We start from the raw sequence: 576,716 nt of genomic DNA on the forward strand, positions 1-576,716 counted from the left end.
ATAATAATCAAAAAGAGAGAATATAGTATTGTATAATAATAAAACTTAAGATGAATCTTCAACAGTCAATAATATTTTATACTAGATATTTTGTCTATTTTAAAATATAAAATAGAAGAAACATAAAGAGAAAGAGAGAAAAAATAATAAAAAGAGAATACATAAAGGTAAAGAAATATGTATAAAATCATTTCTTCTGAGTTAACCTAGATCATGAAAGCTACACACAAGCACTTAACAGTACTTATTTAGAAATTCCATTTCATGGAGTTGTGACAGAGTTCTCATGCATTTTAACATTCAACCAAGCCTCCACCATTTCATGATTCGTAAACTTCTTCATCTGGTCTTCAGACACAATACAAAGTGTAGCAGGATATTTTAAGTAATATTGTAACTTCATTTGTTTTGCTAGATTCTTTGCTTTGAAAAACTGCCTTCTTTTATTCGCCACTTCTTTGATGTAATCTGGGAATAGCATAATTTTATCCTGTTTCCAGGAAAGGCTTCCAGGTTGTTTTGCCAAATTCAGGATATAACACTTTGTGGAGACTAGCTGAATATGAGCCAACAATGTGATGTGGCTGCAAAAAAGGAAAATGCTATTTGGGGCTGAGTTAATAGAAGCATAGCTTCCAAATCCCGGAAAGTACTAGTTCCCCTCTACTCAGCACTGGTTAGGCCTCATCTGGAATCTGTGCACCACATTTTAAGAAGGATGCAGACAAACTGGAGAGGGTTCAGAGGAGGGCAACGAGGATGATCAGGGGACTGGAAACAAAGCCCTATGAAGAGAGACTGAAAGAACTGGGCATGTTTAGCCTTGAGAAGACTGAGGGGAGATATGATAGCGCTCTTCAAGTACTTGAAAGGTTGTCACAGAGAGGAAGGCCAGGATCTCTTCCCGATCATCCTGGAGTGCAGGACACAGAATAATGGGCTCAAGTTACAGGAAGCCAGATTCCGGCTGAACATCAGGAAAACCTTTCTGACCGTTAGAGCAATACGACAATGGAACCAATGACCTAGGGAGGTGGTGGTCTCTCCCACAGTGGAGATGAGGCTGGACAGCCACCTGTCAGGGATGCTCTGACTTGGATTCCTGCATTGAGCAGGGGGTTGGACTCAATGGTCTTGTAGGCCCCTTCCATTCTATCCTTCTATGATTCTATGACTCTGTGGTGTTTTTGCTGCAACAGACTAACATGCCTACAACTCCGGAAATTGTTTCCAAAAGGAGCAATTGTTGCTAGCTGGACAAGTAACAGCCTTGTGCTTATTAACAAAGGAAATAAATGGTTACCAATTTTCATTAAAATGTCATGTTTAACACTCCCTTTATCCAACTGGCTTTTCTGTATGGTCTTCTCAGCCAGTACCGTTTGCCGCTCTCTTGTCATACCAGCCATTTACAGTGCATTTAAAAGCTGTTTGTAATGTTTTTTCTAGCCTGGATACTACGAGCAGCTACAGTATCAGGTCTTGCATAACAAGTCCTTGTTGTCCTCATTAAATAGAAGTGTCTAGATCTAGACAAAAAGTCCACAGGGCAAATAGGACAAGCGCCATGGAAACCTCCAAGTAAACCAAGAATGGGCAGAAGGTAGATCTGGAGCTACTAGTAGATCTTTGGGTGATTTGCAGTAGATCAGCAAGGATTACTGAGTCCCAGTTGCTTAACATTAGCAGCAACATATTATACTGCCTAAATTATACCACTGAAATGAAGAAATCTTGGTGTAACCGGCAGTGGATTTTTGTGCAGAAGTACTATGAGACCCATTCAGTTCTGGTACTCAAAACAAATTCCTGGGCTAAGAATTCTTTCTTCTGCTGCTAGAGAAAACAAGAATTTATTAAGTTCTTTTGCTTCATCTATGTCTCCAGAAAAGAAAAACAACATTTCACACAAACATAATAGTAAAAAAATGAGCGACATAGATAAAGCATGTTAGTAGTATTTGTCCTCCACCCCTTTTGTTGTTGTTGCCTGATTGTTTTCAAACAATGGCATCACTCAAAATAAATCACCTCTACAAGGGTGAAGGAGCCACGGGCCCAGCTGGAAACCAAATTCTTTTATTCAAAGTGTAGGATCCAGTTGATAGATCCTGGGGTTCTAGTAAAAATTAGAGCCAGTCCCACAAGCATGAAGCCTACCCACCCCTTGATCCAACAAACTGAATCTTTTTATGCCTCCAGGGCCTGATCACCTCTCTCAGGCACAGCCCCTGCCTTGAGGAGTGAAAGGGCTTAGAACGGTAGGCCTCTGACTTGGAGCCTAGCACTCTTCCTTTCTGACAAGTTGTTCTACCCTCTTTGCCTGTATTGACAAGTCACATGGGAATGTAGATCCCTGGCATGGAGGAGATGGTTCCTTGGGGTGTGCAGGCTCCAGAGTCCCCATTCAAGGGTCCCTGGTTGAAAATCCCTGTAGCCAATGGGCTCTGGCTTAGACATAGTCACAATGTTGGGGCCTGGGCTGGTTTCCAGCACCTCTACCTCCAGTACCACTGGTCTGTAGGCTGGCCATTTATCACCAAAAAAAAAGGAAATGTGTCACCCCAAAAGCCCAAGACACACATTTGCATGTGCTAAGTTATACGTATAGATGCAATTTAGAAACAATTCTTATAATTTGAGTAAAAATATAGTACAGAAGATTGTAAGTAGGTGTCCTGCATGTCTGCCTATTCAGTCTGCTGCCTAAGCACTAACTGTTGATGGGCAACAGTTCTTATGGTTTTTTATCTTTACATCAGAATGGGACAAGACAGCCCTTCAAATAGAGGACACCTTCAAATAGAGGACCGTCCTCTGTAACAGAGAACAAACAGCCACCCTGCATGGTCTGAGAGATCCAGCCAGTCCCTCAGAGTTGGAATCAAAGCCCAGGCTGCTGCTCAGGGTGGGTCCCTGACAATAAGCAATAACGTTCCTGTTCTAGACTGAGTTCTGGCTCTTTGCAAAGCAAATACAGGGAGGTATACAATGGAATAGTCAACTTAGCAAGCAAATGGTCAAGCACACAGGTTTCAGTCCAGTGGGGTTCAGGCTAAAACAGGAACAGCCAAGATAGCAGGCAAAGGTCAGAGCACAGGCAAGCAGTTGGATACATGGGGTCAGGCTAGGGCAGGAGCAGTTGAGATAGCAGGCAGAGATCAAAACACAGTTAGGCAGTCAGATGCATTACACAGTCCAAAAGCAGGGTCAAAAAAACAACCCAAGGGTTGGTAGCACAGAGCATCAATTACAAGGCAAAATACCAAACACTAGAGCTAGCAGAGGCATTACTTCTAGCAGCTTTCAAGTTACCAGTGAGACTGGGTATAGCTAGAGCTACTAAAGCCCCACCCAGTGCTCAGCTGCTTGCCAGATGTCCTCCTCATGAGGAGAGTCCAGCTCATAAGTAGTCCTCTTCAGTAAGAAAGCCCTCCTTCACCTGGCCACCATCCTATAGTAGATCTTAAGGCACCAGAGTTCTCGGGGGCTAGGTGGTGGCCCAGCATCTCCCTCTGCCTCAGAAGCTGAGCTCTCTGCCTCGCTAGGAGGCAGATTCAAAGGAATCACTCCTGAGGGACTCAGACCATCTTGGCTAGTGCCAGGTCTCCTGAGGGGCCAATTCGCTCTGATGGCTCTGGCTCCTCCCCTGAAGACAATTCCATTGGCAGCATGACACCTAGGACCATGAAACCAGCACTAACAGGGAAACTCATCTCTTTGGACGTTTGGACGAAATCAATGGGCAGTGGATGCAGCTTAAAAGGAAGAAGAGGGGAAATCCCTGGTGCTAACTTACCTGCCCACCCTTTCCATACTTACATAACTCCTTCCTGAGGGCAATGAAGCAATTCTAAGCATTTGGGAAATCTCAGCAAAGAGTACAATCCAGAATCTTGTTGCCGCCACCACCTCTGCCACTACTTCACATGTCTACCAAAAGTGCTTGTAGGTTCTCTGTTCCAAACAACGCTTCCAGCACAGTGGACTGCAGTTCTTGTGTATGTGACTGATCTTAGCTAGGCTTATATACCATCTGTGCAATATTTTCATAGCACTTCCTCAAGTGGCCATTTTTGCCACATTGTATTTCACATCTGTGATGTAACTGCTTTGTTCTACACCTTATTTCCACATAGCTGTCAGCCCTTCACTAGATCTCCCCAGATTCAGTAGTGGTATATTATACCACAGGTGCCAATTCTTGCTTGTACCCTTCAGTATTATGGTTTCAAAGCTGGTAAAGGGTCAGTTAAAGAGTAAATAACCCATCTGGATATTTATAAAATGAATCAACTTGATGGAGCTGAAATCAATTTGCAAGTAATTTAAAAACAATGGTCCTTGAGCTGCAATCTTGACAATAGATTGCTACCTTTAGTATAAAGACATGTAACCAAAATACCAGAGGCCTTCCATCTATCAAAGGGTGCACGTTTGGACAAAATCAATGGGCAGTGGATGCAGCTTAAAAGGAAGAAGAGGGGAAATCCCTGGTGCTAACTTACCTGCCCACCCTTTCCATACTTACATAACTCCTTCCTGAGGGCAATGAAGCATTGTGGATGGTAGCCACTGATATGAGAAACAACCTGATCCAATATTTGGATGAAATGTAATCCGAGTTTCTTGTGCATCTAGTGCTTATGTTGACAATTCCTGGCTATAAAGATAATTGTGCAACTGAAATGCATCATAACAGCTTACAATGGGAAACCACCATCTGCCTAATGTAGTGTTTTGATAAAGGACAGATTTGTTAATCCTAGGGTTTTTTGCTTTGCTTTGGTGAATGAAGGAATCAGTGGAGGCTGGTCAGAACTCTAAAGGAGCTAATGTTTAGATAAGGAATTAGAACCAAGTAATCTGCAGCTTTGTGCTTGACAGGTTGCTAGGGGCACTGTAGGAGGCAGGCCTGGCCCTACCATTTGGCAGAGTGAGGCAGCCTTGGGCTGGCCCTAGTAGGAGGCAACACTGTGTGATAGCAGTGACATGACTTGGGGTGGCTTTGAATGTATTTCAGGGTACGGACTTGTTCAAATCCCACTTCCTTATTACTAATGTTGCGTCTGTGGCTCTGAATGAATAAGTAACTGCAAATAAACTGTCTTCAGCATCATTAAAAACTTTTAAATTGTGTGTGCATGTACGTAAATGAACCTACAATGCCAAAGCCGTGATCTTTGACTCGGTTACAAGTCTGTATGGTGCTCACACAAGCGGACATAAGACTGCACACTAAGGCTGCAGTCCTGTACAATTTACTTGGGAATAAGTCCCATTGAACTCAGTGGGGTTTATTTCTGAGTAGACATGTTAGGGTGGACTGTTATGGTCCAATTCACTAGGGGCCTTTCCTGCATGATTCTCATTCATTTCAGTGGGGTTTATGAAAGAGACATTCCAAGTGGATTGAACTCCACAAGGACAAAACAATACAACCTAAGAACGATCTGTGAGATGTAATCTCATTCAGCGTATAATTAATTCTAATACTTGCAGGAATGTACTGAAGAGAGTTCAGACCTTTTAGGCCAACCATTTATGAGGAAATATGCCAAATTCAGATAGCTTAGCATATGGCTAAGCTGAATTTTGAATGGAGATTTTAGCACAGATAGATGCAGTTATACAGCAAAATTGTGCGTATGCTTAGTAGCAAATAGTATATTCACATAGAATCTTATTCTCATGGCTATAGATGTCCTACTAGTGAATACAATAGCTGGCCATAGCTGGAAATAGAATGCTACTTTACACCTTTGTTTTCCTGGATCAGACTGTTCTGACAACATTCAGGCTGTGTTTGCTGTGGGAAAACTGCTTTTTCAGCAGAAGTAAACTGTTTTGACTGTAGAGAAAATATAATTTTTCCTCTGCAAGAAGTGAGAAACTATGCACATGCAGCAGTGAAAAAATCTTGTTTAAACCCAGTCTATATGGACATATGGCTCTCATGCCCTTAATGTATCCATGTTTTCCAAACTCTGCAAAAATTCCCAAGGAACAACAACAAAAAAGAAAATTAAAAAATGTAAACCAAATTATGCAAATTAACAATATTTATTCTGAATTTGATTTTTTTTGGTAGAGATTACACTAATAATGGTTTTGTTTACAAACATACAGGTTCTATTATTTTGATTAATGATACAAAATAAACTACAATCACATGCTTTTCACCCTCACTTAAATACTGCTACATACCATACACAGTAGCTTTAAATGTATCATTTACAAATGATCATTTTCATTATTAAAAAATGATCACCAAAACAAATCACACATACTTATAAATACATACACATAATGTTAACATATTTACTAGTACACTGAGTCCTACAAGAATGCAAGTCAAATGTTAACAAAGTCTGAAAATAGTGTTAAGTAGGGCAATACGTTCATAAAGCACATTAATAAGAGCAATATAATTATTAAACTATTATTAAAATCATTGTCCCTGGTTCAGTTTTTTTAGTTATAAATGGAAGATCTCATCTGGTGGGTTTTATATATGGTTAGCTGCCATTTATGTGGTAGTATTGACAAAGATTTGGAAAACCCTTTAACTGAATGGAGAAGGAATGTCGGCCTGACTTTTTAAGAAAAAAGATGTCAGTTATAAGAAAGTTAAAAGGACATATAATTTAAAACCTAACAAGTGAACTCCTTGTATGCCATAGTCAAACTGCTAAATCTGATATGTGGTCTTGTGAAAGTAACCTTTTTTGCATGCTTAAAGGTGACAATATACATGATATACCGCAAAGTAGATTGCACTAGACTTTCTAAGGAGACACTCACCTCAAATTTTGGGTGCAATCTTTGAAAACTAGGTTGCAATGTAAGCAAAATGATTTTTAGGCTTTACAGTTTTAGAGAAATGGAAGGATAGATAGAAATCTGGCTTCTTTCAAAGCAGAATACGTAAGTTGTTTCCTTCCACTACCTAAATTCTTAAATATATATACCCACTTCTTTCCTGCAACTGACACAGTGATTTTACAGTCAAGAGCAAGGATCGACAACTGTAGCCAGCACAACTCAGTGACTTAACATGAATATGTGTTTATTTTTTCAAACTGCTGTGAATATTTTTGAGCTAACCAAATGCAATTAGGTATTATTTTCATTTTGAATGCAGATAGTTTAGTTTTGCATTATGATGATTCTGTTAACAAGTCAGTTTTGGAACCCCTACCAAATGAAACAATTTTGTTAACAAGAGTCCAAAAAATGTTGTTGCATAGGTAAGGGATCTTTTGTGAAATATTTCATTCTACTATATGTTAAGAAACTGTTTTCTCACAATGGGAAATAACTACAACAAAATGTATTTTGTCCAGTATATAAATTGCTTTCTTTAACAAATTGCCTAGATATCTATTGCAATTGTAACTACATTCAACATACAAACTTGTGGAGGATTAGCTGACTGTACACAAAAATATTTAGCATCTCAGCCTCTCTACTGGTGTAACCTGTTTTTAATTTAATATAAACAGCAAAAAAATCTGTAAAAAAAGATAACAAGTATAACCAGGATGCTGCTTCACAACCATAATAAGCTGAGTGTATTTACAGAACAGGCACAATTTTATACATGCAATTCAGAAGCAAATGTAACACAAATATATATGTACAGCATAAAAAACACACACAGAGCTTCATTAAGTTACAAGTTACTGTTTTTCTTAACAATTATTGTACTAATTATTCACTGCATCAATGCAAAAGCGACGTGTATACTCAACATTAACTGACAATGGTCCTTATTCACAGGAACTAGAGCTTTGTTTGCCAAACGAAATTAGTGAAAAGAATAATTCTTAGGATAGTCTTTGAATATGTTACCTAAGTTTTTTTTCCCTTCTCTTGGTATTTGATTTCAGCTAGAAAATGATGTAATTCCTGAGATTACTTTACCATTTTTTCCTTTGCCACATTTTTACCAATTTTAATATTTTACTTCTGCATATCACAAATCAAAATACCACTGCAATTGTTGAGGAAGAAAATGCAAAAAAAAAAAGTACGATCTCCAAGAATCCCTGATTAAGGAGGTAGAATCTGTGGTCTTGATGAGCTTCAGTACAACTAAAGTATTGTGTCCATTTCACAAATAAATATGGTTTATCACTAGGCAGTGGATGGTCTTGTTTTGTGTCTACAACTGGATCACACTTAGGAACAGCGTTAAGGCACAGTTATCACAGGATGCAGATCAAGGCAGTAGCTAATATTCTAAGGCTGCAATCCCATACACAGATGTGGGAAGCCCCACTTTGCTCTTTCATTCACAACTATGAATGGGAGTTACTTCTTGTTAACTAGCTTCACAAGATTATCTCAAATAGTGGCTGTTGCAGAGATGATGGATTTAAGGAAGCAGTAACTATGGGTGCCAAGTTCATTGCTGGCTCCAAAGGAGAGGCCATAAAAAAAAAATTGTTAATTGGGTACCATCTAGTACATTGTGTCTAACACTTGCCACAGGTGAAATGTTGCTTTTAAATGTGTATACATTGAAAGGAGCAATGCCAGCTATTTTTTTTTTTTTACAGAAACATGCCAAGTGTTTGGCATGCCAAGAATACACTTTGTGTATTCATGAATTCTGTTATCTTTGAAGAAAAAAAGATTGATTACAGAAATGGAGCCTTTGGTTATGAGATAGTATTGCTCATTCATACAGCTAAGGTTGAATGTTTACTACATAAAACATTTAGTGCAGCAATCCTATGGGACTGCTGCCTGCTAGATGGAAGCCTCTGATATTGGAGGCTTCCGAGTATCCAGAGCCTATTGGGCTACTGCTGGCAGGGCAGGAAGAGTAACAGAGGGAATTTTTGCCTTTCCTCCTTCTTTTGTATTTTTTCTCTCTAGTTGGGCCTCTGAAGCTGTCTAGATAGGTTGTGCTGCTGAGGCTCAAGGTGGGGCTGGAGAGGCCACAGGATACAGTAGATCCTGGTTCTTCCCCTCCCCTCCCACTGGAAACCCCCCTCCTTCTGCCCTCTATAGGGTTATCCAAGGTTGCTTTTCTGACCTCAGGAAGCAGCTGCCTCAGTTCTTTCTGTGGCAGCTGAGAGGGGGTGGCGAAGGGATCGGAATGCACGATCCTCCTTCTGAAGTCGTAGCAGTGTCTACGGCTTCAGGAGGGGGACTCCAACGTATCTTATGGCCCCTGGGATGCTCTCCCAGGGCTTTTAGGACTGTTCTGGCTATCTTTTGAACAGTAGCACAACTGCCTCCAATAACAGAAGCAAAGTCAATGCTAATCCATGTACTTGCATCTATAGTCAGAATATGAAAATTCAATGCAATCATGTATCAATTTATGCGAAAGCACTCAATGGATCACTAAATTTGAGCCATACGTCTTTAAAACACAAAAACAAAATTTCTGTGAATAATAACAGATGTGTGAAATATGACACAGCAAGGCTTCAAACTTTATAGCACTTACTGCATAATAATTGAAGTGACATTGATTAGAATATGCCAGATTAAGTAGCTATAAGGACCATTGTTTCAGTCATTGCTTGACAATCTATTTGAAATAAAAGTGAGATGTCAGTTTAAGGGGTAATAAGCCTTGCAGTCCAATAAAGCAATTACAGATTGTTCAGCCAACATCAGATGTAAAAATGGAGGTGGAACAATAACATATACTGCTTTTCTACATAAAAACAGGTGTGTAGGGGTTGACTTACATGAGCATAATCAGCGTCCTACAAAGAATCATAATATTTAGAGCAACATAACTGTTACACATTGTAAATAAAATGTAAATGTAAAGCTTGTCATATTTTAGAATTAGTAAACCTGTCAAAAGTTAAGGCTCAGGAAACAGAAATGAAAATACAGGATGAAAATATCATTTCCTATGGCATAGTGGGCTTCTCTTGTATTGGACATGTCGGTATAACTAATTCTGCCTCAGTTATCATTTGCAGCAAATGCTTACTATACTGTATTCATCACAGACAGCTGACCAGAGCAATATGCAGCATAACTGAAGTGCAGTGACAATTCCCAGTGACAATTACATGCATATTTACTCATTCTGTGACAAGAAATAATGGAGAATATCTACACTGGAGACATGAATAAGTATACCAGGTTTACTCATGCTCTAGTTTGTGCTGGATTATAGTCACTCAGAAGGGCTGTTTGCACATAAAGCTAAGCCACCACAGGTTAATTTCCCTGTGGGGCTTAGTGGAATGTGCCAGCTGCCATTTTGAATATGCAAGAGGTGGCAGCAGTACGCTCATAGCTTGCTGTGTCATGAAAACCCAGCGTTGTGGGTTGTTAGAAGGCAACCCTCAAATAACCCATAGCTTATTTTAGAATTACTTGAAGGTTGTCTACCCCCTCAAAAAACCCACAATGCCAGGTTCGCATGACATGGCAAATCACAGCAAGCAGGGGTGTCTGCAGGTGCCCGATGTGACACAACACCTCCTTTGGCTAAATTAAACCACGGTGGGCTGTCCAAGAGCATAGGTTTCTACAGGGGCTGGGAATGGGACCTCCAAGATCGAATCTCAGCTACCAAGGGTGGACCTCTCTCCACCCTCAAAGGGAGAGATCTGATCTATCCTGTAGCCTCTGGGTTTCCCCCTAGTGACTATAAGATGGCAACTTTAAGATGTAATTTAGAGTTAAGATTCAAAACAATCCCATGGTTGTATCTGAATAAAGCAAACCTCATTTGCTTCTTTACCTGAATGTCCCTATACACATTTGGTGCTTAATTTTTTTTTTTAAGTGCTTACTGATGAGAGGTCTATCATGTTAATGAAGGACACCACCATATTTGAATGGCAGTTCTATACACAGAAATCCAATTAATGAAAGAAACTGAAAAAAGCCAATTTGACAAGACAAGCAGTATCTTTTCTTAGGCCATTATCTCCTGAGTCATGAATATGAACTCAAGCTTCCATACAGCTGACAGTAGTGAACACTACTTACTACAAAGATATGAAAATATGCAGATAATGCTCAGTATAAAATAGGCATGAATATTTGCAAATGCATTGCTCTACACCCATATCCAAGGTTTTGATTACAGATAATACAGAAGGCGAACAGGATCAAATTAATAATATAAACTGTTATTGTTTTCAGACCAGAACATGTCAGAAACCACTGAACTATATTTACTGAAAATATTAAACAGTTCTGTTTGAACACATTTTTTAATTTTAAAAAGCACAATGGTGTTTCTTTCCACATGACATTTTGGAAAATGAAGCTTCCCTTCTCTTAATGGGAATTTTTCAAATCCTAGTTGTAACATGCCACTGATTTCTTATTCAAACCCTCTCTTCTTTTTAAAGTTTAAAGGACTTTTCATTGTATCTGTGAATAGTCACACAGCCATGGTACGAGACTGGCCTGGGCATGGCTGCTACTCCTGTGATGATGCTGGTTGCAGGGTCGTAACAAAGAATGGTATCTGTGGCGTCTCCATTTTCTCGTCTTCCACCAAGGATATAAATTTTGCCATTACACACAGACATGCCACAGTTTTCCTGTTCATCAAATATATGAAGACATGTGTGGTAATTAGAACATATCATACTAATTGCCACTGGTAGAAATAAAGCTTACCTTTGACACTCTTGAAAGAGATTTGCTAGGCTACATAAAATATCTTTCTAAATCAGGTATTTCCTCAGTCTGGGCTTGGTTTATATTTGCTGCTAATATACACTTACATACATTATGCACCCTGATTTCTGACAGGTCTGCTCCTGGGATGCCTGAATGTGTGTGAGTTCTACTGTATATTAGTTTTTTTTCCAGAAATAAGCCATCAAGTATTAGCCTCAGCCCAGGAAAATGATTTCTATAAACTCCGGAGGGAACAGCAGGATAATAATTTTGTAGTAATTAGTTATTCCTGTCCCAAAGTAAACAGCTGTGACTGACTCTAACGTCTATAATCTGTAGTGGGAAGAGGCTAGATAAGTATTAAACAATGGATAAGATAATAGAAGCACTAGAAGAAAACAAAATTAAGACAGGTAAGTGGCAGCGAATGAAGAAGGATGCCAGAACACTAGAAAAGGAATAGAACTTGAAGAGCTGAGATTTGTCTTGACCATAAGGAACAACAGCATTAGCTTGTTCCACTGCTTCTTAGAAGTACAGGGTAGTATGCAGAAAGTAGAGCCAACAGAGCATTTTTGCCTCATGTGACTAAATAAAGCATCTAAAATGCTGTGTTAGGTAAAGCACAATCTGAAGCTCAGGTGTAAAGGAGCAGTCTAACCCCCAAGGCAGTGAGATTACACTAGTACAACTGTCAGTGCATTCAATCCTGCACTTTTGCATACTTATTTCCCTCTGATTTCAGTAAGACTTGAGCATAAATTCCTAGCTTTATTTTATAAGAAGTTGGAAACAAAAATCATTAAAGAACTCCTAGTTTTATTTCTTGGCTGCTGTTTAATTTTGTTATTGTTGGTGGATTATTTATTTTATTTTAAATATTTATAGTTAGGTATTTTAATTGTAAACTGCCTTGAGGCATCCTCATAGGATGGTAGCTGAGGAATAAAAATAAATAAATAATTAGAAAAGATGATGACGAGCTGTAGCCTAAAAGAAATCACTTTTTGGCAATGGGCATTTTGCTGTGGCTCTCTGATATCTGGAAAGCTTCTATGAGGATTTCTACACCAGGCTAAAATCACGTGCCATTACCAGGGCTTCTGCTTCTGGATTCCTTGCAGGATTAAGCTCTGCTCCTTTTCAAGTGGTTTCATCTGTTTTTTTCTTTCTTTGGGGCAAGTCCTATATGTTTCATTATACACCCACTAGATGGCACTGCAATATAGCACAACTCCAGAATTTCACCTGAAAGTTATTGAGCCTTGAAGTTTCTTATTGCATTTTCCCCATAAAGAATGACGCTGCTATAATGGCTTAATTCTCTACGGGAGGGTCCCTGAAAGTTGACAATGTCGTGTATAGGGCAAAAACTGTGAGTGACTAATCACCAGTGCATAATAAAAGCCTGGTGTAGAAGGGTCATATGAAGCACCCTAAATCACAGAATGCTTTTGTACTGCTGCTTCAGGTAGATATTTTTAAATCCCAATTTTAACATATTATTTATTTGCATGTAATGCGTTTTGAATTTTGATAAACATTTTGTGAAACAAATGGCTGTTTCATGCTCTACTTCAGTATTGTCGTACAATTGTTCAAACACTTCTCAAGACTCACTTGAATCCATTTACAGTTTGAACAAAATAAAAGGAATCCAACTGAGCATGCCAGGAATCCTGGTGTTTGGCCAGTTGAAAGTGTTACAGAAAGGCAATTTCAGTAAACTAACATTTAAAGAAAGAAAGAAAGATTTTTCACATGGATCAACTCTCATAGATGCAATCTTACAGAGTTATCACTCTGCACTCATTTCATATAAAAATATCCAAACTTGAGAAACAACATTGTACAAATGAGCATATTTGTTAGTTCTTGGTTGCTACCTGTCTGCTGAAGGTATTCTGCACATGCATCCAATAATCTTCAACTGGATCATAGCAATATATTGCCTTTGTAAGTCCTCCCGCAACATAAATGAGATTGTTTAGTGATACAGCTGTTATACATCTCTTTGCAATGGGGATTGTTGCACGGAGCAGCCAAGAATTAGTATCAGGATCATATGACTGAACCTGAAAAGAAGGAAATACACTTTAGTTCTGCTTTAGTCTATTTAATATAGAAGCTGCCAATTCAGCTTCCTCTGATTCTTACACTAATTCATCAACTTCTATAAATGGCTGAGCAAGTCTAACATAATCATCTGTATACTGCAAGTTATTGAAAAACCTGCATACTTTTCATGCCAGCGTAATTTTCCTTTGGTCAAAACGGCTACCTTTGTGTGTGTGTGTGTGTGTGTGTGTGTGTGAATCTTAGCTATGGTTTATTTGAAACAAGTCAACTTCAAATCATGAATTATAAAGCTGGCTTGTTTCAACAAACCATAGTTAAGTTCAACCATAGTTTAGGGTTTCAATGATACACCAAGCTGAAGTTAATCTAAAATGGAAGCAGATACTTCTGATCTCCTTCTCATGGTTGTGCCAGAGAAGAAGAAACCCCACAAGCTCACGGGGAGTCTAGGCTATTCACATCACGATAAACCATGGTTTATTGAAACATATAAATGCAGACTTTGATTTGTGTCATTGAAATCTATGGAACAGAACAATAGCAATACATCTCTTAGCTTCCAAATCACAGGAAGTACTAGTTCCCCTCTGCTCAGCTCTGGTTAGGCCTCATCTGGAATACTGTGTCCAGTTCTGGGTGCCACACTTTAAGAAGGATGCAGACAAACTGGAGAAGGTTCAAAGGAGGGCAACAAAGATGATCGGGGACTGGAAACAAAGCCCTATGAGGAGAGACTGAAAGAACTGGGCATGTTTAGCCTGGAGAAGAGAAGACTGAGGGGAAATATGATAGCGCGCTTCAAGTACGTGAAAGGTTGTCACAGAGACGAAGGCCAGGATCTCTTCTCGATCATCCCAGAGTGCAGGACACGGAATAATGGGCTCAAGTTACAGGAAGCCAGATTCCAGCTGAACATCAGGAAAAACTTCCTGACTGTTAGAGCAATACGGCATATGGAACCAATTACCTTGGGAGGTAGTGGGCTCTTCCACACTGGAGGCATTCAAAATGAAGCTGGACAGCTATCTGTCAGGGATGCTTTGACTTAGATTTCTGCACTGAGCAGGGGGTTGGACTTGATGGTCTTATAGGCCCCTTCTAACCCCTTCTACTATTCTATGATTCTATAATTTGATCAATCTTTCCAATTCATAATAATCATTCCTTCCAACAGGAACTCCTGTTGCATCAAAACAGAACCACTCACCAACAGAAGGTAGATGCCATCATACCTGGGAGAACAGATATTAACTATTAAGGCCAGTTTCCACACACAAAATGGCAGAGGACTGCATGTGTATGCAGCCCTTACTGTACTCACTGACTGTTTGCATTCAGTCAGCAATAATCTCAATATGGGTGTGCCTGGTCTGACAAATTTCTTCCCTCCTGTCTAAGCTTGGAGAAAAAGCTAAGAAACCTCCTTCACTGACATCCAGCCTCTGACAGTCTTGCAAGGCAGGGCTCTGCAAAGTTATGTTGCAGGCTCCCACTTGTTCCTTCTAATACCAAATTTGGTGGCTCTATGTCTATTTGTTTGACTGGAAAACAGGACCACCCATAGACAATGTAGTGGTTTCTGCAGACTTGGGGGATTCTCTAGATATACAGAAACATATTATTTAATAAATTACAAGAAAAAATAAGAGAACCTCTACCTCAAACAGCCTGATGATGGAGTTTACTCAGTAGTCTGCAAGAACTGTGGAATGCTGGCAGTGTCAGTTTAAAGGGAAACGCAGAGCTGACTTCAAGGGTAGCCATTACTGAGCACCTGCCAAGGGCCCACAGCCCAGCAGGGGCCCACTGACAAATATCCCTGGAGTTGCCTCTACTTTTCACCACTGCTTGTTCTCCCGCCTCTTGCTCTGGCCCAGACAATGGTAGTGATGAGAAGAAGGAGCAGTAGATACCACTGCCTACTTACACACTAGACGAGCTCACCCAACATGACAACCCATCCTGTGAATAAGCTACACAGTGTGGGTTATTTTCAGAACAACCCACGGTTAGAGATGTGAAGGCCCAGAAAAAAACTGGAAAAATTAGGAAAAAAACTTTTTATCCATTTTATTACGAGGACTGTTTTCCCCCCTGAAAAATTGGAAGAATTGAACAGCTTTGGATTACGAAATATTTTATTTTAGAATTTAAGACAAAGTATTTGTACCCAGCCTTTACTCCCCACAAAATGGTTTCTAAAAACTATGTAATAAAACCACTTTTATAGAAAGATTAGAGATGTAAAATGTCTGGAAATAATGAAGCCATGAGGAAAAATATTTTTAATCGTCTCTGTAAGATTCCCAGTATAGTTATTTCTTTCATTCCTTATTAAAATTATTGATTTAAAGTATATTTTACTGATAAACATGTACGCTGTTTCCCAAGATGTGAGTAGAGTCACCCTTGTGCATTCTTGAAAGTAAATGTGCATTCTTGACAACTTGGGTTTTGTTCTATAGAGTCCTGTGTTTCTGATGCTGTAGCAGTCATTTAATGTGGTTCTAATCTATTCAGACAATAATTACAAATTTACTGAGCTTTAAAAGTTTTAAAATATAATGATAATTTTATGAGCAAACTAAGTCATACATAAAATAATTTTAGGAACAGAAAGGCTGCTTTATGTCCCTAAAGTAGCCCTTCCCAACCTGGTGCCCTCCGGATGTTTTGGACTACAGTGCCCAGCCTTCCTGACCATTGGCCATGCTGCCTAAGGCTGTGGGAAGCAGAAGTCCAAAATATCTGGAGGGTACTTACTGGGTTGGGGAAGGCTGTCTTAAAGCAACAAAGTGACTTCAGATCTGTAAAGAGCACTAAATAATAAGTATTGCTTATTTTTCCAAAATTTCCAATTTTTCTGAAAGAAACTTTTTTTCCCATGGCTTCAAAATTTCTGGAAATTTTACATCTCTACCCACAGTGCCCCTGACAGATGACTGGGCTTACCATAGGTTGTTCTCCCCATCATTCCTCCACCGGGTATCCCAGGGTCCTGAGCAGAAGAACCCATATTGTCTGCCCGTCCCACGCCCTACTCTGATCATGACCCCGTTTTTGTTCCCTGACCTTTACTTTTTTTTGTCCCCAGACATTTGCGTAAATGGGACTGTTTATATAATATAATTTTTTGGGCCCCAGAACACATTCGTAATTTTAAAAATTATTATTACTGTTATTTTTTGTTGGTCTTTCAGAGTTCTGCAAGTGCACACTTATGGCTGTCAAATATATATAGCCTTCCCTCCCAATGCCCTTGTATGTTTCAGCTGTCAAAGGGAACAAAGTGCAGAATGAAACATACGAGGAAACTAACAAGACAATACTACACATAGGTTAATTTGACAGCCAGTGACAGGACGGGAAAAGGGGGCAAGATCGCCCACTTAGCAAGGTGAGCCCCAGGGTTTTAAGTGTTGAACTGACACTCGTGGGTGCCCTGCTTCCATTTCATGCTTCCCTGAGTCTCCAGCAGGTCCTTCTAAGAGAGATCTAGGCTCCACTTGTTTTTCTCAACTCCCATTTAGAGCAGTTAGAGTAACGGCAGGCAGGTGTGATCGGCTTGGGCAAAAGTGATAGGGAAGTGCAGCACGGCGGTTTGCTGCTCTTGCTGAGCAGCTCTGTACCTGATCACTGCAACCCACAATGGATTGGTTCTCTCAGGTTCAGATAACATGCCAACTCATTGTGGGTAAAACAACCCCTACAACAAGCCATAGGTTATCAGGGTGTCTTGTTGCCCCCAAACAAGCCACCCTGTGGGAAGCAGTCCAGGTTCAGACCATGGCTTGTTACACATGATGGGTTGTCATGCCATGTAAACCCCATCACTGGTTCTCTCCCTGTCAAGCAAGTAAGTGGTAGCAATGATGAGAAATAGTAGCTAGTGACAATGGTGGTGAGTACGCAGACTCACTAAGGGAGGGGGTCCACTGAGCGTGTCTTGCCCAAAGGTACTGAAAAACCTGGAACCAGTATGGGGGCAGGGGAAATTAGTCTGCTCAAACATGTAATAGCTTATTATAATAAGACCCCTTCATCCTAGGGGTCAGGATTAGGGTTTGGGGGATGCTCACTCCCTTTCCTAATCTCCAGTGGACTCCCTCCCCACCGCCCCACTTTAAAGCAATAAAATGCTCAGGTTACGGGAAGCCAGCCCTGCTTGACGGTCTTTTAGCTCTATATAACATAGCAAGGGAAAGTTTCAGGAGGATGGGAAAAGCAAACAAAAAACTGAAAAACAAGTTAGTATTCATTTTCTTTTTCTCCCTCCAGAAATCTCCCCACCTAAACCCTGAAGAGAACTACAAAGTTTTTGTTTCAGGCTTACTGGAGCACTGAACAGGAAATTCCAGTTAGGGTTTGGGGATACACTGTAGGTATCGTGGGTTCTCCCTTGTTTTTAACTATTACTGATTTTCAATTTTTTACAAAAACAACACAAATATGCAGAAAATAAGGTTAATCCAATTACCCAACCTTATCAGAACACGTGTTGTCGTCGGGACCTCCACCAATCACGAACAGTTTGCCCACACAGCTGGTAACTGCTGGAGAACTCACTGCTTCTTTAAGAGAAGCCACCTCTGTCCATCGATTGGAAAATGAATCATAACACTCTACACTGCTCAGTCGACTTTGCCCATCATATCCTCCAACCACATATACCTTTAAAAGGTAGAAAGAAAATGTTACCAGGACATGCTTATCCACTGCTTATTTTAGCAAACCTAAGTGCAAAGTTACTCAAAGCCTCGGTATTTTCAGTTTTAAGTTGCTGGGTTGTGAAAGCTTACAAATGTATTCTAGGATCAAAACCCTTCCAGTTTAAGAAAAGAGAATTAAGACACTTACAAATTCGCATGCACCAAAAAGCGTGGAAAATGGAAGGTGAGGCACCTTCCTTAACTTCAAAACTGGGTGCACAGTAAAGACGATGTACAGTCTCACAGACTATGCAACTGCTGTTCCATGTATACTTTGGATACCCTCATGCTCTCTCACACACATACCCTAACTGTCCTGGCAGTGGATGGTAGCTGCTACATTGACTCAATGGCTGAAATGGCATCTGCCATAATCTGCTGCCTTCTACCTTGTTGGGCTGCAAAAGGAGTCAGGCTACTGGCACACAGCTCTCCCCCTCTCCCACGCCCACAAGATAGCTTTGATTGTTATATATAATGTGTGCTGGATAACTTTACCATACACTCTTCTCTCCACGACTAAAATGGAAACTTTTTAACCTCATAACTACACAAAAGATTTCACAAAACCAATGAAAGGCACACCCCAGTGACATACTTATTTTTGAAATAATGCAACCGCCTTGAATTCTGTTTTCTACCCATTTTTGTCGATAAAAACATGACCCCACTCCCCCAGGCACTATTTTAATACAGTCATTTTCAGAAATTTAAACTGCTTGTAGACCTTATTAAGGAGATTCTTTATATCGAGTTTTATGTTGATATGTGATTTGTCCTAAGTATATAAAGAATACAATTATTTCATAATGGTAGAACCAAAAATCCCATCTGCCTCTATTATAGAATAGTAGCAGAGGCTCTATAAATAACAAGCAGTTCTCAACATTTGCTATAGCGTAACCAAGAAACAGAATCTAGAATGGGACTAGTAGAAGCAGGCTTGATTAACAGGTGGGGCCACCAAAGGCAGAGAACAGGTTTAGCCCCCATGCAAGGCAAGTTTCCAAGTACATCCCTTTACTTTCTGCTCTAGCAATGGATGACATCCATTTATTCCCACACTGCACTTGGGGGACAACAGCCATAATCCTTGTGCATGGCTTGACTGACATGGATCACATGGGGTGTTACACTGCACATATCCTAAGGTCATAAAATATACAGACTCTCCCTCCACGCACACACTCATTACCAGTCCCAGTGATGGCCATTTTGCCAAGTTTTTTAAAAATGAAAAACTCTGTGTAAATGAATGGGGGAGACAGAAAGTAGGCAAGGTGAGACCAACTTTGGTTACTGAAAGAGCATGCACATTTTTATTACTGCCAAAGGCAGCATTCCCATGTCAAATTCTCCCCTGATAACTCACAGGATAATTTACCTTAGGCCTATATCAAGACATCATTGTATTCTGTGTCCCACTCCCTCATTAGCAGTAGCCAGTGGTATGGAGTCGGATAGGGAAACACACAGCATGAGGATGTTGCTACAAACAGTAAGTGATCCTATGCGTTACGGGATAAAACTTGACAAGGCAACGGGCCGGTTCGCATGTCACAATTAGCTATGCTGAAAATAAGCCACAGTGGGTTGGCTGTTTGCTTGCTAACCCACATTACTCCCAACAGATGATCAGGCACTCTGCAGCTTGCCTGCTCCCAGCATGTATCCCAGGAGCCCTCGTGGCTTTGCCATGTCAGCAGCCTTTTAATTATTAGTACACTTTGTGTGCTGGGCGTGTTTTGCCTTTGCTAGCTGCAGAGAGAACCTTTTCTGCCCCCTCCCATCCCCCTCTGTCAGACTGCTACCTACAAAGGCTTTTGTGAGAAGAGTTAACCCAAGTGTGTGTGTGTGTTTAAGCCTTTTGCTGCGCCTGCTGGAGAAGTGGCTTTCATTCACCCTCCTTCACCATCACCTGCAAAGAGTTTTTTAAGCAATAAGAATAAAAGCCTGCCCCACCCCAGCCATATGATTTCTATTTTTTTTTTAAGCATTGGGCTATCCTTCGATTCTTAAAAAAAAACCTTCTTCGTTGCTCCTCACAGCTGGGGACCAGCAACGTTCCTCTTCCTAGCATAGCTGTGTATGTGTGATTGACTTACCTCTGGGTAAGCATGCGTGAGCCCAGTTCAGGACCATGGCAATTTGGGAGGGGGGGATTTAAGCTTTCCCCCACCTGTTTTCATGCCAAAATTCCCTCCCCCTACACATTCTAAGACATTTCTCCTTTTTTTAATCACCCTGCTGGGAGTGGGGAATTTCAGCATGAATAGAGGAAGGGGGGAAGCTTAAATCCCACCCTCCAAGTTGTTGTGGTCCCAAATTGGGGCCATGTGCACTTACCTAGAGGTAAGTCAATCATGCCTACACACATAGCTCTGCTAGGAAGATGAACCTCTCGACTCACAAGAGGAAAAAAGCATGTCACTGTCAAATGATGCCCTGAACTGGAGAAGAAGGAGCAGAGAGCACTGACGAGAGATGAGGGCAGCAGTAGCACACACTGTTGCCAGGCAGTGTTCAGCAACTAAGATCGAGGGGAGCAGTCAGGTTTTTCACGGTTCTTGCCAAGCAACCCTGTAGCCCTTTTGAACAAACCATGCTGAAGGCACCCTGGTGGGTTCAGACAACACAACAAGCCACTCTGAAAGAAACATGACTCACAAACTGCTAGACTTATCATGTTGTGCGAACCCAGTCCTTTCTCAACAGCAACCCCATATGCAGTGTAAAGTGTAGCTCCACCCAGCATAGGCTCAAAATCAGAACCAAGACAACATTTGCTTCAACAGCAAATTAATCTGTTTGTAAAATGAGAGAATGCAATCTGATTACCTGATTTTGTTATTTCATTTCAACCTTGCTTAGGAAATTAAGTATCTTTAATAACAAAGATCTCTTACTTTACCAAGAAGGACAGCCATCTTATGACGCCATCTCCCTTTGTTTAGAGAGGCAACTCTGATCCAAATGTTAAGCTGAGAATTATAAATCCACACATCACGACTGTTGATTCTTCCACCTTATTAAAAAAAGAGGCAATGCTATTGATTATTATTAAACAAGGGATGTGCGCCATTGTGCCCAATTGTGGAAAATGTCATATTGTGATGCAAGTATAGTTCTAACGATAAAATTCACAATAATCAGATATAAGTAAATGCTTTCAAGAATTCTTGGCCACTGAGCAATAATACTTCTTTCTACCAAAGACATTTTTTTTCTGTAACAGTTTACACTGAATGACTTTGGATACTGCATCCACTTGCCCAGCTTCCATTGAAGCATATTCAGTGGGGGAATGTCCATCTTCCCTGTGGAAAGGTGCATTTCACATGTGTTTGGACGCTGTATATGTCACTGCGGGGGGGTTGTACTACTTATCCCTTTTTATATTATCTAGAAGCGAATACCTAAATCACTTGTGTGTTCACTTTTCAATACTAATGTGCACTTAGAGCTGCTTTGCACATCTGTTTCTCACAAGAGATATACTTCCATAAACTAACTTTTAAAAATAATAATAGCAATCTCCCCATAGTGCTCTCATGTGTAACATAAAATGTTTACCTGAAACAAGGATATCATTTCGCAAAGCACATACTGCATACTCAGACTTTGTAAATTCTGGTAATTTAGCCAGTGATTTCCACTCTCCAGTCATGGGGTCATAACATTCCGTGTATGGCAAATTAAACCCCCCAACTCGTTCACAGCCTCCGACAACAACTATCACTTCAGAATAGCCAGTTGATCTAGACACAGAAAAACAAAGATGATATATATTGAAAAAGAAACCCCCAGTATCTTAAAGTGACAATATCTGAAAATTGATTGAAAATTATTTTCAAGAAAAAAACATGAAAAACAAAACTAGTGCTCAAGCCCCCCCACCCCCTCAATTTATTGAAATAAGTAGGGAAAAAACTTCTCAAAATAGTAAAAGGTAAAGGTGTCCCCAACAAGTCGTGTCCGACTCTATGGTGCGGTGCTCATCCCCGTTTCTAAGCTGAAGAGCCAGCGCTGTCCGAAGACGCTTCCGTGGTCATGTGGCCGGCATGACTGAACACCGAGGTGCACGGAACGCTGTTACCTTTCCCGCCGAGGCGGTACCTATTTATCTACTTGCAATTTCTTGCTTTCGAACTGCTAGGCTGGCAGAAGCTGGGACTGAAGACGGGAGCTCACTCTGTCACGCAGCACTCGGGTCTCGAACTGCTGACCTGCCGACCTTCCAGTCTGCAGTTCAGCGTCTTAACCACTAAGCCACCGCGGCCATAAAAATAGTAGTATATTTATTATTTCAGAAAAGATACCCAAGTTTAGAGAGTGTTGTCATGATGCAGGAAAATTTTTTCCTAATCTACAGGGACATATTAAAGACAGTTAAACACGCCAACTTTCCTAGTAAGTCCCATTTACATGGAGCAAGCCATGTTTGTTGTTTTTGTTACAACAGACTCCTGTGGCACTTTCAAGACTAAAGACTGAAATAATTGAAATCAACAGGATTTAAGGGAGCTTTACCTTATTGACTTAGATTCCTGCATTAAGCAGGGGGTTGGACTTGATGGTCTTATAGGCCCCTTCCAACCCTACTAGTCTATGATTCTTTGGACTGTACCCTATATGTTTATTACTCTCCACTCCAAAGTTACATATTCTACCTCATATTGTTCTTACTTTGTCAACATTACTTTGTCAACAAAGTTCTCACTTTGTCAAGTGAGACTGGGTGAGGGGATCAAGGCGATGGTGAACGCCTCCCTTGAGGAGGGAGTGATGCCATCAGCCCTCAAGGAGGCAGTGATAAGACCGCTCTTAAAGAAGCCCTCCTTGGATCCTCAAGTTCTGAACAACTTTCGCCCAGTCTCAAATCTGCCATTTTTGGGCAAGGTGATTGAGCGGGTGGTGGCGGTGCAGTTGAAGGCACACTTGGAAGAAACTGATTATCTAGACCCACTTCAGTCGGGCTTCAGGCCTGGGCATGGGACAGAAACGGCCTTGGTCGCTTTGGTGGATGATATGAGGAGGGCTGTGGATAGGGGTGAATGCTCCTTCCTTGTTCTCCTCGACCTCTCAGTGGCTTTTGATACCGTTGACCACGGTATCCTCCTGGACCGCCTGGAGGGGTTGGGCATTGGAGACACTGTATTGCGGTGGTTCCGGTCCTTCCTCTCCGGCAGGTACCAGAGGGTAGCACTGGGAGAGGAGGTTTCGGACCCGTGGCCACTTACTTGTGGGGTGCCACAGGGTTCCATCCTCTCCCCGATGCTATTTAACATCTATGTGAAGCCACTGGGGGCTATCATCAGGAGGTTTGGGGTGCAGTGTCATCAATATGCGGATGACACGCAGCTCTACCTCTCATTCAAAACTTCACCAAGGTTGGCCGTAGAATCCCTGTCCAAATGTCTGGAGACGGTGAGTGGCTGGATGGGGAGGAATAAGCTGAAGCTGAACCCTGACAAGACCGAGGTACTTTTGGTGGGAGACAAGAGGAGGCTGGGGGATGTTGACCTGGTGTTGAATGGGGTACGGCTACCCTTGAAAGACCAGGTCCGCAGCCTGGGGGTCATTTTGGACTCCCAGCTGTCCATGGAGGCTCAGGTGTCAGCTGTGAGCCAGACAGCGCTGTATCAACTCCATCTGATACGGCGGCTGCGCCCCTTCCTTCCCGACCATCTGCTCCCATCGGTAGTACATGCCCTGGTCTCCTCTCGTTTAGACTACTATAATGCGCTCTACGTGGGGTTACCCTTGAAGACGGTTCGGAAGCTGCAGCTGGTACAGAACGCGGCGGCTCGCCTGATTAAAGGCAGCCACCGGCGAGATCACATCACTCCAGTGCTGAAGGAGTTGCACTGGTTACCAGTTGTTTTCCGGGCCAAATTCAAGGTGTTGGTTTTGACCTTTAAAACCCTATATGGTTCCGGCCCAGCCTATCTTAAGGAGCGCCTCCAGCAACACCAGACAGGCCGCTTAACAAGATCAGCCTCAGATGGCCTTCTCTCTGTCCCATCAGCCAGGACAGCTAGCCTTCTCTGTGGTGGCCCCCACTCTCTGGAACTCCCTCCCTAGGGAACTCCGTCATGCCCCCTCTTTAATGAGCTTCCGTCGTGCATTAAAAACATGGTTGTTCAGGCAGGCATTTGGGGTGGGTTAGGGTATTTAAAAAAAAAAATATGGTAAAATTTTATTGTTTTAAATTGTTTTATGGTGGGTTGTACATCGCCCAGAGTGGCTGGGTGACCAGTCAGATGGGCGATTAATAAATTTAATAAATAAATAAATAAAAATAAATAACATAGAGGTTTCTAAGAAAGTAAAAAAGCTGACCACACCTTTACAGAGGTAATACAAAACACAGACTCAATTAAATGTCCAACCTTATATGTGTCTACTCAGAAGTAAGCTCCATCGAGTTCAATGGGACTTAGTCTCAGGTATGTGGGGATAGTATTGAAGTTTTACTCAATTAACTAGTCAATTAAGGGCACAATCCTATGTGGATTGCCGGTAGCCTCTGAGGTTGGAGGCTGCCAAGTATCCAATGAAGGGCGGGAAGACCGCGGAGGTGATCTTCACCTCTGTGCTCCTGCTGCCCAGCATTTCTGCTAGACAGGCAATTTTGCCTGTCCAGTGGCAGCACCTTGGAGGGGGAGGGAAGGATGCTGGGGCGACCATAGGATACGTTGTATTGCAGCCGCTCTGGTTTCCTCCCCTCCCTGCCACTGGGAACACCCCCTTTTCCCTGTCTCCATGCTCCGTTTTCCAAGCATGGAGAGGAAGATGACATGGCTCTACACATCTGCTATGTGAGAGTGGGCGTGGGGAGCCAGGGAACCGAACTACCTTAGGATCACTTGCTAGATGATTTTTAACAAATTTAAAGTCCTAGGCAAAAGTCAGCAGCACGATGAAGAATTTATTCTGGAATGCAACAGAAAGATAATCAACCAAGACCTCTCACCTCCGTGGCCTAGTTCTTGGGGACATCATTTCGTTTCCGAGTACATGGTACCTTCTTGCTTCATGCAGCAGCTGATAACACTCAGGGGAGTTTTGGATCAACTGGTCAACTTCAACTGTCTGAACAAAGTAGTTAGGGTGTAACAAAGGCAACCTCACGTGTGTGAGGAGTTCCTGTAGCACTGAACGCCTGAGGTCAACAGCCCGGTAAACCCAGCGCATGACTGCTTCGAAAACCATCTCCTCTTTACCGATTACCAGCTCATCACTGCAAATGTAATCAATAAGTTCATCTTTTCCAAGCTCAAGAAATTCTTCATGCTGGGACACATCCTCAAAATTTTGCAGTGCAAAATTTCTGCATTTAGTAAAGAGTGTTTTCAGAGAATGTGTATCAGCAAAACGCTGGATTCCTAGGCAGTTGCAAGGATCCAATTGCTCTTCCAGGAACTTAGCACAAGCATCACGCAAAACACTTATCTGAAAGAGACTTGATGTCTCAAAGAGGTATTGCACATTTTCTGTTGTGATTTTTACCTTGCCTGTATAGACGTATTGTAAAAAACAATCCATAGCTTCCGCAAAAATTCCATTGATTTCTACCAACATCTCCCGGCTTTCTCTATGGTCATTACAAAACATAGCTCTGAAGTAGCTACTGCAGGCTGAAAGAACAGCTCGATGACAGGGAAATTCTCTGCCTTCTACACAGATTATTACATCTGTGAACAGGCGGCTGTCGCGAAATTCATTGAAGATCTGGAGTATACTTTCAGCATGGGATGATCCAGAGGAGAAATCAAAGAACTCATGGCCTGATAAGGACTTTGGGTCCATTTCAAAAACTTTACGCTTAGTTACTGGGGATTCCTGGGCCCGGCTATCCCCTCTGTTCAATCTGCGTCCCAGTATTAGTACCATTGTTACAACAACTGTTTATAATATCATGGAGAAAAGATTGATGAGGGTCTTCTTTTGGGTGCTAAAGATAAAAATATTTTTTCAAAAATTAGTTCAGACTGCAAATACCATCATTACATTATGACAGTAATTAGGTTTAGTCCTATAAACATCAGGCTCCCAGATGTTGTGTATATAATACCACTGAACAACACACATTGAATGGACAAGTGCCACCCAGTTAAAAGGGGCAAAGAAAATGTATGGAGCTAAGCTCCACAAGAGAGCTAAGCTCATTATTCATACTAGATCTTTCTGTCTCAGCATAAAAGATTTTCAAAGGGAAAGAGTTTCATACCTTTCATAGACCACTACTTTTTCTGACTCCAAATCATCCCTACAACCATCACTTTTTTCTCTGCTGCTAGGGCTAGCTTTGTGTTATTTAAGTGGTAAAATTTTACTCAAGTAAAAAAGCAGTCCCAACCCCAAAATCTCCTGGCCGGAAGGGGTGAGGATGAGACAGAAGTAACCCTTTACCAGTAGAGAGGAATGCCACTGGTGGGGAACATGTCTCCCTGGAGACCCCTGGAATGCTCACAGAGAGGTCTACAAGGGTAGAATTACCACCAACAATATTTCTGGCAGCAGAACACCCCAAAGCAGGGCATTCTGGGGGCAAATTGGAGGCAGTTTTAGATCCCCCCCCCCAATTCCTTGAGAGGCCCTAGGATTGGGCCCATTACCTAAGCCAATCTGGAGCTGCCACAGATAATTTCCTCTCCACTTAAACCAATTGGGTAGGGAGAGTTGGGGAAAAGAAAGAACAGCCAGAGAACTCTCTAGGAAAAACTGTCCCTCCCTCCCCCCCCCCCGACTACTGTGAGCCAACAGGGCTTTGGAAGTGGCAGGTTGTCCGCTACTTAACTTCTCACCTCACATAAGAAAGCTCTGTCCACATCTATTGCTATTAATAAAAAGGGACCCAAAAGTTCATATGAAGCATTTTTGGCTCAAGTTATAAGATTTTATTAGTGAAGCTGGGGTGAATTTTATTTATTTATTTAAAATATTTCTAGGCCGCCTTTCATGGCAGAAGCTCTCCCAAGGCAGTTTTAGTCATGAGATCAGCGATGCTTATGCAGTTTTTATTTAATACTGCATAACACGAGGGAAAATAAAGATGGAAGACAACAGCAATCATCAAAATCCAGGACATTTAGATTACCATGGGGGTGCTATTGCATCAGTGACCACTGGCAGCCATCCAGCAATGGAGGCTAATAAGATGGACACAGACAAAAGGAAAGATAAAGTCTCTCCCCACTCTGCCCTGCCCAAATTACCACAGGCTTCCACTTACATTCACTTGCTTAATATTCATTCCTGTGCTTTCTGAACATACCTAACTATTAAAATGGAAGTTCCCTTCTCAATTCAAAACTCTTGAGACATAACTTGAATATGACTGGGACATCTGAAATGGAAACAATATGAATATATTAGTTACGCATGCAAGTATTATTATCTCGCAAATTAACGGACTGAATTTGCCAGGTGCATTTCCAACTACAGGACATGATGACTATTAACCAGAGCTATAGAAAGCTTACAGAGATATAAGTACAAGTTGCCATTATTTCATTTCAAACATATCTGCTTTTGATGAATACACATTGCATTCTAGTCAAATAAGTCCCTTTGGGTTACTTCTTTGATTTAAGTGGCACTTTAAACTGTTTAGCTTTTGCTGGATTATGCCCATGTTTATTATTAAATATAAAAGGTATTTGATTGCTATTCTGTATATGCAGCAATGGTTTCATATGTAATCTTAGAGACTATCAATAGTTAAACCATAATACCAACAGTACTTAGCATTTATATAGCATTTTAGAACAATGTGCTTCATATGTACTATCTCAATAATCCTTACACAACCTGGATGAGATATACAGCCTGTTTTGGATAGGGTCCCACTCCTCCTGAAGCAGGTTAGTAGCTTGGGGGTACTCCTAGATTTGGCCCTCCTCTTAGATATGCAGTAGCCAGGAGTGTATTTTACTAAGTTCTCCTGGTACACCAGCTGCTCCCTTTCTGACCTAGCCATTTCCAGATTAGAGTACTGTAATATACTTTACATGAGGCTGCCCTTGAAGACAGTTTAGGGACTCCATAGGTCCAGAGTGTGGTTACCACAGTTTCAGCTGAGACCAGCAGGTCAGACTGCAACAAGTTGATCCTTTACTAGTTTCACTGGTAAGCTTCACTTGCCACTTTGCTTCTGGGCCCAATTTAAGGTACTCATTTTTTTCTTTAAGTCCCTAAACAGCCTAGGACCAGAGTATTTCAGGAATTGTCTCCTCCTATATGAACCTGCCCAAGAACTTTTACTCTACCTCTGATGGCATCCAGAATATGGAATGGCCTTTCAAGAGAAGTACATCTATCCCCTTCATTGCCTGCTTTTAGGCCGGCTTTGAAAACTATCTTGCTACAGTGGGCTCGATAGGGCCACTTTTAAATATTTTTGAATCCTATTTCTTTTAAATTACACTGGCTGTTTTATTGTATTTTAGATAATTTGTGTTGTGACTCCTTGTGAATCCTTGGTTATAGAAAACTGAGATATAAATCCTCTTTCCTCCCCATCCCTTTTTCTTTTTGTGTCTTTTTGGCTGAGGAGCAGGATAAAAATGCTTTAAATAAATAAGAGAGCAAACCTATTGGGATATGTGGTCATCTCTGAACTCAGAGGTGACCGCCTATCCAATGCATGGCGGGGGGAGCACGGAGGGGATCCTCTCCTCTGCACTCCAGCTGCCCTGCATTCGCGGCTAGATGGCCAATTTTGGCTGTCTAGCCACGGGAGGTCAGAGCGCAGGGTGGGGAGGCCAGATGACGCATAGAAAGTGTTGTACCGGCACTTCTCCACTCCCAGGAACGCCTCCTTTTGCCCTGCTCTGCGCCGCCTATGAAGCCGCGGGGGAGGGGAGACGGTTCTCTGGAACCGTCCGATCCTATGGCTGGCTAGCTGCTAAATAAATAAAAACCTGTAAAGTAGATAAGATTATCTAGAGAGAGGACTATGCAAGAGAAAGTGGCTTGCCTAAGGCTACCTAAGTAAGTTTATGGCTGAGGTAAGATTTTGGGCTCCTTCACACTGGGCTTTTATCCTGCGATTGAGATTGCTCCTTCAAGGAAGTTTGCAGGCTTTTTACATGACGCTGTGACCCTGCCGGGCATCTCCTGCACTAAATGCCCTTTGTTGAGTTTCTAAACAGATAGCAGATAATGAGCTATCAAATTACCCCCTTTGTGTTCTGCTTCAGTTTCCTCCATGAAAAGAGTAAAGGGGGCAAGATGAGGAGCGAGATCCATGAAAGATAATGGAAGACTCAGATACGGGGAGGAGGAGAGGGGAAGAGGAAGGGGAGAAGAAAAAGGAAGCACATGTAAAGGGAGTCAGTTGTGATCCTGCATTTAAAATGGAATCAGAAAGGCTGGTGTAGAGATGCCCTTTATTTCCTGGCTCACAACTCAGTCTCTTTACCACTACCAAAGCTCTGTAAAAACATTGTTTTTTAGATAGCTTGACCTTGCTTGGCAACATTCCAGTGTAGCTGAGACAGTGTAGTTCTAAGGTAATTTTTCTAATGATAAATTTGAGATTAGATAAAGTGACAGAAAGAAGCTATACTGATATTTATTTCCTTGAGGCGTAAGTATTCCTAACTGTATTTCTGCACATTCACTGTGTTACCCTTGTGTCTTCCTTCCTTCCTTCATTTTGTTCTTTCACCCTGTGAGCCCCTCTACCGTAGGGATGAAATTTGAAATTATAACTCTTTGTGGCAAGGCCTGTGTGGGGGTTTTGTGTGTGTGCTTACATTACGTTGTAAGGAAAGGAAAGGTTCGTCCTGTGCAAGCACCAGGTCATTACTGACCCCTAGAGGGACGCCTGCTTACGCTGGCATTTTCATGGCAGACTATAGCGGGGTGGTTTGCCATTGCCTTCCCCAGTTGTGACTACCTTTCCCCCAGCAAGCTGGGTACTCATTTTACCGACCTCGGAAGGATGGAAGGCTGAGTTGACCTGAGCCGGCTACCTGGGACCCGGCTTCTGCTGGGATCGAACTCAGGTTGTGGGGAGAGTTTCGGTTGCAATACTGCCGCCTACCACTCTGCGCCACACAAGGCTCTATTACATTGTAAAGCACCATGCAAATCAGTGCCACTGCATAAATAAACAAATCAACTGAATCAATGAACTTCACCTGCATTTTGTTGGCGAGTCAAATAGAAGTATTAGTCTAACTAGTCTAAAACATTTAACTAACACTGATAAAAAGTGTACATTCCATGGAGCTTTAAGATCTGCTGTTTTTATAATGGATTGTATCCAATAGTGTTGTTTCTGTATAACACTGGATTTAGCCCAATGTATCGAAGTATTATTACTCCGTATTTCCTTATTTTGGGTGTGCAAAGTTTATTTCATTGGTTCTTATAAAAGAATTTACAACTGCAAAATTGATCATGAGTAAATATGACCTGTTTTTAATTTGTTCTAATACAGACATTAAAAAAATTAAAACCTAGTCTTGTCATTTTCACCTCTGTATCATCAGTGGCCACTTCCAGATGCTTTCCTTACTTACAACAGATGGGAAAAAAGTGACCTGAAGAGAGCAGACAGGATCAGTTTGGGTTTTAGCCTTACCCAAACAAAGCGTAACACAGCACACAAACAAGGCCTGAGGACATTTTTCTCTACACATCTGGCCCCTTGTAAGGAGGAGGTTTTTGATTTCATTAAAAGAAATTTCACTCTGGCTGAAATGTTTCACTCTTGTTTCTTCTGAGATTTCACTATTTCCCAATCTAGTGAGGAGGGAAATCTGCAACCTCTAAGGCTGCAATCCTACCCATGCTTACTTGGGAGTAAGTCCTATTGAACGCCATGGGATTTACTTCCAAGTAGACCTGCAGATGATTGAATTGTAACAGGGCCAGAGGAAAAGACCTTTCATTTTTACTTGTATTGTTGTGCCGATGCTGAATTATACTGATTTTGGTTTTTCCTGTTATATTAATTATGGACTTCTGTACTGTTATTTACATTTGTGTCGCTTTCCACAACACTATACATATTAAAAAGAAGCACCTTAGGCTGTGAGACCCGCTTAGGGATTTTTCTGCAGCAGTGTCAGTCTCTTCCTTCCAGCTAAAAAAAGGTATTTACACTGCCCAGTGCTGACAGAGCGGGACAAAGGTGCTCGTTCCCTTCAAGCCCCACGGGGGACTGGAAGCTGTTCGCGGATAAACGCGCGACAAGCGAACCGACCGCGTTACTTGAGCGCTTCTAAGGCAAAATAATCGCCTTCTAGCGTCAACTCCCGAGAGCTGTTACACTACTGGCCTCGGTTCGAAGCCGAACAACGGCTCGGTCGCGCGCGCCCGCGCGCGCACGAGCACATCCTCCACTTCACCTTCACCCAAGCAGTCCTGAAGACAAGCCCCGCCCCGTCACATTTTATGTCCAATTAGAGAAGGCAGCTTTTCAAGCACTCCCCCTCCCCCCCGGCTGTTGTGTGATCCAATCCGCATCAACCTTTCCCACCAGTTGTCAAGAGGAGAAGAGAACAAACTATAAAATGCTGGGGGGGGGGGAGAGAGGAAGGGACGAAGGAAAGAAAGACCCTGGGGAGAGGTTCCTGCTTTCCCTTTTTCCACCTCCCCACACTTCTTTGTGGTTCGCTCGAACCAAAACCTCGAAGCACTAATTTCCATTCCTTCACAACGGCGCGCGCGTTTTAACGACTCCTCACGAGGCCTCACTCCTGCGACCCACAAAAGTGGTCTGGTCCAGAGGCACTGCCGGCCAGCCGAGCCACTTTACCACGCACCTCAAGGGGGATGGAGGCGGGAGGAGCTCTAACCACCGGGATTCTGTTGATGCGGCACGGGGTGCGGGGCGGGCGAGAGGGCGCAGCGGCATATACGCTCCAGCCTGTCTCCTGGGCTGCACGGCTACCGGATTCGGATAAGGCTGTGCCCCACATCAACATGTAGGGCCGCCGTAAAGCTGTGGAAGGGCGGAATAGTATGACTCCTTTCAAATGTTTGCAAGTGTAATCCAGATCCGCCAGCAGCCTCTGGCCAACGTAGGCTTTCAATACTGGCCTGGCAAGCAAGTGTCCTACGGGGCGGACTATTGAGAGTGGGCAGAGGAAGGGCAATCTGTTCTTTAGTTCACTGCTGGATCTCTTCGGGTTTCGAAATACTAGACGTCATTTCAGATAACAGGAAGTCTAGCAACTGTACAAGTCCGAAATCAGTATTTACAGTGTCGCTCCCAACAGTGCAAATCCGGTATTTACGTGTCCTTAAAGAACCGATCTAGAAAACACGCTCTCCTCCCAACCCCCCTCCTCCCCGCCACGCACATTGTTTTCTACCTCCAGATGAACTCCACTTCCTTTCTCTATGCACGAACAAGGCACTCAACAATACTAACGGTGTTTTGGTGTGTGTGTGTGTGTGTGTGAGTAGGCGCTTAATATAAGCAACGAGGATAAAGAAGGAAATTGCGCCACGAAGGATATAATTATTTCTGCCCTGACCGCATAACAATAGCTAGGCCTTACAGTATCAACGGAATTTTCTCTCTAGGTTTCACACAGAACTGACTTGAAACCAGAAAATCAGAGCAGAATCCGGACACATTTAAAACTTTGCTGAAATTCATTTGACAAGAAGTTTCCTGGAGCGGGAGAGGAGAGATGTTAGGAGGGGCATCCTGCCTCTCTTTGTAATTATTATTACACAGGGAGTTACTATAAACACTAAATTCGAGCTCCTTACGAGTAAGGGCATTATTGCTGCTTTGCACTTCTTTCTGCTGATTTCAGATGGAAATAAGCCTTGCGTCGGTCACCCGATCCCAATTACATTTTTTGGCCTCAGGCGACTCGGCAGCTGAGCTTAGCCAAGACGTTACCTGTGAGTCAGAAGAAGCCGGGCAACGATGCTCCTTCTTCGCTCTCGCTCTCTCTTTTTGTCTGTTTCAAGTTCGAGCTCAACTCAAAACAAAGGAGACCCCGAAACATGTGACCTTCCAGAGCCAAAACACATGATGTCATGCATATGCCGGCCAATCAGGCGAGGGACAGCTGCAAAAGGTCTTGGGAGATGTAGTTCCTTGGGACAAATGGCTCGCGACGTAGTGCCGTGTGTCGTTTTACGTGCCCATTTTAGTCCAGGGTCAAAGCATCTACTGCTGTGTATACCTCCGCGTGATTCGAGTTACACACAGGCATACACGGTAGTAGATGAAAGACAGACAGTCTAACAAGAGAGTAATTTCAGAATATATTTAGAGCTAAACGCTTTGGCTTCCACCCTCATCAGTAGTTGTGATGACCGCATTCCGAATTGCCACTCTAACATCACAGTTACTGATGTGGGCGAAATCGGAAACGTTTAGCTCTAAATATATTTCGAAATTACTCTGTTATTAGTCTATCTTTTTTATATGTTTTCACTTAAGACTAACTACATCCATAGCGGATCCAGAGACCCTTTTGCTGATGCTCCCCTTTACATCTCCCTCCTCTCTAAGCTACGAAATCTTGCCTAGTCCAATCATTTTGAGGGGGGCAATACTGAAATGGAGCGGCCATCACCCACCAAGACATCACAAAGTAATCCATTTTTGTAAGCAGATACCACAGTTTAAAATACGTAGGATTTTAAAACCAATGCTACCAGTTAGAGGGCAAATTAATTTATATGGCAGTCTCCTTTGCCAAAGGTGTAACTCACCATTCCTGTTGCAAAATGCATTCTAATACAGCAAGAGGAAGAAAATAGTGCTAATTTAATCTTTTAAAGGAAACTCAAGAAGCAAATGACTGAGCTTCCCCAAGTATAAATCAAGGGCTGGTCTGCACATGTGACAAGACAGTATTGTATGGTGACTCTGTTCACAGCAGCTGCAAGGTATAGTACGTTTTGCCATGTGGATCCTTCCAGTCATGTGGAAAGTTTCCACCAGGTATTTTTGGAGGTAACAAGCAGAGGCATGGAAATTCTCCAGGCAATTCTCAGAAACCATGTGGCAAGCTGCAATAGGCTTTATGGCCAGGGTGAGGAGAGTAGGTGTTATCTCACAGATGGCTCCGGTCTCAAGACATAAAGATGACTCAGTCATTGAGGTCACTCCAGCATAGAGCCTAATAGTTCTATTTTATTTTTTTTACTACTGCTGTTAATCAATATTATGAGCAGGGATGCATAGAATCCTTTGTGTTATACTGACTGTTATATGGGCTGGCTGGTGTCTGATCCAAATTCTGCTCTTGAGTTTTAGGCCAATCAAGACATATATAAAGTGGACTGGAAGGAGGTCAAGGAGAATCTTCTGCACCTCCTCGCAACTGTTCACACTGTGCATTGAGAACACTGTCATTTCACATAATAGCATAAGAGCCCTGCTGGATCAGACCAAAGGCCGTCCTAGTGCAGCATTCTGTTTCCACAGTGGCCAACCACATGTCAGTGGGAAGCCCACAAGCAGAACATGAGCGCAGTTAATAGCACCCTCCTTCTTGTGTTCCCCAGCAATTGGTATTGACAGGCATACTGCTTCTGGTACTAGAGGTGATATATAGCCATCATGACTACCAGCCATTGATATTTATCTATTATTAGCATTTCTATACCACCTGCTAATTTCTATACCATACTGCTAAAGAGCCATCAAGGCGGTATACAACAATTTAAAACAATAGCCTTCACACTTGGGAAATTTAGCATCTATAACAGTTATATTTTAATTAATTGATTATGCTATATTTACTTTATATCTCAACATGAATTTACATTAAGAGAGGAAGGTTTTTGTTGTTGTTGCTTTAAGTGTATGGAAATACAATGCAAACTGCACCATAACCAAGCTTAGCTTTGGTTAGGTCAGACAAGGCCTATACTGCACTCCTCATTTAACCATCTTGTCTACTGTGTAAATATCTATTTTTAAAGTTATACCTATAATAGATACAGACATCCTGAAAATGATATTGTTGCTGTTCACAAAAGGATGTCTAGACAGGAACAATATGTGTCATGCCAAGATAATTGCCAGTTATTAGGATGTTAAACATTAATAAGTACAAGGTGGTGGGGTTTTTTTTTGCTCTATACATTTCTTAGAAATGCTCATAGGGTGGTAGCTGAAGAGACTTTATATAACCCCAAGACTCCCCAAATCCTACCATGGTTAGTGGGAGGGAGTCCCCCCTCCTACAAGCCACAGAACTAGTGGCACAAAGTTGGTATGGTTCAGATTCTGTTTTGGTTTTATGTTTAATTGAATCTTTCATTCCTGTTCCCATGGTGCATGCTTTAATATTAGCTGCCCAATAATGGATCTCATGGTCACGTCTTGTATACTTGGCTTAAGATATATGCAGTGACAGGAGCAACAAGTGGGAGGGATCTTTCCCTATTAACACTAAATGTTAAAGGTCTCAGCACTCCGATAAAAAGGGTCAGGATGCTAGCAGAACTACATAGGCATAGGCCAGATGTGGTGTTCCTCCAAGATATGCACCAAAAATCAGTGAATCATAATGTGTTGTTAAAAAGGATGGATCTGTGCCTTTGGCACCTCTAAGCTGTGAGGGGTCTCTACTTATCGCCAAGAAATCAAAATTGCCATGCAAAAACTGACACATGGGAAATCACCGGGTATGGATGGATTCAGCAGAGAGTTCTATAAAACCTTTGGTGAGCTCCTGGCACCTCACCTAAAACCTCTCTATAACATCATCCGGGGGGCGGGGGGTCCAATTCCTGGCTCCTGGAGACGGCGAAGATTGTGGTGATCCCCAAGCCTGGTAAAAATCCTGAAACAATGGGATCATATCAACCCACCTCCCTATTAAATCAAGACACAAAACTTTTCTCTACTGTACTTGTAAATAGAGTGAGTACATTCGTTTACAACGACACTGATGCAGTCTGATCTGGTTTTGTACCAAAGTGGCATTTATCTAACTCGATTTGATGTGTGCTGAATATAATTCACTTTTTATAATGCCCATAAAAGCCCAGCAGCCATACTCTCCTTAGACGCCTTCGATAGCATGGAATGGCCCTTTCTAAAACAGATCTTGGGGCAAATGAACTTTGGGAAGAGCTTTATGGATTATACTGCACAAATCTATTCGGAATCCCATGCAGTGGTGAGAATAAGTGGCATAGATTCTGCTCAGTTCTCCCTGACCAGAGGCACAAGGTAGGGATGCCCTCTTTCCCCTATACTGTTTAATTTGGTAATTGAAGCACTAGCTAATGATCTAAGGGTAAATGGTAGGTTTAAAGGTATTTCCATACAGGGTAGATCACACCTGATCAATTTTTTTTGGTGATGATACTCTAATACCTCTCAACAACTCCAAGGAGGCTACTACCATAATTACTGGAGGGTTTAAAACACTTCCACCTAGTGGTGGGGTGGGCATAAACTACCCCAAATCTGAACTGATCTGCCTCAATATGCCTTCAGAGGAACAGGAAGAGCTACAAAAAAAATGTCAGGGCTGCAGTTGCATCCAAGTTCCTTCAGATATCTTGGGGTCATAATTCCTAAAGATTTAAAACAACTGAGAAAAAAAGTACTATGCCCCTTTGATACAGGAAATCAACCGGGACCTCCATGCTTGGACCAAATTAAACCTATACTGGCTGAGCAGAATTGCCACCTTTATTTATTTACATTTATTTATTTAAAATATTTCTTGGGCGCCTTTCAGGGCAGAAGCCCTCCCAAGGCGGCTTACAACAATAAAACACATAAAAACAGTTAAAATATTAAAAATGTTAAAAACAATAAAAACAATAAAACCCAACAATAAATACAACAATTAAAACCAACAATAAAGCCGACAATGATGTTAACAGCAGCAACTGTGACAGTCATATCAATAGAAGACCAAGGTAAAATAATATGTTTTCAAGGCCTTCTTAAAAGTCTGCAATGACGGAGCATGGCAAACCTCCGATGGCAGCTTGTTCCAAAGGTGTGGGGCCACTGCAGAGAAGGCCCTCTCACATGTGTTCACCCACCTGACTGCTCTCACAGGTGGGCAAATGAGAAGGGCCTCTCTTTCTGATCTTAAAGTGCAGGCAGGCTGATATGGGTGTAGGCAGTCCTTCAAGTAACTTGGTCCCAAACCGTTTAAGACTTTAAAGGTGAAAACCAGCACTTTGAATTGGGCTCAGAAATGCACCGGTAACCAGTGCAGCTGGTGCAGTATAGGCGTTACATGACTGAATTGCCTCGCCCCCACCAATACTTGGGCGGCTGCATTCTGCACAAGCTGGAGTTTCTGAACCGTCTTCAAAGGCAGCCCCACGTATAGCGCATTACAGTAGTCCAGCCTGGATGTGACTACTGCATGGATAACTGAGGCAAGGTCCATCCTCTCCAGATAGGGCCGCAGTTGGCGTATCAGCTAAGCTGGTAAAAAGCACCCCTGGGCACCACAGCCACCTGGACTTCCCCAGTTAGCTCAGAGTCCAGGAGGACTCCCAAACTGCGCACTTGGTCTTTGAGGGGCAACCCCATCTAAGGCCAGTTGTAAACCTCCATCTGAAGTAGTTGGTTTCCCAACCCACAGTACCTCCATCTTGTCTGGATTAAGTTTCAGCTTGTTCACCCTCATCCATCCCAAAACAGCCTCCAGACACTGGTTCAAGAGTTCCACAGCCTCCCTGGGATGTGCTGATGGAAATGAGACGTAGAGCTGAGTATCATCCGCATACTGATGACATTTCAAACCACCTGATGACTTCCCCCAGATGTTAAAAAGCATGGGGGACAAGATAGAATATTGTGGCACCCCACAGGCTAATGACCATGGGGTGGAACAGAAGTCCCCCAGCACAACCTTCTGAGACTGCTCCTCCAGAAAGGACTGGAACCACTTTAAAACTGTGCCTCCCAAGCCCAATCCACATGAACGATCCAGAAGGATACCATGGTTGATGGTATCAAAAGCCACTGAGAGGTCTAGAAGAACCAACAGGGTAGCACTCCCCCCATCCATTCCCTGGCTTCACCTTTAAAGTGATGATTTTACCCAAATTCCTGCCCCTCCTTCAGACTCTCCCTGTCCAGATTTCAGAAGAATCACTTAAGAATGGCAAAGACTACTTGAAGCTTTTGCCCATAGATGGAAAAGAGCTAGGTTTCATAAGCTAGCTCTTTACAGAAACACCATAAATGGGGGCATGGGATTTCCTCATGAGCCTTGATTATCATGCTGCTGAATTCTCTGTTACTCTGCTTTATCAATAACATGATGGATATCCACTGGGTACAGATGGAAAATGTACGAGCAGTTCCATCATTACGGGGTAGTGTTTCCCTTCCTATTAGGCCATCAAACTTGACACACATAACCAACCCATTCACCCAGGCCACCTTTTCAGTTTGGAAGCCATGGGTGACCCAGTTCGTTCCATTTCCCTCTCCTCTTCTCTTGGTCCTGGATCACCTGGCATATTGTCAGCAGAAAAATATAGACGATACAGGGAATAGGTAGGGGGCCTTATAAACTGAGGGATCTTGTAAGCAAAGGTCAGCCCATTTCAACTGAAAAACTGAATGATCTATTAGTTGGAACATGAGCTGGGTGAATGCGGAAACTCCAGATGAAAGTATTTGCTCATGAGGTGGCCAAAAACATGGCATTAAGCAGGTCATTAACAAACTTTGTATCTTTGGGCATCTCTACACCAGCCTAAAATCCTGCATTTAAAACGGGGCTTTCTGCTTCCGTTTTAAATTCAGGATCACAACTGACTGATTTAAATGCAGGATCACAACTGACTTTACATGTGCTTCCTTTCCCATCTCCCCTTCCTCTTCCCCTCTCCTTCTCCCTGAATCTGAGTCTTCCATTCTCTTCCATTGATCTCACTCCTCTTCTTTCTGCTTTTCCTCTTTTCATGGAGGGAACTCAAGAGGAACACAATGGGGTAATTTAATAGCTCTTTATCTGCAATCTATTTAAAAATGGAACAAAGGGCATTTAGTGCAGGAGATGCCTTGGAGGTTCATGGAGTCATGTAAAGAGCCTGCAAACTTCCATGAAGGAGCAATCTCAATAATAGGATAAAAGCTCCATGTGAAGAAAGCCTTTGTGCTTTCAAACCATCAAGAACATAAAAGGACTCTTATCAAACATATATAAGATACTTTTGGAAGCAATGACGGGTGACACACAAAGTATAAAGACAGTCTGGGAAACTGATCTACAGTGCCAACAGCTGGAACAAACAGTTGGAACAAACTTTGGACCAAATTACCTTTTAAGACTATCTCTGTCAGTTTGAAAGAGCTGACAATCAAAACAGTGTACAGATGGTACTTCACTCCAACCAGACTTCTTTCGATGAACCCTTTCCTGTGCCCACTTTTCTGGAGGGGATGTGGCAGTGTTGGTATGCTGGTCCATATGTGGTGGGATTGTCCCCAGGTTCAACGCTTCTGATCTGAACTATTTGGGGTGATTTCAGATATTGTTGGTTGTATAATTGTTCCAGAGCCTGTCTTAGCAATGCTATCTCTAACAGATAATGTAAGAAGCAATTCGCCACACTGAGAAGTACTCCTGGGGGGTGGGGGTGGGGTTTGTGCTAGCAGCATGCCTAGAAATAGTACAACATTGGAAAACAGGTGCCAGCTGTACAATGCAGGGCTGTTTCACCAATATCTGGAAAACTGCACTTTCAGAGAGAGTAACCCACTGTGGCAGAATTGTGAGAGGGGTGGCTGAACATGAACACTTCATGGAAACCTGGTTTCCCTTTATTGCATTGGCAACAAAAAAATGGTGGCCTATAAGCCTCTGATACCCCAAACATCATTTTGGAGGGATCTAATTAAATGAGGGGTGCTCTAAGAACATTCTACTGTGAATATAACTCAGGCCAGCTCTACACCTTGTACACCGTCTACATCATGGTAACGCTATATCCCTCTTGCTCATTTACACCTTGTATGACATTTGTTGCGGTACATTGGATAATGTGGAATAAAAAGCAGGAAATAACACTACAAAAGCGGTATATTGAATGTGTAATGTGCCCCAACAATTTTCAGTTCACTTCAATACTGCTATAAAGCAATAGTGTAGATCGAGCCTCAGACAAGAATGGGAACATAGTTTCTTTTTATTTTGTTTAAGTAGTTGACTTTTATTGTATTTGTTGACTATAAGCGCATTGTACTATGCACAATAATTAAATAAAACAGCTCTCTCTCTCTCTCTCTATATATATATATATATATATATATATCCAACATGCTGGTCAAGTATGTCTAGATAAGCTTCAGCCAAGTTTCCCTGCAGAAACCTGCTTTCAGAACAGTTTTAATATTAGTTTTTGGTATTAATTGTAATCTCACATTCAAAGGCACCTTAAAGCCTTCTTTAGACACACTAAAACTGCTCGAATTGTGCAGGGTCCAAAAACAACCTAACTGACTTTGTTTGTGTTAACAGGATGAGAAAGTGCAAGGCTTCCTGTTATGTGTGTGTGACAGCTGTAGATAAGTGGGGAGGCCCAAACAGGAAATCCGTCTTACTTCTGCGGCGTGAGTTGTCTGAAGCTCAGGAACCATCTTAGATTGAAGGATCAATGGCATGATGTGCTGCTTTTGCTGCTGCTGATCAGAAACATGGAAGACCTGGTGAAGAAGAACCTGGAGGAGGAACCTCTGGTGCCTTTGGGAAATGAGTGTTCCAGGAACATGGGAGAGCTTGTAGAAAGCTCCATCAATGAAAGGGTTAAATTTGATGACACAGGCCTATCCATGGTCCTGCAGAATGGCTTGGAGAACCTCCGGCTGGAAAACTCTCTCACAGACGTTACCCTGTGTGTGGGCAGCATGAAATTCTCGTGCCACCGTGTGGTCCTTGCAGCAGCAAGCAATTATTTTAGGTAAGGGAGATTTTTTAAAAAGAGATTTTTCCCATTTGGATGTACAGGGGCTGCCAATGGAAGCCAGGCAGGTGAAATGGGAAAACAGTTTTTCCCCATATCCTTGATTTCAATCTACCTCTACTCTATATGCTTTCCAGAGGTCCATATTTGGTGATATGTTAGAAGACATTCATAGCTAGACATGTCCACTATACAAGAGGAAAATTAGCTCAGAACGTTAGCTAGCTTTTCCTTTATGTGGAGGCTAGATGAGAATTATTTTCCAAACTGCTTCCGTGTGGAAGACAATACATTGCAAAAGCAATCAAAAAGGGCGAAAAGAGTGTGTTAGATTTCCTATCTTTCTCTGTCTCTTAACATTTAAAAAAGTGATATGAGAAATGGAAAAAAAGTATCTTTAAGGGTAAGGTCCCTTCTTTTGTCAGGATCGGGGCAGTACTGCAGTCTCTGTGAAGTTTAAGGGGGGACATATTTTTTTTTTTTGAGTTTGGGTTGTGAAAATGAAACATGACAAAATGTTACAGGCAACACTGTGAATTTTTAAGGTACAGTCAACACCTTTGAACATTGACTAAGTTCAAAAATGGGCTGGATGGGGGTGAACAAGCTGAGATTAAATCCAGAAAAGACAGCAGTGCTGTTGGTCGGTAGAAAGCCTGACTTGGGCCTGGGATTCAACCTGTTCTGGATGGTGTTGTGCTCCCCGTGAAAGATCAGGGTTGTAGCTTGGGAGGGTTCCTGGGTCCTGTGCTGTCCCCAGATCTTCGTGGCAGCAGTGGCAAGGAGCGCATTTGCACAACTATGTCTAGTGCACTAGGTGCAGCTGTTCCTAAGTCAGTCTGACCTGGCAACAGTTATTCATGCCTTGGTTACATCACCGTTTGACTATTGCAACGTGCTCTATCTGGGACTACTCTTGAAGAGCATCTGGAAGCTTCAATTGGTGCAAAATGTGGCAGCTAGGCTAACTGGTGCACAGTATCATGATCATATCGCTCCAGTACTGAAAGATCTGCACTAGTTGCCACTGTTTTCTAGGCTCCTAAATGGCTCAGGAGCTGGCTATCTGAGAGACTGCCTGTCTTGGTGTGAATCTGCTCTGTTACTAAGATCAGCAAGAGAGGCCCTTTTGAAGACATGTTCGCTTACAGAACCCGCTTGTTGGGCAAGTGGGAAAGGGCTTTTTCTTGTGTTGTTCCTAGACTCTGAGACGCACTCCTGCTGGAGCTATGAGTGGTCCCCACTCTCTCTGCATTCAGGAAGAGGGTCAAGACACATCTTTTTAATTTGGCTTTTTAAACTGCTGTTACTGTTTTAAAGGTTGTTTTAAAGGTTTATACTGCATCTTTGTTTGTGATTTTTGCTTTTTTGTAAACTGCCTTAATTGTTTTTTTTCCAGAAAAGCAGTATAGAAATGTTTAAAATAAATAAATAAGTTTGTGATTTGTGTCAGACAGCCCTACTGGTGCTTGTGCAGCCTCACACTTTGTCCTGTTGTGATAGTTAGCACCTTGTGAAACAGGCACAAACCTTTCCACACTTGTCCCTTAGGCTGGTTTGGACAGATGTCTTATGATGTCTCTTATTCACGCGTTGAGGCTGGGCAGCCATCTGTCAGGGGAATCTAGTCCAGCCCAAGATTCCTGCAGTGAACAAGTGCTGGACTAGATGACCTCCAAGGTCTCTTCCAACACTACAGTTCTATGATTTTAAGATACTCAAATCCAGAAGGGACTATGTTAGAAAAAACATACAGAATATAAGGTGTCTCTTCTGCACTGAAGACATAGTGAGAAACAAATATTCCATTATCATATTACACTGGACAATTAAGAAATCCGAATCAATGTAAATATGTGGATGGATTCTTGCTTATTTTACTGGCAAGGGAAGAAACATGTTCAACACCCCCCACCCCACCCGAACCCAGCATTTTAAATTCTGATGAGGCAAATCACAACTCTAAAGGTCAGAACATTTTTCTTTAACACACTTGCACCAAACTTCTCATTCAAGAGATGGTTAGCTGGATCTTTCCAGCACCCATACATCGTAAGCTAGGGGTGGAACAGGAGTTTCCTAGTCCCTGGACCACCTTCTGAGAGGAACCGTCCCGGGATGACTAGAACTGGAACCACACAGTCCCATCCTGACCAGAAAGATACCATGGTCAATGTTCTAAAATGCTACGAAGAGATCTAGAAGAATCAACAGGGTCTTAGTCCCCTGTCCTTCTCCCAGTGTACATAATCCAAGAGAGCAAACAAAGCAGCTTCAGTCCCAGTCCAAGATGGAAGCCATATTGAAAGGGATTTAAGTAATGAGTCTCATCAAGAAAAACCTAAAATTGGGCCTACATACCTGAATCTTATGCAGATATAGCCTCAGAACTCAGTTATCATTACTAGTGCTGGCTTCAGGTTTTTGAGGGTCCTTGGGCAACACACGCTCAATGGCCCTCCTCCCTCAGTGAGTCTATCTTCTCACCCCGCTTGTCACAAACTGCTGTTGCTCCTCTCCCTCATCATTGCTACCACTTGTTTGCTTGACAGGCAGACATCTAGTGTCAGGAGTGCCCTGCCGGCCTCTTTCAGTCTACTCCAGTAGCTAACTCAAGACACAGACAAAAGGATTCTTTTCAAGGCTTTAATCCTTTTACAACTTAATGACTCTTTCAGATGCTAATCACCAGCGACTAAGCAAGGAACAGCAGAGTAGCCTATGCTCCAGGTTAGGCAGTTGGTCCCCGTTTGAAGGAGAATCACGGGAAGACCCTGAACGTATGGGCTAGGGAGAGTTCCTCCTCTTTCCCTTGGGTCCTTGGGACACGACCGTTGTTTGCACGCCAAATGAGTGCTATGCCTCCTTTCCGCGCCCTCCAGCTGTTGTCGCTCCCAGCGTCGGCGTCGAGCGTCCAGCAAGCCCCCCCTCCCACACTCTTTCGCTGCCAGGGTCACTATCTATCTCAGGAATGCTGGCAGGAGGAATCTCTGCCAGCTGCTGTGCCTGTGAGAGATGAGTGCGCTCCTCTCCCACGGTTTGCTGTTCTTCCTCAGAATCAGAACTGCTCTGGGGTTCTATCGGCTCAGTTTCCACCCTGACATCTAGTGAGCAAGAAGGCAGAGGCATCCAGTGCTCCCCCTTCTCACCACCACTGTTGTCTAGGGCAGAGCGAGACACAGGTGAACAAGCAGGTTGCAGTGATGAAGAGGTGGAGCAACTCCAGGGGGCTGTCAGTAGGCCCCTGCTGGGGTGTGGGCCCTCGGCAGGTGCCTGACCATGCCTATCCTTGATGGCAGCCCTAATCCTTACAATAACCCTGTAAGCCATTATTATATTCTATCCATATTCTATCCATATCCAGATGGGGACTGAGGTTGAAGAACAACGGCTTGCCTAAGGCTACCCAGTAAAGTTCAACACTGAACTGAGAGTTCAGCTGTGGACCTCCTAGCCTTTAGCATATGTTCTCAACCACTATGCTACACTAGGTCTATGTCTCTGTGTGCATTAACATTCCAGAATCCTGGATTAATTGCTAATCCCCTGACACTTAAATCCCATATATGACATTCAGATACTCCTGTTGAATGGTGGTAGGCTTCTTGGTCATTGTCCAACTGGAGGAAATGTGTGTCTGATAATCCCCCGCCCCCTCGTACCTTGTTTGTATTAATATTTCTTCCCTCCCTTTCTAAACGTTTAGGATTTGTCAAGGATAAACACTATTCCTTCCACCCTAATTTTTGGAAAACCAAGCATCTTGCAAACTTCCACTTGGTAGTATTGACCCTCAGACATTTAGTTGATTAATCAGATAACCAATTTAAAACTTTTTTTGCTGGATTAAAAATGTGTCCTCAGCAGCAGAATGTTTGGAAAACTAAATCTTTTTATTACCAGTGATTACACTGATCATAGCCCCATTTTAGAGGAGATATCCCCCTTCTCTCACACATGTCCTATGAGGACAGGTTGATGGAGTTGGCTGTGTTTAGCCTGTAGAAGAGACAATTAAGAGGCATTACAATGAGCCATCTTCAAATACTTGAAGGGCTGTCACACAGATGATGGAGTAAATTTGTTTTCAGTTGCTCCAGCGGATAGGACCCTAACCAATGGGTTTGGGTCCAATGGGTTCATTTTACAAGAAAGGGGACTTTGAATAAACATTAGGAAGTACTGCCTGATGGCACAAGCTGTTCAACAGTGGAACAGACTGTCTCTTCGTCTCTGCTTGCTTTTCAGCAGGCCGTAAAAACACATTTATTCCAGCAGGCTTTTGATGCACACATTAGCTCAAGAGTTCTCTAACCAGGTGCCCGCCAGGTGTGTTGGACTGCAACACCCATCAGCCATGGCTAAGCTGGCTGGGGCTGATGGGAGTTGCAGTCCAACACATCTGGTGGGCACCAGGTGGCCTTAGGTGATTAGATGCTGCATTTTATTTTGTTTTTACTTTTTAAAATAGCCTGATACAGTACTTAGACAAACAAACAAGATAAAAACAAATTAATATAATTTGTTTAGTAGTATAATTTCCAAACTAATTAGATGCTATATTTTAATCACAGTGCTCTGAGACTGTGTCATCTGCTTTATGGATCAGTTGGATGATGTTTTCAATGTTTGCTTTTCTTGTTTTGCTTTTGTCATTTACTTTTATTCTTGTTCATATCTGATGTATATTGTTAGCCACTTTGAATATTTTAAAAGAGAAAAATAGGATAAAGTTACTTTAAAATAAATAAATTATATATGTAAGTGAAATGATTTGCGTATTAGTGTTATTGTTTCCAGAGCCTATTTCAGAATGACTGGTCTTTCTAGATTTACTGTAATAGATGACCTCTTTTTTCCCTTCAGGGCAATGTTTTGCAATGATTTAAAAGAAAAGTATGAAGAAAAAATAGTAATTAAGGGAGTTGATGAAGAAACAATGCAGATTCTCTTGGATTACACCTACACAAGCAAAGTGCTGATCACTAAGGAAAATGTGCAGAAAGTCCTGGAAGCGGCCAGCCTTTTTCAGGTTGGTGAATACTTCTAGCATATGGAAAATATACATAGGCCTGATTCACACGTAGCGCTGAATCAATGGCTCATAGGGTCAGAACCAAATTCACTTGAGTGCTACTTTCAACTCTTAGTGTAGCATAAGCATGGCCAATTGGCGGCTCTTGGGTTAGTTTGGGGGCAACCTAAATTTGACTTTGAAATGATTCACTCTGAGTTTCCTTGGCTGCTCCATCTGTTCTTACGATTTGATTAACTGATTGCCCGTAACCTCCATGTGGCTTACCAGTTGGCAGCCAGCCTGCTGCTTGCCCATGGTAGGGCTGGCTGGAACACTGCCCCAACATGCTTGGAGTCAGTGGCACAGCCATCCTAACAATGCTGCTCTCACCCTCAGTATGCATATGCCAGGGTGGGACCAGCTAAATTAAGGTGGGGGCACTGGCCACTCCGTAGTATGTGCCTGGGGCAGGCAGGTGGTCTGCCCAGCAACGGCGCTGACTGGAACCAGGCCTGCACACCTGGACTTGCTGGGGCTGCCATTTTGATGGGGCTAGTGCAACAAGGACCTACCAACATATCACAATTTTTTGAGTTCTTCAAGCAGATTTTCAAGCTTGCTCACAATGTCATGATATTTTTAGTTGGTTCTAATAAAAATACTATAGTACTGTTGCCTTTTAATTTTTAATGAGAGAACAGAATGGCTACCTACAGTTTTTGTCCCATTAACCAGTAATTCTGATCTACATGGCTAGAACCTCTGTGTGGGAGATATAGCTGGGTGTAAATAAGAGATGATTCTATAAAGAAGAAAGGCTATAAAATGGAGTAAATACATACAACATACATTTATGTATTTATGTATTTATTAATTACATTTCTATACTACCCAATAGCCAAAGCTTTCTGGGTGGTTCACAGCAACTAAAACCACAAAATACAACATAAAATACAATATAAAACTTTAAAGTTTAAAACTACAGTATAAGAGTAAAACCAAAATAAAACCTAGCAGCAATGCAGAGATTTAACATACAATAACAGATTTAAAACAACAGAGCTAAAAGACTAAAATGCCTGAGAAAATAAAAAGAAATGTAGGTGCCAGGCAAGTCCCTCTGGGAAGCTCATTCCACAGCTGGGGTGCCATGGCAGAAAAGCCCCTCTTCTTGGTAGCCACCTGCCTCACTTCCTTTGGCAGGGGCTCCTGGAGAAGACCAGGCATGTACATATGGGAGGAGATGATCCTTCAGATAACCTGACTCCAAGCCGTTTAGGGCTTTGAATGTTAATACCAGCACTCTGAATCGGGCCCAGACATGGACTGGCAGCCAGTGCAGATGGAAAAGTACTGGAATAATATGGTCATGTTGGCCAGTTCCCATTAACAGTCTCACTGCCCTATTTTGGACCTGCTGAAGTTTTCAGACTGTTTCAAAGGCAGCCCCAAATATAACTCATTGCAGTAATCCAGATGAGAGGTTATGAGAGCATGGGTAACTGTAGTTAGGCTATCTTTGACCAGATAAGGATGTTACCGATATGCACAGACTACTGATTTGTGAACTTCATTTCTCTACATGTTTGCCCACATGTACCTTTAAAAACAGGAACCAAGTGGTTTATAGGCCAGGTCTGTTATCTTTCAGTTTTCGTAAGCAGCCTAAATGTGTCAACAGGACACGGCTCTGAGAGCAAGACGCTACTGTAAATACTTTGAAAAATTCACATGCCCTTTAAAAATTGTTTTTCTGGTTTTTCACTTCTCTCTTTTCCTTTTAATTACATTTTAAAACCATGCTTGGCTTTATACGTAGCCAATTTTGAGGGTAGGTACATTTAAAAACACACACAACAAAACCATTATGGGATTTCATCGGCCATTAGGGACAAAACTGCTGAGCTCTTGATCTCCCCAGCATCCTTCTCCAACCTGGTGCTCTCCCTATGTGTGGGACTATAGCTCCCATCACCCACAACCAGCATGGCAATGGTCATGCTGATTGGGGAGGTTGGGGGTTATAGTCCAGCACATCTGGAGAGCACCAGCAGGGCCGGCATCAAGGGCAGGCATGGTTGGGCACCTGCCAAGGGCCTGGAGAGCACAGCAGCAGGGGCCCTCTGGCAGCAGCGGGCCTTTCGCTTCTTCACCACCGCAATCTGCTTGTTCTCCTGCCTCTCGCTCTGGCCCAGACAGCGGTGGTGGTGAGAAGGAGGAGCAGTAGATGCCCCTGCTGACTTGCTCACTGGCTCTCTGCCTGTCAAGCAAGCAAGTGGTAGCAGTGATGAGAAAGAGGATGAGGAGCAATAGGAGCTGGTGACAATAGCAGTGAGAAGGCAGGCTCACTGAGGGAGAGGAGCTGATTCCTGGTGTCTTGCCCAAGGGCCCTCAAGAACCTGGAGCTGGCACTGGGCACCAGGTTGGTGAAGGATGTGTGTAATTAGATGACCACTTGCAAAGTGTATGCCAGATATGGACCAAGTGACCTTGAAATCTCTGCTAGCTCTTTAATTTTGGGGCCCTACCCAAACGATCAGGTTAAACAATGCCCTTGCCACATTTTTAATCTCTGTAGATCAGTCTTGTCAGGGTGGTTCCAGACTGAGGGCTCCTCTCAGTGCCTCTTCCACAGGAGGCTCGGAGGGTGGCAACAAGGAAGAGGGCCTTCTCGGTGGTGCCCCCGCCCAGTTATGGAACAATCTCCTCAGTGTGGCCTGCCTGATGTCAACACTGTTATCTTTTTGGCACCAGGTTAAGACCTTCCTTTACTCTCAGGCATTTAGGCATTTGACAGCATATTTTTCGACAGGATATTTAATAGGTCCTGGGATTTCATATGGTTGATAGTTAATAATTGTGTGTGTGTATGTGTGCTTATATTTTGCATGTAAATGGTTTTTATATTATATTACAATATTGTATTTTTTAGGTGTGCAATCTTTATAAACTGCCCAGAGAACTTTGGCGATTGGGTGGTATAGAAATGTAATAAATGAAAAACAAATGTAATTAAATTAGAAGGCATTGTGCAGCTGTTCCATGTCTTTCTCCTTAACAGATTTTCTGCAGTAAGACAAAAGACAGAAGAAGCAGGGGGAAAACACTGGAGGATTACAAGTGGATGGTGATGTTATCTGGATCCCCCCCCCCCAATTCTGTGAATAAGGCAGGGTGATAGTGCAATAAAAAGCTCATCTGGAAGCACCCTAAGTCCTAATGCTGACATCCAGTCCACAGATAATAGATTGCAGGTGTGGGGCATGGTGGCCTTGCTGCTGAGGGAGATGACTGTATGTCTCTCACCTCCAACCTTTTAAAGGATGGACGATGTGTCCTCCCAATACTGAAATGAGGAGCACTCGGACTGAAAAGAAGGGATTCAGCACCCTTCCAGACAAGGCGTTTATGGTGCAATCGCGCTGCCTAATTTATGGAATGTTATGGGTCAGGAGATCCAGATGATGTCATCTTCCACTTGTAAAAGTGTTTTCCCACCACTTTTCCCATCCTTTTTCTTTACACACACACCGCGATTCAGGAGGAAAAGACTGAATCATAGCTGCACAGTGTCTTCTGATTGGTAGCGCTGGAAGCACCATTACACAGGAGATGAAACTGACTCATCTCAAGGCAGAGAGAAGAAGTTTTCTGTCAGTTGTCATCCTGCCCCCCCCTCCTCACTGCCTGACCCCTGCAATATGAGTGTTCAGATGTTGCCTTGAGGTTTTAGCTGGGCTTACGATGTTTATGGAGGGGATGGGGTGGGGTGAGACTGAAAACAGGCAGCTCCAGAGTTTGTGGGGAGACTTCTGCTTCCGTGTGAGTCCTGTCTTTGCATAGAATGATAGAATGATAGAATCATAGAAGAGTAGGGTTGGAAGGGGCCTACAAGGCCATCGAGTCCAACCCCCTGCTCAATGCAGGAATCCAAGTCAGAGCATCCCTGACAGATGGCTGTCCAGCCTTGTCTTGAATGCCTCCAGTCTGGGAGAGCCCACCACCTCCCTAGGTAATTGGTTCCATTGTCCACTGTCATATTGCTGTAACAGTTAGGCTAGTATTATCATCAGTGATAATGCAGGCACTATCCCGTCCTGTGACACTTGTGCAAACCATGTTCCAAGGCAGCACTTGAGATTGCAATGGCCCTGCTAGGTGCGGGGGGTGGGTGGGGAGATAATCCCAAAACAGAGGCTCATCCTTTAGAGAACACGTCTGGGTCCCATACAACACATGAGAAACAATGACACAGTTATTGTCCTATCGTCTGATAATTTGGCAAAGCCCTGATCCTAGCTGCATTTCATTGTGGAATTACCTATGCTTACAGACTCTCATTATGAACTTAGTATAACCAGACAAAAATTATTCACTTTCATGATTCATTAATATCACTTTCAGTGTGACCACTTTCATCACAGTTCATTAAAGCATTCATATACTCAGATTATTGTCACAGTCACTGTGTAAGTATCGGGGTAGGTATTCAAACCCTTTAAGCGTGTGTTTTACTGGCAATTACTCATGTTAACAACAGACAAAGGGTATTTCCAGATGAGGTTTTATAGCGCCGTTGCCCTGCCTCATTTGCAGAATTTTATGGGGGGGCCCAGGCAATGTCGTTTTCCAATCATAACCCTCCCATGTTTTCCCACTGCTTAGTCCATCTTTTTCATTACTGCAGAAAATTCATTAAAGAAAAAAAGAGCCTCCCCCAAATAAACTCCCCATTATTATTGTTTTAACTGAAGTGGATACCGTTGTCAATCAATGAGGGAGGACTTAATTTTCCACATCTTACTTTTTTTTCATAAGGCTTATTTATTAACTCATTTCAATGACTGGAAAACAACCTTTTCTTTTAAAACTCCTCCATAGGTTGTTTTGGAATGAGATTATTTGGGACCTCTTTCTGGCTGGCTGGCGTTAAGATCTAGGTATATTAAAAAGAAAGGAATGGCTCCACTAACACTTTTAGCTGTGAGAGAGACTTGGCATGCAATGTCTCATCAGCTGCAGTTTGATCCATTTTTGCATGCTAAATTAACTTTATGGAAGAATCCAGTCTTGAAAATATAGAGTTGGCCTTTTATGTGGAGGAGTTGGGATGATAATGGAATATATACCTTAGATCAGTTAGCAGGATCAGATGATGAGTTTCTATCATTTTCAATATTGCAGATTAGATACCATTTATGGTCTAGTGCTAGTTGGCAGTACATTCAGCTACAGCATTTGTTGGAGTCTATATATGGACCATCAGCAACGAGTGCTTCAGTGCTTCCTACACTGATGGAGGAACAGAAAGCTAAGCCTACAATAGCTGTTTATAAAAGTCATTTGGAATGTAGTAAAGTAGATGTTCAGAATGTCAGGAAGGAATGGAATAAGGAGTAGGAATGCTCTATACAGTCTACTCAATGGCAAGTTGCCCTTGCTTCTATATGTACCATTTCTGTAGATTTAAAATTGAGACCGATTCAATCAAATTGATGCTTTGCGTGTATTGGATACCACAGAGGCTTGTTAAGAAGAAGCTGGCTAGCTCTGCCAGATGCTGACGATGGAATGAGGACAATGCCTCATTGAGACCTATGATGTGGGCATATCCTGTAGTGGCTGCCTTTTTGGTTGGTGGAAGTCATTGCTCGTATAAATTTTGGACTGAAGATTTCACTGCTCTTGCTCCATTTGAACGTATCTCCTACACCCACTGATCTCGTATGGATGTTTATTTAGTTATATGGACTGCTTCTATTAATGTATATATTTGAAGTGGAAATGTTAAATCCTTCTTTTTCCCTCTTTTTCTTTTTAAATTAAGGGTGATGTAAATAATCATTGTAAATGGATATGTCTTATGATCCTTTCTTTCTTTCTTTCTTTCTTTCTTTCTCCCTTCTCTTTTCTGCCCCCCATTTTTTTTGTTATCGTTGTATTTGCATTTCTTTCTTTCTTTCTTTCTTAAGACGGAATTGCTCCACAATGCCTTCTGATTGGTAGTGGTAGGAGCCCTCCATTTGAGGAACAATGAAAATAAATTCACAGGAAACTGAAGTCTGCAATGAATGTAATTAAAACTAGTAATTTCCTAAACCCACTCCCACCCAGCTAATTGCCTCTAGCACCCTCTTTCAACTGTCAACCAATATAAACACCTTTCTACCTCTCATTCTTTGTTCCTTCCAACTCTCCCTTTCCACTTAACATTCCATACTCCAAGTGATCTCCTTCCCACTCACCTCCAAACAAACCTTTCTGTCCATTTTCCCTCTTGAATATTTATCCTGCCTGGCCCAGTGACCTCTCAATCCCAGTGTTGCTTCTTTGCAATGGTTTGGGACCAGGTTATTAGAAGGGTTGCCTGAAACTGTATGAACCTGCCCAGGTCTTAAAGAGTGGCCTCTGAGGCCCTGCTCACTGGTCTGCCACCAAGAAAGATCAAGTGAGTGGCTATCCAGAACAGAGCCTTTCCAGTGATGGCCCCATATTTGTGGAAACCCCTACTCTGAGATCATCAGGCCCCTGTTGGATGTCTTTAAACAAACCTTAAAGGTTTGTTTGCTTCATTTAGCTTTTCCCTGAATGTTTTTATGCCAGCCACTTGTTGTTTTACCAGCTGTTCAGTTTCTAAATTTCTATAGTTATCTGTTTTACTGTGTTGTTTTTAAATTGCTGATTGTAAGCTGCATTGTGAGGACTTTGTCCAGAAAGGTGGAGTAAATAAATAAACACTTGCCTCCCTATTCTCATGAGTTGAGAACCTCCAGCTAATTTCTACCCTGTCCAAGCAGGGGTGGCAACCAGTTGCCTTCCAGATGTTGTAGGACTACAACTCACATCATCCCTGACCACTGGCCATGGTGGCTGGGGATGATGGAATTTGCACTCTGAGACCGCAAGGCAGTCAAGTTTGAAGGGAAATGCAGGAGGCTAGATGAGTATGGTGGAAAGAACTCTACAATGCCACATCACAAAACCTGGCATTGTATTTGCTTTACGCGGACAAATCTTTTTTTTTTTTACAAATCTTTCAAATTGCAGTGTTAGATTTTAACATAACATGGAACAAGGTCTGCATCTTGTACAAGTGGACAGTGGTAAGCATGCCCAAATAAACTAGCCATGCTTAATAAAAATGGCATTTGCTCATTTTACCCCAGCCAGTGCCATTGCTTCCTCACTTTTTGAAGGTTTCTTAAGAGCAGTAAAATAAGTAGACTAGGCAGGGCGTGTGTGTCTAGTAATGTACTTGTGCTTCCTCTTGTAGTTTTTGCGGATGGTGGAAGCTTGTTCAAATTTCCTCAATGAAGCTCTTCATCCAGAAAACTGTGTTGGGATTCTGAGACTGGCTGATGCTCATTCACTTGACAAACTGAAGCAGCAGGTCAAGAACTACATTATCCAAAATTTTACCCAAGTACTGAATTATGATGAGTTCTTAGAGTTACCTGCGGACATCCTATATTGCATGCTAAAGAGTGACGACCTCTGTGTCACTGAAGAAGCTCAAGTGTTTGAGACGGTTATAAACTGGGTGTGTTACAACATCGTGGAAAGGCTCCCTCTCCTGCCATATGTCCTTGAGGGTGTCCGGCTGCCCCTTCTGGACCCTTGGTATTTTGTAGAGACCGTAGAAGCGGATCCAATTATCAGGCAGTGCCCTGATGTATTTCCTCTGCTTCAAGAAGCCAGAATGTACCATCTATCAGGGAATGAGGTGAGTAAAAGTTGGAGCATATTAAGGGAGAGCGCAGGCTGGTAATTCTATGAGCTGCATGAATCAACCAGAGCTACTTGTTCTGTAGTCAGCTTTCTGCGGTATACCTGCTTTCTGCTTGTGGAAGGGTATTGCCTTGCCCTCCAGATATTTTGGCCTGCCACTTCCATCATCCCTAGCCAGCATAGCCAGTGAGGAGGGATGATGGGTGTTCTGGGCCAAAACTTCCAGCAGGCCACAAGTTGGCCACCCCTGATTTACTGGGAGTGAATGTGGCCTTTTGTAATGATGCCAAAAGAAACCGATCTGCTTACCTCTTGCTTTTATTCAGATAATTTCTGAAAGAACAAAGCCCAGGATGCATGAATTCCAGTCAGAGGTCTTTATGATCATAGGTGGCTGCACAAAGGATGAGAAATTTGTAGCAGAAGTAACTTGCCTTGACCCATTGAGGCGCAGTCGCTTGGAAGTGGCAAAACTGCCCAACACAGAACAAGAAACTGAGGGCGAGATTAAAAAATGGGTGGAGTTTGCTTGTGTTACATTAAAAAATGAAGTCTACATATCAGGTAAGGAACATTATGTATTTACCTGAAATATTTCTAGGCTGCCTTTCAGGGCAAGAGCCCTCTCATGATAATGTTCATGGAAATAAATGAGAGAAGCAAAGTAGTTACAGCACATTTTAGAGTCTATAAATAGATATAGTTTGCACTAGGGCCAGATCTACACCTCGTGTCATATCGAGATGATCTTATCATGGTGATGCTATATCCCTCTTGCACATTTATACCTTGAGCACACACAGTGACTTCTGTTGTAGTATTTTGGATAATATGGAATAAAAAGTGGGAAATAACACACATACTGTGCCCCAAGATTTATCAGTGCATTTCAGTACTGATAAAAAGCACAAATGTAGATCTAGCGTAGGTCATTTTGACTGTTGCCTGCTTTTCCTCATGTATATCTGCAGTGCAATGTGGACTCCAGTTGTAACTGCATTTGCTCCTGCAAATTGTAAAAAAAAATTGAGTACTTGAAGCCAAATTACTTATTTCAGTGGGTTTGAGGAACTGTGTGAATATGTTATGGGTAGATCAAAGTTCAAGTGATTTAAAGAATGGAATTCAGTTTCTGGAAAGATGGCCTGGGTACTAAGCAGGAGTCAAGAACTGTGAATCCGGTTCTCTGCTTGGCTGTGGGTAGGGCCAGGGTGGACTGGGATCCGGCTGGAGTCTCTTCTCTTCTCTTCTCTTCTCTTCTCTTCTCTTCTCTTCTCTTCTCTTCTCTTCCTTACACGCATGCACACATGCACACACAAAGCCATCCACACATGGGTAGACTGCAAAAATATAAGACGTTTCAAGGCTCCATCCATGGGAGTGAGGTGAAAAGCCCTGTGAAGGAATCCATTACAAAGATACCATAAAATGGATTACTGAAGCCAATTATACATTCTATTTATGGGTAACTGCTAAAGCAATTTCCACAGTTCTTTCATGTGTGTGACCTCCTCCTCCTCCTCCTCCTCCTCCTCCTCCTCCTCCTCCTTCTTCTTCTTCTTCTTCCATTCCTCTCAAGGGAGTTATCAAACCATATTGTACTTATTCTACAAGAGTTTTGTTTTGCAAGTTTTACCCACAAGTCAACAAAATAAAACAGAACCTGTTTCATTAACCTGGCTCTTTGAAATCTGAGCATTCACAACACTGATTTTTAGCTTCTTTTGATTTGTTTCAGAGGTTTTTCAGATAAGCATTTTGTCCTGCTTATCTTGGCAGGCATGAGGATTAAACGTATTTGTAAAAAAATAAAAATAAATGAATAAAGGGATTTTCAGGATTCTAATGAGAGCCCATGGACTACACAGAAGCGCTGTACAGGTTGTAAAATAGGTGATGTTTGGGGTCTGCCTATGAAAAAATCCTAAGAAGAATTCTGGATGTCTGGTTCTAGTTTTGTGTATTCTGTTCATTGCAGGAGGAAAAGAAACACAGCATGAAGTCTGGAAATATAATTCATCTATTAACAAATGGATCCAAATTGAATATTTGAACGTTGGAAGATGGAGACACAAAATGGCTGTGTTGGGTGGCAAAGTGTATGTGCTTGGTGGTTTCGATGGTATACAAAGAATCAACAGTGTGGAGACCTATGATTCTTTTCACAACTGTTGGTCAGAGGTAAAGTATGGATGTACTTTCATTAGTGGTGAAACAGGAAACAAGACTAAAATAAATACATTATATCAGGCGTTAGTTAATATGCAAATAGTGTTTTCACACATGGCACCAGAAATGCTTTTGGATTTTTTTTTGTTTTTATTTCTTGCATCTATAGTGCAATGTAAAATTAGTCAGAAGATACATTCAATATTTAAATGGCATTTTCTTTCTGTTCTGCACTAGCAATCATCACAGATGCGGATGTACATTATGCAAGACAGACAAAGGTGGCAAACCTATACACACTTAGTTCTGAATAGAGATGTGTAGGATTGCAGGGTTAATTTCACATGTTTGGATATTGCAGATATTTAATTAGATTAAAACTGTTTTGTTATTGACCACTATGTAAGGGTGGCTTAGCTTTTTGAGCTGCACACAAACTGAATTTGTCCCCTCTGCCACATAGCATTATAGATGCAAGGATTTTAGCACTTCTTAGATGACCTTGTCCAACATGCCCATCTCCACAATATACCTGGCAGCCTTCGCATGTAGATATCCTCTGGCTGTCCACCATGGTAGGGAGCAGGGAGTCCCAGGCTGTGCATGGGTGATGCGCACTGGACTGAGCACTGCTCATGGACAACATTCTAACTGTACTTTCCCCTTCAGCTACTGTATCCCACACCTCCAGTTTAGCACTTAGTCACTGAACTAGGAGTACAAAAACAGCACAGTATACTTGCTAATACCCTCTCACTTCTGATGGCCTATTTCCAGTGGCAAAAACTGGGGGCCTAAATTAAAATGGAAAGAAATGTAGATCATGGTTCACAACTCCTAAGAAATACATACTTAATTTCTGAGCAAAAATATTATTTCCCTTCTCTCTTTAAACAATGTAATGGGTTGGATTCAGATTGAATCATACTTAGAGTAGACCCATTGAAATCAATGGGACTTACATTGGTCATGACTAATGTAAATCCCATTGAACTAATCATTCAGTGGTCTAATCCAAATATGGCTAAGAGCCTTTCCTCATTTATGGTAGTTTGTGGGTGCTTTACATGACATAGTAATACTCTAGGTTGCTTTGCAACCTTTATAGCATTTTTTTTTCCTAATGAGGAAAGTCTGGCATTTCTGAGAATGGCAGCATGAAACCCTGGTGTATTTGTGTAATTCTGCTATACCACAGCACCACCTAGTGGTTGTGTAATGGAACATATACAAAAACAGAGAAAGAAACTTCCAGGAAAAAACACGTGTAAAGGAGCCAGTCTTAATCCCACAAAGAATCTGGAAGCAGAAACCTTGGTAAAATGGCAGGTTAAAAGACTCATGTAGAAAAATTCTAAGTCTGGATCCAACCCATTGTGTCCCCTCAACTTAAGAAATCCTTTTTAGAATTCTGTTTTCAGTTGTCTCCCCTTTACTGTTTACATCCCCTTTATTTATTATGCTTTGCAATGTAATTCACTCCCATTTGTATGCTGGCAACATTCAACTCTATTTTTCCTCCATTCTTGCTACAATTTCCATCTGTCCACTATTATGTATGTCCACTGTTCCTCTTAGGACCAAACTAACGTAGATAGTAGGTGCGAGGAGGCTGCTCTAGATTGGCGCTCTGACCAGGGGGTGGCGGGGAGAAGAGGGATTTAACCCTTTGTCTCTAGCTGTGGACCCAATCCAGATCAGATTCCTCCACCATATCTGTTATTTGTACTGGAAGGAAAGCTTCTATTGTCATGAATGTGAACGTTTCTTCCAGTGGAGATAGCAGGTCTGAGGTCCCTGATCTACATCAGGACTGCAGAGAGGGTCAAAAGATTAAAGCCCCTTCTCTCCCCCACCAGAATCCTGATCTCATCAAGCTACCATGCCTGCCATTTGCATGTAAAACCCCCCAAACCAAAACCAAATGGCTAACTCTGTGAATGTTGTCACATTTAGTTTAACCAGTTCAAGATTAACACGGAGGGACATCATGCTCCGAGGGCCAGTGTGGTTGAGTGAATAAAGTGTTGGAATGGAATGTAGGGTGGCCTGCATTTGGATCTCTTGCGTATTGGTTGCCTTTAGGCCATTAACTAATTATCAGCCTGTCCTGCCACACAGGCTTGTTGTTAGGATAAAATGGGATAACCCAACATTATAAATGTGAAACCATAAATGTAATGAATAAAACAGAAGCCATTATTTATCCTCTGAAATGTCTCTTCCATCTTCCTTTTCACTCAGCACTGACAACCTCATCCTTCACTTTTCTCCTTAGGTGTATATTTGACCCATCGCTTTCATTCTCTCCCCCAAATAAACTCTGTTGCCATGTCTTGAGGGCTTTTTCTTCTCAACATTGTAAACATTCTTTCCTTCTTTTTTTCTCATTCTGCTAAGACTCTGGCCTAGCTTCTTCTTATTTCCCGCCTCAGTTATTGTAATATTCTTCTTCCTGGTCAATTTCTTATCTTGAACATCTTACCTCCATCTTAAACTCAGTTGTGTACCCCATCGTCCTCACTTAACCCCTGCTGATTTCTCTCCACGCTTCCTTAAAAGCAAAAAGTTCTACATGACACATGAAATCAAGGTTAATCTTGAGCATGCTCCTGAATTATTCTGTTTTGCTTGGAATTTATATAGGCAGCTCCTCTCGTGGTTAACGTGAGCTCATTTGGGGCAGCCAGTTACAAGAAGAAACTCTATGTGATTGGAGGAGGACCCAACGGGAAGCTGGCTACTGACAAGACACAGTGTTATGACCCAAAAACAAACAACTGGAGCTTGAAATCACCCATGCCCGTTGAAGCAAAATGTGTCAATGCTACAAGTTTCCATGACCATATCTACATTGTGGGTAGGTACAACAGCCATTCTCCCACACGAGAATGAACGTTGTCCATTTTCACTGCCTTGGAACACTCTTTCTAGATTTTTGGTTGAAGGACAGGGAAACAGTGTAATCAAGCACTGGTCCATCTGCACCAGGTTGTGGAACCTCTTTCAGCCCATGAGGTGAATTCAGTTGTGGAGAAGCTCGGGGGGGGGGGGGGCTGCATTCCAGAAGTGGGCTGGGCCAAAGGGGGAGGGGCCAAAATGCCAGCATATTTTAGCTTAAAGCCCCAACCGCCAGTAACCAAGCCTTAGAATCTACACAGTTGAATGCCACTTGGGGGTAAGGGAACGGTACTGGTGATATTGTTTTTAAATGGATCATGTACACACTGCCAGAGGTATAAATGAGAAGCATTATAATAATGGTATCTGGTATACCTTAGTAAGATTACTGCTGGTGATATATCACTGATAATAATCAGGGGTATTGGTTATGGAAGAGTTCCCTTACAGGACTGTGAATATGCTTCTATTATCTAATCACTTGGTGGTAAAATGGTAATAATGATGGTTATGATGCTTGCTCATGGATGTGCTATAATTAATGTCCAAGCTTTGGTGAATGGTGACATTCAGATGGGAATGCTGTTAATCCCAGATGTGTTTTAAATGCAAGGAAACAGAGGTATATCATGCCATATTCAGAACTGTGAACTGTTCACGATTATATTTAGGTGACTGTCAGGATTGACTGGTATGTCTTTGAATATTGACAGAATTTGTCTAGGATTGCCAATATTCTCATGTGAATGTCAACATTTACAACATTTCAGATATTCACTGACCCTGCCCAAAGGTACAAACAACAATGCATGAGTGGGTATTTCCAATGGTGTAATGGAGCCGGGGCTCACAGGGATGCAGTGCCGGCATCTGCCCCCACCCCTGAATTCCCTCTTCCCTTTGAGCTTAGCTGCAGTCCTAACAGTAACTGATAGTGGGTGGATGGTGGGAGGGATGAATATTCCCAGCAACAATATATTGTTGTAATGTAAAGTATTTGGGATGCTGTTGGTGTCTTGAATGGGCAATTGAGACCCGTTAGCTTCTGGTGGAGATGAACACTGCTAGAACTGTTTTGTTGATATGGGTCAACATAGTTTTGGATTCACCTTGGTAGGCGTGGCTAGGGGTACTTCCATGATGAGCACCTGCACTATTCCGATCAAAAACAACCATCTAATAGGGCTGATGCACTGTGCACTACTGCTGCTTCTATACCCTGCCTTAGGTGGCAATTCTGTGCACAGTTACCTGGGAGTAAGCTTAGAGTGGGACTCACTTCCGAGTGGACCTGCATAAGACTGCAGTGCATGCCTCCTTTGCAGAGTCTTCCTACCACGAGGAGAGGATCCCAAATTCGGAGGAAGTCTGAAATGCTATGCAAGAGTCCCAGTGCCCTTTCGAAGTGTATATGGTGAACATTTTTATATGAATGCAGTGGGGGCTGGTGGCTCTGAATTTGGTGGGGCTGTAAATCCATTCCGGGAACTCTTTTAGCATTCTGGCTGGTTCTGACTGAAACCCGGAATGGATTCACAGCCCTGTCAAAATCAGAGCCCCCATACTAATATGCTCAGCCAAGAAGAATCAGAGTTGCCATAGTTTAGAAGTATAAGGCATTAGCCTTTCGCTGTCCCTCTCTTCAGAATAAGGGTCTCCTGTCCTCTCTTTGTGTTGCTGGTGGAGGAAGTCTGACACTGGGCTGTTGGACTGGAGCCTGGGCTTTCTTTAAGAACAGACACGTGGTTAAGAGGAATCGTTTGCTCTCTTCCCATTCCAGGTGGGGCAATGAGGGCAGTCTACTCTTACAGCCCACTCACAGACACGTGGTGCTTGGTGACTCAGTTGAATCACGAACGAGCCAGCTGTGGGATTGCGCCTTGCAACAACAAGCTGTTCATCACTGGAGGCCGGGATGAGAAGAACGAAGTCATTGCCACAGTGCTATGCTGGGATGCGGAGACCCAGAAACTGACGGAGGAATGTGTCCTCCCCCGTGGAGTCTCCCATCACGGGAGTGTCACTCTCCGGAAATCCTACACATACATTCGCAAGTTCGTGCCTGGGGCGGTCTCAGTCTGACTTTCGAGGAGGACCCAGGAGAAGGAGAGAAGATGGATAAGTGATCATGAAATACCTCATTTCCCCCAAAGTTTGAAACAGGCTTTTTGGGATGAAACTGCTGGGCTGTCACAGCCCTTGCAAGAAACATTTATATATTTGCTCAATTTCCTGCTGTGGAACATATGCCTTAAATTATCTTCATATCTGGACTAGGCTATTTATTGACCTGACTACTGCGATGTTCAACCAGTGAGATGCCCCTGTAGTTAGCAAAGCTGAGCTCTGTGAGTTGCAATTCTCTTTTCTTTTCTTTCTTTTTTTTTTTGGTAGATGTCACTTTGGATATTTGTATTGATTTTTCTTGCTAGCTGTCTTAGAAATTGTTTTACTGAAAGGGGGGATAGAAATGTTTTAAATAAATAAGGTTAACCTTTGTCATTTTTAAAGTGCTCTTTTCATTTTGCACCAGCCCAAAGATCGAATAAGTTCTTGATCATCATAACAAATGAGACCAAAGACTAAATGGGTACATTCTGTTCTTCACAAAAAAGATTATGAGCTTGTCTACATGAGGCTGTTAATTGAATGTTAATCCACTGTCACTACTTTTGGTCTTATTGCAGAATTGAGATTCAAGAACTAAGTGAAGAGCATTTCCTTTCCTGCTTTTCCACTACACAACCTCTAGGTGGCACTGCGCCATAGCAGAATAGTGCAAATACACAAGTGAAAAAAAGTTTTATTTTGCTTTTACAATTAAATACTGCACTTTTCCTGCTCTAGAAAAACTGGAGGGTTGTGGTGGCATCCAAAAAACCCATAAACAACTGTGAGTAGGGAATGACGAATGCAAGATAAATGCCTTGTGTAGAAAAGCCCTGTGAAAGGAAGGGGAGTGCAGAAAGACAAGAGTAAAGGGGGAATTGCTAGAGCTCAGTGGTAAAGCACCTGCTTTGCATGGCAAAGGTCCCAAGTTCAAACCCTGGCACCTCTAGGAGATCTAGAAAAGACCCCTGCCTGCAACCCTAGAGCCACTGTCAGTGTAGAAAGTACTGAGCTAGATGGAGTGATGGTCTGATTAAGCAAGAACAACACCTAGGAGCTAGTAGAAGAACAGGTGAAGGAGGCAGGATGGTGAAAAGAGGATGATGAGAGAAGGCATGGCTGGAAATTTGTCCAACTGTGAGCCCACCCAACCCCTCACCCTCACAACATGAAATACTGGCTGAGCTGCTATAGGGTCACAGCACACTCTGGGGAAAAAACACACTTCACAGGGGTCTAGGTCTTATCTGCTCCAAATACAGGCCCACACCTTCATTAAGGCTTCAGCACATCATCGAACGGTCTGTGTTGAGAAGGCCCCTGATGCAGCCGCCTTGCTGGAACGAAGCAGGTCTGATTAGTGCCTGGATGGGAGACCCCGTGGGAACCCCATGTACACCACCTTGAGCTCCTTAATAAAAGAAAGGTGAGAGATACATTTACTAAATAAATAATACTCTTGGGCAATCCCAAGCCCCATATTTATTTGAGATATATCCCTCCCTTTTGCACAAAGAGCCCAGGGCAGCTAATAACCTATATACAACACAATACACCACACATATTAAAATCACGACTCCAAAATCACAGAAATATAATAAAATGCAATAAAACCATCAACACTTGTCTACACCCCCCAAAGCCTGCCCAGATAAATAGGTCTTTTACTGGAGTTTAAATGACAACAGCATGGGGGACAGCCAAACCTCTACCAGAAGAGAGTTCCACCACCGAAAAGGCCCTGCCACATGTTGTAGCACCACAGGCCATATTCCTCAAGGAAAGCCTCCCCTGCGGATCTTGAATCTTGGGATGGTCGGTATTGGGGAAGGTGGCCCTTCAAGTACTCATAGACAATAGTCTGATAGAAGGAGCGTCTTCGTGGTGTCCACAGTGATTGGGACAAGGATCATTCCACCAAGCAGTTGCTGCCTTCCAAAGGGCGCCCCATCCACTTAAACTAACACCTCTTTTTCTTGCCAGTGTTTTGCTTGTGAAGAAGATTGGCTATGCAGACTTACACTGTACTATGATGTGTGCCATTTCCTATTGTGAAAGATCATCGCTGCATAATAAGCCATCTGCCGCTTACACAGTAGAGAAAGCAACCGCATGCTAGGAAAAAGAATTCGGTTAATAAAGGCCTATGTTTCAACTCCACCGTTCTAGATTTCTTTGTTCATGCTTTACCTCTGCTGTCACAGCCTCTAGCTGAAAGCTTAGCGCTCTGATCTGAAGTCCATTTGGAGATGTTGCTGACAGCCTACTCCCATTCATCACTGGCATAGGCAACATATAACTTTAATTTATTTGCCAGACTCTCTCTCACTCTCTCTCTCTCACACACACACACGCGCGCACACACACACACCCCAAAATCAAATCAAGTCAAAACAAAACACCCTTCATTGAATTAATGGATTTTGGCTACTGGTTCCTTTGCTTTCATGTACAGAGGTCCATTTTCTTTTTGTTTTCTAAAACTCCATCTCTGGCCCAGTAGGTGGCGCTTTTATACTATTTTTAAGTGGACTTTAATTTCCAGGAATAAAGGTACAAAACAATCCCTTGAATAAGGAAAAAAATGCTTGGTGTTGCAAGAAGATTTCCAGGAACCGCAGAAATGGTATATAAGGTAAAAAAAAAAAAAGGGGGGGGGATTAAGCTAAGCACAGGTCTTAGTTTGCATAGTCAAATGATGCACAGTCTGTCTCTGTCTCTGTCCCTGTCTCTGTCTCTGTCTCTCTCTCTCTCACACACACATGCACACACACACACTGCTATCGGGGCTCTTTCTTGTGGTATGCATGGTGCATACAAGTGCATTTGAGAAGCTTCTGTTTCCAGTTTGTTGTTTATTTGGTCAGTCGCTTCCGACTCTTCGTGACTTCATGGACCAGCCCACGCCAGAGCTTCCTGTCGGCTGTCGCCACCCCCAGCTCCCCCAAGGTGGAGTCTGTCACCTCCAAAATATCATCCATCCATCCATCCATCCATCCATCCATCTTGCCCTTGGTCGGCCCCTCTTCCTTTTGCCTTCCGCTTTCCCTAGCACCAGCATCTTCTCCAAGGTCTCCTGTCTTCTCATGATGTGGCCAAAGTACTTCAGTTTTGCCTTTAAGATCCTTCCCTCAAGTGAGCAGTCTGGCTTTATTTCCTGGAGTATGGACTGGCTTGATCTTCTTGCAGTCCAAGGCCCTCTCAGAATTTTCCTCCAGCACCACAGTTCGAAAGCATCTATCTTCCTCTGCTCAGCCTTCCTTATGGTCCAGCTCTCGCAGCCATAGGTTACTACGGGGAATACCATTGCTTTCACTATGCGGACCTTTGTTGTCAGTGTGATGTCTCTGCTCTTCACTATTTTATCAAGATTTGTCATTGCTCTCCTCCCAAGAAGTAAACGTCTTCTGATTTCCTGGCTGCGGTCAGCGTCTGTAGTAATCTGCACCTAGAAAGACAAAGTCTGTCACTGCCTCCACGTTTTCTCCCTCGATTTGCCAGTTATCAATCAAGCTGGTTGCCATAATCTTGGTTTTTTTGAGGTTTAACTGCAACCCAGCTTTTGCACTTTCTTCTTTCACCTACATCATGAGGTTCCTCAGCTCCTCCTCGCTTTCAGCCTTCAGTAGCACGTTTATAATTAGCAACAGGTCATGCAGGGCTGCTGTTTTTTGGTGGTATTTATGTAGACCAGGGGTGGGCAACCTGGCACCCTCCAGATGTTTTGGGGTACAACTCCCATCAACCCCACCAATTGGCCAAGCTGGCTGGGGCTGATGGGAAATATAGTCCAAAACATCTGGGGGGCGCTGAGTTGCCTACCCCTACTGTAGACCACAGGTAGGCAACATGGAGCTGTGGGCACCAGTGGGCCTGGACACCTTTCTTGGCACCTGCCATGGTGCCCTATCCCTCCCACATTTTTTTTTTTAAATTGATACATTTTATTGCTGGCAGCTGGGGTTGCTATGAAATAGATCTCTGTTGGTGCTGAAAACTGTGGGTTCAAAGGAGTTGTTTAGTGTGTTGGGGCTCAGGCCCCATCCTGGCCTTCTATTCAATCTTTTGAATAGGTCACTTGTCCTTTGCCACATCTCCCATAGCAGCTATTTTGTGGTGGTGCCCAGGAAAGGAAAGGAAAGGTTCCTCCTGTGCAAGTACCAAGTCATTGCTGACTCCTAGAGGGACGCCGCTTTCGCTGGCGTTTTCATGGCAGACTGTAGCGGGGTGGTTTGCCATTGCCTTCCCCAGTTGTGACTACCTTTCCCCCAGCAAGCTGGGTCCTCATTTTACTGACCTCGGAAGGATGGAAGGCTGAGTCGACCTGAGCTGGCTACCTGGGACCCGGCTTCTGCTGGGATCGAACTCAGGTTGTGGGGAGAGTTTCAGTTGCAATACTACCGCTTACCACTCTGCGCCCAGGACAGTTCCTCAAATTGCCAAATGTGTCCACAGGCCCAAAAGGTTTGCTTGCCTCTGCTGTCGACTGTTAGTGCAGTAGGTGCATGTGTGAAGATGGTCTGACTTCACTGCTCTTCTTGAAGTTGTTTTGGCTCCATCCAGGAGAGCTCCAGTCCAACCTCTTTTTCGGCGGTTCTTAATGACCTGTTGTAATACAGCCAACTCTAGAGATGCCCCCCCTGAGCAATTTGGAAAGGAAGAGTCCGCCTGAAATCGGGTTATTGGCAATTGGAACTTCAGCACTCCTAATGAAGCATTTACAGTAATCCATCTTTGGGCTGTCCCATCCCAGAGTCTCTTGTGGGAGGAAAAACCCCAGCCTTGTTGGGAAGTGATCTCTGCTCCTTCCCCATCTGTTGTCATCACTGGTTCCACACACCAGGACAGAATAGTGTGCAGTTCACGCCACCTGCTGGCAGCAGCAGTTCAGTGCATGAGAAATTAGCTCCCCCACATGATTTCTCAGTGCCTGGCTGGAAAGGAGTTATGAGAGTATGCCACAGAACCCTTTCTGGAGAGACAGATGGATTCCTTTAAAGAGATGCCGGATGGGGCCTTTGTATGTGCTAGCTTTTAGAGCTGGGAGTGGGAGCACTCGAAGTTGTCCCTGTGGCAGCTTTAAAATACATGCAAGCGGAAGCTCTGTTCTTTCTTAAGCAGTTAAAAATACATATGCATCTGGTACTCAACAGTGAGGGATCATAATGGAGAATTAAAATGACTTGTCTGAAGCAACCTTAAATTGTACTTTGTTGAAGGGAACAACTTTCCTTGCATCCGTATTCCTATGATCACACCTGGATCACCAGGAACATACACAATTTTCTTCTCTTAGTTTTTTGTGATTTACTGAGGTTCAAAACTACAGCAATAGAACAACTCCTTCCCGCCATACCATCGTATTGGAAATAGTAAGAAGTCAACTCAGACTGGCAACAAAATGTTGCAGCGGAGAGCGTGCCTGCTCAGGTTCCAGCCGTGGCCATTTCCAGGATATTCCATGCCACCCCACCCTGTTTTCAATGTTTCCCTCCAATTGAGATTTAGGGTTCTGTGCCCACTGAATAAGATCAGTGGAGGCTGGTGGCTCTCATGTCAGTGGGGTGGTAAATCATCTCCAGGTTCCAGTCAGAACTCTAAAGACGCTATCCAAGGATAGCGCCTTTAGAGTTCTGACTGAAACCCGGAGCAGATTTTCGGCCCCACTGACATGAGAGCCACCAGCCTCCACTGAATATGATCAGTCCTCACTGGGCTGCCTTTGGGGTTCCCCTCCTTAGTTTCCCCCCCACAAGTGTTTCAGTACTTCTGCAAACCTTAGGGTTCCCCAAAGCCTGCTGCTACATCCCACTTGTGTGTAGATGGTGCCAGCTTGATTATATAAGGTTCAGCACTCAGGGAATGAGTTCACCATTAGTTGTGCAGTTCTACAGCTCTTGCTGGAATTTGATGTCCAGGTAGGGAAGGATGGAAGAACTCAAAGCCATAGCCAGGAATAGACCAGTGGCTCCAGAATCGGCTCAAGCAGACACAAATGCAGGCGGCAAGCCACTCACTGTGAAGCCCTCCTGTTTTGAAAACCAGGCAAAATAGCATCATGCCATGAGACAGCTGCTTTGTGCTTGCAGTTCCCTATGTATGTGTCATTCTCTAAAGATCACAGGTATGATCCAGACTTAGTCAGAGTAGACCCATTGAAATTGATGGGATTTAAGTTAGTCATGAATAAATGGATCTACTCTAAGTATGCCTAAGTCTGGATCCAGCAGTGATGTAGCGGAACCAGGGTGTGCAGGGATGCAGCATCGGTACATTTTTATTAGCAGGGACACTGATGTCATCTGCCACCCCCTCCCCCAAGACTTCCCTTTCCCCTCTGAGCTTAGTGCAATTCTCACAGTAGGTGTGTGTGTGGGGGAATTAATTTTTCAACAATATATTGTTGTCAGCTATCCTGTTTGTAATGCAAAGCTTTTTGCCAGCTTGGTCTTGAATGGGCAATTAAGACCCATTAGCTTTACAAAAGACCTGATAATTTTATCAGGATCAGTTTGCTGATCCTGATAAAAAAACAAAACAAAACTCTGAGCATGTGCAGTTTTGTATTTTAAACTCACTTGGGGCACAATTCTGTGCATGTTTAGACAGAAAAAAAGTCCCACAAGTCCCAGCATTCCCCAGCCAACATGGGGAATGACTGGCTGGGGAATGCTGGGAGTTGTAGGACCTTTTTCAGTCTAAACATGCATAGGATCGCACCCTTAAATCACAACACCAGCATGACTACAGTAATAAAGTGGAGTTTGTTTTGCTGCACTGATACTTAAATACATTTACTTGGGAGTAGGCACTATTTTGCTGCAGAAAAGAATAATTTTAAAAAGTAAAAAATAATAAAATGAACATCTGTAACCAGCCATCCCATACAATAAAGTGAGTTTAAAAATAAGAAGAAAGGCTGCTGGGCTGAGCGGAGTCAGTCCCAGTGGGTGTGCTCGTGCTCGCCCAAGTGCTGATACTGGGTCTGTTTGCCACTGTCCCATCACATGCTGCTCTGGGTGGTTATTTGGGGGCAGGGGCTAGACTGCTGGGCCCCGGACTTGGGCCCCAAGGTCCAACCCTAGCTGCACCACTGAAAATACTAATCAAAGAAGGTCAGTTCTTAAACTACATATTCATTCATTTAATCATCGTCATCATCATCAATAGGTCAGTAGAAAGAAGTGCAAGGCTACGTTCCATCACCTGGGCATCAAATAAGCAGGTAGTCAGGGGCACAAATACTTTAACAAGCTTGGGTTCCTGTTTCTTGCTGAATTTGTACCTTCCTCAGGTCACCAACTGATGCTCTCTGGCTCCCAAAGCAGAACCCACCAACGAGCGAATGGTCAGAGCTCCTGATACTTGACAATGGACCAAGATCCTGCAAATGCTCCAATATACACAATTCCAACATCCACAATAAAAAGTCAATTAAAAAAAACAAAAACACACACGACACTAACACTCCCTCCTCCCACCCCAAGATCTCATTGCTTTGTTTTGACATTTCTCTACCCAGAGTGAGGTCAACACATTCTGGAAAAGAATGTTCTTTTCTCCACTCTTCCTGGCAATTAGCCTCTGAGTCCTTCCACGAAAAGCTTTTCCTGGCTCTTTCTAAATCAGCATTGCTGTGATATAGTGGCATCTGATTGGCTAATGATGTCTACTAGATATAAACAGATCTAGAAAGAGGAAACATGGAAAGAGGATATTTATAGATGCAAATATCCATAGGGTAACATGCCTCTTACGACTTGATTCAATATGCATGGAGTGGTTGTACATGCCCTACCACAGTGCATATATGGGACCTAGTAAAATGCAACATGGATGCTGTGTGCATATGATTCACTGTGTGGATCCTTACTCTCATATATGCGGTAGGGTGGAAACACACAGCTTTGCTTCTCCACTACATATGCTGGAACCTTGGCTAGGTATGTGTTTATAAATGGCTGGAAATCAGCCCTGAGTACTCATTGGAAGGACAGATACTGAAGCTGAAGCTGAAGTATTTTGGCCACCTAATGCGAAGAGAAAACTCTCTAGAAAAGACCCTGATGCTGGGAAGGACTGAAGGCAAAAGGAGAAGGGGACGGCAGAGGATGAGATGGCTAGATAGCATCACCGATGCAATGAATATGGACTTGAGCACGCTGCGGGAGAGAGCGCAGGACAGGAAGGCCTGGCGTGCTATGGTCCATGGGGTTATGAAGAGTCAGACATGACTGAACGACTGAACAACAACAACAAGGGTTTATTTATCCTAACCAAAAAGGCTCCTAGAGCAGCTTACAGATATCAGTAGTAAAACAGTCTCTGCCCTCAGGTGTACAATCTAAAAGGCATAACACACAAGGAAAAAGGGATGGGAGGGAAAGGGTGTGTGTGCTGAGAAGCAAGCTCAGGCATCAATTCTTAAACTTACAGTTCCTATAACAACCAGCTGGGATGGAAACAGTTCAGGTTGTCAGTTCAGTTCAGGTTGTCAGACAAATTCATAGAGGAGAAGGCTATAAATGGCTACTAGTCCTGATGGCTATATGCTACCTCCATTATCAGAGGCAGTATGCCTATAAACACCAATAGCTGGAGATCATGGGTGGGAGGGTGCTGTTGCGCTCATGTCCTGCTTGTGGGTTTCCCTCGGGCAGCGGGTTGGCCACTGTGTGAACAGAATGCTGGACTAGATGGACCCTTGGTCTGATCCAGCAGGGCTCTTCTGATGTTCTTATGTTCAGGTATCTGGATGGAGTGATGGAGGGAGGCCCAAAGGCCTCTCTGCAAAGGCAGTGGGATAACCCTGCTTCTCTTTTTTCTCTCTGCTCTGCAGCCTGGCAGTATGGCTGCTAAACTAATCTTAGATCTGCCGCACAGTTCCTGTCTCTTCTCACAAGTGCGGCTTCTGCAGCGACGAAGCAAGAGCAGCAGGCCCACCCTTGACTGTGGCCACTGAACTCCAACAGGGCACAGTCAGGATCCACGACCACCAGTAGGCTGTAAGTGGGATCCTTGGGGAAATCCAGCAGAGACGATCAGTCTCTAGACAACCACTGAGCTCTGGTCAAAGGAAGGAACACAGGGAAGACCCGCCAGATCTCCACGATCTACCTGAAGGGAGAGAACAGCTGTTTGTGAGGATTGCCAAGGTTAGGAACACCTGCAGAGCTGCAGCTAGTCAGCGCAGACCACGCTGAGCTGGCTGGGCCAGTGGTCCGACTCAGCATAGGGCAGCTCCCTATGTTCCTATGTAGGCGATCCGGTTATTGCAGGAGGGTTGACTGTATAGCCCAGGAGGCATCCCATGGCTCTTGCTGCTATTCTTACTAGGAAGTAAGTCCCATTTGCATCTTTGGGATTTGCTTCCAAAGTAAACACACATAAGATCAGGCTATAAATCAAGGATGAGGCCCCTTTCTGGGCCAAGGGCCATATTGCCTTATGCCTAACCTTCTGGGGGCCGTGCGCCAGAGGTGAGTGGGGCCCCTGCAAAAAAGCGGACAGGGTCAAATATAAAGGGGCATGGCAACCCACATGGTCTCTCTTATCCATACTTCACACACACACACACACACACACACACCCCGATATCCCTGCCCCAACGATGCTTGAGAAAACCTTCTCTCTGGAACAAATGGCAGGCTTTTCCCAAGCCTAATTACTGTGCGGGGGGAATTTTTGGCAGGGGGGTCACAGCACATGGGGAGGGGTAATCCTTTCCTCCCTAGCTGTCCCCCCCCCATCATTCCCTTTGTTGTAATTGGGCTTGAAAAAAGCCTCCAATTGGCTCAAACACCTCCCATTTGCTTGGAAAAAACCCTCCCATTGGCTAAAAAAAAAAAAGCACCTCCCATTGCTGTGTGCAGGGGATTTTCAGTGTGTGCGCGTGTGTTGTGTGTTGAAGCATATGGGCAGGAGAGGAATTACCCTTCCCACTCCAATTTTGATGCCCGCAGTCACCTTGAAGTGCATTTAGGCTTGAAAGAAGCTTTCCATTGGCTCGGATGTGAAGCTTTTCCCAAGCCTACTTGCAGGGGGAGGGGTGATTTTTGGCAGCGGGTTGCAGTGTGTAGGGAGGGCTAATCCTTCACTCTCCAACGGTGACCCCCTGGAATTGCTCCTTGTGCTGCAATTAGGCTTTAAAAACCTTCAATTGGTGACCGGGGTGGGGGGCAATGAGGGGAAGCTCTATGCGCCACATCCCGCTTGCAGGCCTGAGGTCCCTTAACTCTGCTGTAAATCAACAGAGCATGTAGCAATGATGCTAAAAGCCCATTTGAGCCCCCATCACACTAATGGTCTATGTATGTGAATGTCATCAAAGCAGAATCAATGGGGAAAGAGAGCTATTGTACATTGAATATACGCTCTAGCCAATGTGGTTTCAAATTCACATTATAGACCTTTGAAGTTCAAACACTGTATGAAGATGACCTCAATTTGTTTTGAGGCATTTAGCTAAAAACATGTTCTAGCCACTTTTAGTACATTTCTCAAATGCCTGTAAGTCTTAGCACAATGCTCATGGGGAAAGAGAACTTTCCTAATACAGCACCTGCCCAGATTTGATTTATGTCCATAGTAAGCCTGCAAATTTGGCTGGTAGCCCAATTTTCTATGTCAACAGAACATTATTTATCTACTCCTCAGTAGAAAGGGTCCCTGTATATGTTTCTGTGCTTTTGTTAATGTTGCTGTGGAAACAAAGTAGTCTCACAGAGGATTAAAGGATGTACTGTTGAATGTTTACTTTCTTTCCCACATAGTTGTGTTATTGATTTTGAGCCATCAAAAGAGCATTTTGAAAAGTGATGTGGCTACTACACCCTGTGTTCTAGGGTTCTTTCTCTTCTACATTAGTGAAGATTTAGGATTTCTCTTGTAATGTAGGATGGCAGCATAGATGATGTCCATTGCCAGGGTACCGTAGTGAGCCCTTCTCACTGTTTTTGCAGTCCACCTTCTGAACTATTGGCAGAGAAGCCTATGTTAATTTCTCAGAACCTTCACCAACAGAGCACCAAGGCAGTGGGGTGATCATAGAGCCAAATAGATGAAGGAACTGAAACAATCTAATCTAAAATCTTACCCTCAGTCAGAGTCAGTCAGTGCACTGCCCTAACATTACCCGCAGTGCCGGCCCTAACATTAGGTGGAGTGAGGGAGCTGCCTCATGTAGCAGATGGGAGGAGAGGGAGCAGCAACAAGATGTTGGAGGCCAGAGCTATGTGCAAGCCACCTGTCCTGACCTGTGACCCCTAAGATAGCCTGTTCCCCTCAGGTGCAGTGAAAGATGCTGTCCTGTCACCATTGTGGCAGCCTAGTTGGCTTCTGTAGATGGAATGGGGAGCGGCACCAACTTGTCCTTTGCCTCAAGCAGCAAAATCTCTTGGGCTGGCCTTGCCTGCACACATCAACCTACATTTATGTATTTGTTTTATTTCTATCCTTCCTTTCCATGAAAAATGGCACTCAAAGCCATGATGCTCCTTGAAGTACTATGACATTTCCTTTCTATGTTTTTCTTTGCTTTGTGCAACCCCACATGGCTGAGACACTCAGCATCTTTATGCCATCAGTTGTCCTGGGTTAACAAACCCTTCAACCCCTGATTTACATGTTTAAGAGGTGAAACAGAGTGTGTGCTGAAAGTCAACAATCGTTTCCAAGACAGATCATGAGCTCTTCACACACCTGTCTTTCACATCAGCATGTAAGCAATGACAATATTGTTACCCCTGCAGAATAGAATTCATTATCAGAAATACCAGCCCCTGAATGATGCAAAGATATGCAGCAAGTTTGCATAGCTGAAACATCCTGGAGTCCCTTTTCTGTGTGCAAAATGTTTGTACTGTCTGGATCGCAATTCTGGGAAAACTGTGAAATAATAAGCTGTGATCCTGATTGTGTGGTTAAGTCCATGCACCTTTAAATCTCGGGAGGGAATGGTGGTAACAATGTGGCAAGGAAGTGCCCAGCTGTGATATGCATCAGGCAAAACATGATGTGGCCTGAACATGTCCTGCCCGGAGCTCACGTGCATGTTCACCTCTGGTAAGCTATGGTTTTCTCTTCAAGCTTCCAATGATATTCTCTCTTCGAACCATACACAACACTTTAGGGCCCCATGGACCATTATGTTAATCTCTGAGTCAATATGAAGTTACGAAAGTTACCCTTAAGAACATGAGCACCATCAATAATAATTGGTATTGATACTTCTTTATGAAAGGGAATATAGAAACAGAAAAATGAAGTAATAAACAGCAACACAGTGTGGAATTAATAGGGTAGATTCCCAAAGAATGGATATATAGACAAATCCATATTTTTCAATAGATGGAACCTTATGGGTTGGATCCAGATTTAGTCACACGTAGAACAGACCCATTGAAATCAATGGGAGTTAAGTTAGACATGACTAATTTGTCCCATTGATTTCACTGTGAAGTCTGGATCCAACCCTATATAAACAAGCAGTACCTACAAAACATACAGATGAAAAATAAAAGCTGATAGCAGAAAACATTTGCTGCAAGTTACTTTTTACTGAAAGTGGTTCACAGTCCAGAGTTTGTCAACCCTTGGTGGATGCCTAGAGTCATCAATCCAGTCCAAGGAACTAGTCCAATATGGTTGATTCACTAAGGGAGCAATCCTATGGCTGCTAGTCAGCGGCTAGACAGCCATAGGATATCTTGTTTTCCGGGAACCGACCTTCCCTCCCTTCCGTGCTGCCTCGCAGGCAGCATGGAGAAGCCCCAATCCTTCGTGCTCAGAAGATGAGTGCGGAGTGGCCAAAATGGGACGTGCCAGGGGCAGTTCCAGGGTGGGAAGGGCGGAAATGCCGGTACGACACATCCAATGTGTCATCCAACAGCCTCCTCCCCTGCTCGGCCCTCCCACGGCTAGACAGCTGAAAGCGGCTGTCTAGCCGAAAATGCAGGGCAGGAGGAGTGTGGAGGGAACGATCCCCTCCGTGCTTCTCCTGCCCTGCATTGGATAGGCAGTCGCCTCCGAGTTTGGAGGCGGCCGCCTATCCCCATAGGATTGCGCCCTTAGCATACTTAGGTCTTGATTTTCCAGTCTGTAAGATAACTGCCCAGTGACACATAATGGCATTCTGTTCTCACTGAGGTGCATTCTGCATTCACCTGGCTAAGGTGCAAACAGCTACTTTGAGTGGCAAATCAAGCCCTTGGTCTAGATCATGCTGTAAAAAGTAGTTTCCCTCCCATGATCCAGTCACAATATTTCAGACCTCTTTATGCATGTATTTGATGAGACCGCTAAAAAAAATGCAATGAAGGTGAAATATGGGAAATTGTAAATACATTTCCTGTTGAAACTTCCCCCACAGTATCTCTCTAGGACTGACCTGTATATAGCATTCCACAAGATCAGGAGATATTTGTATTTCAGAGATCCAACTGAGAATGTAGGTGATCACCATTATGATCAGAGGAAGAGTATACATGTTGGACCCACCTGAAAACCAGGCACATTAGGTGACCCTGAAGTCAGAATAGCCATGACTGTTACCCTGGCCCTTTTGTTTTCCAGTTTTCTCCACAGGACAAGACTCTTGCTTGGTGAAATTCTTCCTTCTAATTTACTGCTGCACCACGACACCTAATGCAACACGACATATGATTAGGCTAAAATCTCAGCATGACAGTATTGCTTTTACATGCAGAACGTATTGGCTTAGAAAAACAAATTACTAATAACTTAGCCAGCAGATCGATACAACAAATGGATGTACTTCAGGAATGAAAATATGTTTCCAGTTTGTTAGAAGACATCAAACACAGCTCCAGTCCACAGTTACTCTGGTGCACACGTTTCTGCTCAAGTGGATGAAGCAGGAGACACCGCAGTCATGCGCTTCCCTCTGAGGAAGAACTTGAGAGGTGAGGATATCTCCCGGTATCGAAGCCCACACAGATAAGGTGACAAAGCTTTGGGCAGGATGATCAGCACGTTGCAGATGATCAGAGAGACCCATACTCCTGTCTTTGGCCCAATGATGGCATTGACATAAAGCAGCGATTCCACAACCGCAGCCAAGAGAGGAGAGAAATGAAAGAACAAGATAATATGATGCATCAGGAATGTTACGCTGGCTCTAGAGAAGATGCTCTTCCATATTCCTGACTGTTTTGTTTTAAAAAACAGGATCATATAACAACACAGAATAAGGGACAGGCAGAGAAGAAGGGCAGTGACTGAAAGTGCATAGCAGAATTTCACAGAATCATTTCCATGTAAAGTCATGGCCAGTATTATCGGAACAGAACAATTTTCCACTGGACATACGCTGGGTTTCTGAGTAGCCTCCAGTATTAAGAAGACAATCCCAGGGAAAATTCCAGAAAAGATCCATAGGAGCAGTATCAGCTTTTTTGTTCGTGAAGAGGGCAAAATGGAGATATAATGTAAAGGCCACAAAATGGCCAAGTAGGTGTCCAGCACCATTGCTGCAGCTGTTAACAACCCTCCACAGTAAGTCGTTGCCAGCAAAAACAAAAGGATCACGCAAGCACATTTGGAGAGCTTGAGGTTGGACACACTGAATGTGGCAGACACTGCGTAGAGTATCAGATATAGCAAATCACAAAACAAAGCATTTGCCAGCAGCAGGTACCTTGTTTCCTGACGAATGTTGTCACGGGAAAAAATCACGAACAAGATGAAAGGGATGACCAGGATGGCTGCCATAAGGCAAATTATTGGTGGGATCAGGAACATCTTTGTCTTGGAGTATGGAGGATAGATGATCCATTCTTGCAGGCTTTGCAAAGAAGGTTTATCCAAAAAGAAAGTAGCATTAAAGCCCAATTCTCTATAGATGGTGATGGTCTCATTCAAAATCCTTGCTGATACACATAGGGAGTAGTTCATTTCTCCTGGAGATCTGGAGTACCAGCAGATGTAGGCAAAACAAATTCTTCAACACTGAACTTCAGTGACAACAAGCAATAATACATTTTATAGCATCTGCAATACCATTTGTAGCCAGCTCTATAACAATATCTGCAGGCAAAACACAGGGGTTTATAAGGGAACTCCAAAAGTAAATCCTGAAATTCCCACAAACACTTTAGCAAAAAGTGGATCCCCACGCACAAAAATGTGACACTGTACCGAAGAAGGAAACACCTTCATAGGGCTTAAAAGTCAAACTGCAGAGCAGCACCCTGGGAAGGAAATAAATGGGTTGCTCATCATTACGAAGTTGAGTTTACCGTAACAAAGTAGCAGATGGAATATTAGCTTGATTAAACAGACGTGATGATATAAAAAGGGACATTCCAAATGTGCCAGTGCAATCAAGTAGTAAGTGGAGCGGGATAATATATTGGAGTGTTTAAATGCAATAAGAAATGTATTGGGTCAATGTAATCAATAAGAGCAGTGCTCTTAGCTCCTGAAATACAAGTGCATCATAATCCCTTTTTATACGTGGTTCTTAGCAGACTGTAGCCATATATTTCCAATTAGTCTGAAAGACTTCTAAGCATACACAGGCGCACACGTAATGACAAAATCCCATATATACTGTAATTCTAAGCATGCTGTGACATATATAAGTAATTCCGGTTCAAAACGAGGACTAAAAGGTGGCTCAAGCCCCCAGTCTACCGTTCTTTCTGTTTTCTTCCTATACTGTTGACAAAAATGGTAAATCTCACTTTGACTGGAATAATCTTTTAAAATGTAATTAACTAATTAACATAGAGCGTGATAAAGAAGTTATTTTTTTACCATCAATTCAAATGTTATCAACATAGCAACATAACGTTGCGATATATAAACATATAAGTATATAAAAGCTTCCTAGTTGGCCTTCAGCTTTCCCTTGTGCATTATTGGCTATGGGAGACAGCTCCAGTCCCCCAGAGACAGTATGAACTCTACTTGCTTATTTGAAAAATCTCTTCAGCTACACCAGACAGAGGCTGAGAGATGCTTAATCTGCCTTACGCACAGTCTGAGCCTCGCTAAAGCGTGTAAGAGGAATAATTACAATAAGGGGCATGCTGACTACAGTGGGAGGGTAGTGCCCACACACTTTTCGGCTCTGAGAAAAAAGAGGCATCAATTGTAGGCAGTGGAGGCTGGTGGCTCCGATTTCGGTGGGGCTGTGAATCCCTTTTTGGTTTCAGTCAGAACCAGCCGGAACTCTAAAGGAGCTGTCTGAGGTGCTGGAACTATTCTTGGAACAAGGAGGGGCCATAGCTCATTGTGACAGAGCTTGTGCTTTGCATACAGAAGGTCCCAGGTTCGATCCCCGTCTTCTCCAGGTAGAGCAAGGAAAGAATCCTGCCTGAAACCCTGGAGAGCCACTGCCAGTCAGTGTCGACAATACTGGGCTAGATGGACCCAGGGTCTGACTCAAGATAGGGCAGCTTCCTATGTTGTTGTTGTTGTTGTTGTTGCTGCTGCTGTTGTTGTTATTATATCCCACCTTTCCCCCTATACTAGGACTCAAGGCAGCTTTACAACATTAAAAATGTGTACAGTTAAAACATATAAATAGAAATATACAAAAGTTAAAAATATAATTAAATCATCAATAATATTACAATTGCATAAAAAAATCAAAATTTTAAAAGACAACAAACAATATAAACCATAGTATCAATCCATCATATTCTCACAGGTCCAGACTAACTATCCCCAAAGGCCTGCCAGAACAAAAAAGTTTTTACCTGCCTGTGAAAACACCAAGGAGGGTGCCACTCTCTCACCTCCCTGGGAAGGGAGTTCCAGAGCCTTGGGGCAGCCACCAAAAAGGCCCTCTCCTGTGTTCCCACCAGGCGAGCCTGTGATGGTAACGGGACCATGAGAAGGCCACAAGGAACATATGTTCCAGTGTTCCTATGTTCCACCTTGGATAGCTCCTTTAGAGTTCTGGCTGGTTCTGACTGAAACCCAGAACGAATTCACAACCCCACCAAAATTGGAGCCACCAGCCTCCACTGATTGGAGGGCTTGAAGAAACAGCAGAGGGCATGGCATCATATTCAACAGTCTGCACTGTGGCAGGATACCCCATAGCCAAATCATCTCCCATGGGCTAACAGCAATGGGGAATCTCTGGCCCACCAGGCCTCTCAGCCCAGCCTACCAGCTCTCCCCAGGCCACAGTCCTCTTCTCAGCCACACGCATCATCATCTTGACCACACCCCTCCTCCTGGGGCCATCTTCCACTCAAACGTCTTTGGCAGCGAACTGAGATTTTCTCAAGCTCTTCGCACCACTTCCTCATGCTCCCTGCTGTTCCTCCTTCTCCATTCTGTTCAGTGTTCTCCAGTTGTCGATGGTTGGATGTGCTTGTCAGTCATCACCAGCGCTCGTCAATCTTCAGAAGTGCTTGGCAACCATTGCTGGTGCTCATTGATTTTTGGAAGGATTATGGAGGAAGTGAAGCCCAGCACATCTGACAATCGATTGACAAGCACTGGACAGAATGGTGTGGAGGGAGCAGCAGGGAACATGAGGGAGTGTCACTGAGCGCTCCCAAAGATTAACGAACACCAGCGTATTGCCAACTGGTAAAGGGCAAAGGGAAGAATGGAGCCAATCGGTAAGCGGGGGCAAGGTTGGAGTGGATGGGGTGCCAATCAATGTGGAGACTGTTCAATCTCTTAAAATGGTTGCATTCATTGGCAACTAAGGACCAAATCAGACATTACGTTAAAGATGAAGCCCTAGAGTGGGGGCAGGGGGGACTAACTCTCCCTACTTGCTGTGGTCCTGAACTGGATTGGGCACTGTGTGCTTGCAATTCAGAGTGCCTAATGGTGATCCATTAAAATAAAAGGCTGATTTCCTGCTGCAGTGCAGCTACACACACAGACCGCACTCACCCCCTTCTCTTGTCTTGTGGGAGAAAGAAAGATGAGCCATCTCTGCCCATCACCTGTGCCTTTCTGGGTGATCTTAGCTCCCATTCAAACAGATCACCAGGTGTAATAAATATTGCCTTTTAATTAATAATTAATAATTTTAAAAATTATTTTTATTTTTTATTTTAAGTAACTTTTTTCCATTTATTTGTCTTGTAACACACACTTCCACAGCAGTGGGACTCTGCTTTTAACCTCTACTGAGTAGAGGAGCAGGCACAGGCTAGTCTAGAACAATCACAAAGCTAGACACAAAAAGGGAAAAGAGGCTATGGAAGGACAAGACTCTCCAGTGGTGGTGACCTGCAAGGTGTGTGCAATGTTTGTTTTCTTGCCTGAGAACAACATGGCCTACACCTGCAACAAGTGCAAGTTGATCACGCTGCTGGAGGAAAAAGTAAGTGGACTGGAGCGGCGACTGTCGACCCTCCGGGGAATAAGAGAACACGAAGAGTTCTTGGACAGAATGCGGGAACTACAGCAGCAAAGGGCAGACCAGAAGCTTGAAGAGCAACAGCAAGATGAGGCAGTGGGAAATGCTGAGGTGAAGAAAAATGGAATAGAGGATACTCCTTGGAAAAGGGTGACAGTTAGGAGAAGAAGAACTAGACGCCACTCTGCACCAGTGGAAGCAGTGGAGCTGTGAAACCGATTCCAGGTACTTGCGGGTGAGACTGGAGGACAGCCTGCAGAGGAAGAATCACAGGGGAACCTGCATGAGAGTGAGCAAGAGGCTAAAGGTCAGTCAAACAGAGGCGATGAAACCCAGGCCTACAAGAAGAAGAAGAGAAGAGTGGTAGTAGTGGGAGACTCCTTGCTGCGTGGGATCGAGACCCAAGTATGTCGCGAAGACCCATGGACTCGCCAGGTATGTTGTCTCCCGGGAGGACAGATTAGAGACGTGACTGAAAGGTTGCCTGCACTCATAAAGCCCACTGACAGGTATCCCTTTCTTCTCATCCATGTGGGAACAAATGATACCGCCAAGCGGAGCTACGAAGAGATCACGTCAGACTTTGAAGCTTTGGGAAGGAAACTCCAGAACTTTGGGGCCCAGATAGTTTTCTCATCCATCCTTCCAGTAGTTAGAAGAGGGATAGAAAGGGAATGAAAAATACTCCAGGTGAATGACTGGCTACGAAGGTGGTGCCGACGAGAGAGATTTGGATTCTGGGACCACGGGCTATACTTCCTGGAAGATGGGCTGTTGGCTAGGGATGGGTTGCACCTCACAAAGGATGGGAAGAATGTGTTTGGCCACAGCATGAAGAACTTCATCCGGAGGGCTTTAAACTGAATCCTACAGGGAAGGGAGATGTAATGTTGGGGGTAACAATGGACATAGGCGCATGCACTGCAATGGAGAGAACAGCTCTGATAGTGCCCAATAATAGTCTTCAGACACAAGTAGGAAGAAAGCCAGACTATGAAGCACATGGTCTTCGATGTCTATATACTAATGCCCAGAGTATGGGAAACAAACAGAACGAACTTGAACTCTTAATACCAGAGGGAAATTATGACCTGATAGGTATAACTGAGACTTGGTGGGATGACTCTCATGACTGGAATACAGCAATTGAAGGATATAACTTGTTCAAAAAGAACAGGAGGAACAGAAAGGGAGGTGGGGTTGCACTGTATGTGGAAAATACATATCTCTGCACAGAAATACAGGAGGAGGAGCTTGGTAGCCCCATCGAGAGCATCTGGGTTGAAATAAATGGAGCAAAGAATAAAAGGAACCTGGTGGTCGGAGTCTACTACCGGCCACCCAATCAAGGAGAAGACAAGGATGAAACTTTTGAAAAGCAAATAGCCATCGAGAGCATGATGTAGTAGTAATGGGGGACTTCAATTTTCCCAATATTTGTTGGGAGACAAATTCTGCAAAACATGGCCTCTCCAGAAAATTCCTGACTTGTGTGGCGGATAACTTCCTCCTACAGAAATTAGAGGAAGGAACTAGAGGATCGGCTATCCTTGACTTGATCCTAACCAACAGAGATGACTTAGTGGATAAAGTAGCAGTTACAGGAACTCTGGGGGAAAGCAACCATGTTGTACTTGAGTTCTTGGTTCTAAGGGAAGCAAAAGCCGAGTGTAGTCAAACGCGTACCCTGGATTTTAGGAAAGCTGATTTTCATAAACTCAGAACAATGATCAGTAAGGTCCCATGGCAAGCAATGCTAGCGAGAAAAGGAGTCCAAGATGGGTGGGAGCTTTTAAAAAAGGAAATTCTCAAGGCACAATCACAAGCAATTCCAACAAGAAGAAAAGGTGGAAGACAACAGAAGAAGCCAATGTGGCTTCACAAAAAGCTTAGGGATGACCTGAAAACAAAAAAGGACACATATAGGAAGTGGAAAGAAGGCCAAGCAACAAAGGAAGAGTACAGGCAGATAGCACAGAATTGCAGGGATGGCGTCAGGAAGGCTAAAGCTGAGAATGAGCTGAGGTTAGCAAGGGATGTTAAAAACAACAAAAATGCTTTCTTCAGCTACGTGCATAGTAAAAGGCAGAGGAAAGAAATGGTGGTTCAGCTATTAAATAAGGATGGCAAAACGATAACAGATGACAAAGAAAAGGCAGAGGTGCTCAATTCCTACTTTGGCTCAGTCTTCTCCCAAAAGAGGGTCTATGACCCCCCTGGCAAAGGCGAAGTACAGGCTGAAGGGGCAGGATTGCAGCTTGAGATCGACAGGCATATGGTCAAGGAACACCTCATTACTTTGAATGAGTTCAAATCACCAGGGCCAGATGAACAACATCCTAAAGTCATAAAGGAACTGGCAGAAGAACTCTCAGAACCGCTGTCTATTCTCTTTGAGAAATCATGGAGGACGGGTGAAGTGCCAGATGACTGGAGGAGGGCTAACGTTGTCCCTATCTTCAAAAAGTGTAAAAAGGAGGAACCTGGGAACTACAGACCAGTCAGTCTGACATCAATCCCTGAGAAAATTCTGGAGCAGATCATAAAGCAATCCATCTGGAAGCACCTTGAAAACAATGCCGTGATTACTCGAAGCCAACATGGATTTGTCAAAAACAAGTCCTGCCAGACAAATCTGATCTCATTTTTTGATCAAGTAACCTCCCTTGTAGACCGTGGAAATGCTGTAGACATCATATACCTCGACTTCAGCAAAGCTTTCGACAAAGTGCCCCATGATGTCCTGATGAGCAAACTAGCTCAAAGTGGGCTAGATGAAACAACGATCCGGTGGATCCACAGTTGGCTACAGAATCGGACTCAAAGAGTGCTTATCAATGGGACCTTCTCAAACTGGGGAGAGGTAACGAGTGGGGTACCGCAGGGCTCAGTCCTGGGCTCAGTGCTCTTCAACATTTGTATTAATGACTTGGAGGAGGAGGTGCAGGGAATGCTGATCAAATTTGCAGATGACACAAAATTGGGAGGGATAGCTAATACTTTGGAAGACAGAAACAAAATTCAAAGTGATCTGGATAGACTGGAGCGCTGGGCAGAAAACAACAGAATGACATTTCATAGGGACAAATGCCAAGTTGTGCACCTGGGAAAAAGAAACCAAAGGCACAGTTACAAGATGGGGGATACTTGGCTCAACCACACTACAAGCGAGAAGGATCTTGGAATTGTTGTCGATCACAAGCTGAATATGAGCCAACAATGTGATGTGGCTGCAAAAAAGGCAAATGCTATTTTGGGCTGCATTCATAGAAGCATCGCTTCCAAATCCCGGGAAGTACTAGTTCCCCTCTACTCAGCACTGGTTAGGCCTCATCTGGAGTACTGTGTCCAGTTCTGGGCACCACACTTTAAGAAGGATGCAGACAAACTGAAGAGGGTTCAGAGGAGGGCAACAAAGATGATCAGGGGACTGGAAACAAAGCCCTATGAAGAGAGACTGAAAGAACTGGGCATGTTTAGCCTTGAGAAGAGAAGACTGAGGGGAGATATGATAGCACTCTTCAAGTACTTGAAAGGTTGTCACAGAGAAGAAGGCCAGGATCTCTTCTTCATCATCCCAGAGTGCAGGACACGGAATAATGGGCTCAAGTTACAGGAAGCCAGATTCCGGCTGAACATCAGGAAAAACTTCCTGACTGTAAGAGCAATACGACAATGGAACCAATTACCTGGGGAGGTGGTGGGCTCTCCCACACTAGAGGCCTTCAAGACGAGCCTGGACAGCCATTTGTCAGGGATGCTCTGACTTGAATTCCTGCATTGAGCAGGGGGTTGGACTCAATGGCCTTGTAGACCCCTTCCAACCCTACTATTCTATGATTCTATGCCTCAAGGCACCCACGCTGACAGCTCTACTTACAGAAACCTTTCAGACCACTCCTGGACCAATCTCATCATAACAATACTTATTTTTCATTACCAGAGCTTATTTCCGTCCTGTGTGTGCACATATTTGGATGTGCATGAGCAAGAATGAATGGGAATGTGTGTGTGAGAGAGTATATGCATGTCTATGAATGGACGTGTTGTGTGTGTCAATATGTGGATTTGTATGAATGGGTGTGGGGATGTATGTGTGTATGTACGAGAGTGAAAGAGAGTGTGGGGTGGCTCCATCCACCACTGTTTTGGCCCCACCCACTTGTGTTTTTACCCTGCCCATCAATGTCATATGGGGCATGGAAGATTAGCCACAAGGGAATGCAGCCCTCAGGCCGAGAAGGGTTCCCCACTCCTGGAATAATCCATGTAACAGATGGAAGGTGGTCAATCACATTTCATGAAAGCCACAAAAGTCGTCGTGATGGAGCCTAGAACTGTCATAAAGCAAATCATGGAAGCTAATCAACACCATAGATCATCCTGCTTCTCTCCAGATGGGTTAATCTGAAATACGGACCACTTTTTGGTTCTTCTCTCACAAAGAGTGTTTCAGTTCCCCACTCCACATGCAAACATGCACTGAAAGAGCTGCTTCCATGCTACTGGCTTGTGCTGCTGGCTCCCTGATTGCCTTCTGCTCACAACTAGGGATGTACGAAAGTTCCGCCACGGATCTTGGGGAGGCCGAATGCCAGCGCATTCGGCCCCCCAAAATTGGTGGCGGAACAGCCTCCCGCCCCCTGCCCCCCCCGGGACAGGACTTACCTTAGGTGGATCTTCCTGGTGGCAGCGGCTCCGGCAGCGGCTGCGGCGGCGGTTCAGCGGCGGTTCAGCGGCGGCGGCTGCAGCGGCCGGTCTTCTGACCAGCTGCCGCCATTTCCAGGTAAAAAACAAACAAACAACGTGATAGGCTACGTAAAGATTTACGTAGCCTATCACAGCTAGATTTTAAAAAAACACCGTGGTAGGCTACGTAAAGATTTACGTAGCCTATCACGGCTGATTAAAAAAAACAAAACCCGCGCGTACGCAAATGGCGGTGCCCATGGGTGTCGCCATTTGCGTTCCTTATTTTGGCATGTCCTAGTCTATGTAGACATTTGTGTAGACTAAGACGGCGAAAATAAGGGGAACGCAAATAGCGTAGACGCTACGCTATTTGAGTTCCCCTTATTTTCGCCGTCTTAGTCTACGTAAATGTTTACATAGACTAAGACGTGCCAAAATAAGGAACGCAAATGGTGGTGCCCATGGGTACCGCCATTTGCATACGTGCGTTTTTTTAAAAGAAATCAGCCGTGATAGGCTACGTAAACATTTACGTAGCCTATCACAGCTGACTGCAGGGATGCAAACGGCGGTGGCTATGGCCGCCGCCATTCGCGTCCCTGTTAGCCAGTGGCCGGATGTCTGGCTGCTGGCGGAGCCGGCGGGCGGCTCCGCAGAATCCCTGCAGAGCGGAGCCGGCCGGCCAGGATTCCGGGGGGGAGGAACGGAGCGCCTCCCCCCCTGGCCAGGATTCCGGGGGGAGGGACGGAACGCCTCCCCCCCAGCATCAGCATAATCCGCGGAAAGGTAAGTAGCTTTTGTACAACCCCAAGGCAGCCAGACCTTCTCCCTGTTTCCTTTGGCTGTCCGGTGCCTGCCCTGTGTGTGCTGCTCTGCACTGCATTGTGGCACAGTTATTAGCAAAATGTGGAATGGAGTGTGCAGATGAATCTGAGCCTGATTCAAAGTGCTGGTATTAACATTCAGACCCCTAAATGGCTTGGGGCCACGTTACCTGGACGATTGTCTCCTCCTCTCATATACACCTGCCCAGATCCTAAGATCATTTCAGTAGTCCTTCTTTAGAAGCCACCACCAAAGGAAGTAAGGTGGCTGGCTACTACGCAGAGGGCTTTTTCTGCTGTGGCACCCTGGTTGTTGAGGCGCTCCCCAGAGAGGCTCGCCTGGAGCCTACATTGTGCTATGTTCAGCGCCAGGTGAAGACCTTTTTATTTTTCCAGGCATTTTAGTTTTTCGGTTTCTGTTTTAAATCTGATACTGTATTTTAAATATTTGCACTTTAGGTTCTATTTGGTAATTTTTTATTTTTTTATATTGCAGTTTATATTTTTTAATATTGCAGTTTTAAAGTTTTAAGATGTTGTATTGTATTTTATGGTTTTAATTGTTGGGAACCACTCAGGGCTATTGGGTGGTGAAGAAATGTAATAATATGCCTGTAGAGTGCATATTATATGCATACTTCCCGCCCAGTAGAGTGTGGATGTTTCCTAGTCTTTAAGGAGGCAGCAGAAAAGATTCCAATACTAAAATAGTATCTTAGGCTGCTAAAGTTTAAGTGTTTACATTAGGGGTTGCGAATTTAGGATATCTGAGCCCTACTTTAAGTTGTCAGAACAAGGGTTGAAATTCCAGTGATGTTTCCCTTTCTTGACAAAATTTGATAAAAACCTACTGCCTTTCCTGGCTCAGTGTTGTCAGATGCTGGCTCAGCTCAAAGACAAGTCAACCAAAAAATAAAATAAAATAAAATAAAATGAATATAAGGAACTGAAAGCATATTTGAACGTTCCTCCGATATGCAGACGATACCACCCTAATGGCAGAAAGCGAAGAGGATCTAAAGAGCCTTTTGTTGAGGGTGAAAGAGGAGAGTGCAAAAGCTGGTTTGAAACTCAACATTAAAAAAACTAAGATCATGGCATCTGGCCCCCTCACTTCCTGGCATATAGAAGGGGAAGAAATGGAAGCAGTGACAGATTTTACTTTCTTGGGCTCCAAGATCACCGCAGACGGTGACTGTAGCCATGACATTAAAAGACGCTTGCTCCTTGGGAGGAAAGCTATGGCAAACCTAGACAGCATAGTAAGAAGCAGAGACATCACCTTGCCAACAAAGGTCCGTCTAATCAAAGCTATGGTTTTCCCAGTAGCAATGTATGGCTGTGAGAGCTGGACTATAAGGAAGGCTGAGCGCCGAAGAATTGATGCTTTCGAACTGTGGTGCTGGAGAAGACTCCTACGAGTCCCCTGGACTGCAAGGAGGTCCAATCAGTCAATCCTAAAGGAAATCAACCCTGAGTACTCATTGGAAGGACAGATACTGAAGCTGAAGCTGAAATATTTTGGCCACCTAATGCGAAGAGAAAACTCTCTGGAAAAGACCCTGATGCTGGGAAAGACTGAAGGCAAAAGGAGAAGGGGACGGCAGAGGATGAGATGGCTAAATAGCATCACAAATGCAATGAATATGAACTTGAGCACGCTCCGGGAGAGTGTGCAGGACAGGAAGGCCTGGCGTGCTATGGTCCATGGGGTCACGAAGAGTCGGACACGACTGAACGACTGAACAACAACAACAAATAATATATTATCGAAAGGTAAAAGGTCTTTACACAAAATGAAGAAAAGCTTTCATCTGAATTTTCTTCTTCAAAGACAGGACATTTGTATGAGTATTGGAAGGACTATGGGTGGACTCTTCGCACAAGCATTTTGAGGTGACAATGTCACCAGCAGATGATTGTTCATTCGTTCGGTCATTCGTACTTTCTTTCAGTTTTGGCATAGTGATCAGTTGTCAGATGGACAACTTTGTTGGAGTTGTCAAATGTTGCTCTGAACATTTCAGCTTGTGTCATGGCTGCATAAAACTATCTCCAGAAAAACCTTTGCAATGTGGACAAAACCAGGAAGATACTTAATCCCAACATGTATTTTCGGCTTGTCAAAGCATTTAGTCACCACACCAAAACTGTGGTGTATTTACAACTGGTGAATTTGTGGTGAATTGACTACTTTGTGGTAGTATTACAAATCTGTGGTGAATTTGTGGTGAATTTGCTACTTCAGCCATCTCCTCCAAATGGGCATGTGACTCCATCTTAAAGCGAAATCTACTTGTTATGGCCGGCAGGTAAAGACTGCTGCAAGCAGCATCTATATGACAGCTTCTCCGTGCGGTGACCATAGCATGTGGCGCTATTTACCATGTAGAGATAGGTTCCATATCGGCATTACGGACTTCTGGCAGTTGCTGCAATGCAGAGATGCATGTGGTAAATGGGGCTACATATTAAAGGTCTCTCTTGGAGCTGTGCCACACTGAAGCATTTTTTTCTGCAGTATCCATATGGGATCCTGCCTATGGTGACTGGCAGCTTACTTCCCTTGTCTCACTCCAGTTTATGCTGTAGAGAGCAGCTTGTTTGGCTATGGTCATAGATGCCAAGAACTCAATCATCTGTTTATGCTGCCACCATGCCAAGAGCTGAGCGGAGGAGGGAGATACGCACGTTGAGTCTTGGGGCTTGGAGTGATGTGTGTGTGGTGGTAGAGTTATAACCTTGAGCTTACTGTGGCTCAAAAGGAAATTGGAAGTAGTGTCATACTACACAGGAAAAGCAAGAAATGGAAGTAGATGCTCCTGGCAACTTCCCCGTGCATGAGGCAGCCACTCCAGCTAGGTTCAAGTCTCTGGGTGACAAGATAATGGGACCATTCTTGATCTTCATGGTAGCCTGTGCCCATGGGAAGCAGCCCCATCTAAATCACAGATAGGGCTCCATGAAGAAATGGGGAGGAGCCATTGGTTCCCCAACAGAGATGGATCTGGGAAGATGCTTCTCTCAGACTGAGCTGTTGAAAGGAAATTTTTTTTTAACAAATCATTTATCTGCAAGCACATAAGTTAACCTCACCCCTGCCACACAACTAATCTTGGTGGGCTTCCCAATAGATTTTGGCCCTACAATTCTATTTTGGAATAATCTTCCTAGAAGAGGGAAAACAGTCTCACTGGTTTCAACATCGTGTTCAATACATTTATCAAGGTATCTTCTGACTTTTAGTTTGATGCTTCAGTTCTGGTTTTTTTTAGCCAAGAAGACATTTTACCTCCACTGGTTACCTCCAGTACTACTGCAATGTGCTTTATGTGGGCTACTTCTGAACGTGGTTTGGAAGTTCCAGTTGGTACAAAATGCGGCTCTCCCGATATTGGTGGGGCCCAGGATACACATAACTCCAATTTTGCTCCAGCTGCACTGACTGCTAATAAGCTTCTGGTCCAATTCAAAATGCTGATCAATCTTTAAAGCTTGATCCCCTTCATGGATCACTGCCTTGTTGTGGCGAAGGGGCTTGCGTAACTCAGTGAAGCCATAAGCTATGCCGTGCAGGGCCACCCAAGACGGACAGGTCATGGCAGAGAGTTCTGACAAAATGTGGTCCACTGGAGAAGGAAATGGCAACCCACTCCAGTATTCTTGCCAAGAAAACCCCATGGAACGTATCACAAGGCTAAAAGATATGACTCCGGAAGATGAGCTCCTCAGGTTGGAAGGTGTCCAATATGCTACTGGGGAAGAGCAGAGGGTATTTCCAAGTAGCGCCAGAAAGAGTGAAGCAGCTGGGCCAAACCCGAAAGGACACTCAGCTGTGGATGTGTCTGGCGGTGAAAAGAAAATCCGATGCTGTAAAGAACAATATTGTTTAGGAACCTGGAATGTCAGATCAATGAATCAAGGTAAGCTGGAGGTGGTCAAACAGGAGATGGCAAGACTGAACATTGACATCTTGGGAATCAGTGAACTAAAATGGACAGGCATGGGCAAAGTGAATTCAGGTGACCATCATATCTACTATTGTGGGCAAGAATCCCTTAGAAGAAATGGAGTAGCACTCATAGTCAACAAAAGGGTGGGAAAAGCAGTACTGGGGTACAATCTTAAAAATGATAGAATGATCTCAGTGCGAATGCAAGGCAAACCATTCAACATCACAGTAATTCAAGTCTATGCCCCAACCACTGAGGCCGAAGAAGCTGAGGTTGATCGGCTCTATGAAGACCTACAACACCTTCTAGAACTAACACCAAAAAAAGATGTCCTCTTTATCATAGGGGATTGGAATGCTAAAGTAGGAAGTCAAGAAATCACCGGGATAACAGGCAGGCATGGCCTTGGTGTACAAAATGAAGCAGGACAAAAGCTAATAGAGTTTTGCCAAGAGAACATGCTGATCATAGCAAACACTCTTTTCCAACAGCACAAGAGGCGACTCTACACATGGACATCACCAGATGGTCAATATCGAAATCAGATTGATTATGTCCTTTGCAGCCAAAGATGGAGAAGCTCCATACAGTCAGTAAAAACAAGACCTGGAGCTGACTGTGGCTCAGATCATGAGCTGCTTCTTGCAAAATTTCGGCTGAAATTGAAGAACGTAGGGAAAACCACTAAACCGTTCAGGTATGACCTAAATCATATCCCTGATGAATATACAGTGGAGGTGAGGAATAGATTTCAGGGATTAGACCTGATAGACAGAGTGCCTGAGGAACTATGGACGGAGGTTCGTAACATTGTTCAGGAGGCAGCAACGAAATCTGTCCCAAAGAAAAAGAAATGCAAGAAAGCCAAGTGGCTGTCTGATGAGGCTTTACAAGTAGCTGAGGAAAGAAGGGAAGCGAAAAGCAAGGGAGAAAGGGGAAGATATACCCAACTGAATGCAGAGTTCCAGAGAATAGCAAGGAGAGACAAGAAGGCCTTCTTAAATGAACAATGCAAAGAAATCGAGGAAAACAACAGAATGGGAAAGACTAGAGATCTCTTCAAGAAAATCGGAGATCTCAAGGGAACGTTTTGTGCAAAGACGGGTATGATAAAGGGCAAAGAAGGCAGGGACCTAACAGAAGCAGATGAGATTAAGAAGAGGTGGCAAGAATACACAGAAGAACTATACAGGAAAGATCTGAATGTCCCTGATAGCCATGATAGTGCGGTCACTGAACTTGAGCCGGACATCCTCGAGAGTGAAGTCAAGTGGGCCTTAGGAAGCATTAGTAACAACAAAGCTAGCGGAGATGACAGTATTCCAGCCGAGCTATTGAAAATCCTAAAAGATGATGCTGTTAAAGTGCTGCATTCAATATGCCAACAAATCTGGAACACTCAACAGTGGCCACAAGACTGGAAAAGGTCAGTTTACATTCCAATTCCAAAGAAGGGCAACGCCAAAGAGTGTTCAAACTACCGCACAATTGCGCTCATTTCACATGCCAGCAAGGTGATGCTCAAAATCCTACAAGCTAGGCTTCAGCAGTATGCGAACCGAGAACTACCGGAAGTACAAGCTGGGTTTCGAAGAGGCAGAGGAACTAGAGATCAAATCGCCAACATTTGCTGCATCATGGAGAAAGCAAGAGAATTCCAGAAAAACGTCTATTTCTGCTTCATTGACTACGCTAAAGCCTTTGATTGTGTGGATCACAACAAACTGTGGCAAATTCTTAAAGTGATGGGAGTACCAGACCACCTTACCTGTCTCCTGAGAAACCTGTACGAGGGTCAAGAAGCAACAGTAAGAACCAGAGATGGAACAACCGATTGGTTCAAAATTGGGAAAGGAGTACAACAAGGCTGCATATTGTCACCCTGCTTATTTAACTTATATGCAGAGTACATCATGAGAAATGCCGAGTGCCCTGGACTGCAAGGAGGTCCAATCAGTCCATCCTAAAGGAAATCAACCCTGACTGCTCATTGGAAGGACAGATAATGAAGCTGAAGCTCCAATATTTTGGCCACCTAATGCGAAGAGAAAACTCCCTGGAAAAGACCCTGATGCTGGGAAAGACTGAAGGCAAAAGGAGAAGGGGACGGCAGAGGATGAGATGGCTAGATAGCATCACGGATGCAATGAATATGAACTTGAGCACGCTCCGGGAGAGAGCGCAGGACAGGAAGGCCTGGCGTGCTATGGTCCATGGGGTCACGAAGAGTCGGACACGACTGAACGACTGAACAACAACAACAACAACAACCATTTCAAAATGCTGATCAATCTTTAAAGCTCTAAATGGCTTGGGGCCAGGCTGTTTGAAGGACTGCCTTCACCTATATAATCCTGTCCATGCACTACGTTCTACAGAGCCAAGGGTCATTGTTGAGTGCCTGCCATTAAGATCTGTTAGGTCATACATAAGAGATAGGGCATTCTTGAAGGTTGCCTCAACACTGTGTAACTTCCTTCCTATTTATGTGCCCCTAGCCCCTTCTGAACAGGCAAACAGTAAAGAGCTTTCTGTTTAAAACTGCTTTTAGCTGAACTTGTAATTGACTGGTGTGGTCAAAGCAGCTTTGCAAAGTATTCTCTGTGCTTGCTCCTTTGGCTATTGCATCTTATATCTGTCTGTGCTTGTTTGTATGCTGCCTTTTGAGGACATAACTCTGAAAAGCAGTTAAAAAAGACAGTAAATAAATAAATAAATAAATAAATGTATCTTCCCCACAACCATCATTCCTCAGATTCTTCCCATTATTCAGGGGTGTCAGAGAATGGTGCTACCCCCAATTGAGAGACTTGTGTCCCAACAAAATCTCCTTAATGGAAACTTGGTGGATCAAATTTGTACTGATTGGCCTACGTGCGTTGTGAAAGAAATGCCCTCTCCCCCAATTTTATAGGCCAATGGCCTAGTTGTGTTGGTTTGGTTTTTAAAAGAACTGTTCTTGGCTCACTTCCTGGGTCACTTGCTGGCACAGTAGTTTATTGTGCTCTGTTCACTGTTGCTCCCTGTTTGTAGCATGCAGTGTTTTCTGTGTGTAGGGATGTATGGATTTTGTTAAATCCATTCCATCTGTGTTTTCTGGATCGTCAGGCATCTTTTGTTCTGTAATCAACTCATTGATGGAATCAGATTCTTTTGTATGAGATTTTGTTCTCTGCAAATGTGCATTTGTGCTTAATACGCATCAGTGGAAATGCACACTTGCACAACTACGCAGTAGAACAAGTGCGTACTTGCACTAATGTGCATTTGCAGAAATCCCCCACCCCCAAGGTAAGAAACCAGTCCACAAGTCTGCGGAATCTGCATGACTTGGGGGAAAAATGGTCCACTGGGGAAGCTGCATGACTCGGGGAAAAAATGGTCCACTGCAGAGCAATGCGGCTTCGAATCACCATGCCCTGCGATAAAATCGTGATGTACTGCGCACTTCCCTAAGACACTCACCGTGCTCTCTTTTTTTTGCCATTATACTGAAATGTGCAGCTGTGTAGTCCCATGAGTGTGGGGGTGTGACACTTCAGTGGCTGTTTTATATTTGGGGGGCTCTGCTGTGTCTTTCTGACCCCGTTTTAGGTAAAAATTGGGTGTTTTGTGTTCCTTCATTTCCACACCATCAGTTTGTCAGTTCCCAATACTGAGACTCTCGCGATGGTTCGCACTCACAAGCATAAGCACTACGTGCCTAGCCATCACTCTGAAATGGTGCCCGGAGTGATTTTTTCCTGCACCAAGACCCTTCCCAGCCCTTGGGCACTGAGTCCAAAAGCAACTGTTGTGAAGATACGAAGCTGCAAAAATGTGTGAAAGTGTGTTTAAATAAATGAAAATACCCCTCTGTGCCTCTGTAACTGCGCAGCTGTGAAGGGATGGGGGAATAACGGGGCATCATAGAGTGATGCAGGCACTATGTCCATCTACAACACGCCCACGGTAAGATGTAAAGTCAGTTCGGGGAAGTAGCTGCGGGGGAACCCACAGCAAACCCCCCAAATCACAGTAAAACAACTCCTTGGAACTCTGCTTTTTCTGGGCGAAAACCATGGATGGCTGTGAAGTTGCAACTGTTTTATAATGCTACCCATCTAGAAGCTATTTCCCAATGGATCAATGTACAAAATTTGAATGACACTGGCAGTTTAGTCTATCCAAATTGTTGCATTGAGGCTGTATTGACAACATGGGATAATTTTTTAAACATTCTATCACCTAATATATCCATTACATTGTCTTTTATTTTTAATGAACATTTTAAGATTGGGGGAAAACCAGTAATGTGGAGAAAGAAAAACATGTTGAGGTTTATTTATTCTATTTACAACATTTATATACCTCTCCACATCTAGACAGATTCCAGAGTTGTGAACAATAAAAGCTCAAAAGAATTAAACACCATATAAAAAATGCTTTTAAAACAGATTACCAATAAAAAGCGTCGCTGGTCAGTCAAAGAAGGCTTCTTGAGAGCTTCGGCTATTGGCAGTATAGAAATTAAATAAATTAAATAAATAAATAAAATAATTTTTGAAATAAAAATGTTTTCATTGTTGTTTATTCGGTCAGTCGCTTCCAACTCTTCGTGACTTCATGGACCAGCCCACGCCAGAGCTTCCTGTCGGCCGTCGCCACCCAATGTTTTCAGGAGGCGCCAAAATCAACACAATGTTGGTGCCTGCCTGACCTCCAGAAGCAGGGAGTTCCAGAGAAAGGGGGCCACTACACTGAAGGATCTACTCCAGGTGGACTCCAATCTGGCCATAGGTCCATGTGGAACCACCAGGAACATACAGACATAATGGGAAGTGTTGACCATGTGATACGTTTTTTCTTCTTCTTCTTCTGATAGATCTACTCCACCTTAGATCCAATATTCCTACAATCAAAATAGAAGATTGTGTAAAATATCTGAAACTTTATATGTTATATAAATTATAGTATGTATGTATGAGTTTTGTTGTTTATTTGCTCAGTCGCTTTCGACTCTTCGTGACTTCATGGACCAGCCCACGCCAGAGCTTCCTGTCGGCCGTCACCACCCCCAGCTCCCTCAAGGTCGAGTCCGTCACCTCCAGAATATCATCCATCCATCTTGCCCTTGGTCAGCCCCTCTTTCTTTTGCATGTATGTTATTATTACTGTCTTTCTGTTGATTTAAAGACAGTAATAATAACAAAAAGAGCCTCGTGTGGCACAGAGTGGTAGGCGGCAGTATTGCAACTGAAACTCTCCCCATGACCTGAGTTCGATCCCAGCAGAAGCTGGGTCTCGGATAGCCGGCTCAGGTTGACTCAGCCTTCCATCCTTCCGAGGTCGGTAAAATGAGTACCCAGCTTGCTGGGGGAAAGGTAGTCACGACTGGGGAAGGCAATGCAAACCACCCTGCTATAGTCTGCCATGAAAATGCCAGCGTAAGCAAGCGTCCCTCTAGGGTGCTTGCACAGGAGGAACCTTTCCTTTCCAATAATAACAATTATTATTATTATTATTATAATATGTGTATATAATAATAATTATTATTATTACTGTCTTTAAATCAACAGAAAGGAAATGGTTTCAAATCGAACTGGAAAAACTGGTTAGGATGTGCAATTTCAGGTGGCCTAAAAATTGTACACAGGGTCCTGTTTCATCACTTTGCATCAGTATAAGAGAATTATTATAGAATACCTGACTCCCTGTAGGCTGTGCAAAATCTTTGCTGATACTGATGAGGTGTGCTGGAGCATATTTAGTGGAGTTGCCCGAAGATTATGGTTTTTTGGCTTGATTAATATTATGTGATATTACTCATGGTACATTTGACTATACCCTTAAATCCTTTGATAACCCTGTTAGGTTATTTAGAGAAGTTTGCTTCAGATCAAAGAGGGCTAATTTGGAACTTTTTAGCTATTGCAAGAGCTTTTGGTAGCTCAAAATGGTTAATGAAAGTTTGGAAAATTGCGGAATTATGATGAAGTTTATAAGATTGAGGGACAGAAAACAAAAATGGCTGAAATTTGAAAAAAAATTAGCTGGTCTCCTTTAATTTCTTTTAGAAATTAAGCTATAATTTTGATATTGAAAAGTAAAGGGGGGTTTCTTTTTTGTAAGCACTATAATATTTTATATTACTTAACTTATGGTGGTCCTATAGATATATTTATAGATATTTATAATGTGTGTGTTATTTATTTATATATTTATTATATATTAAATATCTTTTCTTGATGGTTGTATACAATTTAGTGTATATTGTATTTGGTATGATTTTGTACTATATATGTCCTTTATATATATTTTTTAATTATACCTTTTTGGTTTTTAAAAGAAACTTCTAAGTCAGCAGAAGACATGGAAAGACTTTTTTTCCACTATATTCCATTTAATTACACTTTCAAAAAGGGGCACAGTTCAGTTACATTAATATATGTTGGATATTGATGTATGTTGACAAACTACAGGCATCAGTTCATGTTGTTATCTTTGAAAACCAAAATTATAAACACAAGGGTGTATAGATATTTCAAAACCTGTTATTTGCATGGATGCTTTAGAATGGATGCTAACAGTTGGTGTTTACCAGCTACTAAACAGATGGCTGGAAGAAACCTCTCTGCTCTAAAATTGGCTACATGTGAAAACTTGAAGTTCATGCAGGGAATGATATGTAATACCTGGAAAGACTGAAAGTCTGGAGAAGAACAGGAGGAGGAAGAAGAGGTGTTGGAGAGAGAGAGAGAGAGAGAGAGAGAGAGAGAGAGGAGGAGGAGCAAAGCAGCAAAGAGAAGAAATCAGTCCCTTAGAGTCTCAAATGAATTACATGAGCTTCTGCATAAAGACACTCAGCAGCCTCCTCAACAAGAATATGCTAGTAAGGATTTCTGCTATCGGTATGTAAGATAAGGTGAGTAGGATCTTTTGTTGCCCTGTCTTATTCCTAGGTTTTGGTGCAAGGGTGTGGTGTGTTTGCTTTTCTTTGTCCCACTACCAGTGTGTACGTTATTATTTTGAGCTAGTCGCTTGTCATGGCTCCTGTTTCGTATGTCGAACCTTAAGGTAAATATTCACTCTTTGTGTAGACACTGAAAAACAAGGTGATGAGATCTGGCAGGGTGAAAGCTTTGTGAGCTGGTACAGCATATTGCCAAATGTAGACAGTAATGAAATGGTGATTTCCTCTCAGGTATACTGCAAAAAAATTGTTGCTGTTGTTATTTTTTTCCCCTTTGGAGGTAGGCTACTGATTGGTTAACTTGCTGTGCTGGATACCATATAGTTGTTCTATAAGGTGTTAAGAGGGACACGCATGCACGCGCGCGCGCGCGCACACACACACACACACACACACAAATATCCCAGGTTCAGGCATGGGGGAGAAGGGGAGAGGAGGAAGACCTGTGTAAAATCGGTGCAGAATTTTGGCATGAAAAAAAATCTTGCTATGAAGCAAATTAATCCTTTCCCTGCATTCCTGTGTGCAATTCTCTCCCGGTTGTCCATTTCCACATTAGCCGTGAAGGCGTAATTACTGCAACTTGTCTTCAGAGGGCTGATCAGAGGAATGGGGGCAAGGAGCTATCCATTGTGCTGATCATCTAGAAATATATTACTATGTACATATACCATGCACAAAAAAGAGGGGGGAAACATTAAAACATCTATTGCAGCTATGTACATTCATTCACACAATCAAAACTGAAAATGTGTGATAACTAAGGCCTTTTCCAGCTATGTAACAACCTTCCTTTAATGGAACAGTTGGTTTTGTTTAATTAGACTTCTGCTTTATACATTACTAAAACAAATAAACATCTACACACAGTTATGTTTAATATTGTACAAATATAAAAACCTTACATGCTTAGAGAATTTCCATTTTTTCCTGGGCATGTTAATTCTGAAAATAATCCAGTGGATGTTCACATGTTTGGCCTCTTCATGAGATAAATCAGGGACTGACCTAAATGAGACTGCAGTTTTACTCAAGAGAGACAGGTGATGAAGAGGGCTGATGAACCAAAAAGAAAACAGTCCTGCAAGCAAATAAGATGTTTTAAGTATGGGACCCTGTGTTGCCTAGGTCTGTTTAGAAAATGCACATGCACACATGCACACACACACACACACACACACTATATTCCTTTCTGAGCTTACTCTTTTGTGTCACCTTTTTTTCTTCCAGTTTTTCTTTCCAAATGGGAATGGAGAGGCTATTATTAGAGCAATCAATTTAAACAGTGAGAAGATCACTAGCGATTTAAAACCATTTTTACACCCCACTCTACAGAAACTGGAGTAATTTGTCAAATTTGACAGAAGCCTTAATACCAATAAATTCCATTATAAAACTGCAAAACACAAAAACTGGGTGGTTCCCAAAACCATTCTATATAGGGATGAATCATTTAAAGAGAAATACTTAAATAAAACATTCCTCACCTATTAATATTTAGCCATTTTCTTCTTGGCTTTAAAAACCCCCATACACAAATGTAATAGCCAACAATTTATGGGAATAAGAACAAGTATATATATTGACAACAAATACATTATAAACTCTTTAATAAAGTACATGTAAAGCACAGCATGTAAGAGATAATGATTAAACCACCTTTTAATTAAACTCCGACAGTGACAAATGAGCAATTTGAGATGAGGCATTAGAAAAAGACATTTACACTGTACATCCTCTTTTGTCATTGGTGATTAAAACTGTTGACTATTTTTATCCTTCTGACCATACACCTAAAAATAGAAAATTAAACTGAGGTTCTAGAAATAAAAACCATCAATCTTCTGCATGCCTGTATCTCATGGCAACTATCAAAGGGGCATTTCATTCAAACAATTTTAATACAGCTGCATACAACAAGCATACATTGCTTATAGGCATTCATTCGTTTGTTTCTTTCATGAGTTAAATATTTTATTTTTGCTTGTGCTCATTTGTATCCTGAAATAAGCAAGTTGAACTGCACACCAATAAAGCCAAAGTGTTTGTATTTAAACCATTATAGTTCCCTTGACTTTTGAGGGGTCTTGGTCTGATGCACACAATTATTTTTGAAATGGTTGCAACCTTTCCTCATAATTTTGGTATGGTGAATGGCCTGACAGACTGCAAGATAACAACTTATACATTCTAGCTCAAGTCAGTTTATTCAGTGTTTTTCATCATGGGGTTTACACATCTCACCAGATGATGGAGCATTCATGAGGCCAGTGAAAAATCAATTTGGAGCAACTTCACCATGTCAAAAATGGTTATATGATTCATTTGGCAGATGGTGAATATCCAGATACTTTGGCTTACATTATTTATGTAATAGTTGGGAATAAAGTTGTTGCTTGTTGAAGGAAAACAGCTGAATATGAGAGTAATGGTAAAGAAGACATGATTGTTATTTAGCAGGAAAGCTATCAATTTTAAAAGGAATTAAAAACATTAGTGTGAGCAAAGAATAATGCATTTACTATTTTAAATTGAAAAACATATTACCTTTAGACTGAGACCTTGGTAAAATAAGCTGATGAATGTTCATTGTTCAATGTTTATGAATCTTCATTGTATTAACATGAGCAGGTGTGTATGGCTGATATCTGAAATCAGTTAGTCTTAGCTATTGACTATACATGTTTCCATTGACTTCAGTGGAACAATTTAGTGGTTTCAGATTAGAGCGACAGTCTATTCTCGAAAGAGTTATGCTGGAACAGTGAGGATTACAGGCCAGATCCTCAATAGGTGGTTAATCTGAACTTTGAAAAATGAGACGTCCAAGGATTCTACTGACCTGACAATCTTTGTTCAAGCAGAACCATGATTACTGATGGAAATATTTTGCATGAAGAACAAAGCCAGTTCTGCAATGCAGTACTGTAATTCTAGAACCAGGATTTTCAAAGTGTGCAGTAAGTGTTCCTACAAAGGCAAGAGCAGTTGCTAGGGGAGACTTCAATTCTTTCCTGATCCTGCCAATCCACTATGAACGTCTTGATTGGATCAGGAAACAAAAAAGTATATGAACAGATGCTCTTCATTTAGTATGGGCCACTAAGCGCTTCTTCGCTTATTGTTAATTTAGGTGGGACAACAAAACCATGAACTCTAGTAAGCCAAGAAATCTTTGTTTTGTCTTAGTTATACTTGGGAAATTTAAACCCTTGGCTTCTTGACTTGGGCAGGTTTGCTATGATACAAGCTCAAAAACCCTATTTTAGATGAGGTCCCCCAGAATGTGTGTGTGTGTGTGTGTGTTTAGGGTTTCTCATCATTGTATGCTGGTAGGTACTGTCTATGTTTTAATCTGCTGTTTTGATTATAGGTCCAGATGTGATGAGACAGCATGGAGTTCAAAAGAGGAAAAACCTTCATAAAATCTAGCATGCAGCTGACCCATGAGAAATTACCTTTAGTGAGCTTGAATCCTAGAGAAAAGGACAATGTACGATCAGACATAAAAGAAAGGAGGCATCCTGAAGTAGAAATCCAAAAAGCAAGTTTTTCTGAAGATAAAAATGACAGCATTTCTAACAGGTCAACAAAGATGGGGTCTAGTGAGAGCATCCTGTTGCTCCCAGAGACATTCTACAAACCAGTACGGAAAAGTAAAACCCATGATTGTATTCTAGGAGGTATAGAAAAAACTGCACAAGGCAGCTACAGTAACAAAATCTCTGAGGAGGGCATTGTAGCTCCTGGGAGAGCTAAAGGGCGACTCATCAACAGTGCCAGCTTTTCTGGACTTGGGAATACCCAGAATTCTAGTGGCAAGAAAGAATCTGCAATCAACTCAAGCCATTTCTTGAACAGCCCACAGCAGATGATTGATTACCGCAATTTTGTACCACAGATGCCCTTTGTACCAGCTGTTGCCAAAAGTATCCCCAGGAAAAGGATTTCCCTGAAACGATCCAAAAAAGGTCTCCGGGACATATTTCACATTAAAAAAAACAAGCCAGAGACTCTCACCTTGTTGTCAGAGAAGCAAAAAAGGCTGCCGTTTCCAGGGTGCAAGTCAGACTTGGCAGGCAGGTTTAGTAGATATTTCTTCAAAGCTGGAGAAACTTTTTCTGCTGACTGCTTGGCACAAGAATTTTCTGATGGTGAGCTCCTGTCAGAGTCCTCCTATGAGTACTCCAGTGTTCTGTGTGAAGATGTTGCTTCCTTGAAGAGCTTTGATTCTCTCACTGGGTGTGGCGAGATCTTTGCAGACGAGAGCTCTGCTCATATGGAACCAGAGGTCAGCAAAGAAATCTTGCTGAGGCAATCTCAACAGAAGGAAAGCCCTGCCATGGGGTCCTTTCAAGGTGGCGTGGAACAACTTGCATCCCCAGCTCAAAATGAAGCAGCTGACTTTGCCAAACTTTGGGACAATATCAATAAATCAGTGCAACTGCATCAGAAGACACTGTTTGATAGGAGGTTACTGAAAATACCTAGCAGTGAGCTGGAAAAGGCTAGAAATAAGACCACTGGCTCAGTGACTAAACTGCTTTCTTCCCCTGACTCTTCCAAAGAGAGTTCCATAGATACAAGGACCCCGAAGAGTGAGAACCAGGAATCTATGTCCACCAGTGATGAAGGATACTATGATTCATTTTCTCCTGGGCAAGATGATGAAATAAGGGAGGATCAGTCCCCTGGGATACCAGGTAGGTTCCCAAGAGACAGCTATAGTGGGGATGCCCTTTATGAGTTGTTCTACGATCCCAATGAAGCTCAAATCAGCCCATTTCTAGATGATGATCTATGCATGTCAGAAAGCATTTCAGAAAAGGCCATTGAAATACCTTTGTCAATTTACAGCTTTCATGTAGGGTCAGAAGAAAATATGGCTTCCCAGCCAGCTGTTGACATAATCAGCCAGGGATTCCTTCACAGCACATGGAAAGGCAAAGAATGCTTGCTTAAGCTCTGTGACACAGAGCTCTCCTTGACCATGGGAATTATCAATTGGCTGCGGAAAAACCCAGGACTGATTTCCCCCCAAGATTTCCCCAAGAATCCTCAATCACAGATGGAGAAAGATGGTGAGCCAATGCCCTTTAGTCCCAGCACACACCAGGACATGTACAAAGCAGCTCTTGAAGACAAGAAAAACAATTCAGAGGCATCTTCATCTGTCAGCCAAAGTGGAATCCAGACATATTCAGTAGACAGAACTGAAGCAAGCCAAAGTGATGTTCTTTCATCTAGCTCACCTCCAGAAAGTTCTCAAGAAAGAGAAGGAAATCTGAGTTTAATGTCTGGGCTCATAACAGACAATAGTATATCATTTGACATACAGAGATCAGAGGAGAGTTGGGATGATCTACTGATGAGTTCATCCGAAATGGAGAATATATCTCTCTTAGAAGAATGTACAGATCCCAGCACTGAAACTCTATCCTTAGAAGTCCTGAATCTGGAGAAAATTTGCCAAGCTGATGAGAACCCTTTGCTAATGGATAACCATGATGCGGAATCATGTTCTTCTTACATGACTGCTGCAACCTCCCCAGATTCTCTAGAGACTGGAGATGAAAGTGAGATAAAGGATCAACCCTGGTCTGTTGAATGTGACAAGCCAATAGAGCCCCTGAACCTCAGTCATCTCCAAAGCCACATCAGCCAGACACCAAAAGAGAGTGACACTGACATAATTCAGCTTTTGGAACATTGTGTCACTCAGGTTGCTTCCCTAAAGGTCAGTTATGATTCTGAAAATAAGCACTTGGAACAGAAATGCACTGGAAATGAAGTCAGCAATAATACTGATAAAATGGATCAGTTAAAAAGCCAACTACCATTGCAGAATGAATGTAGCTATACAGCTCCAAGCTTCGAATATCCTCCTGTCCATCATTCAAACCAATGTAATGCTAAGACAAACATTGGTGGCAGTGCTCCGGATCTCATGAATCATAAGGATGGTTTCATTTGTTTTGAAGATCAGAAAAACGCAACTATCCTAGACTGTATAGGCCCAGTTGCAAAAAATAAGCTAACCTTTGAATATGCACAGTTGAATAATCAAGCCCTGTCTTATATCAAAGATTTGAGATTTGAACTCAGTACTCAAAAGTCTACTGCCATGGCAAACATTTGCAGACCCACATTTTTACCACTCTTTGGTTCCATTTGTTCAGACACCACTGGTGGCTTTTCACAGTCTTCGTGCAGAAGGAGCAGTTCACTGGAGAAGCATTCAGAGGTTACATCAAGCAGCACACCTTTATGTGCTTATTCAAAATTCCAATGTAAAGTACTGCCAGAGGTGGCCACTCTTCCACTTCCAGAGGATGCTACCAAAGAGAGAGTAGTGATGGAGAAGAACCATGAATAAGGTGCTGTAGTAAGGTAAGTCCTTGAAGGAAGATTAAAATTAGAAATTGCATTGAGAAAAAGTAGGAAGACTGTTACTTGCTTTCTTCTGAATTTGGCTTAGTCGCAAAGGTTTGTGAGATTTATTATTTTTAATGACTTCATCCTTTGCCCTTTGATGCTTCTGTTTGGTGGCTAGATGCCCTCCAAATCCTCTCTCCTATGTCCAGAAAATTAAAATGCAATTCAGCACCTTTCCAACAATGTAAATTGCTTCTGTTTACAGGGAGATATGGAAATATAATTTGTGAAGCAGCCTTGTGCATAAATCCACAAAAGTAAGTAGCCTGCAAACATTTTTACTAGCCCTGCATGCCTGCACAGCAGACGTTTGTGGGCTGCAAGGGAAAAAGAATCAATACCTTTTTGTAACTTTTCCCTGCAGCTTAGTCATGTGGAAGAGGTTCATACTTGCCACAGGTGACTCGGTGTGTGGCAATGTATGGGGCTGTGATAATATGAAGCATGCACTTACATTTGCAAGAAAAGTACCAAAGGCAGCATTTGTGTTGGTTTATTTGAAAAGAAATAAATATTGCTTCCGATATAGAAAGTGAACATTTTAGATGTGTTAGCTCCATTACAGATTCCAAGACAGAACACTCCTGGTTTTAAGCATCATGAATATATACAACGAATTGCGCATTTTACGTATACCATTATACCTTTTACTAAAGTTCTCTCTCACAAAACAGATTCCTTTTAAGGTATGTCTTTCATATACACAACTGTCAACAACAAGGATATGAAAAACTTTCCACTAGAGATTCCTTCCTGACCACATCTACTTCTGTGGTTCCTCTCTCATTTCACAAGAGAGGTTCCCTGTTCACTCAGAACTAAGGTTTCCTTCTCCCCTTGCTGGAATACCTTACTCGCTCACCCTGGGCCATCCTACATGTTATAAATATGCTTTAAAAGTATGTTTATTGTAACATGTTGTTGGTAATCATTCACTCTTGTGTGAACCTGAGGCAAGTGCTGAGTTATGTGGACCTAGCAGAAAACCATTTTTCTAGGCAGGAGTTACTGCTAGATTGAGGAAGCAGAAGCCTAGCAGATGCAACTGTCAAAAGTGGTAATGTACCCTTTTCTTGTATTTATGAGACACACTGCAAATGAACATTATTGAACCGGGGGCATTTTCTAATATATTGTTTCACTAGCAGCTGTGGTGTGCTACCAGCTGTCAGAGTAGACACCTGCCAAACCAGAGACATGTCACAGTTCATACGCTACAGCTAACTGCATGATTAAATTAAAGGATTATTTTTTTGTCTCTCTGGGAAAAGAATGGGGAGGTTACTCTGAATATTAATTTATGGTGTACTGTAAAAGCTGATTCTCATAACTCCAGAAATATAGAAATTGGAGCTCTTGGTATATGTACTGCATTTCGGCATTCACCTGAACTATTGCTTGACTACATACCAATGTCTTGATTTTAAAACAAAGCAAAACATAAATATTTCATTATTTCGCTAAAAGATTCCCGAGAGAGAAACTCAAAACTTGGATATACAGGGATGCTTTGCTAGTTCATGCCCAAACCTAGCCCACACATAGCAGTAGTGCACATTATCGCATGCTTTCAGGACCACTTCATATGTTACTTTTCCCACTCTGAGCTCTATCTCAAGGGAAAAAAGTGCATGATTTTGTAATGTATGAATTCCAGTGTGCACATGTATTCCACTGTACATGCACAGATCAGGGAATCTGTACATGCAGTGATTCCTTGTTTTATGCACCTGTAACAGAACACATACTTGTGATGTCATTTATATGATGCAAAATATACTTTTTGCTAGTATTGTATGAAATGGCACGTATGTTGACTCACCGATTAGCAGCATCTGCTAATTTATATATTTGCAAGATCATTTTGCTGAAATATGTTTCAGGAAATCCTTTGAAAATTACGGACGATATCATTGTCCTTAGGATTCCATTTGAATGCATCTATGCAATCATTAATTAATTCTTTCTACTTCTATTGGTGGTAGAAGAAGAGTCTGTTTTGATGGCAGCAGCGGTTATCTTTGTATTACTGACTAGATCATTAGAGCTGACTTTCTCAAGCTCAGATCTATTAGATACCTGGTACGCGTTACTTTTCTTTTTAGAAAAGCTCAGGGTCTGCTCCATAACGGAAGTGGGAGAAAGCAGAGCATATCTCAGAACTTCCAGAGAACCATAAGGATAAGCTTTTCCTGCCAGCAGAACAGAAAGAACCCCAAGGCTAAGATGAAGACATTGTTTCTTAAAAGAGCCAATGTACTCAGGCTTCTTTATAGGACTACTACATCATCCTAGAATGGGGTGCAATGGAACTGGAATGTGTGTGTGTGTGTGTGTGTGTGTGTGAGGGAGAGAGAGAGAGAAAGATAAAAGTGCAGACATTATGTTAATATTATTTTTACTCTAATGTAAGTGCAGGGCCCCCAATCCAGATTGGGACTGTAGTGTGGAAGGAAGGGGGGCTTTAACCCTTTCCCCCTGTGTTTACACTAGAGAATGAAGCAGTTATATCTGCTTTAGCACAGTGAGAGAGAGAGAGAGAGAGAGAGAGAGGGAGGGAGGGAGGGAGGGAGGGAGGGAGAGAAGGTTGACATTTAGTAGTTAGGTAACTGGTATTTAAAATGGCATCTGTACAGAGTTCCACTTTTCTTCCTTATGTGCTTCTTCCCTACTACTAAGAGCAATTACACATATTTCAGTTTTTAAAATATCTCCTCAAGATTCATTTGTGGTTCATAGGAGTTTGCAGCTAAGGAGCATGGTTGGAGTAGGGTTGGTAGCTGATCATCTGGGCATGCTCCTGGTGCTTTTAAAAGCAGATTGATGGGCAGAAATAAGTAGGCACAGCTTTTTGGTGCATGAGGATATTATCATCCGCTAATGCCTGCAGATCAAGCTCTGCTAAAGACTCAGGAGGAAGGGCCAGTAAAAAAAATGTGGGTAACCCAATTCTGAAATGGCTTCTGATGGAGAATGTATCACTGCAATGGCAAGGATTTTGATACTGGATACCAATTTACTACTAGAAAAATCAGCGATTGCCTTCTAACTAGAGAAGCAGAATCTAATTGGTGATGGGTCCTAGCTTCTGTCAGGATATTTTGAGTGTCATCTAGCATGTGCTCAGAAAGGAAAAAAATAGATGCTAAATTAAACGATTTTACACTTCATTAACCATTGCTCCTTCCAGCTTTGGCTTTGTACCACTGTACCGTCAGCATCTGACTTGTCCACTAATCATGACTGCATGTAATATCAGCACCCCCCCTCGTCCCCGGACCCAATTTGGTTTAAAGAGTTTTCTTCTTCTTCTACTTAAATAAATATATGTCGAGTGTTTAGACATTGACTGTGTCAGATATTATGCGACACTGTTGTAGCTCTTTCTCAAAATGAAACGGCTGATTTGCTGTCTTGCCTGTTATTGCAGTAGCATGTTTCCATGGTTACAGGCGCACGGGGCTGGCTTGCTATGCTCTGGCAGCACTGTAAAGGACTGAAGCATATTCCCAGTTATCCTGGTGTACACCAAGGGTGTCACTGCAAATCCTGAATCAGGATCTCTTCTATACTCTCTTCCTTTTTCTCTTCCTTTTTCTTTTTTAGCCTCATAATTGAGTGGAGGTTTAAAAAAAAATATTATGGGGAAAACATGCTTTGGAAACCATGCCCAGTAGTTTTGTCCAAGTGATGAGGACACAAAGAGCACAAATACCACTGCCTTAGATTAAAATGGGGGAGCAGGGAGTAGAGCTTAGCCAAAGACAAAATGCAAACAGACGGATTGCCTGTCCGCATCCTGCCATTTCACCATTAAAATCAAAATTTCCCCATAACAATTACCTCCACAGAATGTAAATTGTTTACATTTACAAACCATGCAGAACAGGGTGCCATTGGATCAAGAGAAACAAAAGGGAGCAGGAAAGGAATTTGGGTAGTTAATTTTGCAGTAGCTAAAGGATCTTATGGAGCCTATGAGAATGTAGATCAGCTTCCCCCAGCTTGGTGTCCTCCAGATTTCCCCAACTCGGTTTGGAACCACAAGTCCCATCATCCCCAGGCAGCAGGCCAATGGTCAGTGGTAATGGGTGTTGTAGTCCAAAACATCTGGAGGATGCCATGTTGTGGAAGGCTGATTAAGAGCTTCACCACACAAGGCTTTTATCCTGCAACATACTGGGATATTCTGCTTCCAGATTCTTTGCGGGATTTAAATCAGTTCTTTACACAGACAGTTTTTCTTTTACTGCATAATGCTACCTGCCATTTACACTGGTGAGTGGAGCCTGGCAGGATGTTATCAGATGTCAACAGCATTGTACACCCTCTGTCCACCCGCTCCGGGGTAGCCCTTCCCCACTTTCAGCATGAACTTTTCCATTTCAACTTCCTTGCCTCCCCTTTTCACTTCTGCTGCCCTCGAACCATATCTCAGCAACTTCTATATACAATCCACAGTACGTTTGCAAAGTCAGAAGTCTGCTCCCCCCCATGTGCGCAAGTCAGTCTCTGCCATGCTATACTAGTGAAAAGCTGGTGTGGTGTATTAGTGAAACACCAGTATGCTGCACTTCCAAAGTTCCCAGTGTTGTTCCCAGGAGCGGAATGGCGAAGGTCAAGGGAGGTATGGGAGGGTGACACTCCCACACGATCGTCATCACTAGGTGACGTCAACACTGCACTGCCCAACACCTGCCTACACAAAATGTGTCATAGCACAATGTCAGCAATCCATGGGCGGGTGATGGTGGCAAATTTGCAGCCATTGCGTGGCTGCAAATAATACTGCATTTTCCACGTACAGAAATATCATGGGGAAAACAGGGGGAAAGTGCAGGACAACAATGTTGTGTATTGCATGCAGCGAATGCTGTGAATGAAGAACAACAATCGCACCAAAAACAACAACACCCCCATGTGAAGGAGCCCTAAGTCACTTCATATGTTAGGGTCACTTGACATATGAAGGGTCACTTCATATATTATTTGGTGGCATATGTTTGTTTTCCACCCCATGTACACATGGCCAGTCTTAGCTCCTTGGCATAAGTAGTAGTACAATAGATATGGCTGGGAAAATGCACACACTTGTCACCTGCACACACTACAGTTTTACAGACACATGAAATGTGTGAAGTGACCCTAAAGTTGCAATTCTGTGCATACTTATTAGGATGTCGCATAGGATCCAGCTCTCATTCCCTCTAAAAAACAATTCCACAGTGCCCAGTGTACTCACTCCTGCTTAAGTTTCCCTCCTACTGTTTTCCTGGGTTCTGCCCCTTTTCCTTGCCACTTTCTTGCCGGAGAGATTATGCCAGACTGTGTAACTGGAACTCATGAGCACTATCAGTGCTGCAGGCTTTGGAGGGCCCTTGGGCGAAACACCCTCAACTGGCTCCCTGCCTCAGTGAATCCTTTCCTCTCCCCAGCACTGCCACCATCTAGGGGGAAACTACTCCTTCGCTGGGGAATCCCACCTATGGGATTTCTTATTTATAGCAAATGCTTATATTTTTGTGCCTAAGGAACTCTCTACCACTATAAGTCAGAGTTCCACAAGCTGACCATTTTCTGCTGCTACCAATTCTCTTAGAATACTTTAAAACCTCTTTGTAGCTGGTATAAGAGGCTTAGCCATGAGATGGGCGCCAGCAATAGAGACAAGATGAATTATTAAACAAGGGATAAAAGGATATTTTGTACACAAGGTATTACTAATACTTACTTTGGGGTTTTCACAAGACTTCTTAGTGACAATTCTTAAGAACTCAAGAGACACTGTTGCTGCTATAAGCCTCTTAGAAGGCAATCCTACCTAGATAGGCAGTTGCCTCCAAACTCAGAGGCGACCGCCTATCCAAAGCAGGGCAGGAGAAGCACGGAGGGGATTGTTCCCTCTGTGCTTCTCCTGCCCTGCTTTTTCGGCTAGACAGCCGATTGAGGCTGTCTAGCCGCAGGAAGACGGAGCGGGGAAGGAGGCTGCTGTACGACACATAGGATGTGTCATACAGGCGGTTACGATCTCCCTGCCCCAGAACGCCCCCAGCCACGCCCCTTTCTGGCCGCTCCACACTCCTCTTTCGAGTGCAGAGGACGGGGCTCTTCCGCGCTGCCTCCCAGGCAGCATGGACGTCAGGGGAGGTCGGTTCTCCGGGAACAAACCTCAGAGCGCGGGCTGTGAGGCTGGTTCTGGGAAAACAGCATATCCTATGGCCATCTAGCCTCTGTCTAGTGCCCATAGGATTGCTCCCTCCATGACTTTTATCTCAGGCCAAATTCCCCAAACCTGTATCCCAACCAAATGCACTTACAAGGTCCAGCTTCTGGACACAGTCTTCTTCTGATATCAGAGCTCCTCCTCTTGTATTTCTGGCTGCTTGGACAGTTTATCTGGGTTTGTAGTGAGTTGGTTAGTTAGCAAAAAATGGACTTTATAGAGCTCTTATATGCTGTTGGCAGCCACATAAAGACCTATGTTAACCTAGAATAGGGAGCGGCTTTTAGATAATTAAGTAGGCTGCCTCACATGGGAAAGTTGGCAACAGGCAAGGCCAGTTTTGCAGGCATGAAGCTGTTTGATTCTTGTCAGGTCACTCTGGTCACTCTCAGATATGTCTCCATGAAGAGCTGGGATGCTTCTGAACCCAGTTGGAATGCTGGGGCCTCTTTCCCTTGAGGGAGGTAATTTATTGCCTTGACTATGATGCTTTATGCGGCCACTAGGGCATGGAAGAAAAGGTATATAGGCATTGTTTAAAGCATGCCAAGTTGGTCCCGCTTCAGGGTGCAATGTGTACTGCCAACCTGGAGAAAGTTGTGGCTCAAGTGACAGCTTCTGTCTATCATGGGGACTCCAATAGACATCAGCTATGACAGCTTGATTAGCTGGAAAGAGGTGTGTGCTTTCTTTGCATATTTATTCTGCATCCATTTTCTATCAATAAACTGTCATCTTTTTGCACAAGTGGCTTCATTTCATCTTGATAATCAAAAGAATCTGCTTTGGTTGGGACCTGACAGAATCAAGCCTGCAGATTAATTCAGGGTTTTTACTGCCTACTTGTATAATCTTCTTCTGGCAAGACCTTAGGGTAGCGTCCTGGCATAACACAGCCTCCTGCTCCCTACTCCTGATCACCAGCCACATATGGTTACCCCACAGAGAAAGAATACCTTAATATTCAGGCCTTAGCTATTCACTTTCTCCAGTCTTGAAAATGGGCTGTTTCCACATTAGACCAGGAAGTGGGTTGGCGGGATCCATGTTGTCATGTTACCCATTTGTTGTTTATTCGGTCAGTCACTTCTGACTCTTTGTGACTTCATGGACCAGCCCACGCCAGAGCCTCCTGTTGGCTGTCGCCACCCCCAGCTCCCCCAAGGTCGAGTCTGTCACCTCCAGAATATCATCCATCCATCTTGCCCTTGGTCAGCCCCTCTTCCTTTTGCCTTCCACTTTCCCTAGCATCAGCATCTTCTCCAAGGTGTGCTGTCTTCTCATGATGTGGCCAAAGTACTTCAGTTTGGCCTTTAATATCATTCCCTCAAGTGAGCAGTCTGGCCTTATTTCCTGGAGTATGGACTGGTTTGATCTTCTTGCAGTCCAAGGCACTCTCAGACTTGAAGCAATAATCTCAGTGTTTCACCATGAGCTCTGATGCTTGGCAAGCAAATGGGTGTTAAGCAAAGTGACTTTTTGGCACTTAGTTCAACATGGGTTCTTTAGGGGCAAAATGGCAACACAGATTCTCACTTCCTGACATACTAGGTTATGTGAATCAGTCCTAAAGATTCTTGAAAAGGTTATCCACCAGCTTTGGGGGGAGGGGGAGGGGGAGCATACAAATAGAATACCAAAATGGGTTAGGGTGCAATCCTGTGCGTGGCTGGCTGGGGAATAGTGGGAGTCGTAGGACTTTTTCTGTCTAAACATGCATAGGATTGTTCCCTTAGACTTTGTAATTAGAAAAAGGGAATCCCAAGAAGGCAAACGCAGAATGCAGAAGAATTCAATTAGGGCAGCACCAGACTTCTGATATGCAGGCAAGAGTGCTATTACTGTTGGTTTTTAGTCCAGTCCACTGTATGCACAGTATATAATAATGGTATGCTGCAATTGACAGTCTAGTTTTCATTTGTTTCCTGTTTGTTCTTCCTTTCAATATACACTCAAAGTGAAATAGACTTTTGCTCTCAAAAACTGTTTCCATAGTGATTAATTCCCTGATATTTTCCCCTAATAAGTGAAAATAATTGCCTCACCACTCATATGAAATGGACTTAGGGAGGAAACATACAAATTTATTCTTTCCCATACAATAAATTGAGTGCAATTCAGCTCAAGTTAAACATTTCTAAACCCTACTGATTTGAATGGAAGAGTTATGCCATACTTATCTATATTCCATTAAAATCAATGGGACTTAAGAGAAGTGTTTAACTTTGGCTGGACTGTACCCACTGTTTGGGGGAAAGGGAACACTGTTAATTGAAGAGGAACACACTGGGTAGAATGCCAGTAGAGAAACAAAATTGGAAAGCACTCTCCACTAACAGATTATATGGTTAAGTAAAAACAATCCCCCAATTTTGGTATACAGGATATAATGAGATATATGATTACTGTTTAATTTCCTGGATGTATTGTCTTGACATAACCCAGGCTTACAAATATTCTTGAAATGTATCTTTCAATAAACTGAAGCCATTTACAATTTCCACCCAATTTTTTTTAAAAAGGCAACTAAGGCTGCAATCCTATGCTCACTTATGTGGGAGCAAACCCAATTTGAACTCAATGGGGCTTACATCTGAGTAGACTTGTATAGGATTGTGCTATAAACATTACATTCATGACAAAATAATGTTGATGGTGTGGAGGCTCAGATCAGCTTGGTCATGTGACGGACAGGTGCTTTGCCTTGGGATCCCCTTTTCTCTTTCATTTCCTCTGCTTTGACCATGCTGCTTGAATGGTTCCATTGATCTTTTCCCCCTTCTCTGTGGTGCCTCGCCTATTTTCTTTGTTTTGCCCTCTGCACAGATTCTTCCATTAATGCTCCTTTTGTGTGCTGGTGACATGCCTTTCAATCTGGGAGGGCATTTACTTCTCTCCAACATTGCTTTTTGCAGTAATTTGGTACTGATGATCTGCTCTGCCTTTCCCTTAACCCATTGGCAAGGAGATCCACTATATCCATGATCTCTTCCCTCCCACACCACTTTTCATTTTGGTGGTGGGGGGTGCGGTAGTCTCTGGAATGTAGGAAGGTACCTTATATTGGGTCAGACCATTGAACTATCTCAGCATTGTCTACATGGCAGTAGCTCTCCAGGGTTTCCAACAGGAATCTTTCCCAGTCCTACAGGAGATGGCAGGGCTTGAGCCTGCAATCTTTTGTATGGAAAGTCTGTGCTTTACCACTGAGCTATGGCCAATCCTCTTTTTCATGCTGGTGTGTCCAGTGGAGGCTGGTGGCTCCGATGTCAGTGGGATGGTAAATCCACTCAGTCAGAACCATTCAGAACTCTGAAGAAACGATCCAAGGTGCAAAGCTTCATTTTCCCCCTATTATTTTTCTCTCTGCCACCCTTTCCTGTACCTTTGTCCCACTGACTGAACCTACATGGCTGCTATTTGCTCCCAAAGGTGTTGTTTTCAGCCAGGAAGAAGCAATTCTCAGCAGAAAACCAGCACTCCTCCCCACTCCACCCAGTCTGGATCAGGAGCAGGTTCCAGATCAGGGGCCCATGGTTGCTTTTTCTGCAAAATAAAAGTGTCCACACTTGTTTAAATACAGGCCTAATGCCACATGTGTAGTTTGGCCTTCATATCACCTGCTTGCTTCTCTTATCAATCTTCAGGCTGTTATTATCTATCACCCCGTGGTCTCTCCCCCATAGGCGTTGTTGAGGGCAGCACCCAGGCATGGGTCCTGGATCTTCTGAGCTGTGTCCTGGATCTTCTGAGCTGTCCCATTTGCCATCATCTTCCTTAATACAAGCCTACTTTTTACCTTGGGGCTCAGCAGCCTTGCAGTTACTAGGAGACCTTAGGATTTGCTCCCTTAGCAGACCAATAGGGAATGTAGCATGAATGCATCAGTCTTTTAAACTAGAGGGGAGACTGCCACCTTGCCTTCCACAGTCTGCTCGTTGTTTTTTCTTTCTCTCCTTACTTTTCTGCTCTTACATGCCAACTACTGGGAGCTTGCTTGCAATGAAATTTTGAAGAGGGAGAGGGAAGGGCAGGAAGAACTTCATGTGAAATAGTGGTATTTCATATACTAGCTGATGTTACTGTCCCAAACTGGAATCTTCGCCTTCTGCAGAAGTTCAGTAGCTTCAGCATAGCAAAGTATTCAGTCAGCCTCCACAAACTTCTTTTCTCCCCTCCACTATAGTTTTTCCTAAATAACTGCAGGCCTCAGATTATACCAGAATGAGGGTTATGTGATGTCATGATCCAGAAAGTGCTTTTAAATCAGTTTTACAGTTAAAAAAAAAAGCCCTCAGCCACCCCACTTCATAAAGGTAATTTAAGTATGTGCAGTCCTTGCAAACATTCCACTGCCTCCTAAATTCCTCTGAAGTGCTACCTCTCTGAATGGAGCCATGTGGCTTGGGGAATTCCCCCCCCCCTTTCCAATTATCATTCTTCTTTTCTTCTTTTCCCCTTCCCTTCCCTGTCCTGGTCTTTCTTTCTCTTCTTTATTCCACCCAGAGCATACCTTGGGGAATTTTTAAAGAGAATTCTCTTTGATGGGCAAGAGATGTTCTGAACTGTATTTGACTTTATACAAACAGATGACACAGTTTGTTTGCTGCAGGCTTAATACACTGCCCACCTGATTCCAATCCAATGAATTGATTACTTTTTCAGCCCAGTCCTATGCATGTTTTGTCATTTGTGTTTTTTCATTTTACATGGACTCTAGCTTCAGTGGTGAGGGAAAGGCACTTAGTACATGCTCAGAATTTCTCCATAACTTAGCCCTAGTTTTGAAAATAGACTCCTTGGTTGAATGCTGGTGAAGACTTGGCACAAATAAAGTTATGGGGAGGAAGATACAATGAGATCTTGTGTATAATAAGGAGGAGGCAAAGGAGAGTTGCACAAAACAAAACATCTGTTTTTATGAAGAGTTGCTGGAAGATGGAAGAATGAGGAGGGACGGTTGTGTGGAGGGGAACAGAATGGGTAGGGGGAGACTGTAGGGCTCAGTGGTAAAAGAGAAGCATTCTGCATATGCTCAGAGGCACTCTATATTTAAGAACATAAGAAGAGCTATGCTGCATCAGACCAAGGTCCATCTAGTCCAGCATTCTGTTCACGCAGTGGTCAACCAGCTGCCCATTTGAAACCCACAAGCAGGATATGAGTGCAAAAGTGCTCTCCCACCCATGTTCCCCAATGCTAGAAATAGTGCTATGTAAATAAATTCCAGTAATTCTAAATTTGCATGCATGTGCATTGAATTCAGAGCCTATCAACACCTCTGCTCGACCCACTTTCTGTTCTTACATAATCTGAATGTTGGATGCCTTTCTCCTTTCCCTCTTCTTTTCCAGTTTTCTATCTTAAACTCCATGTTGGTTTTGTTTCTCATCTTACCACTTAGCATTGACTCCACTGAGTCTCCTTGAGTCATTCCACCATTACCTGACTCATTCAGCTGGCAATAACATAAAAATGTTAGGGTTATATTGCTGACATATTTTGCATATTAATGTGTGTATTGCATAATCTATATGACTGATGAACTATAAATATAAAATTAAGTAAACATTACATACAATTAATACATTATAAATATTAAGAAATAAAGGTTAAACATTGCTGAGTTGACTTGACACCTTAAAAGCCCCTCCCACTCAGTACATTCTTATTCAGGGATCTTCCCCTTTCCTTGCCTCTTGTTGCTCTCAGTTCCTCTTCTGTTTTTGACCACTTCCCTTTGTCCTTTACCATTTTACACTTCTCTCTTCTGTCACCAAGCCTAAAGGCTTTTCTATGGTCTGATCTGGGGCTGGCTCTGCCCTCAGGCTGAGTGAAGTGGTTGCCTCAGGCGGTGGATGCTGGGGGAGGCTGCAGGGAGAAGCATGGTACTGGATAACAGAATTGCATATGTCAAACAGCCTACCCTGCACCAGCTTAACCTAGCCTGCTGCTTAAGGGGGAGCAAGAAAGGATGGAGATGTGAAAAACAGAGGACATAACCTGAGCCTTAGCTAATAGGAAAGAAAGTCATCAGTACATTAAAAAAGCAATCCTATACACCAGTTACTTTGGGGGAGGGGAGAGAGGAGGGGGAGATGTTGCCACTATGCTCATGGAAAGGCCACTGTATCCTAACAGCCTAGGATGGGAGGCAAACAACACACAGCAAGAAAATAGAAAAGTGGCAGAAAAATGATAGATCACGCCTGCTCCCTGGAAATGCCACCACAGCAGCTGTGCTGGTGATGGCGCCCACATGCCACACACACATGAAAACATCAGGCTTATTTGACACCAAAGTCAAGAATGAATTAGATGTTTGCAGAAAGTGTTCCATGTGCCTATCTACGCAGTTCTGCCATTGTATCTTTCATGTCAGCAGCCAGGGCCAGTGTCAAGAGTAGGCATGGTTGGGCACCTGCCAAGGGCCCACACCCCAGCAGGGGGCCCGTTGACAAGGGCCCCCTGGAGTTGCTCCTCCTCTTCACCATTGCAACCCGCTCATTCACTTGCCTCTCGCTCTGGCCCAGACAACGGTGGTGGTGAGAAGGAGGAGCAGTAGATGCCACTGCCAACTTGTTCTCTGGTTCTCTGCCTGTCAAGCAAGCAAGTTGTGGCAATGATGAGAAAGAGGCTAAGGAGCAGTAGCAGTTTGTGACAACAGGGGTGAGAAGGTAGACTCACTGAGGGAGGAGGGCTCATTGGGGGTGTCTTGCCTAAGGACCATCAAGAACCTGGAGCTGTCACTGTCAGCAACGCATCTCAAGTTCTGCTGGTGGGACTTTTGCCAAATTCTGTAGCCAAACGCTGGATTGCGTCTTAAATCTGTTTTTGATCCTCGTTTTCCCCATCCTCCTTATTCTTTCCTATCAATAATTTGAATCCTTTGTTGACAAAACTGACTCAGTATGTTATCCTATGTCTCATCTATCACTTTATCCTTCCTCTGCTGCCACTTTTTCTTCTGTTTCTTCAGTTTCTGTTTCAGGTGAGTCCTCTCTTTGCTATTCTAGCAATTAGAAAATGACATGGCACAGTCCCTACTGCATACAGTGCAGGCGGGGGCTGCTTGGTTGAATGTTCTCCGACTCCCAAGTCAAAAGCTCTTTGTCTGTGGAAAACTAAGTGACAGGGGAAAGCATCACTTTCTTTACTGCTGTGCAAGTTTTCTACGGCAAGCAGGTATGTTTGCTTTTTTTTTTTTTAATGTGGGGGAACTTTCAAACATGCAATCTCCCACTTGCATTCTAGAATAGTAGACTCCCAGCAGGGCTGTACCACATGCTTTTTTCTGAATTTGTGGATTGGCTCTTAGCTTAGCTCCACTTCCTCCCCTACTCCTATTACACTTTCATTTATATCCAACTTTTTGTCACATATCAGCTCTATTCTGTGCTACATATGGAAACATTACTGCCTTGCAAACATATGTTGAAAGGAGGTTTACAAATACTGCCAATACATTGAAAAACTTTAGCTCATCTGCAGTTGTCTTTTACGCCAGCATAATGCTGGGATGTGGATTTGCAATGCAGGTACATCCCAGCAAATTAGATTCTGTTACAGCAGCCTTTGGGGCTGCATTTTATATGCTTCTTTGCCAGTGAAGATTTGGACCACCAATTTAATATCTTTCTGAACACAGGAGCATTTTTTTCTCTGATTTTCCCCACAGTATTAAGAGAAATCATGACTGATCACACGGGGTGCATTTTTTAATGCATTATTCAAAAGGAAAAAGGAAACTAAAAAGTCAGCTTTCCTATGAATAATTCAAATCTACCACAGCCCTCGCACTAATTTAGCCACTTCGTTCCTGGCTATCACTTTATGCATTTTTAATGTTTGGGTTCGCCGCTGTAGACCGCGACAGATGGAAATGGGTGCTGGTGTCTAACACTGAGTGAGCCATTTTATTCATTATATATATTATAGCCTTTGATCGCTCATGCTTAAGGATGCAAATCCTTCCAAGGTGGCTTATCGGTCAAACCAAAGTATCATAAAACCATAATAAGACCATGCCAGTTGGGGGGTCGATGGCCCTGTGATGTGGGAGGGGACAGTCCTGCTAGAGCAGAGGCATTGAACCTCTTTCTGCCCGGGGGCCAAATTCCATTTCAGAAAAGCTCTCAGGGGCCGCGTTCCAGTGGTGGGCAGGGCCAGAGGCAAAAGGTGGAGGGGGCAAAATACCAGCATTTTTTAGCTTAAAAGCTCTCACTGCCAGTGACTAAGCCTCAGGAGGGGCATTTCAACCTTTTAGAATGGAGAACAAACCTGCAAAAAAGCTGGGAAAGCACCAAATGATTGGTGGTTGGGGGAAAGGGGCTGGGGCCAGGGGAAGGAGGCATGCAGAAAAGGGCAATGGGAATGATCAAGGGGCTGGAGCATCTCCCCTATGAGGGAAAGTTACAACAGGTGGGATTGTTTGGCTTGGAAAAAAGGAGGGTAAGGGGAGACATGATAGAGGTGTACAAAACTGTGCATAGTATGGAGAATATGGATAGGGAGACATTTTTCTCCCTCTCTCAAAATGCTAGAACCCGGGGTCATCCCATGAAGCTGATTGGTGGGAGATTCAGAACAGATAAAAGGAAGAACTTCTTCAGACAGCACATAGTTAAACTCTGGAATTTGCTACCACAGAACATAGTGATGGCCACCAGTTTAGATGGCTTTAAAATGGGGTTGGACAGATTCCTGGATGGCTATCAATGGCTACTAGTCTTGATGGCTATGTGCTACCTCCAGTACCAGAGGCAGTGAGCCTATGTACACCAGTTGCTGGGGAACATGGGTGTGCGGGTGTGTGCTGTTGCACTCATGCCCTGCTTGTGGGTGTCCAATCGACAGCTGGTTGGCCACTGTGTGAACAGAATGCTGGACTAGATGGACCTTGGTCGGATCCAGCAGGGTTCTTATGACCATCTGGGGAACCCAAGAGGGCCTGATTAGGGCCCCAGGAGGGCTGGGCATGGCTCCTGGACTTGAGGGTCTGCATCTCTGCGCTAGAGGGAGAAGCAGGCTCTGACGGCCCCTTTGCCTGCATGCATCTCTCGCACAGGGCCATCTACCACCCACTGACCTGTGAGAAGGAATCCAGGAGAGAGAGGGGGTCAGAGGACGATCAGATCAGCCCTGGTGGCACAGCAGCAATGATTCTGCTACTGCAAGTCCCCAGACATCTGTATAGACAGGGGTTTGAGTCCCCTTCTGCTGTACACAAGCACTGTTGTGGTGGAAAACCCGCACAAGAGAGAAAGCAGAACCTGCACAACCTAGCACCCACATCACTCCCAGGCCAGGAGCCTTGCAGAGAGCACCCTCAGCCCTCCTGGGACAAGGGCTCCAGAGCCATCCAGGGAGGGACAGACTGCCAAAGGGATGGGCCAGGACACAGGACCAAGGCAGCCACGGGCACGCATGAACAGCAGCAACATCGGCCAGTGATTCACTCCCTGTGGCAGCTTTTCCCAGCCAGGTGCCCTCCAGAAGGTTTTGACATCAACTCGCATCAGTTCCAGCCGGCATCACCAGTGGTCAGGAAGGCTGGAGGAGCTCACCATGTTAGGCAAGGCTGCCCTCCGGCATGGGGCTGGGAATCAGGAGATGGGAGTGTGAGACCCACCAGAGGAAAGGGGAGGCACATGCCCTCGCTCACCTTTTACATGCCTGATTAAAAATGAATGACAGACAGAGAGACAGACAGGAAGTTATGTCAGGGGCAAAAGAGCAGAGATCCTCAGACTCGACCCCACACTGCAAGCTCTGCGGAGCAGCAGACAGCAATAGCAGACACTTCATGGGACATTTCTCTGCATGCCTGCTATAAACAGTGCAGAGCTCATGGGGATGCAGCACCAGCAGTTCTTTGCTAGCTGGGATGCTGACATCATTTGCCACCACCTCGGACCTCTCTGTTCCCTCTGAGCTTAGTTGCAATCTGCACAGTCGCTGGGGGAAAGTGAATTTCCCAGCAACAACATATTGTTCCCTGTTGCAATGCAGGGAGTGGCTTGATCTTGAATGGGCAATTAAGTTGTTGTTCAGTCGTTCAGTCGTGTCCGACTCTTCGTGACCCCATGGACCATAGCACGCCAGGCCTTCCTGTCCTGCGCTCTCTCCCGGAGCGTGCTCAAGTTCATATTCATTGCATCCGTGATGCTATCTAGCCATCTCATCCTCTGCCGTCCCCTTCTCCTTTTGCCTTCAGTCTTTCCCAGCATCAGGGTCTTTTCCAGAGAGTTTTCTCTTCGCATTAGGTGGCCAAAATATTTCAGCTTCAGCTTCAGTATCTGTGCTTCCAATGAGCACTCAGGGTTGATTTCCTTTAGGATGGACTGATTTGACCTCCTTGCAGTCCAGGGGACTCGTAAGAGTCTTCTCCAGCACCACAGTTTGAAAGCATCAATTCTTCGGCGCTCAGCCTTCCTTATAGTCCAGCTCTCACAGCCATACATTACTACTGGGAAAACCATAGCTTTGATTAGACGGACCTTTGTCGGCAAGGTGATGTCTCTGCTTCTTACTATGCTGTCTAGGTTTGCCATAGCTTTCCTCCCAAGGAGCAAGCGTCTTTTAATTTCATGGCTACAGTCACCATCTGCAGTGATCTTGGAGCCCAAGAAAGTAAAATCTGTCACTGCTTCCATTTCTTCCCCTTCTATATGCCAGGAAGTGATGGGGCCAGATGCCATGATCTTAGTTTTTTTAATGTTGAGTTTCAAACCAGCTTTTGCACTCTCCTCTTTCACCCTCAACAAGAGGCTCTTGAGATCCTCTTCGCTTTCTGCCATTAGGGTGGTATCGTCTGCATATCGGAGGTTGTTGATAATTCTCCCAGCAATCTTAATTCCGACCTCTGATTCATCCAACCCGGCATTTCTCATGATGTACTCTGCATATAAGTTAAATAAGCAGGGTGACAATATGCAGCCTTGTCGTACTCCTTTCCCAATTTTGAACCACTCGGTTGTTCCATGTCTGGTTCTTACTGTTGCTTCTTGACCCTCGTACAGGTTTCTCAGGAGACAGGTAAGGTGGTCTGGTACTCACATCACTTTAAGAATTTGCCACAGTTTGTTGTGATCCACACAATCAAAGGCTTTAGCGTAGTCAATGAAGCAGAAATAGACATTTTTCTGGAATTCTCTTGCTTTCTCCATGATGCAGCGAATGTTGGCGATTTGATCTCTAGTTCCTCTGCCTCTTCGAAACCCAGCTTGTACTTCCGGTAGTTCTCGGTTCGCATACTGCTGAAGCCTAGCTTGTAGGATTTTGAGCATCACCTTGCTGGCATGTGAAATGAGCGCAATTGTGCGGTAGTTTGAACACTCTTTGGCGTTGCCCTTCTTTGGAATTGGAATGTAAACTGACCTTTTCCAGTCTTGTGGCCACTGTTGAGTGTTCCAGATTTGTTGGCATATTGAATGCAGCACTTTAACAGCATCGTCTTTTAGGATTTTAAATAGCTCGGCTGGAATACTGTCATCTCCGCTAGCTTTGTTGTTACTAATGCTTCCTAAGGCCCACGTGACTTCACTCTCTAGGATGTCCGGCTCAAGTTCAGTGACTGCACTATCATGGCTATCAGGGACATTCAGATCTTTCCTGTATAGTTCTTCTGTGTATTCTTGCCACCTCTTCTTAATCTCATCTGCTTCTGTGAGGTCCCTGCCTTCTTTGTCCTTTATCATGCCCATCTTTGCACAAAACATTCCCTTGAGATCTCCGATTTTCTTGAAGAGATCTCTAGTCTTTCCCATTCTGTTGTTTTCCTCGATTTCTTTGCATTGTTCACTTAAGAAGGCCTTCTTGTCTCTCCTTGCTATTCTCTGGAACTCTGCATTCAGTTGGGTATATCTTCCCCTTTCTCCCTTGCTTTTTGCTTCCCTTCTTTCGTGAGCTACTTGTAAAGCCTCATCAGACAGCCACTTGGCTTTCTTGCATTTCTTTTTCTTTGGGATGGATTTCGTTGCTGCCTCCTGAACAATGTTACGGACCTCCGTCCATAGTTCCTCAGGCACTCTGTCTATCAGGTCTAATCCCTGAAATCTATTCCTCACCTCCACTGTATATTCATCAGGGATATGATTTAGGTCATACCTGAACGGTTTAGTGGTTTTCCCGACGTTCTTCAATTTCAGCCGAAATTTTGCAAGAAGCAGCTCATGATCTGAGCCACAGTCAGCTCCAGGTCTTGTTTTTACTGACTGTATGGAGCTTCTCCATCTTTGGCTGCAAAGGACATAATCAATCTGATTTCGATATTGACCATCTGGTGATGTCCATGTGTAGAGTCGCCTCTTGTGCTGTTGGAAAAGAGTGTTTGCTATGATCAGCATGTTCTCTTGGCAAAACTCTATTAGCTTTTGTCCTGCTTCATTTTGTACACCAAGGCCATGCCTGCCTGTTATCCCGGTGATTTCTTGACTTCCTACTTTAGCATTCCAATCCCCTATGATGAAGAGGACATCTTTTTTTGGTGTTAGTTCTAGAAGGTGTTGTAGGTCTTCATAGAACCGATCAACCTCAGCTTCTTCAGCCTCAGTGGTTGGGGCATAGACTTGAATTACTGTGATGTTGAATGGTTTGCCTTGGATTCGTACTGAGATCATTCTATCATTTTTAAGATTGTACCCCAGTACTGCTTTTCCCACCCTTTTGTTGACTATGAGTAATTAAGACCCATTAGCTTTACAAAAGGCTCCTGGAGGAGATGAAAACGGCTAGAACTGGTGTGTTGATATGGATCAAGGCAGCTGCCTGCATGTTTGGGCTCTCCTTGGGGCATGACTCTGGGTACTGTCATGATGAGTGCCTGCACGTCAAAATCTACCACTATACCCCTGGCTATAAAGAATTACTCGGGTGGGGGGTGCACTTGAACCCCTTCGCACATTGAAAGAATGCATGAGGGGATCACAGGGTCTCATGGTATAGCCCCCTCCACCAGCATTCCTGCTGGCCTTGCCCTGCCAGTTGCACATTCAGCGGTCGTGTGAAGGGACCCTATGCACATGCCAATGTATGCATATAGAGCTCCTCTACATGAGGAGGGAGCCTGAGCTAATCAGGATCCCCCCCCCACCTCATGTGGAAGAGCTGTGCTCATGTAGGGCTCCTTCACACAGCCTCTGAACATGCAGCCAGCAGGGGGAGGGTTCGACACTGTGACCCAGTGACCCCCCCCATGCGTGAGTGAGGGGGTTCGAGGGACCTGCCTTTTGATAAAGTACAAAGCTGCTTTCCTTCCTCAATCTAGCACCTTCCAGGTGTGATGCACAACTCCCATAATTCAAAGCCAGCATGACAATTGACTGGGAATTATGGGAGTTGTAGTCCAACACATCTGGAGGGCACCAGGTTGGGGAAGGCTGGGAGAAAGCAGTCATACTTGATTTCATGTGACAAACATTGGCGGTGGTCTCGGGGGGGGGGGAAGGCTGATGGCTCTGATGTTAGTGGGGTGGTGAATCCTCTCCAGGTTTCAGTCAGAACCAGTGAGAACTCTAAAGGAGCTATCCAAGATGCAGAGCAGAAACCTAGAGCGAATTTTCCGCCCCACTGACACTGGAGCCACCAGTCTCCACTGGTCAAAAGGTGCCTTAGAGATCATCTAGTCCAGCCCCTGCTGCATGCAGGCTCTGCACTGCAGGGTACAGCAACAGCAGTCCTGACAAACAGACATCCAGCCTTTGCTTAAATACCTCCAGCAAAGGAGAGCCCACCATCTCTCAAGGCAGGCTGTTCCCCTGTGGAACAGCTCTCACTGTTGGGAAGTTTCTCTTAATGCTTAGCTGAAATCTGCTTTCCTCCAATTTCTACCTGTTGGTTCTAGTCTGGCCCCCTGGAGCAACAGACGGCATTTCCACTCCATCTTCTGCATGACAGACTTTCAGATATCTGAAGAACATTATCATGTTTGTAACTTCCAACACTGAAGTAATGCACAGTAGTGTAGTGGCAGTAGTGCAGGGTCCCTTTGTGACAGCCACAGCTACGCCCCTCACAGCCACGCCCTCTCGCAGCCATGCCCCCTTCTAAGATTATACAGCCTTGTAAGATATACCGCCTTCAACTGGGATCCAAAAACAGTGCAGCTGAGAGTAAGACAGCGTTATTTCAATTGGACGTCTGAGAAAAAATGCAGGTTGTGTTAAAATCTTACTCATGCAAACACAAACTTTCTAGGTTTTCAAAATGTGATACTCTATGGAAGCTTGACCCTCTCAACTCAGCCCTCGTGGACAGATCCCTTCTCATTTAAACAGCCCCCTTGCACACTCCCTTAGCGCCCCAACATTACCCATTAGCCTTTCCTAAGCTCCTTCATTAAATCTCCCCCTCCAACAGAAACGTCCACACACCCAGCTGGATTAAATTACGCACACACACACAGTGGTGTAGTGGTAAATTTGGAAATGTGGGAGCTCATTGTGACAGTCTCCAGGGGCAGTCCAAAAATTTCAGGCAGCTGTGTCAATCCATATCAACAAATCAGGTCTAGGAGTTTTCATCTCCACCAGGAACACGTCTTTGGTAAAGTGAATAGGTCTTAATTGCCCATTCCAGACCAAGTCATCCCAAACACTTTGCATTTCAACATGGAACAATATATTGTTGCTTGGAAAATTCATTCCCCCCCACAGCTACAGTGAGGATTGCAGCTAAGCTCAGAGGGAACAGGGGATTCTGAGGGGGGGCGGGTGGCAGATGACATCAGAGTCCCTGCTAATGAAAAAGTGCTGGGGCTGCATCCCTGCGAGCCCTGCCTCCATGAGACCACTGGTGCTGCAACCTCCAAAATGACAAAGAAAGCAAGAGGAAAAGCTAATCCTTGATGGAAGTAACAGCAGTCTTACTGGGATGTGTGTGCAGGAATATTTAAAAAACAAACAAACCAAGATTTGGTTAATTCAGTGTGTTTAGCTTCAGCTTGGTAAGGGCCTAATCCTCTCTAGATATGTTACTACATTTTGTGTGGATAGATTGGAAGGTGATTGTGAACAGAGGAAGCAGGTGGAATAAAAGCAACCTTTCAGCCAGCAGAGGGCAGAATGTGCCCAACATTTTTGGATCTTTTATTTGTTTTATGTCTCTAGCATTGTAACAAAAACACCGGTGAGGCAAAAAAGAGAGAGTAGCATTCTTACAATGGTGTGATGGAGAGGCTGAGATACAATGAAGGGGGCCAAAGCCTAGAGCTGATCTCGTCATGGCCTTCCATGATCAGGTTAGGCTGAGGAGGTGAACAGCTTAAGTTCTCATGAAAAATAAAGATGGTCCAATCTGTGCGCTTCTCCATGAGAAGCATCCCTCACTTCTTTGACTCATATATTAGTGCATAACTGGTAATGCAGAAAGCAACTCCAGGAAAAAGTGGTAGATCAACTGGTTAAAAATGTGATGGTAATAGAGGGATGGAACCAAGAAGTGGGGGGACCCCAACATTCTGTATCGGGACTGGTGGTATTTAACATCTTCATCAGTGATGAAGAAGGGTTGTTTACAGATGATACCAAATTATTCAGGGTGGTAAAAACCCAATGGGAATGCAAAGAATTCCAATAGGATCTCTCCAAATTGGGGTGCTTGCACACTAAATGTTTACTCTAGAATTGCCATGCTTTGCTCACTCACTTCTTTGGGGGAGGGGGATCTACAGTATGCCATCATCAAACAATTGTTCTCCTGTGCTTCTTCCATTTCTTTTGAGAGCTTATAAAATCCATCTTCTTTTGGGAGGAAAGGAATATCAGTGCAGGTGTAGATTGCCTTAGTGCTCTGCTAGCTCATCTCAAAAAGGGTATCAGTTACCTGCCAAAGGGGAGGAAAAGAGCAATCAAAATGATTGAGGGCTTGGTGAAGCACCTCCCCAGTGCGGAAATGGTAAAGCAGTTGGGACTTTTTAGTTGAGTAAAAACATGACTAAAGGGGGGATATGTTTGTTGTTCAGTCGTTCAGTCGTGTCCGACTCTTCGTGACCCCATGGACCATAACATGCCAGGCCTTCCTGTCCTCCGCTCTCTCACAGAGCATGCTCAAGTCCATATTCATTGCATCAGTGATGCTATCTAGCCATCTCATCCTCTGCCGTCCCCTTCTCCTTTTGCCTTCAGTCTTTCCCAGCATCAGGGTCTTTTCCAGAGAGTTTTCTCTTCACATTAGGTGGCCAAAATATTTGAGCTTCAGCTTCAGTATCTGTCCTTCCAATGAGCACTCAGGGTTGATTTCCTTTAGGATGGACTGATTTGACCTCCTTGCAGTCCAGGGGACTCGTAAGAGTCTTCTCCAGCACCACAGTTCAAAAGCATCAATTCTTCAGCGCTCAGCCTTCCTTATAGTCCAGCTCTCACAGCCATACGTTGCTACTGGGAAAACCATAGCTTTGATTAGACGGACCTTTGTCGGCAAGGTGCTGTCTCTGCTTCTTACTATGCTGTCTAGGTTTGCCATAGCTTTCCTCCCAAGGAGCAAGCGTCTTTTAATGTCATGGCTACAGTCACCGTCTGCGGTGATCTTGGAGCCCAAGGAAATAAAATCTGTCACTGCTTCCATTTCTTCCCCTTCCATATGCCAGGAAGTGATGGGGCCAGATGCCATGATCTTTGTGTTTTGAATGTTGAGTTTCAAACCAGCTTTTGCACTCTCCACTTTCACCCTCAACAAGAGGCTCTTGAGATCCTCTTCGCTTTCTGCCATTACGGTGGTATCATCTGCGTATCTGAGGTTGTTGATAATTCTCCTGGCAAACTTAATTCCGACCTCTGATTCATCCAACCCGGCATTTCTCATGATGTACTCTGCATATAAGTTAAATAAGCAGGGCGACAATATGCAGCCTTGTTGTACTCCTTTCCCAAGTTAGAACCACTCGGTTGTTCCATGTCTGGTTCTTACTGTTGCTTCTTGACCCTCGTACAGGTTTCTCAGGAGACAGCTAAGGTGGTCTGGTACGCCCATCTCTTTCAGAATTTGCCACAGTTTGTTGTGATCCACACAATCAAAGGCTTTAGCGTAGTCAATGAAGCAGAAATAGACATTTTTCTGGAATTCTCTTGCTTTCTCCATGATCCAGCGAATGTTGGCAATTTGATCTCTAGTTCCTCTGCCTCTTCGAAACCCAGCTTGTACTTCCGGTAGTTCTCGGTTCGCATACTGCTGAAGCCTAGCTTGTAGGATTTTGAGGATAACCTTGCTGGCATGTGAAATGAGCGCAATTGTACGGTAGTTTGAACACTCTTTGGCGTTGCCCTTCTTTGGAAGTGGAATGTAAACTGTTCCAGTCTTGTGGCCACTGTTGAGTGTTCCAAATTTGTTGGCATATTGAGTGCAGCACTTTAACAGCAACGTCTTTTAGTATTTTAAATAGCTCAGCTGGAATACTGTCAAAACCATTAGCTTTGTTGTTAGTAATGCTTCCTAAGGCCCACTTGACTTCACTCTCTAGGATGTCTGGCTCAAGTTCAGTGACCGCACTATCATGGCTATCAGGGACATTAAGATCTTTCCTGTAGAGTTCTTCTGTGTATTCTTTCCACCTCTTCTTAATCTCATTTGCTTCTGTGAGGTCCCTGCCTTCTTTGTCCTTTATCATACCCGTCTTTGCACAAAACGTTCCCTTGAGATCTCCAATTTTCTTGAAGAGATCTCTAGTCTTTCCCATTCTGTTGTTTTCCTCGACTTCTTTGCATTGTTCATTTAAGAAGGCCTTCTTGTCTCTCCTTGCTATTCTCTGGAACTGTGCATTCAGTTGGATATATCTTCCCCTTTCTCCCTTGCTTTTTGCTTCCCTTCTTTCGTGAGCTACTTGTAAAGCCTCCTCAGACAGCCACTTGGCTTTCTTGCATTTCTTTTTCTTTGGGATGGATTGAGTTGCTGCCTCCTGAACAATGCTACGGACCTCCGTCCATAGTTCCTCAGGCACTCTGTCTATCAGGTCTAATCCCTGAAATCTATTCCTCACCTCCACTGTATATTCATCAGGGATATGATTTAGGTCATACCTGAATGGTTTAGTGGTTTTCCCTACGTTCTTCAATTTCAGCCAAAACTTTGCAACAAGAAGCTCATGATCTGAGCCACAGTCAGCTCCAGGTCTTGTTTTTACTGACTGTATAGAGCTTCTCCATCTTTGGCTGCAAAGGACATAATCAATCTGATTTCGATATTGACCATCTGGTGATGTCCATGTGTAGAGTCACCTCTTGTGCTGTTGGAAAAGAGTGTTTGCTAGGATCAGCATGTTCTCTTGGCAAAACTATTAGCCTTTGTCCTGCTTCATTTTGTACACCAAGGCCATGCTTGCCTGTTATCCTGGTGATTTCTTGACTTCCTACTTTAGCATTCCAATCCCCTATGATGAAGAGGACATCTTTTTTTGGTGTTAGTTCTAGAAGGTGTTGGAGGTCTTCATAGAACCGATCAACCTCAGCTTCTTCGGCATCAGTGGTTGGGGCATAGACTTGAATTACTGTGATGTTGAATGGTTTGCCTTGGATTCGTACTGAGATCATTCTATCATTTTTGAGATTGTATCCCAGTACTGCTTTTCTCACCCTTTTGTTGACTATGAGTGCTACTCCATTTCTTCTAAGGGATTCTTGCCCACAGTAGTAGATATGATGGTCACCTGAATTCAATTCGCCCATGCCTGTCCATTTTAGTTCGCTGATTCCCAAGATGTCGATGTTCAATCTTGCCATCTCATGGTTGACCACCTCCAGCTTACCCTGATTCATTGATCTGACATTCCAGGTTGCTAAACAATATTGTTCTTTACAGCATCGGACTTTCTTTTCACCACCAGACACATCCACAGCTGAGTGTCCTTTCGGCTTTGACCCAGCCGCTTCACTCTTTCTGGTGCTACTTGGAAATACCCTCTGCTCTTCCCCAGTAGTATATTGGACATCTTCTGACCTGAGGGGCTCATCTTCCAGCATCGTATCTTTTAGCCTTGTGATACGTTCCATGGGGTTTTCTTGGCAAGAATACTGGAGCGGGTTGCCATTTCCTTCTCCAGTGGACCACATTTTGTCAGAACTCTCTGCCATGACCTGTCTCTCTTGGGTGGCCCTGCATGGCATAGCTTATGGCTTCACTGAGTTACACAAGCCCCTTCGCCACAACAAGGCAGTGATCCATGAAGGGGGGGGGATATGCTACTGGTTTGTAAAATTACACATGGTAGCAAAAGTAGAAAAAGAGAATGTTTTCTCCATCTTCCATAATAGTAGAACTAGTGGCCAGTCAGTTAAACGGATTGGTTGGGGATGATGGAAGTTGTAGTCCAACACATGTGGAGGGTGCCAGGTTGGGGAAGGCAGATTTTTATGAATGCAGTAATGGTTGAATTTACATGCTTAAGGTGCAATCTCATGTATGTCTAGAGAGAAAAAAGTCCTACAATTCCTAGAATGCCCCAGTTCTGTCTAAACATGCACAGGATTACACCCTTAGGTGTGTTTTTTTTAAGGGAACATTTTATAATTTTATTTAGAATTGATCCATCTTTATTATTTACTAGAAAAATAAACCACATTCATCATCTGACCTATTGTAGTAATATGATCTAACGTAAGAATACTATTTCTTTATAAAACGTTTGTCATGTTCTGTCAATTCACTCTACTTATTTTTCAATGTAATTTTAAAAACCCAGTCATAATAAATGTTTTAAAAAGCAATACAATTAAATAATCTCAGAAAATAAAATAAAAACCCTGTGGATGAATAAAGGGAACGGAGCCTAGGTAGGAGAGCAATTCTGAAATTAAATACATTAATAATAACAGAGGGACATTTTGTGCTCTCATGATAAAAAAGAGAGATAAGACTGGAAGAATGTTCAGATACCAACATTACTGCATAAGCAGCTTTTAAAAAGATGTGTAAGCTGAAAGAGAAGCCTACATGAATGAGGAGGTGGGAAATCAGTCTAAAGAACAGGCAACAATCACAATGAAAAAGCAAAGGCACACAATGATTTATGAGTAGCAAGGAATTTCAGAAACAATAAAGGCCAATTCACACACACAATCCTTTCTGTTGCCAGGCACACACATATCTTTGGCAAAGTATTGTGAGAAGCACCAACATACATAGATTTTGCAGCAGTAGTTTTTGGCACTGATACCATAATGGAAATCTTTGCAACCAAGTATCCAATAATGCACTTTTGGTTCATACTTTACCTTCTCTGTGTACACAGGACTGGACTAAATGGAGACATTTTAGGAGAGAATCGCTATGTCACCCAGCCCTAAGAAATAGTGTAACATGTATATTGGATGTTAAGGCAGCCATCCTATAGCCACTTACCTAGGAGTAAGTCTCTTTGAATGCAGTGAGACTTACTTCTGAGTAGACATATACAGAATTGCTCTGTAAGAGGAATACTGTAGGTCAGTTCACACAGCTAAGACTGCAATCCTGTGGTTGCTAGGTGGGTGTCCCAGGGCCCATAGAATAGATTGGATTTCCCCTCTGAGGCTGGAGGGAAAGATTCACCCCTGGAGAGGGATATCAGACTTCGGATGCCTCCTCCCAGCCCCTAAGGAAACATCTGTAGCTCTTATATTTCCAATGTCAGAGCTCCAACGTCAGTAGAATTGGGGGGCGGGGAGAGGTAAGGTTGAGAGGCATGTCATGGGTGGATTGTGGGAGAATTTGGATCCACAGGATCTACAGCCCTCCCAGTCCCCATACATGTCCCTAGTGTAGGTGAAATGTACACCAACTTTGGAGTTGGTGTATATAATTCCCCCCCCATTGATTCCAATGGGACCGAAATTGTCAAAAGAAAAAAAAAGCCTGAAAAAGGGAAGAAGAAGAAGAAGATGATGATGACAACCCTGAGTTTGGCAGAGCTTTGGTTAAGGCAGTTCCCTGTGTTTTGGAAAAGGCAGTTCCTCCATCTTCAGATCCTTCCACCCCCACTAATAGATTGCTCTGTTACAGCTCCAGGCAGGCATATTTCTACTCCCATTCTGGGGCTATGTGGAGCACAGTAGGACTTTGAGACCTTTTCTACATGAGGCATGTATTGTGCGCTTGTCATTCCTTACTCATGGTTGTTATTGGGCATTTTAGACAATGTTGTGACATTCTTGTTTCCCTTCTGTTTTTTAAGAGCACTTATGCAGGGTTTTTTTAGAGTGGGGAAAATGTAGTATTATTTGTGAAACAAAGCACATTTCCTCTTTTGTGTAATTGCGTTATTCTGCTATACCACAGCTCCACCTAGAGGTTATGTAGCAGAAAAATAAGAAAGCAAAGGTCTTTGTGTAGAGCTTGGATCTCAGTTCTGTGACGAAACCAGAAGCAGATACAGCTATTAACAGCCTCATGTAGAAAAGCTTTATATCCTGTGGATCTGATGTCAGAGATGCACTGGCTGTGGACCTTTCTGCTGCCTCACAGAGGAGAGGTGTGAGGTCAGGTCTCTTTCTCTCTCTGAGGACCTCTCTCTCTGCCTTTGGAGGAGGAGAACTGAAAAATCTCTTGCTGCTGTGATGCCACCCAGGGACCAGGGTGATATGCGGGCCTTCAATCTATTTTTTGGCAAGGGCCGGGTTTCAGTTGGGTACATGCCGAAGCAACCACATGGCTTCACATATCAAAATCTGCAGAGTTTCAACCTAAATTCTAGGTACAAATAGTCCCTCTCTACTATGATCTTCTCCTCTTTTAGTGAAAAAGAAGGAATATTCAGGAGAGTCCACGGGGCATAGTGAATTGCTGGAGGCCCAGTTCTTTCTGCAGTCTCTGAATTTATGCATTTCTCTCTCCCAGCTGGAAGCAGAAGCAGAGAATATGGGATGAGAGACAGGCATGACACCACTGCATGATGTAACTTGCAAGATGAGGTGGCAGAATTTTCTTCTGCCACATGACACCGGGCAGAGGATGTACATATAGTTTGGACAATGTCTTCCACAAGGAGACTGGCTGAGAGGATTTTGTAGGGCTGCATAGGAACCTATTCTAGGTCTTGTGCTGTTTAAAACAATAATAATTCATCATTATGTGATGTAGAGCATTTTCTGAAACTCTGATGACGATTGCAAAATGGGACTGAACTGCAGAGAAAGGAAAAGAAAAGGATCACGTTAAAATGAAATCGGTTTTGATGAATTTGGAATTTTGCACAGAAACAATCAAATTTGCTCTGCACATTGTAGAGTCACTGTATAATGGAGACACACTCTGTTTCTTATATTTCAGGTGCAACTCTAAAGAATCTTGCTTCCCCACCCCCAAACATGTCAATTTGTCATCTGTATCACGTGAGGTAAGAGACTGGTGCCATCAGTGACAGAGACCTCATGAAGAAAACTGTGGATGATCATGTTCCTCCGAATCTTTTACCAGAAGAATGTGAATTTTAATGAAGTCAATATTGTTAACTCTTAACACCTTGTAACCTGCCCTCCCCCCCAAGTGCATATGTGCAATGTATAAGGACATTTGGTCACACTGAGCCAAATGAAAGAATTAGTGTTTTTTTTTTAGAACATGCATATATACAATTGCCACATGCTGGTATTCTATTGCAAGGCAATACCCTGATCCAGCTAAGGTTGTACACATCTTTTTCTGTGTGCACAGTGGGCTTCTGTGCATGTATTCCTAGATGCATAAGGAACTCTAGATGCAAATGGATGCCGCACAATTGTTTCCTGCAGTTGGAAACTCCACTAAGAAGCAAGCTCCAGTATGATGGTAATCAGCAATGGGTCTGTGTCTAACTTTCAGCTTTCCCTGAACAAATGACTGAGGCTCTTATCGATTGACCAGCGCCTGGATGAGGCTTTTTTTCCAGTCCAGGGAAATGTACACTGAACAGCTCATGGATGTGTGCATATACTGCTGGATCAAAACAGCTTTCACAGAAACACAATTTTACACCATTGGTTTTATGCTGATTATTTACTGGCACCTGGATCTTACATGTTTGTGCATCAGCTTGGAACATCATGCTAATATGCCCCATCCAGGCCAAAGTAGACATGATGGTTGTAGATCCAAGTGCTTCAAAAACCCAGTTTTGCTACACTCATGTGGAAAGTGGTCATGGGGAATGAGATTTAAGGAGTAAAAGGGTGTGTGTGTGTGGGTGAGGGGAACCAGACCTTTCCCCCTCCTGCATCTTACCTCCCAGAAGACCCTTACCCCAAACACGTTTCTCTCTACCTTTCTCCCTTCCAGTATCCGACACTCTTCTGGGAGAAGGGATCTCAAGAGAAGTGCTACAGAGAGATCAGGTGTGGGTGGCATAGGGGCTTGAGCTCCACATGTATGCACCTGTTTTGTTCCTTAAATCAGACCTCCTCAGCTTTTGACACGATCTGGGCTTTTAAAAATACTTGATTTTATGTTGAACCTTGAACTAGAAAAACTTGTAGATCCTGGAGAAAACTCTAGCTCTCATCCTGATATACACGTACTATCAGGGAGCATTCGAACAGAAGATGCAGCAATGATTTTCATGGAGATCATTATAAATGTAGTTCTGCTGCCACTTGCTTGTCTGTTTCCAAATAATGGTATAATATGTTATCTAACATACAAGTCACTACTTGGGATGACCGTAATGGTTATTCTCATTGTTAGTTTGTTTGTCAATCAGATTTTTAATACCAGCCTTCAATAGACAATTATCAGGGTTACAAAAGATAAAGAATAAATATTTACAGAAATTAAAATACAATAACGTAAAAATATGTAGAGATATCCCCCAGTAATCAGACCATACCAAAAAACGTGAATGAAAATATTCCTTAAGTATAAAATTGTCATAGCTACTTAATGCTATTGCTTCGGTTTCCACCGCTTACAGTTATAATGTTTGGGATCAAAGGGGTCTCTAGAGCTCCGTGTTTGCAGAAACTTCTGATTCTCTCCTATGGGAAAGGAAACTGTATGTGCAGTTGGGCATTCCTTACTGCTTACTCTTAAGTAGAGATGTAGTTTGGTCCATATCTCAAAGTGAACTGACTTAGGTGACTCACACTTCCTGATCCCAGAGGTGGCTCTATATTTGGGGCAAATAGGGCAGCGACCCTATGCCTTTCCCCCACCCACTTGTGGCAGAGAAAGCCCCCCACAACCAGGTACATTTTCTCCGATGTATGGCATGCAGTTGCTGATTGCCATGCATGATCATCTGACCTCCTCCGACAATCCCAGAAGAATACCGAGTATCTGCTCTGCCCTCTGCCCCACCAGCCCCAATAAGCACCAGCCGCCACTGCCTGCTCCCAGACCAATGTGCTAATCAGAATGCAGTTATCCTTTGGATTTTGCACTTCTCTGAATTGTGCAATGCAATTTTCAGCTCAAAAATAACCCCCCAAATATGGATAAAATTCCATCTTTTCTGATAATTTTTTTGGTTTAAATTTCATTTCTATACCACCCAATAGCTGAAGCTCTTTGGGCAGTTCACAAAAATTATCTGCCACATTTCCAAAATATGTTTGGAAATGTGGCAGTTAATTTTTGTGAACCACCCAGAGAGCTTCAGCTATTGGATGGTATAGAAATGATGTTTGGAAATGTGTTCTTTGAGGGAAAATATGTTTAGAAATGTGTATTTTGTGAGAAAATATGTTCAAAAATGTACATTTACATACATATTTCAGTACGAATTATCATGCACTTTTTTAAAATCACAGTTAATGCAGAAACAGGCGAGAATGGAGGTATGAATGAACACTGGAGAAACTGACCTGGACCAGAAATAGACTGATCTGCCCATCCCTACTCTCAGATCTCTTTTCTAGTTGAAGGTGAAGCCTCTGTATATGCAGAGCTATGGCTCATAGTCATTAGGTGGAACTGCCATATTATATCACTTCCATTTATATAGGGTATCATTCTCCTTCCAATAATTTCATATATAATTGAATGTCACATACATTGCAATTCTAACGTCACTGGATAGTTATATGTTAAACAGCAGCAACAAAAAGATACAGTGTGCTCATGATCTATCTTGAAACAGACTGTGACCCAAATGTGGCTTTCGAAGCAGTGATGACCCTGTTCTAATATATGTGCCAAATTTTCTCTGGAAATAAAAGAAAGTACACGCTGAACCTACCAAATCTGAACGTTAATTTAATGTTGCGATATGTTTTGCATTGGCAGGAATGTGTTCCCAGGACACTTGCGTTTTCCCTCGACTACATTGAATTTGTCTGAATCATTTTCACAGCCCACTCCATCATGTCAAGTGAAGCAGGTTTAACAAAATGTGGTCTAGGCAAATATTTCCTCTGAGGCCTAAAACCTTCCTCCTCAGTGTTTACAAATAAGATCTTATTTAGTCTGGCCCTGCTTACTTGCTTGTTCCCTTCCTCCTTGCTCCTTCCCCCTTACCTCCTCCTCCTCCTCCTCCTCCGTTTTGTTTACAGGACAGGAGCCCCTCTCCCAGACTAGCCAATTCTTCAGTGGAAAATTTTGCAGTAGAATATTTAGAGCAAGGATGCTGTTTTAATGCTGACTATGTGTGCTATGTTTACTCAATATGTTTACTTTTAAAGCACTATATAAATATATTAATAGATTTTTCTCTTTCACATGTCCATATAACATTTTAAATACTCTTGTAAAGCAAGAAATTGCAAGTAGATAAATAAAAAGAAATTGCAAGTAGATAAATCGGCGGGAAAGGTAGCAGCATTCCGTGCACCTCGGTGTTCAGTCATGCCGGCCACATGACCACGGAAGCGTCTTCGGACAGCGCTGGCTCTTCGGCTTAGAAACGGGGATGAGCACCGCACCCCAGAGTCGGACACGACTGGTTGGGGACACCTTTACCTTTTTATCATATCTGATGTATAAAATTACACTTTATGTATTATAATTTTGTGGTTGCTTACATTGCATGTTAAAATTACTTGAATTCTATGTTGCGATGACCTCTTTTCAACATCTTATTTTGTTGCTTTGTTTTGGACACCATTTGTGAAGTGTCTTTTTCTAGTGCTGACAATTCATTATCCAATAACTGCCAATGCTGATATCATATCATATCATATCATATCATATCATCATCTATATATCCCATGACACTTATTTAGATACCTTTTCTGTGACTATGTTCTGCTGAAGATCCAGAGCCCGGCTGAATGCAGTCAGGTGAGTTCAAAGGAGGATGTGCATTAAACAGCAGTGACTATGCACATTCATATGATGGCATGGAGAATGTTCACAAGCTAGCATAATGAACATGGGATGTTGCACACTGCCTGGTCAATCTGCATAATCTCCAAGTGCGGCTGAAGAATGTGCAAGTGGGAACATGTACACTGGCTAGTCTCCTTTTGGGGACTATGCACATTTTGTTTGGTCATCATATAAAAAATATATGGAGGCTATGTATATAACCTAGGCCTGGGGTCCCCAATGTGGTGCCCATCAATACCAGTGTGCTCACAGACACCCCCCCCAGCTTAGTGCCCACCAAGCTCCCTCTCCCTCCTGCTTTTTGTTTTTTTTAAAGCACATTATTATTGTTTTAATTGAGAGACTGGCATGCTGCAAAGTGAAGTGCTTGTCTCCATTGCCATCTTTATTTTCAAGAATACCTCAGGGCCCATGTGGCCTCCAGGGGCATTCTTAGAAAATAAAAATGGCAGGTAGTTCAGTGTGTGTTTTGTCTCTGTATGTACTGTGTGTTTTGCAAAGGTTTGCAGGGGTGGTATGGGTGCTTTGCCTGTGTGCGTGCGCACGTGTGTGTGTTTCTGTGAGTGTCATTAGTTTGCCTTCCATGAAATCGATATTTTGTTGTGCTTTGTGGGGGCAAATATGTGATTTGGCATTTGGGGCTCACACCCACCTCTGCCTTGTACTCTGTTTCTTCTCAAGGCTACTTGTTTCTGAGCTTTATCAGTTTCCCTTCAGTGAAATGGGTGCTGGAGTAGAAAACTGTGGGTTCAAAAGCGTGATTTTGGAACTCAGACCCTGCCTCTACCTTGTACTTAGGTTCTTGGGCCTGTTACTTTTATTTTAGATTCACCAGTTTGCCTTCTGGGAAATTGATTTTTTTTTTTTACTGACCAGGCCTGCATTGGTAGCCATTTTGTGGGAGCACCTACAATGTTCTCTCAAATTCCAAATGTGCCCACCAACCCAAAAAATTTGGGGATCCCTGAATTAGGCAATATATGAAATGGCTCCTATCAATTCACATCCCCCAACAGTTACTGGTGATTGTTCATATTGACTGGATATTGTGCAAAATCCCCTGTTGACCTTGTCAGTTTTTGCATATTCTCTATGCCTTCATGTACACAATTGCTCGTGTTAATGCACATTTACCTGTCAACTCACATCGGCTCCAATGTTTGTATCTCTATCTATATATTTATGATCTGATGTCACTGAGGCGCTGGACAGACAGAAGGCTGCAGGAGTCAGGGGGCTGAAGGGGCAGCAGGAGAAGAGAAGGGGGAATTGAGAATACATGGGGGGGGCTAGGAATGGAGGGATGGAGGAGGCAAGAAAAGAGCCAGATGGGATAAAAGGATGAAGGGCAAGGGGAGGGATAGAAGTTAGGAAGACGGAATGGCCCAGGGGCATGTGGAGATGATAAAGAGAGCTATGCATATCAAGGAAGCTTGAAAATAAGGAATGGAGACAGTCAGTGAGATGGAGAAACAAAGATGGGGTGAAGTGCACAGAAGACGCCCTAGAGATCACACACACTTGGGCTCCAAGATTAGATATTTTCTTTCCAAGGCTCAGGTTTTAAAAGAATGTGGAATATTTTTCACAAGCAAGGCCAGTGGGACGGGTGGGGGGGGGGCAGGACAGGGGGAGAGTTTTGTTCACAAACATAAGGGCTAGAAACTTTTAAAAACAAAAGTAGACATTCTCGGGTCGAAGAGTTCTGTGATGGATGCTACATGGCTCATTGGCTTCTGTAGGCAAATGGAAAATCCCCAGCCTTGGATACAATGGGATGACATTAATATCTGCTCAAATACGAAAAGGCTTATGCATCAAAGCAACTGGGTGGCAAGCCAAAGTCCATGAATGATTGAGATGCTCCCCTGAATTCCAGTGTAAATTTGATAGCATGGGAGGTTCTTCCTGGGGAGTACCCTGCCCCCCGGCCCCACCCCATTTCAGTGAGACCATGAAAACTAAGGATTAGCACCTCTCAGGACTGCAGTCTATAGATTAATCATGGTAAGTGCATTTAAATGGCTAAAAGAGTAAGCACTCCCCTCATCCATTTAAGGGGGATTTAATATAAACAACGTGCTATGGTGCTAATATTAGTTTGTACTTCTATTCATGGTGATAAGGAGATGTAGATGCAAATCTCATACCACTTGGGCAGAAGACAGACTGCTCCATGTGTGAAATCATGAAAAATAGTCAAAGCACTGCACACCTATACATATGAATGTATGTGTATATGTGTATGTATCTAAGATATATAGTACACTAACGAGCCCGACCCAGCAAAGGTCACTTGTCAACCCACTCCACTGGGATTATTTTGGGAGCAGTGGGCACAGCACTTTGCTAAAGGAAATAGCAGATGTCTGAAAGCACAACGAGAAGTAGATGGTGCATAGGCAGGGGCGGCACGGGAGTATAAGGGGCGTCATTCCCAAGTTGGCCACTTGTGTATGTGGAAGAAGGATACAAAGCAGTGCACGTCCATAAGGGGAAGGAAGAGGGGTGTTGCATTGCCTTTATGGTGCATTAGAAGATGTGGCTTATACTATGAGGCTGTGCTCATATTTTCTGCGTGATTACGAACTTGACAGATACAAAAAGGAGATACGGAAGCCATCTCTCCCAGATGTCGAAGTCCCAACCCTGTGTCTCCACTCTGACCCATGAGAAAAGCAAAGCCACAAAAAGCGAGGAATGTGTATTATACCTTGCATTCATCATCCATCAGATTGCATTCTTAAGTGCATGCTAGTGGGAAAAACATTAATATGTGTGTTAAAAGCACTTAATATATGTCTTATTTCCATGCTTAAAGGCTGAACAGTTGATTTAAGTATTATGCTGCTGTGCCTGTCTTGCTCTAGCATCTCCTGCTTCATTCACCGTATAAGTATAATGCTCATTAAGAAAGTCTGATTCATTGAGCCAATTGATAGCCCAGCTCTAAGAGATTACCAGTTGTGCTTGCAATACCTTAGGTCCTGGCTCCCTCTCTAGTTTTTCAGTCACATCTGAGTTCTCTTAATTTACTCACAGATGAGCTGAAGACTTGCAAGGCTCCAGCAGTGGAAGCTGGTGGCTCCGATGTCATGGGGCAGTGAATCCACTCTGGGTTTCCATCAGAACTAGTCAGAACTCGAACCCAAAGGTGAATCTGACTACAGCAAAGAAAACCCACCAGAAAGCTGGAGGAGGGAGATTAACCTTAAAATCAGCTGTGCTTAAAATGGGAGAATTCGCAGGTGGAATGTGTGTCTATCATGCTTTTTAAGGCCAGATGAGTGGAACCAGGAAGAACAGCAATGGAATAAATTAAGTTGAATACACATGGATTGACATTGTGATGTTATTTTCCCCCTCCCTTCACTTATCTGCATGTACCAGCATGTTTTTATATGCACGATCTACATTATTGCATATTGCCTCCTTTATGGTTTCTTCCATTGTAAACTTAACAATTTTTTCCAATGAGATGACTTTTTATGAGTGTGCTTTGAATTATATCACTAATTAAATTAAAATGCTCTATGGCTTAGCTCTGCTTTGCATTTAGGTAACTCAGATAAGTAAGGCAGAAAAGCCTGCAGACCATTGAAGAAATATTTTGAAGGCTCCAAATTGATCTTGTACCTCCATATATACATGTGTGCAATGTATGTGTGTGTGTGTGCACGCGCATGTGCGTGTGTGTATACAGTGTGTGTGTGTGTGTGTGTGTATGTATGTGTGTGTGTGTGTGTATATATATATATATATATATATATATGGCTTACATGTAGCAATGATTTGAGGCCCTCCATGGACAAATGGATGTTTTATAGTTTTGAACTATGTTTTGAATGTAGTTTTCTATCATCCTGTTTCTTAACAAGTAAATGGATGTTTTCTTTGCTTGGTGTATCTGTGGTGTTTTTCTCACATTCTCATTATGCTGTTTTCCCCAGCAACTGAATGGAAGATGCCACACACAATCTAGCATTCCACTAAGGTCTCTAAGATAGGTTTGCAAGTCCATAGAAGGTGTTGTGAGGAGTCCTTTGTTTTTCCTTGTCCTTGTCCTGTTTTCCCCCTTCTGTGAGTCTCCTGTGCTGAGTGGGTTATCTTCCCTGAATCCTGCCCAGCCCTGAAGTTATCTGAACTGGCTCCAGGGTTGAGGGGAGCCTTGTCAAAGTGTCCTCTGGTAGATCCTGTCCTATAGCAGTGGGCCCCCTCCTACATCAAAGATCTCTGGTGGGTTTACCTGGTTGGTGAAAGCAGTGGCAGGCAGCCCAGGGCTGGTATCAAGGGTAGGTATGATTGGGCACCTGCCAAAGGCCCATACCAAAGCAGGGGCCCACTGAAAAGAGGTCCTTGGAGTTCATAGAATCATAGAATAGTAGGGTTAGAAGGGGCCTATATGACCATTGAGTCCAACCCACTGCTCAATGCAGGAATCCAAGTCAAAGCATCCTTGACAGATGGCTGTCCAGCCTCATCTTGAATGCCTCCAGTGTGGGAGAATCCACCACCTAGGGATGTCAGAGAATTCCACCACGGATCTCAGTGAAGCCGAATGCCAGTGCATTCAGCTCCCCAAAATCCATGGTGGAACAAAGCCCCCCATTTGTGCTGCTTTGAGAATGGTGGCCGTGTCTCCGGCCGCCATTCGCTTCCCATTTAGGCCGTGATAGGCTATGTCAGTACTTACGTAGCCTATTACGGCTAATGCAGGGACGCCATTTGCGTCCCTGCGGAGGCCGTGATAGACTACCTAAGTATTTACGTAGCCTATCACGGCAAAAAAAGGGAACGCAAATGGCGGCCGCCATAGCTGCCACCATTTGCGTTCCTGTTTTTTTTGCCGTGATAGGCTACGTAAATATTTATGTAGCCTATCATGGTAAAAAAACGGGGACAATTGGCGTAGCGGCCGCCATTTGTGCCCCTGTCTTTTGCTGTGATAGGCTACGTAAATATTTACGTAGCCTATCATGGCCAAAAACATGAACGCAAATGGTGGCTGCTGTACCGCCGCCATTCGCATCTGCAGGCTCCAGATGCCTGCGAATGCACCTGGCCGGCAGCTCCGTGGAGTTGCCACAGAGCAGAGCCGGCCGTGTTAGGATTTTGGGGGGAGGTGCGGAACGCCTCCCGCCCACCGCGAATCACCCCTGCGTAAAGGTAAATGACTTTCGTACATCCCTACCACCACCTCCCTAGGTAATTGGTTCTATTGTCATATTGCTCTGACAGTCAGGAAGTTTTTCCTGATGATTAGCTGGAATCTGGCTTCCTGTAACTTGAGCCCATTATTCCATGTCCTGCACTCTGGGATGACTGAGATCCTGGCTTTCTTCTCTGTGACAACCTTTCAAGTACTTGAAGAGGGCTCTTATATCTCCCCTCGGTCTTCTCTTCTCAAGGCTAAACATGCCCAGTTCTTTCAGTCTCTCCTCAAACGTCTTTGTTTCTAGTCCCGTGATCATCTTCGTTGCCCTCTTTGAACCCTGCATTCTTCTTAAAGTGTGGTGCCCAGAACTGGACACAGTACTCAAGATGGGGCCTAACCAGTGCTGAGTAGAGGGAAACTAGTACTTCACATGATTTAGAAGCTATACTTCTATTAATGCAGCCCAAATAGCATTAGCCTTTTTTGCAGCCACATCACATGGTTGACTCATATTCAGCTTGTGATCGACAACAATTCCAAGATCCTTCTCGCTTGTAGTATTGTTGAGCCAAGTATCCCCCATCTTGTAACTGTGCATTTGGTTTCTTTGTCCTAGGTGCAGAACTTGGCATTTATCCCTATTAAATGTCATTCTCTTGTTTTCTGCCCAGTGCTCTAGCCTATCAAGATCACGTCGAATTTTGCTTCTGTCTTCCAGGGTATTAGCTATTCCGCTCAATTTTGTGTCATCTGCAAATTTGATCTGCATTCCCTGCACATCCTCCTCCAAGTCATTAATACAAATGTTGAAGAGCACTGGGCCCAGGACTGAGCCCTGCGGTACCCCACTCGTTACCTTTCCCCAGTTTGAGAAGATCCCATTGATAAGCACTCTTTGAGTCCAGTTCTTTAGCCAACTGTGGATCCACCGGATCGTTGTTTCATCTAGCCCACTTTGAGCTAGTTTGCTCATCAGGATATCATGGGGCACTTTGTAAAAAGCTTTGCTGAAGTCAAGGTATATTATGTCCACAGCATTCCCACAGTCCACAAGGGAGGTTACCTGATCAAAAAATGAGATCAGATTCGTCTGGCAGGATTTGTTCTTGACAAATCCATGTTGGCTTCGAGTAATCACTGCATTGTTTTCAAGGTGCTTACAGATGGATTGCTTTATCATCTGCTCCAGAATTTTCCCAGGGATTGATGTCAGACTGACTGGTCTGTACTTCCCAGGTTCCTCCTTTTTACCCTTTTTGAAGATAGGGACAACATTAGCCCTCCTCCAGTCATCTGGCACTTCACCCGTCCTCCATGATTTCTCAAAGAGAATAGACAGTGGCTCTGAGAGCTCTTCTGCCAGTTCCTTTATTACTCTCGGATGCAGTTCATCTGGTCCTGGAAATCTGAACTCAGTTGTTCCTCCTCTTCACCACTGTAACCTACCTCTTGCTCTGGCCCAGACCATGGTGGTGGTGAGAAGGAGGAGCAGTAGATACCACTGCTGATTTGTTAACTGGTTCTCTCCCTGTCAAGGAAGCAAGTGGCGGCAATGATGAGAAAAAGGATGAGGAACAATAGCAACAGCTGGCAATAGCAAAGAGGAAGTAGACTCACTGAGGGAGGGACCTGATTATGTGTCTTGCCGAAGAGCCCTAAAAAACCTGGAGCTGGCACTTAGGCAGCTGCAGCTCTCTAATCAGCACCACCAGCCCCCGATAAAACATCCCTCTGAGGCACTGTGGGGAATTTAAATGGTAACTACCAGACCCAGCCACCCTATGCTACAGTGGATTTTCTCTTTAAGGGTGGCCATGGGCAGGCTGGGGCCCTCACAGTTTCCCAAGGGTGTGGCCTGCTGACACTAGCCCTGTCTATACTGGCCTTCAGGTGCTTCACCAAGAAAATGTTATTGACAACGCTGAGCATGTCACAAATGCAGTCTTCTACATTTAGCAACAAACCCCGTAGAAATGTTGGTGTTGGTGTTCACTTGTCAGCTCCCTACCTGTCTGTCCAGGTTTTTCTGGTCCCAATCCTGCTCATACGTACATCCCTGCCCCCCTCTGATATGACTGTGCCAGTTGTGTCCTGACAAGCTGTCAGAGTGACGCATGAAGCTCTTGGGCCTGTGTTCCTTCCTGCATTGCTATTTGTCAGGGGGCGGACCAAGCCACAGGAAGCCGTTAGAAGAGCCCCAATAAAGAACAGCCCACGCTCATCTAGAAATTAAAATACCAAACATTTGCTAGTGCCTGTAACTTGATCTCCTCCTTTAGTGTTCTCTCTCTCTCTTTCTCTCTCTCTATATAGGTCACCAACCATTAATGGCTGCAGCAGAGTTTTGCCCCATAGTTCCATGCAGGTTCTCAAGCTGATATTCATTAGCAGGGAAGTCATGTCCAATCAATCTATTAGCAAGAACTAGCTGAAATGTCAGAGCGAGTGCCACTGCCCAAAGAGTGAGAGATGGATGAAATCTTTTGCTTTGCACCATTATATCCTCATGTCACTGGAGTTAGGCGAAGTTTTGGAGGATGCGTGTTGTCAAGTCACAGTGTTGTCGAAGTTTCAGAAACTCCATTTGCCAACACAACCAGACCTACAGAATGAAAGGCAGAGGAGTCCTAAGGGTGAAAGGTTGTCCCACCTTGTACTGAGACCCCAAAGAACATTAACTGCATAAGCAAACACAGCATTCCATATGCTCTGGATATTGGCTCACCCTTGCTTTTCCTCCATGGCCAACATATAGATCTCTGATATTACCTGTGTGGCACTGTGAATGTTACATAGCTGTTCTGTGGTGGGATCGGTGCTTACTGTTTACACATACAGGAAAGTAAATTGAATCATAAGAAGCAGCCTTATACCAAGTTGGACTTTTGGTCTATCTATCTCAGTACTGTCAACTATGCTGACTGGCAACAGCTCTCCAAGGTTTCAGACAGGATTATTTCCCAGCTCTACCTGGATATGCCAGGGATTGAACTTGGGACCTCAATTGCATGATGGCCCTTCCCCAAAGATCTCATCTAGAAAATGGCCCATTTCTTTTGCTGATCACTATGGCAGTATCCACATGGAAGCTTTGCCACCTTGATGTTTTAACACTAACCAGGAGTTGCTGTATCCTGTTGTTAATAATAACAATAACAATAATAATAATAATAATACATAGCATTCCTCAACACATGAATTGTGCCACTACAGTTACCCACTACACTAGTGGCATTAAGTGTGAGGATCTTCATAGCTAATGTGTGGTTTGTGGGGTGTGTGCTGAATCAACACACCTGATCCCTGTGTGTGGGCTTATACAAACCTGGTTCACACGTAATGAGAAGCCACTGTGGGTGAATTTCCCCATGGGGCTTCTCATTGAGGTGGCAGGGGCTGTTTTGAATATTATAATTTAAAGAGAAATGCAGTACATCTCAGAGGGGGTGCACTGTAGCTTCTCATTACATGCGAACCTGGTGAGAGTGGTTGACAAGTCACCCAGAATCCATGGCTGTTTCAGGGTTACAGGTGGCTTGTCAACCATCCCAACAACCCACCCTTGCTGGGTTCGCACGTAACAAGAAATTATGACATGCATTTGCTGCGCCCCAAATATTCAAAATGGCTGCCCCCACCATTTTGGCCGCCGCCACCACAAGAATCCATACAGGGAAATTCACCCACAGTGGCTTCTCATTACGTGTGAATTGGGCCTTTATGTAAACTTTGTGTTATGTGTTGCTGCATCTGCAGAGCCCCAGTGAACTCAATGGGGCTGTAAGTGTAAGCACATTTTCTTCAAGTGATAAAAGAAGGCTTTTAACCTCAAATGCATTACCTGTGAATGTTGGCTTGGGCTGGAGCCATTTTGGGCTAGGGCCATTTTTAAATTGAATGTAATTCACTTCTAACACCTACATTCTAGCCAATGTGGGTGTTACATCCGCATTTTAGATGCAAGAAATGCAAAAGAATAATCCTCCCACCCACCCCCGGCTTAAAAAAATTGGATGTAAGGAAGAAAATGGCTTGACAGTGTAAATTCTGTGAAGGGAAAGCTTGTCTTAAAGACACACATGAAACTATACATTTATTAGTCCAGTGGACACAATTAGGGCTCAATACTAGGAAGGATCTTGTCTAGCGTAATTAATTTTATAATTGGTACTAATGGTGGAGTATAAATCTAACACTCCGGGAGAGAGCGGAGGATAGGAAGGCCTGGCGTGCTATCGTCCATGGGGTCATGAAGAGTCGGACACAACTTAACGACTGAACAACAACAACATAAATCTGAGAGCCTCGGGACACACAAATGCATGTTGTATGATGAACCCACTTTAAACAATTTAGCTATAGAACTGCATGGAAAATCTCTGAGGTGTGTGTGCGGGGGTGTTGGCTGAGTAGAAGAGCCATTCATTAATCCAAAATGTCTTGGCCCTATTCCACAGAGGACACTTCATTTATTCTTTTGAAATCTGTAGTGTTCACAAGCTCAGCATATGAAATAATCGCAAACAATGAATTATTGTGGTTGGGAAGGGGGAAAAACACATCCCAACAACAACACTGAATTCCCTCCCCCATAAGGACCTTATTTCTTTCCACAACTGGGACTTCTTCTGAGGAAGTAAAACTGTCCAAAAGCGTTTTCATAGATCATAGTTTTTCTTTTATTCCCCTTCCTAACAAGGGAGCACTGATCCTGGGGGTGGGGGGGAGAGACTTGCACTTTGACTAAATGAAATCTTTCTCTTCACTCTTGGCAACCACAGGAGTATTCTTGTGCTGTATGACAAGACGCTCTCTAGTCAGTGCTATATTTATCTTGTAGCTGAACACACATTTGCAAGAGCTTGTTCAATAACAGAAAGGCAACCGGCTGAAGCAGTTCAAACCTAGGAAGTTTGCTACCGCATCATCCAACCCTGAGTCAGCTGTAGAGACTGAATTTTTGGATGGCTGGGAAGAGTTAACTGCTGCTTTGAAACAAAGGATTCTCTTGACTTGCCGGTGGCTTTGTGAAAGACAGAAGAAATAGTTGATAAGATGGAGTTCAACAAGTTTCTGAGTGCATCAGGAGGGCATCAGAGGAGACAAGAGGAGGTGGGCAGCAGTGACGATGCTGGTGTCAGTGAGGACCTGGATTTTATACAAATGTACCTCACCTGTCTACCTGAGAGATACATGAGGGCAAAGTTTACTCTGACAGCGTATCTGGCATGTTGGCTAATCTTGAAACTCTGCAAGGTAAGAGCCTGACTGAGTGATCACAACACAAATGGAGGAGCGTTGCTAGTTAATTTCAGAAATGCTGATCAGGTATTCAACTTTCCCGCTGTGTCTCTATACTGTGAAGTCATTTTAAGGCAACTTAAGGGGCTGCGGAGGGGCACACACTGATATTCTTAAAAGGCATTCCAATGGTTGTATTGAATTTGAAACATGGTAAGCTGAACGACTAAAAAGCACCAAGGGTCACTGTCTTTTGAGAGCCAATTCATAGCCTCCCCTCCCCAACCTTCTAACATAACATCCTCTACCAAACAGATAAAAGGACACTGGAGCGCTAAAATGGAACATTGCCTTGGAGTCACCAGGATGAAAACTACTTCACGCGTGAAAAATATGCAATTGTTTCCTTGTGTTATTAAACATTATTCATTAAACTGGCGAGGGGGTTATGCCGCACATGAGGAGAAAAGCTGAACACAGCAGGATCTCGATTATGACAACCTTCATTTTGATTTTTCAAAACAACATGTATAGAATTTAGACAATGTAATCGCTTCCTCAAAGACTCTCTAGCCTCTAAAACCTGTGGCAACAAAGGATGGGATTTCACAGAGTGCTTTAGGCTGCAATCTTATACCCACTTACTTGGGAGCAAGCGCTCTGGAACTCCATGGGGTTTACATGAGGGTAGATGCAGTGAGGGCTGGTTGCTCCAATGTCAGTGGGGCAGTGAATCCGCTCTGGGTTTCAGTCAGAACCCTGAAGGGGGTTCTCACCCTGGATAGCTCCTTTAGTGGATTCATCGCCCCACTGACATCAAAGCCACCAGCCTCCACTGGATAGATGTGTATAACATTGTGCTGTTAGAACATGCTGTAAAAAGCCTTCTCTGGGTCATTCTGGTATTTATACTTCAGGTAAAACATCAAAGTGCACTTACTGAAATTCAGTACACATAGAAATAATAGCTGTATACAGTTATATAGCTATGTGGTATAATATCTGAACTTCTGCCCTCCCATTCTTTCTCTTCTTCCTTCCTTCCACATTTTTGGGGGTGAACTCAAGAAAAGAAATAAACTAGCACTTTTATCATTCTGAATAGGAATTCAGTTTATTGCATCTTTCCACCGATAGTTTTGGAAAGCTTCCAGATAGTTGCAGATTGATTGATGGCACTTTGAGAAGCAGAAATGCTGTAAGATAACAATCAGAATAAGCAGTTTTGGCTTTAATATCTTTAACATTGAATCTGAATGATGAAAATTGGATACAACAAATGGTCCCTAAAATGTATTTAAATTGGCCTCTTTATTGCATTTCAAAGAATCACTGTTTGATAGATAATTTGCTATTCATATGAGTCATGACTGTGATTTCCCCTCCCCTCAGTTAAGATTGAATTGTAGAAGTTACCTACGTTTACAGGGATTACTAAATTAAGAATAGCCATTTCTCCATGATACATAGCATCTAACCCACAGGTGAGCAACCTGTGACCCTCGAGATACTGCTGGAGTGCAACTCCCATCAGCCCAAGTCAGCATAGCCAGTGGAGGGATGATGGGAGTTGAAGCCCACCCTCGATAGAACCCATATTAGTTTTAACACATCAAGGGTGCAATCCAATGGGGATAGTCAGCTGCCTCCGAACTTGAAGGCAACCGACTATCCAGTGCAGGGCAGGCAGAAGGGATCTTTTCCTCTGTGCTCTGGCTGCCCTGCATTAGCAGCTAGACTGCCGATTTTGGTTGCCTAGCTGAACCGGGTTGGAGTGGAGGGTGGGGAGGCTGGATGGTGCATAGGAAATGTTGTAACAATGCTTCCGCTGTCCCCGCCCTTCTCTGCCCCCAGGAATGCCCCCTGTTCTTACGACCACAGAGCCGGGGACAAACCACGCCTCTTGCGAGGTAGTGGGGGTGGAGAGGTGGTTTTCTGGGAACCGTCCTTGGAATGCTGGCTCTGTGGTCAGTTCCCCCAAACCGAATAATCCTATGGCTGTCTAGCTGCTGTCTAGCAGCCATAGGATTGTGCCCTAAATATAATTTGTATTAGGGCCAAAATGGCTTCTTCAGGGCTGGCTTCTCACTGATAGTGTGTGTGTGTCTCTCCATCTGTCCTAAGTGGAAAAAGACATCCATCTGTTTCCAGAGATGATTGTGCAATCCTTTCTTTCTTTGGTTCTCCTGTGCTGAACTGGAAGAAATGCTGCTGCCACATGGGCCTGCACTTACGTTACGGCAGAGCTGCTGAACCTCTTTCAGCCTGAGGGCCAAATTCCATTTCAGAGAAGCTCTTGGGGGCTGCATTGGAGTGGTGGCTGGGCTGAAGGCAAAAGGGGACAGGGCCAAAATAGCTGAGATACAAAAATACCCACACATTTTAGCTTAAAGTTTTACTGCCAGTAACTCAGCCTCAGGAGAGGCATTTCAACCTTTTAGAATGGGGGAAAACCAAGCACAAAAGCTGGAAAACCCCCAAATGATTGGTCACTGGGGGAAAGGGGATGGGGCCAGGGGAAGGGGGGTGACCTTTTTGGCAACCCCAAAGGGGCAGTTTGGGACACCACGCAGTTGAATATGGCCCATGTGCCTGAGGTTCAACACTCCTGTGCTAGAAGCATAGTATAAAACTTGGGCCATGTTCCCACAAAAATGGAAGGGCAAAGTAAACGAAGGAATACTGGAGTTTTCATGAAATCAGCATGGTTCCACGCATGACTCCATGAAGGACTACACCGCTCCATTATAAATCCCTGACAGAAACATACTTCCAGGTGGGGTGGGGGGATTGGAAGTGAACATCACCAGACCGGCAGGGGCTGCTCAAACAATAGGAGAGGCTCTCCCCTCCAGGCTCTACTCCCCTACTCCAGGCTCTACACCCCTTAATGGCACTTCTGTACTGTCGAAGTGGCAAAACATAACGTCATGCATTATCTCTAATTTTTATGAAATCATGCTCCCTTCCTAAACATACTAGATCACCCTTCCTCAACCTGGCGCCTTCCTGATGTGTTGTACTACAAGGCCCATCATCCCCAGCCAACACACCCATTTGAGGGTTATGGGAGTTCTAGTCCAAACCATTTGGAGGATAACAGGTTATTGAAGGCTGTAAACTATCATCTCAGTGTCCCCCTATATCCCACCACCCCTTAAAAACTTAATTGGATATTGCCACCTGTGAAGGTTTGAGGCCTACACAGGCAATGGGAAAAAAGTCAGGCTTACAGGAGAGGGTAACCCTCAGAGGGGTAGTTTCGTTTCTATGGTTAAGGGGTAGTTTCATTTCTTCAGGTTTGAAGCAGTACTTTTAAGTTTTGAGGGAGGAGGGTATATAAAGACAGCAAGTGAGCCTGTAAGAAGCGAGATACAGCTAGAGCCTGAAGTGAGAGCGAAGTCTGAAAAATGAGCAGAAAGAAGCCCAGAAAAGTCTAAGGAAAGTTAGGGTAAAGGAACTTGTGTTTTGCAACTTTTATTTTATTTTGATGCCTTTTGTATCACTCAGCTCTATTGTGTAAATACCTTTAGTTGTGATTTGCTAGCTTTAAGTTTATCAGTAAACTATTATGGTTAAAACTTGTGTCCAGAGTGTCAATCACCCCACATCTACAGCCTAAACCCCTTGATACTGGGAAGGAGAAGTTTAAAAGAAGGAATGTGAGACTCATAAGGAGGCAAGAGATCCTTAAGGGGTTGCTCAGGGGGTCCAGGTCGTAAGTGGAACCTTGATACCACCTTTCTCTCCCTCCACTCATGAACTCCTAAACCTCTTCAGCAACGCTTTATTCTACCCTGTGTCCAATTCCTGCAGCCACCTCATATCATTCCCTGGCCCTGGCTTTTAAATTCTATACCTCCATCTGCCCATGGCACTTCTTGGAGAGGAGGCATGTGAAACTACAGGCACTACCCATTAAGCATGCTTGCTGCACATCCAGTGGAAGAGGGAGGAACAGGCCATGCTAAAGTAACAAGGCAAGGTGTAACAAGTGTGTGTGTGTGAGTTCAGTGGTGCAGCTTGGTAATTTTAGACTTTGGACTTAGCCGTGTGAATTATTCCAGTCGTAAAACACACAATTATCATTTCTCTTTTTACCTCCCCCCCGCCTCACCATTCCATGTGCCTCTATATTCCTGATATGTTAGCACAAACCAAACCAAAACACTGTTTGCCAAACCTGATAAAAGGAAGAAAGAAATCCTCTCAGCATGTGCAGGACTGCATTTTAAACTCACTCAAATTATAGCACCATCATGACTACAGGGAGAAAATGGAGTTAGCTTCTGATACATTAGTTTGGGAAGAAGCACCATTTCGTGGTAGAAAAGGATCATAACTTTTAAAAGTAAAAATAATACAGTGAGCATCTGTAATCATGCACATGCGCATCCTGCTGCCCCCTAACTATACAACTTAAAATAATAAGAATAAGAATAAGAATCCTGCAACAAGCAGCATCAGCTCTGATGGGCCCTGGCATACCCATGCTGGCACAAGGGCTGTCATCGGGCCTGTTTGCTGCTTTCCCAATTACCTGCCACTCTCTGGGTGGCCATTTGGGGCTGTAGAGGAGCGCTGTGTCCTCTTTTACAGAGGACAGTCCTCTATTTGAAAGACTGCCAGAGAACTATGGTGTGATGTACTGTATTTCTCTTTAAATTATAATAATTATTTCTAAATTTGCATCTATACATATAAATTAGCATATATTTGCACGTTTTCTGTAAATAGGCATCCTCTTTTGTCCTCTTTTTTGGCGATGCATGTCCTCTTTTTTTTGGTGATTTGCAAGTGGCCACCCTATTGGGAGCACCCTTGGGCTGCAGAGCCCTGGGCACCCACCTTAGCTGCACCACTGTGGAGGTTAAGATATTTACAATGTGCCCTCTTCAGGGCTGCGCTGCACCAACAATAATCATGGATTTAGTAATCCTAGTGGGATAACGAGCTGCACTGACTCTAAGAAGAAACGGAGGCTTAGCTGTGGATGCACCTATGGTTACTGAAAAGGATGCTTCCGGGCAAGGCTTTTATGGCCATCGCCCTGCCTCATTCATGGAATTTTGCAGGGGATCCCAACAACATCTTCTGCCACTCATAGACTCCTGTGTTTTCTCTTTCCTTACTGTGGAAAATTGGTTACTGAAAAAAAGATGGAATTGCTGCAAAATGCCTTCTGGACTGTTAATGCTAGGAGCCCTCCATCTGGAACCAAAATGGTTTGTGCCCTCTTCCCTAGTTGGTGTCCCATGTTCTCTTGGGGATGGGATTCCCTCACCTAATTTAAGAAACATTGTAGGGAGTCTCTATTCTAAGCTCCTCATAACTCTTATTTTATCTCTTTTGCCCCATCTCCTCCTACCCTATTAGAAAAAAGAGTGAATGCAAACTCCTGCAACGTGACTTCAGGCATGTATAGTTACGAAGAATATACAGTGTAATTATGCTTAACACAATGAGCTTGCATGAAGGGCCTTTGTTTACAGCCTCCCTCATCAGACTAGAATGAACAGATCCATTGAGGAAAAGAAATGCCAAACCAGCTGCCTTTAGCAGCCTTCAGCAGCCTTCTGTTGTTCTCTTTTGGCATAGACAGGAGCCAGATTTATCCCAGGGATGATTCCACTGAAGTCAGAAGCGACATTGCAGTAGGGATGAATTGGGTGGATATTTGTTGTACATAGATATTTGCTTCTAGTTCTCTCCCCATCTAATGTTTGGTATTTGTGTCTTCACAGAAAGCTTGGGAGAAAAGAAGTTCAGCCTCCCCAAAGGTAGGCTTTTATATCAATTGCAAAAAGACACCAGATGTTTATTCATTAACAAACTCCGAAGCCATTTCTTTGATGTGACTAACAAAAAGTTCCATCTAAACAAGAAAAATGCACTTTATTTAAAATAGTTTCAGTCACTTCGTTTTTACATGTGCTACTCAACAAAAAATAGAAAACACCTTTAGATTCTGTTGTTATTAGGACATAGAGAAATGGAGCATAATACATAGAGAAATAGGGAAAACCACTACCAGTTACAGCAAAACTCTGAACGTAGTTTACAAAGAAAAATACAATTGCTGTAGAAACATAGTTAAGCTGCTATCATATACACCTTATCTGGGAGTAAGTAATAGGACTTACTTCTGAGTAGACTTATTTAGGATTGTACTGTTAATGTGCATCCTCTTATTTAAACTCACAAAGCTCATATTCCATAAAACTTCTATCAAATTCGTAATAAATGTCGATCACATACCTTAATTCTCCACTCTTCTGTTATATTTTAAATAAAGTTTGGCTTAATGGCAAATACAATGGTAATTAACAATATTTTCATTTACACATATAACATGTGAAGTGTCAATTACTTTTGCAGCTAAACTATCCTTCTCTCCATTCTCACAGAACGCGGGTCCAAAATGTCCCTCTCCAATTAAAAAAATACATACAAGCTATTTTGAGTTTACATCCTTTCCCTTCTTTGTCTTTACGCAAAGCAGCTGGCAAGAGCACCAACCTCCCGAGAGCAGAATCTTGCCAGAACTGACGAATCAATATTCATCAGAGTTGGTTGCTCATTATGCAGCCATTGATTATCTCTGGAAGTTGCTCACTGTGCATTTCTCATTCTTCCCCCTTTTCTCCCTAACCACACGCATAACTGCGCATGTACACACACAAACATACCTCCCACAAGGCCATCCTTTTGTGTCCAGCAGGAAAACAAAACCTGTAGCAAAAGCCCATTCAACACCCACCCATCAAGGTCAGGGAATGGTGTGCATTCCAATGGAAAAGGAGGGGTACGGGGTAAACCCTTCCTTAATTCAAAATTCTCCTCTTCTTAAATATTAAAAACAAAAGCAGGGAAAAACAAAGCCCACCTAATTCTAGCGGCGACAGTTAGTGTGGCCAACGTAACTCTGCTCTGCAAAATGAGGAGTGAAAAGATAATGGAGCATGGGACCCGCCTTATCTGTTGCTGCAGCTATTTGAAATGCCACTGGGCTTGGATCAAAACCAATTCATTTCCAGCCTGCTTTGTGTGTCATCCAGCTTCACGTCTCACTTAGGTTTCTATTGAAACCTAGTGGAGGAGAGAATTATGTGCTCGTCATCCTCGTGGTTCCCCCATTAAGAAAGGAGGAGAAAAAGAGTTCCCAGTGGTAAAATGAATGGGTAGAACAATCCATCAGGAGACAATCTTTTTGTCCCCTAAAGTTATATCTAATGAATTTTGATCACGAAGTGTCATGCAATAGTTTTGCTTTCTTTCTAGTTCCAAGTCAAAATGATGCAAATTCTGAACAGTTTAAAATATTCAGCATTATAATCCTAGATTACAGTGCGTTCACACAATTATCTTAATCTCAATTCATGTATTAATTTTGTGTTTCAAAAATGTGTTTCCTTGTGGTCAGGCTAAATGTATAATAGAGGGGAATACTGTCAGAAGATTTAATTTTTGATTTTGGAATTTGTGACTTTCTAACTATGGCCTTCCACTGAGGAAGATGCCAGTTTTCCTCAGCCGTTTTTATTCATGGAGGTATTTGAAAATATTTACCTGAGTTCTTCATTTCAAACATTGCACCGTGAATTTGGACCATCCTCATTTGCACTGCATCCTCATATTTTACTGAAATATTTTTCTGAGAGACATTTGTTAATAAATGGCCATTTCTAATGGTTAGTGTGGATCCATCTTCTTAATAACTGAAAGAGGAAGGAACATCCGAAATGCCTGTTTACTAACAAATGTCTTTCCAGTGTGAGGCTCCATGTCACAATGCAACAATATGTTTGGGCCAATCATATGGGTTATTTGGATCATATGGTCACTGTTCATGTTACAATAGGATGCAGTTTGCATGCCGAAGGGGCAAGGCAAGGGGATGCTGATGTTTTTGTTAAAGCAAGCTCATTCAGCAGGCCCTAGACCAGCAAGTGTTCCACTTCAGTGCTCCTGCTTTTGTTGTTTAGCAGTACTGCAGGCTTCAAATAAAGATTGGTCAGCATTTTCCACAGTGGCCTGATACAAAAGCACGCCATTTATCAAGCCTGTAAAATAAAATGCCTTCCACTAAGCTGCTTAACATCCAGCAGTGCACTGCTTGTTCAGTTTCAGGGAGCAGATTTCGTCAACCATCACATCTAGATTTTTAAAATATAATTTCTGTAACATCCTAAAACAATAAAAAAACCTCATAGAAGGACACCCACTCCTTTCATATTGTTTTGATAGAAAATAGTTACTCCTTCCTTTTTGGTACCCCATGCTGTCCTATTAAGATGCCTTTATCCACAGTTCTACATTCACATGGTCATGTTCTGTGATTCCTAATTGTTTGGAAGCAGAGCTTTATGTAAGACAGGTTTTTGGTTGCTTTGGAACCTGTTGATTTGCATGGTTCTCTCCTATTAAAGAAAGTTAATATCCCATATTTTGCTAGGATATTTCTAGCACCTGCTCTTCCAATTCTCCGAGGCTATATCAGAATATAGAATGGCTTTTGCCTGTCCCAAAAGAAAGGTAACAAGTCCTGCAGTGCCATTTACATGGCTGTGTCACTTTTGCAGTCTTTACCACACAGGAATAAAGTAAGGATAATTGTTCATCACCTAATTTAAATTGTGGCTTCGATTGTGCCAGTTTACTACCATGCCTTTCAGAGGCCTGAGATAAGTTATATTGTGATGGACACTCATTAACACACACTTGGTGTCCTGCAGGTTTTGCTCTGGTAAGAATATGATCAGATTGCCCTCTGGTGGCTGAAAAAAGCACACCTCATCAAAATAAATTTTCTTGGGTCAGAGGTGACTGATTTGATTGTTTTGAAGACATAACAGGAAATATCCCATGCTCTTGCACACTCTGCAGGTTGACTTATTTTATATTACACTAAATGATCGATAATGTTGTTGGCATAAGATGTGCGTAAGATGGATATGGCAGTTGATTGGGCTGTGCTGGCTGACGGGGTGAATTTTTTCTGAGCATTAGTGCTTGTTTGCTTGCTTACTTGCTTGCTGTTTTTGATGTTTCAAAGAAAATAATCTGATAATTGAGATTTCACTTTATACCTACTGAAGCTGACCAGTGCAAAAGTTTGCAGATGAATATGCTGCGACTTGAATATCTTCTGTGTTAAACTCCATTTTCGATCTGCCACAGTGAACTCACAGCTACAAAACTAATCAAATTTCCACACAAAAATTAAACTATTCATGTTGAAGCTCTTTCTCCCCTACCCTTGCATTGATACTTTTAGTTTCAAGTTTTGGTACAAAGCTGTTGTCTGACTTCAACATTCAGATCTGAACGTGAGCAGAATCTATCTATCATCTATCTGTCTATCTGTCTATCTATCGTATATCTATACACACACTATATATATATATATATATATATATATATATATGTATATGGCCTTGAAATATGTATATAGCCTTGAAATGTACATATTGCTAAGTACATAAGAAGAGCCCTGTTGGATCAGTCCAAAGGTCCATCTACTCCAGTGTTCAGTTTTGTACACTGGGCAACCAGATGCTGCTGAGAAGCCCACAAGCAGGCGATAGCTCTCTCTTGTTGTTTCTCCCCAGCAACAAAAACTCAGAGGCACGCTGCCTCTAAACCTGGAGGCTGTATATGGCCATCATGACTAGTAGCTGTTGATAGACCTATCCCCCATGAATGTCTAAACTCCCCTGTAAAGCCACCTAACTGAGTGGCCATTACTACACCTTGTGGCAGCAAAGTCTATAAACTACTGATGTGATGTGAAGAAGTTCCTCCTTTTGTCTGTTCTGAATCCAGGGCCAGACCAAGATATTTTGCTGCCTGAGGCAAAGGACAAAACAGCACCCCACCCTCCTCATTCTAACTAAAGAAGCTGACTAAATTGACAGTTGAATATTACATCAACGTTGGCAATGGGACAGCATCCTCTACCTCACCTGAGGGCAGCAGGCTAACTAAGGGGATTCACAGCAGGTTGCCTGAAACACACAGCTCTGTCCTCCAACAGGAGGCTGCCACTGCTTCCTCCTCCACACCACCCGGCATCTGCTGCCATGAGGCAAGCATCTCACTCTTCCTAAGCATTAGATGCCTAATCTTTAGGTGCCTCACTCTACCTAATGGTAGGGCCAGCACTGCCTGAATCTCCTGAGAATTGGTTTCACTGGATATTCCTGAGTTCTAAGCCATATTCAGGTTTGTACACAGGAATACAGCTATGAGGCACTGGGGCCACGTTAGCTGGGCCTGCCCCCAACACCCTCAGGTGCACCAGCCCTGCATAATGCCTGAATAGGGCTTTATAAAAAGAAAGGGAGAAAACCCTCTCTCTATCCACTTTCTCTCCACCATGCATAATTTTATAAACCCCGGCATGTCTAAACTCCTTGGTCATCTTTTCCTAAAATAAAAGGCCACAAATGTGGTAGCCTTTCCTTATAGGGAAGATGCTGCAGCCTCCTGATCATTTTGGTTGCCCCTTTCTGCCCTTTTCCAGGTTTACAATATCTTTTTTGAGGTGCAACAAAAACCGTACACAGTATTCCACATGCAGCCATAACATAGATTTCTATAAGTTCATTATGATACTGGCAGTTTTATATTTGATCCTTTCCACTCCTTACACCTCCTCACCCTGAACTGCATTTGCACTGTTGTTGTCCATTCACGCAGTTGGGAAAGGTCCTTTTCCAGCTTTAAGCAATGTGATTTAATAACAATTTGATGTCCATCTGCAAATTTGGCCACTTCACTACTCACCCTTAACTCCAGACCATCTAACAGCAAGTTTATAATAATAATAAAAGGACTAGTCCAAATACAAATAGTTGAGTTACCCTGCTACTTACATCCCTCCATTGTGGGAAGACTCCATTTATTCCTACAGTCTGCTTCCTGTTCTATAGGCAGTTACTGACCCACAAGAGAATCTCTTCCCTTACACTATGTTTGCTAAGTTTACTCTGGAGCCATTAATGAGGGACTATGTCAAAACTCCAAGTATACAATGTCTATCAGATCACACTTATCCACATGCTTGTTGACACTCCCAGAGAACTCTGAAAGGTTAGTGAGGCAGGATTTTTCATTACAGAAGCTATGCTGATTCTTCTTTAGCAAGACTTGTTATTCTATATGCTTGGTAATTGTATCTTTAATAAATATTTCTACCAATTTACCTGGAAGAGACATTAATTTTTTGTTGTTCAGTCGTTCAGTCGTGTCCGACTATTCGTGACCCCATAATTTTCTGTATCCCCCTGGATGTTGTTAAAAAGTCCATCTTACATGGCTCCTTTTCCAGTCCTTTGGTAATGGAGTCCAGTTTTAGAGACACATTAATATTTTGGTTAGAAGATCAGCAATTTCACGTTTGAGTTCTATAAGAATTCTCAGGTGGATGTCCACCAGATTTGGTGATCTGTTAATTTTTAACTTGTTGCTAAGCCCTAGAATGTAATCTCTTATCACTTCTATTTGACTCAGTTTATGTATGTATGTCTGTATGTATTTTATTTGTACCCCGCCTTTCTACCAAAAAATGGCACTCAGGGTGACTTACAGAACCAATTAAAATTGATTAAAATAATACATTAAAATACAACAAAAACATAACAATTACTGGTTTAATATAAAAAATATTATTAAACCAGCACCCAAGCCACAGACCCAATTACAGGTTAAAGGCCTTCCTTGATGGCAGAAGGACATCAAAGATGGAGCAAACCTAGCCTCCCTTGGGAGGAGTTCCATAGCCTGGGCGCAGCCACTCAAAAGGCCCTCTTTGAAGTTGCCACCAAATGCTCCTCTGAAGGTGGAGGTCTTGAAAAAAGGGCTTTCCTAAAAACACTTTAGGAACTGGGCAGTCTCAGATGGGAGAAGGAGGTCTTTCAGGTAGCAGCCTGGTCCCAAGATGCTTAGGAATTAATAGGTCATAACTAGCCCTTTGAATTCTGCCCAGAAACAGACTGGTAGCTAGCGAAGCTGTTGTAACAAGGGAGTAGCATGTAGGGATGCTGCAGATATCCAGAGTGGGGTGGGGGTGGGGTCTGACAGACATCCACCTGCTTGGCACCCCGAACTGGAGTCCACAGACCCCGCCCGCCATCCGACCCTATTCAGCATGGGGCACGAGCTGCCAGCTGGTCCATGAGCACCTGGCAAGTGGTGCACGGCCACCCACTCCCTCACCAAGCCTCCATTTTGCAGAAAATGGCAGCTTGTTGTTTTATGTAAAGGGGCTTTTTATGCAAATGGGTGCCGTAAATGGCATAAAAAGAACAGGAACAGTTGGTGCACTAGCCTGAGCTGTGCAAATGCACTCCTGGCTGCTGTCAAGTCCCTTGGTTCTTTCCCTTTGCAGTCAACACACTCTAAGATACCAGGTTTCAGGCTCACTACTTTATTAGTTAACGACCAGGCTCTTTACAAATGCAAATCCTTAGAGACTCTGAGGCTACAATGGAAAACAGCTACTCCACACAATTACGAGTGTCAATAGAGGAGCCAAGTGGGAATCAGAGATGTTGCCCTTGCCAGCAGTTTGAGACAAGAACTTGCCTGCCAGAAGGCCAGAATAACTTGGGGGGGATGCCCCTCCCTTACAGATGTGCCCTCCTACGTAGGCTATCATGCATAGCCAACCGGGTGGAACGTCTGAGCTCTGCCTCTAACTTTTCCTGCTTTACTCCGTGCTGGACTCTCCCTGCACTCTCCTCCTTCTCCGAGACCTGAGTTCTTACGAGGGAGGAAAGGGGGGGCGGCTCTTCAGGTCGAGCCAACTGTGCCAAGTTCCTGAGAAGAATGTCTATCCTTATCTGAGCTCACTAGGGAGGAAACCTCCCCCAGTTCTGGCTGTTCCCATTCTGAGTCTGACCTGCTAACTGTCTCCACACGCTCAGAATCATTCCTGACACCCCCATTGATACTTGGGCATTCAGGTTCAGGGTCGGCCAAGAGAACACCCAAACTGTGAGCCTGAGTGTTGAGTGTAACCCCATCTAGCACAGGCTGAATCCCTATTCCTTGATCTGCCTTTTGACTGACCAGGAGCACCTCTGTCTTGTTTGGATTAAGCTTTGATTTGTTTGCCCTCATCCGGTCCATTGCCAACATCAAGCACTGATTTAGAACCAGAACAGCTTCCTTGGATTTAGATGGAAAGGAGAGATAGAGTTGGGTATCATCAGCATACTGGTGACACTGAACCCCCAAATTCTGGATAGTGTCTCCCAGTGGTTTCATGAAGGCCTGTAGCCGGGGTGGGCTAGGCAGGGGGCTGCCCCCTAAATTTTCTTTGCTCCCCCTAATTTGTTTTATTTTTAACCAACACATAATTTTTAAAAATCAGTTTACAATCTTGGCTTTAAAAGGCCAGATGATGTAAACCAGATGAACTGTGCCCCTAGTCCCCCCCCCCCGAATGTTTATGCTGGTTATGAGCCTGGTTTCATGTATATGTTAAATAGCATGGGGGATCAGATGGAACTCTGAGGGCTACCACTGGCCAATGGCCACAGCGTCAGACAGGAATCTGCCAGCGCCACCTTCTGAGATCACCCCTCTGAGAAGGGCCGGAGCTACCATCTAACAGTGCCTCCTGCTCCCACCTCAGAAAGATGCCTCAGAAGGATAACCTGATTGATGGTATTGAAAGCCACTGAAAATCCCAGCAGAACTAACAGGGATACACTCCTCTTGTCCAGTTCTTGGTGTAGATCGTCCACCAAGGTGACTAAAGCAGTCTCTGTCCCAAGCAGTTCTTCAGACTTCCTTCCTGAACAAATTCAGGCCTGTCCTCCATGGTCTTATAGCCCTTTCCAACCCTACTATTCTGTGATTCTTTAGTGAAGACAGACGAAAAGGTTTCAAATGCAAATGATACCAAGTTAGCTATTGTGTAGCAAGCAGAGCTAATTGCTCTTTAACAATCAGGACAAGTGCAAATCTTCAAGTTTTCTTTAGGGTGATTGCAACTAGCAATCAATGAAGAAATCAATCAATCAATCAATCAATTACATTGCAAGATAAATATGCTAAAGAGCCTGGCATGGAATATAATAGCCCACGAACAAAGGAGGTTGACAAGTAATATAAAATAGATGATAAACTAGAGTTAGAAGAAGCAAACAAAATTTAGTTTATTTAAGATACGGATGGGCAATATGCAGCTCCTGGTCTGCATGCAGGCCCCTCCCCCCCCATCCTTTTTTGTAGCCCCTGTTGCTCCCAAATCGCTGCTGCACCACCAAATTGTAATTGGATTTTGGTGGCATTTCCCTTTAAAACAAGGTGCGTGGGGTTTTAATGCAAATTTGCACCCCGCAGGGATTCTAGAATGATTTTGCATTAAAAGAAGTGCGCTTTCCCTATGTGCCTTGTTTTAAAGGGAAAATGTGGCTTTTTTTCTCACTGCTGAATTGCTGCCAAAGTTCAACAGCAATTCACCAGTCCCTGGTGGGTTTCGGGGATGGAAATTGGCCCCCAGAACCTCCAAACTTACTCACCCCAGAGATTACTGATATCATAGCCCTAACCACTTTTCCTTGGAATAAATTCTGTGATTTTAAATAGAATTTATTACAAATGAGACTGCAATCCTATGGTCCCAGGAGTGGGGTCCCAGGGGCCGTAGTATAGAGTGGATCTCCTTCTCCATCTGCAGAGTGTGAAGTCTGCACGCCGAGAAAGAGGTCTGCCCTTGTGAGCTTCCCTGTTAACAACCAAATGTGAAAAATGTTACATTTCAAGCAGAACTGGTTCATGGATCCTGCTCTTTCTTTATCTTCTCAAATTTCATCACTAGCAAAGTCTTATCAAATATTGCAAAAAATCTGTCTTTTCTTTCTGTTGATTCTAATGTCTCCTCTTATTTTGTAATCCTGGTTGGATTACTGTCATGCTCCTTTAGTTGGTCTTCCTTAGTCCTATCTTAAGCCTCTTTCTTTTCTTTTGTATTCTGTCATCTGCTTTATTTGTTCTGCACAAAAATATGACCAGGATCCTCTGCTTTTGAAGCAAGGCCAAAAAGGCCCCATGACCACCACCTACTGGAAAAAATGGGGGTGGGGGAGGATCTTATTAATTCTTACAAGTGGGCATAGACGCCTGTAACTGTAGCAAATCTCCATAGCACGTTGAGGACCACACTTCTAACATCCTTAATTTGGAGAATAGACCCCAAAGAAAAGCCTTCACTCAAGCCCTGGAACTCATTAAAAAGAAGGGGAGTGCATTCCAACATTGGGTAGGCAATAGGCACAGAGGGATGTCAAGGACAGCGTATGTGGAGCCAAAGCAAAGTAGGTGGGGCCAGATGAAATTTGAGTTGGCCTAATAAAGGTATTACACTAATATGGATTTCACAACACCAGAATCCTAGTCCATCTAATTCTCTGACTTTATTGATAGCACTGTGTGTGTGTGTGTGTGTGGAATGAAAACAAATAAAACAAGGTGGTATCCATAAGATTATCTTAGTAATGTAAGATCTTTTATGGAAGAGATAGGAGAAGGCAATATTTAAAAGATATACCTAAAATATGTTATGGTAAATTGTGTCAGAAATGGATCATCCTTCCCCTTCTCAATCAACACCACAAGGAGACAAAGCTTCAGGCTAATACGACTTTATTTTGCTAGAGACTAGACTGTTTACAAATGCAGATTCTAGGAAGCTCTCAGACTGCTTCAGGCCCCTAAACAACTAATCTGAGATATCTAATTAGAGGAGACAAACCAGGGGGTAGAGAAGTTGCTGACAGTTTGGGCATGAACCTCATGGCTTTGCAGGGATGCCCCTCACTTAGTGTGACCCCCTCCTACATTGGCTTCCAAGAGTGGCTATCCTGGTGGAGTGTCTGAGCCCTACCCCTAACTTTTCCTGCTTTGCAACGCACCCTAGCACCTTCTTTCTCCTCCTACTTGGAAACTTAAGTTCTCTCAGTGGAGGGAGGGGGCAGACGCTCAGCCTGGGCTATCTGTTTGTCAAGGCCTTTGGAGGAATCTCTCCTGGCGTCTTGGCTCACTAGGGAGGGTCCCTCCCCTGGGCTCTTATCTAGCTCTTCCAACTCTGATTCAGAATCGGAGCCGTCAGACATCTCAAGGTGCCTGGACTCATCCCTGACAAATTGGTTCAAATACTTCATTGCAAATGGCTTGCTAAAGCTCTGCCAAAATAGAACGTTGTAACTCATGGTGTCCATCACCCGCTCTGTTAAATACTAACTTGCAACAAAGCGATGAATGGTGTGCAGAAAGTGTAGTTACAGTTGCTTGGCAATAAACAGTAGATGGCATGGATCCAGTGAGAGGGCAGCACCCGACATTTCTGCATCATTTTCAGCTGGCCAACAATATAAAGCCATGCATGGGATTATCTCTGAATAGACATAGGAGTTAATAGGCAAATGTAGGGGCATGGTACAACAATAATCTTCAGCCTCTGCTTCAGCGCCATTCAAGAAAACGAAGAAAAAGGCCAAAGACCGTAGTGTATATTCAGACCACACTAGGATGTTTTTTTCCATAGCCAACCCAAGTCTTTGACATTTTGTTATCAGAATATGAGCTAGTGCTTGGCACTTTCCCTAGGAACTGCTTGGCAATGTGGAAGCCTCCAGACTCCCTGCAGGACGAAGGGTTTTGCTGGAAACCATCCATTTCCAAGGCTTAGCTGTTTGGGAAATCTGGGTCACCCATAATAGTCTGAGGGGAAGCTCCATCTAATGAAAGGTTCATTGTAGAGCTGCTTGGAATGATGAAGTTGTATCTAGTTTGCTGTTCGGATTGCAGTATGGGGTTTCCCTCCCACTGCCCAGAGCTCAAAAGAACTGATACATATCATAGGGTTCTATTAGTAATACTGTTGAAAGGTTGAAAACAAGGCCCACTTTCTAGAGCAGGAGTGCAGAACCTCAGGCCCGGGGGTCATATCCTGTCTGCCTGAAGTCCCAATTCGGCCCTCTGGGATTCCCCAGATGGCCACACCCCCTTCCCCTAGTCCCACCCCCTTTCACCAACCAGCAATCGTTTGGTGGTTTCCCTGCTTTAGTGCAGGTTTTTTCATCATTTTAAAAGGTTGAAATGCCTCTCCTAGGGCTTCATTACTGGCAGTCAGAGCTTTAAGCTAAAAATGTGGGTATTTTGGGCCCTGCCCCTTTTGTCTTTGGCCCCGCCCACCATTGGAATGTGGCCCCTGAGAGCTTATCTGAAATGAAATTTGGCCCTTGGACTGAGAGAGGTTTAACACCTCTGTTTTAGGTAGTATGAGCACTGGAGAGTAGGGATGGCAGAGAATTCCGCCATGGATCTCGGTGAGGCCGAATGCAATCGGTGATTGCCCTGAAATCTGGGCAATCGGTGAGGCCCTGAAATCTGTGGCGGAATGGCCTGCCACCCCCCCGCAGATCCCCCCTGGGATGAGACTTACCTGGGGCGGATGTTCTGGGCGGCGGCGGCTTCGGCGGCGGCGGCTGCGGTGGCTGGTCTTCCGACCGGCTGCTGCCACCGCCATTTGCAGTCTTGTCGGAGTTTTTTTTTTTTATAAGACGTGATAGGCTACATAAAGATTTACGTAGCCTATCATGGCTGGGTTAAAAAAAAAATGCATACGCAAATGGCGGCGGCTACGGCCGCCGCCATTTGCGTTCCTTATTTTTGGCCGTCTTAGTCTACTATTTTTGGCCGTCTTAGTCTATTTTTGGCTGTCTATTTTTGGCCGTCTTATTTTTGGCCGTCTTAGTCTATGTAAATATTTATGTAGACTAAGACGGCGAAAATAAGGGGAACGCAAATAGCGTAGTGGGCACTATTTGCATCCCTTTTTGATTTGCCGTTTTAGCCTACGTAAATATTTACGTAGGCTAAAACGGCGAATCAAAAAGGGACGCAAATAGCGCCTGCTACGTTATTTGCGTTCCCCTTTATTTTCGCCGTCATAGTCTACGTAAATATTTACGTAGACTAAGATGGCCAAAAATAAGGAACGCAAATGGCGGTGGCTGTAGCCGCTGCCATTTGCGTATGCTTTTTTTTTTTTTTTTACCCAGAGCCCTCGGTGGCTGGAAATCTGGCTGTGGACGGCTCTGGCCTGGGCCTGGCTGGCTGCTCCGCAGAGCTGCTGCAGAGCACAGCCGGCCGTGGAGGATTCCAGGGGGGAGGAACGGATCACCTCCCCCCCCGTCGAGGATTCCGGGGGGAGGGACAAAACACCTCCCTCCCACCATCAACATAATCCGCGGAAAGGTAAGTGACTTTCGTATATCCCTACTGGAGAGAAGGGGTTATTACAGGGATGAGCAGATATCACCCATTCAGTTTTTTTTAATTGTTTCATGGATTGGCTCCAGGGTCGGCCCTGCTATGCAATAGATTGAAGCAACCTGCTTCAGGCAGCACCTGAAGGAGGGATAGATTCAGGCAGAATGTGGTGTCTGATCAGTGCGGCAAGACTTTTAAAAGTGTTCGCTGAAGCTGGGGAGGAGGGGGAGGAGGGGGAGGAGGGCCGTAATTTGCACTCTGCTTGAGGGGGCGAAATGTCTTGGGTTGGAACAGGTTGGCTCTGTCTACACTCTGCTCTGCCTGCTTTCCATTTAACTTGGAGAATTTCTTGAATTTATTCAAGTAAAGTCCAGAGTTGGTGTGTGCACAGCTGGCTGCAGATTTCCATTCAGTTAATGCTTCCCCCCCCCTCCAGATTACTGATGCGCACTAGCACATATGAGCATTGATTTAAAAATGGTGCAAAAAGGAATCAAGATGCATTCTTGCATTGTAATTTAATACAAGATACTTTTGTATGTGCTGTGATTTAATCAATGCACATGTGCATTCATGAACAATGGTAACCTGAAGAGAGAGAGCGAGGGGGAGGGAGGGAGAGAGAGAGAGAGAGAGAGAGAGAGAGAAGACCCATATTGAAAACTGCAGCAAACTGTGCATGCGCTGAACAAAGTCTAGAAACCAAAAAACAAAAGACTGGTGGTTCACTGTACATTTGGTGCTGTTCTGTAAACAAGAACTGATCGTTTGGAACCCCCCAATCCAAAGAATAATTCTGGTGGGGAGAATTTCATAAGCATCCCTAATTAATTAATATTTGGGATTTGTGTGGCAAAAGCACTCCCCAATTCTTGAGAACTCGAAACTGTTCTCACAGATTTATAGTCACTGAAGTCGAACCCTTCTTCCACCACATCTGTAGTTTAGTGAAAGCTCTTTAAAAAAAAATTGCCCAGAGCGGCAGGCATACTCCTGATATTTGGAAAGTACAAAACCATTGTCATCATCATTTTTTATTTTTTTTAATTAATTAATTAATTGCATTTATACCCCGCCTTTTTTCCTCTTGCAAGGAACCCAAGGTGGCTTACACCGTCCTCCTCCTCTCCATTGTATCCTCACAACAACAACCCTGTGAGGTAGGTTGGGCTGAGAGCCTGTGACTGGCCCAAAGTCACCCAGTGAGCTTCCATGGCCAAGTGGGGACTAGAACCCGGATCTCCCGGCTCCCAGTCCAGCACTCTCGCCACTACCCCACACTGGCTCTTTTTCTTCACCATAGCTTGTTATTTATACAGCACTTCATGTAATAGGCGGAGAGGTTTAAATAATATCTCCTGATCCGAACTTTATATGAGTCTCATGTAGCTTCTGCCAACCTAGCAGTTCGAAAGCAAAAAATTGCAAGTAGATAAATAAGTACCGCCTCGGCAGGAAAGGCAACAGCGTTCCGTGCACCTCGGTGTTCAGTCATGCCGGCCACATGACTACGGAAGCGTCTTCGGACAGCGCTGGCTCTTCGGCTTAGAAACGGGGATGAGCACCGCACCCTAGAGTCGGACACGACTGGTTGGGGACACCTTTACCTTTACATGTAGCTGAGCAGCCACCTTCTCTCTTGTCACTGCGTGCCACGCCACCACAGACCCCAAGATCGTTGGTCAGGCCCCCTCTGGGGTATTCCTATTTGGAGAATGACCTTGAGCTGTCTGAGCCAAACATCATGGAGGAGATGCCTGAGTCTAGGGACCTTGGGACAGATCAGGTCTTCAGAGGAGACAGCCTTCGATCCCACCCCTCACGACAGAGTCACCCCCCTCTCAGGCTCAGAGACAGATGCGGAGTGACCACCTAGCCCCCGGGAGTACAGGTATCTCCAAAGGCTGATCCTGAACTGGCTGAGCCTGTTCAAGCTCAGTCAGCTGCCAAGCACAGAAATGCCTGCCCGGGGAATAGGCACTCCTCTTGAGTAAAGGTATACTTGTGAGCAAGGATCTGCTCATGGGTAGACTATTCCTCAGGAGGCATTGATGGCCTGCAGCTGTGCTCTGGGTGGAGCTCTGAAGGATCAGGCTTACAAGCCTTCAGTTTTAGGCAGCTAAAACAGTATCTGTACACCAGTTGCCTACCTTATGTTTCCCTGATGACCTAAGTTTTCTCTGGAACTCACTGTATTTGGATTGTCTACTAACTTTGCCTTTGGTCCTCTGACTAATTTCCTGTTCCTGCACTATGGCAACCAGGACATCGATTGAGAACAACAGGGTACACACAGATAGTCCTTCTGTAACAATTCCATGGCTATGGATTACTTTTCCTGTGGAGGGTCAAAAAAAACCTGGCCTGAGCATCTTTCAGTAGAAGTAATGTAAGATATTTTCCTTTAAGATGAAACTTGGTGGACTGATTTAGGCAAGCAAATGACTATTTTAGTTTACTATTTTATTTTGCTTTTGTTACATATTTCTAAAAGTCTCCTAAATGTATTTTCAGGTTTGGAAATGGCATAAAATTAAATATATTTATAGTCTTATTTGAAATATTTCTGTTGTCGGTTGAGAGTGAGGTTGAATGGGCCTTAAGAAGCATTGCTAATAACAAGGCAGCAGGAGATGACGGTATCCCAGCTGAACTGTTTAAAATCTTGCAAGATGATGCTGTCAAGGTGATGCATGCCATATGCCAGCAAATTTGGAAAACACAAAAATGGCCAACAGAGTGGAAAAAATCAACCTATATCCCCATACCAAAAAAGGGAAGCACCAACGAATGTTCAAACTATCGAACAGTGGCACTTATTTCACATGCCAGCAAGGTAATGCTCAAGATCTTGCAAGGTAGACTCCAGCAATTCAGGAACGAGAATTGCCAGATGTACAAGCTGGGTTTAGAAAAGGCAGAGGAACTAGAGACCAAATTGCCAATATCTGCTGGATACTGGAGAAAGCCAGGGAGTTTCAGAAAAACATCTATTTCTGTTTTATTGACTATTCTAAAGCCTTTGACTATGTGGATCATAACAAATTGTGGCAAGTTCTTGGTGGGATGGGGATACCAAGTCATCTTGTCTGCCTCCTGAGGAATCTGTATAACGACCAAGTAGCAACGGTAAGAACAGACCATGGAACAACGGACTGGTTTAAGATTGGGCAAGGAGTACGGCAGGGTTGTATACTCTCACCCTACCTATTCAACCTGTACGCAGAACACATCATGCGACATGCTGGGCTTGATGAAGCCAAGGCTGGAGTTAAAATTGCTGGAAGAAACATTAACAATCTCAGATATGCAGATGATACCACTTTGATGGCTGAAAGTGAGGAGGAGCTGAGGAACCTCATGATGAAGGTGAAAGAAGAAAGTGCAAAAGCTGGGTTGCAGTTAAACCTCAAAAAAACCAAGATTATGGCAACCAGCTTGATTGATAACTGGCAAATCGAGGGAGAAAACATGGAGGCAGTGACAGACTTTGTCTTTCTAGGCGCAAAGATTACTGCAGACGCTGACTGCAGCCAGGAAATCAGAAGACGTTTACTTCTTGGGAGGAGAGCAATGACAAATCTTGATAAAATAGTGAAGAGCAGAGACATCACACTGACAACAAAGGTCTGCATAGTTAAAGCAATGGTATTCCCCGTAGTAACCTATGGCTGTGAGAGCTGGACCATAAGGAAGGCTGAGCAAAGGAAGATAGATGCTTTCGAACTGTGGTGCTGGAGGAAAATTCTGAGAGTGCCTTGGACTGCAAGAAGATCAAACCAGTCCATCCTCCAGGAAATAAAGCCAGACTGCTCACTTGAGGGAATGATATTAAAGGCAAAACTGAAGTACTTTGGCCACATCATGAGAAGACAGGACACCCTAGAGAAGATGCTGATGCTAGGGAAAGTGGAAGGCAAAAGGAAGAGGGGCTGACCAATGGCGAGGTGGATGGATGATATTCTGGAGGTGACAGACTCGACCTTGGGGGAGCTGGGGGTGGCGACGGCCGACAGGAACCTCTGGCGTGGGCTGGTCCATGAAGTCACGAAGAGTCGGAAGCGACTGACCGAATAAGCAACAAAGATTATTTTCTGCATGTTTCTGCTAAACTAAGGTACTGTCCTCTAATCTACGATCAACATTTGGGTTTCAGTTCTTCCTACTAAAATGAGAACCTGTTTAGTTCTTTAACAGCCTAATTCTATACCTATCTATTCAAAAGTAAGTCTCATTTTGTTCAGTGGGGATTACTCTGAGGTAAGGGAGTGCAGGATTGCAGCCTTAGAGTCTTACTTAAAATGTCCTGGTTTTCATTAGAAAGATGAGTTCTTTTCTGCATAGTGCTAGAGTTGATTTATGGGGAAATTAATGATATTTAAAAGCTGAATACATGCATGCAAAAGGGAAAATATCTTTGTATGCAAAGGAAAGGTCATTATACATCCCTCTCTAGAATGGAAATGGCTCCTACCCCTTTCCATTCATTATGCCCTTTCAGAATCGTTTTCTGTGCCAGGGAGAAGGTTCCCAGAAGCTGTACTTCCATGCGCTCTTTATTCAGCATTATTACCCAGTGACATTCACACAAGACTACCACTAATCTTCATTTTTATGATTTTAGATTGCTTACAACATCAGCTTTTGTAACTTATGTTTCCACATTAAAGATCTCTGCATAGGTTTTCATACCCTTTTGGGCTGTTTTCAAGTACGAGTATACAAAAGCTGGCCTCTGATTTATCTGTAAATAAGATAATGGCTGTTTAATTATTCCCTGCTTGATGGTGTTCCCTTGGAAACAAAAAGTCTCAAGCCTTTCAAAACCTTTTGAGAGCAATTTTTGTCATAGTTGGCAGCAGTTCTTCCTCTCTTTACACTTGAGAGAGTTCTCTCTCTCTTTCGCTGGTTCTTTAAGGCTTTTATAAAAAAAAGATGTACGTAATCATTAGAGCGTTCCTCTCCACTCCTGAACGAAGCAGAGAGGTCTGTACTTTTTAAAGTAATGCACTTATTGCTTGTGGCCCAATATTTAGCTTGCAATGCTGATGCATGAACTCTGATGAAGGAAATACCAGGTGGAGAGGGATAGTAGGCCGTTGTGCGTTGCCTAAGGATTGAACAGCTTTGGGTAAAAAGCTGTGTGTGTGTTTTTAATGGGAACTGCCTTTGTTCATTTGTTTCTTTTTCACAGCATCCCTTGGAGGGTCCCAGGTAGAAGTTGAAACCATCACAGTATACTTGCATGGCATATTTTGCATATAGGGGGTCCCAGGTTGAATGCCTGCAGCTTCCTCCCAGTTTCTATCTCAAGATACAAACCAAACGCAGGCTTCATAGCTTGAACATGAGCCAGTCCTATCACCCTCCATTTTTGCTTTGTTTACCATTTTCCCTGAGGAAGAGTTCAGAAGAACTCAAAAGCTTGCACAGTGTTTTGTGACCTTTTAAGGGCACAATCCTATGGGGATAGGCGGCTGCCTCCGAACTCGGAGGTGACTGCCTATCCAATGCAGGGCAGGAGAAGCACGGAGGGGATCGTTCCCTCCGGGCTTCTCCTGCCCTGCATTTGTGGCTAGACAGATTTTGGCTGTTGAGCTGCGGGAAGGCAGAGCAGGGCAGGAGGCTGCCGGATGACACATAGGATGTGTCGTACTGGCATTTCCACTTTCCCCGCCCAGGAACACCCCATTTTGGCTGTTCTGCACTCCTCTTTGGGAGGCAATGCGGAAGGGGGGGGGGAAGGTCGGTTCTCTGGGAGCCGACCTTGGAGTGCAGGATCTGAGGTCGGTTCCCGAAAACCACATATCCTATGGCCGTCTAGCCGCTGACTAGCGGCCATAGGATTGCTTCCTCCATTGGCTTAATAAAGCTATTATGCTAATAAGGATTTTAGCATGTTTCTTTTGAATTCTGCAGTAGTGGTTGATTATACATCTAGTCGCATAGAATTATTATGAAATGTATTAACCACTAGTGTAGAATTCCAAAAGAAACATGCTAAATTCCATTGTCCTGTTCATATTTCAGAATGTAATCATAGATCAGAGGGATGAAGAGTGCTTCCAGACGGTGCTACCAATGAGGAGGCATTGTGCATCTGTTCTGTCTTTTCTTTCTTAAGGTGCAATCCTATGCATGCCTTAGACAGAAAAAAGCCCTACTACTCCCAGCATGCCCCAGGCACAACAAAGTTTTTTCTCGAAGTGAGACTGGGAGTTCCTGGGAATGAGTATTGGCTGGCATTGCTCCATGTGTGCACTCACATGTTCAACCAAACACGTACACAGGATTTTTAAAACTCTTGAGTCAGTGAGCATCACCAAAAATTGGCACTTTATTTAGCAGAATCAAGGAGACAGAGACAAGGATTTTCAAAAAAATAGCAAGAATTATTTGTTAGAATTAAAATATAGGAGGTTCAATTGTATATTTAAAGCATTTAAATGAGAACTGGCATTTATAGTGTTTAAAATACCATGGATGTTAATAATCTTAATAATTGTAGCAAGGATATGTAAAATCGCTTGGAAAAGACAGAAGCAAGCATGCACAGTGTGCGTGTGTGTGTTTTCCTGTGTATCCTAATATGGGGGAGAGGAAGGCGTAGAGAAGATGGACAGGAAAGGTATCCAATTAGAGAGTTGCCAAGTGGTGATTTTGTCAGTGCATGGCTTCCTGAGGCAATATGGGTAGAGAGGTTAAGAGCAGGTTTCCTGGTGGAAATGGATTGAGGATTGCCGTAAGGAGGGGAGAGATTTTGGGGCAGAGGGGGACGGATGGAGGGACGGTTCCAGTGAGAAGGGAAGTGCAGGGGAGGAAAGACCCACTAGCAGATGGGTAAGGGGTTCAGGGCAAAATCCTATGCATGTTTAGGGTTTAGGGTGCAATCCTATGCATGCTGGCTGGGAGATGCTGGGAGTTGTAGGACTTTTTTCTGTCTAAAACATGCATAGGATTGCACCCTTAATGGATTTTCTGCAGTATGAGAAGACGGAAGATGTGGCAGGAAAATACAGAAGGGTTAGGAGTTGACAACATGATCGTTTGGACCCCCCCACACACATTTCTGTGAATGAGGCAAGGCGATAGCACCATCAAAGTCTTGTCTGGAAGCATGCAAGATGGAACCATAGCTTAGTGGAAGAGCACATTCATCTGCATATATTTGCATGGGACCCCAGGTTCCATCCCTAGCATCAAGTAGCAGCTGATGGGAAAAACCTTTGCCAGATCCCCAGAAAGCTGCTGCCAGTCAGGGTAAACAATACTGGGCTAGTCTGACCTGGAATAAAGCAGCTTCCTCAGTTCCTACAGTCTTCCAGCAAGTCTGAGTCTTGAAGCTAGCTCCAACTCCATTTCATTGTACAGTGCACGTTGTCATATTTCTTTGTGACAAGAACTTCTGCCAGTCTCTAGTTGCTTTGGCAGAATTCAGATGCCATCTTGTCAGAATGAATAGATACAGGACGTAATGGTTTAGTAGTTTACTAGGAGCTAACTATGTTTCATCTACATCTTTTTCTTCATCTGTGTTTTAAAAAAAAAGGCAATTTGCTGCATTTATTATCAGCATATATTATCACCTCCAATCCAGCAGAGGTGATCTGTACAAGGACTAGGTCTGTGCCCACAAAAGAACAGCACAGTGGGGTGGGCAACTCCCCCCCCCCCACTGAGGGCTGCATGTGTCGATGGGCTGCACATATGTGCGTGTATGCCAGCACGCGTATACACACAAACACATTCTAATTTTGGAGAGATAGGAAGTGTGCCTGAAGCTGGCATAGATTAATCCCCCCTCCCCATTGGTTAAATAAAAAAATGGCTGGGGAGGGGGAAAAGGCATGGAAATGCTGCTGCTCCCTCTCTTCTGCCCTGCCAGCATGAGCCAGGCAAAGCATTGGATATTTCAGAGGCCCTGATGTCCAAGGTAAAGGTTAGTATTTCTCTGCTTGCCACTACACTGCACTATCCGAAAGACAGATACAAATGATGACCATGGGACTGTCCCAACATGTCATCGGCCTGATGCATGTAGCGGGGCATACTCTAGACTTGGTTTTCGCAACTGGACACCGAGATGGTGGTCTGAAGGTGGAGGAATTTGCATCAGTCCCCTTGTCATGGTCAGATCATTACCTGCTGAGGTTTAGACTTACAGCAGCTTTTCCCCTCCGCAAGGGTGGGGAACCTATTAAGATGGTCCGCCCCTGGAGGCTAATGGATCCAGATGGTTTCCAGAGGACTCTGGGGAGGTTTCAGGCTGATATGGCAGGCCCTCCTGTTGAAACCCTGGTTGATCTGTGGAAAGCAGAAATGACCCAGGCAGTTGACATGATTGCTCCTGAGCGCCCTCTCTTGAGTAGAGCTCAAACTGCTTTGTGGTATACCCCAGAGCGGAGAGAGGTGAAACAAAATAGGAGACAGCTTGAGTACAGATGGAGAAGAATCCCTAGTGGGTGCAATCGAATACTGGTATGTGCCTATAGTAAAGTATATTCAGGGTCAGTGAGGGTGGCAAAAAAACATAATCTTGCTGCCTCTATTGAATCTTCTGTATGCCACCTCGCAGAGCTTTTCACAGTCGTCTGGGGGCTATTACATGCCGGCCCTAAGGACACCATAGATCCCTCTGAGGCCCGCTGTAATGCATTTGCTAGGCACTTCCAGGATAAGATCTCTTGCATCTGCCGGGACTTAGACTCCAGTGTTATAGCAGGTGAATCTGGCAAGGTGTCCAGAGCACAGCCTTGTCCTGTTCTCCTGGATGAGTTTCAGTTGGTACAGCTTGAGGACGTTGACAAGGTGCTTGGACAGGTTTGTGCAACCATTTCCATACTGGATCCTTGCCCCTCTTGGCTGATAAAAACTGACAGGAAGGAACAGCTGGCTGGGCCAGGGAGGCGATTAATGCCTCTTTGCGAGAGGGGGTGGTCCTGGGCCACCTCAAAGAGGCAGTAGTGAGACCATTCCTGAAGAAACCCTCCCTGGACCAGGAAAATCTTAGTAATTTTAGGCCAGTGGCAAATGTTCCTTTCCTGGGCAAGGTTCTTGAGCGGGTGGTTGCCAACCAGCTCCAGACACTCTTGGATGAGACCGATTATCTAGATCCATTTCAGTCGGGGTTCAGGCCAGGTTTTGGCACGGAAACAGCCTTGGTCGCCCTGTATGATGACCTATGTTGGGAGAGAGACAGGAGGAGTGTGACCTTGTTGATTCTCCTTGATCTCTCAGTGGCTTTCCATACCATCAACCATGGTATCCTTCTGGGACGATTGTCTGAACTGGGAGTGGGAGGCACTGCATTGCATTGGTTTCACTCCTACTTGGATGGTCGGCTGGAGAAGGTGGTGCTTGTGGAATATTGCTTGGCCCTGTGGATTCTCCAGTATGGAGTTCCACAGGGTTCAGTTCTGTCCCCCATGCTATTTAACACCTACATGAAACCTTTGAGTGCGGTCATCCAGAGTTTTGGAGTGCGTTGTCATCAGTATGCTGATGACACTCAGCTCTATTTCTCCTTTTCATCTTCTTCAGGTGAGGCTGTGGATGTGCTAAATCAGTGCCTGGCTGCAACAGTGGACTGGATGAGGGCTAATAAACTGAAACTCAATCCAGACAAGACTGAGATGCTGTTGGTGGGTGGTTCTTCTGACCAGATGGAGGGTGCTCAACCTGTTCTGGATGGGGTTGCCTCCCCCTGAAGGAGCAGGTTCGTAGCTTGGGGGTTCTCCTTGAGCCATCTTTGTCACTTGAGGCTCAGGTGGCCTCAGTAGCATGGAGTGCCTTCTACAAACTTTGGTTGGTGGCCCAGCTACACCTTTATTTGGACAGGGATAACCTAGCTTCAGTTGCCTATGCTCTGGTAATCTCCAAGTTAGATTACTGCAATGCACTCTATGTGGGGCTGCCTTTGAAGTAGGGGTGTACGAAACTGGGTTCCACAGGTGGGGGGAAGCGATCTGTTCCTCCCCCTGGAATCCTCGACGGGGGGAGGCGATCCGTTCCTCCCGCCCGGAATCCTGCCTGGCCGGCTGCGCTCCGTGGCCAGGCCAACCCGCAGCTGGGCCTCCAGCCGCTGCCGGGCTGCTGCGGACGCAAATGGCCATTTGCATCCCTGCTTTAGCCGTGATAGACTACGTAAATATATATGTAGCCTATCACGGGCTGGCGTAGGGACACAAATGGCAGGCGCTGCGATGGCCACCATTTGCAGCCGCATCAGCCCGGCAGCGGCCGGAGCCGCCGCCGCTGGAGCCAGAGCCGCCGCCGCAGCCAGGTAGGCTCCATTTCATGGGGCTTTTGTGGGGTGGTGGGGCGGGGGGCTCCGTTCTGCCATGGATTCCGGGGAGCCGAATTCACTGGAATTCGGCCCCCCTGGGATCCATGGCGGAATTCTCTAACATCCCTACTTTGAAGACGGTTGGGAAACTGCAGCTCATGCAAAATATGGCGGCCAGATTGCTAATGGGGACCAGAAGGTCTGAACGCAGAAGACCGACTCTGGCCCGCTTGCACTGGCTTCCTGTGTATTTCCGAGCCTGATTCAAGGTGCTGGTTTTAACCGATAAAGCCTTACATGGCTTGGGACCACAATACCTCATGGAGCACCTCTCCTGACACGAACCTACCCGTATACTATGCTCAACATCTAAGGCCCTCCTCCGGCTGCCTACACCGAGGGAAGCTTGGAAGATGGTGACAAGGGAGAGGGCCTTTTTGGTGGTGGCCCCCAAATTTTGGAATGATATCCCTGACAATGCCTGCCTGGCACCAACATTGTTATCTTTTTGGTGCCAGGTTAAGACCTTTCTCTTCTCCCAGGCATTCGACTGTATATGATAAGTGTTTAATCTATCCTGGAATGTCTTATGGTTATGGTTGTTTGTTTTTGAGATTGTTTGTTTGAAGTTGTTTTAGATAAGTTTCTTTTGTGTATATTGTCTGTTTTTATGTAAATGGTTTTAATCTTTATATATTGTAATTTTAATGTTTTTAATCTTTGTAAACTGCCCAGAGAGCTCTGGCTACTGGGCGGTATAGAAATGTTAATAATAATAATAATAATTGTTTGTTGGAAAAAACTGTTCTGCTTTACTTTAAATAAAAAAGCAAAGTGGCTAACAATACAATAATAACAACAACAATCATCATCTTAACAAAGCATTATAAAATCAAATCCTCAAAAGTGTTCTGTAAAAGTCCTGTCTATACCGGATGGTGAAACAAATGGAAAGATAGGCCTGGTAGGCTTCCCTTGGGAGGACATTCCCCAGTGTTGGTGCCATGACCAAGAAGGCCCTGCCCCTAATGTATAGGATTGCACTGTAGGTCAGCATGAAAACCTGGAGCAGGTTCTCTGATTTTAGAACAGGATAATTTTTTAATAATGCCCTGCATATATCAAATGAGACACGTGCAGAGGCATTCTCCATTGACCTGCTGGAACTGACCTTTATTGATACAGACAGAATGGTTCCTGTTTCTAAACCTCCTGTACTATTTTTTCCTACTTCCCGTTGCTCACCCTCCTCTCCTGCTCACTGTAGGACAAAATGCATGTTGCTCTAGTAAACTGGCAATAAATAGTGTAGCCAGGTGTCCTACTTTACAGAGGAAAATTCTCTATTTTGGAGAAATGGCAGAGGACAGTCCTCTATTTGAAGGTGTCCTTTGTCTGATGGGCTGTCCAGTCCAAGTCTGGTTCAGAGTCAAAGCACTATAGGGAGGGAGAGCAGCAGGAGTCTTGAAGTTGCCCATCAAGAGCACCTAGACAGCAGATTGCTGGTCAGTCTTCTCTAATATGATGAAAGTATTGCATTTCTATTTAAAACATTATTTCCAGATTTGCACCTATACATACAATTTATGCTATGCAAATTAGTGTCCTCTTTTGTAGTGATGCAATTCCTCTTTTTGGCAAGGTTTAAGTGGACACTCTAACAATGAGGGTGGCCAATTGGACCAGAAAGGTCCCAGGCAGGCAGAGCAGTGGAACAACCTCTCCCACTGTTGCTGTTACAGGTCAGTTCTCCATAGAGCGGGGCCTACCATCAGCCTGAGTGATGCAGTCACTTCAGGCAGCAGATGCTGTGAAGCAGGGGCAAGGTGTTGGAGAAGAAAGGTGTGTACCACATGGCTTGCTCTGCACCCCCTAAATTAGTCTGCTGCCTTCATGTGGAGTGGAGGACACTGTCTTACCATCGGTGTAGAAAACAGATCCATCTGCCAGTCCAGTCAGCTTTTGAACATGGAATGAGAGGGGTCACCACCTTTTTCTTCACCTCAGGCAACAAAATGTCTTGGGCTGGCTCTGGTTTTCCAGGTGTATCCTAGCAATCCTAATTCTCAGTGATAACACTCTCTCTCTCTCTGGCTGTTGACCAGGGCTTGGGCCTGACACTGTCCAAAAATAGGATAAGACTATTAAAATAGTGAGAGCTAGCATGGGGTAGTCACTCCTGATCAGATTCAGTGTTGGATTAGGAGACTTGGGTTCAAATCCTCACTTGGTCATGAAGCTCACCAGATGATCTTGGGTGTAGCCCCTGTCTCTCAGCCCAACCTACTTCACACAGTTTTTGTGAGGAAAAAATGGGTGGGGGGATCCACGTGCACCACCTGTAGTTCCATGGATGGGATATAAATATAATAAAATTAAGCAGGCTTTTAGTGCTTGGGAATGGGTAGGGGGATGTTTTTAATGAGTTTTGGTGTCTGTATTTTGCAATGGTTGTTACTTGCCATGAGCTAAGGGCTAAGGTGGGGAAAGTTAAAAGGAAGAGTGAAATACCCACAGATTGAGGTAACTTTTGGCAAAAAACTAAATGGGGAGGGGGAGGAGGAGGGCAGAGGAAGAACAGGATGTAAATGACCATGTACTTTCCCTTTGAGTCTCATTGGCTACCAGCTCCTTTGGATGAGCTCACAAACGGTTCTTCGTATTTTACATTTAGCAAACACAATGGTTATTGTTCTGAGCATGCCCAGTAGAAGTGCTCTGGGGCCAGCAAACTGTGAACAAACCTGTTTGCACTGTACAGCCAGTGCAGATAAGCCCTAATTGTTATGCAACTGCTTAGCATAAGCTCCTGGCATGGCTCATATGATTCTCTTGTACTAAGACAGTCCAAAATAGCAACAAGAAAGCATGTAACTAAAGACACAGCAGGGGTGTAGGAATTCACACAGGCCTTGGATATTCTAAAGATTGAACAGCTCCTTATTCCTTATTCCAAAAATGCTAAGCATCATGTATTTTCTCCGGAGCTTCTTCAAGGTAAGAAGTTTTAAAACTTTTTCTTAGTGTGTTTCAACGGGTAAAAACTTGATTTTCAGGCACTGGAACTGAACAGACTGTCTGTGCAAGCTGTGTCATGATTAAACCTCCCTAGTTCAGGAACCCGGTTGTCCACTGCTAGAGTTAACACAAACGCCACTTACGGTTTTTAAGGCAAAGAGATCTTTACATAATTTTTTAAAAATAAACGTTGTGGCTCTAGAGAGGGAAGATGGAGAATTGCTGGCAGGACATTGAATCAGTTTGTGTGATTCATTGTGCGAGTGATTCATTTTATCGCAGTTTATTACTTTTGTGTTTACTTTAAGTTTCTCCCTTGCATTTTGAGCGAACACAACTCAGCTTTGGAACCTAACTGTGTGTGAGGATCTCAGCACTGTATGTTCTTTGAAAATACCTTTGAGATGCACCGAGCTCAGTATTCGCATGGTGTTATAAAGTGTTACATTTCTATTGCTCTTCCTCCACATTGCTGTCATCTACAGTGTAGCCAAGCATTTCATATTTATGCCCGAGACTGACTTGGTGCTATTCAAGTATATCCTGTTTTATGGTTGAAGGTGAGAACGGTGGCTTGTGGAGAAAGTGATATTTAATCACTGTCTGCTAGTATACTCCATTGACATGCCCTTTGCTGTTACACTGTAATTTACAGCCTGGTCCTATGTTGTAAACCCCACTGGGTTCAATGGAATTTACTTTCCAGGAAGTAGGCAGCCTTACTTCTTGGTCAGGAATTTCATCCACTTACAGATAAATCCACAGAGGTTATTTCAACTACTTTGAAAAATTAAAACAAAACGCCATCATAGCAAAGTCTATAATCTCAGTTATGGTGTGAAACTAGAACTAACGTAGGATGCTGTTCAAATTTGCTGAAAATGGACTTCTGTCAAGTTAAAAGGGCATCTAACCATGCTGTTAACAGCCAAACAGTCGGACAAACTTTATGGTGGAGTTCAGGCATTTTTTGCTACTGTACCTTGGCTCCTCTGTCTTGCTTTAACTTGTATGTATAGTACAGAAAGGCATAAATGAATAGATAGATAGTGAAGCAAGTCTTTAGGAATAAGAAGCACTGCTACTGTGCAAATGCAGTAGCAGCTAGGAGCGTAGCATACCGCAGCGCTCTTTATATTGATTAGAGTGGATTAGTACCCCACATGCCTCCGTCTGCATGGATCTCCCTTGATGAGCTTTGCTCTTGGACTCTGATAGCAGGTCATATACTTGGCCCTTGGAGGATTTCACACATGGTTTTTCTACCACGAAAGGGAGCTCCCATTAACTATGGCTTTCTGACAGGTGGATTTTTCACATTCACAGCATATTTTTAGCTTGCACTTAAAATATCTTCGAGATATCTCTAACAAGGTAACGCATGATAACATTTTAAGGAATGAAACAAGAGTGAAAGTTTTTTTTACTAAACTGACAGCTTGACTTGAATCACACATTTATAGCAAAGGTGCAGAACCTCAGGCTTGGGGGCCAAATTGTGCCCTCTGCGGTTACCCTTTCCCCCCAACCATCCCAACCATCCATAGTTAAGTCATTTCTCTGCTTTTGTGCAGCTTTTTTTCTATTCTAAAAGGTTGAAAAGTCTTCATTACTGGGTGTAAGAGCGTTAAACTAAAATATGCTAGTATTTTTTTTTGGCTCCACCCACCACTGGAATGTGGCCCCCAAGAGCTGTTTGTTTCTTTTTTATTGATGTGTTTTAATTTGTTTTTATGTTTTAATTCTAATTTTGTTTTCCATATATATATTACTGTTAGCCCCTTTGAGCACTATTTTAGTGGAAAGCCGAGATATAAATTTAATGAATAAATAATTTGTGCATTTCAAAAGTTCAAAACAGCTGGACAGATGCAGCCCCATGCTGACTGGGTATGCTGGGAATTGTAAGACTCTTTTCCACCTAAACATGCATAGGATTCTGTCCATATTCTTGTTTTTCAGCAAAGTTCACAAATAGAGTTGCCATTCCCCTGCCCTCCCCGACCAACTGCTGTATCTTTGACGGGTGTATAACAGGCAGAAGTTCACCAAGTGCAGTTTTCCCTGCATACCAGGGAAACGCAGCACCTGTTGAAATTCAGCCTTTTGTGTAACTGTGAAAGGCACAGGTTTCCCTGCTCATTAACAAGTGACAACCATATCCACAAACTATGCAGCCCAGCATGCTTGGATTTAAAGGATTAATTTAATTAATCCCATAAAGAGTCTGAGTCTGTTTAAGTTCCACTATGACAGTTTAAGTAGTTTGAGCATCAATTTCTGGGTTCCCTGCTATCTTCACTCCCTTTAACTGAATGGGAAGTAGTTTGCATCTTGAGTGTACATATTCCATTGCAAAGTACACCCCATTTAAAATTCATTTTATGTTCTCTGTATGGTTTTCCAACCAGAAGTGATGTGATTTGCTTCTCATTTCAGGAAAATGATCTTTCTCCACCCTGTACTTGGAGGCAGTGGTGCAGCTAGATAACTTTAGACGCTGGACTTAATGGTTTACTGGGGGGTGCAGGGTTAGTTGGCCACGTGTATTACTTCAGCTGTGAGGCACACAGTGAACATTTCTCTTTTTCCCCTTCCCCACCATTCCATGCTTTCCATTTTCTGATACGTTAGAGAAACAAACGGTTCACCGACCTGATAAAAAAAAAGAGCACGTGAGCATGTGTAGTTTTGCATTTTAAACTTGCTTAAATCATGGCACCATCGTGACTGCAGGAATAAAATGGAGTTGGCTTCTGCTGCCCTGATGCTAAACACATTTACTTGGGAACTAAGCACCATTTTGTTGTAGAAAAGACTAATACATTGGGCCGATCTACATCGTGCCCGCCATCGTAATGAAGTCGGTGCACTCTCAGGTTAAATGCACTCACAGTAAAACGTGATTATCCACACTCACCCTCTTTCCCCATTCCAGTACCTCCTCAAATGCACAAGCATGGTTCACACTCCGGCGCCGTGCTGTTTTCCTGCTTTCAAGGAAGGCTGCTTTCGTTGGAGGAGCGCCAACTCTTCCTGTTTCAGCCAATACCCCACCCACCGTCCCTCTCTTCTTCTACCCCTGTGTGTGTGTAGGGATGGCACGAGCATCTGGTTGGGGCTCGAAGCCCAGCGAGAAGTTGCCACTCTGCCCTCACCAGACACCAGTTCCCTCAGCAAGAAGAGGGGAAGGAGGCAACGCCTCTCGTTCTCCCCCCATTATTGCTACTGCAGCAGTGGTGCGGGAGAGGCTGGTCATTTTCTGCAAATTATCCTGGCCTTAGGGAAAATGACCACCTTGTCCCTTACTGTAGCTGCTGTAGCAGGTGGGGTAGAGGGAAGAAAGAGGCACCTATCCTCTTCTCCCCCCCCACCTGCTGGAGGCCAGGGAAAGAGGCTGGGGGGTGTCTGCCAAGGCTCTTGTCCCCACGCCAGCCCTTGACAGCCAGCATGAAGAAGAGGGGCAGTTGCTACTGATAGGCTAGCATAGCTTCCTCAGCACTGCAAGTTTTGTCACCAACCAGCAGAGGGCTGGATGTGTGCACGCTTGTTCGATCTCAGAAGCTCAGCAGGGTCAGCCCTGGTCAGTACTTGGATGGGGGACCGTCTGGGAATCAGGCTTCCTGCATTGAACAGGGGGTTGTTCTATCCCTTCAAATGACACTACGTTTTACCTCCTTCTATCCCCTGCTTTGGCTTTTTTTTTTTTAAATTAAGGCATTATCTTCAACTCTTCAAAGAAGCGAATCTTTGAAGAATCATAACTTCTCTAGCCCGATTGCTCCGCACACTTGCCTGGGCAAGCCCAGGCAAGCGTAAATGTTTTCACAGTCCCATCCATGCTTGCTGCACGGAAAGAAAAACACACACATATCCAGGCAGAGAGTCCTCAGTGTCCACGGACTAACATCGATAAAAATGTCTCTGGACAATTTTAACGTCATCTCATGAGCGGCGGATGTTTTTATTGATGTTAGTCTGTGAGTAGTGGTGACTGTCTGCCTGAATATGTGTGTGTGTTTTTTTCCATGCTGTGAGCATGGAGGGGACTGTGAAAAAAATTACGCTTGCCTGGGCTTGCCCGGGCAAGTCCACAGAGCAATTGGGCTGGAGAAGCTACGATTCTTCAAAGATTCACTTCTTTGAAGATTTGAAGATAATGCCTTAATTTAAAAAAAAAGCCAAAGCAGGGGATAGAAGGAGGTAAAACTTAGTGTCATTTGAAGGGATAGAACAACCCCCTGCTCAATGCAAGAAGCCTGATTCCCAGGCAGTCTCCCATCCAAGTACTGACCAGGGCTGACCCTGCTGAGCTTCTGAGATCATACAAGTGCACGCACATCCAGACCTCTGCTGGTTGGTGATAAAACTTCCAGGGCTGAGGAAGCTTTGCTAGCCTATCAGTAGCCAGAAGTCCGCATGGGGGCTTTGAGAACTGTGATTGGACAGGAGGGAAATACAAACACTGCCGTATATGGGCAGGCATGGGAGGAGACTATGACTGGATATGGTAGCAAAGGCAGAAAATCAGAGCACATTAAGGGGAAATACCGGAATATCAGGGTATTGAAAGCGGTAGCAGGGAAGTGGGAAATTGCAGTTCCAATATGAACCGGGGACAGCGTAATGTGAAAGATGGGCAGTGAAAGCTCATTGGAAGCATAAAAAAAGTAAGTGTAGAATGGCCCATTGTTAAAAGTTTTTTTAAAAAAAGAGCATCTGCAACTATGTGCATGTACAGTTGGCCCTTCACTCTGAAACCTTTTATAAATAATAAGAAAGGATCCCACAGCAACCAGGGTTCGCCCTGGTGGGTCCTGATATGCCCATGCCAGCCCAGATGCGGAAACCAGGCCTGTTTGCTGCTGCCCAGATCACATGTTGCTCTCTGGCTGGTAACTTGGAGGGACAAGGCTGGGCTGAGGGGCCCTGAACTTTGGTCCCATGGTCCCCAGCCCTCGCTGCACCACTGCTTAGAGGAGAAAGACTTTTCTAAAAATAGTTTGCCAATTCATTTCCTTTGACAGAGGTAGCGAGATAGTCGATAATATATCCCATTTTTTAAACTTGGACCAGTATTTTTGTTTGTCGATAGCAACTTAAAACTCTCATTACTCCCACAGCCAACATTTTATGAACAGTAATGTCATCTCTTGGCCCTCTTCCAAGATTGAACAGTTATTATTTTTATGGGCAGAGAAATGTGCGATTTGTGTAAATTGGTGAGTCAGCTGAACACTAGCTAATGCCAATGCACAGCTGTCCTGAGTGATCTTCGTTGAATTGAAGACTAGTGCCTAAGAGCCTGCATGGTATCCAGATTGGTATTGCTCCTCCTTTTATAGAATAGTGTACTCTTTCCACTTTGTGCAGTGCAGCAGTGGCAGCTATGGAAGGGGCAAATATAGCCTTAGCACAACTAGGAATGTTTGGGTAGAAGTTACGTTTTCTGACATTTTGCTCATAGAGTCATCATAATGTTGGAAAGGTCTATAGGGCATCTAACCAAGTCACCTGCTGAATGGCAGGCCTCTCCACCCAATATCTGCTACAGATGAAATAATTATCTATCTATCTATCTATCTATCTATCACAATATTTATATACCACTCCACATCAAACTCCTGATCATCTTTGTTGCCCTCCTCTGAACCCTCTCCAGAACCCTCTGAGGGTAAGGGGTGCCTCTGAGCATAGGCAGTGGCAGAGTAGCTCAGATTCCAAAGAGGAACCACAAAACATGGGGAAGGAACTTTCCCAGACTCTTCCAGATGGGGAGAGAGACACTCCTCAGGTTTCAATAGTCCAGCTGGATGGAGAGAGGCTCTCTTCACCCCCCCCCCATGAGAGATAGCGAACAGGGAGAGGTGGGGTGTGGAGAGCCTGAATTCTTAGATGCCAGGTGTAGACGCAGAGCCAAGAGAGAGATAGCAGGGGTGGAGCTTAGGCGATCTGCCCGATTAGCCCGGTGGGAACATCTACGGGTAGAGACCTCACGAGATAGAGGGAGATTCCCCCCCTCCTTAAGTGAGGATAGCCTGCCCGCCTTTTCTCAAAAGGTGGGCAGCTTTCAACCTGGGTAGCTTCCCCCTTGAACTCCCTGAAGACTTTTCCTTTGTAGACTGTGAGTTACTGACAATTAGCATCTGTATGACCCACTGAAGTAAAAGGATTGAAGAGTCGTGGATAGAAGCCTCTTGTCTGTGTTTTGATTTGGCTATTGAAATTCAGCCAGGACAAAAGGGAGACCTGACACCAGCCAGTGTCAGCTCCAGGTTTTGGGGGTCCTTGCACAAGACACCCTCAATCAACCCCCTGCCTCAGTGAGTCACCACCTTTTTCAGTAGCCGCTATTACCCCTCATTTTCCCCCTCATCATTGCTACTGCATGCTTGCTTGACAGGCAGAGAGCCAGTGAGTGAAGGAGGCAGTGGCATCTCCCCCTCCCTCACTGCCTCCTTTGTCTGAGCAAGAGGCAGGTGAATAAGCAGGTTGTAACGGTGACGAGGAGGAGCAACCCCATGGGTTCTTGTCAGTGGGCCTCTGCGGGGGTTGTGGGCCCTCAGCAGGTGCCCAGGCTTGCCTACCCTTGATGCTACACCCTGCTCCCAGTCCCTGGTGTCTAGCCAATTTGACCTGGGAAAAATTCCTTCCCATGTCCTTGGCTAGTGATCAGTAGGAGCCAATGCAGAGGCAAAATCTATCCACTGTGTTTTCTGAAGGCATCTTGGGGGAAGAGGCAGTAGTGTCTTTGAACTTCTCTCCCCATACACAGTTGAAGAGATTTTGCCAGCTTCGAAGAATATTCAGTTATAGACCTGCCGTGTTTGTTATGATGGATCCCTGATAGATGCATTGTGGAAATTAAGTTTCTCTTCTCTCAATGTTGACATGTGTGTTCATTGTCATTCCTAAAACATATTTCCTGTGAAACCATCATGATGGTATCTTATGGGAAGCAGTTCCATCAGGGGAATAACATGATTGGATTCAACCCAGGAATGTTAACCAAAGGACCATAACATACATTAATGACTAGGGTGCTTTTGGGATGCTCTTAAATATCTTTTCAGCCTTTAGAAAACAGGTGATGGGGAACCTGTGGCCCTCCAGATGTTTGTTTGTTTATCTATTTCATTTATCTATTTCTTTTCCATACCATTCTCTGGGCGGTTCACAAAAATTAAAACCACAAAGTGCAGCATAAAACAATATAAAGCTGAAAACTACAATATAAAAGTACAACCAGAATAAAACCTACCAGCAATGCAGAGATTTAAAATACAGCTTTAAAACAGCAGAGCTAAAAGACTTGTTGTGGTTCAATCATTAAGTCATGTCTGACTCTTCGTGACCCCATGGACCATAGCACGCCAGGCCTTCCTGTCCTCTGCTCTCTCCCGGAGTGTGCTCAAATTCATATTCATTGCATCAGTGATGCTATCTAGCCATCTCATCCTCTGCCGTCCCCTTCTCCTTTTGCCTTCAATCTTTCCCAGCATCAGGGTCTGTTCCAGGGAGTTTTCTCTTCGCCAAAATATTTGAGCTTCAGCTTCAGTATTTGTCCTCCCAACGAGCAGTCAGGGTTGATTTCCTTTAGGATGGACTGATTTGACCTCCTTGCAGTCCAGGGGACTCATAAGTCTTCTCCAGCACCACAGTTCGAAGGCATCAATTCTTCGGCGCTCAGCCTTCCTTACAGTCCAGCTCTCACAGCCATACGTTGCTACTGGGAAAACCATAGCTTTGATTATACGAATCTTTGTCGGCAAGGTGATGTCTCTGCTTCTTACTATGCTGTCTAGGTTTGCCATAGCTTTCCTCCCAAGGAGCAAGCGTCTTTTAATGTCATGGCTACAGTCACCGTCTGTGGTGATCTTGGAGCCCAAGAAAATAAAATCTGTCACCGCTTCCATTTCTTCCCCTTCTATATGCCAGGAAGTGATGGGGCCAGATGCCATGATCTTAGTTTTTTTAATGTTGAGTTTCAGACCAGAGCTAAAAGATTAGAGTGCTAAAATGCTTGGAAAATAAAAAGGTCTTCACCTGGACTCCCAACTCCCATCAGCCCCTAGTCAGCATGGCCAATGGTCAGGGAAGATGGGAGTTGTGGCCCAACAACATCTCTTGCCTGTTCTCAATGATAGGCCATTGTCTGCAATAAATGACCATATAGCTGAAGAGCGGAGCTACATTGATGGAACTAGACCCCTGCCCCTCTGGTCCATGGGGCTGAACAGAATCTAGATTACCCTTCCCCACCCCGGTATCCTCCAGAGGTGTTAGACTACAACCCCATCTTTCCCAGCCAGCATGGAGAAGACAGAAGCAGAAGTTGGAGAAGGCTGATCTAGGTCAGGGCTGGCATCAAGGGCAGGTGTGGTTGGGCACCTCCTGAGGGCCCTCAACCCAGTAGGGGCCTACTGACAGGAGTCCTCTTCACCCTTGCAACCTGCTTGTTCACCTGCCTCTCACTCTGGGGGTGAGAAGGAGGAGCAGTAGATGCCACAGCCTACTTGTTCACAGGCTCTCTGTGATGGTAGCAGTGATGAGAAAGAAGATGAAGAGAAACAGCAGCTGGTGACAATGGTGGTGAGAAGGTAGACTCACTGAGTGAGGGGACGCATTGAAGGTGTCTTGCCCAAGGGCCCTCAGAATCTTGGAGCTGGCACTGATCTACAGAATGCATATTTTTAAACAGTCCTTAAATTTGGCTCTGAAACCTGCTCAATAATAATAATCCACACAGTTTGCTCTAAAGCTGGGCACTGCCTTAGTTCAAGTATAATGTGGGCTGGAGTGTCATTACTAGAGTAAGATATAGGCCAGTTCACTAAGACCACTATTAGGGGCCCTGTCTTGGGAATGCTGCCTTGAAGGAAACTTTTAAAAGTGAATGACCGCAACATATGCAACAACACTTATTTTGAGCTTGGGTGGGAGTCTGAAAATGTGATTTCTGAAGTGTGAACTCTATACCTTTATGTGGCGCATTATTTTCAAAAATCATTGTCATCATTTCAACAGCCCCAGCCTGAGCCTACCCACACAAGTTATTCTAGCGATAAGAGCTTCTGAGAAATGAAAATAGCTGCATATGTTCTGTTAACAGTTCATAGTGTTGCATTTGGTGCACGAGTCTCTCCGTGGGGTGAGGAAGAACAGGAAAGTGGGCACTCTAACAGCACATCTAGCCAACATATCCTGTGAAATTTTGCAGTGCTAACTTCAAAATATACAATCTCCTTCCTGCAACATAAGGAACACTTAAAAAAACCCCTTTCTAACCTGTGAATCATCTGTTAGGCTAACAATTTCTGACTGAAAGGCCTTCTTAGGAATGCCCTGTTCCAGCACATGGCTAGAGAGGGTTTCTGCCCAGAACACTTGGATGCTATTTTGGCATGATACCATATTGCTTCACTGCTGCTGTGTTGTCACTTGAGCGACATGTGGGGAGAATAGGTTAAGGATCACATAAGTGATGTGTGAGGTGAACGCTATCTGGGGATGGACAAATCTATTAACTTTGGTTTCTCTCACTGGCTGAATCTACACATAGCAGTTATACCGTTATCATACTGTTATCATAACTATTGGTGCCCATTGGTGTCATGTGTACCAAGGGTTATGATAATGGTATAAGTGCTGTGTGTAGATTCAGCCTATGTCTCATTTTTCCAGTCTTAAGTTCAGTTCATCCTGAACTTTGAGATTTTTTTTAAAAAAAGTTTACATGAAAGTTCTTATGCATTTTTGTGCACATTTCTCCTAATACATGCATTTTTGTATGCAATTTTGCCTAATATACACATTTTTGCAAGCAATCTTCCTAACATAATGCATGTTTGAACAGGGTCTTCACTACGGGTCTCTTGCCTAAGGAACTGTAGGATTTTATGCTCGGACCTAAGAGGGTAGTATGACACATGTCCTGGTTCAGAGGTTCTCTCAAAATATGTTACCAGCATGTAGGCAACCTTGGATTACCTATTTCACTAATCATAATTAGATTCTTCCCAAAACTAGATGTCATCTTAGAGTAAGAGAAGTTCTAAACTCTAGATATAGGTCATACAGAGTTTTCTATTTCCAGAAATCACTCTCTCAGACAAGATCTGTCTTTTTTTTCTTTACTATAAAAATATCAGCATAACAATACTAATTACAAGGCTTCTACCTGCATAGATTCAAACACATGATACATTCAACATCTTAAGTCAAAGCTTCTAATCAAAGCAATAACAATATCAGTCTTATCAATGATAGTCAGCATGACAGTCAGCATGAAGCTTACCAGGCTCATTCTACAGGCAATTAAAGATAGTGTAAATTCTCCATGAGAGACCTCCCAATTCCTCCATGAGAGACCTCCCAATTCCTCCATGAGAGAACTCCCAATTCCATGTGTTCAGAATCCCCTTTATATACTCTTTAGAGCCCATCAAACATGTTTAGATTGTTTTTACTACATTAATTTATGTTCCATTAAAGTACAATCCCAAGGATACATTTCTGTTTTAAATCAACTTATGTCTACGTGATAATGTTGGATTTCAGACTTCTTATGAAGATATGTGATTGTAACAACATACATATAAAAACATTTCAGAATCTTATGGCATGTTACAGCATGTGTGTGACACAAGAATTATTTCTCAGACTTCATCCTGTCTTGTGAGTATGTCTTCTCAAAACACATCTCTTGCATTTCCGATATGGGAAGCTCCCTCCTATTACCTTATCTGATGGCATAACTGGTTTATTATCAAGCTAACTGTTTCACAGTTATCCTAATTGTTTTTATGACTATTTTACAATGCTGTGAGGAGATATTACTATACATCTTATATAGGCACTGACCTCCTAGTTCCCCTAGTCCAAAACCTAGTACATAATGTTTGGATTCTTTTCTTATCAATAAAGAATACCAAGAGCCAATTGTCAATTACTGATGGCCTGGCACTTCTGTCTCCCATCTGGGAAGTCTCAAAGATAACATGAATTTCACTACTCTCATGCCAAGAGGCCAAATTGCATTGCGTTAGCTATTGGGATCCCATTTTTTTAAAATCCAGAATCTTCTTGGAAGCATTTAATTATTGAGTTTTCTAACTGGACAGCAGGAGTAAGGTGGTGCAATATGAAAGATGTTACTGATCTGCCACAATAGACATCTTTGCCACCTTCATGAGCAATCTTATTCCTAGCTCAAAACATAGTAGAGCTAACTCAAGTTACAGCCTTCCCCAACCTGGTGCCCTCCAGATGTTTTGGATTTCAACTCCCATCAGCCCCAGCCAGCATGGCCAATGGTCAGGAATGCTGGGAGTTGCCCTCTAGATCTCTTGGATTATACCAGGTTAGGGAAGGCTGCTATAGAATTACATAGGAACATGGACGAGTTAGCGAAGATTTTCTTCATTTCCTGTTGTGAAATGGTGCACTTGGGGAACAAATTTGATTCCCATTAGCAACTGGTATATATAATAGCAACACAGGTAAAATACCTATTAAATCTATAGTAGTTGGTTTTAGGGCAGAATCAGGAGAGCTTACCATTATACTTGGATCTTGTTTGGAATGCTTTTAAGTGGCAACTTGTGGTCCTCTACGCATTTTAGCCTACAACTCCCATAATTTTTCACCATTGGCTATGGTGGCTAGGATTGATGGGAGCTGTTGGACAAAACATCTGGAGCTGCCCACCCCTACCCTGTTCTAAGGTCTTGATTCCAGAGAAAGTTTGTGCTGCTTCTATCAAAGGCTGATTAAACCATCTTTCTCAGTTATATTTGCTTCCAGTGTGTTGCTTGCGGCGTGATTGTTTTTTTTTTTTAGTAAGGCATCGCATTTGTTTCAACATTGAGATAGGGCAGGGATTAGTTTGTCTGTCATGTTCCAAGACTGGTTTAATTTGAAAATGATAATTGCTTCTTAAAGTTAAGGAATTAACAACAACAAGCACCAGTGTTGGCCCACTGTCACTCTTTTGTCGTGGCACATTTAAATCCATTTTATATTTGGCACTCAACTTCATATTCAATCAATGTTCCTCCTGGTCTGCATGTAGCCTGCCACATCTAAGGGCAAGCTAATATGCACTCAGTCAATTAGAGTCCTAAATAATGAGGTGTGAATTAGCTGGCCATCTTGGATGCCTGAGGCTGTTTGTGTGCGACAAAAGCAGATCAAGACTCAATAAGTGCTCTTATCAGATAACCTGCTGCGGGACTACTACGCTGGGTACCTATTTAGCTGCAGATTTTATGCACTGGCTACTACAGCCTTACCCATCCCTTGAGATGTTATGGATGGCAATTCCTATCAACCCCAGTATGCTGGGATTTGTCATCCAAAACATTGGATAGTGGTTCTGTAGCTGCAGGGTTGATTGGAAAGTGGCCGCCGCAATCTCTTCCCCATCACGATGTGCAGACTGAGTTCAGCCGCTGTAGTATGTAAGTCATTAAATGCCTACTCAACAAAGAGTCTTGTTCCACCTTAAAGGCTAACAAATGTCCTGTGATATAAGCTTCCATGAACCACAACAATGCAAGAAGTGTTAGCCTGAGCTGCTGTAGTGATATATAAACACAGTTAGAGGTGGGTGGGCTATAAACAATGAGGTCAGAGGGAAATGAAATGCAGAAAGCACTTCATGCATCCGATGAATTGGACTGTGGTCCACAAAAGCTTTTGCCATTATAAATGTGTTAGTCTTTAGTGTGCCGCAAGAGTCTTTGCTGTTTTTGCTGCAACAGATGTAGCAGAGCTGCCCCTCTGGGAATAAATGCAGAACAGATCTGCTTTTAAGCCCCCTTCCATTTTATGGTTCACTGTAGGGCTGCTCCAAGTGTGAATTGCTGTCTGGGAGCCCTTTAGCAGAAGGCACTTTCAACAGTTATTATTAATGTTATATAGCCATAGCAAACTGGGTCCTGAAACAGATTTCCTACCGATACGTGTATCCCTTCTCAAACAGTGCTTTTATTGTCCTCCCAGTAACAAAGGTCCCCTTTGCTAATTCCAGCTAAAACTCTCCTGACTCTTTTAGTAGTTTGAGCCTGCCCATGCAGGAAAGGTGTCAGAGGTCAGTATCCCCATGTGTGATCTCTAATTCCCACAGCCATTAGCAGGTTGCAGATTTACTACTGGCAGGCCCAGGAGCAGAACCGGTTGCACTTTGCATCGTACTTCATAAGGATACCTCACTATCTAATTTGAAAGAAACAGATGTTGAGCTTCAGGATTATATTTCCAAACCTGCTGGGGAAGTTCTTGGAGTGCTGCTTCTTCTCTGGCAGCTGTATTTTGGAGCAGGCATTTAATGAACATGAATGAGAAACCCACTAGGCTATGATCTAGATTTAAAGCAAGAATTCTTATTGTGCTCCGGTTCATCCAGGGTTTCCAGAGGAGCTCTCTGCTTAATGTGTTTGCTCTTATTTTGAGTTTACTGTGTCCTGGTAGTTATTGCTCTGTGCTTCCAAGTTCCTTGGACAAGATCGTACAGATCTGAAGTAACGGCAGGCACCACACATTCATTCTCCTGAGTAACTGAAATCACTGTTGTGCACTATGTTAGCTTATCAAAATAATAATACTCTGCATTGTTGGTTCCGATACTTGGCCCTGAGCAGCAAAGTTTTGTCCCATAGTGCAAGAAATCTTTGAAGACTGAAAGAGTTCTCCCAGATGTTTCTAACTTTTGAACCTGATTTGTTTGTAGCAACATTTTTGGAAGCATCCAAACATTTCTGCCTGCAGCAGAAGTAAACATCCTAAAAACTGACCTAGGTTCTCCTCTTCCAGTGGGATTGGGTGTGGATAAAATGGGTAGGGCAGTATGTGTATTTCAGGCATCTGCATTATGCCGCACAGGAGTGAATTAGTTAGCTGGCACAAAATTCTGCACCCTGGCACTTTTTGGAAAAAAACAAGTTTCTATCCCTCATAATATGCGGCTCTTAAAGGCACAGCAGTACTGGCAGAATAAAATGGCAAGTATAACAGTGACTAAACTGAGGATCACTAGATAATTATCTCGTGTGTATTCGTTGACCTCTGAATGAAACAGAGCCTGAAATAGTACTGATTATAAGCTGTGCTAACTAGCTATCATGCAGAGTGCAGAGGGAGTGAACACCTGCCAACATATGAATTGCTGCTTAGCAATTTAATCCCATTAAATGCCATATGAATATTAATCTTCTCCTTTGAGGGAGTTACGTTATGCTACTGTGTATCCAAGTGTTGCATGCGACCCACCAGGCCGTGGGAATTTGGAGGGTTTGATCTTCTGACAACATTAAATGGCGGGTGTGGGGGGTTTATGTGAATAGTTTCCTTTGTAAGCAAGTCAAACCTATTTTTCAGCAGGAACTGTGCATTTGGTGCTGGGCAGGGGGTGGGTTTATGGATCATTTCTAGTTTGCAGTGTTTAGGAGTCTTGAGAATTCCCCCTGTCCCCACTTAATTGTTAAGGGGAAACTGAAGGGTGGGGAGCTTTAGAGAAAACTGGTTTGGCATGGGTGTGTCTCATGGGGTAGGACATCAAGCATAAATTATTTGAAAGAATCAGATTGGACTGGCCCTAGAAAGACAAATGTTACTGCCTGCAATTAGGAGTGGCTCTCAGAAGTACAACACCTTCAGTCATGTTTCATTAACACATATATCCTAGCACAAGTATTTCTGATTCAGAGACTGGGACCTTCAGCACTACCTTCAGGTATTCTTTTAATTAATACCTGTTCAAAAAACAAACACAAACTGGCAATAATACTGTATAAGCTTCCCCACCACAGTTGCCAAGCCCAGACCCTGAGAAGCATTCTTTATCTCCTGTATCTTCTTAGAGATGCACAGAAGGAAGAATGTAACCTTCTGTGACTTTTCCCATCACTTTTTGCAGTGATGAGCAAAGCTGCATCATATGAAATTCTCCCTTTAGGAATGCACCCAGAATCTGACCTGACTATGCTGAACAGAGCTTCTATTGTTCTCCCACTAACGCAGCTAATTCCAGCCAATAATCTCCAGGCGCCTTTAGCAGGCTGATACCAAAGCTTGACCTCTTATTAGTCAATTATGTAAAAATTGTGTTCGTCAGAAAACTAACAATCTATCATGGGCAGTGTGGCAATTATCTACGCATCTGATTTCTGTACAGGGTTTTTTTTTGTAGTGTCTTTATCCATACTAATGTAGTATTTGAAACCTACCTATGTGATCTTTGTCTGTGATCCTCAAACACTTTTTTTTCTGGGAAAAATGGAAGTTCCCCAAGAGACTATCATGGGCTAGCTAGGTCCTTTTGGAACCATAGATGTGCCCTCTGATCCTTAATGCAGTAAGTTTGGAAGTAAATCCTATTCTTTCCAACACACTTGCTTCTATGTAAGTAGGTTTCAGGATCACAGCTTCCTGTAGAAGTGGCCAAATGCAAAAAGATGGCTGAGCTCCTTTTGGGAGGCTCTACTTGTCATGCAGAGGTGGGAAAAGCATCACCTTTGCAGAATATCTCTCCTCTACACTAGAGGAGAGACATTAAAGGTATTATTGGGGCCTTCTTCTGCTTTGCTCATGACCACTTGACTAATTCAAGCTAATACTAGTTTCCAGACTTGACCACTTCTTGGTCATACAAAAATTCTGTTAGTCAGAATTGAAAACTAACCATCAAAATCTTAACACTGATCACATAGCTTCATAGGCTTCAGTTGGATCCAGGATCTGCTTTGTGTTGACCGAAGGGCTGCACTTGCAGAAGAGCAGAAGATGCCTCTGTCTGATTTGGAGGGGTCCCCCTCCACCCTGCACCTCAGCTCACTTCACCTCATTCAGCAGAATCCCTTGATATTCTGTGTAGCAGTTTCAGGGTGTTGGAGGGGTGGCCATGGGGAGGAGAAGGCAGGGACGTTGGCTTCTGCCAGGCACCAGCCCAGTTCACACACTTAAATCTGGATCCAACTCCTTACCTACCAACCACTAGAATTTAATTAGACTAAACCAATTTACAGCTGAATTCCAAACACATTTTCTTGGAACCACTTAGCTTCAGGAGATCTTATTTTCTTTTAGTCTTAAAAAAGCAGGTACATTTTTTACAGCATAGCATTAAAAAAGAAATCCTAAAACGTTTAATGGAACACTTAATCTCACAATGAGCCTGGTGCCGCTTACAGGATAGTTGAAATTCAAACACATTGAGGAGCGTTTATTATCTGGATAGGCGGTTGTGGGAGGATGGTAGGGCAAAAGATAAGCCATCTATCAGCATTTTGCGTTTAGGAAAGAATCTACTTGGGTTGGGTCACAAATTGTCCCACCATAGATCATGCTTAACAGTTTAAAATGTGCCTTACCAACCACAGTGTGTCCAGTGGCAGGCTGTTCATGGAATACATTTAGTGTCCATGCACTTCATGTCCACAGTATGAGATTTCTTTGGATGCAGGATGAGTGTTTAACCTCAGTAATAGCAACTCTGTGCTCATGCGCACACTATTTTTAAAAAGGCATGCCCAAAGTTAACCTCAAACATAAAATAATGACATGAGACTTCCCTGCCATATCTGTCCCTGCTATATCAGTGGCTACTGTACCAGAGCTAACACTGGTGTGATGTAGATGTGATCCTATGCGCTCCTATAGCAAAGCAGAAAGCACAAAAGTTGTAGAAGCAAGAGACAAACCATACAGCAAGCTAATAATAACTCCCACAGCATGCCTAGCAACTTTAGCACCACCCCCTGTTATCACAATGTCGTGCACCAGTAGAACCCTTATTTTAGTCTTGCATGGGATGCCCCAAACATGTAGAGGTGGCACAAACAACGTATCACTCTCCCTGCCCTATGTCCTTCTACTCCTTTATTATACAAGGATGCTGCCAGATAGAGCCCATAGCATGTATCCTGTCAAAGGCCTCCATGGCTCAGCAAATAGGAGGGCAGCAACACATTCCTGAAGACACAAATGCTGCAAGGTTTGCTTCATATAGTGATTTGAATCCGCTGGCAGCCCAAGCATCGGCAGAAACTGTCTACATATAATCTGTTTGCTAGGGCCACACAGGAAAGTAAGGACTGCTATTCCATTTGCAACTACCAGCCAGTTTTATAGCTTATCAGGGGTGGAGAACCTGTGGCCCTCCAGATGTTCTTGGATGACAGCTCCCATCATTCCTGACCATTGGCCATGCTGGCTGGGGCTGATGGGAGGTGCAGTCCAACATCATCTGGAGGTCCACAGGTTCTTCACTCCTGGCCTGCCTGCATGTTGAGAGCATAACATCCTCAAGAGAAGGGTTTGGGTCTAGATATAGCATCAACGATCCCTGCACAGTCCATGTTCTTCACATTGCACATGTTTGCATTGTGTGTGAGGGGAGCAAGCCTTTTGCATAGGAGAAGCTTGGAGGTGACATGGAGAGGGAGGAGCAGAAACTACACCAGCAAGGTTACAGGGGAAAGTACTGCTAGCAGCCTCCTAGCTCTGTGGGAAAGAGCAAGGCAGTGAGAAATAGGAGGGGTGAGGTGACTTCCATAGGCTAACACATTTTGGAGGCCCTGTCAACAATAGGTTTGGGTGGGAAAGGGAGCAGGCAGCCAAACCAAAACCCAAAACATCTCCTCTAGAGAATTACAGCCTCACCACATGATAGGACTGAGGGCAGGAACTGCTTGCCTGTGGGCACCTCTGCCAGTCAATGTACAAGACCTAACCCAGTGGAGGCTGGTGGCTCCAATGTCTGTGGGGTGATGAATCCACACCGGTTTTCAGTCAGAATTCTAAAGGAGCTATCCAAGGTGTGGATGTACCTTGGATAGCTCCTTTAGAGCTCTGACTGAAACCCGGAGCGGATTCACTGCCCCACTGACATCGGAGCCACCAGCCTCCACTGACCTACCTCACTGATTTTAAGTGATCAGAAATCCAGCCTTCCTGAACCTGGTGCTCTCCAGATGTGTTGGACTGCAAGTCCCATCATGCCCAGCCAGCATGGCCATACTGGCTGGTTATGATGGGAGTTGGAGTTTACCACATCTTAAGCGCACCAGGTTGGGGAAGGCTGCAATAGACTATATTCATATCACTGCCTGAAGGTCATCCGTTCTGGCCCCTTTCTGCAATTAAACCTGATCTTTTGCACAATGGAATTCATAATAATCCCAAAATGTGGATTTGGGGCATAGGGTGCTTCCAGATGGAGGGCTGTGAACGCTACCAGTCAAAAGACATTTTGCGGCTGTTCCATCTTTCCTTCCTTAATTGATTTTTTGTGGGAAGAAAAAGGATGGAAGAAGTGGGAGGGTTACAAGTGGAAGATGACAACGTCTGGGCCCCCTGTAAAATTCCGTGAATGTGGCAGGGTGATTGTAAAATAAAAGCCTGATCTGAGAGGACTCTTGTTCTGTTTGGGGGTCATTTCATCCTCGTTATACGGTGCATAGTTCTGGTGGGTACTGGGGAAAAGGCAAGTGAGGAGGGGGCGGTGGGTGGAGCCCATGGGAAAGACTAGCCCTTCTTCAGCAGGGGCCGTGGCTTCTCACTGGGTGGACCTAGTTTTATTTTAACAGACACGGGTATCAACATGTTTTGCAAATCCCAGTGAATCAAAGTGGCTTGCCATGAACCTTATTCAGTTAGGTTCAGTTCATTTGTTTTAATGAGTTTTGCATGTAACTGCATAACAAGGCAAATTTTTGCTATTTAACCTGTCTGGGAGTATCTTGTGGAAATATCCAATATGGGTGTGGCTTAAAAACATCAAAGATTTGTTTTAAGTTTTGTTCAGAAATGTTTATGTTCCCCCTCACCCCCATTTCTGGATTTTCTTCCCTTGATACATCATATATGGCCCAGTTATTTCACAATCACCCCGCAGCATGTTCTGTGCCTTCCTTAAGGGGAAAATGCTGAGATCAGGGTTTAAAAATCTTGTTTGGACAAATTCCAAGTTTGGTAATAGGTTGCTGTGCAAATAATTACATGTCACTACTAAACCATAACCCTTGTCTATGTATGTGGAACTTGCAAAAGTACATGATATATATCTATGTCTAGTATACAACTAGATTGTTACCACTATCCACCCGATAATAAAATTTACCAGTAACACCACAACTGAAACTCCAAAATTACCTTGCCTGGATGTCTTCTTAACCCTTGAAAACCATCAAATTGTCACAGACTTATATTGTAAACCTACAGATTCCCACCTGTACCTTAATTTCCAGTCATGGCATCCGAACCATCTAAAGAAGAACATTATATATAGTTTGGCTCTTAGGATAAAACACATTTGTTATATCACAAAGAAAACTTCTCAAGGACGTGTAACAAGGTTAAAGAACATCACCAACAATGCGAATACCTAATCACATCATTGACTACAACATCAATCAAGTATCAGTAATATCTAGGGATACCCTTCTTTGTCCCCTTCATGGATCACTGCCTTGTTGTGGCGAAGGGGCTTGCGTAACTCAGTGAAGCCATAAGGTATGCCGTGCAGGGCCACCGAAGACGGACAGGTCATGGCAGAGAGTTCTGACAAAATGTGGTCCACTGGAGAAGGAAATGGCAACCCACTCCAGTATTCTTGCCAAGAAAACCCCATGGAACGTATCACAAGGCTAAAAGGGATGGCGCTGGAAGATGAGCCCCTCAGGTCGGAAGGTGTCCAACATACTACTGGGGAAGAGCAGAGGGAATTTCCAAGTAGCGCCAGAAAGAGTGAAGCGGCTGGGCCAAAAGCCGAAAGGACACTCAGCTGTGGATGTGTCTGGTGGTGAAAAGAAAGTCTGATGCTGTAAAGAACAATATTGTTTAGCAACCTGGAATGTCAGATCAATGAATCAAGGTAAGCTGGAGGTGGTCAAACATGAGATGGCAAGATTGAACATCGACATCTTGGGAATCAGCGACCTAAAATGGACAAGCATGGGCGAAGTGAATTCAGGTGACCATCATATCTACTACTGTGGGCAAGAATCCCTTAGAAGAAATGGAGTAGCACTCATAGTCAACAAAAGGGTGGGAAAAGCAGTACTGGGGTACAATCTCAAAAACGATAGAATGATCTCAGTACGAATCCAAGGCAAACCATTCCACATCACAGTAATTCAAGTCTATGCCCCAACCACTGAGGCTGAAGAAGCTGAGTTTGATCGGTTCTATGAAGACCTACAACACTTCTAGAACTAACACCAAAAAAAGGTGTCCTCTTCATCATAGGGGATTGGAATGCTAAAGTAGGAAGTCCAGAAATCACCGGGATAACAGGCAAGCATGGCCTTGGTGTACAAAATGAAGCAGGACAAAGGCTAATAGAGTTTTGCCAAGAGAACATGCTGATCCTAACAAACACTCTTTTCCAACAGCACAAGAGGTGACTCTACACATGGACATCACCAGATGGTCAATATCGAAATCAGATTGATTATGTCCTTTGCAGCCAAAGATGGAGAAGCTCTATACAGTCAGTAAAAACAAGGCCTGGAGCTGACTGTGGCTCAGATCATGAGCTGCTTGTTGCAAAGTTTCAGCTGAAATTGAAGAACATAGGGAAAACCACTAAACCATTCAGGTATGACCTCAGTCATATCCCTTATAAATATACAGTGGAGGTGAGGAATAGGTTTCAGGGATTAGACCTGATAGACAGAGTGCCTGAGGAACTATGGACGGAGGTCCGTAACATGGTCCAGGAGGCAGCAACTCAATCCATCCCAAAGAAAAAGAAATGCAAGAAAGCCAAGTGGCTGTCTGATGAGGCTTTACAAGTAGCTGAGGAAAGAAGGGAAGCAAAAAGCAAGGGAGAAAGGGGAAGATATATCCAACTGAATGCAGAGTTCCAGAGAATAGCAAGGAGAGACAAGAAGGCCTTTTTAAATGAACAATGCAAAGAAATAGAAGAAAACAACAGAATGGGAAAGACTAGAGATCTCTTCAAGAAAATTGGAGATCTCAAGGGAACGTTTTGTGCAAAGACGGGCATGATAAAGGAGAAAGAAGGCAGGGACCTAACAGAAGCAGATGAGATGAAGAAGAGGTGGAAATAATACACAGAAGAACTATACAGGAAAGATCTCAATGTCCCTGATAGCCATGATAGTGTGGTCACTGAAGTTGAGCCAGACATCCTAGAGAATGAAGTCAAGTGGGCCTTAGGAAGCATTACTAACAACAAAGCTAGTGGAGATGACAGTCTTCCAACTGAGCTATTTAAAATCCTAAAAGATGATGCTGTTAAAGTGCTGCACTCAATATGCCAACAAATTTGGAACACTCAACAGTGGCCACAAGACTGGAAAAGGTCAGTTTACATTCCAGTTCCAAAGAAGGGCAATGCCAAAGAGTGTACAAAGTACCGCACAATTGCGCTCATTTCACATGCCAGCAAGGTGATGCTCCAAATCCTACAAGCTAGGCTTCAGCAGTATGCGAACCGAGAACTACCGGAAGTACAAGCTGGGTTTCGAAGAGGCAGAGGAACTAGAGATCAAATCGCCAACTTTCGCTGGATCATGGAGAAAGCAAGAGAATTCCAGAAAAGCGTCTATTTTTGCTTCATTGACTACGCTAAAGCCTTTGATTGTGTGGATCACAACAAACGGTGGCAAATTCTTAAAGAGATGGGCGTACCAGACCACCTTACCTGTCTCCTGAGAAACCTGTACCAGGGTCAAGAAACAACAGTAAGAACCAGACATGGAACAACCGATTGATTCAAAATTGGGCAAGGAGTACGACAAGGCTGCATATTGTCGCCCTGCTTATTTAATTTATATGCAGAGTACATCATGAGAAACGCCGGGTTGGATGAATCACAGGTCGGAGTTAAGTTTGCTGGGAGAATTATCAACAACCTCAGATACGCAGATGATACCACCCTAATGGCAGAAAGTGAAGAGGATCTCAAGAGCCTCTTGTTGAGGGTGAAAGAGGAGAGTGCAAAAGCTGGTTTGAAACTCAACATTAAGAAAACGAAGATCATGGCATCTGGCCCCATCACTTCCTGGCATATAGAAGGGGAAGAAATGGAAGCAGTGACAGATTTTATTTTCTTGGGCTCCAAGATCACCGCAGACGGTGACTGTAGCCATGACATTAAAAGATGCTTGCTCCTTGGGAGGAAAGCTATGGCAAACCTAGACAGCATAGTAAGAAGCAGAGACATCACCTTGCCGACAAAGGTTCATCTAATCAAAGCTATGGTTTTCCCAGTAGTAACGTATGGCTGTGAGAGCTGGACTATAAGGAAGGCTGAGTGCCGAAGAATTGATGCTTTCGAACTGTGGTGCTGGAGAAGACTCTTACGAGTCCCCTGGACTGCAAGGAGGTCAAATCAGTTAATCCTAAAGGAAATCAACCCTGAGTGCTCATTGGAAGGACAGATACTGAAGCTGAAGCTCAAATATTTTGGCCACCTAATGTGAAGAGAAAACTCCCTGGAAAAGACCCTGATGCTGGGAAAGACTGAAGGCAAAAGGAGAAGGGGACGGCAGAGGATGAGATGGCTAGATAGCATCACTGATGCAATGAATATGGACTTGAGCATGGTCCGGGAGAGAGCGCAGGACAGGAAGGCCTGGCGTGCTATGGTCCATGGGGTCACGAAGAGTCGGACACGACTGAACGACTGAACAACAACAACAACCCTTCTTTGTGATGCAAAGGCTAACTCTTTCAAAGAAAATCGCATTCCATTTGTTGTAGACTACCATCCTGCTGTCCCTAATTACCACAAGATAATTAAAGAAAGTTATTTATTATATCCTATTGTGCTCATTTAAGGGAAGCCATTAATTCTTCACCATGCCTGGCATTCAGAAAACCACCCAATCTGCATAAATTGTTAGTTAAAGCCGCACTTAAGATATTTGCAACCCAGGATTATACCATTGTAAATCAACATGTTGCATTATCTGCAGTTACCTCCAAGAAACCACTTCTTTCAGGAGCTCAATTACTAACAAAAATTATTGCATTAGGCAATCATTAACCTGCACTTCTACTAATGTGGTGTATTTAATTGAATGTAAAAAAAAAAAAGGATGTCGTATGCAATATGTAGGGAAAACTACATCAGATCTAAGAACTAGATTCCGTAACCATAAATCTGCAATTCTTACCAAAAAACTGGAGCAGGCTGTTGCAAGACATTTCAGCTTACCTTCACGTAGTCTCTCAGATTTACAGTTGCTTCCAATAGAACAAACAGAAAACCCTGATATGCTTGACAAAACAGAACATTTCTGGATCTATAAACTCAGAATTCTTAGTCCAAATGGCCTTAAGCTGGAGAACAGTTCATAAGCATTACACTGATCATACCTGTTTTATCTCCTAAAGAACTTTCATCTCCAGGCATTCCAAACTGCCACTCCTGATACCCATTTAACAGTGCAGCTACTGATGAGGGTGGAAGCAGAAGCGTTTAGCTCAAACATATTTTTTGAATGCTCTGTTGTTAGTCTTTCTATCTTTCTTATATGTCCAGTATACAATATGTATAGTAATAATGAGAGAAATAATAATAAAATATCTGAACGAAACTTAAAATAAAAAGAGAACCTACATAGGCATTGATTTATTATTTGTATTTATAAGGTATCTATAAAACAAGTTCTTTAGGTGTCACACAATTAAAAATATAAAGCAATAAAATACAAAAATAAAAAGCACAACAGTCAGATCAACATGATAAAAACACAGAAGCAAATACAAAAGCCAACATGATAAAAAATACAGCACAAAGCCAAGTTGATAGAATACAATAAAACCAGTCCAGCCAAGACATAGAACAGTTAAAATTAACTACATGCAAGAGGGATTAAAATAGCAATGGCTTAAAAGGCCTGGGGGAATGGAAGGAAAACAATATTAGCGCCAGGCGAATTTCCCTGGGGAGAGTGTTCCATAGCTGGGGGTGGGGGGCTCCACCAAGAAGGCCTTCTCTCTAGTAGCCATCCCTGGAGAGGACCGCCATAGATGACTTTAGGGTATGGGTAGGCATTTATGGGAGGAAGCGTTCCATCAGATACCAAAGTCCCAAAAGCTTTATAGGTCAAAATCAGCACTTTTAATTGGGCTCTGAAATGAGCTGGGAGCCAGTGCAAGTGAAAAAGGACGGGAGTAATATGTTCAACTGTCTAGTCCCAGTTAAAATTCTTGCTACCATGTTTTGCACCAGCTGTATTATTCCAACGATTTTCAAAGGCAGCCCCATGTACAAAACTTTGCAATAGTTCAAACAGGAGGTTACCAGAGCATTGATCACTGCAGCCTAGTTATCCATTTCGAGATTGGGTTGTAGCTGAGGTACAAGCGTAAGGAATGTAAAAGGCACTCGTGTAACAGAGGTCACCTGAGCCTCTAATGACAGTGATGGCTCCAAGAGCACACCCAAACTACAAGCCTGGTCCTTCAGGGTGAGTCAACCCCCCTCCAAAATAGGTTGAATCCAATTACCCAGACCAAGAAACTACCTACCAACAGTGCCACTGTCTTCCCTGGATTAAGCCTCAGTTTTTAGCCCTCATCCAGTGCATTACTATGGCCAGGAACTGGTCTAGTGCATCCAAAGCCTCACCTGGCTCCAAAGAGAAGAAGGAGAAATACAGTTGAGTGTCATTAGCACACTGATGATAGCTCACTCCAACCCTCCCTCTCACCTTTAAAGACCTTGCTCAGTGGCATCAGGTAGATTTTGAACAACAGGTGGAATAGCATGGACCCTTGTGGGACTTCAAAGTGAAGATGCCATGGGGTCGAGCAGAAATCACCCAGTACCATGTTCTGTAAATGGCCATTCAAGTATGAGTGGAACCACCACAAGACAATTCTACCCACACCCGCCCAACTCAGACAGCTGCTCCAGAAGGATACCATGGTTGATGGTGTTGAAAGCCACTGAGAGGTCAAGGAGAATCAAGGGCCGCACTCCTCCAAGTCTCTCCTGACCATGGCTTCTTTCAGTGCCAAATCCAGGTCTAAACTGTGATTGAAATGCAATCAGAAAATCAATCTCATCTGAGAGAGCCTGGATCTGGCCTGCCACTATATGCTACACCAAGCATAAATTAAAAAAAAAAAAGATTGTTGCACTTGTCTTTAAAAGTATTACTCCAGAACTGTATCAACGAAAGTCCATCTCTCATCAAACCTATCAACTTGATATTAAAAGTAAGTTAACATTGTTAATAAAAAAAATCAATTTTTTTTGAGCCGCTGTGAAATAGGTGGTATTGTGAGGTTTTCCAATAAGCAGCTATGCACTTAGTTCTGCTAGTAAGGTAAAAGTCAGTTCTAAATTTACTGTTTCTACATCACCTTTTAAATAACCCAATATACTCTTTCTGGGGAGAGAAAGAAAGTTATATTCTGTTATTTCCTGAATTTTGATGAAGATCTCCTTCCAAAATCTTTGTAATTAATGGATCTTGAAATGCACTGCTGAAGTCATACTGAGAATCTTAACCTTTATGTTTGAGTCCTAACACTTTATGCTGGCTTATCTACTTGCAATTGATGCAACATCTGTACAACGCTAGTGTTAACATCACCACTGATCAAATGAAAATAAATACTCCAGCTTTGGTACGTATTTGTCAGCAAGTTTTTGGTTTTGAGTAATACACAAAGGCTGCTTGCAGTTAATCAGTTTTTGTATATCCCACATATGCTTGAAGGTGTCACACTAACCTGTACTGAATGTTCTGTGGTTAATGTTTCTGGACTTCTCAAATTCCATGTATCAGGAACAGAAACCAGATGCTATATTTTTCTGACAAAAATAGTGATGAGTGAACAATATTGCTTTTTTTAAAGCATCTGTTTACAGAAATATGAATACATTTCAATTAAATAGCCAGGTGTGTGTATGTATGATTATGAAAATGTATATACCTTATTCAAGTGATTCAGAGAAGGGATGTCTTGTTAACTGATGTATACAATATGTATTGCAATATGGTGGGGAAAAGGTTCAGGATGATTGTACTAGCAGAACAACAATAATATATACATAATATATATCTGTAGACTCAGAACTCTTAGTCCCAATGGCCTTAACCCGGAGGACAATTCATAAGCATTATACCAATCATACTGCTTGTTTTTTCTCCTAAAGAATTTTCATCTCCAGGCATTCCAGATTGCCACTCCTAATACCCATTTATCAGCAAACCTACTGATAAGGGCAGAAGCTGAAATGTTTAGCTTAAAATATATCTTTTAATACTCTGTTGTTAGTCTTTTAAATACATTTTACCTGAAGACTGACTGGGGGCTGATCTACATTGTGCCTGCCATCGCAATGAATTCGGTGTCCTGTTGGGTTAAACGCTCTCGCATTAAAACGTGATTATTCACACTCACCCATTTTCCCCGTTGCAGTGCTTCATCGAATGCATGAGCTCAGTTCACGCTCGAGTGCTGTGCTGTTTTCCTGCTGTTTTCCTGCGCGCTTGTCTGGTCTCGGATGCTAAGCAGGGTTGGCCCCGGTCAGTAGTTGGATGGGTGACCGCCTGGCAATCAGGCTTCCTGCATTGAGCAGGGGGTTGTTCTATCCCTTCAAATGAGATTAAGTTTTACCCCCTCCTATCCCCCACTCCAGATGTGGTTTTTTTTAATTAAGGTGTTATCCTCGCAGAATCAGGTCTTCTCCACGATGTTTTTTTCCCCTAATTCAGGCATGATCTTCGAAGATTCGAAGTTGTGATGCTTCAGAACTTCGAAGCTTTGAAGATCATGCCTCAATTAGAAAAAAAAAATCTCAGAGAAGACCCGATTCTGCGAGGATAATGCCTTAATTAAAAAAAACCACATCTGGAGCGGGGGATAGGAGGGGGTAAAACTTAATCTCATTTGAAGGGATAGAACAACCTCCTGCTCAGTGCAGGAAGCCTGATTCCCAGGCAGTCGCCCATCCAACTACTGACCGGGGTGGACCCCGCTTAGTTTCCAAGATCAGACAAGGATGTGCACATCCAGCCCTTTGCTTGTTGCTGAGGAAATGGGGGCTGCTGAGGAAGCTATGTGATCAGTAGCCGGAAGAAGACATGAGGCCATTGAGAGCTGTGATTGGACAAGAGGGAAATACAAACACCGCCGTATATGGACAGGCGGGGGAGGGGACTACGACCGGATATGGTAGCGAAGGCGGAAAATCAGAGCACATTAAGGGGAAATACTGGGATATTAGGGTATTGAAAGCAGGAGCATGGAAGTGGGAAATTTCGGTTCCAATTCGAGGCGGGTACTGCGTAGTGTGAAAGGTGGGCGGTGAAACCTCGTTGGAAGCGAAAAAAGGCGGTAAGTGTAGATGCAGCCTGGGTTTTAAGAGCTTTGGGGCAGGGCCTTCTCTTAGTCCCACTAAGGCACATTTGGTGGGGATGCAAGAGAGGGCCTCCTCAGTGGCTGCTCCCAGGCTCTGGAACTCCTTGCCAGGGAGGCTAATTTAGCTCCCTCTTTGTTGTCCTTAGTTTAAGCTGAGTTCTTAAACGAATAAGTTTCTATTTCTCATAACTGTTGAGGTAGGTTTGATATTAAAGACAACTATCGGGGAGATGTCAGAAATAGCTCTGGATGACTGAGGTTGTAGTACAAGCCATCTGGAGGACACCAGGGTGGGGAAGGCTGAGTTCAAACATCAAGGGAATTAAATTGATTTATATTGAAGAATTCCAGGCTCTCCCTGTGCTGATTTTCTAACAAAAATATGTAACATGTTCCTAAGATCAGCCTCTGTACCAGAAGACTGGAGAGTGGCCAATGTAATGACAATTTTTAAAAATGTCGATCCACTGTGGTGAGAAAGGTAAATTCTATGTGGGGCATAATTACAAAAGGAATTGAAAATAAAACTGACAAAATCATACTGCCCTTTTGCAAATCTGTAGGTGACCACACTTGGAATACTGTGTATTGTAACCGGTCACTGCACCTCAGAATTGGAAAACATTCAGAAAAGGATAGAGATGAAGGGGCAGGAACAACTCCTCTATGAGGAGAGGTTATAACATGTAGGACTGTTCAGCTTTATACAAATTAAATAAGGCGATACTTTTTGTCAGCCAAATATTGTTGGCGAAACAGTGTTGGACTCATGAATTGGATGAAGAATGTCCAGTTGCTTTTAGGTTCTTCAACATATCCATGTCTGATTCTCAAGTAGAAGCAGTTTTAAATGCTTATCACTTGACAATTCTCATCATAGGAGTGATGGATGCACTCCTGTGAACAAAACCATAACATAGAAAGCTGTCTAAACTGATATTGGCAAGAGATACCATTATGACAGGGTGACATCTGCTGGTTATAAAAGTAATCATGTAAGTTTGGGACGCTGGATTTGGAATGTACAAATGTGCACCTGTGTACACATACATACACACCACTATTTGTCAAAACAGCCTGCTCTTAAAAAATCCATGTATTTTTCGCATTAAAAGGAAACAAAGTGGGTTGTTTTAAATTTTAGTTTTCTAAATTGACAAGCTTAATATACAATGAATTTATTTATTAATAGTGGTAGCTGTCTCTTGGTAGCAAATATTTCTAGATTTTGGGAATCTCTAAACCTTTTATTTGAGGATATGAACATATAAATACATTCATTTTTTCAAGGATGCGAGCATAAAAACATTCAACATCAAAGCCTATTGTGTTGTCTTAGGTTTGTAGGCCAATCCACGTTGTCCTGATGTAGCAGCATGAGTGATGCAATGATGCAGCAGTTATTATCAGATGTCCCATCTACACAGCATCTCAAAAGTATTTCTGCCACTACAGATCTTACTATGTACACTGGAACCTAATATTTGTAATTTTAAAAAAATGCAAGTGTGGCTTATAGGCTGGATAGTAGTAGAATGAGCCAGGTGTTATGGCGGGTAAGTTAGCAACCCACTCTGTATACCATTACAGCTACTCAGATCTATGGCAGAGGTAGGCAACGTGGTGCCCACAAGCACCAATGAGCTCTCAGTCACCAAAGTGCCCTACTCTCCCCACTTAAAAAAAAAAATCAGTAGCCAGGATTGCTGTGAAATAGGTTTCTGTTGGTGCTGAAAACTCTGGATTTATTTAATGGACTTGTTCAATGTGCTGGGGCTCAGTCTTTTGGGCAGGTTGCTTGTCCTTTGCCATGCCTTTCATGGCAACCATTTTTGTTGTTTTTGGTGTCCAGGAGAGTTCTTCAAACTGCCAAATGTGCTTATGGCCCGAAAAGGTTGGCTACTCCGGATCTATAGGATCAGGTGGGGAATTGTTCTGCAGTCCTAAATATACCTTTTCATGTGGTGAGTGTTTTGTGCATTAAGTGCATGTTTCTCATTTCATGCAGTCCACAGGGCTTCTTCTTAAGGTGTGTGCCTTTGTTGCACAAGCACTGCATTTTCCTCAGCTTTCAAATGGCAACATTTCATTCCTGGGGAAATGCTGTTCCAGTTCCAGAAAGTGAATTTACTGCAGTTGTTGTGAGTGTCATAGTGACCCATCAGCTATAGCTTGTGTGAGGCAGAGAGTGATGAGCACTGAGAAAGATGGGGTAGGGAAATGCTGTTGCAATTGCTGCTGCTTTGGGTGAGCAGGAGCTCCTGCAGGGAACTCAGTCTGAGAACACTGAGAGGGTGGAAGGGAATTGTTGCCTTTGGTTGAATGGTTGGTAGCCCAGCTTAAGCTTCAGTGTAAAGTTTTTCTCCCTAAATTCTTCAGATCAGGCATTTGCTGTATTAGATCAAAGACAAATAGACCCTCTCAGTCTATGAGAACTACACTCACCAAATGATAGACTAGGGATGTATGAGAAATTGGTTTCAGTTTGTTTTTTCTCAGGATTTAACCAGTTTGCACCTTTCGGACTGAACATGGACATGAATGCAATCTGTGGTCAAAGTCTGTGCATTTCTAGGCTTGCAATGTGATTCATGGATCAAAATAATTGAGTTTGACAGCATGTGCACATTTGAAAAATGTGGATGAATAATGCATAACTTGAAAAATGCCCACAAACATGCTTTAATCAATGGGAAAAATGTGTACACTTCAAAGATGCACACAATTAATATGTACATTTGGAAAAAATATGCATGAAAATACAAACAAATTTTCATACAGAAAGAAACAAAGATTGCAATCTGATTTGGACATGAGGTGGAATTTGGAGAACTTTGACGAACTTGAGTTTTGCTGGTACACACATCCCTCTGTGTACACAAGGAGAACTTCTGCTATTGGGCAGTATAGAAATAAATGAATGAATGAATGAATGAATAAATAAATAAACCCTATGATAGATCCAAGTAGCTCAGTCTTCTGAGGATTGTGGGATAGACTTACTGTGTATGTCAGTGGGAAGTAGAAGGAGGCATGCTGCTGTTCACCACTTAAAAACCCCCCAAACTGGTTAGAACTGCACTCTAGCACAGAAAAGGGGGAGTGCACAGACCCCACAGAGTAGGGATTTCATTGTCCCCACTTTTGCGAATGGTGAGAAATGCTAGTGGGATTTGGATGAAAGTGACCTGGGCTGTGTTTCCACCAGTGATTTACGCCAACCTTGCTGTGCGGTGAGGTCTCTGTGTTTCCATGATGTCGTGGCCATTCAGCACCAGCCCTGCATTTTATCACTGAACAACTGCTTCTTCTGAGACTGCTTATAGTCCAACTTTTCCAGCTTTCCACAGCTCCATTACTGACCTGTTTCCACAATCACACTGGGTCCGGTATCATAGTCCTGCCCATGGGGTGTGTAGCCCGGTCTTTGTCGGTGTGCCGCTCTGACCTCAGTGGCCCAACCCGTTCCCTCCCTATTTTCTGGAAGTTTCATTCATCGCTGTTTTGGAGCAGGATGCCGAAGGACCAACTTTTAAAACATCATTGAAAATAAGCACTAGAATACAGGCCATGACCCCGGTCGGGGTGTGTGTGTGTTCTCCCATTGTGCCGAATGAGGTTTGCCCTCTCAATGGCCACAGAAATAACAGAGAAGCACCTCAATTGACACAGCACATATCAAAGCCCAATTCCTTAAATGCAATTAAGCGTGATGTCGAGGCTTTGGTCCATTGCCTTAGGAGGTAACTCATTCACAGCTTCCATATAGAGATTCTGTGTGTTAAAATGGGGGCTGATTTCGGTCTCTTTCCCACAACAAACCCATTACTATCTCCTCAGAAGTAATCCCCGTTGAGGCGGATGAGGCTGAGATTCCCCCTCAATTGAAATGGCACACATTAAAGCTCAATACCTTAAATGCGTTTAAGCAACCAAGCGAGGCTCCGACGAATTGCCTTAGGAAGAAAGTACTTCGCAGTTCCATTATAGCTATCCTGCGAGTTACAATGGGGGCTGGATTCTGTCTTTGTCTTTACTGCTCCCTTTCCCACAACAAACCCATTAGTGTCTCCTCAGAAGTAACTCCCATTGTGCTGAATGAGGCTTGCTCCTGAAATGCAGGTGCATCTGGACTTTCAGGGGAAAGGAGAAAGGGGGGAGAGGGGGAAAGCCTCTCTTCAGAGCAAAGCTGACTCCTTTTTAAAAATCCCATACTCCTCCATTAGCTTCTCCTTCCGTTGTCCTGGAAACATGGCCAGGAGGCAGCAACACTGATGAGGTAATCAGACCCAACCCAGTCTCCACTCAGACTCCACCCAGCCATCAAGAAAAGAATTGGATTAGAGCTCAGTGGAAACAGCACAGAGCCCCAGGCTATAGCGATGATAAGCTGAGACTTTAAGCGCAGCGGGAACTGGAAAAGGAGAAGATGCGATTGGCGAAACATCGCAACGAAGTTGCAAACAAACTGAAGCTGGTAGCGTGGAAACACCCTTGGAGCCTTATCATCTTTGTAAAAATTTCTTTATTTACAATTCAAGCAGAATATAAGTGGATTGGATCCTGAGCCTGAGCCTGCTTCTGCCCCCCCCCACAGGTACTTAAGGCGGGGCTGCCAGAGGCAGCGCCTCGGCATGCACCTCGGCATCGTGCCAAGTGCGACGCTAAGTGCGCACTTAGCGTCGCACTTGGAGTCGCGTAGGATCTGAAGACCCACCCACCTGCCTCTCCAGAGACACCAGCAGCCACAGTACCAGCAGCAAATAGCAGCAGCAGAGGGCAGCAGCTTAAAAGACAAGGGGAAAGGGGCAAACGTGGACTTTATCTGCTCCTTCTTAGCTGCTGTTCTCTTTTATCTCTTTTATCTTTTATATTCTTTTAAACTGTTGTGCATTTTATATCCTAACATTTTAATATGTGCCTAGGAGGACTATTGGGCAACTCAGGGGGTCGGGGAGGTGCCACCATAACTGTGGTCATGGGCAGGGAGAGGTATGGAATTGGGGATTAACAGTCCAGATGAGGAGAAGAGGGGCTAGACACCTTACAGCTGTCCCCTCTTCTGGTTCTTCCCCCAACCTGATGGTTCCTGGCAGCCTTACCAGTCTGCCCTCGGGTCTGGTGGTGCTGCTGCTGAATGCCAGGTTGGCCCAAAATAAAATCTCCCTCATCCATGACTTGATTGTGGATGAGGGGGCTGACCTGGCATGTATTACTGAGACCTGGGTGGGGGAACTGGGAGGGGTCACTCTCTCCCAGCTGTGCCCTCCTGGGTACTCGGTGCAGCACCAACACCGACTTGAGGGTCGGGGAGGGGGGGTTGCCATGGTCTATAGGAATTCAATCTCCTTCTCCAGGCTTCCTGCTCATTTGAGTGCAGATCTTGAGTGTTTGTACCTTGTGTTGGGTACCCAGGACAGATTGGGGATTCTGTTGGTGTACCGCCCACCCCGCTGCCCATCAGACTCCCTGCCTGAGCTGATGGAGGTGGTCTCGGACTTGGTGTTGAGGACCCCCAGGATGATGGTCCTGGGGGATCTCAACTTCCATGCCAAGGCCACTGTATCCGGGGCGGCTCAGGACTTCATGGCCGCCATGACAACCATGGGGCTGTCCCAACATGTCATCGGCCCAACGCATACAAAAGGACACACGCTTGATCTGGTTTTCTCAGCTGGGCAGGAGGATGGTGATCTGAAAGTGGAGGAATTAACATCTGTCCCTTTGTCATGGTCAGATCACTTCCTGCTGAGGTTTAGACTCCTGGCGGCCTTTCCCCTCTGCAAGGGTGGGGGACCTATTAAAATGGTCCGCCCCTGGAGATTAATGGATTCCGATGGATTCCAGAGGGCTCTGGGGGATTTTCCTGCTGGTATGGCTGGTGCTCCTGTCGAAGCCCAGGTTGCTCTGTGGAATGCAGAGATGACTCGGGCGGTTGACATGATCGCGCCCAAGCGCCCTCTCCCTCTGAGCAGAGCCCGGCCAGCTCCTTGGTATACACCTGAGCTGAGGGCAATGAAGCAAGAGGGGAGACGGCTAGAATGCAGGTGGAGGAAAACTCATGCTGAGTCTGACCAAACATAGGTAAGAGTCCACTATCGAGCCTACTCTGTGGCGGTGAGGGTGGCAAAGAGACAGTTCTTTTCCACCAGCATTGCATCTTCTCAGTGTCGTCCAGCGGAGCTTTTCCGAGTGGTTCACGGCCTGTTACATTCTGGGCCAGGGAGAGAGATGGTGGAACCCTTGGTAGCACGCTGTGACGAGTTTGCACGGCACTTTGAGGATAAAGTCGCTCAGATTCGTCATGAATTGGACACCACCATTAATGCAGTTCCATTGGTAGAGGTGTTCAGAGCACCGTCTGGTCCAGTTTTATTGGATGAGTTTCAGTTACTGAGGCCTGAGGATGTGGACAAGGTGCTTGGCCAAGTCCGATTGACCACTTGTGTGCTTGACCCTTGCCCTTCATGGCTTATTAAATCAAACAAGGAGGGGTTGTCTGGCTGGGTCCAGGAGGTTGTAAATTCCTCCTTGAGAGAGGGAGTGGTGCCTGCTGCTTTAAAAGAGGCGGTAATTAGACCACTCCTGAAAAAGCCTAACCTGGACCCAGAGGATGTTAACAATTATAGGCCAGTGGCCAACATCCCCTTCCTGGGCAAGGTGCTTGAGTGGGTGGTTGTAGGACAGCTCCAGGCACTCTTGAATGAAACGGATTATCTAGATCCATTTCAATTGGGCTTCAGGCCTGGTTTTGGAATGGAAACTGCCTTGGTCGCCCTGTGGGATGACCTCTGCCAGGAGAGGGACAGGGGGAGTGCGACCCTGTTGATTCTCCTGGACCTCTCAGCGGCTTTCGATACCATCGACCATGGTATCCTTCTGGATAGGTTGTGTGGGTTGGGAGTAGGAGGCACTGCACTACAGTGGTTCTGCTCCTACTTGGATGGCCGATTCCAGAAGGTGGTGCTGGAGGATTACTGCTCTGTGCCGTGGCAATTGTGCCATGGGGTTCCACAGGGCTCTATTTTATCCCCCATGCTGTTTAACATCTACATGAAACCGCTGGGGGAGGTTATCCGGAGGTGTGGGCTGAGGTGCCATCAATATGCAGATGACACCCAGCTCTACCTCTCTTTTACATCAAAACCAGGTGAGGCAGTGGCTGTTCTGAATCAGTGCCTGGGCACGGTAATGGACTGGATGAGGGCTAATAAACTGAAACTCAATCCAGACAAGACGGAGGTACTGTTAGTGGGTGGTTCGTCTGCCCGGCTAGGTGATATTCAACCTGTTCTGGAGGGGGTTGCACTCCCCCTAAAGGATCAGGTTCGTAGTTTGGGGGTGCTCTTGGATCCAGAACTGTCACTTGAGGCACAGGTGAACTCAGTGGCACGGAGCACTTTTTATCAGCTTAGGCTGGTATACCAACTATGCCCTTATCTGGACAGAGATAGCCTTGCTACAGTTATCCATGCTCTGATAACTTCTCGTCTGGATTACTGCAATGTGTTATACGTGGGGTTGCCTTTGAAAACGGTCCGGAAACTTCAGCTGGTCCAAAATAGGGCAGCAAGATTGTTAACAGGGACTGGCCTGAGAGCTCATATTATGCCAGTACTTTTCCAGCTGCACTGGCTGCCAGTCCATTTCCGGGCCCGATTCAAAGTGCTTGTGTTAACATTCAAAGCCCTTAACGGCTTGGGGCCAGGTTACCTGAAGGATCGCCTCCTCCCATATGTGCCTGCCTGAACCTTAAGATCATCATCAGCGGCCCTTCTCCGTGAGCCCCTGCCAAAGAAAGTGAGGCTGCTGGCTACCAGGAGGAGGGCTTTTTCTGCTGTGGCACCCCGGCTCTGGAATGAGCTCCCTAGTGAGGTTTGCCCGGCGCCTACATTGTATTCCTTTCGGCGCCAGGTGAAGACCTTTTTATTTTCCCAGGCATTTTAGCATTTTAGCTTTCTAAATTTTTATCTTTGCTGTTTTAAATCTGTATTTTAAACTCTTGCACTGCTGCTAGGTTTTATTGTGGTTGTATTGTTATATTGTGGTTTTAATGTTCTATATATTTTAAATTGTTTTATTGTGTGTTGTTTGGTTTTAATTTTTGTGAACCGCCCAGAGAGCTTCGGCTATTGGGCGGTATAGAAATGAAATAAATAAGTAAGTAAGTAAGTAAGTGGAGGCAAAGAGGCATCCTTATAATGAATGCATGGAGGTTCATGGAGGACAAGGCTACCAATGGCTACTGGTCATTATGGCTATGTATTACCTCCAGTATTGTAAGCAGTATGCCTCTGTATACCAGTTGCTGGAAAACACAAGGAGAAAAGTACTGTTGCACTCATGTCCTCCCTGTGGGAGGGCATCTGGTCGGCCACTGAGTGAACAGAGAGATGGACCAGATAGGTCTTTGGTCTGACTCAGCAGGGCTGTTGGTATGTTCTTATGAGGTTGCACACACTCAGTCCTGCTCACAAGCCGATGCTGAGGCACGGCTGTCTTTGCAGCCATTTTCTTGTCCCCATTGGAACTGTATGGGTGAAATTAAGGGTGGGGGCTGAAAGCCACTACCTGTGGATGACCCATGTGGGTGGCTTTTTGCCCTCCACCTGCCCTATTTCATTCCTGCAGCATTGCCCCCACCCCCATGGGAACAAATGGAGCCATTAGTTCCTAAGGGTGTCAGAAGCAAATGGTGCTAGGGCAAAATTGGTGGTGGTGGTGAGGAGAGGAAGCTACCCCCTGTGAGACATCCATGGAGGGGCTTGGCTTTTAGATCCCATTTCTTGATTGTACCCCTGCACCTCTTAAAATTAGCCATTTGCCCTGTAGAGGGGCGACGTAGCTCCATTACATTGCGTAGGGCCAGTTTTAAGAGGGCTTTGTCAGCCAAGGTGGCGTTGGCTTTGACTGCCAAAGTCTCTACCATTCTTGGCTGACAAAAGCTTTGCTCAGGCCACAGAAACATTTTTCAGCCAGGGAAGCTGGCAGTCCCTCTCCTGCTCAGATTTCAAACCAAGCGGGAGGAGAATTTGAGGTCTTCTAAAGCTTGCCTCTCCTTTGGGATAGGTTTTTAGAAGCTCCTGAAGTTCTGTTCTGAGCGTAGTTCAGGAGAAATTCACTGACATTCCTACTCTGGAATGCTCTGTCCAAGGGGGCTCACCTCATACCGAGCTTGATATCTTTTCAGCCCCAGGTGCAGACCTTTGGGTTTGCTCAGATCTTTTAATATGTTTCCATTTTTATTTGGTTCCCGCCCTGCCAGCTTTTAGTATTGTTGCTGCTTTGCCTCTTGCTGTTTTATTGCATTTTTATAGGTGGTGTTATTTTAACCTCTGGGTAAACTGCTGTGGGAGGAATTGTTTGAAAAGCAGCATATAAAACAAAAAAACTCTGCTCTTTACAGGTTCCCAGTTGTTGTTCAGTCGTTAAGTCGTGTCCGACTCTTCGTGACCCCATGGACCATATCACGCCAGGCCTTCCTGTCCTCTGCTCTCTCCCGGAGCGTGCTCAAGTCCATATTCATTGCATCAGTGATGCTATCTAGCCATCTCATCCTCTGCCATCCCCTTCTCCTTTTGCCTTCAATCTTTGTCAGCATCAGGGTCTTTTCCAGGGAGTTTTCTCTTCGCATTAGGTGGCCAAAATATTTGAGCTTCAGCTTCAGTATCTGTCCTTCCAATGAGCACTCAGGGTTGATTTCCTTTAGGATTGACTGATTTGACCTCCTTGCAGTCCAGGGGACTTGTAAGAGTCTTCTCCAGCACCACAGTTCGAAAGCATCAGGTTCCCAGCACTTCAGGCTAAATGTGTTCAACCTGCACCCTGACTTTCTTTGCCTTCTAAAAAAAAAAAAGTAAACAAGGGAACTGACTCATAGCAAGCAGAATGTTTGATGTGAGCAGGTAACATAGATAGGAATCTTAATACTGACAGACAGTATTTTGCCCTCCTTAAATAATTTCCTGTCCTTTAGGTGTGGTAGAACATGGAAGACTGGCTTCTTTCTTCACCAAATCAGATAATCACCCTGCACCCTCTAATTTGCAGACAAAAGTATTGGGATGTGGCAAGTATTACTGAAAGAAGTTGCATGCCATGATGTCCAGTGTTAATTGTGCCATGTAAAAGCTCAGTCTGGGTAATACCAGTACTATCTTTGTTCTCGGTGGTATTTGTAAAACCAAAAGAGAGGCCAAAGGATTGGAGCAAAAGATGGTGAAGGACAACCAAACAGTGTTGCATGGCTGGCTGGGGTATTCTGGGAATTGTAGGACTTTTTCTGTCAAAACACGTGTGAGATTACACCCTTAGATAATTTTGCATTCTCCATACATCATTAGTGTTGAAGTGCAGAGGGCAGCAATATGCCTTGGAGAACTCTGATCATGCTGGTGCCATGTTTGAATTACAGACGAAGGGTCAGAGGGGGGCTAGTCCCTTTTTTTGTGCAAGCACCCTCAGTTGCTCTTTTTAGAAGGCTACAGGGGTCTATGATTTGGCTAAAATTAGGGTGAGTCCCAGTGGGGCTTGTGGGTTTCATTAAGGGTCCCCCTACCTCCTCCCTAATTCAAGCACTGTTCTGGTCTATCAGTATATGATACACAAGTTGTGAAGGCCTAGACAGCTTTTGACCAACTTCTAAAAACTTGAAGGCCCCCTGTATCCCTTTGATGATATAGGGCTGGCTGCAGTTTTAGCAGCTAGAATTTCTGACAGGGTGGTTTCAGATGTGCACTTATCACAGTGCAATTGAGGGTATGTGTGCTTTTTAAAAACTGTATATAAAAATGCACACCCAAGGCAAATATTTCTGTTAGCACACAGCCCCATCCTGTAACATTTACTCATCACGGGAGTAATGGGAGATAAATGGGAGATAACCCAAATAAGTGCACATAGGATTGTGGCCTGAGGGGTAATATGCCACTTGAAAAGCAGTGGGTGTAAGTTATGGACAAATTAATCTTTCCATCTGATGAAGGCAACTCATGTGAATCAAGACACTTCCATAACGTGTAGGATCACATTGTTGTGTAATAGCTTTTATAGCTGTAATTCCTTCCCAGTTTGTTTTTCTGGAGAGGACCCTTGGAAAAAGAAGGTGGGTGGGAGGGGAGAAAGATACAGAAGGATGGAGGGAAGAAAACAGAAGAGCAATGGTTCACCTACTCCAGCTCCCTGTTTCTCACAGTGGCTAACCAGATGCTTCTGGGAAGTCCACAAGCAGGACATGAGGGCTATGGGCTTCTCCCATTGTTGTTGGAGAAAGAAGACCAAGCTATAACAAAGAAACAATTGGTTTGTGTCCAAGCTTACCTACAGTCTCCTCTTTGCCAAGAACAAAATTCAGATCCTGTGGATTTGCAAACCATTTATGTATTTGAGAATTTTTAACTCATGTTTTCCCTCACCCCAAAGGAGTCACTCATAGCATCTTACGGACTATAAAAATAAACGAACAATGACTAATCAGTAAAAAACATTCAGAGCCTTTCTACATATGGCATTGATTGTGTGCTCATGATTTCTCTCTTATGGTAGTTTGCAGGTGCTTTGCACAATGTTATCCTCCTCCAGGACATCTCCCATTTTGGGGAACAATTGAAGTGAACGGGTTTTCTAATAAGGAATGTCTGGTATATCCATGAATGGCAGCATGAAACCCTGGTGTATTTGTAATACCACAGCAACACCTAGTGGTTGTGTAATGGAACATATAGAAAAGCAGAGAAAGAAAACCCCTGGAAAAAAACATGTGTAAAGAAGTCAAATTTAATCCCACAAAGAATCCAGAAGCAAAAGTCTTGGTAAAGTGGTGGGTTTAAAGCCTCATGTAGAAAAGCACCAAAGCAGCAGCAAACATAACCACCCCCCAGCCCCCAAACCGAACAATAAATAAATAAAATTAAGCACCAGCAGAATAAAATGCTTGTTTAAAAAAGAAACGTCTTCACTTGCAAACAGAACACAGATAGTGAGGAACATGACCTAACCGCTTCCAGCAGGGAGTTCCGCAAACTGGGTGCAGCCACTGAGAAAACCCTGTTGCCAACCGCTGTGACTCTGAAGGCAATGGCACATGTATGACTACCACCTCTGCCTGGAGTGGCTACTGGCTTTCTGCACCTTACAGTAAGGGGTACAGTGCCTCCTTTTTTCTGTGCTTCTCCAAATTGGCTATGTGCCTTTCAAGGGAAGCTCTCATTGGCAGCAATGGAGGCCCGAGACTGTGGCAGGGAGAGAAAGAATTAAGCTTTCCCTTCCCTCCTGACTCCGTTGTCCTGAGGCTGCTCAGGCTTCCCCGCAGCTGCAATTTACATAACAAAAACCTTGCATGCTAATTGCATCCATGCAATCAATGTCACGTCCAGTTGGGCCCTAAGTCTGTGGTTCATAGAGTGCCAGACATTTCTGTGGATGAGAATGAAGTTGATGGTTTGGAACAACTTTCTGCCACAATCGTCAATGACAAAACCATTCCTCTCCTCATTGCCTAGTGTGAGTTAATGACCATGAAATGAGGAAGCAAGCAGATTTTGGCTCACCACCCACAATTATTTTTTATTCACTCTGTACTATTTACTTCTCCATCGCTGCATGCCAGGAGGGTAGAGTGGGTCTCCCATCATTATCAAAGGCCTTTTTTCTTTTTCTTTTTTTTACTGTGCATCTTGAATGCAAACATCACAGTGCTCATGGGAAAATATGCACAAAAGGGCATCTCTATACTAGGATGGAACCATCAGAAGAGACCTTCAAGCGGTTCTGGATTTGAATAGCGTAGAGCCAGCCCTACAGACTGCAGAGAGATCCCACATGGGCATTTGTGCTGCATTTCCAGAAGTTTTCACAAACACTCCAGGGATTCCCTCAAAATTCAAACACAAAAGTCAGTGTGCTGTGCCAGTATAACACCAAAGAAAGGACTGTGCCTTTAGCACTGAGTATGTTATTCAAGGAAGAGATTCTCAAATTAGGCAAAGCTGACATTGTTGAACCCATTGACACCTTGGAATATGGATCTTTCCTATTGTTATAGCCAGGAAGGCAAATGGAACCTTCCGTATGTGTGCTGATCAGAGAGATATTCATTCAAATGTTGTTGTGAATTGTCATCATCCGCCCAGTATAAATGAGATGCTACATAAAGAAGCGAAGTTCTTCCTAAACCCTTTATCTAGCCTATTGCTACATTCTCTAGGAGAATAATCCCATAAATTCAGTATCGTTATCAGTCTGAAAGGCTTATTTCAATTTCAACGCATGCCCATTCAGTTTGGCTTCTGCAGGATTTGTGTTCTAAATAATAACACATGCGATATATGGAGAAATCAGAGGTGTTACATACTTCCAAGATTACATTCTGGTGTATGGCAATGATGAGTCTGAATGTGATAATATTCTGAAAAGTGTCCTAGAAAAACTGCAACAACATGGACAAACTATTAGCCAAAAGAAATATTAATCTCAGTAACATATCTAGGGCATACCATAACAAAGTTCTCATGCGTTCCTAAAAAAATTTCAATTCTGTCAATGAGTGGATGATGGAATGAAAGATGCCAGAAAATCCATGAAACTCAGATGGAATGGATTTAACAAAATCTGTACATCTTTGGCCACTGCTCCCCTCTTTGCAATATGGGCATAATATGGGCTTTATTTACATTGGCAAAGTAATATTTTAAATGTTTACAAACTCAGGGGAGGAAATCACATTCTTTTTGTATGAGCTTAATTAGAAAGATAATGTCTTAGCTGTTTTTGCTGCTTTTTTGTTTTGTTTTTGGGTAGACACGCTATTGCTCAATCACAGTTACATTACAATGCTGGATTTCTCCATCATTTTCTATGGGCAGCAATCATTTCTGCACAGAGATGACCAGCAACGATTTCAAAATGAACCGAGATGTCTCTTCTCCAGTCAATGAGTGCGCCACTCTAACTGTTTTTGTATGTGTCTATATGGCTAGCACTGCTTCCCTACATATCAATCACTTCACTCGTCGGCAAAAAAAAATTGAGAGGCATTTCTCATAAAACAAATGGGCAGTGCCTGCACATTTTGCCTGGTATCTCTGGGTTTACAAGGGCTAGAGCAGGGGTAGGTAACCTTTTTGGCCCATGAGCCCATTTGGCAATTTGAGAAACTATTCTGGGCACCACCACAAAATGGCCACCATGGGAGGTGTGGCTTACTAAACAGAAGTGACAAGCGTTCCTTTTCCCTTTTTTCCTTCTTTTTCTGGGTGGCTGGACGTGCTTCAGCAGAAAGCATCATCCTGCAGCTGCCCACCATCTTCATTTCCTAACAGTGGCTCTGAGCCTCACACGTGACCCAAAGGCATTAATGGGAAATGAAGGTGGCAGCAGCTGTAAGCCCTCACTTTACTTTGAAGCAATCTCAGCTGCCAGTAAGAAAATTAGTTAATTTTAAATAGTGGGAGGGTGCCTTGGTGCCAAGAAAGGTATCCAAGGGTACATTGGTGCCCACAGACCCTACATTGGCTACCCCCTGGGCTAGAAACTTGCTTAAAAAAAGACATATATGGAAGCTGGGAATCTGGGCCAGCTAATGGTGCAAATGGGCACTGGGCAGCATGGCTTGAACTGGGTAAAGCCTGGCCAGCCAGTCAGAATGTCAACCTGTATAGGGGTATTTGGTGCCCCTGACCTATTTATCTAAAAGTTGAAATGGAGTTTATTTTGTACACCCCACACTCATTCAGTGTGGTAATTTCTGGTCTTCTGACAAACCATGTGTAAGTAATAGATGTGACCTAATTTCAGGGTTGATGCAGTTGTGATGTAGATGCTAGTTAGTGAATTGGGCATTCCACGGCATGGTAGAGAAATTTCCTAGTTTTGGACTGAGCATGTAATTTGTGAGCACTGTAGTAATACAACTAAGCAGGGTGTTAGAAGGTGAGGGCTGTCAACTTTACTGCAGAGTGAAGTAATCAGTCTTTCCGGTATTTTTGCTTTCCACAGGGCCATGTGAGTCACCTGGGTATACCTTGCTAAAATTACATGTGTTTCTAAGACAATTTTGGTTGTTCCATCCTGATCTTTGCCTGTAACACACCTTAGTTGAATATGATTGCAGGGTATAATAATTATTTTGTGTATTTATTTTTTAGGGATTTGTAAAGACTGTGCATCTGTGTATAATTGTGAATATGGAGATATATATGCTATAGATTTACGTACGACTGGTTTAACAGTCATGTCCTTTCCCCAAAGGACTCTAGTTCTGTAGGGAGAGCTAGAAATCTCAAGAGTTCTCAGCAAACTGCAATCCCCAGCATTCTTTGGGAAAAGCTGTGATGGTTAAATTGGTATAAAACTGATACATTTATAGTATTGACAGATCCTATCTATTGGATGCTAGCTTGGTGCAGGGATTAGACCCTGGCATTTGGTGGTTCCCAGAACTAATTTCTATGGTTGTATATCCTGGTACCTGGATCTGTTGATATAACTCCCTGGAGCTGGACAATCAGTGTTCAGGATTGCATGGACAGCCTGTACGGATCCAGAAGGCTCTCCTCTTCAGAAAGTTGCCCTCCATGAGTATATGGCATGAACGCAATGACTGAGGGCGGCGGGCCTAGCACGCTCCCTCTCCTCATATGTTTAGTCCATTTCGGAACTCCTAAATAGGGCACAGGTAAGGATGTTATCTCTCTTTGATGGCAGGAAATCAGATAGAATTGTAGGATTCTGAGGACATATGATATGCAAATGTTCCCCATTTTATTTCTACCTACTGTAGATACCTAATGTTTCCTTCCCGATTCTTTGCCTCTTCTCCTGTTTAAGAGCATAAGAAGAGTCGTGCTGGATCAGACCAAGGGTCTGTCTAGTCCAGCTGCCTGTGGGAAACCCACAAGGAGGAAATGAGTGCAATAGCCCTTCCGATCATGATCCCCAGCAATGGGTGTACATAGCCATAGTGCCTCTGATACTGGAGGTTCCATATAGTCATCGTGGCTAGTGGCCATTGATAACCTTCTCCTCTTTAGTTTTTCCCAAATCCATCCTTGGTGTCAGGGATTCTGGATTTTGTGGCTGTGTTCAGGAAAAAAGGAATTAAAGGGTGGGGATGTCCAGATGACAAATTCAGGTTGGGTCAGTTGATGGGGAAGTATCTGGATGTGGCTGTGCTGACTAAGTCTACACTGCTAATTAGGGAAGCAAGGCGGTGTAAGTGTTTATTTGCTATCAAGCACACCATAGTGTGACTCTAGAAGATGGTGGACTTGTCTGCTATCCTGCCTCTGTTGTTTCCCTCAGAGCTAGGAGGGCATGTCCTAGTCACACAGGCTAAAACCAGCTGAATTTTGCCTGAGATTATCTAGATTGGAGAACATGGAGGATCATCTTTCCCACCATTTGGGTGGGGAAAATCAGAAGACTATCACAAAGCTGGGACCAGTTACATTCTTGGAGGCTATCAGTGAGTTTCAGGAAGACTTTACACCCAGGCAAAGAGTTTTCAAGAGGATCCAGAGGCTCTGTTTCCGGCAGCGGGCACAGCTCCCTGGTGAGACTTTTCTGAGTTTTGCCTCAGCTCTGTGGGAGTTGGCCTCAGGCTGTGGCTTTGGCCCTTTGCAGGAGGAGCTGGTGCTTGACCAGCTGATCGAGAAAGCAGAAGACAGGCGAATTAGGGAGGCTCTGTTTTTGCAAACAGATTCCCTGACTCTGGCCAGGGCTGTGGAGCTGGGGTCGCAAATGGAGGCAGCATTCAAAGGGGCACCCAGTAGGATATCGGTGGTAATAGATCAATGGGAGCGTCAGATCATCGGCAACAGAAATCAGAGAAAGAAGGGCTGCAGGCATCATGGGTCCTTGCACCGAAGGACTGAAAAAGTGATGCCATCTCATGGAACTAAATGCCATTTGGGCAGGAAGAAAAACCACAGTTCCCAGCATTGCCACAGCATGAGACGATCTAAGTCTCCAGGCATAATGGTATGTTTGAACAGCATTAGTGATGTATAATTGAATTTTCAAACTTTGGTTTGCATAGTACACACACACACACACACACACACACACAAACAGGTGTGTGTGTGTTCTATACACCACAGAGAAGAAGAAGTGAAATAAAAATGATACATCTGACGACACAGAGAATGAACAAAACAAGACATTTGTTATCATTCTAATGTTGTTTAATGGCTTAGCCCAGGATTTTTCCACATTTGTTATTAACATTGTCTTATTAATTTACTGTGTTTCTGATTTCCCAGATATTTAATAACCACTGCTTGATAGAGGTGGGTTCTTTTGTTTCCAGAAGTTTCTTTTTAACAATTTAGCTGAGGTAAATAATAATAATATTTTTCCTTCTTAATCATTAAGTTAAGCCAATAACATAATTTCGAGAGAGGCACCCAAGAATTTATATATCCATCATAGAATTTGGTTCCAGAATCTTGCAGTTATTGGGCAAATCTACCAAATATGAACAAAATCTGCAGTGCTGGCCACTCCCCTCAGTATGTAATAGATGATGATAATGATGATGATGATAATAACAACAGCAACATCTGCTTTAAAAAAATCCTGTTGGGGTATAATATCCTTGAGTGACAATTTAATGTTCAGCCTCACTTATAGTAACATTTGGACTTGTTTTAGGATTTGTTTCTTAATCTATTTTAATTGCAGTACGTCCTCTAGCTACGAAAGACCCAGAAGCCCTCCTTTGGCTCAGGAATTAGCATTTCTAACCAAATACAGCACATAACTTGGTGAAAAGCCACCACAGGTTGGCCAAATTTAACATGAACACTTCAGAATGTACTTAGAGAGGCAAGATCATTAAGGAAGAAAATCTTGGTTTGCCTCTTATGGCATGATTCCTGAACTTTGCTTCCTGTCATTGTTGGGAATTAAGCAAAAGTGACTCACTTGTGCATAGAATTAGGGGCTGCAAAATGACATCTGTTCAAGTGCCAGTGTGTTCAAGTGTGTATGGGGTTGAAGCATAGCCGTTGGCCTTGTCTTTTTAGTATGGTGGTTTGGCAACTGCACTTCTTGCTGCTGTGTGGCTATCATATTCCCATCTTTTCCCTGCAGTTTAAAGAGTTTTTTTTTAAAAAAACAACTCAGATTATAATTAACATTTCTCATTGGCAGACTGATGAATTTTAGTCCTGTCTTTTTTCCTTGGAAGCCTGAGTTCTGGGACACCTGGCATGAAGCCCAATGGGTGAATGATATATGGCAGAATTTGGTTACTTTTGTTTTTCCACACTGATTCCTGTTAAATGATAGCTGGATTGTTGATTTGTAACCTCTTGCCATGCAAGGTGATTTTGAAGTCTGGAATTTGTGGAGGCTGCATGACTCATACACCTACTCCTTGGTTGCATTGAGAAAGTCAGATTTCAAAAAGGCTAACACAGCCTTCTCCAACCTGGGTCCTCCAGATGTTTAAGATGACAACTTCCATCACCCCCAGCCAGCATGGCCACATGTCAGGGATGATGGGCATTGTAGCCACATCTGGAGGGACCCAGCTGGGGAAGAAACTTTTTTAAAAAGTACATGCATCTCAATCAGTTGGCAACGAACACCAACCATGGGTGTGACAAGACGGTGCTGGTTCTCCTTGTTTTTCTGTGTAGTGTGGGTGGCCTTGCTGAAAGGTCAAATCCTGCCCATGTCATGTTATAATAATATAATGTGACTGGATTAGTATGTTCTTTGAGAGCCAAAACAGACATTCCTTTAAATCTGTATCTAGCAGCAACATCTTTTTTGTTTTTATTTTTACTCTAGAGAAGGTGCAGGGGCCCCAATCCAGATCCAGACCCTAGTGTGGGGGTAGGAGGGCTTTTAAGATCAGGGGCCCTGCACATACTCTAGCATGGATGGTAGAATAAAAACGGAAAGAAGACGTAACTGCTAGATACAGATTTAAAGCAATACCTCTTTTGTTCCTCAGTCTTGGTGGCTGACATTTTTTCAAGAACCAGTTTGTCAGAGAACAGAGGACATTGGTGTCATGTGCTGTGCCAGCTCCTTGGAGATATGGGTATTTGACTGTGGCTTCAGTGCTGCTAGAAATAACCACCATCCCACAGGGTCATTCTCCACCAGTGACTTAATATATTGGAGCAGATGGAGGGGAAGACGCTCTTGGTGGTTGCTTAGTAGCTGTCTGATGCCCTCTCTGGTCACTTCTGAGTTATGGAACATTTCTGGTGGTTCCAAGGCAACTGCCAAGTGCCTCCCCCTTGAAGTAAATCTTCAGGGTTGTGGGCCTGACAAAAGTAGCCAGAGATGCATCCTTCTCCTGTTCCCAAGAAAGAACCCATGGGGCACATTGGAGCAATGCCAGGGGCTGCAGCTTGCAGCACCACGGAGAGCTCCAAGTGGGCCACTGGCACCATGGAAGGCTGGAGGAGGCCTTGTGAACCTCTGAGCCGGTTTGCACGATTGTTATGGTGTGTGCTGGCAGCCATTGTGAATATTCAAGCCACAGCGGGTGGTCGCCACAGCTTATTGTGACATGCAAACCTGGCGCAGTGTGAGTTGTTGCGATGGTTAACAAACCAGCCCACAACCCCAAACAGGCCGTGGGTTGTGGGTGGTTTGTTAACCATGGGAACAACCCACCCTCACCAGGTTTGCACATCACAATAAACTGTGGCGCCTGCCCGCCACAGCTTGAATATTTACAATGGCTGCTGGCACACACTGCAACTCTCCATGGGTTATTTAACCCAGAGGCCTGGTTTGCACAATTACCGCAGTGCACTGTGGGGGTGATCATGTGAACATGGTCTCTGTCTCCAGTCCACTCCTCCCAATGCCCGCCCTCTTGTTCAAAACATGGAGTCCTCTAAAGGGCCAAACACCTGACTTGGAGACAGGAGACTCTTCTCCCATCTGTGGCCTCTGCACTGTTGGGCAGGCGTGGTTGTGCGGGAGGCAGTTGGCTTCTTGGGCCCAGGAGAAGGTGCCTGTGAGGGTCCTGGCTCTAGTTTGGCAACAGGCTCTAATTTGGTGGGCTCCCACTTGGTGTCAGCCTCAGCCTCGGACAGCTCATCCTCTTGCCCTGACTCCAGACTTGAGGCCAGGACCATGACAAGAAGGGAGCAGGAGAAAGAAGGAAGGAGATGGTAAAATCCTTCACTTTAAATTGAAGATAGCGTTACCGGGTCCAGATCCTGCAAGGTTTTCATTGTGTTGTATCCAATGCTAGTCCTACTTAGAGTACACCCATTAAAATGAATGGGACTTAAATTAGACTAACACTGAATACCACTCGTTATCTGTAAGTGTTGCAGAAAAGCTAAAGTTCTGCCAAGAGTGTCTTCTTTTCTTTCTGCAACTCTGATGGGAAAATGTAGCAACAGTGAAACTCTCCCTTCTGTGTAACACTTAAAGAAACAGGAGTCCTCTTGGGCTGATACATAGTAATAGCAGACATATTTACCACCCGCCCACTAGTATTTCCTGCAGAGAAACATTCATGCAATTTCCCCATAGCATGTGCTCGCTCAGTGTCGTGCGTTTTTGGAGACACACATCTCCCTTCGCTCTTTACATGTTCCCCATCTGAAACACCAGTGTAAACATGACAAAGACGTTCCTTACCACACTCTAAGCCATGCATGTTCAGTGAGCAATTTTCACCACACTACTATAAATATCCAAAAAGAAATATTTGCTGTTGCATGGTGAACTGCTACTTGTACAGAAATCCATAACCATGTGGTAGCAGCTACTATTGGAATGAATAAAAGTAGGCTTTGCATCAGGGCTGGCTCCAGGTTTTTGAGGGCCTTTGGGCAAGACACCTTCAATGCCCCCAGTCCTTAAGTGAGTCTACCTTCCTACCACCATTGTCACCTGCTGGTATTGCTATATATTGTCTTTCTCATCATTGCTACCACTTGCTTGCTTGACAGGCAAAGAACCAGTGAGCAAGTCGGCAGTGGCATCTACTGCTCCTCCTTCTCAACACCACCGCTGTCTGGGCCAGAGTTAGAGGCCAGTGAGCAAGCAGATTGCTATGGTAGAGAGGAGGAGCAGTTCCAGGGGACTCTTGTCAGTGGGCCCCTGCTGGGGTGTGGGCCCTTGGCAAGTGCATGACCATGCTTACCCTACTCTACATCTCCTTTGGGGCAAAAAGATCCAGAGCATAGAGTGTGAAGGGGACCCGTGCATGCTAGATCTACATTTAACCAGGGTGCAGGCAGTGGGAAAGGAAGCAGTAGCGTAGTTGTGTTTATTATGTATTTATTTAATTTATATTCCAACTTGCCACCAAAAATGGCACTCAAGGCAGCTAACAATGAAGTACAGATTAAAAACAAAATCTGAAGTAAAACATAACATAAAAACAAATGAATTAAAATACAATTAATAACACAACAATAAAAGAACTAAACAGCACCCAACCAATTAAAAGCCTCTTTAGTAAAAAACCAGCTGATATGCTTGCATGAATAAAAACAATTTTGCCTGCCAGCAGAAGGACAACAGAGAGGGGACCAACCTACTGTTCCTTGGTGGGCATTCCAGGGTGTTGATAGCTATTGAAAGTTTGTCCAACAACTCATATTATGGTGTAGCGTATTATAGCAGTAGTAGATGGGCTTTTTAAGTCCAGCAGTTGGTTGTTATATGCTCAGAAGACAGACCTCTAAAATAAAGGATTGGACATAAGGCAGAAACTTTTATTAAATCACATTATTTAAGTAAAATCTGAAGTATGTAGAGAGTGGTTGTTATCAGGTATAAACTAAGTGAAATTCCCCCAATTTTTCCACCGGTCTAGTATTTTCCCTTGACACACACATTTTGAACATACTTATTCAGCCCAAAAGCACTTTCTCTGCGGGGGGTCACTTCACACATGGCAAAATTCATAAATGGAAGTGACTGACCTATATAGACCCTTCATCCTGTGTTAAGAGGCTCTAACATAATAAAGCCCAAGTGAAATGAATGAGGTTTGCACTATTTTATTTTTGTTTTTATTTAAAGTTTATGCACATATTATACTCAGCTTTTAAGTCTAACATTATTTCTTAACTTTAAAAAATGAGTGGAATTAATTGATAAATTAATTTATCAATATTCAATGTAATAACATTATCAATGCCACCCCCCCCCCCGAACTAGCATCTTGAAGTAGAAGGCATACTGTCTCCTCTTAAAGTATTTTCTGCATTAATCTGCAGTGATGTTACACCATCCTCTTTCTATATGTTCAAATGTTAATGCTTTTATACTCATAGAAATAATCAGTCCTGCAATCCTATTACTAGAAAGGGCACACTCCTAGGAGAAGATCCCAGGGGCTGTTTTTCTATGGCAAGAAATGGTCATTAGCAACCAGTAATAAACATTTTTCAAGACTTGTCCGCAAGGAACTATCATGCAAGCGGAAAATGTATTTCTTATATTACATACAAGATCATTCACATTCACAAGTTTGAAAGAATTTATGGCAGAGGTTTAAAAAAATGCATTTTTACATCTTTTGGGAAAGCAGCTTGCGTTGTAACCAATATTAGTGCTACTTAGAGTAGATGCATTGAAATGAATAGCACTTAAGTTAGACTAACATTGGATACAACCCATTGGATTCAATCCATTACAAGTTAAAGCAAAATAAGGTGAAGGCTTTTTAAACTTGGTTGATAAAGGAAGCCATTAAACTATACATCCACCTTTTTTGGAAACTAGCTGTTAGGCAACTTGAACAGATGAAATTCAGGTACAAAAATTATGCATTAGAATTCTAACTAACCTGCCTCATCATGCATTGGAATTTGATACAGTTTGAGCAGGGTCAGAGTGGGAGGCAGAATCACCATCATCACCATCATCATCAGTAGTATTTTCTAAGAAGCAGAGGACTCCCCCTCCCTTTGTTTTGGACTGCAGTGACGAGGGCTGAAACTTACTTTAATGAATGCTTAGAATCTGAGCAAGATTATGCATTGCCCTGGAAATATGAACAGTAATTTTTCCAAAGTTCTAAAAGCAGTGAGAAGTGGTACATGATGTAGATTTCAGACCATCATAGGAGCCATCAGAGCATAGTTGGAAGTAAGAACCATTGTGCTCAAGAGGGCTTGCTCCCCAAAAAGCATGCATAGGATTGCAGCCTATTTGGGAGTCAGGCTGTCTTGAATGCAGTGGGTCTTACTATAAGTAAACATGCATGTGATTGTGCTGTTAGACATATTGGGTAGCCGTACACAGAGTAGACCCATTGAAGTAAATAGGCCTAATCGAAGTAGGACTACCATAAGAACATAAGAAGAGCCATGCTGGATCATTTTTTAATTTTTGTGAACCGCCCAGAGAGCTTCGGCTATTGGGCGGTATAGAAATGAAATAAATAAATACATACATACATACACATACCAAGGGTCCATCTAGTCCAGCATTCTGTTCACACAGTGGCCAACCCGCTGTCGACCAGGAGCCCACAAGCAGGGCACAAGTGCAACAGCACAATTGGATATGGCCTATTGGTCTTTTTGTCAGTTCATTTTTTGTCAGTAAGATGCTGGATATATAGTAATGAAAAGGATGCGTCCTATACAAGATTACCTTCTCGTAGCATCTACGTACTAACTAAAGTCTGCCAGTTGTTTTCTGGAGCAAATTCAAGGTGTTGGTTTTGACCTTTAAAACCCTATATGGTTCCGGCCCAGCCTATCTTAAGGAGTGCCTCCAGCAACACCAGACAGGCTGCTGAACAAGATCAGCCTTGGATGGCCTTCTCTCTGCCCCATCAGCCAGGACAGCTAGACTGGTGGGGATGAGGGAGAGGGCCTTTTCTGTGGTGGCCCCCACTCTGTGGAACTCCCTCCCTAGGGAACTCTGCCATGCCCCCTCTTTAATGAGCTTCCGCCGTGCATTAAAAATGTGGTTGTTCAAGCAGGCATTTGTGGTGGGTTAGGGTATTTTAGAAAATGTTTTTATTGTAGAATTTTATTGTTTTAAACTGTTTTATTATATGTTGTACATCACCCAGAGTGGCTGGGTGACCAGCCAGATGGGCGATTAATAAATTTAATAAATAAAATAAATAAAATAAAAATCACTAGCTCTGTATGGTAAACTTTTTGTTGTGAGACTCTATCTTTGATGAGTTTTCCCCCTCTTTTTTTGTAGGTCCCGGAGCCAGTAGAAAATTGCACAAGTGAAGGAGAGCTTGAAGAAGACCGGAGTTCTTCTGGTCCAAGTACATTAGAGCTGGAGATACGTGGATCAGGCCAGGAAACAGATGAAGACTATTTCGAGACCCAATCCCATCAGAGTGAATCACTGTCAGACATCAAGACAGAGCCTTATGAAAGTGCATCAGACTCAGAGTCCGTTGCCAGCGACGTAACTAGAGAAACCAGCCTGAGTTCATACTGCCTTTCTTCAGAAATAGAAGAACCGTGGCATAAGGCTCCTGAAACAAAAGCAGAAATAGTTGCCTCCAAGTCTGAGCGCACAAAACAGCTGGGATGTAGGCAAAAGGAAGTAGTGGAACTCCCATCAGTTTTATATGTAGCAGCAAGCAAAAGTGAATTGGAGGTCCTGGCACCAGGATCGAAAACAGAAGAGTTCGATGGCAAGGAGAAAGTGTTACCATGCAGTATTACCTACACAGGTTCAAAAACTAATGAAGAAGACTTTGTGTCACAGACCAAGGCCATGTTGATAGCGGAGGCAAAGTTGATAGACAAGGAGACACACTTCCATATTTGCTCAAAAAATCTCGCTGAAGGTGCTATTGACAAAGACAACACAAATGCAGAAGCAACAACACTTGCTAGTCTCAGAGCAAACTCTGAGAGCTCTCTGAGTTTTCTTGAAGTTCACCATTCACCTACCCCCTCGGGAACTGTTTCAAGACACAGTTTGCCTAATATTCACATAGAAACACACAGAACATGGAAAAGAAACCGTGAAGCTTCCAAAGTTAGGCATAAACAAGATTATATACCTAATGCCAAGTGCAATAGGAAGAATATTACGGAGAGTCAAAAACCCGCAGATGTAAACTTGTGTGGGAGAAAGCTGGAGGGCACAGGTTTATCATGCTTAAAATCTGCATTTCAGGTGTCACCCACAAGGCCAAGGATCCTAGAAATGAAATCATGGCACAGTTCACCTGGGAACATAAATGCTCAAGAGGTCAGAGAACATGCCAATGACTGTATTTGTCTGGCAGGTAAATTAAGTTTGTCATGCTCCAGGTTACCCCTAGGAGTGTCAGATTATGGACGTGCAAGGGAAAATTTAGAAAGATATGGTGGTTGCCTGCAAAATTCCTTAAAGACGGGAAAAGATATAGACATTGAAGGATTACTTCCTAATACTCACCTGGCCTCAAAGAAGAGCCAGTTGATGCAAGCAGCAAGCTCCCGCTGGGCTACCAGTCAGAATTTACACAACAATTCCAAGAACTATGGCCTTACAACAAAAAGAGCAGATGCATTTGAGTGTGCATCTTTGGCACTCTCCCAGCTACCAGATCCTTCAGAGGGTAAGTCCAGACAGGGGACTTCTTCAACTTTGGCATCTGTACCAACAAATATAAATGCCAAAGTAGTATTAAGAAAAGATCAGTCCACATCCATGGGCGAGACAGAAATTAAAGGGCTCTCTCAGGATCTTAGCTCTGAATCTAACATTCATGATGCTGAAGCCCAAGAACATTTGCTAGGTGGATGTATCATGGCAGATAAATATAGCAATAGCTGTGGCACCCATGCTTCCACTGTTAGGAGAGAGGTGAACATGGAGAGAAAATGCCTCAAAACTCAAAACACTGTGGCCTTTGTAGGGGCAACTAAGGGGAGGAACAGTTCTGGATTCAACATAGGTTGGGGAGTGCAGGATGGGATTGTGGCATCAAGTGGGAAAGACTTCACAGAACAAGAGACAACTGGGCTTCAAGACATGAGCAAGACATCCAATGCCTTAGAATGTCTTTCCAATCAGGAGACAACAAATGTGCATCTCATGAGTATGGAAAGGAAGGATTGTTATTGTGGTAGTGGTAAAGATGTCTCTGCTTTTGAACTAGCACCTAAATCGCATTATATTTGCCAGGGAGAAAAATCAGAGTTAAAACCTCAGTTGATTCACTCTCTTGGTCAGAAAGAACTAGAATCAAAGAAGACAGAAGATGAGAACTATTTGGATGAATTAACCACTGAGATATTGAAACATGAGAATGTAGACTCTCATCTCATCACCATGATAGATGCCACAGAACCACAGAAAATTCCAAATGCACAGTGCAATTGTGCAAATGACATTTTGCCTGTACAGTTTATGTCAGGCTGTGAAAGCGAGTTTCGTGTTAGGACAGCCATTCAAGAAAACACAAAACACATACACAAGGAAGCAGAAGCAACTGTTCTGGATTTATCTTCAGTAGCTGCTCCTGCAAATCCTATAGGAGCTAATATGGAGAACACTTCCTGTAGGAGTAATTTAAGTTTGGAAAGTGCTATTCAAACCCAGAAAGAAGAGGGAAATACAGATGGTTTGTTCTTGGGACCGCATGGAACAAATGCTGAGATATTACTGGTAAAATCCTGCCAAATGAAAGCTGGTTCAGTCTTAGAGACTGGACAAGTAGCAAACCTACAGTCTGAAACTAGAGGGCGTACAGTGGTGGTTGAATCTGTGACCACAAATGTAGAGCAAGGCATTTGTGTAAGGACTGCAAGAACACAAGAAAGAAACAGTGGTCTGAGCCAGGATGTCACTGCTGCTGATAAGACCCATGGGAGTGATGTCTACAGTAACCAAACTTTTGAGAAAGGAGACACTAAAAGCTGTGAGGTACCACATGAGAAAATAGGGTTTTCTCCAAGCACAGGACTCAACAGGGGCTTTACTGCAGAAGATCCAGAGTGCATTAGCAGAGGCAGTGAATGGAATCAAAACTCAGATATCTATGACTCTTCAGTGAAAATGGACAACCAAGATAATAGCACCACAGGCCTAGATAATGTCAGCATGGGGAGTACAAACAGTGAGGAGATGGATGAGAACCTATTTAACTTCTTGGGTAGTAACAATAGTTTTTATAAGGCAGTACAGAGAAACAGCAAGGTTGGGTCCACAGAGAAGCCTGCCAAGCATTCAAAATTTTTAGCCTTTTCAAAAATGGCGTCCTTCAGGAAATCTAAGGTAACATCTGCTGAAAATCAAGACAGCAATAAGACTAAGACAGAGGTATTAGATGGAGATAAAGGGGAAGAGGTGGAAGATGGCTTGAAGTCCATCAATTCATCCAGCTCTGTTTTCCACAGCAAGGAACACTGCCTTCCTGAGTATTCAGATGATGATGACTTATTCTATGAGAGACCAGCAGGACTCTTCAACAGAATTAGCCTGAGAAAGGCTTCCAGCTCTGGGCGGATGCTCTTGGAAGGTGTGGGCCCAGGTTCTTCTCCTGTATCGGCCAGAATAAACTACTCTGAAGAAAAAGTTTTAGGTTCTACCCAGAATAACAGCAATGAGTCTGTGGAGTACCCTGAACTCAGGAAATCCTCATCTGAGAATGATTTTAAAAGAAATAAAAACACAGAGAGTAAAAAATTCAGGAGTCGATTGGCCTTGGCCCACCGCTCCTTCTCAAGTTTCTTTGAATCTAAAACGCTGGAGAAGGAAAATGCTGAGCAGAGTCCAAAAATTGCAATGAAAAATGAAAAGGAAAAAGCCAAGTTGCCCCAAACATCCTGGAAAGTGTTTCTGAAAAGCAAGGAGGCAGATGGTCTGAAGCGCTCTGCCTTCAGCAGTTCTATTCCAACACAGCAGAGCCCTTGTTCTAACAGGAGCCCAGGCAGCTTTGCTAGGAGAACATCCAAGGAAAAGCAGGAATATCGCAATGGTCAAGTTTTTCTGAAATCGAGTGTATCTAATGGCCCATCTACAGAAGCTGGGCATTCTGACTCCTCTGGGACTGGTGACATTCTACCTCTGGACACCAGGAGGAAGAGGCGAGAGCTGTCTCATGAAATGACTATCAAGTGCCCGCATAGCCCAGACTGCAACGGGAAAGAGGAAGCAATGGGCAATGATGGTGATACTTCCTTTGATGAATTCTGGTTGAAATCTCCCATTAGCCCAACTGACCTCCAGTCATCATTTTCTAACTTCACTCCCTCTTGCCCTCAGTTGTCAATGTATGAACGTAAAGATATGCCATGCAGGCCTATGAGCCCCAAACCGCAGAGCCCTCGGACCAGTTCTCAGCGCAAGGGTTTCCATTACCCTGGAAGGTTAAGTTCCACTTCCATGATCTCTCTTGGAAACATCTCTGTGATTGATGGCAATTTGGAAGCACCCGAGAGGCCAAAGACTTTGAAGCCCAGGTCTAGCTTCTTGCAGTCTATGCACTCGCTAGATAACGACTATCTCAGAGAAGACAGTGGGATAAGCAGCCAGTCACAGATCAGCTTGAACACGACATCTTCAGTGAGCGATATCAGAGATGAGGTGAGTTGCTTTGCAGCGGGATGGGGGGTGATTTAGCTCTGAGGATCTCAAGAGCAGTGTCATATTAATTAATTAATTAATTAATTAATTAATGTAGTTTCTTAATATGTCATTCACCTCAGGAAGCCCATTTTCATATGTCAGGTGGCAGAGTGGGAATCTGAATGCCATACTCAGGCTTTTCAAAACCATCTTTTGAAGTCATTCTAGGAATGCACACGCAGGGACAGCCCTATGACATCAGAACTGATTATCTGGGTAACTTCCCCAGACTGACCCATGAGCAGGGCCAGACAAGCCTCTAGGATGTGAAATGATAGTGACTGACACATGCCACCATGGTCTTTTAGTGAGCAAGGGTTTCCCTCCCTGCAGCACAGAAAGCTGACTTATTTGCGATCAGACTATCTGTGCTTCTAGCCCAGATCTCCTGTGACTGTCAGGGACTCTCCACAGTCCCAGACAGAAAACCTCCACTTCACTTGATCTTTTTTTTAACAGGAGACGCCAGGGATCTTTTGCAGGCAAAGCACATGCCTGTCAGGAGCACCCTAGTGGCCTCTTTAAGTCCCCTCCAATAGCCAACTCATGATACAGATGGAAGGGATTCTTTCCAAGGCTTTATTCCTTTACAACTTAATGACTCTTTCAGATGCTAATCACCAACGGCTAAGCAAGGAAATGCACTGGGGTAGTTAGCAGAGTAGCCTAAGGTCCGGGTAAGGCAGTTGGTCCCCATTTGAAGAGGAGGAGTGGGAACAGTCTGAACTTATGGGCTATGGAGATGTCCTCCCTCTTACCTGGGGATCCTCGGGACACGACCGTTGTTTTAGCACCAAGTGGGCAGAGTGCCGCCTCTTGGCGCCCTCAATCAGGCGCCACTCCCTCCGTCTCTGCCGAGCGTCCAGCAAGATCCCATCCCTCGCTCTCTCACTGCTAGGGTCACTATCTCTCTCAGGAATGCAGGCAGGAGGAATCTCTCCCTGCCGCTGTGCCTGTGAGAGATGAGTGAGCTCCTCTCCCATGGGTGGTTGGTCCTCCTCAGAATCAGAACTACTCTGGAGCTCTATGGGCTCAGTATCCACCCTGACATCACCTCACTGCTGATCTATGTTCCTTTCCTGAAGCTTCATGCCATTAACCGGCAAACACTCTGCAGTCCTCAGTGGCTCTGCCAACGCTTGTGCCACATTCTTAGTGTAGTACCAGTAGGGATTTTTTTTTTTTGGATTTGGTAAAATCTGACCCATCTGCATTTTGCAGATTATCAGGTGCCTTTCATTCCGTTGTCCACTCATTCATGGACTTGGGTTTTTTCCCAATTTCCCAAATTTGCACCAATTCACACTTGCAAAAATGCACAAATACCCCCACAAATGCACAAATCCCCCACCCCAAATGCACATTTTCATGCTTTAGCCTATGGAGGAAATACACATTTTCAGTGGGTGCTTTTTTATTTTACATATTTTTATTTTACATTTATTTTACAGACTAAGTTTGCATAACATTCCGGAAAGTAAAGAAGACTGGTCTGCAAGTCTGTGGAATCTGTGCAACTCAGAAAAAGCCAGTCTGCTGCAGAATCCATGGGTTAGGTTCATAGAAATCTGAACTCATTTGATTCCGTTGCAGATTTCTCTGACATCCCTAAGTACCAGTTTTATTGTGCTAGCCACAGTCCCATAGCTCATAGCATAAAGTGGTACAAACCCCCACAAATGATGGCTCAGCCCACATTACAAAAATAAAACCAGAATAAAACAGATATCTTTAAAACAACATTTTTTTTGCCTGGGGAATGATAGCTACAAGGACACACTATGCTTTTTAAATCTCTAGTGGTCACTATTGTAGCAGAGTGTTTCTGTGTAATACCAGCTCAACGTAGGCTCAGGAATTTAATGAAAGATCACATGGAAGTGGAGAGGGAAGAGACACCTCTGGCTTGCACGTGTGAAGCAGACCACTGTCTGAAAGAATGCTATGGTGAGAGGGAGATACTGTGGTATCTCTGGATGAGTCAGGAGTCTTAAATCACATAGGTATATAGCTGCAGCAGTCAAGTCTTAAGTATGAAAACAAAAATCTGAAAATCCCTGGGGGAAGCAAGTGTGTAAGCATGAAAATGAAGATGGTTAATGATGTAATGGTTAAATTCGATTTTACTGTGCCCTCTGGAGGCAGGTTTTTTGTATTGCAAGATATGCATACTGTGCATATAGGCCTCCTCATGGTTTGAGCAGTTGGGTGTTCCAGAGTACGTAAGTAAGTATCTAAGCAACCTTCACCTATTATGGATTCTCAAGGCCAGCTCCAGGTGTGACTGGGCTCCTGGGAAAGTGCCCTCATGTGGCTTCCCTTCTATGTTGGAAGGCTTACCTGGTGCTGTAGTGTGGTTGTGAGCTGCCATGTCAAATGTCCCACAATACCACCAAATGGTGCTATGTGAGGGGCAGTGTGGAAAATTTTAAGTGGTGCTTCTGCCAGGGTGTTGTGCAACCAGCATCTTCTCAAGGTCAGGCCTGGGTATTCTTTCCTCAGTGTAAACCTGAGCACACTTTTTGACGCTGCAAGTTGACGCAGCTCAGTGCACTGCTGAGCTTCGTTTAGACTGTGGCATCCACACTGAAAGCATTGTGGAATCAGATGGAGGCTCTGGTAGGCTATGTTTGCAAATGTACATAGGCAAATGTACATAGGAACGTAGGAAGCTGCCTTACACTGAGTCAGACCCTTGGCCCATCAAGCCCAGTATTGTAAACACTGGCAGCAGCTCTCCAGAGTTTCAGGCTGGGGTTATTTCAGCCGTACCTGGAGATGCTGGGGATTGAACCTGGGAGCTTCTGCATGCAAAGCCTGAGCTACAGCCCTTCACCCCAAATGTAACATGATGTTCCAGATTCAACATGGTTGCTTTGCAGCCAGTGCAGCTGCCCAGCATACTCAACCAACCAACCAACCAATAACCAACCAACAACCAACCAACCAACCAACCAAGTTTTTGTTTTTACTGGTTACTTATAAAACAGGAGAATATCCAACAAAATCAGATCCCATCAGAAAAGAGGCCAGGTGAAAAACATGATCTCCATTGCAGAAAGAGGTCTACTCAGATGCCACTGTCTCCGCACTCATTCTCAGCCATAGAGGACAAAGCCTGGGTGCTTCCCTTTCATGTTCAGGAGGAGAAAGCAAAAGAGCACACCCAGAGGAAGAGGCACAGACCCCTATACAAGCATTTCAGCTTTGATGACACATGGATGGAGAGGAATCGGAAAAGGAAGCATGTGAAAGAGACACAGTCAGACAGAGAGAATGAATCATGTAACCTCCCACGGGATCAGTTACAAGTAAGGAACCAACGATAACCTTGTCTCCTCTCTCTGGCTGCATCTCTCTGCTGTTGTCTTCTCCCTTCAGGCTGTACTTTTAACCAGTTCTGCTGCTTCCTTTGTTTCTAACACTGTGTGCCAGTCACGTGTGCATTGAGACTCACCCATACAATGAATGGCTTTTCTTGAAAGAGAGGTCTTCTCTATTGCATCTCTTCTCTTCCTCATTGTACCCTGCTGATAGGATGGGTGGTTCAAAGCATCTACATATTCTAAGATATAAAGTACATTGATGAAAGCTCTGTTAGAAGTAGCATTCTACTACCCCCCTTGGGTTGCCAGGACATTTAATACTACATGCCCTCTTTTTCCTTTTAGACCTTCCATATTAAGCCTTCTTCAGTGCTTCTGATGCATACAAAATTCCTTGCACTCGTTACTAATAATAATCTTCTTAAATTTTTTACATTGCTTTCTCTGTAAGCTCACAGGGCCCAGTTCTGACAACAGCCCTGAGACTGAGTGAAATCCAATATTTCTTTTTCACAGGTGAAGGCTTTTTTGGATTCCAAGCTAAGTGCCTCCTTAACTCAGTGTTATCACCTTTTTTCTTAGGTTAAAATGAGACCATCCATTACTTCCCCAGTGGCCTTTGATGGGCTTCCACTCAAGTTGCACCTCTATTCCCAAAGCACACCCACAGGATTAGACTGCGTGGGGCTCAGACCACACAACTCCTTTCCTGGTATGAGCACTGTTATTGTTTAATTGACACATGATTTCTGGCCATTACTTTATTGTTACAAACTGGTTTGATTAGAAATGGATTGGTGATGTCATTTCCACACTGTACTTGTTCTGTTGGTACTGGATATGCTTTTACACATTGAACTTTCATCTAATTCTCAACTTCTTTGAATCTATATTACTGTTCATAATTTACCGCTATGGAGGTTGAGATGCAGGAGTCACTTACGATGCTTCCTTTCTATATGAGAGAGATGTAATGAGATAACTCAGTGGAGATTTTATGGTGACATGATCAACCTATGTGTCTTTGACGCTCTGCTCAAAGAAGCTACAAGTATAATTTTGAAGCTTTGGTATGAAAATGAAAGAGGATCCTGGGTGGCAGATAAGAGTCTTGCTAAAGTGATGGCCTATATTGAGTTTTTCTCATGGATTTTCACAGGTTCTGGCTTCTGCCCATTCTAGAGGGGTTCACATTTGAGAGCTGTGACTTCAAAGGGACCTTTCAGAATCTATCCTCTTGCTCTGTTGGTTCTACATGTGTATGAATTCATTATCTAATGTTTAGGGAAAGGAAAGAAGTCTGCTATCAACTTGTTCTTCTATAAAATACCCACACTTTTATGGCAGGTTGTAATTACAGTAGGGATGTATGAAAGTGACTTACCTTTTGCGGATTATGTTGATGGTGGGGGGGGAGGCATTCCGTCCCTCCCCCCGGAATCCTGGCCAGGGGGGGAGGCGCTCCGTTACTCCCCCCGGAATCCTTGAACGGCTGGCTGTGCTCTGCAGCAGCTCCGCAGAGCAGCCAGCAAGGCCCGGCCTGGCCAGGCCAGAGCCGTCCGCAGCCGGATTTCCGGCCGCGGAGGGCTCTGGGTAAAAAAAAACACACACAAAAAACAACCACGTACGCAAATGGCGTACCGCTATGGCCACCGCCATTTGCGTTCCTTCTTTTTGGCCGTCTTAATCTACATAAATATTTACGTAGATTATGATGGCGAAAATAAAGGGGAACACAAATAGCGTAGCGGGCGCTATTTGCGTCCCTTTTTCATTCACCGTTTTAGCCTACGTAAATCTTTATGTAGGCTAAAACGGCTAATCAAAAGGGGACGCAAATAGCGCCCGCTACGCTATTTGCGTTCCCCTTTATTTTCGCCATCATAGTCTACATAAATATTTACGTAGATTAAGAAAGTAAAAAGAAGGAACGCAAATGGTGGCGGCTGTAGCCGCCGCTATTTGCGTACGCGGTTTTGTTTTTTTTAAACCCACCCAACCATGATAGGCTACGTAAAGATTTACGTAGCCTATCACGTCTTTTTTTTCTTTTTTTTAAAACCTAGTCATGATAGGCTACATAAATCTTTATGTAGCCTATCACGTCTTTTTTTTTTACACAAGCCTGGAAATGGCGGCGGCGGCAGCTGGTTGGAAGACCGGCCGCTGCCGCCTCCGCCGCCGCCGCTGGAGCCGCTGCTGCCCGGAAGGTCCACCCCAGATGAGTCTCGTCCCGGGGGGATCCGCGGGGGGTGGGGGGGTGGCAGGCCATTCCGCCACGGAGTTTGGGGGGCCTCACCGAGATCCGTGGCGGAATTCTCTGACATCCCTAAATTACAGTGTGGTATTTGATATATGATAATGGAAAGAAAGTGGACATTGGGATAAAAAAATGATATTTCCTATGCCTGATGTCTCTGCTTTTGTAGGACACCATTTTGAATTCAGGAACTTCTGCATGAGCCATTTTGTGGCAGATCATATTGGTTGGTTACCATTGTGGCCCACATGGACTATTCATTCATTCATTCATTCATTCATTCATTCATTCAATTTATATCCTGCCTCTCTACCAAGAAAAATGGAACTCAAGGCAGCTTACAATCATAAATAAAGCTTGATTAAAACAATAATAAAACAGTGCATTAAAATGCAATAAAAGCCATAATGGAATAAAACAGTACCCAGCCCAACAGATCTGCTTACACACCAAAGGCCTGCTTGAATAATGTGTTTGCCTGCCAGTGGAAGGACAGCAGAGAGGGAGCAAACCTAGCCTCTCTTGGCAGGGAGTTGGACAGCCTGGGAGTGTCCACCAAGAAGGCCCTTGCCTGTGTCATCACCACATGAGTCTCTGAAGGTGATGTTATCAATAGAAGGGCCTCTCCTGAAGATCTTAAGACCAGGGGGGTGTTTCCACCAGCGATTTACTCTGAGCCATCTGTGTGTTGAGGTCATGAGGGATACATGATGTCGTGGCCATCTAGCAGCCGTCCTGGAGCTTATCAGGGAAAACCTGGATTTCCCAAGACTGCTTAAAGTCCAATTCTTTTCCTCAAGTTGGGTTCTCCCCAGTATAGTTGCTGTGTGCCCCAACCCTCGCATTGACCTTGGGTATGCTAGCCTTGCCCAGGGATGTGCCTTCCACCATGGCCCCAGTCAAGGGGTGTTTCCTGTGTGTTTCCCATCCCTGCACAAACCAATTAGTGTCTCCTCAGAAGTAACTCCCATTGTGGTCAGTGAGGCTTACCCTCTGAATGTGCACATCAGTACTTACAGAGATCCCCCTCAATTGACATGGCACAGTTTAAAGCCCAATTCCCTAAGTGCAGTTAAGCGGGATCTCGAGGCTCCAATTCTCCATGGTTTGCCTTATTGCCTTAGGAAATAATTAATTCACAGCTTCATTATAGAGATCCTGTGCAGTATCGGTTTGGTTAGAAAGGGGGTGGTTTCCCACCCTTTTGTTCTCCCCTCTCCCTCTTTCCCAGCACAAGCATATGTGTGTCTACTCAGAAGTAACACCCATTGTGTTCAATGAGGCTTGGGGCTCATTGGGAGGCTTGTCTTACAAATGTGCACAAGGGGAAGTAACTATTTTGCACCTTCCTTACGGAGCCTGGAAGTGGGGGGAAGCGTCTCTTATTGGTTGAGCAGCCCCTGCCACTCAGATAATGTTCACTCCAGCCCTTCCACCCTACCCGGAAGTTAGTCATATGAAGCCACTCAGAGTGGTGCAGTATACACCCTTGTGGAGCCCTGCCCGGACCAAAAGCGGCTCCTACAAAAATGCAAGTGAACCACTCCTCACATCTCCTTCCGTTGTCATGGAAACAGTGCCCAGGGCAGGCTTGTATGGGAGAAGGCAGACTAGCTATTGTTTTGCTTGCCAAATTTCTCTGGGTGGTGAGAAGTTCCAGGGGCACAGGCATGAAGCACTTACCTGGGTTTAGTGGTCTCTACGAGGAGGTCACAAGAGGCTTATGGCATTTTGTAATATTTGAGTTTATTTACAAGTATTCAGCTGAAAAGTACCAATAGACAGCCAAATCCACTGCCCCACATCAGAACTCCAGAGACACAGAGCATCTTACAAGTGCTTACAGAGTCCAAACTCAGCTGTCTCTGTCTCACTTAGGGTTCTTCCAGACAAAGCTTTTATTATGCAGTCATCCTGTGCCATTCACAGAATTAAACAGGTTCCAGGCATGATCACCTTCCATGACTATGAAAATATCCATGAAAGTTTATGCCAGAATAAATTGGTTAATCCTTGAGGTGCCACAAGACTCTTTGTTGTCTGTGCTGCAACAAACTAACAAGGCTACCCTTCTGGAAATGGAAAATTAATCTCTCTCTCTCTCTCTCTCTCTCTCTCCCCCTCCCTCCTGCCTTCTCTCCAGCTGTACAACAAAATTGATTAAAATGGTCTCATCTTCCTATTGCCTTTTAGTTTAAAGTTGTTTAAACAGAAAGAAATGAAATGTTTTTAATAGCATGAAAAGATATATGTAGATTGGCCGATAGGTGGTGCCCCAGGTTTTAGAAAGCTTAGGGTGTTTTTCTTGAAAGGGAAGCTCTGGAAAGGACTTGCATGCTTAATAAACGACTGGCCCAGCACCACTGGCCACATTCAAGGCAACACTGGGCCTGCTTCACTCTATTTTTTGGCACTATCCTGACCTGGATCTTTAGACTTGTTGCTCCTCTACCCCTAGAAAGGACTTGTATGCCATTCTACAGTGTAAATACTAGTTGTTACTGTTGCCCAAGAAAATCTGTTATGCGTGCAACTTCATTTCCCAGAATGCTGCTTCACTGCCTATATCTTAGCTGGTAATTTCAAACATTCTCTAATAAAAGACTAATCTTTCAAGATTAGGGATGTATGGGTTTTGTAAAATCTGTTCTGTCTGCATTTCATGGATTGTCAGGTGCCTTTCGTTCTGTCGTCCACTCATTGGCAGGATTGGATTGTTTCCAATTTCCCAAATTTGTGGTACAAATCCCCCGCAAACTGTGCATTTTCATGCTTTTAGCCTTTGAGGCAAATGAGCATTTTCAGCTTTTTTTTATTTTATATATTTTTCTACAACTAAATATGCATAAAATTCTGGACAATAATTAAAAAAAATGGTTGCAAGTCTGCAGAATCCATGTGACTCAAGAAAAGCCAGTCCCCTGCAGAATGTATGGCCCAGATTCATAGAAATCTGAACCTGTTTGATTCTGTTGCATATTTCTGTGAAATCCCTATTCGAGGTACACAAAAGACTTTGAAACCAGCAATAAATACACCATGGTAATGAATGTCAGTATTAGGGATGGGTGAATTCGTCCATTTTGGTTTCACTCCGTTTCTCACATTCCTGAGTATAAGTTCATTACAGCCAGTTTCCACATCAGTTTACGAATTGGTGTGTGTATGTGTGTGTGAGAGAGAGGGAGGGAGGGAAGTCTGCCAAAAATGTGTACACCTTTATGTTCATTTCATCTAATATATGCTTTTTTATACACACACTGCTACTAGTGCGACCCTTTTTGCAAGTGATTTTAGCCTGACATAATGCATTTTTGCGCATACTTTCCCCTAACATACATATTTGTGTGCATTTTCCTTAATATATGCATTTTTGTGTACAGTTTTGGAACTGCGAATTGCATCACAAAACTCTGAAAAGTGCAGTTTTTGGTATACAAGTACATTCCAGTTTGAGTATATATTCGGGAGGGAGCAAATTGGGTAAGAGAGCAGTCCTGTGTCCCCTAGACAGGGTCTGGGGGAGATAGGATTTTTCGGTTTCCCAGCTCTGAGCTCGTAGACAGTGCTATGAGCTCAATGCCAGGAAACTGTGCTCCCTGGCCCCTCTCCTGCCCCCTCATAGCTCGTGTGGAGAAAACCAAACCACCACCTCCTCTATGCTGGTAACACGGAGCATGGAGGGGTGAAAATGGGGCATTCCTGGGGGCGGGGATGGGAGGACACCACACAAGCTCTTTTAGATAGCTTCCTATGTGGTCTCCAGCCCCGTTTCTGCCCCCTCCCCGAAGCTACACTTAGACACACGAAAACGTGCATCTAAGGCAAAGTGCAGGGCGGCTGCAGCACAGAGGGAATCCCCTCCTCCATGCTGCTTCAGCCCTGCATTGGATAGGCGGTCACCTCTGACTTCAGGGGAGGTCAGAGGTGCCTGTCTATCTCTATAGGATTGCACCCTAAGTGTGTATAAAAATTTGGACCAAATAAAGCTTGTCATCCATCCCTAGTCATGGCTTTTAGGTGGGACCTTTGGAGTTCTTCACAAGCTTAAGAACATTGCAAGAAAATGTGCCAACAAAGCTTAAGCATGACACATAATGGAAACTCACAGCTGCACAAAATGATAGGCATTGATCGATTTCTGAGACACAGGCCTTTTTTCGAAAAGAGGAAAGGAAAAAATCCCAAACAGCGCCCACATTTACAGCGACAGTGTTACTGCCACACGCAGTTTGTCGGCTTTCCCTCTGTCCTAATTTTATTTGTATGTCCTTCAGTGCACATCTGACTTTATCTCTGTCCTTATATTCCTGGTTAGGCCACAGCTGGAGTATCGTGTCTGGTTTTGGTGGCTAAATTTTTCAAAAGGACACAAGACGTAGCTGGAGAGACCTTGGGAGAATGCCAAAGATGTTTTGCACACATACTTGGATGTAAGTGCCATTGAATTCATTGGGACTCATTCTGAGTAAACATGCACAACAGGTTGGGCTGTAACTGTTTTAGGACAGACCACATATGAAAATGGGGCAGGCTATAGGAACTGATACAATTTAATGGAAGCCTGGCCTACATGTTGTAGCAGTCACTTGGAAGGCACTGCCATGAAAACTCCCTGTGTGTTTGGAGAGATCCACATGATGAGCAGCCCAAGTTTTAAAGCAGGGGTGCATGACCCACATGTGCAGTGGAGGCTGGTGGCTCCAATTGCAGTGGGGCTGTGAATCCATTCTGGGTTTCAGCCAGAACTCTAAAGGAGCTATCCAAGGTGCTGAACCTATTTTGGGGATAGGGTTCAGCACCTTGGGTAGGCCCCTTAGAATTCTGGCTGGTTCTGACTGAAACCCAGAATGGATTCACAGCCCCACCGAAATCGGAGCCTCCAGCCTCCACCGCGCAGGTGGCTCTTGGCTGCTCCTGGGGCAGCCTGTGAATCCAGCCTCATCTCATCCACTTTTTCCCTGCAGCCCAGCTGATCTGCCCACCAGCTTCTTCCCAGGCCTGCCCCCTCTCCTAGCAGGGAAAAAGTCTTTGATCAGCTCCCCGTTTTTCTCCCCTTCCTCCTGAGACATTCCTATATAGTGCAGATAGGTTCCAGTCATGCTGTTTTGCGCTTCCATGTTTCTATGTACTAGGGAGTCTCCTGACTATGTAGAAAAAAAAAAAAGGTAGAGGTGTCCCCAGCCAGTCGTGTCCGACTCCAGGGTGTGGTGCTCATCCCCGTTTCTAAGCCCAAGAGCCAGCGCTGTCCGAAGACGCTTCCGTGGTCATGTGGCCGGCATGACTGAACACCGAGGTGCACGGAACGCTGCTACCTTTCCCGCCGAGGCGGTACCTATTTGTCTACTTGCAATTTCTTGCTTTCGAACTGCTAGGTTGGCAGGAGCTGGGACTGAAGACGGGAGCTCACTCCGTCACGCGGCACTCGGGTCTCGAACTGCTGACCTGCCGACCTTCCAGTCTGCAGTTCAGCATCTTAACCACCAAGCCACCGCGGCCCCTGACTATGTAGAAACCACAATCTTATTTTTGGGTGGCCCCGTTTTGTTTCCAAACTGATAGGCATTTGATCAGCTGAGTTCGGTCTTAGAAGGACTGATTACTATCACTGAAGAAATACTGCAAGTGTGGGAGAAAATACGTTTTGAACATTTTTTGAACTGTCTGTTTCAGTAATTTTGTCAGCAAGCCTAGTTGTTGAGCAGAAGATCTGGATATTGATTTGCTTTCAGGGTTGCTGGATCATGCCAAAAATTTAGATTCCCCTCTCCTCAGTTTAAATGTGAGCAGTAACAAAGCTGATATAGCTTGAATGCTGGCCTATTTAAGGTATTGATGAACTGTTGAGTGGCAAAAAGCACGAGCAACATTATGAAGGACACCACCTATAGAAGGTGTATTTTTGAAATTCTAATATGCCATCTAATAATTTGAAAGGAGATCTGGTGAAGAATATTACATAAATAACAGTTGCACATGTTCTATATCCCATATGTGGTCACGTTATTTATCTATTGCATTTATTCAAAGACTTTTTATCTTGTTCTATCCAAAAATATTCAAAGCAGCTAGCAATAGAGTAAATATGCCATGTAATCAGAAACACACTGAAACAGCACTGAAAATCCTAGCAGAAAAATAGCAATGATCAAGAATTATGCAAAACTACAGAAGAATAATGTCATACATTCATTTCAAGAACAGTGCAAGAAATACTATTGGCAAAATCCTGAACTGATGGGGCGAACTGATCACCAGATGGGGACTATCAATGCCGACAGGCATGGGGCCATGATACATTAGTCGCCAACGGTCTCTCAGAGGATAGGCATTCAGCCTTGAAGAGTTTAGGAAAGTTCTGGTCGCAGCAATAAATTACCTCCACTCACGTTGGAGAAACTTCACTGGAGAGATTGAAGAATCTTTGTCAGCGTGCTGTAATAGAACAATGTCATGTGACCAAGTCATGGAAGAGTGCACCAATGATTTCTGAAGCTGTGCAAATGGAAGTGTCACTTCTTGATGACTGAAAGGAGCTGTTTGGTGAAGTTGGTGGATTTGCAAACTAGCTTCCTTTGCTGATATAACATGGCACATTTGTGGCCTCACAGCAAAGTTGCAAGCTGAAGGAAAGCTGATACGTGATTAGGTCAGCTATGGAAAAGTTCAGAAGGTGAAACTGCAACCTTGTCAAAAGAAGCAAATTCAAAGTAACTTGTTTCATCTCCTGTCCTGTGTAACCCTTCAAATGTCAGAAGGAAGGACATGAGAAGGTAGGATCCCACTGTGAAAAATGGCTGCATCTCCATGGCAGCTGTTTTACCAGATGATCCAAGGTTTCAAAGAGCTTGCTCTGGAGGTATATCTCAAACAAAAAATCGGTTCATTACTTGTGTGGAGTCTGGGTCCAAATTAACACTAATTGAAACCATTAATATTCAGTCAAAGGCTACCTTTAAGGGGGAGATTAGATAGATAGATAGATAGATAGATAGATAGATAGATAGTTGTTGTTCAGTTGTTAAGTCATGTCTGACTCTTTGTGACCCCATGGACCATAGCACGCCAGGCCTTCCATTTAGGGATGTCAGAGAATTTCGCCACGAATCTTGGGGAGGCCGAATGCCAGCGCATTCGGTCCCCTGAAATTGGTGGTAAAATGGTCTGCCCCCCCCGCCTGGGACGGGACTTACCTTGGGCGAATCCTCCTGGCGGCGGCGGCTCCGGAGGCAGTTCGGTGGCGGCGGCTGCCGGTCTTCTGACCAGCTGCCGCCACCATTTCCAGTAAAAAAAAACAAAAAACAAAAAAACATGATAGGCTACGTAAAGATTTACGTAGCCTATCATGGCTAGATTTTTAAAAAATACCGTGATAGGCTACGTAAATGTTTACGTAGCCTATCACGGCTGAGTGAAAAAAACAAAACAAAAAACCGCGTGTACGCAAATGGCAGCACCCATGGGCTCCACCTTTTGCATTCCTTATTTTGGCACGTCTAGTCTACGTGAACATTTACGTAGACTACGGCGAAAATAAGGGGAACGCAAATAGCGTAGACGCTACGCTATTTGCGTTCCCCTTATTTTCGCTGTAGTCTACGTAAATGTTTACGTAGACTAGACGTACCAAAATAAGGAACACAAATGGCGGCGCCCATGGGCACCGCCATTTGCGTATGTGCGGGTTTTTTTGGTTTTTTTTCACTCAGCCGTGATAGGCTATGTAAACATTTACGTAGCCTATCACGGCTGACTGCAGGGATGCAAACGGCGGTGGCTACGGCTGCCGCCATTTGTGGCCCAGCCGGCCAGGATTCGGGGGTGGAGGGACGGAGCGCCTCCCCCCCCGGCCAGAATTTTTGGGGGGAGGGACGGAGCGCCTCCCCCCCGGCCAGAATTTTGGGGGGAGGGACAGTGTGCCTCCCCCCCACCGCGAATCAAATTTCCGCGAATCAAAGAGACTTTCATACATCCCTACTTCCAGTCCCTATATATATATAAATGTTATTTTTAAAACCATAAAATATTAACAGAAAAAAGCAGCAGCTCAATTCAGCTTAGATTTACAAGTGGCAACAGCTAGAGTTGATTTTTCAAATGTAATAAGATTTGTTTGGTCCAGTAGCATGGTTTAGGAGCATTTAGCTTTGTGAGTTGCCTCTTCTTAGTGAAATGCCTGGTTGAGATGTAACATTTATTGGTTTATTTAGCTGAGATGAACACAAGCCTTGTGTCCAGACACTGACCCTTCCCTCCTCCTTTTTCCACTTGCTGCAGTTAAAGACTTCCCAGGTTAATAAAGCATAATTTCCCTTTATGTCTGATGGGGAAAACTGCAGTTACCAGGACTGGAACAAACCAGGGTCTGAAGCCATAGTTTGACATTGGTTTCAGATCCTGGTTTGTTCCAGTCCAATAACGACAGTTTCCCATATCAGACATAATGGGAAACTATGGTTAATTAACCCAGGAAGTTTTCAATCATAGCATATGGAGAAAAGTGGATGGAAGGGATGGTGTGAGGACAATGCACACACGCACAAGACTTGTGCATATATTGGTTTAATGATCCGAGATGTGCTATCTCAAAATTGGGCCATTATTAAACAAGTCAAATTTTGATCTAGCTTTTCTGATTAACTGCAACAGTTCTGTGTATTGTGTTACCAAATGCAAAGCCTGTAACACTTCCAGGTTCCCGCAACATCCTTTTGTCATATACATATATAGGTTATACACACATACATAAATAACCCACTTATACACATTGTACATTCCATACATGTTTACATTATGTATTGTATTAGTGTCAAACGATGTATATTTCACTTTTATATCCAAAGTATGCTGAGTGGCTAACGGAGTAAATATAACATTGCGTGCACACACGCGCGCACACACTAAAATAGCACTAAAATCCCAGCATATAATAAGAATAATGAGAAATTATACAAAACTACCCAAGGACAGTATTATACATTGGTTTTAAGAACGCAGTTTCAGAGAAGCAGACATCCCCCCCAAAGACACATTGTAGTAATTACCACATTTTCACTGCCACCAAAAGACAATGGTGCCAAGCAGACCTCCTTCAGGAGAATGTTCCACAGCCTTGGTGCCACGAGGGAGAAAGCCCTGTCTGGGCTTTTCTACATGAGGCTTTTGACCTGCACCGTTACTGAGGCTTCTGCTTCCGGATTCTTTGTGGAATTAAGATGGGCTCCTTTACACATACTTTTTCTGGGGTTTTTCTTCTCTGCCTTTCTATATGTTTCATTATACAACCACTAGATGGCACTGTGGTATTGCAGAATTGTGCAATTACACTACACAAGACTATCATTCCATCATTTCTAAATAATATCAGACTTCCCTCATTAGGGAAACAAAACAACAACACGATAATGGTTGCAAAGCATGGGAGAAGCCCTGGAATATGATGATATTGTGTAAAGGACCTGCAAACTACCATGAGTGAACAATCACGAGCGCATAATAAAAGCCTCGTGTAGAAAGGCTCTCTGTTGTAACCAGCCACTATACTTCTGATAGTGGAAGAACATTCTGCAGTGCTCTGATGCTGAACTCAGCATTCAAGTAGATTAAAGGGCAGTTCTTAAACTGTTTAGGGCTTCAAACATCAAAATCAGCACTTAAATTGGGTCAAGAAACAAACTGGCAACCAGTGAAGATGACATAGCAGTCATCTATTTTGCTTTGATCTGTAAATTCCAGTTAGCAATCTGGCAGCTGCATTTTGACGTATTGTAGTTTCTGAGCCATGTTCAAAGGCAAACCCACTTAGAGTGCATCACTGGTGCCTAATCTGGAGTTGGTTGGGGCATGTGAATTACAATTCCCTGGTCTGACTTATTCAAGAAAGGGTGAAACTGCTGCACCAACTAAAGATGGTAAAAGAAGGTGTAGGTTATTGAGCAGGGTGACCAAGGCAATTTCAGTTCCAAACTTGCCTGTGCTCCTTCCCCGCTGTTCCTATTTTCTGCTGCAGAAAAGCAGAGGTGATATACCTTCTTTCCTTCAGGCTGCTCCTCCCAAAGGTGAAGCAGCAATATGTAGCACCCCCCACACGCAACAGTATTGAGAAGCTGAGACAGCAGCACAGTCTTTGTGGCAAATTTTCTTTCCTAGTCATTTTGAAACAACAACTTCCTGCTAAAAGCATCAAAGAGCCTAAGGGCACAATCCTATGCAGATAGGCAGCCGCCTCCAAACTCGGAGGCAACCACCTATCCAGTGCAGGGCAGGAGAAGCATGGAGGGGATCGTTCCCTCTGCACTTCTCCTGCACTGCATTTTGGGCTAGACAGCTGCTGTCTGTCAGGGTGGACACTGAGCCCATAGAATCCCAGAGTAGTTCTGATTCTGAGGAAAAGCAGTCGCTCCTGGGAGAGGAGTGCGCTCCTCTTTCCCAGGGCCAACAGCTGACAGAGATTCCTCCCACCAGCATTCCTAGCTTAGATAGCAGTCCTGGGAGTAACAGAGCGCGGGAAGCAGACTTGATGGACGCGCGACGCTGACGCAGAGAGCGGCGCCAAATGGAGGGCGCAGAAAGGAGGCGTAGTGCCCGTTTGGTGCACAAACAACAGCTGCGCCCAGAGGATCCAAGGGAAAAGGGGAGGGACTCTCCCTAGTCCTTAAGTTCAGGGGTCTGCCAGTAATTCCCTTTCAAATGGGGACCAACTGTTCCAACTTAGGGCATAGGTATTCTGCTGCTCATATCTAGTTGCTAACGGTAGAGTTGTTAAGTTGTAAAAGAGGAATAAAGCTTTGAAAATAATCCCTTTGTCTGTGTCTGGACTTGGCTACTGGATTAGACTGAGAGAGGCCTCCAAGGAGCCCTTGACACTGTCTAGTTGCGGGAGGGTGGAGTGGGGGAGGAGGATGCCGGATGACACATTGGATGTGTCGTATCGGCATTTCCGCCCTCCCCGCCCCGGAATGCCCTGTTTCAGCCGCTCCATGCTCCTTTTGCGAGAGCAGAGCACGGGGCTTCTCCGTCCTGCCTGCGAGGCTGCGCAGAAAGGGGGAAAGGTCGGTTCTCCAGGAACCAACCTTGGAGCGTGGGCTCTGAGGTCGGTTCCCAGAAAACAAGATACCCTATGGCCATCTAGCCACTGAGTAGCGGCCATAGGATTGCCCCCTAAGTCTTTCAAGTTAGTATGAAATGTGGAGTGCTGAAGAACTCCCATTTATTATATGCTTACTATATGTACTTATTAAATGCATGGCTAAGCTCATCACAAAAGGATTGTGTCCTTTCTCTTAGCAGCTGTGATGACCATAAAGAACAGGAAAGAGCAACTGAGATGATGAATTGGATCCAGACTTGGTCATACTTAGAGAAGACCCATTGTAATCAGTGGGACTTAAGTTAGTCATGACTAACTGAAGTCCCATTTATTTCAATAGGCCTACGCTAAGCATGACTAAGTTGGATCCAACCTGATACCTTTATGTGGACCAATTAGCATTTAAAATACATTTTGGGTCACAGGGTACTTCCAAACAAGGTTTCCTCATTCATGGAAGTTTACAGGAGAATATCGACTTCTGCTCATGCCTCTCCTGTGTTTTTCTTACTGCTTCTTCCATCCTTTTCCTTAATGCAGAAAATCCGTTAAGGGGAAAAACATGGAACAGCTGAACAGTGCTGTCTAGTTGTTAGCGCTAGGCACTTTTAGTCTGAAAATAACCATGCACAGAGACTTCTACATGAGGCTTTTACTGTGCGCTCATGATCGCTTACTCACTGTACTTTGCAGGTTCTTTACATGACATCCTCCTCCTCCAGGGCCTCTCCCATGCTTTGTAATCATTATCGTAGCTTTTTTTTTTCTAATGAGGAAAGCCTGGTATTATTTAGAAATGGTGGAATGACAGTGCCAACTAGTGGTTTTATAATGAAAAATACAGAAAGGCAGAGAAAGAAAATCCCCAGGAAAAGCACATGTAAAGGAGCTGATCTTAATCCCGCAAAGAATCCGGTAATCCTGCAAAGAAGCCACCGGAAAGGTGTGGGATAAAAGCTCATGTAGAAATGCCCACACTATGGAACCTGAATCTTAGCAGTATAGGCTATTTATAATCTATCTAACAGCATCTTTCCTTAATTTACTTGCTTCTGCATCCACGTCCTTACAATATGACATTAATTCCTCCCTGCCTTATTCGCTTTTTCTGTTTTGCCTGTTCTGGACACCTAGGATTGAGCAAGAAATTGTGCAATTTGAATGCCTGCATTTAAAACACTTCTTGGTCATGTCCAAACAAGGTATCACTATTTTATTTATTTTCCTTCTTTTGTGAGCCCTGCTTCAAATTAAATCATGTATCCATGCACAATTGACATTAAAGAGATTTGAATTAGAGGTTGGGAGAACACTGTAATGATGATACCTCTATCTCCTGTTAAGTGTGAATTAAATTAGGAAGTGTTAATATGACAGAGAATACAGGTGTGGCTGCTCTTTTGTATTGTGCTGCTTTTGATATGTTGCGTTAATGATTTTATAGTTTGTAATTTTTATGATATTATTGGTTGTTAGTCAACAGAAGATCTCATTCAGAATGGAACTGTGAGATAGACACCTTTCATAAACACACAGATAAGCTACTCAGAGCATATCTAAGGAGGTTCTCCAAATAGCACAGTTCCCTAGAAAACAAAAAGCCATTGGAGAGATTGCTTTTGTATGTTCGAAATGCAGGATGACTTAATTCATGTTTAAGTCTAACCTGGTGGAGGCTTCCATATTTACTATAGTCTGGCCTGATTCTATTTGCTAAACTACTGAAACATAAAGGAAAAAAAGACATCCAGCGGAAGTAAATTGGATAACAGTTGATAGGAAACAGGTGTTTTTATAGGATTTCAGGCCTCCTGCCTGCACTAACTGTATTATCTGTGTTGTAGCTTGTTATGTTGGACGATTTTGTGTCAACCCTCTCTGGGCCCCACAGGAGAAGCAGTTGATCATTCCTCTTGGAAATAGTTCCAGGGTCTCTTTGCTTAGCTGAATTCCTTCCTCACTGGGGAATGCAATGTTGTGGTGTCTTTGTTCCACCATGAACAGCAATGGGATTATTGCACGATTTGTTTATAAGAATGTGTGTTTAAAAACAACAATCTTGGAACAAATGGATATCTGAATGTCATATTTAACATTTTTGTCAAAGGGCTTGAAAAAATGCTCTTCTAATCCCTGGAGCCTGTTGCAGGAATTGTTATGAATGGAACAGTTACAGCTCTGTCATTTGATAATAGCCTAGGCTTCTATTTTCTGTTTTACCTATTGTTGATCGGCAAAGATAATAGATGTAAAACATATCAGGAGGGGAGTGCTAAGTCCTAAGGCTGCCAACTATTTTCTGGCAGAGCTCCATTGTCTGCCCAGAGGGGGAAATGGCATGACAAATTGCATAGTTGCATGAAGGTTATTCAACAGCTAAACCTTTTCCCAGCATGAAGGCACAGTGATGCCTGTCTTGTTTCCCCTGCTGAAATATTGCTTGCTGTGTAGGCATATCAGGGGCACAGGAGTCCTGCTAGAAAAAAAGTTGGCCACCATAGGAAATCTCTCCTCATCTTTGGAAGCTTCCTGGGTCTCTTCAAGTCTCTCGTGCACTGCTTTTCAAACACCCCTGAAGCTTGCAAAGTAGCTTTCACCAACCTGTCACCCTCCAGATGTGTTGGACTACAACTCCCATACGTTGGGAGCTTATGAGAGTGTAGTACAACACATCTGGAAGGCAATAGGTTGGTGAACGCTGCTGCAAAGCATTTGATTGCTTTACACCGCCAGTCCTGCTGCCTGGGAGCACCACTCCGCAGCCTTCGGGAGGGAAGAGGTCCTTTGCACGTGAGATAGTCTGAACCACCACATCCCTTCCTTCCCCTCAGAATGCTTCCTGCACTTCCAGTTGTGGCACCAAGGCATGAGCCAGGAGCAGGGGTCTTTTTATTTCATTGGTATCTCCCTTCCGAATGAAACCTTTTCAACATAATCTTCAAAAACATCCCCGGTATAGTGCATGCATTGTCAATAATAATAATTGGGACTGGAAACAAATCCCTATGAAGAGAGACTGAAAGAACTGGGCATGTTTAGCCTTGAGAAGAGAAGACTGAGGGGAGATATGATAGCGCTCTTCAAGTACTTGAAAGGCTGTCACAGAGAGAAAGCCAGGATCTCTTCTCCATCATCCCAGAGTGCAGGACACGGAATAATGGGCTCAAGTTACAGGAAGCCAGATTCCGGAAAAACTTCCTGACTGTTTGAGCAATACGACAATGGAACCAATTACCTGGGGAGGTGGTGGGCTCTCCCACACTGGAGGCCTTCAAGACGAGGCTGGACAGCCACCTGTCAGGGATGCTCTGACTTGGATTCCTGCATTGAGCAGGGGGTTGGACTCGATGGCCTTGTAGGCCCCTTCCAACCCTATTATTCTATGATTCTAATAATAATAATGATAATAATAGACAACCACCACCACCACCACCACCACCTGGCATCAGGAGTCACAGTGTTTATTCTCGCGAGCCAGTCCCTGGACTTCTCTGGATTTGATCTTCTGTGTACGTGTGTATTTTTCCATTAGGACCTGGTGGTCTACGCTACGGGCTTTGTCAGACAGTTTTACTTGTTGCAGCACCATCCAGTTCTAGACACTACCAGGACAGGTGTGAACATGTGCCGCCCAATCCTCTGCATGTTTACTTGGAAGTAAGTCCCAGTCTGTCTGCTCAAGGGGCCTTACTCACAGATATATCTGTCTAGCGCGCTCTCCATCTTCATTCTTTTTGAGGGTTTAAGGGGAAGCAGCCAGTAAAAGCACCCCCCCCCCATTACACATGGGCCTTTTTTGAAACGCTTCAAACTTTTCTTCGGTGATGATTCCCCCCCCCCCCCCCCGTTCAAATCCGACATTCTGGAAGTGAAGCCTGGCCTTGACTCTTTTACTTCCTTGGCATCGACTCAGGAGCAGCAACCCTGCTTCTGCGAAGTGTAGCTGAGGCCTTTTCTGCAGCCGGGGAGGGAGCCTCCCTGACGGACCCCTATGATGTCAGGCTGCATCGTGCGGGCGACTGGCAACCGAGAGGAGAGGAATCCCACGCAGCTCTCAGGCAGCAGGACCTGGTGCCGCTGCCCTGTGAGTCTCTGCACGCCCGCAGCTGCTGCCCAGAGCCCTTCTCCCTCCAGAACAGCAGAGCCAGCCCTGCCTCGCCCGCCCGCATGAGGACCCAGCAATGCTCCAGCTGCGAGTCCGGCGTCGCGCACAGCGGAGAGAACTGCAGTAGCGGTGGGAGCTCTGGGCTCTCCCCCGGATCGGACTCGGACAGCAGCGGAGTGGTGTGCGGCGGCGGCGGCGGCGGCGGCGGCGGGATGAGAGGGGTCCTTTCCAGATACTGGAGCTTGGAGAGTCTTCATTCCGCTTCTGGTAAGGGAAGCTCCACTGCGTGCTCTGTGATATTGCCCTGACCTTGGGAGAGAAAAAGGGGAGAAGTGGTGAATGTGGCGACCCAGGGATGGGCGGCTTTGGCTCGCGGAACGAAATAGCCCCAGTGCATCGTACCTGTTGTGCCGGCTGCGCTGAGCATACTGCTCGAGCCCTGTGGCGGCAGGCGAAGCGCCGGATCCTCGCACTTCTGGCATCAAGAGTTCAGAAGCGAGGTTTTAAAGGTTTTGACCAGGCTGCTTCTTCTCTCAGCTCTCAGCTGGCACCTCAGCGAAGTTGCTGTAAAATCTGCTATAAAATGTCCTACCTTTGAGGAAGATGAGCATTACAGCATATTACAGCCTGATCTCTATTCCTTTTGTCATGTCTGAGAATGTTTTCACACACTGTTCTGGCTTAGTCTTGTCCACATTTGCCATTCAAGTGATGTAATACACGATCAGAGAGAAGAGCTGTGAATATATTGGTGGAGAATTTTGGAGCAACCCTTTTTTTCTTCTCTGTTAATTACTGAGCACTTCATTTCTTACCATGGGTTTTTTGAGTACTGAAAAGGTTTCTGTTTGAAACCTTTTCAGTAATTCACTAAACATTTTCTGGATTTTAAAAATCTGTTTTGTTGTCCGCTAGTCTGTAGTGGTAGCAAACTACTTTCTCCTTTTTGGTTAGTTTTGGCATGGGCCTCCAGGCATAACAGAGGACCCCAGTTTCCCAGTGGGTTTGCTTTGTGGTGGTTACAGTGAAAGCTTGGACTGGGCTAGCAGGTTCAGTTTAGTGATACAACTTGGGAGCTTTTTGGAAGTATCACCTGCTGTTCTATGCGAACCTTCTGTTGCTATTTCTAGGATTCCTTCTGGAATGATAATGCATCTTCTATGATAACTTGTAAAAATTAACGCACCTTATGGCCCTTTATGTCTTACATGACAGAGTGCCTCTCTGGCCACATGATGTGCATCTCATAAAATGTGCCAGATATGGAAAAACTAGTATGATAGGCTATCTTCAGAGACTATCTGAGTGAGAAATCTAGTTTGCTTCCCTATGATTATATCTTTACATGTGGGATCTGCAACAAAATGTTGCAGCATGGAGTGCTGCTGTTCAAGGTTCCAGCCACTCTCCTCCATTCCTCCCTAGTTTTCCATTCGCCTCATTGGTCAGTCAGGATTCCATGGGCCCTGAGCATGCTCAGTCCTCATTGGACTGTTTTTGAGGTTTCCTCCCTCACAGCTTCTTTTCCCTAAAGGTTTCTTTTGTAATTGTGCAAAGTCTGCCCCCCCCCCCAGCTGCTGACACTTCCCTCATACATGGGTGGTACCGTTTTGCCTACATAAGCAGAGGCACTCGCAGTCTAAACATCAGAAATAGAGGGAATGATGATAACAGAATGAAAGCTATTCAACAAAGTGTGATGTCCCATTGTATTACTGAGTTATTATACAATATCTGCACTGCAGGTAATGGGTTGCATCCAGGATCTGCATTCCATGAGACGAAGGGGCTTTCTCCGAGAAGTAGGGCTGTGCTTGGGGATAGTCCCTCTGCCCGATTTTTGGGGAACCCCATTTAGCAGGGTCTACTGATTCTCTGTGTAGCATTTTCAGGGGGCTGGAGCCTGGTGGCAGCAGGCATGTCCTCCACTTCTGCCAGTGCAGTTGCTCATGCTTGATTCTGGATCCAACCCACTGTGCATTCAGTGCAGTAGGTAGAAGCAAGATTTTGGGTGTTTGTGTTTCTATTATGGCTTTGGGCTAAATATCAAAGGATATCTTAGAGGTAAGGTAACAGGTTGCTCATTTGAGCGACAGAAAAGGCTTACTCAACTCCTTGCTACTCAGTTTTGGGAACTGGCAAGGTTTTAATGGCTTTTACTTAAGAGTTCCTCATCATAGTTCCATATTGGCTCATATCAGACACCCATCCTATTCCCACTGTGCCGAGGAAATTAGATGTCCCTTCATCTTCTTGTGACCAAACATAATGAGGATCTTATTTTATCTAAGCATTTCTATACCATCCAATAGCCAAAGCTCTCTGGGCGGTTCACAAAAATCTTTCCCAGACCTCACCTGTAATACTCCCCCCCCCCCGCCCCACAAGGAAGATGCTTAGCTTGCCACTGATATCTTAATATAATGACCTCAGATTTGATGCCCTTGAATAACTATGCTGGCTGACAATAAGTACATTGTAGACCAACACATCTGGAGGGTGCCAGAATGGGGAAATATGCACTAATACATGTCCTGCCATGTTATCCCTACTTGTCATGAGAGGAAGCTTGAGGCATTTTAGATTAGGATTGCAGCACAGTTGTTGCTGAGCCCAATGAACTTTTTGTTAAAGGCCAAGCTTCTTGAAGATTCTGTTTTCCAGTCTCTCTTGCTTGTGGTAAATAGACTAAGCAATTAAACCTCAAAGCTCCCAGAAGATAGATGACTCCATCTTTATAATATCTGAAGTAGTGTTTCATGATTTGCAAGATGCGTATTCAAACAGCAGATACGTGTCTGAATACAGTGGGAAAGAAACATGTTGAAACTGTGCACTAGACTTTTACCTGTAGCTTTAAACCTCTTTTATGAAACTTTGTCAATACCATTGCCCTAAATGGGAAAACATTGATATTTCCACTGGCGCTGTGCTGGGAGAAATATATAAACATGCAAAAGGGGTGTGTTTAGTCCATAACCCTACTTTAAAATGGAATATTCCGTTTACTGAAAACGTATGTGTAAGGCAGGTGGTCAGCTTGAAGTTTTAAAAGCCAGTTAAAATGTAATTAAATCATAAAGCAATTTATGATTTATAATGTCAATGTTTTATGACATTACGGGAAATGGCTGTATGAAACAAATTGATTTTATGTTTTCAGTCATGCATACGGATGTGTGAGCATGAGAGAGTCATGCATGCACAAATACATAAGCATGTATTATTTTTGGTGAAACGAAAAGGAACACAAAACCCTCTCACAGTAAGCATCTAATATTATCCTGAGTATACAGACTGTTTAAAGTGAGACTAGAAAGTGGCAACTTTTGTTAATTCCCAGACTAAATTACAGGAATGGTGTTTTCATAGGGGATTTCTACACCTCAAGTTTATTGTGCATTCATGATTGTTCACTCACTGAATTGTGCGAGTCCATTACATGAGGTCGTCGCTGTCCAGTCATTATTCCACTATTTCCTCCCACCTATTCTGTGTTTTCCTCAAATGGAAAAATGGGGTATTTTTCCAGATATGCGCAAATAGAGCGCCATGTCTTCCTCGTGTATTTCTCCCCTAGTGTGAATGAAGCGCTGAGTGTGGTTGTTGGGGGTGTGGTCATGATGTCAAAGGTGGTGACAAAGGTCTGATGGGCATTCAGCCTTCCTGCTCCTCCTCCATTTTAGCTCCTCACCATTTTCATCCTGCCTGTTCAAAACAGAGCGGGAGAACGGCAGAGCAGCAGAATGGCAGAACGGCAGCAAGTGGGCGGGGGGCAGCAGAGCGGAGGAGCAGCAGAAGGGCTGAGCAGCAGAGACTGGCCAAAAGCATGGAAGAAGGAGGCAGGGCCCGGGGAGATCAGTGGGGGGCTGTCCGTGTGTCAGTGCCCATCCACCAGTAATGTACAAGGGGAGGGAAAGGGGCAGGAACCCAGGAGCAAGTATCGCTGAACCTGGAGCATGTGTACTGCCTCTTTGTGGAAACATAATGCTATGGGAATGGCCATCTATAGAAAAGGAAGTGCGTGTCAAGGGAATCAGTGGTGATCCTGCATTTAAAACGGAAGCGGAAAGCCCTATTTTAAATGCAGGATTTTAGGCTGGTGTAGAAATCCCCTAGATGTGGTGTTAAATGTGAGAATTATCAGGATTGCAACAGGCATGAAGGCAAAATGTAACTCTTTCCTAAGGAGAATCCTTTCTCTGAAGGTGCTATTTACATTCGGAGCAAATCACGCATTAGTGCCATTGGCTGATTTCTCCCTCAAAGCAAATGCCAACTTCAGATGTAGGATTCCTCAGGACCACCTAAGGAGAGGAAAGAGTTAATTTGCCTGCTGTGATCCTGAAAATCACCACCCCCAGCCCATGTTATCAGAACTTTTAAAAAGCTGCATATTAAATGCAAAGACACATTTAACGTTATGGCTAGTTTGACCCTGAGATTGCAGCTGAAGGTAGATCCATCTTTGAGCAAGTTGAGTAGAGGATCAGCTCTGACAAAAACATATTCATATGCATAATAATAATAATAATTTCACAGGTCTTCCAAAAGATAGAAAAACATTCCTTTTCACCTAGTACTTTGTCGAAGGGTCTTTAGGAGAGCCTTCTGAGGAGAGATGTAGACACCTGTTGATGGAATCTCTGGATGACACCAGATTTGTAGGAGGAGTTAATAAAGAAAAGGATTGAGATTGTATATAGAATGTACTGGGTAACCTCATGAATCTGCATAATAGGAACAAAATAAAAATCAGTTGCATGAAATGTAAGGTCATGCACCTGGAGGCTAATTGAAATGTTTAGTTGTGCCATTGCTTAAGGACCTATCAACTGGAATCTACTCAGCAGGAAAGAAATCCTTGTCTTGATTGGTTAAAAGACGAATAGGAGCTAGCAGTGTGATTCAACTGCAAATAAGACAAATACAGTTCTTGGATATATTGGGAAGGGTAATTTTTTTTTTTTTAGAACCACATATAGAACTTTAGTGAGGCCTCATTTGAAATACAAATATTTATTTTTGTCATCCATATTTAAGATGAATGATTTCAAATTATACCAAGTGCAAAGAAGGAAGCTGGAATGATCAGAGACTCAAAATAAAAGAGGACACATGACTGAATTCTGCATATTTATTCAGGGCAGTAACGTAGTAGAGGTTACTCAACTAGGCAGAAGAAGGCTGTTGTTGGTACAAGAACTATTCACTACAAATTCACCTCTAATAAATGTAGAATAAAAATCAGAAGGTGTTGTCATGTTCTGGTGGAGCGGAATTCTGGAGTAGAATAGTTGGAGAAGCAAAAAGCTAGTGTAAAGACAGATAAATTTGTAGTATGGTATGGTTTTTTTTTAATTATCACTTTATGGTGGTGACCCGCTGAGGTCAGGAAAGCTTTTCCCAGCCTAAAATCCTGGTATTTTCCACCTTTCCTTTGGGGCATTGAACGGTCTCCCAACTGGAGATATGATACTGGATGGGACAGGCTTGTGATCCAATCAGGTCTCCAGTGGCAAAAGTCAGTGGCTGTCATTTCCTATAATGATCAACATATATGGAACCATTTCTAGAGGAGAAGCCATGTTAGTTTGTTGCAGCAAAAGCAACACAGAATTTTGTGGCACCTTAAAGACAACTACATTCATTATGGCATAAGCTTTTGTGAACTACAGTTCACTTCATCAGATACATGAGATGCTGTTCAGAGTTTTAAGGGTATGTGTGTGTATACACACACACACACACACACACACACAGAGTACACATGGTTGGGGTGTTAAACAGTGACATCAGAGGAAAATGAAACACACAAAGCACTGCTAGTGACAATCACATTATTTATGGATGGCCATTGTTCATAATTTGATTGTCACTGTCAGTTACTATCTCATTTAATTTCCCTCTGACCTCACTGCTTACAATCCCCCACTCCTCCAACTATGAAACTGGATAACACTTCATGCATCTGATGAAATGGCCTAAGGTCCACTTGTAATAGATGTGTTAGTCCTTAAGATGCCACAATACCATATGCAGTTCTGCAGATTTTTTTTCTCAGGTCAGATTGAATGTCCCTGTTCTCTGTGTGAGTGTGTGTGTCTATGTCTGCTTTTCATTGTTTTGTGTCTTGACTAGTGCTTTGGTTTTGCTTATACCTCCTCTTTCTGGGTAGCACCCTGAAGATTACATAGGTTCATCTGTGGCAGATGGCATGTGTCGTGGAAGTTAGATTGGATGATTACCTTATCTCTTCTAGGCCTGTGATACTGTGAACACCTTCATGAACCTGAAAGGTGAGCCTCACTCCGCAGTCACAAAAGGGATTGGGACCCTTCTAGCAGTCCACAGTTGATGGAAGTCTCTGGGTAGCAAAGAAAGAGAGTAATATTTTGGTGCCTTTCAGAAAAATAGCTAACAATGTTTCATCATCCCTAGTAATTAGCTCACATTTACAAGAGTGTGTTTGTTGTTGTTGTTGTTGCTTGAGAAGACTGGTAGCAAATGGTTAGTACTGTTCTTGTTTAGTCTGTCTGTGTGGTTTTCCTTTCAAGATGTTTTTTGTCTAGAGATTTACCTTGAAACGCTGATGTGTGTAGCATTGTTCATGGACTGCGGTGCATGATTTCATTGACCTTGTGGCTCTGGGGTCATGTCTTCAGAGGAAACTGGAAAGAAAACATAAGAGGGAAAGGATAAAGGATGCATTTGGCACCTTTTCAAAGACAAAACAAAAAACAAAAAACCCAGCAGGTACCCCTAAGCATATACCAGTGCATACATTTTATTTCATGCTTGAGTTGATATATTGTGAATTAGAAGGTATCAATGGGATTCATCATTTCCATCATCACAAATTACTCTGATGAATTCTTAATCTCCTCTTCCTCTTGCATTTTGTTTGCACCTCTAGGAGAAAAAGCTCACAATAATTTTCTAGATCATTAAAGGATGTTATTAATTCTTGGTCTCTCTTTAAAATAACTGGGTTCTTTCTATTGTGGTAAATTAAATTGGCTTTGATCTCTACCTGCAACAGCTTATATCAAAGTGCATTGGCTTGTGGGATAAATGCAGAGCCATCAATCCTGAAACAGAATGGAATTAAAGGGCCAGATATTTCACTGTGGGCATATCTAGTTGTTGGCATTTGAAAACTAAGCAGGAAGGTAATGCTGCAGAAATAATTACATGATGAAATGTTGCATATGTATATGGACCACCAATTATTATTAGTTATTATTAAGGGTTAACTGTCCTTTTCCTTAAGTAAAGCACATTGAACAGGGAAAGTGCACAGTTCCTCAAGTTGTTTGCTCTACAGAAACCTTCTTCTAATGCACCTGCTATCTGCTTGCGACACATTGAGCTGGTTTGCACATGACGAAACTATGTTTTAATGCTATGTGCATAAGCTGGCACAAGCCCGAGGGAAGCCTTGGATGCTCCTCCTTCCCCTCTCTTCCTCCCACATAGTTAGGAAAAGGATTTTGCTGGTGTTCAGTTTCACTTTCAAAGAACCCTGGCTTGTGTTGTACAAACCAGCAATTGTGGTTTAAAATTAGAACAAACTCTGTTAAGTTTCTAAATAAGCCAGCGTCAAACTGTGGTTTCTAAAGCTGGCCTCTGTAACTAACCTGAATTTCTTTTAAACCATGATCTCTGATTTGGGCAACATGACAAGCCACAATTATTTCAGAGTGAAACTAAATGCATTTTCCCAGTTGCACAGGAGAAGGGGAAGAGAGGGGATTGTGTGAACCTGAGGCGTCACTCAGGTTCATTCCAGTTCATGTTCATAGCTTTATGTGCAAATCCTCTGACTGTGGACTGAATTTTACAGATTGATTTGGGTTGATAGCCATAGACTCAAAGATAGGACTACGTGCTCCTATCTGACTATATGATTTTAGGAAGGTACATTTTCCTCTGCTTTGAAAATTGGATGCCATTTGTTCAGACTGCAAAGAAAAAGACTGGGAACCAGTGCAGTAGCATCTATACATATGTATTGCAAAGTTTTGGAAGTGCATCCAAAAGTACAAAAAAGTGCCTCAAAAGTGCCTCAAAAAGTACCAAAAAGGTTAAAAAAAAAAAAAAAGCAGTTTCTGAACAAAGCTGCCCTAAAGGTGCTTTCCCAGGCTCAAACTAGACATTACAGGGACATGTGGACTTGTTGCTGTAGATATGGATCTCCTCCTGACATCATGTGATGTTTCCTCACCCTTCCTCCTCTTCATTGGCTGAAAATTGGGAGGGGTCAGGCCAATAATGAGCATGATATGGTCATCCCATGCAACTTCATTCGCTGGAAAGTACCAGGAGGAGATGTGGTTTGACATAACATCTTCTTTGGACCTCACTGCACTGTAGCAATGTGTTAGCAGCACCCAGGATGTCAGAACACTGGTTATTTCCTTGTAGCTGACCTGGAGACAATATAGGTGAATTGTTTCCATTATAAACACGGTATCCAATGGGGAATGTAATTCTATGGATCCTAAATTGCACAGTCCTCAGACAGTGTAACAGGGTAGGGCTGAGGAGAAGGTGTGGGCTGTATATTGGGGTAATCCAAACACTTGTAAAGAAGAACTTAAAAAAAAACACAAGCAGATTTACCTCATATACTTTAACTCTTAAAGTTTAAGAGTTGCTGCCACATTCATGACATACTATACAGCAGCTCCAACCTTTAAATTAGAGATATTTTAAATATGGACAGCGCTATATAAATCTAATAAATAGATAAATGATCTTACTCAAGTGTAGAATGCAAAACAATAGTTATGGAAGGGTCTGCAAGTGAGAAAATTGTAGAGCTTGCAGTCTTTGTTCCATTGTTTCTCTTCTCTTCCTCTCTCTCTCTCTCTCTCTCTCACACACACACACTCTCTCTCTCTCTCTCACACACACACACACACACACACACACGTTTTTTGGCATCTCTAGTATTTTATCGAATCCAGATTCCTATGTGGTGTCCCTGCATCTTTCTCCAATCTCACTGTGGACCATGTCAAGTTCATGAAATTATTTCCAAGTTACTGATATCCATTTCAGGCATCTCTTGCCGTCTCATTGATGGAGTACCGGGCATAGCCCAAGCCAAGTTTCCACACTCTAATACTTGCACTTACGCTGTCTTACAGGTGCTTCTGGTGCTGCTGTTTTCATTTGCAGGAGTGCTCCTATAAGTCATTCCAGTGCAATAAGTAGGAAGATCTTGCAAGTGCCTACTCTCTAGTTCAGCCTTTCCCAACTTGGTGCCCTCTGGATGTGTTGGACTACAACTCCCAGCATGCCACAGCCAGCATGGGAAGGCTGCCCTAGTTAAACATATGGATATGTGTAGCTTGGTGGGAACGTGTAAAATATCTGTGACTGAAACTGAATTGAACATATGGGCATCAGTCCTTCTGAGCTTTCATCTTGTGAGTGACTTACAGGTGCACTCCCATGAGCAAAAGCTATAGGGCACTTGGTCCTAATAAATTAACTTGGGAATATGTTCGTTTTGGTGCAGGTTAAGCAGGTTAAGTAGTTTTTTGGTTGCGCCAAATAGGTATTGGAGGTTGTAAATGCATAGTCATCTATGTGCAAGGTCCTTTCTACAAACCTTGTCTCTGTAACCTATCAGATAATACTGAGGAACTGCTTTTGTTTGTTTGGCATTTGGCATTAGCAACCAGGGGTACCATGTTAGTTTTCAGCATATGGGAGAAAGATTTCCCTGGGTTGAGAAGAGGGTCACAGCAATGATAAAATGGCTATTTTCAAGGTTAATCTGCAAACAACTCCAATGTATTTTAAGAGCATTTGTTGTGGTTACATGCAAGACCTCATAATAACCAGACATATAGGTGCTTCTGAAGAATAATTACATGTGGCATAAAACATTTGGTGGGAGGAGCTGCCCCCCTGCCCTCTCTATATGGCTTAGTTTGCAATAACAAGATCCTAAATCATCCTAGCTGAATGCAATGTATACCTGGAATTATTTCCTGATACATCTCTTTTGGTAGCTCTTAGGAAAAGATCTATGAACTCTTCAGTATTGAAGTCTCTCAACTTGGAAGAGCAGGAGGATCATGTATGCTGCCTTGGGCTCCAAGGAGAAAAAGTAGTAGTAGTAGTAATAATAATAATAGTAATAGTCTTCTCTCAAAACTATTAGCAATTTGCAAGCAGTCTTCATTCACACAATTATATTTGCATGCAGTTTCTTCTTCTTCTCCTCCTCCTCCTCCTCCTCCTCCTCCTCCTCCTCCTCCTTCTTGAGTGACTTTGGGGAAAGTTCTCATTTCTTGACATCTTAGCATAAACATTCCATGTTCCTAAAAAACACCATACTGGAAATGGTACAAATGGCATCACAGAACAACAACAATAACCACTGAAAAGGCACATCCCAAGCTGACCCAAACCAGTGCCAAATCCAGGGCTAGAAGTATATGGAGTGTATTTTCCTGTCTATTTGCAGCACATAACCCAAATGAAAATGGCAACAATCCTATTTAACACAACTGCTCATTGTCTCCCTACTGCACGCTACTGAAATAATTTGTCACAATCCAAACCATATCAAAGGGCATTCTTATGTGTAAGTTCCTAGAGAATCCAATTATAAATAGCAGCTTTCCCCAACAATAGCATTTTTGTTGTAATCAGGCATGCAAGGCACAAAGGGTGTACACATATTTGGTCCAGCAGTAGACCCTTCCCCAAAGCAAATGCTAATACAGCATTCTGTTTAGCAAATTCAGATCCAGCCTTGTGTATCCCCACCACCCACACATGCAAAGGGGGACACTGAACTTGGAGATGTCTTGGAAAATACTTTGATTTGCAAATATTTGAGGGGTCATTTATTAATTGCTTGCTTTCCTTTCCATGGCCTGTGTGCATATTGAAAAGAACATCTTTCCCCCGCATCATTCTTAGGCAATTATTGCCACTGCAAAAAAGGAATTAATGTAAGTAAGCAAGATTTACTGTAATAGCCACAGACCATGACAATTTCACATTTTTATCAAAGATACAAACATTAACAGGAATGCATAAGTGCAAAATAGTCAGGTCCAAGGAATCAAGAACACATAAAAACACTGCAGATTTAATATACTTGCAGAGTAACTCTGTAAATAAACTAATTCAGTATCCACAGTAAATCATGACCTCAAAACTCTTGCTGTTCATAATCTGAACTTGGCAGCAGCCAAAGCAAAGCATGCCACGTGTTTGGCGCATTGGGGGTCTTCATCTGTGAATGAAAAAGCAACCCATTTTAGCTAAAGTAGCCATATGAAGAATTGTGACCAATGCACAAAGTCACAACTTGCTTCTAGCCTATGACTATAGAGAACAGTCTGACAGAAAATAAGGCAGGTCCTCAAGTGAGGAGAAAACAGGGCTATCTGAAACAATGGAGTAAAAATGCATTATATTAATATGCTAATATAAGCATATTAGCTGATTACAAACCACCTCCAAAAACCTTGTATAATAATGGTGAACTGTTTGCTTGGACCATCACTGACAGTTGTGCTTCCTTAATGCTCAGCTGATTTTTCATTAGAAAAATTAGAGCTAACTGAACTACAGAAGGGTTAATTGGGTTTTAATGCAATGCATATATAGTTCTCAAACACGGTAATGGAATTCCGATTGTCAAAATGGATTAAATGTCATTGTAGCCTTAATGTCAAGGGACAGACTAGATGTCCTTGCAGAGATTGTCAAGGGAGAACATTGTATATAGGGGTTGATGTTTATTTTATAAGCAGATAATAACATTATTTCTTTTGCAATCTGAACCTGACAATCTTGTCTATCTTTTCTATTTATCTCTACCTTCTCTTCCTCCACTGAAGTTTTAGACATCTATATTTGGAACATTCTAGTCTGTTGTCATGGAAGTGATTGCATTGACACAGTTACATCAATATGACTTGATGTTATGGTGAGGGATTAGAATGATGCAGTGAAGTTTGCTCCATTCTGTAATTATTCAGTAGGCTTCAGTGTGAGTTTCCATTAAGAAGCAGGGATAGCTCTAATTGATTGTTACCTTGATTCCCAAATGTGGTGAAAACCATCTAAACAAAGATATTCAGACCCAGATCTCTGCAAAACTAGTGCTGTGGAGCATCATTGTTACTTTTCTTCTTTCTCAAGATCTTTTGCCCAAGATAACATGAGACTGCCCTAGCTCGGTTTTTGATGTTCCAGCATAAATTCATGTCAATACTGATATAACATGTAGCACAGTGGGAGAATTAGTTCAAGGGAAATCACATACCTATCCACACCCAATTTACCAGCAGCCTTATATTTATGTAGGAAGTCGCCATTTACAGATATTGACCCAGTTTGCACATAATGGCAATTGTGGGTTAATTAACCCAGGAATTGCTGAAATCTAATGGGAGCAAACAGATGCACTGCCTTTAGCATGCTTGTCACTTCTGCTTTCAATTAACAACCTACGGTTGCCCCATTCATAGGTTGTTAATGTGACATCTGAACCTGGACACTCTGGGTTGTTCAGGGGTTAACCAACCCAGGGTTAACCTATGATTTGTTGCCTGGATTCCTAACTTTGAGTGGTCTGGGTTCAGACATCATGCTAACAATCTACAAAAAGAATGATTGTAGGTTGTTAATTGAAAGCAGAAACAATGAGCACGCTGGAGGCAGTGCACTTGTGCCTGCTAGATTTGGCAACTCCTGTCTTTATTAACCCATGATTGCCATTACATGCAAACCAGGGCACAATAAGAAAATATGAGACATGTTGGATCAGACCAAAGGCCTACCTCTGTTTCAGCATTCTGTTCCAAGAGTGGCCAACCAGATGCCCGTGGGAAGCCCACAAACAGGACATGAATGCAACAGCGCCCTCTTATTTGTGTTCCCAGCAACTGGCATACGGAGACATATTGCCCTTGATACTGGACATAGTAATGTACAGCCATCATGGCAAGTGATTATCCTCTATGAATTTGTCTAATCCCATTTAAAGCCATCCAGGTTGGTGGTTATCACTACATCCTGTGGTAGCAAATTCCATAGTTTAACTATGCTGTGTATGGAGACATACTTCCTTTTATCTGTCCTGAATCTCCCACCATTCAGCTTCATTGGATAACCCCCAGTTCTAGTATTATGAAAGAAGGAGAAAGAATTCTCTCCATCCACCTTCTCCACACCTTGTGTAGTTTTATTTACCTCTAACCTGGAATGTCCCTGGGTTAGACTGTTGATGGTCTGTAAACATCATCACGGAGGAAGAGGAAGTATCTGATGTAATTTCTAACAATAGGATAGGTTTAGAAGTCAAAGCTTCAAATAGTCAACCATCAGAAAAGGATAAACCCTTTCACTGAATTTCTCTAAATTTCAAGAGTTCACAGCTTTGTTGGAGAGAATCGCATAGCCTACTGTGACTTTAGAACAATCATGTGCTGTAATTAAAGCACAAAGCATAGCTACAGGCAGAGCTGTGCATGTTCCATGTATGTGTCATACCATCTAGAACCAAGAAAAGGGGAAAGATTTAGGCTCCATACTTACAAATTGCAAATTTCATTTAAAAAACCAAACCCCACTCCTAGCTCTCACTTCTATAGGAGAAAGGTGTGCTGACAATATTTTATGATACAGTCAGGACCAATTTTCTAGGAGGTTTGGCATCCTTAATTCTCACTATGTTAAAGGATTCTCAGTTGCCCTTATGGTTAAAGAGAATACATTTGCTGTCAAAGAGCCAGACAAAACATAGCTAAAGTTTTGGGGAGGAAGAGGAACAGATGTGTGGACTGATGCAGAACTGGCAAATGAAGCAAAGGGAAGAGATTCAGTAGTACTAGGTCCTGTTAGGTTCTTACCATGGGACCTGAACACTCCAATTGACCTTTCTAAGGAGTTGAGTGTTCAGAGCACTTGGCATGCATGGTCTCAGCAAACCTTACAACAACCCTTCAAGGGATGGCACTAGTGTTATCCCCCATGTATTAAATAAAATCTGTATTAAATAAATGTCAGTGTTTTCTTTAAGAATATGCTGGATTGCGTATATGCCACCAGAGTTAGGCTATGATGACTTAGTCATTGGCCTCCCTTACTGTGCATCCTGTTCTTTGTCATCTTTACTCAGAAGAAAGTTCCACTGTGTTCAGTGTGGCTTACTCCCACATGAGTGCACACAGGGTTGCAGCGTAAGTAGTTATGCACTGAAACAGCTCATTCTTAGAACTGTGTTCTTATTGGTGCAGAATCTGATTTGAGGTGTGTGTGTGGGGTGGCAAAGTATACCAAGTTCTCATTGTGGAAGGGATATATTTCTTAAATGTAGGCATTATGTTGCCTTCTTGCATATGCATTTAGGACTCATGGAAGAATACAGGCCTGTGAAAATATTGGAGATTATCTGAATAAGGCAGCAGATAGATCTTCTCTTCAAAGATCTTCAGGAAGCAGACAGATCCTCAGTTCAAAGACCTATAATGTTACTTTTAAAATCAAAATCTGAGGCAATAATAAACCATTTTTATTATTAATCAGAAAACTGTCTTTAATAATGGAACAAGTGAGCATCTAAGGGTGCAATCCTATGAAGATAGTTGCCAGCCTCCAAACTCGGAGGCTGCCAACTAGCCTATGCAGGGCAGCTGGAGCATGGAGGCGATCCTCTCTTCCATGCTCCAGCCACCCTGCATTTTTGGCTAGATGTGCAATTTCATGCATCTAGTCAGGGATGTCGGAGCAGGAGGGGGGAGGTTGTGTGGCACATAGGAAGCCTTGTAAAGAGGCTCCCGTGATCTCCTCCCTTCCCCCAAGACTGCCCCCTTTTCACCTTCCCCATGCTCCATTTGTGAGCATGGAGAAACAGTCGGTGTGGAGAGAACTGCGCTGGCTACGAGGTGACAGGGAACATGGTTTCTGGGAACTGAGCTCGGAGCCCTGGTCCTCTCTAGACAGTGTCTACTGGCCATGCCTTTGCTCTTTAACTGATAAAAAATGGAGTTCCACGGCATCTGGGGAACTTAGCACTAACATGAGGGAATTCTGCTGCCTTCACAAGCAAGACGTAGATTGTAAGGGGAAAAACAAGGTACTTGTTTTATATGGAACACTGTGAGAGATTGTTTTATAGAATAGAAAATAAACACAAGTTACATTCACAAGGTATGGCTTGTGACTGAAAGCCATGTGCAATATTTGACAGTGTAGCTTGATAAGAAAGTTCAGAAGCAAAGAGGATTCCTGGTAGAAGAGAACTTCCTACATTTAGGAATTAATCTCAGCAAGTGGTCTTTCTTCTTGTGGAAGCATCTGCAGGAAGTGTGTGTGTGTGTGTTACGCCCCTTGTCTGTGTGATGTCATGGGGGTGGTATGATGCCTTGCATTTTGACCACAAAAGCGCAGGTTCTTTCCTATGTAAATTTTTATCTTTGCTGTTTTAAATCTGTATTTTAAACTCCTGTACTGCTGCTAGGTTTTATTGTGGATGTATTGTTATATTGTGGTTTTAATGTTCTATATATTTTAAATTGTTTTATTGTGTGTTGTTTGGTTTTAGTTTTTGTGAACCGCCCAGAGAGCTTCGGCTATTGGGCGGTATAGAAATAAATAAATAAATAAATAAATAAATAAAATGTAGCCATCAGCAAGGAAACATGAATAGTCTTCTATAATAATGTCCATCCCATGCTTCTGTGAGTGAGTCTGTATGTCCACTGTCTCCTCCTGAACCATTTTGCAGCAAGGAGCAGGAGAGGTACCAAACCTGGGGGGAGGGGAACCTACAACATTTCACTTGAGAGAAAGCCCCCCAAATGCCTCTTCCCCTTAAGAGCCGCATAAGGGTATACTTGTGCTTTCCCCTCCTTCAGAAAGCTATTAGTGTCTTTATGACACAGTAGCCATTACACCAATCCCTTTCCTCAGCTCAGGCCAATTTGCCTATGTATACCAGTTGCTAGGGAACATGGGCAGGGGGGTGTTGCACTTGTGTCAGGCTTGTGGTTTTCTCGTGGGCAGCTGGTTGGCCACAATGTAAACAGAATGCTGGACTAGTGGACCATTGTTCTGATCCAGCATGGCTCTTCTTATGCTCTCATGCTCTTATGGTTTGCATGCCTAGTAACCTTCATCCTAAAAGGGTTCCAAGAAACACAAGTTTTAACCAGTTATCTTTTTTTAAATGCTCCAATCCAGCAAAGGCAGTCTATCCATAGAAACAGGTTTCCATGTGTTCTTTGCCTTTCTGGGTCTGTATGCAAAAAAGTGCTACTGTTGTGCCTAACATATCTCAAAAGTTCAGTTACTATATCATAAAATGCTTCTCCTAAATTTGATGAGTCCTTCTGGGGCAAGTTATATGCAGCACAACATAGATTTCAAAGAGTAAGTTGAATATATTATTTTGTAGATGGTCTCCATGAGACGTAATCCTTATAAAAAATCCATGTCCTTAAAAATCATGTGACACACATACAGTACTTGGGTGTGATGCTTGGTATTGCAAGGCCTAATTTATCAGCTGAGGCTGGTAAGTCTGTTTTCTTATGCTTGGATATTATTTCTTCCAAACTGCAGTATCTTCATCTTCTGGTCTTGGCATTCCATTGCTGATATCTGGATTGGAAGCCTTTGAAACAAAAATAGGAAAGTTTGTAAAGATTCATCTTAACTGCAGCTATTTTGCCAGTTGATGGAAAGCTTAATCCTACCCATTTTCAACGTTCTTTTCTAGCTGCATAATTACCCAAACTGTAGAAATATTAAACCATAAACATTATATTGGGTCTTTTACAAAGCAATCCTGTACTTGAGTTCTACTGACTGAAGGGCCATAAGATTTGGCAGAAGCCTCACGACATTGGGAGAACTCGAGATATGTCACTGGCACAACAGAGATGCTAACAGAACACTCCAGATATTCTGCCAGTGGAGCTGTTCTGCAGGTGAAGAAACGCTAGTGGAATGGTTAAAATGGGTGTGGAGCCATGGGCAGGATGGGCTGGCATGGGAAGGAGCAATTTATGCTATATCCTATACTCCTCCAGACCATGGCAACTTTACATCAGCCTCAGACCTGGTGCAAAGAATTTGCGTCCCATTGACTGGGAGGGGATGTTTTTAAAGCCATACCAGCACTGAGCACAAAGCAGTGCTGGTTACTAATGATTTTGCATACATTTAAGCTTGGATGTAATTGTCACAGTCTATACTTTCTGCATTTCATTTTCCTCTGACCCCACAAGGATCTGTGTATACCTGCCAAAGTAGGATAACACCCTATGCATCTGATGAAGTGGAGTCGAATCGACAAAGGCATTTCCCCTCATAAATTTGTCAGCCTTGAAGGTCCCTCAAGACTTCATTTTTAATAGATGCGATTACAGATACCAAAGTACAGGGGATGCTGTCTACTCGTTTCTGTTGACCATTTCCTGTTAGAGTGGGAAAATGTCAGGGCAGAAATGGTGACATGCAAATAATGTTGTGCTCACCACCCAGAATGTCAACTTGACCCAACTGGGATTAGGACATGGATGGCAAGCCCTGTGTGCAACATGCACACCAAGTTTGCCCAGTGACATTGGCCAGAGGAAACCGCATCACTGCACACCATGACTTCAGAACTGCACTCAGTTCATCTCTCTGCCCCACAGCATACATTCAGCCAGAAGACTATTTTGTGGAGTGTTGACATTTACTTGCTAAATTGATGCCAGTGGGGTCTTACAAGACTGAAGCCAGCTAGACTGGGTCACCATATAGCAGACACAGTGTTTCATTAGAGATTCTGGCTGCTTTTGATTTAAAGGCAGTAAGAATGTTTGGCTGCTATTCCTTTTCTTGCAGGAATTTTAGGGAGCCTTGACATTCTGATCTTGACAACTAAGTCAGCCATTCCAAAAGACTCTAAAAATTACAGTTTATGAGCCTTTGTGTCTGTGTCAAGCTCATTTAGGATTTATTTGTAGACATAACAATCAGCATCATGGTCTACTTTTGCTGAAGTTTCCTCCTTTTACTGTGGTAATTTATGATTTGCAGGTTGCCTTTGTTGGTTGCAATGGAATTCAGTTATTCAAAGGCAAAAGGTAACTGGGTCACCTTCTCAGGCCGAATTCAATTAATGGTAGGAAGTCATTCAAAAAGTCCTCCTAATGGTTACCAACCAGCTTAAATGCTAGTACTGTAGATGAGCTGGGTTGTGAATTCATTTGCCTGCCACATAGTTTCACAGTAGAACCAATTCGTTTGCTTGCCACAGTCCTCAGTAGTGTATCTCCAAACTTTAGGCTGCAACAGATGTGGACTGATATTAACTGTAATTCCAAGGAATTTATCTGAAGTTGTTTAGTTCCAAGGAGTAATTAGCCCTGGAATCTTTGGGGATAGACTATTTGAAAGATTTAAGCCTTTTTATTTCAGTAAATCTGAAATTTGAAGGCAAAAGGAGAAGGGGACGGCAGAGGATGAGATGGCTAGATAGCATCACCGATGCAATGAATATGAACTTGAGCACGCTCCGGGAGAGAGCGCAGGACAGGAAGGCCTGGCGTGCTATGGTCCATGGGGTCACGAAGAGTCGGACACGACTGAACGACTGAACAACAACAACAAAATCTGAAATTATCACATTTTTTGCTGAAAGATAATGTACGGGGAAACAACATCAGAGATAAGAGTATCTTGTTTTCTCCTGAAGCAATTATTTTGCTGTATTTGCCCTGGTTAGACCCCATACTGTTGTTTTTAAAGACAGAGCTTAGACTAAAGCAATGGGTCTTGTAGTTGTTTTTCTCTTCCAGAAGAAATTGTTGGCTATTATAGAATAAAATGGCACTTGATTACATACCACAGTACAGAGGAAGCCCTGCTGGGCCCAAAAAACATCAGTTATCTGAAACCTGTGCTTGTTCCTTCAGGGAAAGAAACATTAGACTTTCAGAACACCTACAAATGTAGCTTTCAAGCACATCTTTGCTGCATTCTTTCTGGTTTTTGTTTTGTTTCTGAAGGTTTTTTTTTGCTATGGTTGCTAGAGTGGCATAAAAACTACTATAAATGTTCCTAATAGTAATTGTACCTTACCTTTCATCAGCTGGGTATACAACTCTTTTAAGGGGGGGGCGGGGGGGAATCTAGCTATACCCAAAATAATTGATATACTCATATTTTCTGGACTTGGAAGATGCTCTGAGGGTCCTTCTGAGAGATTATGTGGAATTCCTGACAAGACAGTCAAGTGTTACACTGAGTGGGGCAGTTCTGGCCATCTGGCCATCTTCAGGTTGCTAGTGTGGTAGACATTCTGTGAAGTATAATGCTCTGATTGCCTCAAGGCACAGAGATGCATGAAAACAAATCCTTCGCGCCAGTAGTGTTGCAGCCAGGGCTTGAGAACACAAAATGCTGGCCAACTATGTTGAAGGTGTTCTGGCTTGTATGGCAAAAGTGCCTTCATTGATACAAGAACTCTTCCGTGTGTAGCTAATTTGGGTGCACAAGTGACTTAATAGTTAGAGCAACTGTTTGATTCCATGAAGAACCAGTTCACCCCTCATCATGTATGCAGTATGCAGGGCTGGCCCTACCATTTGATAGAGTGAGGCAGCTGCCTAGGCAGCAGATGCAGGGGGTGTGGGGTTGTTGTTTATTCATTCAGTCGCTTCTGACTCTTCGTGACTTCATGGACCAGCCCACGTCAGAGCTTCCTGTCGGCCGTCGCCACCCCCAGCTCCCCCAAGGTCGAGTCCGTCACCTCCAGAATATCATCCATCCATCTTGCCCTTGGTCGGCCCCTCTTCCTTTTGCCTTCCACTTTCCCTAGCAGCAGCAGCAGCTAGGGTGTGGGGAGCAGTGGCAAAATATTAGATGATAGTGTTGTGCCTGCCCTGTACCTCCGATGTTACCCTGCTGTCCTCAGTTGCAATAGAAAATGTCTTATCAGCAGTGTTGAACTCCTTCACTTCTGTACAAAGAATGGGAAAGGGGTACCATTTTATTCTTTGCCTCAGGCAGCAAAAAATCTTGGGCCACACCAGGCAGTGTGTGTGATGAGGCATGAAAGGTGCATGGCACCATCATGACAACCTGCCTTGGTTGCCTTTTGGCAAAAAGGGTGGCATAGAAATATTAATCATAAATAAACCCCATAGTGAGCTTCTCTACATGAGGCTGTTAATCTGCTGTATTTACTCTCAGTTTCATCATAGCGCTGAGATCTGAGTTCTACATAATGAGCTTTTTCTTTCCTGCTCTTCCATTACATAACCTCTAGGTGGCTGTCTGCTATAGCAGAATATCACAATTACACAAGTAGGAAAATATATTTTCTTTTGTTTTCACAAATAATATTCCACTTTCCCTGCTGTAATCCCCACCCCTCCCCTGGAAAGTGCTGTTAAAAAACAAGTGAAACTGGAGGGTCACGATGTTGTCTAAAGAACCTGTAAACAACCATGAATAAGGAATGACGAATGCACAATAAATGCCTTGCATAGAAAAGCTCAGTAAATGTCCTGTCTGATATGACACAGGTGGAGTTTCTTCCTGACTAATAGAGATATCAAACATACTTCCCCCTTTTTGTTCTGTTTGCTATCCTAGTTGAACACCGACTCAGGTCAGGTTATAGCTGTGCACTTCTCACACTACATGTCTTTCCCCCAACATACATAGATATTATCTCAAAAATAGCTCACCCTGCATCTTGAAAAGGGTGTTCCATCCATCCTGAAGAGAAAGGGGCATGGGGAGTTTGTGCCAATTTGCCAGAGTTTAAGGGGGACAGTGGCAAGAACCTGGGTCAGGGTGAACCCCTTGTTCACAGAGCTCATAGTTAAACTATGGAATTCACTTCCCCAAGATGTAGTGATGACCACCAATTTGGATGGCTTTAAAAGGGGATTGGACAAATTCCTGGAGGAAAAGGCTATCAATGGCTACTAGTCCTTATGGCTATATGGTACTTCCAGTATCAGAGGCAGTATGCTTGTGCACACCTGTTGCTGGGGAGCATGGGCAGGAGGGAGCTGTTGCACTCATGTTCTGCTTGTGGGTTTCCTGTGGGCAGCTGGTTGGCTGCTGTATGAACAGAATGTTGGACTAGATGGACCCTTGGTCTGATCCAGTATGGCTCTTCTTACATTCTTATGTTGTTCCATACAGTAGGGATAGGCAGACTTCAGGCTTGTGGGGTCTATTTTGTTTTTTACTAGCACCCTGAGACCCACACCTGGAGCCTGGTGCAAAAGACAGACACTTAGAATTAAGGAATTCTCAGCCTAGGAATTTGTTTTGAGTACCAGAACTGAATGGAGCTCACAATCCTTCCATGCAAAAATCCACTCCTGATTAATGCCCCGCCCCCCACACACCCTGCCCAGCTTTCTTAATTTTAGCAGTATACTTTTTTTAGGTGGAGGGAGAGAGTCATTTGGTTGCTGCCATTATTAAACCATTGGGAGTCCAAAATCTTTGCAGATCTACTTCAAACTACCTCAGGAAGATCGAGATCCTCTGCTCATCCCTGCTTTACAGCTTAAATTTGTTGAGGGGCTTCTCTTGAGCATAGAATTCACTCTCCCATACTCATTATGCTGGCACCTGTAATGTAATTTGTTTCATGGTAAAGGCAGATATGCAATACTTTGAGCTACTTTTGTCAGTTAGCCGTGCCTCTTTGAAAAGCCTAATTTCTTTAAAAATGCATTATGTCTGACCATGAACGATTTGGAAGTCTGCCCTTGCCAGTCTTGAGTTTATGCAATCACTGAATGGGCCCAGGGCCTCACCACACATGCCTGTTAGTTTATGTATTTAGTATCAAACTCAACTCCCATAGCAGTTCCTGAAGATAAGAGACATATCACCCAGTAGCCTGTTCATTCCTTATCTTTTTCTTCCTTATTAGTGCAATATTCTTTCCCCCATTTTAAATGCACAATCATTTCAGTATTTCCACACAATATTGTGTGGAAAAGCTATAAAGCCTGTTTTAACGAAGAATAAAACTTTGAGCAGCACCAAGCAGTAAAAAAATGTCATTTGATGAAAGCCCAGAAGGAGACAGTTACATGGAGCATGAAACGCCCAGGGTGCTGTTGATCGTAGAACCAGGAATGCTTAACTGTATAAGCAGAGGCAGAAGCAGCAATTGTAGGAAAGTTTGCAGATATTTTTTTTTTGCCTGAATGAATGTGGTTTGCATATTACAGTGAGAATGCCATTCTTTTCCGAGCTGACCCCTTTCTACCTTCTCAACTTTTGAACTGTCTGAGAGAGAGAGAGAGAGAGAGAGAAGCTGTGTCTGAAATGTGCACATCAGATCTTTCATCTCTGGCTCTCTACAACCCACTTGCCATTTTTGGCAGATCTATATTAAAAGTGAGAAAGAAAAGGTTATTTCTGACCCTGATAATAACTCCTTAATATGAGGTGAGGGACACCTACTGAAGACCTGACACAGAGCCAATTTCATAGAAGCTTCGAACAGATGGAGATGCAACCTTATTGTATAACATGACCATTGAATCATAAAGCTGTATCCTTATAGAGTCTCCAAACCCCACCAGGATGTTGCCCTTCACACTATCTCTATTTCTATCTACCATCACCACTCAGGGTGAATGGTTAAAGTGCAGTCATTTTAAACAGAGTTTACATTTCCTCACCCTTTCCCAGCTTAACCCTAAGTCCCAAGGCCAGCTAAAAAGGTAGCTCTTAACAACTGCTCACAGGTGTTCAGTTTTAATTTGCCAGTTTTCTATCAACAGGGACTTTTAAAATTACAATTAATATTTTAATACTTCATCTCACTGAGTTCATAGCTTAAAGGGACCTTACAGCCATCTTTTTTTGTTGCACCTTTGGGTGGAGACCAAATTTCATTGGGTTGTTAACTGAGACCATTTTAGTGAAAATTATAGTGTAGTTGGGGCTTAGTCAGAACTTTTTAATGCCATTTTGCAAACTTTAAATCTCCTAATTAGGGTTTTATATATTGTTCACAGCCACGATGTAAGTGAGATGTTGCCCACTTGGAATCAAAGAATTGAATGGCTGTTGATGCTGTTCTTAAAGTGGACCATGTGCCAGATATATCCCCTCCCCGCCACTCAAAGTTCCTTGTTACGAATCATAAACAAAATAGTGGTTTACACTGCAGTACTGTACCCCCTTACCTGGCAGTAAGCTGCATTGAACTCAACAAGACTTAAGTCAGATCAGGCATGCATAGAATTGACTTGTTAATCTTTTTCTCCTTTTAGAGTACCAGTCATTTAGACTACTAGCCAGTCTGCCTAGACCTCTCAGAAACAGATCACTGCAAGAAATCTCCATCATTAATCAAAGTCGAGTAGAGGAAGGATAACTAAAAATCATGATGGATAGGAACAGTGGTTTTAGAGGGGTTGACTTCATACCTCCTCATTTTTTTCCCCATTGTTGATAAAAACTTAAATTTCAGCAGTAACACTGGTTTTCACTAATTGCAATAAGACAGGCAGTATCTTCCTGTCCAGAAACTCCCATCCTTGCAAGTCAAGTCAAGTGCTGTTAATACTTATCTTTAAGATAACTCATCCATTCCTCCTTGCTAGTTACACAAAATGCTGGGGTAAAACTAGAGGCAGCTATAGCCAGAGACTAGATTCCACACTGACAGGTTGAGTGCTGTCCTTGATAAGCTGTTTAGACTATGAACATTCCTTTCTAGCCCTACAGGGTCATCATAACTCAGCCTATCAAGTCTACTTTCTTTACACATCACTAACATAAAAAGCATGTCTCCAAAACTGGACTTTTCTCCCCTCCCTTGCCTATCAGACCACTGAGGTAATGCAGTGTCTGAGCTCTTGGTTCCTTAGAAGAAGAGAGTGGGATACAAATATGAGGAAACAGAAAAGCACAGGCAGTCTCTTCTCAGCATGTCTACACCTGCATGCAGCAAGGTTACTTGCCCTTTATCTATTAAATGGAGGTGGCAGATGCTGCTACTGGTGGCAGATTGGTGCAAGAGAAAGGTACAAATGAAGAGCAAAAAGGAATTTTTTAAATAATCCTGACCCTAAGCACATCTGAGGACATTGAGAACAGTTTGTTAGCCAATGGGGTGTGGGATTCCCGTTCTAGTCACAGGCAGGTCTGGCGTCAAGGGCAGGCATGGTTGGGTGTCTACCAAGAGACCACATTCTAGGGGCCCACTGGCAAGAACTTCCTGGCCTTGATTCTCCTCTTCACCATTATAATCTGCTTGTTCCCCTGCCTCTTACTTTGGTCCAGACAATAGTGGTGGTGAGAAAGAGATGTAGTAGATGACCCTGCTGCTTGGCCCATTGGCTTTCTGCTTGTCAAGCAAGTAGTAGCAATGATGAGAAAGAGGATGAGGAGCAATAGCAGCTGATAACCATGGCAGTGAGAAGGTAGACTCACTGAGGGAGGGGCCCATTGAGGGTGCCTTACCCAATGGGCCTCAGAAACCTGGAGTCACCACTGCAGTCCTGGCTCACCTCAGACTGCCATGGATCTTCAGGTACGTTGGTATGCTGTCTTTGTTTCCTCCTGCGATATTACTGCATAGTTTGGTGTGGATTATGTGTGTTAAGTGTAGAGGAATGTATCTTGAATTAGGGGACTTTGACATTTCTCATCCCTTTTAGACCTAGCTTTAAAACCTTAAATGGCTTGTGATCAGAGTATCTAAAGCAGGGGAGAGGAACCTCCAGCCCATGGGTCGAATCTGGTTCTCCAGGGTCCCCAATCTGGCCCACAGAGCTTCCTCAGGTTGTTCACTCTCTTTCCTGACATCACTGAGTCACCCCTTTTAGACTGTAAAGGAAGTATCTCGAATGAACCTGCTCAGGCCCTTAGGTCATCTTCAGAGGCCCTCATCCAGGTGCTCTTACCAAAGGAAATTGGCTAAGTGGCTATAAGAGAGGGGGTCTTCTAAGTTGTGGCACTCCAATTATGGAATTCCCTTCCCAAGGAGGCTCACCTGGCACCTACTTTGTTATCTTTTGGGTACTTTTTTGGATCTTTCTTTTCTCCCAGGCATTTTAGAGTTTACTTTTTAGATTTTATAGCTGTTTTATATATTTTAGTTCTGAGTAGTATTGTATTGTGTTGTGTTGTGTTGTATTTCTTTAGCTTTTGTACTGTATTTTATTCTTGTAGTTTTTGTAATCCACCTAGAGAACATTTGTTGTTGTGCAGGTTAAAAATATAATAAATAAATGAACAGGTTTCTAAACATGATTGCTGTTAACAGCTGCTTTAATGCTGACAGTACTTATTGGATAAAACAAACAAACAAACAAAACCCAATTCTAGCATCAATTGAGCATTATGCAGTATTTTAATTCATTTTTATTGGGATGTGGAAAAAAATCCATGGTGCTATTGAAACTAGGTATCAGTTAACAGAAATGTTGACTTTTAAATCCTTTCAAAACTCACAATGACCTTTTGAACATTTCAGCAGGAGAGAAGTACGTGACTGAGCTTGTAGGATATTCAGTACATTTTACCAAAATGAATTCCTTGTACCCTGTAATCTCATAGAATGAACTGACAAGGTAAATGCAAGATTTCAATTTGTTTGTAATTTGTGGGTGAACCTGAATCTGATTCTTCTGCAAGCCACATGTCCAGATGCAGAGAGTAGAGAATCCTTGTTTGAATCCTTGCTGGTACACATGAATTGTCAGGATCAGCATGGCAGGAAGGCAATTGCTATCCCCAAACAGTGACACAGGGCTCCTTCACACTGAGCTTTTATCCTGTGATTGAGATTGCTCTCTCATGGAAGTTTGCAGGCTCTTTACATGACACCGTGATCCTCCAGGGCATCTCCTGTACTAAATTCCCTTTGTTCCATTTTTAAATAGATTGCAGATAATGAGCTATCAAATTACCCCATTGTATTCCGCTTCAGTTTCCTCTGTGAAAGAGTAAAAGCGGCAAGAAGAGGAGAGAGATCAATGGAAGTCTCAGATATGGGGAGAAGGAGGGGGAAGGAGGTGGTGGAAAAGGAAGCACGTGAAAAAGGGAGTCGTTGTGATCCTGCATTTAAAACGGAAGCAGAAAGCCCTGTTTTAAATGCAGGATTTTAGGCTGGCGTAGAGATGCCCACAGTGGTACTTTCAGTTGCAGGGGCTGTCGCCCTGTTCCTTTTGTTCTTAGGAACTATGATTGAAAGTCACCTAGAATCAATGGTGTAGTGGAGCCGGGGCTTGAAGGGACACAGGACCGATCTACATTGCGCCCGCCATCGCAATGAATTCGGTGTCCCGTCGGGTTAAATGCTCTCACATTAAAACGTGATTATTCACACTCACCCATTTTCCCTGTTGCAGTGCTTCATCGAATGCACAAGCTCAGTTCACACTCGAGCGCTGTGCTGTTTTTCTGCTGTTTTCCTGTGTGCGCTTGTCTGATCTCGGATGCTAAGCGGGGTCGGCCTGAGAATCAGGCTTCCTGCACTGAGCAGGGGGTTGTTGTATCCCTTCAAATGAGACTAAGTTTTACCCCCTCCGATCCCCCACTCAGGATGTTTTTTTTTTTAATTAAGGCGTTATCCTTGCAGAATCTGGGCTTCTCCACAATGTTTTTTTTTTCTAATTGAGGCATGATCTTTGAAGCTTCAAAGTTGTAAAGCTTCACAACTTCGAAGCTTCGAAGATCATGCCTCAATTAGAAAAAAAAAACATAGTGGACAAGCCCCGATTCTGCGAGGATAATGCCTTAATTTTTTTTAAAAAAACACCCTGAGCGGGGGATAGGAGGGGGTAAAACTTGATCTCATTTGAAGGGATACAACAACCTCCTGCTCAGTGCAGGAAGCCTGATTCCCAGGGGGTCTCCCATCCAAGCACTGACCAGGACCGACCCCGCTTAGCTTCCAAGATCAGACAAGCGTGCACACATCCAGCCCTTTGCTTGTTGCTGTGGAAGCTATGCGATCAGTAGCCGGAAGAAGACATGGGGCCGTCGAGAGCTGTGATTGGACAGGAGGGAAATACAAACACTGCCGCATATGGACAGGCGGGGGAGGGGACTACGACTGGATACGGTAGCGAAGGCGGAAAATCAGAGCACATTAAGGGGAAATACCGGGATATTAGGGTATTGAAAGCGGGAGCACGGAAGTGGGAAATTCCAGTTCCAATTCGAGGCAGCTACTGCGTAGTGTGAAAGGCAGGCGGTGAAACCTCATTGGAAGCGAAAAAGGTGGTAAGTGTAGATCCAGCCACAGTGCCAGCACTTTCTACTAGCATGGATGCTGACAACATCTGTCACCCCGCTCAGAATTCCTTGTTTCCTCTGACCTTAGCTGCAATTCTCACAGTAGCTAGGATGAAATGAATTTCCCCAACAGCAATATATTTATTGCTCCCTGTTGTAATGCAAAATGTTTTGGAGTGGCTTGGTCTTGAATGGGTAATTAAGTCCTATGAGCTTTACAAAAGACCTGCTCCTAGTGGAGATAAAACTGCTAGAATGAGTTTGTTGATATGGACCAATAGAACTGCCTGAATGTATGGATTCTCCTTTGGGTTGGGGTTATGGGGACTGTCATACACTTCCAAATTTGCCAGGACACCACTGCTTAGAATGTCACAGATTAAGGTTGCTTGGTATTGCTTTGGTCTTGTTGAACATGTTTGATTAGTAGTAATTCCAGTTATTTCAAATATTCCCATGTGGGAAAAAGTATATCTTCTCTTCCTGGAATGAAAAGGGGGATGTTCTTGAAAGGTGCATAATATTGTTAGTCTTCATGTTACACAGTGCTGGCAGCCTGTTACCTCCAAACCTGTCTTCTGACAGCTTTATGGCATAACTATCTATGATGGTGTAATTATGGTTTAGCGGCAGCACTGGGTAAAAACAGAGAAGGGGTGGGGGAGAATATGCTTCACAGTTGTGTGTGTATGTGTGAGAAAAGGAGATGAAGTATTCTTATTGGCTTCTGGGTCCTTTGGGATGCTCACTCTATCATGTTTAGAGTCCGCACAATCAGATACAGATTTTGGGCCTATCTTAAATGTGATGGAACATTAATAGTTGATGTAGTGGCTCCAACAATAATCCAGGTCCATACTTTATGTTTGATTGTGTGAAAGTCTGTAGATTACATGTTTATTTACTGCTGTCTTTTCTTCCCCCCCACAAAAAAACCCATCTATATATGCAACAAACACAAGAGCACAAGCACAGTCTCTGACATCAACCTCATTCAAAAAGCTCATTATAACTCCTTTAAATTGCTCTCTCTCTCGTGCTTGTACAGTAAAACTCCCCAGTGTTTTACTGAGACAAAAAATATTTTGTCAAAATCCATGTTTATTTTTCTTTGACCCTTCAGCATCTCAGAGTTGTAATTAGAGGGTTTTGCCATTTTTCTTTAATAGGGAGAAAAATTTCATATTTATCTAATATGAAAGACATATCTGTAAGTGAAAGTCAGTATACTTCAACAGGTCTTTCTGAATTCTGAACATCATCTATCATAGTCACAGTTCATTCATACCTCTTCTCCTACTAGCCCCAACTACTTTTGCCCAGCTGCAACAAGCTTCCACTCCAGAGCCGGAGAATTTGGAGACAGACTTCCAAAAAATTAGAAGAAACAGTTCTGCAGCAGTTGCCCGTACCTTCTTCCTAAGCCTGGAAGAGCCTTTATGAGAATGGATAGAGGAATCCTAAGAGAAGCCAATTTTTCAATTACTGCAATACCAATCCACCAGGGATGGACAGCTTGTGGCCCTCCAGATGTTTAAGCCTACAAGTTGCCCCTGCTTGCATGCAAATCTGTGTGTGAAGCCTATTTGCTTAACACTCTCACCCCTATTCCATTAAGTCCACCATACATCTTGTTGTTGTTCAGTCGTTCAGTCGTGTCCGACTCTTCGTGACCCCATGGACCATAGCACGCCAGGCCTTCCTGTCCTACCATACATCTACCTGTCCAGAATTCCTGTACTCTCCAACATTTCACAGTTGAATATAAGGAGAGCTTCAGCTATTGGATGGTATAGAAGTTAATAAATAGATAAATAAAATAAGCTATACATCCAAGATAATTGCCTGAATGCAATCCTGTCCCCACCACCCTTGTTACATTTCTCAGCTGTTGTATGCTGTGCTAGCAAATTGTCCATAAGAGTTTACTTTAAAAATAAAAATACAAATCCTTTAGGTTGCTCAATTTCTCACTGGATTGGGTCATTCTCACTGTAGAAGGGCTACAATGCAAACATGGTTAGCAACATTTTGTATCTGGATTCTGCATTCAGATATGTGCAGCTCAATCTTCAGTCAGAAGTAAGGCCACTGAGGTCAGTCAGGCTTACTCATTAGTAAGCTTTTAAAGTTGTTTTTAAGGTTCTATTATGTGTTTATTTGATCATGTTTTTTAATTGTCTGAGGTTTTTGTAAACCTTCTTGGCTGGCTTCAGAAAGGCGGTATAGAAATACAATCAATCAATCAATCAATCAATCAATCAATCAATGTGTTTAGAATTGCAGCCTTAATCTCTAGAGATTCAGGGAAGGCGGGGGGGCTGGAGTCTCAAAACAGGGCAATTCTAGTGTGCATGTATATGGACATTTAATATCAGTTTTGAAAGGCAACCCCAAAACCTTTCCAAAAGATAAAATGGGGACAGAATCTTGCTTGGGACAGATACCAGACGATAGGGGCTGTGTGCCTGATAAGCAGGGACAATTGGAGCATAGGAAGTGGTCATCTCAGGCCAACTAACTCAGATCTATTCTTAGCAGGAGAAAGAGAAAAGGGCAGACTTTGGTCACAGGGGAGGATAAATCCGTTGGGAGAAATAAGTATATTTAGGAACTGCTGTGTACATGAATGATTTTATGTATCAAAATGCTCAGGGACTGTCTTGATAGGATATCATCCATCAGTAGGAAAAGGCTCCTGGGAAAACTTGCCACTACTGTCATGTCAAAAGTAAATTGCTTTCAAAATGGGAATGAGACCTGTACGCTTGGCTTGGGGAGAAAACAACCAACCACCTAAGCTGGTGATCAGGAGAAGTATCACCACTTAAGATCTCTCTGAGCTATAGAAATTGTACTGTTACATTCGCGTCCAGATGGTGAGTTTTGTTAGGAAACCAGCAGGGTTAAACAAAATGTTTAGGTTGCAGCATATGGCAAACCAGTCTCTATATTAATCTCATAATTAGGGCCAAATGGCTCATTCTGGTCTTCACAATCCTTGATGATTGATGGATGTGTGAAGGTTACAAACATTTTTAATGTGAGTGGGACTGCTGTTTAGACCTTGTATAAGGTCTAAACAGCAAAGCAAGGTTCTGCAGTGCAGTTTTCAAATGAGTGTTTACTCATCAGTGGAATGTACTGATTGTGTGGGGAGGCAGGGTGAGGACTCTTTTGAGCTAGGAAGAAATTAAAACAGCATTTACTCACATACAGAGTAAATTCAAAATCTACTCATCTGAAGAAGCTGATGGATTTTTGCAAGGAAGCTTGAGGGCATTTTTGAGTTTGGGCTTCATTTGGTTCAGATTGAGACTAAATCACAAATGAAAATCAAAATGATGTTTTAGGAGGCATCTGCAAATCACAGAAGCCTCTTTTGCATGCACTTTAAACTGGTATTACATTGCTCCCTTGCCATGAAGCATACTGTGATAGCAGAAGACCTGGTTTGGTCAGTGGCTTCCGATTATTTCCCCCTTTAGACTCAATTTTTGCAGTTTTGCAAGGTATTTTTCATAGGGTAGTCATGTGTTCTGCTTCAAATAGTCCTCTATTCGAAGGTATACTCTGTTTGAAGGGCTGTGCCGTCCAAGTCCAGTTTAAAGATCAAGAACCATAAGAAAGAAGAGGTGGGACCTTGAAGCTACCAGTTGATAGTTAGCTGGACTGAGCAGGCACACTGGTTTCCTGGTCACAGTCTTCGAGCATCTGTACACCAGCCTAAAATCCCGTATTTAAAATGGGGTTTTCTGCTTCCATTTTAAATGCAGGATCATGACAGACTCCCTTTACATGTGCTTCCTTCCCCCCCTTTCCCCCTTATCTGAGTCTTCCATATGTTTTATTATACAGTTGCTAGATGGCTCTGTGGTTTAGCTCCTCTTACTCCAGCTTTTCCTATTTCACAAGGGTACTCAAGAGCTGTAATCTGAAAGCTCATTATCGCGGATCTCTTTACAAATGGAATAAAGGTCATTTAGTGCAGGAGATGCCCTGGAGGTTGACAACGTCATCTAAAGGATCTGCAAACTTCCATGAGTAGGAGTGCACGAAAGCCACTTACCTGGTCTTGCAGCTTTTCGTGGTGGGGGGGAGGCGCTTCGCTGCTCTCCCCCCGAAGTTCAGGCCGGGGGGGGGAGGCTTCTCGCCTCGCCCGGCTGAAATTCAGGCCGGGGGGGAGGCTTCCCGCCTCGCCCGGCCGAAATTCAGGCCGGGGAGGAGGCGCCTCGCCCGGCCGCGAAATAAAAAGTTTTTTTTAAAAAAAACAACGCCCCCATGATAGGCTACGTGATGATTAACGTAGCCTATCACGGCTAGATCTGCAAAGTCAGCCATGATAGGCTACGTAAATCGTCACGTAGCCTATCACGGGTGACTTAAAAAAAAAAAAAGCGCATACGCAAATGGCGGCCCCCATAGGGAGCCGCCATTCGCGTTCCTTATTTGGTCGCTGTAGTCTACGTAAATCTTTACGTAGACTACAGCGACCAAATAAGGAACGTGAATGGCGGCTCCCTATGGGGGCCGCCATTAGCTGTACACGCTTTTTTTTTTTTTTAAGTCACCCGTGATAGGCTACGTGACGATTTACGTAGCCTATCATGGCTGACTTTGCAAATCTAGCCGTGATAGGCTACGTTAAACGTCACGTAGCCTATCACGGGGGCGTTTTTTTTTTTTTTACTTTTATTGGAATGGCGGCGGCGGCAGCCAGTCGAAAGACCGGCTGCCGCCCCCGCCCCTGACGAAGACCCGACGAACCGCTGCCGGGACCCGCCGCCGGGAGGGACATTCGGGAAAGGTAAGTCCCGTCCCGGGGGGGGTGCGGGGGGCGGGGGGATGCGGAGAATTTCTCCCCAAAACTTCTTCGGGGGGCCGAACACGTTGGCGCTCGGCCCCCCGAAGTTTCGGGGAGAAATTCTCCGCCATCCCTATCCATGAGTAACCAATCTCAATAGCAGGATAAAAGCTCCATGTGAAGAAGCCCTTCCTCTCTGTTGTGAGACGTTTCGCATTTCTGCAGTCAGGGCCAGAAATACCAGAACAAGGATAACTGTTTTGGCAGTTGGCCTCTGTATACCACCACACTGAAGTTGAAAGGAAAAACCCAGATGGGAGCGAAGTCAGGACTTCCAGCTGTAATTCAAGGGGTTTGACAAAAGTGGGGCACTAACCATTCAGGAAGTACAGCCAGTGGCATACACCCCCCCCCCATTGTTGTGGCTCATAAGTAATGGAACAAACCAACATCATTTCAAACTTAAGGATCGCCTTTAATACCTGGATGAATATCCTTTGCAGTCAATGACTGCCTGAAGTCTGGAACCCGTAGACATGACCAAATGCTGAGTTTCCTCCCTCGAGATGCTTTGCCAGGCTTTTACTGCAGCTGCCTTCAGCTGCTGCTTGTTTGTGGGTCTTTCTGCCCTCAGTCTTGTCTTCAGTAAGTGAAAAGCATGCTCTATTGGGTTGAGATCAGGTGACTGACGTGGCCATTGAAGAACATCCCACTTCTTTGCCTTGAGAAACTCTTGGGTAGCTTTTGCTGTATGTTTTGGGTCATTATCCATCTGCAATATGAAGCGGCGTCCTATCAGTTTGGCAGCATTCGGCTGAATCTGAGCAGAAAGTATAGCCCTATACACTTCAGAATTCATTCTGCTGCTTTTCTCAGCAGTCAGGTCATCAATAAACACTAGTGACCCAGTTCCATTGGCAGCCATACATGCCCATGTCATAACACTGCCTCCACCATGTTTGACAGATGATGTGGTATGCTTTGGATCATGCGCTGTTCCTTTACTTCTCCATACTTTCCCCATCATTCTGGTACTAGTTAATCTTGGTTTCATCAGTCCAAAGAATCTTATTCCAGAACTGGGCAGGCTTTTTTAGGTGTTTGCTGGCAAAGGCTAATCTGGCCTTTCTGTTCTTGAGCGTTACCAGTGGTTTGCACCTTGTTGTGAAGGCTCTGTATTTACATTCATAAAGCCGTCTCTTGACTGTAGATGTTGACAGTGACATGCCTACCTCCTCAGGAGCATTCTTGACCTGGCTAGATGTTGTGAAAGGGTTCCCCTTCACCATGAGCAGAATTCTGCGGTCATCCACTATAGTTCTCTTCCATGGTCTTCCAGGCTTTTTGCTGTTGCAGAGCTTGCCAGTTAATTCCTTCTTTTTCAAGATGTTCCAAACTGTTGTATTGGCTACTCCCAATGTTTTTGCTATTTCTCTGATGGATTTATTTTGTTTCCTCAGCCTAATGATGGCCTCCTTCACTCGCATAGACACCTCTTTGGACCTCATGTTGGGAGTTCCAGTGAACGGATACCAAATGCAAATGTAACACTCAGAACCACCTCCAGACCTTTTATCTGCTTGACTGGTCATGGGGTACCCAGGAAACAGGCCATACCTGGCCATGCAGCTGCTTGTCAGCCATTCGTTCCATTACTTATGAGCCACCAACGACGTGTGTGTGTGTATGCCACTGGCTGTACTTCCTGAATGGTTAGTGCCCCGCTTTTGTCAAACCCCTTGAATTACAGCTGGAAGTCCTGACTTCGCTCCCATCTGGGTGTGTTTCCTTTCAAGTTCACTGTGGTGGTGTACAGAGGCCAACTGCCAAAACAGTTATCCTTGTGCCGATAGTTCTGGCCCTGACTGTATTTAAATTATAGCAATTATAAATGTGCAGCTGTACATATACATTAGCATATGCAAATCCATGTCCTCTTTTGTCCTCTTTTATGGTGATGCATTTCTCTTTTTTGGCAATGTATAACTGGCCACCAATACTCATTTGGCAATAATGCAGGATAGATTTCTCTGCACCTTGTTCTCTGGAATATAGATGAAAAAATATCTGAAGCTGTCGGCTATATTTCAGTGTTATCATTAGCAGATTGGGTGAGAACACTGTGCATGCTGTTGTTTTGCCTCAGTGGCTAGGACACTGCAGGTCATAATAATACCATTTGACCTTTCTACACCTTTAGATGCAAGATGAATTTTAAAAAGATCTCCAGCTTCCATATCCAGCAGCCTGACATTGGCATTATATTATATGGACGTCTTTGCTGACAAATCAGCAATGAGCTAGGGATGCCTTGGAGCTGTCTTTTGACTTCTCTCCATATCCTCAGACAGTGATGCCAAGAATAGAGCAATTAACAAGTGAGGACCTGTGTAAAAAAACCCCTCATGGGTGAAGGGAATTGGCCTCAGAGCTTCCACACTGCCACAGTCCTTTTTAAATGGGAAGGGGCATTTCCGTTCCCTTCTTCAGGGAATGGTTGCAGCCCAGTGGCAGAACACGTGTTCTGCATGCAGAAAGTCTCCGGATCAATCCCCTGACATCAGCCAATAAGGCTGGGAAAAAGGTGTGCCTAAAACCCTACAGAGCCATTGCCAGTCAGTGTGGGGCTGAATTCAACTTCGGAGAAGCTCTCAGGTGCTTCTTCCAGTGGTGGATGGAGTCGAAGGCAATGGGGCCGTGGCCAAAACTCCAATAATACTATCATATATTAGCTTAACACTCTTACTGCTAGTAGCTAAGCCTTAGGAGAGGTGTTTCAGCCTTTTAGAATGGGGAGAGGAAAATTGTGCAAAAACTGGGAAACCACCAGTCAGCTGGCAGGCAGGTAAGAGGGTGTGGGGCCAGGGGAAGGGGACGTGACCATATGGGGAACCCTGGAGGGCCATATTTGGCCCATAGGCCTGAGGTTCCCCACCCCTGATTTAAGATGTGAAGGGTCAGGCTCTGTTGCCCCTTAAAGAACCTTTGTGAGGAGTGGAATTGAGCTCAATGTGCTCCCAATTCCTCCCCCCTTTCTTGCCCCCAGTCTGAAGGGAAGCAGGCAAAGCTGTAATAGGTTCTCTGGCAGGGCCAGCCCTACCATTAGGGAGAGTGAGGCAGTTGCCTTGGGTGGCAGAGGCTGGAAGGCAGCAACAAGATGTTGGAGGAGAGAGCACAGTGCCAAGTGGCTTGCCCTGTGACCTCTAAGCTAGTCTCCTGCCTTCAGATTTGGTGGAGGATATTGTCCCATCACCAGTGTTGAATAATGATTCAACTGGCAGTCCAGTTGGCTTTTGTACATGGAATTGGGGGATGGTGCCAACTTGCTCTTCACCTCAGGCAGCAAAATGTCTTGGGCCGGCCCTGTTCTCTGGTGTGCTGCAGTGATGGCACTGCAGTGCCACAGAGTTCAGGTCAGCAGTTGTTTTGGAATTAAATATGCCACAGTGGTGCAGGGAGGAAGGCAAGTGGGCCAGGAGGAAGATGCAGGGTGGAAGAGGTAAGGTTTGTGTCCTCCAGTGCCTCACAGCATGAGTCTAATGCTGTCCTAGGCGTGGTGTAGGTTTTGAAATTGCCTGGAAAGCCCCCAGCCTTGCATAGGTAAAAACCTTGGTGGGGATAATCCTACAGTTAGTTGCTATTTGCATTCAGGGTGAGATTAGGGGTTCTCTGCCATGACGTTATTTAGGAACAGTAAACTGCCCATCAGCAAGGCAATTTTTTTTTTTAAAGATGATTATGCCTTTCTGTCCTTTTAATCATTTTATACTCAAGGTCACCTTAATATATTGTGGTATCAGCATGCCAGATGTTATTGTGCGTAAAAATGAACATGCGCAGGGACAATTTAATTTTATCTTGTCCCCTAAGCAGCTTTGGGATTATATCACAGAAAGCTCTGCTGTCCCTGCATTTTATGCTTTTGTGTTAAAAGTGGGAGAATTCCAGGAAGTGGCAGCGTTCTCAAAACTCAGATCTTTGTCCACATGAAGGTATGTGGAGGAGAGCAAGCCTGTTTAGCTGTGGCCTAAATCACCCGAGCATGCAGAGAGCTGTCTTCTCCAATGAGACTGAAAATCAGCCGACAGATTGATCAGACCCCGGAATTTGCAGGCACTTTATGCCTCAATGTTTCCAAGATATAGATTGCTTGAGCAAGTTGGGACCTGTTTGTACTAGTAATTTACTCTGAACTGGCTGCATATGGAGGTGTTTAGGGATACATGATGTTATGACCATCCAGCAGGCAGCAGCCACCCCGGAGCTTATCACGGGAAAACCGGATTACCTGAGACTACTTATAGTCCGATTCTTTTCCTTAAGTCGGGTTCTCCTCAGTATAGTCTCTGTGTGCCCGAACCCCCACATTGACCTCGGGTATGCTAGCCCTGCCCAGCGGTGTGCCTTTCACCATGCCCCCGGTCAAGGAGTGTTTCCTGTGTGTTTCCTGTCCCTGTACAAACTCATTAGTGTCTCCTCAGAAGTAACTCCCATTGTGGTCAGCGAGGCTTGCCCTCTGAATGTGCACATCAGAACTTACAGAGATTCCCCTCAATTGACATGGCACAGTTTAAAGCCCAGTTCCCTAAGTGTGGTAAAGCATGATCTTGAGGCTCCGATTCTCCCTTATTTAGTTTACTGCCTTAGGAAGAAACTACTTCCACCCTTTGTTATAGAGATCCTGTGGGTTAAAATAGGGGCTGGTTTCCCATCTTTGTGTTCTCCCCCCTCCCTTTCCAGCACAAGCATATGTGTGTGTACTCAGAAGTAACTCCCATTATGCTCAGTGAGTCTTGCTCCTGAAATACAGGTGCATCTGGACTTTCAGGGGAAAGGAGAAAGTGGAGGCGGGGGGAGCCTCTCTTATTGGTTGAGCAGCCCCTGCCAGTCAGAAGATGTTCACTCCAACCCCCACCCCACCAGGAAGTATGTTCTGTGAAGTGATTTTTATTGGTGTGGAGAACCTGCTTGTGGAGCCCTGCATGGACCAAAGTGCAACACAGCTGATTCCTTTTAAAAAAATTCAGTACTCCATTAGCTTCTCCTGTTGTTGTGGAAACACGACCTTGGAAAGGAAAATCCTTATCTCCTAGGTCCCCAAGCCTTGATTCCCCCTCCATTCCAAACCCAAAATAAATAATGCAGATAGTTTTGAACTTCAACTAGAAATGGTTTTGGCATAACAGTTCATTTCTCTTGAGAATAGAAACAGCACAATAGCTGGGGTGTAAGACTGCTGAACACAGAATTAGGTGTTGGGAACTGGAGCCTTCCATGTTCTGCTTGCTTATAAATCCGTTATTAACGGTGGAAACAGATGTGACATGGGAGATCTGTGATGTTTTGATTTTAACTTGAAAGTAGCTGAAGTGGATTGGTGCAGTGGCCCTTGGGAAGTGGTGTGCTGATCCTTGCCTCCTGCACCATTTTCCTGAGCTAAATCCCACCCCTGAGTCACCCTCAGTAGCAAACTGCTATTAGCCCCGCTAATACTTTTTCTCAGGCGGGGAAATAGCATCTTGGTGGTGGTGGTGGTGGTGGTGAGATTTAGATCAGGGAAACAATGCAGGGGGGACTGTGGCTGCATTTATGTTAAGGACCACCTCCTGTTATTATATAAGCCTTCCCGAACTGTGTGATCATCATCTGAGGATCCATCTTCAATGTGCTTCCCCTCTCCTGCTGTCATCTGAAGCTAAGCATGTGACCAGGCAGAGCCCTGTCTGTGAAATGCCCCCCCTAGAGTGGCTCGCCTGGTATCAACTTTGCTGTCATTTTGGCACCAGGCAAAGACTCTTTTTATTTACTGGGCATTTTGACCTTGACTATGGTTTTATCAGTTCTGGTAAATTGTACACCTTTTTTAAAAATTTCTGCTTCTGCTGCTTGTTTTAATTTTATAATGTTAGATATTTACTGTTTATATTATTTTATTGTTTACCACTTGTGAGCTTTTACTGAATGGTGGCATGGAACATTTCAAAATCAATAAATCATAAACATTAAAAATGAAACATCAGGAGATCCAGTCATGGATCTCCCACCATTATGTCTGTTTCTGCCATGTACACAGCCACCTACCATGAGAGGCCTCCCCCCCCCCCATTGGTTAATTACATAAATGTTTCCAGAGGAGTGAACTGGTGGAGTTATAAGATCACTTGGCATACAGTAGTAAGATTACCACAGGGGTATACTGCTGGCCCAACTCACAAGAAACACTAATGGTTATTTAGGGCAATACTGTTTTGGGCGATATTAGTGGGCAAAGGTAAAGGTGTCCCCAACCAGTCGTGTCCGACTCTAGGGTGTGGTGCTCATCCCTGTTTCTAAGCCGAAGAGCCAGCGCTGTCCGAAGACGCTTCCGTGGTCATGTGGCCGGCATGACTGAACACCGAGGTGCACGGAATGCTGTTACCTTTCCCGCTGAGGCGGTACCTATTTATCTACTTGCAATTTCTTGCTTTTGAACTGCTAGGTTGGCAGAAGCTGGGACTGAAGACGGGAGCTCACTCCGTCAGGCAGCACTCGGGTCTCGAACTGCTGACCTGCCGACCTTCCAGTCTGCAGTTCAGCGTTTTAACCACTAAGCCACCGCGGCCCCTGATATTAGTGCAGTGATATGCAATTAGAAATGTGTGTATACCCAAGAATCACAGTTGCACATCACAAACAAAGGATGGGGCACAGCTGTCAGATTTGTGCAGCCTTGTGTTATCTGAGAGTTATGCATTCTCTGCAAGATTGCAAGGAATCCGTGGGCATACCTTTTGGATGGTATAAAGCAGCAAATTAGGTTGGGAACACATCTGCTCCAGATCAGAGGCACTAGGTGCGGAGGGCAGCTGAATGCTGAGAAGTTCAGATCAGACAAAAGGAAGGACATCTTCTCGCAGCACATAGTTAAACTATGGCAGGTCTGGCCCTACCATTAGGCAGAGTGAGGCAGTTGCCTGCGGTGGCAGATGCTGGGAGGTGGCAGCAAGGTGTTAGAGAAGAGAGCAGTGTGCCTTCACTGGGAAAGTGCTATTGCACTCATGGTCCTGCTTGTGGGATTTCCATCAGCATCTGATTGGGAACAGTATGCTGGACCAGATAGGTCTGATCCAGCAGGGCTCTTCTTAAGTTCTAATGACATGCTTCTTTAAGAGGATGGTAAAATAAGAACATAAGATGAGTCCTGCTGGATCAGACCAAGGGTCCATCTAGTCCAGCATTCTGTTCACACAGTGGCCAACCAGCTGCCCATGGGAGCAGCTGAAAATACGATAGTAAAACACCAAGAGGTATATTGACCAACCATCCTTATCTCTACCCTTGTCTTAAGAACAGAGGATCTTGTCTATTTGGTTGGAATGGATAATTAAAATAAATATCACATTGGGAAATATTTTGTTTTGCTTTACTTGGCTTATAGGTGGAGGTCTACTTTCTAATAATTGGTGACTTGGGGTTTCCAAGCCTTCAGTTGTTTTATATAAGTGCTTGGGATTGATACATTCCATTGGCTTCATTGATTCTGTTGCTGGAAATTGTTAAAAGGGATTTTAGGAAGTAAATTCAGACCCAACCAGATTTCTTCCGTCAATAAAATCTGGATTGGATGTTCTGGAGTTAAGTTTCTACATAAATTCTTCCAGCCTTCCCCCACCTGGTGCACTACCCCACCTGGTGTTTTGGACTAAAGTTCCCAGAATTCTAGACCATTAGCCATTCTGGCTGGGATTGATGGGAATTGAAGCCCAAAACAACTGCGGGGGGGGGGGACCAGGTTGGGGAAATATGAGCTATTCACATATACGACAATGTTTTAAGGGACATGTCCATAGCAGTGCTTTTGTAAAGGGCAGTTATACATCCATCAGTTTCATGCCAATCTAATCTGAACATCACTAGCATCGTGCTGGAAATGAACTAAAACATCAAAACAGCCACTTAGCTCGATTTTTGGTGCAGTGGTGCTTTTTGAGTCTGCATAGCTGCAGGAGTGTTGGTGCTTGGTAATTTCGCATGTACCCTTCCTCACTATTACGAGGTACTTGGTGCCTTGTCACATCCTCCTCCCACTTCCTGAAAACTCAGAGGACAAGAAGGAAGAGGTGCTAGCTAATTGGGTCACGGTTCAGTGCATACATAGCATTTATTTAAATAATAACCTTAACAAGTCACATATACGCAATTCAGGTGAACCCTCAAGGAGCCTGTAGAGCTTTCAGGAAACTGAGAAACATTGCAAATTGGTGTTCTCATGTCTGCATTTTTGTATCTCTCCCTCTGCTATTTGTTCTTCTCATTGTCAGAGGTGAATGTTAGCAGAAACGCATCTGCTAACGCATCTACATGCTTCCCTGACATCTTGTGACCTTTTCTTGACCATGAATCTGTGTTGCCTCTGCTCTTCCTATTTTTCTGCTTCTCGTGTCCTCTTCTATTCAGGGGATTTGCAAAAGCCACTATGAATAGCAAGCCCTTTGGTCTGATGTCAGCGGATCTAATGCAGTTCGGACCACTAGCTCTGTAGCTGTAATTATCAGTAACAGAATTACGTATAAAACTCTACATTTTGATAAGGCCCACTTTTGCACAGCTGTATATATCAGTTCTAAGTTTTATTTCATATGTGGAGCCCTCTTGAAAAATGCACAGCTTCCAATATGGTGCCATGTAAAAATAGTGGACTTTTTGTTATTTTTTCTTATGAAAAGTTTTGCAGATCATACATGACGATGCATATTGCATCCTTTCTGTAGTTTTTGAAGTCAAGGAATCAATTTATGAATATTAAAATAGGTTCTGGGTAAAACAGAACAGGTTGATTTGTTGGGGTGGTTAACAAGACACTGAGAATCCATGGCCTGTTGTAAGGTTGCGGTGGCTTGTTAACCACCCCAACAACCCAACCTGGCTGGCTTCGCATGTAATGACAAGCTGTGGTGCACCCGCACTGCAGCTTGCGTGTTCAAAATGACAGCCGGTGCCACAGTGAGAAGCCCCATGGGGAAATTCACCCATGGTGGCTTCTTGTTACATGTGAACCAGGTCAATATATGGGGCTCCTTCACACTGAGCTTTTATCCTGCAATTGAGATTGCTCCTTCACAGAAGTTTGCGGGCTCTTTACATGATGCTGTGATCATTCAAGGCATCTCCTGCACTAAATGCCCTTGTTCCGTTTTTAAATAGATCGCAGATAATGAGCTATCAAATTACCCCATTGTGTTCCACTTCAGTTCCCTCTGTGAGAAGACAAAAAGCGGCAAGAAGAGGAGCGAGATCCATGAAAGATAATGGAAGACTAAGATATGGGGAGAAGGGGAGGGGAAAGGATGAGGGGAAAGGAAGCGGATGAAAAAGGGAGTTGTGATTCTGCATTTAAAACGGAAGCAGAAAGCCCCATTTTAAATGCAGGATTTTAGGGTGATGTAGAGATGCCCATGGTTGGGGAGGGGGTTGCATCACACTCAAGGAACATGGCCTCAAGGAAACTGAGAAGTTAGGTAGATTGTAGTTGCATGTTTTCTCCAAAACTGCTGCCAATTCTGACATTGCCCAGTTAGCTGGGAAGCAAGGGTTAATTCATATATTTGAAGAATTATTTAATATCCATGTCACAATTCAGGCTCCCCATATAATGCCTGAAAACCTTTGAACTACTTTGTTCAAGTACTGCAGGTTAGTATTTTTATTGCTGTTGTTCTGAACAGATGCAATTATGTCCATGTTTCAAATAAGGTACCATATTGTTAAACTGCCCCTCAATAAAGGAATTATACAGATTTCTACCAATCCGTTCCACAGAAACTATGATCTCAACAACTTCCTTGTATGCAGTGACCCTGCTGTCAAAAACTACAAATTCTTGATCAGTTTTCGTGAATGGATTGCCAAACCTTCTGAAGCTATTCCAAAATGCCACACTTTTGCACAAACAACTTGGAATAATTTGTATTGTTCAAGCTGATGAAGGGAATCTTTCTTTGTTACTGATTTAATGTTACTGTCAGATTCTTAAGTTAGTCAACATATCTCTAGAGCCCCAGCCATTCAGCATCTCAGTGCAGAGTGTTTCTCTCTCAGTCCCATAATTCTATCACCACCACTACCACCTTTAACAATGACATTATTTTGTTTGCAAGCTTGGTCAAAACGTATTGCTGAGAGGAGGCATTTTTTAATTAACAAAAAACTGAATGCGCTATGGATGTATCAGTCAATGAGGTATCTGTTTCCTCTGGGTCCTTTAGATCAGGAATAGTCAGACTTCAGGCTTGCAGGATCTACTTTATTTTTTTACTAGAACCCTAAGATTCACCAGCCAGAGCCTGGTGCAAAATAGTGCCTTGTACGGGAAGAGCCAGATGCAAGTGGCAGCCTAGGGAGTAGAGCCAATTACCTGTTGCACCACATGAGCCATACACTGGGATGATCTACATATAGAAGTGCATCTTACTATGGAGCAAGAATCCTAACAACCTGATTTGGGAAACAGAAAGCCTCTTCATTGCAGTAAGGACTTGGGAGTCAGATACTGTTGCCAATCTCCTGCAGGTCATCCCATGACCTGCCAGTAGATTTACCTTCTCTGTATCCCTGCTTCAGATGAAATAATAGACCAACCTTCCCCAGTCTGGTTCCCTCCATATGCGTTGGACTTCGCCTCCGAGCTGGAATTTGTAGTCGGAGGAACACATCTGGGGCACCAGGTTGGGGAAGACTGTGGTAGACAATGTGGGTAATGATAATGGTCAAGGAGGCAAAACACATGGGTTCATCTTGTTCAGGTTGTCCTGACAGAGAAAGCAATTACCTATTCTAAGAAAGCAGATGAAGAAACAGAAAGAGGACTCCAAGCTTCAAGTACGTAATCTAGTACTTGGAAATGAGTTTTTCTTTGGATCATTTGGAGGACTATGCCTCAAGCTGAATTGTTTTGTTAGCCCTATTCAGGTGTTACTCCAAACCATGTGGAAATAATGTGGAAAGAGGGTGTGGGGCCATGAGCGCAAGCCCCACCCCAGTGTCCCTGCCCTTACCAACTTCACTCCCAACAAGTGCAAAGGTCTGAAGGGAGTTTCTAAGTGTATTCAGCTGAACACATTTAGAAGCCTCTCTGCGAATGTGTGAAGGTCAACGGTGGAGTGGGCCATTGGGGATGAGGCCAGTGTCTGTGGTCCATTGCCCTCTTCACATGTCACTCCAAACTCTGTAGAAATAACATCTGAATAGGGCTATTGTCTTCTTAATATGCTTCATTCCAAATCTGGTAAACTACCACAGCAGGAATTTGGTGCTGTCTTCTTGCCATGGTGACATATTTCTCATGCAGACAGCCATCTACACTGCTAAGGTACATATTCTAGCAGTCAACACCTTCTTCTAAACCACTTCCTTCCATCCCCTGGACAACAACTTTAAAGAAAGCTTGCTTTGTATAAAAAGCATCAAACATTGTGGGGAAACTAATTTTCTTCATACGGATCAGGCCATATGAATTTTAAATATTAAAATGTTTATTTAAAATATTTATTTTGAAATCAGATATTAAACTGTTTTTTAATGTTTACAAACAGATTCTTTAACCTCAACAACCACAGACATGACATTATATACCTTCTCAAAAATGATATAGAGAAATCTAAATATGAACAACAAAACAAAAAAGACTGCCATTTTTAGGAGGCCACCATATTAAAATCTTGTGTGTTTTCCAAGATGCCTCCATATCTGAAATTGATTGCAAAATGAATATCTATAACCCTGCAAAAACAGACTTTTTATCACAACTTGCAGTTTTTAAAACTACTTGGCTAATTACTGGAACATCTCAGCTTTACTTTCCCTGGCAGGGTTAAATAATAACTTTTTCAAGTTAGTGTGTTGCTGTCATAAATAGTATTTGACAGCCAGTATTCAGTGGTGGCCTCCTTTTTACTTGTAAGTGAACTTTCATCAACATAGACTTCGGACATTTTTGCCAACGATTGATGACATTCTGCCAGTGTGAATGCTATGCCATTTCTAAACATAAATGTTTTTAAGTGGCTTGTTAACAACAAAGAAATAGATTTATCTTAAAAAATATTCTAAATTAAGAGGTTTGCCAGTGCATTTGTATGTATACCTCCACCAAGTGTTAAGAGTAGCAGAGGAAGGACAAAATAGACCCCTTTGGCGTTAAGGGAGAGTAGAAGTGTATGCTATGAAGAGAGGGACATTGCTGTTGTTTTCCCCTTGGGAGTTTCTGTGCTGTGATAAACAAAAACAGCAGCAAGCATTTCCTCTCAATGTCACTGGATTGAACACAATGAGAACTGACAGCCTCTCTTCCCAGGAGATGGCTGGGCCTGTGATAAATAAGAGAAAATGACACACTTCTTGGGTCACTAGAGCTCTTGAAGAAATGTGTGTGCAAAAATCAAGCCAAAAACTCATCACCGATAAAGACTACCTTGGTGAAGAGGAGAAGTGAAGAAGTGTTACTTTTCTGGCAGATTTTCTTTGAACTTGATATCAAGGTGCCTACTTAGTGGTATGGTTGTCTTTGGTACAAGAACAACCAAGATCCTATAGAAGATTGGCTTTCATGTTTATTGGATTTATTTATGTTCCAGTTACATAGGATGATGAAACAATTTGCAGCTGTCTCAATGCAAGTTTGTAAAAGGGTCCGTGGAACAAGCAAGTTTCCTAATAACTATTTGAAAGTTCATTTTTTTTACCCTCTCCAAGCAAGACTGTGTTTGGCTTTTATACTCTAGAGGGGGAAATGGAATAATTGGTCACCTCTTCATTTCATTGTCAATTCTTTCACTTTATTGATTTTGATGTCTTCACATATTAAAGATTATACATGTTAGGGGAAAGCATATCATCTTTACCTTTTGGCTGCGATTATTTTGCACCATTATCATTTTGGAAATGTCCCACTCCTTCGGAAACCCCAAGTGTGCTTCTTCTAACTGGCCCATTTTTAGGGTTGCTTTTTGAAACTTGTGCAATGTGGTAATTGGAACTGTTTGACCTGGGGGCCATCTCCACGGAAACACATTCAAAATCATTTTCAGCTTTTCTCTACTTTTTCCTGAAATCAGCTTTGCTCCATCAACAGCACACTAAGCTGAAAAAAGTGGACAATACCTTTCCCAAACCAACCGCTTTCATGGGTCACACTTAGGGATGGACAAAAGGGACTTACCTGGTCCCGCAGCTTGCTTCGCGGTGGGGGGGAGGCGCTTCGGTTCTCCCCCCGAAGTTCAGGTGAGGGGAGGGAGGCGCCCCGCCTCGCCCGGCCGAAATTCAGGCCGGGGGGGAGGCGCCCCATCCCTCGCCGCCGAAATTCAGGCCGGGGAGGAGCGCCCCGTCTACCCGGCCGCGAAAAAAAAAGTAAAGTTAAAAAAAACCCCACACACCCGTGATAGGCTACGTAAATCGTCACATAGCCTATCACGGGTGACTTTGAAAAAAAAAAAAAAGCGTGTACGCAAATGGCGGCGCCCATGGGGCGCCGCCGTGCTTCTTCTTTTTTTTTTTCCAAAGTCACCCGTGATAGGCTACGTGACGATTTACGTAGCCTATCACGGCTGACTTTGGAAATCTAGCCGTGATAGGCTACGTAAATCGTTACGTAGCCTATCACGGGTGTGTGTGTGTGTTTTTTTACTTTCCTTTTTTATTTTGCAATGGCGGCGGCGGCAGCAGGTCAGAAGACCGGCCGCCCCCGCCCCCCCGCCGCACCGCCGCCGGGACCCACCGCCGAGAGGGACATTCGCACGAGGTAAGTCCCATCCCGGGGGGGGGGGGCGGCGGAGAATTTCACCACCAATTTCGGGGGGCTGAATGCGTTGGCATTCGGTCTCCCAGAGATTTGTGGAGAAATTCTCCGCCATCCCTAGTCACACTGCATTCTAATCCACCTTACTTTGGAATGGGTTGGGCAGAATCCTGCCAGTTGAAATGAACGCCATCAACCATGTATGAGGCTTGGTCCCTACCTGCCACTTTCCCCTGCTCAGGGAAAGGAAATGTATTGTAAGAGATATCAGGCATCCAGAGAAAAGGAGCAGTGCTCCTTTTCCCTACATTCCACCAACAACTGTGCTTTCCAGTTTCCACAGCCTACCAGTCTGCCAGTCTCCACAGATATGACACTCCCATGTTCCTACTGCGAGATGGAACCATACAGCAATATTGTGCATATGGCACCATAGTATATCACCATATTGCTAAAGTGGTATAGCAATTTAGTGCTATAGTGATTTAGCTGTATGGAGACTTAGCGGTATAGTGATTTAGCACCATAGTGACTTAGCGATTTTGCTATTTAATTTTGGGATTTGGGAGATTAAGCGATTTAGGGCGCAGTTCTATGGAGATAGTTGTCAGTCTCTGAACTTGGAGGTTGGAGACTATCCTATGCAGGGCAGCTGGATGGAGGCGATCCTGTCCTCTGTGCTCCGGCTGCCTTGTATTTCGGCTAGATGCATGATTTTGTGCATCTTGCTGGGGCCTTCAGAGTGGGAAGGGGGAGGCTGTGCGGTGCATAGGAAGCTTTGTAAACAGGCTTCTGAAGTCTCCTCCCCTCCCTGCCTCTGGGACCACCCCCTTTTCACCCTCTGTATGCTCTGTTTCTGAGTGTGGAGACAGGGAAGACCTGTACCAGCTACAAGGGGGGAGCATGGCTTCTGGGAACCAAGCTTGGAGCCAAGGCTCTGACCTTGCTTCCCAGACACCAAAAAATCCCATGGCTCTCTAGATACTGTCTAGTGGCCATACAATTGATCCCTTAGAGTAGGGGTGCACGAAAGTCACTTACCTGGTCTCGCAGCTTTTCGCGGTGGGGGGGAAGCGCTTCGCTGCTCTCCCCCCGAAGTTCAGGCCGGGGGGGGGGAGGCTTCCCGCCTCACCCGGCCGAAATTCAGGCCGGGGAGGAGGCGCCTCGCCTCGCCCGGCCGCGAAATTAAAAGTTAAAAAAACAAAACAAAAACACCCCCGTGATAGGCTACGTGACGATTAACGTAGCCTATCATGGCTAGATCTGCAAAGTCAGCCGTGATAGGCTACGTAAATCGTCACGTAGCCTATCACGGGTGACTTAAAAAAAAAAAAGCGCGTACACAAATGGCGGCCCCCATAGGGAGCCACCATTCGCGTTCCTTATTTGGTCGCTGTAGTCTACGTAATCTTTACGTAGACTACAGCGACCAAATAAGGAATGTGAATGGCGGCTCCCTATGGGGGCCGCCATTAGCCGTACACGCTTTTTTTTTAAAGTCACCCGTGATAGGCTACGTGACGATTAACGTAGCCTATCATGGCTGACTTTGCAAATCTAGCCGTGATGGGCTACGTTAATCGTCACGTAGCCTATCACGGGGGCGTTTTTTTTTTTTTTAGTTTTATTGGAATGGCGGCGACGGCAGCCGGTCAAAAGATCGGCTGCCACCCCCGCCCCTGACGAAGACCTGATGAACCACTGCCGGGACCCGCCACCGGGAGGGACATTCGGGAAAGGTAAGTCCCGTCCCGGGGGGGGGGGTGCGGGGGGCGGGGGGGGTGCGGAGAATTTCTCCCCGAAACTTGTTCGGGGGGCTGAACACGTTGGTGCTCGGTCCCCCGAAGTTTCGGGGAGAAATTCTCCGCCAACCCTACCTTAGAGACTTAGAGATTTAGCAGTTTTAGAAAATTAGGCAGCTACACCCAGATCGTTGATGTCAGGAGTGCTTCTGATTGCAGGGAGTGGGACAGCAGTTCAGATTCTGAGGAAGAACCGCCAGACATGGGGGGGGGGGTATGTTCCCAGGCTAGTCCAGACATAGCTAGGCAGGCTCCTCAGGTTTTAAAGGTCCAGCTGGGGGAGGAAGGTCCCTCTCCACCCGCCCCCCCATGAGAGACAGCAAACAGGGAGAGGCGGTGTTTGGCAAGTCTGAATTAATAGATGCAAGGTACAGATGCAGAGCCAAGAGGGAAAAGACCGGGGGCGGAACTTAGAAGGTCTACCCGATTGGCCCTGTGTGAACAGCGGAGCTTAGAAGCCTCACGAGAGAGAGACCTCCCACACCCCTTAAGTTAGGTTAATGAGCCTGCCTTTCTTTCAAATGGTGAGCAACTTTCATAGCCACCTTTTGAAACCCCTGAAAGCATTTCCTTGCAGACTGAGAGTCATTGAGAATTTGCATCTGTATGACCCTTTGTGGTAATGGATTAAAAGCTGTAGATTGAAGCCTCTTGTCTGTGTTTGATTTGGTGTTTGAAGTTCAGTGTGGGTAAAAGGAATCCTGACAGCTTACTTGGGAGGGGTGGAGAAGGAAAGAAGAATGAATTACAGTGAGTGGCAAAGTACAGAAACCTGACGTATAGGCTACCACAAAATGGTGGAAAAGCACAACAATGGGGGAAAACAAGGAGGTAACTGAAGTCACAGCCAGGTGAAAGACAGACCCCTGGGCATGCCCATCATGCCAGTTTTAATCCGGAGGAATGAGGCACACAACAGCTGAACCGCATAGGAGCTGCATTACGGGGGGGGGGGGGAGACTAAAAATCCTCTGAGAAAATGCGCCTTTTCCAGAGGGAATCTGCGGGGTTGCTGCAGATTGGTGACAACGTCATGTGTCACAAATGACCCCATATTGTTCTCTCATCACATTAAATTGATGGCGTAGATTGGCACCCAAGACGATCAGCTCACTTTAAAAAAATTAAGTTACTACATTTTAATCAGAATTCACATAGCTCTGGATGCAGTTAGTGACAAAATTCAATTGGATAAGGATTAATGCCCCAAGCAACATTTACTGTTCTAACAACCTCTGCATTTATTTATTACAATGGAGCATCACAGGTGAGAAATTGTGCTGTGATTCTGCTGTGCTTTGATGAACACCCTCAGAGTTTCTGCAGGAAAGAGAACTAGACGATACAAAAATAGTTGAGTAAAAAAAAAAAAAGACAAAATTTCCTGCTTTTAGCATTACAACACCTGCTGGGCACAGGAAACAGACAAATCTCACATCTCACAATCTAAACTTGTTTGTTGTCTGTTTTTGTTAGAGCCATCCCATATGTCTGCAACAACTGATTTTTGTGTTCTTTATTCCAGTAAATATTGTGAGCAATTGTGCAGTCTGTACAAAATCCTGCCCCTTTCCTTGTTAGCACTTCATTTTGGGGTTACCCAGCACTAAATTTAGTCTCATAAAGGAGACACTACTTTTGCTATGAAATTTCTTCATCTTATAAATGGCCATTGGGACAAATGGTTGGTTTCCAAGATCCTGTGTCTCTGCTAGGGATGTACAGATTTTGTTAAATCCGTTCCGTCTGTGTTTCATGGATTGTCAGGTGTCTTTCATTCCGTCATCCGCGCACTGACAGAATCATATCTTTTGTACAAGGGTTTTGTTCATTTGTCCCCCAAAAGTAAAACTGGTCTGTAAGTTCATGGAACCCACACAACTCAGGAAAAGCTGGTCCCCTGTGGAATCTGCAGGTTGGATTCATAGAAATCCAAACTCATTTGAATCAGTTACAAATTTCTCCGACATCTTCAGTCCCTGCCGTTATTTTGCTCCTCTTCCTCCATCATGACAGAAGCTTTATTTTTTGTAAGCATTTTTAATATTTGTGCAAATACCAGCATACTTACTAGTCCTGACTACACACCTGATCTCTTGCACAACCATGAGTTAAGAGAATCCCACAGCAGTTTTTCTCTCCCTGATGTCTGGCCCCATCAGTAGGTTTTCTGTAGAAGTACACACTCACCCACTATGTATTTGGTGCTAGTTTTCATACATAAATAAAAAGATACAATCAATCTCTGAGTGAATGCATAAACTGGTGAATGAAAACAGAGCAAGGAAGAAATGCATTAACAAAGGCTGGTGCAGACAGAACCATAGAATCAGAGGATTGGAATGTTCCTCAAGGGCTAGGCACTCAGTGGTGTCAATAGGACGCGGTAGTGGTATATGATTCCTTAAGTACATAATAGATTGGCCTCTGTTGTTCAGATTATAGTGTTCTTTTCGTAGAGTATTTGGAAGCATGGTACACCACACTACAGGTTTCTTCCGTCAAAGAAGCATATTTACTAACAAATGTAGATGGTCCAAAGCAAGTGAGTAATATCACCTGCTGCTGGAGAAGGTAGAAAAGTCTCAAGGATCACCATCCAAACTGTCTTTGGGAAAAAGTCTTCCCCTTCTTTAAATATGTGATGGTGGTGCCCAGTCTGGAATGCTTGCCTCCGACACTGCATTCCATTTGGCATCAGGTTGGAATCTTTTTATTTTCCTATCCATTTTAAGTTACTGTATTGTCCACTGGTTGTATCATTTTTATTCCTCTCAGTTTTATTGTATTGTTAATGCCTTATGTTGTTTCAGTATTGTAGTAATTTTAAATGTTTATGTATACCGTCCTGAGATCCATTTTTAGATGGAGATGAAGTTTATTAATTCTATAAATAAGTCATTCTCTCAGTTAGCCCTGCACTGGAAAGCAAAGGACATCCATTAAACCACTTCAAGATGAGCTTTTCTCAGGCCTACTGTGTCCTAGATGTTACTTTAATTGTGTGTTTGAATCCTATGTGTTCCTTTACACCAAACAGTCCTCTGTGTATGGGGGCAGGATACCGTGATCTGGGTCAGGGCCGTGGTGTGGCGGAGAGAGGGTTAAACTTTCCCCACTTCGTGTTGTTGTTCTGCTGCAGTCCCCCCCCCCCCGCCCCAGCTGCTGTTTACTCTCTTGTTCTTGTTTTAAGCAAATAGCCTTTTTTTGCCTTCTAGCTGCTGATCTTAGGCATCTAAAATGGTGTAAAGGATCAATTGATCGAATAAGCGTAGGGAGCATCTTGGCATCTGCAGGGGTTGGAGCGCCCACAAGGCTCTGAATCACGGTTATTTTGTGGAATTTTTATGTCAAAGATTGTTGCTCAGATCAGATCTCATAAGAGCAGGTTTCAGAGGCTCCTGCAGGCTAGTGAACTCCTGTATATTCCTGATATATAACTGTGTGAAACCACATGGCTGTATAGTTGTCAAGCCCAGTACTGTTCATAGCTACTTATGTGGCAGAGTGCAAAATAGAAATGGAAAGATAAAAGATGCCTATGTTTAGGCCCGGAGAGGATATTTGGGAACAGACTGTTATGGTTACCACCCGGACAACTTTATCATCACAACTGAGCCTGCCCATTAATGGGCTGTGCTGGTATAGTGCAAAGGAACAGCAGGGCCTGTACTGTGAGGAAAAAGCAGAAACCTCTACGATGGTACTTTAGCACCCCTCCTCCCACCCTGCGTACAGCCACGCACACGCACACACAAACACACTCCACCTGAAAAACATTTCAGCTCCAGACTAGAATGTCTCCAGTCAGGTATTGTAAAAAATATTTTTCTTGGCTTTTACATGTAAACATTCCTGTCTCTCAAATAAAGTATAATGTGGTGTTTCTAATTGGGCTAACTCTAGTGGTGTGTGTGTGTGTGTGTGTGAGAGAGAGAGAGAGAGAGAGAAAGTAGGGAGAAACACCCACTTTTGCACATTTTAAAATTCTATATAGACTTTACATTTCTGATTAAAATATGTGTGGGATTTTGTGTTCTTCTTCCATATCCAGTTTTGTCATCTGGATGCTCTGAGACCTTAACAGGTGTTACAGAGGGGAATATTTAGTGTAATAATGTGTACTTTATGGGTAGTAGTTTTTGAAGGACCTTGGGCAAGAGTCTACCTTCTCACCACCACTGCCAGCAGCTGTTATTGCTCCTCAACCTCTCTCGTCATTCCTACCACTTGCTTGCTTGACAGGCAGAGAACCAGAGAGCAAGCTGGCAGTAGAAGCTGCTGCTCCTCCTTCTCACCATCACAGTTGTCTGGGCCAGAGGCAGGTTAACAGGCAGGCTGAAACTGTGAAAAGGAGGAGTGAGCCCAGAGGGCTGTTTTCAGTGGGCCCCCGCTGTTGTGCTTTATTTATTTATTTATTTATTCATTCATTCATTCATTCATTTATTTATTTAAACATTTCTATCCCACCCTGTATCATTAAGATCTCAGGGCGGCATACAGATAAAATCAATTTAAATAGTATAAAACAATAAATAATTTAAACACCTGAAAACATATTAAACTATTAAGCAAGCTAAGACCAGTTAAAATCTAAAACAATAAAACAGTTAAAACAATGTGGTAGGGAATGCATTTAGCCCTCAAAGGCTTTGGTAAAAAGCCATGCTTTTACTTGGCGCTGAAACAAGAACAATGTCTGCACCAGTCGGGCCTCCAAGGGGAGGGCATTCCACAACCGGGGTGCCACAGCAGAGAAGGCCCTCTCCCATGTCCCACCATAGCGTATGTCTCGTACTGGTGGGACGCAGAGGAGGGCCCCTCCAACAGATCTCAGTTCTTGGGCAGGCACTCCCTCAAATATCGAGGTCCCAAGCCGCTTAGGGCTTTAATGCCATCACAAAAACCTTGAATTCTGACCAGAAGTGTATTGGCAGACAGTGCAATTCCTTTAAAACTGGTGTTATATGATATATGGTTTTTATGAGGTGTTCCAGTCAGCAGTCTAGCTGCTGCATTTTGCACTAGCTGCAACTTCCGAGTCATCTTCAAGGGCAGCCCCACGTAAAGTGCATTGCAATAGTCTAATCGGGACGTTACCAGCACGTGTACTACTGTGGCTAGGTTATCCCTGTCCAGGAAAGGCCGTAGCTGGTGGAAAAGCCAAAGCTGGGTCCAAGTACTTCGGGCCACGGTATCCACCTGGGGCTCCAGTGACAGGGATGGATCTAGGAGTACTCCCAAGCTATGCACCTGCTCCTTCAGGGGGAGTGCAACCCCAATTCCTGGACTCGGGAACCACCAATCCACAGAGCTGCCGTCTTGTCAGGAGTTAGCTTCAGTTTATTGGCCCTCATCCAGCCCATTATAGCTTCCAGGCACTAATCCAGCACCTTCACCACCTCAGCCGACTCCGACGACAAGGAAAAATAGAGCTGAGTATCATCAATGTATTGGTGACACCCCACCCCAAAACTCCTAACGACCACTCCTAATGGCTTCATATAGATGCTGAGCAGCATGGGGGATAGAACAGAACCCTGTGGCACCCCACAGCTTAATAGCCATGGGGTAGAACAAAGAATCCCCCAATACCACTCTCTGGAATCGGCCCTGCAGGTAGGAGCGGAACCACTGTAGCACAGTGCTGCCAACTCCCATCCTGCAGAGCCGATCCAGTAAGACACCATGATCAATGGTGTCAAAAGCCGCTGAGAGATCCAGGAAGATCAACAGGGTAGCACTCCCCCTGTCTTTCACCCAGAGTAGGTCGTTAGTCAGAGCAACCAAGGCCATTTCCATGCCATATCTTGGCCTGAAACCAGACTGAAATGGGTCCAGATAATCAGTTTCCTCCAAGAACGTCTGAAGCTGCCCAGCCACCACACACTCAAGCACCTTGCCCCAAAAGGGGATATTGGCAATCTGGCAATAGTTCTCACACACCTCTGGGTCCAGGGAGGGCCTCTTCCAGATACCATGCACTACAGCCTCTTTCAAGGTAGCAGGAACCACCCCCTGACAGAGCGAAGCATTTACCGCTCCCTGGACCCACCCAGCCAATCCACCCCTGCTAGATTGTATAAGCCAAGATGGGCAAGGGTCAAACTTACATATGGTGGGCCGGACTGATTCAAGCATCTTGTCCACATCATCAGGCTGCAACAACTGAAACTGATCCCAGGAGACACAACCAGATGGAACACTGGGCACCTCCCCAGACTCTGCGATAACTGGGGCGTCAAGTTCTGCGTGAATACGAGCAACTTTCTCCTCGAAGTGCCTAGCAAATTTATCACAGCAAATGACAGGGTTCCAATCCCAGTTTCTCTGAGCCTGAGCCAGATCCCAAAAGGCCCTTCACCACTCGGAACAATTCTGCTGGGCGACATTTCGAGGATGAAATAATAGAAGTATAATAAGATTTTTTTGCCATCCTCACTGCCGCATAATAGGCACAACGAAGAGTCTTTGCTCATTGTTGGTCATACTTTCTCCGAGACCTGCGCCACCTGCACTCTAGCCGTTGTCCAGCCTGTTTCATTGCCTGTAGATCTTCTGTAAACCAAGGTGAATTATGGGCTCCACAGCACTGGAGTGGGCGCTTGGGAGTGATTGTATCAATGGCCCTTCCCATCTCACCATTCCATAGCGAGACCAAAGCCTCGACCGAATCGCCAGCCCTATTAGCTGGAAAATCCCCCAGAGCATTCAGGAATCCATCGGATTCCATAAGTCTCCGGGGGCGGACCGTCTTAACTGGTCCCCCACCCCTGCAGGGAGGATCTGCTACCGCCAATCCAAACTTCACAAGGAAATGATCTGACCATGACAACGGGGTTGTTGAATCCCCCCCCCCAAACCAGATCACCCCTCATCTGCCCAACAGCAAAAACCAGGTCCAGGGTATGTCCTGCCACATGTGTCAGGCCAGTGATATACTGAGACAGCCCCATGGTTGTCATGGTTGCCATGAAGTCCCAAACAGGCCCTGTTAGGGTAGCCTCAGCGTGGATGTTGAAGTCCCCCAGAACCAGTGTCCTGGGGTTCTCCAGCACCACCTCCGAGACCATCTCAGCCAGCTCAGGCAGGGAGACTGCTGGGCAGTGGGGTGGGCGGTACACCAGCAGCATACCTGTTCTGTCTCTTTGGCCCAATACAAGGTACAGACCCTCAAAACTGATGCTAGGATGGATGGGTTTCCTCATGAGGGAGATGGAATCCTTATGGATGACAGCAACTCCTCCCCCCACCCCTCCAATCTAGGTTGGTGCTGCATCAGGTAGACAAAGCTGAGACAGATCCACCCTGCCCAGCTCATCCACCCAGGTCTCAGGAATGCACACCAGGTCAGCCCCTTCATCCACAATCAAGTAATGGATAGTAATTGTTTTATTATGGACTGATTCAAAAGCAGCACCAACAGATCAGAGGGTGGGATGATAGGGCAACCTAGATTTTGAGGTATGGGGGAAGGACCGAAAGATGGGACAGATTTCAAATATCTGTCCCTCCTTTCCCTTACCTGACATGTCCAGCCCCCAGTGGATTGGCCCTCAGCAGGTGCTCAACCATGCCTACTCTGGACACTGGCCCTGATTATGGGGCAAGGGTGAGATGCTGTTTATTGTAGGACCAATCAGGCTCAGAGGAAAGTCAGCTACATAGGACGCAGGGCCAGTGCCAGGGGCTGGCAATCCTGGGCATCTGCTGAAGTCCACTCTCCAGTAGCAAGCCTACTACCGGGCTCCGGAGTCTCTTGGTCCTGCTGCTGCTCTTCTGCTGTCACTATATGTTTACCTTCCTTCTCTTGCAAATGCAAACAGTGACAAGAGTGAGGAAATGGAGCAGCCTACTCCACTTGCATTGCACCCTCCCTCTGGGATGTTGCCCAGAAGGAGAAGCAAGTTAATGGGTAGTTGTGGCAGTGGTATGGAGGGGGTGAGCCTTAGAGAGAGGGTCCCACTGAGAACAGCTTACCCAAGGGCCCCTCAAAATCTTAGTCATGGCCAGCAACTTGGACGGCTTTAAAAGGGGATTGAACAAATTCATGGAGGTTAAGGCTATCAATGGCTACTAGTCATGGCAGCTGTCTATTTCCTCCAGTATCAGAGGTAATATTCTTCTGTATACCAGCTGCTGGGGAACATGAGTGGGAGGATGTTGTTGCATTCATGTTCTGCTTGCGGGCTTCCCGCTGGGGCATCTGGTTGACCAGTGTGGGAAACAGGATGCCGGACTAGACAGGACTTTGGTCTGATCCAGCACAGACCTTCTTATATTCGTATGAGTCAGCACTGACATGAAGACTCCTGACATTCTTCATTCTGGCCGCTGCTTGCCTAGGCCTCTTTGATCTGATTGTAGATCTCTAATGCCTGCTATAAAAGAAAAGGAGATAGTATTTCTTATTTATTTCTTATTTATTTATTTATTGCATTTATACCCCGCCTTTCTCCCTCTCGCAAGGAACTCAAGGCGGCTTACATTATCCTCCTCCTCACCGTTGTATCCTCACAACAACAACCCTGTGAGGTAGGTTGGGCTGAGAGTCTGTGACTGGCCCAAAGTCACCCATTGAGCTTCCATGGCCAAGTGGGGACTAGAACCCGGATCTCCCGGCTCCCAGTCCGTCACTCTCACCACTACACTACACTGGCTCTTCTTCTTGTTCGCCACATGGAGGTGAAGAGAAGCTATGCAAGGAACTCTGCTCTCAGCCCAGAACCCTATGGTAAAATGTCATGCTAGTGTCAGGATGGGCACTGCCACACTTGACTTCCTATGGTCCTCTTTAGCCTCTGATGTTTGGCACGTCCTAGTATGATTTCAGAGAAAGAAGGCCTGCTTTTGTAGCCCTCTATGCTTTTATGTGACTGCATCTGACTATAGACAGAGGTGAGAGTTAGGCCTGATGTGAGTCAGGACCCGTTTATACAGTCGGTTAACCCTGGATAGCAATTAAACTTGCCTCTTCCCCTGATGTGCGTATACATGTTCCAAGGATGAATCAGAGGCTGGAATGAGTTTAAGAAGTTTCAGCTGGCACGATCGAGAGCGCTTGACTCATCTCTCTTTCATCCCAGGTAAAGCGGTCATGTAAACAATAGCAGGATGGGTAAATTGAAACCAGTATCAAAGAGAAACACAGTGACATATGAATAGTCCAAGCTAGTCAGAAAATGGATGTGCCCTAAACACGCTGGAATTTTGTTGCAATTGCACTGGCTGCCAGTAAGCTTCTGGTCCCAATGCAAAGCCCTGGTCTTATCCTTTAACATCCTAAACAGCTTTGAAGGACTGCCTCCACCCATACAAACTTGCCCCATACACTATGAGCTGCATCAGGGGTCCATCTTGAGTGCATGCTATTAAGATCTATTAGATTGGCATGCACAAAAGAAAGGGGCTTCTCAGCAGTGGCCCCAATGCTTCAAAACTCTTTTCCTATTGACGTGTGCCTAGCCCCTTCTGTGCAGGCATTTAGGTGAGCTGTAATGACCTTCCTGTTTAATGCTGCCGTCAGCTGAGTTTGTAATTGGCTTGTGTGGTCAAAGCAGCTTTTCAGGCTATTGTATATGCTTGCTACTGTGGCTGTCATGTCTTGTATTTGCCTGTGCTCTTGTTTGCATGCTGCTTTGCGAGATCCCTGAAAAGTGGCTTTAAAATACAATAAATGGACAAACACCTGTTTGCGTGTACACTGGAGTCATTTATTCCAGGAGCACCAACTCTGAGGTAGCAAACTCTGTAGCTTGACTTGTAAATGAGCTATCAGAGAGGCAGAACACTCCAAAACACAGTTCAGCAGAGAAGGAGTTCCAAAGGCAAGTTTCTTTCCTGTACTACATAAAAGGAGATCTATACAACCAAGGCTTGATAGTGATTTTTCATTTGAACACTTTTAAAAAGCCATATATTTTGTGGTTTAAAAATAAAAATGTTTATCTCTTGCTAAAACAGTTACAATCCTGATCCACTGAAATAAAGAGAAATTTTACCAATGTCTTCAGTGGGAGCAGGACTGTTCTCCTACTTGTACTGTAATAGGTTAAACATCTTGCCGGTCTCATTTCTCTAGATCCATGACTGATTAGCATGGGCATAAAGTTAGTATTTCTGTGTATTCAAAAATAAATGTGCAGGCTTTTCTTCTTATACTTTTCATTTCCCTTTCCTTCTCCCAGGCCTTTGGTATTTTGAATGCTCTAATTTGTATTATTATTATTGCAATGAAAATCCTTCTCTTTTACTTATTTTCATTGTGGCATTTGAGCTGCATCTTTGGTGCTGCCGCAAGCAGAACAGTTGGCAGAAACCTGCCACTGCTGCTTTCTTTTGCTAAGCTTGAGCAGCTATTACAGGGTGAAATAACATTTTGTGAGACTGCCTGGAAAACTGAAGCAGCTGATCCCTGAACAAGAGTTAAGCTAGGCAAACAAATGTGTGCTTGGCAAAGATACATAGGTTACAAGGGGCTTAGAAGAGCACGTTTTAACACAGACCATAACTTTTTCTCTTTTTTTATCTAACTGCAAATCATATAGCAATTGAGGCAGGAGTAACAACCCCCACCAGAAAGCTTTAAAAATGACGGGAGAGATTTGTCTTCAAGCTGAAAATTATAGAGCTCAGTAATGGAACAGGCAGAGGCGGTATGTAAAGAAAAAGTATAATGAAACATTTGACAGAACAATAAAGTGTCATGCTGAGGAAACAGGAACAGGCTAGAAGAAAACACTTTGGTTGTCAGGAGCGCCCTAGCAGTCTCTTTCAGTACACTCCAATAGCCAACTCAAGACACAGACGAAAGGATTCTTTTCAAGGCTTTAATCCTTTTACGACTTAATGACTCTTTCAGATGCTAATCATCAGCGACTAAGCAAGGAACAGCAGAGTAGCCTATGCTCCGAGTAGGCAGTTGATCCCCATTTGAAGGAGAATCACTTGAAGACTCTGAACTTTTAGGCTAGGGAGAGATCCTCCCTCTTTCCCTTGGGTCCACGGGAGGCGGCCATTGCTTGCGCACCAAACGGGCTCTACGCCTCCTTTCCACACCCTCCATCGCTCATCACTCTCTGCATCTGCGTCGAGTGTCTAGCAAGCCCCCTACCACACTTTCTCACTGCTAGGATCACTATCTATCTCAGGAATGCCGGCAGGAGGAATCTCTGCCAGCTGCTGTGCCTGTGAGGGATGAGCTGGCTCCTCTCCCACGGATTGCTGATCCTCCTCAGAATCAGAACTGCTCTGGGGTTCTATCGGCGCAGTTTCCACCCTGACATTGGTCTAAAGAGGCATCTCCTCCCAAACCCTCTACCGCCAATCATTTATGTTCTCATAAGGTTGAAAAGCTTGGTTTGGTTGCTGCATTTATTCCCAAGTTTTTGACCTGGTTCATGGGTAGGCAGGTGTCAGCTTTGTAGGATTTACTTTTTTCTTGTCAGAGCCCTGGGGTCCACCAGCCAGAGGAAGTGGCAAGATGGTGACTTGAGGACAAAGCCCACTGAGGGGCAGAGACAACAGAAAACAATTTGTTCATTGGTGGACAGCTATTGTGTGTGCTTACAAGTCCTTTGCCGCCAGTCAAAACCATCCAGTCATGATATCGGGGTATATACACACACACCTATTGCATACAGAGACTTACGCACATTGTCATTTTAATATGTTCACATCTTGCACACACACTCTCTTATAAACATCACACACACACACACACACACACACACATTAAACACACTACACACCTGACAGACACACACACAACCGGATTCGTACACGAGAGCCACCATCAAGGTTAGGTATGGTTTGGTACCTGCTGAGGTGTCTTCCCCAAGGACCCTCAAAAACCTGGAGTCACACACACATACTCAGCCTGAGACACCCATAGGCTTTCTTCACACAAAGCTTTTATCCTGCGATTGAGATTGCTCCCTCATGGAAGTTTGCGGGCTCTTTACATGACGCCGTGATCCTCCAGGGTGCCTCCTGTACTAAATGCCCTTTGTTCCATTTTTAAACCAATCACAAATAATGAGGTATCAAATTACCCGTTGTGTTCTGCTTAAGTTCCCTCTGTGAAAAGAGGAAAAGCAGCAAGAAGAGGAGCGAGATCCATGAAAGAGAATGGAGTACTCAGATACAGGGAGAAGGAGGGAGAAAGAGGAGGGGGGAAAGGAAGCAGGTGAAAAAGGGAGTCCATTGTGATCCTGCATTTAAAATGGAAACAGAAAGCCCCGTTTTAAATGCAGGATTTAGGCTGGTGTTCAGATTCCCGCCCCCCTCCAAGTGCGCAGAGTCTGACCTATCCATTACCATGACGGTGGGCTAGTCTAGGACTCATTTCTCTCTTTCCTAGTGGTGGCACTGCAGTGGAGGGTGGCCCCAGCTGCTTAGGTAGACCAGCAGTAGGCCTAGGAGCGGCACAGGCAGCTTCAGGCAGCACAGATGGGCAAGCAGGAAAAAGCAGCTTCTTCTTGTGAGCAGCTGGCACATAGGAAGACCGCCGGCATCATGCCACAGCACCAGATATATATTGGATGTTGCTCTAAATCACTGTCATCAGCCCCCCTCTAGAATATGAAAAGGTGCTGAATAGTGCTTGGAACATTGGAAAGCCATTACGATCGTGGTTGGAGTCAGGAATGGACAGGATGACTGTGGAGCATTTGAAATCATCCCTCATCCACTAATCAATTGCATACAGACATCTGCCTTCCCCCAATCTAGTTAATTCTTAATAATTGTTATGAATAGCATTTAATGTAGCGCTTTGTGAATACAAAATGTGCTTGTCAGAATGCAGGACGTAGGGAGCAAAACAGGATTGGGGTGGGAAAACATGGGAGCCTGACAAATGGAAGATGATGTCTGGGAACACCCCATTCCCCTATAAAATTTTGTGTTTGAGACAGGGAGATTGCAGGATAAAAGCCTCATCTGGAAGCAATTCATGTCTTAGATCAACTGGAGACTTCAGCGCTCACAGTCTTAACTACTACAGTGTGCCATCTCTCACATTATAATATGAATTGGACAAAAATGAACGAGAGAATATGAATCTGTTATATGAATGCTGGTAGTCATGGCACGTGATAGCAGAACATAGCTAGTAGTTACTACATATTTGACCCTTTGGACAAGGACTTGGGAAAGGTGTTTTAGCCTTGCAACATTCCTGTTATGTAGTTTGTTATATGTTTGAAACTATAGCTCTATACTTCTTTTCCATTAGACCTCTTCTGTGGTTAGTTTTAAATTTCTAATAATCTTGACCTGAACACATTAACCACCATGCTTCCTTCCATTCTGAGTTTTGGCCAAAATCCCTGAAAAATAATTGTTTTTGTCATTTTAGTAATTGCTGATGGATCACTGGAGAAGACCAGTGATGATGTGGGAAGTGAAGAGGACTTGTATGAAGACTTCCGTAGTTCTAGTCACCGTTATGGCCACCCAGGCGGCGGCGGAGAACAACTTGCAATTAATGAGGTACTGAAATGGTAGATGCCTAATGAGAATAAAATACAATGTTAGTTGTATTTTTTTTACAATCCCACAGCAGTAAAACAATTATAATTAGCCAGAACATTGTTATCTGTTTTCTCTCTGTACTGGTGGGCAGACTCTTTTGAAAGTGCATGTGGGAGATATACGGAGTTTTTTGAAAATCTGTTTGCAAATTTTCAGGTGAAGAAGGAATGAGGGGGATGTACCAGCAAGCTCAGACATGATAGTCAAGAGAGAATAGCCAATAATCCAAGACAGAATAGTCACCTCCCAGAAACTACCAAAGTAGCAGGAAACCAGGCTGATTCCTTGGATTTCCCCCCAGCCTTTTAGGAAAGCCTTTGGGGGAGCTTTTATTGCCCTCTGGCTAATGGTGAGCTTTTTGTCAGATCAGGTGATTTTATTTCAGTATATAAATAGTAAATTGGTGTAGTTCTGGAGAGTTCTAATCCATTTTTAATCTGTTTTTATAATAATTCATCTGTGTTTTATTTAAGTTAACTTTTACCACTTTGAGTTCAAAAGTAGGCATAGAAATTATTCAGTTTACTAATCTGTCCAAAAGTATTGTTATGCCCTCCAGATGATTTCTCCCAGCAGCTTCATGTTGTTGAAAAGTATGGGGGACAAGATGAAACCCTAGGGCATCCCAGTGGCCATGGGGTGGAACAGGAGTCCCTTCTAAGTCCACCCCTTCAAAAAGGACTGGAGCCACTCTAACACCATGTCCCCCTGTCCCACTCTGACCACAGTATGCTTCTGGGTCACCTAGCCAACAGTATCAAAGGCTGCAGAGAAGTCCTAGAGAACTAACAGGGTTGCACTCCCCCATCGATTCTCTGGTGTAAGTCATCCACCAGGGTGATCTGGGCTGTTTCTGTCGCAAAACTAGGCTGGAAACCAGACTGGAACCAAAGTTCCCCTTTGCTGGAATGAACAGCACAGACATAGAAGGTCTGCATAAGTCATCGTATTCATATTATCTTAATGCCACAGATGGCTTAGGCTGCGTATCAGCAGAATACTTGAGCAAGATGATGGAGGAATTGTACTACTGGGATCTCCCTCATGCATTTGTTAGGGCACAAAGACAAAGAAATAGGTCACTCAGATCAGTCCGTGCTTCTTTTGCACCCATTGGCTTACAAGGGAGTCAGCTGTGCTGCCACTGTTTGATCAGGAAGACAGAGGTGAGCATCTCCATCTTTATGGCTGCTTGTCTGTGAGACATGTTTTAATATAGGGGGCTGTCTTCATGAGCGATTTAGTGCAAAGTTAGAGCAATTTGAGTTCCTTTGTGACAGATGACATCATCACCAATCCACTGCCAACCAGCTGCTTCCCTCTTGAAAAGCGACATTTTCTGAAACTCCTTTTACTCCAGCTTTTTTTTACTGAAAGCGGTTCCCTGGTGGTTTCACCACAGTGTGTCATGTTCCCCCTGCATTAAATCCTGGGTGTGCCTCTGTGACCTGGGAGTGATGCGGTCAAGGGGGTGGGACAACCCATTCCCTCCTGTTTCCCCAATGGAAGTAGTTTTCCCACTGAGAAAATCCCCAGGAGCACAGCAGCGACCCCTCACATTACCACGGTAGTAGGGACACTCCTTTACCTTAGCTAGCCTGCTTTTAATCTTTACCATATCTCCCCTTCTGTGCATGTGTACTCAGAAGTAAGAAATAAATCTCACTCCTGTGCAGTGAAAGAGTTAAAGGCTAACTTCAGTAACTCACCTTAAAGTGCTCTTTTGCTTCTCCAATGCTCTCTTAAATTGCTATTGCGATATTGTGCTTCTTTGATGTTCTGTAGTTTCTCTGTTGTTATGTAAAGTCCCTTCTCCGCTTTATCACAGTAATGATCTTTCAGGTTTATGGGAGTTTCTTATTCTCAGGAAGAAGGAGAAAAGGAGAAAGCAGGGTTGGAAGGGGTGGTTGGAAGCAATGGGCAAAAGTGCACACATGGGGAAAAATGGGGTGGGAGCACTAACTCCGCAGCAGACTGCTGGGATGTGGTGAAATTGGGGTTCAGGGGAGCTTTCAGAAGCCTTCAGATACTGTATTGGAGAACTGGGGATTTTGGTTTCTTCAGGGAAATCTGCACACATGGGGAAAATTAGTTGCTCTCCATTCATAATGTAGTAGCAGCAGGGAGCTTGGACAGGGGTGGGAAAGAAGCCTCTCTCATTGGTTGAGCAGCTCCTGCCAGTTTGATGACTTTCAGTTCTACTCCTCCTACCCCACCCAGAAGTATGTTCCTTGCAAGTGCTGAAAACCAGATTTTAAAGGTACGCTACACTCGGCTTATCTTGCTTTGTGTGTCCCTGATGGACCAAAATGAATTCCATGAAAATCTGGGCAATGCTCTAACGTGCTTCTCATTCCGTTGTCATGAACATCCCCCCTAGGTCTCTACTTCCAAAGCTAATTCTGAACTCACATTTCATAAAATCCTTGGCTTCATTATACAGCAATTATGATGAAATCCCGTGGAACTACAGCATTCCAAATGTTTAGTGATGTCTTCACCTGAAAAGTATTCCCTTCATTATTAAAGATGCTTTCAAGCCCTTTATGAATGGCCATCTAGGAATTGGGATTAAATTTGCTTTTTTATTTAAGGAAGGTAGGTTCTTAACTGTTAGAAAGATCTGTTCATTTCATCTGTCTTCCTTCCTTCCTTCCTTCCTTCCTTCCTTCCTTCCTTCCACTAATGATAATGAGATGGCACGTTTAAGGAAAAAATGATGGTGGGGTTTGCCTTGAGGGCCTTGTGGTGCATTAAGATCAGAATTTTGGCATACGGCTGTGCTTCTAAGCCTTCTCACTTATGAATATCCTCATTAGATTGGTGGTAAGAAACCAGTTATACAGTTATTTTATGAGCTAATGCCAATTTGCATAGCACTGCACGAACACTGGCACTGTATGCACCATAGCATATTCTATCATGCTTACTAAACTCTGTCTATGTATATTTTCAGTTTCTCCTCAGTTCAAGAAAATTAATTAAATATGAAAGCAGAAATGAATTTTTTGTGTTCTACATAGAATTCTGTTAAAAAGTTTATCAGCAAATTCTTTGTTGCTACTTTCCTACATTAGGAATCGATCTATCTCTTCTTCCTAACCAAATTTTTTACATTTCATTTCTAAATATATTGTTTGGAAGCAATTCGCATTAGAAATTAGCTGCCTTCCTTTAATGTGTGATTTGGTTTTGGCAGCAGCCAAAAGGAAGCAGAGTAGTCAGTAAGAAGAGCTCATAGTGAGTGGCTGGAGCTAAAAGGGGCAGTGACAGTATTTTTTCCTGCAGGATGTGAAGAAATGATGAAGTAGGTGTTGTCTAAGGGCAGAAGAAGATGGTGCACTGGATGCAGGGCTGCTGCTTAAAATGGCAGCTCTGTGTCGAGGCTTTCCCTCTGTCTATAATGTTTAGGCATGTTTACATCATATTCTGTGTTTCCCTTCCTCTGCTCCACAACATCGGCTGCTGCAGCTGGTGAAACAACGTTCATAAGTAAGCTTAAACATGTATAGGGGGTGTAAACTTGAGATGGGGTTCTTGTTTTCAGTGGCTGCACCATGTCCACTGTAACATGTAACTCTTTCCTTACAGACCAGTCCGATGGATTAGCTGTAGCTGTATCAGCATGAACAGTGACTTACATTCTTGGATCTAAAATACTGTCACATTCCTGGCTGGGACTGCAGCAAGAATGTAGCTCTTCCACTGTTGCCAACTAGCTCTGCCCCACTAGGAAAGCCCTGCTCCAATCATTGTGCCCTATTTTGGCTGACGCTGCTTGTATTCCTTGTAGTTTATCTAGTTAACTTACAGAAGATCCTCTGAATTCAGCCTAAACCTTTTTTGTGATGTTCCATTTCAGTGTAGTTGCATTTTATACAATTACATTGCGTATGTTTGCTCTGTATGTTCTTGTCGCATACATCCTGCCTGTGGCTGATCGATTGCTGGCACAGCATTTGGTGGAACATTCTGAAAAGCTTTGTCTGCTAGGCTCAAGAAAGAAAGAGATCTCTCTCCCAACTCAGAATATTAATTTCCACATATAGAAGGAGCGGGACGTCTTCCCTAGTTCTTTTTCAGACACTGATAGCAGTGAGTGGGGAGTGGGGACTATTTCTGACTGAGACAAGACATGGTATAGATTAGAATATACATTTTTTTCTTACAGTTAAGAAAATTAAAGGTATTTTACAATTACATTATATATACTTTCTAAAATGTGGGACCTGCTGGAAATATATATTCCATACCTGATTGACATGCACAGTCCAGGGCTAGAACATAATTTGGATTTGTGCTGCTGTTTTTGCTTGAGAAGGAAAGTTTTTAAAAGCTAGTCTGTTACATTAATTTGTATATAATTTTGTAATTCCATAATGGGAGCAGCTAAGACTAAAAAAAAGAGGACACAGATGTTCAGAAAGAACTCCATCTGGGAGCCAACACCTAGAGAGGAACTGTCATTGCAATAGTTGAGAATGACTCAGACAGACTTGATAGTTTACAGAACATTACATTGTGCATTCTAACACACAACTGAAGCAGCAGGACTCTACCATCCTTAGCATTGACCAGGGGATCGTAGATGGGAGGGAACCCAAACCCATGGGAGTTATTCCTCTTTGCAAATAGATTTAGAAGAGGAGGATCAGGGACTGCCCACACAAAACCAGACTGAAGCACTTCGGATCTCAGATTTGTGCTCCAGAAGCATATGGTTCGGGGATGCCAGAACTTGAGCTAAAGCCAGACTGACATACATGGGATCCCAGAATAATTCCTCAGAAGCCAACACAGACAGGTTTAATACCTTTCAGACCCAGCCTGGTTTGCTGAGCAAAGGCTAGTCTGACATGCCTGTACTGGACTCTCAAACAGTGAAGACATCTGCCTCAGATCCCTGAGCAATACCACAGTAATCAATACAGGGTATGGATAGGCTTAAGACTCCACAGATATTTGGGGTCCAGGGTAGAAACAGGGATGTGGAGAGCTTGTCAATGTTCTCTGAGTTCCACCTCAAAGCTCAGTCTGTCTTGGGTTAGTATGAGATTGCGAGCTTTTTTCTTTTCTTTTCATGTATAAATCACAAATTACTTGAGTGCACATTCAAAAGTATGCAGTCTTCTCCCATTGATTAAAAGTCTTTGTGCACATTTTTTTTGAAGTATGCATTTTTTCATGCAGATTTTTCTAATGTATGCATTTTTAGTGCATTCCCCCTGCCCCCATGAACAGCACTGCAAGCTTAGGAACGTTCGAGCTTTGACCACAAAATTGTGCTTGTGCTCAGATTCAGGAGGTGCGTGCGAACAGGGTAAATTCTAGTCATAAATAAATTAATTTCTCATATATTCCTAAGTAAAAACCAGTCCAAAAGTTATGGAAACTGAGAGCAAATGGGAACAAAGGACTATGCCTCAGAAACTAATTTTATTGACTTATTATTTGAAATTATTTTTAGGCTGCCTTTAAGAGTGGAATCCTTATATAAGCTCAGATCAGTTTGGGACCTTGCAGAGCTAGCTGCATTGTCGAAGTGGGGCAGGCTGACATTAATGCAGGCTTGTTAACAGTCACATGCTTGGTCCCCTATGGAAAGAATAGCTTCAAAGCACGGGAGCATTTCAAAAGTTGGTTCATTCCCACCCCCCCTTCCCATTTTAGGCCAACAGTGGTATGTTTAGACATGCCAGCTAGTATTTTTTTTTGTCATATGCTCTTAGAAGGTGCCAAGAAGCATGCAAATGATATGAATCTGAAGGTCTGACCTATTAGGGAACCCATATATCTTCTGCATCGATTCCTTTTGCTGTATAAGGCTGCTACCAGAAGTCTACCACAAAAAGTTAGACAATTCTTTGCCTGTGTTTGGAGAAGACCCTGAAAATGAGGCCTCAGTTTAGACAAATAGGACCTTGCCATCTCCTTGATTTTGTAGTGAGTGATTTGTGTAAACTTTGTGGTTGCAGGGGAAGAATGGGGAAATTATTATTATTATTATTAATTATTTCTTGTTGTTTCCATTTGTATTGTTTGAGACTTCTGTTCCTTGCAAGTATTGTAGAAAATTACATGCCTTTTATGTTCATCTAAAGGGCTATAAGATGTAACAAGCCCACACCATGATCAAAGTCCATGATCAAAGACTCCAGATATATGCTATGAAGAAAGGTTGTGCTTGTGGGCTTCTCAGAAGCAACTAGTGGGCCACTGTGGGAACAAAATGCTGGACTAGATAGGCATTTGGTCTGATCCAGTATGGCCCTTCTTCTGTTCTTATGAGTTTGGTATGTTTAGCTTGAGAACAGATGATTAAGAGTCAATATGATAACGGTAACTGAATATTTGAAAGGCTGCCACATGGAGCAAATTTATTTATTCTTGTTCCAGAGGGTTGGATCAGAACCAACAGATCCATATTACAAGAAAGGTTTTTTTGACTAAACATTAGGAAGAACTTTCTGATGGTACGAGCTGTTCACGGTGGAACAGACTGCTTCAGAAGGTGGTGGACTGTCTTCCATTAAAGGGTCTTAAGCAGAGGTTGGATGGCCACCTGTCAGGGATGTTGTAGCAATGGATTTCCTGTATTGGCAGGGAGTTGGACTATATGAACTTTAGCTACAATCCTATGCCCGTTCCCCTGGGAATATGCCCAACTGAATTCAATAGGACTTACATTTGGGTCAACATGTATAGGATTGCATGGTTAAGGTCACTTGCAAGTCTATGTGGTTAAAAGCTTACTGGACTTGCGGTCTGTTTCAGGAGAGAGTGCCAGGTCTGCTCTGAGAAAGGCACAAGAATATCGGCTACAGTTCTTGCTACACAGATGCAAAGCAGCTTTACATTGGAAACGGGAGCTGTGAACCCAACACACAATTGGTGGGTTTCATCAGCCATTTTCTAGCCTTGCATAAACGGAAAGTGGCAGAAATGGTTAGGGTGGCCAGGGACCTCATGAGCAACAGCTGCATTTCTCTGATTCTCTGTGCATTTGGAGACAATACATCTACTCCTGTTTTACAGAGAAATAGCAGCATTGACATTGTCCTGGCAAAGTCCTGAGAGGATATGACAAAGGGCTGAAAAACAGAGAGGTATGATGGGTGCATCAGTAAGGAGAGTGATAGATAACTCTACAGCTGCTGCTTTTATGGCAATTCACCAGCAGGCACTTGCAAAGTTATTCAAAAGATGTTGCTAAATGAGTCAGAATGCTTAGTATCAACACTCAACTCCATGACGATGGCTGACTGAATAACCTCTTCAGGGGTGATAACTCAGTAGGGGACACTTGGGAGAAATGCAGCAAGATGAATGCGAGTATGTCAGCATAAAGCCTCATGTGGCTATTAGCCCATAAGTTTTCGTCATCTCCTTTGGTGCTCTATATGAAGATGATTCCTTATTTCCTAGAGAGACTGCAGATATTGCAGAATTTAGAGCTAGATATAATGTGGCAAACTACCTTTGGGCTTGTTATTGTTGTTCAGTCATTAAGTCGTGTCCGACTCTTCGTGAGCCCATGGACCATAACACACCAGGCCTTCCTGTCCTCCGCTCTCTCCCTGAGTGTGCTCAAGTTCATATTCGTTGCATCGGTGATGCTATCTAGCCATCTCATCCTCTGCTGTCCCCTTCTCCTTTTGCCTTCAATCTTTCCCAGCATCAGGGTCTGTTCCAGGGAGTTTTCTCTTCACATTAGGTGGCCAAAATATTTGAGCTACAGCTTCAGTATCTGTCCTTCCAATGAGCACTCAGGGTTGATTTCCTTTAGGATGGACTGATTTTACCTCCTTGCAGTCCAGGGGACTCGTAAGAGTCTTCTCCAGCACCACAGTTAGAAGGCATCAATTGTTTGGCGCTCAGCCTTCCTTATAGTCCAGCTCTCACAGCCATACATTACTACTGGGAAAACCATAGCTTTGATTATACGAATCTTTGTCGGCAAGGTGACGTCTCTGCTTCTTACTATGCTGTCTAGGTTTGCCATAGCTTTCCTCCCAAGGAGCAAGTGTCTTTTAATTTCATGGCTACAGTCACTGTCTGTGGTGATCTTGGAGCCCAAGAAAATAAAATCTGTCACTGCTTCCACTTCTTCCCCTTCTATATATGGCAGGAAGTGATGGGGCCAGATGCCATGATCTTAGTTTTGTTAATGTTGAGTTTCAAACCAGCTTTTGCACTCTCCACTTTCACCCTCAACAAGAGGCTCTTTAGATCCTCTTCGCTTTCTGCCATTAGGGTGGTATCGTCTACGTATCTGAGGTTGTTGATAATTCTCCCAGCAATCTTAATTCTGACCTGTGATTCATCCAACCCGGCATTTCTCATTATGTACTCTGCATATAAATTAAATAAGCAGGGCGACAATATACAGCCTTGTTGTACTCCTTTCCCAATTTTGAACCAATCGGTTATTCCATGTCTGGTTCTTACTGTTGCTTCTTGTCCCTCGTACAGGTTTCTCAGGAGACAGGTAAGGTGGTCTGGTACTCCCATCTCTTTAAGAATTTGCCACAGTTTGTTGTGATCCACACAATCAAAGGCTTTAGCATAGTCAGTGAAGCAGAAATAGATGTTTTTCTGGAATTCTCTTGCTTTCTCCATGATCCAGCGAATGTTGGCGATTTGCTCTCTAGTTCCTCTGCCTCTTTGAAACCCAGCTTGTACTTCCGGTAGTTCTTGGTTCACATACTGCTGAAGCCTAGCTTGTAGGATTTGGAGCATAACTTTGCTGGCATGTGAAATGAGCGCAATAGTACAGTAGTTTGAGCACTCTTCAGTGTTGCCTAGGGGTGGACGAAAGGCACTTACCTTTCGTCGAAGCTTGTTCGCGGTGGGGGGGAGTCGCTTCGCGGCTCCCCCCGCGAAGTTCAGGCCAGGGGGGAGGCTTCCTGCCTCGCCCCGGCCGAAATTCAGGCCGGGGAGGAGGCTTCCCGCCTCACCCGGCCGAAATTCAGGCCAGGGAGGAGGCTTCCCGCCTCGCCCGGCCGCGAACGCCATTGTTTTAAAAAACAAACAAACACCCCCGTGATAGGCTACGTGACGATTAACGTAGCCTATCACAGCTAGATCTGCAAAGTCAGCCGTGATAGGCTACGTTAATCGTCACGTAGCCTATCATGGGGGCATTTTTTTTTCTTTTATTGGAATGGCGGGGGCGGCAGCCGGTTGAAAGACCGGCTGCCGCTCCCGCCCTGCTCGAACACCCGCCGAACCGCCGGCCGGACCCGCCGCCGGGAGGGACATTCGGCGAAGTTAAGTCCCGTCCCGGGGTGTGTGCGGGGGGCGGGGGGGGCGGAGAATTTCTCCCCAAAACTTGTTCGGGGGGCCGAACACGGCCCCCCGAAGTTTCGGGGAGAAATTCTCCGCCATCCCTAGTGTTGCCCTTCTTTGGAATTGGAATGTAAACTGACCTTTTCCAGTCTTGTGGCCACTGTTGAGTGTTCCAAATTTGTTGGCATATTGAGTGCAGCACTTTAACAGCATCATCTTTTAGGATTTTAAATAGCTCAGCTGGAAGACTGTCATCTCCACTAGCTTTGTTGTTAGTAATGCTTCCTAAGGCCCACTTGACTTCACCCTCTAGGATGTCCGGCTCAAGTTCAGTGACCACACTATCATGGCTATCAGGGACATTCAGATCTTTCCTGTACAGTTCTTCTGTGTATTGTTTCCACCTCTTCTTAATCTCATCTGCTTCTGTTAGGTCCCTGCCTTTTTTGTCCTTTATCATGCCCGTCTTTGAACAAAACGTTCCCTTGAGATCTCCAATTTTCTTGAAGAGATCTCTAGTCTTTCCCATTATGTTGTTTTCCTCGATTTCTTTGCATTGTTCATTTAAGAAGGCCTTCTTGTCTCTCCTTGCTATTCTCTGGAACTCTACGTTCAGTTGGATATATCTTCCCCTTTCTCCCTTGCTTTTCGCTTCCCTTCTTTCCTCAGCTACTTGTAAAGCCTCATCAGACAGCCACTTGGCTTTCTTGCATTTCTTTTTCTTTGGGATGGATTTAGTTGCTGCCTCCTGAACGATGTTACGGACCTCCGTCCATAGTTCCTCAGGCACTCTGTCTATCAGGTCTAATCCCTTAAATCTATTCCTCACCTCCACTGTATATTCATCAGGGATATGATTTAGGTCATACCTGAAAGGTTTAGTGGTTTTCCCTACGTTCTTCAATTTAAGCCGAAACTTTGCAACAAGCAGCTCATGATCTGAGCCACAGTCAGCTCCAGGTCTTGTTTTTACTGACTGTATGGAGCTTCTCCATCTTTGGCTACAAAGGACTTAATCAATCTGATTTCGATATTGACCATCTGGTGATGTCCATGTGTAGAGTCGCCTCTTGTGCTGTTGGAAAAGAGTGTTTGCTATGATCAGCGTGTTCTCTTGGCAAAACTCTATTAGCCTTTGTCCTGCTTCATTTTGTACACCAAGGCCATGCTTTCTTGTTATCCCGGTGATTTCTTGACTTCCTACTTTAGCATTCTAATCCTCTATGATGAAGAGGACATATTTTTTTGGTTTTAGTTGTAGAAGGTGTTGTAGGTCTTCATAGAACCGATCAACCTCAGCTTCTTCGGCCTCAGTGGTTGGGGCATAGACTTGAATTACTGTGATGCTGAATGGTTTGCCTTGGATTTGTACTGAGATCATTCTATCATTTTTGAGATTGTACCCCAGTACTGCTTTTCCCACCCTTTTGTTGACTATGAGTGCTAATCCATTTCTTCTAAGGGATTCTTGCCCATAGTAGTAGATATAATGGTCACCTGAATTCACTTCGCCCATGCTTGTCCATTTTAGTTCGCTGATTCCCAAGATGTCGATGTTCAATCTTGCCATCTCCTGTTTGACCACCTCCAGCTTACCTTGATTCATTGATCTGACATTCCAGGTTGCTAAACAATATTGTTCTTTACAGCATCGGACTTTCTTTTCACCACCAGACACATCCACAGCTGAGTGTCCTTTCGGCTTTGGCCCAGCCGCTTCACTCTTTCTGGCACTACTTGGAAATGCCCTCTGCTCTTCCCCAGTAGTATACTGGACACCTTCCGACCTGAGGGGCTCATCTTCTGGCACCATGTCTTTTAGCCTTGTGATACGTTCCATGGAGTTTTCTTGGCAAGAATACTGGAGTAGGTTGCCATTTCCTTCCCCAGTGGACCACATTTTGTCAGAACTCTCTGCCATGACCTGTCCGTCTTTGGTGGCCCTGCATGGCATAGTTTATGGTAGGGATGTACAAAAGTCACTTACCTTAACGCGGATTATGTTTATGGTGGGGGGGGAGGCGTTCCGTCCCTCCCCCTGGAATCCTCGACGGGGGGGGGGAGGCAATCCGGTCCTCCCCTTCGGAATCCTCGACAGCCGGCTGTGCTCCGCGGCGGCTCCGCGGAGCAGCTGGCCAGGCCCAGCCCAGGCCAGAGCCGTCCGCAGCTGGATTTCCGGCCGCGGAGGGCTCTGGGTAAAAAAAAACAAAAAAACCCCCGTGTACGCAAATGGCGGCGGCTATGGCCGCCACCATTTGCGTTCCTTATTTTTCGCCATCTCAGTCTACGTAAATATTTACGTAGAGTATTATGGCGAAAATAAAGGGGAACGCAAATAGCATAGTGGGTGCTATTTGCGTCCCTTTTTGATTTGCCGTTTTAGCCTATGTAAATATTTACGTAGGCTAAAACGGTGAATCAAAAATGGACGCAAATAGCCCCCGCTACGCTATTTGCGTTCCCCTTTATTTCGCCGTCATAGTCTACGTAGATATTTATGTAGACTAAGACGGCGAAAAAGAAGGAACGCAAATGGTGGCAGCCGTAGCCGCTGCCATTTGCGTACGCTTTTTTTTTTTTACCCAGAGCCCTCCGTGGCCGGAAATCTTTATGTAGCCTATCACGTCCCTGTAAAAAAAAACACACCTCCAGACTGCAAATGGCAGCAGTGGCAGCCAGCTGGAAGACCAGCCGCCGCAGCTGCCACCGCCAAAGCCACCGCCAGAGCCGCCGCCACCCGGAACATCCGCCCCAGGTAAGTCTCGTCCCGGGGGGGATCCGCGGGGGGGTGGCAGGCCATTCCGCCACTGATTTCGGGGGGCCGAATGCACAGGCATTCGGCCTCACCGAGATCCGTGGCAGAATTCTCAGACATCCCTAGTTTATGGCTTCACTGAGTTACGCAAGCCCCTTCGCCACAACAAGGCAGTGGGCTACAGCTTAATAAGTAGACTGTCGGACTGTGTTAAGTGGACACTGAGGGCAATTTGGTTTTCAACAGTTTATTTTTATAATGAAACTAGTAGAACTTAATTGTTTGCACTTTGCTTTGGCTGTCAGTTGATTGCTGTATGACAGCATATTATGCAAGTGCATATAAACATTTTTTTTCTTGCAAAAGGTCTGAAACTAGATTTGGGAAGGAATAGCTCCTGCAAGCTGACAGGCTATCAGAGACACAACATAGCTTTTTTCAACTGGCTATTTTAAAGTAATGACAATTTAAGTATTTGCTTGAAATTATTTAATGATAGCTCATTGCTCATTTCTTTACTTCATTTATATTCCAAAGAGCAAAACAGGGTTGTTGTCCACACAACAACCCTGTGAGGTAGGTTAGGTTAAGAGATAGAGACTGGCCCTCATTGCCCAGTAAGATTCACAGCTGAGTGGGGATTTGACCTGGGTCTCCGCAGTCCTAGTCTAATACCCTAATCCAGCCTTCTCCAACATTATATCCTCTGGATGTTTTGGACTACAATTCTCAGCATAGCTATTCTGGCTGGGGCTGATGGGAGTTGAAGTCCAAAACATCTGGAAGACATCAGGTTTGGGAAGGTATCTCTAACCATTACCCAACAGCCACTTTACTTCTTGATACTTGCTTTATTTACAAATTTATAAGCTGCAGAAACTGCATAATCTACCTTAGGCATTTTCCTTTCAAAATGAGTTTTTTTGGCAGGGAAAATTAACTAAGCTTACAAATGGAAAAGTGAAGAAATGGATTTTCCCAGCAACAATGTATTGTTGTAAGCCATCCTTGTAGTAATGCAAAGTATTTGGGGGTGTCTTCATCTTGACTGTGCAGTTAAGACCTTTTAGCTTTATAAAGGTCTTGCTCCTAGTGGAGATGAAAACTGCTAGAAGTGGATTGTTGACATGGACTACTACAGCTGCCTGCAGTTTTGGACTCACCTTGGGGATGTGGCTATGGAGTCTGTCATGCTGAGTGCTGTACTTCAAAATTTATCACTGCACCATTGAGTATTACCAGTATGCCGCTGTGGTTTTAGACGTGGTATCATACACAAATATGGCATCCAGACATGGAAGGAGGGTCATCATAGGATTAAGTTGTAGCTACCTATATAATTTCATTTATCAATAATTTGCAGGCTGAGTTGCATTTTTTTTACTTCTCCTATAGCAGCCTTCCCCAGCCTGGTGCCTTTCAGATGTGTTGAACTACAACTCCCAGCATTCCATTGTTGGCTGGGGAATACTGGGAGTTGTAGTCCAACACATATGGAAGGCACCGAGTTGACAAAGGCTGTGTTACATATAGTTTGATAATAGTTACCTTTTACATCCCTGAACTTGTTTACAAAATGAAATAATACTGATAATAACAATAGTACAAGTAGAGAGCCATGACAAAATATGGCTGTATATCCCCAGCCTCTAAGAGGTGTGCTCCTATTAAGGGTTCTAACTAGTCATTAACAAGAGCCTTGTAGCATTGTTTGGAGCTCATGGACCAGGTTGGCGGGGATGGGTCAGTGCGGGGAGCATTAAGTGATGGGAAAATGAAAAGGATACCTTTGTTCTTTCCCACCAACCTGAAACCTTCCCCATTTGTGTTAAATAAAGCTAAAGGGCTCAGATTCTGCCAGCCCCAAGTCAGAATATTTTTAATAGATACGTAGTGGGGCGGGTGGGAGTGGGAGGTAAGGAAGGGAAAAGGTGTCCCTTTTCCTCTCCCTCCTCCTGAAACCTCACTGAATAGCATGCGGGGGGGGGGAGTGTTTTTAAACTTTATGGCATGCATCTCCCCTCCTTCTAAGATACTGTAAGCTGTTAGGGCTCAAGCAGGCCATTTTTCTCCCTCTCTTCTTCCCCATCTTCTCCTCCGCCTACGCCTCCGCCTCTTTCTTTTTCTTCTTCTTCTTCTTCTTCTTCTTCTTCTTCTTCTTCTTCTTCTTCTTCTTCTTCTTCCTATTATTATTATTATTATTATTATTATTATTATTATTTCAAATGACACCCTCAATATTCTATGACTCAACTGCCCTCCACATTCTGTAGATCCTGGAAGTCTAATTAAGCATAGTGTCAGGCCGGTTCCCTTGTAACACCAACAACTTCTCACAGGTTAAAATAAACAGTGAACTCTCTTTATTGTAGTGATATGGAAACACCAGCAACCCTTTAGAGTGTGCAGGATGGGAACTTCACAAAGGTTACAGTCCCAGTAGATCAGATAGTTCAGTTAGGAGCACAGTAAACTCCAGCATTAAGTTCCAAGACAAAATCCAAACAGAAACTGGAAGCAGGATTCTGAAGACCAGCGATGTAGGCAAGTACAGAGTTTCAAAGGCACGGGTTTCTAGACATATAGGAGTTCAGGAATAATATCCAAGACAAGCTCCCACGAACATGGGAGTCAAAGCAAGCCAAAAGATCAAGGTTCAGGTATAGTCCCAGGGGTTCATCACATGGGGGCAGAAATCTGCATCAGTACCAGGGCTTTCTCCATCCGGTTTCATTGTGGGATTTGATAGGCTTCTTTACATAGTTTTTTCTATTTCATTATATTCCGTTCCGTACCTTTTCACGGGGTGGCTACTTTTCCACGAAAAGCCATTACACACACTGGGGGCATCGCAAAATTTCCTCCCTGGTTCCTGCCTCTTTCCTTCCCCTCCCAGATTACTAGTGGTTTGGTTGCGATTGACCTGCAGTGCAGGTGGACAGCAACCTCCGCTGAACTGCCCAGACCCTGTTCCGCAGGCACTGGTTTCCCGGTGAACTGCTGGCATGCTGGCCATTCTGTGTTGTGGAGTAAGCAACTGAGGTCAGGAGCAAAAGTCGGTGCATTGCATTTAGTCCTGGCATGGGGGAAGGCCAGCATGGCAGCAAGCTGGCAGATCAGTATACCGACATGCCCACCACCCCAGCATCACTGCCATTGTCATCATGACTGTGACCCCAACAACCCCAAACAAAGCGGGTTTTTCATGCTATGGGAGAAGTACATGGGCAGGCCTTGGTTCTCCTGTTGTGTAGGCTGAAAAATACTGCATTTTTTTCCATTTGGGGATAACACAGGATAGGCAGGGGGAAATGGTGGGAAAACCATGGGAGGATTACAACGTCGTGTAATGGACCTGCAAACTTCTGTGAGTGGCCAATCATGAATGTGTGATAAATTGCAGGTGTAGAGACACCCCCAGCAAGAGAGTTTTCCAGTACTAAAGATGTTGTATCCACGAAGCTCCCTGGGCTTTGCTTTTAAAGAGAGGCAGGGCACCTAGAGCTCTTCGCCTGTCCACCTATCGCTGCAGGCAGACTTTGTCCGTAATTGTGAACTATGCCTAATTGGCCATCTTTCTTCCATTCTCTTTAGACACCTCCATTTCAAAGGTGAGAGGCCTGAACCCGCCACCCCTGCCCTTTCTCAGCCGACACTCTGACCTGGTTGTTTCCCACAGAGAGGCTCTCAGGCCCCTAGACTAAAGGCACTGTTTCCAGGGTCACATCTTGCAGCTGGCAAGGAGTGTTAGGCTTATCTGGCCTGCTCCCCTCTGGGAAGATAGTCAGGCTGTAACCCTCATTAGGTTCTGAAGCCTGATCAGGCTGTAAATCAGCTTCCTCTCAATCTGAATCTGAATCTTCCCCAAAGGCCACAGAGTCTGGGCCAGGGAGAGGCATGACACACTGGTCCTTGTAAGGCTGTTTTAGGGGTTTAATTTTCACACTCATATACTTCTGCATATCTGCTTGTTTCCCTAATTATAAAGAAACCACAAGCTTATTTTTGCGTGGCACCATTTTGTGTTCAGATAGGCATGGGGCCGCTCAGGTTTTCTATTAGAGGGAATGATTATAATTACTGTGAATCGTAGAAACAATTGCAGTTCAAAAGTTAATGTTGATTTTGTATTTATAGTAATAATCTATTATGCTGCTTTATCTTGTAGAGTACATGAACAGATAAGCAATGATTTCTGAGGATTAGAACAGTGATATAAACTATCTTTACCCAGGAACTGAACCTAAATAGTTCTAATTCCACAAAAGGACATATGGTCCTCCAGATGTTTTGGCCTACAACTCCCATCAGTCCTAGCCAACGTACCCAATGGTGAGGGATGTTGGGAGTTGTAGGCCAAAACATCTGGTAGCCTTAAGTTGCCTAGCCCTAATACAAGTGAATGTGCATCCCTTCCCTGCCCCCAGTTTGAACATTACAAACCCATTAATCAAAGAGAATGAAAAATATTCACAGGCTTCTTCAGTTCATTTGGTGTTGAATTCACCCTGCTGAAAATGCAGTTGTTATTCAGCTGCCATCGCTGGACCCTCCCTCCCTGGAAGTGCCAAAAGAGACTGTTGAATAATTTTGTAGTTATACCTTCCCACCATCCATCTGATGACGCTTGACCTATATGTCAGAATATGAGTGAACACATGAAGTAGAAAACCAAATTCCACTTACCTGGAGTGGTCCCTTGCGTTCTCAACACCATCTCACCTCCTCACTAGGAAAAAAGTATATATTTTCCAGTCCCATCACCCTATTTAAAGCTAAAGTTGAATAGCAGTTTAGAAGAATATACTATCTGCAACATAAACTAATGATGATTAGTTCAAAGTTCAAGTTGATTAGTTCAAGGCCAATTCAAGGTGCAGGTACTTACCTTTAAAACCCTAAACAGCTTGGGTCACGAATACCTTAAGGCATTCTTCCTCCCATACCATTCTGCCTTGTGTGATAAAAGCTTCAGATGAGCCTGTTCTCCACATACTGTCAGTTGGTGAAGTGTACTATGTATGTACAAAGGAGAGACCCCCTTCTGTGGTGGCGCCCCAACTTTGGAACACCCTCCCTAATGGAGTACAACTGGCACCAACAGTACAATCTTTTTGGTGCCTGCTCAATAAATTCTTATTTACCCAGGAATTTTAAATTGGTTTCTGCTTCTGTTCTGCTCAGTAGTTTTATGGTCTTGTTGCCTTTTAGTTATTTATTGTTATTTCAAGGTTGATATATTGGGTTTTTTTTATTACCCTTAATTTTTTTTAAAAGCATACATTGTGCATACACTTCTCATATTGAGTCAGGTGATTTCTCTGATCATCCTAAGTCTTGTTGTTGTTCGTTGTTCAGTCGTTCAGTCGTGTCCGACTCTTCGTGACCCCATGGACCATAGCACGCCAGGCCTTCCTGTCCTGCGCTGTCTCCCGGAGCGTGCTCAAGTTCATATTCATTGCATCCGTGATGCTATCTAGCCATCTCATCCTCTGCCGTCCCCTTCTCCTTTTGCCTTCAGTCTTTCCCAGCATCAGGGTCTTTTCCAGGGAGTTTTCTCTTCGCATTAGGTGGCCAAAATATTGGAGCTTCAGCTTCATTATCTGTCCTTCCAATGAGCAGTCAGGGTTGATTTCCTTTAGGATGGACTGATTTGACCTCCTTGCAGTCCAGGGGACTCGTAAGAGTCTTCTCCAGCACCACAGTTCGAAAGCATCAATTCTTCAGCGCTCAGCCTTCCTTATAGTCCAGCTCTCACAGCCATACATTACTACTGGGAAAACCATAGCTTTGATTAGACGGACCTTTGTCGGCAAGGTGATGTCTCTGCTTCTTACTATGCTGTCTAGGTTTGCCATAGCTTTCCTCCCAAGGAGCAAGCGTCTTTTAATGTCATGGCTACAGTCACCGTCTGCGGTGATCTTGGAGCCCAAGAAAGTAAAATCTGTCACTGCTTCCATTTTTTCCCCTTCTATATGCCAGGAAGTGATAGGGCCAGATGACATGATCTTAGTTTTGTTAATGTTGAGTTTCAAACCAGCTTTTGCACTCTCCTCTTTCACCCTCAACAAGAGGCTCTTGAGATCCTCTTCGCTTTCTGCCATTAGGGTGGTATCGTCTGCATATCGGAGGTTGTTGATAATTCTCCCGGCAATCTTAATTCCGACCTGTGATTCATCCAACCCGGCATTTCTCATGATGTACTCTGCATATAAGTTAAATAAGCAGGGTGACAATATGCAGCCTTGTCGTACTCCTTTCCCAATTTTGAACCAATCGGTTGTTCCATGTCTGGTTCTTACTGTTGCTTCTTGACCCTCGTACAGGTTTCTCAGGAGACGGGTAAGGTGGTCTGGTACTCCCATCACTTTCAGAATTTGCCACAGTTTGTTGTGATCCACACAATCAAAGGCTTTAGCGTAGTCAATGAAGCAGAAATAGACGTTTTTCTGGAATTCTCTTGCTTTCTCCATGATGCAGCGAATGTTGGCAATTTGCTCTCTAGTTCCTCTGCCTCTTCGAAACCCAGCTTGTACTTCCGGTAGTTCTCGGTTCGCATACTGCTGAAGCCTAGCTTGTAGGATTTTGAGCATCACCTTGCTGGCATGTGAAATGAGCGCAATTGTGCGGTAGTTTGAACACTCTTTGGCGTTGCCCTTCTTTGGAATTGGAATGTAAACTGACCTTTTCCAGTCTTGTGGCCACTGTTGAGTGTTCCAGATTTGTTGGCATATTGAATGCAGCACTTTAACAGCATCATCTTTTAGGATTTTAAATAGCTCGGCTGGAATACTGTCATCTCCGCTAGCTTTGTTGTTACTAATGCTTCCTAAGGCCCACTTGACTTCACTCTCTAGGATGTCCGGCTCAAGTTCAGTGACCGCACTATCATGGCTATCAGGGACATTCAGATCTTTCCTGTATAGTTCTTCTGTGTATTCTTGCCACCTCTTCTTAATCTCATCTGCTTCTGTTAGGTCCCTGCCTTCTTTGTCCTTTATCATGCCCGTCTTTGCACAAAACGTTCCCTTGAGATCTCCAATTTTCTTGAAGAGATCTCTAGTCTTTCCCATTCTGTTGTTTTCCTCGATTTCTTTGCATTGTTCATTTAAGAAGGCCTTCTTGTCTCTCCTTGCTATTCTCTGGAACTCTGCATTCAGTTGGGTATATCTTCCCCTTTCTCCCTTGCTTTTCGCTTCCCTTCTTTCGTGAGCTACTTGTAAAGCCTCATCAGACAGCCACTTGGCTTTCTTGCATTTCTTTTTCTTTGGGACGGATTTTGTTGCTGCCTCCTGAACAATGTTACGGACCTCTGTCCATAGTTCCTCAGGCACTCTGTCTATCAGGTCTAATCCCTGAAATCTATTCCTCACCTCCACTGTATATTCAGAAGGGATATGACTGAGGTCATACCTGAACGGTTTAGTGGTTTTCCCGACGTTCTTCAATTTAAGCCGAAATTTTGCAAGAAGCAGCTCATGATCTGAGCCACAGTCAGCTCCAGGTCTTGTTTTTACTGACTGTATGGAGCTTCTCCATCTTTGGCTGCAAAGGACATAATCAATCTGATTTCGATATTGACCATCTGGTGACGTCCATGTGTAGAGTCGCCTCTTATGCTGTTGGAAAAGAGTGTTTGCTATGATCAGCATGTTCTCTTGGCAAAACTCTATTAGCTTTTGTCCTGCTTCATTTTGTACACCAAGGCCATGCCTGCCTGTTATCCCGGTGATTTCTTGACTTCCTACTTTAGCATTCCAATCCCCTATGATGAAGATGACATCTTTTTTTGGTGTTAGTTCTAGAAGGTGTTGTAGGTCTTCATAGAACCGATCAACCTCAGCTTCTTCGGCCTCAGTGGTTGGGGCATAGACTTGAATTACTGTGATGTTGAATGGTTTGCCTTGGATTCGTACTGAGATCATTCTATCATTTTTGAGATTGTACCCCAGTACTGCTTTTCCCACCCTTTTGTTGACTTTGAGTGCTACTCCATTTCTTCTAAGGGATTCTTGCCCACAATAGTAGATATGATGGTCACCTGAATTAAATTCGCCCATGCCTGTCCATTTTAGTTCGCTGATTCCCAAGATGTCGATGTTCAATCTTGCCATCTCATGTTTGACCACCTCCAGCTTACCTTGATTCATTGATCTGACATTCCAGGTTCCTAAACAATATTGTTCTTTACAGCATCGGATTTTCTTTTCACCGCCAGACACATCCACAGCTGAGTGTCCTTTCGGGTTTGGCCCAGCTGCTTCACTCTTTCTGGCACTACTTGGAAATACCCTCTGCTCTTCCCCAGTAGCATATTGGACACCTTCCGACCTGAGGGGCTCATCTTCCGGCGTCATCTCTTTTAGCCTTGTGATACGTTCCATGGGGTTTTCTTGGCAAGAATACTGGAGTGGGTTGCCATTTCCTTCTCCAGTGGACCACATTTTGTCAGAACCCTCTGCCATGACCTGTCCGTCTTGGGTGGCCCTGCACGGCATAGCTTATGGCTTCACTGAGTTACGCAAGCCCCTTCGCCACAACAAGGCAGTGATCCATGAAGGGGTCCTAAGTCTTGCCCATATATCAAATGTGTGTAGGATGAATGCACGGAATAGGTTAGGACTTCACTTCTTGTTAGTCTATAAAGCACCATAGACCCTGATGGTGGCATCATCATCACCATCATCACTTTATTATACACCATCTATGCCCCACCTTTCCCAGATGCTCAAGGCAGTTCACAATATTAAAGCCACAATAAAACAATACTTTCCCCACCGCCACCAGCGGCGTCCATATTATTCTGGCAAGTCATCTGGATGGTGAACTCCAGTCTGCTCTTGGTTCCTCCATCTCTTCTGGGAACTGCCACTATAGCTCACTCAGGTGCTAAGATCACATTACATCCTAACATGTGCAAGAGAGTCCTGGCACTCTTGTTTTTAAACAAAAAGCGACTTCACAGTAGGGAGTGAAATTTAGAGCAGAGAACCAGCGTGTGTGTGTGTGTGTGTGGGGGGGGGTGCCTAATGCCTTTCCCATCCACCTCCCCCGCCCCTTTCTGGAGGGTTCATCCCTGTAGGGTTCAAAAAATATTTGCCCTCTTTAAAAGCATGATACTACCCACCCTGATGGATAGTTTTTACAGTGAGTATAACTCCAGGAGGTTGTACGAGGCATGGTTTGCACTGTATGATTTATGTTGTGGGACTGAAGAGCTAGGGCACGCTTGCAGGGCAGCATCTTTCTACTTCAGAAATAATAAGATGTGGGGTTTAAATTGGATTGCCTCTTTATGCTCCTGTAATCAAATATGTTCATCAAATAAAATTCAGTTAAAAAAATTACTAATATGTTCCCTCATGCACTGCTGGAAACGCAGACCTCCTAGGTATACTATATATCTTTCCCCTCCTTCAGAACTTGTTGAAGTATTTCCCTCCCAAACCTTTTTTATTATTGCTTTTTGATTTCTTTCTTTGCTCCTACAAATCCTTGCAATTTCACTCCTATGTGAGCTACATAAACTCCCACACTTAGTCTTATACCTCAGTCCCTGCTGAGGCGTACCTGAAAGGTCTATTGCCATTTCGCTCTCATTTCTCCCACAAACCAAAACTAAATCAGTGAATGTTTGTTTGCTGCCATCAGCCTACCAATAAATGCAATTCAGGAAAAGCTAGCTGCATTTAAATTCCCTTGAAATCACATCAAATGACACATAATTGCTGCTCGCTTTCCCTGGATTGCTCACAGTGTGCTTCCAGACTAGGCTTCTTCTTTTTTTTTTAAGCTGTCATGGATTCAGCTGCCCAGAGTGAAATAAGTATTTTAAAGGGGCTCAACCTAGGTTGCGCTTACCAGTTTTCACAAGATTACCTCTAGGGTGGCCACTTAGGAATCACCCCAAAAGAGGAAATGCATCACCAGAAAACAAGACAAGGAGGATACACATTTGCCCATCCCTGATCTAGCCTAGGGTGTGATTCCACGCTATCAGCTTCACTTTGTTTGCGACTTTGTTGCGATGTTTCGCCAATCGCATCTTCTCCTTTTCCAGTTTCCACTGTGCTTAAAGTCTTGGCTTATCATCACTGTAGCATGGGGCTCTGTGCTGTTTCCACTGAGCTCTAGTCCAATTCTTTTCTTGATGGCTGGGTGGAGTCTGAGTGGAGTCCGGGTTGGGTCTGATTACCTCATCGGTGTTCTTGCCTCCTCAGCCATATTTCCAGGACAACGGAAGGAGAAGCTAATGGAGGACTACGGGATTTTTAAAAAGGAGTCAGCTTTGCTGTGAAGAGAGGCTTTCCCCCTTTCTCCCCTTTTATCTGTTCCCCTGAAAGTCCAGATGCACCTGCATTTCAGAGCAAGCCTCATTCAGCACAATGGGAGTTACTTCCAAGTAGACACACATATGCTTGTGCTGGGAAAGCGGATTGGAAAACAGAAAGAGGGAAACTAGCCCTAGGGATGTACGAAAGTTACTTACCGTTTTGCAGATCTGCTTCATGGTGGTGGTGCGGAGGCGCTCCGTCCCTCCCCCCGGAATCCTCGATGGGGGGGAGGCGCTCCATCCCTCCCCCCGGAATCCTCGACGGGGGGGAGGTGCTCTGTCCCTCCCACCGAAGTCCCCGGACATCCAGCCGCTGGGTAGCAGGGACGCAAATGGCGGCTGCCGTCGCCGCCTCCGTTTGCGTCCCTGTATTCAACCGTGATAGGCTACGTAAGGACTTACGTAGCCTATCACGTCTGGGTTAAAAAAACAACAATGCGTAGCAAATGGCGGCAGCTATGGTGGCCGCCGTTTGCATTCCTTATTTTTCCCCATCTTAGTCTATGTAAATATTTACGTAGACTATTACGGCAAAAATAAAGGGGAATGCAAATAGCGTAGTGGGCGCTATTTGCGTTCCCTTTTGATTCACCGTTTTAGCCTATGTAAATATTTACGTAGGCTAAAACAGCAAATCAAAAAGGAACGCAAATAGATGTCAGGGTGGACACTGAGCCCATAGAATCCCAGAGTAGTTCTGATGCTGAGGAAGAGCAGTCGCTCCTTCGGGAGAGGGGCACGCTCCTTTTTTCCCAGGACCAACAGCTGACGGAGCTTCCTCCCACCCACATTCCTAGTTTAGAAAGCAGTCCAGGGAGTGACTCAGCACAGATAGCAGACTGGGGGGGATGCGCGGCGCAGACGCAGAGAGCGGCGCCAAATGGTTCGCGCTCAAAGAACGGTTGCGCCCAGAGTATCCAAGGGAAAAGGGGAGGGATTCTCCCTAGTCCTTATATTCAGGGGTCTGCCAGTAATTGCCCTTCAAACGGGGACCAACTGTTCTAACTTAGGGCATAGGGATGCTGCTGCTCAGATCTAGTTGCTACCTGTAGAGCTGTTAAGTTGTAAAAGAAGAATAAAGCTTTGAAAAGAATCCCTTTCTCTGTGTCTGGACTTAGCTACTGGATTAGACTGAGAGCCCTCCAAGGAGCCCTTGACAATAGCGCCTACTACGCTATTTGCGTTCCTCTTTATTTTTGCCATAATAGTCTATGTAAATATTTACGTAGACTAAGACGGTGAAAAATCAGGAATGCAAATGGCGGCTGCCATAGCCACCGCCATTTGCGTACGCATTTTTTTTTTTTTACCCAGACGTGATAGGCTATGTAAGTCTTTACGTAGCCTATCACGTCTATGTAAAAAAAAAGAAAAAAGACTGCAAATGGAGGCGGTGGCAGCAGCTGGTCGGAAGACCAGCCGCTGCCGCCGCTGCTGGAGCCGCCGCCCTCTGGAACATCCGCCCCAGGTAAGTCTCGTCCTGGGGGGGGGATCCACGGGGAGGTGGCGGGGGGGTGGCAGGCCATTCCGCCACGGATTTCGGGGGGCCGAATGCACTGGCATTCGGCCTCACCGAGATCCGTGGCGGAATTCTCTGACATCCCTAACTAGCCCCCATTTTAACCCAGAGGACCTCACTAACCACAATGGGAGTTACTTCTGACAAGACAGTAATGGGTTTGTTTTGGGAAAGAGACCGAAACCTGCTCCCGTTTTAGCACGCAGGATCTCTATTTGGAAGCTGTGAATGAGTTATGTCCTAAGGCAATGGACCGAAGCCTCGAGATTGGGCTTTGATATGTGCCATCATGTCAATTGAGCGGTTTCTCTGTCATTTCTGTGGGCATTGAGAGGGCAAGCCTCATTCAGCACAATGAGAGAACACCTACCCCCCCCCCAAGTGGGTTCATGGGCTGTGTTCTACTGCTTATTTTCAATGATGCTTTAAAAGTTGGTCCCTCGGCATCCTGCTCCAAAGTGGCGATGAAACTTTCGGAAAACAGGGAGGGAAAGGGTTGGGTCACTGAAGTCAGAGTGACACACTCACAAAGGCTGGGCTACACGCCCCATGGGCAGGACTGTGATACTGGATCCAGTGTGATTGTGGAAATAGGTCAGTAATGGAGCCACAGCAGGCTGGAAAAGTTGGACTATAAGCAGTCTCAGAAGAAGCAGTTTTTCAGTGATAAAATGCGGGGCAGGTGCTCAATGGCCATGACATCATGAAAACATAGAGACCTCACCATGCAGCAAGGTTGGAGTAAATCACTGGTAGAAACACAGCCCTAGAATTGTCTGCTCTGATGGGTGCTGGCTCTCTAGCAGAGGTCTTTCACTTCACCTGCCATGGAATCTTTTTAACTAGAGATGCCAGAGATTGAACCTGGGGTCCTTTACATGAAAACTCTACCACTGAGCTATAGTTCTTCCCTGATCTTGTTGACTGGACCACTGCAGGTGGGTTTGTACATTTTAATGTTCCCACCATATAAAAAATAGAAAAGATACACATATCTGTAGACCCGCCTTCCCCAAACTTGTGCCCTCCGGATGTTTTGGATGGCAACTCCCAGCATCCCTGACCATTGGTCATGCTGGTTGGGGCTGATGGGAGTTCAAATAGAAAACTGTAGGAGGTCTCCAGGTTGGGGAAGGCTACTCTGGACAGCATTTTGTTTTCAAGTTCTTTGGAAAACCTACCAGTCTTGACTTAGCATAAATTGCCTTTGAATTTCAATGGCAATGAGACAAATTCTAGAAGACTGGCTGTTTTAGGTCTGACTCACACACAACAAATTTCCTACCACACTGTCAAGTTTTTTTCAGTCACTTTTTCTAATGAGGTAAGTCCTCAGTTTATCACGCAGGGGCTGTTTTCACACAAATGGCTCCTCGTGTGAAAATGAGATGGCACATCGCTTGTGTGAACTTTACCACCTCAAAAAAAGGTACGAATCCAGCCTAGGTCTTTAGCAGCAAGACAGCCCTTGCAGCCTGATTCTATGCATGTTGACTGGATAGCAATTCCCACTGAATTCCATGGTTTTTTTATTTGTTTTTTTAACTTCATATCCCTTATGAATATACAGTGGAGGTGACAAATAGATTTTAGAGATTAGACCTGGTAGGCAGAGTGCCTGAGGAACTATGGACGGAGGTCTGTAACATTGTTCAGGAGGCAGCAAGTAAATCCATCCCAAAGAAAAAGAAATGCAAGAAAGCAAAGTGGCTGTCTGATGAGGCTTTACAAGTAGCTGAGGAAAGAAGGGAAGCGAAAAGCAAGGGAGAAAGGGGAAGATATATCCAACTGAACGCAGAGTTCCAGAGAATAGCAAGGAGAGACAAGAAGGCCTTCTTAAATGAACAATGCAAAGAAATCGAGGAAAACAACAGAATGGGAAAGACTAGAGATCTCTTCAAGAAAATTGGAGATCTCAAGGGAACGTTTTGTTCAAAGACGGGCATGATAAAGGACAAAAAAGGCAGGGACCTAACAGAAACAGATGAGATTAAGAAGAGGTGGCAAGAATACATAGAAGAACTATACAGGAAAGATCTGAATGTCCCTGATAGCCATGAAAGTGCGGTCACTGAACTTGAGCCGGACATCCTCGAGATTGAAGTCAAGTGGGCCTTAGGAAGCATTACTAACAACAAAGCTAGCGGAGATGACAGTCTTCCAGCTGAGCTATTTAAAATCCTAAAAGATGATGCTGTTAAAGTGCTGCACTCAATATGCCAACAAATTTGGAACACTCAGCAGTGGCCACAAGACTGGAAAAGGTCAGTTTACATTCCAATTCCAAAGAAGGGCAACACTGAAGAGTGTTCAAACTACTGTACAATTGCGCTCATTTCACATGCCAGCAAGGTTATGCTCCAGATCCTACAAGCTAGGCTTCAGCAGTATGTGAACCGAGAACTACCGGAAGTACAAGCTGGGTTTCGAAGAGGCAGAGGAACTAGAAAACAAATCGCCAACATTCGCTGGATCATGGAGAAAGCAAGAGAATTCCAGAAAAACGTCTATTTCTGCTTCATTGACTACGCTAAAGCCTTTGATTGTGTGGATCACAACAAACTGTGGCAAATTCTGAAATTGATGGGAGTACCAGACCACATTACCTGTCTCCTGAGAAACCTGTACGAGGGCCAAGAAGCAACAGAAAGAACCGGACATGGAACAACCGATTTGTTCAAAATTGGGAAAGGAGTATGACAAGGCTGCATATTGTCACCCTGCTTATTTAACTTATATGCAGAGTACATCATGAGAAATGCCGGGTTGGATGAACCACAGGTTGGAATTAAGATTGCTGGGAGAATTATCAACAACCTCAGATACGCAGACAATACCACCCTAATGGCAGAAAGCAAAGAGGATCTAAAGAGCCTCTTGTTGAAGGTGAAAGTGGAGAGTGCAAAAGCTGGTTTGAAACTCAACATTCAAAAAACGAAGATCATGGCATCTGGCCCCATCACTTCCTGGCATATGGAAGGGGAAGAAATGGAAGCAGTGACAGATTTTATTTTCTTGGGCTCCAAGATCACCACAGACGGTGACTGTAGCCATTAAAAGACGCTTGCTCCTTGGGAGGAAAGCTATGGCAAACCTAGACAGCATAGTAAGAAGCAGAGACATCACCTTGCCGACAAAGGTCCATCTAATCAAAGCTATGGTTTTCCCAGTAGTAACGTATGGCTGTGAGAGCTGGACTATAAGGAAGTCTGAGCGCCAAAGAATTGATGCTTTCGAACTGTGGTGCTGGAGAAGACTCCTACGAGTCCCCTGGACTGCAAGGAGGTCAGAGCAGTCCATCCTAAAGGAAATCAACCCTGACTGCTCATTGGAAGGGCAGATACTGAAGCTGAAGCTCAAATATTTTGGCCACCTAATGCGAAGAGAAAACTCCCTGGAAAAGACCCTGATGCTGGGAAAGACTGAAGGCAAAAGGAGAAGGGGACAGCAGAGGATGAGATGGTTAGATAGCATCACCGATGCAATGAATATGAACTTGAGCACACTCTGTGAGAGAGCGGAGGACAGGAAGGCCTGGCGTGCTATGGTCCATGGGGTCATGAAGAGTCGGACACAACTTAACGACTGAACAACAACAACCTGTCTTTAGGATTGCAGCTGTAGAAATGGTTTGATCTCTTGTAGCATATATTTCCTAGGCAACTGCCACCTACTTGATCAGATACATGGTGGGTGTAAGATTCACATGTATTGTGTGATGAAGTGTAAAGGAGGACAGTTCAATTACAGTTTTCAAAAGAAGAGGGAATTCCCACAGGTAGTTTTTCTCATCCCTGCATGACATGCTGCACCTGTCAATATGAGGTGATGTGCATTCTAGGACTTCAACCATTATAGGATGTGTACAGATGATTATTTCTACAGAGCAACAGGAGCAAGTTCCCTCATAGTGTTGCCATGGCTGTAGTTCTGTTGAACTAGTACCAGTAGTTTGTTGCAGATACTTCCCTAAGTATCCTAGGCTGATCAGAAGAGTGGTGAAATTGATTATGTATTGAAAGCTGCTTCTGGGCTAGTCAATTTTATTCCTAAGGGGGGAAAATTGGAAAAAGCAGGGTGTGCGTGTGTTCAGGGAGAGAGAAAATATTCTATAATGACAGAGCAGTGCTCATAAAGAGAGGTAACCTTGAACACCTGTTAGCTAGATGAGCACATAAGCGGATATACACCCATTAGTTCCATGTACTAAAAAAAAGCTTTATACGTAGTTCCAAAGTTGATCATATTTCTGAAATTTGTTTTGGTTTTTCCAGGATATCAGGGTATAGGGCAGCCTTCTCCAACCTGGTGTCCACCAGATGTGTGCAACACCCATCATTCTCACCCAGCATGGTCATGCTGGCTTGGAATGATAGGAGTTGCAGTTCAATGTATCTGGAGGGCACTGGGTTGGGGAAGGCTGTATAGGGTGAAGCACTGTGACAACCTGCATGACCAGTTAGATTAGAGGTTATGTTGGAACACAATAAATGAACACATATGTGATGGGCAGTGTTTGGTATTGCTCATATGTTTAGTTACCTTGCTATATTAGTTTCTCCTGGATTGCAGGGATGAAAGAGAAAACGCTATGAATGTTTTTGTGTGTGTGGCACTGCCACTTGCTTTCATAGTGCAGTAAATTCTGACTTTACGGTTGGTCTTTCTAGCTTTTTCTCTCCTCTTGATCCATGCAAGCATCTGCACTATTTATTAGTGTTATTAATTTTTCATATCCAGATACAGCCACTTGGCATATCCCAGTGTCACACTGAACTGCATTCACTGGCTGTTTGGCTGATTCCCTTATTCTAATAGGTTGCACAAATCTTAACAGGTTCAGACACTATAGAGCAAGGCTACAATAAAGATGGCAAACAATCTAGAACAAAGGAAGGTGGTGATTTAGGGTGCAATTCAGTTTATTTCAATTCACTCAGTTGATTATGCGCTGAGGCCTCTTTTGCTCAGATGTCTGCTGAATTTATTCAACATTATGAGGAATCTCATTGTGGATCATGTTTTATAAAGACAGATCTTTATGAATCCTCCGCATGATATATTCTGTGTACCCTCTGTATTTTTCATGGAGAAGGTGGTCATTCATGTCTTGTGATCATCCAGATTAGGCTACTATAATGTCCTCTGTGTGAGGCTACCCTTAAAAAGTGTCCTGAAACTTCATGCTGCCACCAGGGCATTGACAGTGTGCAGGCTGGCTAAGAAGTAAGAACCAGCTCTAGTTTCTGAAATTGAAAGTTCACAGAACAATAGACTGCCATTCATCAAATATTGGAGTCTTAGTTCTTCACCATAAGAAAAACACTAAAAAGACATTGAAGGATTGCCATGCAAATAACTTCTGTGCATGTATTTTCCTGATTAAAGCAGGTGTGATGAAGCAGGATGGTGAGCTGTAGTATATAAGGGAACAAGTTTTTAGATCTAAGAACTATGTCACAGTTGTGAAAGAAGATCCCCCACCCCCAGTGAAGATGTAGGCTGTTGATCACCATTTTAGAAGGAGTATCTACTCAGTAAGGTGGCTGTGTGACATGAATTTCATAGTTTAATACTTTAAAACAGCCTCCCCCAACCTGGTGGCCCCCAGATGTGTTGCACAACTCCCATAATCCTCAGTTGCTGGCTGGGGGTGATGGGTTTTGTACTCCAATGCATCTGGAGGCCACCAAGTTAGGGAAGGTTGCTTTGAGATGTATAAACAGCAAATACAATAGCTGATTCTTAGATATCCTGGAGGGATATAGAGGAGTTTGTACTCTTGTTATAGGACAAGGCCTGTGCCAGTGATTTTCAGCAAAAATTTAGGTGCCAACTTATGTGTTGGAAATGTTTCAGACTACTGATGTTACACACAACCTTTTCAGATGTTATTCCATATACAAAGAGTGTGTGTGTTGCATCGTGGTATCTGGCATGTTTGTTTCAGTGTTTGAAATGCACCTACACAGACATTGACATGAAAACATATTGTTTGGGGGATGAACCTGTTGCCGCGATGCTTCAGTGATCTATGCCCTGGTAACTTCCTGGTTGGATTACTGCAGCGTGCTGTATGTTGGGCTTCCTTTGAAGATGGTCTGGAAACTTTAGTTAGTACAAAATATGGCAGCTAGGGTACTGACTGGAACTGGTGTTATGACCATATTACGCCAGTATTGTACCATCTTCAATAGCTCCGAGTTTGTTTCTGACACCAATTCAAGGTGCTATTTATATATATAAAGTTTAAATTATATATTAAACTGTATATAAAGTTTAATGCTGCACTTTAAAATCATCTTCTCCATGTTTTTAGCTGACAGCTATATATCTCTTTTAAATGATGAATCTTTTGTTGAAGAGCAATAGCAGCTGGTGATGACTGATCAGGGAGGGGTCCACTGAGGGTGTCTTGCCCAAGGGTCCTCAAAAACCTGGAGTCAGCCCTGAGAGCATACAACCACTGACATGGTTCGCATGTCACAATAAGCCACCATGGGGTTAATTAACTCGTGGGCCTCCAAGATGTGTGTTGGCCTCCATTTTGAACATGGAAGCTGTGGCAGGGGCACACTGTGGCTTGTGTCATGAGAATCTAGGTGTCATGGGTTATTAGAGGGTTAAACAACCCTTGGACAACCCTAGAAGAACCCATGTTGTTTATCCCTCAAATAACTCATGATGCCTGGGTTCTCATGACCTGACAAGCCACAGCATGCCCCCTCAACGGCTTACGTATTCAAAATGGTGGCTGATATGCATCTTGAAGCCTCACAGATTAATGAACCCACGGTGGCTGATTGTGATGTGCAAACTGGACCACTGTGTGCTGGGTCTTTTGATTTGTTTCTGCTCACATGGTTTGTGCCATTATTGTAATCACTGGGTCACCTGTATAATTTGATCATGCACAAACTTTCATTTTACACCCCATGAGAAAACTTCCTAATATGAATTGAAATTACCATTTGTGTTTGTGATGAATAACCCAGTTGCCATTTTGGGGAGAATGCTTCTGGACACTCACATTTTTTGGAGTAGTTGTATGGATTACACCCTAAAAATTATGGTCAATAACTCTTATTTCTTCCTGAAATGTAAAAACACCTTTTAAAGCAGGGGTGCCCATTGCCATGATGGGGGCTTATGGGAGTTGTAGTCTAAAACATCTGGAGGGTAAAAGGTTGTCTACCACTGTTTTAAAGCATCTATATCCTATTACTTGAATGAGACCAATTCCTATGTTTTAGGATAGGCATCTTCTCATTCAGAGCTTAGAGAACATAGATGTTTATATGTCTTTTACACAGTCCGTGGAAATTTGTTTTAGAATAACTAACTGAAGCTGGTTTGTCTGAGCGCCTCTTTGGTGTCTAAATAGACTAGGCTGACCAAATTTTCCCTTTACTCCACAGCTGAAGTATTAAGTTGTTTACTCTTAAATTTAATATTTCTCATTCTGTCTATTGCTATTGACATTCTGCTATATGTGGAGAAGAACCTACATTCATGTCCTGGATTTTGTTTCTGTCTACCCTTGTCATATCTGTAAAAAAAATTATTTTTAATTGCCACATAAACCCGCCTGTAACCCTCCTTGAAAGACCCATGTTTTCCTTTCTATGCCCCCACTCTGGTTGCTAGGGCTTTCATGTATCCTAGTTACAGTGCTGAGCAAATAGCTGACTAGCTCTTTGGAAAGCCAATATCGCAGCTGAGATCTCTGGGCTCCAGCACACGCAGCCTTCCTGCTATAGGAGCATCACTCAGCTAATGCTACGGAGGCAGTTGCTCTGCAGAAGATGAAGTGGAAAGCTGGTGCTTTGCTGAGATAAAACACAGATAAGGAGGACTGCTTGAAAGGGGAAGAGGATGTTTTTGCATGTGCATGCATTATGCTTGGAAGCCAATGATCATAATAATAATGGCTGTGCTGAATTGATTAGATTTTGCCTCTTGAAAGCTGCAGGATGCCTCTATTGTTTGCAACCCCCTCTCCTGGCTTCCCCCATGCTCCCTTCCAGAAACAGTGCGGTTGTTAATCTGCTGTTTTTCTAGGGCTGAGGCCGTTCCCAGACATGGCGAAGGGGTCGAACCAAAGCAGGCACAAATGGAGTGCGCTTCACACATTCCTCCGGTGCAACATGAACCCGGAGACCCAGCGCGTGGTGGTCTTTGTCATTCTGCTCTTTCTCATCATCATTAATGTTGTGCTCATGTTTTTCCTGGCATTTTACTGAGAAGTGGGACTGTTGTTGCATGGCACTGTGTGGATGGGGGCTTCCAGGATTGGCTACAAATCAGCAGGTCAGCTCGTCATTGTCTGATTCTGGTTTGCCTTGTCTTCTGTCATAGCCATGTGTCGGAGCGTGTCTCCTGTTATTATACATCAACGTACTCTATCTGTCCCTTGCACTCCCTCTTCCTGTTGCCTGTGCCTTGCAATCCTGAGTACCATCACTTCACTGAAAGGGAAGAAGTACTGCAGCCAGCTTGGTTAACTGCGTAGGTGCCAGCCACCTCTGGTCCTTATCACAATGATGCTGCACACAGACACACTCGGCCTGTTCGCTGAGTGGACTTCAAAGTGCTCAGCATCTCTGCACTCTGTTGGCTTGTTAAGTGGCACTTATTTGATGAACTATTATACAAGAAAACGGCTACATGTCTGCAGCTGCTGTGAGAGAAGCCCAATCCATTAGAGCCAGCATTGCTCTGTAATTGAGACCATCGGGGCTGTGAGAATATGTGCACTGGGATGTGAGTAATTCCCAATTAGCTGTAATTGATTAATGATGGATCATTAGAGTACATCGGGAATCCATGCTTACATTCAGCAACTGCACTGTGGAATGTATGCCTTCGCTGGCTTTTATCCCATTTTCTTAATGACTTCAGAGTGCTTATGCATAGAGAGACGTGTGAAAATGGCTGATGGGATCTTCGGACAAGAAAGTGCTCTTGTCCCTTCTGTTTCCAGAGGAAAGGCAAAGTCAAGGTGTTTGCGGGAGAGATGAAACAGGCCCTCTGAAATGGAGAAAGGCTAACCTGTCATCAGTTTGGTGGTGGTTTATTTTTCTTACGAGCCCTGTTCCATCCAGAAATTTGGACACTGGTGTTTAGATAGGGTGAGGAGAAAGCACTCAGGCTGGTAGCATCAGAGGTAATTGATTCTTCGAAAAACACTGAAGTTCAAAGAAATGCAGTAATGTTGTCAGACGGAACACTCATATGTGCTGCTTGCTACTCAAGCCTTTGAGTAAATTCTCCAACTCTCCAGACACTCAACTAGCCCTTCTTGGCATTACAGTTGTAATGAGAGCTTTCGGGGTACATTCTTCTTGGGTGTTCCAATATTTTGTAATGAAGCTGCTGTGTTCTCCTTGGAGTTTAATGCTGATGCCTAAAGGAACTAAATCCAGTACTGAGAGCCTTTTCTTTGTTACTTGTGTGTGTCATGTTCTGCATGATGTTCTCTGTCCTAACTAGTTACATGGATTTGGGTAATGATACTGATGTTGAGCCAGACTCCTGCCTCTTTAACACACAAAACCATATAAACATACTTTTGGGGGCATACGGAAGCAAGCCAGGGTTACTATGAGATGTGCAAACCTGGTCACTAATTCGGGTTCAGAACCATTTTCTGCATAGCCTCTATTCATGTGAATAGGTGACCGCATTCAGTGGCTAAGACAAGCACACCGTAATGCAAGAGCATGGAGAATTTCATAAAAGCACTGTTTTCTTAATTTAGTGTGAAATTGGGAAAAATAAACCCAACCAAAACTCAACTTCTTTTGTTTGTCTAAAAGCTTCATTTCCTCTATGTATTTTGTATAACTTTTGAGAGATGCTTGGAAAAAAATGTTTGTTTTCATGATGAATTCAACAAAATGAATGGGTAGACTGAAAATTGCCTCTAAAGGCTAAAAGCCCTGGCCTGCATTTGTTAGCTGCAGCTTCCTGTATGACAATCTCCTTTTTGTTTACTGCCTTGAGCAACATATATATATATATTGGGAAAGGTAGTATATAAAATTGAAATAGAAATAAATGCCATGTGCTGCAGGAGTCAGTAGTATTAACAATTAATTCACATTTGTTTCACAAGAGCTATATGTAAAATACTGCAGACGTTGTGTTAAAAAGGGAGATGGTTTTTGAAATGTGCAGCTGTTTCTGTCTCTGCCTGGTTTGAATGTGTGTGACCCACCCAAATCCAGTTCTTATACCACAAGTTCTGGTATGAGTTGTGCCAGAAGTAGAAGGAGGTGCATAGTTCCATTGTTCCTGGTGCCCCAAATGATATGCACACAGAAGCCTCTGCTTCCACACACATACCTCCTTATCTAGATCAGAGTGTGCACCTGAGAATTCACCATATACCTGGATGGCAAGCTCACGATGAAAATTAAGAGAGGCAAGGACTGGCATGGCAGCTTGGTGGGGAGAGATCAATTTCTGATCATGTGAATTAGCCCTGATAAATACAAAATGGAGAATCCTGGGGAAATCATAACAACATTAATTCTGAAGCTGTTTTGTCAACAAGATTCTTTGAACGTTATTCACAATATATTATAAGTTTCAGATCCAGGTGTTGTTTTTAAACCTGCTGGCTTCATATGAAAAGAACTGTTATAACAGCTATTCTTCACAATAAAATCAAACTATATTCAAATACACATGAAGTGCACCTCCATTAATCCTCAGTTGGCAATAAATTGCTAAAACCAGAAAACCTTCAGGCAAAAGGCAGCCTATGAGTTGCACTTGAACAAAGATTGATGAGAAATATACAATAGTATTCATATTGGGTTGGTTCCAATATGATTAGTTATGTTTAGAGTTGTCCCACTGAAATCAATGGGATAAGTTAACCATGACTGATTTTTGTCCGATTGATTTTAATGGGTCAACTCTAAGGATGACCAAGTCTGGACCACTGTCAGAAGCAAACTTTGTTTTACTTTTATATCCTACCTTTCTTCCATGTTAGTATTCAAAATGGCATGCATGGAGTTCCCATACAGGCTCCCACTCCGGCCTTGAAAGATGCAGACCTGCTTTGCTGCATCATGTGCTTTTAGGTAAGACCAGGGGTGGGGAACCTCTTTCAACCCAATGACCAGATTCCATTTCAGAGAAGCTCTTGGGGGGGGGCACATTCTAGTGGTTGTTGGGGCCCAAAATACCAGCATATTTTAGCTTGAAGCTCTGACTGCCAGTAACAAAGCCTTAGGAGAGGGATTTCAACCTTTTAGAATGGGGGGAAAGCTGCACAGAAGCTGGGAAACCACCAAATGATCAGTGGTTGGGAGAAAGGGAGTGGGGCCAGGGGAAAGGGGATGGCCATCTGGGGAACCTTGGAGGGCTGGATTTGGCCCAAGGGTCTGACATTCCCCACTTCTGAATTAAACCACAGCCCCTGAATGTATCCGCCTTCTGGGTTTAAATTTTGTTGGGGACTCAGCAATTCTTGTGGCTCTACAACCACCATCTTCTTGCCAATTCCTTGTTGCAGCGAAGTGTGTGTCTGTCCCACCAAAACCAGAAAAGACAGAAGAACTATGGGTAGGGAAACTGGCCAATCTGGCTGGAGGTTTGCAAATACTCTTGGATACAGTTGCGCTCCCCATGAAAGACTTGAGTTCCCAGCTTGGGGGTTCTCCTGGACTCGGTGATATCTGTGGACTTGCAGGTGGCTAGGAGTGCTTTTTCCCGGATAAGGAAAAGCTGCAGCCCTATCTAGAGAGGGTGGACCTAGCCTCTGTCATTCGTGTAGTGATTAGGGATGGCGGAGAATTTCTCCCCGAATCTTCGGGGGGCCGAGTGCCAACGCATTCGGCCCCCCGAAATCGGCGGTGAAATTCTCCGCCCCCCGCCCCTCCCCCGGGATGGGACTTACCTTTGGCGAATGTCCCTCCCGGCGGCGGGTCCCGGCGGCGGTTCGTCGGCCTTTCATCGGGGGCGGGGGCGGCAGCCGGTCTTCCGACCAGCTGCCGCCGCTGCCATTACAAAGTTTAAAAAAAAACCAAAAACCCCGTGATAGGCTACGTAACAATTAACATAGCCTATCACAGCTAGATTTCCAAAGTCAGCCATGATAGGGTACGTAAATCGTTACGTAGCCTATCACGGGTGACTTTGGAAAAAAAAAAAAAGCGCATACGCAAATGGCGGCGGCCTATGGGCGCCGCCATTTGCGTACTTTTTTTTTTTTCAAAGTCACCCGTGGTAGGCTACGTAGCGATTTACGTAGCCTATCACGGCTGACTTTGGAAATCTAGCCGTGATAGGCTACGTTAATCGTTACGTAGCCTATCACAGGGTTTTTTTTTTTTTTTTACACTTTGTTTCACGGCCAGGGATATGGGGCGCTTCTCCCCAGCCTGAATTTCAGCCGGGTGAGGCGGGAAGCCTCCCCCCCCCGGCCTGAATTTCGGCCGGGTGAGGTGGGACGGCTCCCCCCCCTCACCTGAACTTCGGGGGGAGAAGCGAAGCGCCTCCCCCCCACCGCAGAGCACCCCTACGAAAAGGTAAGTGACTTTCGTACATCCCTAGTAGTGATGTCATCCAAACTAGACTTTTGTAGTGTACTTGGGGATGCCTTTAAAGGCAGTTTAGAAACTTCCACTTGTGTAAAATGCAATCACGCTGATGTTAGTGGAGGCCAGGCCGTTGGAATGTGTGACACCAATATTGTACCTGTTGCACTGGGTGCTGGTTTATTTCCAGGCCCAATTGAAAGTGCTGATATTGACGTCTAAAGCATTTTGGGGCCAGGTTATCTGAGAGACTGCCTCCACCTGTACAGACCTGTGAGATCGACGCCCCACCTCCTGTATCCCCCCCCCCCAATCAATAAGATTTACAGGCATAAGAGACTGGGACCTCTCTGTGGTGGCCCCAAGTTTGTGAAATTCCCTTCCAAGTAGTTTGCTGATGGCCCTATCAGTACAGGCTTTTAAGGGTGCAATCCTACAGAGATAGTTTTCAGCCTCTGAACTCAGAGGCTGATGACTTTCCATGCAGGGCAGCTGGAACATGGAGGTGATCCTCGTCTCCGTGCTCTAGCTGCCCTACATTTTTGGCTAGACAGGTGATTTCGCCTGTCTAGCCAGGGAACTTCAGAGCAGGAGGGGGGAGGCTGTGCAGTGGATAGGAAGCTGTGTAATGCAGCTTCCACGGTCTCCTCCCCTCCACGCGACTGACCCCTTTTCACCGTCTCCATGCTCCAATTCCAAGCATGGAGACGTAGCCGGTGTGGAGAGAACTCCGCCAGCTATGAGGGGAGGGAGAGGGGACAGGGAGTGCAGTTCCCAGAAACCAAAACATCCTATGGCCCTCTACACAGTGTCTAGCAGCCATAGGATTGCTCCCTAAATGGCCCTTAAAACCCACTGATTTGGGGTAGCTTTTTCTCAAAGGATTTATAGTGATGCTGGTCTGAAATTCTTTTAAGCTGTTTTACTTAATTATAATGGCATGTTGCAGTCATGTACATTGTTTTGGACTGCTGTTTGAAATGTTCTTTTTATTGAAACAAGTTACTGTATTTTGCGGTTGTTTTATGTAAGCCTCTTTGTGAGAGCTTTGCCTGAAAAGGAGGCTTAGAAATCAATCAATCAATAAAAAACCTAGCGCCTGTCCTGGAAAGTGGGCATCTTAGAAGAGGTCTCATTACTAATTATATGGCAAGGTGATGAAATATAATATTGTTCAGTATGGGATTCAGAGGAAAGGAAGTTATTTTCCTTCCTTCCCTAACAGGCAATCCAAAATCATCTTTTTCTGGAATGGCTCTCTAGTGAGGTTCATAAATACATATTTGTATAAAATGCTGGTTGCTACTTGAATGAGATAGATATCAGAATGGTCAGAACAACCACCTCCCTCTTCTGATAAAATGGTTTTCCCATCCTCTTTTCTTATAAGCAGAATTCTTGCCAATATTTTATTATTATCCTTCCTAGGAAGTCATTTTATGCATTTATTGATTTCCAGAATTTGTATCCCACTTTTCTAAACAAACAAAAACTTTTATCCAAGGCAACAAACACATATTAGTATCTAAAACACCCTTCTCCAACTGGGTGCTCTCCAGATATGTTAGACTACAACTCCCATCATGCTGGCTGGGTTTGTAGTCCCATATATCTGGAGGGCACCTGGTTGGAGAAGGATGACTTAAAACAATAAATTAAAACATGGACAACAAATTAAAATTATGAAATTAGCACACAATACCAAGAATAGAAGCGGACAAGCAAATTCAGAAAAATACCCTCAAAAGCCTTCTGGAAAAGAAGAGTCTCAACTGCTTGCTAAAGGGCCAAGTATTTATTAATTAATTAATTTATTTCATTTCTATACTGCCCAATAGCCGGAGCTCTCTGAATGCAGGTAAGCATTCAGCATTAAGTTTGGCAGGGCATTCAGTCTCTTGGCACCACTACAGAAAAGGCCCTGTCCTTTATGCCTAGCTGCCTTACCTCAGAGGGACACAGAGCAGGACCTCAACACATGATCTGAGGGGTTGGACAAGCTCATATGGATAGAAGCAATTTTTGAGACACTCTGATCCAAGGCTATTTTGGGCTTGAAACATCAAAACCAGTACTTTGAATTGAGCCCAAAATGTCTGGTAATCAGTGTAGATGCCATGCTATCAGAGTTGTATGCTATCAGAGTTATGTGCTCTGATATACCAGATCCAGTAAGCATTCTGGACCAAAGACATTTTAAAACTGTCTTCAAAGTAAGCACCATGGAGAATACATTACAGTAATCCAACCTGTAAATGACCAGGGCATGAATGATTGAGGCTAAGTCAGGCTTCTCAAGGAAAAGGCACAGCTGGCACATCATGGCACCTCTGTCCACAACCCCTACCTGAGTATACAGGAGCAGGGCTGGATCTAGGAGTACACCAAGCTGTGGAGAGGATTTTTAGGGGGAGTGCAACCCCATCCCAAATGCACCAGTGTCTAGATTTCCTGAACATCCAAACCAACAGCACCTCTGTCTTGTCTGGATTAAGGCTCAGTTTGCTCACCCTCATCAACTTCAGAGTCCGAGCCCAGACTCTGATTTAGACCTCCCACTGTGTCTATAGAAATATTGTTTATTTATTAAATTCATATAACAGCTTGCTGGCAGCTGCCCTGTGCTTTTCAATCATAAAAACAAACCAACCCCAAATACTAACAACCCAAACAAGAAATATGACAATGAAAATCTCAAAATATGAAGACACTAAACATATTGAAACCATTAAAATGCCAACAGTACCGTTAATAATCAGAGCAACAGAATTAAAGATTAAATGCCTGCTGGTAGAAGAATAAGGTGTTAAACTGGCATCTGGATGTATGGAGTGAAGATGCAAGGTTGATCTCCCTGGGAAGGGTGTTCCACAGATGGGGGGCCACCACAGAGGAGGCTCTTTCTTTAGTACCCACCCATTGGCCACTGTGTGTGATGGCACACAAAGAAGAGCCTCCGACGATGATCTTACCAATCGGGCAGGAACATATGGGAAAGAGAAGGCTTGCAGGGTATGGCATTACCTTTATCAGCTTCCAGTATGGACTTCCTTCCCTTCCTTCCATTACTCCAGAGCCACAGCTAGTTTGGGCCTCAGATTTCCCATACTTAGCGAGTAGCTTAGCACATCTTCTTCTTTGCTCTGCTACAGCGCCTGATTATTGGGGATGCAGATGGATTCTATTAACTTTTAAAACTAATGTTTACAGTGTTTGCAAGTAAAGAATGCAGCAGCTGGTAGAGAAGACCCTGGAGGGTATGGGAGATCAAGGATGACAGCTGCCACTGCTAGGTGGAATATCCATTTGTGAAGAGTCCTATGAGTTTGGGCAGCAGTATGATAAAATTCCTCTAAGGCAGAGATACCCTCTTCTCAACACTGCCTGGCACGTGATCTCTTTTGTTCTTCTTGCATAGTAGCAATAGCACACGCAGGACCTTAACCAAAGTGGATTCATGTGGAAACTCTCTCTGACCCAACAGGTGTGGGTATGTGTATGCAGCAGAATCCAGTGGTAAAGCTTTCCTGGAATGTAATACTTCAGGCTGCAAGGAGGGGTGGGGGGATGCATGTGTGAATGTTGCCTGATGAAGCAAACCCCTCTGTGCATGGAAAAATGGGCCAGGCTGAGCTCTTTTCACCAACACTACTACTTTTACATGCAAAGAAGAGTGTTTGGGGGGCTGGAGGGGGAAGAAGCATTTAAATGTGCAGCTCCTCACCTGTGGCCTGTAGTAATACACTCCAGGAAAGTTTATAACTTGATCCTGTTGCTTATGTAAAATGACTTTTTCATAAGAGCGATGAACAAATTGGGCGGGGGGCGGGAATCACATAATAACAACAGAAACAACAACAACAGCTACAACATTTAGTTGATAGTACACAGTGCAATCCTATGCATGTCTACTCAGAAGTACATCCCACTGAATTCAATAAGGCTTACTTCTAGATAAGTGGTTATAGGATTGCTCTGTAAAGTTCTTAGATTAATTATTTACAGTGGAGTGCTATGCATTTCTACTCAGAAGTTAAGTCCCATTGACTTAGATCTGGATTGCACCTCCCCCCCATCTCCATGTTAATTATTTTTAATATAAATATCTATCAAAATTGCAGATGGCAGGCAGCATCTTAGAAGAGGGATTGAGCTAAGATGCATTCTTCTTGTGGAAGAGGCATTCTCTCACCGGAGGAAACGTGTCTTCCAAGATGTTGCCTCCTCCAGTACTACCTCAACACCATCTAAAATCAACGAAAATGTGCTTTTTGAACATATTTATGCAGATTTAAACTAATTAATCAAAACTCATATAGTTAATAGACATTGCTAATCAGCTGGGAGAAATAATAACAATGATAATAACAATAAAGAATATTTTGCATTTATAAAGTACTTTGTGATTGTTCACAGTGCTTCTCTGTCAAACCTGAACTGTAGGTAGTTATTGGAGATGAGCCAGGAGTTAACCCAGGGGGTTGGAATTGTGGGATTGTGATGTCCTAAGGCCACCTAGCAATTTTGTGGCAGAGGTGACATTTGAACTAGGAACATCATTATAGTTCCTACACTGCATCAATTCTTGTAAGAGCACTCTTCTGGCTTAAAACAGGGCTTCCTAGAAGGTTTGATCCAGTATTGCAGCCTTGTCCTCTAGAAGTTTTGGACTGTAACTCCTGTCATCCCTGATCATTGGCCATGCTGGCTGGGGCTGCTGGGAATTGTAATCTAGAACAGCTGGTGGGCAACAGGTTGGGCAAAGCTGCAATATTCTTCCGTGCCCCAGGTGTTTTAGTGTTTTGATTAATCTTGTGGATTGCCAAGGACTCCCAAGACTTCCCCCACCCCTAATAGTTGAATGTGCTCTGGCATCCTCCCATGGTTTGGGGAAGTTGGCAAGTTCACCATTCCTATGAATAGCCATACCTGTAATGGTTGCTTGCCTTCTTCTGCGGTAACTTACACCATGTGAAGCTGCAGATGTAAGAAGGATTCCTGGCCTTAAAATTGTTAAGTCACTTCAAAAAGGAATTAATTTGCCTCTACTTAGAGAGGGTGATTCATTCAAAGTGCTCTCACAGCTCAGTGTATGAAAAGCCCGTCACTGCAGATAAGGAGAGAATAAAACAGCTCAACAACTCCCTGGCGCTGTAGGTTGTAGCAGAGGTGGCAGTGAAGAAAGGTTGGGAGGAAAGAGGAGGATGGTTTTTGTCTTTGAGTATCCAATGCTAACATTACTACCAATTATGCTTAATTCTCACCTTAGGGGAAGAAACAGCAGGGAAGCTTCTCCACATCTTTTCTGCAAAAGGTAGGGGCCTGTCCCCTCAGACAGCCTCACACAATGCAGCTTCCAAACACAAGAGGGTTTTAACTGGGAATTGGACAAATGTGGCTGTTAGGTAAAAACAAAAGGGTGGACTAGAGCCCATTAAATTACATGGGGAGCCTGCAGGGATAGAAAAGCCTCACCACTGGGGAAGCCATCTCTCAACACATGAGGAGCCACAAGACCTGGGGTAGGGCTAAATGCACAGCACCCAGCACCCGTTGCACTGGCCTGGATCCATCACATGAGGCAAAAGGCCTTGTGCAGCTATTCCACCTTATTCCTCCATAACAGATTTTTTTCCTGGTAAGAAAATAGATGGAATAAGTGGTAAGAAAACACAGCAGGGCTACAAATGGAAGATGACAACATGTGGACCTCCATAAAATTCCATGAATGAGGCAGGATGATGGGACTATAAAAGTCTTGTCTGGAAGCATTTCTCTTCACAGAGCTGAGCAATGTAATCAAGGAAGAATGGGAAAACGTCACATTAAATACCTTGCAGCCTGGCCCTAGGGAGGGCCAGCCTTAGGGGTGGGCAAGCTGGGTGGTTGTCCGGGGCACTGAGCCATGTGTGTGTGTAGGGGGGTGGGGGGGGGCAAGCTGAGCTCAGTGGCTGTGTTTTTTGAGTGTGCTGTCTGCAGTGAGCTAGGGTGACAAAAAGTCTGCAATCTTTCTTTCAAGGTTCTTTGATATCATTTGCACTAGGTAAAAATCAGTGGAACTCAAAGTAAAACACAGTTTTACTTTGAGGCAACATTACCAAGCACTTAGCACTTCAAATACAGTAGGTTATAAGCACTATATAAATAATACTAAAATAAAGTTGTAAGAGGTCAGCTGCATACCTTTTTTATTTATATATTTTCTTTATTATTTGTAAAGATAAAAATAATGGATATTCTAAAATAAAGAATGCTTACCAAAAGCAAAACCATTTCAAGTAAAACCTGTGATAGTTCTGCTATGTTGCATGGTGCACTGCCACTGCTCAGAATGTGGGTTTCTGAACTTCGGCTTCTGCAGACTGTGGCACGGTGGCTGAGAGATCAAGGTTTTGAGCAATGTCATTCTCGATGGACATCACACCTGCACCAGTCCCCATAAATCCTCTAGGTTGCCCTGCAAAACTGACAAGGTAGGGGGGGCACCGAAGGCACCTCTTGCCCATGGCGCTATTTATCCTAGGCTTGTTTACTCAAAAGTAAAGCCTGCTGATTTAAATGGGGCTTACTCCCAAGTAAGTGCACAGAGGATTGTAGCTGTAAGAATAAAAAAAAATCTAGTAATTTATTACAATGAATGCTTTGTTTTTGTTAAAACACAATCCAGGGATGTGAGAGTGTAAAGAAGTAGAAGTGAAGAAAAAGGGGCAGTGTGAAAAAAGGGGGATTAACAGCATAATGCTATGCATATTTATGAAGGAGTAATTCTCACTGTGTTTAATGGATCTTAAGCTCTAGTAGATGTGTATAGGATTGAAGCCTAACAGTACCATCCTACTTGGAAGTCCCACTGAATTCATAGGACTTACTCCTGTGTAAGTATGTATAGGATTTCAGCCGTATGCCTACTTACTTAGGAGTAAGCTCCATTGAACTCAGTGGGATGTACTTCTGCGTAGAAATTTATTTATTACTTCCACTTAATATAATAAAATTCCTAAGCAGTTTACATATAACAATATTAAAATGGCAGCTTAAAATGCACCATTAAGAACAATTTCAGCTACAAATAGTTATTTGTACAAATTTAAATACTTCTGATTGTTAAAAAACCACAAGAGTGTATAACATTCAGCACAACAAAAATACAGAATAAAGATCAAACAGTTACATAATCAATACATAGCTATACTGCAGGGAAAACCTGAGTGAACAGGCAGGTCTTAAACAGGTGCCTAAAAATGCAAAGCTGTTGGCACCTACCTAATATTTATGGGTATGCAGGTTCCATAACCTGCAGGGGCTGCGGTGGCTTAGTGGCTAAGATGCTGAATTGCAGCAGCATTTCGAGACCTGAGTGCTGCGTGACGGAGTGAGCTCCCGTCTTCAGTCCCAGCTTCTGCCAACCTAGCAGTTTGAAAGCAAGAAATTGCAAGTAGATAAATAGGTACCGCCTCAGCGGGAAAGGTAACAGCATTCCATGCACCTTGGTGTTCAGTCATGCCGGCCACATGACCACGGAAGCGTCTTTGGACAGCGCTGGCTCTTCGGCTTAGAAATGGAGATGAGCACCACACCCTAGAGTCGGACACGACTGGTTGGGGACACCTTTACCTTTTAGGTTCCACAGGACAGGAGCTGCAACACTAAAATCTCTGTTCTTGGTAGCCATAAGTGTGCTTTTACTGTGGAGGAGCTATGCATATGAACAATTTACACATGCAATGCCCTGTGATAGCAAACCTGATCTTCACCTCGTGTCATATCAATACGATCCCACCATGGTGACGCTATATCCCTCTTGTGCATTTATACCTTGAAGCACACACAATGACATCTGTTGCGATATTTTGGATAATATGGAACAAAAGTGGGAACTGATGCTAGAAAAGCAGTATGTAGAATATGTAGGGTGCCCCAACAGTTGTCAGTGCCCTTCAATACCGATACAAAGCACTAGTGTAGATCTAGCCTTGGCGAATGTTTGATATCGTAATTACACAGATATTAATAACTTTCCTGATATGTGCAAATGTGTGGCAGAGACATGAGTCTTGTTTAGATATTCATAAAATGGGTACGATGAAATGCAAAGGGGTGGATAAAAATTAGTCCTGGTACCTGCCATGCTTTGGTGGTTCCTTTATGCACAGAAGAGCTCTTTATATACAAGTGGCATATGTGCAGGCTTGCACACAGAGGCTCAAGTGACACATGGAGGCTGGGGCACCATCACTATCCCTTCTCCCTCCTTCATTGTGCCCATTTTATGAATGCCTGAATAGAGCTTCTGCGCTGTGTATGTGTGTGTGCTGCTAACTACAAAGGACCAAGGAACATCAGGATGGGTCACTACATTTATCTGCATGGATGGTTCCAAGAGGAGGAAAAATAGGTTGCATACCGCACCAATCCCTAGGAGAGAGAGAGAGGTAAATTGATCCCAGGAGTCCCTTGTTTAGGCCATTGACTTTTGCAATGTGTGAAAGAATACTAAGGCAGCTATTTGCTGATTTTAGTCCATGCTCCCAGGCTAAATACTATAAAAAGGAGTTCTGATCATTAACTGCTGTCTTTGTGATTTATTCCCCAGCCCAAGGCACCAGGCTGGATGCATGGGAAGTTTGTTTTGAAATGAACAAATGATGTTATCAGTGATTCTTTGAATTTTCTGTTATTTTGAGTAAAAGCATTCATGACATGGCTGAGATAACATACAGAATGAGAAATGTACATATTTGTATTGTGTTCATAAGTATGTTAAGTCTTGAATAACAAACAACGGAATTAATTTCTGTTATCTTTTTAAACTCTTTTGGCCTGCTCCTTTAACCCTTAAGATCTTAAGGGCACAATCCTATGCATGTTTAAATATACATAGGGTTGCTCCCTAAGATGCTTCCAACATTCCCCAAAGCTCAGCATTTTCTGGAGACATGCTAAGCCTAAATCTTCACAACCCTAGTTGAAGTCATGATCATCTCAAAGAGGAATGGGGAGTCTCCCCCTTCCCTGCTTAGTTCTCTCTTTGTATACAAGGTCAAGAGATGTTCATGTCTTCTGGGTTTCTTCAGGAGCAGTCATCCTATAGCTTCCTTTAAGATAGCTGGGACTTCACCTTCTCCAAAAGAGGCATTTACTACCTTCTGGACTTGGCTGGAGACTCCCTCCCTGCTTGATGTAATAAGCCAAGAAAAGAAGGAGCAATGGTTGAGCATACAGGTGGTTGATTGGACTTGCCCAGCCATCTTGTCCACATCCTCCTTAATAACTGAAAGCCAGTCCAGAAAATTGGACTATCCTGAACACCTCCTTCAGCTGATCTGCATTATCTCTGAAATATCTAGCAAGCATGGAACGTATGCAATGCAAGAGTTCTTTTACATCTCCTACATTGCCAGATCACAGAGGGGCCCAAAACACTAAAACAAACAAACAAACAACAAACCCTCTGCTAGATGGCATTGCAAGGGCATAATGGTGCTGGGAAAAAATGGCTTCTTCACCACTATCACTGCCACATAGTAGGTTCAGTAATGAGCTCCTACGTGTGTTTGGTTGTGTCATGCCCCCAGTGGAATACTCCTTGAAGGAAGAACTGGAGGACCAGGAACCAGCTGCCACCAGCAATGCCCAGGATCTGCCAGTAGACCAAGAGGATCCTGAGGCCTCAGTACTGACTACTATGGGGGCATCACCTGTGGAAGACAAGGACAATACCTCAGAGGTGGAGACAGAGAAACCCCCAAGCCCTCAGGAGAGGCGCCACCTGAAAAGACAGAAACTCAGAAGGAGTGCTAGACCGAGCCAGAGGCCTTCTTGTGAGAAAAGGTCTACTCTCATGTAGGAGTCTTGCTCACAAGGAGGACCTTTTCCGCTGCAGTCACTAACAGCTCACAGCTGTGGCCTGGGTGTGGCTCTGACAGCTTCTGCATAAACAGCAGCATAAGGCTGAGAGAGTTGCTAGAAACAATGTTAACTAGACCTTCCTGAATTCAGTATTTCTTTTCTGGACTGTTTCCTTGACTGATTCCTGGCATGAGTACTTCTGGACTGCTGTGTTGCCTGGAGACCTTGTTCCCTGGACTGAACTCTGATGCTCCTCTTGCCTGCCCCTTGTACGCTGTGTTGCTTTTGAACCTTGTTGCCTGTGACCTGAACTGTTGAGACCTTGCCTTTTGCCTGATCCCTGCTTGTGCTGGCCATCTTGGAACTCTGGTAATGTGAGAGGTAGATTCAAAATGAGGCTCTCTCTACTTGCAGTCTAGCTGTGTCTCAGCTCAGGTGTATACCAAGAAGCCAAATGGGCTCTACTCAGAGAGAGGGAAGGAGATTGATCATTTCAGCTGGTGAAGTTATCTCTGCATTTCACAGAGCAATCAGAGCTTCAGCAGGAACAACAGCTGGAAAATCTTCCAGAGGATTAACGCATCCCTCAGATTCCATTTGTCTCCAGGAGCAGATCATTTTAACAGAATCCTCACCCCTGCAAAGGGGCAGGGCTATTGTAAGCCCATCCCTTAAGAGGAAGTGATCCAACTGTAACAAAGTTCGAATGAAATAGCTTAGGATGCCTAACTAGAGATATCAGAATCAAAGAAGATCAAGAAACAAAGCTCTGCCTTTGCACGTGTTCTCTTCCCTGTGTTCACATACCCCTCCTTTGGCTCCTAGGCTCAGCTGTGAGGTATCTTGCTACCCCAGAGATCAGTACCCACAAACAGTGCAAGAGCTTCAAACAGTGTATGAATGAAGATCTCGGTGCAAGGCAGTCAATAAAGCTCCATACTCTAGAGCAGGGGTGGGCAGCCTTTTTCGCACCAAGGGCAACTTGCTCGGTGGCGGGTTGGAGGATGCACATACATGCACATGCCTGCGTGCAAACACATCGGGAGTTGCCTTATATTGAATCAGGTCATTGATCCATCTAGCCTAGTATTGTCGATACCGACTGGCAGCAGCTGCCCAGGGTTTCAAGCAGGATTCTTTCCTAGCCCTACCAGGGATCAAAGCTGGGACCTTCTGCATGCAAAGCATGTGCTCTACCACTGAGCAACGGCCCCTCCCCACACACATATATACTTTGGATACATTGTACATCTGTCTAGTGCATGTTCATGTGTCACACTATCCTCAGGGCTCATAGTGGCTCAGAATTATGATTTTACACTTACAGAAGGAAAGGGAAAGGCAAAAGGAGAAGGGGACGGCAGAGGATGAGATGGCTAGACAGCATCACGGATGCAATGAATATGGACTTGAGCACGCTCCGGGAGAGAGCGCAGGACAGGAAGGCCTGGCGTGCTATGGTCCATGGGGTCACAAAGAGTCGGACACGACTGAACGACTGAACAACAACAACAACAAATAATTACATTCCCAAAATAATTAGAGCTGCTTGCAACTACGCTGGCATTTTGTATGGAGTTTGTCCTGGAGCGAGGTGGCACAGACTCCCAGCCGCTGTTGGCCCTGTGGCCAGTGAATGGGGCTAGGCCCTCTCACCTCTCCTGATTGTAGTCCCAGGAAACAGCAAAGAGGACTTCAGGAGATTTCAGGGTGTGCATTCCTGGGTACTGTCATCAGTAACCTCAGTGATCACCACGGATACATAATTCCCCAAAGCTGAATGGAGAGGAAGGAATTGGCAGGGTAGGGAAGGTGGGGAGGAGGAGAAACATGTTAAGCTACGGAGGCAACTTTAGGGCAAAAGGTTGCATGAAGCAGCTTTGGGCATTTTAGGGGTTTTAGGTGGGCGTAAGCTGTTTAAGCTGATTTAAGTCTTTAGATCAATTTAAGTTCTTTGTGTCTTAGGGTTTAAGTGTTTAAACATCAAAGTATTTTATTATTTATTTATTTATTTATTTATTGCATTTAAATCCCGCCTTTTTTCCCCTTGCAAGGAACCCAAGGTGGCTTACATTGTCCTCCTCCTCTCCATTTTATCCTCACAACAACAATCCTGTGAGGTAGGTTGGGCTGAGAGTCTGTGACAGTGAGCTTCCATGGCCAAATGGGGACTAGAACCCAGATCTCCCGGCTCCCAGTCCAACACTCTCACCACTACGCCACATTGGTGTAGAGCCAAAATTGTAAAATATTTTGGAAATAAAATATATTTATTTTGTTGGATTGCCAATCAATTAAAGCATTACAATATCTCAATACGTGCCATTTTTGCAAATATTAAATTAAGATAGTAGTTTCATTCTAAAAAAGAATACCAGCATGTAATGCATTGTTTGTGAGATTATCTTTCAAGCATTCTCTTCTATCCAGGGACCCTCTGAGGCCTAGGTGGGGCTCCAATGTGCCCATGACCCATTGTCTTCACTGACAGGACAGGAAAAGCTCTGTGCACACAGTGGGGATGTAATTTTAATTTGCATAAGCAAATCTTATGAAATATTAACTACTTTAATTTGGATGCAAACTGACATCAATTATCAACAGTCTCACAAAGCATCAATCGACAATCAGATTAAACCAAAGCATTTCTGATAAAATAATCTCAAGTCCTTCATCCTTCCTGCCAAAAGCTGGTTGGTGCTTATAACAACAAATTTGTCATGCACACTGTGATTTGTTTGCAAGACATTTTGCAGATAAAATCATTCCGAATTGCTTGGACTTGGACCCAGACCCAGGCTTGTCAGTAGCAGTTCTGGAGGAGAGGACAGACTTATTGGATACCTTTCATCTTGTTGACCCTGAGGATGTGGGCAGAATCCTTGGATACAACCCTTCTTGATGAAGTAATACCTTGCCTCAGTCATTCATGCCCTAATTACCCCCAGACAGATTAGACTACTGTAAGGTGCTCTATGTGGGGCTGCCCTTGAAAAGTCTTTGGAAACCGCAGCTGGTGCAGAATGCTGTGGCCAGGGTGCTGACTGGAGTTAAGTGCTTAGAATACATTGCAACTGTTTTGTATGATCTGCACTGGTTGCTGATTTGTTTCCAGGCTCAGTTCAAGGTGCTGGATTTAAGCTTTAAAGCTCTATACAGCTTGGGATCTAGGTGCCTTGTGGACCACCATTTTCCATACACTCCTCCCTGCATGCTCCACCCACCATCTGAGGCACTTCTCCAGATCTCAGCTCTTTTGAAATACAGTGGGTAGTTACCAGGTGTAGGGCTTGCTCAGCAGTGGCACCTACCCAGCTGACTTCTGTCAGGCCGAAGTACTCTGCTGTTTTAGGTGGCTGGTTAAAAAATTAGCTTTGAAAAAGGGATTTGGGCTGATCTCTTTTCTTTTCGGTTTATATTTTAGTACTGTTCCTTTTTTATTGCTGTTCCCAGAAATTGTTGTTTGTTGGTTAAATATATTATGGGGTTGTAAACATTTTGACTGTTAGGAATGGTGGGTGTGATACATTGTTTTTAAATATTGTGTAGTATTGCTTTGTTAGCCACCTTGAGTTCTTTTTTGGAAATAAAACAGGATCCAAGTTTTTAAAATTAAATGACAAATATTACAATACTTCAAATAGATGCTCAGACTCAAGATCTGGCAAGTGCCCAAGAAAAGAGAATTTCCTTGTTGCTACATGTGCAATCGAGCGCAGAACATAAAGGATCCTCTTGCTCAGAATGGAGATTGAAAGGCTGCAGGGCAGAATAAGGAGGTTATTGGAGATCAGGTTTAAGAAGTTAAGAATTGCCTTGCTAAATCAGACAAAGGGGTCCTGTTTAACTCAGCTCAAGGTTCCCAGAGGAGCTGCTATGAAGTAGTTGTACTTACTAGATGGGTGAGGCAGAGAAATAGGGCAAGGCGGGGCCCTGAACAGCTATATGTCAGTTGGAACTCACTCAGGAAGAGCTGTTGTCTTCTGAGACTTCATGAAGGCTGGCTGATCCCCACCCCTTCTGAGGAGTCTTAAAGCCAGTCTCTATTTCTGCAGCTGCCTTCTCCAGCATGGGGTTGGTGAAGACTGTATTTGTGTGTGTGTGGGTGCCCTCGGAGTCTGAGGAGTCTGGTAAAGCCATGTCCTCTGGCCTGGAGGTCTCTGGGTAACAGAAGATGGCACATGGAATGATGCCTCTTCCACCTTGGAGTCTTCCTTGAGTTAGAGGAAGACTCCAAGCCAGAGAACATGACAAACGAATGCTTCCAAATGGAGGGGTCCTAGAACTAACAGGCATAGTGCATCTCTTCTGTCTTTTTCTTTTAACATATTTTTTGCAGTAAGAAAAAAGACAGAAGAAGCAGTGGGAAAACAAGGGAGGGCTACAATGGGAAGACAACAATATCTGGACTCTTCCCCCCTCCCAAATTATGTGAATTAAGGAGGTTGATGGCACAATAAAAGCCATGTCTGGAAGCACCCAAAGGATTCACCTAGTAGTCCAATATTCTGTTTTAGGAGATAAGTGTGGAAGCTCACAAGCTTCCACTTCCCATCACTGTACTGAAAGTTCCTTAGGAGAACAAGGGGGAAAGAAGCGACTTTGCCTCCTTCCTGCCTTTGAAAGATTATCCCATTATTCCAAGTTTCCCAAGCAGGACCTAGGAGGGAATATTGGCACAGCACTGTTGAAGAATGTTACTGCAGGAGATCAAGCAGCCATTTGTGAGCAATGCATTCCAAACAGGACGAGCTTCCTTCCTCTTCTTGTCAGTGTTTTGAATGCACTGATCCATAACTGTATCAATACATCAGTGTGAAAGGTCATCTTGAGATTTCCTCCTTTCTTGACATTGAATCGGAGTTTCTTGTTGAATGTAGTTTTTCAGTTTTCAACTCTTTCACTTTAAACATTTGAGCTGCCATGTCTGTCTGTAAATGTGCAATCCCCTTGGAGCAATGCTTGCCCTGCCATCCACTTTTGCAAAGTTTATACTGATTGAGCTGTGGGCACACTCCATTCTATGTACTGGCTCCGCAGTCCTTAAGCTCAGCCTTTAAACTTTGGCTTGATGTAGTAAGTGAAATATATGAATCCCTACTGAGACTTTGCCATAACTGGAGGTCAAAATGTGTGCAATGAAGCCAAGTTTAAAAAAAACAATAACAACCTTGTACATTCTAAAGTTTCTAAAGGGCGAGATGAAGTGAGAACGTCAGATGTTGACAAGTTTTTGCCTTTTTAGCCATAGCTAATTGGGAAGCATCTGTTAAGGAACACAGAGTAGAAATAGTCATCACTTTTGTATTGTGGCTTAGGATGCTTTCAGGCTATGGGTTCTGTATTGTGGCTTAGGATGCTTTCAGGCTATGAGAAGGCAAAGCTTCTCTTCTGATGGAAGGAAACCTTTGGATCCAACGGATTGCTTCCAGTTCAATGGTTATAGTGCCCAAAGAAGAAGCACCTTCTTGAAAGGTACTTCTTTTTGCAGGGTTTAGAATTACCACTGCCATTTTGATGTAATGGTAGCTTTGCTTTCTGTGCAGAGTTCTCGTCCTCAAATATACAGTTTGCAGGTGACCGACCTACAAATCCATTTGTGATGAAGCATTCTGATATAAAGTATGTCCTTGATGAAGAACTGCTTTACGCTTGGCGTATTATGTACAGTGAAAAGGTGAAAGGTGTCCCCAACCAGTCGTGTCCGACTCTAGGGTGCGGTGCTCATCCCCGTTTCTAAGCCGAAGAGCCAATGCTGTCCAAAGACGCTTCCGTGGTCATGTGGCCGGCATGACTCAACACCGAGGTGCACGGAACGCTGTTACCTTTCCTGCCGAGGCGGTACCTATTTATCTACTTGCAATTTCTTGCTTTCGAACTGCTAGGTTGGCAGAAGCTGGGACTGAAGACGGGAGCTCACTCCGTCACGCGGCACTCGGGTCTCGAACTGCTGACCTGCCGACCTTCCAGTCTGCAGTTCAGCGTCTTAACCATTAAGCCACCGTGGCCCCTATTATGTACAGTACCTGGTAGAAAAAAGGCTGATTTCTTAGCTCTTTCCATAAAGTATGTTCTGCATGATTAGTGTTGGGTTATTACAGAGATACTTTAATAGAACTAAAGACCTAAAATATTAACTGGATGAATGTTTCCTAAAACAGCTTTAATCCATGATTCACAAGCTGCAGAGGAAAGATGTACCCACAAAGTACACAGATCTCTTATCTTTTTAAATGTTGCCTAGAGCTTTCGCTGCAGCCTGCCAGCTTACAAGACAATTATGCAGAGGTGAGCCACTTCAGACAAATGGGAGCCGAATGGTTATGATGAAAATGTGTGTAGAGATGTATAGTTTGGCAATCTGCATTACTATGAATAGGAATAAATTACATCCTTTCAGTGTAATTATGTTAACCTGGATTGGCTGTGGCTGTTTTTCCTCCTCCTTGGCAATATTTGTTCAGCTCCAACTCAGAAAATCTCCTGCAACAAATTTTAAAGTATTTCTTTTTTTGGTATATACTTCCTGACATCAAGCAATAAACCCAAGACTGCTTAGAGAAAACTCTGTAAGGTTTCAACTGTATTTTTGAAGGAGAAGCAAACAAGATGCAGCAGGAAGCCACTGCGGATAGTTAAGAACAGCTGCTGATATGAAAAAATTCTGATGAGCTGTTAGAGTACCTGTGGTACAGTCAATATTTAGCTTCAGCTATACAGTGTTGCATTTGGACTGCAGGCACATTCCTAGCAAATGGAAAGTCTGGTATAAATAAGCAGAAAGTCTTCCTCCCCATCTTAACTTACATCATGGCAACCAATGATGAGTGACAGAAGAACTGGGTGGGTGGATGGGTGGGGAGCAGAGGGAGGACTGTTTTACTATCTTTCAGCTTCTAGACCAGAGGTGGGCAGAAAGTAAATCTCCAGATGTTTTGGACTTCATCTCCTAGTATTCCTGACCATTGGCCATGCTGGGGGTCTTCTAGGCATTGAAGCCCAAAACATCTAGAGATTTACCTTCTACCTACCGCTGTTCTAGATGTACCATTGTAAAAGGTATGTAAGAAAGCATTAGAACAGGGCAGGCTCTTTGGGCACAAGTATGTCACTGTTCACCACTGATGACTAGCCAGTTGGTACCACGACATTCTCACAACCTCTGTCAGTGTGGCACTCACAACTGCAGCAAGAACTGGGCTCCATCTACATGGAAACGGAATGGGAAGCACTCTGGTTATATCTGGATTTTCATGAAATTGCTTTGGTCCACCATGGGCACACAAGAAAAGTGGAGTATACACTACCTAAAATCCCACTTTCACAGGTCACACAGCACTTGAAACCCCCATACTTCAGGGTTCTGTGGGTGGAGTAGAACTGAACATCATTAGCCCCATAGATGCTGCTTAGTGAATGGGAGAGGCTTATTCCCCACTCCTGTCCATGCTTCCCTGCTTAGGGAAGTTTACTGGAAGTACTGAATTAAGCCCTTGTATTTTACTTCACACCTCTCGCCTGTCATCCACCATTGTGATATTGCGAAAGATGCTATGCTGTTGTGAATGGGAGAAGCAGGCTACAGAATGTGAATGGATAAAGTAGCTACTCTGTTATTATGAATGCTTGAAACAGCATAACTGCGATACTGTGAATGGGGAAAAGGGGCTAGCTATTGTGAATGGGAAAGCAGCTCTACTGTAAATGGGGGGAAAAGAGGGAATGGGGGAGAGGAGAAAAGGGGGCAGCCCCCACCCTTTGATCAGGTCACAGCCAGGTCACAGAAATAGGCACACCCAGGATTTAATGCGCGGGGACAGGGCATACTGTAATGGAACCGTGCAGGAGCCGTGTTTACGGGAAAAGATGCACTGAAATGACTTTCTGACAGTGCGCCTTTTCCAGATGGAAGCTATGGGGTTGCTGTGGATTGGTGACAGCGTCATCTGTCATGAATGATCCTGATCTGTTGTCACTCCATGCTAAATCAGCTGTGTAGATTGGGCCCTAGTTTGACTTTGGGAAATTGTGATGTCCCTTGGATTCTTCTGGCAACAAAAGCATTATATCCAAAACATATTTTGGATTCCTCTAACAATTACTTATTCCTTGCACAGTAAATTAATTGTCCAAAAAGGATTTTGTCATGTTTTCTTCATCTAATTCTAGATCCTCATATTTGTCCTAATAAAATATACTATACTTTATATGTGTTTTTAAATTAAATAAATTATAGTGTAACCTTATGTATTATTTCTCTCCATCTCCTGCCTTTGCTTTAAAATGTGATAGTTATCTATCTGGATATACCTATCTATCATTTCTTAACTTCATCTGCATCTGATGAGGCTTCTCAAGTTGTGTCCTTCTCAAAGATGTAATTAGCTTACTGCATAGTGGTATGATTGTGAAGCAAAGCAGCCTTTCTGCAGCACATTCCTATTACCCTTGTTAAGTGAACCATGAGAATGAAGCAGAGCAAATGTCACCATCAACAGCACTGATTAATTGCAAAGCCTTAGCTTTGTGCTTGGAAAAAGCTTATCTGCATTTAAAAGTTAACATGACTTTCAGCAGGCTACTGCCTGCCTGCTTATGTAGATGCATGCTCCATATTATGCTAGTCAAATCCTTTTGTGGCGCTTTGTGCCACAGTATTTAAGTTCATGGCAACTTGGCATTAAGAAACAAGATTAACAGCACAATCCTATGCCTGTTTGCTCAGAAGTAAATTAAGTTCATCCTGGTACTTACTCCCAGGAAAATATGCTTAGGATTGTAGCCTACTATGCACACTTACTTGTGAGTAAGCTCCATTGAACACAATGGCACATACTTCTGAGTAAACATGTATAGGATTGTTTCTTAAGGAAGTGAAAAATGTTTGCCCATGGAAGCAGGAATCTAAATGGAATGACTGATACACATTGAAACTGTGACTAGGAGTCCCTGGGATTTTGATTAGAAAGAAGGGGATAGGGAGAGAGATTATACTTAAACATGTGATGTTAGATAAGTACATCTGGGAAAAAGAAAATCGACTGGAAAAATGAAGTTAATTGCTTATTTGTAAAGGTAGATGAGGCATGGAAGGATATGTTGAGCCCAGTGGGCACCTTGTCTCAGTATATCTCTGGAATCCAAAGTGTTAGGACTGTATATTGCATATTGATTCCTCCTGTGTTGGCAGTGGTAACATGCAAACTCTCTCCAGATGAGTCATGATGCAGGACAGAAGGAAGAAATGCTCAAAATAATATGTTGGCTAGATTTTTATACAGCCATGTGGTGCACTAAATCCTTCTGTAGCAGAAACCCAGTAGAAATGAATGAGGGTGGCAAGACAGAGGTGTTTGATGGATTGCACACTCACACCCTGCCCTGTTATCAGTTACATGCTAGAACAGTTTTTTAAATCTCATTTTTATTGTAAAATTTCAACACAAGAAAAGAAAGAAAAAGAAAGAAAAATATGGCTACACAGATGCAGGAACAGTTTTGATACATATGGAACTTGGTGTAAATGGCAATAGTCCCAAAAGTGTTTGAAAATACCTCTTGGATTGACCCTAGGAAGACATCTACTATCTTCGCCAATTCCTTCAGCCATCTATCCAAACTGTAGTGCATTCTATGCACAGAGTGGACACACCACAGTCTGTAGTTGTAACTTTTTACCATCTGTCCCCAAAGATGGTCACACGTACTTTGTGATTGTCTCAAGCACCTCTGCTTCTCAAGGATGGTACTTGGATGACAAAAACTGGTCATAGCCAGGTGAGCTGGACCTCCTGCGAAAGATCAGTTTGTGAAAATGTCTTCTTTCTCTATTACAGCTCATCAGCGATGGTGGTGTGGTCTATGCAGAAGCACTCTGGGATCATGTCACCATGGATGACCAAGAGCTAGGCTTCAAGGCTGGGGAGGTCATTGAAGTAATGGACGCTACTAACAAAGAATGGTGGTGGGGCAGGATAATGGACAGCGAGGGCTGGTTCCCAGCCAGCTTTGTACGGGTAAGAATCTATGTGTTGTTCTTAAAACTCCATTTGTTAACAGCAAGCAGGGCTGGCCCAAGACATTTTGCTGCTTGAGGCAAAGATAGCAACTCCCCACCCCATTACACATAAAGAATCCAGCTGGACTGGCAGCTGAATCTCTCTTCAACACTGGTGATGGAACAGCTGCCTCCACCACACCTGGGGGTACAAGCTAGCTTTGAGGACACAGGGCAAGGTATCTTAGGGGATTCAGGGGGGGAATGGTGGGGGCTGACTCCCTGAGGCAGCTACCTCACCTTACCCAATTGTAGGGCCAGACCTGACAACAAGCTCTTCAGAGGAGGAGACATTTTGAGGGGACAAGTCCGTCTGTCTGTCTGTCTGTCTGTCTAAATTATTTCTAGGCTGCCTTTAATGGTGGAACCCTCTCAAGGTGTCATACAAGATAAAAACCACACAAAGTGGATACAGTACCTCCCCCATAAAACATGTTTCAATAAAATGCATAAAAACGTAGATCGCCAATTTAAAATCAATAAAAACAAAACTTATCAGTCAAAACATCAACGTAAGCAGAATGCCAGTGTCAGTAAAAACATCAACGTCAGCAGAATCACTGCTTGGATACTTAGGTACAATGCATACCTCATATACTGGGAATATTGATTTGAGTTCATTTTCTGCATGATGAAACAGCAGTGGTACTACTGGCTAATCCCTATACTTTCTGCACCATCAAAGAAGCAGTTAGAATGGGTCAAACCTCTTGCTTTGCCAGCGCAGTGTCATAAACTGTGATGTTACATTGGGATTTCAAATGTGATTTTTGGGTATCGTAGGAAGATGCACTGGGGTACTAGTGTAGAATCCAGAAGGCTGTCATTTCTAACTATGGCTACCATTTTTAGGTTGCAATCCTATACGCACTTAGCCCTACTGAACCCAATGATGTTTACTTCTGAGTAGAGAAATATGGGATTACAGTGGTAATCCTATAACCTATGGCCTGTAGCTTGCATGTATTATAAAAGTGGAGTGGACTGCTTAAGGAATGTCTATAATTGCATCATTTATATAACTAAAAGGGCTGAAGCAGAATATGTTTAGGAAACTGTATTGTTTGGTCTTCTTTTAATTTGTACAAGATTAATTTCAAGGCCATGATATAACTAATATCATGAATCAAATAACTAATGTGAAGGATCGGCAATGAAGATTTCTGAGGGGCAGAGGGAAGAAGCTATGCATGGATTTACAGACCATAATCCCCCCCCCCATACACACACAAGTCTTCTAAAATATTGAATGGTTTTGGTTTCCGTTCTCATTCTGCTGCCATCTTATGGCCATCTGAAATAATAACAGGAATCTTCTTGTTTTCTGCAGCCCCTCACTTGGCTATATATATTCTTTATATGCAACGTGGTTAGAAGGTAGGAGGCTTGGGCTTCTCCAGCCCCATAGAAGTACAATGACTCAGTGAACAAATGATTCAAAGCTTATCCACATGCTTGAGCTTTTCAGTTCTGAAAGTACAGTGTTTCTCTTGACCCAGCACTCAGTCCAGACCACTAAAACTTTCAGAAATTGATTATCTTCCCTGGCTTTCATCCTGCCTCAGACCATCTCCCCCGTTTTCATAGCATTAAATAATATGCCTACTTTTTCAAAGTATAAAAACAACTGGGGCTGGAGAAGTGGGGCTCCAGGTGGCTCTGGAGCTCAGGGAAATAGCTCTTCAACTGGAGTGGCGGGCTTGCAGGAGCTGATTGTGTGTGTGCATGCAGACACCCATGAGTGGTACACTCGTGCCCTGGAGCACACATGGTTCATAATAGCTGGAGGTTAATGATGGGCAAATTTCCCTTGACTTGTTTAGGATTGCGAGTTGCAATCACATGAGAAAGTAGAGAATGCGGGGGGGGGGATTCTTCCTACCAGAACCCCTCCCCTCCCCACCCCCTTACCTGGTGGCTGCAGAAGCTCTTTTTCTCCCCCTCCTCTTTCTCTTCCTTCTTGGTGGGGGTGGAGGCAACAGCTTCCCCCTCTTCCTCTTTAGCAGAGGTTTCCTTTTCTCCTCCCTACTCTCTTGTGCCTGTAACACTGTTATGGCACACGATGGGTGCCAGAAACCCTGGGCTATACTATTTCTTCCAGGTTGCGCAGAAATACACAGTTGCCCTGGGAAAACAATGATTACAGAAATGCCCCAGGTGCCAGGGAAAGGGGCAGAGGAAATCTCCCCCCCCCCTGCTACAGCTGCAGATGTTCTGGAGGAGGGGTGATGGTGGGGAAGTGCCAGTACTGTTGTGTAAGCAGCAGCCAGTAAAGTGGGTGCGAGTGGGAGGGATTAATTATTCTTCAGCTCTGATTAAAATCTGAACTCATGGGTTCTTAATTAGTTCCTAGTTCCATATTCCAAGCCAATGAATCACAAACTTCAACACTAGATGGAATACCTACAGTAAGTTCCAACACATCTGCCTTCCTTATGTGTGAATACTTAAGCCCTAAGACAGGTAATAAAGGTCAATATAGTACTGTCCCGTGCTTTATATGATGGAAATCTTTCCCCAAAATCTTCTACAGCTCCGAGTGAACCAGGATGAACCAATGGAAGATGACCCTCTGAAGTTAGAAGACGGGAAGGAGGAAGACTCCAGAACTGCTCCCTACCGTTATGGGATGGGGCACACAACTAAGGATCAAATGAGAACCAATGTTATCAATGAAATCCTAAGCACAGAGAGAGATTACATCAAACACCTGAAGGACATCTGTGAGGTAACAAAACATGCAGATAAAATGTGACGCAAAGCATCAAGAGCATCTGGCCCAAAGAATCTCATGAGCTGAATTTTACAAAAAGAAAACCAGTCATGTCTGGAATATGGAATTCTGTAAGAGCTCTTTTAAAAGTTTTGAGCTCATTATTGAGTTAAAATATTCCATTGTTAATCTACTTCAATATAAATGGCTTCATTCAGACTCAAGCAGTGAGTTCCCTCAGAGGGTCTCTGTGGAGTGACCATACAAGTGCAATCATTTCTGCCGTTATGGAAAGTTACTTTTCTGCCACAACACTAAAACACATTGTCCAACATGCCCTTTAGTGGCAGAGAAGCAAACATGCTCGTGTTTCACTAAAACCCATACATTTGCTTTCTGACTCAGACGTCACCTTGTGTTAAGTTTTATCAGCCTCTAAGAAAACCAAATCTGAACAAAATGCTAGTGGGACATCTTTTAACATCTGTATGACTTCCTTACAATTCTAAAGTGTTGCTTTCGAATGAGACCTCTAGAAGCAGCTTAGCTTCACTTCACTGGAGGCTGCTACTGTGTCTGCTTCTAGTCCTGCTGGACTTCATGGCAGAGATACCATCCTCTGCACCGGTCACTTGAGTGTTGAATGCAGAAACTGGAAGGATTTTTGCAGTAACTGGTGTTTTCTTTGCATATCCATTCTCTCCGATCTGCTTTAGCAGCACTGGGGTGCTCCACCAACCTGTTTAGCCATATTGACAAGGATGAGGTTGGCTGCAGTTCTTTTTGATTTTGTCTCTCAAGTAACTCGTACTGTAAATCCTTACTTCTTTCCAGGGCTATATAAAGCAGTGTCGTAAAAGAGCAGATATGTTCACAGAGGAGCAGCTGAAGACAATCTTTGGGAATATTGAGGATATCTATAAGTGCCAGAAAAAATTTGTTAAAGCGCTAGAGAAGAAATTCAACAATGACTATCCCCACCTGAGTGAGGTTGGCTCCTGCTTCTTGGAATATGTAAGTTGCTGGGTGTACATAGGTGGGCAAGTAGCTACTTCCATGGTGCCACAAGCTGGTGATCTGGCAACCTTAATTCTCTGCTGGAAATAACGTTTGGTGTGTTAAAAACTGCATGTCTTGGATCTTATTATTGCAGACAGGTATTTTCCATGATTTTACAGGGAAATGTAAGTGTCAGCAAAGGCTCTTGATGTACCAGTTCTTACTGCAAGGCTATGACCTTGCAGATGGTCATCTTTTAGAATGGAGACATGCCGAATCTATTAGCCATTTTAAGATTGTTGGGGTGGGGGATACAAACAGATCATAGACTTATCTGGCAACTTGCTATGGATTTGTTTTCAAAATGGAATTTTGCATGGCTTGCAGGATTCTGCCATAAATGTTAAGTATTGAATAGGGAGAGGACAGACATAAAACTTATGTATTTATTCCTTTAAAATAATGCTCGGCTGCCTTTCAGAACAGGAGGCCTCCCAAAGTGGCTTACAACAATAAAATTCATATAATAAAATTGATAAAGTAATAAACAGCAAGCATTCATAAACATAACAACCACTAGCATAAAACAAATGGCCTAGCAGTACTAAAAACCTACAACACAACTGCAGCTAAAACCCAGAACAGCCCAGTAAAACATAATCAGGGGAAGGCCAGAGTAAAGAAGTATGCCTTCAGGGCCTTCCTAAGAGCCTGCAAGGATGTGGCCTAATGCCCCCCCCCCCGCCCCAAATCGCAACTCATTCCAGAGATGTGGGGCCACTGCATAAAAGGCCCTTTCTCATGTACTTGCCACCAAACTGCCCTCCAAGGTTGCTGTTGCTGATCTTCAAATGTACATTAAACCTAAGGTCATTGTTGAATTAAAAAAAATCTTGTCTTTAGATACCTTCATTGCAGAGAACCTGAATGGATTTCATAGGAAGAGTCTTGAATTTTGTATTGACTTTGGAACTTTCTTGAGGCTGTATTCCTTCAGGGTTTTTTTTTTAAAAATCTGCTAATCCTCCAATAGTTGCTAGTATAGAACTAAGTCCCACTGAGCTCAACAGGGGTTAATCCCTGAAAAGTGTATTTAGGATTACAGCCTAAAAGAAGAAAAAAAATGGAAAGCCTGATGATCATGATAATTTACAATCTAACATTTGACTTAGATGAGACAACAGAGGATGGAGATGGAGCCAGGCATAAACTGGGGAAGAATATCCATTAATTTATCTTACATGTACTTGGGGTTTGGTACACCAGGGCATGGGATTTTGTTTTAATTATGGAATTGCTGCACAGACCAATAGAACAATAGACTGAAATTTGTAACTGCTGCAACTGTGTAAATGTACAGGGCTTTTTGCCTCTGACAGATCTCACTTTGACATTTTTCTTTTAAGGTGTGTTTGCACTGACCCCTTTTTATTTATTTTATGTATTTCTTATATTTTTAATCTGCCCAATAACAAATGTTCTTTGGGCAGGTTACAAAGCTAAAAGAATAAAATGCAATACAAAAGCTAATAGAATAAAATACGATACAAAACCACAAACAGCATAGGAATAAAAGATATATAAAACAGCCATAACATCTAAAAACTAAACTCTGTTTAATGCACTGCTTTTACTACTGGGATTCACTTGTACTTTTTGCACCACATTATGTGTCTTGTCTCAACACATCTGATGTTCCCTATCTGTCAATAAATCCCATCACAATACTTCGCTTCCGTTTAGTTATGGCTCTCTAACGGCTCTTTATGTGCTTTTTAAATACTGCTTTCTTTCCCTGTGTTCTTCTTCATTCACCTATCCCTTTTTTTTTCTAAGACAGTCGGTGCTTCCAGATTAGATTTTTATCCTGCAGTCTCCCAGCCTCAAACATGGAATTTTATTCTCTGTGTGTATGGGTCCAGACAGCATCATCTTCTATTTATAACGTGTCCCCCCCCCGACCTTTTCCCACCGCATCTCCCATTGTTTTCTTACCAGAAAATAATCCATTAAGGAGGAAGACCCCAGAATCGCTGCACAAGGCTTTCTGACTGATGGTGCTAGGTGCCCTCCATCTGGAAGCACTCTGACAGTGATCACCTTTGAAACAGGGACCCTATCTATTTTTGTCCTGTAACAGGCTCCAGTTCTATACATCATGAATATAATATCACCTTTTGGTTTCCAATTCAGCAAACTGAGTTCCAGATCTACTCTGAGTATTGCAACAACCACCCCAATGCCTGCATGGAGCTTTCCCGACTCACCAAAGTGAGCAAGTACGTTTATTTCTTTGAAGCATGTCGCCTGCTTCAGAAGATGATTGACATCTCTCTGGATGGCTTCCTCCTGACTCCTGTGCAGAAGATTTGCAAGTACCCACTGCAGCTTGCAGAGCTGCTGAAATACACTAATCCACAACATAGGTAAGGAGGAGCTGGGATTAAAAATTGGAGGGGCCAGGGAGGAATGTCATGACTCAGCCACCGTCATCCTAGTTTTTTGTTGCCCATTGTAAACATTCCCCTTTAGTAACTTTAGGAGCTTTTCAGTGATGGCACCCCATCTGTGGAATGCCTACATGATGCCCACCTCACACCTACATTATGGTCTTTTCAGTGCCAGGTAAAGATCTAAAGATATTTTATTCTCCCAGGCATTTTAAGAGCTATTTTAGGATATTAAAAACTCTGCTCAGTTTTATTTTTTGTCTGTCTGGTTATTATGTGCTGCAATGTTTTTACCCCCGCTGCTGATCTTACTTCACGTCACTTTATCTTGTGCTATTTTTTTGTTGTGATTTTATATTTTACGTTTTTAATTTCCTTATATACAGCCTAGAGAACTTTATTAGGTGACCTAAAAGTGTAAACAAACAAACTTTAACAAGCTTTTCCCTAGAGATGTAGCTGTGAGGTTATTCAGGTGCCACTTTGTTTCTATCTCATTGTGTTTGAAAGCTAAGTGTCTTATAGTAGAAGTCTTGTATCTACTAACTTTCCAGTTCCCAAACAGATAGCCTTTTCTAGGGGACTGGTAAAATAGGGGTGGACAACTTTGGAGGGTTGGAGGGCCACACTGGCAGTGGAAGTGACAGCGGCACCAAAATCCCACCAATTCTGCTGGGAAACTATGCGTGCTGGGAGACTCATCTTTTTTCCTGGCAGAATCACTGTGGCACAGTGGTGGCAACAATTTGCACTGGCACAGCAATGGCAGCAGTGATTTTTGGCAGTGCAACAGCAATGGCGGTGACTGGGAGGGCTGCATAAATGGCCTTCATGGTTGACGTGTTCCTCACCCCTGTGGTAAAAAGTCAAGCAGAAAAGTTTTTGTAGATATGACCATACGCTGGTGGCAGTTTTGGTGTCGCAACAAAGATTATTGTTGTGACACAGGCCAGAAACAGAAACAGGAGTCTCAGTGGTTGATGCTTGTTATAGAAGCTCCTTCCACCAGATATGGAGACTGTGCCTGTAATTCCCACTACTGTTGCTCGGAAGTGACATAAAGAGCAAGAAAGGGCAGAGAGGTACATCATCTCTCTCATAGCAGGAACAATTGCACTGGTCTGCAGTCTGGTGCGCAACCGGGATGAAAATTTGCTTTGCAGTTATTTATGCTGCTGAAGTGTTTTACAAGTATCAGCTAAATAAGTTGTGTGTTGTTGTAACTCTCCAACAATAGCCCCATTCCACAGATGGGGAAACAATTAAAGCTTGAGCAATTTCATGAGATGTACTGCAAACCAAGGATAGATCTCCTGGGGTGGGGTGGGGGGTTGCTCCACAATTTGCCTGCTAGTTCCTGAAGCTTTGGAATCGAGGGCCAGTCCCTTCGCGTTGTGGCTACTTTGTGTAGGCATGTCTAATGGAATCCATTTCGACCCTAGGGATTTTAAAGACGTTGAAGCTGCTTTAAATGCCATGAAGAATGTAGCACGGCTCATCAACGAGAGGAAAAGGCGTCTGGAAAACATAGACAAAATTGCACAGTGGCAGAGTTCAATAGAGGACTGGGAGGTAAAAAAAAAAAGGCCCGAGTGCTCCATTGTGCAAGAAATAGTGCCCCAGATCTAAACTGTAACATTATACTATGATGATTCTTTTTTAGAAAAATGCTTGCAACTCCTTCACTGGCCAAGATAATCCTTTATTTGACACACTGCTACACTGGAACTGGGGCCACAGTTGTCCCATTAGTGCTGTTCTAGCACAGTGAATGACTGGATCAGACCACAAGCTAGCCACATAGCTGTTTATATATTTTACACATCTTCAGTTTGTCACGCTCCTCTATACATTAATCATTGACGTGATAACAACCCCGTTATTTAGATTAACAGTTTGCAAGCATTGTTACAGAGGTTGGACGTCGTTCTCTTCTGCAAAAGAGGCAATTAAAGCCGCAGTCTTATGCACATTACCACAAAGAAGCACCACTGAAATCCATTATGATCAAAGTTTAAAAGCTTTCTCATGTAATGCTGCATGCTTAGTAATGCTTTGACTGTAATGAACCTATGCAGCTTTGTTTTAAAATGTATTTGATGAAAATAGGCTCCATTCCTGTATATACTAGGACACTTTGGATCCTTAGGTAGCAGGAATTGCCATTGTTTTGAGGACCCAATTCAAGCAGATTGTGATCTGTCCAACAATAGCAGAGATGGGAAGCATTTTCCTTTGTCTTGCAGATTCACAGGTTCTAGTGGATGAAAGAGAAGCCTCCTTCTCTTAAGACAGTCATACTTTGACCACAGTGTGACACAGGATTAACTGCATGTGAGACCATTGGAATCATAGGGCATAAGGATGCTTAACTCTGTGTTGTATTTCATATAGCGTAAAAAATGTTTAAATGCCTAAAGTAAGCACAGAAGTTTCAAATACAGAAGACGTTTAGAATATAATTGGTGAAACTCCTTCTCTTCGGAAATAAGGTTACTTGGAATTCAACACAGAAAAGAATCTATTTCTAATTCATACACTATTTCATGAATGTAGGGGGCCATGCTTGCTTTATTGAAGCTCTGTTCAGGCATTTGCCTGAACACATGGGGGCTTAAAGTGGGAAGAGCAATGGGACCATGCACACTGGCCATGCCTCCTACCTCTTCAGGCATGCTGGCTACGCCCCTTCAAGTACAGACCTTGCTATGTTGAATCAGCAAGGTCTGAAAGTGTCGAGTGCCAAGCCTCAGGCTGTCTCGTAGTCAATAGCTTTTATTATGCAAGCCAGAGCCCCATCAGCCACGCTTCAGGTTACAGACATAATCTGCATACAGCAACACAGAGCTAAGTTCTCTATTCTGCTTTGCATAATACTAATTAGACTACAAGAGGCTACCTACCTTTGATTAATATAGGAAGTTGCGACAAAAGCTGGTGCCAGCTGACAATACGAAACCTGACTAGCTTTTCCAGTCCTGCCCTCAGGGAGGGTCTTCCCCGAGGGACCTCTTTGGAGCGGCCAACATTTTGGAATGCTTCATGTCCCAAAGTTGCTCCTCCCTCCTCACCCGCTGCCTGATTCTTGCTCCTCCCTCCGCACCCGCTGTCTGATTCTTGCTCCTCCCCCCTCACCCGCTGTCTGATTCTTGGGTCTATCACTCCCCACCCCTCCCCCACCGTTATGGGAGTGTGTGTAGGACTGCTGCCTGTTCATTTCTAAAGCTAGATCCAGAGATCAAGGAGCCACCCTCAGCTGCCACTGTCCCTAGACACGTGTCCGAGAACAAATAAGAGGAACACAGGCTATGAATCTCCATAGACAAATAATCTCCTCGGCAAAGATTATCCTTGATAACTTCACTCCCACCCTTTAATAGAGCAAAACATTTTGGACTGGGGAAAGGGGACCACCCAGCCTTGCTGACAGGGACCCAATTGATGCCTTCCATGTTACTGAAAGTGCAAGAGGCAGAGCCTGTGAAAGACCACCAGGAAAACTTATTTTCCCCCTTCCCTTTTTTTAAAGATGTACATTCTGCATGTTAAGGAAATATGAGTTAAATTTATTTTGCTAGATGGTGGACATTTAGGGATTTCACAAACTCTCATCATCATTCCCCCAGGTAGTGTGCTGACCAGTTCTAAGGATTTACAAATACCTAAGGATAATTGGCAACAATTAGCCATTTGGTATAGACAGGAAGGGAGGAAGGAAGGGAACCTGTTATTGCTTTCTGGAGAACAGAAAAAGAAAAATGGGAAGGTGCCAAACAAAGGAAAAGAATGGAAGAAGCGTCCAGGTGCACAGAATGTATGCTTCTGGAGCTCTAAACATTTCAAATATGAATCCTTTTGGGGCACTCTTAGGCACAACCAACTTGAGTCTTGTGTTGCAAAAAAGCTGACTAGATAACAGACAGAAAGTAGACATATCAAGTGGGGTGATTGTGTGTGTGCGTGTGTGGGGAGGTGGGGAGGGAGCTTCTCCCTAAATTGAGTCAGATACTTCTTAAAAATGGCACTAGCTTTTTGAGCAGGCCACGATCATCATCTATATATAGTTGTTTTGAACTGTTTTTCTAGGGGAAATTGTGACAACTCCACGTGCCTAGAGAGAGACCAAAAAGAAAAAGAACAATCCATTTTGAGTGACAGCAAGCCACTACCTTGTGTGTGTGTGTGTGTGTGTGTGTGTGTGCATGCGTGCGTGCTGATTTTGGGGGTGCAAGGCTGGGAGACGGGTTAAAAAAACATAAACCATGCTTGGCGGGTACCTCCAAAATAGGCCACGATATATTACTTGACAACTTCTTTGGTGGGGAAATGACATATCCCCTGTGTTCTGAGTGGCAGGGTGAAGATGTCCTTGTCAAGAGTTCTGAACTCATCTACTCTGGGGAATTGACCAAAATTTCCCAGCCTCAAGCCAAGAGCCATCAAAGAATGTTCTTCCTGTTTGATCATCAGCTTGTCTGCTGCAAGAAGGTAAGCCAAACAAGCTAGTGCCTCCTCTGCCAACGAACATCCCTGGTGATAGCAAAATTACACCTTTCCCCAAACTGCTTTTTTACATTTTGCACTCAAGCATTCGTTTAAAGAATGGCCCAGTGTGTGAGGGTGATAGCATTAATCTAAGCATCAGTGTTCCTATAAATCAAAGAAGGGGTATAATACTGTAAATGTTGCCTACACAGCTGACATTTCTCCCATGCTGGCCTTCCGTGCATTTCTGCTCAGGCATTTAATGAAAGAGCCCTGCTGTGGACTGCTCTCCTGCAGCGTTGGAGGAAAATTACGCATTTAGCTTTTGTAAGATAAAAGACAGCAGCTGAAAATGTGATCAAATTAAATCCATCAGAATTGCCACCCATGTTCTTTCTAAAGCTCAGGTCAAATTCTGTGGTTGTATGAAAAGACTGATTCTAACAATGTTTCCACCTGCATGTATAAACATTCATGTTAAGTATTAAGGAGCCCACCTAAGTAGAAATCCTTTAAATCCAACCCAAGCAGATGGTAAGGGGAAAGTATCCTTCAGTAGTAGGAGGCATCATAATCCTTACCACTGTGGCAGTGGGCCTCAACCTGTTTCCATTTTTTTTTTTTTAACCAGGCCTCTGATATAACTACGACTAGCTTGATGCAGCTGAAATATTTGCTGTGTGTCACATGAGAATAATCCCCAGGGGTTATGAACCACTTTGGGAAACATTATGGTTGGGGGACAAAGTGGTGTATAAGTGTTGTAACTAAAAATAGCAAACACCCCTGGCTTAATTACTTCCTGCCTCTTTGATTTTTCCACATTTAAGATTGTCCCCTATCTGGAGGTATTTATGGCCATAGACATCAAGGCTAGTAAGCTGCACCAAATCTGAGTGAACGTAATCTCAACCTTAAACCTTTTTTTAAAGCTGTTGATATTTGCTCATAGTCCAAGAAAGCACATGGTAGGTTTGTCCCCCTCAAATATGACATAATTTCCAACCATTGTACCAGATGGACATTTGAACTTGTATAGAAGAAAAGTATCGTATTGAGCAAGTTGTGGGTGTTTAGGCTGTAGAGTACTCCCAATCTTCCACTACTCCAAAGTTCCTCTGATTCATCATAATGGACATGGTGGAAAGCAGTGCCATTTTGGATAGAAATGCATCCTGATACATACAATTTTTAAAAACCGTACAGAGTTGTTGTACAGCTTATCCAAATCAGACACCTTCAGAGTGCTCCTACCCCAAATACCTTGGATTGGATCCAGGCGTTGTCATTCTTACAGCAGACCCATTGAAATCAATGGAACAAATTAGGGATGACTGAGTTAAAGTCCCACTGATTTCAGTGGGTTTAGCTTAGAGTCATGACTAAGTCTGGATCCAGACCCTTATGTTTATGTTTCCTGATGGCTATGTACTACCTCCAGTACCAGAGGCAGTGAGCCTATGTACACCAGTTGCTGGGGAAAATGGGCAGGAGGGCGCCGTTGCACTCATGTTGTGCTTGTGGGCTTCCCATGGGCAGCTGGTTGGCCACTCTGTGAATGGAATGCTGGACTAGATGGGCCCTTGGTCTGATCCAGTGTGGCTCTTCTTATGTTCTTATGTACATCATAAGGTACATGACTGAAACCAATGCTAATTTTGTGGAAATGTCGCCTAATGTCAAACAGTATTTTAGGGAGGCTTTCCCCAATGAGGTATTTTTATCAGAACTGTTAATTTCCCATGGTGAATCAAAAAGAAGTTCCATTCCCCCAAGCCGTGCAAGCATCAAAACATATATCGCTGACACTTCACAATAAAGAAATGCCGTCGTGGGTGGAATGGCATTTTTTTTTTAAAAAAACACTGACTGACCATATGCCTCAGCGGAAGAACTGGGTCCTATCTAAGATCAACGTCTCTCCCATATCTCTGGCTACAGCTGCACAAACATTCAAAAGTGCACATCTGATCTTGTGATTACAAAGGTGGCCTCACAAACACAATCTGAAAACCTCTTCATCCGGTTTGGAGGATTTCACCTTGAAATGTTTTTTGGGGGGGAAATGTTGAAGAAACCTCATGTGCTCATAGAATATGTAATTTGGCTGCAAGATCATCAGAAGATTTGTGTTAGGGGGACGTTTCCATCAGTGCAAGTTTATGTATCAGATCTTATCAGATGGAAATCTTGCATACTGAAGAATACTTAAAGAGCAGAAAGCCTGTACCGTATGTGGCCTTCAGAGTGCTGGCAGCTTTTCTTGATGCACTACGTGCAATTCTTGGAGGATATGAAATATTCTGCAGGACAAATGAAGAAGGTATTCATATGGCCATAGTGAAGTGCTCAGTGTATTATATCTGTATTAAGTGTATTATATCTCTTCCATGAATTTAAGATGAAATGTCCTCTGTGATGGTCAGTGAAAACTTACAGTGCTGTATAAGATATTTTCACCAAGTATTATTCATAGTTTTCATCATTACATGCCTTTTATGTGGGGTGTGTGTGTGTGTGTGTGTGTGTGAGATTGAGAGAGAGAGAGAGATGAGGGAGCAGCCCCTAAATATGTGAGATTGCTGATTTTACGTATCAGGACATATTGCCAAACAAAATGACATTGGTTTCAGTCATAAACCTTATGATGTAAACCAAAGATGGGCAGTGTGGCCCACTGACCACATGCAGCCCCCCAAATTGTAAAAAAACCCCTCCCCTTTAAAAACCAAACAAAATGGTGCCCCGAACGGCCATTTTGAAGTCTTTTTTTCAGTGCTCCGTAGCTACTACAGAGTCCCAAAAGGGTTACATACAAACAGCTTAAACACCAGCTAATCTTGACCCTTTTGGTGCCCTGTAACCACTCCGGATGACTTGTTTTAAAAAATAAATTTTCGGCTCAGGTGCAGGGTGGTGGTGGAAGGTGTTGCCTATGGGGGGGGTCCATGGGGTGAAAATGGCCCCTGGACCTCCCAAAGTTGCCCACCCAGATGTAAACCGAAGGTGCTTTTGGTAGGGTGAGTGGGAATTTAAGAGCATCTGATCTGGGTAAAAAGTCCACTAAAATCATCTCAGTCCTTAGGTTTCAAGAACCATTTTGACATAAAATGGCAAAGGTTTTAATCATGTATCTTATGAGTAAAAAGGGCCTTTTATGTAAAAGGGATGTCTGATTGGGACCCGCCCCCCAACTTTATATTTTATATATTAGGCCTCGTTTTCATGCAAATTGCCATTGGTTTTATATAATTGGTCTGTTATATAAACAGAAAGTATCTGGGGTGGGGCAATTTGAGAGTGTCTGACTGGAGTAAGCCCTGCTAAAATTGTGCCAGATTTTATATTTTACCTATCAGGAGGACACATTTCCACACAAAATGGCCATGTTTCCAACCATGTAAACTTATGGAGCATCTGTACACCAGCCTAAAATCCTGCATTTAAAGGGGGTTTTTCTGCTTCCGTTTTAAATGCAGGATCACAAGGGACTCCCTTTACACATGCTTCCTTTCCCCCCTCCCCTTTCCCTCTTATCTGAGTCTTCCATATGTTTCATTGGTCCTGCTCCTCTTCTTGCAGCTTTTCCTTTTTCAGGGAGGGAACTCAAGCCCAACACAAGTGGGGTAATTTGACACCTCATTATCTCTGATCTACCTAAAAATGGAATAAAGGTCATTTAGTGCAGGAGGCGCCCTGGAGGTTAACGACATCTAAGGGGCCTGCAAACTTCTGCCTGCAAACTTCCGTGAATGAGCAATCTCAATAGCAGGATAAAAGCTCCATGTGAAGAAGCCCAAAATGTAGATCAGATGTATTTTTTTGTTTTTTGAGTGGTGTGCTACAGCCTGAATGCCCTTCGGTTGTTTAATAAGGCTTGCATTTCTTGAATATAGGTACAAAAGCACATCTGTTCCTGAGGCTAGAAATTGTATCACTTCTGAGGCATGCAAACATACAATAGGCTCTTGATGTTAGATAAGATCACTTTGTTACCTAATAATCTAAAACACCCTCATAAGTGCAGTGTTACAACTGTGAGAAGAAAAGTTTGTACAACTCTTACAATCCATTTAATGAATACAGTCCCAGCATGCATTTCTTCAAGCATTTCAAAATGATAAAGGCTTTTCAGGACAGTATCACAACTTTACTTGTTGCAGTACTAACGACATTAGGAAAAAATTCCAGATTTGATTATGTTCTATCATATTGGAGAGTAGCAGCTCATTTTTACACTCCTCCGTATTATTTAGTCACGTACAAGGGAAGATTCAGGTTTTCTTCAGGTTGCATTGATCCTTGTTTTCTAACCCTTTCTTAGGGGACTTCCAGATGAGGCTTTTATGGTGCAATCGCCCTATCTCAGTCATGGAATTTTACAGGCCCAAATGATGCTGTCTTCCACCTGTAACCCTCTCGTGTTTTCCAACAGTTTCTTTTTTTCTTACTGTGGAAAACTCGTTATGGCAAAAAAGACAGAATAGCTGCACAATGCCTCTTGATTGTTAGCACTGGGACTCCTTCGTCTGGAGGCACCCTTACAACACATCTCCGTGAATCGCTTTCATCCACAAGCAAAGATAATTTAATATGAAAACAAATAAATATCCTTTTCAGATACAGAGATCAAACTCTGTATTGGGAAAAGTGTCTATTACTTTCTACTTGGCAGCCCATGTGTCTTTTTGGCTGAGTTTTCCTGAATCAGAAAACTGTGAGGAGAAGCTGGGGTGGAACCAGTTTACTTTTTTTCCTCCCCCCCTTAGGATCTCCTACGACGTGACATCCTGTATTATAAGAGTCGAATCCACATGGACAACATGGAGATTCTGGATGTGGAAGATGGAAAGGATAAGGACTTCAATATCACTGTTAAAAATGCATTCAAATTGCACTGTAGGGACACTGAAGAAGCCCACTTATTCTGTGCAAAAAAGCCAGAACAGAAGCAGCGCTGGCTCCAGGCATTTGAGAACGAGAGGAAGCAGGTTCAGCTTGACCAAGAAACTGGTATGGATCAGCCAGCAGGATTGTTACTGAAGACACTGCACGTCCACGATGCAGATAAAAATTCTTTCCCTGACATTTCTCACCCACTCCACCGTAGCTCTTTATTCAGCTTTCAGAATGCTTCCACTCCACTATTGATGTAGCAAATGAAACATTGCATAGGTTCTCAGAGGACCCTGCTATGACATCTTTCTAGTCTTATCAATGCACAGCCTATAAAGCCAGCTGTGCAAGAGCACCTGCTAATGGTGCTCCTCTGGTGGCATGTCCCTCTGTCTCCTTCCCCCATGGCTTTCGTCATGCTGTCCCCATGCCTGGATCAGCCATCCACTCCCACTAATCAAGCTCTTGTCGTTTCTGAAAACCTAGATCTTAAACAAAACTTTTTCTGAACAATTCTAGGTTCACCTTCCTTCATTGTCTCCATTTTGCTATTCCATACCGAGTAGGCAACCTGGTGCCCTCCAGATGTTTTGGACTACAACTCCCACAATCCCTGCCCATTGGTTAGGTGGCTGGGGTTTATAGGAGATGTGCCCTCCAGATGTTTTTGGATACCAGTTTGCCTACCCTTTAAACTAGGACTGCATCAACTGTACGATCTGTACAGCACCTATGTGACTGAGGGAGCCAAGCTTTGTTAAACAGTAATAAGGAGGCACAAGGTACAGACCTAATACTCTAGGCTGCTTCTGCTGATTGGATGTGCCAAACTGATTGTGGCTCTTACAGCCTGTGTGGTGCACATGTTCAGTGTTGAGTTTCAGTTAGATTCATTCTTCACCAGAAAGATCTCAAAACCACAGTAGAACTTGGGCTTCAATCCTATGCATACTTATTTGGCGGTCTGTTCCATGGAACAATATGGGACTTATTTCTAAGTAAGCATGCATCGAGTAAAGCTGTGGGTGTAATTTTTGTTGCATGTGCTGGAGTCCCCCCTTCCTCTTTCTAGGTTGCCATGCATGTGTTTTCATGATGTACCTTGCAAAGGCGTAGCTGAGTTAATGAGTTGTTTCATCTTCAAGGTTTTTCCATCACAGAGGTGCAGAAGAAACAAGCTATGCTTAATGCCAGCAAACAGAACCAGAGTGGAAAACCAAAAGGCAAGTCAGGATAGGTGTCCTTTTCTTTCACTTCTCTCTCTATTCTTCTCCCTGCCCCTTTGCACACACATTGGAAAACAAGAATGCTTAACATAGGACTTCCCACAACCTAGTCCTATGTTTAGCTGCAGCCCGGCTTCAGCTGATGCAGGTGAAGGAACATCCATTCCTCGTCCAGGTAAGCAGTGTAGAGTGTTTTAGCTCTGCTCCATGGCAGGAAATACCTCGCATTGAGTAACCTACCATAAGGAGCACCGCATGCAGCGTTGCACCAGATTAGGTTTCTTGACTCTCTAGCAGGCTTTGGGATCCTGTGGAATATAGTGGGACTGCCCCCTATAGCGTCCCCACCATTGTGTTACAAATGCTTTTGAGTGGCACAGCTGCGCCTCTACATGAAGCAAAGGACACGCTCCAGCACTACTGTGAAAGAGCGGGGTCCCAGCTTGGCTGTCAGGTCAACCATTTTGCCCTAAGCAAGTGGCCATCACTCCATGTGCCAATGAGCTCAGGGCATTAATTATGCATTCTGTGAAGAAGCACTTTCTTTTGTCAGTCCTGTATCTACTACCAGTCCATTCCCATTGGATGATCCCGGGTTCTAGTGTTATGAGAGGAAGAAATGCTTTCTTCACACCATAGATTTCAGAGCATCCCGAAAACATGAAGCCACCTGCAGTGGAGATGAAGGAAATCCAGGCTTTTAAAACCATGTGCATAAAACAGCCTCCCCCAGTCTGGCCAGCTCCAGGTGTTTGAGGGCTTGTGGGCAAGACACCGTCAAGGCGCCCCCTCCCTCAGCGAGTCCACCTTTTCACCGCCATTGTCACCAGCTGCTTTGCTCCTCATCCCCTCTCTCTCACTGCTACCGCTTTCTTGCTGGACAAGCAGAGAGCCAGTGAACAAGTTGGCAGAGGCATCTTTTGCTCCTCTTTCTCACCACCCCAGTTGTCTGGGCCAAAGCGAGAGGCAAGAGAACAAGCAGGTTGCAATGGTGAAGAGGAGCAACTCCGGGGTGGGGTGGGGCTCTTGTCAGTGGGCCCCTGCTGGAGTGTGTGGGTCCTCAGCAATTGTCTAACCATGCCTGCCCTTGATGCATGTGTTGGACTACAATTCCCATCATTCTCAACAAGCATGGGAATGACCATGTTGGCTGAAATGATGGGAGTTGTCATCCAGCACACCTGGAGGGTGCCAAGTTGGGGGAGGCTAGTATAAAACAATGGTCTGCCTTTGGTGACTAGTGTTATTTCACTGGTGCCAGAGCCACAAGCAAATGCACTAGCCTCAGAGAAGGTATTTTCTTCAGGACTGCAGCAGGGGGAAGAAAATATTAAATTTCCACCCCATGCCTGCTACAGTCCTAATAATTATCAGCCCTCCCAGCTGAACACTAAGGGAAGGGTGCTGTTGCATTCATGTCCTACTTGTGGGCTTCCCCCAGACAGCTGGTTGGCCACTGTGTGAGCAAAATGGACTAGATAGGCCTTTGGTCTGAGTCAGCAGGGTTCAGTTAACATCATGTCCAGTATGGCCCTTACCAACGCAGTTTGACTTAGTAAAAAATAAATGAAATTCATTAGCAGCTTGGGTGTGTTTAGAAAAGATGGCAGACTGAATATGGCTTGAAAATAGGGACAACCCCCTTGTCAGCGCTTTCTCCTCCCCCAAGAAGTATATATTATAAGACGGGGCAGAACATATGTTTAAGTGGGTGAGAAAGCCCCCTTGGAAGTGGATTGGAAATCCTTAATGAAAGAGAGAAAATCCCTGTTGAATATTAGGGACGTGCGGATTTTGTTAAATCTGTTTGGTCTGTGTTTCACGGATTGTCAGGTGTCTTTCATTCTGTCATTTGTTCATTGACGGAATTGGATTTTTTAACCAGAATTTTGTTGTACTTGCGCTAATTGCCTATGCACACTTGTGCAAATTCCCCCCTCCCCCAGGAAAACACCAGTCCACAACTCCACGGAGTCCACGTGACTGGGAAAAAGACAGTCCAGTCTGGAATCTGCAGGTTGGAGTCATAGAGCTCCAGACTCATCTGAATCTGTTCCATCAGTCTTGCAGTAGCTCTCTGAAATCATGCAGTCAATGCAAAATATCAGATATTTGATAATGCTAGCAAAAGCACAAAATTGTACTGTACAGCCGAATGGCTCAACTTCTGAGCCAATTCCAGCTTCACATTTTCTTCCTTCCAAGAAAGCTAGCAGCTGTTTTAATGTATTGGGGATAGTTTGAGGAAGCAAGTTCTTCTAGCATCCCTGTTGAACATTGATAACAAGGACTGATTGCAATATTGCTCACAACAGTTATAAACTTGCATTGAGGCTGCATCAATGTAATATTTTGTCCTCTTGCGCCTTTCATTAACAGTGGTCACCAGGACATACTATGATTTCTTGATGCGCCAGAAGCACCCCACCTTGCCTACCAACCTCCCCCAGCAGCAAGTCTTCATGCTGGCAGAGCCCAAGCGCAAGCCTTCAAACTTCTGGCAGAACATCAGCAGGCTGGCACCGTTTCGAAAATAAGGGGGAAGCAGTCCAACCTTGTGCCTGAAGACCCTCGGAAAAAGCACTTTATGCATCAGTCCTGCAAAACCAAGCACTAGCTCCCCCTCCTGGCTTTCAGAGGCATTGCGTTTTCCCTTCACTCCCTTCTTTTGCCTGACTCAAAAGTGTTACGATGGCATTGTTGCGTATGCGTGTCTGTGAAAGTGAGCCTGCCCATCTCTTTCAGTATCCAAGAAGAGAAAATGAGAGACTGGAATCAGAACCTTATTTCCCCTCCTTTTTTTTTTTTTTAACCTTCCTCATTTCATCAGTTTCCTTTTGGACCATACTTTCCCTTGGGAACATGATTTACTTTCAGTTTCCACAAGACTGCCAGACGAAGAGAGCAAGTGGATGTGAAGTCCCACCACCTGCTTGGCCTTTGCTCTGAACGGCTGTTTAGTACTGCTGCTGTTTTTCAATGTTCTGGTGCGGCGGACTCCCTTCCTCATCCCTATTTTCACCAAAATCCTGAATTCCCAGGGAGCCCCCTTCAACCCTTCTTTAGCTGAACTACTGACAAGGAACCAGAACATGACCAACAAACTAACACCCAAGATTTTTGCAATCTAGCTGAGTTAATGTACATTGTGGGGGAGGGGGAAATGTGCCTCAATTAACTTTGAATTACTTTTACTTTCTACCAACACTTCGCCATAGTTCCTGGCCAATGAAACTTTTTGTCAATGTTTTTAAATGTTTATTTATGGTAAAAGTGCAGATAACTGTATTTTGTAAGAGTTTGTAATCTGTCTTGTCAGATGTTAACTTGATGCCTGTTTTGTCTAATTTTTTTTCACTAAAGAAAAAGGCCAACCTTTGTAAGCCTATAGTCCTAAAGATATGCGACAGACCTGCCTGAAGATGAATTTCAGATGTACCAGGCACTTGCAAATGAATCAGTATTACTTGGAAACTGTGTCACCCATGCAATAGTCTGCAGAGGTGGTGAGGGTACTTCCTGGAAAACAGGGGCACAGTTTGAAGTTTGTAGGGGAGAGTGTATATTTAGATGCAGATGCTTGAAAAATTGTGGGCAAAAATGCCCATATAATCTTTGATTAGGAAAACAGAAAGATTTGCCTTACAATAGTGAGATAGTTAGAAGCCATAACTGACTAAATCCCACCAAGGGATTTTCTGGTCCTGTGAAGTTAAAAGGAAAAACCCAACTTACTCTGGTATGAGACTACTGCAGGGGAGCGAGCATGCAGCAGTCTGATGCAAAGAGATACAGTGTCCAACTGTAGCTGACCAGACCACAGCTATGCCAACCTAGAAGCATGTTCAGATTCATTCTTGCACTATATCTTTTCCCCCCATGGGAGGGGCTACATTTAATTTCATAAAGAAACTTGTAAAAGTGACTTTCACTTAGTGTGCCTGTGTGTCTGTTGCAAAACAATCTTAGTGGTACAACAGCCCTGTTCTTTGCATCTGGTTATTGTAATGGCGTGGTCAGTCCTGCCTTTGAGCAATGGGCTGGACTACATGACCTTTCTTCCCAGCTCCAGCCCTGTGTCTAAAGCAAGGGTGGGCAACAATTGGCCCTCCCGATAGTTTAGCCTAGAACTCCCATCGACGCTGGCCAGCACAGACAACGGGGAGGGGATGATGCAAGTTGTGGGCCAAACCCTCTGAAGGGCCACAAGCTCCCCACCCTTGTTGCAATGGTTGGTTACACACATTTATTACTGGAAGGCTGCAGCATCAAGTGCGAACTGCTTGCATACATGAATGCGCTACCACAGGCAACTCTTGGTATCATCTTTCATTTCAAATGCACTGGGTTACATCCTACAAATCACATGCAGACCTACTTGTGAAATAGGGCTTTCCTACCCCCTTCCCATTGTTGCCCCCTGCACCCCTTGAAAAACTGCTATAGAAGGTCAGAGGACCCTTGAAAACTATGGAATGTGGCATGGAGGGGACGAAGAGCGTGAGGGAAGGGGTCAGGGGAAATCAGACACTCTTCTCCTTGGGCAAGCCAAAACGCCTTCTGCTCACACAAGTAACCCAGTGTTTTCCCATTTTCCCAATCAGCTGCATGTCTCGAAGGGATAAAAAGTCAAGTGATAGACATGCATGTATAACTGAGTCACTTGGCGCAAAATTTACATCAGGAAGCCTAGCGGCATCTTCTTCACTAAATCAGAGCCTTAAGGAAGGGCAGTGCCTTGATCATCAACGGCAAGCCAAAACCCTAAGGCACAAGGACTTTTTCAGTCACAGTGGACGGTTGACTGAGATGCTACATTGTGAGCACAAGCCTGCAGATAAAACAGGGAAAAGCTATTGCACCACACTTGCTACCATTAGAACTTTCAGAGTATAATCCTTGTTTGAAGTGTTCTTTAGTGTAGCTATGCTTTGCCAGAACCAGAAGGTAAATTCAGAAGTCCCCTGGTCTTCGAAGCAAAGGCTCTGCAGATTATAATACAGCAGTATAGCTTTTGGTTTAGGATTGACTGGAATGCAGTCTAGATGTAGCCTTGGTGTACGTTTATCTGCATTTACTTTAAATCTATTGAAATGTTTAATATAGAGGTGGTAGCTATGATTTTGAAATCATCCAGTATGGGAGAGGCTACGATACCAAAGTTCACGCATAGTCATCTGAAGTTGTGTGACACAGCGTGACCTGGTGCTAACATGTCCAATACAGAAAGCCCCGCATACAAAACATGTTAATAATGCAATTCAATTTAGTTAACCACTATCCCACAGAGGATGGGTGAATTAGAGGAAAGTGGTAAAATTGTCAGCAGGGAGATATTTGTACAGTAGCAAAGATAACCACCAGACTATGGAAGTAACATGCCCAAGTGGCCCTTTGCTTGTCTGTTAAGAATTATGCAGTCAGTCAAATGAGGTTGCAAATGATATGGCCTCACCCAGGCGACTATTCACTTTGTTACTTGGTAAGGACATTTAGGTTAAAAAATATTAGGGGTCATCAGTCCCCTTGGGCAAAAGTCATACTACAGTGTGGAGAGGATACAAAAACAGAGAGGTGGTGGTGGTTACTGCTAAGTCAAGTCAGAATATCCACAATGGATATGAATGATGCTTTAACAATGCTAGATGGATGCGAGTAAGGTAACCTGCAGGGTCCAAATTTTTTTAAAAGCAGAAAAAAGAATTACAGTAATTACTGGCATTAAGTAATTGCCAGTACTTAATGTTACAGGCAGTAAGAATGCTACATCAGTCCATACCAAAATACTTTATTAGCACATAACAACCTTACCCTAACTGGGCTAGAGCACTGAACACCATCAATTATCCTAATTTATCCAACAGCAGCCTTTCCCAATCTGGTGCCTTATAGATGATTTGGGCTACAACTCCCAGCATTCCTGACTATTTGTATGCTATCCAGGGCTGATACGAGTTGATATCCAAAACATCTGGAAGGCACCAGGTTGAGGAAGGCTATCCTACATGAACCATTAGCAACTAAGCATGGGGTCAGGTAGACTACACCAGTTCCTCATGCTTATCAGTAAGATCATGTGCAAATACATTGCTCTGGAATAGCTTAAGTTGGAGATGAGGTGGCAGAGAACAATGTCTTTAATTCATGCCACGATGGCTAGCATGTCATGTTTTCAAGTCTTTCTTATGGAGACATGCAATACTGTTGAGAAATGTTTGTTGCCTTTGCTTCAGCCTATGCCATAGCAAGGACCCAGCAAGACATACACTTGGGGCTACTTTCTTGTTTGGTAGTGAAAAAGATTGTTCTATGGTTACAATAGTCATATCCCAAACAAGTCTATGGAATAAACCGCTGCCTTGGTAGCAGCATCCCTGGTAGCTACCCTTGAGAAAATAAGAAATAGCACTAATACTACACAGACCAGAGAATGATTCCATTTGCTTGCTGCTTCATCATCTTTCCAGTGCCTCACATGCTTCAGCTTGTGAGCTTCCCCACCAACCTGCATCTTATGGGCAAGACTGCTTTTTTTTTTTTGCTATGCTGGCACCTAATGGAATACAGGAAAGAGGTGGGATTTTGGGTTTGTACACATACAGAATCTAACTTCCATTATAAAAAATAATGGAATAACTTCCATCAGTCTTGTGGTAGCTCTCTGAAATCATGCAGTCAATGCAAAATATCAGATATTTGATAATGCTAGCAAAAGCACAAAATGCTACTGTACAACCGAATGGCTCAACTTCTGAGCCAATTCCAGCTTCACATTTTCTTCCTTCCAAGAAAGCTAGCAGCTGTTTTAATGTATTGGGGATAGTTTGAGGAAGCAAGGTGATATGATATCACAGTATGATGTGGACAGAACTACAGTTGGGCAAATAGACCATCGGGTGCAAACTATTTCCAGCATAAATTCAACAGGTTAAAGAAACCCAATTTTGTCAGTGTATTTTTGAGGCTTGCAACTGTTCAGAAAAAAAGACTGAAGGGCCACAATAAGCAACACAGTCAATCTTTATTGAAAACTGAAGTATTAATACATAACAATTCCTGTTACATAAACGTGCTTTTAAGAATTTTACTCTGAGCTCATCTACTCATTGGATTGCATAAAAATAAAAATGAGTTTTACACAATTGGCTCAGAATGGAATTGCCAGTCCTATGTGTTGATGCAAAAGTTCAATGCGGATGTGATGCTTTAAACTTGTTCTGGAAGACAACATTGACCTAAACTTGGGAAAAAGTACCAATACAAACTGCTTTAAGACAGTCTTAAAAAAAAGTTATAAAAAAAGGAAACCTGTGCCTATTCCATAACAAACACTATTACTGGGGCCTCTTGCACCTCTGTTGCATGCGCTTCCCCTTTTCACCCCACAAGGGCAGCCAATAATAGCACTACAATAAAATCCCACTAACAAATCCATTCTACTAAAAACAAGTCTGTACAGCAGCAAGCTAAATGAAGCTTCCCCAGTTTGCTTGCTAAGTGCTCAAAAGTCACAACAGATTGAAAAAGTCACACATATATTGATGTTGGGTAATTGGAGGTCAAAATGTTCAGAATATTTTGATACGTTATGTTGGCTCCTGATACTGGGATACTCGAATATTTCCATGTAACATTAGAGTCAGATGCCCTCTGAAATAGTCTCTCATCTTAATATCTCATAAACAGCAATAAAATGCCTTCACTAGCCTGCAAGGGCAGTTCAAGACTCAGCCTGTCCAAGAGATTCTATATAGCTGTTTCAATGCACACATGCAGCTCCCCTGTCTGCACAGTCTTCCCCCTTCACTTCAAATGGAAGTGAGTTTCACATGCCGAAAAGGAATGACCACACAGAGATGTCCCCTCTCTCCACGTTCAATAGGGAAGGCTGCTTGAAAAGAAGCTCCATGTGAACATGAAAAAGTCACAAAAGCAGCACTGGAATTGGGGTTTAGTGCTTTCAGGCAAAGGTTAGAAAATGGTATTTGCTTACTATTTCGGCAGGTTCTGTTCCCTTGATGCTTGCTAGCAGGGTTACCTAATTGAGAATACAATGTTGAGCCTTGCAACTTTCAGGAAATTAATTACTGATGCCGATTTCTTCCAGAAGTAGACACTCATTACTGGATATTTGCCTAACAGGGTCAACATAACATTGCAATATAAGCAGATTTCAAATATTCTGCTGTGTAGAACATTGTCATCTAAGAACCCTTTATTTTAATTAGAAGAAAATTAGGCTAGTTTTATAACACCATGCTCAAGCAATAGGAACAAGTGCTCATTAGAAACACATAGGAATAAGAGGAAGGCTTGCCCAATCCATTCAAAAATTTCAATAGAAATTAGGACTGAAGAGCAGCCCGCATGGAGTATCCCTATACAAAGACTGTACCATAAACTTCAGTCCAGACAGATGTGAAGTGCTGCATTCCAAGTGGCTTTCCAGTTTTGGAATTCAACTGAATTGAATTCCCCCTCCAACATTATCTCCATCATGGCATCAGAACACCTTTCACTCTTACTTTATGAGCTTGTCCAAGTACTTGACTTTCTATAGGTCAACAAGAAGATTTTCATTACATTTTTATAGCCAGGACAAATAAGTGGAGGTTTAGTTTCCTGTCAATTTGTTAGTACTAAGCACCACTGAATACATCTACTGGTTTCTTGGGCAAATAACGTCTCCATGGAAGGTGTCTATTTTGCTATTGTCTTAGAGGAGACACTTGAAATATTCTATCTACTTTGGGAATGTCTCCTCAATGATATCTTCAACATTTAAAAACATAACTTTTAAAGTTAAGACCAGATCTTTTCTTTTCTCTGTTATTGCTGAAATTTTTGTTCACTTCCATATATATTTTTAAGGCTGCATTGAATTGAAAGCAGCTTGAATTGAGCCTTGTCTATACTGCATTAGCTCCCTTTAAAGCTTTCTGGGGAACTTCAGTGCAGCCACAAACTAAGAATTTGAGGTTTTCCCCACCCACCCCACACCCTCCCCTGCAGGAATTCCAAACACGGAATGAACAGACAGCAGGAGAAAGAATTCCACAACACTCCCCTGTTGCCTATAACCCACTTGAAATACAAACTTTCAGTTTCATATTCATGCTTTTTATTATTTGCAACAATATACCAAGCTATATACATCCTCTCATCACTGTGCTTTTGGTTACTTCTCTACTGACTCTACTGGAGGCATGGAACTACCTCCAGTGAAATGCCCGCTCCCTCCCACCCACCCACAGATTAGAATTTCTGGAAGGTGCAGTAACTTTTTCAAGAAGTACTATTCCTCCCTTGCAGATGAATCCCATAACACAACTTCGAAAAAAGTGCTCAAGTGAGATCACCTAAAGGCTGTTACTACTACTGTGGTCAAAAAAGTAAGAGGAAGCATTTAGAAATCTGGAGCTTGAGGAGAATAAATTATAATTTGTCCTTACCATTCACAAAGTGCTGCATTAGCTGAAGAGTTCAGGGAATTTAAGTTAAGAGACTGGAGGCAGCAGTGCTTACATTTGTTTTCAACATGTTCCCAACACAGCCATGTTTCAAAGCTCACAATCGTTATATATATGGCTAGAAATATTTTACTTTAAAAACTTGCTATACTGGAGAACTGTCCGTATTTTGAGTGATTACTAGTCTGTGGAGGATTTGAAAACTGGAATTACAAATGGGCTTCTCAAATGGAATAGCTAAGCAGACTCATTCAAAGCAGTACAGACTCAAATGGTAAGGGGTAGCATTTTTGTTTTGTTTCTATATTATGGAACTTTCTAAGCTGCAACAAGTGCATGAGATTAAAATTTAATTATTTATATTTTTGTTGTGCTAAAGGCATTTGGATCAAGGGGGCCATACCGAATGGTAATCCATGGAAAATATAAAACCGTAAGAAAAAAAAAAGCGCTTATGGTAAAAAATAAGGTCATCAAGGACCTGACCTCTACTGGGGCTTGAGGTGAGAAGCTTCCTGCCCCAGGAAAACATGGGATGGCAGCATTAAAATCAGCATGCATGCTACACTGATGTAGCTCCTAAATCTGATTTAAAAACTGATCAACCCAAAATAAAGCAGAGGGATATTCAGTCTCACAATTTTTAAAAAAAGCGTGTGAATACTCTACCAACACTATAAACTAGCATACAAATATCAACTTTAAAAGGGAACATTTTATAGACATTTACTGAACAACGTATTGCAGGCAGGATGGGAAAATAATGTTCCATTACTCTTTTCCTAAATGATGCCAATTTAAAGAAAGCCCTTGATTGCTATTAGCACTGAAACTAAAACTAAAACATTCCATAATAATTTTGGTACACAAACTGGTTTCAAGACTAGCCCTATAACCCCACAGCACTGACTGAGGTACTTCTATAAAAACTCAAAGCTGTAGGCAAGGAGTTCAGAAGTGATTCATTGCAATGAAATACTGCATCTGCTTCCTTAATTCACTTGTTTCCCAAATGCAACTGAGGTGGTAAAAAGTATACGCCTAAGATTATGCCAAAAATACTATTACCAAAGAATAACGCTGATCACTTTCTAATTTAGTACTACCTTTTTGGAAAACTTTGATATCCTGACAACTCCTACCACACTTTGTTCATAATCCATGCTGAAAGGGATCAAAGCTGTTTAATATATCAGACATGGAAACTTTCTTTAGAACATGTTGCTGAATTCTTTTCTATTGACTCTAAAATATTGACACTAGTACATTTTACAAAAGCAAGCTGGTTCAAACAGCATTTTTTTAGCTCACCAGGACTAGTACATTTTCTTAGGGGGAAAAACTGAAACCAAAGGAAATTTGATTCTATCAGCAGTGTGGAAATCTCTTCTGGATACATCAATCATTTAAAACTGATTTTTTCTAGGAGGTCAACCACTTTCTAAACATTCCAATGAAATAAGTATGCCTTGATGATTTAGACAGAAGGACAGGCTGCTTTTTTCACTGATGACCACACATATTCCCATAACATTTCATTCTTGTCCTTAAGAATGTCCATATAACACTGAATCCCAAAGGAAAAAAAAGGGAATGGAAAAGGTACACGTCGTAAACTGATCCTCTGTAAGATTGCTACAAACTACAAACTCATTTTCCAGTCACTGAACTAGGAAAGGAAAATTTCACTTAACTGTGCCCCCTTTAACTGGTGCCTTCATCAACCTTAAAAGGTCAAAGCACTTTCTACTGTATATCTATGAAAAAAATCACTGTCACAATTCTACCTCTTAAGACCCTGCATACATTACAACAGTGCATTAGTGATACAAATTGTAAAATACTTTTCGGCTCCTTTGGATTTTGCATATGACAGTTTTTGCATCAGTCACAGCAGGTAGATTGAGCAAGCTTTGTGAGTTTTAGACATGCATTCAACTAGATATGATCAATAAATTTATACTCCCTTTAATCATTATAATTAGCTAAAAATGGCAAGACAGTCCACAAAACAGGATTTGCTTTAAGACTAACTGCTGGAGTTCCAAGATGTAAGATATGCAGCACTGGGAAATCTTCAGTGATCTGGAATTAGTGTTTAGCAAAGGGTTGCAAGCATTCAGAAGAAATAAGTCCTGGTTGGAGGCATGAGGGCTTCAGCACCAACTTTTAAACCTCAGTTACTTGATTGCATATCTCCCATCTTCAAACCTGCATTCAAAGGAGGAAAAGAAGACAGTTAAGTAATGTCTCACTCTGGCTAAATGCTACAAGATCTATCCCTCAATTCAAATACAGATTCCATTCAGATGCTACATCCAGTTACCTCTGCAGTTAGACCCATCATATTACACAGACCCATCAAGAACCCACACCTTTACTTTTATTCCACAGCAAGCATGGGCCTATTCTTCTGTCTGCCTCCTCAATCCTACTTTGGAGTTCACTTTCAAAACTTACCCAAGCTGTACCAGAAACTCCAGGAATCCCATGACTCAGATAGACTTTACATGTGGATGAAATTGTATCAATGTTACAAGGATGAAATTAATCAATTAAAGGCAGGGGGGTCAGTTCACTCTCCAAACGCTTCCCCTATATAAAAAGGTAGTTCAAACACTGGAAATAACTATTGCCTGAATGCATCCATCATGTTTCCTCAGGAATATATGACATATCAACATTCTGCTTTTGTAGCCTGAGAACATGGGCAGGGTTGCTTGGACAAATGAGGATCAACAACCTGCTTAATTTGACCCTTGTTCTTTCAGGCTAATTAAAGAAGAGGGCAGAAAAGCTCGGCTTTTGGGGTAAAGGAGGTAGCCAAAGAGTCCTGCAGTCCCTGCAGCCTTGAAAGAAGCAGTGGCAAGGCCTTCCCTTAAAAAAAACACCTATTAGGCTAGTGGTAGGCAACCTGGTGCCCTCCAGATGTGGGGGCTTATGGGAATTGTAATCCAAAACAACTGAAGCACGCCAGGCGGCCTACCCTAGGGATCTTGCAACTTATTAGCTTGTCTTCAGTTTTCTATTTTTGAGCAAGGTGATGAGAGAGGAAGCTCAGCTCCAAATGTTCCTGGATGTCCCCCATTATCTAGTTACCCCTCCCTAAGGAGATTCACCTGGGTTCTTATCCACTGAGCTTTGGGTAGCATGTTAAAACAGTATTCTTCAGTAGAGTGTTTGGGGAGACAGACAGACCTCTTTCCTGCTACTTAAGTTCCTCTTAAGCCTGTGTTCAATTTTGTGTTTTTTATCTTTTTATTCTGGAACCATTTTTATTAAAACATTTACTTGCTACCTTCCAACACAGTAACTTAGTACAGAAGGCAAACGTTATCAGCGGTAAATGGCCCACTTTTGCCAATTAGAAACAACCACAAGCTTTTAATTTTAAGGTAATTAGGGAATTTGAAGGAAGGGAATCTTGTGTATCATTGCCTGCTGAGTCTTATTAAGAGAAGACAGACATTAGTCACAGCTAATTCTCATCCATACCACACAATCCCCAATCCAATGCTGAATTTGAGAATTACTGTGTCAAAACATCCAAGTGGGCTCAAAAGGGACACAGGAGGGTCCTTAATCATGTATGTAAACCTTGCTACTAAAATTTTATTTTATATCAAATGAAAAACTGCATATGAACTCTCACTAATGATATAAGATTCTCCCCAAAAAGATAAATAGCTATGCTTGGAAAATATCCTTTCCTGGTAAGGAAAGAAACAAGGGGGGGGGGGGAGAGATCAACATCTGCCATTTACAGCTGGCATGTTCTAGAGCACCCCTGAATCATGTAAGTCTTCTAAAAAAGGTTAGCCCATCTTGTGACTTGTGAGAGATCTCCAGTGAAGAAGCTGCTATGATTATAACAAATACGCCAATACTCACACTGCATGGTAATCACCACTGTGGGGGCACATAGCTATAGGTTGGAGTTCCTGGGGCCCGATAAGTGGGCATTGTAACTGGGTGTGGGGCTACGGGAGTTGGGGAATGTGTTGTCAACAAGGTACCTGGGGAGGGAAAAAAAAAAGGATTTTCATAATTAACTGCTTTAATACATCCTTCACCATGTAGATATAATTTAGCCAGTGGAACTTCTTTCGTAGAGTTTAAGAGAACATAATTTTGCAACTTTGCAGCCTTTTCGCTCCCCCTTTATGTGCAGCATATGAAGGCTGGGTGTAATAAGGCAGGTCTATCATTATCATCATTGTACTATGTAATCTGGAGCTAATACAGAGTGTCTTGTCCAAGGCCACCTAGCAAGTTACATGGCACAATCAAAATTTGAGCTAGACCAGGGGTAGGCAACCTGTGGCCCGCCAGATGTTTTGGCCTACAACTCCCATCAGCCCTAGCTAGCATAGCTGATGGTGATGGAAACTGTAGATGAAAATATCTGGACAGGCAACAAGGCGCCCACCCCTGAACTAGACGGATGAACTCCATCCATGACACCAAATACTTTTATGTCCTCTGGGCAGCTCTCCAATTGGCACTCTTTTCCTGCTTTATAAATATATTTCATACTTGATGAATGGCACTAGAACTGGATTATTGTATACAGCTACAATTCAGTCTCAAGTATATTGTTAAAGCTTGACCATCCACTTAAGTAGATGGGCAGCAGATTTCAGTTACTTATTTATTATGTAAGCCATCTTGGGTTCCTTGCAAGAGGAAAAGTGCAGGATATAAATGTAGCAATAAAAAAAGATAAAACATCAATTTATCTTCAGCAGCCTTAGAATTTACATGCAACATCAAGTTGGCCATGTTAATAGGCATGAAGTGAGCTGTGATAGCAACACTGTCCATGAGAGTATAACAAAAAATGATGTACCTGCTGACATTGCCATTGTGGTCCCAGCCACCATTCCCATGGTGACACCATTTCCTCTGGGAGGTGGAATTGGCGCTGGATACATAGTTGCTGGCATTCCATTGGGCTGCACAACTGTAGTGTGATGAATTACGTGGGGTGGTGCTGCATATAAAGGCTGTGTGTAGTAAGTGCCTTGCTGTTGAAAAAAATGGTTGATTTATTAAAATCCTGTCCACTATTCATACGTATTAAAAGGGCATTCAGATTTTGGAAAATACTATTAACTACACAAATGTAAACTGGGGGAGATCAAAGGCAGAGGACAACACTCCTTTTTTGTAATGGGAAGCTAGCTTTTACCTTACATTATAATTCAGGATAGCAACTGAACGCTTAAAAAGAAAAGCAGCCCATATATTTATATAAGAAAATATACATATTTCATTCATCACTGATTGAACTTTCAGTACTCTCAAGCCTCCTATTTTGTTTTACAAAAAGCATGGCTGCCTGTGAATTTAGATTCCCTAACTGTATCAGCTTGATTATGTATCGTAGTTTAGTATAGCAGGATTATCTTTTCTTACTGTTTACCTTTTCCTGCATGCCACAAAGCAGTCATTCAGATAGAATGTCAAGGCAGAATCTGGAAGTTTAGGTTTGTTCTTTGTATTTGCAATTATTTCTCTCTTGAAGTGGAGCACATTCCTAAGCTTCTGTTTCTATGCATCTTTAGTTGGAACGAGCATACCGAGACCCATGAGACTTATTCAAAGGTAAGCATGCACATGATTTCAATCTGAAGTGACCCCACCACAACAGTTTGTAGAAGGGTTATACTTTAGGGCTGCACACGGACCCCCTGCCCGCTTCACTTTGGATGCCTATTTGGACCTTCCAAAGCAGTCCCACTTCGCACCGATTCGGACCCCATCCACTTTGCTTTGGATCCAAAGTGAGATTCAGATATCCGAACCATTCTGATAAGATGTTTTCCCATTGACTTGCATTGGAAAATAGAAACGTCCATAACTTTTTCAGTTTTCGTCATAAATACATGAAATTTGGGAAATTGTCAGCTCCCATGGAGGGAATTCTACCTGCCAAATTTCAGACTGTTTGGCCCAGGATTTTATGTGCTTGGCACAGGTAAAATTTGCTGTTCTCAGAAACTCAAACCAAAGGTCAGAAGGGATAATCAGAGAAGTTAGGTGTTGAAACGGTGATTAGGAGCTCACTATCCCTACTCTCTGCTGTAGGTTTCCTTGAAGTGCAAAATAACCCCTTTCCCCTAGTACTACTTTCCTATTCATAGTCCATGACCTCAAGCTCTCTTTGGCTCAATGGAATACACACTGCTTGGGAAAATAACACTGGCTGGTAGGCAGCCTGGCAGAGTAGTTTCCTGCCTATGTGCTCCCCCCCCCCCCCAACACAAACTCTCAAAGCAAAGAGCTATAACTTTTTTCTGGTTGCAAAGAAGGGCATGAAATCTTGGCAACAGGCAGCCCCCATGGCAACACTCCAAAGATGTTGGGCTTGCCTGGCTACACAGTGGAATATTATTTAAATAACAGATGTAGTGCTTTGGCAACTGAATTTTGAAATGTAGATACGTGTAGTGCTTTGCTTGACCACAACACAAGCGTGTGCGCACACACACATGAGCAAAAGAAAAGCAAACACAGAACTACCTACAAGCAAGGAAAAGGTTTTTTAATTGGTTTTTTTTAGGGAAAAGATATATAGTTCAAAAATGGGAAGGGAAGGAATACAGGAATTGAGAGGGGTGGGGGACAAGGAAAGGAAGGAAAGTGTGTGTGTGTGTTTAAAGAATTTAGCAAGAAAGACAGGGAAAATTACAAAGGAAGAACTGAATTGAGAGTGGGGGAGGGGGGAGCAGGGACAGCCAAAGAACAAGGCAAGGCAACTAAAACTACTTCTTAAATTTTCTTTTTTTTTTTAAAGAATCTAGAAAGAATGAATGAATGAATGAAAGAGAAAACTAGTAAGAATGGTCAAATAATTTAGAAGGGCACGGGGGGGGTGAAAGAGCAAGGCAAGGAAAAGAGGAAATTAATGTTTTTAGTTTTTTAAAAATAAATTATCTAGGAAAAAAAGAAAGGGAAATTGCATTGAAAAGAGTAAAAACAAAGCTGCAGCGGGGGAAGAATAAAACGCTGCAGTACAACACACATACACACACACCACAGATCGAGCCAACTAACTGACACAGCTCTCTTTGACTGTAACCAATAGCTCTCTCTCACATAATGAAACAAACACAGGCTAATCTCCAATATGTCCAGTAATGCCCTCGCCCCATCACTGATTGGAGACTGCTGGGTTATGTTCAGCCCTAATTTGGCAACCATTACCCAAAGCTCACTCCCCCGCCCCGACTCCTGGTCACTCCCTCAAGTTGATACGTTTTGGAGACAGGCTGTCTGGGCTTCAGAAGGTATCAGAATAGCTCCAAATCTCCAAGATGCTTCAGCAGTGACCCACTTCAGCCTCAGTGCTGGTCTGATTTGCTTTGGATTGCATCAAAGCACCCCTGAAGTACCCCAATGGGATTTGGATTCGGCACCGAAGCAATGCACAGCCCTAGTATACATACAGATAGGAAGCACTGAGAATCTATTGTCACTCCAAGGCACTCACTGAGGCAGTAAACCCACATCTAAGTGTGGCAGGTGGAAGCTCAATCGTCTCATTACAAAAAGATTCCATGCACACAGGATTCTGGCCTAGTCTTCTCTAACAATTCTTTTTATGTACAGGGAATCTTTATATGGAGGCAGATGTGAGTCACCAGCTTCTATCTGAGCGGTGAAGCCCAGATATAGGTTTATCACCTCTGAGAACTAGGCTTGAAAAGTCATTTGTGAGCAGGGAGCGCTTGTGCTTCAGCAAAAGTGATGCTTCATGTACCTTCAGCCCATGTGCACAGAGACCATTTCTTAGACCTGGTTCACACATAATGACAACCCATCATTTAAAAAATCGATGGGTTGTCGTGCAGAAGCAGCTGCACTGCCTATATCGCACCTGTCTCTTCCCATTTTACCTCACAACCCTTGTAGGCTGTGGAGCATGACATGTGAACCCAGAGACCACTGAGTTGTTTAGGGACTAAACAACCTAGCGGTTAACTCAACAACAAACTTTGGGTTAAGCACCGGGTTTAGCCCCTAAACAACTCAGCGGTGTGGGTTCGCATGTCAGTCTGCACAACCTACAAAGGAGCCAGTTGTGAGTTGTGGGGTAAAATGGGAAGAGGCAGGTGCGATGAAAGCAGCGTGCCCGCTTGTGCACCACAACCCATCTTTTTTAGAACAATGGGTTGTCGTTACATATGAACCAGGTCTAAGAAATGGAGCTGATCATGCGTTGTGCTGTAAAGCGAAAAGAGGCAGGCAACCTGCCAACCCATCTGTTTTTACATGCAGACAGCTGCTCAGAGTTTGTTTGTAAACTTTCAATCCCAATATCAAGCTATGCAGCCTTCATCACTGTCCCAGAAAGCACTTTTTTGGACTTCCCTTTTTAAGGAAATACAAGGTCATTCTTTTTGTCATCATATGCACCAGCACTTTGGAAAACAATTGAAGCATATTTTAAAATCTTTACGATACTCCCCTTACAAAGTATTGTTTTGATGGGCAACAACAGCAAAAAAAACCCCTTGCACATGTTCACTTTGTAATTAAATGTAGTAAGGAAATTTTCATATTATCACTGAGAGAATTCCATGAATACATTTCCTCCATTTTCAAAAACATTGCTAGAGGCAAAAAGGGTCAACATAAAAAAACAATATACAAAAGTTTACGAACACACCACAGTCAAGGGGGAAGGAAAAAAATGTTGTTGCTTGTCACTAATTGCATTACAAATGTACAAGAGTGTTCATGCCACACACCAGCTACATTTAACACAGTAATCACAACAGCACCAGATTTTTCTAAGAACTAGTACACTAACTTAAAGGAATATGAGAGAACTGGGAGAAAAGGAAGACATAATGCCTATTTTCTGAGCAGCACACTGGCCATGTTCACACGATAAGCCTGGCTTATTGTTCACAAGTAGTGTGCTGGTGCATGCTGCCTGATCATTTTCATTTGGTGCCTCCCACCAGTGGGAGTGTCTAAACGAACCAGGAAGCAAAAGCTCAGTGTTATGCCTGAACTAGAACTCCTGGCTTGTCACGAGTCTGAAGCCAGGTATTAGAAAACAATAAACCCTGGCTTCTGACTCTGGCTTGCTAAGGTAGTGACAAACCAGTGGCTCTGGTTCAGATTCAACACTAAGCTTTTGCTTCCTGATTAGTTTAGCCACTCCTGCTGGCAGGAGAAACCAACAGGAGTCATCAGGCAGTGTATACTAGCGTGCTGTTTGTGAATAACCCATAATTCCCCGCAATGCTGACTTATTTGAGAATGCAGCCACTGGTCATATACAAAACACCATAAAGGTAGAAACCAATACCATTCTATCTATTATAGAACTACTGCAAACAATATTTGTACTTTTTACCTGCGCATATGGATTCTGCTGTGGATAGGCACTTCGAACCGGATACACTGCAGTTTGGTAGGGGTTGGGTGATGAAGAATAGGGAGGCACTGCACCACTGGTGGGTGAACAGGAGACTTTATATGGTGTGCCTGGTGTATAACCTGCATAAACAGAGGCAACCAAATATAAGTTTTTTGTTGAGCTACCTTAATTAGATCTTAAACTCCTGAGCACAAATATATGGACTACATCTGCACAGTCTACAAGACTTCCATTACGCCATTCTAACGCATATATCTGCTTTAGTAAGTTGTGATGATGAAACAGATTGATAAACCATGAGAACTGGAAGATCAATTGTTTTCTAGTAAAAAAAATATAGTGGTTGAAAATAGATTTTGTAGGGTTTTTTGGGTGGTTTTAGTGCAGATTCGTGTTCCCCATAACAATAGTTCTGCATCAATAAAACTCGTGTATTTAGCTTGCAGTATCTTGAAGTTGCCACTGAGTAAGCAGCGTACAGCTTTTTAAAAGCAGTGTAATTTAATCAGAGACAATATTTGAACTGTTAAAAATTCAATTTAACCATGGAAAATTAAAAATGTTTTACAACAATGACAAAACAGGTTTAATTAATGGTGCAATTCTATACAAAGGCCAGCTGAACAAGGACAGTATTGCTACTAAATTCCCTGTATCAGCATAACTTCAAGTTATGACAACGTACTGACGTCATTACGCCATTGCAACTTTAAATCAATGTAAAGTGCTAGACCATTATAACTACGAAGGCAAAAGGAGGCAGCAAAGGAAATAGAGTTGGGAAGATGACTCCAGTGGAGCAGACAGATTAGTCAGGATCTAATCCTAACAATCTAATCCAGCATTAGGTCCTGCCATGCCTGTAAACATAGACTATTAAGTAATTACATATCCATAGGGATCAGTGAATTGCTCAATGGACTGAGTACATAGTCACCACAATGCCAGGAGTGTATAAGCTGCAGCAAAAGAAAACTACTCATTTATCAAGATGTGCAGGAAGGAGGAGTCACATCACTCTGCTAGTATAGTCCTTGTTCTCTACACAAATGGGTAGATTTCACCAAATTAGGTGAAAAGGCGGGGGGGGGGAGAAGGGGAGAAAGATAAAGGACAGGTCTTCTCATGACTCCTTACAGCAGCCTTCCCCAAGCTGATGCCCTCCAGTTGTTTTGGGCTATAACTCAGCATGTCTGAAATTGGCCATGCTGGGGATGATGGGAGTTCAAGTCCAAAGCATCTAGAGGGCACCAGGTTATGGAAGGCTGTCTGACAGGAATTCTTCATCAGAACCCAACTACAGATACCATCAAAGAACTTCTACTCCGTTGCTGCAGGATGTAGACTCCAACCCTTGGCAAGGTGTGTGGCTAGAAGTACATGGTACGCCATGCAGGTAAGAGAGAGGGCTCATATAGTGAGGGAGACCATGCCTCAAAGGACTCCTGAATACCTTCCACCTCCCAAACACTGACAACCATTAAGAAAAGGATGTTTGTACAGAGCCTCCAAACATGTAGAGTATGAAAGTGGCAGCAGCACCCTTCTCACTCTCTAATGAGTGCTTAAAGAACTCTTGCAGCCGATGTCCATTAATAATCATCATTGCCATCTCTCTCAACAGGCTACTCGGTGGCATTCAACATGGAAGAGGGAAGGAAGTATTCCAGTTTCCAGGGCCATGCATGCCACAAGGCCTACAATGGGAACCAGTGGAAGTCAGCTGTCCCTGTGGGGTTGTTAGTTTTGTTTTCACTGAGTTCCTCTGCCTTTCCAGAGTGCATGGCAGGCAAATGTAACAGATGCCACCACACCTGTTACCCCTCTGCCTGTAATGCAGCACTTTCAGACAAAGGCATCCTGAACAACACGGAGTTTGGCAACCCAGTTCCTTTGTGACAGAACTCACTCCACCACAGTTGCTAACAGATCATCTGATGCTTTGAGTGACTGACTTCTACAATGCTTCTGCATACATACCTGTTTGGAATGTAGGATTTGCTGCAGGATACATGTTAGGAGAATAGGCAGGAGCAGCAGCTGCATACCCCATTGGGAATCCAGCTGAGAGGAAATGATTGAAAGTTACTTTTAGAATTACCTACAATGCTCTACTAGTATTGTTTGCCAAGCAAGCTTAGCACTAGTTAAAGTAACTTAAACATGATTTCTCTGAAACATATCTTAGCAATGTAATCAATCCCATAATTATCATGGAGAGGCTTCAGACTGTAACCCTTCTGGGTAGGGAATACACTTCTCCTATATTCGATACGGCCCTTAGCATACTTGCTGACAAATAGATGCCACAACAAGAGACCACAGCATCAGCTCCTAACTATTTCCTCTCAGTCGATTTACTGCTACCTGTTGTTTGACTGAAAGCTGAATAGATTATTTATTCATTACATTTCTAATGTTCTCTGGCTGGATTACAGACAGTTAAAACTAAAGATAAAACAATATGTATTGGAATAATTTATGCTAGTTGAACTGCAATGGGTTCTTTTTAAGTTAGAACAGAAACAGAAGAGACCTACCTATACAGTTTGTTTTAAAAACAACAATGTGATACCAATAACTTTCAGGTGGCTTCAACAATTACACTTACTAAATAACTATTTGGACAAATGTCTAGTATCTACCAAATAATTATTTGACTAGTCACCGCAACAACTACATATGCTTCCAGAGTAAATGTAGAGTTATAACCCCTGCCCCCTCTTCAGTCTACCAAAAACAATTGAAATAAACTCTGTATTTATTGTGTAATACACAGAGAAATCCGATACAGGTCTACCTGGAAGTCCCATTAAATTCAGTGAAACTTGTACTCAGACAAGTGCGTGCAGGTTTGCAGCCACAGCCATTGTTTGAAAAACATCCATTGGGTATTTCATGTGGTATGTAGGAAGAATAAGCCACACATGATTACACAGTAACATCTGAAGTGGCTATGCATCTGTTTCACTGTGTGTATTGTACATGCACTAGGAAGCTGTGGTCAAGTGTGGATGCCAGCCAGATACACACATTACAACAAATGTCTACTCTTAATCCTGTGTAAAGCTACTCCAGGTTTCTTCAGGCAAAGTACTCTGAAGAAACTTTACAAAGATACATACACTTGCTTCTAAAATCTGCTAAACGACATGTTTAGATGTTTTTGGGTAGAGGCTTGAGATTGTAAACATCCCCTTCCCCATAATACACAGTGTTAAATACACTTAAGGCACAATCCTGTGCATGTTTGGACAGAAAGAAGTCCTACAACTCCTAGCATCACCAGCCTGCATGGCTGGCTGGGGCCTGCTGAGAGTTGTAGGATTTTTTTCTGTCTAAACATGCTCCCTAAGGATGCAATCCTATACTTACCCAAAAGCCAGCTGAAGGGCGTTCATAAGTGTCCTAAGTGCTACGCTACCAATGAAGAGGGAGTTCCACTGTAAGTGCAACATTTACATGCCAGAGGTCCATCAGGTTGCCAGTGGAAAGCTTGGGTGGCACATATGTTCCCCCAGCCTGGAGGGATGGACATTAGGAATGTTGGGCCCAGCTCTAGATATGCCACTTCCAGAGCCCTGTCATTTTCTTAATATACCACCGGAACCAGCAGGAATCTATGCCAGATAATTCCTTCCTATTGACCACAATGGGTGGGATGAAGAAAAATCTGCCTCCTTCCTCCTCCCACCCTGGTCATAGTGAACCAGCAGGGCCATGGATGCAGTGGCAGCTCCGTCAGCACATCTCCGCCCGTAAGTGACCCATAGGATTGCCATTAAATAGCAATCCTAGGACGTTTAATATTAACACCTTCTAGCGTAACTTTTTTCTTAAGTGTTCAGAGCCCTTCATAAGCATTCTCACTAATCCTTCCAATGACCGTATACAATGGTAAAGTATTACAAAATTGTAAATGCTTATTCACCAGTCACCTGTAGAGAGTATTTATCTCCTTCAGGCAATTAAACAGAGAAGCTTTAAAAAGTTTGTTTTTTAAAACACAAATGGCTAACATGTGTAAACAGGCAGAATAGTAAACACTGTTGTGGGTTGGTACTCAAGTGTGCAAATATTACAAGAGAGTATTGCAAATACTGCCCCATATTGAAGATGGAAGCTGAGAGGTAAACTAATTTGCCTAAGACCACTTATAGTGAATTTATGGCTGAGGAGATACTTAAATCAGGCACTTCCCAATTCATCCTGTGCTATACAAGCTTTAAATCCCTTATGCTTTGGTATCCTATTTGAATATTAAAATTAAGGTGCTTTAAACATACTACTAGAGGAAGTCAACAGCTTTGTGTTGCTTAAGGTGAACTATTATTAAGTTTTATTTTCTATCCAATGGACACAGTCTACTGGCACAGAGGGAATCTTGGTAGCGGGAATCCTGACTGTATGGGACAAGCTTATGTTGGGGAGAGGGAGACCCCAGTAACTAGTCCTCAAAGAAACTCTAGAAAGTACTAATAACCACCCCATCAAATATTCTTTTTTAAAACAGGAGATATTTTAACAGTTATGAAATAGTATTTTGTAAAATGTTAATATTTGCAAGAGGACCAATACCTGAAGTGAACAACAATAGCAGACTATTCTGGCAAATTCAGCACTTCTACACAGAGAAACAATCTTTTACAGTCAGGCAATGGTAAAAAGGGATTCTGTCTTATCTTGTATTAAGTACAAGACAGAAGTTAAGACTGCATCAAAAGTATATTTCTGTTGCTTCCTTTCAAAATACAAGCAAGATCAGATACTGATCAATCTCAAGTCAACAATCTAATACACTCAGACAGATTGTTAAACTATGTTATCAAATCAGTTCTGTTCAGAACAACTCAGATCAGACCAAGTGATTCAGGTGAAATGTGATGATTCAGGTGAAATGTGATTTTGAACACCAAGTCAAAATAAGTGCCATATACATTAGACATTAAATGTGACAATTATACATTAAATGTGACAATCAAAATACACGAATAAATTGTTCTTATGTTGCCAAACAGGGAAGGTTACTTTAAAACATTTAAGCTACAATAATTAGGATCAGCCATTTAAATCAACGTCTTGCAGCTTTCTCAAACACAAAGGTAGCCAAAAGCCTTCTCCGCTCTGTACACAAAACTGAAGAGGGATAGAAAATGGCATTGCCCAAAAGCAACCCTGAGTTTTATCTGTCATTATTTATTGTACTGCCCATTGTATAGGGCACCTAGACAGAGATTTTTATCTTGTTTTTTTCCCCCCGTCCTGAGATGTCAGATTTTGAGAAAATGTGTATACTTTTGGCTGATCAGAACAAATACGTTGCATACCAATTTTCATTATTTGCAATAGCTTTTTAAATTAGATAGAATGATAAGTGTGTGTGTGTGTGTGTGTGTGTGTGTGAGAGAGAGAGAGAGAGAGAGAGAGAGAGAGAGAGATGGAGATTGAGCGGTTCTTTATTGTGGATTTGTTTTGGGGTTTTCCCCTTTCTTCTCTCCTGTTCTGCGATGACCATTGGTTTTAAGTAAATAAAGATTGAATACTGAATACTTACAGGCCTCACAGTAGAATACAATCAGACTACATTTGTGGTTCTGACATAACAACAGTCAGCCTGTTTTCTCTCTGGATATGTGTGTAATCAACAGCGGTGTTTAGCATGCATACGCACGCCACTTTGATCATTTGCCACTCAGGTGCCTGCTTGAGGGTAACTCCTCCTCCATACAAACTGCAACCCGAAATTAGAATTACCTCAATATCAAGTTTTATTAATAGGAAACACCAAGGTAATATGTTTAAGAGATTCAGTTACATACCTGGATAACCAATTCCTTTGGCATTTGCATAGGGAACCCCAGAAGATCCAGGACTATAAACAGGATTCATGATTTCAGTAACTGTAGGAAAAAAGTCACTTGTTTAGAAAAAGAATATGGTATCATAACCAATGTTCATATGTCCTATGAAACAGTATAAATCCCAAGTTTGCCTATGTCTTCAGCTTTCTCAGCTAATACTGTTGTGTGTGCCACAACGTCCCTCTTTGAAGAAGTTCTTTATATCAGTCATATCACTTAATCTTGCTAGCGCCATTTTTGATAACATCTCTGCTAGTACTATACTACATCATTTTAAATACTGCTATCTAAAAAAATAACCTTTTCTCAGAGTAGCCTTCATTTTATACCAGGGAGAAAAAAAGGACACACCCCTAATAGTGCAATACTGAACATATTTATTCAACCCATCGGTATTAAGAGTTCAGTGGGGTTTACTCTCTTGTAATTATGCTTGGCATTGTGGCCTAAAGCACTGTACATAAAAGCACTTGACATGGATGAAAATGGTTAGGAGTTTCTTTTGACACTACTTTCTGGAAGAGTTATTCATGGTCTAGTTCTACTTCAGAGAGTATTTCTTTTATTAAGGAGGGGAAGGGATCACTGGAAAGGCCATATTCCAACCCTCACATCCCTTTGTATAACTCCAAAGACCTTTGTGCAAACTTGGAATTTGCCTATACATACAGCAAAGCACAGACTTGCAATACTTGTTGCTACCAAGTGTCCTTTGCTTTGTGAGATATACCAGTTGAAAAGCCTACAAAGACTACACAAGAATCTCTGGTTAGGGATGTGATTGGAGACAATTCAACTACCAATCCATGGACCAGCTGTAAGAACCAGCATTCTAAATAATTGTTTAGAATGGTGCCTTATGATATCTAAATAATGTCTATGCAGTTGACCTGATATTTATTATGACAACATACAGCATGCATTACTTACAGAAGTATCAGGACAGCAGATATGAAAAGTAGATGGGTTTAGTTATTGAATGCTTATAGTCAAACTCTACTAACTCATGGTGCTTATTTCATTAGATAATTCAAAGCACTTTGTTTGCTACAGGCATGAAAATAGTGTTCCACAATATTTTATTCTCTGTTCTTTAGAAAAGTATATAATTACACATTCTAGAATCCTTATTATACACCGTTCTAGTTCATATGAAATAAGAGGACCTCTGTTGCACTGCAGTTTTCTCCTTGTCAGTAAGGAGTTATTTTCCCCAACCATGCTGAATTCCTCCTCAGACTGATACATTTCCCTATCACGATGAATTTTATTCCTTCAGTTGCAGCCATGAACTTAAGTGTGAAATATAAAGCTTTATTAAACGTAATTATTAAACAAAAATGTATAACATAAAAAATCTTTATTAATTAAACTAGCTTTTCCACAGCATCACAGTGGGAAGAACAATATTGTCCTCAATAACTAATGTCCATGGCCCATCCATGTCCAGTGAGGTTTATTAGAATTTTTAACTATTGGCAATTATGGACCAATACATTAGTCAACACCAACTAACATCCACAACAAAATCTTTACTTTGATTGAAGCATACCAATGATATATCTCTGACATGAGAAATACTACTTTAGGCCATCTTATTTTGGTGTAAATGGATATTCAATTGTTGCAGCTGTTATCCTAGATGAACTTCAGAACACCCCACCTGCATTAAACATTACTATATTAGGAAGCACCTAGCTGCCCAGAAGATGATAAAAGTAGCTTGTGGGTGGGGTGGGGAAACCATGCCCAACTTTGAATCTTGTAGTACAATCTTATGCATATTTGCTTGAAAATCCCATGATAGCTAATGAGACTTACTCCTTGTTAAGCATGCTTAGGATTGCAGCCTTAGGTCACTGAAGATCCCTCTTGCTTTATTTTAGCAATTTGGCATTTGGATGCATAAGACGAGACACGCTAAATCAGGGTAAAGGCCTATCTAGTTCAGCATTCTGTCCTCACAGTGGCCAACCAGATGCCCACAAGCAAGATGTAAGTGAAACAGTACCCCCCAGCTTGTGTACTCCAGCAACTGGTTTTCAGAGGCATACTGATTCCGGTACTGGTGGTAATATGTAGCCATCATGACTAGTAGCTAGCCTTACCCTCCATGAATTTGGCTAATCTTGTTATGTATTACAAGAATAAGCCTCAGGCTTGAGCATTCTTCCCTTGCAATCATTGCAGAGGAGATTATGAGTTTATTTATTTAAATATTTATAAGCCGCAATACTGGACCAAATTTACCCAAGGGAATAAAAAAAATACAACCATAATACATTTTTTTTAAAAAAAAACCCAACAATACATTAAAAGGTAATTCACTCAGTATAAAAAAATGTTTCCAGAGCCACTGCAACAAAACAGTAGCTTAACCAATAAAACAAATAAATTAAAAGTGTTTGAAACAGGTGAGTTTTCAAGCTTTTCTAAATACTGCAACTGGGGGGGCTAAGGGCCAATTGCATATCCTTGAGTAGGGGCCAGTACTGGGAAGAAGGTCAGTAGTGGGAAGAAGGCCGTGTCCCTAGAGCCCACTAAACAAACTCATCTTAAAGGTAGGCCAAGCAGGGCCTCCAATGCCAATCTAAAAGCATAGGCAGGTTCATATGGATTCAGGGAGTCCTTCAAATAACCTAGCCCCAAATAATAAATTTAGAGCTTTAAAGGCCCAAATGAGCACTTGGAACTGGTCCTTGTAATCAGTGCAACTGGTATAGAATCAACATAATATGTTCTGACCTTCCTGCCCCAGAATGCAGAATGGCTACATTCTGCAGTAGCTGAAATTTCCAATTTGTCTTCAAAAGCAGCCCCACATAGATCACATTTCAGCAGTCCGGTCTGGATGTAACTAGTGCATGTGTGATCAAGGCTAGGTACGCTTACTTTAGGTAGGACTGCAGATAGCATACCAGCCTTAGCTAGCAAAAGCTAAGCAAAAAGCAAAAAGCAAAGCAAAAGCTAATAATCCCTGGCCATTACCATCTCATATGCTTCAACAGATTCTGCCAAATGCAGAAGAGCCCTGCAACTGCAAACTTGACTGCACCCTCCTACCCAGATTAGCTAATTTCCCTACCCATAGTACCTCCATCTTGTCTGCCCTCATCCATTCCAAAGCTAACTCCAAATACCTGCTTAACAGTTCCACAATGTCCCTGGGATTTGCAAGTGGAGAACAGAGGTAGAGCTACATGTCATCAGCATATCACTGCAGTCCAAACTTTCAGATGACTTCTCCCAGGCATTTCACATAGATGTCAAAAAGCATGGGGGACAAGACAGAATCCTGTGACGCTTGTATGCCAAAGATTACAGAGTGGAACAGAAGTCCCCCAGCATCACTTACCAAGACCTCCCCTTCAGGGAGGACCAGTCACTGCAATACCATGCCTCCCAAACCCAATCTAGCCACGCATCCCCAAATAATACCATGGTCAATTGTATCCAAAGCTGCCAAGAGGTCCAGGAGAATAGAGAAGCATTCCCCCTCCCCCATCCATTCCCTGGAGTAAGTTATTATCCATCAGAAGTTTAGCATGTTTTTAGCACTCTGTGTCTATCCTTGACTATTATTAGTTGAAACAACTGAGCTTCAGAAACTATGATTTGGGCTTGGCTTGTTTTAACCAATCGATAGTTAAGGTTAACCATGGTTTGTCCAGGTTTGGGTGACATAGCAAGCATGAAAGCTTCCAAATTCCCCCTTGTGGCTGCTGTGGAAGGGAGACCAGACTGAAAGGATGGTTGGCCATTTGTATCTTTCACAGTTGTGCAGAAGATGACTTTTTTTTGGCAGAAACAGCTTCTCTAATCCTGGCATGACAAGCTACATTTGCAAAAATTCCAATTCTACACAACTAAGATCCCTGTAGTCTCATGTCTGGTCATCCTAGAAAAAAAAGCCAGATTGCTAGGTACGGTTAATCCTTTTTAAAGTGTATCCCATGTTGCAGGTTATAGTTAAATGTGGGTCCTGGGTCTGAAGCAATTGTAGATTACTGTTTTGGAGTTTATCTAAAATTTACTATTCACCATAAGTGATCTAGTTTCAAATGGGGACTTTGTGATATGAATGATGTATAGTTTCTGCGTGCATACGCTCCTATGTATATGTGATTCTTATTCTATGAAGAGAAAGAAAGCTAGACCATTCAAACTAGCAGCTATCCCATAAGCGTGCTTAACTTGAAGCACCTTCTAGAGGCCAATGGCACTCTGCTGGAATAAGTGATGAGAGGATCATGGCCTTCATTATGCAGCTGTGTAATTATATAAAAAGTAAATTTGGGAACATGCTACCTATGATTCTTGAGTAAGCAAATATCAGAAATATACGCACAACTGAGTTCATTTTCAACTCAGGAGCTTTCAAAGTTGGACAAGGAAAAATATTTTCAATGTACAACAAATAACTTGGGTACTAACACCACTGCCACATAAGAATCTTCCATTGTTCTCTCATGAAGTAAAGCTGTGCATGAATAACTGAGCTGAAGATGTTTGATGGATAGGAAGTGCATACTGTTAAAAAAAATCAAACTCCTTTCAGCCTAACAAGTTAACTCATGAAGTGCTGCTGTTTTATGAGCTTGGAATTTTTATGATACAATTATAGGCCACTCTACAAGATTATATTTGAGCAGACAGAAAGTCTAGTCAAATTAGTAGGGTGCTACTATCGCCACCTTACATTTTGTGATTACATTTAAATGCCTCCTCCTAACTTTTTGCAAAATATAAGTACTCAATTTAAAGAACAAGCGTTTTTTGACTAGGTTTTAATAGTAGGTCAAATAAAATGCAAGGTGTTTTTTTTTTAAATTAAGGTGTTATAAGGGCACCCTACTACGATAAGCTACAATCACAGTAGACCTAGCAAGTCACAGGGATGACACTTGTACATCCCCCTAAGAAAGTCAGGATGATTGTTCTGCTGGCCATAAAACAAAAGAAGCCAATATACTGCTGCCTGGAACTAGAGATGTAAAGTTTCCAGAAATGTTGGAGCCATGGCAAAAAGAAAGGGGAGAAAAAGAATAAGGAAAAAGGTTTCTTTCTGGATCCCCCCCCCCCCGAACTTTTGGGAAAAACTGAAATACACACAATATTTATTTTCTTATCAGACCTAAATTTGTCTGAATCAGTTTAAAATCTATTTAGATATGGAGTGGTAGGTAGGTGTCGTAGATAAACTGTACCGCTTCAGCAACATAAAATGCTTTGTTTCTAACTCAGTTAACATAAAATGCATCATTTATAAAACTTAGTTAACATATACAATTCTACTATTGGTATATCTGAAATTTCCAAAACAATTTTAATTCAATTATTTTTAGGGCAACTTTTAGGGTAGGAACCCTCCTAAGGCAGCTTACATAAAATAACCCCATATATGATTACACAAAAGTAAGAACCATTCTGTTCTGTCAAATATGCAAATGCCCTACAAAGAAAAGTTATAAATATACCCAATACTAGATACAGAACTGCAAACAACACACAGCAGTTACCACGAAGAGTGGGAGGAGTGGCGGAAGTGACCTCCCCCTCCACAGTCCTCCCGCTCTGCATTTTGGCTAGACAGGCTTTTTTGCCCTTCTAGCTGGGGCTCTGCGGAGCAGGAAAGAAGGAGCCTGGGAAGGCCTGAGGATACATCATAAGCTGGCCTCCTCAGTCACCTCCCTGCCCAGTGGCACACCCCCTTTCCCTCCTCTCCAAGGTCACCTTTGTGACCAGACTCTGTCTAGGAGCCATCAGATTGCTCCCTCTGGCAACTCGGTTTATTCAAGTGCTATATAAACAGTTTATGTGTGCAAATACATGCCTTCTCAAAAGTCAGGTTAAACTGCCACTTACAGATTGAGGGCAATTTGTAAATGTCTGGATGTCATCTTATATCCATAAAGACTACAAGCATTCCCACTGCTCCCCCTTTACAGCCAGTTTGGAGTCATGGTAGTGCCCAAAGCAGCACTGTTTTCCTTATCACTGCCTGGTTTAAATCCTGAAGATTAGCTCAAGCCTTTATGTTAATTTAGATTAACATTAAGGAAACTCTCAAATCACATGCAATGATAATTTAACCCAGATAACATGAACTAATTCTTCAGGTTATCACATTATTAAAAAGTATTTTGATAGCGGTCTAGGCAAATGCTAACAGTATACTGCAAGTCAGTCTAAAGGGCCTATAAGCTCTCCACTTTTACAGTAAAAAATGACTATGGAGAAAGCTGGGTAAAGAAAGAGAAACATCATTAACTGCACATTTACGTACATTCTACATTGTAAAATAAAACCAATGTTGACAGTTGGCAAAAACCTTCTCACTGTTTGAATTTTGAATAAAGGCCTAGTTTAGGACTAGACATATGTGAACCCCTATTCATATAGTTGCTGGCTTGAGATCCTTCCTAGAAGTCTGTCAAAACGTGCAACCCAAAATGGGGATATCCAATTCCTGGGTAATGAAACTAGGTTCCAACAGCTCCACAGAGATCCCATTTAAGGAGCATCTACTATTCATACTGGGTAAGGCAATGTTTGGGTTGCTTTAAAGAAGTTACAGAGAGGCAGAGGCAAGCGCACTTAAACCCTATTGCAAGATACTCCAGAATCAGTTCTCTAGGTTTAGGGCACAAGCACCTGCATTTCAGGTTAACCGTTTCTGAAGAAATATAGTAAGCCTGAGAGTGTGCATAGATGTGTGTTCAAGGTTAAGTGACGTGTAGCCCAACCCGGCATGCTTATCTGGAATCAAGTCTCCCTGACCTAAGTGGGACTGTGTAGCCTGGCCCTACACGTTTGTTTGGAAGTAACTATTACAGATTTCAGTGAATCTTATTCCCAGGTTAGCGTGGATAAGATTGCACCCTTAAAAATATGCAAATCCATACAGCCCACTCACATTTTAAGTGAGCTAGCCTTGAAAGACTGGCAGCCAGGGTAACGGGTGCAATTTTCTCCCTCAGCAACCGTCTCAAATTTACCGCAAACCCGTTTTGAGTCTTACATGCCGTTTTCTTTGTCGCCGCCGAACGCCGGCGTAGAGGAAGCGGCCAAGACAGCCCAGGCGAAGCGGCCAACAATTCAGATTCTTCCTGCCCCGGGAACCTACTTGGCCAGGCCCACCCGCCGCCCCCGCGGCTAGGCCAAGACAAGCCTTTAAAGCGGCCTCTCCTGCCCAAAGGGAGAGAAAGGGAAGCGAGGGCAATTCGGCGCGCTTGCACAGCAGCGCCTTAAAGCAGCACGATCGTATCGAGGAAGGGGACGCCGAGAAGCAGCGGCAGCGGCTGGCTGTTCGCCTTCGGGCGGGATGGCCCGCTGTGGGTCGCCCGCGGGCGCGGGTTTTGCGCTGCGCTTCGACCGAGGCCTTGGCTCAGCCAAGCATCCCTGGCCGGGGCCCTGAGCGGAGACTTCAACGCCAGGGAGTGAGGAGGCCGGGAGCAGGGCAGGAAGCCCACAGGGCGGCCCCACAGGCGACAAAGGCCGGGGGCGGCAGGTGTGGAAACGACCGATAACATTCCCTCCCCTCGGGGCAGGGGCAGCGGCGGCGAGGGGTGGAGCCGAGGCGGCGGTGACGGCGCTCGCTCGCTCGCTCGCTCACCGAACTGCGGCGCTTCGTCGCGGCGGCGGCCCCAGCCCGGCTGTCGCTCTCTCGCTCTCGGGGCCTGAGGCGGGAGGGGGCCGAGCCTGGGCGGGGGCTAGTGCCGCCTGGAGCTGCCGCGACCACAAGTCCAAGTCCCTCCCGGCTGCACCTTCCCGTCTCTCTCGTCCGCTCTTCTCCGGAGAACTGCGCAGCAACCTAGCGGCCCAAAACGTCACATCCGCCCATCGGCTGGGTGCAGAGGATGGACGAGGACGACGGCCGCGCACGTCTGAAACCCCCAAAGGCACGCAGGAAACCGCCGTCACGTGCGGGGGGAGAGAGACTTGACTGCCCGGCCCCTGTCACGTGGGCGCAGGAACTCTCGCGTCCTGTCACTCGCCTCTCGCTCTTCGCGCTTACGAAAGAAACAAGAACAGTCTTTTTTTATCACCCCCCTTCCCTTCTGTTTACTGCTCCAGGATGGTCACGTGTCGGAATTTAAGCGCACGCAGGCATTTTCAAGATCATTTAGTGCTGCAGGCCTATACGTACCTACCTGGTCTGCATATAAGATGGTCTCCTGTTGAAGGGGTTTTTAAATTATTTGCTGGTGCTGCTTATGTGTTTGATAGTTGTGTTTTAATTATGTTTTTATGCTATGTTTTAATTAACATTTTGTTTTAATTCGGATTTTACTATTGGCGGCCTTGAGTGTCATTCTTTGGCAGAAGAGTGGGATATAAATATAAAATGCGTGGGATGGATACCCTGGAGAAGATGCTGATGCTAGGGAAAGTGGAAGGCAAAAAGAAGAGGGGCCGTCCAAGGGCAAGATGGATGGATGATATTCTGGAGGTGACGGACTTGACCATGGGGGAGCTAGGGCTGGCGATGGCCGACAGGAAGCTCTGGCGTGGGCTGGTCCATGAAGTCACGAAGAGTCGGAAGCGACTGAATGAATAAACAACAAGTCCTATTGATTTAAACAGACCTACATAGGATGGCACTGTTAAGAGTAGATCACTCACCCCTGTAAGGCACAGTAATAGGATAGTCAAGAATGTCTCCCGTGGGTAGAGAGGTCATGTGAATGAGTACTTGGATGTGGAACTAAGGGCTGGAAGTTTTTACAAGTGTATTTAGTTATTTGCACAATTGCACAATCTTCAAAATGATGATGGCATGTGAAAAGAACATCCGAGGACACAACCTCTTCAGGGTCCTGCTCTGTTCCACCATCCACTGCATGTTTCGCTCACTGAGGATATTCTGGAGGAGAAAGTGGTTCACAATTGTAACACAACACTATAGAACAGTCAATTGAAACAAAACCAATCCAATTCACTAAACACATAGGAGTCTATAACACAAGGGTTTGTTTTGACACCTGACTTAAAAAACATATTGGAAGCCGGTAGCTATCCCAACATTGTTTAGGAACACAGAGATATTTATGGCAGCTGGTCACTGTTCTATGAAAGCACATGCTTGCAAAACCTTTTCTGGTGCTGTTTTGGAGACAAGGTATGGAAGGCTTCCTCAACCTGGTGCCCTCCAGATGTTCTGGACTATTGGCCATAGTGGCTGGGGCTGGTGGGAGTTGAAGTCAAAAACATCTGGAGGGCATCAGGTTCAGGAAGGCTGATGGGACTGCATATAATACAATTTTAGCTGCAGTAGAGATTGCAAGGAGGGTGCCTGGTACATTAAGTCAGCACAATGTAATTGGCTGTTGCTGGAGAGTCAGGTCATACTCTATACAAATAAACTCACATGAAATAGACGGCTAGAAGTTCTCTCACAATCACAGTAAACATTTAGAGAGGAAACTATGCATGTTTTTGCAGAGAATGTTGAATAATCATCTGAGAGCTGTATATTGCTCCTGTAATCATTAGTGTGATACTTGTTGCTAAAGATAATTCAAAACGACTATACTGGATACCTGTCAAGTCTCCTTGAACCCCTGATTTTTATACTTCGTAATTCTGCTTTCATTGTGTTGTAGACCATCTTAATTTGTATTGACCTAGAATTGAGGGATCTACATGTATACATTTTGAATTATATTCTCATTGATATTATCAGATTCTTGTGGTTTTTGTGTACTTATTGTATCTTCAGGAAATAATGGCAGGCACCAGTTGATGCTGTTATTTTTTTATGGCAGATAACATTTTTCATTTGTTCTGAAACATGCACACACACAGCTGTGCTCCAACACAGAGTTAAGAATATTTAAGCTCAGTGATTTTGGTGGGCAAGAATCCCTTAGAAGAAATGGAGTAGCACTCATAGTCAATAAAAGGGTGGGAAAGCAGTACTGGGGTACAATCTCAAAAATGATAGAATGATCTCAGTCCGAATCCAAGGCAACATCACAGTAATTCAAGTCTATGCCCCAACCACTGAGGCTGAAGAAGCTGAGGTTGATCGGTTCTGTGAAGACCTACAACACCTTCTAGAACTAACACCAAAAAAATATGTCCTCTTCATCATAGGGGATTGGAATGCTAAAGTAGGAAGTCAAGAAATCACCGGGATAACAGGCAGGCATGGCCTTGGTGTAGAAAATGAAGCAGGACAAAGGCTAATAGAGTTTTGCCAAGAGAACACGCTGATCATAGCAAACATTCTTTTCCAACAGCACAACGGTGACTCTACACATGGACATCACCAGATGGTCAATATCGAAATCAGATTGATTATGTCCTTTGCAGCCAAAGATGGAGAAGCTCTATACAGTCAGTCAAAACAAGACCTGGAGCTGACTGTGGCTCAGATCATGAGCTGCTTCTTGCAAAATTTCGCCTTAAATTGAAGAACGTAGGGAAAACCACTAAACCGTTCAGGTATGGCCTCAATCATATCCCTGATGAATATACAGTGGAGGTGAGGAATAGATTTAAGGGATTAGACCTGATAGACAGAGTGCCTGAGGAACTATGGACAGAGGTCCGTAACATTGTTCAGGAGGCAGCAACAAAATCCATCCCAAAGAAAAAGAAATGCAAGAAAGCCAAGTGGCTGTCTGATGAGGCTTTACAAGTAGCTGAGGAAAGAAGGGAAGCGAAAAGCAAGGGAGAAAGGGGAGGATATACCCAACTGAATGCAGAGTTCCAGAGAAGAGCAAGGAGAGACAAGAACAGTTCCCCGCTACTCAGCACTGGTTAGGCCTCATCTGGAGTACTGTGTCCAGTTCTGGGCACCACTCTTTAAGAAGGATGCAGAAAAACTGGAGAGGGTTCAGAGGAGGGCAACAAAGATGATCAGGGGACTGGAAACAAAGCCCTATGAAGAGAGACTGAAAGAACTGGGCATGTTTAGCCTTGAGAAGAGAAGACTGAGGGGAGATATGATAGCACTCTTCAAGTACTTGAAAGGTTGTCACAGAGAAGAAGGCCAGGATCTCTTCTTGATCATCCCAGAGTGCAGGACATGGAATAATGGGCTCAAGTGACAGGAAGCCAGATTCCGGCTGAACATCAGGAAAAACTTCCTGAATGTAAGAGCAATACGACAATGGAACCAATTATCTGGGGAGCTGGTGGGCTCTCCCACACTGGAGGCCTTCAAGACGAGGCTGGACAGCCATTTGTCAGGGATGCTCTGACCTGGATTCCTGCACTGAGCAGGGGGTTGGACTCGATGGCCTTGTAGGCCCCTTCCAACCCTACTATTCTATGATTCTATGAACAATGCAAAGAAATTGAGGAAAACAACAGAATGGGAAAGACTAGAGATCTCTTCAAGAAAATCGGAGATCTCAAGGGAACGTTTTGTGCAAAGACAGGCATGATAAAGGACAAAGAAGGCAAGGACCTAACAGAAGCAGATGAGAATAATAATGCTGGGAGAATTATCAACCACCTCAGATACGCAGACGATACCACCCTAATGGCAGAAAGCGAAGAGGATCTAAAGAGCCTCTTGTTGAAGGTGAAAGTGGAGAGTGCAAAAGCTGGTTTGAAACTCAACATTAACAAACGAAGATCATGGCATCTGGCCCCATCACTTCCTGGCATATAGAAGGGGAAGAAATGGAAGCAGTGACAGATTTTATTTTCTTGGGCTCCAAGATCACTGCAGACGGTGACTGTAGTCATGAAATTAAAAGACGCTTGCTCCTTGGGAGGAAAGCTATGGCAAACCTAGACAGCATAGTAAGAAGTAGGATTGGCGGAGAATTTCTTCCCGAAACTTCGGGGGGCCGAGCGCCAACGTGTTTGGCCCCCCGAACAAGTTTCGGGGAGAAATTCTCCGCCCCCCGCCCCCCCCCCGGGACAGGACTTACCTTTGCCGAATGTCCCTCCTGGCGGTGGGTCCGGCCAGCGGTTCGGCGGGTCTTCGTCCGGGGCGGGAGCGGCAGCCGGTTTTTCGACCGGCTGCTGCCGCCGCCATTCCAATAAAAGAAAAAAAAAACCAAAACCCCGTGATAGGCTACGTGACGATTAACGTAGCCTATCACAGCTAGATTTGCAAAGTCAGCGGGTGACTTAAAAAAAAAAGAAAAAAAAGCGCGTACGGATAATGGCGGCAAATAGCGTTGCCCTTATTTTCGCCGTAGTCTACGGCGAAAATAAGTCTAAAGATTTACATAGACTACAGAAAATAAGATTTAAAGAAAATAAGTCTAAAGATTTACATAGACTACAGCGACCAGAAAAGGAACGGGAATGGCGGCTCCCTATGGGGGCCGCCATTTGCGTACGCGCTTTTTTTTTTTTTTAAAGTCACCCGTGATAGGCTACGTGACGATGTATGTAGCCTATCACGGCTGACTTTGCAGATCTAGCCGTGATAGGCTACGTTAATCGTCACGTTGCCTATCACGGGGCCTTTTTTTTTTTTTTTTAACTTTTTAGTTCGCGGCCGGGCGAGGCGAGGCGCCTCCTCCCCGGCCTGAATTTCGGCCGGGCGAGGCGGGAAGCCTCCCCCCCGGCCTGAATTTCGGCCGGGCGAGGCGGGAAGCCTCCCCCCCCCGGCCTGAACTTCGCGGGGGGAGCAGCAAAGCGCCTCCCCCCCACCGCGAGAAGCTTCGAGGACAGGTAAGGGACTTTCGTGCACCCCTAGTAAGAAGCAGAGACATCATCTTGCCGACAAAGGTCCGTATAATCAAAGCTACGGTTTTCCCAGTAGTAATGTATGGCTTTGAGAGCTGGACTATAAGGAAGGCTGAGCGCCGAAGAATTGATGCTTTCGAACTGTGGTGCTGGAGAAGACTCTTACGAGTCCCCTGGACTGCAAGGAGGTCAAATCAGTCCATCCTAAAGGAAATCAACCCTGAGTGCTCATTGGAAGAACAGATACTGAAGCTGAAGCTCAAATATTTTGGCCACCTAATGCGAAGAGAAACGTCACTGGAAAAGACCCTGATGCTGGGAAAGATTGAAGGCAAAAGGAGAAGGGGACGGCAGAGGATGAGATGGCTAGATAGCATCACCGATGCAATGAATATGAACTTGAGCACACTCCGGGAGAGAGCGGAGGATAGGGAGGCCTGGCGTGCTATGGTCCATGGGGTCACAAAGAGTTGGACACAACTGAACTGCTCAACAACAACAAAACACACTTAACTGTATGCTGAACTGTGGCTGTAATGTCCTTCCTTAGCTACGGACCTCCTGTATTGGAGAAGCAGATGATGAGATAAGCTTTCCTTCCTGTGAATATCTCTATCTGTTATTTTTTTGAAATATTTTGAGGGACACTGCTGTGAATAAAGAATTTTACGCAAAGTTTACTCTCTCTCTCTCTCTCTCTCTATATATATATATAGATAGATAGATATAGATATATAGAGATAAATAGAGAAAGCTTAGGTTTTCATTTTAGGACACTCTGGAGCTTGCCGACTGTCCTCCTGAAGGCAGTTGTTTTTCCTTGTTGCATGCTGTCAGGTCTACAAAAAACATTTCCCCCATTTTTCTGCTGTTTGTCAAAACAGATTTATTGCAAACCATGCAAGGTAAGTTTCATTATCATGTCTCTTAACTGTAGATCTTGAAGGGAAATCCTTTAATTTGAGAACGTTATTTCTGTTATCATTGTGGAGTGAACTGTCATTCTGTGAATTTCCAGCTCAAGCATCCACAGTCAACTCTCTCTTGAGGATAGAGAAGAATAAAAGCAGAGAGTACCCATCTAGAATTTAATTGAGAATCACCATTTTTATCCTTCCTACTCCCTTCTGTCCCTTTCTTCTGTGCTGAGCACCTGTTCACCAGGGATGCAATGGAACCCTGGATGGCAACAGCACAGACAAGAACCTTCCTTATTTCTTTTGCTCAGGGGTAGGCAACTTGGTTCCCTCTAGATACGTTGGACTGCAACTCCCATAATCCCTTAGAATCGGTCATGCTGGTTGGGGCTTATGAAAGTTGTAGTCCAAAATACCTGGAGGGCACCAGGTTGCCCATCCCCACTTGACATCTTGTAATGGGAGAGAACATAAGAAGAGCCATGCTGGATCAGACCAAGGGTCCATCTAGTCCAGCATTCTGTTCACAGAGTGGCCAACCAGTTGTTGACTGAGAACCCAGAAGCAGGAAAAAAGTGCAACAACACTTTTTGTTGTTGGTGTACTATGGTGTACATAGGCATACTGCCTCTGGTACTGGAGAGCACATAGCCATCAGGACTAGTAGCCATTGACAGACTTCTCCAGAACGATGCCAGGGGAAAGAGTATAGTAGGCCACAAGGCACTTTAATAATTTGTCTCAGTCTAGACGGTTCCACTACCACCACCATCACTGTCCCATATATTTTTGTGATGAACTATGGTATGTGCGTGCAGAACATTCATGAATGCATGTAGGGGTTTGACAGAAGGCAACATGTGGAATCTCAACACCTGCTTGTGAACAATCACCCATGAGTACTGAATATTCTCATAGTTCTGTACCCATGCCACTGTTTACTGCCATACTGGAAGCTGCTACGGTATAACTAATGTGTAGTTCTGTACAGTACTGAAAAGTCAGCATAAATGTGCATGTTATAAATATGCAGCCCCTGATCCAGCAGGCCTTATTTGCATGTGCTTACAAAGGATTGCAAGCATACAATAAAGGTTTTTATTTATCCCTGCTAGTTATTGAGAGAGCTTTAACTGCAGTTTGTGATATGCTAGTTTGGAAAAAGGAAGAAACTAAATCATCTCTGTTGTTCTTTCTTGGGTTCATTGGAGTGTTGTTATTGGATAGTAGAAATGAATAGTGTAACACAGAATAATGACATTTTGCTTTAAAAGCACCTTGAGAAGGGAAGACCTTTCCCATTTCAAACTGTTTTGCCAGTTCCAGCCACAGATTCAGTCACTATTAAGCCACATACTTATCTGCCAGGGGAAGCACCATGATCATGAAAGTGGTTTTCCCAGGGTGAGGCTCATCCACTGCACTCTGGGTGTGTTCATGTTAGCTTCCTAATCTTTTAGTTGTGGTGTTTTAAATCTGTATTTTAAATCTCTGAATTGCTGCTAGGTTTTAGTCTGGTTGTACTGTTATATTGTGGTTTTAAGCTTTTGTATTTTATATTGTTTTATGCTGCACTTTGTGGTTTAATTTTTGTGAACTGCCCAGAGCGCTTCGGCTATTGGGTGGTATAGAAATGAAATAAATGAAATAAAAAATAAAATTAAAATATTGTTTTCTCCTGGGCTGGCCATGATGATCATGAAAGACTTGCAAAAGAGACAAACTTGAGACGGGTATCCTGTCCATTGCAGCAAAAACAACAGAATCTTCTGGCACATTAAAGACTTTCCATGTTTAGACAGAAAAAGTCCTACAGCTCCCAGCATTCCCCAGCCAGCCATGTAGGCAGAGGATTGTGCTGGAAATGTTAGTCTTTAAGGTGCCACAGTACTGTTTACCGTAGCGCAGTACTTTTTTTTTTTTAATAGAAGAATGCAAAACTTCATCTTGAGAGAAACACTGTAACGGAACTACAAAATTAGTAATATTTCAGTTGCAGCATGTAATTGCAATAACCCTTGTGACTATTTTGTGACACGCTGTGCTTAAAGATGAGGTGATGCCAACAACGGCATTGGCTCGAGATCGGGCATCCTACTTCTTCTCCCTAACTCATATGCTGCCGCCTCGAGGTACTGCCTGGCAGGTATGCCGAGGGCGGCATGCAACCCTAAACACACTCGCTAGGCCGCAAGCAATAAGCCACACAGAACACGGCGGGATTCTCTTCCCAGTAAACACCCATAGGGCGGTGTATGCAAATCCATGCAGCTTCACGCGGCTGCCCGTCGGCGTTACTCTACTGAGAGGAATACATTGTGCTTTTACTTTTAAGCGAGAAAGAATAACTGGGGCTTGGGCAGGGATGGAGGGGAAAGGAAAGGTTCCTCTTGTGCAAGCACCCAGTCATTACTGAGCCCTAGAGGGACGCCGTTTTCCCTCGGCCTTTTCCTGGCAGACTGTGGCGGGGTGGTTTGCCATTGCCTTCCCCAGTCGTGACTACCTTTCCCCCAGCAAGCCGGGTCCTCATTTCACCGACCTCGGAAGGACGGAGGGCTGCGTCGACCTGAGCCGGCTACCTGAAAACCAGCTTCCGCTGGGATGGAACTCAAGTCGCGGGGAGAGTTTCGGTTGCATTACTGCCGCCTGCCACCCTTCAGTTACAGATCGCTCGACCGCGGCAACTATGCAAGAATGTAAGAGACCCTTGAGAAAGACGGCGTTAGCACACCCTAATAACACACTTTCCAGGGTTTGATTTAACGGGACGCCTGCCCCACTCCACCGCCTTCCGCTTTGGGATACTACCGTTCCCACCTACCCCTGTGAGCATGCGCAGTAGCGCCGAGTGACGCGACTGATCATAGGACCGGCCTGACGCCAGAGACCCGGGAGGGAGGAGGGCGCGTGCGCTCATCGTCCTCTTGCAACAACAAGGCGAAGGAAGCGCGGACTGCTGGGATTCGTGGGCTCTTCGCGAAGTGTAACAGGTAGGCTTGGTCGGTCTCTCGATCTGCCTCGTCGCCTCTCTGGCTGGTGGAGGACCGGGAGGGGGCCTGGGCCTGGGCTGGCTTTTCCAGACCACCGGGAGCGAAGGGCGGTGGCGCGCCTTCTGGCGGCCCTTAATGGTCCGGGGAGGAGGGCGAGAGAAGAGAGAGCGAGAGCCCTGCTGGGGCGGCGAGGGCAGCTTTCCTCTGGCTGCAGCTTGTCTGGGCGAGCCAGGGTCAAAGCCAACGAGGTCACGCCGCCGCGTTTTGTAATCCCCGCGGCTGGAACGAGTGCATGGCGTCTAAGTCGCCGCCGCCCCGTTACCAGCCGCGGGGAAACGCGCTGGGGTTTCGTCGGGCGCTTCGTAGGCTGCCTTTCCCGCCTTCTGTGGTCTTAGTGTCGGAGGAGAGGAGGGTGGTCGGGAGTTAAATCGAGGGGTGCGGGGAGGTCGCCTAAATGACATCCAGCGAAGCCCTTTTGGGATGGCGCGGCGGGTTTGTAAAAACAATTGACGCTGTTCAAACGAGTCTCCCGTCGGATTGGGTTTCTAGTGCTTATGTGGAGCAATTCTTGTATTTCAGCTGATTGTAATTCAAGATCCCCGTCTGGAGGATCTCAAGAGCTGCGTGATAAGCAAGAAAGTAAGCCAGTGAAGAGCTTCCTGCTATAGAGATAACGGGGATGCGAAAGCTTTACCTGATGAATTCCTGCTTGTTGCTGTCATGCTGCTGTTAACTTGTGCGGGAGCCCTGCTTGAAAACAAAGCAAAATGGGAAGTCCTTCATTAAGGGCGCAGTCCTCTGCCTGTTCAGACAGAAAAAGCCCTACAACTCCCAGCATCAGCCAGCCTTGCTGGCTGGAGGAATGTTGGGAATTGTAGGAGTTTTTTCCTGTCTAAACATGTGCCCTTAATAAAGTGTCCCATGATATCCTGTTTAGCAAACTAGCTAAAAGTGGGCTAGACAAAACAACTATCAGGTGGATAGTTGGCTACAGAATTGGACTCAAAGAGTGCTTATCAATGGGATCTTCTCAAACTGGGGAGAGGTAACGAGCAGGGTACTGCTGGGCTCAGTCCTGGGCCCAGTGCTCTTCAACATTTTTATTAATGACTTGCATGAGGAGGTGCAGGGAACGCTTATCGAATTTGCAGATGACACAAAATTGGATGGGGTAGCTAATACCCTGGAAGACAAGTGATCTAGGCTGGACTTCTGGGCTGAAAACAACCGAATGAAATTTAATAGGGATAAATGCCAAGTTTTGCACCTAGGAAAAAGAAACCAAATGCACAGTTACAAGATGGGGGGATACTTGGCTCAACAATACTACAAGCAAGATCTTGGAATTGTTGTTGATCACAAGCTGAATATGAGTCAACAATGTGATGTGGCTGCAAAAAAGGCAACTGCTATTTTGGGCTGCATTAGTAGAAGTATAGCTTCCAAATCATGTAAAGTACTAGTTTCCCTCTACTCAGCACTGCTTTAGGCCTCACCTGGAGTACTGTGTCCAGTTCTGGGCATCACACTTTAAGAAGGGTGCAGACAAACTAGACAGGGTTCAGAGGAGGGCAACAGAGATGATCAGGGGACTGGAAACAAAGCCCTATGCAGAGAGACTGAAAGAACTGGGCATGTTTAGCCTTGAGAAGAGAAGACTGAGGGGAGATATGATAGCACTTGAAAGGTTGTCACAGAGAGGAAGGCCAGGATCTCTTCTTGATCATCCCAGAGTGCAGAACATGGAATAATGGGCTCAAGTTACAGGAAGCCAGATTCCAGATAAACATCAGGAAAAACTTCCTGACTGTTAGAGCAATACGACAATGAAACTAATTACCTAAGGTGGTGGTGGGCTCTCCCACATGCTTTGACTTGGATTCCTGCATTGATCAGGGGGTTGGACTCGATGGTCTTATAGGCTCCTTCCAGCCCTACTATTCTATGATTCTATGAAATTTGTAAGCCCTAAATTTGTAATCTGCCCAAAGAATTTACTTTGGAGCAAACATAGATAGGATCAACCTGCATGTCCAAATAATTGACCCATCACCATTACTACCAAGGTTCAGGCTGTTCAGACACATTTTTATTATTTATTTTATTTATTCATTTTATTTTTAATCCACCCAATAACAAATGTTCTTTGGCAGATTATAAAACTAAAGTTGGAATTCTATACATGCTTGGACAGAAAGAAGTCCTACAACTCCCAGTATTCGGCAGCTGGCTGGAAGTTGCTGGGGGCTGTAGGACTTTTTTCTGTCTAAACATGCATAGGATTGTGCCCTTCGTTGCTGTTTTTGAAATGATGGTAATGCTGTTTGTGTTTTGTTCTAATAAAAAGTAAAATGCTATAGTTTGAAGCGTTAGGCTCTCTTTTATAATTTTCTTGTGAGATTGTTACTGAAATATGAACAGAGTATGACCTGGGGCGTGGGAGAATATTCTTGATATGTGTGTGACAGAAAGGGTTGGTTTAGGGTTCAAGATGGTTTGGTAGTGGTAGAAAGTTAGCATCTATTTCAGGCTTGTGAGGAAAACCCCAACTGGATGATTGATACATCTGATGGAATATGTAGCCTTGTTTGTTTTGGATGGTGTCATTTCCTCAAGCGGATAGAAACTGTGGTGTGCTGTGTGGTCCTCCCCATCTAGCAAGGGTGCTTCAGGGTGGGCGGGAGGGAGGTTGGAGGAGACTCAAGGTAACTGGTATGTCGGCCTTTCAGGTCTCCTTCCCTCTCCCCCCCCCACTGGAATGCCTCCTTTCCTGAGGGTCTGTGGTCGCCACCATGGTTCTCTCCGTGCTGTCCGTGAGGGGAGGGTTTTGGGGGGTCAGATCTCCGACCTCCTCTTCTGAGTTCAGAGTTCTCTCTCCAACCTCGGAGGGGAATTACGAGCCATCCTATGGTCCCTGGGACCCTCTCCTGGGATTTCTGTCGTAAGCTGGTTAACTCTGTAGGGGCTATTGCCCTATAGTAGAGTGCATGCTTATGAGGAATACTGGATTCAGGCAGCGCTATCCCCAGCTGAAAGGGCTTCCAGTAGAAAGCTCTGCCTGAGCCCTTGGCGAGCTTGTGCTAGTAAGAAGGGCTGTAGCTCAGTGGTAGAGCACATGCTTTGGATGCAGATGTGCCCAAGTTCAATCTCCAGTATTTCCAAGTAGGCCTGGGAAAGATCTGTGTCTGAAACCTTGGAGAGCTGGTGCCAGCCAGTGTGGACAATACTGAGCTGGATGGGCCAGTGGCCTGGCCTGATAGGCAACAGCTTCGTACATACAGCGTTAGGGTCATATAAAATTATGGTACAATTGCCAGCTGTTTAAAGCTAGCATGGTGCTCAAAAATGGGGGGGGGGGAAGGCTGTAATAACCCATCCATTAGTAGAAATGGAAGACAGTGGGTTTTTTTGTTTGCTATATTATTTGGGGAGCAGGGGGCAATGTGGAGTGCCGTACATAACAGAGAGAGAGAGAATGCTTTTTATATAAAGTAAATAGTAGCCAAACCTTGCTTTTTAGAACAATCAAAAACGTGTTTATGCGGATGCAATTCCCACTGCGTTCAATGAGATTGACGTCCTGCTAAGAATTCTTAGGGCTGCAGTTTTAACCCTGTACTTGTAAATAAAGGCGTGTTCAGCCCTTCACTGACACACACCCTTTTCTTGCTTTCTTATGCTGGCTCACTTTTCAGAGCTTATCAGCTGAATTAGCTCACAGAGAGTGGCTTATTTTCCCCACTGAGGCTGCAGTCCTAAACACATGCCTACCAACGGCACACACCATCAGCCATTCTAGCAGGCTGTTTCAGAGGGAGAGGAGAGGAGAAGCAGGACCATTTCACCAGCCCTGCTAAAAGGCTTTTCCTTCTTCCCTACCCATCTCTTGTTTGTCGTGTCTTTTTAGCTTGTAGCCTGCCAGCAGGAACCATCTTGTTTAACTGATTCTTTGTAAGCCACTCTGGGAGCCTTTTTTGGCTGAGGAACAGGATAAAAACACTTTAAATGAATGAATACATTTTTGTATGCCCCACTGAATTTACTTTGGGATATACTTTGGAGCAAACGGGGGTAGGATTGACCTGCACATTTAAATAATTGACCCATCACCATTGCTAGAAAAGTTCAGGCTGTATTATTAATAAGCAATTGTTGGAAATTGGTGGAAGTAGTATTTTCAATGGTCGGGAAACTGATGTGGTTGCTCATGTTCTTGCCTGGCTGAGAACCTCATGCAAGGTGCTGCTTGGCAGGTCAATTATTACACATGGGTCTTATCTCTTCCTTCTTTGGGAATAAGCAAGAGGACAAAATGGCAGCTAAAGGAGAGGCTGTTTTGACTGCATTTGTTAATTATTATTATAGCCTCCTTCGTAATTCCACTTAGTCCCCTAAGGAAGTAGTATTGTTGTCGTATGTCCTGCAGCCCAGAATGTGACAGTTTTTCAGTTGTGAGTTAGTCAGAAGCAGAAGAGCCCTTCAAGTTGTGTGGTGATTTTAGTTCCTTGGATCCAAAGCAGACATTATTTTAATTCCGTATCTAGCAGCTCTGCCCAGTTTACTCTAGAGTAGGTGGAGGGGCCAATCTGGATCTTAAAAGCCACCCTCCCCATGCCTACTCTAGAGTTAAAATGACAAAAGATGTAGCTGCTAGATATGGATTTAAAGTAATGTCCGTTTTGGCCTTATATGAACCTGTTTCCCAATGGAAGATACTGAAGCTGGGTAAGGCTTCCTGGGGAATGCCAGAGGGTGAGGCATGATGGATGAAGAGCTGATGAGTGAATGATGTCCTATATAGTATGATAGCAACATGTGTTTCCATGGAGATTGTCTTCTCTCACACATATACCCCCATATACCTACTGTGCTTTTTAAGGAGGTCTGCCTCATACTTTGAGAACTATGGACATAGAAACATATTTTCTACATCATTACTGCTGTGTTGTGCTATATCGATGGCTCATCACCCTCCTTTTCTCCCCAGTGTTCGGTGATGGCCTTGGTGAAAAGTGGATGGCTGCTCCGGCAAAGTGAGTAATGGATTCTGTCAGCTCTCCTTTTTCTGTTTCTGTTTCAAGCTGCCCAGTTGTATTTCCCCACACTAGGCAAATGGCAGCAGGGTGAGGTGGGCAGAAGAATAGCACAGGAGGAAAGGGTGAACGCTCCCGCTGCAGTGTTGCTGCTTGGAACAAATTGGTCGCCTCTATGGCTGCGTTGAATTAAAACAGAAAAGATCAGGAGATCTGGTTGTGAATCTCCTGTGTATTGTGGTTTCTAGAGCATCTCAGAAAAACATGGCAAAAACCAGATTCATATTTGGAGTGAGGTGGGGGCATATTTTTAATTCAATGATTATTAAAAACAAATAATATAATGCTAAAAACCTTAAGGGCAGCATTTTTGGCCACAAATGAATGCAAAGATGTCCATCTGTGTCACTGGTCCAGGGATAATCCTTGACTGCCTGACTTCCGACTAATGGTTTGTCAGAAAAACATAAAAATAGTTTGCTATAAGCAGAACTAGGAAATATTTCTTGACATTCAGGCTGCAGTCCTAAGAACATAAGAAGAGGGCTGCTGGATCAGAACAAAAGGCCTACCTAGTCCAGCATTCTGTTTCCACAATGGAAAACCAGATGCCTATGGGAAACCCACAAGTAGAGGTGTACAAATTTCTAGAAATTTCGGAGCCATGGGGGAAAACCTGATTTTCCCAGGAATTGTAATGATGTGATACTGTAGATAGTCTTAAATAAAATTCTTCCTGAGTTTTTAGAAATCAGTTTAAAAGCCAGGTAGCAAGATACAAACATCATGTCTTAAACATTTTATTTGTCATTCTAAAAGAAAATATTTCATAATTCTCAATTTTTCAGAAAAAAACAAAAAAGCCTTCAGAAAAAAATGGTCTTTCCCTGTGATTTTCCTGGTCTTTTTCTCTGGTCGTCACATCTCTACCCATAAGCAAGGCATGAATGCAATAGGACCGTCCTGCTTGTGGTCCCTAGCAACTGGTATTGAGAGGCATACTGCTTCTGATACTGGAAGTAAAATAAAGCCATCAAGACTAGTAGTCAGTGATAGCTTTTGCCTCCATGAATTTGTCTAATCCTGTTATCCTCTTTTAAAGCCATTGAGGTTGGTAGCCAACCCTATGCCTTGTGATAACAGATCCCTTGGTTTAGCTATGCACAGTGTGAAGAAGTAAATACTATGCACACTTACCTGGGAGTAAGTCCCATTGAGCTTGATAGGACTTACATCCGAGTAGGCATGTCAGTTGCTTTTGCTTCTTCTGATACATTTCTCAGAAGTTTGGTTTACCTGCATGACAAGCATGATCACTAAGAGTAAAACAAACCTCTAACAATCTAATCAGTGTGGAATTTGTTTTTAAGAAATGGGAATTCTGGAGCCTCTGTTCTACAAATTATCCTTGTGCTCACTCACTCTTCTTACTATGTAGAAGTTACTGGGCTGGTTTGGATATAATGCTCCCAGCTTGCAAGAAGGGAATGAACGTCAGGCCAGCATATGGCTTACTCAGCCTTCCCCTACTCTTCTTTTTTGTGTCTTGGCTTCCATGCTGTGATCCTGATTTAAGAACATACAAAGAGCCCTGCTGGATCAGACCAAAGCCCTACCCAGTCCAGCATTCCATTCCTTCAGTGGCCAATCTGATGTCTCTTAGAAGCTCCCAAGCCAGACATGAGCAGGAAGGTGCTATTTTGCTCATGCTCTCCAGAAACTGGTATGCAGAGGCATATGGCTTTTGGTACTGGAGCTTATATATATACACATCCGTTACAAATGTAGCCATTGATAGGTTAGTTGGTAGCCATTAATAGACCTTGACCACCATTTTTAGTGGAAAGGGAGTATATAATTTTAATTAATAAATAAAACAAATAATCCAGAGTTCCCTGTTACTTCTGCTATGGGGAATTCTGGCTTAATATCAGTTTACAAACCAGGATTCTAAACGATTTGTGATGGGAGAAGGGGAGGGTGAGGGTGAGGTAGGAGTACGCAGGGCCAGTGCTTATTTCTAACTTGCCAAACTATAGCAAGCCAGGATTGTTACATCCAAAATGGCCCATTATTTCCTGATGCAAATTACATTATTATTTGAATACTTATCAGATACTAGAACTTTAGAAGGTCACGTCACACAAATGGGAAAAACTGAATATGTAGGTAACTTGTTCTATGGGTCATTTGTGTTTTCTTTCCTTTTTCTTTTAAATAAAATAAAATTTGAAAGATAAGTCACATCCCAAGTCGACAGAACAAGAATGCCCTCTAATCAGAACTTTTCAAAATCATCGTTCTCGCTGTTCCTTTAGGTACCATATTACGGCGCTGGAAGAAGAATTGGTTTGACCTCTGGTCTCATGGCTATTTATTATTTTATGATGACCAACAGCGGCATGATCTAGAGGACAGAATTCACATGAAAGTCGATTGCATCAACGTCAGAGTGGGAAATGAATGCCGAGGTGAATATGTACTTTTAATTGAGCTTTTTACTGCCCCCCATGTGCGTATGTCTGCTTTCTTCCATCAGTCACAAGTGAATTTGGTACCATCTGTAATACAAATACGCGTGATGTAGAACTAAGTTTACAGTGCTGAATTCACAAAAAGTCATTTTCCACTATCCAACCCGTGGTCAGTGATGGTTATGTGGCACTGCACACACTTACAGTGCAATCCTATGCAGGTCGACTCAGAAGTAAGTCTGACTGAATTCAGTTGTCTAATTCAGCTAATTGCTGGCAGTGCAATACAGCGAATGCTTCTTTTAAACATACATTTTAGCAATGTTGCTTCTTTTTGCAGGGAGATTATTACACAGAAAAAAATTGTGCTGGAACAGTCTTTAATATTCACTGATGTACAAAACTCTTTTAAATTATTTACCTGCTTCATGGAAATTAAGAAATGGTCAGCATAAATGGATTCTCTTCACCCTTTTGGCAGCTAAAAGACTGATAATACAACACTGGAAGGATAAACGATCAGCTCCTATAATGCAATGGATTGAAGACCTTGCAACCCTTTCAGCATTTGAAAGGGCGCACATAGATGTCACCTCCAAATGCTTACTTATTTGAATATTGGTCCACCTTTGTTGCAGCCCATGTATAATTGCTAGAAAGTTGTATGCATTTCATACAAATGCATGTATGCATATCAAAAAAATGGAAAAATAAAATAGTAAATGAAAACATTTATTTATTTATTTGAGTTCCCATGGGCACCATGCTGGGGACCCATTCATGGGTGCCATTGGAGGCACCACCCGTGGGCACTGCATTGGGGATCCCTGTTATAACCTCTTTAGCCTACAGCCATTGCTACGCGCACTGAAAAATTCAAGTGGAACTCTGGCCTGGCAAAACAGCTGTCAGTAAGGTTCCTACACAGTATTTCTTCTCTTCCAGCATAGCTGTATGCCATACAAAGAACAACTTCCAGCTCTGCTGGAGACGAGGGTTGGGGAAATGTCCTTACATAGCATCCGCTGAGCCCCAGCCCAGTCTTGCCCCTTGGTTCTTCAGCAGTAAGGGCTTTAGCCGGCCTTGGATGTATCTCCTCCACTTGTCAGTCATGGGATTCTGCTCTGGCCATCCATTCAGGTTTCCCGTCCTATGCCTTTGCCCTTTTGAGAATCTGAGTTCGGATGAGTCGAGCAACTTCGCTTCTTGTCACCTGGAGTGAAAACACATCTTTTCCTTTCTCTGGGACAGGTCTCCAATCTCCAGAGGGGAAACCTAGAGATTGCGTGCTACAGATCATTTGCCGTGATGGGAAAGTGCTCAGCCTCTGTGCAGAAAGTGCTGATGACTGCTTGTGAGTTTCCAAGGATTGTAGCTATTCTGTTTTGTTGCAAGTACAAGAACATCCCTTTTTAAAAATCCAGGCCTGTAGCAGGCCTGGATTTCTAGCCATGTACCTCTCCCGTGTACATAATATGTTGTGGTCTAAGCTGTACCTTGATTGAATTGCTATGTAAAACAATGACAAGTCTGCCAATTGCAAAATGTATACCCATATTTCAGCTAACTATTGAATGCTGCTGTTGAACTGATTTATGTAACTAACTCGTTCTCAGTTCTTTGAAATTTGGTGCGTGTTACTTATTGATTACATTTATATCCTGCCTTTTTTTCCTCCTTAAGGAACCCTAGGCAGGGGTAATGGCAGCTGCACTCTAATTTGTCCTGTATCTTCAGCTGAGTGTGCTTGCTTTCTCCTCTCCAGATCATCGCATAACTATTCAGAGATATTTCAGTTTCCCTCTATTTGTTAATATCCCTTCAAAGACTTCTGGCTCTTGGGAATTTTATTCTTGCACCCTGATAACGGTTAATGAGATCATTGCCTAGGCCTGTGATGCATCAGACTAAGGGTCAAACTACACATGACGTGGAAGTTCGGTGGCTGGAACTCGTGACATATTTTTATTTTACAAAAAGCTGGGCCTGATATGGATTGGGGCTACAGGGCAAGGGGGCGGAAGGCGAATGGACCTAACGCTTTGCCTTAAATTTCACCCCCAAACTGCTCTTAGTCCTGGAAGGGAAACGTATGAGCCCAGGCTCTTGCTTATACACTTTCCACTTTGGGAGCCCAGTTTGGATCGAGGCTGGGGTCACTGTGATCCTGATTCAAAAGAGTAACACCTTTTTGTTACACACCAGCGCTGTTCCTAATCATGCCCACCACCCCCTGCTGCATTTTGTAAGATAAAAAGCTTTCAGAGTTCGAATTACGGAGTTCCCAACATGTCATCTGCAGCTTCACCCTGCATATCTAAAGCTATTAACAGGCTTGTGATGTACAGTTTTAATCGGCAATTGCACATGTAAGTTGAGGACTCATTACTGGTGATTTCTTTTATATTCTGCTTGTTCATGCCTCCAACAGGGCTTGGAAAATCGCTCTCCAAGATGCCAGAACAAATGAGGTAACTGTTTTTGTTTTTGTTGTAGTTCCTGTTGTTGTAGTGGTCAGAGAAACAGCCTTTCGGTTCTGTTGCTGTCTCCAGTACACTTTTGTGGCGAGCACCTTGTCCCGCATCTCCATTGCTCCAGTGGAAGGAGGCAGCACAGTGGACTAGGCCTGACCCGTGCGTGATGCTTACAGATCTGTGTTGCGCCTCCTGGGGAAACACCAAGTTATAGGCAAGAGCTTGGATTGGTGCTGAACTTGACACAGTCCCTCACTGCACTGACAGACCATAAAAGTGAGCATCTGTAGGCATCTGTTGGTTAGCTGAAGCAGAGTGAGTGCCAGGCACTGGAAGATAGTGATGGCACTAACAGGTTTTAATAGTTCTTGCAGATCTTGATAAAAAGGGACCTCTCAAATACATGGGGGAGGGACACTTTGGAAGGTCACCTAACTTGTAGAGAGGTGGCGGCGGTGGCGGTGGTGAATGGTATTTCAGTTTTCATGCAGAAAAGAGGTGGCTCAACTTTTCACACCGGGCCAGCTGTTTGATAATTCAAGCTGACTTATGGGAAAAAACTATTTTAGGAGCGTCTGCTGCAACCTTAAAAAAATCATAGGAATTCGGTAGTGAGGACAGTGCTTAGCCCGTCCTTGCTCTTTTACCCAAGTGTAAGCCTTTGCAAAGGTTAAGGAAAGTGGACTGGGGGGTGGGGGGAGTCCTTGAGTAGTCTACTGTGTCTGGTAAACTAAGTATCAAATTCTACGTTTTATGGATGGAGACTGCAGGGCACGTTGGGTGAGAAGTTTGGCACAGTAATAGTTTCTTTTGTAAAAGATCTATGACTTTTTTGCGTTGTAGTAGAAAAAGAAAAAGGGAAGAAAATAGCCCTCCCTAGGCAGAGCTACATAGCAGGAGACTTTTCTTTTCTTTTCTTTTCTTTTCTTTTCTTTTCTTTTCTTTTCTTTATAAGCAGTGTGTTCTGAAATAAAAAGAAAACCAGCCAGGTTGGTTCAGTTTCTATCTGCATAAAGGCAAAAGGGCTTGAGATGCTTCGGAAGAACGAATGAATACAGTTTGGAAACTGGCAGTGGGTAAAAGTCTGGGATTGTCTCCTTCCCTTTTAACTGTGGGGCTGACATGAATGGGACAGGTTGGCCTCTTAAAAATAGCTCCCTGTGCAACACCATTCATTAAGCATGCTTCTACAGCTGCTGAAAGAATGGAGTTGTTAAATAGACTTACTATTTTGAGGTCCCTTTTTTGTAAGAAGTCTGTTGCTGAGAAGTCACAGGGATTAATTTTTTTGCCATAACTGCTGGCTGCGTGTTTTGGATAAAAATATAACCCACGCCTTCCAGTGTTGTATAACTCAGATTTGTTGTGCTGGTGCAGGAGGCATAGCAAAATCTTCCTCAGAAAAAGTCCCCTTGTCCAAAAATACTAATAGGGAAAATGTATGGAGGAAAGAGGAGTGTATGTGTGTTTGAGAGAGACAGATATGCAGTATACTTATACTTTGGGGACTGGCCCTATGGGGGTTGCAGTCTAGGGCTGGGACCAAATCCCCCCCCCCACAAAAAACCCCCTTTGGCATCCCATTCACAGGTGGTGAATGTTGAGAGGGCATATCATCAGTCTGTTTGCAGCGGGGATGGGGGAAGCGCTATGTAGCTGTTGGTCGGTGTTTGCAAAGCCAGTATGGGGGATGCTACTGTGTTCCACAGAAAATAGAAGTAGTGTTGGTGTGATACAAAATCATGCGTAGAGGTTGAACAAGAGAACAATTAGAGCTGTGCACAAGTGGCCTCTTGAAATTCTCCTCCTAACTTGTGGGGAGAGAAATTTGCGAGACAATTTCACCACATTTCACCGGGGGTGGGGGGTGGGAATTCTGAACAGTTTCTCCCAGGTAGAGCTTCCCATTGGCAGGGCTTGTAGCACAGCTTCTTTATTTTTTGGTAAAAGTTTTGGGGGTTTTCGTGCTGCAACAGCATCAACTGCCTTGGCAGGCTGTCCCCCAGTCTGCATCCACTGCAATGCAGGTGGGGGCAGTGTTGTGTCCAGCTCCAGGGATGAGATGGAGTTAGTGCTCTGTCAAAATCTGTCCTCCAATTTCCTGCAAGTTTTCTCCCCTGCCCAATGAAAAAGGCTTCCATTGTTCTGCCTCATTCCGGATGTTTTATAATTTATTTTTGTGGTGTTGTTGAGCTTACCTAATCACAGCTAGTCTCCCAGGCTGCCTGCATGTCCTGGTCTGAAAAAGCCCTATGGGAAGAATTACCTCATGGTGCCTTAAACTAGGCTTTAATTGAAGTGTAGGAAGCTGAGGAGGCTACTGGCGGACAGAGAGATGTTTGTACAATGAAAGACAGGATACTTATACTCATTCCTTGGCCACCTCCTAAGTAAGGTAAGCCCAAGAAACCCAAACCCAACCCATGAGAATTTCTCCAAATTTTCTTCACCATTGAATTTCTTTTCAAAAGTGATTCCTTTTCTATCAAATTGAATGAGAATGGCTGAAAAAAATGTGGGAGAAATTTTCAGCACAGCACTAAAAATAATGGGTGAGGGGATCAGGGCGGTGGTGAACGCCTCCCTTGAGGAGGGAGTGATGCCATCAGCCCTCAAGGAGGCAGTGATGATAAGACCGCTCTTAAAGAAGCCCTCCTTGGATTCTCAAGTTCTGAACAACTTTCGCCCAGTCTCAAATCTGCCATTTTGGGGCAAGGTGATTGAGCGGGTGGTGGTGATGCAATTGAAGGCACACTTGGAAGAAACTGATTATCTAGACCCATTTCAGTCGGGCTTCAGGCTTGGGCATGGGGCAGAAACGGCCTTGGTCGCCTTGGTGGATGATATGAGGAGAGCTTTGGATAGGGGTGAATGCTCCTTCCTTGTTCTCCTCGACCTCTCAGCGGCTTTTGATACCGTTGACCACGGTATCCTCCTGGACCGCCTGGAGGGGTTGGGCATTGGAGACACCATATTGCGGTGGTTCTGGTCCTTCCTCTCCGGCAGGTATCAGAGGGTAGCACTGGGAGAGGAGGTTTAAGACCCATGGCCACTCACTTGTGGGGTGCCACAGGGTTCCATCCTCTCCCCGATGCTATTTAACATCTATGTGAAGCTGCTGAGGGCTATCATCAGGAGGTTTGGGGTGCGGTGTCATCAATATGCGGATGACATGCAGCTCTGCCTCTCGTTCAAATCCTCACCAAGGTTGGCCGTAGAATCCCTGTCCAAATGTCTGGAGATGGTGAGTGGCTGGATGGGGAGGAATAAGCTGAAGCAGAACCCTGACAAGACCGAGGTACTTTTGGTGGAAGACAAGAGGAGGCTAGGGGATGTTGACCTGGTGTTGAATGGGGTATGGCTACCCTTGAAAGACCAGGTCCACAGCCTGGGGGTCATTTTAGACTCCCAGCTGTCCATGGAGGTTCAGGTGTCAGCTGTGAGCCGGACAGCGCTGTATCAGCTCCATCTGATACGGCGGCTGCACCCCTTCCTTCCCGACCATCTGATCCCATTGGTAGTACATGCCGTGGTCTCCTCTCGTTTAGACTACTGTAATGCGCTGTAAGTGGGGTTACCCTTGAAGACGGTTCGGAAGCTGCAGCTGGTACAGAACGCGGCAGCTCGCCTGATTAAAGGCAGCCGCCGGCGAGATCACATTACTCCAGTGCTGAAGGAGTTGCACTGGTTACCAGTTGTTTTCCGGGCCAAGTTCAAGGTGTTGTTTTTGACTTTTAAAACCCTATATGGTTCTGGCCCAGCCTATCTTAAGGAGTGCCTCCAGCAGCACCAGACAGGCCGCTTAACAAGACCAGCCTTGGATGGCCTTCTCTCTGTCCCATCAGCCAGGACAGCTAGACTGGTGGGGACGAGGGAGAGGGCCTTTTCTATCATGGCCCCCACTCTGTGGAACTCCCTCCCTAGGGAAGTCCGCCATGCCCCCTCTTTAATGAGCTTCTGTCGTTCATTAAAAACGTGGTTGTTCAGGCAGGCATTTGGGGTGGGTTAGGGTATTTTAGAAAATGTTTTTATTGTAGAATTTTACTGTTTTATTGTACGCTGTACATCGCCCAGAGTGGCTGGGTGACCAGCCAGATGGGCGATTAATAAATTTAATAAAATAAATACATACATACATACATACATACATACATAAATAAATGCCTTTGAGTGTTAGAAGCAAACTGAGCTATTGAAGAGTAGGGAAAGAAACCCTATCTACTCTTTGTTGGTCTACTGCTGGCCTATTATTTGTATTTGCTACTGTGGCACATTCTTTCCCAGAGCCCTGTGACTATTTGCTTCATGTCCAAGTGAATATACTCTTCCCATGTCTCACCTACCTGAGATGGAATGGAGGGTAAAATGGGAATGGTCTATACACTTGCATTTTTCTTTAGCAATGATTATTAAATACCCCAGATAAGCATTAGTCATGCTATTTCGTATCAAAAGCCAACACTTTATATGCCCCAAAGATGCAAACTTCACTTTGGTGTCTTACTGGATAGCTCAGTTAGAAAACCCTAGCTCCCATTTGTTAAGGTGCGTTTGTAGTTTAAGAGTATGAACAACTGCATTTGTATTTTGCATCCAGGCTTATATTGGTTCTGAAGTGATGTGCGATGACAATGTCATTTCCTCAGCTCCTCCTCCATACACGGCTTATGCTACACCATCACCTGAGGTAGGTCATATAAAACATGATATAAAGAAAGGGTGGTTAGAACAAGTTCCTTAAAGCTGTCACTCTTGGCATTTTGTAACATCGTCCATGCCTGAAACTTGATGACAGCCTCAGCTGTCATGAAGAGGTAGATCATAGAATCATAGGACTTGAACTGGTGATGTTGGGAAGCTTATTACTTGAGTTTCCTGCAAATGCATTATGCCCAACATTCCTAGTTGCAAAAGAGGTTTAACCTCTATCCATCTTCTATTACAGCACTGTCCATTGCACAGGTGTTCTCTTAAATCATTAGCCATAACAGTGCTTGCAATTAAAGAGAATGAATTTATTTTATTTGTATTTATTATTACATTTTTATCCTGCCTTTTTTCCTCTTGCAAGGAACCCAAGGTGACTTACATAATCCTCCTCCTCTCCATTTTATCCTCAAAACAACTCTGTGAAGGAGGTTAGGTCGAGAGTCAGAGACTGGCTGAAAGTCACCCAGTGAGCTTCATGGCCGAGTGGGGCCTAAAACCTGGATCTCCCAAGTCCCAGTTCTACACTCTAACCATTAGACCACACTGGCTCTTAGCACTTTTAACTGAGGAAAAAGTCCTGTTTGTAATTACAGTCCTGTTTGTAATTTCATCAGGTTTATGGCTACCCACAATACAATGGTGCATATCCACCTCCAGGAACTCAGATCATCTATTCTTCTAATGGACAGACATATGCAGTCCCTTACCAATATCCAAACCAAGGTAATTTGTGCTATTTCTTTTTCTCTGACTTGATTGGCACATTCAACACTTCGCAGTGGAATTATGTTGTGTGTGGTTTGTTTTTTTTTAGACCGTGGGGTATTTTCTTCTTTACAATAAATGAATACAGGGAAAAATGTATCCCATCAACCCTCCTTCCTATAGTACACAGGCTACACTTACTTCCAATCTCCCTTTTTAGCTCACTGATAAAATCATAACATTAATGATGCTGAAGAAGAAAAAAGAAGAAAAAGTTTTAAAATGAGGATGGATAAATTATACGAATAGAATCCTAATTTCTTAACAATATATTCAAAACATTGAAAAGAAATCTACATTAACTAGTACAATTAGTGCATTAGCACTATATAAGAGGGTTATTTAGGCTGCAGTCCTCTTTACACTTACCTGGAAGTAAGTCCTATTAAATGGAATGGAGCTTACTTCTGAGTAGGATTGCATTGTTGAGCATGTCCTGCTTTTGCTCCCTTGTATCAGGAATATACCATATTTAATGGTTGTAGTCAGTTATTATAATATATGTAAATAATGGAGACTTAATGTCACATTGATACTTTCACACATTAAAAGTTTGAGTATTCTTAGGGAGCAATCCTATGGCCATTAGACACTGTCTAGAGGGCCATAGGATTTTTCGTTTCTGGGGTATTTATCTGAGGTATTTAATAAACATTTGGTTCCTGGTCAGAGCCAGGACTCCGATCTCGGTTCCCAGAAACCATGCTCCCTGCCCACTTGTAGTCAACATGGTTCACTCTGCGCTCAGAGACGGAGAAGTGGGCAGGGGGGTGACTGCAGAAGCCATGTTACGCAGCTTCCTATGCCCCGCTTGCCCCCACCCCCGCTCCGAAGCTCCCTGGCTAGACAGGTGAAATTGCCTGTCTAGCCAGAAATGCAGGGTGGCCGGTGCATGGAGGCAAGGATTGCCTCTGTGCTCTGGCAGCCCTGCATTGGATATCTATCAGCGTCTGAGGTCGGAGGCTGACAACTACCTCCATAGGGTTGCACCCTTACAATGTTAACTGTTGACCTACAAAGAAATTGGAGCCTGAGTTCTTAACCTATGACTGGATTATCACTTCCCTAGTTTAGCCTATAGTACTAGATAATTATAATACAACGAGGCAAAGATAAACAATATTATAATATTATAATTTTAATATGAGGTGCAAAGATAAATGATCATGTATGATGGGTGAGCTTCACGTGGGCTGCATGCAGCCCCCCACTGCAGCTGCCCCCCAAAATCAGGGAGGATTTTTTTTAGAAATGGCATCCATAGAAGGTACAAAGCGCCAAAATTAGCTTGTTTGCAAATTGAATTTGACCCTTTTAGCACTCTGTAGTCACTATGGCTGCCATTTAAATGGCCTCAGACTCACACAGTTACCCATCCCTGAAGTATGAGCACTGATAATATCATGCACCCATGTTCCACAACAACGGCAGTTCTATGAATTATGTTGTGTTTGAATTTGCTGTTATGGTGTGACTTGCCTGTCTTCTGTTTCTTCTGCATGAGTGGTTGGTTCCCTCACAATGGCTGGCTACAGACGTGTTTCCCTCTGACCCTCCATCATGTTTTGGGTGATTGGGAATGAGCTGTATGTGCATGCGCTCCCTCAAAGAACATGATTTCTGAAATGTAGCCAGTTTTTATTGGTTTTCTCAATACCTCCTGGTGTGTCTGTGCATGTGTGAATGATGTTTATATATGAATGATGCTCATTCATTAAATCATTTGATATTAAAGACACAGCTGTCTAGTCCACATTAACTGCAAGACATGTCTTACTTCTTCTTTTTAAGGTATAGTCCAGAATGTGTTGAGAGAATTTTAAGGAAATCTCACATTCCTTAGAGAATGAAAAGTCAACAGAAAGGAGCATGATATTTCATGTTGAATTAATTTATACCCCATGATGTTCTTCTTTCCAGGTCCCTATCTGCCTCCTGCAAATCATGTCATCATCCGAGAACGTTACCGGGACAACGATGGAGACCTGGCACTGGGCATGCTTGCTGGAGCAGCAACTGGAATGGCCCTGGGCTCATTGTTCTGGGTCTTCTAGGTTTTCTGTGCAGCAACAAGACGAGGGAGATCCAAAATCTTTTGTGTGCATTAATATATACATTTTCAGAATGCTCCAGTTTAATCTACAGATTTTTAATAAGTTCTAGTAATACTTTTGCTAGTGACATACTGGATTTGTAGTTAACAAAATTCTTTATTATCCCAAAGGTGCACTTTAGTTGAGAAGCAGTTAGCATAATAGCTCATGGTCAGGTGAAGTTGTCATGCTATGCACTGATAAGTATGTAGCAGTAATATCAACGAAGTGTTACTAATGATGGCTAAATGGCCACAGTTGACTTATTTTTACAATCAGGTAGTAACCATTTTGTTAAATTTACTTCAGCTGCTGCCTTAGAATGCTAACTGCAAAGCAGGATACTGCAATAATAGCTACTTCTGAATCCAGAGTGTTTGAACCTGTTCTTTTTGTAATGCTCCATGAAGACAAAGATGGTGGTTCAGTAGACGCTTCATGGGATGTTTTTATATTCAGGGAGGTCTTGCATTTCCATGACTGCTTGGCCTGACAAGGCTTGCATATGTATCACCACAGCATATACTGCATTACTGTACAAGTCCTTCTTAAAGGCTAAGCAATAAAGTCTCGTGACATTTTGTTTGTCCCCAAAGCATTACTATCCATACTTGGAAGGTAGAAAGGCGTTTGATCACCATGCAAACTGTTCCAGTGTCCTTGAAATTGCAACTCCATTTAGTTGCTAGAGTAATGGTGACCAGAGAGAGAGCTTAATGGGTGACCCTTCCAGCCTCAGGCATGGCAGGTAGAATCTATTGATAAGGATAGTGCAGTCTGGATGTGAAAACCCTACCCAGTACTTAATAGATAGCCAGAGGTGCTGTGATCATACTGGGCATAAATGTGTTCAAAGCTTTGTTTCTTTTTTTAAACTAGGTTAGGTATATGGGAACCCTTTAAATAGAGAATGGGAGCTAATACAGTGTGACTACACACACATCTTATCTTTGACTACAAATTATATTTAGTAAGAGTATCCACTTTCCTGTCATGCTACAGAGAGATCTATTTGTGGCTGTTAAGGCTGTTCTACTTGCAAGTTCCACTCTTTTGTTACTTGCTTTTCCTTGACCAGCTTCACTTTCTGCTTTTGACTCTCACACACAGCTCTATAAGAAAGTGGAGAAATGAGCATGTGCTCTTTCCAGGAAATAATTGTTTTCCAGTGGTGTAGGGTGCCAAAGCTTCAATCTTTATATTAAAAATGAAGCTTCAGTCTTCATATTTCTTTTATCTACAATCAGCGTTCATGCATCCTGTTGAAAGCTGAGACATGTACGAGACTCTTCAAAGTGTCTTTAGTCTGTGTTAGTTGGCAAACTTGAAACCTTTAACAGCACCAAATGAGAAAAACTTGGTTGTACCACTCGCCATAATGGCAAGCGCTAACACAACACATTTTGTTCCTCTTGAAATGGAATAAGTTAATTGTGGGGGAGGTAAAGCCAGGTAATGGCACTGGAAGTCTTAACATTGGCTTCTGTAGGCCTTGTATTACGCATATGCCACTGTTTGCCTTGTGGGTGTATGCAGCAGCTGTTGAAACTCAATGAGAAGAACATGGTTGTATCCAACACCCGTCAAATTTGAAAGTGGGCTTTTCAAGTAATCTTCCCTGTTGAGATTTTTGCTGACAGGGTCCCTTTGTAAGAATAATCTAGGGCATTTGAAATGACAGTGCTGTGAACGTATGACTTGAATATACTTAAGTATTCCATAGGTCTGGGTCCCTTATTTAATATCCATGTAAGTGTGCTGGAAGCCTTTAAGTTACTGACCAAGTGATCATATAATAAAAATTGGTACTAGCTTTTCCTTTTTTTTGGTAATTTGTCTAGCACAATTTTAAGAGTCCATCCTTTCTGTGCTACTGTGTGTACTATACAGAATTCCCTGAAATTCCCACTTTCTATGTATTTGTACTTTGTGAGGAAAGACTGAAATAAATTTAGTCCTGGAACTGCTGGCAAGTTAGAACTGTATACCTGGTATGTCTTGATAATTAGTCATGTTACCTAGGGAGGTGGTGGGCTCTTCCACACTGGAGGCATTCAAGATGAGGCTGGACAGCCATCTGTCAGGGATGCTCTGACTTGGATTCCTGCATTGAGCAGGGGGTTCGACTCGATGGCCTTGTAGGCCCCTTCCAACCCTACTATTCTATGATTCTATGTTCAGGTTTGACATAACTCTGGATCTTCACACTATGTGTTGAAAACGCACCTGCATTTTCATGTGAATATTTGCACTTCGTAAGGCAGTATCACTTGGACATAAAATGGAAAGAACACAAAATTGTCTGCCAGCTGGATTTTAAAGCATAACAGTTAAATTGGTGGATTGCTAGTACAGCAACTGCTCAGATAAACTTATGGCAATTTTTAGTTAGCTGCTGCAACAAATAAAGTTGTTTGATAGGTGACATGCAGAGCAATCCGGGGGAGGTCCTGTGGAAGGGGTGGGGAAGAGTCCATGGCAGAGGAAGGGCCACATCCTAAGCATTGCTGGGCTTATGCTGGGCAGAAAGTGGTGGTGGGTGGCGCTGTGCCTTTTTTCCACTGTCTTCCCAGTTTTTCATTTTTTACATTTTCCTTCCCATTGCTTCCAATGGGAAGGAAAATATGCTGGGTCCAGGGCTGGCATAGTTTTTCTCTGTTCCAGGGATGTCTCCAGCAGAGGAGGAAGGGGCTTTGGATCCAGTGGATCCAAAGCATTCCATGATGTACCCCGACATCACCCCTTTTTGGCTCTTGCTGGAGCAGCCACGACATCAGAAAGTTGTCTGTCTGCAGCAGGGGAAATGTACAGTATCCTATGGCTCCTGGGATGCCTTTCCAGGTATTTTAGGATTGCACCTATATTTATCTTGATATGATAACAAGAAGCAAACCCTGACAAAAATCTGAAAATTCCAGGACTGATTCTAACAATTTTGATAGAAATGTACTTCTTGAATCATATAATGGGCAATTTAATAAACTGTGTGCAACGTCAAAGATTTATTACTATTTGCCATCAAGAAAAGCAGGTGGCATAGTCTGGAATGATCCCCTTTTAAACCCCTTCCTTGGAGAATGGAATGTAAAGGCTTGTCAAAAATTTCTGTTGGGTCTGGTTGGCCTTGAAGAAATGAAACCAGGAAGAAAACTGGGAGTTGGAAATAATGATATCAAGTTGTGAATCTTTCCCCCCAGAGCCTCTCATTAATCAGTCTCTTCTGGGTCCTGAAGCCAATGTGCTGAGAATTAACCGTAAACCATATTAATCTGCTGCATGATTCAAAGAAACACGAAGTCATAATCCGTTGATGGCAACAGAATCATTAACTGCATTCTGTACCTACAAATTGCCTTGTTCTCATCCAGCATGAGGTATCAAATCAAGCATATGACTAGCTGAATGCGTTGAGCCATAAAGACATTGGGTTTGAACAACATGTTAACCCTCACTTGGTGGTTGAGTGTGGGTTGTTGTTGAACTGTGGGTTAGCATGTTGTCTGAACCAGGACGTTTCCCACAGGATGGCTTACTGGGTGACTTTGGGCCAGTCACAGACTCTCAGCCCAACCCACCTCACAGGGTTCTTGTTGTGAGGATAAAATGGAGAGGAGGATGATAATGTAAGCCACCTTGGGTTCCTTGCAAGAGGAAAAAAGGCTGGGTATAAATGCAATAAAATAAATGCAATGTGGCTTATTTTTCTCGAACAAGCCACCTTGAGAACTCGTGTTTTGTTGCGGGGTTGTTCAGGGTGGATAACAAGCAGTGCTGTCCAAGGTGCTGAATCCCACCCCCAAATTGGATTCAGCACCCTAGATAGCACAATTAGAGTTTTGGCTGTTGGTAACTAAAAACCTGAATGGAATCATGACCCCTCCAGAACTGGAGTCACCAGCTGCCACTGGTTTAGATGTAATTAATTTATTGTATTTTTTTTTTAAAAAAAATCAGAAAAGAGAAGCAAGAGCACTGGATTAGGAAGCACCCATGCAAAGCCAAATCCATGGCTGACACTTTCTGCTCTAATTAAATAGATACACCTTGATCCAATCTGAAGAAAGGGGGATACATACATATTTTCCCTTGGACAAACTCTAGTCCAGAGGCTGAGACTGCACAGTCATTTAGGGTGCTAATCTGTTAAACACATGACACTATTGATGTAGGAGCAGAAAAGGAGAACCTGCATTTAGCCTCTCCATGTCTCTGTTTAGGTGATCAACAACACTGACTGCACCAGCTATCTGCTGATATGTAGCAGACCATCTTCCACCCAGTTATCCTTCAAGATCTTCAGAGGAGGCCTTGCTGGTCGTCCCTTGACCAACAGAATGCTGCCACATAGTATCTTGATGGTGGGCCTTCTTGGTGGTGGTGCCCACCCTCTGGAAAACCCTGTCCCATGCATTTCAGGAGGCAGAAAATGTGGGATGCTTCCAACACCTCCTGAAAACACACTTGTTCATCCAGGCTTTCTCTAGCTTGTAATAAATTGCAATTAATCCATCTCACTGCTCCTTGTATTGGTTAGTATTGTCATCGTAATTTAGGGATGTACGAATCCCTTAGCTGGTTCCGGTTGGGGCATCTGCTGGGGTGGGGAGGCGATCCGGTCCTCCCCCCCGGAATCCTGCCCAGCCAGCTCTGCTCTGCGGCCATGCCGCAGAGCTGCCGGCCGGGCCAATCCACAGCAGGGCCTCCAGCTGCTGCTGGGCTGATGCGGACGCAAATGGCGTAGCGGCCGCCATTTGCGTCCCTCCTCTTTGCCGTGATAGGCTATGTAAATACTTACATAGCCTATCACAGCTACCTGCAAGCATGCAAATGGCGGCCGCAGCAGCCCGGTAGCAGCCGGCCAGGATACCAGCAAGAGCCGCTGCCGCTGGAGCTGCTGCATCCACCCCAGGTAAGCTCTGTCCCAGGGGGATTCCGGGTGTCTCTGTCCCAGGGGGATTCCGGGGGTGGCGGGGGGCGGGAGGCCATTCTGCCACAGATTCCGGGGGGGGGGGCGGATTCTAAAGAATCCGGCCTCACTGGAGTCCGTGGCAGAATTCTCTGACATCCCTATTGTAATTATAATTGTTTTTAATAGTGTATTTTAAATGTAATTTTAGCATGTATAGATGAACCACTTAGGGATTTCATTATACTGAGCAGTATATAACTATTACTAATAAATATATTAGTCAAGAGATGAGAAGCAACACATGGGGCTGCACATAGCTGCATGTGCATATCTCTGGACTGGGGCTATGGAAATTAAATAGTTTTACAAGACATATATGAATATTTTTGTCATCTATCAAAAGACAGGCATACTGAAATGATCACCTGCCCCTCTGACAATAGTTCCCACTCCAGATCACTTTGTAATGCAGACAGTCTAGCATTGTGATAGCACCTTCTGAGTTATTGCTTGACATCCCCTCTGATTTTAGCAATGCTGTTAAGCTCATACCCCAGATGATGCTACAAGGATGTTTAGAAGTTACGGTATGGCACATTATTATAGTATTCCATTTGTGTTAAATATACAAGTTCAGACCATATGGAAATATTAGGGTTGAACAGAAATTAGGGCTTCAGTACAAAGCCCAAATAATGAGGCAAAGCGGGCTGATTTGGAGGTGCTTTGTCATGATATGAAGTGGATCAGACCAGCACTGAGGCGCCCTGAAGCGAAGCAGCCCCTCCACAAAGTGCCTCATCTGTCTTGTATATTCGGAGCTCTTCTTATACCTTCTGAGTAGGGATGTATGAAAGTCACTTACCTTTTGCGGATTATGTTGATGGTGGGGGGGGAGGCAGTCCGTCCCTCCCCCCGGAATCCTCGACGGGGGGGGAGGCGCTCCATTCCTCCCCCCCTGGAATCCTGGCCGGCCGGCTGTGCTCCGCAGGGATTCTGCGGAGCCACCGGCCGGCTCCGCCAGCAGCCGGACATCTGGCCGCTGGCTAGCAGGGACGCAAATGGAGGCGGTTGTAGCCACCGCCGTTTGCATCCCTGCAGTCAGCCGTGATAGGCTACGTAAATGCAGCCTCCGTTTGCTCATTGTGAGAGAGGTGGTGTTACTTGAGAGGAGAGGGCTGTCTGGACGTTATTTGGCTAGAACAGTAAATGTTTATGTAGCCTATCACGGCTGACTTAAAAACAACAACAACAACAATGCGCGTACGCAAATGGCGGTGGCCACGGCTGCCGCCATTTGCGTTCCTTATTTTGGCACGTCTTAGTCTACGTCAAGATTTACGTAGACTAAGATGGTGAAAATAAGGGGAACGCATCTGCCTCTGTGGACTGTAAGTAAGTATTTACGTAGTATTATAGTAAGTAAGTATTTACGTAGTATTTACGTAAGTATTTACGTAAGTATTTACGTAGCGTATCATGGCTAAAGTGGGGACGCAAATGGCGTCCGCTATGCAGGACGCCATTCGCGGCCGCAGACTGGACAGCAGATAGCAGCGTCTGGATCCGCACCCACCAGAAGCAGGTAGGAGCTGGTCTGCCAAGACTTCGCAGGGTGGCGGGGGGGGGGGATTGCTTCATTCCGCCATGGACTCCGGGGGGCCAAATTCATTGGAATTCGGCCTCACTGGAGTCTGTGGCGGAATTCTCTGCCATCCCTACTGCCAGTGCACATCCCAAGAGCCTTGGAGCTGGTGGCAGCAGTGGCAGCAGCCTGCCCTCATTGGCAGGAGTTGGCCTCCCACTGGGTGCCCTCCCCTCCTTCCAAGTAAGGGCGAGAACACAGTCGGAGGGTGACTCCTGCCTCCACCGCCTGACTGAAACCTTCACGGGCTCCTCGCAATCAAGGAACCTGGGAAGTCTCGAGCAGAGACAGGTGTCGGCCTCCAGCCAGACTCCCTCCCCTCTTCCAAGGAAGGGAGAGAGCGCAGTTGGAAGGCAACACCTGCCCTCATGCCTGTCAGCGGTTGGTGACGGGCAGCATTTTCCCCAGCAGTGCTGGCAGTGGCTTCCCCATGGAACAAGGGCCTAGGTAAGGAGCTGGGGGCTGGGTGGCATGTTGGGGGGGGCGTGGGATTCAGACATGATCCCACTTTGGCTTTGTAGGCTGAGGTGGGTTGCCCCCCCCCGAATTAGCTCGATCCGAATCGGGCCTGCCTCGGAAGCCCTAAAGCTGCTTCTGAGTTGGATTGGGGAGTCCATGCACAGCCCTAAAAATGAGTGCAGTCTTAAGTACAGGCAAACTGTTCCAATTAAATCATATATTCTCTTTAACAGTGATGCATTGGAAGAAAACATCATTGAACGAATGGTCATCTATGTTTTGATATTGTTTGTGCCATTACTGAATGATATCACCTTCAAGTTGGATTGTATCAGCATTCCTTTTTTTCTCGATAAGAACTGTGTCGGGAGAACTGAACCACTAGATGGCAAGCAAAATCAAGCAATGCCTACAGCATAACAATAGTTTCAATAGTTTCAGTCTGTCCCTGTTTTCTTGCATTTCACATATTTACCACAAATGAAGAGGAAAGCCTTCACCAAGCAGATAAAGCACAATATAAGCTCACAAATTCTGATTTTTATGGATTCAAGTCAAAACCAATGTAACACAATTTCATGTTGGGTAGTGACTTTATGGAGATAAATAATACTATTTTGAAGGTATCATACAAGCAGGTGACAGGAGCAACGAAGAAAGCAGAAAAGGAAGAGTAGATTATTTTGAATGGAAGAGACAACTGATATGTAAACGTGCAGCTATAGGAAGAAAAAGATTGTTGTCTGAATTGCAGTTAAGGGTAGGGGGCAACTTATGCATTGACAAAAAAAGGACATATTTGCATAAAATTTGCATATGCCATAAAGAAATAATTACCAATTATTTAGTTGCACAAATAATAGCATAAAAAAATAGTTGTAACTGAAACACAATTACAATGCATTCCACCATAGTGGTGAACACTGTAACCAAGTGACCTGTGCATCTGTTCAGTCTGCTGTCCGGATGTTGTTGATGGGCTTCCGGGCCCCTGGTCTCCCTTCTTATAGTTCTTTATCTTTAAACTGGACTTGGACTGGGCAGGCCTTCAAATAGAAAACACTTTCAGATAGAGTATTGTCCTCTGTAAAATAGGTCATGACTACTCTGTTGCCATGATGATCCCAGGAAGTTAAAGAAACAACTGAAGTTTGGTAAAATAATCTTAAACTGCTAAGGATACAATCCTACGCATGTTTAGACAGAAAAAGTCCTACAATCTGTAGGCCTTTTTTCTGTTTAAATATGCATAGGATTGTGCCTTAAGTGTCTGAACTGCAGCTAACTGTGCAGAAGGCCAAACGCGATGAGAAGGAGTATTATGGAGGAGAACCAGTGTGGTGTGGTGGACAGAGTGTGGGTCTTCAACCAGGAAGGTCTGGATTTGAACGTCTGCTCACCGATAAATCTCCTGGGTTGACCTTGGGCCACTTATTATTAGAAATGGGGGAGAAATTTGTTCAGCTCGCTATTCAATGTGAACTTACCTAATTTTGCACTTTCAAACCACTATGTGAATTCAGTTATCCTCAGAAATTTGCACTTTTCTGAATTTTGCAGTGGAATTCTCTGATCAAAAAAATCATACCAACATGCATATATTAGATAAAATAATACTCAATATGCATTATATTAGGAGAATTGCTTGCAAAATGCCTACACAAACACTTGTATTAGGAGAAATGTGCACAAAAATGCATATGAATGTTTGTTTTTAAAAGTTCTCCAAGTTCATGATGAACCTAACTTAGGACTGGAGAAATTCTCAGCATTTGAACTTAAGATTTGAAAAATGAGAAATGGAAATTGACAGATTCATCCATCGTTCCTAACTATATCAGCCTAATCTACCCCATAGGACTGAGAGGGTAAAAGCAGAAAATCTCCATGTATAGTCCTTGGAAGTAAAGCTGTTACTTAGCTGCTCAGTTTCTAGACCTGCAATCTGTGTGCACTTCCTTGAGAGTAAGCCCCATTAAGCACAGTAGGACTTATTTACTGTCTGTCCTGTAAGGCTGGTTTCAATCCTAAACACACATGCCACAGTGTAAACACGGTCGAGGTGTATGAATTTAGGACATCTGTTCTCTGCAGTGCAAATCTATTTATGAAATGGAGAATATTTTGCCCTTTTTCTCTGTGGACTGGAATGGGAAACCTGGCTAACGTATCGGCATTAGGTGGATCATACACTGCTACTGTGATACAAAGTATGCAACAACAAACAGAAAGGCCCTGGAGGTCTACTCCAAGCCTTTGAATGTGAAGCAGTCCGAGAATGAAAGAGGTTTCCTTTGCTTTGTGCCAAGGACATGGCTCCCTCCACCCCGTTGTTATTATTTCTGTAAAGCTCTGATGTCCACACAGCTTCACACGGATTAAGGGCAGGTGAAGGTCATTCTAATTCTTCCATCTGGCTCAAGCATTTCCACCCTCTTTCCAGGGAAGGTGCATCTGCATGTTCAAACAGTGCATGGCACTCAGGCCACCGGTCAACAGAATTGCAGCTGGCAAGGGCACATGCTCCAACACATTGATGGTGCTCCAGGTTTGCTGGCTGCCTCTCTTCAGCTGTCGTGCCAGCCAGTACTTTTCACACATGCGCAGTTATATATACTACCTTGGAGTTTTGGTGGTGGGGAAGAGGATAGCTAGGATCATCACTGGTGCAGTTGAGCCAGGGCTGGCAGGGAAGCAGCACCAGCCATTTTTCATTAGGTCATCTGACCTCCCCTTCAGAATTCCTTGTTCCCTCTAAGGTTAGCTGCAGTCTTCACAGCAGCTAGGGGAAAATCAATTTCCCCAGCAACCATGTATTGTTCTCGGCTGTGATGCAAAGTATTTTTGGGTGGCTTGGTCTTGAATGGGCAATTAAGACCCATTAGCTTTACAAAAGATCCACTCTTGGTGAAGATGAGAACTGCCAGAACTGGTTTGTTGATATAGATCAAGACAGCGGCCTGCATTTTTGGACCCTGCCTGGGAGCATGGCTATGGGGACTGCCATGATGAGTGCCTGCATTTCAAAGTTTCCCGCTACACCACTGGTACAACCTCTTTCTATGGAACGTTAAGGAGAGAGCTGGAAATGCAAGGAAGCATGATGTGTAGTTGGCAGTACTTCAGTATCTCTTCTGCCAGGTGTTAAAAGACAATATACCAAGGGCACCCAACGCAGAACCCGTTATTAGTCGTGATGGGTGAATTCCCTTTGGCTCAATTTGGAATCAAGTCAGCATTTCTGAGCATAATTGGAGCATGCTAAAAAAAAAAAAAATACCTGGCTTGGTTTTTTTGCACAGACATGCTTCTTTCTCAGGACATATGCCCATTCTCACAATTCCACTGGGGAACTCTAGTGTGGATGGTGGTTAAGGCATCAGCACTTGTTTCATCTGCCAGATAGATGGCAGCTGCTGTCCAAGAAGAGGTGGATGCCCTTCGATTTCCTCCTAGTCCTTTCTGGGTGAAAGCAAAGCCAGATCCCACTAAATGACAGTGAGGGTTATGCTTGTTTGTTTTTATAAACAAAAGGTTCCCCCTCCCATTGTTTTGGACTCATGAACTGCATTAAAGGTGTTTTATGAACTGGGAGGGAGGATGACTTTCCCTACTGCTGGATCTCTCTTCTTTACAGGGGTGTCCTCCAAAAATAATTATTGATAGGCTGTCAACTGTCAGGATAAAACTCTGGACACACCCTCGTCTGTCCAGCTGCCTGGAGAGTTTCTGAACTCTATTGCCATGTGTCCGTCCCTTCATCCCAGTCCTAGGAAAAATAAAATAAAAGGAAGGTGCTTTTGATTTGCTTGCCAAATCACAGGAATATAGAACTTAACAAAACTGTGTGAAAATCCTAAAAATACAAGCATGGTTTTGTAACCATGTGGTCCTGCATAGTAAGAGATTTTAGTGAGAAATTCCCTTTTAAAACAACATATCCAAATGTTATTTGTAAAAAAGGAGTTTATTGGTTGGGTGGGAAGGAAAAAGGGAAAAACAGGGGAATGCAACAATCAAACACACACACACACACACACACACTCAGGGGCGGGAATTCTGAATACAGTCAAAAAGTCAATCTAACAGTACAGTCCTATACATGTCTACTCAAAAGTAAGCTCCACTGAGTTCAATGGGACTTACTCCCAGTAAGTGTGTATAGGATTGCAGCCTTATCTTGTTACATGATACCTACTTGAGTAGAGTCATAAGTACCAGAAGATATGCAGAGAAGATGATCTGAGAGAGTATCTTTGCTTCCAGTTAGATGTCATAAAGAAGGCTCACCTGGAATGAAGAAACTGAGCCAGCCCCTTAGTGGAGATGGATTGTTTTCTTGTCCAGTAATGTGATGCCCTCCGTTTTTGATGTCAGTGATCTAGCCAGCAAATCAGAAAATTATTTAGTGGCTGGACCCATTTTCCTAATGACCCTAAACTTGCATCTCAAAAGATCTGTTTTGTTTGAACCAGTTAGCCTATTATTAAAAACTGCAAACAATTTAGGGTGCATATTGGAGAACAGGTAGGTGAGATAAGCCTATTCAGGTGTCCTGGCATGGTGCCAACTTACCATATCCTCTAGGGAGCACTGTTGAGCTACATCAGAATTAGGGGTTGTCACAAGATCACATGTATATGCTGCATGCCTTTCCAAAGCACCTCATTTTTTTTCAAGCTTGAAAATTCCGAGGCCAATTGATTGCACAGCAGCGAAGGTCTTGTTCTGTAAATTACCCCCCCCCCAAAAAAAACCATTCCTGTCAGTTGCAGAAATAATCAAGATTAAAGCGATTGGAGGGTTAAAGCAGCCTTCCCCAATTTGGTGCCATCCAGATATGCTGGACTAAAACTCCCATAATCCCAGCCAGAATGTCCACTTGTCATGGGATTTGTAGTCCAACACATCTGGAGGACATCTGGTTGGGGAAGGCTGGGTTAAAGAAATAAACTTCTGAGGATGTGCCAACAGCAAGTGGTATGTTTGAGTACCTAATGTGATCAGTGCAGACTACCTAGGGGCAAAATCAGCACAAACTCATACTAGCCTCCTTTTGTATTTGAGCATGGTATGAATTTTAGCTGCATTGAGTGCCATTTTTCTTGGTAGAAAGGTGGGGCAACATAGATCAGATCAAATAAATAAATACATACATAAATTTTAGAACAAGGAAGCTCTCCTTGGAAAACATCTGGGCATTATGAGGTGGGGAAATGCATATTTCAAAAAAGTGTTATTTCCAAACTTTGGTAGATATCACTATAATATGAGGAGCCAATCAGAAACAGATGGCTAAAGGACAAATTTTACATACACTGACCAATACAGCTTTGAACAAGACAAATAATTCAAATAATTAAGACAAATAATTCAAATTCATAATAATTGTTATTCAAAATAATTCAAAATTTGTCTTAATAAATGATTAAAACAAATAATTAAGACATTATTAAGACAAATAATTCAAAGCATATGTGGCCAGAGTTGTTCAGATTCAGCATTTAGTGACATTTAAATCAGATTATCTTCATGATAGGATACTGCAGTAGTCTGAAGACGCTTATATCTAATATTCTGTATACAGGCAACATACAAATGTTGCCTTGGATTCAGCATGTATTTTCTTATCAGACAGGACATAGGCAGATGCAAACAGAGATAACATTTCGTACAAGACATTTTCCAGACCGTAAAACAACAACAAACCCCCACCTAGGAATGATGCTGCTCCCCAAAGGCTGACTAAATATTCAGAGTACATTCCTACCAGTAATAAAATCAATTTACTTTTGTTACTGGTAGGAATGTATTTAATTGATCTTGTTACTGGTGTGGTGAAGGAAACAATCCTTCACCACACCTATATGCTGCTGTGAGGCAGAGTGGGAAAATATCCTGCAAATAAAGCATATTAATTCCAGCACAGCATTTTCATTATTATGCCATTTTTACCATCACTCTCATTGAAATATTCTGGGATCTTTAGGTACGACCCTATGGAGGTCATGCAGTAAAAGCCCCATTGATTTCAACAGAAGTTACGCCTGTGCACCTTTTTGCCCTATATCTAGTAAATGTACACGTGTGGTGATGATGTGGTGGGTGGCTGCTTCCTGATGCTCCGCTCTTGCGTCTTGCTGAGCTTTTAACGATAATGCCTCTCTGTGACATCTGCATCTGCAGAGCCCTCTGAAGTGAATAGGATGAAGTCTGGGAAGTTTAGTGCATGAGTAAATATTTCAACAGTTTTATCCAAAGGTTATCAATCATGTAATTGTAAAAAAAAAGATTGTGGAGCTGGAAAAACGGGTAGAGGAGGACAACTAAAGTGATCAAGGGGTTGGAGCATCTCCCCCTGGGGGAAGGTTACAGGTAGGGATGTATGAATTGTGTAAAATCCATTCTGTATGTGTTTCATGGATTGTCAGGTGCCTTTTGTTCCATCATCCACCCATCGATAGAATTGGGTTTTTTTTTAGTTTCCGAATTTGCATGAATTCACATCTGCACAAATTTCCCCCAAATGTGCATATTCATGCTTTAGCCTATGGGGGAAATGCACATTTTTGGCCAGTTTTTTTTAAATTTTGCCTATTTTTTTATGACGAAACCTGTGCAGAATTAGAAAATTGGTCAGCAAGTCCACAGAATCTGCCCAACAGAGGAAAAGCCAGTCCACTGCAGATTCCACAGGCCAGATTCATGAAGATCTGAACTCATTTGGTTCCACTGCAGATTTCTCCAACATCCCTAGTTACAGCAGCTGGGATTGTTTAAGGGGAGACATGATGGAGGTGCACAAGGTTATGCATGATGTGGAGAATGTGGATAGAGAGATATCTTTCTCCCTTTCTCATTATACTAGAACCTGAGCTCATCCCATGATACTGACTGGTGGGAGATTCCGGACAGATAAAAGGAAGGACTTCTTCACACAGCGCATAGTTGAACTATGGAATTTACCACAAGATGTAGTGATAGCCACCAATTTGGATGGCTTTAAAAGGGGGTTAGCCAAATTCATGGAGGAGAAGACTATCAAAGGCTACTAGTCTTGATGGTTATTTGCTACCTCCAGGGTCAGAGGCAGTAAGCCTATGTCCACCAGTTCTGGGGAACATGGGTGGGAGGGTGCTGATGCACTCTTGTCCTGCTCGTGGCTTCCCAGTCAACAGCTAGTTGGCCGCTGTGTGAAGAGGATGCTGGACTAGATGGACCCTTTGTCTGATCCATCATGGATCTTCTTATGTTCTTACCTCTGGTTGCTGCAAACAAGAACAGAGAGAGTGTCCTCACTTCTGCGCAAAAGTTACTATTTACTGATCTCACCTGTTTGCCGCCTTTCTTCCTCAGCTTTGGATTTCCTGATTCACCAGCAGTTGCTGATACCATCATCACCCAATTCCTATATAGAGCTACATGTGTTTTGTGTAAAGAACTGTAATGATCCAATTTACTGCTAATCTTGGTCTCTTCATTTCATACTGATGTTTAAACTCTCAGTTCAGCTGTTTTCGAACATCCTTTGAAATGATTGCATATGACTCACTTTTGCTTTAAGTTGGAAAAGGCGGACTCATATACCACGTTGGCTGCAGCAAAGGGTTTTGTGGGGGAAAACCCTCATGCATAATAATAACAAGAAGATTTGGAGTTAGGCATACTGACAGCTGCATGTATTTCACTTTGGGTATGGAGTAATCATTGCACCTCCCTGTTTCGTCCTCTAGTTTGAAAGTCACCTCCTTCTCCTTGAGGTGACTTGCTCTATATTTAAGGGGTAGACAACTTGTGTCCCTCCATATGTTTTGGCCTTCCATCATCCCTCACCATTGGCTATGCTGGCTTGGGCTGATGGGAGTTGTAGGCCAAAACAACTGGAAGACCACAAGTTACCCACCCCTGCATATATTTGGTGAGCTCCTGTATTATTTTTTCACATTTTGCAGTTTTAAAGTTGTTTGCCAACAACATCGCTATGGTCAAGGACCTGTATTCGTCTAACTTTGTTCTCTTCTTCCCACAAGTACTATTACCTATTTTGCTTCTAGCTCTTGCTTGAGCATTTTTCATGTAACTTGGTATGACTTGATTTTCAAAAATGCAAAATCCATTGTGGTAGCTACAGAGGATGGTGTGAGAACTAGGAGAAAACTAAGTCTGTTGCTCCAGGAAGTGGACTTGTGGTTGGAGGCACTATGCCCTATCATACTTGAGAGGCAGCGCATCGTACTGTTTCTGGCTGATAAACTGGGCTGAATTTTCAAGAAGCCTGTAGACAGGATAAGTGTTCCTCCCAATTCGCAGACAGCAATCCTATGCACACTTGCTTGTGAGAATGTAAGAAGAGCATGCTGGATCAGACCAAGCATCTAGTTGAGCATTCTATTCACACAGTGGCCAACCAGATGCCTATGGGAAGCCCATAAACAGGACATGAGTGCAATAGTGCCCACCTGCTCATGTTCACCAGCAAATGGTATTAGAGACATTCTGTCTCTGATATAGGAGGTAACATATAGCCATCATGACTAGTAACCATTGATAGCCTTATCCTCCATGAATTTGTCTAATCCCCTTTGCAAGGCATTCAAGTTGGTGGCCATCACTACATTTTGTAATTGCGAATTCCATAGTTTAACAATGTGTGGTGTGTGAAGAAGTCCTTCCTTTTATCTGTCCTGAATCTCCCACCATTCAACTTCACTGGGTTCTAGTATTATGGGAAAGGGAGGAAAAAATCTCCCTATACACTTGCTCCACACCATGCATAATTTCATACACCTCTGTCATGTCCCTCCTTACCTTTTTTACTAAGCTAAAAAGCCCCCCAAATTCTAATCTCTCCTCCTAGGGGAGTTGTTCCAGTCCTATAATCATTTTGTTGCCCCTTTCAGCACTTTTTCCAGCTCTGCAATACCCTTTGTTAGGCACAGTGACCAGAATGCATACAGTATTCCAAGTGTGACCGCATCATAGATTTGTATGAGGGCATTATGATATTGGTGGTTTTATTTTCAATTCATTTCCTAATAACCCCCATCATGGAATTTGCCTTTTTCACAGCAGCTGCACACTAGGTCGACATTTTCATCTGGCTAACTGCTACAATGGCAAGATCCCTTTTCTGGTCAGGCGCTGCCTGCTCAGACATGTATGGGAAGTTAGGATTTTTTGAGCAAATGTGCCTCACTTGCCATTGGTTACACTGAATAGCATTTGCCATTTAAATGATTTAATACCCATTTCCCCAGTTTGGAGAGATCAGCTTGGAGCTCTTTGCACTCGCTTCTTTTTTTAACCCTCCTAAATAATTGGGTGTCATCAGCAAACTTGGCCCCCTACTCACCCCAAGGAGATCGACTGAGGGGTAAATATGCTTGGATAGGGCCTATTATGAGAATTCCATATTGGCTGATTGATTGATCCATTGATTTGACTCATATCCTGTTTTCAACTGCAGTCCCCAAAGCAGGTCATAGCATTTATAAAATACACCAGGAACCAGCGTATGATATCATCTTCATATGCTTCTCCTGGTGCTTTTCAAGACCATTGCTCATACATGGCAGGGGGCGGGGTTGGAGGGGACTGTCCAGCTGAACCAGGAGCAGGTGTGAGATGGTGTCCTTGCCTACCTCTTTCCCTGATGGAAGGGTTACCATGCTACCATGATGCTTTTTAAGACCACAGATAGCCCTAGAAGACAGTAGAAAAAGCTAGCCTTATTATGCAATCTCCTCAGCTTTGGACAGCCTGGACATTTAGTTTAGAAAAATCTTCAGGGGATATCTAATCTGTATTTTGTACAGGAAGGTTGACAATGCCCCTTTAAATCTTAGGTCAAAGCATCTGTGATCACAGATGGCTAATGCAACATATTTCTTTAAGTAGCTTCCCCAGAAGACAGCCAGCCATTCCTGGAAAGGTGCTGGAAACACCACTGGTTTATGCAATGAATGCCCTCAAAACTCTGCAATATATATAGAAGTCAGTGACAGGTTAGAAAAAAACAAACAAAATACACCGAAAGGACAAAACAATCCCCAGTTAAATCAATAGCTTTGCTTCTGATTGCTTTAAAGGCAATTGTTTCAGATGTCACTATCTGGAATAGCTCTTTGCTCTGATCAATATCTTGTGGCAATGCTAGAGCTATTCAGATAAGCTATCAGTGGAACTAATTGTTGTTGAAGCTGTGCCCTTTTGTTCAGTAAGGGTGGGATGGATTTGTTTTTCCAATGTAAGTTGATTGGAGTGCTTTTCAGCTCAATTCCATTTCAAGCTGGGTTTGCTATCTCATCTCAAGGGGTGATGGCAAATTACTTCATTGCATCTTCCTAATGCAAATGAGAGTTTGATTTATAGGGAGAGGCACCTGGAAGACCCTCCTCTGTACTGGGTCATAGTGGTGGTCACTCAGTGGAAAAGAAAGAACACAAGCTCTTTTCTACATGAGCCTACCGTAGCAATGAAAAATAGTTCCACTAGTTCCAAGGCCCCTTAATGATTAGCAAGGTAGATTCTGAGACCTGAAATCACGAGATTGCCCTTGTCTCAGAGTAAGCATCAAAGCTGTTTCATCTATTGTTCCCGCTGTGGAAGTGATCGAGTTACATAAACGCAACTGGAGCTTAAGCGTTACTGCAGCTCTCATCAGCCCTAGCCAGCATGGGCAATGGTGAGAGATGATGGGAGCTGCAGTTCAACAATAGCTGTAGCACCATGACAGATCTACCCCTGACCTAAATTAATGTCTGAAAAAGACTCTTAAGTAGGTTTTCCCACCTGGTTCAGGTTTCCTAAGAATAGCTGAAGCTTCAAGTATCATATGTCCCTTTTCATCTGCAGATTCTGAAACTGCTCAACCAATACAAACCAACAAAGTGTCTTTCAAAAATGTATGGTATCCAGGCACTGATAAGGGAATTTAATCAATATCGTTTTTGGAGCTTAGAATCTCTATTCCAAGAAAATCCAAGTTCCCATACTTCAAGTGGGCAACTTTTGGCCCTCCAGATGTGTTGGCTTATAACTCCCATCATTCCTCACCATTGGCTATGCTGCCCTGGGATGGCAGGAACTGTAGGTTAAAACATTTGGAGGGTCACAAGTTGCCCCCTCTGCTTTGGACTATCCCAACTGTTTAGGTTCCACTGATATCAGAGCAGCTAAATCAATGGCATCCAGAGGGGTGACCATGACATGCATGTGCCTGCAACCCTCCCTCACCCTGTTGTGACATCATCAGAGCAGATTATCCACTGTCATCAAGATAACTGGGGTGTGTTTCTCCTTTTTTAAAATGTTATATTGTAATAAAGTACATATTTATGTGTGTATGTGTGTGTACACATATAAATATATTTTAGATATATTACTTAAAATATATAAATGATTTGTTCCTGTTTTTAACCTTTTCTTAAACTTCCCCCTTTTTATTAATATTATTATTATTAATATCATTATGGGATTATTATTATTACTATTCCTTGTTGGTTAAACCTTTAATGTTTATTAATATGCGTTAACTGAATGGTAATTTATGGCCAATGGAAATTGATTGTTTGCTTCTATTCCTGTGCTATAAGACTGTTTGGATATTTGGTTTGTTCTTATTGAAGCTTAATATAATACTTTTTTTCTTTTTTCTTTCCCCCCCTCTTCCTTCTTTTGCTTTTTTTTGTTTATTCATTCAGTCACTTCCGACTCTCCGTGACTTCATGGACCAGCCCATGCCAGAGCTTCCTGTCGGCCATCGCCACTCCCGGCTCCCCCAAGGTCGAGTCCGTCACCTCCAGAATATCATCCATCCATCTTCCCCTTGGTCGGCCCCTCTTCCTTTTGCCAGGGTATCCTGTCTTCTCATGATGTGGCCAAAGTACTTCAGTTTGGCCTTTAAGATCATTCCCTCAAGTGAGTAGTCTGGCTTTATTTCCTGGAGTATGGACTGGTTTGATCTTCTTGCAGTCCAAGGCACTCTCAGAATTTTCCTCCAACACCACAGTTCAAAAGCGTCTATCTTCCTTTCCTCAGCCTTCCTTATGGTCCAGCTCTCACAGCCATAAGTTACTACCGGGGAATACCATTGCTTTAACTATGCGGACCTTTGTTGTCAGTGTGATGTCTCTGCTCTTCACTATTTTATCAAGATTTGTCATTGCTGTCCTCCCAAGAAGTCAACGTCTTCTGATTTCCTGGCTGCAGTCAGCGTCTGCAGTAATCTTTGCGCCTAGAAAGACAAAGTCTGTCACTGCCTCCACATTTTCTCCCTCTATTTGCCAGTTATCAATCAAGCTAGTTGCCATAATCTTGTTTTTTTTTTTAGGTTTAACTGCAACCCAGCTTTAACACTTTCTTCTTTCACCTTCATAATGAGGTTCCTCAGCTCCTCCTCACGTTCAGCCATCAAAGTGGTATCATCTGCATATCGGAGATTGTTAATGTTTCTTCCAGGAATTTTAACTCCAGCCTTGGCTTCATCAAGCCCAGCACATCGCATGACGTGTTCTGCGTACAGGTTGAATAGGTAGGGTGAGAGTATACAACCCTGCCATACTCCTTTCCAATCTTAAACCAGTCCATTGTTCTGTGGTCTGTTCTTACCGTTGCTACTTGGTTGTTATACAGATTCCTCAGGAGGCAGACAAGATGACTTGGTATCCCCATACCACCAAGAACTTGCCACAATTTCATAGAATCATAGAATAGTAGGGTTGCAGTTAAACCTAAAAAATCATACCCAGTCCATTTAGTTTTGCCAAGAGAACACGCTGATCATAGCAAACACTCTTTTCCAACAGCACAAGAGGTGACTCTACACATGGACATCACCAGATGGTCAGTATCGAAATCAGATTGATTATGTCCTTTGCAGCCAAAGATGGAGAAGCTCTATACAGTCAATAAAAACAAGACCTGGAGCTGACTGTGGCTCTTATGAATATACAGTGGAGGTGAGGAATAGATTTAAGGGATTAGACCTGATAGACAGAGTGCCTGAGGAAATATGGACGGAGGTCCGTAACATGGTTCAGGAGGCAGCAACTCAATCCATCCCAAAGAAAAAGAAATGCAAGAAAGCCAAGTGGCTGTCTGATGAGGCTTTACAAGTCGCTGAGGAAAGAAGGGAAGCAAAAAGCAAGGGAGAAAGGGGAAGATATATCCAACTAAATGCAGAGTTCCAGAGAATAGCAAGGAGAGGCAAGAAGGCCTTCTTAAATGAAAAATGCAAAGAAATCGAGGAAAACAACAGAATGGGAAAGACTAGAGATCTCTTCAAGAAAATTGAAGATCTCAAGGGAACGTTTTGTGCAAAGACGGGCATGATCAAGGACAAAGAAGGCAGGGACCTAACAGAAGCAGATGAGATTAAGAAGAGGTGGAAAGAATACACAGAAGAACTATACAGAAAATATCTTAATGTCCCTGATAGCCATGATAGTGCGGTCACTGAACTTGACCTGGACATCCTAGAGAGTGAAGTCAAGTGGGCCTTAGGAAGCATTACTAACAACAAAGCTAGCGGAGATGACAGTCTTCCAGCTGAGCTATTTCAAATCCTAAAAGATGATGCTGTTAAAGTGCTGCACTCAATATGCCAACAAATTTGGAACACTCAACAGTGGCCACAAGACTGGAAAAGGTCAGTTTACATTCCAATTCCAAAGAAGGGCAACGCCAAAGAGTGTTCAAACTACCGCACAATTGCGCTCATTTCACATGCCAGCAAGGTGATGCTCCAAATCCTACAAGCTAGGCTTCAGCAGTATGCGAACCGAGAACTACCAGAAGTACAAGCTGGGTTTAGAAGAGGCAGAGGAACTAGAGAAAGCAAGAGAATTCCAGAAAAACGTCTATTTCTGCTTCATTGACTACGCTAAATCCTTTGATTGTGTGGATCACAACAAACTGTGGCAAATTCTTAAATTGATGGGAGTACCAGACCACCTTACCTGTCTCCTGAGAAACCTGTACGAGGGTCAAGAAGCAACAGTCAGAACCAGACATGGAACAACCGATTGGTTCAAAATCGGGCAAGGAGTACGACAAGGCTGCATATTGTCGCCCTGCTTATTTAACTTATATGCAGAGTACATCATGAGAAACGCTGGGTTGGATGAATCACAGATTGGAATTAAGATTGCTGGGAGAATTATCAACAACCTCAGATACGCAGATGATACACCCTAATGGCAGAAAGCGAAGAGGATCTAAAGAGCCCTTTGTTGAGGGTGAAAGTGGAGAGTGCAAAAGCTGGTTTGAAACTCAACATTCAAAAAACTAAGATCATGGCATCTGGCCCCATCACTTCCTGGCATATGGAAGGGGAAGAAATGGAAGCAGTGACAGATTTTATTTTCTTGGGCTCCAAGATCACTGCAGACGGTGACTGTAGTCATGAAATTAAAAGACGCTTGCTCCTTGGGAGGAAAGCTATGGTAAACCTAGACAGCATAGTAAGAAGCAGGACATCACCTTGCCGACAAAGGTCTGTCTAATCAAAGCTATGGTTTTCCCAGTAGTAACGTATGGCTGTGAGAGCTGGACTATAAGGAAGGCTGAGCGCCGAAGAATTGATGCTTTCGAACTGTGGTGCTGGAGAAGACTCTTACGAGTCCCCTGGACTGCAAGGAGGTCAAATCAGTCAATCCTAAAGGAAATCAACCCTGAGTGCTCATTGGAAGGACAGATACTGAAACTGAAGCTCAAATATTTTGGCCACCTAATGCGAAGAGAAAACTCTCTGGAAAAGACCCTGATTCTGGGAAAGACTGAAGGCAAAAGGAGAAGGGGACAGCAGAGGATGAGATCGTTAGATAGCATCACCGATGCAATGAATATGAACTTGAGCACGCTCCGGGAGAGAGCGCAGGACAGGAAGGCCTGGCATGCTATGGTCCATGGGGTCATGAAGAGTCAGACATGACTGAACAACTGAACAACAACCTTGCAAGATCTTGAGCTTAACCTTACTGGCATGTGAAATAAGTTTCACTGTTTCCCTTTTTTGGTATGGGGATATAAGTTGATCTTTTCCAATCTGTTGGCCATTCTTGTGTTTTCCAAATTTGCTGGCATATGGCATGCGTCACCTTGACAGCATCCTCTTGCAAGATTTTAAACAGTTCAGCTGGGATACCGTTGTCTCCTGCTGCCTAGTTATTAGCAATGCTTCTTAAGGCCCATTCAACCTCACTCTTCAGGATGTCTGGCTCTAACTCACTGACCACACCATCAAATCTATCCCCAATATTATTATACTTCCTATACAGATCTTCTGTATATTCTTGCCACCTTTTCTTGATCTCTTCTGCTTTTGTTAGGTCCTTGCCATCTTTGTTTTTGATCATACCCAGTTTTGCCTGGAATTTACCTCCGATGTTTCTAATTTTCTGGAAGAGGTCTCTTGTCCTTCCTATTCTATTATCTTCTTCCGCTTCCACGCATTGCTTGTTTAAAAATAATTCCTTATCTCTTCTGGCTAACCTCTGGAATTTTGCATTTAATTGGGCATATCTCCCCCTTTCACTGTTGCCTTTTGCTTTCCTTCTTTCTTGGGCTACTTCCAGTGTCTCAGCAGACAGCCATCTTGCCTTCTTGGTTTTCTTTTTCGTTGGGATGTTTTTTTGTTGCCACCTCCTGGACAATGTTGCGAACTCCTGTCCATAGTTCTTCCGGGACCCTGTCTACTAAATCTAGTCCCTTAAATCTATTCTTCACCTCCACTGCATATTCATGAGGAATATTAGTGAGCTCATATCTAACTGATCTGTGGGTCTTCCCTATTCTCTTTAGTCTGATTCTAAATTGTGCAATAAGAAGTTCATGATCTGAACTACAGTCAGCTCCAAGTCTTGTTTTTACCAACTGTATAGATGTCCGCCACCTTTAGCTACAAAGGATGTAGTCAATCTGATTTCGGTGTTGACTATCTGGTGAAGTCCATGTATAAAGTCATCTTTTGTTGGAAGAGAGTGTTTGTTATGCACAGTGAGTTGTCTTGACAAAATTCTATCAGCCTATGTCCCGCTTCATTTTGTTCTCCCAGACCATGCTTACCTGTAATTCCAGCCAGGTGTCGTTTGACTACCCACCTTAGCATTCCAGTCTCCTGTAATGAAAATAACATCTCTTTTTGGCGTATTATCCAGTAGGTGCTGCAGATCCTCATAGAACTGATCTACTTCTGCGTCTTCAGCATCTGTGGACTGTGGTTGGGGCGTATATTTGGATCACTGTGATGTTAAATGGCTTACCCTGAATTCGAATTGAGATCATTCTATCGTTTTTTGGATTGTATCCAAGCACTGCTTTAGCCACTTTATTATTAATTATGAAGGCTACTCCATTTCTTCTGTGGTCCTCTTGTCTACAGTAATAGATCTGGTGGTCATCTGATGTGAAGTGGCCCATTCCAGTCCATTTCAGTTCACTGACACCCAAAATGTCTATATTAAATCTTGACATCTCCCCAATAACCACATCCAATTTGCCCTGGCTCATAGATCTTACATTCCAGGTTCCTATGGTGTGTTGACCTTTAGAACATCGGATTCGTCATTCACCACCAGCACCGTCGGCTGCTAGCCGTCCTTTCGACTTTGAGCTAGCTGCGCCACCACATCTGGGGCTACTTGAACTTATCCTCTGTTCCTTCCCAGTAGCATTTTGACCATCTTCCAACCTGGGAGTCCCATCTTCTGATGGTATACCGACATATCTCTGGTTGTACTGATCCATTTAGTTTTCATGGCAAGAGTACTGGGGTGGGTTGCCGTTACCTTCCCCAGGGATCGTATTTACTCTGACCTCTCTGCCATGACCTTCCCGTCTTGGGTGTCCCTTCACGTTTTAGCTCATGGTGTCATTGAGATGCTCAAGCTCCAGCACCACGACAAGGTAACAATCTCCTTTTCTGGAGCTTCTTTTGCTATCCTCCTTTTTTTCTTTTTCTTAGAATGCTGTAATGTTGGAAACTGAAGATTCTGATTATATTGTTGGTAGTGTTTATTTCATTTATAAAAATAAAATAAAAATAGATTTTAAAAAAAGAAGATAACTGAGGTGTGTGTGTCTCCATGAGCGATTTACTCCGAGCTGGCTGCGTTTGGAGGTCATTAGGGATACATGATATCATGGCCATTCAGCAGCCACCTTGGAGCTTATCAGGGAAAAACCAGATTTCCCAAGACTGCTTAAAGTCTGATTCTTTTCCTGAAGTCAGGTTCTCAGAAGTATAGTTGTTGGGTGCCCCAACCCCTGCATTTACCTTGGGTATGCTAGACTTGCCCAGGGGTGTGCCTTTCACCATGACCCTGGTCAAGAGGTATTTCCTGTCCCCGTGTTTCCCAACACAAACCAATTAGTGTCTACTCAGAAGTAACAGCCATTGTGGTCAATGAGGCTTGTCCCCTGAACAGACACACCAGAGATCCCCCCAACTGAAATAACTAATTTAAAGCACTAATTCCCTAAAGGCTGCAAAGCACTTTCCCCAAGCTGCAATTCGCTGTTGTGTGGTTTATTGCCTTTGGAAGTAACTAATCCAGACCTTCGTTCCTGCACAGTATCGGGTTAGAAAGAGGACTGGTTTCCCCTCACTTGTGTTTCCTAGCACAAACCAATTAGTGTCTACTCTGAAGTTACTCCCATTGTGGTCCATGAGGCTCGTTCCTGAAATGCTCACTAAGATTCCCATGAATCGAAATAACACATTTAGATAGTCTTGATGTCGAAGCTTCAATTGATCCCAGCAGGGCAGCTAAAACACTGTGTTCTGAAAAGGATTGTTTATTTAAGGAAGTGGGGGGGGGGAAGAGAGAGAAAGCGAGAAGAAGATTGTTCCTGTTCCCCCTGTGTTTCCCAACACAAACCAATTAGTGTCTACTCAGAAGTAACTCCCATTGTGGTCAATGAGGCTTGTCCTCTGAATGCGGGGGAACCTCCCTTATTCTCAAAGGAGAAAGGGGGAGGAGAGCCTGGAAGGGAGGCAGAGTCTCTCTTATTGGTTGAGCAGCCCCTGCCAGTCAGATGACATTCATTTCAACCCCCCCCCCCACCCGGAAGTATGTTCTGTGAAGCAACTTTTACTGGTGGGATGCACACGTTTGTGGAGCCCTGCCTGGAGCAAAGCCAGGTAAGCCATGACTGACTTCTCCTTCTGTCTCCTCCTATTGTCGTGGAGAAACCCCCTGGGCCAGGAAGAGAAGTAAGATAACAAAGAAGAGATTGCAAGAGTTAAAGGGATCATAGAATCATAGAATAGTAGGGTTGGAAGGAGCCTACAAGGCCATTGAGTCCAACCCCCTGCTCAATGCAGAAATCCAAGTCAGAGCATCCCTGACAAATGGCTGTCCAGCCTCGTCTTGAACGTCTCCACTGTGGGAGAGCCCACCACCTCCCTAGGTAATTGGTTCCATTGTCGTATTGCTCTAACAGTCAGGAAGTTTCCCCTGATGTTCAGGCGGAATCTGGCTTCCTGTAACTTGAGCCCATTATTCCGTGTCCTGCACTCTGGGATGATCGAGAAGAGATTCCGGCCTTCCTCTCTGTGACAACCTTTCAAGTACTTGAAAAGCACTATCATAACTCTCCTCAGTCTTCTCTTCTCAAGGCTAAACATGCCCATTTCCTTCAGTCTCTCTTCATAGGGCTTTGTTTCCAGTCCCCTAATCATCTTTGTTGCCCTCCTCTGAACCCTCTCCAGTTTGTCTGCATCCTTCTTAAAATGTGGTGCCCAGAACTGCACACAGTACTTCAGATGAGGCCTAACCAGTGGTGAGTAGAGGGGAACTTCCTGGGATTTGGAAGCGATGCTTCTATGAATGTAGCCCAAAATAGCATTTGCCTTTTTTGCAGCCACATCACATTGTTGGCTCATATTCAGCTTGTGATGGACAACAATTCCAAGATCCTTCTCGCTTGTAGTGTTGTTGAGCCAAGTATCCCCCATCTTGTAACTGTGCATTTGGTTTCTTTTTCCTAGGTGCAGAACGTGGCATTTATCCCTATTAAATTTCATTCTGACGTTTTCTGCCCAGCGCTCCAGTCTATCCAGATCACTTTGAATTTTGTTTCTGTCTTCCAAAGTATTAGCTATCCCTCCCAATTTTGTGTCATCTGCCAATTTGATCAGCATTCCCTGCACCTCCTCCTCCAAGTCATTAATAAACATGTTGAAGAGCACTGGGCCCAGGACTGAGCCCTGCGGTACCCCGCTCGTTACCTCTCCCCAGTTGGAGACGATCCCATTGATAAGCACTCTTTGAGTCCGATTCTGTAGCCAACTGTGGATCCACCGGATCGTTGTTTCATCTAGCCCATTTTGAGCTAGTTTGCTCATCAGGATATCATGGGGCACTTTGTCGAAAGCTTTGCTGATGTCTACAGCATTCCCACGGCCCACAAGGGAGGTTACTTGATCAAAAAAATGAGATCAGATTCGTCTGGCAGGATTTGTTCTTGACAAATCCATGTTGGCTTCGAGTAATCACGGCATTGTTGTCAAGGTGCTTCCAGATGGATTGCTTTATCATCTGCTCCAGAATTTTCCCAGGGATTGATGTCAGACGGACTGGTCTGTAGTTCCCAGGTTCCTCCTTTTTACACTTTTTGAAGATAGGGACAACATTAGCCCTCCTCCAGTCATCTGGCACTTCACCCGTCCTCCATGATTTCTCAAAGAGAATAGACAGCGGTTCTGAGAGTTCTTCTGCCAGTTCCTTTATTACTCTAGGATATCTGGCCCCGGAGATTTGAACTCAAAGGATGAGGAGGAGATTGTATATGGAAGAATGAAATTTCAGCCTGTCCAGCTTGGTACATTGGCATGCCATTGTACCAATGTACCCATTTGCCTACAAACATTTCTAATTTCATCTGCTAATATTTGTAAACAGAAACTAGATCTGACTCCTTAATGAATGAATTGAACTTATATACCTCTTTGCAGCCAACGTACTCAAGGCGGCTTCACATTTTGCAATCTAATAGACATGATACAAATTAGAAAAGGGGGGGGGGGTCAAGCAAATTATGATACCTCCATATCACAATGTGCATATGTGTGTGAGTTTGTGTTGTGACATGTGTATATGAGACCATGTAATGGAGCCAACCCATTGTCAGTATGGAAAAGTAAATCAGGACTGAAGGATAAATCAGGAGGCAGCATCAAGGAACAAACCAGAAGTCAGTACCAATCAATAACCAAGGATGCATGACTATACCAGAGCTCAACTGGAACAGGAAGCCCCTTTTATTCTCCTTCCTGCCTAGGATGATCCAGTCACCAACCTATGTAGGCAATCGGTCTAGGGTTTGAAGGTACTTCTCTGAGAAACTGCCCGTTGTAGTTCAGTGTTTCACCCCACAAGGCAGCCGCACATAGATCCAGCATTTCCTGACAGATGCATACAGCCATAGTAAGCAGATGAACAACAGGCACAGTGGAGGCTGGTGGCTCTGATGTCAGTGGGGCAGTGAATCCACTATGGGTTTCAGTCAGAACCAGGCAGAACTCTAAAGGAGCTATCCAAGGTGCCTCCACTGGAATGCATGGGCCAAATTCAGTTCAGGACAACTGCATGCCAGGAGGGGAGGATCAAACCTTGTCCTGAGAAAAGTCATATATTGGGAATCAAAAGGAAAAAAACAAAACAAAACCAGCCACTCTCTCAGTACATGGTGAACTTCTGAGGAAGAGAGGAAGTCCTCAACCATAAGGAGGAAATCCTTTCAATTTACGAGGCAAGAAAGGCAAACAAAATGAAACTCCACCCTGAAATAAAATGTGAATGGGTTTCTATTTCTGAGAAGAGTGCCTTGAAAGTTCTCATCTGTTTTCAAGACTGTAATATGAAAGATTTCTAAGAGCCTATGCACACCTTCAGTGGAGAAGAAAAATAATAAAACAGTGAAGGCTGACAATGACTGAGGGAGAGAGAACAGAAAGTTAACATATAATCTGTCATTAAGGCAGGGTTCTATTAGCCTCCACTCAGTCATCCTATTCCAAAGCTTAAATGTCATATCAGATGCTTCAGAGGATTCATCATCTGAAAAACAAGTTTTTATTTACGAAGAAAAGGGAGCAAATTGGTTACTTTTTAACCCAGTGATAATCCTGAGGTCTAGGATGATGGAATGTCCAGGGTTATCAAGGAGGGCACCATGCAGCTCTCCAGCTTAGAAAAATAATCAGATGTCATATATTTGATATTCATAACTAGTCTTGCAATCCTTTCAGGTTTTGGTTAGTTTTGAGCATTTGCTGTATATAAATCCTGATAATGAGTTGATTCCTTCTTTGAAAGTACAATTATATAACACATGAAGCATTTTAGGTGGCAGGAAAGAAAACAATTCTATATTTTCCTCTGAAGGCAGCCTAGAATGCTCACCATTCATGTAGTATGTACGTCTGTAGCCTGATCTGCGTAGGCGAGGGGGAAATTTCACAAAAAGCAACATTTGCTACACAGAAGAACTCTCAGTCCTCCCACGCCCTCACCACCTATGTGGTGAGGGTAAGCATGTAAATATCACCATTGTAATGACCCCAAGTAATTAGGTTGAACAAGATGGGTCTCGAGAAATCTCCTGAAATAATCACAGCCTTTTGAAAACTTTTGGTGTTAGTGAGAACCTGCAGAGTTTTACCATAAAGATGCTGTCATGCAACTCTGTCTTCAGAGGAAATCTTTCTCTTGAGAAAAGGGTGGGGTCCGGCTTACAGGGCTGGCCCAAGACATTTTGCTGCCAGAGACAAAGGAGAAGGTGACCCTAATATTAACCCACTGCCCACCTCCCCCACCCCCAGCTCAGTTCTACAAAAAGAAGACAACCTGATTGGCAGTTCACTCTCAGAGCCAAACTACACATTACGCAAACCATTTAGCTTGTAGCTGAATGTTAGCTTTTGATTTACTGTAGTGTAAGCATGCATGGTGTTCGATTTGGATCCAGATCACTACACACCGGAAGGGAGGATTAAACCTCCCCCCACCATTTCCCCCCCAACCCTCCACCCTTCAGGGGAGATTTTTAAATAAAGAAACCAGAAACAAAGTCTCCATTGATGCGAATGGAGACTTTTTTCTTTTTTAATCCCCCCCCCCCATGGGGGGGAATTTCAGAGGAAATGGTGTGTGTGTGGGGGAAAGGTTTAATCCCCCCTTCCTGGTACGTGGTAGTCCTGATCTGAATTTGAGCCATGCGTTCTTACTCTTCAGTAAAGAGAAAGCTAGTCCTCAGCTACACGTTACGCAGTTAGGTTAATATGTCATTTGGCTCTTACTTCACCTCCGGCAACTGGACAGTGTCCTCCACTACACTTGAATGCAGCAGTCTAGACCATGGGGTGCAGGGCAGGCTGCTGAACATGGCACGCACAGCTCTGTCCTCCAACACCTCTCCATCACTCCCCGTTCCCCTGGCAACTGCTGCCTGAGGTGACCATCTCACTCTGCCTAATGGTAGAACTGGCCTTTTAGCTTGACTCAGGTTTCCTGCTGGTCATTATGGGATTAGTATCCTCATTCACAAACCATATTTGATAGGCACAAATATCTGACTACTAGTGCTGCTTCAGGTATTCCCCTCAGAAAAAGCCCAGAGATTTGGAACTGTGCAATAGTTTTCCTCCAGAATGTTCAGATCTGCGTCAGAGTTTGGATTTATCCCTTATGTGCTAAACATGGACAAATAACTGTGGAAGAATTACACAGGTCTGAATGCTGGGAAGCAAAGAAAAATAAAAACAACAAAATTGCAGTAGCTGGAGATCATCCGTGGAGTGTTTTAGAAATGATGGAGGAGACAATGTCTCACAACAGGCAGCTTCTTAAGTGAGTTATGGAATACTGCCTCCAATAAGTAGTCAGCACAAAGATGTTTGTAAAATTTAAAGGAACTCATTTGTCAGCAAGTCTCTTTGTACAGATTTATGGAAACATCCTTTTAGACGTTAGTTGTGTGACCTCCTCTGGTGATGCTGTAATATCTGAAAAAAATGATGGATGGGAATCATTCCGCCCCAAAGAAGGGCAGCTGACACCAGGATGGTTCACTTCCTGTTCTGGAAACGCTTATCTTTGGAAGCAGCTAAACTTAGGGTGAAACTTTACTGGGTTGCTGCCTGCTAGATGAAAGCCTCTGAACTCAGAGGCTTTGGAGTATCCTGAGCCCAGCTGGGCTGCTACCGGCAGGGTGGGAGGAGTGATGGAGGAGATTTTTGCCTCTCTGTCCTCTATTTTTCCTCCCCCCCCCCTGACGGTCCTCTGAGCTTGTCTAGAGGAGGTGCAGTGGTGGGGGTAGGACCAGGGTTGGAGAGGCCACAGGATTTTGCATATCCTAGCCTTTCCACTCCCCTCCTCTCCACGCCCACTGGAACAACCCCCTTTGATCTCTACAAGGTCATCTGAGGCCACTTTCGCAACCTCGGAAAGTAGCCCCTACAGTTCCTTCTGCAGCAGTTGCAAGAGGGTGGAGGAGGGGAGAGATAGAATATCAGAGTGTCCCTCCTGAACTCCTAGCAGTGTCTACGGCTTTGGAAGGGGTAATCTGAAAAATCCTATAGTTCCTGGGACACTCTCCGGGGACCATAAGATTATGACGTAAAAATCTTAGATTAATATGTGAACAATCTGATTACATTGTTACCTGATCATTCAAACTAATGTCTGAGAGAAGAGGAGAACAGGCAATTTTTAGGTTCATTTCCAAATGTAAATCTTACAAAATTATTGGTAGATAATCATTGGAATATTTGTGCCTGGACAGTCTTGCCTCCTCTGAGGAGGTTGTACTGTTGGCGGTCATTAGAGAGCTACATATGTCATGATGCCTCTTTCCAGTTGTGACATTTAGGGCACAATCCTATGGCCGCTAGTCAGTGGCTAGATAGCCATAGGATTACTCAGTTCCTGGGAACTGACCTCAGCGCCCTTGCTCTGAGGTCACTTCCCAGAGAACTGACCTCTACCCCTTCCCATGCCACCTTGTAGGCAGTGTGGATTGGCCCCGTGCTCTGGAAAAGCAGTGCAGAGTGGGGAAAGCGGGGCATTCCTGGGGAGGGGCCCGGTCAGGGAGGTTGGAAGTGCCGGCATGACACTTCTTATGTATTGTCTGGCTGCCCCTTCCCGTGTTCCGAGCTCCTGCGGCTAGACAGCCAAAATCAGCTGTCTAGCCATGAAAGCAGGGCGGCAGGAGCACAGAGGAGATCTGCTCCTCACCATTCCTCCTGCCCTGGCCTGGATAGGCGGTTGCCCCTGGGACCGGAGGCCAGAGTTGATCCAGACAGGATTGCTCCCTTGGTGCAGAGGGCATTGAGCCATTTCACACATTACATGGAGGCAAACCCAGGTTTACCACTGAGAGTATACTCAGCAGGTTGCTGCTGCCAATCTTGGCTCCCCTGCAAATGTACAATGTGATACATGTGTTTGCAGACATGAAAGTTGCATTGCACATGTTACATTTGTGTGTGTGTCATTTGTAAGATCTTAAACATTAAAAAATATAAGTGGCCCTAACATCCTTAGGTCATAGGTGGGGAGGCACAGAGGAGGCTGGTGGCTCCAATTTCAGTGGGGCTGTGAGTCCATTCTGGGTTTCGGTCAGAGCCAGCCAGATGGCTACAGGAGCTATCCAAGGTGCTGAACCCTATCCTTAAAATAGGTTCGGCACTTTGGATAGCTCCTTTAGTGTACTGGCTGGTTCTGACTGAAACCCAGAATGGATTTACAGCCCCGCAGAAATCAGAGCCTCCAGCCTCCAGTGGACAGGTGGCATCAGAAGAGAGGTGAAGGGGAGCATATGTCTCCCTGAGAAATAGTTAAACTGTCCCCCCATCTGTATTTTTTTTAGAAATTCAAGTGGGAAAAGCTCCTCTCCGCCCAAGAAATGCACTTGCCCCTTCTAGGCCCACTCCCATTATGTTTTTCTGATATCACCAGTGCTTTAGCTCAACAGAGGAATCCTGAGTCCTTACCATCATTTGCTCTAGAACAGGGGTGCAGAATCTCAGCTCCTGAGGTCCAAGTCCAGCCCTCCAGGTTCTCCAGATGGCCATGCTCTCTTCTACTGGCCCAACCTGCTTTCCCCCAACCACTGATCGTTTGGTGGTTTCCTGGCTTTTGTGCGGTTTTTCCCCATTCTAAAAGGTTGAAATGCCTCTCCTGAGGCTTCGTTACTGGCAGTCAGAGCTTTAAGCTAAAATATGCTGGTATTTTGTCCCTGCCATTTTACCTTTGGCCATGCCCCCAGTTCCTTCAGCCCACCCACCAATGGAACGTGGCCCACAAAAGCTTCTCTGAAATGAAATTCATCCATCAGCATTTTAGCATTTTAGCTTTCTAAATTTTTGTCTTTGCTGTTTTAAATCTGTATTTTAAACTCTTGCACTGCTGCTAGGTTTTATTGTGGTTGTATTGTTATATTGTGGTTTTAATGTTCCATATATTTTAAATTGTTTTATTGTGTGTTGTTTGGTTTTAATTTTTGTGAACCGCCCAGAGAGCTTCGGCTATTGGGCGGTATAGAAATGAAATGAAATAAATAAATAAATAATAAATAAAATCAGGCCAAAATAGGTTCTGCACTCCTGCTCTAGTTGCAGGGTTGACCTAAGATGACTGGTAGCACTGTGAATGTGTGGAAGGATGACTAAACATCTCTTAAAACCATCAGCTAAAAAACCCTATGACCAATCCAAGAAACCAATGATGCTTTCATATAGACTCTAGACAACTCCCTAAGTTGACTTGACTGCTCACTAACAATTGATCAGCAGTTGATCATGTAGCAAAGAGACATCATGAATCACTTCTGGTTCATGCATTACCCAGGGGATGGAAAGCAATAAAATACTGAGGGAGAAGAGTGATGTGACCCATTCCTCTCCATCATGCAGATAACCTCCTGGGTGAGCCATGGCCTCCATGTGGATCAATAGGATGCCTGATTGCACAGAAGTGTATTTATAGTATTCGTCTCCTTCCAAAAAAGGGAGGGATGAATTACATGAATGGGACTCCATGTGATGGGCCATTCTTAGGAAGTCCTCAGCTCACATGGGAAGTTATATCTACACCCTGGAGGGGAATAGCTCATGCCACTCCTCCACCAACATTTCAATGTTGACCTCTGGTGAATGAATAAGCTCTGTCCTTCATCTATTCTGGCAGTGCCAGAAAAGCTGGTCAAAATACCAGCCATTCATGTCCACATATTCATGTACCAATAATCACTGAGTCTTAGAGTTGGAAGGGACTTCAAAAGTCATGTAGCCCAATGCAGGAAATCCATTGCTATTCCCAAAATGTTGTACATGTGGCTTATATTATTTTTAATTGAATCTTCTTTTTCTTAAATGTGATCTAGTATTTTAACATTGCAAACCACTCTGATTCTTCAAAGTCAGGTAGAACAGCATTTGTGAATGAATGAATGAAGGAAGGAATGAAATCAGTAACGCCCTCAGACAATTTACATTGGCTAAACAGGATAGTTCCTACCTAAAATGATGAATGGACACAACCTTAAAATTAAATATAGGCACATCTGGAAACCAGTAGTAGAATATATCCATCATCATAGTTTGGATGTGTAGAATACTCATGCAAGTTTACAAAATAGTTACACTCTATTTTGTATTCTTGCTATCTTAAGTGTTCACCTTGTTAGCTTGGTTTTATGCTCTATTGTCCCTCAGTCCATCTTAGTCTGCTTCATGCATGTGATGGCTAGAAGTTCAAGTCCAAACTGGTCCATCTCAGCACTTGTCTTCTGCTGCAAAGACTGTTGTGGATAGCCATCTTCTGGATTATAAAACGTTACTATATTTGTCTGCATTTTATAATTATTAATGGTATTAAAACATTATACTATTACTAGATGTACTATTAGGTGACTGACAAATCCTGTTTGGGAATTTCTAATTAAGTGCTAATAGCCTTTGGCACTTAAGCAGGCAGATTAAAGCTAATAAAACCCCGTAACTTTGAATGAGAAACTTGTTCTATCTGATTTAAAGGGGTAATCTCCCAAAGGCGAAATTCTGCAAATTCCATTGTACTTGGTGCCTATTGCTGGATGTGTGGATCTGTATACTTTTAGGTCGTTAAAAACAACTGTTGCAACTATAGTTCAGAGTGAGCACACTTAATTCTGAAATCTCTGTTAGCAAATATTTTGCTTACCAATGAGCACTAATTATATCTTAGCACTGAGATAAACAAAGCCAATCTTGTCTGTCAAAATCAGTCAAACATATCCACAATCTGAAGTTAAATGTCAGAAACTCTCATTGCGTCCACATTGTCAGGGAACTGTCAATGAAGAAAAGGAAGATAAAATTCAGGGCCAGTGCAAAGTTTTACAGCATGGCTCTGAGCCATACTTGCCAAGAATGGAAACTCAGTTTTCAGAAGTGGAATACCACTGATTACCAAACAACAGGGGATGGCAAATGCCCTGCTTTTGAATCTCCCAGTTAGTGGGAAACTAATTGGCCAGTGTGTTTGGCCACTGTTGCAAACAGAGTGCTTGATCAAATGGACCTCTGGTCTGATCCTGCAAGACATTTCTTCTATCTTCTGATGATAGTAGTGGATTTGATGGACTATTGGGAGGACTCAGCATAAGATGAAGCACTGTTTTTTCACCTTTGCTACAAAAGCACCATAGTTCGTGGTTGTCCTGAACGCTAAGCAACTGTTCAACCCCCACATGAATCTGTACCAATTAACTTATTTACAGATAACCATCTAACTATACAATATACAGTCAGGGCCAGAAATATCGGAACAAGGATAACTGTTTTGGCAGTTGGCCTCTGTACACCACCACATTGAAGCTGAAAGGAAACACACCCAGATGGGAGCGAAGTCAGGACTTTCAGCTGTAATTCAGGGGGTTTGACAAAAGTGGGGCACTAACCATTCAGGAAGTACAGCCAGTGGCATACACACGCACACACACACCCCGTCGTTGGTGGCTCATAAGTAACGGAACGAATGGCTGACAAGCAGCGGCATGGCCAGGGGTGGCCTGTTTCCTGGGTACCCCATGACCAGTCAAGCAGATAAAAGGCCTGCAGGTGGTTCTGAGTGTTACATTTGCATTTGGTAGCTGTTCACTGGAACCCCCAAAATGGTTCACTGGAACACCCCAAAGAGGTGTCGATGCGAGTGAAGGAGGCCATCATTAGGCTGAGGAAACAAAATAAACCCATCAGAGAGATAGCAAAAACAGTGGGAGTGGCCAGTACAACAGTTTGGAAAAAGAAGGAATTAACTGGCAAGCTGAGCAACAGCAAAAGGCCTAGCAGACCACGGAAGATGAAAGTGGATGACCGCAGAATTCTGCTCATGGTGAAGAGAAACCCTTTCACAACATCTAGCCAGGTCAAGAATGCCCTTGAGGAGGTAGGCATGTCATTGTCAACATCTAAAGTCAAGAGATGGCTTTATAAATGTAAATACAGAGGCTTCACAACAAGGTGCAAATCCCTGGTAACGCTCAAGAACCAAAAGACCAGATTAGCCTTTGCCAGCAAACACCTAAAAAAGCCTGCCCAGTTCTGGAAGAAGATTCTTTGGACTGATGAAACCAAGATTAACTTGTACCAGAATGATGGGAAGAGAAAAGTATGGAGAAGGAAAGAAACAGCTCATGATCCAAAGCATACCATATCATCTGTCAAACATGGTGGAGGCAGTGTTATGGCATGGGCATGTATGGCTGCCAGTGGAACTGGGTCACTGGTGTTTATTGATGACCTGACTGCTGAGAAAAGCAGCAGGATGAATTCTGAAGTGTATAGGGCTATACTTTCTGCTCATATTCAGCCGAATGCTGCCAAACTGATAGGATGCTGCTTCATATTGCAGATGGATAATGACCCAAAACATACAGCAAAAGCTACCCAAGAGTTTCTCAAGGCAAAAAAGTGGGATGTTCTTCAATGGCCAAGTCAGTCACCTGATCTCAACCCAATAGAGCATGCTTCTCACTTACTGAAGACAAGACTGAAGGTAGAAAGACCCACAAACAAGCAGCAGCTGAAGGCAGATGCAGTAAAGGCCTGGCAAAGCATCTCGGGGGAGGAAACTCAGCATTAGGTCATGTACATGGGTTCCAGACTTCAGGCAGACTGCAAAGGATTTCCATCCAGGTATTAAAGGCAATCTTTAAGTTTGAAATGATGTTGGTTTGTTCCATTACTTATGAGCCCCCAATGATGGGTGTGTGTGTATGCCACTGGCTGTACTTCCTGAATGGTTAGTGCCCCACTTTTCTCAAACCCCTTGAATGACAGCTGAAAGTCCTGACTTTGCTCCCATCTGGGTGTGTTTCCTTTCAACTTCAATGTGGTGGTGTACAGAGGCCACCCCTTCATGGATCATTGCCTTGTTGTGGCGAAGGGGCTTGCGTAACTCAGTGAAGCCATAAGCTATGCCGTGCAGGGTCACCCAAGATGGACAGGTCATGGCGGAGAGTTCTGACAAAATGTGGTCCACTGGAGAAGGAAATGGCAACCCACTCCAGTATTCTTGCCAAGAAAACCCCATGGAATGTATCACAAGGCTAAAAAGAGATGGCGCTGGAAGATGAGCCCCTCAGGTCGGAAGGTGTCCAATATACTACTGGGGAAGAGCAGAGGGAATTTCCAAGTAGCGCCAGAAAGAGTGAAGCGGCTGGGCCAAAGCCGAAAGGACACTCAGCTATGGATGTGTCTGGTGGTGAAAAGAAAGTCCGATGCTGTAAAGAAGTCTTTACAAGTCTTTCATGACCATCATGGCCAGCCCAGGAGAAAACAATATTTTAATTTTAATTTTTATTTCATTTATTTCATTTCTATACCACCCAATAGCCGAAGCGCTCTGGGCAGTTCACAAAAATTAAACCACAAAGTGCAGCATAAAACAATATAAAATACAAAAGCTTAAAACCACAATATAACAGTACAACCAGACTAAAACCTAGCAGCAATTCAGAGATTTAAAATACAGATTTAAAACACCACAACTAAAAGATTAGGAAGCTAACATGAACACACCCAGAGTGCAGTGGATGAGCCTCACCCTGGGAAAACCACTTTCATGATCATGGTGCTTCCCCTGGCAGATAAGTATGTGGCTTAATAGTGACTGAATCTGTGGCTGGAACTGGCAAAACAGTTTGAAATGGGAAAGGTCTTCCCTTCTCAAGGTGCTTTTAAAGCAAAATGTCATTATTCTGCGTTACACTATTCATTTCTACTATCCAATAACAACACTCCAATGAACCCAAGAAAGAACAACAGAGATGATTTAGTTTCTTCCTTTTTCCAAACTAGCATATCACAAACTGCAGTTAAAGCTCTCTCAATAACTAGCAGGGATAAATAAAAACCTTTATTGTATGCTTGCAATCCTTTGTAAGCACATGCAAATAAGGCCTGCTGGATCAGGGGCTGCATATTTATAACATGCACATTTATGCTGACTTTTCAGTACTGTACAGAACTACACATTAGTTATACCGTAGCAGCTTCCAGTATGGCAGTAAACAGTGGCATGGGTACAGAACTATGAGAATATTCAGTACTCATGGGTGATTGTTCACAAGCAGGTGTTGAGATTCCACATGTTGCCTTCTGTCCTCAAACCCCTACATGCATTCATGAATGTTCTGCACGCACATACCATAGTTCATCACAAAAATATATGGGACAGTGATGGTGGTGGTAGTGGAACCGTCTGGACTGAGACAAATTATTAAAGTGCCTTGTGGCCTACTATACTCTTTCCCCTGGCATCGTTCTGGAGACGTCTGTCAATGGCTACTAGTCCTGATGGCTATGTGCTACCTCCAGTACCAGAGGCAGTATGCCTATGTACACCATAGTACACCAACAACAAAAAGTGTTGTTGCACTTTTTTCCTGTTTCTGGGTTCTCAGTCAACAATTGGTTGGCCACTCTGTGAACAGAATGCTGGACTAGATGGACCCTTGGTCTGATCCAGCATGGCTCTTCTTATGTTCTCTCCCATTACAAGAAGTCAAGTGGGGATGGGCAACCTGGTGCCCTCCAGGTATTTTGGACTACAACTTTCATAAGCCCCAACCAGCATGACCGATTCTAAGGGATTATGGGAGTTGCAGTCCAACGTATCTAGAGGGAACCAAGTTGCCTACCCCTGAGCAAAAGAAATAAGGAAGGTTCTTGTCTGTGCTGTTGCCATCCAGGGTTCCATTGCATCCCTGGTGAACAGGTGCTCAGCTCAGAAGAAAGGGACAGAAGGGAGTAGGAAGGATAAAAATGGTGATTCTCAATTAAATTCTAGATGGGTACTCTCTGCTTTTATTCTTCTCTATCCCCATGAGAGAGTTGACTGTGGATGCTTGAGCTGGAAATTCACAGAATGACAGTTCACTCCACAATGATAACAGAAATAACGTTCTCAAATTAAAGGATTTCCCTTCAAGATCTACAGTTAAGAGACATGATAATGAAACTTACCTTGCATGGTTTGCAATAAATCTGTTTTGACAAACAGCAGAAAAATGGGGGAAATGTTTTTTGTAGACCTGACAGCATGCAACAAGGAAAAACAACTGCCTTCAGGAGGACAGTCGGCAAGCTCCAGAGTGTCCTAAAATGAAAACCTAAGCTTTCTCTATTTATCTCTATATCTATCTATCTATCTATCTATCTATCTATCTATCTAGAGAGAGTAAACTTTGCGTAAAATTCTTTATTCACAGCAGTGTCCCTCAAAATATTTCAAAAAAATCACAGATAGAGATATTCAGAGGAAGGAAAGCTTATCTCATTATCTGCTTCTCCAATACAGGAGGTCCATAGCTAAGGAAGGACATTACAGCCACAGTTCAGCATACAGTTAAGTGTGTTTTGTTGTTGTTGAGTAGTTCAGTTGTGTCCAACTCTTCGTGACCCCATGGACCATAGCACGCCAGGCCTTCCTGTCCTCCGCTCTCTCCCGGAGTGTGCTCAAGTTCATATTCATTGCATCGGTGATGCTATCTAGCCATCTCATCCTCTGCCATCCCCTTCCCCTTTTGCCTTCAATCTTTCCCAGCATCAGGGTCTTTTCCAGTGACGTTTCTCTTCGCATTTGGTGGCCAAAATATTTGAGCTTCAGCTTCAGTATCTGTTCTTCCAATGACCACTCAGGGTTGATTTCCTTTAGGATGGACTGATTTGACCTCCTTGCAGTCCAGGGGACTCGTAAGAGTCTTCTCCAGCACCACAGTTCGAAAGCATCAATTCTTTGGCGCTCAGCCTTCCTTATAGTCCAGCTCTCAAAGCCATACATTACTCCTGGGAAAACCGTAACTTTGATTAGACGGACCTTTGTCAGCAAGATGATGTCTCTGCTTCTTACTATGCTGTCTAGGTTTGCCATAGCTTTCCTCCCAAGGAGCAAGCGTCTTTTAATTTCATGACTACAGTCACTGTCTGCAGTGATCTTGGAGCCCAAGAAAGTAAAATCTGTCACTGCTTCCATTTCTTCCCCTTCTATATGCCAGGAAGTGATGGGGCCAGATGCCATGATCTTCGTTTTTTGAATGTTGAGTTTCAAACCAGCTTTTGCACTCTCCACTTTCACCCTCAACAAGAGGCTCTTTAGATCCTCTTCGCTTTCTGCCATTAGGGTGGTATCGTCTGCGTATCTGAGGTGGTTGATAATTCTCCCAGCAATCTTAATTCCGACCTGTGATTCATCCAACCTGGCCTTTCTCATGATGTACTCTGCATATCCCCTTCATGGATCACTGCCTTGTTGTGGCGAAGGGGCTTGCGTAACTCAGTGAAGCCATAAGCTATGCTGTGCAGGGCCACCTGAGATGGACAGGCCATGGCGGAGAGTTCTGACAAAATGTGGTCCACTGGAGAAGGAAATGGCAACCCACTCCAGTATTCTTGCCAAGAAAACCCCATGGAACGTATCCCAAGGCTAAAAGATAGGACGCTGGAAGATGAGCCCCTCAGGTCGGAAGGTGCCCAATATACTACTGGGGAAGAGCAGAGGGAATTTCCAAGTAGCGCCAGAAAGAGTGAAGCGGCTGGGCTAAAGCCGAAAGGACACTCAGCTGTGGATGTGTCTGGTGGTAAAAAGAAAGTCCGATGCTGTAAAGAACAATATTGTTTAGGAACCTGGAATGTCAGATCAATGAATCAGGTTAAGCTGGAGGTGGTCAAACATGAGATGGCAAGATTGAACATCGACATCTTGGGAATCAGTGAACTAAAATGGACAGGCATGGGCGAATTTAATTCAGGTGACCATCATATCTACTATTGTGGGCAAGAATCCCTTAGAAGAAATGGAGTAGCGCTCATAGTCAACAAAACGGTGGGAAAAGCAGTCCTGGGGTACAATCTTAAAAATGATAGAATGATCTCAGTACAAATCCAAGGCAAACCATTCAACATCACAGTAATTCAAGTCTATGCCCCAACCACTGAGGCCGAAGAAGCTGAGGTTGATCGGTTCTATGAAGACCTACAACACCTTCTAGAACTAACACCAAAAAAAGATGTCCTCTTCATCATAGGGGATTGGAATGCTAAAGTAGGAAGTCAAGAAATCACCGGGATAACAGGCAGGCATGGCCTTGGTGTAGAAAATGAAGCAGGACAAAGGCTAACAGAGTTTTGCCAAGAGAACACGCTGATCATAGCAAACACTCTTTTCCAAACAGCACAAGAGACGACTTTACACATGGACATCACCAGATGTTCAATATCGAAATCAGATTGATTATGTCCTTTGCAGCCAAAGATGGAGAAGCTCTATACAGTCAGTCAAAACAAGACCTGGAGCTGACTGTGGCTCAGATCATGAGCTGCTTCTTGCAAAATTTCAGCTTAAATTGAAGAACGTAGGGAAAACCACTAAACCGTTCAGGTATGACCTCAATCATATCCCTGATGAATATACAGTGGAGGTGAGGAATAGATTTCAGGGATTAGACCTGATAGACAGAGTGCCTGAGGAACTATGGATGGAGGTCCGTAACATTGTTCAGGAGGCACCAACGAAATCCATCCCAAAGAAAAAGAAATGCAAGAAAGCCAAGTGGCTGTCTGATGAGGCTTTACAAGCAGCTGAGGAAAGAAGGGAAGCAAAAAGCAAGGGAGAAAGGGGAAGATATATCCAACTGAATGCAGAGTTCCAGAGAATAGCAAGGAGAGACAAGAAGGCCTTCTTAAATGAACAATGCAAAGAAATCGAGGAAAACAACAGAATGGGAAAGACTAGAGATCTCTTCAAGAAAATCGGAGATCTCAAGGGAACGTTTTGTGCAAAGACGGGCATGATAAAGGACAAAGAAGGCAAGGACCTAACAGAAGCAGATGAGATTAAGCAGAGGTGGAAAGAATACACAGAAGAACTATACAGAAAATATCTTAATGTCCCTGATAGCCATGATAGTGCGGTCACTGAACTTGAGCCGGACATCCTAGAGAGTGAAGTCAAGTGGGCCTTAGGAAGCATTACTAACAATAAAGCTAGCGGAGATGACAGTCTTCCAGCTGAGCTATTTAAAATCCTAAAAGATGATGCTGTTAAAGTGCTGCATATGCCAACAAATTTGGAACACTCAACAATGGCCGCAAGACTAGAAAAGGTCAGTTTACATTCCAATTCCAAAGAAGGGCAACGCCAAAGAGTGTTCAAACTACCGCACAATTGCGCTCATTTCACATGCCAGCAAGGTGATGCTCCAGATCCTACAAGCTAGGCTTCAGCAGTATGTGAACCGAGAACTACTGGAAGTACAAGCTGGGTTTCAAAGAGGCAGAGGAACTAGAGATCAAATCGCCAACATTCGCTGCATCATGGAGAAAGCAAGAGAATTCCAGAAAAGCATCTATTTCTGCTTCATTGACTATGCTAAAGCCTTTGATTGTGTGGATCACAACAAACTGTGGCAAATTCTTAAATTGATGGGAGTACCAGACCACCTTACCTGTCTCCTGAGAAACCTGAACGAGGGTCAAGAAGCAACAGTCAGAACCAGACATGGAACAACCGAGTGGTTCAAAATTGGGAAAGGAGTACGACAAGGCTGCATATTGTCACCCTGCTTATTTAACTTGTATGCAGAGTACATCATGAGAAATGCTGGGTTGGATGAATCAGAGGTCGGAATTAAGATTGCTGGGAGAATTATCAACAAGCTTCGATATGCATATACCCTAATGGCAGAAAGGGAAGAGGAACTAAAGAGCCTCTTGTTGAGGGTGAAAGAGGAGAGTGCAAAAGCTGGTTTGAAACTCAACATTAAAAAAACGAAGATCATGGCATCCGGCCCCATAACTTCCTGGCATATAGAAGGGGAAGAAATGGAAGCAGTGACAGATTTTACTTTCTTGGGCTCCAAGATCACTGCAGACGGTGACTGTAGCCATGAAATTAAAAGACGCTTGCTCCTTGGGAGGAAAGCTATGGCAAACCTAGACAGCATAGTAAGAAGCAGAGACAGACATCATCTTGCCGACAAAGAGTCATATAATCAAAGCTATGGTTTTCCCAGTAGCAATGTATGGCTGTGAGAGCTGGACTATAAGGAAGGCTGAGTGCCGAAGAATTGATGCTTTCGAACTGTGGTGCTGGAGAAGACTCTTACGAGTCCCCTGGACTGCAAGGAGGTCAAATCAGCCAATTCTAAAGGAAATCAACCCTGAGTGCTCATTGGAAGGACAGATACTGAAACTGAAGCTCTAATATTTTGACCACCTAATGCGAAGAGAAAACTCCCTGGAAAAGACCCTGATGCTGGGAAAGATTGAAGGCAAAAGGAGAAGGGAACAGCAGAGGATGAGATGGCTAGATAGCATCACCGATGCAATGAATATGAACTTCATAGAATAGTATAGTCATAGAATAGTAGGGTTGGAAGGGGCCTACAAGGCCATCGAGTCCAACCCCACATCGAGTTCAACTTGAGCACACTCTGGGAAAGAGCAGAGGACAGGAAGGCCTGGCGTGCTATGGTCCATGGGGTCACGAAGAGTCGGACACGACTTAACAACTGAACAACAACAACAACAGAGGCCAACTGCCAAAACAGTTATCCTTGTTCCAATATTTCTGGCCCTGACTGTATAGCACATTTCTACATCTGATGTGTGCTACAATTCTCATTACCCCTTGGCAGGAGGATAAGACAACCAGTCTACCTTGAGGTGAGAGCTCTATCACCTTTCAGAATGTTTTCCATCTGTGGTTCTGGCATCTTTAGCTCTAGTGTGTTTGGGTGTCAATTCAGTGAAGAGGAACTTCAGATAATCTGTGTCTGTTGATCCTTCTGGACAATGATAAAAAACACCCCCAAACCTGCAGTTATCATACATGTAAAGGCTAATTTTGCAAAAACAGATTAGACTATGAAGCCCTTCAACAAAACGTCCATAAAGGTTTCATTCTTCACTGTATAGTAACTATTAGCATAAGGTGGAAGGAGAAAGTACTGGGAAAAGAAAACAAATAAGTGTTTAAAAAAGAAATGAAAGTCACAGACATTTGGTCAGGCTTATTTGCAGTTACAAAAATGGTTTAAAAAAATCACAGCAACACACAAACCTGAAGAATCCCACATCCAAAGCTATTTGTAAGGAAAGTGCCTTACCATTGTGTTCTTTACTTTATAGCCAAAACATTCTAAGGAAACAGTGAGAAGGAATAATTCACTAATGTGAACTGTTCTATCATACTCTATGACTGTTTACTCTGCTGGTGGTCTTTAGCAGATGACTTCTCAGTAGGCTGCTGCCTTTGTTAGTGGCAGAATGCTTGTATATTTAATAGTTGCATGACAGGCAGAAATACAACCAGTGCAGCTCTTCCTGGAGTCACAATACAGGAATGAAAGAAGCTGACTGTCTCCTCTCATGTAATTGTTAAAGACAGAGGATCCATGTCAGAAACTGGTGGCAGCCTAGCTGTCATAGTGAAGAGATATTTGGTTAGGTTCAGGTTACTAAAACAGGTAGACGATTGAGTAACTGGTAGCTCTCTGGAACAACCAAGACCCTCTTGCTGAAAAGTCGAATTAAGCTGCAATCCTCTGTGTGTTTACCTGTGAATGAATCCCATTAGATACTTAACATGCATAGGTTGTGCTGCTAATAATGCAGCCATACATGCGATCTTTCCTCACAGAAGCAAAGCATTGTGATAAAACATGAGGTGAGGACAGAGCTATAGTATGGATGGAGACGAAAGTTGGAGTTTCACAATGATCAGTTTATCCATTTGGTGGGGAAGATTTAACAGTGTTGTGGGACATTTTGTAGGTTAAGCTTCCATGAATTAGAGTATATAATAGATCTCTAAAGTGATTAAATAAAAACTCTGTTCAGGAGTGATCAATATGTGGAGGTCAGGACCAGGGTCAACCCCTGTCCATGTGATGGTCATAGCCTGTTTCATAACTTTGGAAAAGGGATATTGTTACTATCATTTTAAGAGTTCTCAGGAATGGTTAAGTTGTTTAGGCCTCTCATCCTTTGAGCCTTTGGATGGGAGCAAACCTCAGATAATTCTGGATTTATTGAAAGAATGGTGGTAAAATCGAATCAGCACTGAGAGAAAACATACAGTGATGCCCAAGCATGATGAGAACATTTACCAAAAGTAGGCCAGTTTGGGCGTGAGCATCTAAGCAAAGTCTGACAAATCAAAAATGAACTGTGATACTAAAAAGCTGGATTGCAGCAATTTAAAATATCTTGTGGATGGAATAAGTGAGAATAACACAGCACCATTTTCTCCCTATTGCTGGTAAACACACCTGGGAGTTTGATAAATAAATGTCTGACAGCTCCTTAAAGTACTAGAAATGCTTAGATTGTTAGTCTGAAGATCTGAACCTTCCAGTCAAAGTTTATCCAAGACATTCAAAAACAGGAGATAAGAAAAATAGCAAGCCTGGTGCACAGTTGTTTAGATCTAAATCACTCCAGCTACGTTTTGAAATAATAAGCGGAGAGCCACTGGATGTAGACTGTGATATATTTGCCAGTGTTATGGGATATATCAGCAGGCAACCTTGAAGCACCTCCCCCCAAAAAAAACCAGGGGTGGAGGAATAAGTCTAAGGTACAAACGTTGAAGGAGAAGAGGGCTTTCCTTTCATTTACATTATTGCTGACAGAGAAGAAGGAAGGCAACGACAGAAATGGAGGAATGGAGATAGGTGAGAGTTCATTCTTAGGGCCCCAATCTCAGAGCCCCATCAATATGCACAGTGGCCACATGGATGGTGTCCTTTTGGGTTTGGTGTGTGAAACACTGTAGGTTGCACTGTCTTTTTTGTCTTCTACATATGTTCCATGTGCACTAGCCAATCCTTGAGATTTTTTGTTCTCTTGAAGGTTACTCTGGATCTTGTAATTATACCTGGTAGATCCTGAACCAGATGCCAGTTGGAAAAAATATGCATTTGTAATTTTTTTGTAACCGGATTGAAAGGGAGAATGAATGTTGTTTGCTGCTCTGTTTGTTGTTTCTCTGTTCTTTTTTGGGAACCCAACAGGATGTCTCATTTACAGGCCTGTGCTTTATTCATTGCTGATTTTATCACCTGAGTAGGGTATCCCCTTTCTAGAAAGCATTGCGCTAATGAACATGATTCTTTGAAAAATCTTGGCTTCTTGTCCTCTTTTACAGAGAACTGTCATCTATTTGAAGGCCTGCAAGAAGATCATCCTGTACTTGAAGGCATCCTGTCTTTGAAGGGCTAAGTCCGGTTTAAAGATAAAGAACAATAAGAACTGTTGCCCATCAACAGTTAGCACCAGTTAGTACCTGGGCAGCAGACTGAACAGCAGGCAGACAGGTCACTTGGCCACCATCGCCCACACTATGGTGAGATGTACTTTATTTCTACTTATATTATAATAATAATTTCTAAATTTGCATCTATACATATAAATTAGGATCTGCAAATGTTATCCACATTGGTGTGCTCTTTTGTCCTCTTTTTTGATGATGCATTTCCTCTCTTTTTTTGGTAGTTCGTAAGTGGCCACATTACCTATAGGTAAGAGAGGAGACAAGTGTTGCACAAGAGTCAGTATATATATTTATGGGATGAATACTGGATCACACAGTATGGGATATTGTGGGCACTATAACTGAAGCTGGTTGAAATTTCTAAATTTATATATCTGCCAACAGAGAATAACACTTCATACATCTGATGAAGTGGGCTTGTGCATTATGGCACAATAAGGGCACAACCCTATGCATATTTAGACAGAAAAAGTCGTACAACTCCTATTGTTGTCTATTATATTGTCGTATAACTCCCACTGTGTCCCAGCCAGCCATTTGTACAACAGAAAAAGTCGTACAAATGGCTGGCTGGGACACAGTGGGAGTTATAGGACTTTTTCTGTCTAAATGTGCATAGGATTGCACCCTAAATCTATTTGTTTTAAAGTACCACAATATTTTCATTGTTTTTGAAGCTGTTTCTTTATCTTATTTTAGATATCCCAATGCCAGGCTTGGATTCCCACTGAAAAACTGCATGACTAAGCTGGGGTGGTCAGTTTTAGGAAGAGAAAGCCAGCCACTTCAGTAAATAACCATTAACTAGTCCGGCTTGAAATTTCCCCTCTAGGGGAAATCCATTGTGACTTCAACCCAAGGAATAGATTTCCCACAGAATTTTAGGTTTAGAATTCAGTGAATCCATTTGATTGTAATGACATATTTTACATATCAGAGGTTGTACAGCAGCATGGGCAGCATGGAAGTTGTGGTACTCAAGGAGGCAGTGACATTGGATTGATATTATGTATGGGTAGCTAAACAATTCTATAATGCATCCTGGGATTTGTAGTGTAGAGAGATTCATCCTCTCTGGACAGTTGGGGAACCCTTTGGAATAGGGTGGGTGGTGGCATGGGGACTGTAGGGGGAGGGGTAATCAATGAAAATTGCCTACCTCCCCATTCTGCTGGATCAAAAAGGTTTCTGTCAATGGTGGGGCACCAGTTGGATGCAACTCAATATTATAATTATACTGTTATTGTTAACAACAACAGCAACAAATCCTAAAAGTGTTTATAGTTCAGAATGGTGAAACAACATTCAAAGTAAGAATATCTACATTCAAGAATCTCCAAGCAAATTCAAGTTAAGAGAATTTGCTTCAGATTCCCTTCCTCTACAAAATAGAATTTAAGGTCTAGCTCAAATAAGACACTCTGATAGATCTTAGTTTTATATATTTATTTCTGTTAGATTAGTACACTTATTTATTCTTATTTTATTTTACATTTCTATCCTGCCTTTTCTCCAAGGAGCTGAAGGTGGCATGCATGATTCTTCCCCCACACCCCCCATTTTACCATCACAACAACCATGTGTCAGGCTGAGAGAGAGTTACTTGCCCAAGGCCGCACACTGAGCTTGATGTCTGAATAGGGATTTTAATCCCTGGTCTACCCAGTTTTAGTCAGATACTCTAACCACACTGGCTCTCTGCTTAACAAGATACATTATTTATTCTACCCAAAGCCATTGGGTAATATCTGCCTCAAAGTGGGATGTGGAAAAAATAATTTCAGTAGAATTGGTAATAACTAAATTCTTCACCATCAGTTTTATATCCCATAGGAAAAATTGGAAGACCGATTTCCAGTTTGTGCAATTTTTAAACATTCTTGTTTATTAATTGCCCATTTTTGCATGTGATTTAAGCTGATGCAACTTAAATATGATTGCAATAAGCACTGTTAAATAATGTAGAACTCAGCTCCAAGTCACTCTTTAGTCCCAAAGCACAAACACCACAGAAAATGAAATAATTCTATTAGTATGACTCATAAAGTGTAAAAATTCATGATATTAACTGTGCACACAAGACAGCTATGTTAAAATGAGGCTAAAAGGTATAATTTTAGAGTATTTGCTGTAGAGGCAGAAGACATGGTGCAGATAGCAATGTTAATGGTACAATGCTATGCATGTTTAGACAGAAAAAAGTCCTACACTTTCCAGGGGCCCATCTACACAGGAAATTTACTGTGGTGCTACAGTGCTTCACACATCAACATGACACATAATGTAATCCCCACTCCGCATCAATCACAGATTTCCTTGGCATAAAAACCACATTTTTGAAAAGTCCTTTTGTGACAGATTTTCTGTTTACTGTGATTTGTGTGCATTTTGAGACTCAGTGTGTTGTAAGCTTGCAGTGCTACTCTAGGGGTATTAGGAGGGGCTTCAACGCTGCAAGGACATCAGCTAAGGGTGGATCCAACAGGAATAGGAGTTAACCCTTCCTGTCAGCTTCACCTTCTGCTGACCACTGTGTGTGTGTGTGTTTGTTAATGTGTACCTCTGCAGGATCGCCCCTTTGAATACGTTTAATAAATGAGACATGTTCTCTCCTTTGTCTTTTTTCTTTGCCTCATATCATGGAACAACTAGCTGGCATGGATAACTGCTCAGAAGTAAATCACATTCTCTTCAGTGAGGCTCACTCCTGAGAAAGTCAGCATGTTGCTTTTGGGATGCCTTTTTGACAAAAATCTCCATGCACCATTGCATAATCTGAGAAGGCTTAATGTGTGTGTATGTATGTATGTACGTATGTCTGTGTGTGTGTGTGTATGTATATGTATATATATATATATATATATATATATACACACACACACACACACACACACACATCTACATCTACATCTATCTAGAGATGTCCCCAGATAGAGGGAAGTTATTCCTGCAGTGCTGCTTCTCCTCCTCCCCGCCTTCCGATTCTCCCCATTGTCCTCTTTATTTCTCTGCCTCAAGGAAAAACTAGCTGAAAATGCCCCTATAAACGGCACAGCTCTCTGTGCTGTTCTTGGCTATTTTGCGATCGGTGGGGCGGTGGTTGAGGAGGGGGGAAGGAGTAGATCTCTTGCCTTTTCCTGCAGTCTCCTAATTGCCCCCCCCCACACACATGGAAACACGCTGGCCTGAGAGTTTGGGTTGGAGAACACTGTGGATGGCGGTTGCTTCCCAGGCTGGGGCTGATCTCTCAGCAAGCCTTAGGCTGGATGGCAAAGGTCAGTAGCGGCAATGGTTTTTAAATCTCTCCAAAGTTTCGGATGACACGTTTTTAAAATCTCTGCTCCTTCACTGCTTTGCACTTCCGGAGCTGTGAATAACCCATGCACATCCCACATGGCTCTGCTCAGTGGACCAAAAAGGCCAGATAAGCATGCCTACTCAGAAGTAAATTACATTGTCTTCAGTTGCACTCAGCTCAGGAGGAGAAAGAGGCATGGGGAACTGGGGATTGCGTTGCCTTTTGTTTTCAATTGCCACATATCCACTGCAACAGACCTGTGCTTAATTTTAATGACTTGTTGATGCCATGAGACTCCACCCACATATGCCCAAATGAATGCAGTTTGCCATGCAGTCTGCCACATGAAAGGGTTTTTTTCTCATGTATAAGCCACTTCGGTTGGTTGCATGTGCCACTGGAGAAGCAAATCCGAATGGATGAAAGCATGGTTTTAAATTGAATTGCATTGGAAAGCCTCTCCGTGTAGATGGGGCCCAGCATTCCCCAACTAGCATGGGACTGGCTGGGAACTGACTGGCTGGGGAATGTTGGGAATTGCAGGACTTTTTCCAGTTTAAACATGCATAAGATTGTGGCCTAAATAACTCACCCTAACAAGAATACTGCATTATGTCTTCATAATACAACAAAGTTGCTAGTAAAAGTAAAGACTTGAACTGTCGTGAAAGCTTGCTTCAGTAAGTTGTTAACAATCATTAGCATTTTGGGCGTAATTCAAGGCAATTGCTGCACTCCCCTCCCCCCCACCACTATATTCAAGGAGGTAAATTTCAAAGTTTCCTTTGGGCATGTGCAGCTCCTTGGGGGTGACACACACAGCTCCTTGGATCCTTTCTTTCTCTTTTTTCATGGAACTATTTGCCAGTCTTACTTTGTAATCTGTCCTTCTCCAATCTGGTGCCTTCCAGATGTGTTGGACTACAACTCCAATCCTTCCCAGCCATCATGTCCATTGTCCATGCTGGCTGAGGTGATGGGAGTTGTAGTCCAATACACCCGGAGGGCATCAGATGGGCAAAGGCTCTAGCATTCTCTTTAAGAGTCAGAGTGGGGATATGGGCAAACAAACTGAAACTTAATCTAAATAAGATGGAAATGCTTGTTGGTTGGGGGTTCTGCTAATCTGAATGTGGGTGTTGAACCTGTTTGGGATGGCAGTTGCACTCCTGCTTAGACATGAGATTTACCTTCTGGTGTGATCCTAGCTATATCACTGCAACTGGATACTCAAGTAGCAGAAGAGGCTAGGAGTGTTTTTGGTGGGTTTAGCGTGGTTCACCAACTGTGGCCTTTCCTAGAGAAGACAGTCCTGGACATGGTCAGTCATGTCTTAGTAACATCCAGCTTGGACTACTGTCATGTGTTTTACATGGGGCTGCCTTTGAAAAATACTCAGAAACATCATTTGATCAAGAATGTAGTTGCCAGAGTTTGACTGGGGCAAAGTATACTGAGCATATTACACTGGCACTATACCATCTTCTTCACTAGTTACCAGTTTGTTTCTAAGCCCAATTCAAAGTCATGGTTTTTAACCATTATGGCCTAAATAATTTGGGACTGGAATATCTTAAGGACAATCTCCCTCCATATGTATGTGTAGTGGAAACTCTCTGGAAGACCTAATATATATCCAGGAGTTAGGGTGATGTGTCACAATTACTTCTTCATGCCTGAATCTCCTTAAGAACTAGGTCACTTTAAGGGTCCTCAGGCTTCTTGGCTCATAATTTTTTGTTCTTAAAATTAATCGCTTCTACAACCTGGGAAGCCAGGAGGGTGCATAAACATTTAGGACACCTAAGAACATGACCACCACCACAGGTGTAATTAATGAGGCTGGTGCTGGAAATGGCAGGTAACACAGAGACCTCTCAGATATTTAAGTCCCCTGAGGCTTTGCCCAAGCTGAGCTTCGCTGCAGACTAGACTGAAGAAGGTGTTGCATGCTGGCTGGGGTCTCTCCAGATCATTTTGCTTGGAGTTCCCAACAGCTGAAGGGAGAATAAGCTATATATCTTGCTTAGAAGGTTTTCATGTCTCTGTATCACCTTTTGCCTGCCATTTAATGAAATTCTTTCCTTCTACCCCTTTGAGTGTTGGTTGCTTCTGAATCCTCTCAAGAACTTTTGCCTCTTGGCAAGGGGGTGGCCATGTGTACTCTTTTACAGGGGACAGTCCTCTCTTTGAAGGGCTGCAAGAGGACTTCCCTGTATTTTGAAAGCATCCTCTATTTGAAAGGCTGTCCAAGTCATTTTAAAGGTAAAGAACTATCAGAAGGAAGAGCTGGGCGTTGCAATTACTTTGCCCACCAACAGTGAGCACCTGGGAAGCAAACTGAGCAAGGTATGCAGGCCATCTAGTCCCAGTCTTCTGTACTATGGTGAGAGTACATTTCTATTTAAATTATAATAATTATTTTAAAATTTGCAAATACATATAAATTAGCATATGCAAATGTTATGCAAATCAGTGTCCTCTTTTGTGTGTGTGTTGCATTTCCTCTTTGTTGGCAATTCATAAGTGGCCACCTTCAATTTAGATTAATATCAGAGGCCCTTCTCTATGTCCTCCTGCTATCTGAGGTAGGTGGGTGAGTGTGTGGGAAAGGGCTTTTTTGGTCACAGCTCCACAGTTATGGAATGCCCTCATGAGAGAGGCTTCATGGCTGCTGTTGCTGCTGGACAACTGTTGCACCATGTGCTTCTTCCATAGAGCTTTTAGAAGGGGTGGGTGGGGTGGGGTAGGCTGTAGAATAAAGAACACTTTGTCTGGTTGATGTTATTTGTTTCTCTGTGGTTTAGCAACCTTAATGTATTTTGATTTACCAAGATTTATTAGCTGCTTTGGGGTATTTTTTTAAAAAGACCAAACAGAAGGGTATACATATTTATATATTTAATATAATGTTCCTCTTGCCTCCTAAAACCTTTGAGGTAGGGCAGGCGATACAGAATACTTCAGAAGATTTAGCCCTGCAGGTTTCCCTTGATGCACTGAAACTGAAACGTGATCTTCCCAAATACCGTGAAATGATTTAGCCACCTGAGATCCCATTAACGTCAGCCATGTGAGTCATGCAGTTGAATCCAGTGAAGACCTACCTTTGGTGTATTTTTGCATCAAGTTGCTCATTAGCCACATATCTCATCTGTTCCTTTACGTTTCCCATGACTACTGCTAAGTTAATCAGAAGCAGATGTGGAAATGATGAACAGCATTAAACAACATGATCAAGGGAGAGTTCAAAAAGCACTCTGTAGGTTAGCTTCCCTGAGCCATATTCTTCCATAGTATGGAGCCATGAAGTCCTCCATAATTAGCTCAGGGATGTGTGAGTGTTCTTCACTGGATGTCCCAAAGCTGTCTTTATCGCTGGGGGTGAGTCTAACCATGTCAGCAGAGCTCAATGGAAGCGTGTCATCACTTCAATGACCTTTTCTTGCCTCCATTGTGGATGACTTCAATTAAGCGCTTGCTTTTGAATCCCTTTGCAATCTAACTATGTTCCAAATGCAGGCCCTTGACCATGCAGTGGCGTATAGCCTGAGGAGATGTAACTGGCACAGAATTTATGATCCGATAGCCACTCAGGTTGGATAGCAGGCATGCTGAGGTTAATTACTGCTCACAGAAACACTTTCAGCATTGGGGAGACTGAACCAGAATCAGCTAAAAAATCAAATATTTATTACTCTGAGTCATAGAGGGAAGTTAGAGATGCCACTGGCAGAGTAGGGAGGGCTAATTGTTCTCCCACAGCAGCAAAGAATGACTCCTCTGTATTAATAATGAGGTGGATCCCATATTTTGCTTAGTTCTCCCCAGCTTATTTTGATGTATTGTACTTATACTCTACCCCTAATGGGGAAGTCACAACATTTCCTTGTCTCTTTCATCTTCATGAAAGCATTGTGAAAGGGGCTGATAATACACATTCCTAATGTTTATGGATAGTGCATATTTCAGGAGCTCTGGTGATAGTAAGTAGGAAACTTGTTAATCAATTATTAATACTTAGGAAGCTGCCCACAATCATCTGGAAACTTACTGTGGGCAGCATTCCCCACGTTGTTATTAATGCAGAATTGTGTATCTGGACAAATTTCAATTTTACCTTCTGTTTCAAAAATATGCATTTGTGGGTCAGACTACACATTGGCCTGGTTTGGACATAGATATCTCGTTTTATGAAGCCAAGCTACACACAAGCATTGTTCCTGAATGCATGGTTGTGTGGACCCCTCTCTCCCCTCTTCTTGGCAACACTGCGATTCAACACTTCCTGAGTTAATTAACTATAGTTGGCCATTATTTCTGAACTGTTTTTAACAGTGGCCTGATTTGGCTGTATTAAGCTGAGGTATGCACAGGGCTTGTTGTGCCTGCATAGTTTGTATTTGTGCCAACCCTTCCCTCTTCTCTTCTCAGTGTGTGGCAGTTGAAGACTTCCTGGTTCAATTCGCCATAATTTCTCTTTATCACCAGACCAGGAAGTGATGGTTACCAGGCTGAGAACAAGCTAGGATCTGAAACCATGGTTGAAGTTGGTTTAAGATCCTGGCTTGAACCAATACTGGTAACCATGGTTTCCCAGTTTGGAGAAAACAGAAAACTATGGTTAATTAACCCAGGAGATCTTCAATTGCCATGCCACAGAAAAGGGAGGAGGGAAGTGGCAGTATGAGGACAGAGCGTGCAGGCAGAAGGTGTATGCAAATCCCACCTTAATAAGCTATGTAGGACTGAAACAGGCCGTTAGGTTAAACATGCTCTTTAAGGATATAATTGGGACCTTTCACTTCCCTTTCTTAACAAAAAAAGCTGCTAACAATTAACAATTTGTAGGGAGGGATTTTCAGTGGGATAATATTGTGGGAGGACAGGATTAACCCACCCTCTCTGCACTGTGGTTCTGATTTGGACTGGAACCCTCTGTGGCTGCTTTTTGTTGGACCTAATCACATTTATAACAAGCATGTTTAACATAACATGTAGTTTCACCTCAAGATAAAAGGCTTATAGAAATAGCATACCCCGAAGCAAGTATGCTTTTAAAAAGAAATATACAGACATGTTTTATCTATAACGAAAGCGCATTTTGTTGCTATATTATTTGTCATACCCAGGCTGAAAACTTAAGTCTCCATATAAGATAAGGAGCTATAATGTGCTTTTGGTATTACTTCTGTTAATCAACTCCATACTCTTTCAGTATGAAAATAATTAAAATGATGTGGCTAGATGCCCATGCTTATGTCCTTTGATGCCCTGCTCGTTTTGCCCTACTACTGATGCCATCAATAGCCGGATTGTCCATAACTCTCCAAGTTGAAAGGGGGAAGACTTACTGTCATTCCGTTTTTACAGGGTAGTAAAGAGAGTTGTTCAGCAGTTCATCCAGTCCAAAGCCAAAAGATGAAGAATTGTGATAGTAATAGGGACCAGCTAGTGGGAATCCTATTCAAGCTCAAGCTCCTTTCTCATCCAGTTCAGTGTACATCCCCCAAGGCAAAGGGGTATATTTTCCAAGATGGGAATTAGTGCTTACTCTTAAAGGAACCCCTTCCATAATATGGGGTCTGTTGGTTTCGCCAACAAGAACCAAAGTGATGTATCCAGAATGGGCGGCCAGAAGGTAGTTTAGGATTGAGGTGTAGATCTCTGGGTGATTTGCAGTCCATCACCAAGGATTTCTGACTCTCAGGAGTTTAACAATAGGAACAACCTCCCCCTCCCCCCACACTCCAAATTAGGCTTCTGAAACCAAGGAGGCTTGGAGGAAAGCAGGAGTGGTTTTGTGTATGAAAGGACTGTGAGCTCAGTTCTGGCACCACTGAAAACAAATTCTTGGGCTAAGATGCACTCAGATACCCCGTGTTCTTTAATTCAAGTGTATGCCCACCCCTTTTTCTAAGACACTATTTTGCACTTGGCTCCAAGGGGTAGATTTTGGGGTTCTAGGGGATCCCCTCCAAAGTAGATGCTGCCAGCTTGAAGTACACCCATGCCTGGTCTAGGGTGCTTCAAGATGAAGGGCTTGTAGTCCTAACAATCAAGAAGGAACTGTGCAGCTACTCCGTCTTTTATTTCTTAACAGATTTTCTGAAGTAGGAGAAAAGATGGAAGATGTGATGGGAAAACACAGGAAAACGATGATGTCTGGACCCCCTTTAAAATTATGTGAATGAGGCATGTTGATGGTGCCATAAAAGCCTTGTCAGGAAGCACACCTAGACTGTCTAACAGTAAACCAAAACATCTCACAGGAAACAAATCATCTGAGGAGAAATATATATAGGCCCTCACAAATATGTAAGAAATAAACTCAGGGAACTGTAAATAGCATTAGGATAATATATTATGTTTTTGCCTAAAAGATCCAAGATCCAAGATCAAGGTAGGAAATATTGTTTGTATATGCAGAGTGTGTACACATATATTCTGTGTCTAAAGTAGTTCTAGAATATTAACAAGGAGCAAAAAGGGAAAAAATAAACAATGTCTAAGCAATTCAATGATGGATAACATACAAATGAAATATTCTTCCTCCTTTTGCAATAAAGGATTATAGATTTTGAATAATTTAAATATACCCAAAGGAAGGACTATGAAGTAATTTGTATGTAGTAATAAGCTGCAGAAAAACTATTGAACTGCTTATTCCCATGAGTGAAACTGGCAACTTATGCTTAATTCTTCCAGGAAAACTACTCAAATAGATGAGCCAATTTATTGTCATACCCATTCCTTTGCTGTCCCACATTCAGAACTGTTCCCACAATGGAAATTCAAGGGGTGTAACGAGGAGAGAGATTATGGTCTAGACCACCTCAGCAGATGCAATTACATATGTTCTACCTGTTCTGCCTATGTCTTCATTGTATATTGTTATCATGATTTCATTAGTGTCTATGGAGGGAAAAAATGGGGAAGAGAAATAATAATGAAACAGTGAGTACTTCAATACATGGGGGTACATTCCAAAGTCACAGATGGCATCTGGGGTGTCCTGTAAGGGGTGGGGTAAACATAATCTCTTGTATCCTTGCTAGGCTCAACCATTGCATTGTGTCCAGACCACCTCATTGTGTCCAGGCTATCTGTGATCTTTGCAGGTGTTCATGAGTATTGTTATGCCACCAGTTTAGTCATGTTAACAACAGGACAGTCCCCTATTTGAAGACATCCTCTATTTGAAGGGCTGTCTAGTCCAAGTATGGTTTAAAGATAAAGAACCATAAGAAGGGAGAGCATCAGGGGCCTTGAAGTTGCCCGGCAACAATTGAACATATAAATTAGCATATTCAAATGTTGTACAAATCGGTGTCCCTTTATTCCTCTTTTTGGCCATGCATTTCCTCTTTTTTTTTTGGCAATGCATAAGTGGTCACCTTATCGGCAGTGCATATCTATGCATCAGGTAGTGAAGTGATCTCCTAATTTTTATTTAAGGTGCAATTATATTCATGTTTAGACAAAATGTCCTAGAATTCCCAGCATCCCTCCAGTCAGCCATGCTAGCTGGGGCATGCTGGGAAATGTAGGACTTTTTTCTGTCTAAACATGCATAGGACTGCACCCTTAGTTCCTAATATTTTCCCATTGTCTTTCTTGCATTGTGTTCTCTGAGCATTGTTTTTCCTCTAGCCATAGCTACTATATTCATTGCAGGATTGTTTTACTTTTCTTTTGGTGGCACTATGTCTCCATGTGGCCTTTCACTTCTTGTGCCTGACCTTTGATCTCATGCTGCTTCTGGATGTGAACATTGTGTAAATGATGTACTGTGGCCGGGTGGTCCAAGAACATCATGCTCATTTCCTTTTTATAGCACATGATGTTAACCATTGTGAAACAGGTGCTTGGCATGTTCTGAGGACAACAAAGAACATGTGTACAAGAAGGGATGTGGGGCTCCTGGTTTCGTAAGGATTTTTCTTCTTTGATTACACCAACCTCCTTACCACATGAGCAAATTATGGACAGCTTTGGAGAGCTGCAACAATTTTTATTGCTCAGCCTGTGGGGTGCTTCCAGATGAGGCTTTTATGGTGCTATCACCCTGTCTCAATCATGACATTTTATGGGACAGGGGAAGACAATGTTGTCTTCCATTTGTAACCCTCCCATGGCTTCCCACTGTTTCTTCTGTCTTTTTTCTTATCGCGCGTGTGCACCCCCCCCCCCCCATTCAGGAGGGTAAGATGGAACAGTTGAGCAATGTCTTTTAATTAGTGCTAGGAGCTGCCTGTCTGGAAGCATCATTGCTGTCTCAGCAACTGCAGGCACTCATCTTTTATAGCGAAGAAGCTCATCTGAGAACATGGCTTCTGATCCAACTCAAACAGAAGACTGGGACACCACTTTGAACCTAAGGAAGCCACCCTCTTGCTTTGATCAGGCTGTGTTTATATCCTTCCAGCTACCCAGCAAGGAGACAGAGTTGGCAGATTCCTTTATTATGGATCTAGGTAAGGAATCATGTAATTTCAAGGGACAAGTAATTTTGTGTGCGTTATTGATCAGGACAAAATGCCCTGATACCTCCCTAATGCTATTTTCCCACTTCATCAATTCCTGCAGTTGGCACAGAGAAGGTATATGATTGCAACAGGGTTGTAATCTGCACTGTTACAAATTGGAGGAAAACAATCCATGAAGCATTGGCCAAGGTGTTAGAAGCCGGGCAGCTATTTTTAAAAATGCAAGTTTCTGACTCGACTCGGCTTAAGAGGGATGATTGCTCTGATGGTGAAGTGTTGGTGGAGATTTTCAGAAACTCTCAAACAGTGAAAATAAACAGCCGTTTAAACTATGCATTGACATTTTTCTTTTGTTTTGCATTATTATGATTTTTTAAAATCTCATACAAGAACTGGGCCTAGAGAACTGTCTCTTCACATAGTGATTTTTATAAGGCCTATATAATCCTGATAATTGGCATAATGTCACATCCTCACAAGAATGATGAGCTGTGTTAATAAAGGTATAGATACTAGGTCAGATCTCATGTCTTTGCACAGTGGCTGACCATAGGTCTGTAACAGTACACAGAGATGCCACCCCTGCCTCTCTGTGGAACAGATGGCTGGCACTGTCAGCTCCGACAGTGCTGATCGCTTGTTAAGGGGGGAAAAGAGGGTCTAGGTTCAGTTCCTGATCCCCGGTCAGGTCATCCCTGCTGTCAGAGCTTCAGGGATGGTGCAAGATCCTGGATTCAGCCCCCCCCCCCCAATTTAATATATTGAAGCCTGGATGTGGAACAACAGCCTACACAGGGATCATTTTTCTGGAGTTATTAGCTGCATGTGAAAAAGGCTAGTTGCAAACTAAGCAGGATAAAAAACAATGATTTATATTGTAGTTGGGGTAGTGAAGCCATAGCACATAGCATATGAGAGAGAAAGAGAGCGAGAGAGAGCGCAAATGACAGAAGAATGTGCATCAGGGAAGAGAGACAGAGGTAGAGGATGGAGTCAACTGAGAAAGGAGAGAAGTGGGCAGGACAAAATAAATTTATGGGAGATTGGAGGGACCGTGGTTAAGGGGGATGGGGGAAGGAGGGAGGATGGGATCAGGATCTTGAAGGTACTGTGGGATGTGAATAAGAAGAAGTCAAGGGACATGGTGCTGGAGGTTAGGACCATGGAAGAGAATGGACTGTGGGGCTGGAGTATTAGGGAGTGGGACAAAGAAAGAGAGGGGTTGTGGGCTAGGATCATGGAGGAGATCGAGGGGAAAAGACAGCCATGGGGGAGCAGATTCTCCCTTAATCTGTTGATTCTGGGTGTTGTGTCCACAGGTATTTATCATCTAAAATTTGGTTTTCTATAACCTTAGCTGCAGGGCTCTGGTTGTTGTCATCTTTTAGTACTCTTTTCAGTAACACCTGTCCAGATGAATTTGTGTGATATTTATATACATGTCATATGGTCTTTCAGAGCGCCCTCAATGGAATTTGATATTAGTTCAATGTACCATTAAAATGGAAATCATCACTAAATAGATATTCAGTCAATTTCCAGATAATTATGGTCTTGATTTCAGTAACTATTTTTACTGATATTCTTTCCCCAGCTGAATTAAATTCTGAAATAAAATATGCCTTTTAAAAGGAGCATTTGGTCTTCCTAGGTACGTGACCTTGGGAATCAAACAGTGGTGCGTCGTAAATAATGACGCATTGGTACAAGTAAGGGCTTTTTTTCAGGGGGGGATATAATTTAAAATCAATTAAAGCTGAAGTATGATAGGTATCTATTTAAATTGTTGGGAAGATTCTTTTAATGTGGGAAAACATATAAACTACATATTCTTTCTTCTAATAAGAAGGAACATGTATTACGCCAGAATTTAGAAGTATTAAAAAAAAAATTAGACCAGCTTTAAGAATACTTTTGTAGAAAAGTCTAAGTTGTTGATAAACTAGTTCATAACAATGAAAATAAAATATACTACAGTTATGGAGGTGATGGACACAAACTTGGGGGAGCTGGGGGTGGCGACGGCCGACAGGAAGCTCTGGCGTGGGCTGGTCCATGAAGTCACGAAGAGTTGGAAGAGACTGACCGAATAAACAACAAAATATGCTACAGTTAACATATATGGTTTGCCACGGAGATTATTGCTAGTCTAGATAATCAAATAAAAGATGTTGGGAGCCATTTTTTCTTTCTGAATTCATCTCCAGTTACACCATCTGGCTCTTTATAAATGTATCTGCTTTGTACCATCCATCAATACAGCAGAAATACATTACCATCCTATAAAAATCAACTGGTAAATTCTGTAGGAATGTATTAAACGCATGCACTTCTTGCAACAAAACTGCATTGTTGATCAAGCCAGCATCTGTTGTTTCTGTAAATTTTGGACTGCCCAGTATGTTGTCATTATTATCAGATTCCCATTGTGACTCATCCAAAGGAAGGATGCACGCACACGGGAGAGTACCATCTGCAGAGCTACAGCTTTACTTGTGAAGTTCCCAGTCCCTGGCCCGCTATAAATGGATGCTTACCTTCAAAAGTAGTGTGTATGCTTGGCAGGGGAAGGAACCTGCTGCAATAACAATGGCAAACAAAGCTTTGACTGCTTATGCAGTTCCATCCAGTTAGGGCTGCATGATCATGATGTTTGTGGAGGCTGGTGGCTCCGATGTCAGTGGGTGGGCAATCCACTCCAGGTTTCAGTCAGAACTCTAAAGAAGCTATCCAAGGTGCTGAAGCACCTTGGTTAGCTCCTTTAGAGTTCTGACTGGTTCTGACTGAAACCTGGAGTGGATTCACTGCCCCACTGACGTCAGAGCCACCAGCCTCCACTGCATGGAATTGCTTATGCCTGTGGTTTAATGGTGCTTCTTGCAGACTGCTGTTGTGGTCTAGTCTTCAGCTGTGGGACAAAACTGTGTATCTCTTGCCCCTTTCGTGAGGCAGCCTTTTATAAATGTTTAAATAGGGACACACATAAACATTTTTTTCCTTGCCTGATCACCTCATCCTTCTGGAATCTGATCTTCTCAATTGTTCTGTCAGGTGCTCAGGTCAGAAGGCCAAATGACATGTTACTTATGTACTCATTCATTCATTCATTCATTCATTTCATTTCATTTCTATACTGCCCAATAGCCAAAGTTCTCTGGGCGGTTCACAAAAATTAAAACCAAAGAGCACACAATCAAACAATATAAAATATAGAAAACATTAAAACCACAGTAAACAATACAGCCAGAATAAAACCTAGAAGCAGTGCAGGGATTTAAAATACAGATTTAAAACAGCAAAGTTAAAAGTCTAAAGAGCTAAAATGCTAAAATGCCTGGGAAAATAAGAAGGTCTTCACCTGGCGCTGGAAAGAATACAGTGTAGGTGCCGCGCGAACCTCACTAGGGAGCTCATTCCACAGCAGAAAAGGCCCTCCTCCTAGTAGCCACTCGCCTCACTTCCTTTGGCAGGGGCTCACAGAGAGGGGCCAATACTTTAATTGCATGAATGCAATGAGCACGCTTAATTTTTACCTTTGAAATAGCTAATGTTTGGCAGTCAGGATCTGGACCATGATGTGCGGGGAGGAGGTTAACCATCCCCGCCCCCGCTGCTGTCTGGATGAAAATCATGGGTTCTGCACATGCAGACTTCTGCTCATGCAACAGGACTTTCTCGTCCTTTCCTCTGCTCTGCAGCCTCTTGCACCATCCCAGAATCTGCTTTGGGGGGTTCTCCAACCCTCCAGAGCAGATTTGGAGGGCAAGGCGGGGGGGGGGGCAGAGGCTTCAGGGCATTGGGGGAATGACCTCCTTATCCATTCTGCTGACAGAAACAATTCCATCAGTGGAAGGACTTAATTGGATTCCACCCCATGCCTCCACCCGTAAAGCTGCAATTACTCTTTGTAGGAAGCTTCCACCGGCACTGGTGCAAGCCTCCTTCCTGGGGGCTAATCACACCTTTTTTTGGGGTGGGGAGATTTTCATTGAATCAGGGAAGGAGCGGGATGATTAAACCTTCTCTGCATGTGCTGGGGTCCCAATCCCGAAGGCCCTCTCCTGCAGCTGTATTTAAATGGCAAAAAGTAAGCATCTTACATCAATTGCATGAATGCAATTAATGTGCCGTTTGTCTCCGAGGGATGGCAAGTACCTGGAATGGACAGGCAGCTGACAAACATACAGATGGCAGAAGAAGGAGAAGCTATCAGTCTCTTTGCATAATGGAGGAGCGGTGAGAACTTCCTCAATAATTACTTGCACAGACTAAGGGAATATAGCAGGGAATTGTAGAGGTGGCAGCACTGCAGGATTGGCTCTCTGGGATCACCTCATTCTCCAGACCAGGAGGATTTAGGACTGTGGTGCTAGAGAGCTTTTCTACATGAGGCTGTTAATTCGCTGTATCTACTTTTGGTTTTGTTGCAGAACTGAGATCCGAACACTACACGAAGAGCATTTCCTCTCCTGCTTTTCTGCTCTAGGTGGCACTGTGGTATAGTGGAACAGAGCAAACACACCAGTGGAAACAGCATTTTCTTTCTCTTTTGCAATGAAATACCACATTTTCCCTGCTCTAAAAAACCTTGCCGAAAGTACACTCTAGACACAGAAGCAAAACTGGAGAGTCACAGCTTTGTCTAAAGAACCCATAAACAACCATGAGTAGGGAACGACGAGCACACGATAAATGCCTCATGTAGAGCACACGATAAATGTCTCATGTAGAAAAGCCCAGAGTGTACCAGCTTAAACAGCTTGCAGTCCCTTCTTCTATCTTTCAGAGAACAGCTATGGTATTTTATTCCTTCAGAAAACACATTTTAAAAAATCCAGGGGAAAATTCATTCTGTGTGGCTTGGGAACAATTCTCAATGGGAATGAAGGAGATTCACTATTTTTCTTGCTGGACCATTGGGCAAGATCCAGTGGGGCCCTTCAGTGTGTGGCCAGCCCCACCGGCCCTGGGCGCATGTAGCCCAGAGTGCTGGCAGCCATGATGCAGCACTTCCAAGGGCGAGTCCTGAAAGGAGTGGGAACACTTGTTTCCAGAAGGCGTGCAACCTGCCTCTCCCAGAACTGAGTGTTTCCAATCCTTTTAGGGCTTGCCCTTGGGAGTGCTGCATCATGGCTGCCAGCACTCTGGGCTGCGTGCACCCAGGGCTGGTGGAAGGCCCCCATTGGAACCTGCCTACCATTGTACTTGTGCTGTGGATCATAAGAGTCAGAAGCAATTTGTTCAAACAATGCTTAAACAATAATCTCCTGACACTCGGATCTGTTTGTGCCCCAGCCTACAATGCAATCTATTTTCGAAAAGATCCATTTGATCTGTTGGGCAGTGCAAGCCCCACAATCCGACACCATGCACCTTTGTGCTGCAACAGTCAGCTGCACGATAGATGCGCCCCGTAGCAAGGCATTAAAGTAGACCACATTGGGCATTTCTAACTGGGAGATAAAGTTCGGCTTCTGCCTCCAACTTTGTACGAATATGTGTGTGACTGTCAGGTTCCAGAACAACGTCATCTTTTGAACTGTCTTTTGAATGACCTTGCTGGATTTTGTTTTGTGTTGTTTTTTTGCCCTGATTTGACAGTCTTGCCTGGGGTCAAGTCATTAATTATTCTCTGCATGAAAAGTGCCGAATGACATTTGTTCTAAATCTGTTTTCCACTCATGCTCCCAATCCTATCATCTGGTAGACATTATCTACAGCAAATTAAGAATTTATGTACTTCAATCTAATTTTGTCTGGAGGCTCTTCTTGCAGAGGTCTGAAAGGGGACTGTTTCATTAAACTTTCTCATTTTGTTTAAAGATTGAAACATACATATATAACACAGCCACACTTTGGAAGAAGGAATTGGTTAGCCTTTTATGAGTTCTGTTTATCTGGGCCTCATGAGAAAATGGATGGAGATGCAGGGCTCACATACGGAGAAAGCTGGAAGGAGAGTGCCTGACTCTAAGCATAAGTCAGAACAGGGTTAGCTCACTATTATGAGAGACTGAAGTTTGCAAAGCAACAATTGCCAACATCACTTCATTCACAGAGTCACTCTACACAGGTCTACATGACAGTTCAGGAGCACAGAAGCAGGTCTCAGATGAGGTATTTGGATACTCTTGGGGGATTGTGAGCAACAGACTAGCTTCTGTTCTAGCCCTTTCACAGGGCAATTCTATGGAGGCAGGAGAGGGAGAAAGCAAGGCAGAGGAACTGCCATCTCCAAAGCTCAGCTGGGCTGCCTGGTGCAAGCAGGGTGAGAGTGGGCGGGGAGGTGGCTGGACAGCAAATAACTATGTCAGCTCCAGAGCTGGCATACTCCCCCCCATTCTGGCAATGTGTCAGGGGAATAGGAGTGCTTTGGATCTGGTGGATCTAAATTCTTCCCCAATACGCTAAAGGAGCATCTACTTTTTGCCATTGATGACATAGTCCTGGACCGAGAACCCTCAGAGACTGCTATTTCTAGTGGCAGCAACTCTGAAGAGCAGTCAGAACCTGTTCTTGGACTTGTGAAGACAAATGGCTCCCTCCACCTGGATCCTGCAACCTGTCCTCTCGATCTCCATTATTATTATTATTATTATTATTATTATTATTAAATTTATTAATCGCCCATCTGGCTGGTCACCCAGCCACTCTGGGCGATATACAGCATATAATAAAACAGTTTAAAACAATAAAATTCTACAATAAAAACGTTTTCTAAAATACCCTAACCCATCCCAAATGCCTGCCTGAACAACCACGTTTTTAATGCATGGCGGAAGCTCATTAAAGAGGGGGCATGGCGGAGTTCCCTAGGGAGGGAATTCCACAGAGTGGGGGCCACCACAGAAAAGGCCCTCTCCCTCGTCCCCACCAGTCTAGCTGTCCTGGCTGATGGGACAGAGAGAAGGCCATCCGAGGCTGATCTTGTTACATGGCCTGTCTGGTGTTGCTGGAAGTGCTCCTTAAGACAGGCTGGGCCGGAACCATATAGGGTTTTAAAGGTCAAAACCAACACCTTGAATTTGGCCCGGAAAACAACTGGTAACCAGTGCAACTCCTTCAGCACTGGAGTGATGTGATCTCGCCGGCGGCTGCCTTTAATCAGGCGAGCTGCCGCGTTCTGTACCAGCTGCAGCTTCTGAACTGTCTTCAAGGGTAACCCCACGTAGAGCGCATTACAGTAGTCTAAACGAGAGGAGACCACGGCATGTACTACCGATAGGAGCAGATGGTCGGGAAGGAAGGGGTGCAGATGGATTTGATACAGCGCTGTCCGGCTCACAGCTGACACCTGAGCCTCCATGGACAGCTGGGAGTCTAAAATGACCCCCAGGCTGCAGACCTGGTCTTTCAAGGGTAGCTGTACCCCATTCAACACCAGGTCAACATCCCCCAGCATCCTCTTGTCTCCCACCAAAGGTACCTCGCTTTTGTCAGGGTTCAGCTTCAGCTTATTCCTCCCCATCCAGCCACTCACCATCTCCAGACATTTGGACAGGGATTCTACGGCCAACCTTGGTGAGGATTTGAACGAGAGGTAGAGCTGCATGTCATCCACATATTGATGACTCTGCACCCCAAACCTCCTGATGATAGCCCCCAGTGGCTTCACATAGATGTTAAATAGCATCGGGGAGAGGATGGAACCCTGTGGTAGCCCAAAAGTGAGTGGCCACGGGTCTGAAACCTCCTCTCCCAGTGCTACCCTCTGGTACCTGCTGGAGAGGAAGGACTGGAACCACTACAATACGGTGTCTCCAATGCCCAACCCCTCCAGGTGGTCCAGGAGGATACCATGGTCAACGGTATCAAAAGCCGCTGAGAGGTCGAGGAGAACAAGGAAGGAGCATTCACCCCTATCCAGAGCCCTCCTCATATCATCCACCAAGGTGACCAAGGCCATTTCTGTCCCATGCCCAAGCCTGAAGCCCGACTGAAATGGGTCTAGATAATCAGTTTCTTCCAAGTGTGCCTTCAATTGCATCGCCACCACCTGCTCAATCACCTTGCCCCAAAATGGCAGATTTGAGACTGGGCGAAAGTTGTTCAGAACTTGAGGATCCAAGAAGGGCTTCTTTAAGAGTGATCTTATCACTGCCTCCTTAAGGGCTGATGGCATCACTCCCTCCTCAAGGGAGGCGTTCACCACTGCCCTGATCCCCTCACCCAGTCTCTCTCTGCAGCCCATAATGAGCCAAGATGGGCAAGGATTAAGTAAGCAGGTGGTTGGCCTTACAGATGAAAGCACCTTGTCCACTTCTTCAGGAGGAAGAAGCTGGAACCGATCCCACAAAACTGGTTTGCCACAGGCTGCCTCTTGCTCACTAACTGTATCCACAGGGTGTGGAGTAACACTCCTAATCTGATCAATTTTATCTGCAAAGTGCCTTGCCAAGGCCTCACAGGAGGCCTTAGGATGCTCCAGTGGTTCAGGAGCCACAGAACCGACCAGGCTTTGGACCACTTGGAACAGCCTCCGGGGACAGCACTCTGCAGATGCGATAGAGGCAGCATAATATTCCTTTTTTGCTGCCTTCACCACCACGTGATAGGCTGAAGATACAGCTCTAGCCCGTGTCTGATTGTCTTTGGAGCGAGACTTCCGCCACCGGTGCTCTAGCCGTCTCACCTCCTGTTTCAGAGCTCATAACCGCATGGTGCAGTCCGAGCCCTGTTCAGGGGGAGAGGGCGTTTCGGAGCCACCTGATCTAATGCCCCAGTGATTGCAGCATTCCAGCCACCCACCAGAGTCTCGACCGAGTGGCCGTTGGTGTGCCCCAGAGAATCCCCAAGCGCATTCAGGAATCCATTTGGATCCATAAGACGCCTGGGGCAGACCATTTTAATGGGTCCTCCACCCCTGCGGAGGGGTTGTGGAACCGAGAAGTCTAACATCACCAGATAGTGATCTGACCATGACAAGGGGGTGGTTGATATACCCCCGACTTCCAGATCACTCCCAGCTTCTCCAGAAACAAACACAAGGTCTAGTGTAGGGATGTACGAAAGTGACTTACCTTTCTGCGGATTATGTTGATGGTGGGGGGAAGGCGTTCCGTCCCTCCCCCTGGAATCCTGGCTGGGAGAGGAGGCACTCTGTTCCTCCCCCCTGGAATCCTGGCCAGCTGGCTGTGCTCTGCAGCAATTCTGCGGAGCCGCCGGCTGGCTCCACCAGCAGCCGGACATCCGGCCGCTGGCTAGCAGGGATGCAAATGGTGGCAGCTGTAGCCGCCGCCGTTTGCGTCCCTGCAATCAGCCGTGATAGGCTACGTTAATGTTTACGTAGCCTATCACAGCTCATTTTAAAAAAACAAACAATGCGCATACGCAAATGGTGGCAAATAAAGAATTTGCGTTCTTTATTTTGGCACGTCTTAGTCTACGTAAATATTTACGTAGACTAAGACAGCGAAAATAAGGGGAATGCAAATAGCGTAGCGTCTACGCTATTTGCGTTCCCCTTATTTTCGCCGGCTTAGTCTACGTAAGTGTTTACGTAGACTAAGACATGCCAAAATAAGGAACGCAAATAGCAGCGGCCATGGCCGCCGCCATTTGCGTACATGCGTTTTTTTTTTTTTAAAGTCAGCCGTTATGGGCTACGTAAAGGTTTACGTAGCCTATCATGGTGTTTTTTTAAAATCTAGCCGTGATAGGCTACGTAAATCTTTGCGTAGCCTATCACGTTTTTTTGTTTTTGTTTTAACCTGGAAATGGTGGCGGCGGTAGCCGGTCGGAAGACCGGCCGCCGCAGCTGCCGCCGCCGCCAAACTGCTGAACCGCCGAACCACCGAACTGCCAAACCGCCACTGGAGCCGCCGCCGGAGCCGCCGCCACCAGGAAGATTCGCCCAAGGTAAGTCTCATCCCGGGGGGGGGGGTGGCGGGCCGTTCTGCCACCGATTTTGGGGGGCCGAATGCACTGGCATTCAGCCTCCCTGAGATTCGTGGCGGAACTTTCGTACATCTAGTGCATGACCGGCTACATGGGTGGGCCGAGTTAGAATATGGTGCAGCTCCGAGGAAGCCATGGTCTCCATGAAGTCCCGACTGGTGCTCCTGTGAGGATGGCCTCTGAATGTACGTTGAAGTCCCCCAACACCAATAAGTTAGGGGACTGTACACGCATATCAGAGACCACCTCAAGCACCTCAGCCAGGGAGTCAGTCGTGCAGCGGGGTGGACGGTACACGAGCAGAATCCCCAGACTACCCTTCAGGCCCAACCTCCAGTACATGCATTCATCAACCTTGGTCTCCCGGAGAGGGGGTCTGGTGAAGACCAAGGACTCTCAGTAGATAACAGCCACTCCCCCTCCCCGATCCCCAGCCCTTGGCTGCTGTGCATACGAAAATCCGGCTGGACACATGGCTGCAAGGGTTGGAGCAGCAGCCTCGGCCAGCCAGGTCTCCATGAGGTGCCGTTGCCCTCTGACTCTGAGGTGTGGCCCTCAGACCCCTCTTATGAGTAGGGAGGCCTTGGGGAGCATTCGCCAGCCAGACTTCCAACAGATGTAACCTGTGATCAGTAACAAGTTTGTACAATGTCACAAATTGTGCTTGTTTACAACTTTCCCTCCAAGCACCCACACTTTTCCTTGATCTTTCAGTCCCAAATCCAGATTGAGGGCCTGGGACTAGAACAGATGCCCTACACTGTCGTATGCTTGTGTTGACTTACGAAGCACCTAAACCTTACAGTATTGCTAGAGGAATCCTCCTATGAGTTGACTCATGCATGTTTGTCATTTTCATCTGTAGCTGGAAGGATGGGCTAAATGGTGTGAGATGAGGGTCTCCTCTGATGCAGTAGGAGTAAGAGCGGTAGTGCTGCTAATGACTTGGGGTGTCTGATTGATGATGGTGCCAGTAATGACAAATGTCAAAGCAAGTTTGGAAAATAACTTACCTGTTACATAGATTTTAACAGGCACCAGGAGAAGGTGCATCTTGGCAGTGTTGGGAATGTACTGATTTTGAGCGAGAATATGTTAATTATTTATATTTCAGTGCATTTGTTTGGCCACTACCTCTTCCCCTCTAAAAGGTATTCACAGGGACTTACACAGAATATCAAGTTAGACAACTGAGCCCACAAGCCTTAGCCCACACATTTCCGTTGTGAAGTTGGGAGGGTGGAATTGGAAGCAACGAAATGGTGTCCTGGAAGAGGGTGCTAAACCTTTCCATTTATCACTTCTTTTCAATGCAACAGCATAACACCCAGCCCATTTAATCCCCACCAAACATCTCAGGTTCCAAAGCAACCCCAGATGTTGTAGTTCCAAATCTTGAATAAGAAACTTTGAACTCTCGTGTCATTCATCTCACTGTAGTGCCATACAGAAACTTCTTCTTTGTTGAGCCAGCATAAGGATGGTGAAGGGTGCTAGAAGAGAGCACCCTCATACTGTTTAACTCATCCTGCCAGCTACTGATGTAAGCAACAAGCAACATCAGTCAAAAAGGATTCCTCTAGCAATACAGTAGGGCTGAGATTATTCATAAGGCAATATGAAATTGATGACAATGGAGTTAAAGGAGTAATAAAGGGGGATAAGGAGATTGCAGAGAAGCTGAATGAATTCTTCTCATCTGTCTCCACAGCAGAAGATATAGGACAGAAACCTGTGCCTGAACTGATCTTTTCAGGAAGGGAGTCTGAGGAATTGAGGCAAATGGTGGTGACAAAAGATGAAGTTCTCAACCTTACTGACAAATTGAACGATGATGTTTTCAACCTTATTGACAAAACTGAAAGTAAATATATCATCGGGCCCAGATGGTATCCATCCTAGAGTTCTTAAAGAACTCAAATATGAAATTGCTGAGCTACTAACAAAAATATGCATCTTGTCCCTATGATCAGCTTCCGTACCAGAGGACTGGAAAATGGCCAGTGTAGCACCAGTTTTTAAAAAGAGATCCAGGGAGGGGAGGTGGGAAATTATGGGCCAGTTAGCTTAAGTCTGTTTTGGGTAAATTGGTTGAAAGCATTTTTAAAGATAAAATTAGTAAGCATATAGAATGACAAACCCTACTGAAAAAGAATCAACATGGCTTCTGCAGAGTTAAGTCCTGTCTCAATAACTGTTTAGAGTTCTTTGAGAGTGTTAATTAACATGTAGACAGGGGTGATCCAGTAGACCTTGTTTACTTGGACTTCCAAAAGGCTTTTGACAAAGTCCCTCACCAAAGAAAGATTCTTGAACAAACTTAGCAGTCATGGAATAGGACAGGTCCTCTTGTGGATCAGTAACTGGTTAAAGAACAGAAAGCAGACAGTAGGAATAACTGGTAAATTCTTCCAATGGAGGGATGTAAATAGTGGGGTCCCATAGGGATCTGTATTAGGACCAATGCTTTTTAACATGTTCATAAATGATCTGGAATTAGGAGTGAGCAGTGAAGCCAAGTTTGCTGATGACACCTATTTAGGGTAGTTAAAACAAAAAGGGATTGTGAGGAGCTCCAAAAGGCTCTCTAAACTGGGAGAATGGGCAACTAAATAGCAAATGAAGTTCAATGTAAGTAAGTGTAAAATGATGCATGTTGGGGCAAAACATCCCAGTTTCAAGTATAAGCTGATGGGATCTGAGCTAGCGGTGAATGACCAAGAAACAGATCTTGGGGTTGTGTGGACAGCTCACTGAAAATGTCAGCCCAGTGTGCAGTTGCTGTAAAAAAGGCAAACTCCATGTTAGGCATAATTAGGAAAGGAATTGAGAATAAAACAGCCCATATCATACCGCTCCTATACAAATCTATGGTGTGACCACACTTAGAATACTGTGTACAGTTCTGGTTACCACACCTAAAAAAAGATATTGTAGAGCTGGAAAAAGGGCAGAAAAGGGCAACTAAAATGATCAAGGGGCTGGAACATCTCCCCTGTGAGACAAGGGTACAACAACTGGGATTGTTTAGTTTGGGAAAAAGGCAAGTTAGAGGAGTCATGATGGAGGTGTACAAAATTATGCATGATGTGGAGAATGTGGATAGGGAGACATCTTTCTCCCTTTCTCATAATGCTAGAACCCATGAAGCTGATTGGTGGGAGATTCAGGACAGATAAGAGGAAGGACTTCTTCCCACAGCGCATAGTTAAACTATGGAATTCTCTACCACAGGATGTAGTGATGGCCACCAATTTGGATGGCTTTAAAAGGGGGTTGGACAAATTCTTGGAGGAGAAGGCTACCAATAGCTACTAGCCCTGATGGCTACTTGCTGCCTCCAGTACCAGAGGCAGTATGCCTATGTGTAGTTGCTGGGGAACATGGGTGGGAGGGTGCTGATGCACCCATGTCCTGCTTGTGGATTTCCAGTCAACAGCTGGTTGGCCACTGTGTGAAGAGAATGCTGGACTAGATGGACCCTTTGACTGATCCAGCATTCTTATGTTCTTATATTCAATACATGACCAGAACAATCTTTTGCGGGCTGTGTGTGTGCGCGCATGCACAGTCACGCGTGAGAGAGAGAGAGAGTGCATGTGACTTTCCTTAAATATAGGGGTGCTACTGTGTCCCTTTAATTAATTTGCCATTTAGATATCTATATTCTAGGAGCATAAACCCAGAAGGAGGCAGATTACTCAAACTTGCCTAAACTTTTAATATTATGTAATAGAATGTGCTATCATGCTCTCAGCCATATGCCTTCCGCTTCGCTGATATATATTTGCTGACATTAAAGATGGAAAATAAAGCCATTATTTTTGCATTAGCAAATCATACGCACACATTTCGTTTTTGTTCCCACATAATCAAGGCAGATTGGCTCATTTGTATCTTATTAAACTGTCTATACTATATTTCCAGAAACTAAATGTAGCTAAAATATTCATAGGCATTAAGCTAGCCAAAGGTACAGCCTGATTCTCCTTTCAATGTTTACTCAAAAGTAAGTCCCTTTCATTTCAATGGGTTTTACTCTCAAGCAGGACTGTGGCCATCTGTACTTTATTTATTGATTTATGGGGGAAAGTCCTTAAGTTTGGCTGGATCATGCCATCCAAGTGCAATGCCTGCACAATGTGAAAGCAGCAGGTAACAAGACATTATTCTCAATCGTTTTCCACAGTTATGGGCCTCCCTTTTCTTGGAGAAATGTCAATGGCTGAATCAGAACATATCTAGAAGTGATAAAACCCTATACTCTCCTATCATTGGAGGCTTGTGGCTCCTATTTTGGTGGGGCTGTGATTTCATTCTGGGATTTAGTCAGAACCAGCCAGAATTCTAAAGGAGCTATTTGAAGTGCTGAACCCCAAATGGGTTCAGCACCTTAGATAGCTCCTTTAGAGTTCTGCTTGATCCTGACTGAAACCCAGAATGGAATCACAGCCCCACTGAAATCAGAGCCACCAGCCCCCTCTGCCACCTATTTAGGCTTCTGTGAGGGCCAAGGATGCTAACATGCTGTGCTATTAGTTTATAATATGTAGTGGGTATTTGTGATCTTTTAAAATTGCTTTCTTAACTGCTCCAAGCCCATGCGATAGGGACAGACTAAGAAAACCTGTAAAATTTATGCATGATCAGTGAGGAAAATTAATGACAGAGGAAAAAGAATCTATTTTATTTTATTTATTTATTTTTTACATTTCTATACCACCCAATAACTGAAGCTCCCTGGGCAGTTCACCACAATTAAAACCTCAAAATACTAGGGATGTTGGAGAAATCCTCCATGGACCCCAATAAGGCTGGATTCTATTGAATCCGGCCCCCTGAAGTCCGTGGAGGATTGGATCTCCTACCTTCTCTTCCAGCATGAAGTCCTCGCTGGTGGATCCTCCCTGCCGCTGGCTCCGAAGACCCAGCGATACGGCCGCCATAAATCTTTACATAGCCTATCATGGTAAAGAGCAGGTATGCAAATGGCATAGCGGATGCCATTTGCGTCCCTGCACTTTACTGTGATAGGCTACGTAAAGATTTATGTAGCCTATTATGGTAAAGTGCAGGACGCAAATGACAAAGACCAGCTGCGGCCGGAAGTCTTACAGTGGCCAGCCCTGGCTGGCAGCTCCGCAGACTCGCCACGGAGCAGAGCCGGCTGGGGAGGATTCCGGGGGTAGGACCGGATTGCCTCCCCTGCCCTGTGGACCCCCCAATGGATGTGGGGTTCATACACCCCTACAAAATACAGCATAGAAAACATTATAAAAAATTAAAAGTTTAAAACAACAGTATAAACTAAAACTAAAAACCAAAATGAAACCTAGCAGCAATGCAGGGATTTAAAATGCAATAACAAATTTTAAACAGCAGAACTTTTCCTCCCCTCTTTAGGATATCTATCTGTCTCCTCCAGTATTGAATGCAGTATGCCTCTGTATATCAGTTGCCGGGGAACACAAGCAGAAGGATGCTATTGCACTCATGTCCTGGTCGTGTGCTTCCTGTAGGCATCTGGGCAGTCACTGTGGCAAGCCAGGATAGACATTCTTCTCTTTCACTTCTCCCTCCATTCTGCTCCCCACCAATACCATTGGAAAATAAGAATACTGAATTAGGTTCAACAGGCCACAACACAATCCTATGTTTAGCTGCAGCACATGAAAGCACATCCCAGTCTAGACTAATTTGGCTCTGCTCTATGACAGGAAAAACCTAGCATTGACTAACCCCCCATACGGAGCGCCACGTGCAGGGTTGCGTCTGTTTAGCTTTCCTGACTCCCCCTAGCAAGTTTTGTGATGCTAAGGCATGTATTACTGAGACCTGGGAGGGGGAACTGGGAGGGGTCACTCTCTCCCAGCTGTGCCCTCCTGGGTACTCGGTGCAGCACCAACACCGACTTGAGGGTCGGGGAGGGGAGGTTGCCGTGGTCTATAGGAATTCAATCTCCCTCTCCAGGCTTCCTGCTCATTCGAGTGCAGATCTTGAGTGTTTGTACCTTGTGTTGGGTACCCGGGACAGATTAGGGATTCTGTTGGTGTACCACCCACCCCGCTGCCCATCAGACTCCCTGCCTGAGCTGATGGAGGTGGTCTCGGACTTGGTGTTGAGGACCCCCAGGATGATGGTCCTGGGGGATCTCAACTTCCATGCCGAAGCCGCTGTATCCGGGGCGGCTCAGGACTTCATGGCCGCCATGACAACCATGGGGCTGTCCCAACATGTCATTGGCCCAATGCATATAAAAGGACACACGCTTGATCTGGTTTTCTCGACTGGGCAGGAGGGTGGTGATCTGAAAGTGGAGGAATTAACATCTGTCCCTTTGTCATGGTCAGATCACTTCCTGCTGAGGTTTAGACTCCTGGCGGCCTTTCCCCTCTGCAAGGGTGGGGGACCTATTAAAATGGTCCGCCCCCGGAGATTAATGGATTCCGATGGATTCCAGAGGGCTCTGGGGGATTTTCCTGCTGGTATGGCTGGTGCTCCTGTCGAAGCCCAGGTCGCTCTGTGGAATGCAGAGATGACTCGGGCGGTTGACACGATCGCGCCCAAGCGCCCTCTCCCTCTGAGCAGAGCCCGGCCAGCTCCTTGGTATACACCTGAGCTGAGGGCAATGAAACAAGAGGGGAGACGGCTAGAACGCAGGTGGAGGAAAACTCGTGCTGAGTCTGACCGAACACAGGTAAGAGCCCACTATCGAGCCTACTCTGTGGCGGTGATGGTGGCAAAGAGACAGTTCTTTTCCACCAGCATTGCATCTTCTCAGTGTCGTCCAGCGGAGCTTTTCCGAGTGGTTCGCGGCCTGTTACATTCTGGGCCAGGGAGAGAGATGGTGGAACCCTCGGTAGCATGCTGTGACAAGTTCGCATGGCACTTTGAGGATAAAGTTGCTCAGATTCGTCATGAATTGGACACCACCATTAATGCAGTTCCATTGGTAGAGGCGTTCAGAGCACCGTCTGGTCCAGTTTTATTGGATGAGTTTCAGTTACTGAGGCCTGAGGATGCCGACAAGGTGCTTGGCCAGGTCCGATCGACCACTTGTGTGCTTGACCCTTGCCCTTCATGGCTTATTAAATCAAACAAGGAGGGGTTGTCCGGCTGGGTCCAGGAGGTTGTAAATTCCTCCTTGAGAGAGGGAGTGGTGCCTGCCGCTTTAAAAGAGGCGGTAATTAGACCACTCCTGAAAAAGCCTAACCTGGACCCAGAGGATGTTAACAATTATAGGCCAGTGGCCAACATCCCCTTCCTGGGCAAGGTGCTTGAGCAGGTGGTTGTAGGACAGCTCCAGGCACTCTTGAATGAAATGGATTATCTAGATCCATTTCAATTGGGCTTCAGGCCTGGTTTTGGAACAGAAACTGCCTTGGTCGCCCTGTGGGATGACCTCTGCCGGGAGAGGGACAGGGGGAGTGAGACCCTGTTGATTCTCCTGGACCTCTCAGCGGCTTTCGATACCATCGACCATGGTATCCTTCTGGATAGGTTGTCTGGGTTAGGAGTTGGAGGCACTGCACTACAGTGGTTCCGCTCCTACTTGGATGGCCGATTCCAGAAGGTGGTGCTGGGGGATTATTGCTCTGTGCCATGGCAATTATGCCATGGGGTTCCACAGGGCTCTATTTTATCCCCCATGCTGTTTAACATCTATATGAAACTGCTGGGGGAGGTTATCCGGAGGTGTGGGCTGAGGTGCCATCAATATGCAGATGACATCCAGCTCTACCTCTCTTTCTCATCAAAACCAGGTGAGGCAGTGGCTGTTCTGAATCAGTGCCTGGGCATGGTAATGGACTGGATGAAGGCTAATAAACTGAAACTCAATCCAGACAAGACGGAGGTACTGTTAGTGGGTGGTTCGTCTGCCCGGCTAGGTGATATTCAACCTGTTCTGGAGGGGGTTGCACTCCCCCTAAAGGATCAGATTCGTAGTTTGGGGGTGCTCTTGGATCCAGAACTGTCACTTGAGGCACAGGTGAACTCAGTGGCACGGAGCACTTTTTATCAGCTTAGACTGGTATACCAACTACGCCCTTATCTGGACAGAGATAGCCTAGCTACAGTTATCCATGCTCTGATAACTTCTCGTCTGGATTACTGCAATGCGTTATATGTGGGGCTGCCTTTGAAAACGGTCCGGAAACTTCAGCTGGTCCAAAATAGGGCAGCAAGATTGTTAACAGGGACTGGCCTGCGAGCTCATATTACGCTAGTACTTTTCCAGCTGCACTGGCTGCCAGTCCATTTCCGGGCCCGATTCAAAGTGCTGGTGTTAACATTCAAAGCCCTTAACGGCTTGGGGCCAGGTTACCTGAAGGATTGCCTCCTCCCATATGTGCCTGCCCGGACCTTAAGATCATCATCAGCGGCCCTTCTCCGTGAGCCCCTGCCAAAGGAAGTGAGGCAGGTGGCTACTAGGAGGAGGGCTTTTTCTGCTGTGGCACCCCGGCTCTGGAATGAGCTCCCTAGTGAGGTTCGCCTGGCGCCTACATTGTATTCCTTTCGGCGCCAGGTGAAGACCTTTTTATTTTCCCAGGCATTTTAGCATTTTTGCTTTCTAAATTTTTATCTTTGCTGTTTTAAATCTGTATTTTAAACTCTTGCACTGCTGCTAGGTTTTATTGTGGTTGTATTGTTATATTGTAGTTTTAATGTTCTATATATTTTAAATTGTTTTAATGTGTGTTGTTTGGCTTTAATTTTTGTGAACCGCCCAGAGAGCTTCGGCTATTGGGCGGTATAGAAATGAAATAAATAAATAAATAAGGTGGAGTGTGGTGAGCCTCTCCAGCTGAGTTCCCACCATTGTCTCACAAATTGTCTCTTGGGCATCCAACTGTGCCCTTGTATTTAACTGGGATCACTATTCCTGATCCTTTGAGCTCCTATGGTTGCACAGCAATTGTAGGACCATTGGGGTCCCTTTTTATTTTAGCAGATAACATATATCTGCAATGCATTGCAAAATATGCTAATCTGGATTCTGTATTGATTACATGCTAGCTTCCATAAACTCAAGATATGCCGAGCCTAATCAATCTGAAGCTTATGAAATATGACCCAACTTAAAGGGCATATATTCTGTGACAGAAAAATATTGAAAAACATAGCATGTTGAGTATGTATGCCTCCCCTCTCTTCAAAACAACCTTGTTTGTCAATGAATCAGTTCACAGCGACATCATTCATGTGAGAAGTACATTCCTAAGCCATCAAATTGTAATAAGATTGGAATGGAAACCATATTCAGAATCAGATGCTCCAGTCATACAAATCCAGCTTGCCATCCTATGCCAGGGAAGGCTACATTGTAAAACTCAGCTATTTCTTGCGCTGTAGGTGTCTAGTATGATTGAGAAAACACTGCTTTCTGGACAACCCTTGTTTTTCTTCTTGTGAGACCTGAATTGCAGAGTATATAGAATTAAACAGATAGAGCCACTGACTTTTACTGATATAGGCTGGGCTATATGCTCTTCAGGACCATACCAGGACTATAACTCTAGGAACAAATCAACAAAAAATATCTCTGTGGGCTCCAGTTCCATGGCCAAGTCTATTTTATGTGACTAACAGTAATCAATGGATGTTAATGGACAGCCTAGGTAGACTGAAGCAGAAACATCATAAGACCCCTGCTGGATCAGACCAAAAGGTCTAATTAGTCCATACTACAGCGCACAGTGGTGAACCAGATGCCTTTGGGAACCTCTCAAGCAAAGCATGATGTCAATAACACTGTTGCTCCCTAGCAATCAGAATTCAGTAGTACCATGACTCTGGACATCAAGGCTGTCAATGGATACTAGCTGTATATTATTTCCATTATCGGAGGCAGTATGTCTCTGAATACCGGTTGCTGGGGAACATGAGTAGAAGGGAGGACTTCCTATAGTGGCCACCAGCTGCCTATTGGAAGCCCACAAACTGCACTCATGACCTGCTTGTGGGCTTACAACAAGCAGCTGGTGGCCACTGTGCTAACAGAATGCTGGACTAGATTGGCCTGATTCTTCAGTTCTTCTGTTTCTTTTCCTCCTTAAGCAATTTACACAGCAATCCTATATTTGTCTACTAAAAAACAAGTGCTACTATGTTCAATGGGGCTTACTCCTAAGTAAGTGTGAATACATAGGGGTGGACAACTTGTAGCCCTCCCGATGTTTTGGTCTACCACTCCCATCCTGCCTCACCTTTGGCTATACTGGCTAGGACTGATGGGAGTTGTAGGCCAAAACATTTGGGCACAAGGTGCCCACCCCTGGTGTATAGGAATACAGTCTTAAATGTTAATAGCTGCCTAAAGTTCCCATGTCATCTCTAGAAGGATTGGGAAAAGAAGAGCATGGTTGAATACTAGCTCTCACTGCTAATAAAACCTCAAGCTTATCAGCTGATGATGAGTGGGCAAACAGGCTAGACAGATTGGCCAGAAGGACTTCTAATCCTGCTCTGAAAAAATACCACAAGAAGCATCACTGCTTCAGTAACATGAACTGAACTATGGGATCAGAACTGCTCCATTCCAGGATCAATTTGTTCCACTTTCTTTGCACAAAATGTTCGCTCTGACTACATTGGCACAAGACACATTTATGTACCATTCAGTTATACATAGCTGTAGGAACACTTTCTAATTAGTTCTAAGAAGTCAGTCATAAACAGTAATATAAGAACATGTAATACATGATCAAGGGTGCTGGCATGCGGCACAAATAAGGAAGAGTTAACAATATAATCAAGGGAATGGTTTGTGGAAAAGCCTGTATCCACGGGTATGTGTTGTCTAAACCATTGAGAGAAATTGCCTGGGTAAATTAGTGTATGAATCATTCATCAACAGAAAGGGGGAAAAGCACATCATAATTGCATAACTAATCTGGATTCATTTGACCCTCAATCAAATCTTCTTGTTTCACTCCAAAACACTTCTGAAAGTGTTTGATGCAGAAATTCAGCTCTAAACTGCACGAATGCTCTTGGCACACAAAAGAGTCTTATGGCACCTTAAAGACTAGCAGACTTATCATGGCATAAGCTTTTGTGGACTAGAGCTCATCAGATGCATGGATTGTTATCCTCAGTTGGCAAGTTGACAGATACTTCTGTAAGCTGAGGGCAGCCAAGGAAATGAATGGACTGCCTCTGGCTTCTGTAGATGATATGGTCCTTGTTGGCCAACTGAATATAGCAGCATGGAGATTGTGTTTGCAAATGTGTGAAGGAAAAACAGTAATTTGAGAATGCTTGGGGTATTTTTCACACTATCAGTATATTAACCAACGTTCTTTCAGTGGCTGTGCAGCAAATCTCGCTTGGATTAATTGACACGAGCATGAAATCCCAGGGTGCATCAGCTACTCTTGTTGGTTCATGCTCTGAGTTGCACGACGCACAGTCTTGACTGCAAGCTCAGTCCAACTCCACTATGCGCCACAGTCCGTACCATCATGCTGTCATAGGCTGTGGTATTATTTTCATAGGTGACTCTCTTCAGATGAAACTGAGGCAAAGAAAGAGATGGTTGTTTTCCAGGAACTCAGGTTCCCTCCTAGCCTCTCTTCGAATTTGCTTCAGTCTCAGATATTTGTTCCCTTGTTATGTAAACAACAAGTAAAGGTGAAATGAGTTTTGAGACCTTCAATTTCTGAATAGCTGCTTTTACTCTTGCAGGACATGCAGAATAGGACATATAAAACTAGACTTTCAGAGGCCAGGCAGCCCTCTCCGTTTATCTACCCCACCTTATCTAGGCCTTTTCCGGGGACAGTTTTACACACAATGTTGCCAGATCTTCTTGCCCTGTTCAGGTGTTCCACTTCTGGTTATACTCAACATGTGAGGAGAGAAAGCGCTCTAGCCCTGCCCCCTCCTTGTGCATCTCTGTCGCCCTCAACCCATGGAGGGCAACTGTCTGAAGTGGAGGGCCTCCTGTATCCTGGAAGCTCTCTATGCAAGCCAGAAAACTAGAAAATCAGTGTTCTGGCTTGTGTGGAGAGCCTCCACAGATACAGGAAGTTCAGAAGCTGCAGCTTGTGCAAAATGCAGTGGCCAGATTGATAACAGGGACCAGAAGGTCCAAACATATAACACCAACTCTGGCCTGCTTGCACTGGCTGCCTATATGTGTCCAAGCCTGATTCAAGGTGCTAGTTTTAACCTATAAAGCCTTACATGGCTCGGGACCACACTGATGGAGGGCCAATCCTGGCTCAAACGTACCCATACACTATGTTCAACATCTATGGTCCTCCTCCAGGTGCCTACTCCAAGGGAGGCTCAGAAGACAGCAAAAAGGGAGAGGGCCTTCTCAGTGGTGGCCCCCCAATTTGGAATGATCTCCCTGGTGAGGCTTGCCTGGCGCCAACATTGCTATCCTTTCAGTGCCAGATCAAGACTTTTCTCTTTTTCCAGGCATTTGGCAGCATGTGATGAGTTTTAATTGAACCTGGATTTGTTTTATGCTTTGGCTGATTGCTCAAAGTTGTTTTTAGATATATGTTGTTTCTGTGTATACTGTCTTGTTTGTGTGTTTTTATTTTTTAAATTTTACATATTGTACTTTTAATGTTTTTAACCTTTGTAAACCACCCAGAGAGCTTCGGCTATGGGGCAGTATAGAAATAATAATAATAATAATAATAATAATAATAATAATAATATATTACTGGTTAGACCTGCATAATTTCCTCAGGGGCCAGAATAATCCTGGGCTTATATGGACCAGCTTGTTGATCACAAGCTGAATATGAGCCAACAATGTGATGTGGCTGCAAAAAAGGCAAATGCCATTTTGGGGCTGCATTAATAGAAGCATAGCTTCCAAATCCTGGGAAGTACTAGTTCCCCTCTACTCAGCACTGGTTAGGCCTCATCTGGAGTATGGTGTCCAGTTCTGGGCACCACACTTTAAGAAGGTTGCAGACAAGCTGGAGAGGGTTCAGAGGAGGGCAACAAAGATGATCAGGGGACTGGAAACAAAGCCCTATGAAGAGAGACTGAAGGAACTGGGCATGTTTAGCCTTGAGAAGAGAAGACTGAGGGGAGAGGTGATAACGCTCTTCAAGTACCTGAAAGGTTGTCCCAGAGAGGAAGGCCAGGATCTCTTCTCGATCATCCCAGAGTGCAGGACACGGAATAATGGGCTCAAGTTACAGGAAGCCAGATTCTGGCTGAACATCAGGAGAAACCTCCTGACTGTAAGAGCAATACGACAATGGAACCAATTACCTGGGGAGGTGGTGGGCTCTCCCACACTGGAGGCATTCAAGACGAAGCTAGACAGCCATCTGTCAGGGATGCTCTGACTTGGATTCTTGCATTGAGCAGGGGGTTGGACTCGATGGCCTTGTAGGCCGATTCCAACCCTACTATTCTATGATTTTATGACCAGTAACTAGGGACAACTTTCAGTTAAGTTGCACCTCTTTCTTCAGCCCCTGGTTTTTCCAGTGAGTTGCAATAATTGTGTTTTTGGAAGAGGTCTGGGATGTGCTGCTGTTGTAACATATTCAACAAATGCAAAAATAATTGTAATTAATATATTGGCTTAATTCGCATGACACAAGGGTGTTAATAAGCCATGGTGGCTTGTTAACCACCCCCGTGCATGCCACCCGATTTCCCTAATTGCCCTCTCTGGGTGCAAGTTGTCATTAGGTGTGAACAAACCACCCAGCAATCCCACAACAGTGCATGGATTCTCAGAGGTTTGTTAACCACCCCCTGCTGTGTCTGGATGTCACAACAACCCATGCCCGGTGAGGGTAATTAGGGAAATGAGCCGGCATGTGACTGGCACACGCTGGGGTGGTATTTGTTTATTTATTTTTTCTTAATCACGCATCTGGCTGGTCACCCAGCCACTCTGGGCGATGTACAACAGTACAATTTAAAACAGTAAAATTACACATTAAAACATTGTTTAAAAATACCCTAACCCACCCCAAATGCCTGCCTGAACAACCACGTTTTCAATGATTGGTGGAAGTTCATTAAAGAGGGGGCATGGCAGAGTTCCCTAAGGAGGGAGTTCCACAGAGTGTGGGACACCACAGAGAAGGCCCTCTCTCTCGTCCTCACTAGCCTAGCTGTCCTAGCTGATGGGACAGAGAGAAGGCCATCCGAGGCTGATCTTGTTGAGTGGCCTGTCTGGTGTTGCTGGAGGTGCTCCTTGAGACAAGCTGGGCTGGAATCATATAGGGTTTTAAAGGTCAAAGCCAACACCTTGAATTTGGCCCGGAAAACAACTGGTAACCCGTGCAACTCCTTCAGCACTGGAGTGATGTGATCTTGCCGGCGGCTGCCTTTAATCAGACAAGCCTCCACGTTCTGCACCAGCTGCAGCTTCCGAACCGTCTTCAAGGGTAACCCCACGTACAGCGCATTACAGTAGTCTAGACTAGAGGAGATCAGGGCATGTACTACTGATGGGAGCAGATGGTCGGGAAGGTAGGGGCACAGCTGCCGAATCAGATGGATTTGATACAGCGCTGTCCGGCTCACAGCTGACACCTGAGCCTCCATGGACAGCTGGGAGTCTAAAATGACCCCCAGGCTGCGGACCTGGTCTTTCAAGGGTATCTGTACTCCATTCAACACCAGGTCAACATCCCCCAGCATCCTCTTGTCTCCCACCAAAAGTACCTCAGTCTTGTCAGGGTTCAGCTTCAGCTTATTCCTCCCCATCCAGCCACTCACTGTCTCCAGACATTTAGACAGAGATTCTATGGCCAACCTTGGTGAAGATTTGAACGAGAGGCAGAGCTGCATGTCATCTGCATATTGATGACTCCACACCCCAAACCTCCTGATGATAGCCCCCAGTGGCTTCACATAGAAGTTAAATAGCATCGGGGAGAGGATGGAACCCTGTGGCACCCCACAAGTGAATGGCCACGGGTCCGACACCTCCTCTCCCAGTGCTACCCTCTGGTATCTGCCGGAGAGGAAGGACTGGAACCACCGTAATATGATGTTTCCAATGCCTAACCTCTCCAGGTGGTCCAGGAGGATACCATGGTCAACGGTATTAAAAGCCACTGAGAGGTTGAGAAGAACAAGGAAGGAGCATTCACCCCATCCAAAGCCCTCCTCATGTCATCCACTGAAGTGATCAAGGCTGTTTCTTTCTTTTTTTTAAATCTATTTTTATTTTATTTTTATAAATGAAATAAACACTACCAACAACATAATCAGAATCTTCAGTTTCCAACATTACAGTATTCTGAGGAAAAGAAAAAAGGGAGGATAGCAAAAGAAAGATGAGAAAAAAAAGGATTATATTAAACTTCAATAAGAACAAACCAAATATCCAAATGTAAATCCAATTGCAGCTTATACCTATACAGCATTCTTCCAAACATTGCAAGTATTATTAAATCTTCAATCCACTACACCACATCTTTCAATCCATAAACCTTATCTTTCAATATCATAACCACAGTGTTATAGCAAAGGAATGGGAGCAAACAATCCATTTCATTGGCCATATGTTACCATTCAGTTAATGCGTATTAATAAACATTAAAGGTTTAGCCAACAAGAAATAGTAATAATAATAATCCCATAATGAAATTAATAATAATAATAATAGGAAAAAAGTTTAAGAAAAAGATAAAAAAGCAAATCATTTGTATATTTTAAGTAATATATCTAAAATATATATTTATATGTGTACACACACATACACACACAAATAGGCATTTTATTAAAATATAACACAAAAAAAGGAGAAAGAAAACAAAAATATGCAAACAATTTACTCTGGCATACTGCCTAGACATCTTATCAGCTATAGCCCAAACAGCACTTCAAAAGAACAGTAAAGATGGCTAAGTTCCAACTCCGGAGGCTGAGACAGTTGGTTCCCTTGTTTTAATTTTAATACCAATTAAAAATGTTTCTGCAGCATCAAGATCCAAAAATCTTTTCATCTGGCCTTCAAAAAGAATACAAAATGTAGCCAGATATTTAATATGATATTGCAGGTTAATTTGCTTTGCCAAACTTCTCGCCTTGGTGAATTGCCTTCTTCTGACAGCAATTTCTTTAGTATAATCAGGAAAGAGCATAATCTTGTCATTTGCTGGTCCCCACCAAAGCACACCTCATTCTCTCGCCAGATGCATAAGGTAATTTTTTGTAAAGACTTGTGAAAATTGAACAAGAACAGTTCCAAAAGTCCCTTTAGTGCCACGTATTGAACCAGGCACATGATATGCATGCTCAATATCAAGTAAAAAATCAGATGGTAAAGCAAATAGCTCATGCAAAAGTTTATCCATAAATTCAGTCCAACCTATATCAGTAGCCATGTCTTTAATACCAAGGATACGTAGATTCGCTCTACATGTGAAGGCCTCCAGTTGAGAAATTCGAGCAGACAATATATTGTGAGACACTTCCATGGCTGTTTCATGAGCAGTAACCTGATTTTCAAGAGCATTAACCTTCGATTCCATCTTTTGAAAAGAGATATTAATTAAATCCACAGCCCCCTGAAGGGCAATAATTGAGTCCTGAATTGTTTCAAGTTTCTTTGACTGCTCTGGTAGCTGAGAAGACATAGTTTTTATCAAACCAAGCAACTCCTCTTCATCTACGGCATTTCTAGAAACCTTTGTCGAGGGAGCAATTGAGGGGGGTAGGTGGCGTTCTCAAGCCTTTCTTTTTTTCCTTTGCTACTGCCATCCTCCACTTTCAAAAGCACAACAAGCAAGTATAATTGCAGAAACAAAAAAAACACTTATGCAGATTTAATTACAAGTCCTCAGATATTGCTGGTAGTTTACATTCAGAAATACTATTTGGAGCCGTTTGTCCTTATGTCTCCTAATTGCTTAGGAGTTTCAAACAGCATTCAGTAGATGACACTCCGGCATCTAATCTTAGATTTCAGCCCCTCTATTTCTCCACAGAAGCGGCTGTTCTTCTAAGATTTCATCCGGATGGTACTGTAAGCTTCCCCTTTTAATTCTAGGGGAAGATAAAAAGGTTTCTCAACTTTTTCACAGCTGTTTGAGATAAGCAATCTGCAGAACTCTGCAAGTCACTGCAGGATGCCATGGCTCCAACCGGATATCTCTCTATCCCAAGGCTGTTTCTGTCCCATGTCCAGGCCTGAAGCCCAATTGAAATGGATCTAGATAATTGGCTTCTTCCAAGTGTGCCTTCAACTGCATCGCCACCACCCACTCAATTATCTTGCCCCCGAATGGCAGATTCGAGACTGGGCAAAAGTTGTTCACAACTTGGGGATCCAAGGAGGGCTTCTTTAAGAGCGGTCTTATCACTGCCTCCTTGAGGGCTGATGGCATCACTCCCTCCTCAAGGGAGGCATTCACCACCACCCTGATCCCCTCACCCAGCCTCTCTCTGCAGCTCATAATGAGCCAAGATGGGCAAGGATCAAGTAAGCAGGTGGTCAGCTTTACAGAGGAAAGCACCTTGTCCACTTCATCAGAAGGAAGAAGCTGGAACCGATCCCACAAAACCGGCCGCCTCTCGCTCGCTAACTGTATCCACGGCGCACAGAATAACACTCCTGATCCAATCAATTTTATCCACAAAGTGCCTTGCCAAGGCCTCACAGGAGGCCTTAGAATGCTCCAGAGGTTCCGGAGCTACTGGACTGACCAGGCTTTGGACCACTTGGAACAGCCTCCTGGGACAGCACTCTGCAGATGCGATAGAGGCAGCAAAATATTCCTTCTTTGCTGCCTTCATTGCCACATGATAGGCTGAAGATACAGGTCTAGCTTGTGCCCGACCATCTTCAAAGCGAGACTTCCACCACCAGCGCTCTAGCCATCTCACTTCCTGTTTCAGAGCTCGTAACTGCGGATTAAACCTAGGGATGTACGAAAGTCCCTTACCTTTCACGAAACTTGATTCGCGGTGGGAGGAAGGCACTCCGTCCCTCCCCCAGAAATTCTGGCTGGGGTGGGGAGGCGTCCCGTCCCTCCCCCCCGAAATTCTGGCCAGGGGGGAGGCGCCCCATCCCTCCCGCCACGAATCCTTGCCGGTCGGGACGCAAATGGCGGCGGCCGTAGCCACTGCCGTTTGCGTCCCTGCAGTCAGCCGTGATAGGCTATGTAAATGTTTACGTAGCCTATCACGGCTGAGTGAAAAAAAACCAAAAACAAACCGTGCGTACGCAAATGCGTACGCTATTTGCGTTCCTCTTATTTTTGCCATACTCTACGTAAATGTTTACGTAGACTACACATGCCAAAATAAGGAACACAAATGGCAGCGCCCATGGGCGCTGCCATTTGCCTACGCGCGGTGTTTTTTTTTTTTTCACTCAGTCATGATAGGCTACATAAACATTTACGTAGCCTATCACGGTATTTTTTAAAAATCTAGCTGTGATAGGCTACGTAAATGTTTACGTAGCCTATCACATTTTTTTGTGTTTTTTTTTACTGGAAATGGCGGCGGAGGCAGCCGGTCGGAAGACCGGCCGCTGCCGCCACCGAACCGCCGCCGGAGCTGCCGCCGCCAGGGACATTCGCACAAGGTAAGTCCCGTCCCGGGGGGGTCGGGGGGGGGCAGACCGTTTCGCCACCAATTTCGGGGGGCTGAATGCACTGGCATTCGGCCTCCCCGAGATTCGTGGTGAAATTCTCTGACATCCCTAATTAAACCATGGTGCAGTTCAAACCCTGTTCAGGGGGAGAGGGTGTTTCGGAGCCACTCGATCTAATGCCCTAGTGATTGCGGCATTCCACACACCCACCAGGGCCTCGACCAAGTGGCTGTTTGCGTGCTCCAGAGAATGACCAAGCACATTCAGGAATCCATTCAGATCCATAAGACACCTGGGGTGGACCATTTTAATGGGTCCTCCACCCCTGGGGAGGGGTTGTAGAACCGAGAAGTCCAATGTCACCAGATAGTGATCTGACCATGACAAGGGAGTGGTGGATATATCCCTGACTTCCCGATCACTCCCTGCTTCTCCAGAAACAAACACAAAGTCTAGTGCATGACCAGCTACATGGGTGGGCCCAGTTGGAATAGGGTACAGCTCCCAGGAAGCCATGGTCTCCATGAAGTCCCGAGGTGCCCCCGTGAAGACGGCCTCTGAATGAACACTGAAGTCCCCCAACACCAATAAGTTAGGGGACTGCACACGCACATCAGAGACCACCTCAAGCACCTCGGCCAGTCAGTCAGTGGTGCAGTGGGGTGGGCGGTACACAAGCAGAATCCCCAGACTGTGGCTTATTAACCATTCTCATGTCATGCAAACCCGGTTATTATATGGGACCCCCCGCCTCCAATCTCAGACAGCCCCAATCAGCATAAGCCTGGCCAATGAAGAGTCCAGGAAAGAGACCCTGCCACAGTTCCAGTAGCACTAGTCTAGTGTGAGTGGAGGTTGCGAGGGCAAGGCAAGCTAGTCTAGGTGAGCAAACCAGAAAAAGGGCACAGTGTTATCATCAAGTCAACAGTGACATCCAGCATGATGCCTGAGCCCCAGACTCCTGGATTATTTGTGGGATTTCCCTGTGAGCCAGGAAGCCTACGTGGCCTGTCCTGGCCTATTTGATGCCAGCCAGCGTGCTGCAAAGGAGTAACTGCCATCGGTTCAACCCTAGAAGTAATAGGATTCTTGATGTGGGAATAGAGACTTCCCCTCCTAAACTCAGGCCTAGCAAAGGGGCTGGGAACAGGGAGGGCTCATGAACTGGGGTGTCTTAGCCTACCCCAACTGAGGATTGGGGAAAGCAAAATCCCCTCCCGCATTTTTGCTTGGTCCCAGCCAAGCCCCCATTGATGGAGCTGGAAGACAAGCATGCATACACAAATTTGGGATGTCTCTACACGAGTGATTTATTGCATGCTTGTGAATTGACCATGCACAGAAATTTCCAGGTCCATTACACGGTCATCAACCTCCAGGACGTCTCCCACGTTTTCCCCTGTTTATCCCACTTTCAAAAAGATCAGAGATAAGCTGGAATTTTTAAAAAGCAGGATATAATTTGGCCACTAGACAGTGATGTTTCATTGAAAATATAGAAAGCCCCAGGTAAGGCTGTCAAGAAAGGGCGTTTTCAATTCCACGTTATGTTCATCATCTAAAGGAGCCCATCCTAATCGCTCCAGGGAAATGGAAGCAGAAAGCCTCAGTAAGGCTACGGGATTTTCCCATCATGTAGAGAAGCCCGTGCACACACAGATATTTTAATTTAAAATGAACACTATTTTACAATAGTAAAAACCTATATGATTTTCATTCTGTAGCATGATGACTACCAGGTGAATACAGAACCCATTTATGTCCCGCTCTAAGATTCTATGGATAAATATATGTGAGTATTTCCTTCCCTAACAGAACAGTCAATGAGAGGGAAAGATCTAAGAGCAGAAGGCAAATCATTAACATGATAAAATGTATCATTATTACCAGATTAGAAATCCTAGTGGAGATAGATGATAGATAGACAGAAAAGATAGATAGATAGAAAGATAGATAGATAGATAGATAGATAGATAGATAGATAGATTTCCCACCTTGCACTGGCAGTTTCTCTCCATTCTTAACAACATATTTGTGCACAAAATCAGATAGCAGGATGAAGGCACAATTCAAATGAAACCTTCTCTAATTAATGGTCTGTTGCTGTAAAAAATGTGTATGCTGAACTCCAGCGATATCCAATCAACAATTGGTTACCCTGGGAAAAAAGACATGGTAAAGAAATTAGATGCATTTATTTGTATTGAGCTAAATGCTGAAATGAAGGATGGCTCTGTTTTGTAGAAATCATTAGCTAACAGAAATTTATCACAGAGCAGGAACGTGTGAAAATATAAGAAGCTGACTAGCAGTCAGCGGAGGCTGGCGGCTCTGATGTCAGCAAGGCGGTGAATCCGCTCCGGGTTTCAGTCAGAACCAGTCAGAACTCGGAAGGAGCCACCCAAGGTTCTCCGCCCCACTGACATTGGAGCCACCAGCCTCCGTTCCTAGCAGTAGCTCTCCAAAGCCTCAGGCAGAGAGGGGTCTTTCTTTCCTGGCTCTTGTACATGAGGGCCAAACTAGATGGGACCACTTAGATGCATGTCACTTCCTCCCAATGTTTTTAAAAATAAAAGCAGCCCGGTCTCCTTTATGAACTAACGCTTTCTTATTAGCTACCGCTACATAAGCACAGGCAGGCAACTTGTGGGCCAAAACATCTCATGGGCCACAGTTCCCATCAGCCCTAGCCAGCATAGCCAATGGCAGGGGATGATGGGAGGGATGATCTAGAAGAGAGCCACAAGCTGCCCTCCTCTGATAGCTGCTATAGTGCTGCTATGCAAGGAAATGCCCAACAAGAGAGAATCTAAAGAAACACAATGCCTGGGTTGACACACTCGTCTCCCCCTGCACTAACAACACGGTAGTGCAGGGGTCCCCAATGTGGCACCCACAGGCACCATGGCACCCGCGGACACCCCCAATAGTACCTGTGAATGGGTCCCCAATGTGGTGCCTGTGGGCACCCTAATTTTTCATTTTTTTAAAAATCATTTTTCTTTTCCCCATTTTTTAAAAATATACACACATGGCTTTTTATGAAATGCATACAACTTCCTAGCAATTACACATGGGTTTCAACAAAATTGGACCAAATCTCCAAATAAGTATCCATTTGAAGGTGGTGTCTGTATGCCACCCGTTCAAATATCGAAAGAGTAGTAAGGTTCTCCATCCATTGCATTATAGGAGGTGAGTATTTATCCTTCCAGTGTTGTTATATCAGTCTTTTAGCTGGCAAAAGTGCATGGAGGATCCATTTACGCTGACCATTTCTGAATTTCCATGAAGCGGGTAAATAATTTTAAAGAGCATGTACATCAGGGAATATTAAAGACTGTTCTAGTACAAAATTTATCTGTGTAATAATAACCTCCTCCCCCACAGAAGCAACTACTGGACATTGCCAAAACATATATTTCAAAGAAGCATTTGCGGTATTGCACCACCAGCAATTAGCCAAATTAGACAATCCTTTATTAAAGTGATGCTGTGGTGTCCAATAGACATGAAACAAAAGTTTCAACTGAATAAGACGCAGCATAAGATCCAAAGTGGCGATCCACTGATTAGGCATTTTGTGGTGCCCACAGCATGGTCTCAAATTCCCAAATGTGCCCACAGGTACAAAAAGGTTGGGGACCCTTGCTATAGTGACTGTAGAGCAACGGAGATGATAACAATAACAAACGTAACACCAGATATTTTTTTTTAAAATACACTAGCCTCATGTGTTCCAGTCCAGAGAGATGCATGTTTAAAAAGAAGTCAGTCTGCATCCTAATTTACGTTTCCCAGCACAGAAAGGTGCCATTCACATGCACACTGGATGCCGCTCCACCATGGTGTGATACAAAGCTGCAGGGGCAAGAAGGTAACAATTCTATGGAAATCACCCACACAGTGGGCCATGTCCTCCTCGTTGGAAGTGTGGGGTCACACCAGAATTAAGCACTTCCCATGCTGCTAGGCATCCACGTGAAGGGCACCCAAGTCAGCACATGCACCAATTGTGGAAGCTCACTCTTATTATGTGAATCTCATACTTGAGATGTAAACCCTACGCTTGTGTGAGTGAAACCAACTTTGAAGAGTAGCTTATGATCCTGTCTTGTTCTAAGCCTGGTAATCATAGTTTCCTGGTTTGGATGTGATGGGAAGCTTTCTGCCTGTCTGCCTGTCTGTCTGTCTTTTGTGCCATCTAGGTACATATTATGGTTAATTAAACTGTGGTTAATTAAACTGGGGAATTTCCTCTGTGATTCTAGTGTAGCTACACCAGTCTAGAAAGCCCGCTTTACATGTTGTAGGCATTGTGCAAAGTTAGTGGGACCATGCAGCTGAACCCACCCCTGACACTGTGCAGCTTCTGTGCCCCATCTCCAACATATGTTGAGCATGGATACACTGCTAATAACCCATCAATACATAGTCTGGCAAGGGACAGCCATAGAGGGCCAATAAACAAGCGTATGTTTTTATGTCTTTTAATTATAGTATCAGTTTGTATAATATACATATCTATATCTCCTGACAAATGACATTTCCTATTACTTTATTCACTTGGTATAATTGAGACTCTCCGTTATCTGTATAGTTTTCAACTGTATACCGCACTCTGAAGAAAATCTATCCTCTAATTTAACATTTCCTAGGCAGAAAAGACAATCTTTCTCCTGGGAAATAACTATGATAAAATTAATCCAGAGGCTATGTTTGCATATCCAGCAGACAATAACCGTGCTCAAATCGAGAAGCGTTTTAAATCACAATCATTTGTATTTAGCTCATTTTATTGTATCCAATTTTAATATCTTCTTTTTGCTGACAATGATGGAACTATAAGGCTACACATGAACTGTATTCAGTACAATTGTATTTATTTAGTATTATGGCAACTTAGAAATAGATGGAATAAACGTATTAAAGAAAAATATTATGACTTGTAAATACAGTGAGAAAAGGGAACATAAATGAATAAATGGGATTATACCTGGTTGTATTAGAGAGCACAGACAAACACTAGAGCTTGATGTCCAGGGGACTATGCATATCCATGTGAGCCCTGGGATATTTCTGAGCCTTTTTGTCTTGGCAACTGTCCCCAGAGAATTTCCAAAGTGCTTCTTAAACTCCCCAAAGCTTAAAAGGCTGATTGAGAGGCTGGCACCTACCCAGAGATGGATATCCTTGTTGTTGTTGTTCAGTCGTCAGTCGTGTCCGACTCTTCGTGACCCCATGGACCATAGCATGCCAGCCCAGGCCTTCCTGTCCTGCTCTCTCTCCCGGAGTGTGCTCAAGTTCATATTCATTGCATCGGTGATGCTATCTAGCCATCTCATCCTCTGTCATCCCCTTCTCCTTTTGCCTTCAGTCTTTCCCAGCATCAGGGTCTTTTCCAGAGAGTTTTCTCTTCGCATTAGGTGGCCAAAATATTTGAGCTTCAACTTCAGTATCTGTCCTTCCAATGAGCGCTCAGGGTTGATTTCCTTTAGGATGGACTGATTTGACCTCCTTGCAGTCCAGGGGACTCGTAAGAATCTTCTCCAGCACCACAGTTGGAAAGCATCAATTCTTCGGCGCTCAGCCTTCCTTATAGTCCAGCTCTCACAACCATACGTTACTACTGGGAAAACCGTAGCTTTGATTAGACGGACCTTTGTCGGCAAGGTGATGTCTCTGCTTCTTACTATGCTGTCTAGGTTTGCCATAGCTTTCCTCCCAAGGAGCAAGCGTCTTTTAATTTCATGGCTACAGTCACCGTTTGCGGTGATCTTGGAGCCCAAGAAAGTAAAATCTGTCACAGCTTCCATTTCTTCCCTTTCTATATGCCAGGAAGTGATAGGGCCAGATGCCATGATCTTAGTTTTTTTAATGTTGAGTTTCAAACCTGCTTTTGCACTCTCCACTTTCAGCCTCAACAAGAGGCTCTTTCGATCCTCTTCGCTTTCTGCCATTAGGGTGGTATCGTCTGCATATCGGAGGTTGTTGATAATTCTCCCGGCAATCTTAATTCCGACCTGTGATTCATCCAACCCGGCGTTTCTCATGATGTACTCTGCATATAAGTTAAATAAGCAGGGTGACAATATGCAGCCTTGTCGTACTCCTTTCCCAATTTTGAACCAATCGGTTGTTCCATGTCTGGTTCTGACTGTTGCTTCTTGACCCTCGTACAGGTTTCTCAGGAGACAGGTAAGGTGGTCTGGTACTCCCATCAATTTAAGAATTTGCCACAGTTTGTTGTGATCCACACAATCAAAGGCTTTAGCATAGTCAATGAAGCAGAAATAGATGTTTTTCTGGAATTCTCTTGCTTTCTCCATGATCCAGCGAACGTTGGCAATTTGATCTCTAGTTCCTCTGCCTCTTCGAAACCCAGCTTGTACTTCCGGTAGTTCTCGGTTCGCATACTGCTGAAGCCTAGCTTGTAGGATTTTGAGCGTCACCTTGCTGTCATGTGAAATGAGCGCAATTGTGCGGTAGTTTGAACACTCTTTGGCGTTGCCCTTCTTTGGAAGTGGAATGTAAACTGACCTTTTCCAGTCTTGCGGCCATTGTTGAGTGTTCCAAATTTGTTGGCATATTGAATGCAGCACTTTAACAGCATCATCTTTTAGGATGTGAAATAGCTCAGCTGGAAGACTGTCATCTCCGCTAGCTTTGTTGTTAGTAATGCTTCCTAAGGCCCACTTGACTTCACCTTCTAGGATGTCCGGCTCAAGTTCAGTGGCTGCACTATCATGGCTATCAGGGACATTAAGATCTTTCCTGTATAGTTCTTCTGTGTATTCTTGCCACCTCTTCTTAATCTCATCTGCTTCTGTTAGGTCCCTGCCTTCTTTGTCCGTTATCATGCCCGTCTTTGCACAAAACGTTCCCTTGAGATCTCCAATTTTCTTGAAGAGATCTCTAGTCTTTCCCATTCTGTTGTTTTCCTCGATTTCTTTGCATTGTTCATTTAAGAAGGCCTTCTTGTTTCTCCTTGCTATTCTCTGGAACTCTGCATTCAGTTGGATATATCTTCCCTTTCTCGCTTGCTTTTCACTTCCCTTCTTTCTTCAGCTACTTGTAAAGCCTCATCAGACAGCCACTTGGCTTTCTTGCATTTCTTTTTCTTTGGGATGGATTGAGTTGCTGCCTCCTGAACAATATTACGGACCTCCGTCCATAGTTCCTCAGGCACTCTGTCTATCTGGTTTAATCCCTTAAATCTATTCCTCACCTCCACTGTATATTTATCAGGGATATGATTTAGGTCATACCTGAATGGTTTAGTGGTTTTCCCGACGTTCTTCAATTTAAGCTGAAATTTTGCAACAAGAAGCTCATGATCTGAGCCACAGTCAGCTCCAGGTCTTGTTTTGACTGACTGTATAGAGCTTCTCCATCTTTGACTGCAAAGGACATAATCAATCTGATTTCGATATTGACCATCTGGTGATGTCCATGTGTAGAGTCATCTCTTGTGCTGTTGGAAAAGAGTGTTTGCTATGATCAGCGTGTTCTCCTGGCAAAACTCTGTTAGCTTTTGTCCTGCTTCATTTTGTGCACCAAGGCCATGCCTGCCTGTTATCCCGGTGATTTCTTGACTTCCTACTTTAGCATTCCAATCCCCTATGATGAAGAGGACATCTTTTTTTGGTGTTAGTTCTAGAAGGTGTTGTAGGTCTTCATAGAACCGATCAACCTCAGCTTCTTCAGCATCAGTGGTTGGGGCATAGATTTGAATTACTGTGATGTTGAATGGTTTGCCTTGGATTTGTACTGAGATCATTCTATCATTTTTAAGATTGTACCCCAGAACTGCTTTTCCCACCGTTTTGTTGACTATGAGTGCTACTCCATTTCTTCTAAGGGATTCTTGCCCACAGTAGTAGATATGATGGTCACCTGAATTAAATTTGCCCATGCCTGTCCATTTGAGTTCGCTGATTCCCAAGATGTCGATGTTCAATCTTGCCATCTCCTGTTTGACCACCTCCAGCTTACCTTGATTCATTGATCTGACATTCCAGGTTCCTAAACAATATTGTTCTTTACAGCATCGGATTTTCTTTTCACCACCAGACACATCCACAGCTGAGTGTCCTTTTGGCTTTGGCCCAGCCGCTTCACTCTTTCTGGCACTACTTGGAAATACCCTCTGCTCTTCCCCAGTAGTATATTGGACACCTTCCGACCTGAGGGGCTCATCTTCCGGCGTCATCTCTTTTAGCCTTGTGATACGTTCCATGGGGTTTTCTTGGCAGGGATACTGGAGTGGGTTGCCATTTCCTTCTCCAGTGGACCACATTTTGTCAGAACTCTCTGCCATGACCTGTTCGTCTTGGGTGGCCCTGCACGGCATAGCTTATGGCTTCACTGAGTTACGCAAGCCCCTTCGCCACAACAAGGCAGTGATCCATGAAGGGGGGATATCCTTACTCAAGCACAATTATCATTTTGAACCTAACTGTACTGTCTGTGGCAACCATCAAATTGTATGTCAGTGTAGAGTCCAATGCTGTGCTAGTATCAAATAGATATTTTTAGCATACCATTTGGAGAATTCAGCCCCAGATTTCTAATTTATTATTTTCTCTGTGAGGCAGGCAAAGCAGATTCTGATATTGGTGATGACTGTTGTGATGCACAGTCAAACCGAATGATTCAGAAATCCCTTTCTTTTAATTAAATGATATAAAGTAATCTGTGGCCGCAATCCTGCATACAATTAGGCTTTTAAACTCCCAGTGTCTTCAAAGGGATTTAAGAAGCCCATGTGCAGGATTGCAGGCTAAGTGAATAAAAGAAGTAATTCATTTTCTGTTTCATTTAACACCCTATCCTTCATAAACTAGAGCATTATCGATTTTCCCCATATGGTAGAGAGACTTGGAATTTAATGTATCTTTAGGGATCTTCAAGGCTTCTATATTCCAGGTATCTCTAACACTATATTCCTATCATAAGTGGAAAGTTTATGATCGCCCCAAAGTCTCTCTGCAACTACATTTAGAACAGTTCACTTTGAAGCACCAGTGGCATTTTTTTTTTATTTGCTGCATTTAAAAACCTCTTCAAGTCTTCAGCAAAATAAATACTTGCTGGACCACAGGAGAATGTAGACTAGTCTGTCTAAATATTCTATTACAACGTTGCCTGCCAGATAATTCACAGGAGTCCCATAAACCAGATGACACATGTGTATCACAAACAGACAACTATCCTATCCCATCAGGTATGGGGCTGTACGTCTGTGCACAAACTGAGAGTAGGATGATGAGGGCCTCCTTATGAAGCAGGTCAAGGAAAAAGCAAAAATTAGATGCTTGCCATTTTATTTCCCACTGGATAACTATAGATGGGCTAGAAACAATCACTTTTGTGGTGTGTGTGTGTTTTTTAAATCATCTAAGGCTTCATAGACATTTATGATGGACTCTAGTATGTTTGATTGCACATCTACCTAATTACTCAGTAAGATTTCTCTCTACGGATTTAGATTGTGACCCTCAAACAGCTGATGTGGAGGAAGAACATAATGAGTAGGCATACTGACAAAGCTAGAGTTTGCAAATATTGCCGAAAGAAAGGAAGAACCAACCCCTCCTTCTCCAGAACAATCATGATTACATTCTTTAATTTGGTAACTCCTTCAGGGTTTCTTGGTCCTTAGAGGAAGCATCTGCACATTCCGTGGTATAAGATATGACTTGTTATAGCATACTTGTCACTGGCAGTCCCATCATTCAGCAGTTCTCTAGTGTAGAATGGGCCAGTGCTGTTGTGGAAGGCTGGATCTCAATTCCACTGGGACTGTGTTCACCTTTCTCTATCTTTCTCAGCACTTCCTGATCTGTCTTGGGCAGAAATGCTGCATCCAAGGAGATGAGACTGAACAGAGGCTGCTGGATCCACACAAAAAGATCAGGGTTTGCCTTACTCTGAGAAAGAATGACTCACTTGATGCTATGCTGTGATCTTTGTGGTGAGTGGGGATTTGAGCCTGGGTCTTCCAGTCTTGCCTCCCCCTGATATTATGGAAGATCGCTGTTTGCTTATTGTTACGTCACCTAATAAAACAATAAAAGGTAAATAGACATATAGGGTTATCCTCCTCTTGTAAGTTACAAAAAAGAAGGGGAAAAGTTGAAGATTCTAAGAAGAATTAAATTTGACACTACAGAAAGGGCTGTAAGTAGGTTTAGAATTTGGTATGAAAGAGAAAGAAATTAGATGTGTTAGATGCTAGCAAAGTCCAAAGTCTTCCACCCCCCCACCCCTTGAAACATGCATTCTGTGAAACTGTGCCTAATTCATATCATTCTAAGTCCCATAAAATTAGTAAAGGTGCAAAGGCCCCTTCTGAAGGGCAAAGTTATAATATGCAACTAACCAAAGTAAGAGATAGTGTGTGGAGTCCTTCAAGGTATATTAGAGTGCCCTATTTAGTTTGCATAAGCCCTGTAGGGAAGAAATAATGAGATGTCTTTAGAAGAATTTCAATAAATCCCTCTCCCAAGAGCAGAAGGACTTTCTTGATGGAGCAGTGACTGTAGACAAGGTTGTTGAAGTAATTAAGAATCTCAAGAATGGCAAATCCCTGGGATGGATGTCTTCCCTGTGGAGTTTTGCAAGAAATTTAGTGCAGAACTGATCATTCCTTTAGCTAAACTTTTCAATTTAATTTTCGAAAAGAGTAAGATCATGGTGAGAAGCCAGGAATGTAGAGATAGCAATGCCTGATAGGGACCCCACAGTGTGTGCCTCCTACCATCCTAAATCCCTTCTAATATAGGACAATCAGATCGTCACTTCTTTTTGGCCAACGGAATGAACTTTTTATAGTAAATTATATTAACTCTTGGCATTAGGGATGAGACCAAGCATAAACATTATCTCTACTGATTCTGATCCATCAAGTTTCATGCCAGTAAGGCAAATTTCAGATAACACTAGAAAGCCTCTGAATTTCATTTGCCTCCGTTGAGTAAAGAAAATTCTGTTGCACATAGGTATGTACACATCGCCAAAGAGGAAATGCATCACCAAAAAAAGGAGACAAAAGAGGATACAGATTTGCATAAACATTTCATATGCTCACGTATTTGTTCACTTGTTACATTTATATACTGCACAATAGCCAAAGTTCTCTGGGCAGTTCACAAAAATTAAAACCCTAAAATATAACATGATAAAACATAATATAAAACCTTTAATGTACAAAAAAATTAAACTGTTTGATAAAACAATTCACAATAAACTTCCAGGGCCAGATAAAACAACTAACATTAAAAAGTCCAATCACATGACGTAAAATGCCTGGGAATGGAGAAAGTCTTAACCTGGCACTGAAAAGATGACAATGTTGGTGCCAGGTGGATCTTGTGTGTGTGTGTGCATGTGTGTGCGCGTGTGCGTGTATGCAAATTTAGAAACAACGAATTGGATCCAGACCTAGTCATGCTTAGTGTACACCCATTGAAATCAATGGGACAAATAAATTGTGACTAACAACTGATTACAATGGGTTTACTCTAAGCATGATTGAGTCTGGATCCAACCCGCTTAGATCAGGGGTGGGGAATGTTTTTCAGCCCGAGGGCCAAATTGCAAAATGGGAAAGGTCTCAGGGCCCACATTCCATCTGTGGGTAGGGCCAAATGTGATCATTTTAAGCCTACTCAGAAACAAGCAGGACAAGGCTTCTGCAAGTCTACTCAGAAGTAAGGAAGACTGAATCAGTCAGTAGAGCTTTCAGATAGCAACCCAAATACCGAACCTCTGCAATGTCTACTCACAAGTAACCAAGTCTCCTGCCTGAAAAATGCACTGTTCAAAATCTTTGCAACAGCTTGATTCTTTACAGGTTTTTTTTTTAGGTTAACTGCCTTTAAATATCCTCTTATCTCTGATGAAGATAAGCAAAAGAAGCTTGTTCCGGATGAGGGCCGGAGGTTCCTCATCACTGATTTAGGTAGAAATATAACACATTGCACCATAGTGATGACTATGAGCCTTCCTACATGAGGTTTTTATTGTGCACTCGTGATTCTTCACTCACAGTAGTTTGTGGGTCCTTTACACAAATTGTCATCTTCCAGGGTCTCTCCCATGCTTTGCAACCATTATTGCAGGTTTTTTTCCTAATGAGGAAAGTCAGGTATTTTTCTCAATGGCGTTATGGAATCCTCCTGTCTGTATTTGTGCAATTCTGCTATACCACAGCACCACCTAGTGGTTGTGCAATGGAACATATAGAAAGGCAGAGAAAGACACCCCGCCCCGAAAAAAATACATGTAAAGGAGCCGATCTTAATCCCGCAATGAATCTGGAAACAGAAGCCTTGGTAAAGATGTAGTTAAAAGCCTCATGTAGAAAAGCCCTATGACCAGGTGGCCTGTGTGCCTGTCCAGCTGGTGTTGTTGATGGGCAACTTCAAGGCCCCTGCTACTTCCCCTACTTACAGTTCTTTGTTTTTAAGCTGGACTTGGACTGGCAGCCCTTCAAACAGAGGGTACCTTCAAAAAGACCATGGCTGGGGAACCAGATGGGAAGCTCCAATTCCCATCTGCTTCAGCTAGCCGGGCCAATGGTGAGGGATGATTGGACAGTTCAACATCTGGAGGGCCACAGGTTTCCCAGTTCTGAAATAGAACACCGGCTCCTGGAAGCTCCGTGAACAGAGGACTTCTGCAAACCTTGAGGTTTCCCTAAGCTTGCTGATATGGTCCTCTTGTGAGTGGATGATCTCGTTTTGGCCGCAAAAGAATCTACTCTCAGAGAATGAGTTTACTATTAGTATATAGAATATTATACAGTGAATTGCAAAAGAATTAAGAGCAGCTCCCTCTCTCAAAAAAAAAAAAAAGGGGGGGGGAGGGAAGGGTGGTGATCCAATGCCCTGCGTCCAGTAATTTCAGGTTTATCATTTCATCAACACTCTAGTTGTACATCCCAGGTCTGAAGGCCAGGAATATTGCCTAATTCTGTATTGGATTGTGGCCATTGTCTTTGCAAGGGATATGAACGCCACCTTTTTGTTTCCAACATTTTTTCCCTTTGTGCTTGTGAATAAGGTCAATGGGAAAATAGACAGTTTAAATTCAAACAATAGTCCCTACGAATATGGTAATTTAATCCAAATTATATGGTAGAATCACATTTCCCTCTTCCTTTGAAATTACACTGTCTTGCATTATCAGTTGCTATCAGCCATTGTTTTGTCATCGACTAACAGCCTCTAGGCTTTGTGATCTCTCCTGTTGTCATAATGGATTTCATTTTGTGTTGTGTTGTGTTGTGTGTGTGTGTTGTTTTTAGTCCTTAGTATATTTGCACAAGAGTAGACAGTTTAAGGTTGTAGAGTGTTTTACAGAGCAATTCTATCCATCAGTTAGTCCCACTGGATGGATAGGATTGCAGCTAAATCCCACTGTTGCACTGGTAGGATGTGTGGATCAGCAAAACTTGAGCTTGGCAAAGTTCTCCAAATTCCATCTTGAAGCTTGTTCTGACTGGAGCCCATATCAGATTGTGTCAAGGAGGAGCCCAGGCTCCCTGTTTGGGTTTCAGATTTGGAGTCTGACTCAAAGGAAGACCTAGAAGAAGCTCAGTCAAGTCACGGGGGGGGGGAGAGGAAACTCCCCAAGTCTCTCCAACAGGCAGGGAGGAATCTCCCCAGGAACTTACTGAAAAAGAGGCCCAGGTTCCGAGACCATCACCCCCCCACCCCTTAGAACCATGGAATCATAGAATAGTATGGTTGGAAGGGGTCTATAAGATCATCAAGTCCAACCCCCTGTTCAATGCAGGAATCTAAGTCAAAGCATCCCTGACACATGGCTGTCCAATTTCATCTTGAATGCCTCCAGTGTGGGAGAGCCCACCACCTTCAGAACTCAGCCTTTGTCAGAGGGGGAAGGAGCACTGGAATGGACAGATCCCAGAGTCCGCTGCAGGACTAAGCAGGCAGAGTTGAGAGGAGGTGGGAGGCCGTCTGCCAGACTGGCTGCATGCCAGAAGTTGGGTCGAAAAGAACTTCCTTGAAGGAGGAGTCCAGTAAAAGCCTGTCTGGCATGGCAGTAAAGTGTCCATTTAGCTGATAGGCAACTGCCTTGCTTTGTTTAGCTAATTAGGCTTGGAGGACAGCTCTTAGCTTTCACAGATGCTACAGGTATGAAGAGGTGTGTTAGCTAGGGATGTACGAAAGTCACCTTTTCGCAGGAGTGCTTCGCGGTGGGGGGGAGGCGCTTCGCTTCTCCCCCCGAAGTTCAGGCGAGGGGGGGGAGGCGTCCCGCCTCACCCGGCCGAAATTCAGGCTGGGGGGGGAGGCTTCCCGCCTCGCCCGGCCGAAATTTAGGCCGGGGAGAAGCGCCCCGTCTCCCCAGCTGCGAAACAAAGTGTAAAAACAAAACAAAACTCCGTGATAGGCTACGTGACGATTAAATCTTTAATAAATCTTTAATAAATCTTTACATAGACTACCGGGACCAAATAAGGAACGCAAATGGCGGCGCCCATAGGGCGCCGCCATTTGCATACGCGCTTTTTTTTTTTTTCAAAGTCACCCGTGATAGGCTACGTAACGATTTACGTAGCCTATCACTGCTGACTTTGGAAATCTAGCCGTGATAGGCTACGTTAATCGTTACGTAGCCTATCATGTTTTTTTTTTTTTTACACTTTGTAATGGCGGCGGCGGCAGCCGGTCGGAAGACCGGCTGCCGCCCCCGCCCCCGCCGAAAGGCCGACGAACCGCTGCCGGGACCCGCCGCCAGGAGGGACATTCACCAAAGGTAAGTCCCATCCCGGGGGGGGCGGGGGGCGGAGAATTTAACCGCCGATTTCGGGGGGCCGAATGCGTTGGCGCTCGGCCCCCCGAAGATTCGGGGAGAAATTCTCCGCCATCCCTAGTGTTAGCCAAATAAAGACTTTGTGGATTGCACAGTGAGTCTCGTTGCCGCTCTGTTCAGTGGGAGGGCTTGGAATCCTTGACAGATTGCAAACTTTGTTTTTTTCTTTTTGCATGAAAATCCGTGCATATTTTTGTGTGTATTACTCCAAATGTACGCATCAGTTGTGCACACCTTTGAAATCTACACATTTGTCTCCTATTGATTAAAGTGCATTTGTACACATTTTTCAGAAGTATGCATTTTTTATGCGCATTTTTCAAAAGTATGCATGCTGTCGGACGCATTGTGCGGGGTCTGTGAATCACACTGCAAGCTCAGAAATGTATGGACTTCTACTGCAGATCGCATCCAAGTCTGTGTTTGGTCTGAAAGGTGCAAACTGGGTAAATCCTGATCAAAAATGAACTGCAACTAATTTCTTGTACATCCCTATGTGCTGCTGGTAGGCTAATGCTAATCAAGCACATTTGCTGGTGGAACTGTGCTAGCACAAGGAGGGAAATGGCCAAAGTCAGTGGCATCACAGTGAGGAGTGGAGAGCTTAATTAGAACCCTGTGCTCACTCAGGGCACATTCCCACTCCCAGTGGGGATGGACATTACATGTTCATGCAGTACTGATGTGTTGGACACCCATGTGGCAAAGAAGGAGCTGCGCTGTGCTGATGACCCATTCCCCAGCATTGCGTCCTTGGGTTCAATCCTGCCCCCTGACCTCTGCATGTTGAAGCGGGCTGGTCACCTGGGGATGTGGAGTTGGGGATGGGACCAGAAGTGTGTCCATGCCCCTCCTTCACTACATGAGTGCCTTACACGTGAGTAATGCATGAATATTTATTGATTTATTTATCTAGGCCACAGTCCTGTATATGTTTAAACAGAAAAAAGACCTACAACTCCCAGCATGCCCCAGCAAGCCATTCTGGCTGGGGAATGCTGGGAGTTGTAGGCCTGTTTTCTGTCTAAACATGCATAGGATTGCGCATTCAACCAATTTAAATAAATGGATAGTGTGATGGTATAAGTTAAAATGCCCTAAGGGCACAGCCCTATGCATCTTTAGATAGAAAAAAGGCCTACTCCTCCCAGCACATGGATACGGCATGCTGGGAGTTGTAAGCCTTTTTTTCCCTGTCTAAACATGCATAGGATTGCACCCTAACTGAAGTAAACAGAGAATACAAGATGACTGTTCCCTACTGTGCTGTACCTTCATCCCTCACAGGTATATTGGAGGACAGGATTCCAATTGAATTCAGCAACCAATCACAGCTCACCGCCAAGAGTATTTAAGCCCCAATGAGGGAACACAGCTCATGTATCAAGACATATGGCATCAGGCAACATCTGTCTGTTGGGATGTTATATGGGATTCTACCCATAATTTTAACACTTATTAATTCATTTTAAGGAAATATCAGCTTGTTAAATACACTGTTTAAGCTTGTTCCATTCATTGCTTCTCTGTGTTGTTTTTTCTAAAACCCCTAAATTCAAATAAATGATAATGCTGGAAGGGGGAAATAAAATTAGAATATAAATTTGAAGTTTTGCAAGCAAATCTGTATGGTAGGATCTCAGCTCTAAACAAACCTGAGCTGCCTGAGTGAGAGTCTCACATCTGGAAGCTATTTTCAACCTCTCTCTCATCCCCTACCCCTGCCAAACTGTCTGCCGAAGTCTATAGTGAATAGGAAAGAACAGACTGGCATGCGCCTTGATTTGAAGGAACAATAAACAGGCCTTTGATTGCTAGTACTTCATTTATATTTGAATGATCTTGTTATTTGGGATGGGGGTGGGGAATCCTCATAAACAAACTCAAGTAAGTGCCACTATCTCAGAATGTGGAGTAATTCTAAAGCAATAATAATATAAAGCAATAAGGCTAGGAGTGGAAACCTAACGTCTATTTTTATTGTGCTTTTTTGCTGTGTATTTTTATAAGTGTATTTTTCTTTTTTGCTTAAATTGCATATTTATAAGTTTGTACCAATAGCTAGCAGGCACAGCTTTTTAAAATGAAGTTTGGATACTCCAAACAGCTAATAGGACCTAGTTTTAGTTGCTTTTTTTTTAAACAGAACATTTGCATTACAAGCAGCGCTAACATCCAAGAGCCCATTAATTCATTTACTTTTTTGCTGATAAGTATGTAAGAAAGCTTTAAAAAAGCTTAAACTCTTTCCCTCTTGCCATCAGTTTGGTAGAATTTTAGCAGGATTTAAGAAGTATTTTTGGTTTACATTGCTGGTGTTATTTGTTTTGTTTTTTTAAAGCAGAGGGTACATATTTTATCAAATGACGATACTGAACTAGATAACAAGAAGATGAGACATGTTCAACAGAAAATGTAGTAAGGAAGATTTTTTTTTTAGTAAGCTTCCATCCATCTGGGAGCTCTAGGGAAGCCATCCATATTTTGAAGCCAAATAGAATTTAGGGGCTGAGGGAATGCTCTCCAGGTTTTTAAATGTTTCCATGTTCACAGTGGATAATATCTGCACAGTATGTGTATCACCTAGAGATGTATGGATTTTGTAAAATCCATTCCATCTGCATTTCACGGATTGTCAGGTGCCTTTAGTTCTGTTCTCCGCTCATTGGTGGAATTGGATTCTTCCCCATTTCCAGAATTTGTGCACGTTCACATGTGCGCAAATTTGCACTTGCAAAAATATGCAAGTCCCCCCAAAATGTGCAAATCCCCCCAAGTGCACATTTTCATGCTTTAGCCTGTGGGGGAAATGCACATTTTCAGCCGGTGTTTTTATTTTACATATTTTTTTACGACTAAATTTATGTAAGATTCCAAAAAGTTTTTAAAAAATGGTCTTCAAGTCCACGGAACCTGCACAATTCAGAGAAAGCCATTCTGCTGCAGAATCCATGGGTTGGATTCATAGAAACCTAAACTCATTTGATTCAATTGCGGATTTCTCTGACGTCCGTAATTTCCGCAGAGGGTGATGGCTTAAATCAGCCTTCTCAGTCTGGTGCCCTCCAGATATTTTGGTCTACAACTCTCAGGATTCCTGTTCATTGGCCATGCTGGCTAGGGTTGATGGGAGTTGAAGTCCAAAACATTTGAGGACACCAGGTTGGGGAAGGCTGGCTTAAGTGCTACTGTGATCAACACAGCAAATGAGGAGACCGAATTATGTACAAATATCGCAAATACCAAGAGATACTATAAACCACCATCAATGAATCTGTCACATTCCTTCATCCTCTCCCTTCACAATCAACACACTCCAAGATACTAGGCTGCAGGCTCACTACTTTATTAGTTAATTACCAGCTCCTTTACAAATGCAAATTCTAGGAAACTCTCAGGCTACAAAGGAAACAGCTACTCCACACAATTACGAATACCAATAGAGGAGACAAAGTGGAAATTAGAGAAGTTACAAGAACTTCCCAGCCAGACTAGCTTAGGGGGGATGCCTCTCCCTTACAGTTGCTCCCTCCAATGTAGGCAATCACACATAGCCAGCCTAGTAGAGCGTGTGAGCTCTGCCTCTAACTTTTCCTGCTTCACTCTGCAACAAACCCTAGCATCCCTCAAGTCATGCCCCTCACTCTCCTTCTCCTCCGAGACCTGGGTTCTCATGAAGGAGGAAAGTAGGGTCCCTCAGGCCAAGCTATCTGTGTGCCAAGCTCTTGAGAAGATGGCCTTGCCATATCTGAGCTCACTAGGGAGGGAGCCTCCCCCAATTCTGGCTGTTCCCATTCTGAGTCTAAGCTGCTAGACATCTCCACACATTCAGATTCATTCCTGAAAGGACCACTGGCAGAAAATCTGTTTCAGTGATTAGTCTTTATCAAACCCATGCAAAGTATGACTCTTAATTCCTTGCGAGAAGTACTTTATCAGATTCCATCTTGAAGTATTAGGTAACTCTAGTCCCCCCAGAGTTGTTATGTGATAGGTGTAATCCGTCAAACTTGCAGTGCCACTCTTTGTAGAAAACTACTTCCATATAGATACACAATACACAAGATCAATACACAACTGCATGAGTCAATGCGTATTGTTAGTGGGATGATACGATCTACTCCCACATACTGGCTGCCTGTTTTGAGCCATATACCACCTCTGGATGCAAGACAAAAGAGCGCCTTTCTTCAAGAATACCAGAAGATTATTGACCGTCTCCAGCTACCAATATTAAATGACATAACTGACTTGGAGCGAAACAGGCTAAGATCGAGACATCCAGCCATTTCTACCACTAAAGCTCTTCTAGAAATATCCATGACACATGGAAACAACATTGGCTAGGAAATTGCCCTCCACAATGCCGAAGCTTGCCCTGCATCTTGGATAAACCACCTGGATTTGACCAGTCCCATGCAATATGGACAACCTTGAACTGAATTCGCATAGGTCATCGTAGATATGCAGATGCCCTATATAAATGGGGCAAAACAACACCATCAAATTGTGATTGTGGGGCTGAAAAACAAACTATCCAACATATAGTGACAGAGGGTCAAAACTGAGCCTACAATGGAGACTTTGCTGATTTCCTGGCTGTGGCAACTGAAGGAAAAAATTATATCTGTAAGTTAGGCATATGTTTGTAATATTCCTGTCAATATTTTATATTTTACATTTTATATTTATTATGCTCTATGTTTTTATTGCGAAGAGAAAACTCCCTGGAAAAGACCCTGATGCTGGGAAAGACTGAAGGCAAAAGGAGAAGGGGATGGCAGAGGATGAGATGGCTAGATAGCATCACGGATGCAATGAATATGAACTTGAGCACGCTCCGGGAGAGAGCGCAGGACAGGAAGGCCTGGCGTGCTATGGTCCATGGGGTCACGAAGAGTCGGACACGACTGAACGACTGAACAACAACAAATGTTTTTATTGTAATGTGATGGAAATGTGCTATACGATAAATAAATAAATAAATAAATAAATAAATAAATCTTCCGTGTGTATCTATATCTATTGTTGTTGTTGTTCAGTCGTTCAGTCATGTCCGACTCTTCGTGACCCCATGGACCATAGCACGCCAGGCCTTCCTGTCCTGCGCTCTCTCCCGGAGTGTGCTCAAGTTCATATTCATTGCATCGGTGATGCTATCTAGCCACCTCATCCTCTGCCGTCCCCTTCTCCTTTTGCCTTCAGTCTTTCCCAGCATCAGGGTCTTTTCCAGAGAGTTTTCTCTTCGCATTAGGTGGCCAAAATATTTGAGCTTCAGCTTCAGTATCTGTCCTTCCAATGAGCACTCAGGGTTGATTTATATCTATAACTTTTTGATCTATATCTATATCTATATCTATATCTATCTTGATATCATACGACACAATGTCAAAATAAGCAATATCAAAACAAAATGTCACTTGCAACTTGCATGCATTTAAGAATTATATATTTTCAGCCATTTACATTACTACCATATAGTTACCATGTGTAAGTAATTGGGTCTCTTCATTTGCTGTGTTGTGGTGAGGCTCTTAAAATGTATATCTTTGGCCCAAATGAAACATTCATTTTTCTTACTCTCCTGCAAGCATGCATGGCCTCGATTCACATCAGGACCATGGTGCTCCGGGAAGGGGGGGGGTTAAACCTTCCCCCCACTATGTCTTATTGATGGACAACTGTTCTTATGGTTCTTTGAGCATTATCCAATTTTTGTTTCTTGAGCAAAGGGCAAATCGGCGGCGCTCCCTTATGCCCTGTTCCAGAAATGACAATTTCTGCTTGTTTCAGGTTGCCCGTGGATGTGCTAAATTTCTATTACATGAACAGTTTGTACTGCTTGCGCAACAGAATAAGTGGGGCTGGCTGCTCGCAGGCAGTCACCGTTGGATTCTGCCCTCTGTCTTTAAACTGTAATTGGACAGGACAGCCCTTCAAATAGAGGACTGCCCTCTGTAAAAGAGAACATCTGGCCACCCTGCCACAACTCCCCCACCCCTGATCAAAGCACTTATTTTCTAGTATAGGACATTAGGATTCAGTTGTTATTCAAATAAGGTTATGCTTCCATTTAGTTTTGAATGTATAAACCTTTTAGTTTTCCTCTTACAAATGGATCATTCTTTGGAAATGGTCCTGATAGCCCCATTGTCCCTTCATCATGTACTATCATTTGACAGTCTCTGTCAAGAGGTATCTTGTGCTGTATTTTTATTATTTCCCATCTCTCCTAACAATCTAACTTTAGGTTTTCCTTTTCTATTTTGCATACATTTTTGCATTTCTCATGCTAAGCAGGTGAACTTTTTCCTTGGAATTTTATGGTTCAGTTAGGGTTCTGCCCCTGCCCCCAGGTAGGTGCTTGTTAACCTTAAGCATTAGAACAGCTGTCATCCAAACTCAGCTTAATAAGTAGCTGCCATTATTCTGTGCCTCCTTTGCAATGGTTTGCCCTCAAATTCAGCTACCATTCGTTACCAAGGATGCTATTTCATCAAGAGCATTATAATCTGAAAATGACAACAAATTGACTGAACTGCCTATTTTATAGAAAACAAATGTCATTTCTAATGAAAGGAAATGTCCACCTGCCTATCATAAATGTATGTCTCCTTTCCTCTGCCAGTCTTTCAATTTAATATCATTCAGAAATTTTCTTTCAGCTGCAAAATTATATGTGTGTGCATATACCATTCATGCACCTCCTGGTTGTACAGAATATTCATTTTAACAATTGCATTCAGTTTAGAACCTTTTTCCCCACTGCTGATGGGCCTACTTTTCAAATGTGTGCATGTTTAAAGAGTATCTAAATTCTGGTGCTGAAATTCAGATTTAAGCTCCCACACTCTGTGGGTCTGATTTTCATTTAAATAACAAGATGAGTTTATGCAATCAGCAATGGCTATCAATTTGTGTTCATGTTATCTGGGCCTAGGAGCAGATACCAATGTTTCAATGCCTAAATGGTCGTCTTCTCTGGAGAATAACACCTTGCATAACCCATAGTCTGTTTTCTGCAAGGGTTGTTTAACCCTTGCATAACCTACACTTGCAGTGTTCACACGACACAACAACCCCCGAGTTGCATATTCAACTTAGCATCGCGGCTCATCATGGGTTAACTCAGTCTCAGACAATATAAAGCAGCCACATGCTGAATCAGATCATTGGTCCATCCAGCTCTGTGCTGTCTACTCTGACTGGCGGTGATTCTCCAGGGTCTCAGCTCAGGGAAGCTTCTTTCATAGTCCTGCTACCTAGGGCCTTGAGCCATGGGTCACAGTCACTTTGTCTTGGCTCTGTCTATTGAATTAAGGTTTGCTATTTCTAGCTCAACCAGTATTGACTCCTGTAGTTTGAAATCAATTGAATACTGGTGCATTTAACTGCCTGCTGGGTTGAGGGCCAAGTCAGCACAAACAAGTGCAGTCCTGTGTTGCCTCTGCAGCAAACCATCATGGATCACATACGGGCCAAAGAGGAGGAGCAGATATGGATGGTAGAAAAGGAAACACACGTTAAAGACCACAACAGTCCCCAAAGATACCATTTTGCTCCAATAACTGTTTTTGGAAGAAGAGAGATGACACCTTATAAAGCAAAAAAACAAAACAAAATTGCAATGAATATGGACTTGAGCACGCTCCGGGAGAGAGCGCAGGACAGGAAGGCCTGGCGTGCTATGGTCCATGGGGTCACGAAGAGTCGGACACAACTGAACGACTGAACAACAACAACAACAACAACAACAACGCATAAATAAATAAATAAATATCCCCCCAACTAAAACCAAACATTTTTTAAAATGTAGCTATGCATATCTATGCAATGCAGAATATACATAACAGACCTACGTTCTAAACAGAATGGACTTACTCTGCATTTTAGACTTACTTTTATTATATTATCTTTGGTTATTTTTAGAATAATAATAATGGTGATGGTGATGACGATGTGCTGTTATGCTTTTGACAAAAGCAGCAATGAAAGACTAGTCGCTTAGTTTTAAGGGTGGAATGCACCATAGTTCTCAGTTTCTTCTACACACACTAATTAGCTGTGCTTTATTTTATAACCTCCAAAGCATGAGACCATTCATTTTGTCATTTCTCCATGTCTTGCTTCTTTTTATCCTAAAGAGAAGAGGACGCAAAACACCACATTGGGAAGGTGAGCTACGGATCTCAGGGCCAAACGAGACATTACACAGCAGATTCATGATTGGATTAGCAGCTGGGGGGTGGGGGCAATTTGGATCACCATATTGGGAAGGTCTTTCCCAATATGGATAACTCAAAACACCAGATTGGGAAGTAACACCATATCTGAGGGCCAACCTAGACAAACCACAGGAGATCTTTGATATGGATTAGCAGCTTTGTGGGGAGGCAATTTGTGGCATGTGGAGAAAGAGTTAGAGCACTCTCCTGCATTGTTATGGCTATACTTGTTGTTGTTCAGTCGTTAAGTCGTGTCCGACTCTTCGTGACCCCATGGACCATAGCACGCCAGGCCTTCCTGTCCTGCGCTCTCTTACCAGGATGCATTAAGCAAAAACATCAGGAGATCCCATCACAGGTCGCCCATGTAACATCCATTTTGGCTGTAAGCCTTCGGTCCCATACTCACCCAAGCAGCTTCTTGAATTCATAAGATTGTTGTCTAAATGAAGCATGTTTAGTTTAGACATGCCCTTTAGCCCCAGGCTAGCTAAGTCACTTTCCCTTGCCTACAGCAGTGCAGTCTCTTCTCATCTGCATGTTTATCACAGCATAAATGGTTTGAGTGTAGAAGAGGGCAAGGAAATTGTTAAAACAAGAGTCCGTGGCCATCTCTTTTGCAGCCGCTGCCAAAAGTGACAGCTTCCTGAACTGTGTGGAAGCATCCCTAATCTTTATTCAAAAGAGCATGGAACATATTTTTTTTAGCTCTCCAGAAGCATCTCCTGTTGCTTTCCCAGAACTGTTGCAATTACTTGATAATAAAAATGCTCTCTTAATATGCTGGCTGAAAGCTCATACCATTTCCAGCTTGCCTTGAAACAAATGAAAAGGAGGAAGCAATAGACTTTTCATTTCTGAAATGGAAAATGGATTTTTTAAAAGTTCAAATCATTACCAAGTATAATTTCCTTGTAACAAGTTTTAACAGTGACCTTGTGCTATCATTTTTGTTTCTGCTGCTAACTTTGTAAGGAGAAATGTAACCTTAAAATAAAAGGAATACCATTTCAAACACTGAAAAGTCCATGGTTATATCAAACAACAAAACCTGCCTGTGTTGTCTTCATAAAATCCACCTGAGAAAAAAAAGGCTGCAATAAGCCTGTGTAATTAATCTTAATTGTATGGGATAGGTAAGAGTAATTTTGTTATACCAGCTAATAATATATACCATTAACAAACTGCAGTAGCTCATGAATGCTGGTTTATTTGCAGCCAGCTGCATTCCTAGTCTATTACCATCCATTTAACTGGGATTAATGTCTTTAAGTACTAGAAAGCTTGAGTCCAGCTCCAGGATCGCGCTTTTGATTTCCCCTTGGTCTCACAAGTCAAGGGGACTCTGGCAACAGTTCTTTGAATGAATAAAACATCTAACGTTTAGCCTGCCAGTTTAGGACAAGGGTGACCCTGCGTGTGCTGTGCTGGCTGGGAGGTGATTTAGGTTAAGATGGCAGATAGTCACAGAGATTTTATTTTGCACTCCTGATTGCTCACTCACAGTAGTTTGCGGACCCTTTACAGTGCATTGGCATCCTCTCCTGTGCTTTGAGACCATTATCAGGGTTTTTTCTTAATGGGGAAAGTCTGGTATTTTTTCTGAATGGCCTCTATAACACCATAGAAACCTCATGTAAATGCACAATTCTGCTATACCACATTGTCATCTAGTGCTTGTATAATGGAACATATAGAATGGCAGAGAAAGAAAAACTTTGGGGAAAAAATGTGTAAAGGCACAGATTTTAATTCTGCAAAGAATCTGGAAGCAGAAGCCTCGGCAGATGTGTGGGTTAAAAGCTTCATGTAGAAAAGGCCATGCAGCTAAGGGTAAAGGCAAAACCCATGGTGCAAATAGGGCTGGGCCTTGGGGACAAAGTCCAGGGTTCCACAGCCAGGAGTGGAGGTAGTGGTGATGGCAAATGACCACCCAGAGAGTGGCAAATGGAGAGGCAAACTCCGTTTTATTCCAATAGTCACAATGGTGCTGTGATTTCAGTGAGTTTAAAATGCAAAACTGCAGAGGCTCAGAGAGTTGTGTTTATTTTTTTTAAAGTTAGGGTTGGCAAACAGTTTTGCTGTTGTTTTCATTTTAACGTATCAGGTATATAGAAGCAATTTTAAATCATGGGATAGTGGTTGGAGGGGGAGACTAATCTTTGTTGTGAGCTTCACAACTGAAGTAATACACAGGGCCACCTAAGAGAATATCAGCAATGGCGGTGAGAAGGTAGACTCACTGAGGGAGGGAGCCCATTGAGAATGTCTTACCCAAAGGCCCTCAGAAACCTGGAGGAGAACCTGATGCTTTTGCAACTATGGCTATGGCTTAGAAATAACCGTCCACCCATATGGCTACTGCAAGGAATACTTGAATTCTGATATAAACTGACCTGATCTGCATCTCCCAGACTGATGCATGGACTGGAACTTAGCTATCCATGGGATTTCACACTTCCAAAATGTTCCAACGTAGTTCTCAGAGAAAAAAGCATATCAAAACATGTTTTAAAAGTTTTTCTGAGACTAAATAGCTTTACAAATGCATATTTTGAGAGAAAATAGGTCCAAAGTGCATATTAATTTGTTTTATTTAAATGTGAATTTTTATGTAGATTAAAAAAATATCGGCAGCTTAATGCAGAAATGGAAAGAAAAGGCTTAGGAGACCACATATGTGGAAGTGACATGGAGCGGAAATAGACTAATTTGTCCATCCCTCAATACAGCTGCCATGTGGAATGCTTTTAAGACATGAGTGCATGTAAGTGGCCATTTGCTTTTCCCCTATGAGTGGGATTAAGAGGGTGATTATGTGCATCATAAGAGCCTAAGAAGAGTCATGTTGGATCGGACCAGAAACATATCCAGTCCAGCATTCTGTTCCCACAAGTGGCCAACCAGATGCCTGTGGGAAGCCCCCAAGCAGAGCCTGTCTTGCTGCAGGAGAAGATTATTTCAAGTGTTGTGTAGGTGTTGTTCTTTTCTGCTCAAGCCTTCTCTTTTTCTTGATGCTGTGATTTATTCATGGCTCTCGACCAGGAGCAGATAGACCATAATTGACTCAGTTGTACTTGAAAAAAACCAACAACAGCACTAGCCGGTGGAGCTACTATTACACACGTTAGATGGAAATATGGAAAGCCAATCTGAGCTCCTCTGGGTGGAACAGATTTACAGAGGGGAAAATGCTGCTGACATTTATGCTACCAGGATAAGGAGGAAATCTGACATTTAAAATTAATGCCACCTGTATAAAATTGACACGTGCCTATGTTTTAACATACTATGAAAACTTTAATTCCATTTGAAGAATGGTTAAAAGTGCATAAAGAGATACTGTAAACATTTAGGGGAATGAATAGTTTCCATAAGAGAATATGGGAGATCTTAGAGCAAGGGAAGAAGCATGTCACTGGTAGGTTTTTCAATTCTGATTTCTATAGTTTTTTAAAAATAGTATTAAAATATTAATATAACAATAATATTGTTCCCTGGGACAGAACCACTGGGCTTAGTTTCCTTTGGATGAGTGACTCCTGAAAATCCAAAGGGATCGTTATAATATTTGATTTACAAATATACAAATATAGCATCAGACAGGGATGGGGAATGTGTTAACAATTAGTCTGGCTCAAGTCCCTTTGGTCTGAATGGGTCTACTCTGATGAGGTCTGGATCTAACCCACTGAGTGGACATTTTAGTAAACTTCCCATTGGAACCCCACCATCTCCTTTCTGTGTGGGAACAGCCAACGTAGGCCCCTTCAGCGTAGATATGGTTAGAGGCTTTTTTGTATGAAAAAGGCATTAGTCTCTACTTCCTTACACAGTTTATTATCTATGGACAGAGGCACCACCAGGTTGGAGGGGGGGTCAGGCGAGATTTTTCCCAGAGGCCGTCCTCCCCCTGGCCAGCCACTCACTGTAGTTCTCATTGGGCATGCCCCCCAAAGCAGTGTGTTGCTAATCCCAGCTAGTAAATAGCGTAATGTAGAATAGTGCACCATAGGGCTGCAGCCTTGACCAGTCGTGGTGGTGCCTTCCTTTAGCAGCACAACACTTCAGGAGGAGAAGCAGCCACCACCGCTGCCTACAACACCACCTGCAGCCTCCTGTCAGGGGGTGACGAGGGGGCCCTCCCAAACGCCAGGGCCCTGTACCTGCGCCCCGTGGTCTGGTCCTAATGGCGCTTCTGTCCATGGAGGGGAAAGGGGGAAAGGCATAGATATGGAGGACAGCATGAGGAAATTAATTCATTTCATTCGTTCGTTTATTATATTTCTATACCTCTCCATAGCCGAAGCTCTCTGGGTGGCTCACAAAAATGGAAAACCATTAAAATACATAATATAAAGTATAAACCATTCACATAACAACATAGAACAAATAACACAACAACAGCGACATATATCTAAAACAAAAACAATCAGCCAGAGACAATCAAGAGACTCATTACATGCTGCCAAATGCCTGAGAAAAGATGGCAGTTTTAAGCTGGCGCCGAAAAGATGACAATGTTGGCCCCAGGTGGGCCTCATCAGGGAGATTATTCCATAAATGGGGAACCACCACGGAGAAGGCCCTCTCCCTTGTTGCCTCCCTCAGAGGAGGATCCCAGAGGAGGACCTTAGATGCTGAGCGTAGTGTGCAGGTTGGTTCATACCAGGAGAGGCGTTCCATCAGGTACTGTAGTCCTGCTGTGAAGGGCTTTATAGGTCAAAACCAGCACTTTGAACTGGGCTAGGAAGCATATAGACAGCTAGTGCAAGCGGGCCAGAATCGGTCTTGAAATGCAGTCTGCTTTCATTAAATGTTACCTTTTAAACTGGGTTGCCGCTTTAGCATGTTGTGAAAATATCAGATACCCTCCTAGCTCTTCAGCATTTCCCTTTGTTTTTACTGTGACTTTGGGAAGAGTGTACCAGGAGCCATTGAGAATGCTCATCACTAGAACTGGGTTCCAGGGCATAGTCTGAAGGCACACAAGTCAACCACCTTGCTGAAGCTAAGCAGGTTTGGGTCTGGTCAGTGCTTGGAGGGGAGACCATCTGGGAACCACATGTAGCCACCTTGAGTTCCATCACAGATGAAAGGTGGGATATAAATGTAATAAATATATAAATAAATAAACTGCTGGTGAAAACCTTGACCAAGCAAAGGGTCTGGGTCCCCAGCCTGGATGGGGACACAAAAGGTGCACACAAGTCTCCAATTCTCCATCGAATCCACTTACAGTGTCAGCATGTGCAATACTACATGGCCTTCTTCTGTACGCAGGTGCTGAACACATGGCAACCCAGATCAAACCCAAAATATTTTGACTCACTCCCCATACAGAAGCAATAACTAGGTCACTATGGACAGGAATACAGTAAATAGTCATTCCCATTGGCCATATATCTGGATTTTAATTATCCCATAGTGCTTCTATAGTAAAAGAATTGACGGGTATGACTGATCAGGCTGCAGGAGAGAATTGCATTAGCAAATAAATAGCACAACACACACATCTGTCAACAGATGGATTGCAACTGAGTGCAATTAAATGTAAAATGGACTTGCATTTAAAGCAACTGCACATAAATTAGCCAGTCAGCAACTATATTCAACTAATTGCAGGGGGAAAATAGGCAATAAAATAATATCTTTGTTTAGTCTTTGGAAATAGTGAAGTACTGCCTGTGTAAGTTATGAATTAAACAGAAGTCAGATTGCATTGCTCTAATAGGTTTTTGTGCAACCCTATTAGAATTAATTATATAACACATTTATCCCCTTCTTATGTTTGATTAATTATTTAAGTCTATCAATTACTACTGGCCAATGGCAAACCACCCCGCTACAGTCTGCCATGAAAATGCCAGTGTAAGCGGCGTCCCTCTAGGGGTCAGTAATGACCTGGAGCTTGCACAGGATAGTTAGGGAATACTACAGCTACATATCCCTAATATTACCTGACTGCTAGAATCCTGGAATGGATGGGTTGATACCTCCCTCCAGCTGATCATGTACTTGTCAGGAACGCCCTTGCTGCCTTCCGTAATCCTCAAGTAGCTAGAATCAACACGCAGACAAAAGGGCTCTTTCCCAAGGCTTTATTTCCATTCAACGTAATGACGCTTACAGATGCTAATTGCTTGAGCCTAAGTGGAAAACGCAAAGGAGCAGCCTACCAGGGGATTCTAGCATTAGGGAATCGGTCTCCATTTGGAGGAAAAGCACGGCAAGCCCCTGAACTTAAGGAGTAGGAGGGAAGAGTCCACTCCTTTCCCGTGGGGCATCGGGGCGCAGCTGTTGTCATTGCACCAAGCGTGCTGAGTGCCTCCTCTCGGCGCCCGCAACCTCTCACTTGTCTCTGCGCCTGTGCCTCGCATCTAGAAGCTCAAGTTGTCCCTCCCTCTCCATGCCAGGGTCACTGTCGCTCCCAGGAATGTGAGCAGGGCAGGGGGGGCTCTCCCTCCAGCTGTGCCTCTGAAAAACGAGCAGGTTCCTCTCCCACGGATTGTATCTCTTCCTCAGAATCAGAACTGTTTTGGGACTCTATGGGCTCAGATCCAACCCTGACATCACTTCTTCTAATTATCCAGAAGCACTGAAGACACAACTGCCCTCAGTCAAGCATATTATTATTGTTATTGTTATTATTAATAATGTGTAAGCCTTCCCCAAGAGTAATTAACCAGAAGTCACATGGTGGCTGCTTAAAGGGTAAGTTTGGAGCTGAAGCTTCCAGCTTGAGGGGATTGCTGCCACCACCCAAGTTTCTCCAAGCTTCAAAGCGGCTGCAGACAGAAGGTAACCACATCATCAGAGACTAGTGATTAGGGATGGCGGAGAATTTCTCCACGAATCTCCAGGAGGCCGAATGCCAATGCATTCGGCCCCCCGAAATTGGTGGTGAAATTCTCCGCCCCCCTGCCCCCCCCCGGGATGGGACTTACCTCCTTTGAATGTCCCTCTCGGCGGCAGGTCCCGGCGGCATTTCGGTGGGGGCGGCGGCCGGTCTTCCGACCGGCTGCCACTGCCACCATTACAAAGTAAATTAAAAAAAAAAAAGTGATAGGCTACGTAACGATTTATGTAGCCTATCACGGCTAGATTTCCAAAGTCAGCCATGATAGGCTACGTAAATCGTTACGTAGACTATCACGGGTGACTTTGAAAAAAAAAAAGCATGTGTGCAAATGGCGGCGCCCATGGGCGCCGCTATTTGTGTTCCTTATTTGGGCCCGGGTAGTCTACATAAAGATTTACATAGACTACAGCGAAAATAAGGGCAACACTATTTGCGTTGCCCTTATTTTCGCCGTAGTCTACGTAAGTCTTTACATAGACTACCCCTGCCCAAACAAGGAACGCAAATGGCGGCGCCCATGGGCGCCGCCATTTGCATATGCGCTTTTTTTTTTTTCAAAGTCACCCGTGATAGGCTACGTAATGATTTACGTAGACTATCATGGCTGACTTTGGAAATCTAGCCATGACAGGCTACGTAAATCGTTACGTAGCCTATCACGTGTGTGTGTGTGTGTGTGTGTTTTAATTTACTTTTTTATTTCGCAGCCGGGGAGACGGGGCACTCCTCCCCGGCCTGAATTTCGGTGGCGAGGGATGGGGCGCCTCCCCCCCGGCCTGAATTTTGGCCGGGTGGGGCGGGGCTCCTCCCCCCCAGCCTGAACTTCGGGGGGAGAACTGAAGCGCCTCCCCCCCACCGCGAAGCAAGCTGCGGGACCAGGTAAGGGACTTTCGTCCATCCTTACTAGTGATGTTTTGCTCTCTAGGACGTAACAGATATAAAAGGGCATTTCAACTCGGAATCCCATGGTCAGATGCATCCCTGTCTATGTGGTCTGCTTGCAGGATTAGATCTGTGCATGTAACACAGACTTAGGTTTTGTGAAAACTGTCCCGCATGTATTTTGTGGATTGTGTGGTTTTGTTCGTTCTGGTGTCCATTCACAGCTGATGGGTGGACGATGGAATGAAAGGCGCCTACCATCCGCGAAATACAGATGGAATGGATTTTGCCCAATCTGTACATCCCTACCTGCAGATTGCCATCTTGCAGCAACCAGGAAGTGGGCCCTCTGCATGATGGCACCCACCTTATGGAATGACCTCGCCCCAGTATCCAGAACCCGCCAACCGTTGCATGCTTGAGGCTCTAATTAAAGACCAATTTCTTTACTCAAACCTTCCCTGAATTAATATGCTGCCCAGTCTGTTTGTAATTACAGTGCTGTTTTAATTGATTTTGATGTTTTATTAATATTTTAGCATTGTTTATGTATTCAGTTGTATTTTAATGTATATTATAATGTATTTTGTGAGCCACTTAGATATATCTTTAAATATGTCCAGCAGTATATAAATCTGTTGATAATCTGTTGATAATTATCCGTTGATAATAAATAACATCGTAATTCCTGGTTGCCGTTTTCTGGTGTTCTCTTATTATTTGTGGACATTGTGTCTTGTCTCAAGGGCTACAGGAAGAAAGGTTGGACAAGATGGGTTTCTGTCTTCAAACAGCTCACAATGGGCATAGCAGTAAATGGCTTGAGAAATCAAAGGAGGTCAAGGGTCTGGCTCTTTCAACTAATTTCTCACATGGCCCAGTATTGTCGAATGACCCAAACTATTGCAAACTATATTTGGATTCATTCTTAATATTCGGCTTTTAGTAATTGCTTCCTGTTTCAAAGGCTGCCATCAACAGCAAGGTGACCTGTATGGTACCCTGGCTTGCTTTGCTTTTAAGGGCCTCCATCCCACAACCAGACTTCTACCAAATATATTGTAGCTGTTGCTGTCCCCCAAACTGGCAACATATTGTTTTTGTCAGGATAAGGGGAAATACGCTCCTTGCTACCCAATAATATAAATGCCAGTGGATAGACAGCAGAGTGAATCATGCTGATTTGGTTCAAGTCAACTCACTTTTATTGCATTTAGCCACAGACCATTACAACAAAACATTGACCCCACTTACTAATGGCCGGGTAGATTACTGGATACAGCTCACACAACAAAATGTCAGACCAAGGATGGTTTAGGTCAGGTCTGCACTGCTTGTGACCCATCGAGTTGAGCACATGGCTGGTGGCCCAACAGAGGTACAACAAGCCTCCTGTTTGTTCTGCCTGCTTGGGACTATAGATAAAGGAGATGTGGCTGGTGGGCTGTGTTTGACTTATTGAAAGACACCAGCTGTGCAGGCCTGGTGTGATGATACCAATGGGAGCTTTTTTCTGGGGCTAATAGCAGTGTGATTTTCAGCAGGGATGAAAAGGGCTAAAGTAGCCTTCCGCACATGCTGTGGGGCCAATGAAAATCCCCCTCCCACGTAAGGTGGTCATGTATACATGGTGAAAAAAGAGGAAATGCATCGCCAAAAAAGAGGGCAAAGGAGGACATCCGTTTCATATCGTTTGCATGTGCTAATGTGTAGATGCAAATTTAGAAATAATAATGATAATTTAAACAGAAATACAATACATTCACCACAATGGGAAGACTGTGACCAGGAGAGCTGTGTGCCTGATCGCACTGCTGTCTAAGGGCTTCTTCACACGGAGCTTTTACTCTGCGATGGAGATTGCTCCTTCGCAGAAGTTTGCGGGCTCCTTACATGACGCCGTGACCCCCCGGGGCATCTCCTGCACTGAATGCCCTTTGTTCCGTTTTTAAATAGATCGCAGATAAGGAGCCCCGTTGTGTTCCGCTTCAGTTTCCTCTGTGAAAAGACTTAAAGCAGCAAGAAGAGGAGCGAGATCAATGAAAGATAATGGAAGACTCAGATACGGGGAGGAGGGGGGAGGAGGTGAATGTAAAAGGAATCAGTTGTGATCCTGCAATTAAAGGGAAGCAGAAAGCCCCGTTTTAAATGCAGGATTTTGGGCTGGTATAGAGGTGCCCTAAGTGCTTTTTATGGGCAACTTCAAGGCCCTTGTTCTCCCTTCTTATGGTTCTTTATCTTTAACCTGGACTTGGACTGGACAGCTCTTCCAATAGCCGACACCTTCAAATAGAGGACTGCCCCCTGTAAAGCAGGATACCTACCCATCCTGCACCTGCTATTCATTATGTGTGGTTTGACCCTATGAGCATAGAGCATCAGCTAGTCTTGATCTGTGGGATAAGACATGGAAAGGAAGCACACCAAATAGCTGTTTCTCATATTACGTTCCCTTTTCTAAGACGAACATTAATACCCATATCAGAAATATATTGTATCATAATGTAAGAATGTACCAGGCCCTAGATCGCCAGGGCCCCAGCCCAACCCACAGTTGATGTGTGCCCTAAGGCCCTCTTTTAAAATGTTTTTTTTTTTCTGGAGCTCCAACAAATGTTGGATGGCTGGATTTGGTAGCCACCACAATGATAATTTCACACAATGCCCTGGGGCAATGCTTCATTCGGGAAAAATTAAAATGGTGATGTCTCTCAGACCCAGTTGCCTGCTGCTGCCACCCATCACTGTCTGTGGGTAAGCCCACCAGGGGGGATCCAGTGATGTAGGAGGGGGCCCGCCAGAAGGCATTTTGGAGAGGCTGTAGTTCATTGGTAGAGCACATGCTTGGCATGGAGAAGGTCCCAGTTTCGATCCCCAGCATCTCCAGGTAGGGCTAGGAAGGAATCTTGCCTGAAATCCTGGAGAGCCTCTCCAAGTCAGTGTCTACAATACTGGGCTACATGGTCCAATGGTCTGCCTCAACGTAAGGCAGCTCCCTACAGTTCTATGTTCACTTTGTGGTGGGAGCCTCAAACCAGCCTTGGAATATCCACACACTTGTCTATTGTGTTCCTGATGCAAGTATCAGGAAGTCTTGCTCTGGCAAGGTGTGGATACTGGCACAATATCCCCAATATTCTATTTTGCCTGTGTGTCCCCCCACCCCCGCCCCCACTGACCCCAAAGATGCATATTAAATTAAAACAATCCTCAACTCAAGAACAAAACACAGCAACACTGAGCACTGAGCAGGAGGATTGGACACTACAAGGCCTTAAAATTCAAATCTCAGAACCCAAGACATAAAATTCTGACTGTGATTAATGGGTTGTCTAAGACAAGGAATTGTACTTCTATACTTCATATGCACCTGACGTTTATTCTCTCTTTTATGAGTCTTGTAGAGAGAGAGAGAGAGATAAAACAAAATCCTTAATTAAAGGCTAATGTTCACTGCGGAGGACACGGTAAAGTAATAAACAGTTTGTGCTGCTCATTAAATGCAAAAACAAAGCTGAGGTGTGTGAGAAACTGCAAAGCTGTTAGGTGAGGACCCTCAGACAGCGCTGTGGTCCTTGTTCCATTTTTATAACAATAAAAAGAGGAAACATGTGAACAGGAGAAAATGTTTGTATGCACCAAATTCTTAAAATTCATCTTACCAAATCAAGGTGAGTGCATCATGGCCAAAGGACCACATTAAACACCGGAGGTGGTATGATTGACTTCATTCATTCATTCACTACATTTACATCCTGCTTTTTTCCTCCTTAAGGAGCCCAAGGCGGCATACATAATCCTCCTCCTCTCCTTTTTGTTCTCGCAACAACAACCCTGTGAGGTCAGTTGGGCTGAGAGTCTGCGACTGGCCCAAAGTCACCCAGTGAGCTTCCATGGATGAGTGGGGACTAGAACACGGATCTCCCAACTCCCAGTCCAACACTCTAGCCACCACACTGGCTCTCATGTAAACCATCTCATTTCCCCCACTCCCCCAAATCAATAGCTTTTTATTTTAATAAAAATAAATCAGGTACATATCACATAATTATATTTTTCAAAGGAAAAGAAGAAACAACAATAAAGAAGGCAGGCAGTGGCATACATACATACATCCAATTAACAAAAAAACTTTTGGTTTAACATGCTAAGTACTTTCCATGTTCAAACCCCCAAAAACCAAGAAATTACAGTTCTTAAGGGTCATGCCCTTCGCAGACATGTTATTTACACAATATTCATTTGGTACTGTATCCTATACTGTTATTAGTTCCAGCTTCACAACTACCTTGGAGCTCCATTCTCTGAGCTCCATTCTATTCCCCCTCTCATCCTGCAAATTTGAGCTTATGAATCCCATAGGCTAAAATGGGGAGAAAAATCACACGTTTTCAAAACTTACAAATACCTTATACTTCTTCTGGGACACAGCACATATCACACCTTTTCCCTTACCTAAGATGACAAACTGTTTTCCAAAAGATGCTGTACAAATGGAGAACTGTTGCTACAATGTAAACCCTACATGTAAGCTTTTCTACACAAGGCATTTATTGTGCATTCTTCATTCCCTACTTATGGTTGTTTATGGGTTCTTTAGACAATGTCGTGATCCTCCAGTTTCACTTGTGTTTGTAAACAGCACTTTTGGCATGTTTTGTTAGAGCAAGGAAAATGGAATATTATTTCTGAAAGTGAAAGAAAATGCTGTTTCCACTTGTGTATTTGCACTATGCTGCTATATCACAGTAGCTCCTAGAGGTTATGTAGTGGAAAAGCGGGAAAGGAAATACTGCTTGTGTAGTGCTCGCATCTCAATTCTGCAACGAAATCAAAAGCAGATGCAGCAAATTAACAACTTCATGTACAAAACCCCAGAGTCTATGGAAAAACACACACCACACCATATCTGTCAAACTGCTGGTAAGCAGTTGTCAAATTTTAAACTCCCATAAAAAAGCAATTTCTTCCCCTTTCTACTTCAAAATTGACATGGACCATCCTGAGACCCACCTCTCCTACACTGCCAAGTTTCAGATCAGTCTGTTTTCTCAGTCTAAGCCATAGAACCTACTGCCCGTCTGCAATGTGTGCTTATAATGGCGAAATGCAATTAAGGGCGCAATCCTATGCATGTTTAGACAGAGAAGAGGCCTACAACTCCCAGCATTCCCCACCCAGCCTTGGGAATTGCTGGCTGGCTGGGGAACGCTAGGAGTTGTAGGCCTTTTTTCTGTCTAAACATGCATAGGATTGCGCCCTAAGCCAATTTACCCTTAATATAAGGTCATTACAGCACACACACACTCATATCACATTTCTGACTCAAAATCAAAGTATATCCAATGCTATGTGTTTTTAAAAAAGAACAAACAAAAGCAAATTTCAGCTTAGAACATGTATTCTGATCTTGCGTGCCCATTCCCTACCTTTCCTTTAATTTGATTGGGTACACACCCACAATTTTTATGTCTATAAACATATCCAAGCTGTTTTCAGTCAGTACTCTATACCTGGACCTTGATAATTTCCCCATTTGTTTGTAACTTTGATCCAAACTGTAATTATCAAATTACTGACCAATTCTTGATTGTCTTATGGAACCACATATACGATATAATCTGAAAGAAATCTTATTGGAGATGTTAGTAATATACAAAAAGAAATCTTTCTAATAACTTCAGCAACCTCCTTCCAGTACTCTTCACTTCTCTCACAAACCACCAAATATGAAAATCGTAGGTTCTGAGGGAAGCACACTAACAGCAGACATCTACTATTATGTATGCCAGGTGATCAGTTTTTACGTTGGGTGCCATTTGTTGGAAAATACCCATATATGAAAACCATGTCCCATTTCAAAAAGTACCCAAGAATACTCTTCAAACTCTGGCACTCTCTCAGGTGCTCATCCAGTTCAAAAACTCCCTGCACATAGAAAACTAGAATGCCAGGCAGAAGGCTAGCTTTCGTCAGCCTAGTCTTCTCTCTGACATGTTAGTTTTCTGCAGGCAGGAGGCGTTTTTATATAAGGCACATTTATTCATACAAGTCCACCACTTAACAGACTGGGTTCACAAAACACGCTAACCCACGCTCAGTGGTTAAGTGTGGGTTGTTGTTTGACCGTGGGTGTTGTTGTCTGAACGCAGCACATTTTCTGCAGGGTGGCTTTTTATTAGCCATGCAGTGTGGCTTATTTTTCTCGAACCACCTTGAGAACTCATGGTTCATTGTTGGGTTGTTCAGGGTGGTTAACAAGTCACAATGTGTGGTTAAAAAGCCACCCTGCAGAAAATGCATTGCGTTCAGACAACACGATAACTCACCCTGCGGAAAATTGTGTGAACCCAGCCACTGCGGCCCAGGAAGGACTGGGCTACATGCTTTTCCCTGCTATTTGAATCCTCTAAAAATGTTCTTGGGTCAGTTTCATGAGACTGATGAAGTCTGAACATGAAGAAAAGTAATAGGAGAAAATTACATGTGGTGCATGGGCCTTTGTATCTGAAAGTTGTGTTACTAAGAGGAATGTTATCTAGTGAAAGAGAAGAGCTTGTGGGCTATTTGGGAGTATTAAGGATGTCATTTACCAGCTTTGCCGCTTTGAGGCATGAATCTACCATTCATGCAGCAACTTTAACTGCTCCACAACTGCCTTTTTCCTCCTTTAGTTTTTATGCATATATCTGACCTTTCCTATTTAAGCCTCCTCTTTCCATCCCTTATTCTGTAGAGAAACTCAGTCAAATCTCCATTGGGCTGGCGACATTTACATTTAAATGGGGAAATTTCAGTGAATGTGTCAGGCAGCCTGTAGCTATTCATGGGCCTAATAAGTGTGTTAATTTATAGGGTTTTAGATGTACAGCCATGATTAGATCACAAATAAAACACATACTTGAAATAATGACATGCTTCTGTGGGTTTCCATAGAGAGCACTCTGGGGCAGAGGCATCTTTCCCAAGGAGATTTGTGCCACATTATATGAGTGGCACTTTGGGGAGAATTTAGTCAATTATGGATTCTTTTGAATGCTAACTACACAATAGAAGACAAAAGGAGTGAAGTTTTACAACAACTTTTTTTTTTGCACGCTTAATGTTATCTTCAGAGAAGGCTCTATTATATTCACACCTGCAGTCTAATAGCTGTCATTCTCTAGAGCCACGGTGGCTGCAATTGAATAGCATTGAAAATGTAGTCGTTTGAAATGGCAATGCCTCTTCATTATCTTTAATGTATGTCTTCTTTAATAAATCGAAATATAAAAACCACTAGCATTAAGAAAGAGAAATATTTAATTCCCAGATAAAACATTTTCTATAGAATACAGGGAATTGCAGCTACATCCTTTTTTTTTTTTTAAGGTACTTGTATCCAAGTGGATTAAGGAACAAGGCTTTGTCTTGGTTGTGATTTTTGAGAACATACTCTTGGTTTATTCAGTCTCTTTTTAATTGGCCCAAACTTAAAAGGCTAGTTATAGCAACACAGTATTCAGCCATAAAATGATTTGTCTGATAGAGTGCTGCCATTTTAAGTCTTTTAGAATAGAAGTTTCACACATTATTTTGTGGGCCATCCAATATGGAATGCAATAGAACATGCATCATAGTAGTTGAGAAAGACGTTTGTGCTTGATAGTGCTAGAGGCTAATACTCACAGAACAAATCTTCTTGCCCTGTGATCCAGTTCTGAACTGCCAATGCAGTTTCATAAAATTGAAACCATTTCCAATTGCCCCATTTCTAAGCCCAGTATTCCTCCCCATGTTGTTGCTATTATGAGCTCATGCAGATTTTTTTTTTTTACACACACAATTTGTACTCACCCTAACATGATAACATTCTCGTTTTCATTTGGCGGGATCATAAGAAGCTAAATTACTCTGGGCTGAGTTTAATTGTCTGCATGGACTCAGAGGTCACTTGTCCCCTGCCACCAAGTATTGCAAAACCTAGGAGAGCCTTCTAGAACTTGATGTTGTTCAGATGTGTTGGACTACAATCCCCATCAGATTGTGGTCCAGCACATCTGGAGGGCAACAGGTTGGGGACCCAGGGAATAAGGGAGCACTCCTAGGAACCATGGGCAAGCATCGCAGGGACCATAGGAATGTTCATAAAACCCCTCCAAGGGTCGGAGACAGCACTCTGGCCTCAGAAAAGGGGGGTCGAAAAGTCGACCCCAGACCTTTCCCTCTCGCATCTGGTGCAGAAAGAACCACGCAGGTTGCCTCTCTGATTTTGGAAACACAACCTCAGAGAGGGACAAAAGGGGTGTTCTGGTGGGTGGGGAGGGGAGGAGACTGGATTGGCCAAGATACGATTTATCCTGAGCCTCCTTCCTCCTCCTTCCCTCCCCCTCAGAAGCTCCCACGTTAGACAGGCTAAAAAGTCCAAAAGGTCAGGAAACAGAGCATCAGTCACAGGGCTAAAAAGCCCGTCTAGAGAAAATACTGAGATCAGAGGACAGGGAGGTAAAGATCGCCTTCTCCGCTCCTCCCGCCCTGCTGGCTTCATAGGAAACTCAGAAGCGTCCGCATTTGGGGGCTTCCAAGCAGTGAGGGTGAATTCGAGAGGACCGCGCCCAAAGAGAGGCATTGTCCCCCATTATATTTATGGCTGCGCTGAATATTCATGGTGTACATTTTTCAAGCAAAGGTGGTATTTCAGGGACTACACAGTTTTCTAATGGCAGCATTATACTATGTGCAGTGAGGACAGTGCCCCCACCTTGTCCCGCCTCTCCCAGTCCAAAAGAGACCTTCCAGCTCCCTCCCCAGAAAGTTATTTGGTTCATGATTAAGCATGGAGAACCCGTTGTCACTGTCATGTGGAGGAGTCTTTCTCAGAGGAGGAGCTAGAGGTCCCAGAAGCCCAGGGCACCCCAGACCAGGGACTGCTGCCAGACCCACAGGAGCCTGAACCCTCAGGGGAAGTGGCTGCAGGGCCATCCCAGTCACGAGGAAGGGACTCTGCTGCTGAGGCAGAGGCTGAGCCACTCCCTGATCCCCGGGAGCATTGTCGCTTCAAGCGACAGGCTAGCAGGGCTCCTGTGCAAAGGAGTGCTCCCCTCCAGAAAAAGTCTCCTCAGGAGAAGGGGACTCCTCAGGAGTAAGCTCTGGAGCTCTGATTGCTGCAGCTAAGCTCTGGTGGTAGGGATGTAGGAATCCCTTACCTGGTTCCGGTCCAGAGCTTCGGCGGTGGTGGGGAGGCGATCCGTCCCTCCCCCCGGAATCCTCCCCAGCCTTACATAGCCTATTACGGCAAGGAGCAGGGGCGCAAATGGCATAGCGGCCGCCATTTGAGCCCTTGCTCTTTGCCGTGATAGGCTAAGTATTTACGTAGCCTATCACAGCCTAATGCAGGCACGCAAATGGCGGCCACTATGACGGCCACCATTTGCGGCCGCAGGACCTCGGCAGCAGCTGGAAGACGAGCCGGAGCCGGAGCCGCCACTGCCACCGCCGCATCCGCCGCCAGGTAGGTCCATTCCGGGGGGGATTTGGAGGGGTGGGGGGGGAGGCTGTTCCAACTGGAGTCCGTGGCAGAATTTTCCAACATCCCTACTGGGTGGGGTCTGCCTGGCTTTGGGCTTAAACACTGGAAACTCAGCCAGTGCTGGAACAACTTGGTCCATCCAGCCTCTGCTGTGTACCTTCTCTCCTGAATTGTGCTTTGTGACTGATGCTCTGTTTCTGGACCTTTTGGACTGTTCAACAACCCTGCTTCTGGATTGCGTAACGTACTTGACTGATTTACTGCATTTGACCTCGTGCTTGTTACCTTGACTACTGCTGCCACCTGATCCTTGTTGCCTGCCGGTGTTTTGACCTCTGCCTGGATTTTGACCACTCCTGCCTTGGCTTAAACCTCCTTGGACTGAAACCTGTGCTTGACCACTTGCTGGCCAACATAGCTACTCTACTGCATTGCTCCCTGTACTTGCTTGCAAACAGCCATGACTCGATCTGGAGCAGGACAGTCACACTTGCTTCCCTGGGCCTCTTCTCCAGTCCTTCATCATATGAATTTGCGCTGGCTGGGCTAGAGAGCATGTGCAGTGGGGGTCCACATGCTCAGGACATCCCCCCAGTAGGCATTAGCAATGCAATCAGCAGAGGAGGCAGGCAGGGCATCTGTGAGGATTGCTCTGCCTGCTTTCCATTGTCTTGCACAGTAACCAGCTGTGGGGCAGACAAATGTGGGCTCTAATGACTGCTTTTCTACTGCTGTATAGGTCAGGGACACCCCCTCCCCCGCTGCCACCTTTGCTTTGCGCTGGTGATAAGTTAACTTGCGTCTGTTTGCCCTTTCTGGTGAAGCAAACAAATGTGGGTTCAAAGGACTGATTTTGTGTTATTTTATGGGTCAGAGATACCACTCCCCCCCAAATCTTTTCTTTACACTCATGACCTTAAATTTAAACTTGTGAATCTCTAGCCCATTTGTGATGGACCCTATATTCTGATGAAGACCAACAGCACCGCCTTGAGTGTCTGCAATTTGGCACCCCTGTAGTGAAGTACCGAATAGGCAAATGTCTTTGGCTTTAATTCCAAATATGCATTATCGGGTTATGTCAGTACTGGCCCAAGGAAGGATCACAGAGGAGACACAGAGACTGAGGAGTCTTGGTCTGATTCCTAATCAGACAGGAATGATTTAGAATCCAGGTGTAGTGGAAGCCTCGAGGCCTAGGAACCTGGTGCAGCCAGACTCTGCCACTGATTTCATGACAACAGAGAGTGTAACTCCAGAACTGGTCCAGCTGCAAGATAAGGCATCATGTCACACCTCTGAGTTATTGCCCGAGATGGTGGGAACTGGAGAGTGAGAGGAATCTGAGGAGGAGGGAAGACCCAGGGTGAGAGATGTCAAATTGGAAGGGAGGAGCAGCGATGTTCAGGTTGGGAATGGTGGTCAGAAGCGGAGTGTTAACTAGGGATTTAATGTAGGCCTTGGCTGATGAGACCTCACTGAGATCAACATCTTTAATGCCTGGATATCTACCAGGTCCAGGTTCACTTGGTAACTCCATGAACTCTTGTTTATGATAATTTGGTACCAAGTTTATATACGACAATCTCTTGCTGGGAATTATGACGCTGAATGGATTTTAGCTTAAGACTGTCTTTCCTGAGTCAAGTTGAGACCTCCCCATTGTGAAGGAGCCAACTATTTGTGGTGGGGAGTTTAAGTGCTGCAAGCAAGTTCACAAGTTTTTGGAATGCATATCAATGAACCTGATCTATGGAAATAGAAGAGCAAAAGGTGCTCTTGTGTTGAATTGCCAGTGGGGCCAGGTAGCCTAGTTGTGACAGGTTAACCTTTTCTTTCTTTTTTTCTTTTTAGGACAGCCAAACTAGTTGGAACTGGCTAGTTCTTTTATAATGTAAACTCAGAATCATTAAAAGGTGGAACCAGCCTTGGAACAGATTTCTGATTGGCTGTCTGTAGCTTTTCTCACTATTGGACCAAACCACATTATTGCTTTTATTTGCAAACCTGTGTGTGTGTGTGTGTGCGTGTGTATTGCCTTCCCATTTTCTTCCTTCTCTCCCCTTTCCCCCCAATAAAAATTTCATATACATGGTGCATGGACCAGCAACACCCCTTTCTATGAATGGCAAGGAAAACAGGCAAAATAATGTACCCGTAGTTCTTTTTGCTCTTCCCTTCCTGTGGTCTTTTTGATTGTCACCAGGCTGAAGTTTTTATTTCTCTGGCTGCTTTCACCAAACTAGCCTTAAAACTCTCTGGGTCTCAGGTATGTACTTTAGGTAGTGTGGGGTTTGGCTGTTAAATGTGGGGTGAGTACCCCCAAAAAGAAACCACAAAATTTCAAATAGCAAGTTTTAAATTTAAATGACAAAAGTATCCATAGAAAGAAGATTTAAAATCTGAATGGATACACCCACAGTTGCAACAAAAACATATGACCAATGTGTAATAAAACAACCAGAGATAAACACATCTAGCTTACCTAACTAGACTACATCCCTACTTCAACCAGGTCCCTTATCCAAGCAATATCGTATTGGTCCAGCTCTGTCAATCAGTTTTCCATTTCCAGCTTTTACTCTTTCTTTCCTCTAGGACTCTGGCCTCTTTCTCTCTCTTCCTTCTCTGCCCCTCTGTCTTTGGCTTTTGGCTTTTAAAATTATGTTTTCCTCTCCCCAACTCCAACCCATTAAAAGGATGGTTTTTTGTTCATCTCTGCCAACCAAATTCTATTTCCTGAGTTAAAAATGGGTTTCTTTTCCTTTGACCTTTTGCTGAACTTTATAATCTCCTGCTCAGGGAGCTAAACCTCCCGACCTCTATATTATAACAAAACTTTGACCTCTGAACTATTAACCTCTTGGCTGAAACTGACTAGCACATATACAGAAAATATTTAAGCCATAATATCTTACCTACAACCAACTAAATGAGAAAAGGACATAAGTCTTGTTCTGGTCCTTTACACATGAACATTTGGTTTCCTTGTTTTTAAAGGTTTCCAGAGGGGTAGTTGTGTTAGCCTTTTGCAGCAAAAACAACAAAATCTTGTGACACCTTGAAGACTAATGATTTTTTAATGGCATTTAAAGTGCCACAAAACACTCTGTTGTTTTTTTAAAATGGGATTTATTATTATTTATTACATTTCTATACCGCCCCATAGCCAAAGCTCTCTGGGAAGTTTACAAAGATTAAATATATTAAAAATACAGTATACAGAGGTTAAAAGCCATTTACATTAAAAACATGTGAACAGACATGTTCAGACAGAGACAACATATATCTAAAAAGAACTTCAAGCAATCAACCATAACCATAAGACAAATCCAGGATCTATTAAAACTCACCATATGCTGCCAAATGCCTGGGAGAAGAGAAAGGTCTTGATCTGGTGCCTAAAAGATAACCAAGTTGTCTCCAGGTGGGCTTCATCAGGAAGATCATTCCATAATTGCGGGGCTACTACTGAGAAAGCCCTCTCCTTTGTCGCTGTCTTCTGAGCTTCTTCGGAGTAAGCATCCAGAGGAGGAACTTTTGAACTTCTCACTAAAACCTTGTCTATATGCTAAGATTGCATAACTGTTAAGCTACCCATTGTGTTTTTAGGATATGTCACAAGGTTATGCTATGTTCT

The 576,716-nt window shown here is 43.7% G+C and overlaps 7 protein-coding genes across 11 annotated transcripts; 4 read left to right on the plus strand and 3 right to left on the minus strand.

Annotated features, from left to right (window-relative positions):
- Positions 1-10,730: 10,730 nt before the first annotated feature.
- On the minus strand, positions 10,731-33,354 carry KLHL24 (kelch like family member 24). 3 transcript variants are annotated; one of them, XM_084846704.1, is made up of 8 exons: positions 33,292-33,354; positions 27,694-27,765; positions 25,390-26,370; positions 21,987-22,171; positions 21,320-21,438; positions 18,187-18,375; positions 13,512-13,700; positions 10,731-11,543 (listed from the first exon to the last, which is right to left on the minus strand). In XM_084846704.1, exons 3-8 carry the CDS (start codon positions 26,307-26,309, stop codon positions 11,343-11,345), a joined length of 1,803 nt encoding a protein of 600 aa, XP_084702830.1. In that variant the 5' UTR covers positions 26,310-26,370; positions 27,694-27,765; positions 33,292-33,354; the 3' UTR covers positions 10,731-11,342. The 3 variants fall into 3 exon arrangements, with proteins under 3 accessions (XP_084702830.1, XP_084702831.1, XP_084702832.1); XM_084846705.1 differs by having other exon boundaries at positions 27,652-27,765; XM_084846706.1 differs by lacking the exon at positions 27,694-27,765.
- Positions 33,355-40,951: 7,597 nt separating this feature from the next.
- KLHL6 (kelch like family member 6) lies at positions 40,952-64,159 on the plus strand. Its single transcript, XM_084846707.1, has 7 exons — positions 40,952-41,306; positions 46,176-46,341; positions 53,600-54,049; positions 54,381-54,618; positions 56,033-56,235; positions 58,870-59,083; positions 60,905-64,159. The coding sequence occupies exons 1-7, from the start codon at positions 41,044-41,046 to the stop codon at positions 61,204-61,206; spliced, it is 1,836 nt and encodes a 611-aa protein (XP_084702833.1). The 5' UTR covers positions 40,952-41,043; the 3' UTR covers positions 61,207-64,159.
- A 10,934-nt stretch (positions 64,160-75,093) lies between these two features.
- GPR148 (G protein-coupled receptor 148) lies at positions 75,094-76,146 on the minus strand. Its single transcript, XM_084841999.1, has one exon. It carries the CDS (start codon positions 76,144-76,146, stop codon positions 75,094-75,096), a length of 1,053 nt encoding a protein of 350 aa, XP_084698125.1.
- Positions 76,147-99,406: 23,260 nt separating this feature from the next.
- On the plus strand, positions 99,407-102,388 carry AMER3 (APC membrane recruitment protein 3). The gene has a single exon (XM_084842000.1). The coding sequence runs from the start codon at positions 99,407-99,409 to the stop codon at positions 102,386-102,388; it is 2,982 nt and encodes a 993-aa protein (XP_084698126.1).
- Positions 102,389-145,062: 42,674 nt separating this feature from the next.
- LOC146351165 (uncharacterized) lies at positions 145,063-391,217 on the plus strand. The gene is given in 16 exon segments (XM_084846708.1): positions 145,063-145,283; positions 151,013-151,048; positions 228,376-232,713; positions 235,746-236,066; positions 236,664-236,793; positions 314,546-314,679; positions 370,856-371,035; positions 373,610-373,804; positions 374,624-374,803; positions 376,982-377,214; positions 378,681-378,810; positions 381,595-381,726; positions 386,493-386,736; positions 387,765-387,842; positions 390,225-390,322; positions 390,325-391,217. Coding segments are annotated over 16 exon segments (6,768 nt in total). The 5' UTR covers positions 145,063-145,082; the 3' UTR covers positions 390,463-391,217.
- Positions 391,218-394,847: 3,630 nt separating this feature from the next.
- Positions 394,848-420,378, minus strand: FAM168B (family with sequence similarity 168 member B). Of its 2 annotated transcripts, none has more exons than XM_084846709.1 (7): positions 420,189-420,378; positions 412,532-412,612; positions 408,693-408,776; positions 406,689-406,831; positions 402,165-402,342; positions 401,207-401,331; positions 394,848-399,526 (listed from the first exon to the last, which is right to left on the minus strand). In XM_084846709.1, the coding sequence occupies exons 2-6, from the start codon at positions 412,599-412,601 to the stop codon at positions 401,219-401,221; spliced, it is 588 nt and encodes a 195-aa protein (XP_084702835.1). In that variant the 5' UTR covers positions 412,602-412,612; positions 420,189-420,378; the 3' UTR covers positions 394,848-399,526; positions 401,207-401,218. The 2 variants fall into 2 exon arrangements, with proteins under 2 accessions (XP_084702835.1, XP_084702836.1); XM_084846710.1 differs by having other exon boundaries at positions 419,595-420,378.
- Positions 420,379-429,076: 8,698 nt separating this feature from the next.
- On the plus strand, positions 429,077-447,278 carry PLEKHB2 (pleckstrin homology domain containing B2). 2 transcript variants are annotated; one of them, XM_084846713.1, is made up of 9 exons: positions 429,077-429,140; positions 429,720-429,779; positions 434,128-434,173; positions 436,492-436,644; positions 437,899-438,001; positions 439,079-439,118; positions 443,719-443,808; positions 444,446-444,554; positions 446,517-447,278. In XM_084846713.1, the coding sequence occupies exons 3-9, from the start codon at positions 434,137-434,139 to the stop codon at positions 446,648-446,650; spliced, it is 666 nt and encodes a 221-aa protein (XP_084702839.1). In that variant the 5' UTR covers positions 429,077-429,140; positions 429,720-429,779; positions 434,128-434,136; the 3' UTR covers positions 446,651-447,278. The 2 variants fall into 2 exon arrangements, with proteins under 2 accessions (XP_084702839.1, XP_084702837.1); XM_084846711.1 differs by lacking the exon at positions 429,720-429,779.
- The last annotated feature ends 129,438 nt before the right edge of the window (positions 447,279-576,716 follow it).

Source organism: Heloderma suspectum, chromosome 3, assembly GCF_057233095.1.
Source record: "Heloderma suspectum isolate Gila_16-S chromosome 3, 16-S_ref, whole genome shotgun sequence".
NCBI lineage: Eukaryota > Metazoa > Chordata > Lepidosauria > Squamata > Helodermatidae > Heloderma > Heloderma suspectum.

What these genes read in the sequence shown, in the direction of transcription:
- KLHL24 (XM_084846706.1), bottom strand. Translation starts at nt 26,309, where the DNA reads ATGGTACTAATACTGGGACGCAGATTGAACAGAGGGGATAGCCGGGCC. An exon ending in AAATGATATCCTTGTTTCAG is followed by an intron (nt 21,439 to 21,986) that starts GTAAACATTTTA and finishes TTTTTTAATAAG; the next exon opens with GTGGAAGAATCAACAGTCGT. An exon ending in TGGCTGTCCTTCTTGGTAAA is followed by an intron (nt 18,376 to 21,319) that starts GTAAGAGATCTT and finishes TACCTTTTAAAG; the next exon opens with GTATATGTGGTTGGAGGATA.
- KLHL6 (XM_084846707.1), top strand. Translation starts at nt 41,044, where the DNA reads ATGGAAGACCTGGTGAAGAAGAACCTGGAGGAGGAACCTCTGGTGCCT. An exon ending in GCAGCAAGCAATTATTTTAG is followed by an intron (nt 41,307 to 46,175) that starts GTAAGGGAGATT and finishes TTTTCCCTTCAG; the next exon opens with GGCAATGTTTTGCAATGATT. An exon ending in ACCATCTATCAGGGAATGAG is followed by an intron (nt 54,050 to 54,380) that starts GTGAGTAAAAGT and finishes GCTTTTATTCAG; the next exon opens with ATAATTTCTGAAAGAACAAA.
- GPR148 (XM_084841999.1), bottom strand. Translation starts at nt 76,146, where the DNA reads ATGAACTACTCCCTATGTGTATCAGCAAGGATTTTGAATGAGACCATC.
- AMER3 (XM_084842000.1), top strand. Translation starts at nt 99,407, where the DNA reads ATGGAGTTCAAAAGAGGAAAAACCTTCATAAAATCTAGCATGCAGCTG.
- FAM168B (XM_084846709.1), bottom strand. Translation starts at nt 412,601, where the DNA reads ATGAATCCTGTTTATAGTCCTGGATCTTCTGGGGTTCCCTATGCAAAT. An exon ending in AAATCCTACATTCCAAACAG is followed by an intron (nt 406,832 to 408,692) that starts GTATGTATGCAG and finishes CTGTTTATGCAG; the next exon opens with GTTATACACCAGGCACACCA. An exon ending in AGCAGAATCCATATGCGCAG is followed by an intron (nt 402,343 to 406,688) that starts GTAAAAAGTACA and finishes TTTTTTCAACAG; the next exon opens with CAAGGCACTTACTACACACA.
- PLEKHB2 (XM_084846713.1), top strand. Translation starts at nt 434,137, where the DNA reads ATGGCCTTGGTGAAAAGTGGATGGCTGCTCCGGCAAA. An exon ending in ATGCTACACCATCACCTGAG is followed by an intron (nt 443,809 to 444,445) that starts GTAGGTCATATA and finishes TAATTTCATCAG; the next exon opens with GTTTATGGCTACCCACAATA. An exon ending in TTACCAATATCCAAACCAAG is followed by an intron (nt 444,555 to 446,516) that starts GTAATTTGTGCT and finishes TCTTCTTTCCAG; the next exon opens with GTCCCTATCTGCCTCCTGCA.